At 41.1% G+C, this 489,319-nt stretch overlaps 2 protein-coding genes and 1 non-coding gene across 4 annotated transcripts; all 3 read left to right on the top strand.

Annotated features, from left to right (window-relative positions):
- The first annotated feature begins 25,906 nt into the window (after positions 1-25,906).
- Positions 25,907-396,559, top strand: sash1a (SAM and SH3 domain containing 1a). The gene is made up of 20 exons (XM_042333542.1): positions 25,907-26,413; positions 314,630-314,776; positions 332,053-332,103; positions 332,242-332,291; positions 339,161-339,201; positions 340,016-340,105; positions 345,001-345,113; positions 347,999-348,100; positions 357,292-357,424; positions 358,838-359,208; positions 364,473-364,547; positions 368,291-368,443; positions 369,801-369,936; positions 371,330-371,499; positions 372,042-372,251; positions 373,866-374,016; positions 374,547-374,678; positions 385,728-386,914; positions 391,871-392,002; positions 395,093-396,559. Exons 1-20 carry the CDS (start codon positions 25,922-25,924, stop codon positions 395,162-395,164), a joined length of 4,008 nt encoding a protein of 1,335 aa, XP_042189476.1. The 5' UTR covers positions 25,907-25,921; the 3' UTR covers positions 395,165-396,559.
- An 8,674-nt stretch (positions 396,560-405,233) lies between these two features.
- On the top strand, positions 405,234-478,313 carry usta (uronyl 2-sulfotransferase a). 2 transcript variants are annotated; one of them, XM_007894485.2, is made up of 8 exons: positions 405,234-405,489; positions 423,489-423,532; positions 439,802-439,957; positions 444,859-444,938; positions 449,844-449,997; positions 452,236-452,333; positions 457,322-457,479; positions 477,485-478,313. In XM_007894485.2, the coding sequence occupies exons 1-8, from the start codon at positions 405,324-405,326 to the stop codon at positions 477,793-477,795; spliced, it is 1,167 nt and encodes a 388-aa protein (XP_007892676.2). In that variant the 5' UTR covers positions 405,234-405,323; the 3' UTR covers positions 477,796-478,313. The 2 variants fall into 2 exon arrangements, with proteins under 2 accessions (XP_007892676.2, XP_042189372.1); XM_042333438.1 differs by lacking the exon at positions 477,485-478,313 and adding an exon at positions 464,285-464,349.
- Positions 443,811-443,882, top strand: trnaa-ggc. The gene has a single exon. It is a non-coding gene; the product is annotated as a tRNA-Ala (tRNA).
- Positions 478,314-489,319: the final 11,006 nt, after the last annotated feature.

Genomic DNA, 489,319 nt, shown 5'->3' on the forward strand with positions numbered 1-489,319 from the left:
CTAATGCATCACTCACACCTATCAGTCAGACTCTACTGACTTGCAACTCACCAGCCCATTGCCTTTAATTTCTTTTTGGTCAGCTGGGTGTCTTGACACTTGCAGAAACCCATCACCATGCTTTTGAGTATCCAAACCATACTAGGTTCCATGTTTGCAAGCCACCCATGCATGTAAATTGCCTGAGATAAAGTGTGCACTCTTGGAAGGACCCCGGTGTGTGCTTTGAGGTACTGCTGGAGGTCAACCAGTTAGGACCAACCTATCCATTAGGGCTCTGGCTTGCAGAGTTAATAGGAAAAGCTTCCCTACCCTTTGAGCAATGATTCCACCTGTTGGAGTTGTAGAGCTGAAGCAACAGTTGCTTATCTCTCTGCAAACCAATGGAGGTGGATTCCAAGCCCTTCATAATGTTTACAAACATGGACTGCAGGTAATGCCTCCCAGCAGCTGTGGAGTGATAACTGGACAGACAAGTGCCTTCACCATAGTGGAAGGACCTGTTAACAGTTTGTGTTCTAGAGGCCCAAGACCTTCCTTCTTAATTATGCTTACGGTCACCTCCCCCTGGCCTGTTGTCAGGCTCCACCACTGTGAAGTGCTCCGGGACGCAACCCCACTTGAAGGGAACTATATAAATCCAACTTCTTGTCCTTGTGTGAAGGCCCTTGGTAAACAGATGTGCCCTCTGTGAAACTGACTCTGTGTCCAGGGTGCTCGGCAACAGATCAGTGAAGGGCAGAGCCGTACCTACAAACCCCTTCCCTTCTTTACCACAAATCTATCTCACTGCTTGATTCTTATATGCTTGGTGATTTGGATCTTTTTTTGTTGGGAGGTGGGGGGGACTGAAAAAACTGCTTTAAACAAACACCTTTCTGTGAGACCTTGACTATCCTCCAACTTCTCTAACAAAGGAAGGAGGTTCCCCACCCATTGACAGTTAGTCGAGATTACACTGTAAGCTAAGTGTGTATACTGCCAATGTACAGTGTTACTGTATGATCACAATTGCATTTGATAACTGGGTGCTGTTTATTATTGGAAAATATTTTTTTCTGCGTTTTTAATTTGGTTTCATTCTGTTTTACTGTTAATCTCTATTATTGCTGTTTACTTTCAAATCCCTCCAATGACTCCCCCAATTTATCCCTGCAACCTCCAGCTCCCCTAATTCCCTGGCTGCTCCCTCTGCATAGTAAACACCGGCCTGCTTCATGTCTTCCTCGAAACCTGCCCCACCATCAGCTGGTGGATGCCTTTCAGCCATTCTGCCCCCGCTCGCTGTAATTCCAACCCGGAGTCTCTTCATTTTGCCCCTTCCCTCCCAACCTTCAAAATCTGCTTTAAGACCTACATTTTCGACTGCATATTTGGCCCCTGCTTCCACCACCCCCCACCCCCAACTTGGACTTGGGCTAATCAGCTTTGAGTCACTGTCGTGATAGGAAAGACTCTGTATAAACAGATCCAGTGGGCATTCCTAATCTCTAAATCTGTGGTTCTATCTACATACTGTACTCAAGCTCAAACAGATTCAGTTACCTTTATGCTTGTGTACTCAACCAATCAACGGTGAGTCAGTGGCACGTTTTTTCAACTTGCGGGTCAGAGCTTATTTACTTTTGAATCTACACAGCATGAATTTATCAAAAATGTTCTGGTTCAAATTATTTTGCTGAGTCTCTCCTCCCTCCCCCCATGATAGAAAAACAGAAACCCGCGTTAATGTCATTCTACATTTGTGATCCAGCACTGGGAACTTCAAATGAATAGCTCAATTATCTGAGGTGGACACTGTTCAATAAATGAGTATCTCAAGAAACGTACTTCAGTAACAAGGAAATGGAGGTCTTTGCACTGAGTGCTTCCAGAGCCATGTTTTCTTTGTGATTGATTTGATTTTGGGCGGATGTGGGAGCAATTAATGCTTTAAAGAGGTGGATGGCAATGTTCAGTTGCACATTTTCATCTCTAGGATCTGAGTTCAAATCCAACCCAGGGTTTCTATTAGTTCTCCCAACTCTTCTTGTTGAATTTATCATAGTGATGAGGCATAGGAAGTCTGTGCAGCCAAGCAAGGATGAGGAAGATGTTGGAGATCTTGGAGGTCCTGGTGTACGAGAGGGAATGGAATGCTGGATTGTCTGGCACCTCAGCGGCCGGTGAATTGTCAAGTCAAGTCTGGAAGGAAAAAAAGATGTGGAGATGCCGTTCTTCAGATGAGACCTTAACCTGAAGTCCCATCTGTTCAGGTGGATGTTAAAAGATTCTATGGCATTATTTGAAAAGAGAAGGGAGATTCTCCTGATGTAGAATAGGTTCTTATTCTGTGACACTATATTTTGTGAGGAACGAGAAAGATGATTAAAAGCGATACACTTTAAAGCTGGCCGTGAATGAAGAGAGGGACAGTGCAAGGACTCCGGAGCATGGACATCCAGAGAGCAGAGGCGGAATGGCTAAAAGCCTGCCCTTTGACAGCAGGGTGGAGGACATGAAGCAGGGCCGTGTTAAATACAAAATAAATTTGCATATTTCAACCTGTACTGAATATTTATTTGTGGCTGTTTTTCAATGTCTGAACCATATGATCAAATACTTACATTATATGAGGAAATGTTTTAGGCTGTGTATTGTTTGACAGATATCCCACTGACATGTCCTTTCTTAACCTGAGTACATGGGCTGCATCATTTTGAATTGATAAAATTAGTGCTGGCATGTTTCGGTTGTAGGTAAACAGCGGAGATCAAAAACACAAAAAAATATATAAGAGAGAAGTCTTATCTATTTCCCAAAACAGCTCCAAAGCTAAATTTGAGGTCTATCAACATAATCTGAAGTATTATGCGTTGTTTCTTTGGCATAGAATCAGCTAAAACAACACGAGTGAGAAATGTGTAAATTTTAGATGGAATTGAAAGAAATCATGTATTTGTAAAATAGCGTTCATGAAGTATTGTTCTTCATTTGATTAACGTTTTATCAGGTCGTCGAAATGTCTCAAAGCTCTTCACAGGATTTTCAATGTGGAGTGTTGTGAATATATATATATCTAATACCAAATAATGCCACTAGATGGCACCAAAGAACAACAGAAGCCAGGTGACCATTAAAGGGTACTGTCAAATTCAGTGACTTTAAAACAATGTGCAGCTTCATTCATGTGAAACTTCATGGTATTAATTTGGGGATATTGGCCTTCAACTCTTGGAAAGGCTGCACAAGAGAAGTAGATTTTGGGATGTATTACTAAGTCTGTTATATAAAAAAAACAGGCAACACATCTGAAGTATTATGCGTTGTTTCTTTGGCATAGAATCAGCTAAAACAACACGAGTGAGAAATGTGTAAATTTTAGATGGAATTGAAAGAAATCATGTATTTGTAAAATAGCGTTCATGAAGTATTGTTCTTCATTTGATTAACGTTTTATCAGGTCGTCGAAATGTCTCAAAGCTCTTCACAGGATTTTCAATGTGGAGTGTTGTGAATATATATTTGTAGGTAAACACTGGAGCCAATTTGCAAACAACCAGTGTCCCACAAACAGCTATTAAGTGAATGACCCATTTTAGCTGGGGGATTGTTGACGAGGACACTGGAAGAAACTCCCTTTTCTAGCAACTTTTGTAGTGTGCACCACAAATACATCCCAGAGTCTACCCTGTTGCAAAGAGCCAGTTGCAAATATAGTCTTGATGTCACAGGTACAATTAGACAGTTTCTGTCTGCCCCGAATACATTGATAACTCAGCACCTTTCCATGGGCTGGACATAGGCACAGTATCCCAAATCAAAAAATTCTAAAGCATGAATTGGTTTTGCTTAACTTCCCCCAAATTGTTAGAAATCTTAATTTATATCAGTCATTTTTGTATATCATTTTGACCCCCATGCGCCTAACTCAGTATGTCCTCCCGACGTGAAAGGCGCTATACAACAACAACAACAAGATTCCATTTATAGAGCGCCTTTCACGTCGGGAGGACGTCCCAAGGCGCTGTACAGTTGGGTCAGGACCCGAGCAGGGGGGAAATGGTCAGGGTGAGGGGAGGGAAGGGAGGGAGCGAGGAGGGGGAAGAGAGTCGAGAGGGGAGCTGAAGGCACGGTCAAAGAGAAAGGTCTTGAGACCGGCCTTGAAGGAGGAAAGGGAGGAGGCGGCGAAGGCACTGGGGGATAGAGTTCCAGAGCCTCGGGGCTGAGAGGCTGAAGGCCCGGCCACCGATGGTAGGGCGATTGGGGCGGGGGATGTGGAGCAGACCGGAGCCAGAGGAACGGAGGGTACGGGCAGGTAGGTAGGGGTTACAAATGTAATCTTGTTGTTATGAGACACATAGGAGTTCGTACAAGGTCAGGGGGGCAATCAATAACATTACCAAATATTTTGTTGACCCCCCCAATCATTTGCTATTCACTGAGAATATATTTTGTTTCTTACTGAAGCAGAAACCTCTGCACCTGTGTACATCTTTGGATTGTCTGATGACGCCCATATCGCCACAGCAACACAATCTATCTCACCTGGAATTCTGGAAAAGCCAACAGGAGCGGAAAGCATTTGCACTCTGTCCAATGGTCTCCCGGGACTTCTTACACAGTAGTTGAAGTTACCAGCCTTCCAGAACAGTGCATCTGTCAATAGCGGTATCTGCATTGGTGAGGTCAATTTCACAGTTACAGGTAAAAGAGTTAGAGTTATAGAGGTTGCCTCCAAATAGGAGGCAATCATTTGATGCAGCTCTGATTTAATCTTCCTGGGGACTTTGACAAGTCTTAACACACAGATTTCCTGCCACTTTGAAAAACGATACACCCTTTCACTGGGTACAACCAGCTACCCTGTTCCTCCTCCCTGCTGCGCCTTTGCCTCCTCACACAGGACCATGTCCTTTATCAAGGATGACTGCAGACAGCAAAAAGTTTATCCTCTGAAAAACAACCTCGAGGTAAGTTGATCTTCAGCTTTCACCTGAACAAAGGACTTTTTGAGTTTTTTTCTGGCAGACTCTGAACCCAATGTTAAATACTCCTTTAGATGGTGGTGATGGGAATCCATATTGTGCCACACAGTGATAGTGGTTCTGTCAGGTTGGTAAACTAGCTTAGCATGTCAACGTGTGCACTCACTCCTTGGAGGGATACGCCCAGCTCAACTAATTCTGGAAAATATTAATTACTGGGGGCAGGGATTTCTCCCAGTCAGCTCCTGTTAACCCTGCAAGTCAAAACCTTAATGGTTAGGGTGGTTCGAGCTGGACAAGCAATTGGAAGCTTGCCAGACATTGCTCTCAGTTGCAAACTATAGAATTATAGCTGGTTAAACTCCAGCAGTACCTCAACACACAATCTGGGTCCCAAAAGCCTTGTCTCTTGCTAACCTGTGAAATTAGATAAGCAGAGGGCAACAACAACAAATTACATTTGTATAGCGCCTTTCACGTCAGGATTGGATTCCTCCATGAAGAGAGTGCATTCCATTGTATACATGGGAAAGTTTCCATGTACAGAATATGTTTCCACAACAACAACAATTTGTACAGGAAATGATGGAAAGACAGATGAAAAAGACACAAATAAGCAGGAGTCTGACACTTATTCACAAACATAATAACAATAATAATCCTTGCATTTGGCATAGCGCCTTATTGTGTCGTTTAGACATTTCTAAGCGCTTTCTCAGGATGTACTGTAAAGTGGATTCACTGTATTTCATGGGTGAAATGTGGCAGCCAGTTTGCACCACAGCAATGTCTCACAAATAGCCATGGAGTGAATGAACAATTTTATTGTTGGCCAGGAAAACACAGGAGAAATTATTCTTGCATTTTCTGCCAAAGGCTCACTTCTACAGATCTTTATTCCCACATTAGCCTTACCTTCACTCCCACCCCTCCTTATTGCCTATTCTGGGTGGACCACCAATTGTGGAACGGAGAGCACGAGGGACATGCAGGAGGCCGAAACCACTTGAGCCGAGGCAGCGGTTTGTGGGTTGGGGGGTAAGCAGGTCGGAGACGTAGGGAGGTGCCAGGGCACGAAGGGATTTGAAAACGTGTGTGAGGATCTTGGAATCGATCTGTTCAGCGATAGGGAGTTAGTGCAGCCTAGCTAGAAGTGGTGTGATGGGGGTACGGAGTTTAGTACAGGTGAATATGCTGGTGGTGGAGTTTTGGATCAGCTGTGCATGGTGGAGCTGGGGAAACCAGGAAAGAGGGCACTTGAAAAGTCGAGTCGGGAGGTAACGAACTCACTACAGAAAATGAGATTACATCTAAGAAGACAGTGATGCCAAGCCTGAGTTTTACAAGGTTGTAGAGGAAAGTATTTTTCTCCTGTAATATATTTTAGATGTTCAGAAGAAGCAATTATTTTTCTCATATCCGCCTCCCATGTCGTCTTATGCTGACCTTTGACATCCATTTTGTAAGAGGGCAGGTAGGCTTTCCTTCTGCTCATTGCCTGTTCATCTCCTGTGTGTAACAGTAATAGCTTCTAAACATTAACTCACAAGCAGCATTATTTTATCCTGCAAGTCCTGCAGTCATCAAGATGTGCATATATTGAGGATCTGTTATGCATACATTACAAATTTACATTTGTATAGTGCCTTTCATGTTGGAAGGACATCCCAAAGTGTTCAGCACTACTTGCTGGATGCTCTATCTGGGGAATGGGAGCCAAGGGGTGGGAGGAGAAAGATAATCAAAGGTGTGATAAAAAGGTACTTAGGGAGAGAGCGAGTCAGAGGACTTCAGGATGGAGTTCCATAGAGCAGGGACAGAATGGCTGGAAGCTAACCTGCCAATGGTGGGCCGGTTTGGAAGCAGGACAGACCCGATATCGAAGGGAGTGGCTGAGTCGTTGGGTTTGAGGTGTGGCAGAGGTCAGGTGGGACAAGAACCACGGAGGGATTTAATAGTGAGAATCTTGAACTTCATCACTGTGGGGCATTTTACAGCGTGCACCAATGCGTCTGATGCACATCAGTATCAGGACAGAGCAATTCCATACACTGTGTATCATGCAGTCATCAAGAACTATTTTAGTTGAGCAAAAGATATATTCTGAAAAACATTAAAAATGCTTCAGCTGTATTGACTTTAATCAACTACTATATATTATGATCTGAGTATAGCACCTTTACTATGCAACATAAAACTATTTGTAGAATTTACAAAATATCTTTAATTAGCTGTATTCTTTCCTATCACACACACCAAATAATTGACTTAATTGGTGCTATTAGTCCATCAGAGTACAATATTTACTGCCATTTTAAAATCTACATTAAGATTTGCAAACCAACTTTAATATCAACCTAAGGTATCTTTAACATCTAAATTGCTTTCATGCATTTGATAACATTGTAAAGATTATGAACAGACTGAATTCTTCCCCTTCACTGACCTCTACATAGATTATAGAGGAAAATGCACTGGATTTGGACTTGGACACAGATATCGTGAGATGAATTAATTTAACACATCTGTTATTTCCTGTCTCCCTCCATATTAGGATCCAATTTGACATTTCTTAATAATGATTCCTTGATGAGGAATTCACTCTACATTCCTGTGTACTGGCCCCAAAACTCTTGTACAAATCCAATTCTTAATGAAAGAATACCACAAAGAAATGTTTCAAACTAAACCCTAGTACTTCTACTTCCTCCCGTTTAGTACTGAAAAAAACACCTCATCTTTAGTGTTTATTTCTTCCACAACCAACACATTTCTTCAAATCACTGCTACTGTCCAAAGTGCATCTTTCTATTGTCATCTTGGCCCTTTTCAAATTCATTTCAATTATCCTCGAATGATAGCTGTGTTACCCCCAGTGCCCCCATCCTCATTAACTCTTGGCCTTTGGGTTATTTTTTGACCTTCTCATTCAGCCCTGAAATAAATTTATCCTCATTATAATAAATGGATTATTAAATGCATTCACTTTGGACAAAAAAAATTAAATAAGACTAGCACACTGTTTTTTAGTGTAATAAAGTAATATTCATGTGGCTATAGAAAGTATTTTGTATGAAACTAGAGTAGCAGAATTCAAGGACAGATTAAAATACAGAGCTGATAAAGTAAATTCAGAAAAAGGAATAACTTGTTCATGCTTAAAGTCATTGATTTGTGGAATAATCTGCCACCTGCTGCTGTAAACGCAGACTCAGTGAAAATCTCAAATAGGAATGGGATCAATTCTTAATTTAGCAGTGAGAAGAATGATTTGAGTCTGGGGGAAGGAAACAGATGAAAGTGATCACATGAACTCTTGAAAAAGCAACTGAATCAGAGATTTCAAAATAAACTGGAGAAGGCAGTGAACTGAATGGAGGAATGAGCTGGATGGGCTGAAACCTTTTTTTTGTAATTTCTACATCCTTATGATGTAATACTTTCCCAAAAGCTAAGGTGCATGAACTTTTTTTGTAAATTTTCAATTAAATCATTTACCAGTAAAACTAACTCTTAATAATATTAGAATTGAATTTCTTACTGAACTGCTCATTAGAAATTAACAATGAATATTTACATTGTACCATCAGTCTGGTGCAGAGATAGCACTCTCGGCTCTGAGTCAGAAAGTTGTCGGTTCACATAGTCTGACATGTGGGTGTGTTGCAGAGATGCCGTCCTTCGGACGAGAAATTAAACTAAGGTCCAGTCTGGCCTGTTCAGGTGGACATTAAGGATCGAAAAGAGATAGGAGTTTCTGTTGGTGTCCTGGCCAACAATCCCCAAATAAATTTGGTCGCTCACTCAATTGCCATGCACATCTGGCTGCTGAGTTTCACCCACAAAATACACAGTGAATTAACTTTACAGTATATTCCGTAAAGCTCTTTGAGAATGTCTCAAAACCACTTGATAAGGTGCTGTATCCAATGCAAGGATTATTATTATGAGTAGGCAAGGGTAGTTTTACATTATCACCGCTCCCTCCTTTTTCTTACAGCTTGGGCTATGATGGAAACTTTCACCCTCTTAGAAATTGCTCAGATGTTGCCTGAGCTCTGCAGCATCCTTTTTGTCGATGCTCCATTGTGTCCTGGCTTTAAGGATCCACAGTTGCTGTAGGGATTTAGCCAAGCCCAATCTTTTGTATTCCAGCATGTCATCACATTTTCGGGCCCTAATGAACACGTTGGTCTTAGCTGGACAAACATATTTCCCATGCTTAAGAGTATCCAAACCAGACAGAGTTCCACATATAAATACCATCTACACATGAAAATGTCCTTGTATCTAGAATGCAATGTGTGAACTCTCTCTCCGAAGGGATATACCTTGCTTATCTAATTACAGAGAGTGTTAGGCACAGGTTGGCAAGAGCCAAGGCTTGGGAATCCAAAAGTGTGTGTTTGGGTACCAGTGGAGTTTAACCAGCTGAATAACTTGCACTATCTGGCAAGTTTCTTGCTGCTTATCTGGATCGGACCAACCTGCTTATTAGTGCTTTGGCTTGCAAGGTTAACAGAAGCTAAGTGCCCTTCAAAGGACTGCAAATGAGCTTGACTGGCTGGTCTGTTATCAGCAGTGCTCTGAAGTACTCTGAACCTGCCTGGTTCAGGAACCAGAGTACTGAGGTAGCCACAGAGGATTGACTTGATTCCGACATTCCATTGCCAAGCATGTCACCTTGGAGCCAAATCAGATGGACTAAGAGGACCCTGCTTACCTCCCCGCTAGGATAACAGTAACCGTAATACTTCCAGTTCACAAATTGTAACACAAATATATCAACGCTCTGAGACGCTACCCATGTGAAGCACGCTATATGAATGCAAGTTGTTGTTTGTTGTTGTTATGAAACTGTTTTTCTCCCCAACCAAAATTTAGCCAGCTATGGAAGGGGGGAAAGGTAGATGCTACTAATTTTAGTCAGGCTGTAGATTTTACACAGTTGCTTCATATATTTTGCTTGCCTTATTAAATTAGTCTTAGAGAAGAACTGGGATCTAGACTGGAGACAAATAGGTTGTGGCACTAGACAGCAAACATGACAATTGTAACATCTGCAGAAGCCATCATACTGTCAGAGGAAGAATGGGACGAAAGGGAGAAGAACAAACAAGAGACATTACACTAGGAAAAGCTTCCATTGAGACCTGAGTGCCTTAACTACACCTTTCAATACATTTAGACTCTCAGGGAGGCCTATGGACTAGTTATTAAACCGAGGTGCCATCTGCCTGTTCAGGTAGCCTATTAAAGATCTCATGTTACTATAGGAACATATAATGTCTGCCCCAAAACCCCAATAAAATTGGTTATTTATTTCATGGCCATTTGTGGCACATTGCTATGTACAAACTGGCTGCCACATCTACACTCACTGCATTTTACAGAAACTGTGAAATGCTTTAAGATGTTCTCAATGTTTTAGGTGCTCAAAACCTAAGATTATTCTGTGTGTGATGCTGAAGCCATTTGCTCTCCTCCTTCATTGCCGGATCCTTCTCATGTGTGCTGAGGAGCGCAGCTAGTTGGTCCAGAAGCTCAGCAATTTTCTATTCAAACAACGTGATACTATAACACTTTGTGCATGTTTAGTCCTGCAGAGTCAGGATGGACCACACGGTGCATGTTGCACTTACCCCTCCAGCCTGGCCTCTGATCCCACCATTCCTACATTCCAAAACTATGGTAGAGCTCACAAGTACAGAACCAAGAGTATAAACTTCGCACTGAACTGACTTGGCCTTGTAGCTTTTAATCAAATCCATATAACTAAACCTCACTCTACTCACTTTGCCAACTTCTCACTGCACTGGTCTCTCACCACTCGAGTCTAAATGAGGAATATCCTTATGCAGGAGCATTGGAGTCTCTGTCATCCTTTCCGTGCCTTCAAACCAGAAAAGCTGTGGCATATCACTTTTGTCTGGAGCAGTGACCCAAACGGTTGTGGATCTCCTCCTGTTGCCGTTCTTCTCTTTGAAATCTTCTTCATGCCCTTAACCTTTAGACTCTCAGCAGCTCCTGGGAATTCCAAGCTCCCTAGACTGGCCACTTGTTGAAGTTTTCAGATTTCAAACTGTGATCTTTATTAGTAATTAAGCTACTCAGATGTCAGAAATAGTTTTACAGTGGAAACTTGCTATTCAGGGCAGTCAATAGCCTGGCCTATTTATATTAAGGTCCTGTTATTAGTGAATAGAGGGTTTTGGTCACCGTCAGTTTCAAATGAGAAAAAGACCTAAAACATTGTTCTTGTTAATGAGGTGCCAATAAAGTGAGATTCGACTGTATTCATCTTCTGTTAAATCCCTGTCTATCTTTCACCATTAATCTCTTCTCTGTCATTCTCTCCTGCTTTGCACTATTTGATCTATAATTTCACGTCGGCAATGCTATTCTCTGTATATTCTAACTTTTTTTTACTTTTAAGCTTTTATCTTCAGTTCATTGCATTGTCTCACAGCAGGTCTTGGAATAATTCCATCTCCCTGAACCAAACTCTTAAGTTTTCAGTGTTTTTACACACTAAAACCTGAAGATTGAGCTACTCAAACATCAGGACCAGCTTTATTCCTGTAATATTAACCGTAACCTAGTAAAAATGGGAATTTTCTTTTTACCTCCCCTTTACTCTGACCAGTGGAAATAATGTAAATAAATGTAATATCTAATCTAAAAAATATCAACGGTATTACTATTTATCATCACCCTCAAAAACCTAAAGTGAGGCCCCACAATTTTGCCAGCTCTGACAAAAGTCCTATCTTCTCTAGGTTCCCATATAATTGAAAATCGTCATCGAGAGAGTCTACACCACACCTTTTCCGTTGCTTATATTCTTTCTATAATGGGACGTTACACAATATTCCAAGTGTAGACTAATATCTTGGACATATTTGACATTATCTCTTTGCTTTCCTATTGAATGCCCCCAGTTATGCTCCCTGAATCTACAGAAAAGTATGTGCACACGCAATGCCCATCTGTTGCAATGAGTGAGTGGATGACAGCTCTGTTCAAAGGATTAAATATGATGGGATTATGGAAATCTCTGCTGACTGCATGATCTTATTGCAGAACAGCAATTTGGTTGTCTGCCTCCAAACCTCTGTCTGTCACTCTTGATTTCAGACAAGTCAACATGAGTACAACATTGTGTTACTATATTTACAAACCTCATGGCTGTATTTCAAGTTATCTAGCAGTAAGTAGGAACCCGGTTGTTAGTCGATTGGTGGATTGTTCTCCGGAGGTAATAATCCCTCAAAAAAAATCCACTCAATCCACAACTGTTTGTGGGATATTGTGCGCAATCGGCTTCCGCGATTCGCCCACAAAATACACAGTCAATCCACTTTACAATATATTGTGTGAAGCACTTTGAGACGTCTAAACAATGTGATATCACATTATATCAAATGCAAGGATTAGTATTATTTGCCATTTAGATGTGGTTTGACCCATTTCATCTCATCTGTGCAGTGTACCCACCCTACCCTCTGCTCATCAGAGCATCAAACAGTTTTTTTTTAAATGAGTCCAGCATTTAAAATTTAAATATGTTGAGCGTAGCCTCAACTACCCTGATCCAGTTATTAATTTTCATCTGGGTGAAGAAAAACTTCCTGAAATTACCATTTGCAACCCAAATCCTATAGCATATTGGTTTGAGCACTTGCCTCGTAAGCGAGAGGACCTGGATTCGATTCCCAGGCAGGGTGAAATATTAGGCAAGTTTCCTCACTCCACACGTCTCTGTTTACCTAGCAATATATAGGAATCCAGTTGTTAGTCGATTGGCGGATTGCTTACCGGGGGTAATAATCCCTTAAAAAAACATTTGCTCATTCAAATCATGATTGGTTGCGGGACACTGCTGCGCACAATTGGCTGCCACAAAATACATAGTCACTCCACTTTACAGTCTATTCTGTGAAGTGCTTTGAGACGTCTCAATGACGTGATAAGATGCTACATCAAATGCAAGGATTATTTTTCTTAGTATATTCTGTGAAGCGCTTTCAGACATTTCGAAGATGTGGTAAGGCACTATATCAAATGCAATGATTATTATAAATCTGTGTTCTTGCTCTGTTGTCTCAGTGCATTTGAATGTATTATTCTGATTATACTTCCTCAATCCCATTTAAAATCTTATATTCCTCTATCAAGTCCCCTCTGAGAATTCCCAGCTTGTGTAATCGTTGGTCATGGCTCATTCCTCAACACTAAAAATCATACTCGTTCCTCTTCTTTCCAGGCAGAGGGCGAAACCTTGGGCAAGTTTCCTTACTCCACACAGAGCCTAATAATAATCCCTCCAAAACCAAAAACAATAATAAATTGGTCATTTTCAATCTATGACTGTTTGTGGGACACTGCTGTGCGCAATTGGCTGCCGCGTTCACCCACAAATATACAGTCAATTCACTTTACAGTATATTCTGTGAAGCGCTTTGGGATGTCCTCCCGACGTGAAAAGCGCTATATCAAATGCAAGGATTATTATTATTATTATATAGTGCCTTCAGGGTCTTGGAAGTTTCTTTATGTCATAGTGACCAGAACTGTATGCAGTGCTCCACAGCCTGAGCAGAGCAGTGTATAAGCTTGAGTATGACTTCTAGGATATGAACTCAACTGTGGAGTCCTGTAGCTCAGTGGTTAGAGCACTCGCTTTGCAAGTGAGAGACCTGAGTTCAATTCCAGGCAGAGGGCGAAACCTTGGGCAAGTTTCCTTACTCCACACAGAGCCTAATAATAATCCCTCCAAAAAAAAAACAACAATAATTAAATTGGTCATTTTCAATCTACGACTGTTTGTGGGACATTGCTGTGCGCAATTGGCTGCCGCGTTCGCCCACAAATATACAGTCAATTCACTTTACAGTGTGTTCTGTGAAGCGCTTTGGGACGTCCTCCCGACGTGAAAAGCGCTATATCAAATGCAAGGATTATTATTATTATTAACTGATTTGGCAATGCAGCCCAGCATCCTGTTTGCTTGTTAGTTGCTGCCTCACAATGTTTTGACATGGTGATCTATGAGTCAGCTAACATCCCTAGATCTCTTTCAGCTTTTACCTGCTTAATCTCCTGAGGGAATGTTCTACACAAATAATTCCCCAGTACTCACAACTAATGAAGATAATCTTAAACTTGTACCACGGTGTGGATGTAAATCTAGCTGTTTTGCAACTTACCATCTCATTTAATAGGTATCCCACAACTCTATTTGTTAGTTAAAACAAAATATTTCCCATGGTAAGCAAAAATTGAAAGGTTTACAAGTTTTGGCCCCAATGTTATAAAGATTGCGTCTTCATCTTTTGTTTTGAACACCTCTGATCAACTCTTAGAGATGTGCGGTTTTACCACATTTAGTTTCCTATCATTCTATCTTTAATACATTTTCTCTCCCACTCCTTCTCCCTCAGTTTCCACTTGAGATGCTTTACAATTGATTGGCCCATGTTAGCCCCTGTTTTCTAGCCTGATGTCTGTCTGTTTTTACTTCTTAATATGGAATGTTGTACTCATCAAGATGACGGACATCAGTTCTGAGACAAACAACTCATTTCAAATCTCCAGTGTCAGCAGTCAGAGCACCTTCACATCAATTGCAGTGCAGTCAGCCGGAGAGTAAAGCTTCCTCTGCTCTCCACCACAACAGCTGTAATTTCAGAAGAACGGCCTGTTACTGAGGCACTGTGAATCTTTCCACATCTCACATCTCCCTCTCTGAGACATATTGCCAATTTAGCACCAATCAGAACCAAGGAATCTGCAGTGCTTTGAGACATATTGGCGTGTCAGTACATAAATGAAAGAGTTCTTGCTGTCTTTCTGAATGGACCCTTAGGATAAGCTTGCAATATTTGTTTAAAATATAAATGCTGTTTGCCTCTTTATATCCTGCCTGCTGTTTATAGTGTGGTGTCAACCACCACATTAAGTCTACTTGTGAACATAGGAGCAGTTTTGACTGATGAGGTCCTTGTGAAATCCTTCCTGCAGTACATTGTTTTTATTTCATGGCATGTTTCTTATAGGTTGCAAAACTTTCCAGGTCGCACACGTATTCAGCGCTCCTCGACATTAAAACCAAGACATTAGAGCATTGTGAAGATCTGGTATGCTCTGGCCCAGAAAGTTGTAGTAGCAGAATTAACAGGGAGATTTAAGGGTACAGAGAAATTAGCAGCTGTGGTGAATTAGTGGAACATTTGGGATTAAAAGATCTGACAAGATCTAATAAACTGGTGGAACAGGCTTGATGAGCTGAATGGCGTCCTCCTGTTCCTATCACCAACTTTCGCACTTGCCCACTTTTTTTCTAGTTGGAGTCAACCCCCTCCCGCCACCACCAAACACATTATTGCACTGGGCCATTCACATGCACACCAGGAGTTACAAGATTTCATTCAAACAATGTCTTTTATGCTCAAAACGTCATTTCAAATTCTAATTCTGCATTACATTCACAGAATATTTAACTGTTTTAGTTTGACACCATTGACTTCACTGCCAATGGTGGGGCGGGCAAGGCGGGGGACGTGAAGCAGGTCGGAGCCCGCTGAGTGCTGAAGTGTCCCTGATACTGTTAAAAGCACAGCTAGCCAGATACACATACCAGTTTTTAACTGGAGAGAAGTAGAGTTTCTAAATGATTTGCTAAGAAGGCCATAAACGCCGAAGTGATTGAGGCATTTGAAAGGTAAATAGAGACATACTTGACAAGTAAGAATATCAAGGGATATGGAGAAAAGGCAGGGTAATTGAAATAAAAAGAATTGCTATATATTTAATGGAAGAGCAGACTTGACAGGCTGAATGGCACCAAATGTGATTTTGGCAACTGTAAAAAAGGAAAAATGATCATTGAAATAAAATGCCTACCATAGCACTTGTTGTTGGTGATGGGAGAAAGTGGCCTAAGAGCTTATCTCTGGATTTTGTTGGACATTTTCCTGAACCGAGGGACATGAGTGATGTGGAGTCCTGTAGCTCAGTGGTTAGAGCACTCGCTTTGCAAGCGAGAGACCTGAGTTCAATTCCAGGCAGAGGGCGAAACCTTGGGCAAGTTTCCTTACTCCACACAGAGCCTAATAATAATCCCTCCAAAAAACAAAAACAATAATAAATTGGTCATTTTCAATCTACGACTGTTTGTGGGACATTGCTGTGCGCAATTGGCTGCCGCGTTCGCCCACAAATATACAGTCAATTCACTTTACAGTGTGTTCTGTGAAGCGCTTTGGGACGTCCTCCTGACGTGAAAAGCGCTATATCAAATGCAAGGATTATTATTATTATAAAATGTTCTGATTGAAAAGAATGAAATGGTTGAGGGAAAATGAGGGTGACTTCATTGTGAAGAAAACCTCAAGAGAAAAAAGAAGATAAGCTAATTGGATTTAAGCAAAAACAACAATTTATTGAAGGGAAAATCCTTCTGGAATTGTCTCTGACATGGCTGAGCTCTAAATAGAAAGGTAATATTGTATCTCTTTAGCGTTCCTTGTTTTTATCCCTATGTTTTAATTTATTGTGATATTTAGGTTAATTATTTTTAAAAAGTGGCATTCTTTATTGCTCTTCCCTCTGGAGTGTACTTCTGAGGAATATATATATATTTTAATGAGCAGATTGTTGAAGGTAGATTCGTAGTGTTAGTGATCCAACTGCCTGCAACACCAATTAAGAACCATTGCTCCCTCAGAATCTATTGGACCCTACAGACTTTGGCTATTCAATTAATTTGATTGTTTTCTAATTGCAAGGGCAATGATCTTTATGAGGTAATATCTAAAGGAGAAACGCTAAATATTTGTATTACCTCTTTACCTTTTGCCTCCCACCCTCTTCAGCTGCCACCCACCAGCTTGGGTTCCCAGTCAGCAATTTAAAGCGCTTTGAAGCATCCTCTCGGCGGTGTATCAATGTAAAATGTATTGTATTATGGTAAGTAAACTTTCCCCTGAACATAATTTGTTTGTGTCATCTAGAGTCCCTAAGTGACATCGTCACTGAGTACACTCTCATACTGAAACCAAAAGCAGTTGTGTAATCCCAGCTTCATACAAAAAATAGATCTACATCAAGCTGGTTACAATCTCTAATTCGCTTGAGAATGTAATAGTTCGGAATTTGCTTTGTTTCCATAGTGAATGTATCGAGCAGTGCTGAAAAGGGTGGAAGTGTGTTGTCGTCGGTGTTTTCTTCAGTAAGTGTAAATAGAGTAAGAGAACTGTTCTGTCCAATGTACTGTCAGACACAACAGACCACAGAAAAATGAACTCATATAGTCGTTCTGCAATATCAGAGCTGCTGTCAATTGGCTGAGATTTTAAATTCAGGCCCTGTCTGGACCTGAATTTCAAGTGGACATTAAAGATCCCACGGTGCTTTTCAAAAAGAGCAGGGTGTTTCTCCCAGTGTCTTGGTCAACAATCCCCAAATAAAATTGGTCATTCACTTAATGGCTGTTTGTGGGACACTGCAGTGTGCAAATTGCGTGCTACAAAACATACAGTCACTGCACTTTACAGTATATCATGTGAAGCAGTTTGGGATGTCCTCCTAACATGAAAGGGGCATCACCGACACTAAGGATTATTATATAGGAGATGATATATCCTCAAAGAATATTACAATATATATAATTACATAGACTGTACAGCACTGAAACAGGCATTCAGCTCAACAAGTCTACCTGGTGTTTAAGGTCTCTATCCCTCCTAATCTCCTCTCCCCTACCTCCCTATTTCTTTCTTTCTCATTTATTTTCCTTTACTTTTGTGTTCTATTACTCTGGGCAAAAAGCCAATGTCTCCTTTGCAGTATTCTGGATTGCTACTTTTAGAGTCCTGTGAATCTGAATCCCCAAGTCTCTGCTCCCCTACCTCGCTTAGGTTCCTACCATCTTGGCTACAGACAGCTTCTTTATTCCTCCTACCACAGCGATTTACTTCCCATTTCTCAATATTAAATGAATATAGAAAGAAAATGCTATAACATTAGAATTGGTTGGAAATTTGGGACTCTAATGGAAATTGGTTGTTGTACTGTAGAAACTGTAAATGTACAGTATATCCGGTATCCAGAGAATCCAATATAAAAAGTCAAGGAAACTGTTCAAAAACATTCCATTTCTGGAAAACAGCCATCAAAACAAAATCTGGGCTCTCCAGTCACTGTTTGTCAGTGTGTGTTTGTGGGTAAGTGCGTTTATCCTGAAACAAGCTGGTAAAGCAGTAAGTGGCTTCAGGGTCATGCTAAACATCAAGTACGATGCCACATTGCTCAGGAAAAGCTTCCAGTTTCTATGTTCTGACCAGTACCTGTACTACAAAACAAAAAAAAATGTACTAATAATGATTCAGATTTCTTTGCCAATGTCCTCAGCTGCACTGCATAAAAACAAGAATGGCCATCCGATACATCACGAGTAACTTCAGCCGACTATGATTGGATGATTTGTGATATTGGGATTTGTTCCTAGAAAGCTGTAACTAGAAATGGAATTGCATTATTGGGCAGATTAGAGATCTAGTTTACTAGATTTTCTTTAATAAATTTTGCACTCATAAAAGTGACAGATGATAGAGTTGAAAGTGGAACACTTTATTTCAGGCACTGAGTGTCAGTATCAAACTTTCCCACGTTAGATACAACACCACTACATAAAGAGCAAAGATCCCTCTAATCTACCAGAACCTCAGCATACTCTCTCATGCACTCTCACCTGAGTCAGCAGGTTGTGGGTTCAAACCCTACGTCGGAACTCGAACTTACTTAGTCTAAGGTGACACTCCAGTGCATTGCTATTGGTGTGGACGTTAAACTGAGGTCTTGTTCAAGAGGTCAGCCTGTTCAAGTGAACACTAAAGATCCCATAGCACTATTTGAAAAGAGAAGGGAGTTTCACAATTCCCCCAAATAAAATTGGTCATTCATTTCATGGCTATTTGGGGATATAATATTATTTGGGGGAATTGTGGGACATTGTTGTATGCAAATAGTCACTCCACTTCACAGTAAATCCTGTGAGCCACTGAGACATCCTCCCGACATGCAAAGATTATTATTACCTCTGAGGTTAGCAGTTTAGTGCTAAATTGAGGTATTTTCATGTTGTGAGCTCACACCCACTTGAAAGGCATTTTAAAGAGATTTGGAGGAAGAAGGCACTTCAGCCTATTGTCCTAATTCCCTTCTGAAACCTATCCTTCTGTCCTCCCATTACAAGATCAAATTGTTTCTTAAACAGTCTAGTGTCCTGGCCTCAGCCACATTTTCTGGTAACCCATTACAGTTGTTCACTACTTTCTGGTATCTGTCCTGAATTTCCTTTTTGCAACCCTGAATCTGTGCCCTCTGTTTCTGCTATCTTGGCATGTCTCAAGGTATTGATCTGGCTTTGCTGTTTCAATCGGATTCCCATTTGCCTGTACATTGCAGGAGTCCAGAGACTCAGTTCCTGCTTGTTAAAGTGCTAAACTGTCATTATCGGGGCCACCCCCTGATTGGGTGATTTAGTTTCTCCTCAGCTGCTGAGGATCAGAAGAAGTTTTAGCTCAGTTTGGATAGCAATTGAGCTTATTGGTAAACGATTGTGCAAAAGCCCTGAACATCTAACCCCAGAAACATCACTCCTGTGCAAAATGCTAGTTCAAAGAATCTCATAGAAATTTACAGCACAGACCACTCCGCCCATTGAGTCTGCATCAGCTCTCAGAGCAAGTTATCCACTGCCTAGCCTTATCTACATACCCCTTCAAGCCTCCATCCTTCAAATACCAGTTGAGGAGTCCTGTAGCTCAGGGATGAGAGCACTTGCCTCGCAAGCGAGAGACTGGGTTCAATTCCTGGCAGGGCGAAACCTTGGCCAAGTTTCCTTACAACAACAACAGAGTTACGGACCCGAGTTGGGGGGCGGTGGGGAGGAAGCAGGGAGATCGAAAGCATGTCGAAGAGGAGGGTCTTGAAGGTGGCAAGGGAGGAGGGGAGATGGAGGGAACGTGAAGCAGGCCAGAGCCCGCTGAGCAGAGGGAGCGAACAGGATGGTAGGGGGTTGGGAGGTCGGAGAGGTAGGGGGAGCAAGACCGTGGAGGGCTTTGAAGGTGAGGACCAGGATCTTAATAATAATAATCTTGACCTTATCCTCTGTGTGATAGGAAGCCAGTGGAGTTGGGCAAGGATGGGGGTGATAGAGTCGGGGAGCCGAGGGCGGAAGAGGAGATGGGCTGCAAAGTTCTGGATGATCTGCAGCCTGTGGAGGGAAGAGTTGGGGAGGCCGACAAGCAGTGAGTTTGCATAACTGAGCCTTGATTTAATGAAGGCGTTTATGAGGGTTTCGGCGCCCTGCGGTGTGAGACAGTGTTGGAGTTGGGTGACGTTGCAGAAGTGGGGGAAGGCAGAGCAGGTCATGGCGCAGATGTGGGGTAGAAAGGATAGTTGAGGGTCAAACAAGACCCCAAAGTTCCGGACTAGTTTAGCAAGGTGGAGTGTGCAACCATGGATGGTGATACTGTCAGCGCCTGAGGTGAGGAGGCGCTGATGGGAGCCAATCAGGAGGAGAGCCTCGGTCTTGTTGACGTTCAACTGAAGAAAGTTAGCTCTCATCCAGGACTTGATGTCAGCACAGCAATGTTCCTGGAGTCAAGGGTGGAGGTAGAGAAATAGAGTTGGGTGTCATCCGCTTACATGTGGAAGTTGACCCCATGTCTGCGGATGATGTCACCAAAAGGGAGCATATAGGTATCCTTACTCCACACACCTGATAATAATCCCTCAAGAAAAGAAAACAATAATAAAATTAGTCACTCAATCCATGACTGTTTGTGGGACACTGCTGTGCGCAATTGGCTGCCGCAGTTCGCCTACAAATATACAATCAATTCACTTTACAGTATATTGTGTGAAGCGATTTGCGACATCTAGAAGACGTGAAAAGTCCTATATCAAATGCAAGTATTATTATTATGATTATTACTTTCCTCTTGAAACCCACAACGGGCTGTACCTCTGTCACCTTACTTGACAGCTCTCTGTGTGAAAATGTTTCTCTTGAGCATTCCTTTCGCTCTTTTAACTATAGCTTATAGTTGCCTATTTATGGAAATAACTTCTCTCTATTAACCCTATCAATCCCTTCATAATTTTGTATCTCTGCAGATGCAACTTCCATTTATTTGATGCTATTCACAAAATGTCTGCAGCTTCCAAAAGTCACTAAAATGCGCAAAAAGGCCAGAGAACACAGTTGTTTGTGGTGTTTCCTGGTCTCTTTTTTCTGACCCTTTCAGAAATCACAATTTTTTTAAAAAAATCACAAATCCAATGGAAGCCTCAATCAACCCTTTCCAGCTCAAAGTCAAAGATTGATTGCTCATTAGAAAGTTTCAGCATATCATGCCAGACTGGTTTATATCATTGAAATGATGAATCAATCTAATAAGATTTTATGGGGCCACTCAATGAGTTAACTCATTAGTAGCACAGTGCAACAGGCATTGGCAAAGTAAGTTATTTCATGCTGGGGGTTAATTATTCAGTTTACTTTGTTCTCAAACATTTTGAAGCAATTGCACAGCTAGAACTGTTCAAGTCATCTCCTAGGTAGTAGCCACTGAGCCGAGTAAAGACAGTTTAATCCCGACTGAGCTGAACGAAACAGAGTCTCTTGCAGAACTGTACCAGAATTTTCAAGAATTTAACAGAAAACTATTTACCGATGAATAAGAACACGCTACAGGACTTGTGCTTTGCTTAGTAGGTAGGTAGGCACAGCAAACCAAATGGCCCCCTTTTGTGCTATACACGTTCTCTAATTCCAATGGAGGTTTCTGGTCAGTGATTGTACGGTGGTTTCTGCTGGTACAACAATACACAAATTTCACCTTGTAGTGTGGTTGTGAATTTGTCTGTTTGCTCACATACAGTATGAAATTACGTTAGTGAATGGGTGTAAAGACAAAGAAATGAGACTGCTGACTTTCAGAAAGGAGGTCAACATCATATTCACGAGTAAACCACAATAGGAAAGAGCAAGAAAGATCCAAGCTGGATCCTGGAAAAAACTTATAGTCCATAAGCCATAGAACTCTCAATCTATAATGGAAGAGCTAACTGCTTAAATTATGGTGGTCAGGTACCGTCTGTTTTTTCTTTATTCTTTGGTCTGAATTTGGGGAGCGAAGTACAATATTTTGGAAAATCCTTAAATGCTTGGAATGAATAGGAGTTGTGCTCATAGAAGTAGAACTGGCATTAATATGACAAATTTCAACTCTCTTTATGAACTGCACTTTGTATGTGAGTATATTTTCTGTCATAATAATAATAATAATCCTTGCATTTGATATAGTGCTTTTCACGTCTTCCAGACGTCTCAATGCACTTCACAGAATAATAATAATAATAATCCTTGCATTTGATATAGCGCTTTTCACTTCGGAAGGACGTCCCAAAGCGCTTCACAGAACACACTGTAAAGTGAATCGACTGTATATTTGTGGGCGAACGCGGCAGCCAATTGCGCACAGCAATGTCCCACAAACAGTCGTGGATTGAAGTGACCAATTTATTATTGGNTTTTTTCTTGAGGGATTATTATTATGCGTGTGGAATAAGGAAACTTGCCCAAGGCTTCACCCCTGCCAGGAATTGAATCCAGGTCTCTCGCTTGCAAAGCGAGTGCTCTAACCACTGAGCTACATGATAATTCTAATGCTAATCCTTACATTTTAAATAGCACCTAAAAAGTCATGAACATCTCAAAGCTTCTGTGAAGTATAGTGACTGTAAGCACTCAGCTTTCTTATTTGTATTTCAATTGACTCTTAACTATACTGATAGTTTGGGGTAGGGCTCTTCACCAGTGGAAGTCCCATAATTATTAAAGCCAAGAGGAATTATATCCACTATCCATTGAAACAGCAGTATTTTTAATCCTGAAGAGAAGATTGTCAAGTTGCACTGTGTTCTTTATTCACTCATTAAACATTTTTATATCAGTTTTACAGTGTTTAAATATGCATCTGCTACAGTGCCTCAATTCTAATAGACATATTCTCTATAAACTCTTCAGATCACTTCTGAAGACCTGCATCTCTGACCATGCCTTTGGTCACCTCCCCTCTCTCCAGCTCGGTGTCAAGCTCCACAACTGTTAAGTGCTCCGAGACACTATCCAATATGAAGAATGCTATATATAAAGGTCTGTCTGAGAGGTAAACTTCTTGAAGTTTCCCGGATCCTAAAGGATATGAACAGGGTATCTTATTTCATATGGTCAAGTGGTCCACAAGGAAGTCATGGCCTCGAACACAGAAGGGGGCAGGTGAATAGACAGTTCAGAGAGAAAGCATACTGGAGGGCATGTGAGATAGGGAGAGCTGGGATGTGAAGATGAATCCAGGCAGAAAATTACTGTAATAGTCTCTCCTGCTGCAGATTCCTATGTGTGCTGATTGACTGCACAGCTTAGTCTCGAGTCAGCACGCAATGCAAATGATTAAGAAGGAAACTGTAATGTTAGTTTGTGGCCAAGGTCCTATTTTTTTTACTGATCTGTGCAGTGGTTAAAAAACATTCACTAGATACAGTACAGAAAATATGGTCTAAGTTGTGTCGAGGTCTCATGCTGAATCTTTGGCTCCCAACACGCGTGTATTTATTTCACAGAAAAGAAAATTACAGTCTTGGAGCAGTTTGCCCAGAATGAATCTGAAGCACAGGGAAACAAAACAATCCCAGGCCAAAGCGGTGCGGCTTCCTCTGCTCGAGATTAATTACAGTGTACATCTCGTAAAGCCCTGGGAGTCGGTTGCTGTAGTGTAGACTCCCTCCCCTTCTTTCTCGATCGAAGAACAAACAGTGCGGGGAAACACCTAAAGGGTATTTAAGATAATAATATTAATAATAATCCTTGCATTTCATAAGAGTGCTTTTCACGTCTTCTAGAGACGTCTCAAAGCGCTTCGCAGGATAGTCTGCAGCGCGAACTGACTGTGGGCGGAATGGGAATGGGAGGTCCAAAAAAAAACGAGAGAGGGAAAATAAATTGCAGGCGCAGAGGAAAACGCAGGGAAGGGAAGGCTGATGGTTTGAGTGGCAGAGAGAGGACAGAACTGGTGGGGGGGGGATGGGTGTGGGGTTGGGGGGGGGGTTGATTTTCCAATGCAAAGCCAGAGTGAAACCAACCTGTTGTGAATGCTGTAGCGCCGCCTACCCGCGGCTGGGGCTCACTGCAGTGCCGCCTGTCCTGCTCAGAGCCGGAGACAGGGGAAGGGACAGGGCTGACAGGCACTGCGACACTGACAGCAGTGGTGGGAAGGGAGGAAGGGGGGGGGGGGGGTGTCGAAAAGGCAAAGAAAGAAATAAGAAAGAAAGCTGTGCCACCCCATCCCCCTCACCCCATCCCCTCACCCCACCCCCTCACCCCCTCACCCCATCCCCTCCCCCTCACCCCATCCCCCACCCCCTCACCCCACCCCCTCACCCCACCCCTCACCCCACCCCCTCACCCCATCCCCACCCCCTCACCCCATCCCACCCCCACCCCCTCACCCCCTCACCCCACCCCCTCATCCCACCCCCTCACCCCATCCCCACCCCCTCACCCCATCCCACCCCCTCACCCCATCCCACCCCCTCACCCCATCCCCCACCCCCTCACCCCATCCCCACCCCCTCACCCCATCCCACCCCCACCCCTCACCCCATCCCACCCCCTCACCCCATCCCACCCCCACCCCCTCACCCCATCCCTCACCCCATCCTCACCCCACCCCCTCACCCCATTCCTCACCCCATCCCCCACCCCCTCACCCCATCCCTCACCCCCCCCCCCCCCCACCCCAGGGACTGTGTCACTTTCTGTGACTAAGCTCATACAGGAACTGTAACGAGAGAGAGAGAGAGAGTGTGTGAGAGTGTGTGAGTGAGAGAGAGAGAGAGAGAGAGGTACTTGTCAGTGATAACCAGGACAGGGGGAGTGGGGCACTGACTGACTCACTGACTGGATGGATGGAGTAAGTTGCTCGGCTCAGCAGCAGCAGCAATAGGGAGAGAGGGAGGGAGAGGGGGAGGGATGGAGGGGCTGTGACTGCACTTTAACTTCAGAGCCGAGCGTGTGGGGAGCGACTCGGAGCGGCCACAGTGAGTGAGTGAGTGAGTGAATGCAAAAAGGGACAGGGACTGGCACTGACCTGAGCAGTGGGTGGGGGGCAGCAGTGGGTGGGGGGCAGCAGTGGGTGGGGGGCAGCAGTGGGTGGGGGGCAGCAGCAGTGGGTGGGGGGCAGCAGCAGCAGTGGGTGGGGGGGCAGCAGCAGTGGGTGGGGGGCAGCAGTGGGGGGAGCAGCAGCAGTGGGTGGGGGGCAGCAGCAGCAGTGGGTGGGGGGCAGCAGTGGGTGGGGGGCAGCAGTGGGGGCCAGCAGTGGGGGGCAGCAGCAGCCAGCAGTGGGTGGGGGGGGCAGCAGTGGGTGGGGGCAGCAGTGGGTGGGGTCAGCAGGCAGCAGCAGCAGCAGCGCTCTGAGGCTAACACTTTCTCCCGCTCCCGGCGCTGCGGAGAGACACGCGGGGAAGTTTGCGGAGGAGAGCGGGAGAGCCCCGACACCCCGTTTGGTTCGCACCGGGAGCGCAGTCGGGGGGGTCAGGCGAGTGGCAGCGTCCACGAGTGCCCAGCGAGTGGCAGTGCCCCCCCCCCCCCCACAGCCCCACACCCCCCCCCCCCCCCCCCCGCCCCCCCCCACAACCCACAGCCCCGCACTCGGTCCAGTTGCCGGTGCCAACCAGCAGATGTAAGTGGCAGCGCGGGTGCCGGTGGTGGTGGGGGGGGGGAGCAGTGCCAGTGCCAGTGAGTGCCCGGTGAGCGGAGTGGGGCAGCCAGTGCCAGTGCCAGTGCCAGTGCCAGTGCCCAGGCAGTGCCCGCGCCGGGTGCCATGGGCTGCAACATGGTGCTGGAGTGGCTGCGGGGTCTGCAGCTCGGGCAGTACGGCGAGTCCTTCCTGGACAACGGCTACGACGACCTGGAGGTGTGCAAACAGATCGGGGAGCCGGACCTGGACGCCATCGGGGTGCGGGCTGCGGGGCACCGGCAGCGCCTGCGGGCGGCGGTGGGGCGGCTGCGGGCGGAGGGGGAGGGGGCGGGGGGGCCCGGGACGGTGCTGTACTTCACGCTGGAGCCCCCCGGCCCAGCCCCCGCCCACCGGGTGCTGGAGGAGTACGAGTCCCGGCTCAGGAGCCTGAGGTGGAGGCGACCCCCGGACGCCAGAGCCCCCCCCGAGCCCCGCACCCCGCACCCGCACCCGCACCCGCACCCGCACCCCAGCCCCCGCCTGGTGCTCTACCCCAAACTCAAGCTGAAGATCATGATCAGGGACAAGCTGATCCGGGACGGCATCAACATGAGCAAACCCCCCTACTCCAACAAGGTGAGACCCCCCCCCCCACACACACACACACACACACACACCACACACACACTGACACACACACACTGACACACACACACACACACACACACACAGACACTGACACACACACACACACACTGACACAGTCACCCACACACACACACACAGCCACACACACACACACACTGACACAGTCACACACACACACACACACACATCACACACCCCCCCCACCACACACCACACACACACACACACACTGACACAGTCACACACACACACACACACTGACACAGTCACACACACACACACACACACTGACACAGCCACACACACACACACACAGCCACACACACACACACACCCCCCCCCACACACACACACACACACACACACACACACTGACACAGTCACACACACAGCCACACACACACACAGCCACACACACACACACACAGCCACACACACACAGCCACACACACACAGCCACACAGCCACACACACACACACACACAGCCACACACACAGCCACACACACACAGCCACACACACAGCCACACACACACACACACAGCCACACACACACACAGCCACACACACACACACACAGCCACACAGCCACACACACACCACACACCACACCACACACCACACACAGCCACACACACACAGCCACACAGCCACACACACACACACACACAGCCACACACACAGCCACACACACACAGCCACACAACCACACACACACAGCCACACACCACACACACACAGCCACACACACACACACACACAGCCACACACACACACACACACACACACACACACACACACACACACACACACACACACACACACACACACACACACACACACACACACACACACACACACACACACACACACACACACACACACACACACACACACAGCCACACACACACACACACACACACACACACACACACACAGCCACACACACACACACACACACACACACACACACACACACAGCCACACACACACACACACACACACACACACACACACACACACACACACACACACACACAGCCACACACACACACACACAGCCACACACACACACACACACACACACAGCCACACACACACACAGCCACACACACACACACACACACACACACACACACACACACACACACACACACACACACACACACACACACACAGCACACACACACACACACACACACAGCCACACACACACACACACACACACACACACACAGACACACACAGCCACACACACACACCACACACACACACAGACACACACACACCACACAACCACACACACACACAGCCACACACACACAGCCATGGGCAGAGGGGTCCCCCCCACCCACCACACACACACACACAGGTCCTGACATTGTTATAGATGTCAGGGCAGAGAGGGAGGGAGGGGTTGGGGTGGGGGCTGTGTGCGACTTGTTGGTTTGAAGGATGGAGATTGATGCCCTCAGTTTGAATGAAGTGTATGGGAGGGTTTCCAGTTTAAGTGCAAAGAACAGACCCCTCAAGACTGTGTTTTTGAAGCTGTTTTGTATATTTTAGTTCCCAGTGCTGTGATTTCCATTTGGACTGTGCTGCAAACTCTTGCAATCATAGTTTTACTCCTGGGTTTCAACTGAGTGCATTCTTTTTTTTAACCATCGTTGAAGTCTGGTGGCTTTTCATAACGAAATACAAGTTTCGTAAGTTTAGCTCAAGTTTTTTTTTGGGAAACAAAAAGCTGACACCAATAGCTACAAGTGCTGGGTTTTGCTGGGTTTTGCTCGTTGTTTTACACCGGGACATTTTTTTGCAGAACTAATACAGCATCTTAATCTTGGGATAAGGCGCAAGCAAGTGTTGAACACGATTTCTGACAGGACAGCTTTATCAGTTGTTTTTTTTTAAAATTTTCTTTCTTTTTTTTTCGCGTGCGAAATTAGCCTGTTTAAAAAGAAACAGCTTTTTTAAAAAAAAGCTCACCTTAAAACAAGCCATAGCAGTGCAGTTTGTCTGCGTTAATTGTACCTGCAATTTAGTGGCAATGTGGCAAAGTCTTTAGGAGCAAAGTCTCTGCTTCTGTAACATTTCCTCTCCAATCATTTGTTCATCAACTTGCTTTGGTGTCTGATGGCCGGTCTCAAGACCTTTCTCTTTGACCGTGCCTTCGGCTCCCCTCTCGACTCTCTACCCCCTCCTCGCTTCCTCCCTTCCCTCCCCTCACCCTGACCATTTCCCCCAATGCTCGGGTCCTGACCCAACTGTACAGCGCCTTGGGACGTCCTCCCGACGTGAAAGGCGCTCTATAAATGGAATCTTGTTGTTGTTGTTGTTGTTGATGATGGCTGGAGAGCAGCAAAGTTGTAGACATTTCAGTGGAGGCACAGAGTTCGTGGCTCTCTTCGAATTGGATCTCAGTAAAATACATCAGATTGCTTCGAGCTGTAGCTTTCCAAACCGGGAGCCACATTGCCGGTGAAAATCGTTCCTATTTTTCTTTCCCCCCCCCCCGCCCCCTAAAAAAAAATAAAAAGGGACAAAAAAAAGGGAGACCTATTTCAAAATAAATTCGCAGGTGAAAAGCTGGGATTTAAAACGTGGCAGATCGGCAGTCGTTTTCCCATTGCTGTCATGGGTATCGGAAAATAAGTGGTGGTTGTTGGTGGGGGGGCGGGGAAATAAGATGAGAATTATTGATTTGCCTGAGATGTCAGTGAAAGCGATCTTGACTGTGGTGTTGCTGTGTGTTGAGAGAGGTTTGCAAGTCGTTGGTTTGCTCAGCAGATGTAGGGGCATTGATTCTCCCAGCAAACTGTCTTGAAGCGAGAGAGAGAGAGAGAGTTTTCTTTCTTTTTTTGTGTGTGTGTGTGAGCAGTTGAAAAAAGAAACCACGATCGAACCACGTTGTCAGAGAAATAGCCTTTTTTTTTTTGTTTCGTGGCACCAAAAAATTCTCTCAAGCTTCCTTCCTTACGTTTTCAGCAGATCAGTTACCTGCAGTCAGTCGTGTGTCAGTCATGTCGATCTGCAGTTGCTCTCAGGCTTCACTTGTTCCCTGGGCAACCGTGTGTCTCTGCATCAAATGTGATGGGCTGACAACCAGTTTGACACTGCATTTGAAATTGAAAGTGACCTCCTATTTCCAGCAGTCAGTGCAAGATGATAATTGATGCTAGGAATTGAGCTGCACAATAATAATAATAATAATAATAATAATAATCCTTTCATTTGATAGAGCGCCTTATCACGTCTTCAAGACGTCTCAAGTTTCCTTTTCCTATTTTTATTTGAAAAGATCAAGTCTTTTTTTTAAAAAATAAAACCCTGACTTGTTTAAACTTGTTTAATTGCTCCAATTAAATTTCTTCGACACCGTTTTAGATGAATCCATCACAGTTTCTATGGTCTGTTTCTTTGCTGCTGAATGAAAGCTTACAGTTTTCGAGATCGACTCCTGTTTAATGTGGACTTGCGGTCACAAACATGTTTTTAAATGCACTAATGTGGAAATGTTGCAATGTTGCCCTCGGCTGACATAATGTTTTGTAGGTGATGATAAAACAATAATAATAATCATTGTATTTGCCTTTTGACACAATGGAGTTATTACAATATTAGTTTCTTTGTAGTAAACTAGCTCAGTATGGTATAATGCTGATTTTTGCTTTGCTGTAACTATGTATCCACTTAATGTCAGACGAGTTTGCACCTTTGTTTATTGCCTTGACATTGGTGTCTAAATGTATTTCTAACCGTTCATGTTGAAAAATATGCCAGCTAAAAGACAGTGACAACAACAAATTACATTTGAATAGCACCTTTCGCATCGGGAGGACGTCCCCTGGCTCTGGACTAACAGGGATTTGGACCCGAGCAGGGGGTTGAGATCAGGGAGGGTGGAGGGCAGGGAGTGTACGGGTAAGAGGGTGACCGAATGTGCGTCGAAGAGGAGGATCTTGAGACGTGCCTTGAAGGAGGCGAAGGAAGGGAGCAAGACGAAAGGACAGTGGGATGGCGTTCTAAAGGGTGGGGGCAGAGAAGATGAAGGCTCGACCGATAATGGTGCATCGGGTCGGGCGGGAGATGTGTGGATATGATATGGGGTTAGCAGGTGGAGTGTGCATTCATGGTTGGTGATGCTGCCAGTGCCTGAGGTGTGGATGCGCTGACAGGAGCGAATCAGGAGGGCCAAGTGTCGTAAATATGTTATTCCTTCTTATTATACAAATCATAGAGCAAAGCTCATATTCCTTGGATATAGCTGTCATATTCTAGTTATCTGTTTTTTTTATTGGTCGAGTCTTTTTAGTCTAGTGAAAAATTAGATTTTTGATCATGTCTCATATACCAAAACTCACCAGGCCCCTTCAGTGACATTTGTATAAATAATTTATTTGTATGATGAAGTCACCATATTAGCTTCATTTTTTTTAGAAAAATGACTATAATTAGGAAATAGCACTTGTGTTGCAGTATCAAATTATTTTCATCCTGATTGTATCTAATCAACCAAAGACTCGCTCTTGTTTTTGAATTGCCAGCCAGAATTGTCAATAGGCAATTTTATATTCGAAATTTGCCAATAAACCAGTCACAGTCCGGATGTTGTGTTTACGGAAATGGGATTGAAAGTGCTGCCATCTGATCAAATAAAATGCGGAACAAGCCAGCAAGCTCGGAGGTTTTATTTGGCTAGATAATGTTTATTCAACTAGGACAGGGATACAGATTTGAACATTTTAGACTATCTCTACATCTATATATAATGCATATATTAAAAAATTACGCACTTTATTCAATAAACAGTGTTTTTTGTTTTCATCCATACTTACTACTGCATTTGGAATTGGATTCACCAACGTACTTAACTATACTGAAGTACATCTTAAAACATTTCATTTAACAAATAAAATTCTCACTATAAAGTGTAATACTATAGAGATCAGAGGAATGCTTAGTCAAAGCTTACTTGTTTGTGTAATTCAATTGGAAATAATGTGCAAAACTAAATTAATTCAATCATTGAGTGTTTTTTCAACATGTAACCTTAGATTTTTAAAAAGGCAAGTATGTCATATTATATACATGCTTTGTTAAGGATAATACTTTGCAGTTCTAGATCAAAGTGATTTTGAATGTTATGTTTTTTTATTTTCTTCCTTAGGATGTTAGGGTGTGTGTATGATGTGTGCCATAATGTGTGACATATACATTAAATAGTGACCTCCTCATAGACATCTGTGTCTATGCCACTATCTTGTGATTTGATTATAGTTCAATGACTGCTTAAATTTTGAAGTTAATTGAATTCATCAGATTAATAGTTTATCAACTTTTGTTTTGGACTCTGTTACCACCATAACAAGGTTTTGTGTAGTCAGAAAAAAAAGGGGCAAAGTTAAATAGTTTTAATTCTTAATGTGAGGGTAGAGAATGCAGATGTGCAGTGTGGACTGTGCAAAGCACACTGAAGGAAGAACATGTCTGTAAATATGAAAATGGGGGGTGGTTGGGGAGTGCAAGGAAAGGCAAATCTGAAATCCAGCCACACATCAAGTGGAAGCTGTGGACAGACTGAAATTGATAGTTCTGAATGAGAGTGGAAAGGTGATCCTGTGGCTGGGGTAGAGACAAGACCACCCATACACAGACTCCCCCCACCCACCACCTCACTTCAGCATGGCCAAGGTCAAGCCTACCCCCTCCCATCCCAATGCTGCATGGCCCTGGTCATGTTTGTTTAAACTGCTCTCTGTAACTCCATTCTGGAAAGTCTTCCATTTTCAACACATTTGACCACAAGTATAAATCAAATGGCAAACAATTGTCGAATCCTATTCAAGAAATGCAAGGAAGAGAATCGCACGTTGTTTAAGGAGAAACTATATGTAGCTATGTGTAACTTCAAGCAATGTGGTTAACCTTTCTGCTCTCCCCCACCCAACCCCAACCCCAGTGAGAATGAGAACTCTGTTTTCCAAATGAGCAAGCTAACTGACAGTGAAAGATTTGTGTTTATTACAAATACATAAAATCACATTCACTCAATGGGTGGAACAAATTTGATGGATCTGAACCTGTTGGTAATGCTTCTGAATGCACTGGTGAAGAATGTGGTGGGGGTGGGGGGGCCAGGGTTGTACTCTCTGACATCCTTTTTCAGTGCTTTCCTCATTGGCTCATCAGTACTGATGCTATTAACTTCTCATGGATGGCTGCAGCTGCTTTGATAAACTCATAGAGTGTGACTCTGAATCTAGTTTGTGTCTTGGTCTGTTCTCTCTGTGCCAAGGGAATGACTGTCACTGACAGGCAGACTATTCCTAGGCAGGCAAGGGATGTGCCTTGGATCACCTGTGTCATTAGATAACAGGAGAGTGATCACCCCAGGGATCTTTGGCATGTCAGAAAAATCTTAAAACTATTTAAATCAATTCAACCGGGTGAGGAAGGTTGGAACTGGCTACAATGCTGTCGTGGCTGAAGGTTGGGAGATGCCATGAAGTTACAGGCATCTTTTAACACTATATCCAAGAGGAGGGATTGAAAGAGGAGGTACAAAAGAAGACAGTCCTTTGTGCCCCATTTCAACTCGTTCTTCCTGAACACCTACTTCCTGAACACCTGTCTTCTCATCACTACGTTAAGCTGTTTCTTTAATGAGTCCAATGTAACAGTTTCTGCTGCCATCTTGTTTCCGTCGCTTGGCTTTGTCTTAGTGCATGCTGTGTGCTCCGTGACGCATGATGCCACAGCGCCACTAGGAGTCAGCGCGGCCACCAGGTGTAACTGTAGTGTACATGTAACTGCCATACATGTGTGATGAGATTTTATTTAATATAACTTATCAACGATAGGATAGCCCCGAAATAAATATGCCCGTGACACTCCCCCATGCAAGACCTTTACGCTGAGGTATAAATCATGTCTCTACATCAATTGGTTATTGGGTTATTAATGGATACACAGATACACTGGCATTACATCCTTATTAGTATAGAAGAAGAAGAAGAAGAAGATAGAAGATGATGTCTGTCCTGAAATTGTTCTTCACAGCCCTGAATTGTGCTCTCTGACTCTTGGGAATGGGAGGGGGTGGGAAGGGGAGAGAGAGGAAGCAATTTATTAGAGACAAGAATTAGGCAACTAAGATCCTCAATCAGCAGCGAAAATGTTAGCGTTAGTTTAACCATTATCTGAGATTAGTCATTTGTCACTGACCTGGTCATGTGGATGGCATAATAGTTCTATTGGGCATCCTTTTTGCCTCAAGCCTTAAAATGTGGTCTTCCACAAAGCAATCTTGCTCTATTGACATTTTATCTTTTTAGAATTAAAGTTGATAGATTCTTAGAAATAGTGATGAGGATACAGAATCATAGCCTCCTTCAGTTTATGGTACTCATAGTGTATAACATTGCAGTTGACACTCTATATTGAGAAAGCAATCTTTTTTTTTACCCTGTCTTTAAAAGTTCACAATGTTTAACCGATTTTTTTTCTTTGGCATTCCTAAAAGGTTACTATACCATTTCTTCACGTTATGTTATTAATGGTGCTTCACTGCATGGAACGTGCTAGTCAGTCTGCCCTATTTGTTAGAGGAGAGAGGTGGTTGTTTGGGATGCGGGGTGGGATTGGGGGATCTTATCTGTTTGTTGCAACATCTCAATGATTCCTTGTAATTTCACCTTCCAAAGATAACAGCACAGGTACTTGTTGTAAGTGTATTAACAGCTCATGAAAACCGAGATATTTTTAGGATTCTGATTACTAACAGTTATTGTTGTGTAATATTCATGACACCCAGTAGGGCGAAACCATGGGCAAGGTTCCTTACTCCATATGCCGGTAGGGCGAAACCTCTGACAATAAACCCTAAAGAAAATAAATTATAAAGTAATAATTTGGTCACTCAATCGACGACTGGTTGTGGAACACTGATGTGCGCAATTGGCTGCCGCGTTTCGCCCACAAGTATACAGTCAATTCACTTTACAGTATATTCTGTGGAGCGCTTTGAGATGTCTAGAAGACGTGTAAAAGCACTAAATCAAATGCAAGCATTATTATTTTAACATTTATCGAAATCTAAATTTGACCAACATTGCTGTACGTATTTGGCTGCCGCATTTCACCCACAAAATAGCGGGAGCTGAGCAGAGTACGGGAAGGAGAAGAAATCAGTCTGGGATTCCCTCTTCACAGTTCTGGAGTTGTCAGCACGTTCGCCTCACAAGCGAGAGGACCCGGGTTCCATTCCCAGGAGGGGTAAAACCTTAGGCAAATGTCCTTACTCCACACGCCTCTGATCACCTAGCAGTAAGTAGGAACACGGGTGTTAGTCAATCGGTGGATCACTTTCTGGGGCAATAATCCCTTCCCCATCAAAACAAAATTGGGATCACTCAATCCATGACTGTTTGTGGGAGACTGCTATTTGCAATTGGCTGCTGTGTTTCACCCACAAAATACCCACAGCCAATTCACTTTACAGTATATTCTATGAAGCGCAGGTCAAGAGAGGTCTCAATGACATAATAAGGTGCCATATGAAATGCAAGGATTATTATTATCCTGAGCGACGATGGAATGCACAGAGCTTTCGTTCTTATTACAGTTCTTATTTTAAACAACTCTGTGCATCTCATTAAGTCAGTTATACTAATGTTGACTGACGCATGACCCTCTCTCCCCCAACACACACACACACACACTGATGTGCGCAATTGGTTTTACATTAGATTCCAATCCACTTTACATTATATTTTGTGGAGCACTTTGAGACGTCTCAACGATGTGATGCAAGGATTATTATTTTTTAACATTTTACATATCTGATTCACATGCCCCCAATTGGATCCCTTGATCTTTTAGAGTTTTTGTTCAGCCTGACTGACCTTAGTAGAAAAGCTGTATACATCTATCTTCTGCTTCTAAACGAAGGTTGCTTCTGTCTAGTAAATCAGAATCTCAAATTCTGTGATCTAGTGTTAAATGAATTTATAATAGACTAATGGAATGACTTTTGTTTTTAAAATGTCATGAATTAGACAAAGGAAAATCTCAAAAGTAAATTGCGGATAAAATGATGGTTGGTTCCTGAAGCAGATTATTTATATGTATGGAATTTGAACTCGCTGGTGTGCGAAGAAATGCATTTTTAGCTTCATATGATTCTCTTCTTTTTTAATAAAAAAAACAAACCCATGGCTTATTTGGTACATGGCTCTGCATTGGATCTTGGGAGCTTCAAAGCTGAAGGCACCAGGTATTGAATGTTATTTTCCAGTACTGCAGCTTCTGTTCAGTGCATCTCTGTTCTGAGCAATCTCAACCATCGATTTTACTGATCCGCTCTTGATGAATATTCTGTTGACCTCGCCAACCACAGTGTAGATTGCTTCCCATTTGCAATTCTGATTCTCCCTGTGACCTACAATGGCTGCTGGACCTTCAAAATGTAGGAGTAATTTATATTGTAAGCTTGGCGTGTGGGGGTGGGGGTGAACAGAATTTACGAACCCAACATGATTGATCAAAGTGATTAAGTGATTAGGAAAGTCTGTAATGAAAAGATCCCACATGCCATAGATAATACATGACTTTCGAGCTGGATTGACAACCTGTGCTCAGAGCACACCTACATCTGTACGCTAATGTCGGTTCTGTGACTTGGAAGCTGGCTGTGTGTAGAATAGAAAGATGGTGTTGTTGCTTGTTTAGCTCCTGTTTTGGAGACCATTAATGCACAATGGCTGGTGTGCTGGGATCATGGTTATAGTGTAGCTCAATGACAAGCTCACTGGGATCCAGATTGTAGTGTTTTGCCATGTCCTGAGGTTGCAGAACTGAGGTTTTGAATTGACATGCTTGCACCAGTGGCCTTTGCCGCATTCATTATTGTAGTGATTTTGTACTGGTATTATCTCAGCACAAGAGGCTTACCAAGTGTATTGTAGTGTTGATTCCATAAGGGGATTCATGCTGATTCAGGGGTGCAGTGCCAGTGAAGCTGGACCTTCTGACTGGGTGAAAAAAACTCCATTGAAGATTGATCAACATTATCAAAAGCTCACTGTTAAGTTTCAGCATGTCCTTCTGATTGAAATGGCCGCATGTTGTATTTGCAGGTAATATATCTCCAGTATGCCAGTTACAGGGGGAAGAGAACTTTTTTTCTGTGTATATTAACTTCACTGCTTTATAAGCCTGTTCCTCTGCCAGTGCAGTATCAAATGAAGAAACTGTGTCTGGAAACTGTAAAGGGGTCTTTACTTGTGGTAATAAGTGTTTTCCCTTCAATGCTAAAGTATGGGTTAATCCAGCCTGTGAGGACCACATCAAATGTTTTTTCTGTTAAAGCCTGGATTTAGTTGTAGGGTATTTGAATACAACAGCCATTTACTGGTCAAGTGCCAACATGTGATGAGTAGAAGGGAGCTGTATAGTAATGTTGCTGCTTACAGCAACATGTTTAATTTCTCAGTAACCTTGAGATGTCCTCCTGACGTGAAAGGCGCTATACAAATGTAATCTTGTTGTTGTTGTAACCACTCTGTTATAATTCCTCTTCACTGGTATTTTATGTGAAACTCAGCACTAATGCACCATTGCATAATGAAAAAATAGCTATCATAGAGTAAAATAACTGAATGAAGTAAGTCAACCAGCAGTTTTCTTTAAGATTAGCTATTAAGCTGGCTCAGTTGGTAGCACTCTCGCCTCTGAGTCAAAAGGTTATGAGGGTGGGAGAGAGTTCAAGCTCCACTTTGAGTCTTTCAACTCACAGTTTAGACTGACACTCCAAACCCTATTTGCCTGCGGAAAAACAAAAGTCACAACACTGAACACTATATTCTGTGAAGCGCTTTGAGATGTCCTTCCAATGTGAATGATGCTACACCAAACGTAAGGATTATTATTGTTGTTATAATACAGTGTTGTGAGTGTGTGGTACTTGAGGCGCCATCCTTTGAATGAGATGCTAAACCGAGGTCCTGCCTCACTGTTCAGGTGGACGTTAAAGATCCCACAGACTGTTTGAAAAGAGAAGAGAGTTTCTCTGGGTGAACTGGGCAACAATTCCCCAGATAAAATTGGTCATTAACTTCATGGCTGTTTGTGGGACTTTCCTGTGTGCAAATTTGCTATTGCATTTGCCGAGAAAACTTAAAGTCTCATTCGATAGATGGCACCTCCAAAAATGCCACACACCCACAACACTATTATAATAATAATCCTTACATTTGGTATATCATCATTCACATTGGGATGACATCTGAAAGCCCTTCACAGAATATACTGTGAAGTATATGCCATTGGCCCCTTCCCTCTCCCACCTGACCTCAGCTCGGGTCTGAAATGCTGTACACAGTCCAGCGCCTAGGGACGTCCTCCCGACATGAAAGGTCCTATACAAATGTAATCTTGTTGTTGTTGTATACTGGCCTTTGCAATATTCTCCTGTGAAGCCTTTTGTGTCATCTTACCAATGGGAAAGGCACCATATCAAATGCAAGAATTATTATTTTAAGATACACTTGAAATACAACTCAATACGTTTTATGGGGAGGACTCGCACTTAATCAGTATTCTGCCAGATTTATCTTACTTTTTAGAAGCTAGAAGTGGTAATGTATTCAGTAGCCCACTGGAAGGCAAAATAATATAGGACATCAGTGGAAATTGCATTATGCTCAGCTTTCTTTATGAATATCTGATGCTGGTTAAACCTTTCTGCACATGATCAAAATGAGGAGTAAGCTACAGCTGAGCACGTGCAGCGAAGCACTGGAGAAATTGTAATAGACAGACTGGCTTCACAGTTCTTCCCTCACAGTTTAATTGTTCTTTTACAGAAGTTGTTTGTTTTTTGCAGCACCTTTGGGGGCATGGCTAACTGTGTCTAGCCAACTTGTGTTGCCTATATAATGTCCCCATGTAACTGCTGATGGTCAGTTTTCCTCCTCTGGTTGAACCATTTTCTGCTGTCAGCGATTTTCAAATTCCTTTTCATGTTGACTTCTCACAGCCATCTCAGTGTACAGCTCTTCAACCCATTCACTTTGTATTGTACGGTGAAGCATTGGTCATTCCATCCTAATGATGGAGGAGTTTCTTCACTCCTCTGTGAGCAGCTTTTCTGAGCCTGAGCTCCACTGGGAACGAACACTAAAACTCTCCATTAGAGCTGACAAGTCTTGTTTGCTGTGCATTCTTATCACTTCTGTTTGAAATCTGAAGGTGATTTTTTTTTCTTTTTCGACATTGACAGTTTGGAAGACAATCTGGTGTCAGTCTCAAGGAGATGGGATACATGACGTACTGCAATAGTGCAAGATGAATGGCCTTGCTCAGTGGAAAGATTTGAATTTTAATCCTGCTCACGCTTCACTGCTGTCTCTTTTGTTGTTAGTCTTATTACTTCAGCTGTACCTTTGTGATAACACAGGGAATTTTGATGAAATTGGTTCGACTACCTTCAGTCTGTGGAAAGTTGGATCTTTTCCTCACTGCTGTATTCTTTGAGATGTTCTTTCTGTGACTGGTGCTGCATTAAATTATATGTTGTTGTATTCACATACTCTGAATGTGGCATTTCAGCATCAGAATGAAGATGACGCAACTCGAAACGGTTGTCGTGGCTGAATTTGACATTCAGACCTCTTGTGTTGCATCATTGATTTTTTGGGTGGGTGGGGGGTCGCGAAGAGGTTGGATTTCCACAGCAGAGTCTCTACATCATATTTGGAATGATTCACTCTGGCCTTTAAGTTTGCAGGCACTTTGAATAAGCCCTCTGACCTCATTGCTCTAATCCAGCTAGCGAAGGCTTTGGATTTCTTCCACAGCTCTTTTTTGTGTCTATTGCTTCATCCACGTTTCTGTTTAAAATGTTATAATTTGTCCCACGCTGTTTCCTGGCTTTCTGAAGCCCCCACTATATTAAGTGTTGTATGAGATATTTGATCCACGTCTGCCACTCAACTCTTGCTTACTGGTGACTTACTGGAAATTCTGATCCTGGGGCGATAATGAGCCCCCTCATGTTTTCCAGGTAAATGAGTTACCTCTTTCTTTTGTGAGGTGACCTTGAACAGTGGTGATGTTTTTCCCAATTCCTGACTCTTCTTGGCTGCGCTGCTCAATTTGGATTATTTTGCATGTATGAGCTTCAATCGGACAAATGGCCTTGTTTCATCTCCACTTCTTAGTTTACTGCTGAATAAGGTGTTCTTTTAATGTAATAATAATCCATGCATTTGATATTGTGCTGTATCATATTGTTGAAATGTCTCAAAGTGCTTCATGAGAATTTACTGTAAAGTGTAGTGACTGTGTATGCAAATCCAGCAACCAACTTGCACAGAGTGAATAGTGGCATCTGATCTTCAGAGTTTCACCTAAACAGATGGACAGGACGGACCATGGTTTAACCTCATCCAAAGCCAACACCTCCAACAATGCAGTGCGCCCTCAGCATTGTATTTCAGTGTCATTTAAGACTATGAGCTCAAAGTCCTGACGTTGATCTTGAACCCACAACCTTCTGACACAGAAGCAAGAGCGCTATCAACTGAGCCAACCTGACACATGTAAATCGTGCTCATGAAATACAAGTTGCTGTTTGAAATTATGAACTCAACAAGTGATATTGCTGACACAATATGTTTGTTAGCAACAAACTGGGAGAAATTGTGGAAAATCTCCATTAAGAAAGAAACCTCATCTGAAAGAGGCACAGCTTGGCTTTTTGAGTCAAGGAATTTATTGAAAAACAAGATTCTGGGTGTCGCTCTCCTGAAGCCAAATAATCTGGTAAGTACATTTATTTATCAAATGTACATGTATAATTTGTACATTATAAATGTTGTTTCTTCCTTTATGGTATTTACTTTGTATCACAGAATTACACTGTGAAGCAGTTGGACATTGAATGATATATAAGGACTGGTTTGATGTCCCTTATTTTGAATTTTTGATAAATGTTCAGTAATATCTGCTTCTTTGTGATGCAAGGTGTTTAATCCACAATCGTAGGACAGATTTACATGGCACATGTAAATTTACATGACAAAAGAATCATGGAACATTGAGCACAGAAACTTTCAGAACATCGAGTCTCACCGGTGTTTTCCTCTACATGAGCAATCCAATCTCACCCCACTCCCACCTCACTTACCATAATCGTTAATATTCCTCCTCTTCAAGCATCTATCCAATTAACTTTCAAAAATAATTCATTGACACTGCTTCAATTGTGGTTTAGACGACGCTCCGATCAATTGGTTGATTCATAATTGCATTTTTCATATCCGTGCAGATCAATTATGAGTATCCAGGAGGACGTAGAGACCACCAACCGACCGATCATACTGAGCCAGAAGAGAAAGAGGGAACTGCACAGCATTGATGTATTGGACAGTTTTCAGATATTCAAGGCTGAACCCAGCTAAAGCAGATCAACAGTTCTGGAATCTGCAAATGGACACATTTTGTGGCTTTCATCTGCAATGCAAGGAGGAATACATCAGGCACAATAATCAGACGTTTCTCCCTCAAATCCTCTGAAAGCAGGAAACTAGAACTGACCCAGTATTCAACTGATAATTTCCCATGCACATACCACTTTGACTTCAGCCATCTGCAATGTGACTGACAATAAGTTGTCAATACCAGGCAAAACAGCTGCCAGAACAAGGGAACTCAGGCCAGTCTACCAATTTACCAGCTCAACATCAGATGGCTATCCACACACCATAGAGATGTTCATTGCTGAAGTTTCATTGAGACATAAACATGTCAGCATGCCCACTGGTCTCACCCTGTAGCTAAGCTTTAATAAATGTTGACATATTATTTATTTTGTATTGTAAATTTTTGCTTCTATTGTCCATTTTCATTACTTGCAGTTTTCTTTTGGATTCGGGTCAATGATGAGTTAACAAATAAAAAGAAGAAATGCAGAACATGGGTGAATACTGAGTTGTTCTTGTGTAAAAACATTTTGAATGAAAAGCTATTTGCAGGCATATTGTTTGTATAGTGGCTGTCGGATCACTTGAGCGTGCCACTTTGTTCCAAAGGGACTCAGATACTTTTTGGTTTGTAGCTAACTGGGGTTCTTTGGCAACTTTAATTTTGCTGTCAAAGTTGGGGAATGAGACTACTGAAGAATGGAACTTAGGAAAAACAGGAGACATTGAGCTTGTTCTGAGACTCTACCCCACATGAATGGTGCTATATAAATGAATGTTGTTGCTGCACCATGTTGTTAGGGCAGTCCTGGATTTGTCAGGCTCTCAACGCTCATGAAAATCTAATGTTTGCATTTGTACTTATTTTAAAAATGAAAAAGATGAATTTCAACAGACAGCTGAACTGGATTAAACACAGCCCTTCCTGTGATAGAAGGGTACCGTTCCCTACCGAATGATTCCTCTGTGCGCTCTGCAAGTTGTCATTTCTCACTCGCTGTTGTGATTGGTTTCCCAGTGACCTGGATGAAGAAATGCAATGACATTGGTTCGTGTTTGGTCATTGTGATTGACAGCCAAGTGAAGCTTCTGACTAGCTGGTCTGATTTTGATACAAGGGATAAACTTGTGAATTATTTTAAGGATATGAAGAAAATTTCGCCAGACAGAAATTTGTAGGATGAGGTTTACGGAGAAATGAAGGAAAAAAAATATTTTTATTTGAAGTTAAAATAAACGTCTGAATCCAATTCAGCACATGGAAAGTAATGGAACACTGAAACAGGAATAAGGCAGATCTGTCAGGCTTTTTCTACCATTGTATTAGATTACGGTAGATGTTTTCATCTAATTTCCTCACCGTTTCTCAGTGACCTGACTTCCCAAGTACCTACCTCACTTTTAAGCATCCTAATCTTTTTTGCATTTCTGGTCTGCTGAAGCATTCCACATTTGAATAAAACATTGTAAAGAAAACCGTTAAGATTCTTAGTACTAATTTTAAGTCTAAGGAGTAAGAACTGTGGTGTTGTTAAACAAATCCCATTTATCAATAATTTTGAATTTGTATCAAAATGTTTTGACACTATTCAAAAGAAGGCAGTTTCTGCTCATGTCCTGGCCAACAATCCCCCATATAAAGTTGGTCATTCACTTTATGGCTGTTTGTGAGACATTGCTATGTGCAAATTAGCTGTGTGTAAACTTTCCCTACACAAATACAGTCATACAATTTACAATAAATCCTGTTAATCACTTTGTAGGCAGTCTTGTGACACGGATGGTAATACATCAAATGCAAAGATTGTTAATATAATGAAAGGCCACATCTGGGGTCTAAAATTTTAACTGAGACCACATTATAAAAAAAAACTTCAAGAGTTGGCCAGGACCATCTTTGGAGTCTGAGGAGGCCCCTGAGATTGCAGTTTGTGCAAATCATGATTTTAAGCCAACCACACTACTCCAGCCAAGTTAGTACTATTGTTCCTTGCAGAAATAACTCACACTTCTTCATGTTCCTATAATTATATTTGCTCATTTTCAATAGAATTTTGCCAGTGTTATGTAATTAAAAACACATTTTTATTGTTCCTTTATATAAAAAAACTAACAATAAACCTTGCATTTAGTGTAGCACCTTTCATGTGGGGATGACATTTCAAAGCACTTCACAGGAATTATTGTGAAGGGGAATGGCTGTGTATTTATAGGCAAATTTGGCAGCCAGTTTGCACACAGCAGTGTCCCACAAACAGCTATAAAATAAATAGGTTTTATTTGGGGGATTATTGGTCAGGAGACTGGGAGGAATTTCCTTCTGTCTTTTAAGGAAATTTTAGTGATCAGGCTTTACTGTATATGGTCAAGCTTTGCATATACTTTGCAACCAGTGTAAAACTTAATGCAGAAAATACTTCACTTCATAAACCTTCATGGAGAATTGTTTTATTTTTGGCAGATTCTTCATTTCACAAATATTGCAGTACATTGGCGATTACTATATTCTGAGACATCAATAAATTAAATAATTTACTCAATGTTTATCCTTTGTCCAAATCTAAAGCCTTTTCCATTCAGTGTGCCACTGAAAATTTAAAATGGAGGTTTGAATAAATCCAAATTGTCGTTTCTATGCATTTCTGTCTGTATGCATTTGTGTATGTCTCTCTGGCTATCTCTCCTATTTTCTCTTTTTCTTTTTCCTCCACAGTGTTCATTTCTTATTTCTATGGTTTGTACTTACGCTTATTGTGACGTACTTCATAGTTATTGTTTCTTTACTTATCCTTCCTGAGAACTCTTACTCTGCACTCCCTGTGTGCTAATATTCTCACCCTTCCTGTTATACTAATTCTAGAACTTTACCCCTGGTGGCCATATGACATTTACAGTAATTGCTCATCATCTCAATAACTTTGTAAACTCAAGTTTAATAGAATAAGTCAAGTAGAATAAACGCTAATTAATAGGGACAGAATTCATTTGAATCAACGTGATAATCAGGGACCATTTCTTTTAGGATGGGGACACTAAATTGTACCGTCAAAATCAGGTTTGTTGTCTATCATTACTTTACATTGACACGGAATGGTAACTGTGAGTTGATGTGGCCTCAATATAAATCTAATGTGAGAAATTCAGCTGAGCGCTTCCATCATCACTGTGTGTGTATGTGTGTGCGTTCATGCCTGTATTCCTATACCTAATTGATTCAACTAATAATAATTAATCCTTGCATTATGATATAGTACTTTCCAATTGGGAGGACATCTCAAAGTGTTTTCACAGGATTTAGCCACAGAGACAGCCAAACAAAATTGACTGTCATGGTCACTACATTTTACAGTATACCTTATGAAGCGCTGTATTGAAGTGTCAACCCTGACCATGAATTGAAAGTCCCGATGTGGGGCTTGAACAATTATTTAATAGCTATGGATTTCATTAAGGTGTACTTTTGATTTTAGGGAGCAGAGTAGTTTTTACCATATATCGATATTTTACACAATTAAATATATCTTTTTTAATATATTGAGCAGTCAAGTGATAAGCAAGAGGAGCATAACTGAGGAAATCCAGCTTGATTTTACAACAGAAAAGCAAATGAAATGATAATATGTTGTATAGCAAAGAGGTTGCTCTTTATTGCTCTTTATTGCTAGACAGAGTGACTTGAAGAAAGCTCGCCAATGCATTGTATGTGGCAATTACGTCCTGCCTGGAACGGAGAGCTTCGTACAAGAACAGGATATCCCATTTAGCAATGTGGTGAACATATTGGTGGAGTTTTAAGTAGGTGGAGTTTTAAGTGTCAGCCATGGCTGGAAAGTGAACTTAGGACCTCAGGATGTGAGGCACTACATGTTTGTACTTATTAGAGTGGGTAGTGCTTGTCATTGTCAGTATCAGTAAAATGCAGAGTATCTCACAGCTCCATCTACATTCAATGAGCTTCTAATTAAGATGGTGTTTGTCTTGTTTACGTAACATTTGTGGCATTTTAGCATGCCCATGAAGGACTCCTACACAGCCAGGTTTCCACATGTGTCAGACATCCGGCCGACCAAAAGGAAATCAGTCACGTATATGGAACAAACTATTGGAATTGATTGGCATGGTATAGGTTTCCTATTTGTCTTCCTTGTAAATCAGCTAAGGAAGAACTTTTAAAGTGATTTATCTCTTTGAAACACCTCAAAGAGGTTTATCGTAATTATTGTCAAGTGCAGAAGCTGTTTTTGTAGGCTACATGGTTTAAAATCTATTATGTAGTCTATTAGATGAACTGCAACAGATATTCTATGAAGTTCCATTTCCAGTTAAATAATTCATTGAGGTGCATGGCAAAGGGCAAGTCACCTTCTGCATTCAGGTATCAAAGACATTTGCAGCCTGATCTATTCTGTGTTTGGAAATCCTTTGGTTGGATATTTCACCGGTTGCTAACCCCGGTGATACACTACCAATATTACTACTAATAATAATCATCCTCACATTTGGAAAAGCGCCTTTCACATCAGGAAGGCGCCCAAGGATATCCTGAAGACTGTAGTGACTGTATGTTTTGTGCACGAACGCAGCAGCCAGTTTGCACACAACAATGCCCACAAACAGCCATGAAGTGAATGAACCAGTTTCATTTGGGGCGGAGTAGTGGGGAAAAACAGGCAGACTGGATCTTGGTTTAATGTCTGATGCACTGATGCACAAAATACTCTTCCCTGGTTGCTAGACTTCTTTCTGCTTAGGTTGTGGGATTTGCTGGAAGGATTTGTTAAAATGGGCAGAGAGGGGGCAAGACAGAGGGATTGAGCCAGGAAGTTCCAGAGATTCGGGGCATAGTGGCTGAAAGCACGGCCACCATTGCCAGAACTGAGCGGACGAGGGATGTATATCAAATATATCAAATGATGTGTATATCAAATGCAAGGATTATTATTATTAAAATGTGCTGAGAACCCAAGTTAGCTGAGCAAAGTGGAGTGGCGTGTGAGTAGATCAGAGAGAAAGAGAGGTGCCTGAAGTGATTTGAAAGTGAGAGTGAGGTTATTGAAATTGACCTAAGTTTCTTACTGCCTTAGGTTAGGTGCTACTAAGCTTGTTACTGCTTAGGTTGTGGGATTTTCTGGAAGATTTGCTATGTGGGACTAGAAGCATACACAGACCAGCCCAGATTTGTGGATAAACCGAGTACAACAGAGATGTAGACAGAGCAACTGATTAGCCAAAGAAAAAGTTCATCTGAATTGGGGATTCAGATGTTCTGAGGGAGTTCCAGAAATTAGGCTCATAGTGGCTGAAATCACAGCCGCCAATGGTGGAGCGGAGGGGATGAGGGATATGCAGAAGACCCAAGCCAGCTGGGAGCCAGTAAAGCCTGGCAAGAACTGGGATGATGGGGGAGAAGCACTAAAGACCCTGTTGATACTATGACACTATTCGAAAAGAGATTGGTCAACAATCCTCTAGATAATTTCGTCATTCATCTCCTGGCTGGGACATTACTGTGTACAAGTTGGCTGTCGCACAACCATAGAAATTTAGAACACAGGAGAAGGTCATTTGGACCATCGTTTCTAGTAATTATATATTAGTCAGAAAACTTTACCTCTTTCAGTCAGACTTTATAAGATCTGAATATTATTTCACCACTGCCAAGCATTTATGATTTTCAAACAGAAGCTCTCTGAAGTGGGGTCAGGTTCATGTGTGCGTGCATTACAGAAAGGGAGTGATAGGATATTTAGTGCTCACGTGATTAGGAGTCAGGATACAGATCCTATATACATTTCCACACTTAGTGCTTCCTTGTAAACAAATGGAATGAGCAGATGTTATACATCTTCAGACAAATAGAACCATGTTGGAAATGAGCCTCCCATCTGCACTGTTAAGTAAAGATTGGTGAGTGACACAAGAATTGATGGTTGTATTGGTTTGACACTATTTGAAAGGAGAAGAGAGTTTCTCTCAGTGTCTTGGTTAACAATCCTCCAGATAATTTGGTCATTCATCTCCTGGCTGGGACATTAGCTCAGAGTCCTGTAGCTCAGTGGTTAGAGCGCTCACTTTGCAAGAAAGAGACCTGGGTTCGATTCTTGGCAGGGTGAAACCTTGGACAAGTTTTCTTACTCCACATGCCTGATAATAATCCCTCAAAAAAAAAAAAAATGGTAATTTCAATCCACGACTGTTTGTGGGTCACTGCTGTGCGCAATTGGCTGCCGCATGTCCCCCACAAATATACAGTCAATTCACTTTACAGTCTATCCTATGAAGCACTTTGAGATGTCTAGAAGACGTGAAAAGCACTATATCAAATGCAAGGATTATTATTATTATTAGTGTATTAAGTTGGCTGTCTCGTAACCATAGAAATTTGGAATACAGAAGAAGACCATTTGGCCTATTGTTTCTGTGCTGACTCTTTGAGAACAATACTTTTTGAGTCCCATTTACTTGACTCTTCCCCATACCCTTGCAAATTACTCCTTTTTAGGATTTAACTATCTTGTTTCTTCTTGAAAGCTAATATAGATCCTGCCTCAACCATTGCATCCAGCAGAGCATTTCAAATTCTAACAACAACCTGTGTAAAATAATTCTCCCTAATCTCCCCCTTTGCTTTTTTAAATTGATTCGCAATACTTGGTGACAATTACTGTAAAGCACTTTGAAATGTTTCAAGGTTATAACCACTGTATCAAAAGCAAGGATTATTACTCGTGAGCTGACCAGAGTAAAAATTCCACATTTCTGAATCGGGGTAAGGGGAATGCAGCTCAAATGTTCACGATATCAGTTAGTGAATTAAATTCAGCCCTATGCAGGGAAGAGTTAATTAATTTGGCCAGAAGAATGCCTTTCTGAATGAATGTGGGTGAATTGCTCTCATAAATAGAGGCTGGAGAGATAAAATTAATGTTTACGGTTTATTTTGCCATTGTGCAAAATGAAAATAAATAGAATTAGATTTTATAACTCAAAACCTATAAAATGAATTCAGATAACAATTAAGATAATTTGCAAACCTGGAAGAGACTGACCCAGAAAAGATTGTTTATCGTTCTGTGCAATTCAATATTGTATCAATTCTGTTTGGAAGTTCCACCAAAAGCACCAAAAGAATACGTTTGCTTAAAATTGTGCAGATGGAATATTCAGCATGCCAAAATTCAATTAATAATCTCATTCCGTGGATTACAATGATAACAAATCGCAATTCATTTATCTTATTTTTGCCAGACATTTATAAAAAAGTCTGTCAGAATCTAAACATTAATTATACTTTGTCCCAGAATATTGCCCTTTCATTTTTAATGTTTTCCTTATTAGAAAAATGTGAAAAATGGCCTAATATTTTTGCACATGTGTTCATATATTTTAGTTATTGTTTTGCAATGTTGAAAATGACATGGTGCAACAACAAAATAATTGCTTTCTGGCCACACTCACTGGTTCAAATCCTCTTAAGACTTCCCTGTGCCTGTGGCTCCCGGATCACCTTCTACAGTCCTCTATCTATAATTCCCTCTTCCGCCTACCCACTTGCAGTATGTCTTTAAGATTATTTCCTTTCTCAATCACTCTCTGCTCATTGTCTCCAAGATCTCTCCCCTCTAGACAACAGGAGGCAAACAAGAAATAGTAAATCTGGCAAATTCCAGCACTGCCCCCACCTCAACCGCACATTATGGTGTGTAAAGAAATATTTCCTGGTGTCTTTCCTAAATTTGCTCTTCACAGCCTTAAACCTGTGCTTGTCCTAGTGCATTATGGTATCAGAAAGTATTGTTTAGGTTGCTCAAAGCTCAACAGACTCGGGCTGTGGCTAAGGAAAGACTACTCCATGCCAACACTGACTCACCACAAGAGAAAGGAATAGGATATAGGAGAGAAAATAGGGAGAGGAGATTAGGATGTCTGAAGTCTTGTGTAGAGTTTAAACACTGGTATGGACAGTTGGTTTGATTGGCCTGTTTTGGTGTTGTGCAGTCTTGCAGTTCTGTGTATATAACATTGATAATATGTGGCTGTCAGTCCTTTGAAAGACCATAAACAGAGCACCAGGTTACAAACTTCAACACCAGACTGCTGTGTTTATACCAGAAACACAAGAGCTGCAACTAATGCAACTCAATGTCGTACATCATTCTAAAAAAAATATTGGCTACTGAATATGTACAAAACGCTATCTATTTGTATGCTTTAAGGGCTTGAGCATAAAGTGTAACAGTCTTCTTGAAAGGGCATATCCAGGATAAAGAATCTACTGACAAAGCCAGATGTCTGATTTACGTGGAAACACATCACTGTGCTTAAGAGTATCCAAACCAAACTGAGAATTCCATTCATCCTACCTACCCATGGAAATTTCTGTGTATTGGAATGGAATCCAGATGGATGCATCTCGCTGGTAAAACCCAAGATTTGGGAATTCCAGAGTGTGTGTTGGGGATACTGCTGGAGTTTAGCCAGCCAAAACTATATAGCTTGCCATTGAAAGCACTGTCTGACAGGCTTCCCAGACAAAAAAATAAAGATGAACAAGACGAGCAGCTTGAAGTAATACAGCCAAACTGGATGAACTGAATGGACCCAAAGTTAAAATTATCGAAAAAAATACATTCCCTGTGAGATCCAGGCAGGGCGAAACCTTGGGCAAGTTTCCTTACTCCACACGCCTAATAATAATCCCTTCAAAACCAAAAAACAATAATAAATTGGTCATTTTCAATCTACGACTGTTTGTAGGACATTGCTGTGCGCAATTGGCTGCCGCGTTCGCCCACAAATATACAGTCAATTCACTTTACAGTGTATTCTGTGAAGCGCTTTGGGACGTCCTCCCGACGTGAAAAGCGCTATATCAAATGCAAGGATTATTATTATTATTATTATCAATATTCATTTTGATATATCTTTCAATCAATCTAGATCTATAACCCCTTTAATCCAGTGGCCTTGCCCCCTCCTACCTCCCTGACCTGCTGACTTTCTACCAACCTGCCCGCTCCCTCCGTTCAGCAGGCTCCAGTCTGCTCCATGTCTCCCGCCCAACCCGCCCTACCATCGATGACCAGGCTTTTAGCCTCTCTGCCCCCACACTCTGGAACTCTATCCCATGGTCCCTTCACCTAGCTTCCTCCCTTGCCTCCTTCAAAGACGGTCTCAAGACCCTTCTCTTTGATCGCGCCTTTGGTTGCCTTCCCATCTCTCTGCCTTCCCTCACCCCTACACCACCCCTCCCCCATGCTCGGGTCCCGACACCCGACTGTTCAGCGACTTGGGACGTCCTCCCGACTTGAAAGGCGCTCTATAAATGTCATTTTGTTGTTTGTTGTTGTTGACGTGTTCAACTCCATAATCCAGCAAATGAAGATGCATTTGTTCTCTTTAATGTAATATTATATGAAATTTGCAAATATTTTCTTTGTGACCATGGATCAGCTCAATCTCAAGTAAAGCAAACTTATTCTTAATTATTCTCCCCAAATTTGTGTGGATCTTTGTGACAGAAATGAATGTGAGGCATCGGCCTTTTATTTACGTAGACATCTGGTTTAATAGTTTCATTCAGAACGCCTGGGGAGCAGTTAACTCTGTGGAAAGTGTGAGTGACTTTTTGAGTAATGTTATCTGGGATTTTTTTCTATCATTGAAAAATACATTGTGATACAAATTCAAGAGCCAGCTCTCAAATTTGTGGGCAATCCCCACCAATTCTTACACTAGGGACTGCAGACATTTATGTCATATTAAATGTTCTTACTAGAACATTTTGACTTTGTAAGCCTTGTTTTGTAACTTAGTGGGCTGAATCAGGAAGCATCTCTGTTGTTCTTATAAGCATTTCTGCTGCCGCTGTCATTTTTGTAATTGCAAGTGACACCACAAAAGATTATAGTAATGTGTCCTCTTGACTCGGTTAGTTGTATTCTCACCTCTGGGTCAGGAGGTGATGTCATCCCGATGTGAAAGGCGCTATAGAAATGTAATATTGTTGTTGTTGCTTTTGTTATTTTGTTGTTCATTTCCTATGTTGGGCCTTTGAGCTCAGAGTCGAGACTGAAATATCAGCGTAGCATTGGTGGAGGGTGCCTTCTTCGGATCACACATTAAACAAAAGAGCTATCTTTCTGTTCAGTTGAATCTTAAAGATAACACGGCACTATTTGAAAAGAGAAGGAAGTTTCTTTTGGTATCTTGTCCAACAATCCTTCAGTTAGTCATTTTCTTGTTGGTTGTTTGTGGAATATTACTGTGCACAGATTGGCTGTTGCGTTCACCTACAAATGCCTACTCACTAGACTTTAAAGAGAACACTGTAAAGTGTTTTGATGTAATAAGGCACTTATATTAAATGTAAGGATTGTTATTATTATCACTATTAATAATATTAGTGTATATTATGTGATAATTATAATAAATATAACATCATTTTATGAATTCTTTTTAAAATGCAAGGATCACTTGCATGAGTTTATTCTATGTATCTACATGCACTCAACACTTTTATTTGCATTTTATACTGTTCCTGAAAATAATGAATTCTGAAACTGCTTTTAATATTTGTTGAATTACTACAACAAAATCACCCTGGTGAACAATATGCTCTTAATTTTGTTTTTATTCCTGTTTCACTACCACAATTGCATTATGTTAACATTTTAAACATCTGCTATTTATCTGTTATTTAACCATTGCAGACAATTTTGGTCTGTCTGGGTGGAAAGGTGTTTCTGTGACCCATACTTTTACTTTCTAGAGGGTTTGGATTTCCTTGATGTAAATCTACATTTAGTGGCTTGTCTTGTGCCAAGTAATTCATCCATACAACTGAGTACAGTAAATCAGATACCTTTTACTTCTACCACATAATAAAATTAAATTACTGTAGCTTGGAAAACGCATAGGTTTCTGACAGATTTCCAAACTTGGATTGCTTTGTCTTCAATTAGTCCCAGCAATCTTATGAATCCCCTTCCATTCATATCTTAAAGAATCACTATCCTCCTTTGGATTAGGGGGGGAGGTAAATTGAACTGGCTCCAAGGTGACATGCTTGGCAATGAAATGTCAGAATTGATTCAATCCTCTGTGGTAGCCTGGTTCCTGAGCCAGGAGATACCACAGTATTCCAGGGCACTGCTCATAACAGCGCAGTCAGCCTGGTTCATTAGCAGGACTTGGAGGGGCAGACCAGTCACTGGGGACAGGGATTCTTTCCGCTGAGTTCCTGTTAACTCTACAAGCCAAAGCCCTAACAGGTAGAGTGTTCCTAGCTGGACAAGCAGCAGGACGCTTGTTAAGACAGTGATCTCAGTGGCATTCGATGTTGGTTAAATTAGCAGTTCCCCAAAGCTTGGTTCTTGCCAATCTGCACCTAATATTTTCTGGAATTAGGTAAATAGGGTACATCTCTCCAGGGAGAGAATCTGCATTTGATTCCAGCCACGGGGAAATTTCCAAGCATTCATGGCATATATATATGTGGAACTTTGTCTGGTTTGGATACTCAGGCACGGTGATGAGTTTCCGCATATGTCAGAAACATTAAAAAAAACTGTACATTGTACCTTTGTACCTGCCCGTACCCTCCGTTCCTTTGGCTCCGGTCTGCTCCACATACCCCGCCCTAACCACCCTACCATTGGTGGCTGGGCCTCTCAGCCCCTAGGCTCCTGAACTCCATCCCCCAGGGCCTTTGCCTTGCTTCCTCCCTTTCCTCCTTCAAGGCCGGTCTCAAGACCTTTCTCTTTGACCGAGCCTTCAGCTCGCCTCTCGACTCTCTACCCCCTCCTTGCTCCCTCCCTTCCCTCCCCTCATCTTGACCATTTCCCCACTGCTTGGGTCCTGACCCAACTGTCCAGCGCCTTGGGATGTCCTCCTGACATGAAAGGTACTCTATAAATGAAATCTTGTTGTTGTTGTTGTTTGTGGCTAAGTATTGCTCATTGGAAGCTTTAAACATTACTGCAAATGTGTGTTGTTATACATGTGTTCAGCGTTTAAAAGTAATGCAAAATCGTTAATGGGAATGCATTAAGAGTGATTTTCTACTTGGTTGGTAACAGTATCAAATGCATGGGCTAATGGATATTGGACAGTGAGATGTGAGAGAGCAATTAAACAGGATTTTTTAGTGAAATGACAACCACAAAGTGAACATTGAACAAGTTTGAAGGTCTACCATTCTAGCAGCTTTTTAATTCTTGGTAATAAATTATAAATCTGGCTTGGTATACACTGCAGGTACAAATCCAGGGATGAACTAATTCCTAGTATGTCTACAGCGCTGTGTGTAAGAATGATGTTATACAGTGGGACCTGAAAAGTAAAGTATATAGTCTCATGATCAACAATATCAATAAAAATTTCCAGATTTTTATTTTATGTTAGAACCACAGATATTTATATTCTAAAAGAAGGCCATTGGGCCCATTGTTTTGCGCAGGCTGTTTTAAAGAACAATCCCTTCAGTCCCATTTACTTGCCATTTCCCCGTATTCCTGTTAACTCAGTACAGAAGGATACAGTAATTGTATATCTTATAAGTTGTTTATTACATCATGAAAATACTTAGCTCTTACAATGGGTTAGTAGGTGTGAAGGCCAATGATATTTGGTCTGTGCTTAGTAGGTTTCAGCCAGAAGAGCAACTGAGGTGCTTATATTTGGCTTTGCCTGATTAGGGAGAGGGAACAATTAGCCCAGAATTTGTAATCGTGATTGCAATCTGTTGATCTTTGCTGGAAAGAGATTGTGAACAAAGGCCGGTTGAGGGCAAGACTGGGCCTCCATTCCTCCTCCGTCGTCAACTAGCCTGCAGACACACTCAGTTCACCATCACACATGAAATACAAACACACAGGAGAAGTAGTGGAGCATAAGTCAGCATCTCGAGGACGTGATAAGGCGTTATATCAAATGCAAGATTTATTATTGTTATTATTTATTAAGGAGTGGAGGAGGGAGAGAAAAATAAACTAAAAATAAACCTTTAAATTCTATATTAGGTTTAGATGTCTTATTTGGGTACTTACTCTGGTGTCACAGTGAATTTTTTCCAAGCTCTTCCTGGTAAAGTTGTTTTCATCCTGGTAAAGTTGTTGTGCTTTAGTGGAATTGATTTTTTTTATGTGGGGGAGAAAAGACAGTTGAGGGTCGAACAAGACACCCAGGTTCCTGACTGGCTCGGTGAGTTGTAGTGAGCAGCCATGGAGGTTGAAGCTGCCAGAGCCTGAGGTGCTGAGGCGCTGGTGTGAGCCAATCAGGAGGGCCTCAGTCTTGTTCACATTCAACTGTAACAAAACCATGTTCCACATGTGAATATCACATGCAAATTCCTGCATCTGGAATGGAATTCTCTTCTTGGAGGGACTCATCCTGCCTACCTAATTCCAGAGAGTAACAGGCGCAGGATGGCCAGTGCCAGAACTTCAGAGTCAGTGTTGCAAGTCAGAAATCCCTTCTGGTGTGAGTCAGAGACGTTTTAACTTATTGTTCAAATAAAGTCTGTTCCAAATCGTAGTATTTATGGATGATGCAATTAACTCCAAGCTGTTCAATGAAGTGCTGGAATGTCACTGAGGAGAGACATACATTTCGCAACATGTCCATCCAGTCGCAATGACATGGTAATAACCACACAGATCTACTCCCAGCTTATTAACTAAAGTACCTTGGTCCACATTCTGATCGCAATGCCTGATGAAGCTTTGCAGTTAGCAGCAATACTTCAGAAATAATATGGAAACAGTTTAAAAGTCTATGAAGGATAGTAAGAGCAGATTCTGTTCTACCTTGAGTCTTAGCCATTGATATATAAAAAGGTTTCTTTTTTGCTGGCACATGAACTCAGCTTCACTTCATGTCCTGTTTCCACACTTTCAGGCAGGGATGCTATATAAATGAAAGTTGTTTTTTGGTGTGTGACTTTGTTGTATACAAAAGTCTGTTTCGATGCTGATTTATTTCCTGAGACCTCAAAAACCTAGGAGGGAAAAATGCTCCACTCCTACTCTATAAGTGACGGGTTTGCGCTCTGATTATATTTATAATTATCTCTCTACAAACTTATGCCCTTAATAAGAGTATTGACTGGCAAACTGAAACAAGGCAGGTACATTTACTTGTCTGCCATTGCATTGAAGAACTATTTTGAAGGGATGACGAAGGAATTGATTGCAATACGATAGGGGAATTGTTAGTTGCTGTATCGACAGCCTAATAGTGGAATCTATTCAGAAAGGTAATTAGTGGATTATATAGACTGTATGGTATATACCCGAGATGTAAAAGCGGTAACTCCTGGGGGAAAGAATCATTCGGACCACTAATTCACAAACGGTAAAGGCTTTGTAATGGGGAAGGAGGGAAAGTGACAAGACTAACGATTGGGAGGATTATAGAAAGTAACCAAAGGAGGCTAAGATAAAGGGAGCAAAGAGAAAGTATAGAAAACATCTTTAGATAATGTCTAGGGAAATAGAAAAGCTTTATAAAGTGCATCAGGAAAACAAGAGTAACAAAGGAGGATATGGGCTTACCATTCGGGTATGACACTAGATGAAAAGGAGAGGATAAAATTTATAAAAGAATATTGTTTGTTGCTTCGGCTTCACAATGAATTGTTGCCTTGGCCCCAACTTTTCACTCTGTATATAAATGACCTGGATGAGGGGAAGTCGATCTGAAAGGGGACCATAACGAAGTTTGCAGATGACACTCACTTGGAGTTGTAGTGAATTGTGAGGACGACAGAAGTTTGAGAAGGACATGTGAATCAAGTCCGCAGTATGATGACAGCAGTAACTCAACAGAGCATCTAGGAGTTGTGGTAACTGGAAGCGCTTTGAGATGCCTTGAAGACATGATAAGGTGCTATATCAAATGCAAGGATTATTATTATTACTTTTGAAATGAACAAACACAAGGCAGATGTAAACGGCAATCAAAAGTTATTGAGATGCTGGGATTTATCAGAATTTATATAGTATATAAACGATAAAGGGCAGTCGTCATTATCTGATAGAATAATGGAGACTTGATGGGCTCAATGGTGCTGATTTTAAGAAATAGATTTCCTAATCCCACTAATAGTCCATTGTTTAAACAGTTCTAACTTAATCCTTATTGGAAATCAAAAGGTGTTGTTCTCCTCCTACACGTGCGCTGCTCTCTTTCCTCTGAGACCGTCAGCCAATTTGAGTGCTACGTTGGATCTGATCAAGTCAGTAGGAGATTATTATTACTTCTATCAACTCTACGTGGACTTCCTTTTCCTGTTTTTTTCTTGTCATCACTAATTTTCTCTTACCATTCTCCTGTCTCATGTTTTTGCTCTTGTATTCCTTAGCAGTCCCCATCTCACTGTACATCAACCTCCTCTCTCTTCTCTCTTTTACCAAATACAGTTTCATTATAGTTTCGCACTAGGTGTCACTTCTCTTTCTCGCTCTTCATCCCTCACCCTCTAACCTTCTATCTCCCTCCTTCTCTCTCGATCTGTATCTTACGTTACTGTGTGTTTCTACCTATATCTCAATTTTCCTGTATGTCTCTCTTTAAATTTCCTGTTTTTTTTGTTCATGTAGCTTTCAATTTGTTTCATTGCGATTGCCACTTTCTTGCTTTGTTCTCTTCTCTTTTTGCCTCCAGCATTCCTACTGCTTGTATAGAAGAGGTCTTGGCTACATTGATATCTGTGGCAGCTGTAACCCCGCACAGTTTCAATGATGTCTTTCCTGAAATTGCCCTTTGCAACCATTAGAGAGCTGCAGTGGTGGAGCCAGCACCAACACAGACACGATGGAAAGGAGTAGGGGAATTGGATTATAGTAGAAAGCTCCTGTAGGGTATTGAGCACAGTTGGGACGTTCTCCCGACATGAAAAGTGCTATACAAATGTAATTAGTTGTTGGTGATGTAGTTACAGACACGATGGGCTGAATGGCCTCCTTCTGTGCTGTAAAAATTCGGTGTCTAGAACCAAACATAATAAAATGGCTTCCATATAAGCACCTCAGAAGCAGACAGGAAACACAGTTTCTCTTCCAGATTAGATATTTTCCTGTCTATATCAGACACCCAATATTCCAGTGAAACAATGGAATACTTATAGGTATAAGTATGCCCAAAATAAAACAGTGACGGCTTGGGGAAGAGAGAATAATTTATCCTGGGACCAGTGCTCCTGGTCTGTGGAAACATATTGTTAATTGTTGCATTAAAAAAATTTATGGCCCCAACAGATAAAACTGGATTAAAGACCTTCTCTATAGGTTGCTGCTATTACGTGATGGAATTTGTACGCCCTATCTCTGTGGAACAGATATGGTTCGGAGACAAAGCTGTTGCAGCTGATGGTCCTTTCAATAAATTGGAAGACCTCTGGAGATTAAATTGATGGGAGGATCTGCCCAGCACCTTAACTAGTTTAACGTGGAACTGCTGTAGTTCCAGGTTTGGGGAGTGGAGCAGCACCCAGCTTATCCCTATCAATCTTTTGTTCTAATCCACAGAGAGCCTGTGTTTTGGGAAACGTAATAGGTATGAATTTATAATTTAATCCAATATGTTGGATTGAAAATGTTGATGTTTCTTAATGGATTCAATGTCATATCAAATTTGTTATGAAATATTGCAATTTCTAATCTATTAATATAGACTGACCAACCAGGCCACTTGGACACAACGGTTGGTCCTGAAGCCCATTTGTGAAGATTTCAGCACCGCTATTTGTTGTTGTGTCTAGTTAATCACCCCTCCTTACCATTTCTAGTGATCACCCCATGTTGTTTATGCCTCTAGTCTCTTCAATAAATGGAAGAGTCCCTTGAGGAGAATAATAATATGAACTCTGCCTTTCTCTTAATTCAAATGTCAGCTCTCAAAAGCGGCTCCTGGTCTGAGCAAGCTCTCCATGGTAAAGATGCAGACTTTTAAAGCTGCTAAAGAGTATCATATATATATATATATATATATATACAGCATGTGTAATCCTACTGCTCCAGCTGCGCTCTCTACTCAGGGGATACTGACTTAAGTAATAGTCTTAAGTCTTAAGTAATAAGTAACGTCCGACCTGCACTAGCCTAGTTGGGTGAGCTGTCACCGATTGTGTCCCACTTCTCCCGAACTAGGTCTTGAAGACCATCTAACTTGCCCCCATCCCAACATTAGAGGTGACCTTAAGACGTTTCTTTCCTACCACCCTTGCTTTTTGTCCACCTTTTTTTTGAATACACTTTTCAACCGCACCTCCTCCCACACACACCCCAAGCTCGGGCTCAAAGTCAGCTCTCTGAAGCACTTTGAGACAAATAATAAGAATATTTAAAAAAATGCTTTTGTCACTCAGTCCACGGCTGTTTGTGGGACATGGCTGTGTGCAATTGGCTGCCGCGTTTTGCCCACAAAATACAGTCAATTCACTTAACAATATATTCCGTGAAGCGCTTTGAGAGTCTCAAAAGCATGATAAGGTGCTATATCAAATGCAAGGATTGTTCTTATTATCCTCTCAAGGTGAAAACACTATCAATTAAAATTGATAGCGCTCTGGGACATTAGACTGCTATATAAATGGATGTTGTTAAAATTGTTAAGCAATTATATAAATGCAATACTGCAGCGTTACCGTATTTCTATTTGCAGGCAACTCGCTCTACAAACCCACAGGGTACTGAAAAGTCTTAAGTAATAATTGTGATTTTTTTCTTCAGGACATTGTTAGGTAAAATGGAGTTAAGAATAGTCGGGTACATGACCTCCTAATGCTTGAGTGGAGAGGTGACAGATGACAACGTAATTTCCATTATAACACGCCCACTGCACATTCCCTATAAAGAAACTGTGATTGTTAACTGAGTATTAAACATCCAGACTGGTTAGCAATAGTTCCTCACTCTGCTCTCGTCAAGTGACAGGCTCATTGAACTGACTGCAATGCCATGGTCACTCGAGTGTAAGTTAATGGTTACATAAAGGCTGAAAGCACAGGAATATAGTTTGAATGGACTGTTAAATAGTGGTAAGTTCGACCTGCTTTATGCATGATTCATTGAACTGAATCTCTGGGGATCCAAACATTTTTCTGATAACCAGACCGTTTCCATTATAAATTTGCAAGATAATCCAAAAATCTGTGTACGAATGTTCATTTAACCTGACACCATTCAGTAAATTTCCATTGTTTTCTGCCTGGTACAATCAAAGAGATGTTCCTTTGATCATTTTACAGCCACTTAACAAAGAAAGTGTTGTGTACCTTCTGAATACTATAATCGAGAACTTGTATCAATGTTGATTGATACAAGAAATTGAGACCCCATTTTCAGGTCTCTGCTGAAGACCTTTCTTTTCGACCACGCCTTTGGTCACCTTCCTCCCCTCCCCCCAGCTCGGTCCCGGGATCCGTTACTGTAAAGCACTCTGAGATGCCGTCCGGTGAATTATTTTGGGAGATTGTTGGCCAAATTAAGTTCTCGTCTCGTTTGAATTGTGTCATGGGATCTTTACGTGAAAGGTGTTATATCAAATGTAAGAATTGTTTTATATGTACCAACTGTAAATCAAATGCAGCCGAAACCCTCATGCATCCGTTGGTCACCTCCCGCTTGGATTACTCCAACGCACTCCTTGCCGGTCTCCCGAGCTCCACCATTCAAAAGATCCAGCTCATTCAAAACTCTACCGCCCACATACTGACCCGGACCAAACTCCAAACCCACATCTCACCAGTTCTGACCAGGCTCCACTGGCTCCCCATCACCAAACAGATCGACTTCAAGATCCTCACACTCAAATCCATTCACTCCCTGGGACCTCCTTACCTCTCCGACCTCCTCACTCTCCAATCCACCACTGGCACCTCTGCTCAACTGGCACCAGCCTTCTGCTCGTCCCTTGCACCCTCCACCCCAACATCGGAGGTCGTGCTTTCAGCCACTACGGCCCCAAACTCTGGAACACTCTCCCTCAATCCCTTCGCCTTGCCGCCTCTCTCCCTGCTTTCAAGTCCCGCCTGAAAACTTTCCTCTTCGACCGTGCCTACCTACCCGCCCGTACCCTCCGTTCCTCTGGCTCCGGTCTGCTCCACATCCCCCGCCCCAACCGCCCTACTATCGGTGGCCGGGCCTTCAGCCTCTCAGCCCCGAGGCTCTGGAATTCTATCCCCCAGTGCCTTCGCCTTGCCTCCTCCCTTTCCTCCTTCAAGGCCGGTCTCAAGACCTTTCTCTTTGACCGTGCCTTCAGCTCCCCTCTCGACTCTCTACCCCCTCCTCGCTCCCTCCCTTCCCTCCCCTCACCATTTCCCCCCAATGCTCGGGTCCTGACCCAACTGTACAGCGCCTTGGGACGTCCTCCCGACGTGAAAGGCGCTCAATAAATGGAATCTTGTTGTTGTTGTTGTGCCTATGCCCTACCCCTGGCTCGGAGTCAGGCTCTGCTACTGTTAAGCGCTCTAAGATGCTGCCCTGCGTGAAGGGCACTATATAAGTGCAAGTTGTTGTTGTTGTTGTAAATCAGCATTGGTCGTAAAGCAGTCAAACCAACGGTAGTTGCAAACCAAACAAATTATGTTATGAACTTAAACCATTTATGAGGTCCAATTAAGTTATTTCCTGTGATTAGGTGGAACATTTTACACTACATAAAAAGGCTCAGTAGTTAGAGCACCTGTCTTGCAAGTGAGAGGACCTGGGTTTGATTCCTGGCTAGGGTGAAACATTGGGCAAGTTTCCTTACTCCACACACCTCTGTTTACTTAGTAATAAATAGGAATCCGGTTGTTAGTCGATTGGCATATCGCTTTTCCAGGGGTAATAAACCCTTCGAAAAACATAATGGTATATACAAAGTGACCAAAACGTTGTGATATCTACCCAATTATTGTTTTAAAAAATCATTATTTCTTTAAGACTTGTTAGACATTGTAATGGTATCATGACCTTTTGCTCACCTTGTACAATAGTAATTTAGTCACTAAATCCACACTTGTTTGTGGGAAACTGTTGTGCGCAATTGGCTGCAGAATTTTGCCCACAAAATATACAGTCAATTCACTTTGCAGTATATTCTGTGAAGCGCTTTGAGACTTCTCAAAGACATGATAAGACGCTGTATCAAATACAAGGATTATTCTTATTATTATGGAAATTCGTTTGGATTTGAAGACATGTTGCACTATTTCACTCTCCAAATTCTGTTACATACGCTAGAAAAAATGTAAAGACGGAATTTGCAGATTCATGTATAACATGTTTCCCCCCCAGTATGGGCAACATTGCTGATGGGACAAATCACTGAGCATATGTTACCAGTGGAATGCCAATGTACCAAGTGGAAATTGTGCCTTCTGGAAATGGGGTTTCCCTCTGAAAATGTTCCCCATTTGTACTTTAGGTTTGTTTTCGTCCTTCCGCCCTCCAATGTTCTGCTTTCTCTCTACGTAAATCTTTTGCATTTTGAATTAATTTTTAAAAAAAAGTTAGGTGTGCATTTAGTGAATGTGGAACTGCACTGTCTTTGTTTTGGTATATTTTGTTGATGCTCGAACATTATATCCTGCCGTTTGCCCTACCACCTTTCCTCCCCTCCCACAGAATTCTATATCCTGTTGGACCAGGTTTGGGCCCATCTGACCGTGCTGCCAGGACAGATCTCTCCCTGCATTAGCTTTGAGCTTGGAACCTAATCCCTTGAATCTGCTGATTCATCAACATGCTGATCAAAGTCGAGACTGCACATTTAACTGGTGTCCATTCCTTTCTTGTTGTTGAAGCCAAATAATAGATCATTGCATTTCAGAAGATGACCTTAATAACTGTGTTGGTTTCTCAACCAGAAGGAGAATTCACAACCAGAATGGTCGAGGGCGTCAGTTCCCATAACACAGACATGAGGCATCCTATTGTATTATAGCCATCTTTTGTTGGGCACCTTTTTGAAAATGCAATGATGAGGTTACCTATATGGTGATACCAATATATTTACTTTCCTGTTGGTTGCGCCAATAACAAAATGGTTTAATTTTCAAACTGGAAAACCTGCCACATCTGGAAATCAGCTCGATGCAATCCACTTTAAGGAGTTTGATTACTTTTACACTGAACGTCATTAGCGATCATTTGGAAAATTGAGTCATTTCACACTGTTATGAGAGAGACAGGCACTCAGTCTTCACAGTTTAGAAGCCAAATGTTTATGTGCCAAGATCCGTCCAATTATTTTGCAATTGTCCCAATTTCCAAAGAACATATTCTCCACTTCACTGATGGCAGCTGCCTCCACTGTTGAGGTAACATTAGATGTATCCTGTGTAACTCCAACTCTTACACTGGTAGTAGGTGAAATGCACATTTGGCTGCTAAAGATTTTTTAAAAAATCCTGGCAGAATAATATCACATTGTTCTATAAAGAGTGTGAGTACATTAATGTGAACAACAACAAAAACAATTTACATTTATACAGTGCCTTTCACATTAGGAGGATGTCTCAGCTGACTGGGAGCTCAAACTTGGGAGGAGGTCACCGAAAGCCCGGTTGCAAAGATAGGTCTGAAGGCAGGTTTTGAAGGCGGAAGGGGAAGGAGTAAGGTAGAGAGACTCCAGGATGGAGTTACAGAGAGTAAGGGCAGAATGGTTGAAAGCTTGCTCACCGATGATATTTTGTAGGGTTTGGTCCAGGGCCTGCAGTCATGACCTGCCTAATCTCCTTCCATATCAACCCTTATCTAGCCTTACAATGTTGGAATTCCAAACACAATGATAACACACATTTTATTAATGAAGGAGAACTGGTTGTTAACTTAGTTATCAGCACTAACTTGGAATTAGCATCCGAACAGCTGGTTGGGTGCATACACTCCATAGACGCTGATCTTCACCAATGCGGTTTACTTACATTCCAATGATTCCACTGATCCCTTTAGCTACCTAGCTTCACTCTCTACCCTCTTATACTGCTGCAACCTATGCAACATCACTTCAGGCAATTGACCAATTTAGAGGGGGACACTGGGTTATGTTTCCCTCTCTGTCCTTGCTCGACGCTGAGAAGAGCTCTGCACAGTACAAATACGAGTGAAAGGATCGAGCCCCACTAACAAATAGCAAACACGGAGTGTGTGCTAATTGATTGAGTTCCCGATACTATTATGACCTGCAGGGAATTCAATTAATTAGACTCCTCAAGAAGTAATCCATTTTTTCAAGGTTTATTCCAAATGTTACTGACAGATATATTAAGTGGAACATTGTCTTCTCAAGTACTTTGAGAAGTTTAACTTTCACTTTGAGGAGTGAAAGGTACTAAATAAGTGCAAGTTGTTGTTCATATGGAGTATAATTGCTTTATACAGTGTTCATTGCCTTTACTATGTTGCTGCTTGTTCTGGAATGGAATTGGTACTGTCTCTCTCCTTCAGCGGGGGATTGGAATTTAATTGATGTCCTTAAAACTCAATTTATGTTGGCTGTTAGCTTAAAGTTAATGTAACAGTAGTATAAATGGGAGTGCTCCTCTGCTACTGAGACGCATGTAGCCACGACAGGTTCTGTAAGACATACTTTTGGATTAGTACAACCTTAACTTTGAAACTAGTCTTTTGTAAAATACTTTTAAGAAACAGAGAAAAACTAGTTCAAATGAAGACTGATTTTGACAGTTTGCCAAACTCCAGGCTCTCTACATTGCTACATAAATAAGGGTAAATCTAGAGCCAGGTAGAATTTTTCCCCCACTGTAAACGTGATCTATGCAAATCTGAAAATTCTTCAATACACAATGGGGAATCCCCAACAGGAAAACCGAGACTGAGTTTGAACATTTCACAAACTAAAACATGTTGAAATGTTGCATTTCTTGCAATCATAATGTTTACAATTCACATAAACTTTTATATAAAAAATTCCCTTGCTTATTACTGTCATTACTGTGCAAAGTACACATCGATTCAGTGAAGGAATTCTTTCCAGTTTTTCTGTAAACCACCATTACGCCATCTATCAGGCACTGTAAATGAGAAACATTGCTGGGAGGGAGCCTGGAACATACTACCTCGAGAATACTTACATTTCCAGTGGACCATTCATCTCACTCTGACAAGCTATTTGGTCCATTACAGCAAGAGTTTACTTCAAGTGTGCATAACCTCGAACAAAGGTCAAGAAGTCAACTAATGTTTTTCATAGATGGTCCATATTTGCCTTAAGCCTTTAATGTTCTAGTTTAGCTGCAAAGTGACATTATAGCTTATTATGAAAGGATTTATTGGCATTCACCATTGACTGCAGCTCTTTATATATCTATCTTATATGCTTTATTCATCACACCACTCCACGTCCAAATCTTCCTGCCTTGCTTCTGAAACATTCATAATAAAATGGAAGCAGAATTTTTTTTCTTTTTTTGAAAAACAAATCTTAAGTTTGTACTTGGGGAGCCCGATTCCTCCAGCTGTTAACTGTGAAGCAAAAAGAAATATAAAATGTGAATGGAATATTTAAGCAAATATGTTGAGTGGATGAACATTAAGTTGACAAATACAACAGCCACTGGGGATTCTTTGTATTTTCTGGAGCACTATTTGTCAATTACAAATGGTCATTACCATGATGTAACTAATTTAAAATTCACTTCTTGTATTTGCTAATCTTGTTTGTGTCAGCCTGGCTCAGTTGGTCGCACTTTCCTCTCTTGACTCAGAAGGTTGTGGGTGTGGCAACTGGCACTTGCATTGGTGCAATTAATGGGAACCTAAAATGAGAAATGGACTCAGAAACCTTTCTCACCCTTCACTATAAATTGCTCTATTAGGCATTTGTTACATTAGAAACCACCATATGATGTCTGTTCATTCATTAAGATTGTAAAGTACACAGAGTAAAAACATCTTGGAGCTGATCTTATAGACTGAGTTGGCCTGGACTTGACTACGTGCATAGAATTATATAAAATGATGTACAGTGATATGGAAAAGAAACAGGCAATTCAGCCCAACCAGTCTGTGCTGTTGTTCATACTTCACACATTGACCCACCCCTCCTATTCCATTCTCTTTACCCCTCATATGCCTTCTCGCTCATGTATGCATCACGATTACTCTTAAATAGAATCATCACAGAATCATAGAGGTTTATAGCACAGAAGGTGATTATTCGGCCCATTGAGTTTCCACAGGCTCTCAGGCCAATGTATTCATTCATTCCCACTGCCCTGTCTTATCCCCACACCCCTTCACACTCTGTCTATTTTCCTCCTGAAACCCACAATGGACTCTGCCTCTGCCACCTTATTTGGCAGGGCAGGGCGTTCCACAACTCTCTGAGTGAAAAAAATTCTCCTCGGAACATTGATGAATAAATGCATTGCACAAGACACAGTGTCTGCTGTGTTCAGGAAGTGACCGATCCGTTCATCAAGAAGGCTGGCAGCTTCATCCATTTCTGTGAAAGCGAGATGAAAGACCTGACCTCGCAGCAAAACAATAACATAATTGGAGGCTCTCCCAGAGTGGTGCACTCTACCTGCCTGGAAGTGTCATCCGTCAATGTACTGGCAACCCTCAATCACCTGTAACCTGAACCTGTATGGTGGTCAGTACTGGCCAGAGTCTGACTAGCTCATTGCTTGAATCCTTCATCCTTAGCCAGAATTGTCTGCCTGTTTCATTTTAATATTGGTGACCAAACCTCTATCCACTACACCCTTGCTTTCTGGCAAATGACAGTCTGTCACCTTGAGTCAGAAGGAATTTGCGAGTTGTTTGTCCCCATCCTATTGATGGGGTCAGTGTAAACGTGGTGGCTATGTGGGTGAAGTTGGGAGTCGGGGAGAAATAACTTGCAATTGTATAGTGCCCTTCACGCAGTGCTTAACTTTGGTAGTGCTTGACGCTGAGCCAAGGGATCGGAGGAGGTGACCGCAGTCACAGTCAAAGAGGAAGATCTTCAGGGGTAAGGTGAAGACAGACAAGGAAGGGACAAGGCAGAGGGATTAAGGTAGAGAGTTTCAGAGTAGTGGCTGAAATCACAGCCGCTGATGCTGGAGGGGATGAGGGACGTACAGAAGGCCTGAGCCAACTGAACAGAGGCAGCGGGTGGTGGAGTGGGGAGTAAGCAGGTTGGAGAGTTAGGAAGGTGCCAAGGCATGAACAGATTTGTACATGAGGGTGAGAAATCTCAACAAATATATAAGCAATTCTAAAGTGACAGATTTCTCCAAAAGATTGGCCCTTGAGTGGCACTCTGTCTTCTGCAATGGAAAAGGGGAGAGAGTGATCTCCAGAGAAGATGTGAGACATAACATGTTCACTGTGGCAAGTGAAAGATTGAGAGACAGTGACAAATGGCAGAGTCAGTTATGTTAAGCACTAAATGATCCCTTCCCGTCCTCACACACCACACAGGAGGATTATGTTTAATGTGCTGGAATAGATGATTGCACTCAAGAGGCAAGGTGTGCAGATGTGAAATAGCAGCTGGAAGTACTGGCTCATAGGCCACCATTATCTGCTTGGATAAGCGTTAATTAGAGCGCGGAACAAATGGAAACTAAATAATGCATCAAATCTTTACAGCTTTATTTGAGCATTAGGAAAATTTACTCAGGTTTATCAATTACCTGAGTAGGGAAAAAAATTCACAACCTGTAGGAAAGTCAGCACTTGTTACTGTCATTTTGTTTTCAGTCATTTTCCTTGTTTTATGTTTGAGTTGGTGCTTTCACCCTATACATACACCATGTGAAGGAGATTTTCCTTATTTTCTACCTGATGCCATCAGGCCTGTTGGTCGACTGTCAGGACTACCCAGTGGTGTCCTTCATTATTTGTGTCTACAATAGCAAGCTTCTTGGGATTTAATAATAACAATCCTTGCATTTGATATACACCTTATCACATCTTCGAGACATCTCAAAGTGCTTCACAGAATATACTGTGAATATAAAATTAATTGACTGTATATTTTGTGGGCAAAACGCAGCAGCCAATTGCACACAGCAGTGTCCCACAAGCCATTGTAGATTGAGTGACCAAATGGTTTTTAATTATTACTGGCCCCGGAAAAGCAATCCATCAGTTGACTAACAACCGGGTTCCTACCAACTGCTAGGTAAACAGAGGCGTGTTAAGTAAGGGAAGTTGCCTAAGATGCCCGGTAATTGAACCTGGGTCCTCTCACTTGCAAGGCGAATGCTCCAACCAATATGATACAGGATTTAGGAGGAGGGGATGCTTCATAATAGGTCAGAGTAATTTTCCCCTCTTGCATAGAAAAACAGGAAGAGGCCATTCAGGACATCAAGCCTGTTCCACCAGTTTATTAGATTTTGTCAGATATTTTAATCCCAATGCCCTGCCCTAACATCATATCCCTCTAATACCTCTATTATCTGTTTATCTCCTGAACATTTCTATTGATTTTACTGGTACAGCTTTCTGGGGTACAACACTCCCTAACTCCACAACACTGTGTGAAAGAATGTTTCCTGACCTAAGAACTCAATTTGGATATTTAAGGCTCTTGTAATGGAATTACTCATTGCCCAATCAAGCCACAACTAACTTTCAGTGACTTCCCTTGCTTTATCTTTGAGCTGGTGCTTTCACCCACTATATACACAGGTGCACAACTGGTTCAGAGATCGCTTGACTCCTGCATTACAACCTGATATATGTCTGGGTTAACAATCCTATAGATAAATCGGCCATTCAACTCATGGCTGTTTTGTGGACCTTACTGGGTGCAGTAAAGCTAATAATACAATCCCTACATTTCGTACAGCACCTTGCAAGTCAGGAAGATATCCCAAAGTGCTTCACATGATGTACTGTATAGTGCAGTGACTGTGTTGTGGGCGAATGCAGCAGCCAATTTGCGCACAGCAATATCCCCGAAGCAGCCGTGAAGTGAACGGCCGATTTATCTATAGGATTGTTAGCCCAGACATACATCATGTTGTAATGCAGGAGTCAAGCGATTTATTTGGAGGATCGTTGGCCAGGACATGTGGAGAAACTCCCTTCTCTTTTCGAATATAGCCGTGGGATTTTTAACTTCCACCTGAACAGACGGACTGGGCCTCGTTTTAACATTTCATTCGAAGGACACTTCCAACAGTACAGCATAGCCCAACACTGCATTGGAGTGTCATCTTAGACTATACGAGTTCCAAAGCCTGGCACGGAGTTTGAACCCACAACCTTCACGCTCAGAGGTGACTATCTCTTTGACCATTATCTCTTTCCCTTCTCTCCCTCTGATGCTCAACGCCACCAGGATAAAGTTCTCAGAGAAGTTGTCCTATGTGAAGAATGCTATATAAATGCACATTACAATAGAAATGCAAGATTTCTTCTATCATTTTGGAGTGAAATTGAAGGGAGAGAAAAAAGAAACCTGGTTATTCTTCAGACAATGAGGCAGTCAGTGCCAAAAGTGACTGCTGGTGTTTTGCATTCACTGCCACCTGCTGCCCCTCATTTACATAGTTCAAGAGCCTCATTTGCATTAAATCTGTATAATTGCAATGAACATCTGATTGGATGTGATGGCCTTTCACTGGTTATGTGCTGAAATCCAAGAGAACCCAAATTGGGATGTGGACAGTTTTGTGGAAACGACTCAATAGAATACAAATTTACAATTATATCGAGAGGATGTCTCAAGGAGCTGGATAGTCTTAAGGTTTACCCCCACCCTGGGGGTGCTGGCCGAATGGGTGTTGGGGGAGGGGGGGAAGGGGGATGAGGGGGGAAAGATGGCCAAAAGCGCATTCGAGAAGGGATTCTGAGATGGAGTTCCAGAGAGCGAGGACAGATACGCTGAAAGCCGATCACCGATGGTAGGGAAGGTAGGACAGGGAACATGAAGCTCAGTTGGTGGCACTTTCACCTCATAGTTGGAAGGTTTGTGGGTTCAAGCCCTGAGTTGGGACTTTGAATTGACAGTCTAGGCTGACACTCTAATACAGTGCTGGGAATGCGCTGGATTGTTGGAGGTGTCGTCCTTGGAATGAGACGTTAAACCAAGGTCCCATGTCTGCCAGTTCAGGTGATGTTAAAAGATCTCATGCATCAATTGAAAAGAGAAGGGAATTTCTCACAGTTTCCTCGTCAACAATCCCCCAGATAACACTGGTCATTCACTTCATGGCTGTTGTGGGACATTGCTGTTTGCAAATCGTCACCAGAATTGCCTACAGAATACAGTCAGTATAGTTTAGAGTGAATCTTGTGATGTGCTTTGAGACATCATCTTGACGTGACAAATGCTACTTCAAATGTAAGGATTAGTCTACTGTATTGGGTGGGTTTCTTTGTTTGCTGCTTCACTAGATGAGAATGACTCTTCTGAATGTATTCCTTTTTACTCTGTTGTCTCTTCCTTGTGGAGTTTTTTCTGTATCTCTGCAGACATCTGCTCAGTAACTTGTGAGTTCTGCTTCAGCTGTCAAGCATTTCAGCATTGTTCAGCAACCTGGAGATTCTGAGCTCTTTTAGCTTATTTATTTAACTCTTCAACCCCCTGCGTTGCTGACAAAATAACTTCTTTCAGTGCTTCTTCCTACCTTGACTGCTTATAGATCATCTTATCCACCACTTTGCACCTCTCCATGTTGGCAGAATCAGTCCCCAAAAAATGAAATATACAAATCTGTGTTGCTCTGCTCCTGAAATCACTTCACTTTAAAAAGACAATATCTTAATTGACTCTGGGTATCTTTAGAATATTGCTGTAAGCCATTTACCATAGGAACAGGAGTAGGCCATTCAGCCCGTAGAGCCAGTTCCGCCATTTAATTAGATCATGGCTGATCTATATCTTTACTAGAATTTCAAATCCAATTTCCCGCTCTCTCCCCGTATCTCTTAATACCCGACCTACCAAAAATCTGTCAATCTCTTTCTTGAAGGTGTGGATGGATCCAGCGTATTAAATTTGTTAACTGCTATTAATATTAAACCAGGATATAGGCTTCAAAATCCAGACTGTAATTCCATGTTTGTAAATTGATCTTCCAGGAGAAGAGTTCAGGGAAAAGAATAGAAAACTGACATTAGAACAGTGAGGTTCAAAGGAGTAGCATAGGCTCAATGAGACAAATGTCCTCCTCCTTCGGTGCTATCACAAGATCACAAGATTGGTCTGGATGAAGAAGATCCTTTGACCCTTATCTCATCTCATCTTGTCAAAACAAACACCATATTGCCCTCCTCCCGCTGCCATCACTGTATCAAGCTGCTTTTTAAATGAGTCTAGAGTCCTGGCCTGCACCACCCTTCCTTGGATGTATGCCAGTTGTTAATTACCCTCTGGATAAAGTATACTTCCTGGTGTTTGTCCTGAATTTGCCCTCTGCAACTCTAAACCTATGTAGCTTGTCCTGCTATTTCATTGCATCCAAAAGTATTGTTTTCAATCCCATTTAAATCCTTATATACCTCTAGAGTGTCTCCTCCGAATTGTCTTCACTCTAGTTCATTCCTCTCCCACTGGGGATCATCAGTGTTCTTCACTGCACTGTCTCTGAAGTTTGCACAGGCCCCTGAGGTTATGGAGACCAGAAATGGACACAGCGTTGTACAGAAATCATACCGTTTGAGTATCATTTCTGGGAATTGGAACTCAACTGATTTAGTAACATACAATAACATCCTCTGCAAAAGGTAATGATTTGGGTGTTTAGAGGAAGCGCAGAGTGGAAAGGGAAATTTTTTCACATGTGTATAATGTCAGCAGCCCCCTGGTACAATGGCCCCTTTTCAGGCTCTGTAGCCTTCTTTATTCAAGAACTGAGCTTACCATGATGTTGTTTCAGGTGATCCACTGGCACAGGCCTGACCCCCCCCCCACACACCTCCCCACTGAGGTGCAAATTAAAAATGGCAGTGTTGGCAGGCAGCAGTGTGAGCTTGCTGGAGCTTACATTATAGCAATACATCAGGGATGGCTCGCAATCGTCAATCTGCCCTTACCGTCTTGAACTGCAAGAAAAGAATTTCAAAAAGAATAAATAATAATAGTAATAATTAGCTTGAGATTTGGAATAATAATAATAATCTTGCATTTCTTTATAGCACTTTATCATGTCGGAAGGACGTCTCAAAGCGTTTCACAGGAGTTACTGTGAAATGAAATCACTGTGTATTGTGGGCAAATGCAGCAGTACAATTGCACACAGCAATGTCCCACAAACAGCCGTGAAACTAATTGCTAATTTTAATTTGGGGGGGATTGTTGGCCAAGACATATATCTAAAGATATAGTGCCTTTCACGCCAAGAAGATGTCCCAAAGCACTTCACACAATTTATGGAGAATAAAAAAGACTTCAATAAATACCTACAGTGAAAGTACAATGATGCATTGTCTCATAACTGAAATATTATGTTCATGTTATGTTTAAGTTAAAGTATTAATGTTACATTATGTGAAAATAATTGTGGCGCACAACTCTTTCAAAGAGGTTGATAAATCCTGACTTCAGTGCAGACACTACAAAGACTTTTTTAAAGAATAATGAATAATAAAGGTTGAGTTTTGTTTGGAAGAATATTTGAAAAGAGAACGTTTACAATTTCCAAACTTCCACTTTGATGTTCGTTTAAGGCTTTTTATGGAGCAGATACAAGAGACAGAAGAACTGCGGGATTCTGACCTGCTCAAAGAACAGATAGTCAGTTGTAAAAAGGAGCAGTTTATTTAAAGGGGGAGAAAACATGCACCTGGTGCCTGCTGGGGTTACAGCTTGTGACTCCCAACAGAAATTTAATTGGACCTGACTGCTCTTGCACAAAGTCCAGAGACACAGCCTGTGAACTTCCAGTAACAGGGTGGGGTATCACTAAGCTCGTGCGAGTGGGGGGAAGACTGATGCTCAATTAGAGACAGAAGAGAATTAAGAACACAAACTGTAAAATAGTTTCAATTGTTTATAGATCAATGGGATGAATAGCACAGCAAAGAACAAGCTTTTCACATTCGTGCTGCTTTACGTGGAGAAACCACTCTCATGTTGTTCACAACATTCGCCCACAATAAAAAAAATACAGTCACTCCACTGTGAAGGTCTTTGAGACATCCCGCCAACATGAAAGGTGTTATGCCAAAAGTAAGGATTATTAATATTATTAATGGACTTCTTTTAATACTTTTTCTTTCCCTCCCTTAATCTAGGTTAGCTTCCTCTTATCTCACACAGCATCTCGGGCAATAATGTGGTCATCAGGATCCAAAAGTCTGAGAGGTCATGCTGTAATGTATTCTAATCATTCTTCATAAGCTGTTCCTTCTAAAATTGTGGAATTAGCTTTGTCGGTGAATATTGATTGGGGCTGCGACTTATGGCTAAGTTTAGTTCATGCACAGAGGCTAATTCTAATACCTTGACAGACATAAACTAATTCAGCACAAGTTGAACCCGAGAGCTTCTTGGTTTCCATGGCTTGGTACAACAGTGCACAGTGTATTTATAATGTACTTAGCTGGAATTAGAAATTCTGTTAGGCAAATAAAATATGACACAGGTCTTATTGCCTTACGTTTGCATCAGCAATGTAGCACGGTTCGAGTGTGATTTGTAGTGTCCTAGGTTTAGTGGTCTTGAAATAAGCAGTTATTCATGTCATCCAATAATTGGCTAATCTGGTATTTTTGGTTCACTGGTGCTCATCGTTTTATTGTTGAGTTAACTTATAATGCAATGTGCAGGACAGCATTAACACTAATAGTGTCCGCTTGGTAATTGAGCGATAGGATCACCCACTGCTTCTTCCGCTGCAGGGCAGAGCCGCAAATGATCTTTCTGTTTTAGTACGTAGATGCACTGAACAGGGTCTAGAGGTATAAGGCCTTAAATTCCACCAAATGATAGCCTATACGACCAATTTAAGATTGCACAGAATTGAGGAAATTGTTTAAATTTGGTATTAATTTGGACCCTCATTTTTCTGAGGTTCTCAAAAACAACCAACTTCCAATTAACACTAAACGTAAGAATTTTCGATAATTATGTGCAATCTTAAATTTTAAGACAAATCGGTCTGATAGGCTAAGACTGGTAAGAATTTGGGGTCAACAGTGAAATAACTAGTGTTGGCTATGTATTTCCCTTACTGTAACTACCTCTGTGATCTTTTAACACACTTACGTGACATTTATTGATACAAATGCAGCCTAGTCACCACGATGCTTATTCTCCAGTCTGATCAATAAAAGGATGAACTGAACATCAAAGTGTTCATTACCTTTCAGATTAAATTGAAATTGAAGTGCAGCTTCTTCGGCAGAGGTAGTGAACTCTGTGTATTTCTACATGAATGCAGAAGATAAATAGAAGAGGATAAAAATCAAATGAAATAAGCACTCCTCGTGTGGGGAAAAAGTTGCATGATTTCAGCTTCACCATGCGCTTTAATGACTGAATGCAAAACAGCATGGATTTAAAACAGCTCTGGGCATTTAGTCGATAAGCAGATAACTGTTCCTTTCTTTTGCCCAGTTTTGAAGTTCTCAGTATACGTTCTAAATCTGAGCAACTCATAAATCATTTTGTTGCACCAAAGTCCAGGCAATCGTGACAATGAAATTGAAAGGAGAGAATGCTACTGTCTTTCATTTAAATAAATAGCATTATCCTGGAAATTCAGATAGCTTCACAAAAGTTCTGGTTGAAACAGAAGCCATGGTTGAAACAGAAGCCATCAACATATTTAAGACAAACTGTGATGCACACGTTAAGGAGTAAGGAACAGAGGGAAGTAAGAGAGGGTATTTGTGTTGCGGTGGGGGGGGGAACTCATGTGGAGTATAAACACTAGCATGGACAACTTGGGACAAATGGTCTATTTCCGTGCTGAAAATATGCAAAATAAATTCACTCACTTCATGACTGGTTGTGGGATTTGCTTTCTGCAAATTGACTGCCCCATTTGTCTACAGGACCCACAGCAATTGCCTGTTAGGTGCTTTGAAAAACTACAACATTGTAGATGGTGTATCTAATGCAAGGATAATTATTGTTATTACTATTATTATTAAGTAGATAACATTTCCCCAAATGAACCGACTGGGTAAAACCTGAGCTTCTAAGGCGTGCCGTTGACCTTCTGTTTGTGGCTCACCTTCTATGGATTCTGTGACATTCCGGAATAGGAGATCTCAGTATGATGCTTTATTGAAATTTACATGCAAGCCCATTGCTTTTGTGTCGGTCTGTTTCCAATTTTCTTGTTGATTTTCTGTCGTGCACCTCTACGTGGAGCACCAGCTGCACTTTTTTTAACTATATTTTTGATATTTGCTAAGTGATTGCCTGAATGATGTATTCTCTTTCATGTGCTTCCAATATTGCCATCTTCAAATTAAATATTGGATTTTGTAAATATTGGTAAAAGTAAAGATGATAGCTGCGTGCTGTGCATTAATTTAGCAGGGAAATCATCACAACCTCATTCTCCCAACGCTGGGGCAGCATTCAAGTCAATTGTTGCACCTGTCACAGTGTTAGGCGTATTGCATTCAGTGCACAATTATTTCTATCTGTTTGGGACAGCAAGGAGAAGATATGTAACTGCAGTATACAATAAACAACAAAACAAGGCTGCAAAACAAATTCATGTTGCATCTGTGCCTTATGTTGCTGGGTTTGTTTTTCAATAAAGTCACTATACTTGCCAGTTGTGAAGTTGTGAAGAGCTTTGCGAAGTTTGTTATGATAAGGTGCTCTACAAAAATGCATGTCTTTACTCATTACTCCAAGTGCATTGTCATTGGCTGCTGTTTTCTATAGAACTCTAGAAATTTATGGCACAGAAGAACCAATTTGGCCCATCATGTCTGTGCTGGATCTTTTAAGAACAATCCTTTCAGTCTTACTTATCTGCCCATTCCCCAAACTGTTGTAATTTATTCTTTTGTAGATATCTATCTAGTTGCCTTTTGAAAGCTAATATGGATTCTGCCTCAACCACTGCTCTCAATAGGGCATTCCATATTCTAACCACTCTGTGTGTGAAAAAAATTCTCCTAACCTCCCCATTTTGTTTGTTTGCTAACTCTTAAATTGATGCCCTCTTCTCACTAATTCACTGACAATGGATATAATTTACTGACTCATAATTTTAAAGATCTAGATAAAGCTAACGGAATCTCATTTGCCGCTAAGAATATTCAGCAATGCAATATCAGCACTGATATAATTTCATTTTTGAAAGTTAATTACCCTTATCTCCATTTTTTTGTGCCCGAAGAAAAGAATGGCAGCTCTTTGTTTTCTTTACGAAGTAGAAGTTTTTGTTCCCTGAGCCATGTTGTGATAGCAGTGGAACTGAACCCGGACAGAAGGTTAATTCTATTGTCGCCTGTTCTGATCCTAATGGGATAATACAATGATATCATGTTTGGCCCAGTGAGCAGCACAGTGAGACCCAAGCAAAGAAAATGGCAGCGATCACATTTTATTCTCCAGATTTCCATGTGTGTGAATAATTTCAATTTCAACAATAAACGAGGGCAATTTGCAGCTTTTGTGAGCTGTGTTGCACTTACAGAATTTTAAGGCGGCCTGGAAGGCTTTTAAAAAAAACATTCAAAAGTTTAAATTCTTTCCGTTCCCCCAAATGAAGTGTCCAATCAGACATGATTAGCCTTGGTTCCAATTAGCATTAAGTTGAATTCTATGTGATAGCCTCGCTTAGGTAGCAAGCTGTCCCCAGCCAGACTAACCCAGTGCATTCATTCCCCTCCCTTGCCTGACGTGACAGTGCTGAAAGAGAAAGATAGAGAAACTATGCTTTCAAATCATTTCATAACTGCATGAAAATAGTGGCCACACTCTGGTCATTTGCTTAATTAGCCAGCTGTCTGGCAGAATTGAGTTACCTCTGAACTTTCCCTAATCTCTCATATTTCCTTGCTGTAAAATAAAACAGAACCCCAGTGTGATCATTGAAAGCACAAGTCGACTATATTCATAATGCCTCCGTTGTGTAAAATCCACAGGACAAGGGTATTGAGAACTACTATTATTTCCTTGGACTCATGGTTTCAAGTAACACTCTGCTGGCATTAGTAGTACTGAGTAAAAGTGAGCAACTTCTCAAGAGGTTGAAGTATGTAAGCAAATACACAAGTCCCAAAAACACAAAAAAGTTGGACAATATTCCAGATTTGGGCTTAATTTCTTTTTCACAGAGCCATTTTGCAAGAAACAGCAAAGGGATTTGTGCTGTGCTACTTTCCACCACTGACATGTAACCTGTCACTTCAATAATTTACAGCCACATCACCCACATACTGTTGAAATCCAGCTTGCTACGTGTCTTCCTTTTCCCTTTGAAAATGGAACCATTTGCAAGTAACCATTCTCTCTGCTTTTTCTAAGTTTGTGAAGAGTGAATGATGCATCTTCCTATAAATTGTGCTGCACCAGATGTTAATCCTAACCTCAAATATGCCTTCTGTTTAAACGAACACAGAATCCCTTTCATACTAAGATATCCTCAGCTCCGTCCCAATGCCCGGCGTGCACATCTATAGTATCAGATATAAAACCAAATAACTTGGCAAGTGTTTTGCTTTTATTGGCCATTGACTCCTTTCAGAAACAGCTCATTAAAAGGACCAGCACAGACATGAAAGCCTTCTTCAGTGCTGTAAATTTCTATGTTTTTAGAGAATCTGAGAACAACCATTGCATGGAGCAATCTAACCCATCTGAGCATCTGCACACATTATTTCAAAAGGGAATTGGATAGGTACTTGAAAAGAAAAAAATTGCAGGGATATGGGGAAAGAGCAGGGAGTGGGAGTGATTGGATAGCTCTTCCAAAGAGCCAGCACTGACACGGTGGGCCAAATGACCTCCTTCTGTGCTGTAATATTCTATGATTCTATGATCATGCAAAATTACACCCTCTTGAGCACCCGGACAGCATACTGCAACGTGCCAAATGTATTGAAATGTTTAGTCCTTTATTGTAAGTATCTGTGCACCTGTTAACTTGAATTGATTCATGCAATGTGCAACATGCACCGCTTCTCAATTCAACAAAGCATGTGAAGCCTATACAATTATGATTTGGTAAAACAATAATTAGAAAATGAAAACAATTTTCTGCCCTTTCTCTGGAAGGTGACGTCTCATGCTGAGGTATGGGGCACAGGTGCTGACAGCCCTCTGGAACTTTGCTGATGTTACAGCTCTTTATTTGTAAATATTGGTGGTGAGTGTTTGGAGGCTGTTCAATAATAGTAGGTTTCAGAGCCAGATCTAATAAGGTCTCAGGTTTGATTCCCAGTTATGTTCAATCTCAGCTGGAGTGACTGTAGGAGCGGTAGAATCAGCCACTGCCAGGGTGAGGGAAAGCAAAAAAAAAACACGGTTCCCACTGCTGATCCATATCCAACATCTCTCGCTGGAGGTGGATGTTGGATGAGGTCAAGATCAGTCCTGGCTATGTTGCCACCTTCGTTCAAATGACCTGCCAGTCAAGGCTCATGTATAAATAATGGCCAGAGGGCAAGTGTACTATGGAAGAAAGAAAAAGGAATCGGATTGCCTCAAGGAGGAGAAATAATTGGGGGGAAAGAGCGCTCGATCCTAACATCCAATATCAGCACAGATGCAAATTCCAACATAGTTCACTGAATGAGAGAGCAATAACAGGAACCCTGACTGATTCCATCCAACCCCCCCCACCTCCCCCCCACGTGCATGGACATGGCGCCCCCTTGCAGATCTAAGTTGATTCAGCCCAGACTCGGGATTGAACAAGAGACCTTATGGGTCGGTATGGCTGAATACCATGTTAATATTTCCTGGAAATATTATTTCTTTTCCCAGAGGGTAATTAATTCCTGGATCAGGTAACCAGGACAAGTGGTTGCGCTCGGGACACTGGACAGATTTATAAAATAGAGTGATGCTGTGATTGGTGATGGGAGGTTGGGTGTTCTGACTGGATGAGGTCAAAAGGGCTGAAGAGCCTTCTTCAACCAAACCTTTCTTGTGATTTAGCATTGAGCCAGTGGGGAGGCAGTCTATATTTTTATAAACTTAAGTACTGTTTACTAAAAGTGGCTGTAATTCTTAAGTCACGCTGGTGATGTTTGGACTAAGCCATGTGTTGTGAGGTTGATGAAGTTTTGCCAGTTTGCCGTTTGATCCTGTGTTGTGGTTGCTCTGTCATTCTGTTTATAGCTCGGTGTATTTACAGTGCCTATTCTGCGTAGCGTTTGAACGATGTCTGGAACAGCCTAGCCTGCTTTCAGTAATGATAGTGTCTAAACAGCACCGCCCAAAGCTCACACGCACAGGACTGAGCCTGTGAAACACTGAAACACTCATGTGTCATGCTGGTCTGTTTACTGTGATCACTTTTCCTGTTTCCCTTTTGATGTGTCCTTTCCATCTGCAATACGACAACCGAAGGAGCATCTGTGACTGTACAAAAGTAATACCCCAACACTCAGCATAAATTTAAAGACTGCATTGGGTTTGTTTTAATTTGACACTGTTTTATGAAAGTGTTTGTCCCACATTTCTCCCAAAAATACTGTTTTCCTCATAAATTACAAACATGATCTGGATTTAGAGTTTAGATTGTGGATTTTTTTTAAATCTTCATTCTTTCACAAAGTTGTATATCACATAAACACAAAATCCCTCTCCAGTACTGTTATCTTATGCTCCCACATAAAATAAGTTTTTCAAGGATTTAACAACAACAAAGAATATACATTTTTCAGGACGAAACCTTAAGCAAGTTTCCTTACTCTCACGCCTCTGTTTACCTAGCACTAAGTAGGAACTCAGTTGTTAGTCGATAGGCGGATCGCTTTTCCGGGGGTAATAATCCCTTCAAAAAAAGAATAATTTGGCCATTTAATCCATGACTGTTTGTGGGACACTGCTATGCACAATTGGCTACCAAGTTTCGCCCACAAAATATACAGTCAATTCACTTTACAGTATATCCTGTGAAGCGCTTTTGAGAGGTCTCAATGGCATGATAAGGCACTATATCAAATACAAGGATTATTGGTACAACATCAACAAATTGCATTTATACAACACCTTTCACATTAGGAGGATTTCCCAAGGCTCTGGACGGTTAAGGGCTTGCACCCAATCTGCAGGCTGGTGTCTAGAGGGGTGGAGAGCAAGGGGGGTGGTGGTGGGGAAATAACCAATGGCACGGTCGAAGAGGAAAGTCTTGAGATGGGCCTTGAAGGAGGCAATGGAAGGGGCAGGGCGAGGGGCTCCGGGATGGAGTTCTAGAGGGTGGGTGCAGAAAGGCTAAAGGCCCGACTTGCAATGGTTCACTTTTGTGAGTAGTGTCATGGGATCTTTACCAACCACCTGAACAGGCAGGCAGAACCTCAATTTAACATCTCATCCGAAGGACGGCATCTCTGACAATCAGGCATACCTCTGGCACTGCATTGGAGTGTCAGTTTAGACGAGGTGAGCTTGAAGTTCCGACACTGGTCCTGAATCCACATCCTTCTGACTCAGAGAATGCTTTCAACTGGATTAGTTTGGTTGCAGGATTATTTCAGGATTAGTGATTAGTTCCATTATGTTGTTTCTATTGAAATTCATTTTATACGTCCCATTGGAATGAGATTTAAAAAACGTTGCAGCCCTTGCAATGACCCTGATTCAGACAGGATGTTCTGAAGAGAATGCAGAGAGTCCTCTGGGAAACAGTATGTATCAACAACTTACATTTACAACTTACATCCCATCACAAAGGAGAGGATCTTAAAGCGCTTCATAGAGATGATTGATAGCACTGAGCAGGGAGGAAACAAAAGAGAATTCAAGGGTGGGGACTGTCAAAGACAGAGATCTAAAGGAGATTTTGAAGGTAGCATGAGAGTGAGTTGGGGTTTGCCAGTGCAGGGAAATGCACAGTGAGTAGGGGACTGACACTATAGGGAATCACACAGTGAGTGGGGGATTGACACTATAGGGAATCACACAGTGAGTGGGGGATTGACACTATAGGGAATCACACAGTGAGTGGGGGATTGACACTACAGGGAATCACACAGTGAGTGGGGATTGACACTGTAGGGGAATGCAGCATCGTCATGAAGTGTGGTGAAAGTAGCACATTCAGGAGCCTGTGGGTTGCGTAAGAATTGACTCCTCATTTGTGCGCTGATAATCTGTTACTGAGACTAAGACATACATAGCAGCAGCCTAGGTGATGCCCAGAGCTCCCTCCCTGTGGGAAGCAGTTTAGCTCTGCCCATTGCCTCTTTCCAACAACAACACTATGACTAATAATAGTCCTGCATTTTATATGGTGTCTAATGCTGAGAATATTAAGCACAAAGTTTCTCGGGAAAATAGTATTTATAGATGAATGTGTCATTTAATTTGCACACATCAACGACCCCTAACAGCCACAAAGTAAATAACCAATTTTATCTGGGGGATTATTGAACATGACACAACCTGGTTGAGATGAATGCTCAAAGTGCTGTAAGACATCTTGAAGATGTGATAAGGCACTATATCAAATGCAAGAATTATTTTTATTATTATAATAAGTGATATATCAACCCCATGTCCTGAGACACAATTGCACACCTTAAAATATTCAGTGCCGAAACACATTGGAAAATGTTGCAACCCAGTGTGCCAGCAGAGCACATTAAATCATTTTGTTGGAGAGTGTGTGTTTGTTTGTGTGTATTGAACGGCATAGTGTTTGCATTGGGCAGCCTGTCTCTGATTGTAGAGCCTGAATATCCTTCTGAAAGTCTTTCCTGAAGCAGCTTGGCCTCTTCCTTTGGAAGAGGGAGATGAGGATTACTGCTAAGGGAAAGAGCAGGGCTGCAGCTGACATACTCACATCCTCTCTTTTGTTCTGCCAGGAGCAATATTGTCAGAAAGTGCAACCTTTCCTCTAGAAAAAAACAAGAATCTTGCTCGAGTAAAATGGGAAATTGTAAAAGTGGAGTGATTGCTGAGGATACCAATTAGCACAAAGATTAAGAAGACTACAATAGTTCTTGTGAAGGCATAAAAAAGGGGTTGTAACTCCTGCTCATTTCATCTTAAATTATGAGCTACCTTGTATTTGAACTGGAGAGTAAAGGCTCGGGCAATACACAAGTCAGGGAGGGAACACTAACAATGATTAATCGTATTAATAATAATCCTTACATTCGGTATAGCACCTTTTGAGTCAGGAGGAGGCCTCAAAATGTACTTCACAAGAATTACTATGAAAAGCAGTGGCTGTACATGTGAGTGAATGTGGAAGTCAATTTGCCATGAAGTGAATGGCTAATACAGTTCAAGATCCTGGTCCTCACTTTTAAAGCCTTCCATGGTCTTGCTCCCCATACCTCTGCAACCTCCTAACGCTAACCCTAACACCCTGCCCGCTTCCTCCGTTCAGCGGGCTCCGGCCCGCTTCATGTTCACCGCCTCACCCGCCCCACCATTGGCGGGCAGGCCTTCAACCATTCTGTCCCCACCCTCTGGAACTCCATCCCGCAGTCTCTCCGTCTGGCCCCTCCCTTGCCTCCTTCAAGACACGTCTCAAGACCCTCCTCTATGATCATGCCTTCGGTCGACCTCCTTCCCCCTCTATGATCCACCCTCCCCAAACCCAACCCCCAGCTCGCATCCGAAACACACTGATTGTTTACAGCCTTGGGACGTCCTCCCGATGTGAAAGGCGCTTAAGGTGCTGACCAGGGATTAGGATCCGAGCATGTAGGGGGTGGGGGGAAGGAGGATGGAGGGCAGAGAGGGTAGGTATATACGGGAAGCTGAAGAGGTAAGAACCAGCCACACCCAAAAAAATAGCGGATTCATCCTACTGATTATTCGCAGCATTTAAACGCAAGATGCATAAAGTGGAGTGGGTTACTCAAGACTTAGAATATGGTTTCTCGCCATTTGTTACATCTTTGCTATCAGGGGAAAATCATTCCACTTTACAATAACCCATGGAGCGCTTTGTGACATGCTCCCTGATGTGAGAGGCGCTATATCTAAAGCAAGGATTATTATTGCTACTTTATGGTTAAGAAGATTACAATAAGGGCTCATAGTCTTGCATGCAACAGAGGGTGGTTGAACATAAGGTTTGGCTAGTTTGCCAAAATTTGCAAAAGTAGAACAACTTGCAGTCTCCAGGGTGGAGTGAATGATTTGTGATAACGAAAGGGATTGGGGGTATGTGAGATGGGGGGTGATGATATTTGGAGGCACAAGACGGGAAAGATCCTTTTCCAACTCTTTCATCCTGCACATTCCTATGTTACATCTTGAAGCATTGCGTGATTTATGTTTGATGGCATCTTAATCCAATTGATTTATAAGCAATATCTGTCCTCCCCCTAATCCCTCACCATCTCGTCCACATAAACCAAAAACTTTTATCAAATTGAATGAAAAAGTGCCTCAAAGGCCATTTGTTATAAAGGATCATGTATTTCTCTCAATAGTTACTTGTCAACATTGCAGAAAACAGTGGTGAATAATAAACGGCCAGATTCCAGTGGTCTGAATTTGGCGCTTGACTTGCTGAAAGTAAGTCAAGCAATTAACACACAATCTACAGGCTCCTGTCAGTTAGAAAGTGCCACTTGGCTAAGAGACAGATACAAAATCTGAACAACTGAGGGAAGAACTGAGCTTGCTTTCAGTAAAATTGACATAGAATCATGGAAAATTGGCTCAAAGACTGGGAGTTATTGTTAAACTACAAGCCAAAACCAGACAGATTCCATCATAAAAGGGATGGGAAGATATAATGACAATACGAACCCAAACCAAATGGGTTCCGACAGGAAGCTGGGATTTCCTGCTGTTTTCAATAGATTAATCCGAGTTCTGCGAAGAGGTTAGCAGAGAGAACAGGTTTCAAAGTGGTGCCCTCATTAACCAATGATTTGTCTTGTTTCAATCCATGCTCTTCAGCTTGGCACATTTTCACAAGTATTTGTGGCCATGTCTGTTTAGCTTTATTATTTGCTGTTATAATAGTGAGCAGTGTATCCTTTTCTCAGCCTGTTCTGTAGGACTTTCACTGGCCAGATTTGATCACGCAGAAGCATTCAGAGGAACACTCTTAAGGTGAAGCTGTTTTGCTTCTGGGTTTGATGATGGTTTCGTTTTTATTTTCTAAAATGAAATGAATAATCAGCGTCCTGGATTGTGGATATTTACTTAGAAAAAAATAGAAAGTCAACAGAGTTGCAGAAAAAGGCCTGGAAAAGGAGGAAATGAGGCTGTTAATGCAGTACGGTACTGGGTGGACACATTCCCTGGGGAAGCTTAACTTAACATCAGCGCAGAGCATCGATGTGGCTCCATCTTGAAGGAAGCAGACATGAAGTCGTGTAAACTGCTCTTACCTTGGTCTTCTGGTGGATCTGTTCAACCTCACGATACATTGTCTTGACATTCTGCTTTCCAAATAAACTTTGGTTTGGTCCTAATCTTAACGTTAAAAAAAAATAACATTGTGGTATCCTCTTACATATGTCAGGCTGAGATCAACTTAAAAGTTGGATACAGCAAAACAACTGCGTTTTGATCTCTGGAACAGTAAAAATTTGAGATTTTGTAACAATCAGTAATGTACATACTGTACACAACAACTTACATTTATACAGTGTCCTTTACATAGGGAATTCCCCTCTATTATATAGTGAAGTAAGTTCTCCCAGTGCCCTGCTAAACAAACCCCAAATGAAAATTGGTCATTCACTTCATGACTGTTTGGGGACGTTGTTTTGCACAAATTGCGCACATTTGCCCACAAAAAATACAGTCACTACACTTTATAGTAAATCCTGTGAAGCGCTTTGGGACGTCCTCCCGACGTGAAAAGAGTTGTATCAAATGCAAGGATTATTATTATTATTATTATTGATTATAAGGAAGTCTTGGTGTCACTTTGTTTGGCAGTGTTCACCATGGCACCTCCGCCTTTTCAATGGCTGTGCCAGGAAGCTACATAATGCACTTGCTGGCTGTGGCATTGGATTACTCAGTTATTTTGGCTGAATGAAACCTCAAGTATCAAAGTTAAGCCAATATGCAGCTAATGCCATGTTTTATAAGGCAGAAGTCCAATGTGTGACGTAGCCAACTTCTCAGCAGGGCTAATGTGAAGGATGTAGGGGGAAGGGATGTTCAGCACATGTGCAGAGCCGTCGATTTGTTAATTATCATCAGGTTATTAAACTCAATACCTGCGTTAATTGGCATCAAAGGTGTTTTTAACATATAAAAGTTTAACAATATCCACTCAATGAGATCTACTTTCAGAGCTATTATGTGAATTTAGTGCCAGGTGGGGATTCCCATTTGTGACTGTGTCAGGAACCCTGTTTGAATCAGCCAGTTTAGATTCCATTATCATGGATTTTTGTGGAGTTGCCTGCTTAGTTTTTTCAACTCCAGGGATATCCTCTTCCCTTCAGTCAACGAGGATCAGTGCCTCGGAACGTCCTCCCGACCTGAAAGGCGCTTTGCAAATGTAACTTGTTTTTACACACGTTACATCAAATGCAAGGCTTATTATTCTGAAGGGTGAGTGGACTTACAGACTTTGAAACCAGAACATTGTGATCCCACGTTTGGCACATAAAATACTAAGTTACGAAGACCCTCAAAGGTTGGTCAAGTTACATTTCATTGTATTGAGGTGGTGATACAGTGTGGCGATTTCAAATGGGATTCCTTAAATAAGAAATAACCATAATAATACAGTACTTGCATTTGGTATACCATCTTTCATGTTAGGATGATGTCTCAAAGTGCTTCACAGGATTTACATAGTCTAGTGACTGTATATCAATGTCAGCCAATTTGCAAACAGCAGTGTCCTACAAACAGTGTCCTACAAACAGCCATGAAGTGGATGACTAATCTGGAAGTACATCATGCTAACATGTGGGAAAGCCCTCTGCCACAACCTGCTTATGGACAAAGTTCTTGCAGGGCATGTGGGTTGCACTTCCAGTATCTGAATGTGGATCCCTTAAATAAGGGATCGTGTGTGAAAGTGCTGATCGTTAGTCTAAACGTTTCGAGACGCTACCCGGCGTGCAGGGCACTCTATAAATGCAAGTTATTGTTGCTGTTGTTGTATCTATCATAAAGAATAATAATGGAGTTTAAAGTATGTTTCAAGGCTATAAAACAATCTGGGGTTCAGATGCTGTTCTTGGCCTGAGATTTGCTCTCCTTCTCAATGACCTTACTGGACTCTCTCAGTGTGTTTTGACACTTGCAACACACGAAAGGAGTTGGGCCATTGCCACAGATTTTCCCTTTTGAGGATTGTACACAATATTTAGATGAGTGTCAAAAAAGAAATGTGTTTTAAACACAGCAGTTTGTAAGTAAAGTCTTGAGTTTTTATATTTCAATGCTTTGTAATATAACAGAAGGGTTTTTAGTTTGTTACAAATGCTAAATTAATCCAATCTTCCTCAATCACATGGATGGAGGTCAGCATAGAGCTGCAATTATTCTGAGAATCTGTCCAGCTGGAATCTGGTTGCTAACACCATCAGAGAACACATACAGACATTCAGTCTGTTTGTGCTCAGATGAGTGATGTAATGTAGGGGCCATATCTTTCCAATAGTTGTTTTACCATATATTGAAGGTCAAACAGATGTACTTGCTGATGTAATGTTGCACATTTGTGCTGGAAAAGTCAATGCTTGTAATTGTTTTCTTGCAAACATGTTGTCCACTGTCCAATAATCCCATTTGGCCACAGATATCTTAGAAGCTTGTGGAAGTTTGCCCACTGATTTACTTAGCTGCTGAAGCACACACAGTTTCAATATTTGTGTTGTGCCTCCTTGCAGTATACATAATACAATTTACCCTTGTATAGCATCGTTCATATTAGGAGGACGCTCCAAAGCACTTAAATATAGGTGTTTCTATGTAATGGGTGTTTTCCTTGTAACATATTCATATTGTTTTCCATATTAATCATGATTTGGCATTGCTTTGTGAAATTGCTGTGTACATTTTAGCCAGTTCCTGTTTTCCCTCTGTATTCTGCCCAGAATTATTTCAGATGATTCAATCTCCATTTGCAGATGCAAGGTTCCCACAAACCATTCATTTCAATATACACCAGCTGTCACATGCACATTCATGCACATCATTGGTGACTGAAATGTTCTGTAGTCACGTTGGCTTTTTTCTTCGTTTAAGTCTTACCTTACTCCCTCACAGCACAGATGTATTTTGCTGGTTTGTATCAAGGAGTTTTTTTTTAAAAAAAACTCCCTTTCTCAAACAGCTAATCAAATACTTCTTTTTGATCTGACAATTGCAAAAATGCATCACCATGCTTCAAAACAATCTAAACCAGGTCATATATGTATGCTATCTACGCATAGAAATTTCCCTGAGTCTGGAATCGTGTGTGCACTCTGCTTACTTTATTCCCAGAAAGTAGTGGGCACAAGTTAGCAGGAACCAATGCTTGGGAACTCCAGAGTGTGTGTTGAAATACTGCTGGAGTTTAACCAGCTAAAACCACGCAGTTCACTTTTGGGAGCACTGTCTAGCAAACATCCTGCTGCTTGTTTAATTGCTATGTATGTGTTAGTCTGTTTCTGTCATTCAGTATTCTGCTCAGAAAGATTTCAAATGCTTCAGTATCCATTTGCAGATGGATATTACAAACCCTATCTGTTATGGCTTTGGCTTGCATGGTTGAAATATTTCTTGCTAATTTATTTTGAATGCATTGCTGATTGACGGTTCAAAATCTTATTTTGAAATTATAACTAACATAAGATTATGAAGAATTCTGGAAAAATCTAGTGTGTATGTGGAAGCCATTTGTAAGAAGTGATGAAAATGGCATCTATTAAGACTGGATTTAAGATATTTTTCACAATTATGCACTGTCTCAGATTACGGTCAATATGGTCTGACAGACTAAGAATGGGTAGAATGTGAAGCTCTGGATGTTCACATTTTGCGCAGGGATAAGACTTGCAGCCACGTTAGAAAACATTTCACTTGTTTTATCACTTCACTCCTGTCAAAGATAATCAGTGTGGACTACATTTGGACACATTCCAATAATATATGGCAGCCATTACAACTATCCTGATTGCATTACATGTTTGAGCAGGTTAGTCCTCAATCTAAATCGGGATGTATGCCCAAGTTCCTTTGCAGCCAGTGCTTTGCCCACATACTAACTAACATCACTAACAGCTACTTTTAATTAGCAATTGATAGTCCTTTTGGCATTATACAAGTACTCCTAAGTATTATGAACCTATTAATTAAAATGATCTCACAGCTTTACATCCAGTCTGGATATAGAAATGGATGTGAGTACTGTAAATTTGCTAGAAGTTGTAATATATGGTGGTGCTATTGTGAAAAAGAGAGGAAAAATGATGAAAGGGCTTAGGCAGATTAAGTGAGTGGGAGGCAGACAGAGTTCATTCCAGAAACGTTTGAGGCAGTTAATTTTCAACATAAAATGTAAAACAATACAATTTACATGAGCAGCAGAGTTCTGCATAATCCTAGATATAAAACTGGCTAAGAGGAATATATTCTAAACAAAGGGGTTAAGGGATTGAAATATATAGTGGTTAGAAGCTAGTTCGTAGGTGCACTGAGCAACTAAAAAGACCAATTAAATGCTGGGCTTTTTAAAACAACAAATGGCATTCATATCGCGCCTTTCATGTCGGGAAGATGTCCCAAGGCGCTGTAACATGGGCTGTGTTATATAAAAATGAGGAAGTGCTCCTGCAGATTTATAGAGTACTGGCAAACCTCATTAGAAGTAGTGGGGGTGAAATTTGCAACATTCCTTATGATAATTAACACACAGAATGCTTTATGAAACAATGAAAATTTCCAACCATTGTGATTTGTTTTGGTGCCCAACCTTAAGAAGGATATAACAGCTTTGGAAGGCATCCAGTAATGATTCACTAAATTAGTACCTAGAATGAAGGGTCTTATTTGCTGGGAGCGTGGCCCTAAATTTGCATTATATTCCCTAGTTGTTAAAGAGCAACTTGACTGAGCTTTTTAAAATATAACAATAATGACTGGAATTGATTCAATAGATTGGGGACATGTCTTCTCTCTGGTAAGGGATCCAAAACAAGGGTAACAACCTTAAATTCAGGTTAGAAATGAGACTACAACATAATTATTCACATAGTGGGTTGTGAATTTGGCAATGCACTGCCCCAGGCGGCAGTGGCAGAATTGATGATTAAAATGTAGACAGACAGACAGACAGACAGACAGACAGACAGACAGACAGACAGACAGACAGACAGACAGACAGACAGACAGACAGACAGACAGACAGACAGACAGACAGACAGACAGACAGACAGACAGACAGACAGACAGACAGACAGACAGACAGACACTTGGAAAGTAAGTGTATGAAAAGTATATGGGGAAAAAAAGGCAGGGAAATTGGGTTAAAAGATCTGCTACGATCAAATTAAATGGCGAAACAAGCTGGACAGTCAGACCATAAATTGATTGTTAATTTTTAGCATGCATTGGCTCACAACAGTTGAGGTGAAGTGGTGACAGTACTCAAGTACAAAAGAAGGAATAAATCTAGCTTCTCACTCCAAATCAATGGTGCATTACCTCCAGTACTTCGACCCCAGGCATTAGTGAAGCTTTTCACACCATTTAGAATGTTGTCTTGAAACGAACAGTCACGGTGCAACACTGTAGTATATATTCTCTAATTATATCCATAGGCAGTAAGGTTAGTCATTAAAAATGATAATTGTACCCTTTTAAAACGCTGATACTGGCGTTTGCATGACTTCCTTTAAAGCCAGTAAAGTTTAACCCTTTCTCTGTTGAGAATGTACATTTTAGTGTATCTGTCTCACAATACCAGGCTTGACACTTATTAAGAGCAGCGTACAGTGCACAGGTCACCTGTTTCCATCCCAACTCATGCTTCTGCTTCCGCTCAATATTGAGGAAAGAAACAAGAAAATACAAATGGACTGATTAAAATTAATAAATGGGAAATAGAAAAGCAGGTGATGACTAATGGCAAGGGGACCAAACTGTTTTCTAATATTTGCATGAAGCAGCTAGTGTTAAGAATCTGCCAGTTCTTTCTAAATTCTAATTTAGCTTGAAATATCCTTGGGAATCAGAAAATAGCAGCAGTGTTAAATTAATTCTTCATATCAGCTAAACTGACTCAAGAATAGAGGTGTAGTGTGCACTACACAATGGCAAGTACTTCAAGCCTTGAGCCATGGATGCGACAGATTGGTAATTCAGCTCATTCAATTGGATTTGTCAGGGAAGTCAGGAACATTCTCATCCTGCAATATTTCCTGAAAGAATATGCACAAAGACAAACTTTAAAAAACGTCTGCAATCTCCTTACTTTAGATTTAATTACCTTAACAGAGAGGGGGGAATATGTGGAATGGATGACTGGGGAAGGGAGCAAAGCCAGATTGTGTCAATAAATTCAAGAGGGAATTAGATAATTATCTGACAAAAAATTCTGTTGAGATTTTGAGATATCTAGTGTCGTTTTTTTTCTTTTGGTTTGGAATTGGCCAGATGGACTCAACTACATGCTGTGTTTTGGTGAGCCTAAAACAACAACTTGCATTTATATATCACCCTGCATACGGGGCTAGCATCTTGGAGAGCTTGAAAAGAACTGTAGAGAAATTAGTTGGCGCAGAAAATACAAACGAGGAACAAAAAAATGACTAAAGATAACACTAATTATATTAAATAATTTTTTTTACAAAGTATTCAGAATATTCAGATGCACAACAAAGTGTCTGCCATCAGTGCACTGTGTAGTGTGTTTACATATAAAATTTCCCAGGTCTGTCACTCACAAGCTTGTGCTCACCAGCCTTATTCAATGTATCTTATACCTGTGTGAGAGGGAAAGAGGGCAGAACCCCCGATGGTGTAAACCCAGGGGGGAGGAGGAGGTGGCAATCGACAGTGTAGTCCCCTCACACCTCCACTCACCCCAGAAACACAAAGCACCTGTACTTCGAGATATCCCCTTTTGAAGGTGCATTGCTTTGCTCCAAGTGGTGCTGTGCTGTTGTACTACTTGCTGCAGAGTAGGACTGGTTGCAGGGGCCAATGAGTTTGACAGTTATCCATCATTCACCTGGTTTCTCTTTCTCTTCCACCCTTTTCATTGTCTTCATTACCATTGGTGACAATCATATTTGAATTCCATTTATAATAATGCAATCTTTAAAAAAGACTAATTTGTGCACTAGTATATTAATATGTGTATGCAGTGTGGATCTGTTATATTTGGTAGTAGTTGTGTGCTATCTGTTTTGACATGGGCACTGGGGAGAGAAGATGAATGGACTTGGCCCAGTAACTGAAGGTAAACTCTGTGCATTTGATAGCTTAGAATCAGTGACTGATGCTTCAGCCTCTGGAGCACTTTTGCCTTCTGCCTTCTCAGAGGAGAGCATATTGGCATCTGTCCTTCACACTGTATAGTAATTGCTCTAAGTTGAAGCTTGCTCAGTGACAATGCTGACTCCAGACCCTACTTCCACACGATTGCCCAAGCCCTTCCTATATTTTGGCTGGAGCAGTGTCCAGATGGAGGTCTACTTGGGTAGGAACAGTATGGGTGGTATCCTGAATGTCTGCCAGGCCACAGGGCAGCTCAGACTGAAGGCTATTGAAATAAGATTTCTCAAGATGAGATATAATCCTGTAATGATACCTTGGACCTGCCTGTATGTCTGACTATACAACACCTTTACATGCTGACAATCTCAGCGTGTAATGTTGCTTGAGCATCAGTCTTGCTTGCCTGCATTGAACTTTTTAGCTCTGCAGTGCTGGTACAAGTGATTCCTGTAACATGGTGTCATCGATCTTATGATGCCCTTCATCATCTTCTGATCCCAAAGGGTGATCTTGCTTCTGCCACATCTGCTCATTGTGGTGGGTGGAGATGGTGGTGACTGTGTTTGCAGATGGACTTCAGCTGTTTCCCTTTTTACTCCAGAGATTCCTGGTTCATCTGTATATAGTGCCCTTGAGAGTAAAATATAAAATGTACAGATATGGGCTCAGGGAACATATTTTCCTATTTGTGCAGTCATGTACATGTACGCATGTGCACAATGTCAGCAAGAATTTTTACATCAGATGGTGAACTTTGGATTTTATGTAACATTTTCATTTTAAAAAAATTTTCTTTAAAAAAGTAAGATCATGAATTAAATTTCCATTTCAATAAACGTATCATGATCAGTGATATAATCAATACAACCGTTAACTCCCTAACTGGCTTCATTATGATAATAATTCTTGCATTTGATGTAGCGCTTTTTTGGAAGAAAATGTAGCTGCTAATATGCACACAGCAAGGTCCCACAAACGGTTACTGTTCACAAACAGTAAATGGTCAATTTTTATCTGGCAAATTGTTGGTCAGGACACCGGGAGAAACTCACTTGCTTTTTGAATAGTGCCATAGGATCTTTAACATCCACCTGAGCAGGCAGACTGGACCTCAGTTTAACTTCTAATCTGAAGAACGACACCTCCAATGATGCAATGCTTTCCCAGTGCCCTATTGGAGTGTCAGCCTCGATTGTGAGTTCAAAGTGCTGACCTGGGGTTTGAAACTTCTAACTCAGTGCTACCAACTGAGCCAAGCCAAGAGCTCTTCAAAGCAGTTAGTTGAGCAGGCTAATCCTAGTAGGATTCAAGGGCCTGTGGTTATGTTCCTTCTCTGCTACCGGCATATATTTAGTGCTTAAACATTCTCTCCTCTTCTGTAATTTCTTTGGTATTATTTGAGCAGTTTTGTACATCTTGTTCATCACACTTGAAAGCATTGCATTACCTTCCTGCCTATATCTTCCTAAGTCTGCGGGGGTCATGCACAAAAATATAAACCTTTCCTGTGCTCAGTGAACTCAGCTTTAGCCTCAGTAAAGCTTGGCTTCCTGGTAGTTTTGGGGATGACACTCAATTAACTCCAATCTTTTTCCCTTTTGTTTCAATTCTGTAATTCATATCTTTAATTGGATGCCATGTGATTTCAATCGCCCCCTTTGTGTGTTTATTTCCCCCAGTTGTATGCCCTCCGCCCTTCCCCTCCCCTTTCCCGAAAGCAACAACTCAATTTTTTTAAGGGGCTAATGATTCCCCTGATGGTCCTTGGTCTCCAGTACCTCGCCTAAATGGCCATTATTCATGTGTGAGTCTTGACAGTGGAATTTGGCAGCCAGTTCGACCACTGGGGACATCACAGTCAAACCCGATCTTTACCCAACGTCTACACGCAAGCAGTTTCCAGCGGGCAGTTTGTGGTTAGCAATAATGGGATAGAAATTCCAACTGAGTCCAGGTTTACTCTTATTTGAATCTCAGAACGTTGGCAAATTCTTAAATGCAGCCTTAATTTTTCTGTAAGTTCTTTTAAGACTACAGAAAGCTGGCTTCCAAATCAAAATTCAACAATGTGCCAAAATCTGGACACTCTGAAATGTTACATTAATGTCAAATTTCTCCCCCACTAAATTGGGAACCTTTGTATCATTGAAAATGAGGAGATGGCTCCCTGAGAGAGGCAGCTTTAAAACAGGAGGATGTTGAACAAGTGTGTCTTGCAGCGACAGGATGAAAAATAATCAGATTGTCTGCATAACTGACCTATTAATGAAATTCAGAATTTTAAAAATATTGCATTGGATGTACTACCAAGCACCACTGAGCAATAAAGTATAGTACTTGTGTTAGGCATGATAATAAAAATGATAATAATAATCCTTGGGTTTGAAATAGAGCCTATCACATCAAGATAATAATATTATTAGGATGCTGTCTCAAAGCGCTTTGCAGGATTTACTGTAAATTGTAGTGACTGTATTTTTGTAAACAAACGGAGCAGCCAATTTATGCCAGCAATATCTATCAAACAACCGTGAAGTGAATGACTATTTTTATTTGGGGATCATTGGTCAAGGCACTGGGAGAAACTCCCATCTATTTTCAAATATGGGATCTTTAATATCCACCTAACAGACAGATGACTTGATTCAATGTCTCATCTGAAGGACAGCACATCCGACACTGCAGCACTCCCACAGCATTGTATTAGAGCAACAGCCCCAAGAGTGTGTTCGTTCAAAGTCCTGACTTTGGGCTTGAACCCACAATCTTCTGACTCAGAGGTGAGGGTGCTATCAACTGAGCCAGGCAGACAAATGATACTCTTGAGATGGCAAGCTTGACTTGGCAGAGTCGTGCATTGCATCAAATCATTTCCACCCTATCCAATATGGCTCAGGAGATGTACCGTGGCAAAGGAAGGGGTGGAGGTGAGGGAGTGGGGGGTAAGAGTAGATAAAAATATTTCCCCTCACAAAATATGTCTATGTAGCAACCTCCAATATGTGCCCAGGCTTCTGATGTGTTCAGAACATCATACGAGTCTTAGGATTGCGGATCCTTCATGATCGAGGAAAATTTGTATCTCTCAATCAGCTGATGCAGCCCTGAGTTATTGCAGTGTTTTACTGAAGTGAAGGTATAGATAACACACTAACTGGGGTCTTCATTCTAAAACATTTTCCAGTTATTGAGCAGATGCACAGAGTGGATGTTAAATTTGAATTCTCTCCAATGATTTATTGTTCTAGCCTTGACTGTAGTGGATTATAATGAAGAGCAGCAAAATTATAATAAACATTTCAAGAGGAAAACTGCACTGGGGATTTGGTAACCTTTCAACCTCTGGGATCTTGGTTGAAATCCAACTCAGGCAGATGGCTGGAAAGGCTTATTATTTAGCCAGTTAGAGGAAGATACAGTGTAGATTAGTACTAACCTGTACGAAAAACTAACCTATCTACATATACAGAATAAGGTTTTATTCCCCAGGAAGAAGGCAAATCCAAAATTCATGTACACAAAACTGGAGGAAATCGATATGGCTTCACTCCAGGAAAATATGTGCAGTTTATAGGAAGGTTTGTGTTAATGGAGGGAGAAAAGTTTTGTGTGCAAGTTATTGGACAGGATTAGTATGAAACATCTAGCTTGATCTGAATGCTGAAAGACAAATTAATTTGTAGCTCAGTTGTTGTTATTCTTAGTGAGAAATGATATACCAAATTGGAAAATGCTCTGTCCTTTTAATGCTAATTTATTCTTTTAAACATTTAGCTCCATTTGTTAATACAGCAATTAACTTAATGTAGGATTATGATTTTTTTTGCAAATCCAGTGAGGCTATATTTAGGACTGAAGTGGGAACTGTGATAATGAAGGTACAAGGTGACTGGCTGTTGTATAATTGCTCTGCTCTATTATGCCGGCCTCAGTGCATTGTATTTCGGCTCTATGCACCAGGGATGCCCTATGACTCAAATTACTGTCAAGAGTGCTGTGTGCTTGAGTGAGCGAAATTTACAGGGAACTAGCAGCTGCTTGCTGCGGCTGCCTGCAAATCACTAACAAGACGATCTGTTTGTCCTGTTAAAGGTGCATTACTGACCGTTTTAGGCTCAGGAGGCCAGCACTTTGACATGAGAGGTAAAGAGCAAATGTCCATAATCCGTGATGGCATTGAATTGGGAGTATGCTTCAGTCTTTGCAATATGCTAAAACTGAAGAGATTAGTGCAATCTTGAAATACAAACTTGTGCAACATGTTTAAATGTAGCTCCATTGAAAATGGATTGTTGTGAGACTGGGCTCACCATTAAGTTATCTGAAAGTTTACTCCGAGTAACAGTACAGTGTGTACTCCTTTCAGCACATCAAAAACATGCTACAAAGGTAGCCTCAACAATACAAAACACCACATAATAACCCCAACAATACATAGCAGCATCTATATAGTTCAAACAATACATAGCAGCATCGATATAGCTCTAACAATGCATAGCAGCATCTATATAGGTCAACATTACATTTGTTTTGGTCAGCTGGGTACCTGACGTACATGGAAACCCATTTTCATGCTTAATATTAAAACCTATTGTGACTAACCTCCATATTCAAAACACACAGTCATTACGTTCTGCAGTGTATCCTGTGAAGTGCTTTGAGACCTCTTGACAATGTGATAAGGCGGTCTATCAAATGCAAGGATTATTATTGTTATTAAAACCAGAGAAAACAGACTGAGAATTGCACATGTATGCCAATAAATGTCTCTATGTCTGGAATGGAGAGTACACTTTGTCCTCTGAGGGTAACACCCTGCTTACCAAAAGCATGAGGTGCAAATTGGCTAGTGCCAAGGCTTAGGGACCCCAGAGTGTGCGTTGGATTACCGCTGGAGTTCAACCATTGTTATTAAGAGCACTGTCTGGCAATTTTCCGCTGCCTGTCCAACTAGGACCTCCCTACACAATAGGGTTTGAGCTTACAGGGTTAACAGGAACCATGTGAGAAGAGTCTGCTCCCAATGACTGGTCTGCTCTTTCGTGCCCTGCTTTAAGTGCTCCAAGACACTACCCCACATGAAGGGTATTATATAAATGCAAGTTATTTTTGTTTGTTGTTGATGAGCCAGGCTGGCTGGTCCTACTGCAGACCATCTGGATCAGGAGCTGGACAACCGAGACCACCACAGAGGATTAACTTGATTCCAACATTCTAAAATGAGGAAGTACACGTACTCGCAAACAATATGTAACTGCAGAAAGAAAGCTCGTGACCAAGGATAGATGTGGGATAGGTACAAACCAGTCCTTGAACTTGATCTTACTGAAGCTAATGATTTTTGGAGAGTAATAGCAATAATAATTGTTACAATTGATACAGCGTTTTGAGAAGACATCTCAAAGCACTTCATAGGAATTACTATAAAGTGTAGTGACTGTGTATTCAGTTGGTGAATGAGAAGGCCAATTTCCGAACAGTAATGTCCCACGATCAGATAATACCTATAATCCCATTAAAAATTATTTGGAGAACCCTGCTCAAAGACCCCATGATCCACTGAGGAAGTAAAACAAGAACTATGCATTATTCCAAAATATTCATGCATCCCTAACAGTGGTGGCTCATTCTTGTGACCATTAACATGAAATCCTAGCCCCTTCTGTCATGATGGCCAACAGAACTGAATATCCTGCAGTGCACATGTGTGTTACAAGGTTTAAGGGATATGATTTATGTGTGCTGGGTCCCTAAATCACGCACTTAGTGTACTTTGTGTGCCTACAACTGGATGACTTTCGGTGGTTGATTTTAAGTGTTAATACTTTTATACAAAAATAGAGCAAGAGAGAAAAGAGAAAGTCATAGAGAGAGCAGTCAAAGTTAGCATCAAAAGCAGTTGGGATTCTTGCATGATAGCCAATAACATGCAACTGATTCTGTTTTACCATATTTCTAATCACTATCATCGAGGAATCCAAGCCAGTTTTGAAACTAGCCTCAAAATAGTTTGGGAGATTAGACAGCATTTTGTTTAAAACAGGAGTCACAACAGGTCCGCAATATTCAATCCTGATCTACTGTCTCTCCATAACATTCCTCTTGGACACGCACTAGAGTGCGCTCTCCTTTCCATGCAAATAAAAATGTCCATGTATATGAGCTACTCTCAGTAGTTTGGCTTGGATAACTCGTGTGTCAGAAAGCTGGCTGATCAAAAGGAAAATCAGGCTCCAGCCTTTCAAAAACTGTCATGCACCTTGGAATATTTATTAATCTACATATATTTCTATATCCACCAGTACCGTTTCGAGCCAGGTACTTAACCAGTTTTTTTAAAGAATTAATGAACAGCGTCATATGTTGGGAGGCTGTTCCACATATTCACGTTTTGCTCTATGTGAAAAAAAATCCTTCTAATCTCAGCTCACTTGAGGCTTGTTAATTTTAAACCTTTGCTCCCTGGTTCTGCTCTGACAGTCTAAGTCAAATAGTCTGCTTACATCTTCATCATGAATGCCTTTCAGTATTTTTAACGCTTGAAGCACGTTTCCCCTTCGATCTTCGTTTCTCCTGTGAAAACCAGTTAAGCCTCTCTTCACAATTTAGTGCCTTTAAGCTCCAGAATCATTCTTTTTGCTGCATGACACCCTTCCAAAGAATGAAACCGTTGTCTAATGGCCAACTGGTGACTTTCCTCCTGGAAAGGTGGGGTGGGGGGATGTTGGTAAGTGGGGTGTCCTTGGCGCACGTTGGTTCCCAAGTGATGTGCTTGGTTAAGGAATATTGGAATAGAATCAATCATTTCTCGAGGTCTTCATGGTCTGGTTCCTGAGTCAGTTGGATCTATTGTACATCAGGGCATTGCTTATGTCAGACTAGCCAGCCTGGCTCGTAAATGGCCAATCACTGGGTGAAATATTCTTCCCACTCAGCTTTTATTAATCCTGCAAGCCAAAGTCCTAATGGGTAGAGAGGACCAAGCTGGATAAGCAGCAGGAAGCTTGCAGACATTGTTCCCAATGGCAAGTTATGTTGTTTTAGCTGTTTAAACTCCAGTTGCACACCAATGTACACTGTGCAGTGCCCAATCCTTGGTTCTTGCTAACTTTCACCTCATACTTTCCAGAATTATGTAAGCAGCGTGCATCCCTCCGGAAAGCGTGAACACATTCCACTCCAGACATAAACATTTTCATGCGTAGATAGTACACATATGTGGAATATAATAATAATAATAATAATAATAATCCTTGCATTTGATATAGCGCTTTTCACGTCGGGAGGACGTCCCAAAGCGCTTCACAGAACACACTGTAAAGTGAATTGACTGTATATTTGTGGGCGAACGCGGCAGCCAATTGCGCACAACAATGTCCCACAAACAGTCGTAGATTGAAAATGACCAATTTATTATTGTTTTTGGTTTTGGAGGGATTATTATTAGGCTCTTGTGGAGTAAGGAAACTTGCCCAAGGTTTCGCCCTCTGCCTGGAAATGAACAGAATAAAATAAAAGGAACTCTCAGTTATGCATGCGCTTAAGCGTGTGTCCGCGTGTCAGGCATGCGGCTGATATAAACGAGAGATTTTGCACCTTTATGCTGTCTTATCACATCAAAATGTCTCAAAGTTGTTACAAGTCAGTACTGCCTAGTATTGGTTTTGTAGGCAAACGCAGCACATGTGTGCGCACAGAATGATCCCACAAACAGCCCTAAGGTAAGGTGAATGACCAATTTATTTGGTTGGATAAGCATGTCTTTTCAAATAATGCCATGCGATCTTTAAGATCCAGCTAAAGAACAGGCAAAAGGTTTATCATTCTCATCTGAATATAGCACTCCCCCATTATTGCACTAGAGTGTCAGCCTTGTCAAAAGTAAGCTTTTGAATATTACTAATCTAGAAATACAGTTGAACCATCTCTTTTATGTGTTTATGGTCTGAAAGCACCTGATCTGATTGTGTACTATGTGAGTGGGTACAGACTTTATATAATCTGTACTTCTTTACAACATCCTTGCTCTTGTTTCTACAACATTAATCTCCTTTCCCCCAGCTGGATACCACCCACGCAAGCATCAATTCAGCTTCACTGTAGAGGGTTTGTTGTGGGATTTTCCTGTCTAATAATAATAAAAAAGAAAAGGTTTAGGAACAGAATAAAAGTAATGTTTAGCTTCACAAGTAAATGGCGATTCCAAATAGCACTAATATTTGGCAAAAATACATGTTTTTGTGTTTACAATGGCCTTGTTGGGCTCTGGCATGCCAATGTTTAATACTACGGTTTATGGTGCTCGGGGACATTGTAAATACTTTCAGTGTCAATATTTACATTACTCCAACTTGCGAAGTGTGGAAGCAGCTCAAAACGACTGAGTTAAAGGGGAAGGTATCTTGTTGAATTGCCATGTTGTCCTAGTGTTATAGGGATCCAGATTTGTTCGAGGTTCTGTAAGAAGCATTCCAGGTCATGCAGATAGAGATTCCAACTGAGAACACAGGAAAATTATTTTCAAATCTGATCCATTGGAAATGCAGTGACTTATTAACAACTTCTACTAGGAATCATTAATAAGAAACTCTATTAAATATATTGTATTTCATACCCTGGAGAGTGAAATACATCTTCTAATGCATTTGCCCTTCCTTGAACCTCTGTTTTATCCTTTTAGAGCAACCTAAAAGGAGGTATTTTGATCTGAATCCATGTTCATTGAGACCAGGATGCCTCTCTCTGGTTAAAGTGCTGAAGCTAGTTCCTTACTGTTGTTGAGTGCCAGCATATTACATCTCTTATTATCATTGTAACGGCATGAGGAGGCTGTCCAGGTCAGATACACAGCACAGAGGAGAGCGCAAGAGATAGAGTCCCAGTTTTGGCGAGATAAGCTATGAAGATGTAACTAAATTGACAATTTAGTCCCTCTTTTGTTTGCCTTGTGTATTGCTGCTTCAAACTGTTGGTCATGAATCATGATGAACATTGAGCCAATGAACCCCTAGACCTTGTTCACCTTCTTCTGGGCAAATTCTATCCCATTTATGGAACACATGCGCCTCCTTATTTTTACATTCAATATGCCGTGTTTTGCATTGAGCCGCATTGATCTATATTTTCAAGGATCAGCTCAAGTGCGTACTCTTTATCAGGCTTTCTCTCTGTAATCTCTTGGCTGCCTCCTCATTCCACAGTATCACCTGCAAATATAACTGTCTTGTACTGAATCTGCAAACAAAGATTATTTATATACACTATAAGGAACAGGATGGGTTCTAGCACCCATTCCAGAAGCACCCTAATCAAAACTTCCTGTCATTCATTTCAATCTAGCTTCTCTGTGATTTCCTCAGCTTCCTTCCCTTTAGCCAATTCTTGACCATCCTTTGTTTCCTGCTATTAATTTAATTTAAATCCGATGCCTGTGTTACATAAATTCTTATTTTAGCCAATTCCCTTTGAAATCTTGCTGCAATGGGTGTGGCTGTGACTCCACAACAGAAGGTTGCCCGCATTTAACAACTTGGATTTATATAGTGCCCTCCACACCGGACGGCGCCTCAGAGCGCTTCACAGTAACGGATCCCAGGGCCGAGCCAGGGGGATGCGGAGGAAGGCGACCAAAGGCGCAGTCAAAAAGAAAGGTCTTCAGCAGGGAGCTGAAAATAGGAAGAGAGGGGACGAGACAAAGGGAGTGAAGAAGGGAATTCCAGAGCCTCGGGGCATAGTGGCTGAAGGCACGGCTGCTGAGGGTGGAGCGGAGGACTCGGGGGACAAGGAGGAGGCCAGACCCAGAGGAACCAAGACAACGGGCACTGTTTTGAGGAGAGAGGAGGTCAGAGAGGTAGGAGGGTGCAGAGGAGTGGAGGGATTTGAATACAAGCGTGAGGATCTTGAAGTCGATCCTCTCTGGTATAGGCAGCCAGTGCAGTCTGGCAAGGACTGGGGTGATCGGGGAGCAGAGTTTGGTGTGGGTGAGAATGCGGGCGGCAGAGTTTTGAATGATCTGGACTTTATGAATGGTAGTGGAGGGGAGACCGGTGAGGAAGGCGTTAGAATAGTCCAGCTGAGAGGTGACAAAGGCATGGACTAGGGTTTCAGCGGCTTTCGGGGAGAGGTATTGGCGGAGACGGGCGATGCGTCTGAGGTGGAAGAAGGCAGTGCTGGTGAGGGACCGGATGTGGGGGAGGAAGGATAATTGGGGGTCGAACCTGACGCCTAGGTTGCATACGGGTTCGGAGAGTTTTAGGGGGAGGTCGGGTAGGTGGAGGAGGTGAGAGCCATGAGATTTTAGATGTTGATGAGAGCCAAAGAGTATGGCAGTTTGTGCTCATCCAGTCCCTGAGATCCGACAGGCAGACTGACAGAACATCAGGGGACTGGGGGTCGCAAAGAGAGGGTGGAAAAATAGAGTTGGGTGTCATCTGCATACATGTGGAAATGTCTGCGGATGACATCCCCAAGAGGGAGCATGAGGATCAGAAAGAGGAGGGGGCCAAGGATGGATCCTTGGGGTACCCCACAGGTAACCGGGTGAGAGCGGGAGGAGAAGCCGTTTGTGCAGATGTACTTCTGGCGGTTTGTGAGGTAGGACTCGAACCAGGCGAGTGCGGTCCCACTGAGGTGGATGACGGAGGAAAGTCGGTGGAGGAGGATGGTGTGATCGACTGTGTCGAACGCCGCGGAGAGGTCCAGGAGAACAAGGAGGCAGAGGGAGCCTTGGTCACAGATACAGAGGATGTCGTTTGTGACTTTCACAAGCGCAGTCTCTGTACTGTGGGCGGAAACCGGACTGGAGCAGTTCGAAGAGGGAGTGGGAGGAGAGGTATGCGCAAAGTTGATGGGCAACAACGCGTTCTAGAACTTTTGCGAGGAAGGACAGGTTAGAAATGGGGTGGTAGTGGCTGGGGTTTGAGGGATCTAGGGAGGGTTTTTTGAAGAGGGAGGTGATGATAGTAGTATTGAGGGGGCAGGGACTGATCCGGAGGAGAGGGACTGGTTGATGACATCAGCCAGTAGTGGGCAGAGGAGGGGGAGCTGGGTAACCAGCAAGTTGGTGGGGAGGGGGTCGAGGCAGCAGGTGGTGGGTTTCATGGAGGTGATGGTGGGTGAGAGGGAGGAGGGAGAGATGGGGAGGAAGGAGTGTAGGATGGGGTTGGTGGTAGGAAAAGATGATGGGGAGGGTGAGGGGTACAGAGAGGGCGAGGTGGTGGGTGACAAGGGACAGGTGGATGAGGCTGCCTGGCGGATGTTGTGAATTTTAGATGAAAAGAAGTCCATGACCTCCTCGCACTTGGCATTTGATATGAAGATTGAGGAGGCCTGAGGGGGCGCACAGAGGAGGTAGTGCATGGTGGAAAAAAGGATTTTAGGGTCGTGTTTAGCCTCCAAGATGATGTTGGAGTAAAAGGCCGTTTTTGCGCGTATCAAAGAACAGTGGTAGCTGTGGAGATGCTCGAGCCACAGTTGGCGGTGGACTGTCAGGCCGGTTTTCTGCCATCTGCGCTCGAGCAGCCGGGTTTGGGTTTTTAGGTGGTGGAGATGGTTGTTGTACCAGGGGGATCGGGTGGGTTTGGAGATGGTCCTGGATTTCAAGGGCACGAGGGAGTTGAAGGTGAAGGAGAGGCAATCATGGAGCAGCTGGACGGCTGCTTCAGGATCTCCGCAGGTGGAAGGCCAGAGGGATAGGATGTTTGGTGATGTAAGGGCCTTTGTGAGGGTCTCAGGAGGTAGCCTTTTCCAAGAGGGATATGAGAGGAGAAGGAGATGAGGAAGTGATCCAAGATGGCCTTGTCCACTATGCTGAGGTCAGAAATGTCAAGGCCGTGGGTGATGATGAGGTCAAGGGCATGACCACAGTTGTGGGTGGGTGAATTTATATGAAGGGTGAGATTTAGAGAGGAGAGGAGGGCAGTGAAATCGGCAGAAGTAGTGCAAGGGGAGTTTAGGTGGAGATTGAAATCACCCATTATGAGCAGGCGCTCGGAGCAGAGGGACAGGGGAGAGAGGAGAGTAGAGATGTCTGTGTGGAAGGAGCCAGAGGGCTTAGGGGGGCGGTAGACAAGGAGGATTTTCAATGGGAGAGAGAGATGGAAGAGGGTGAGGTGCTCGAAGGAGGGGAAGCAGCCAGAGGCTTTGAAAATGAAGGCCACCCCGCCACCACGTTGGTTTGGACGGGGGGTGTGGTGGAAGGTGTAGCCTGGAGGGGAGGCTTCAATTCGGGGGATGGGGTCATTGGGGGAGAGCCAGGTTTCAGTGAGCCCAAGAATGTCAAGGTGCTCATCCAGGATGAGGTCATGGATGGTGAGGGCTTTGTTTGAGAGGGAACGGACATTTTGGAGGGAAATGCGGGTGGGTTTGCTGGAGGGAGGGGAGGGAGGAGAGGGAGGAGAGAGTGATGCGGAGAGGATTTTCGGGTGTACAGGAGAGATGGTTGTGGAGAGTGGTATGAGTGGAGAGTTGGGGAGGGTACGTATGAGGGAGGGGGAAGTTGGGTTTTGCCTTAAGGAGGCGGTTTGAGTGAGGCGGAGGGAGTGAGTGATGGGGTTGCTGCTCTGGGACAGCCAGTGCCGGGAGCCACGATGGGCCCGGCGGAGGATGCCCAGGTTGGAGCAGAGGGAAGTGGTGATGGGGTCAAGGAGAGAGAGAAGGCGGGGAGGGCAGTGGGAGAGAAGGACAGAGGAGGAGTAGCGGATAGAGGGGGGTGGGAGGAGAGACATTTAGAGTGGAGGGGGAGGCTCGGGTCGGGGCGGCAGCCAAAACGCACACACAGAGACCGGGAGCGAGCGATCAGCAGGACGGCATCAGTCCGCAGGCTCAGTCTCCCAGGTCATGGCTGGGATGGCAGTGGCAGTGGCCATTGTTGTTGTTGCTGTTTTTTTTAATCGCGCCCCCTCCCCTCACCTCCCCGCCCCCCACACTCTCCTGACTCCGCTCCCAACTGAGTGGCTCCTCACCTGGCTGTGCTTTATACACAGCTGGGCCTCATGACTGCATTGGGAATCTCGCTAGGAAAATACATATGAATGGCCCGTGTAGCAAATGGAAAGAGCAGAGAGTGTTCTTGTAGGGCAATGGTTGAGCCGCATTGTTGGGACATTGAATTGTTTTTATGCATTTTACAATGTTACGGTTATATTTGTTGCTGGATCCCAAAACAAAGAAGGATATGTAATATTCATAATAATCTTAATAATCCTTGCAATTGATATAGTACCTTTCACATGAAGATAATGTCTCAAAGCTCTTATCGTAAAGGCTTTTGCTGTAAAATGTAGTAATAAAGTCACTGGGTTATTTGTAGGTAAACCATGGCAGCTAATTTGCGCACAACAGTGTCCCACAAAAAGCCATGAAGGTAATTAGTTATTTTATTTTGGGGGATTGTTGGCCGGGACATGAGGAGAAACTCCTTTCTCTTTTCGAATAGTGCCATGGAATCTCTATCATCCATGTGAAGAGACAGAAGGGACCTTGATTTGACATCTCATCCAAAAGGCATCGCCTTCAACATTGCAGCACATCCCCAGGACTGCAACGGAATGGCAGCATAGACTGTGAATTCAAAACCCTAAAGTGAGACTTGAACTCACAACCTTTTGACTCAGTCACAAGTGTGCTACCAACTGAACACTTGTTGGTAATTTGCCTGCACTGATTCATTGACTGCTTCACTTTTCTGACAACAAACATTTACTCTCCCCTCCTAAAAATCTTACAAGACAGAAAACTAATCCTTTGTACACAATGCCATTCGACAAGAATGTTTGTGCTAATAACAGCCACCCAACCCCACAGTTTAGTGTTTTATAGTATGGGTTTAAACAGGGTGGTAAAAATTATCAAAGGCATTGAAGCCAATTGTTGGGTGAGGGTAGTGGATCTAAAATCATTTCAGCAAGGCAGCAATGCCTGAATTGCAATGTGGCAGTTTATCAGGATTATATTAACCACACTCAGTCCAGGCCTTTCACTAGTCAGTGTAATGAGAATCAATTTTTGCTCTGTCATGAGAATGAAAGCAGCTTACCCCTCTATACTCGTGCATAGCCAGGTAGCATTGCAGAGAGTTAGCAAACACGTAGTCCAACTGTGCTTTGTGTGTGTATCAATTCACTTTGAATTACATTATTGTAGATAGAGCATTATGTGGAATGCATGCTTCTTCAATAGATGATGTCACAAATTATTTTAGGAATATAAAGTCCCAAATGCCCGTGCTTTTCTTCAAAACTCATCCTTTTTACTCTTGCAATTAGTGTTGTTGCTCTTTTCTCTATCTTCTCTGACAGAACTGTATTTTTGTATTCTGGTGACAAAATCTGATTGCTCTATTCCAAGTGTGGTTTGACGAGTGCACTGTATAGCTTTAGCATAACATCTGAAGATTTGCATTCTTCCTGTTCTTCCTATTCTGCAGCAATATTGCAACATTTCTGATATCTGTTTGAGTTCCTCAGGGTATTGTCCAGTTATTGGAAAGGGAAGGGTTGCGTTTACTATGATGATAATAGTAATAATAATAATAATAATGGACTTCTCAAAGCGCTTGAATAAACAGAATAGACTGTAAAGTGAATTGACTGTATATTGTGGGCAAAATGCGGCAACCAATTGCGCACAGCAGCGTTCCACAAACAGTTATGGATTGAAATGACCAATTTATTATTGCTCTTTTTTCTGGAGGGATTATTATCAGACATGTGGAGTAAGGAAATTTGCCCAAGGTTTCACCCTGCCAGGATTAGGACCCAGGCGTATTACACTCAGACAGTCTTCTGAAGTCTCCCTCCTGTGAACACATTTACACCCTTGTGTTTCATTTCTTGGTGCAATATTTTACATTCATCAGTGTTCAATTTAATTTACCATATGTCCACCAAATTGCAGAACTGATCTTTTTCAAAATCAATCATACAAACATTGTGACTTTATAGATGATTGTTATTTTCAGTAATAATCCTTGCATTTGATAAAGCACCTTTCATGTTGGAACAACATCTCAAAGCGATATAAAATAATCCTATTGAAAAGGTTCCGTGTTCGGAATCAACCAGGTGTCCCCTTCGAGCAGCTATTAAATGGGTTATGTCACCATAATGATGTGGAAACATTTCATTCGATTCTCCTCAAATCTGACAAACCGTTCCCTCTTGATCCAGCCCTCGTAACCTTTCTCAAATCGTCTCACTAATAACCCGCAAGTTATTTTTGCATTTCTACAGTTATCGTGATAAGGAGCTTCCTTTCATTAAGTTACTGCCCATACGCTCATGAGAAAACCATGCAGTGTTTTGTGGAGAAATGAGGGTTGAGCCATAGTTCAGCAGTTTTCTTTAGTCTCCTATCCAGCAGGTTTTATTTTCTTACTAACAGAGAGGAAGCTTCACACTTTACCTCACCATTATTACCAACCGTGTCTAAAATCTCTTGAAAACTCATTCACTTTTTAACTGTTTGGTGAGACTCATGCATTACCAACAGCCAAATAGTGGAGAATCAAACTGTTTTATGTGCGTCTTCTACTGTGTAAATGTATTCTACACGTTTATTGGAGCATGAAGCCCAACGTTAGCTCCAGTTCTGCCCTGAAGTATTAAATTAGGAGAGCTATCATCTTTTATAAAAAGTATTTGAAGTAATGTATAGATTTGGGAGAGTATGTTTGAGAATAATGAAAGTAGCCTGTTTCTGAACGTTAAGTTTTACTGGCATCTGAAAGCACTAAAGAGCTAATTGAAATGATTCTGAAATCCTAGCACAGCAAATGTGGAGGGAGGAGGAGAATTGCTTCCCTGCTGCCTGCCCTCCCCTCTTTCAAAATACATCTCAAAACACCTCTTTGACCACACTTTCAGTCATCTTTTCCTTCCTCACCCCCTCAGCTCTTGTGCCCAGCCAGAATTGTCAAGTGCTTTGGAGCATCCTCCTGATGTGGAAGTCTGAATTGCATTGTATCATTTGCTTTATTTTGAAGCATGGATGTGAGGGATTTTGCTAGTGTTTTAAACTTATAAACTAGATAAATTGTCATTGATGTTGCAGTTTCATGTGCCATCTGTAACTCTGCACATCTTTATCTGCCAACCCAACTTCTCATTATATTGTATAATGTTAAACATCTTGAACTATCACTAACCCCATAACATAGCAGAGGAGGCTTACTGCTTCCTGGGCATTTTATCAAACAGCAAACTATTTCCTGCTTAGTGATGTGCACCAATCTTTAGATTGTAAAATGCTGGAGTCACACGATTGCTCCAAATATTGATAACTACAAAATGATAAAGCTGATGTTATTTGACATCCAGTTACAGCCAGAGAAGCTAAGAAACATAGAATTAAACAACTGCACGTAATCAACTAGAGGTTTTTTGTATGAGAGGGGAATGAACACTTTCAAAGCTAAAATGTTTTCATGGTTACAGTTGTAGTAGCTGCCCCTTATTATAAAGTTTTTCAGGACTTGTTTAGAATCAAATGCATGTGTGAGTTAAGGTGTGTGTGTGTGTGTGGAGGGGTAGGGGGCAAAGTAAAATATGCAGTACATCCAGAGGGTCTATTTCTCAGTAACAATCTGTCCAAAGCCATTTAGTCAACCTGAATGGTGGTTAAAGCAAAATATTTTGTTCCAAAATAAATAAAAATGAACAAATATCAATATACCCCTCAGTCTCGCGGACAGAGAGTAGATATCCGAATGTGACAACAAATTACATTTATATACCGCCTTTCACATCAGCACAATGTCTCAAGGTGCTGGACAGTTGAGGATTTGCACCTGAGCTTGGGGTCGAACAATAATATTTTGAGTTACAATGTTTTCTGCTATTGCCAAATTCTGGGAAGGAAAGTGTTTCAAGACATTTTTGTACTTCAACATCTTACCTCTTTGGGAAAAGGAACGTTTTACCATGCTACTATCTGATGTGTTGCAAATTTACTTTGAGTATAAAAAATTCTTTGTGCACGTTCATTTTCTATTATTTACTAATAATCCAGTTCATATTTTTAGTAAAATAATAATAATAATCCTTGCATTTGATATAGCGCTTTTCACGTCGGGAGGACGTCCCAAAGCACTTCACAGAACACACTGTAAAGTGAATTGACTGTATATTTGTGGGTGAACGCGGCAGCCAATTACGCACAGCAATGTCCCACAAACAATCGTAGATTGAAAATAACCAATTTATTATTGTTTTTTGTTTTGGAGGGATTATTATTAGGCGTGTGGAGTAAAGAAACTTGCCCAAGGTTTCGCCCTGCCTGGAATTGAACTCGGGTCACTCGCTTGCAAAGCGAGTGCTCTAACCACTGAGCTACAGGACTCCACAATGAACGCATTCCTTGTCCGTTCGTTATTCCGCCAGCATTACTTTAGCTTTAAATGCTTAATTTCGTCAGCAAAATGCAAAAACGTTAAATAATGAGACATTTCATGGGAACCAGTACATTCACGTCAACAAATTGCAGATATGTTAATTCAGTTCTTTCAAACTTAGTTTAAAATGTTGTTCATTCAGTGTCTAATGAGCATGTGGTGATACAGTGACTGAGCTTTCATTTTCTTTCCCATTTACTATTGGTTCATTTGGTTTGAATTTAAGATTTTGAGTTGTTTGAGATCAATACAATTTTGATCTCAACTTTAATTGATTTCCAATGCCCCTGTTTATATTGAAGTACAGAAGGTATAATGGTGTGATACAGATTTCTGCAACAGGACATTGTAACTGAACACGTTCTCCCTAGTCAATTTGGGATTGATTTCAGTAGAAGCGCTGAACTGGGGTCATGTCACAATGCCAGGACAGTCATTGAGAAAATCCACAATGATTTTCAGCGTTCGTGAACAATGTATGGACACGAGTTCCTATGACACCTTGGTATTTCTTGATAGGGGAGGGGGAGAAGGGAGCCGTTAAATGATCTGGCAGGACTGATCCTGGTGGAAGTTATTACAGCAGCTGGTGTACATTATTTTCCATCTGAAACCAAGTCCTGGAGTTGGTTTCACAAGGAGTCTTAAAACTTGAATGGATGCCAGTTTGGCGATCGAACCCTCCCTCCCCCTATAGTTTCATTGACTCAAGATGAAAATGGTATGAAATCGACACTACAAGTGCAGTCTGCCTAGGGCATATTTCCATTTGAATAATATCTGTCTATTAAGCGAAGTAATTTTTTTTAATCAATTATCAATAATATCCAGAAAAATCAATTGCTGCACAGAAACTAGTCCTTACTAGTGTTTAAACGCATGTGGAAACCCATCGTCATGCTTAAGCAGAGTTCCATATATGCCACCTACACATGAAAATTACCCAGTGTCTGGAATGCAATGTACACTCTCTCCCTGAAAGGACACGCTCTGCTTACCTAGTTTTGGAAAGTATGAGGCATAGGTTGGCAGGAGCCAGGGTTTGGGGATCCCAGAATTTGCAATGGGATACTGCTGCAGTTTAACCAGCTAACACCGCATAGCTTGCCATTGCAAAGACCACCTGGCAAGCTTCCTGCTGCTTGTCCAGCAAAGAGCATTTAGAGCATGCAGGGTTAACAGGAACCTCGTGGGGAATAATACTTGCCTCTCCCTGTCTGCCCCTCCAAGTTCTACTGATGAGTGAGGCTGGCTGCTCTGTAATCACCAGTGCCCTGAGGATGTATATCATGTATAGCTTAAATGTCATTCTAGGTGGAGAAGCAGGCAAGAATATTTCTTCAGTTAACTCCTTAAAAATATCTGCATAAAACGTAGACCAAAATGAGAAGGTTGAGTTAACACATGAGTGAAATATACCTTGTTATCTGTTGGTAATATGCACTCTGTTGCCTGTGTGAATACATTTCCATTAAACAGTTTTTGAGATGATTTGGGTGAACATGGCTGGTGAGCAGAAGTCTGATTTTTATTGTACTGCTGAGAAAATTGGCGCCCTTCCAACCCATACTAAAGGAGACTCATCATTGTAATAGTATGTACCCTTGCTCCGGAGCCATTGAATCTCTGTTGTGTGATGCAGGCGGTTTGAATGTGTGGCACACTTTCCAACACAAGGAGCCATGAAGCAGGCCGCTTTACACAGACCCCCCAGACAGATTGAAAATGCAGCTGTCTGCTCGCCAGCCAATTTTCTGATCTGTCACCCTCTGATGCTGTTAGCACTGTGTCAAGCTGAAAACAGTGTGAAATTTAATCAATAGTGCTTCAGTTTCTGCTGGCTGAGGGCCGGAGATGAAAGTGAAGACCGGCTACTCAAAAGCGCCGTGTGAAACCCGGGAACATGCTGTCAAGGCATGTGCGTGTCTGTCCTGCACGCTTCATACATACCAATTCAACTGATTTGCATTCCTTTTAGATTTTTTTGCGCAACTCTTGACGTGTTTGAATTACTTTGGATTATTTTTCTACACAATATGCAAATTGATTATATTGCAATAACCGTTTTATAGAGTTCTTATATTTATAAAACAGGCCATGTGTTGTTTTGTAGGAAGAGGTGGTCTGAGGTCTAAAGGCATTTTTGCATTGATACAAATGCTTGTTTGTTAAGGTGTTGTTCCATTAACCCCCACACAAAAAAAACCCACATTGGGCTGCTGTCGGGACATGTTTCATTGTTTCTCTTATCCTGTAAAAGCTTTTTTGGAAATTGCTTGAAAGACTCAGGAGCTTGGTGCCAATAAACAAATACAGCCTTTAATTCATAATTACTGGTTTCTGTTTCACTGTTCAGAAATAAATCATATCCAGGTGGAGATTATTCAGAACTCTGCAGCTCGTGCCCTCTCCCACACCAAGCTCCAGGAACCTATCACCCCCGTTCTTGACCGGCTTCACTGGCTCCCCATTCCTAAGAGAATCGAGTACAAAACCCTCATTCTTACCTTCAAGGCCCTCCATGGTCTTGCTCCATCCTACCCCTCAACCTCATAACTCCATATCAACCTGTCTGCTCCCTCCACTCGGTGGACCCAGTCTACTTCAGGTCCTCCACATTTCCCGCCCACCATTGGCAGTCGGGCATTCAACATCTCTGCCCCCACACTCTGGAACTTTAATCCGCAATCCCTCTGCCTCACCCCCTCTCCTGCCTCCTTCAAGTTCCATCTGAAAACCTTCCTCTTCGACTGTGCCATCGGCACGACGTGAAGGGGGCTATACAAGTATAATTTGTTGTTGTTGCTTAAAGAGCGAGAATTTATCATCTAAAGCACAATATTTCAGATTTAAACTTCAATTCTTGATGGAGAATTTACCTCAATCTTTTCAGTTACATTTAATTTTTAACCTGGGACAGCAAGTCAAAGGAGCTGAGCATTATTTCTATAATATTATATAAAAAATATTCAATGGTACGGTTGTATACAACAATTTGCATTTATATAGTGCCCTTCATATGGGTTACGTCTTGGAGCACTTAAGTATATAGCATAACTACACATTAACTGCTGTGTTTGCCCATATAACATTCACTTCATTTCTGATCAATACTATTCCGTAATGAGCTTTGAGACATTTATTTGCATGAAAGATGCTATATAAATGATTCATTTTGTCATAGAGCCAAAGAGGGAAGAATTGGAGGATAGAGAGAGAATAGGTGCTCTTGCACACTGGTGATATGACAGAAAAAATATACTTCTATAATATGCCTTGGCACCAGATTTCAACACATTATATCAAAGAGGCCAAATAATCACTGACTGATGATGTCACAACTGAGTGATTAATAATTTCCTTATCATGGCATGTTTATTCCACAGTCTATAATCTTTGCAAACAGTATAACAATGTTTTTGATTGTAATTATAAGGTGGACTCATACAAGTGTTGTTCACTGGGCCTGGTCACTCCCTCTTGCCTCTCTGCAAGACCTTGTGTCTACATTATTTTACAGTCTTTCACTTCTCTCATTTCCCCTCTCCTGGTTTCTCGAGGCCCCATTAGAAAGGTTGTCACCTTGCTCCTAAGCGTCTGACAATACTATTCTTTAACTAATCTCGAGCAGACACCTTCACTCATCACCTCCCCATGATATATTAAGACTTATCAGGGTTTTACTGTGGGGGAATGCACAGCTCTGAATGCACAGTGTCCGTCTATACTGTGGCACAGTCCTCTGGAGTTCCCGTGTGCAACCCAAAGGCCTAACCAGCCGGGTGATCCTTGCTGGACATGCAGCAAAAGATGTGTGAGTGTTCACAATTGTATGCTGGTTAGACTTAAGAAGTACCCCCAAAGCACCTTCTGGGGTCCTCAAGCCTTGGCTTTGCAGACGTTCCTAGCTTGCGGCCTTGTAATCGATTCATCTTTAGGGGGTCCTGCTTATCTACATCCCCAACAGAAAATATTTTTAGACACTCTAATCATTTTATCACCCTTGAAAGGATGAAGTGCTGAGTGGACTCACTTGGATTCAAACTCAGAAACTTATGAACTTATGTCCAATGCTCATCTGAATAACCAACCTAGGATTAAATCCACAAGTCCAACTCACCCAAAATACAGTGGAGGTTTCAGCAATGAGATATGATTCAAAACACTGCATAAAAAAACACAAGAAGGACATTAGAATACACAATTACCAATAAGGGAATTTAAGCATTAATGATTTATCTCTGCACAACCACTTAAGTCTAATTTTGACAGTAATTCACTTTTTTTAGATTTTGTGTTGATTTGAAGATTAAAATCTTCAAATAACACATACTATAACATGTTTCGGAAGCGGTTTACGTCAATTAAGTGTTTTATTTGTCACGCAAAGTGTTTTATTTGTGGCTCAAGTGTAAAAACAAATTTAATGCTTTTTTTTAAAAAAAACCCTGACCAATTTCTACCCTTCCCTTATGAAGTCATTTGACTCCGGGTTCCTTTAATAAGGTGCAGGTCTGTGTGGACCGGTTATCTCTGTGTGTCTTGCCCAAGTGGTCATTCATAATGGGGATCAAACTTAGGCTCTTTCAGGCTCAGCTGTTCACTCGGTAACTGGCTGGGCTATCGAGGAACTGTTGTGTTGTTTTTATTATTGAATTCAATTCACTTCAAACTGACATTGTTTATAGATTGCCTTTAAGCGATGTCATTGGAACAGTTTACATGACATTGTTGAATATCAATTTGTGCTGTTTCTGTTTTTTAAAATGAGATATTTTAAGGTTATTTACCACTTTCTGCTATTCACATCTCTTGTTAAAGGGCTTTGAGATGTCCTCCTGATGTGATGTAAATTGTATTATGCTGTATTTTAGAGCATTTGGCATTTGCTTCTTGTTGTTTTGGATATTTATGTGGATCGAAGATACACAGTATTATCCTCGTTCATTGTGCTATGTTGGCTACCAGGGTTTTCCAAGGATAGTTAATCTCAGTTTGTTGCCTGGCTGGAAAATCCTATTTATTCTTGTTTGTTTCCCAAATTTAAATGTTTGGACAGCTTGTGACAGAATAAGGCTGGGAATTTACATAAAGCTAGTCACTATCTGAAAGAGAAAGATGGGGCCTAACCTACAATCACAACAGACCTAGACTGCAATTAGATAGAACAAGAGGTTCAGACAAAAATAACAAAGATATGAGAAAAACAAAACATACCAATAACCCCAGACACAAAGAGAAGAGGGAAGCTAATTACTCATTAATAGATGGGTGGTGGGGCTGGGGGCTGTTGTAAAAGGGGGATGTAATGTAAGCAAAGTTGAGTGTGGCATGAGAAAAAAGTGTGAAATTCCAGTATAGCTTTGTAAGATTAATGAATAATAATAATATTCAGAAAAAATAAAAGAAAAATATGCAATGCTGGAAATCTACAGGAAAAACAGAAAATGCAAGATCTGGAAGAGTGCGCCTCATAGCATTAATGTGAATCATTTTCCCTTTCCCTCCCACGCACACCCTCTCCTCAAATGATGTGTATAGATGTTAAAGTCAGAAACTCCGTGGATGGGTCAGGAGATTTATCCAGTGAACCGTATAGACCGGAAGAGCTATTTACTTGATCCTGGTCTGTGCTGAGTTAGTTGATCTCTCAGCTGGGATGGTGCTAGGGGCACCACAATAGCCTCAAATAGCCATCCAAGGTTTGAGAGAGATTATCAGATAGAGCTCCCCTCTCACAATCTCTATCTGGAGACCTCTGCTGTAAGTTTCACGTTATGGAATGAGGCAAGGAAGGACAGTTTTTTTCAAAGTGCCGTCACAGACACGATGGGCTGAATGGCCTCCTTCTGTGTAACCTGATTCTAATTAAAACAATACACACTTGTAAAGACTGTGATAAGACCAGATTTGATTTGACATCTTCTGCATTGGCTTTTTGCTTTGGGAAATGTAGAAAATCCTATGAAAAGTGCATGAGCTGCCCATCTACCTTGATGTCTGTGCATAGCTGTGCTCCATGGTAGCAGTACAAGTCCAAGCCAAAAATACCTGACCAACTATCTGCCCTCTCTGCCTCTGGCTTAGTCCCTGTGAAGTGAATGCCACCTCCCATTCATTTTAACTGATATGTCCAGATTCACCAAACCTCCAAATTTCATATCCTCTCCTGCACCAGGCTCTACAGTGGAGGCATGATTGGATCCCAGTATTGAATACCATGGGCAGAAAAAAAATCTTCCCATTTTGATGATGTACATAGGAACATTTCATCACTTTGCCAAAGTTTCTACATTTCGTAGCATGTGGATTTTCCCCCTCCCAAGCTCGAGTCCATAACTCTGTCTGTCCAGCACCTTGGGATGTCCTCCCAACATGAAAGGCGCTTTACAAATGTAATTTTGTTGTTGTTGTTCTCCTGGGCATACTTCTCTTCCTCTTTTTATCAAGTGACTCACATTCTTCCACATCCTAGGAAACCTTTGCGATATCAAAATATTGAGACGATGTCTCACTTGTATAGTTGAGTTCAAAGCTCTAATGGTGCCAAGCAAAGTCATAACAACAGCTAATTTATTCTCCCTTTGTATCGGGAGCTAGAAAAGCAGAATAAAATGTCATTACTGTTATCGTGATTCAATTGTGAGTGAATTTGTGACTTTAGTATTTTGCGATCATATTAAGGGGTGCCATTTATTTATTACAAAACATGTCAAATTAGACAATGCATCTGCAAATACTGGTAACTAAATCATCACCTTTTAGTCCTTATGTGTGAAGTAAAAGCCTACTTGCCACAGTGCTTAAAGGGCAAATAAGATCCAGAGGGAGTTCCTTTTGTTTTTGTCAAACGATTGCCCTAGAAATGCTATAAAATAGTGCTTTACCTTTTCTTTAAGAATGCTTGTTATAAATACAGAGTCAAGGAGTTTCCTCCTGCACTATAGCTCTCCAGTTATAACTGCTACACGTCCTGTCTGGAAGCATCTCCATTAAGCTTAGTGGGATGTAACCAGTTCCGCTTTGTATCAGATGTGACCAGTGAAGAGGAGGTAGGTTCCAGGTATTGTATTATAGTGAGCTTTCCTCACTATTGGATTGAATCAAAGTGGCCTTGATGGCTGATTGTGGGTCATTGATGGTCTCTGAGTAAGGGTACATCAGTTTGTTGACCGGACCCGAAAATTAATTTTTTTTATATTTTCATGGGCTTAAAAATTTCCATGGGCTCAAAATTTTCCAGTAAACTCCCACTAGACTCCTGGTGCATTTACCAACACCGCCTCACTGATGAGGCAGGATGCTGTGTGATTGGTAAAGGCATTAGGAGACTTGCGGGAATCTACACAAGGGCCCGTGGAGATTGGTAATGCATTACCAATAAAGTGGTTCCGTCCTTTGGTTGAGACAGTAAACCGACATCCCGTCTGCCTGTTCAGATGGACATTAAAGATCCATTGGCACCATTCCAAAAGAGAAGGGAGCTTCTTCCACTGTCCTGGCCAACAAACCCCCAAAATAAAAGATTGGTCACTCACTGCATGGCTGTTTGTCGGACACTGCTGTCGCAATTGGCTGCCATGTTCGCCCACAAAATATACAGTGAATCCACTTACAGTGTATCCAAAAAAGAGTGGCCTCTGGTTGCATTAGACAGGAGGTTGCTGAATAGAGGTGGTTGCTTTAACAAGTTTAACTATGTATTTAGGGTGAGTATTTTGAACAAAAGCTGCTCTTGCCAGCTTTTATTCCCCGTTTTACCTTTTGATGTGGGAATACACAGAATCCAAATCGCCTGTGGCTCCTTTGCAGCAATTTCTCTATTTCCTCTTGAGAATACTGTGACAGAAGTCCATTTTATTTGCCTGTCGTATTGATTGAAGATTCTGCGGTAATGTGCGTGTTGTCACACTAATAGATTATTAAGAGTGGCCGTTTTTGACCCGTCATTTGTCACTGAATGGATTTTTATTTACAGGAGCTACCAAAACAGCTTTAAATGCTCACCCAGTTTGAGAAAGAAAAATCATGGAGCATTGGATTCCTTTGGGACTGAATTACCAAACTGTTACTGAGAATACTTTGAGGGTAATCCTTCTTTTGTCAGTACATTTCCTGGCTTTTATACTTGTAGTAGGATTTCTCATTATAAACCAAACTGCAGCTTTGGTGCTCAGTGATTCTAGCCACTTCCGATTTGAGCAAATTTACCAGCTGAATAGGTGATTTACCTTTATGCATTATTTTTAAAAAAAGTTTCTCCTGGTATCCTAAGTAATCCTGGCCAAAAATGCATGGAATAAAAATCAATCAGTCACTTCATGGCTATTTGTGGGATATTGCTGCGAGCAAATTGGCTGCCACATTCACCCACAAAACACACGGTCACTGCACTTTACAGTAAATCCTGTGAAGCACTTTGGGACAGCCTCCCAATGTTAAAGGCGTTATACGAAATATCAATTGAAAGTTTCCCTGCTGATTATGACAGGACTTGCTGCACATCATATTTACCTTTTCACTCCTCTGGCTGAGATGTTAAACCAGGAACCCGTCAGCCTATTTTTCAGGTGGACATAAAATATTTGAAAAAAACAAAATGGTGTTTCTCCCTAAATCCTAATCAATATCCTGTGGTCATTAATTGATTATTCACTTCATAGCTGTTTGTAAGGGTTTGTCTACAAAAAATAGTCACTAGACCTGATAATTACCCGTGAAACACTTTGAACATGAGTGTGAGGATTTTGAAGTTGATCCGTTTGGGGATGGGGAGCCAGTGGAGCCTGGTCAGAACTGAGGATATGGGGGTATAGTGTTTCGGCCAAATAAGTTCTGAATGAGCTGGATTTTGGGGGATAGTATAGCTGGGGAGACCAGCGAGGAGTGCACTTGAGTAATCCAGGCAGGAGGTGATAAATACATTCACAAGGATTTTGGTTGCATTTGGGGTAAGGTATGGTTGGAGGCAGGCAATATGACAGAGGTGGAGGAAGGCGGTCCTGGTCAGGGACCAGATGTGGGGGGGAGGAAGGACAGCTGGAGGTTGAACCGGACATCTAGATTGCGCACTGGTTCGATGAGTCTGAGGGAGAGCTCATGGAGGTTGAGGACTTTAGATCCGCAGGAGTGAAGACGTTGATTGGAGCCAAAGAGTATGGCTTTCGTCTTGTCCATATTCAGCTGCAGGAAGTTTGCACTCATTCAGGCCCTGATGTCTGCCAGACAAGCTGATAGAACATTGGCGGACCTGGAGTCGATGCTGGAGGAGGCAAAGTCGATTTGTGTGTCATCCGCATACATATGGAAATTTATCCATGTCTGTGAATGACATCGCCAAGAGGGAGCATATGGATGAGGAAAAGAAGGGGGCCAAGGATGGAATCCTGGGATACCCCACAGGTGACCAGGAGGAGAAAGCATTTGCCAGGATAAAGTGGAGACGGTTGGTTAAGTAGGACTCGAGCCATGCAAGCGCGGACCCACAAAGGTGGATGAGGGAGGAGAGGTGGTGGAGGAGGATGGTGTGGTCGACTGTGTCGAATGTGGCAGAGATCCATGAGGAAGCAGAGGGAGCCCTGGTCACAGATAGAGAGAATGCCATTTGTCACTTTGACAAACGCTGTCTCTGGGCTGTGGTCAGGGTGAAAACCAGACTGCAGGGGCTCGAGGAGGGAGTGGAGGGAGAGGTGGGACCAAAGTTGACCTGCAACAATGCATTCCAGGACTTTCGCAAGGTTGGTAGGTTGGAGATGTGTCAGTAGTGTGAGAGATTAGAGGGATCAAGGGTGAGTTTTTTGAGGAGGGATGTGATGACAGTGGTTTTCAGGGGGAGTGAAACAGAGCCTGAGGAGGGACTGGTTGACAGTGTCAGCCAGCAGGGGCAAGAGAAGGGGGAGTTGAGTGACCAGCAGCTGGTTGGGGAGGGGGTCGATGCAGCAGGCGGTGAACTTAATCCGGGTGATTGTGGTTGAGAGGGAGGAGGGAGAAATAGGAGCAAAGGAATGTAAGGAGTGGGGAGTGGGAGGAGTTGTGGCGGAGGGAGAAGGTGGTGACATGGGGGGGTGCGGGGTGGAGAGGACGATGCAGCCAAGCGGATGTTTTCAATCTTTGAGGCAAAGAAGTTGAGGACCTCTTTGCACTTGGCATTTGATTTGAGGATAGAGGGAGCTAGAAGGAGTGCACGGAGTAGGTGATGGACGGTGGAAAACAGTGTCTTTGAGTTGTTTTTGGCCTCCAGGATGACTTTGGAGTAAAAGTCAGTTTTGGCCTGTGAAAGGGAGAGGCGGGGGTGCTCGAGCCACAGATGGCAGTGAACCGTGAGGCTGGATTTCTGCCATCTGCGCTAGAGTGTCCGGGTTTGGGTTTTAAGTGAGCGGAGATGACTGTTACGAGGATGTGAATGATTAATTTAACTGGAGGTTTGTTGGCAAGAACACTGGGAGAACACTCTCTTTTCGAATGGTGCCTTTACCGTCCACATAAACAGACACCGATGGGACCTTAATTTAACATCTCAACTGAAAGACGAGAGATGCTCAGTATCAGTACAATTAATGAGGCCCTTTTTCAACTGGTTTGACCTATTATATAATTAGGGTAAGGCAATTTTTTTTGAACAAATACTTGCACTTTGCACATAGTAATATTATGTTGCTGTTAGGCAAACCCATTTCTCTCTCCCTGGGAACAGGAAGGAAGGACATCGCCAAGTTGCAGGCTGTAGAAGAGCTGGTTAAACAAAATATTTGCTCTTTCTCATGCCTGATGCAGTGGGTGTGTGTTACAAGTTACGTTCTTAATTGTATCCTTGTTTCTCCCACGAGGCGTGGAAACTAGAACCTCCTTGATATCCATCCAGCTTTTCCAGATGCCTCCTCCCTAAGCACCAGCCTATTTTCAACATCGCCATGGAAATAAAATCAATGATTTTAAAAGCTTAAAAAGCTACGGGTAATACTAGAGAATTATGGCGGAAAATAATGACCTTTGAAGAATGCAATAAATGGGAACTTACACAACTTTAAATCCCTCCTCGGTCTCGCCTCTCCCCACCTAAAATTTGAGATCCCTTTCGATCCTACCAACCTGGCCTCTCCCTTCACTTAGTGAACAATTATCTGCATGTTTCCCGCACAGTCAAATGCATCCGCCCCAACATTGGCAGACAGGCTTTCAGCCTTTCTGCCCCCACTATCTGGAACTCTACCACCCTGAAATCCCTCCAGATCACTCTTCGTCAACTCTTTCAAAACACGACTCAAAACATACTTCTCTGGCTGTGCTTTCTGTCAGCTTTCCCCTCCCTGCCCTACTCCGCTCCCGCAGCTTGGGCACAACCCCCTCATTAACCAGTGCCTTGAGACATCCTCTTGACGTGAAAGATACTACGTAAATGCAATTTGTTGTTGTTGTAGATAAACATGCATACAATTTGTGCTAATATTGTTCCACAAACAATGAGATGAGGAATCAAATTATTATATTGTACGTTAGCATCGATTCAACACAATTTTCATGTCAAATTGATGCTAAGGGCTCTGTATAAATGCGAGATTGATCCAATTTTCAGCCCTGCTTCTGAAACCATATCCAGGAGGTGGTTTTGGAATGAAATCAATGCCCTTTGGCTGTAGTGTAATCTATTATTGCTGTTGACAATTCTAACAAAGTTTTAAACAAAAAAATGTAACTTTAAAAGTTCTTGTGTAGTCCATTATTATTATAAATCATGATCAAAGAGAATCAATGGCTATTAAGTAGAGGTGGAACCTTGTCAGCAGAATGTGCAGGCAATCCTTTTAAGGATTCAATAAGGTGGATGTCAATAAGTTGTGTTACTTGTTGGTAAGTCCAAATAAGGGTCCATAAATATAAGATAGCCAGCAGTAGATCTAAAAGAGAGTTTAGGGGGAACTTCTTGAAATAGAGTGTGGCGAGAATGTGGAACTCCTGCCAGAAGCTGTTGTTGAAGTAAAAAGCATCAATGTATTTAAGAGAAATGTTGATCCATACATGAGAGAGAAGGGAATAGAGGGGTTTAGGTGAGAGGAATAAGAGGGGTGGTGGCTCATGTGGAGTATAATAATCCTTGCATTTTTATATCCTGTGAAGCACTTTGAGATGTCTTGACACATTGTAAGGTGCTATATCAAATGCAAATATTATTATAATGTATAAGCACAAGTTGGGTCGAATGGCTTATTTCTGTCCTGTAACAATCTATGTAATTCTGTGTATTAGCTGAAACTCCGTGAATCACTGTGGACAGAACTTGGAAGTCCCTGAAGGTATTTTGGGCCCTTTAATTATTATAGGAAGCAATACAACATTTTGCTGGGCACACATCGTGTTGCTTGATTATTGGGGATACTAAATTGTAAGTTGTTGTTGTGGTTGTAATCGCAGTGCATGTAAATAATATTTGTGAGTGTACATGACATTGAAGTGAATTCATTTGTATGATGGAAATGTGCTCTGAAAAAACAAGGTTGTGAATTTGCTCTTTCTCCTCTCTTCATTCTTCAGGGTACCCCATCATTTCTTTTATGGTATTTTATTGTGCCACTCAAATTAAATGCTTTATACTGACTTTTTTATTTAATAGAGCAGTATATGCACTGAACAGTCTGTGACACATGGAGTATGAACGTGAGGTTGCAGCCAGAGAGAGCTTAGAGCAGGGCTGCTGCTGGCACTACCTACAGTTACTTGTGGTGGTGAATGTAAACTATCAACAAAAAGCTTGCTTTTCCCTGACTTTTAACAAGGGAACAGTGCGCCTGTCAAAAATGTGGCACTTGATGAATATCAGAGGATGAAACTGTTGTCTAAATTTTCCCTTATCATTGTTGAATCCAGGAAGAATATGCCTAGGCTAGCACAGTAGTGCAGTAGTGGGTCATGCTGCATTGTCAGAGGTGCAGTCTTTCAGATGAAATATCAAACCAAGATTACGTCTGCTTATTCAGGTGGATGGAAAAGATATTTGAAAAGAGAAGAGTATATCCTAATGCCGTGGACAACAATCCTCCAAATTAATTAGTCTTTCTTACCTGTTGGTAGGTCATTGTTGGTGCAAATAGTCACTTCACCTGAGATCAACTGGCTCTAAGCATTTTGAGACATTTCATCAGTGTTATAAGTAGGGTTGGTGGAAATCTCTCATTTTTATCTGATTTTGAACAGATAATAGTGACTACTATTTTAAAACATTTATTTATTTTTTGTTTTTGACAATAGTTTTTGCACTTGGATGATATAAACCCTTTCACATATTGGTTGAATAATTTGATGATTCTGGCTGACTGAGCTCACACATGGAAAATGGCTATTTAGGTGAGATAATACTGGAGGTGGTCAGTACACGTGAAGTGGTATATTAATTAGGAGAGAGGCCTACTTAAAGTAAGGATGTGCAAATTCTTGAATTTTAATGATCAGTTTTATTATGAGTTTGTATTAATAGTATGGTTTAAAATATAAATAANTTTTTTTCTGATACCTGTGATTTGGACAGTCAGTTGATTGTATTAGGAAGTTTTGTTTGGGTAATTCTCATTTATTTTGGGGTAAACTGGAGTGCTAACCTAGCTCAGTCAGTAACACTCTTGCCACTGGGCCAGAAGGTAGTGGGTTTGAACCCCACAGGCTGACACTCCAGTGCTGCATTGGGGATGTGCTGCATTTCAGGGGTGAGGTCTTTCGGATGAGACCGAGGTCCTATCTGCCTGTTCAGATGGACGTTAAAGATCCCATGGTACGACTCAAAAATAGAAGGGAATTTATCCCAGTGTCCTGTTCAACAATCCCCCAGATAAAATTGCTCATTTATTTAATGGCTATTTGTGGGACATTGCAGTGTGTAAATTGGCTGCCACATTCCCCAACTAATTCTACAACAACAACAAGATTACATTTGTATAGCGCCTTTCACGTCGGGAGGACGTCCCAATTCTACATGTAATTCTAATGTAATTCTACATGTTCAGTGTGGTTATTTTAACCTGTTGCATGAAAAGATGACCAGATTACAGTACTGGATTGTATGGAGACAATGTGTTTGTTGTACTACTTTCAAGAGCTTCCACAGAAGTAGAAAAAACACACATTTGGAAGGCTTTTATTCACAGTTGAGGTACAGGAGAGACATGTGGGAGCTGATTCATTGCTTGCAGGTTCACAACTGCTGCTGAATTTGGGGCAAACTGTTTCTTAACGCAGTGCATAAATCTTTATCCGACACACAGTTTGTGTGTCTTACTCTCAGCCCCCCTGAGCTCTCCAAATGTTAAAAACGCTGCCCTTCTGCAATGATCTAAACAGCAAATGAAATGTTCTAAAGATCAAGAAACGGAGAGGATTTTCTCAGGTTAAAGTATAAACAATGCTGTTGAAGTACGTTATCATTACAACAAGATGGGGAAGCCTGCAGGTCAGGTCCTAAGAATCCGAAAATATTCCCAATCCCTTCCTCTTTTGACTTCTTAAATTCATGTCTTCATCATGGCAAAACAGAAACGGACTGTGGCTCGTGGGAACCATCCGTGTAATGATAATTTTAATTATTGAGGAAAACTCAACGGGGAAATTTAACTTGGGTTTAGAAATGACCGCCCGAGCTTAATGCAGGATGAAAGAGAGGCACTGCAACAGGAGAGGGAATTCAGAGTGCAATCTGTCAGCACTGACAGTTTTTACTACGTGCTGCACGCAGCTGTCAGGGTAATGACAGGTCTGGAGCAGCAGGATAATTGGGTACTTGAAGAAGATTCATAAGGCAATATGCTTCAGTGCAATGTGTTTTACCCCAAGGCTGAAATACTCGAAGCTTCAGGAAGAGTTAAAAGCCCCTTTTTCGTTTGAATTGTGTGGAAAATGCCGCACTCACTGGGATAGCAGTGAATGTTTTTTATTGATACAATACAATACAAAATTACATTTGTATAGCGCCTTCCACATCGGGAGGACGTCCCAAGGTGCTGGGATACATCCTTTTAAAAAGTATCCGCTGATCATTTTCACCTCTAGCTGATTCTAGCTGAGACCATGTTTGTTCTGTGGACCTGTTAGATGGGATGTTATTGATCAGTACTGTTTGTTGATGTAGACTGTTTAACTATCAGACTTTCTTGTGGGCTCCCATGCAACTCAGAACACTTCCTCCATCACTGATGGGTTATTCAGTCCTGCCGTCTTTGTTGGCTAAGTATCATATCCAGTGAGATCACAACACCGAGCCTTTGTGAATACACACTATAATTTGCTTTTAAATCTTTGGGAGGGGAAGTCAGGTTGTTAATAGGTTATGGGCTCTAAATTATGTTCTGAACAATAAATTATAATGGCTGATGTAATTTGACATGTTAATGGGAAAACAAGCGTCAATTGTACGCCCTAAATTCCATCCACATCCTCATGCATGAAAATATGGCATAATTCGCCCAGCACGGGACTTCCACCGTTCTATTCCTCCTATGACAGGGATATAATAATAATAATAATCCTTGCATTTGATATCGTGCTTTTCATGTCTGGAGGACGTCCCAAAGCGCTTCACAAAACACACTGAAAAGTGAATTGACTGTATATTTGTGGGTGAACGCGGCAGCCAATTGTGCACAGCAATGTCCCACAAACAGTCGTAGATTGAAAATGACCAATTTATTATTGTTTTTTGTTTTGGAGGGATTATTATTAGGCGTGTGGAGTAAGGAAACTTGCCCAAGGTTTCGCCCTGCCTGGAATTGAACTCAGGTCTCTCACTTGCAAAGCGAGTGCTCTAACCACTGAGCTACAGGACTCCACAGGATATAGGGAAAGACAGGTAAATGGGACTGAAAGGATTGCTCTTTAAAAGACCCAGCACACACATGAGGAGCCAAATGGCCTTCTTCTGTGCTGTAAATATCTATGGTTCTATCCGCGGTTTGACTCCAAAAAGATCTCTGCGGCTCGATATGGTCACTCTGTGACCATATCAACCCCATCCTCGCCTGACTCCATTGGCTTCCCATCACACAGAGGATACAGTTCAAGATCCTGGAACTCACCTTCAAAGCCATCCATGGCCTTGTTCCCTTCTACCCCTATGACCTCCTAACCCCCTACCAACCTGCCCACTCCCTCCGCTCAGCGGGCTCTGGCCTGCTTCACATCCTTTGTCCACACCACCATTGGCGGGCTAGCCTTCAGCCACTCTTCCCCCACCCTCTGGAACTCCATCCCACAGTCCCTCCACCTCACCCCTTCCCTTGCCTCCCTCAAGACCTATCTCAAGACCCTCCTCTTCGACCGGGCCTTTGATTACCCTCCTTTTCCCCCCTACTCTCCACCCTCCTCAATCCCGACCCTCAGCTCAGGTCCGAAACACTGACTATCCAGTGCATGGGGTGTCCTTCCAAAGTGAAAGGCGTTTTACAATTGTAATGGTGTTGTACTTCACTGTGATGCCCCATCCCCTCAGATTTCACTGCTTTCCCCACCTCCCTAAACCTCACCCAGTCCTCACTTTCAAAGCCCTCCATGGTCTTGTTCCCTCCTACCTCTCTGACCTCCTAACCCCCTACGACCCTGTTCGCTCCCTCCGCTCAGTGGGCTCTGGCCTGCTTCACATCCCCCGCCTTGCTCGCCCCACTATCGGCGGGTGGGCCTTCCGCCACTCTCTGGAACTCCATTCCACAGTCCCTCCATCTCACCCCTCCCTCGCCACCTTCAAGACCCACCTCTTCGACCGTGCTTTCGATCTCCCTGCTTCCCCCCCCCCGCCCTCCCACCTCCCCCACCCCGACCCTCAGCTCAGATCCGAAAGTCTGTCTGTCCAGAGCCTTGGGACGTCCTCCTGACGTGAAAGGCGCTATACAAATGTCATTTTCTTGCTTTTGTTGTTAAGCGCTCCGAGACACTACCCCGTATGAAGGGTGCTTTATAAATGCAAGTTATTGCTGTTCTTGTTGATAATGCATTTAAGGAGCACGGGATGTTTTGCTAGGATTTTTCAGAATCTTCAGCTAGTAGCACATTAAATTAAAAGTTAAAAATAAATTTCTTATTAAAATTTTTTTACTTCCTTAATAAAAAACCTCAAAAACATGTCTCTCACTTTCCATGATAAATGCAGCAATTCTTAAAATATGAGCGTGAGTGGAATATCTTGTGATGAAAGGAATCCTTAACCGACAGCAAACACATGACCCATCTGCTGACTCAGCCTTTCCCTGGGGCACATTCAATTCTGAGTTCCCATTTAAACAAGTTAAATTAAAGTTGTTATGTGCTTTTCCACTGCTTCCTTCTCTTCCCCTCACCTCCCTTCCCCCCCCCCAACCCCAGCTTGGGTCTGAAATCCTCCCGACCTGAAAGGCGCTATACAAATGTAATCTTGTTGTTGTTGTAGATTTGCTTTCTTGCTACGGTAGTTCTGAGACATCTGTACTGGTTGTCAGACTATAATATACTCCCAATAGAGTAACAGTTCCCTGTTAAACAGTTTTAAGATCATCAAATCACGGAGATTGAAAGGAAGACAGCAAAAGAGAAAAAAAGTTGACCAAACTGGAGGGGAAAGTGTGACTCAACTTTATTCTCACAAAAATGAGGCATGGCAAGTTAAAGCTGTGACTAAAAGCATTTATTAGTAAAACTACAACTAACATTCCGGAATCATACCTGCACAATATATTAGTGTATTTTGGAATATGCGAGGAATTTCTTCCTCTGATGTAGCTGATCCATTTTGGAACAAGGATTACTGTGTGTTACAATAGGACTTTGTGGGCAATCGCTCAATGTAACCACACTACAGCTCTTGGTTTAACAGCCATGTGTGTAACATTACACCTCTGATATAACAGCAATGTGTGTAAATTACACTTCTAGATATAACATCAATGTGGGTAAATCACACCTCTGATATAACAGTAAAGTGTGTAAATCACATCTCTGATATAACACAATGTGTGTAAATTACATCTCTGATATAACAGCAATGTGTGTAATATTACGCTGCTTGGTGAGTATAGCAGCATTGTATGTACCGGCTACCATTCACAATTAAATTAGTTATTGATCTACAAGATTTCTATATGGGTTAATACCAATTTGTAAAGAAAAAACCTCACTGTTTTTCCATCCATGACTCATAAACCAATAGCCACTTCCCTATGACCCCTTGGCTCATGCCCTGGACATTGAGATGCACTGAGATAGACATTCCATTTAACAGCAGAACATGACATCAGCTAAGCATATGGACTAACTGAATACTTGCAAAGGAGTCTGGAAAGCTATTATTTTCATGTCCATGCTGTGTGCCGAAAGGTTGAGTGTGTCTTTGAATATAACTATGAGGTGATCGAATACAAGGACCGAACAGTGCTTTCAGACTTCTGCCTGAGGCGGGATCTGAATTCCATCTGGTTCAAACAATTGTTATTCTGCTTTTTTACCCTCCACATAATTCTGAAATACAAAGAACAGAATGAAGGTGCTATCACGAGAACTTAAAGGAAGCTCTCTGTTACAATTTGTCAAGAAAATCCACTCAACTGTTTAGATTTTATGGGAGCACAAAACTTTGAGCAAACTTGCCATTAAGTAAATGATGGCAGAATATACTCTCGGTTGATAATGCAAGGCAGGAAGTTACACATCTGGTGAAAGTGAAAGGTTTTTTTTACAATAAAAAGGCATTTTATGGGTTTCATTTCAACAATTGTGTATTAACTGACATTTGAAATGAATTGATTTGTTTCACTTCAAGCACCAATGTGTACATTTTGGTGTTGATAAATTCAATAAGAGGGCCAGGTTAAAAAACAAAATCCCCTCTCATGCCTCAACACCTTTTGAGGTTAGCCTCTACTGATCATTCATATCACAGTTCAGATAAAGAAGGCCCTTTGGCCCAAATGATCTCATCCTTTCAGAATACCCATTCTCCCACCACGTCATCAACTTTGTTTTAAAATGAGTCCAATTTCCTGGCCTCTACCACCCTTCCTGGCAATATGATCCTTCATTAATTACTCTGCAAAAAGAGAAATTTCCTTTCTATTTGTCTCTCCAGAAACTCTAACATTTTATCTCTTGCTCTATGACTTTATCGCTATGTCTATCTATCTGTTTCTGAGCCTAACCTCAAGCTATTCAACAGTACAAACACTTGCCTTTACTTTACCAGCTTAAAATGCAGTTTCATGCTTATGCGCAAGGTTAATAAGGAAGCGAATTAGCTGTGACAGCAAGAGTAAATTGTGTCCCTGGTAACCTCACAAGGATGCACGCAAATTGGCAAGATAGTGAGAGAAGCTTAGCCTCTCTTGCCTCCTGCGAAGGGCCACCATAGTCTACAGAGCCATGTTGGCAAATGTTATGCTTCCAAAGTAGACTTATTTTCCCTTCTTACGGATAATTCTTCTGAAGTAGCCAACGCCAGCCATAATTTTGAACAAGCTATTTTGTACTGCTGTATTTTGTGGGTAGCTTTATGTACCAGTGAAAAGGCCAGTACTCACTTGGAGCTGAGACTGCCCTAACTTCTTTCATATATTGTGGAACTTTTACAGCTAGCAGAGACAAAGGCTTATATCCCTTTGTCTGGCATGATTTGAACTCCAGTAGAAGTAAGTGGTGAACGCACAGTGTGTTAACTGCAGTGCACTGTGTGACAAGATTTGACAAGATTTGTGACAAGATTTGCCTCTTTGATCTAACATCACAGGTCACTTAAACTGGAAATATTACATATTTTCAGCACACAGTGACCTGTCATTTTCTTTTCAACGAATTCTTGACAATCTCTTGCCAATGTAATTAATTCACCATTGACAACAATCTTTTACACTCTGGTTCACGTGCCTGCCACCTGTAAAAGGGTGACTGAAGTACTTTTCAGATACCTCTCATTTAAAAAAGAAAGAATATTTGTCATGAAACAATGATAAAGAACTAAAAGGGAGGATGAGGTTCATTTTCACAGGATTCAAATTTTCCATTGAAGAAAATATTGACCACAAACGGGTGTTTTTATAATCATTCTACACAAAGTCGTTGGTATAACCATGTACTTTGTCAGGGCATCACAGTGTGAAGGAAATAGATTGATGTTGCTTTCAGTATTTATTGTGTTGTATGTATATCTTTTTCCTACTAATGGCAGTTATTCTCTGTGTTTAATGCCCATAAAAAGTTAACTAATTTAGTAACTGGACTTTTTTTTGGAGGCAGCAATCCCCATTTTGTGCTGTAGAAGTGACTCCATTGAGTCCAGCAATAAAATCACATAAAACAATTGATATCTGTTGAGCACTTCAATAATATATGCCTTGTGTGGCCTTGTCACAAACGTCATAGTATTTTAGCAGAAGTCAGTGAAGGGAATATCTTCTGTGCATAAATCAACTCTAGAATCCCAAATATATTCACTGTCTTTAATCCACATAGTTTAAGATCAAGAACATTATATTCCATTTAATTCAGGATTATTTTTTAATGTCTTCATTCAACAAGTTTTAACCAGCAATTTCATTGCAACTATAACAACAATAACAACTTGCATCTATATAGCGTCCTTCACACAGGTTAGCTTCTCGGAGTGCTTAGTATCTATTACTGCTCTTTGAAGCAATCTGTGCCTATGGAACCAAACCAAAAAAAAGTAAATAAATAAAAACTGATTCAGAATAAGGGGAAGAAAATTGGGGGGGAAATTGGAATAAAAAATAATTTTTTGTCCTATTTGAAAGCAAGATTGAGAAAGGATATAATCCAAGTCTTTAACATTATGAGAAACATAAATAATCTTACTGAAATAAGATTATTCATGAAATTAATCGTTATGGTCACAGACTGAACAGAATTAACCACAACAACAACTTGCATTTATATAATGCCCTTCTCGCAGAATAGGGTCTTGGAATGTTACACAGTGTCAGGATTGGATCCTGGGACAGCCGAACAATATTAGCCCCAAACAAGCTGGGAGAGTATATATAATGGGATATGTTCTCCAATATAATAGATTTCCAGTCAGAAGGGGAGTCAGTGCAGTGTTATTTAATTCCTTCCGCTAATAAAGGTGAATAAATATATATTCTTTTCTTGAGGAGGTAACCCACACAGCCAAGTCCCTAAGAAGATCATCCAATTATAATTTGCTGTGAAATGTAGTGACTGCTGTATGTATTTGTAGGCTTCAGAATAGGGGTCTGGAAAAATGGATCTGGAGAAAATTAATGGAACAAATAGAGATCGCTCACTCTACACTACATATTTTATCCAGTATACTACTTACGACTTAAAAAGATTTGTGGACTCACAACTCTGAAAGCAACGGGTTGTAGCATTTACAATGTGAGGCAAGGAAGTGTTCTGTGTAATTTATTGCATTGGCTTCCTCACAGAATCAACAGCCATAGTTTATGGAAAAAAACAATATATAAGAACAGCAAGAACTCTGATTTTAAAGCTTAGCTCTTCTAGTTCCAGATTTCCCTACAAGAGGGAAGATTTGTTCTTGTTTGCCTTGGTAATTCCCTGTTTTTTTTAAAAGATCTCATTCAGATTACCCTTTAAGGGACCCCAAGTCGTGCGTTTTGCACATAGTTTGCAAAAGCCATAATTTTTCCAGGTACAAGTGCCTTCCAGGTGTAAAGTACGTAAGCCATGAATCATGCACTAAAACAATTCCTTGGTTAATCCACACTTATTTTATCAAGTGAACTAAGCTGATATTGCAGGAGATACTACTAATAATAATCCTTGCATTTAATATCACCTTATCACTTCACCGAAACATCTCAAAGATGTCTCATGAGATGTTGCCTTGAAGTGCAGTGACTGTGTATATGTAAGTGAATGCAACAGCCAATTTGCACACAACAATGACACCCAAATGGCCATGAAGTGAATGACAAATTTTATCTGGGGATTGTTGACCAAGACTCTGGGAGAAATTCCCTTCTCGTTTCTAATAGTACCATGAGATTTTTACTTCCACCTGAATTTTAACGTCCACCTCTAACATTGTAACATTCCCTCAGCCTTGCACTGGAGCATCATCTTAGACTGCGATCAGTTCTAATGTCATGAGGCAGGAGTGTCAAAGCAAATCTTGTACTGTTACTGCGTTGCTTGCTTTGCACTGAAGCACATCTGTGATATTTTATTAAACATGAGTTCTGTCTGCAAATGATGCTCAGCATGCTGCTGCTCCTGATGAGAGTGTTAGAATTTCTCTTTTCTTGAAAAACCGGAGGAATTTGAACAAGAGCTGCCGCTCTCCACAATATAGTTGTTGACAGTCATTTGCCGTATAAACCTCTGCAGGAACATCAATAATATATTAGACCCACAATGAACAGTGATATTTTTATGAAGGTATCATGCAGTACATCATTACCCTTTCATCCTTACCCCACTTCTCGTATCCTGAAGAGCATGCCTTTTTTTCTGCTTTACAGCTTCAAGAGCAACGGGTGTTCTCCAAAATAGCCATTCTTCTTGCATCACCTTAGTCCACAGGTATCAGTGGACGATTAAAGTTGAACTGTGAGGACATTAGAGCCAAACATCCAATATCCATGCACAAGCATGTTTCATCAGGAGTCACTAAATAGAGAGTGGACATAAGTCTGCCTACCCCTCCCTCACCTAGAGGCCACTTTGTAGTATGCCAGCTTCTGCATCAGTTGAGACTAGGTAACTCAACACAGACTGCAACGTCTTGGTGCAACCTCCTGTCCTCGTAATAGTGGTGATAAGTCTTATTCTTTGAAAACAACTGAATGATAAGAATGTTCCTTTAAAATATCGCTGACATTATGATATTGTTTTGTTCGCCCACAGAATATTCAATCAATTTACTTAACAGTATATTCTGTGAAGCGCTTTGAGACGTCTCGAAGACGTGATACGGCGCTATATCAAATGCAAAGATTATTATTCTGTTCATTTTCTGTTGCAAAAAGAAAGTTTGCGTTTATTTCTGATAACTCACTCCTGCATGATACAAAGTTATTCAGCTTGACAGTTTAATCTGATTTTTATGTCATATTGAGACAAACTGATAAATAAGTCAGGCTTTGCTGTGTAATCACATTATGCTGTGCAAAAATGCTAAAGCGGTACTGATTGGGTAAAAGATGGGTTGAACAACACCAATAGTGTTGCTGTTCTAGGTTGGTGCTCCTTATTTCCTAAATAATAGGTTGGCATAGTGCTGCCCCCACAGAGAACAGGTTAAAAACAGCTGGCAAACAAGTTCTAAGTCAATGGTGGAAGGGAAGCGATGGAAGAGGCTTGGCTATAGGTCAGTGATGAGCTCTTTAGCCTGGAAATGGTACACAATAAGGGGAACCAGGAAGAAGGCAAGAGAATATTAGATTTTAATTACAAAATAGATTTGAAAACAACAATCTCAGCAACAACTTGCGTTTATGTAGCACCTTCCACATGGGCAGCATCCCAGAGTGCTTAAAACTAACAGACACAAAAAAGTCATCCAATTACACTCATTTTATAATTATTGTGGCCCGTGATAGTGTAGGTTTGATCATTATATGTGACTTGATATTTCAGATTTTGCCTGAAATTGTGTGTTCCGTGTACAATTTGCTCACTGACTGACCCTCCAACTTCCAATGCTATTTCCAACTAAATACGGTAGTTGCTCAGTTATGCTTTGAAGAACAACTGGAGAGGTGAAAAATCTGCAAAGCAAAAGTTACAAATGAAAGATTTGAAAACTATTATACTGCAGTAACCAGCCACACTAACACCACTAGCAGTCAGTGAATGGGGTATAAGAGGACTTGCATTTTTTTTATAGCATCTCATCATATCGAAGCAGATCAAAGCACTTCCTGCAATTAAAAAAGCCTCAAGTGTCATCAAATATTAGCAAATATTTGTGCCACACAGAGTGATGGATATAGGGGAACAGCCTGTTATGTTAATTATTCCCTCCAAAAAGAACAGATAAGCATCTGTTTGCAAACTAGATCAAAGATACAGTGTGAGAATGAAATTAACAAATACTCCACACGACAAAATGATTTTGGTGGTGGTTGGGAAGGATGAAGAGGGGAAGAAAGTTGTTGGCCGAGCAAAGGAAACTAAGGATTGAAATTGATGCTGACGTGTCCATGGACAAAAATATAAAGAACTTTTGACTGATTACCATTAGGTGCAGGAAATATATTTACAGAACTTTTCCCCTCCAATGATAGGTTTTCCATGTTCTGCAAGGAAATGGTGCTGACAAAGCAAATTATCCTTTCTCATTCTGAAATCAGCTGATGGTTAGCAGTTACAGTCACTTGATGTAGTACCTCTTGGCTATCATAAACAGGATGAAGGTTGCTTCTGGGCCTATTTACTTTGTCTAATAAAAGCAATTCCATTACAGTATTAACATTCAAGCGGCGTCAAGTTGTATTAGAAAATAAATACTTTTGTGTTTTCAGGAAATAATAAGCTACCGTTGTGAATGCAATTGTTTTAATTACTCTTTTTATCAATGTATTTTGCACATCATTGAAAGTTTATCAACAGTAATATATTGATAGCGATAGCATGTTCTCAGTTTCATTCAAACTCATCAAGGAAAACAAATGGTTCCATTTAGAAGCCTGGATAAAAATTCAGCCGGAATGCCCTTTTGAATTATTCTGCCACATCTGGTTAGCTTGCAGTGAATTGAAATTGCTTATTAAATGAAAAGTAGTTCATAAATTAACTGAGGGAGCTGTGTGGTGTCTGAGCAAGCCAAGGTGTCCCATTGGAATTAAAAATAGGTTATCTGATTGATGAGAAAGATAACTCAAATTATAGGCAACTGAAGAAGGAAGCATGGTAATTCGTTTCCTACACATTTCTTTCTCTTAACCTGTAAGGGTAAGAATTTTGTGACCTTTGCTATCTGTTGAATGAGATGGATTGGGAAAAAAACAATCCTTTCCAGATTGCTAACAGCGTAGTGTATTGGTTCGAGCACTCGCATTGCAAGCGAGGGGACCCAGGTTCGATTCCCGGGCAGGTCAAAAAGCTTTTGCAAATTTCCTTACTCCACACTCCTCTGTTTACCTAGCAGCAAGCAGGAACCCAGATGATAGTCAATTGGCGGATTGCTTTCCGAGGTTAATAATCCCTCAAAAATAAACTGGTTATTCAATCCATGACTGTTTGTGTGACACCACTCTGCATAATTGTCTGCTGCATCTCGCCCACAAGAATACAGTCTATCCACTTTACAGTATATTTTGTGAAGCACTTTGAGATGTCTTAACGACCTAATGAGACCCTACATAAAATGCTAGGATTCTTATTATTATTATGCAGTTTTCTAGAGCTTTGAATTCTGTTTGTGTGATTCAAAGGCAATTGAGCTCCTCACCCAGACCACAGCCTGCAACCTATCCACAACTTGTCTATCGTGTAAGTGCTCCCTGAGGGAAGTCAAAAATATTGAAAATCTATTCAACATTATTCCATGCATGAAATCTGTGAATTCCATAAACAGTTGTTTTGAGAATTAATGGGGTCCTGCAGATGAATGAACTGGTCTTGATCCATACAATTATGTATAAAAATGTTTGTTTGATAAACGGATCTGCCACTCGTTCTTCCAATAAATTTGAGTAATGTTTACTTTGAATGTGTAACCTCTCCGGTAATAGAAAGTTTATTGAAAAGAACCTGGACTTTTTTTTTATCCCTTCTCAATTCTCCTTCATGTATATCTGGTGAGAGAAAAGGAGATCAAATCTCAGTTCCCTTATGCGCAATAACCCTCTCTATTGTAATACTGTTCTTTATGCGTTGTCATAGATCCTATTACAATATTCTCAAACCCAATAAGTGACCTGACTTGCCATTTCCTCAATCAATCTCAAGTTGCTACATTTCTGTGCAACAGGTGTGAATTCAGAAACTAACTCAGAGAATCCTGCACATCCAACACACTCGCCTCCAAAACAATGATCTTCAAAGCCACCCCTCTTGTGGGTTGCTGTAGTTGGCCATCCTGCATTGGTAGTGCGAGATTTCTATTGCCAGGTACAGTGCTCATTTATTGGTGAGTAGGATGCTTTGGTGCAGCTTCTTGTGATTTAGAAAGCCATTTACGGTCCAGGGTCAGTGCTGGTTTTGGGAGAGATCTCTTGGCTTCATATTTCTAAGATGTCATGAAGACTGACTGTTGTCAAGTGTCCTGACAGGCAGACTGGTTTAGACACAATGCCAGTGGGAAGCTCGCACTGACTGCGTTTCTCCACAAGTTGGGGCTGCTTGCAGACAGATGGCGTTGGCGTCATAGACGAGGCTCTACACAACTCAACATCAGTGACACCAAGCTAGTCTTAACAGACCTAGGTGAGTAATTGCCACCGAGCTGGTCTGAGTAGATATGGGTGAATGAGTGAGGGGGACCCAACTAGTCTGAATGGACACAGCTGAGAAACAGCTGACACAGCTTAGTTGTGGAGCTGGAGGACAGCCCCACTCAATGTGAATATTTTTGGGGCTGAGCCTTTGTGAAGAGCTGAGAAAAATTATCCTTGTTAGCCTTTCTCATAACACGTAAAAGAATACGAAATGTGGCCACTTGTGTCTTCAAAAAATACCTTCAAGGTTGAGAAGTGTCTGAAGCTGAAGTCCAGGTTTTTAAAACAAACCATTCAGCCATTGAGGGGAGGAGAGCAAGAGTGAGTTACTTAGGTGAATTTGACTCGTTTGTCAGGAATTATTTGATTAGTTACATGTATTTTAGTGGGAGGGAGGGGTGAATCCTTATTTTAACATGTACAGATGTACAAGATATTTTTCCTTTACGGATTGCATCTCATATCAAACTGGAAAGTCAATGTTTTATACACCCAACGGTTTTGATGGAGTTGATCATTCTTGCAACAGCTTGCTCAATCTATCGAACAACAATTGCGCAGCACGCATGTGCAGAATTAAATGTGGCTTTCAATGTGGCTTGCGGAATCTGTGCTCTTATTGTAAAATAGAATTACATTGTGGATAAAAGATAGTATAGTTCCAATGCTAATGATAAGTAATTGTTTTGGGAAGATGGGAAGGGAGCTCTTCATCGTTTCATGTCTCTGAGCTCCAGATGCCCTATTTTAGTCTCAGTAGCGTATGTGTTTTGTGCTTGAATTGCACACTGTTCATCCTCCTCTGTGGATAAACAAACCTACTAGATTAAATCATGCCACTTTCAGAATAGCTTCAGCAATCAGAAATACACTATACACTTGTTGACGGATACTACTGTAATAACCTAGCAGGTGTATTCTGTATCTTATTCAAGCTCTTACTTAACAATGATTATTAATGATTGGGTGAGCTACTTGTCTACAAGTCAATAGCAATGCAGTATTTCACAGCAGCAGCTTGTGATAACTGATTACCATTAACGGCAATTTACAACCCATATAGTACTTTGCTCTCAGACCTTTTGTTGACTTCCGGGAATTTTCATAAATTAGCCATTTTTTGCAAATATTGATATGTAGAAGGCATTTGGAAGTCACAGTCAATATTTTCCATACTGTTTGCAAATGTACGAAAACATTACAATCAGAAACTGGCAAGCCTACTTAGAAATATTAAACCCCAAACCTGAAATTTTGTGTGTGACAATACAGATGTTTATACAATGGAAGGGAGTGGTGTGAATGTTGTCCTCTCCAGGTGTGTGTTAGATTTCTTTGTATGTTACAGTGGCCAACCAGTCCATTAGCAACAGAAAAGTGACATTTTCGTTACACCTCCCTCCATTATATCGTCAAAATCCATCTCAGAATCTGGACTTTTGGTTATCTTTCCCCACCCTCCCCAATCCTTGTTCATGTGCCCAGCCAATACTGTTAAGTGCTTTGTGATATCCTCTTCACTAAAAAATACACTTTAAAAATGTAAATTTGAATTGTATTATCATTGGCTGTGAATTTCCTCACTGCAAAGGAAATTTACATTTCTCAAAATCTATTATCAAGGAATGCCAAGAGCTCAGGGGATTTGCTTCTCAAAGTTGTCAAAAGACATATTTCTTTTCATATGTGTAATTTTTTGTGTTTTTAGTGAGAAGAATGTCAAAACATGTATTACGGTACCTATAAAGTCTTCCATTTGAATAAGCAATACAAAGATTGACCCACTTTAAGAATAAACATTTTAGGGGTAGATTTTACTTTCTATGAACACATTTGTGACCTGAAATAAGGCATCACAGCAAACAGCTAATTTATATGCACTTCTCATGTGCCTTGTTTAGCAATTTATGTGGTTTTAGGCAAGCTATGTCTTTTCAGCGAGTTAAACTCCCACAGTACCCACAACACACTTTCTGGGGACTCCAAACCTTGGTGTTTGCCAACCTGCACCAAATACTCTCTGGAATTAGGTAAACAAGATGCCATTCTAGATGGAACTCTATCTGGGTTGAATACTCTTAAACTCGGTGACAGAGTTTCTGTGTGTCAGACACCTGGCTGACCAAAAATAAAATGGTGTGCAGTACATATAAATAGGTTAGATTTCTGAATTGCAATTGCAATGAAAAAGAATGTAACTTGCAATTATGATTTGCTGAGGCTTTAAGTGCTTTGGGACATTCTCCTTGACGTGAAAGATGCTGTATAAATGTAAATTTGTATTGTATTTGTAAATGTGTATTCATCCCATTGGAACACACTGAATATCATCATCATGCTAAGCAGACATTGCCGGCCATTGCTGATCAGCTTTATATAGTGTTTGGAAATGAATAAAAGCTATTTATTTCTAATAAAGGTTTAAAGCTTCAATTCTTTGAGTATTGCTTATTTTGGAATGATACAAATTATATATACATACATTCAATTTGATTCTTAACAGCACGTCACAGTAGCTAGAAGTAATTTTGCCAAGTACTACACTCAACTAAAAGCAAAACAAGAAGCTAGTCTTTTAAGACAGCCTTATCAAATTATTGGTACAATTTTATGACTAAGTTGTCACACTCACAAGTTATTCGCAATACAAAGATATAAAACCATTCTGACAGTAAGAGAGTGCTGAACAGCATCTTAATTCTTGCTATCTTTCTCAATAATAAAGAAATAATCTGTGTATTTGATATAGTGTCTTTCACATTGAGAAGGTGGGTCCAAGTGCTTCACAGGATTTGCGATAAAGTGTGGTGACTGTGTATTTTGTTGGCGAATGCGGCAGTCAATTTGTGTACACCGTTATCCCACAAACAGCCTTGAAGTGATATGATTATGGACAGGATATAAAAGTTGTATTTTGCATTAAAAGCAAACTTTATCATATGTGCTATACTTAACAGTGAAAATCATTTCTCTTTGTTGTTTCACAGCTATCTATTTATACCCAATACAATTATAGGAATTTTTTTTTCTGCACAGTATAGGAATGTTCATGAGGCACTAGGACCTCAAGAGCTGGTTTAATAGTTATTTAGAAATAAATCCATATGTTATAGAATTACGTCTTTGTGGAGCTGGATGGATTTCTGTCAATACTCAAGAATGAATATTGAATGTTAGTCTGACGAGATGCTAAAGAGGAAACCAAAAGATTGCAACAAAAATACTGCACTGATTAAGGTTGTCAACCAATTTAATTACCCATTTTTTTAAGAAAATATTTATAAAGGAATAATTGTGTGATCTTTAAATCTTTTCATCATTGACCTGGAGCTATTTCGAATTGCAACTGTATTAATTTCAAAGGATTGAATCAAATCTATTTACAGAAGTGCAGCAAAACATGTTGAATTGATTAGGGAGATTTTATTTTCTTGGACACAGCTATTCTAAGTGAAATAGTTAGTTCTGCAAATGTTACAATAAGAGAAACCTTGCTTCATTTGTGGGATAACTAAATCAAGACACAAGCACTTTTTCACTGTAGGAATGCATTTCACTGCCTCTGAGTTGTTCGAGAGTGGGTCTTGTTCTACTGGCATATACTGCATTCTGGTCCTGTGTTAAAAGGAACTTGCTGAAAGCTGCTTAATGTTCCTTGGAAAACTGCTTTGCACAAGTTCTGAAGCCATTTGCAATGCCGTGTTTCGTAATTTAAAAGATTTTTGTCATAAGTTGTTGGTTCAAGCCCCACATTGGGACTTTGAACTCACAGTCTAAGCTGATACTCCAATGCATTACTGGGAGAGTTGGAGGTACCGTTCTTCAGATGCAACATTAAACCATGGTCCTGTGGCACTATTCAAGAGAAGGGCATTTATTCCAATGTCCTGGCCAAAATCCCCCTGTTAAAATTGGTTCATTCACTTCATGGCTATTTGTGGGACTGCCATGTTTACCTACAAAATACACAGTCATTAGACGTTACAGTAAATCCTGTAATGCATTTGCAATGGTCTCCTGATGTGAAAGATGCTATATCAAATGCAAGGTTTTTCTAAAACTTATATTTTTGCCCCATTTACAAAGTTCATTTTGTTCTATTTATTTCTATTTTGAGTGTCCCCAACAATGAGTAGGCATTCAGCGTAGGTAGATGCCTAATTATATCAAGTGTGGTATTAAGTGTGGTACTTTTTATGAAGATGAATGTAGAACCCAATTTGTCCCAGCATTGTCCCACAGACAGCCAAGTGAATGACCAATTAATCTGGAGATTTTTTGATGGGACATTAGGAGAAATTCCCTTCTCTTTTCCCGTGGTGTCGTGGGATCTTTAAGTTCCACCTGAAGAAAGGCAGACAGACCTTGGTTTAACGTCTCATCAAAAAGATGGCACCTCAAACAATGTCGCTGTCTCCCCGTCAGCCTAGTTAGTCTATGACCTAAAATGTTGATATGGGGCTTGAGCTCACAGCCCTCAGACCCAGAGAGAGATACCAATTGGTCTAGACTGACAAATATGATACCTGGCGATTTCCTTCCAAGGTTGCCAGAAATTAAAATAAGTTTGTAGCCCAAAGTCAATCAAACACTTGCCCAAAGTATGATGAATTTTAAAAAATAAAAAAAGGAAGTACAGTTGGAGCCTGTCTTTGGCAGTTATATTTTCTGGTTGGAATATTAATAGAACTTGATAATCTTCCAGTCTGAGATCTTTTAGTTTTTATTTAGCGTGATAGATTACATTCATCTGTTTCATTGCCTTGTGCAGTCATTGAAAGGATTTAAATTAAATTGTAAATTTATTACAACCAGCATCTTTTCCCATCGCTTTCCTGTAACTATTCTCTCAATGATGCAAATCAAACTCAATCAGGGCAACACTTTATAATATGACTACAGAATTCGCTAGTGCATTCTGGTATTCCGAGATGCGTAAAGAGGTTAGATTTAGGTCAGTTTATTAAACTAGTAATTATGTGTACAGGCAATACAATATTACTAAATGGAATGTGCTGGAATGTTTCATTCTTGCTTTGGTTTGATGGGATGTTAGAAATTTATGGTAGTACCCCACTAAGGCAATTTGAGCTTTTTGTATACTTTGATTCATAAGGATTTTTTGGTTTAACACATTACGTTTCAATCAAAGTCAACAATGTTTAATCCTTCCGGTCAAGAAATTGGATTTTCTTCAAAGACACTGCTCATGGTTAAGGCTCACGTCCAACAGATATACTCTATATATTTAAGACCTTCTTTGTAGATAGAACATGTACGCCTCCCAATTGGAATCGGCATCTTTGTCACTGAAACGTGATAACTAACATGGGTCACTCACTGCTTCGATTTTGAGCAGAAAATGAAAAAGAGGCAGGAAATTTTCTCAGAAACTGAGTTTCTAAAGTAGATTTAATGCCCAGAATAAAATGCATCTCCAATCAATTGAAACAAGTAAAACCGAGGTGACTCAATTCTGTTGTCCCATTAATTTTATTTTACAAATTTGATTTCCCTACGTTACTTACGCTCTAACACCCCTTCTTCACAACACTGATTATATTTAGTCATGGGAGTGGGATGGTCTCGGTCACTTTCAATTCCATTAATTTTGGGTAGTTTGCAGTGATGATGGGGGTACAGGAGAGGTAGGGCACCGTCAGAGATTAGTTGGGCCAAATGGCCTGGTTCAATGCCATATCATTTTATGTAATTCTGTATGACAGAAGTTTCACTAAATGGTGGAAGTACAACAAAAATTATATCTCTACAGCACCTTTCATGTTAGAAGGACACATCAAAGCACTTGGGCAAGCTGATAGAGTGGAGGAGGTGGATGAAAACATGGTTGAAAAGATGGGTCTTAAGACAATATCTGAAGTGGGGAGTGAGGGGCAAGGCAGAGAGTGAGCTCAGAATGGCTGAAAAGGACCTTTAAAGGTTTTTGTACTCATTTCATATCGTCTCTATCATCACAAAAGCACCCAGTCATTTAGTTGATCATTGAAAGGAAATTAGTACAACTGTTCAAAAACTTTGGAACTAATACAACTAGAGTTGTTCCATTTATTGTTGACGTGTTTTTTTTGGAAGGAGCTTTGTGTTGTAATGTACACATAGATTTCTTTTAATTGGCTTTGTAGGGAATGTTATTTTTGTCCACTGCTTTGGTCTTGGTTGGACGCACATCTGTGGATGAGGTTCCCAAATCCTTGTTCAGCTGCTTGGAGGCTTGCCATCGATAACCCTTCCCCCTCGATTCCTCCATTTCCTCTCCCCTTCCTGAGAGATGCCCAGCAGGGCTGGGGTTAACAAGTCAATGTTGTGGGAATCAAATCTACATTCCCACTTTTGTGCAACAATGCTTTGGTGCAAAAGCTTTGAAGATGAATGACTCTTTTTACCGATTACATTTGACCTTGAATATAATGGAAAGAAGAGAAGCACCTGATTCTTGGGGAAAGAATCTGGAGAGCATCAGTTAGAAATTACAATCAAATCCATCCAATGAGACATCTAGAAACAACAAAGTCCTTCAACTGCACGAGCCAGTTCATTCCATTCCTTAATGCTTCTCACACATTCCCACAGAGAGTGAGGAATTAGGACCACACCAAAAAAAAATACTGGAAGTCACATTACAGCAAGGGAACAGTAAAAAGGAAAAAACTAAATATTTTATGGAATGTCTTCATTTCAACATCTCTATTTTTTGATTGTTAAGAAGTGCTTCGGAACGTGCATTTTAAGGCCAATTAACTCATGATGGTTTTAGTAAAGCAATTAACTAATAAAAGGGTAAGAAAACAAAAAAAATCCCTGATGCAGCTGAGGACGAAAATCTGGAATTCTACCAATCGATGAATTTCATCCCATATCAGTCATAGATATTTATTTAACTGACATTCACTTGGCCAACTGAATTCGTTATTGAGCTCAAACATTGCCCATTGGTCTAATTGGAGCTGAAATCCAGTAATCAATCCTAACCACCGGGGAAATGTTTTTAGTGGGTCTTGATCTCTGATGCTATACATATCAAACAGTTGTAGTGACTAATCAGTCTCTGCCTTTCGTGGTCAGATGTGTCCGCTGTGATGCATATCACAGCAATGGTTTCTGTCTGTGCCTAAACAGACAGCATGTTATGGTCACTGAAAACCAATTCAGAATCATTACATGCTTTATTTATCATTTTAGAATAGTTCAAATCTACTTTCTTTGGTTGTCTTTATAAACAGACAATGATATTGGTGACTTAGATCTACCGGTATTCAAAACTCAGTGAGGTACATATTTCAAATTGCTGGTGTCATTATTTGTCCCTAGTAGTATGGATGTAGCGGTGAATTTTAATTTATTTTTAAGTACATGTTTGGCAGGGAAATATTTCACAAGTTTTATTTTCCTGAATAGAGGTCCTGCCTACTTGAACTAATAATGATGGAACAACATGATTTATTGTTAATTTTACTAATAGATGAAATTCTATTTGAATGTGACTGTCTTCAGGCTGTAACAGGAGACACATCTGAACTCCTGGATTGAAATCATGGAAAGAATAATAAACAATGTGGATCAATTCATTATTACGCTTTCATCCCTACTGTTCTGCACCTAGGATCATTTTCGTCTGTTTAAAGATTCTACTTACAACTTCCTCCACTGCGTGGTTGAATTCCTTCATTTCTTCCAGTCATTGTGCCTGCACAAAATAACATTGTTCTGTCCTATCCTAATCTTTGTAAGAGAGGGAGAAAATCCTTAGTGTGTGGAGCTAATGTAGTGGCAGATGGAACAGTTTTACAGCATCAGTGTGTGTTGCACAGAACTAATGCTATTAATGTGGAAATGTTAAATGGAACAGGAAACATAAAAAATGTGTACATGATCTAGGGATGTCCATTAGCAAAGATAGAAATGGAAAAATGTGTGTAATCATGTAGGCATTTTTACCGTTTCTTTTTTCATTTAACCTCACGTTCCCAGAAAGCTTCTAGTCATCTCTTGTATTGGGATGTCTTTCTAGACCTTTAAATTAAATCAAAACAAGTTAGTGAAATCATAGCGTAAAGATCATTTGTAAATCTACATTAAGATAGTGGTTGGACACCCAACTTTCAAAAAAGAACACAGATATATTTTAAAAAGTTAAAGAGAAAGATAGTCAGTGTGAATCTGTGAAGTGTTATCCATGCTTGGTGCAATGCTCCCTATCTTATCTGTTAAGTGCTTTGAGATATTCATCCTACATGAAAGCACTATAGTTATGCAAGGAAGGAAGCCAGACTGTCTAGCAGGCACCATGTACGATGTAAGGCTGCTTTCTGTTTTGGAGTTTTGCTCTGTTTTGTGTGTGGAAAAAATGGACTCAATGAGCAAGGTTTGACCTTTTTGTTCCATGTATTTTTTTATATATCCAACATGTTCTTCAACTGCTATAGGCCTCTTTTTATTGGGGTTGGGGGAATGGGGGGGAACATAAACTTGCATATTTTTGATTGGTGCGTGCTGTAAGCACTCTTCATGCCTGGGTCCTGCAAATAGAAACTCTACTATTCCGACACCACATTAATTAATAGTCATCTGTAAAAAAGAGACCCTAGGATTTTTTCCTCTGAAAACATTTGACACCTCAAACATTGAACCTATACTAATGCAGCAAATTACTCATTTAAATCAGGACAAATCTGCAGAAACATGACTTCAGTGAGAGAGTAGTAAACAGATAGAACAGGCTTCCTAGGGAGACGGTGGAAGCAGAAAATGTTGATTCTTTCAAGAACAAATTAGATAGATTTCTGTTAGGAAATAATATCTCAGGATACGGTATATAGTTTGGGACATGACATGTCCCAGGTTGGTAGAAGCCAAACTGGATGGGCCCTTGGTCTTCTTTTGCCTAGCAAATTCTTATTCTTAAAGCGAACAACACTGAATGTCACTTATTTTAAGCATCTGCTCATTCTTTTTTGTGCTATTTAATAAAAGTTTAAATATGATACAGCCTAAAATATTTACAAGCATGCCAGCAGAGGTGAAGCTGCACCTATGCATGTGCAGCAAATTATACATTTGACATTAGTTAAGTGCTTACTTTAAATATTGATATTCTATGAGCTTTGCAAAAGCTAACCTCAGCACAAATACTTTCTAAACAGCAAATATGTGGTCCACAAAGCAGTGCAGCACTAATCTTGTTTGTGGCCCTGTGTTGTTCTTTTGCATTTTTACCAAGTGGGCACTTTTCCAGAAGGATTGATGGACATTAGAGGACCTGTCAAATGACGTTAGTTTCACACAATTCTACAACCACAATGACATCGGTAGAGGTCGGAACAGCTCTTCATTCAAAGGAAGGTAAATGCTGCATAGAGAAACACCTCAAATAACATACAAATAAGACACCTTGAATTTAACTCCTGTGAACTCCTGTGGTTAGAGCACTCGCTTCGCAAACGAGAGACCCGGGTTTGATAGCCGACAGGGCGAAATGTTGGGCAAATTTCCGTACTCTACACCTCTGTTTACCCAGCAGTAAGTAGGATCCTGGTTGTTAGTCGATTCGCGGTTTGCTTTTCCGGGGTAATAATTCCTTTAAAAAATTTGATCACTCAATCAACGACTGTTTGTGGGACACTGCTGTGCGCAATTGGCTGCTGTGTTTCTCCCACAAAATATACAGTCAACTTGCTTTACAGTATTTACAGTTTTGACGAAGGGTGGGGGACCCGAAAAGTTGACTCACTTTCCTTTCTCCATAGATGCTGCCTGACCTGCTGAGTGTTCCCAGCGACTTCTATTTTTGTTTCACTTTACAGTATATTCTATGAAGGCCTTTGAGTGTCTCGAAAACGTGAAAAGACGCTATATCAAAATGCAAGGATTATTATTATATCATAAGATATATTAACTCCTTTGTACAAGGATTTAGTTAATAATTCATTATGGTGGGAAATAATATGATATTAGTAACATTTTAAAAGACCACCAGCTAAAATGTAGATCAAAATAATAGATTTGACTTTTACAAGGTGTTCAGAATCCTGTCCCTTAATGAACACGTTCAATTATTAAATCGCTTTGTTCGTGTCATCCCTCAATCAATTATTTGATCTCACTGTAGCAATGGACTCTTCTATGCTGAAGGTGAATTCTAAACCAGCAAGCTTTCGTGAGGACAGAGTTGGATCCATGAGCAATCTCGTAATCTCAACTGGCTTAATTTAAAGTACTTGAGATCCATTCCCATTGATCCTTTATCTTTTTGACTATACATAAATGGACTAGGTACAGTTTGAATGGGAATGGATCCTGTATGATACTACTACTAATAATAATCCTTGCATCTGATTTGGTGCCTTTCATGTGCTTCACAATATATACTGTCAAGTGGAGTGACTCTTTGTGTTTTGTGGGCTAACGCACAAATAATTTGTGCACAGCAACAGCTATTATTATTATGGGAATTATTGTAGGCATTCTATTTATCATAATAATATCCTTACATTCGATATAGCACCTTTTTGGTCAGGAGGACAAGACACTTGACAGGATATACTGTAATGTGTAGTGAGTGTGGTATTTTGTGGATGAACTTACTGTAGGACTGTTATTGATTTATTATACCATTCATCTAACTAAAAATACAAATAGAAGTTTCTGTTTCTGAAGTCTAACGACTTTTTCTTGAGGAAACCATTCCGTGTACAGATGAACTCGATGTTGGTCTGCAAAATAAAATTAAAAGGATGTCAGTTAATCAAGCCTGAAATAATTAAAATAGCTTCATCTGAGACGTACAATAAGCAACTAACACCTAACTAAAGCTATACGTCCTACAAAATTTGTAACAGCTTCTCATCGGAAGGATGCCACCTCCAGCAACTCAACACGCCAACAGCACTAATTTGAGTGTCAACCTAGACTGTGAATTCGAGTCCTGACATGGGGCTTGAACCCATAACCTCCTGACTCTAGCAAGAGTGCTACCAACGGAGTCAGACTGACTCACAACCAATATGACCAATGCCCATCAAAACATACTCCATTCGAGGTCCATGGTTTCAGGCAAGTAGAGGATAGGAGAAAATTGAGGGAAGAAAATTTACATTGTAGATATTTCACATTTCATTCTATGGTAAATTATTTAGTTGGATCATTTTGTGCTTTTGTGTTTCACATATGGTTGATTTTCTTCCTGGCCAATATAGTGTTTAAGCTGCTTGAACAGTCTTGAATCTTTTAATTTTGCCAGTATACTTTTAATGGAATATTGAGATATGCCCTGAAAGATACTTTCTAATTATGTTATTGTTTTGCTGGTAAGAACTGTGAATAATACAGATGGTGAAAATTGACTTGGAATGGGAATGGTCTCATTCTTTTTTAATAAATCTTGGGAAAATGGTATTACTTTCAGTATTCATGTAGACATTGCTGATGGATGGGATTGCTGGCAAGTAATCTGCTGGTAGATTTTCAATTGCTTTACCTGGACCAAATGCTTCAAATAGGAACAGCAAGAAAATGTAGCAAATAAGAGCAGACGCTATCATTAAGTATTTGCTGATACGTACCTCACACTACGATCGTGGAGACTTCAGATGATCTCGGTAATATCTGGAAAATTATACAAATAAAGAAGTAAACTGCATTAGACAGATGTTTCTGCATATGTAGAAGCTGAAATAATTTATTCATGCTACGATGGCTTACAAAAGTAAACAGACACAGTAAATGTAAGCAATGTGAAGACATAATTCTGGCATGATCCAAATTTTTTTTGACTCTGGATAGTGTAATAATAATAATAATAATAATAATCCTTGCATTTGATATAGCGCTTTTCACGTCGGGAGGACGTCCCAAAGTGCTTCACAGAACACACTGTAAAGTGAATTGACTGTATATTTGTGGGTGAACGCGGCAGCCAATTGCGCACAGCAATGTCCCACAAACAGTCGTTGATTGAAAATGACCAATTTATTATTGTTTTTGGTTTTGGAGGGATTATTATTAGGCGTGTGGAGTAAGGAAACTTGCCCAAGGTTTCGCCCTGTCTGGAATTGAACTCAGGTCTCTCGCTTGCAAAGCGAGTGCTCCAACCACTGAGCTACAGGACTCCAAGTCTTGATAAGTCTTGATATCAAATGCAAAAGCAATCGTCTTAAGAGAATGGAAACACTACCTTTGCCAGGAATTCTACCTTTGTTCAATGTTGTAGGATTTCTTTGAAGCTTGCAACGGAAGTTTTAGGTTGAAAGAAGAAATGCTGGATCGTTACCTTGTGCGGTTGCCTTTTTGTTTTTTTAAAAAAAATGTCAGCAGCATTTTCCTTCTTTTACATTTGACAAAAGGATGACACAAGCGAGAAAATCTGTGAGAATTGCATGAAAAAATCCCATCATCCCATTTCATCTTATCCTTCCAGAATAGCCATCCTACCTGCCTCAATCTTTCTGCTAACCCATTCTAATTGATGATTACCCTCTGCTTAAGAAATACTTCACAAGTCTAAAACTTGCCCTTGCACAATCCTGAATACCTGCCCTCTCATCCTCCTGCTTCAGAATATCTGAAAATGCTGGTCTGCAATGCCTCCTTTTGAGCTGGAAGAAAATTCTTACTAACCCTTTATTTCCTCTGGTGATAATGCCCTGTTGTTTTTCATCAATCATGCACTGCAAGAAGTTTTAATTTATTTGGGGACTGACCAGATGGACTGCAATGGTCTTTTCTGGTATATTACATTCCTGTGTCAAGGTTACTTTCATCTGATTTTTCCAACTTGCATGTTAATATCCACAAACAGAAAAGGCCATTTCATCCAGATGTCCATCAGTGTGTCTCTTGCCAACTTTAGTTTCCACCCCCGCATTCCCCAGCCCCCTCCACACACACACATATATACCAGGGCATGTGGCACATCAAAGAGGTTATAATAGGCTACATATTAACCCAATTGTTTGTACAGAATAACATGGACAGAATCTGAATCTAAAGATCCATTTGAAGGAATTTAAGTTCTACATTTGTTCTTTTCCACTCATACCATGCGAAGCGATTCACAGCCAGCAAATCAACAGGGCAATGTTTGTTTCTTAGAATCCCTGGCATTTCAAAAAGATATTGAATAATCCAAGCAAGTGGCATCTTGTTACATGCCATAAAAGCATCCCATGGGCACTATCCTTCTGGCCCCCACATCAGCGTTCCTGTGTTACATGTTTCAGTGTAAAGCTGTGAAGCATCTCTCTATTTAGTGACCAAGTAAGCCCACACAGTTTCAGTGATGATGTTCAAAATACCACAGCCATCTAAACTGTTTTTATGGTCAGGCCCAAAAGTGTCAGGTCACAAAATCTGTTAAAACAAAACAAAAAAAATTCTAAAATGGAAAATATATACTTTTTGCCAGAGATTTTTTTTAAAAAATACAGTGTTTTTTCAAATACCTTGACCTCTTTGTATAACATATTAATGCAAAATACCTTGTTCAGGGCACGTCTCAAAACATACCTCTTTGACCTAGCTTTCGGTCATCTTTCCACTCCTCACCCCAGCTCAGGTGCCCGTCCAGCACTGTGCATGTGCTATGTTTGTCCTCCCAACTTAAAAGGTGCTATATAATTGTAAATTGTATTGTACTTATTTCCCCACCCCCCACTTCACCGTTGGCTATAAGTACATTATGTACCTTCAGTACCTTCATGATTTACAGTATGTCCTGTGAAGCGCTTCGAGACGTTTCAAAGATGTGATGTGGCACAATATCAAATGCAAGGATTATTATTATTACTCTATTTGTAAGTTACTCACTTCATAAGAATGTAAAGCATAGAGTGAGAAAAGACCATTTAGACTATTAAGGTACTGCACTCCTTCCACAGAACATTCAAATCATAGGAAGCACTTTGAATGTGGAAAGGCCAAATCACGAGTTACCTTAAAGAACCCTGAGTATTGCAAAATACTCGAAGTGATTAACCTAACCCCCCAAATCTCCTTGGTGCCTAATCCACAACCAAGTATTCATCTGGCTTTTTTTGTAGGTGTTCACCCACACGACACAGCTGTGGTTGACATCCACTGGGCTGACAAATCTTCTCTTCTGATTGTTATTTTTAAACCTGTCTTCCTGTTCCACGTTCATGGTTTAAACTGCAGGTGGTCCAATGTTTTGGCTGATGAGGGCCAGATGCCCTATTTGAGAAACATCTACATTTTGTTAACTATTTTGGCTTGTTAACTCTGCACCTAACCTTCATATTTTATGGTCAGTTACTGCAGTGTTGTCAATATAATAGTAATAATAATATAATAATAATCCTTCCATTTGATATAGCGCCTTATCACTATGTTGAGACGTCTCAAAGCCCTTCACAGAATATACTGTAAAATAGTTTTGACTGTGTGTTTTGTGGACAAAAAGAGGGTTTGAGCTGATGTGAACTGTACTGGAGTTCTGTTCTCAACACCAACTGAACAATTGGGTTCCAGCAGCAGTGCATTTTCACCTGCTGCAGTATAAATGTGGTTTGTGTGAAGCAAACAATATTCTTTCTTGTGGCGCACTGAAAATCTCAATTGGTCTATCAGATTGCCCAAGAACCCTCAACTTTTATTTCAAGGATTTGATCACAGATTTGATGCCCAGCTCTTGAATTATAACAAAAAACAAAATATTCGATTTTGGTATCCTGGTCCTGTGTGCGTCGCAAACTGTGGCTCAAAGTGATTTTGAACACAAAATTTAAACTAGGTTTCCCACTCTACATCTCTATACTGCTGGAGAGAGTGGCATCACTCTCAGCAGTTTAAACACTACATTAATCTTTGAGTGGGGGAAAACTGAATTTCTGGAGGACTGCCTCATCATCACTCTAGCTCACGTCGGGTTCAAAAAAATATTTAATCCTGAAAATGAATTGGACAGTTGTCATTTCATCTGCTTTAATGTTATTGAGAAATGGCAGCTAGAGCTCCCTGGTTGCTGGTTGATAATTGAACACCTTGTGATTCGCATTGACTCGCCTGGCAATGATAAATGACTGACTGCAGTTGACAAGTTCTTTGTAAGTGATTGACTGTTTTTGTGACAAGATTTTGCAGGTTTTCAAGAATATGGCCTGGAAAATGTAAGTGAAATTAAAAAGTGGGTTTGTGAAGCAAAATAGGGAATCAATGCAATACATTTCCTGCAGATGCATACAAAGAGCTTTGCAGCAGCAAAGATTCAAAGGTCAGCATCCCCTGCGACTGTGTGGCGGTCATGAACTCGGGTTGCAGGAGGTACAGTGAAGGAATACAGCAACCTATTCACAATGTACTGTAATGTCTGCTCAGATGGGCCATATTAATTGTCTTGTTGAACTGTGCATTAGAAGAATCTTGAAGCAAATTGTTTCCTACCTAGAGATATTCTCCCTATAATTTCACCCAGATTTTTTTGTCTTACGTTATTTTAAAAACGCATCAATTATTTACCAGACAAAAATGAATTTGTTTTGTCTGGGAAGCTGAAAAATAGCTATCATAGATAGCAACCATTCTGTGCTGAAGCAATAGGTTGATATTGATCAATCTCCCTTGTTTATACTCGCTTTTGTCACTGTGTGATCAATGTGGACATTGTTTTTAAACATTATTGAATTCAGATAAATGGTTTGAGGGTTGTGAATCTGTATTTGATTAAGTATGAAGCAAAATTCAGAGCAGATAGCAATAAGCAAAGTACAAAAGAAAACTGTGTGATAGTTCGTACCTCATTTGCATGCAAATGCATTAATTATTTACCAAACAAAATTGACTTTTGCCACAAACTGAAAAATAGCCATGGGAGGTTACAACCATTCTGTGATGAATTCATGTAATGATATTGGCATTGATATTGAATTTAGTTAGTGAATGAACGGGTGCAAAAAGGGAAAAGTGTAACAAGTGGCTCACAAATCTGATTCTATTTATCAATGGCAATCTGTAGTTTCTTCTAATTACTTAAAAAGAGCTCAAGGGCCATGCATCCTATAATAATAAATAATAATCCTCGCATTTCATATCACCTTATCGCGTTGTTGAAACGTCTCAAAGCGCTTCACAAAATATACTGAAAAGTGAATTGACTGTACATTTTGTGGGCAAAATGCCCACAAAATCCTATCATGTCAAAGCTATTCAGTGTATTTTTGGAGTGGTTAAAAGTTACAAAATAACAGAAAAAAATATGATTTCATAAAGGCATACTACAGTAACATAATTGCTATTTTTATCAGTCATTGTATAATAGAGCCCATTGTTTGTGCCTCTCCGTCCAGAGGTATGCTCTAGGATTCCTGTAGCTCAGTGGTTAGAGCACTTGCTTTGCAAGCGAGAGACCTGAGTTCAATTCCAGGCAGAGGGCGAAACCTTGGGAAAGTTTCCTTACTCCACACACCTAATAATAATCCCTCCAAAACCAAAAACAATAATAAATTGTTATTTTCAATCTACGATTGTTTGTGGGACATTGCTGTGCGCAATTGGCTGCTGCGTTCGCCCACAAATATACAGTCAATTTCACTTTACAGTGTGTTCTGTGAAGCGCTTTGGGACGTCCTCCTGACGTGAAAAGCGCTATATCAAATGCAAGGGTTATTATTATTATTATTGGAGACCGAACACTAAGGCCTTCTGCAGAATGAGATAAAGAAATGACAGAATGTACTCAACCATCACGCCCAGCAAGGCATTCCATATCTTAATTACTCTGCATTTGAAAAAAAACTCAGACCTTTACCATTTTCTCATTTGCTAGCTGAATGAAATTGATGTTCTCTAGTTGCAGACTCACCAACCAGTGGCAATAATTTTTACCTCATGACTGTATCAAAAAGCCCTCATACTTTTAAAGATTATCATGTCGGGAGACTGTTTCAAAGTGCTTCACAGGATTCACTGTAAAGTGAATCTATTCCCTTTACTTGTAGGGAAATGCGACAGGCAATTTGCACACAGCAATGTTCCACAAACCTCCAGGAAGTGAATTTTACTGAGTTCAAAGACCCGATGTTGGGCTTGAACCCATAAGTTTCTTACTCAGAGGCAAGAGTGCTCCCAACTGAACCAGGCCAATTCCAATAATGGAACCTCGAGAATGATTCAATAATGTAACAAACCAACTTTATTCCAATAATGTAACTTCAAGAGGGTAGTGAGGGAAGAAATTAAAACTAAAGGCCAACAAACAAGACAAAATAGAGAGAAATAGGAAACAGTAAACATATTCAATTACCATTTGGGGGAGGTATTTTACCAAAGTATCAATAATACCTTATGTATATCAATATAAGGTATACTAATAATTTGCTGTTCAACATCCAATACAAGTTGCTTTGGGACTTTGACATTAGTGAGACATCATTTCTAGAGAGGCTCAAGTGGCTGAAGAGCAATAAATTCTCTAGGATAGATGACCTACATCTCAGGGGACCTACAGAGATGGTAAGAAGATACATGAAGTGCTGACAGATATTTTGAGAGAGGCAATTAACACCAAGGAGGTTACAGACTGAAATCAAGCAAATATGGTTCCCAAATTCACGAAGAGTGACCTCAATAATAGGAAAACTATTGGAACAGTACCTATATAAACATAATCGAATAAAAGATAGCCAATATAACCCCAGAAGGGCCTGAACAAGTTTATAGACTTTCTGAGGAGATAGGATGTAAAATCTGTGTAATTAGTGGAAAAAATTGTGATGTTACAAACAACAACAACAAAATTGTATTTGTATAGCGCCTTTCGTATCGGGAGGATGTCCCAAGGTTCTGGACAGACAGAGTTTCGGACCCGAGCTGGGGGTCGAGGTGGGGGAGAGTGAAGAGCAGTGGAGGAAGCAGGGAGTTCGAAAGCACGGTTGAAGAGGAGGATCTTGAGATAGATGTTGAACGATGAAGGGACTGCGGATGGAGTTTTAGAGGGTGAGGGCAGAGTGGCAGAAGGCCCGCCCGCCAATAGTGGGGAAAGCGGGGCAGGGGACGTGAAGCAGGCTGGAGACCGCTGAATGGAGGGAGCGAGCAGGATGCTAGGTGATTAGGAGGTCACAGAGGTAGGGGGCAACAAGATCACAGAGGATTTTGAAGGTAAGGACCAGGATCTTGAACTGTATCCTCTGTGTGATGGGAAGCCAGTGGAGTCGGGCGAAGATGGGGGCGATAGGGTCACAGAGCCTGGTGCGGGAGAGTTCACAGGCTGCAGAGTTCTGGATGATCTGCAGCCTATGGAGGGAGGAGTTGGAGAGGCCAACAAGCAAGGAGTTTAAAAAAAAGAAAGCTTGACTGACCAATAGTAAATGAGGTTCAAAACCGTTAAGTAAACATACTGCGTGGAGGAAGTAATGTAACATATGCATTTTGTGAATGAGAGAGAATGTGTCAAAGAGGATGTTGAAAGAGACCCAAAGCTGTTAGTTGGCTCATTGATCACAATATCTCAGTGTGAAGCTGCAATATACAAAGCAAATAAGATACTGAGCTGCATTGCCAAATTAGTTCAATACAAATCCCTAGAAATCATGCTCAACTGTAATGTACAGATCAGGGCGTACTTGGAGTGCTGTCTGTAGTTCTGGTCGCTGTGACATAAGGGTTCCGAAACAACTTGATACTGAAATGAGAACACGGCAGAATTTGTTATTCTGGGAAAAACAAGATCTAATTGTCTTGAAAATCTTCTTCATCAGAAGCTCTCTTGTGATCTTGTTAGGAGACGGATATTTCTAATAGGAAACACTATTCCTATTCAAACTGGCCATTATTGTCTTACCTTTTCTGTGCTACCAAGGCTTTAATTGCTGGTTGGCTGGACAGCACACAATATCAACCAGGACAAGGAAAACATCTCAACCAATTATTGTTCAGCAATCAATCTTTGTGGATCGAAGCTGCATAACTAAGTGCAGGTGCATGTTGAGTAACCAGTGGATTCCTTAGAGCAATATTTCAGTTCTACATGAGTGACTGAAGCTCCTATCGAGGTATAAATCATTGTTCTTGTGATGAATTGGTGGTTTCTCCAATTTGACCATCACAATCAAGACCATATTGTGAAGCAAAAGAGTCACAACAGAGTTATTTTCTTTGCTTGTCCCTCCAAAGGCGATAGATATTGGCACTGCCAGTGGAGCAACCCTTCAGTATTTATACCCATTTGATCCTCACAGATGAGCATGATTCTGCCCTTGCCTGTTACTTAGACACAATTTACCAGTAGAGGTCACTAGATAGTGACTAGATAGGAATCCTGGGTGACTTTTCTGTCCTGAACTCATGGTCATTGAGGGCAATTGTAACATCCTTCAGTGACATCTGGCTGAGATTTGCCAATACAGCACAGACCAGGGAATGAAATGGGCTAAAATGTGATGGAAATGAGTAACGCAGACCCCAATGGTCTGTGTGACAATGTGCCGCTCAGACCCCCAATGGTCTGTGTGGAACATTGTCACAATTTACTCACTGAACTGTTGTGATGAGGGGGCTAGGGAAATTCATTGTTTTTCATAAATACTATTATCTTTAATAAGTTTATTTAGAAAGTTAAATATTAACAACTCTTAGTAATTGTTGCCTTCAACAGCATACTTTTGTTGACTGCTTCTGAATAAATAAAAGCAGAAATGTATTTGGCATATTTCTTTCTCAGCAAGAGAAAAAACGTGGCAAATTCATTAAGAGTAAATGGAACCTTCTTTGGGGAAAATATCGTAAATACTTTCCTTGTGTTTTCTTCTAAATCAGGCACAGATCTTTCCTTTTTTAAACAAAACTAGTTTGAGACATTGCCACGAATGTGCATGCTGTTCCTGACTGATTAATCAATCATCCTAATGTTTTATTACAATTTTGGCAAAACTCCTTTGAAATCATCAGACGTGAGGGTTAAAAAAACAAGTTATTTAATTGTAACTGGAGACATTGAGTCAATGTATATTGGGTATTTAACATGTCAAAAGTGGATCATCCCTAATGCCGTTCTTAATCACTCTGTCTTTGGCTAACACCTTGGACTTTTGAATCCTGGCATTCAGTTAACAGCATTGGCTCTTTACTAAATCAAAACAAATCCACGTATTCAAAGTGATCGATCTGAAAAAAATGTGTTGTTAAATTGACCCTATTGTAACAACATTCTGAAGGAAACACTAACATTAAAATGTGGGACCCAAATTCCATGAAATAGATGTCATTATGCCAAATGTGACTCAGAAATGACTTGTAAACCACTCTTGCAACATTCTTTCTTACCTGAATCTTGTGTTCAATGAAGTCCGCCATCTATTCATTACCAGGATTGAAAGTTCCATGTATAACAATAATTGAAACCGAATGCTTGATTGCATTCTGTCGGGTATTAATTTTATATTACGTTGTGCTTAGAAATGTGTGCAACATATGCATCAGTGAACATGAAAGAACGAGTCTTCTAATCAGTCAAGTAATTTCAGCAATTTCAAATGAATGTTGTTTTTATATTGCTGGAAGCAAGATCCGGGGATATTTCATTTGACATTATTAAAGAGCCATTCATGCACTCAACTGTTTAATAACATTAAAAGAAGTAATGTGTTCAAACTTCTCGTACTGGCAAAACTGTCTATCCGCAAACTTTAAATGGACCTTTGGGAAGCAGGCCCAGTGGGATTGTAACCGCTACATTAATACTGTATGGATGTCACCACACAACAATTCCTAGTCTGTGCTGATTTAGCTAATCTCAGAAACAGCTTCACTGATACCATCTCGTCCAGGCGTTAGAAAGTATGGAAAAGTAGTTATGCAGTGATTCTGGGAAAATATCTGTAAATTAATATTGCATTGATTTTTATTCATAAAATGGTGAGGGTTTTTTTAAAAAAGCATGAAAACAAATCATGGCATATTCATTTTCTTTCTCTCTGTCCCTTGAATTGCTGCTCAAATTGGACTTTGTATGAAAAGCATTACCTGACTTATTACTTTGCTGTATCTAACAGCATTTATGTATACAATTAAAATTGTTTAATATATAGAAGATTGTTTTGTAGATTCCCCTCTTTCGAATACTGTATTACCCCTGCCCCGACACACACACACACACACCTGAATTATTTTCTCCCAGTGAAAAACAAATTATACTCCATAATTTAGAGGCTGTAAGTTCTGGAATGACCTTTCTCAATCCTCTCAGAGCCTCTCCAGTGCTTCTATATTGTTTTGAAGGTTGAATCCCCATTATTGTAATGTTCCAGATGTGGCTTACAGCAGTGATTTACACATGCTCTAAGTGTGTAGTTCTTTACCTTTGTTATTATCAGCTTTGTCTTGACTGGCAATATTAAGAGAATGAATGATAATCATGCACACATTCTTTCCTATGTTTATTGCATACAAATACTGTATTTATTGTTTGATGGTGCTTTGCTTGTGTTTATTTATTGACAGTATTTCATTCATCTGCTGCTTCTTGGCTCATCCACACATTATCTCTTGATTTTTGAATGTTATTAGTATTTATAGATACTAGCTCTGTTGGCTTGATATCCTAGCAAATGTTATAATATTGGGAAAAAATGCTGTCGTTTATGAATCCAAAGAAAAGAATGAAGGATGCCTTGAGCCACTGCCCTCCCCTTCTCTATAGAGCTTTTTCCATTTATTTCTGCCTCTGCCTCCTATTGCCAAGTCTGGTTTCAAAATAATCAATTAGCTAATTTGTCATTAATTCTATGAGCTTTAACCTTCTTTAAGTCTCATATTAATAGTGGCATTGGTCATATATCTGTGCATTCGAGAGGCACTCAATATATTTTTAACTTTGATTTGCTGATTAAAATGTTTGTGCTGCATATTCCAAGAAGAGTAGGAACACCATTTGAAATGAATGAGCATTAAAAATTGCTTTTTTTGTAACTAGTACAAATGTCTGAACTGGGAGCCTGTGTTTCATTGAATTCCTGCTGGACTCTGCTGTGCTGTCAGCAATGATAGACTCCTATTGTGCTGCAAGTCTGAGAGCAATTTAGTTTACTGTGAATGAATTTTATTAAGATGGAAAGCTGTCATGGGACAAATAACAAAAAGTGTGTTGTTTGTTGTTTGAAGAAAAACGTTTGTGTTAATCCACTGAAGCGTGAAGTCTTAATCTTAAACGCAGCATGAGCAGAAATCCACTCTTGCTTTGTACTGCAGGGCAGTCATTGTCTGGTGCTTCTGCATTACCTTGAACGCAAAGCAATTAGCGAGTTCATTTACAGAATTCACGGAATGTAAGAGTCTGCATGAAATGTATTTTTTCACAAATGCTAGAGAATGCAAATGCCTATTGTTTTGGATAAAAGTCTAATATTCGATAATGGTACCATGTCTGATTGAACAGACCCAACCTTCAGATCGGATAATACGTTGATTAAAGCATGAAGGGCCGGTTGAGTGCAATCAGCTCTGTAATGTTACATTTAATATTGGAAAGGTGGTCATATTTGGGCAGATTTTACGTTCAAATCCAACTGACAACGTAAAGTTGGCAGCTTTGAAAAGCAACTTGTTACGTTGTCAACGTGCCAAGTTCTCTGGCCTGCTCCCTTCTTCCTCACCCCCACTCCCCCTGCCATGCCTACCTCCTTCCTCAACAAGCCGCTGTCTACCTCCTCTCAGCCACCCATAATTATCCCCCTTACCCATGTTGCAGTTTTTCCTCCCCTTCTTACTTAATAAAATAATGGTTCAAAATCTTAAAAAAAAACTTCATTACACATGTCAAGAAATAGATGTGTGCATCCCCAGTGATGTTTTAGAAATTGTTTCTTAATTCTAACCCCATTTTGTTCAGCTGGTTCTCATGTAATAGCCTCAGTAACTAACTTACTGCATGTGCATGTGTGGGAGATGGCTGTGAGAGAGCTGGAATGTGCAGGGAGATAGATAGTTATATTTTCAGATTTGGTATCTAGGAGTGTATTCTAGACACCTACAAGTACCACATACAAATCCTGAGTTCAAGTATCACTTGCTATAAATAGCTACCCAGGTACACCTGAGAGAAGTTGCCATGTGGTCAGTGGCCCCACTCTCTGCTCTCTGGCCCCACTTTTCTTGCCACTTTGGGCACAAGCCCACAACTTGTCAGCACACTTTTGATGTTGAGTGACCTAATGGCTTGATAGCAGTGCAGTAAACACTGTACAAACTTACCCAATTGAAAAACAGAGTAAAACCTTTGCAGAAATCTTCTAACAAGTTAGGTTTATTTTTGCAGATGAGAACAGCACTTTTTTTAAAGTTAAAATGCGCTTTCAACAGCTTCATTCTCTACTTCTCATAAAAAATGCATTTTGTAGAAGGTTTTTACAAAGTTGCATGATTTCCCAGGACACAGTGACAATCTAGTGGAAAGCATAATGCATCATGAAGGGAATAGATTTCACTAAGCCTTCTAGTTTCTCAGTGTGCATGTATCCGAACTTCCTCTGACTCATCCAAATGGACAAACATATATGTGTCTCACACAAAAACTAAGAAAACAATCCTCACATCAGCTCCCTAAAGGCTCAGCTGATAAAGCAGTTGCCCAATGTGAAACCGAGCCATGCAGAGACTGATATGTTCTGCGATGTCCAGGGGATAGTGGAGTGGATACAGGGAGAGATGGGTACAGAGAGAGGGGATGACTATGGCACTTATATACTGGGCCACAGACTCCATTGTCACATCTTCCTTGTTCAACCAAATTAATCCTGCTGTCAGCCTGGCTCAATTGGAAGCACTCTCTTCTCGGAGTCAAAAGGTTTTGGGTTCAAGCTCGACATCAGGACTTTGAAAACACAGACTAGCCTGACACTCCAGCAGTGTTGGAGATGTGTTCCATTGTTGATGAATCCCATCCTTCAGATGAGACATTAAACCAAGGTCCCATCTGCATTTCAGGTGAACGTTAAAGATCCCATTGCACTATTCAAAAAGAGAAGGCAGTTTCTCCCAGTGCCCTGGCTGACAATTCTCCAGTTAAGAATTGATCATTCACTTCATGGTCGTTTTGTGGGACGTTGCTGTGCACAAACTGGCTGATGTATTGGGCTACAAATCCAGTCACTACAGTTTACATCCAAATCCTCAAGTGATTTGAGTCGTTTCGACAATGTGATAGGCGCTATATCAAATGCAAGGATTATTATTATCCATTTGTGCGGCGTCATTTCTAGTTCAAATGGGTGTGTATATGGCAGCCTCCAGTGGGTGATTATCATCTCATTGTGCTTGCTAAGCATGCCAAGAGCCTTGTTGTGAAAACTGCTTCTGATTAGCTACTGCGCTGCCGCTAGTTTTGGAGCATTCCAGAATCTAACACTCGCAAACTGAAATTTCCCTGCATTAATATTTCGGTGCAGAAAATCGTCCCTGTTGCCGACGAGAACCCTTCAAGGCAGCTACATTTGTGTAATGGAATTTATAGCCCTGTATATATGTAAAATGAAAAACACTTTACATTGTCAGATTTTGATTAGCATTTAGTCTTGCACTGACCAATATCACCCGCATTACTAGCAAGATGATTGAAAGCATGTCATGCCTTACTCTGCCTCTGTAGCAGTTAGTTATATGTAGAGACGTGGAGTGCTCAGGCGGTCTGCCCAGCAAAGTAATTTTGTTTTGAAATTGTGACTTTTATTAGATTGTACTGCACGGTAATTATAGTTAATCCCAGTTGGTCTCTCTTTCACAAACATTCGCGCGTGCACATATACAAACATGCTCACTCAGTCTGACCACAACCTTGCTTTGTATGCGAATTTATGCTGGATACACAATAAATATTGAAGTGTGAGCAGTGTGAATTATTTGCTGCATACAGAGTTTAGAGTTAAAACTCTTGCCTTTTGAAATCAGGTGACCCCCCGATTCCTGGGTTGTATTTGAATTCCCTGCATGGCGAAGAGAACAAATTGGTTACTCACTCCATGACTATTTGTGGGACATTCTTGTGTCCAAATTGAATGCCATGTTTGCACACAAAATACAGTTGTTTCACTTTATAGTATATCCTACAAAGCACTTTGAGCTGTCACGATGTGCTAAGGCGTTATATCCAAATGCAAGAATTATTATTATTTTTGAATAAAGAAGTTTTACCAATTGCACTCAACTCAGAGCAGCTTGTACCATGAATGTAAGTGGAGAAGTATTTTCAGGTACTGTTTTTCCTTTATTTCAAGCAATCATACGTTTCTTCAGAGCCAATAAATAATTAAATTGAAAGAGAGGCAGTGAAGTTGGATTTGCTAACAAGTCTCCTCAGCATATAAAAAATCAGTGACAAATCACTAGGGTTTTCTTTTCATCTAAATGCATTCAGACACTGTCTTGGAGCTGCAGCACTCTCACTCACTGGACTTCAGTGAGAATCTCAAACTTAATTATAATTCAGGATCCATTCCTTTCAGGAGTCAAATGTTAGTGCCTCCTTTTGTGTGTAGCAGATAGAGTGAGCTGCGGGAAGAGCGAGGAAGAGCGGTTGAAGTCAAGGACACTGGATGCATTTAATAAACAGCTTGATGCTATGATGGGAAGATGGTGTATGTTCTGGAAGAATGAGATAAAATGGGCTAAAAGTCCTTCTTCATCTGAACAGATGTCGTGAAGAGACTGGATGCTCTCTCATGGGAGGGGAAGGGGAAGGAGGTGATGAGCAATCCAATCCCACAGATCTCCATCTCCCATAAGCTAACCATGAAACATCACTGATAGCAGTTATAGAGAAATAATAATAATCCTTACATTTATCCTTGCGCCTTATCACGTCGTCAAGATGTCTCAAAGCACTTCATAGGATATACTGTAAAGTGGATTGACTGTGTATTTTGTGGGCATATGCAGCAGCCAATTTGCACACAGCAATGTTCCATAAACAGCCATGGAGTGAGTGACCAATTTAACTTGGGGGATTGTTGGCCAGGACCGGGAGAAATTCCCTTCTCTTTTGGAATAGTGCCAATGGGAACTGTAACATCCGCCTGAACTGGCAGACGGAATCTCGGTTTAAAGTCTCATCCAAATCCCTTGTTTATACCATCCCTCCTGCCATGTGATGTGTGCTGGTGGCATGATCTATGCAAGGTTACAATAACCTTTGAAAATAATAACAATAATATTACCAGATAATAATAATAGATGTATTTGCTGCAATAAAAAATGGAGTGCCTGCAACTGGATCTAATAGTTTAAATGGAGCCTAACCAATGCTGTGTACAAATTATCTGCCCACTGCTTTTCCAGGGGTAATAATTCCTTAAAAAAAATTGATCACTCAATCCACGACTGTTTGTGGGACACTGCTGAGCGCAATTGGCTACCGTGTTTTGCCCACAAAATATACAGTCAATTTACTTTACAGTATATTCTGTGAAGCGCTTTGAGATGTTTCGAAGACGTGACAAGGCACTATATCAAATGCAAGTATTATTTTTATTATAACCTATTTTGTCTTATAGAGTGAGTACAAAGAGAATGAGGGGCATTATCCCACGAAATACAATTGGTACCCTTTACAGTATATCATGTGAAGTGCTTTGAGATATCTTCCTGACGTGGAAGGTGCTTTACCAAATGCAAGGATTATTAAGAAGGATTACGAAATAAACTGTGAAAGGGGTACAGGAAGTGTGAAGATGGTGTGGGGTATGAAAGAGTGCCATGGTGACCAAAATGAGGTGAACCTTCCAATGGTTTAATACTCGATTCCGCCCCGTAATTGTAGGTGGTTTTAAAAAAAGCCCAATATCTTTCCAGGACATCGCTGGACGGAAACATAATGTCGAATTTGCTCCATCCCCTCGTCCTGCCCTGCTCCTCCTGTTCCCTTTTAAAAATGTTTATTGGCGACAATACAAAGTCTAATAGAGCATGTGGCCTTCACATTTTGTGTCAGGAAATAAGTATTGACTACCTTACTGAAATTCTATATTCACCTCTGCCTTCTGGTTATACCTGACCTGACTACTTTTCCTGTGGAAAATTGAAAGGCCCATGATTATCACATTACAACTTCCTGCAAACTCTCTCATTTGTCCAAACCGTTCTTTATCTACTTGCTCAGCTTCTTTTCACTCAATGAAAAATCATCCCCTAAAAATCTCTTGATGAAAATCTTAACCAGTTGCTGGTTTGAAGAAGTAGGAAATACCTTAAGCCTCTTTTTTCAAAACCTTTCTGCTGTGTATATTTATTCATATATCAATAAACAAAGATCCGTCAGCTATTTGTCAAACTGGCTAACGCTCTTGCCTCTGAGTCAGTAGATTGTAGGTTTAATTCCATGTTAAGATTTGGAACACATAGAGTCCAAACTGACACCCCACTGCAATACTGGAGATGTGCTGCATTGTCAGAAGTGCCGTCCTTCAGATGAGAAGCCGTCAAACTCAGATCCTGTTTGCCAAAATCAGGTGAACGTTAAAGATCCCATGGCATTATTCAAAAGGAGAAGGGAGTTTTTCCCAGTGTTCTGGCCAACAATTCTACAGATGGAATTGGTCATTCGCTTCATGGGTTGTTGTTGTACACAAGTAGGTTGCTGAGTTTGCCCACAATATACACAGACTCCACTTTACAGTGTATCCTGTGAAGCACTTAGAGATATCCTCACAACGTGAAACACTTTATCAAATATAAGGGTTATGATTATTATTTACTCACTGCTTGTTTGAGAAATTGAGCAAACCAAGATGCAGAGTCTAATATTTCATTGTGATTAACTCATGTTGCAGTGGAGGAAAGGACTCCACCAGATTTTTGACATTAAGTGTCTGAGAAGAAACATGATCAGAAATGAGAATGATGATTAAAGTGATTTTTTTTATTTCAATGAAAGTAAATCAATTAAAACTGATTTTCATCCGAATGTATAACCCAAACTCTCTGATTTTGTTCAATGCCCATGATCTTGCAAGAGCATCTGGAATTGTTTTGATGTAAAGCCGTTCCCACAGCCCCACACACTGCTGGAGCTCACAGTCATGGGGATTTCTGGAACCAGCATTGCAGCGAGATAATAATAGTAATAATCCTTGCATTTGATATAGCACCTAATCATGTCCTTGAGATGTTTCAAAGCCTTCACAGAATATATTATAAAGTGGATTAACTGTGTAATTTGTGGGCAAAATGTGGTAGCCAATTGCACACAACAGTTTTTTATGTAGGTTTTTTAGTTGTTTTTCCAAAATTATTCTAAAATAAACCCCAGGTTTCACCAATGCACCCGGGAGGGGCAGGAGAGAATTGCTTTGAAAACATTTCCCTCATTTCCTTTCTGCTGTTTGATAAACAAAATAGTCACCAAAAGTAACTGAAAAATACTCAGGTTTTTAATCTTGGGAATAAAAATTCAACTGTAATGGCCCTTCATCATACGTGTTGAAGTAAATTGGAGCAGCAAATCAGTCTATTAATAAACGTGTGTCTCATCATCACAAGGACGAGGAGTTTATTAAATCCAAACTGACTGAAAGCAAATGGGTTTCCAAAAGCAAGCTCTGTTCATTAGATCTGAGTCCGAAGCATGAGACATTCAAATGTAAAGTTAAAAGAAATTAACCCAATGAGGACTTTGTTTTATATAATATGAATAAAATATATTATTTTGTAAAATAATAATCATTTGGTCACTCAAACCACGACTGTTTGTGGGACACTGCTGTGTGCAATTGGCTGCCTTGTTTCGCCCACAAAATACAGTCAATTCGCTTTGCCGTATATCTGTGAAATGCTTTGAGACATCTCAATGACATGATAAGACGCTATATGAAATGCAAGAATTATTATTACGTGTATCAAAATAAAATAAACAAAATATTACTCACTTCATGGTTGTTTCTTGTCCCCACCATCGCCCCACCATCAGCCAGCTGGCTTTCAGTCATTTCTCCCCGCTCTCTGGACCTGCACCTCTGACTCTCTGCCTCCCCTCTTTTGAGGGACTTCTTTGACCGATTTAAATCATCTTTCCCCTGCCCACCCCCCTCGGCTCCCACCCCTAGTATTGTGTAGTGCTTTAGATGTTCTCCCAATATGAAAGGCTCTATATCAAATGCAAGGATTATTATTATTGTTATCTATCTCGTGTTTGTCCTCACTTCTTGACATTTTCATCGAACATCAAATCAATGTGTTTTGTTAGAAATTGCTGCACCATGTTGTAATATCCAGGTTTTTAGGAAACTTCATTGCATACAGTGAGTCCGTTCAAAACTAGCGACAACAACAACTTGCATTTATATAGCGCCCTTCATGCAAGATAGCATCTTGGAGCGCTTAGTAGCAAACAAGCAATGTTACTATTAGCCTACTGATCATGCTGACTCTGCAAGAATAGACTTGGAAGCAAGAGAACCCTGGTGCCATGTCCAAGAGAATGGGAGAGTGTGTTCATTTTTAGGAATTGCTGTCAAACTAATGTATGAGAGAATCCTTCACAATATACAGCAACTCCAAATTGAAACATTGCTCAATCTTGAAACCAGATGGTTCAGGATTTATAAATGAGAAATCAGGAGATCTGGTAGAATGCAGCCAACCTCCACTATCCAATGTCACATGCTCTTCCCATTTACATTTTAAAGCCCTTTCTAATTTCACTTGGTTCTCTCTGTTATCAGCCCATCATTTTTTTTAAAAAAAGTTCAAAACAATCTTAAGCCATTTGTTAAGCCTCAGTGATTTGCAAAAATAAATTAGATACAAAACGAATCCTGAGCAACGGTGACTCCATATATTACAGTGGCAAATCCTCTCAACTGTTCAGATCAGGTCTGGAAATTCTCAATCTCAAAATCACATGATGATATTTCTGCCAAAGGTTTTGCAAATGCAAACCTGGATCACTTTGATTTGAAGGTATGAAGCATTCAATGGAAACTATTCCATGTAAAGTTGTTTCAATAGAAAACAATTTACAGCATCAGGAAACAGCAGTCCACTCCGGTATAATGAATTACTAATTAATTCACTTATACTGTTTTTTATCATAGAGCCACAGTTAATGGACTGCGGTTTGTGAATAGCGGTCCAGATAATTTCCTACCAATAAGCCTATTTAAAAGTTAAGAACATGTTGGAGATTTTGTTCCAAGATGCTTGTTGATAATCAGGTTTATTGATCTGCTAACTATTAAAGTTCCAGTCACGGTACTTTTCCTTGAACTCTGCAAAGGCTCCTTTGCTTTACAGTGAATGACCTTGAGATATTAAAATAGTTTTTTCCATTTGCTAACCCTGCCTTTAAACATATTTTCCCAAAAAGTAATAGTAATAATAATACATAGGTAGCCAGCCTTGTCATGTAACTGGTTAGAACAAGAAAATGTAACAATGGGTCATGATTTGTGAAATCTGCTACAATATTTAAAACCAGTATTGTTGAAGGAACATGGCGATTCTGAACCGTGATATGTTGATTTGAGGAGTTAGGATATGGAATGCCCTGCTGGGAGCACAGAATGTGGCAGAATCCATTTGCGTTCAGGATGGAACTAGACAAATACCTTAAAACGAATCAGTTACAGGGGTGTGGGGAAAGGGCAGGTGAGTGGGATTGAAAGGATTGCTCTTGAATGAGTTGGCACAGGCACGATTGGTCAAATGCCCTTCTTCTGTGCCATAAATTTCTATGGTTCTCTATGGTTCAACCCTGTAGTCGTTGAAGGGAGCAGCTGTCCAGAATCTGTGTCGACAAAAGATTTGAAACATGCCTCAATAAGATTAGCAAACTAGAAAGTGATTCTTTGTGCTCACTGAGGACAAGGTACTGGCAGTTGTCTTTTGCAACTATGTCATGGCACTTTGTCTCTAATATTTGAGGGTTGATATACTATGTGAGTTTACAAGTCTGTCACCACTCCATAAAAGACATGTCACTCCTCACTCAAAGGGCACGAGAATGACTGAAGACATAAAAAGGCATCGTCTCATACAAAGATGTCCTGTATCAAACACTAGGATTATGCTTAATAACAATAATCCAGTAAATATTTACATTTTTGGAGCTCCATCCTGGAGTCCCTTTGCCTCTCCCCTTCCTTCGCCTCCTTCCTCTTTGACCAGGCCTTCTGTCATCTTTTCCCCACCCTCCTTGGCCTCCACCCTTCCAAATCCAACCAGCAGCTTATTGCAAACGCTTAACGGTCCAGCACCTTAGGATGTCCTTCCAATGTGAAAAATGCAAGTTATTGTTGTTGTTGAAGTCTGACAATTCCAATGAATTAACTTTTATTAACTGGCCCTGGTCTCAGTGAAAATCAGATGTATCGTCTGCAACAATTCATTGTGAATGGCTTTGGCATGAAAATATCAGTGTCCTTTGAGTGGTCCCAGCATGCAGAGACTACTGTGCATAGAGTGGTCTTGACAAGGAAAGATTACAATTGTTGGGACTAGTCCCAGCATGGAAAGATCACTGTTCTTGAACTAGTCCCAGCACGGAGAGATCACTGTGCTTGGACTGGTCCCTGCAGGGAGATTTCACCATACCTGGAGTGGTCCCAGCATGGAGACATCACTGAGCCTGAAGTGATCCCAGCACGGAGGCAACATAGTGCCCAGAGTGATCGCAGAACTGTTGGTGTCATCAACACCCTGTAGTTAGCAGTGCATTTCAAAGTGTGAATGTGAAGGATGGATTTTATTTCAGCTGTTGATGAATTTAAACACGGCCACATCCAATTGAAATGAGTGGCAACTGGAACTAGGCCCACGCATAGCAGGGTAATATCACATGTCATTCTCTGGAGCTTTAATGAGCCCTGTCCTGTTTGTTCTTGTAGTTCTCCATCTCTCAGCATCTACATACATAGGATTAGGCACAATTTGAACACTGCGAAGAGAAAGAGTATGTCAAAAGGAAGACTTGGTGAATAGCATTACAGAAATTGATTCAAAAACCTCTGCTTTGTTGTACCATACAAAATGGTAAAAAAAAATGTATCATAGTGTCTGATCAATGTATTGAAGCAAAGCTCCTGACTCACCCACAACTACAATAGAGCTGCAGAGGTTGATCAATAGATACATCATAACCTCAGCTGCATTGTGCATATTGTGTTGCCCCTCACGAATAGAGACCCTTCAATTATCACCCTATTTATGCCCTCTGATTATTATTGTCTGAAAGCTATTTTCTCCCCATTGTATGTTGTTAAGAGAATGACTACACAAGAAGCCACGCAAAGCTGACCAGTACTGCTGGTAGTTGACTGAAACTGGTTGTGCTACAGTTCAAGTGTCTCCTGATTTGTGTTTTAAGGATCTGCTAATTCACTTCAGCTAAGCAGCTCTCTGTTGAGTGACCTGCCCTGAAATAGTTGGTCTCTGAGGGGGTAAAAAGCAATAAACTCCATTACAAGGCAAGAACATTCTAAATGATTTTTTTACTTCGCTTGATGGAAGAATATTTTAGGTTGTAAGTATAATATTCTCTTCTTTCATCCATCAACTCCATTACTTTAGTACGGAATGAGGAGATCAAAAATAGTCTCTCGGCCAAGCAGAAATATTGTACAAGGACACAAAAGAGAGTAAGGTTGGAGATTGTGCAAAAAGGCAGCTGCTGTTAACTATAATGAGTATTAGACAAAGATAACGGGAATAGAAAAGCAGATTGCTACAGCAGCAAGCAAATTCCAAAGAAATCATTTAATTACGTCAGCTATAGACTGGGTTAAAAGACCAGAAAGGGCCTTTAAGTGATTAGCTCGGGAAGGGATATTTTAAAAGATCAAAAGGTCACACATATGTTAAATATTCTTTTCACTTAGCTTTTACAAATGAAGATTGTGGTCAAACTCATTCAGAAACAAATTGGGAAAGTATGTGCTTGGGAAGCGTATCAGTGGTTTTACTCCACAGGATGCAATAGTGTCTGTGATGGTTGTGGGGAGGGGGGCAGTTGAAGGCTGTGAAACCAAGGAGACCAGGGGTGAACACTGGAGGTTTTTGAGATGCTGCTTGATGAAATCTGGGAATCAGTTTGATACGTGGGCCGAATGGCCTTCTTCTGTGCTGTAAATTTCTAGGGTTTATTCAAGCTCAGCTTTCATCTGGGCAGAAGACATTTGTCAGATGGTGACAAATAGTTCATCACCACCTAGGATGTGAAGTCCATCCTAGGATAAACTTTACATGAACTATAAAATGGTTGGACTTAATGAGCCAAGTGACCTTTTCTGCCTCTAAGTTTTAATGTTCTTCAACAGTATTTTGCAATAAAACTCACGTAGGTAGTAATTAGTCAGGGCCTAAGATTTAATATGATTTACGCAAAGTCTAAGTTTCAGGCAAACTGTATAAATCATAGAAAATCTGATTTAATCAATAATCTAACATAATTTGATACAGTGGGTAAGTGCACCTCTGACAATGCAGCATTCCCCCCAGCACTGCATTAGAATGGCAGCCCAGATGGTGAGTCTAAAGACCCGGTGTGGGGCTTGAACCCACAAACTCTGATTCAGGAGTGCAATCAACTGACAACTTCTCAGAATCTTTCAGAATGTTAACGACCTATTAGAGTACCTCCTAATTAAGAATTTACTAAATAATTACAACGGAGGATGGACAACAATCAATTACTGATGGAGCATTGCAGTTTTAAATACTGCCAATCCTTCTTTGTAAATGAGTACTTCAATGCTAAATTGCATTAAGTGGATCTAATTTAATAACAACAATCTATTTCTGACTGCCATCAGACAATGTCTCTGTGAAGCCTTCCAAGACCTCCTATGTGAAGGACGCTAACTAAACTAAATGCAAGTTGTTGCTGTTGGATACAGCCATTGAAAGATACACATTGTGTGTTTCAAAAAAAACACATCCATGCAGGTGCACTCATACAATCATAGATTTGTACAGCACAGAAGGAGGCCATTCAGCCCATTGTGTCTGTGCCGGCGCTTTGGAAAGAGCTATCCAAATCAATCCCACTCCCCTACTCTATACCCATAGCCCTGCAAACTTGTTCTCCCCAAATAATTATCTAATTATTATTAGATAATTAGACCCACATTTATACCCACACTGACCCACATTTATACACACAGGCACAAATGCACACACATGTAGAGAATGCAATTTCTCCCAGCATCTTGGCTAACAATCCCCCAAATAAAAAAACATTATTCACTTCATAGTAATTTGTGTGCAAATTGGCTGCCGCACTCGCCCACAAATACACAGGCACTGCCCTTTACAGTATGTAGTTTATCCTGTGAAGTGCTTTGGGACATCCTCTAGACATGTAAGAATTATTCTAAAGAATTATTATAAATTACACACACACACACACAACAAATGAACCAATATGAAAAGGGCAGAGCAGTTTAATATTTTAAAACAAGAGATGTGGAAATTTTTTTAAAAACTTTGGAAATCAAATATTAGTTTAACTTGACTATAGTTAGAATCAAATAATGGTTCAAATATATCACCTTTTTTATTCTATGGCAAAATGACAAAAACCTTCATATTCAGAAAGGAATAATTTCCACATTCCTACATCTGTACTAAATATACATGTTTTCCCATAAAGAGTACAGCACCAATCTCTTTAAAAATTCTGTTCTCGGAATGCATGACTTCAATTACTTCAATATCAAAGGTCACCTCTTTATGTCAGGGTCTCCTGTGAGAAGAAGGATAGCAATTTTGAAGCTGAGTACCATTAAGTATTGATGGAAGTTTATGCCATCAGTGTTGAAGTTAGAGAAGCTAAATTATTTATGAATTTTATAAGTCCAGTAGAATAGGAATTTGGCAATGAATGTCTGGAGGACTGCTGAAATTTAACAGGTATCTAGAAAATTGTGGCACGGACGGGGATAATGACAGTGTTGAATCCTGTTTGGTTACTACCTGGTCCACGTTGAGAGGAGACTCTCAAGAGGGGATCGAAAACAGGAAGGGAAGCTGAACTGGAGGAATAGAGCCAGATGTGAGGAGGGAGATCTGGTTTGAGGAGGGCAGCCAGGTAAGTGTTGCTCACAGTCAGTTATAATAATAATAATCATAATCCTTGCATTTGATATAGCGCTTTTCACATCGGGAGGACGTCCCAAAGCGCTTCACAGAACACACTGTAAAGTGAATTGACTGTATATTTGTGGGCGAACGCGGCAGCCAATTGCGCACAGCAGTGCCCCACAAACAGTCGTAGATTGAAAATGACCAATTTATTATTGTTTTTGGTTTTTGGAGGGATTATTATTAGGCGTGTGGAGTAAGGAAACTTGCCCAAGGTTTCGCCCTGCCTGGAATTGAACTCCAGTTCCAGTAGTATCCCAATCGGGTGGGCTGAGCTGCTCTTTAAGGTCTGTGTGTTGAAGTTCCTTTATCCTCCTGACAATTCTCCTGTGTTATACAGTAAGGGCCTCGATGTCTCCTCATTGTGAAGCAATTTAGCTGTATTAATGTGATTAGTGTCTAAGCTTTCCCAACCCATAGGCAGCTCAAGACTGCACAGAAAAAAAATCTTGCACCAGATCCAGGTTTATCAATCAGGCTGTTTTACAACTCCATTTGATTAACTGGTTGTAGCACCCAAATGGGGCGTGGGGAAATCTCTTATTGTTTTCATGCTGAAGCTTGCTTGACATACTGACAGAAGCCCCTTCATTCATCTGTCAGCCCTGAAGTACCATTTGAGGCATTGAAAAATTCCCCATTGATTTTCACTAAACTGGATAATTTTTTCTCTCTGTGGAGCCTCTAGGCAATAATCAAAAGTGTCCAATTGTGAAGATTTTCAAATATGTAATTTCCAAGTGTCCTTGCAATGTGGATTTCAGGGTTACTCAGACAATGCAAGAGTCCTTGAATTCAAATAAGTGGCTCTCATACTTTATGACTGTGAAGTGGTTTTTGAACCAAGGAACCTACGTGAAACTCAAATGGTTAATGCTGCCTGATTAATGTTCAAAAAACACCTCAGTGCAAAGTGAAATCTCATCGTTTGGAGTAAATAGGCTGTTCAAAACAGCAATCAGGTCTCCTATCAGCTTTATCAAATTGTAACAACTCGGCTATTATTTGAAGTCAGACGTGTTGTTTAGAATGGATCCTGTGACAGAAAAACTTGTCTGTAGAGTATTAGGATCAACACTGGTCATATTCTCTCCACCCCCCCACCTCACACCCATCTATAAACAAAGCATTGGCATGTTTGCAATATTTTAAACAAATTGCAATCTAAAATAAGGACAGAAAATATTGGAAATCCACAGCAGTTCGATCAGTTTGTGTAAGAGGACAGGTTAACATTTCAGCTGTAACACTTTTTCAGAACTGACTGATGTAGGGTCAGAACATTACATTAACCTGGTTTTCTATTTCAAACTCTGATTGATCCGCTGTGGATTTCCAGCCTTTGTGCTTTTTTAAAGGAATTCAGCCACCTTACAACCCTGTGAATGCTGCTAAAATGACACCTTAGTGATGAACAAAAATGATACCTTATTCAACAAATGTATTGAATGCAATCGTTTTTTAACAATATTCTGTAAGTGTTGTTCGAATAGTCTTTGCCTTAGTCATTTCCAAAGCTTTCAGAGAGACATGACCAGCAGTAAAAATTCAGTAGCAACCATCATACTTGAATAGCCTTATTCTCTGCAGTGTTATTGCCATTCATTGGCCATTCAGTTAACTGAGCTGAACATAGAACTATAGAAATATATCCCACAATAGGAGATCATTTGGCCCATTTTTGCCAGTGTTTGCTCCTCCAAAAAGCCAAGCAATTTCCTGTTCTTTACTCATACTCTCTAATACCCTTGTACTGCATGTGCTTGTCCAGTTTTTTTTTAAAATGCTTCTATCGACCATGCTCAAGCAGCTGTTCCTTGTACATCTTCCATAACAACCATTCTCAGGGAGAAGAAGTTTTTTCTGAACCTCTCCTTTCATTCCCCTAGTTGCGATCTTCAAATGTCATCTTGAATTTTAATCCCATACCAGTGGAAAGAGTTTTAAACGATTAATTCTCTCAAATCCCTTTGTTAACTTAAACATCGCTGGTCATATCACTCCTCAACCTTCTCTGCTCTGATGGAAAGAGTCTTAACTTCTCTAGCCTCTCCTCATAACTATATTCTTTCACCTCCAGTATCATCCTTGTGAATCTCTGCTGCACCTTCTCCAAAATTCTGATATCCTAGCTATAATGTAGAATCTGAAACTGCACAGTATTCCAGTTGCAGCCTATCTAATATCTTATAGTCATAGAATCATCATAGAATTATAGAGCACAGAAACAGGCCATTTGGCCCATCGTGTCTGTGCTTTGAAAAGAGCTATCCAATTCATCCCCACTCCCCCGTGCTCTCCCCATAGTCCTGCAAACTTGTCCTTCCCAATCCTCCCCAATCTAAGATCTAATATCTTATAATACGGCTTGCATATGATAATATAAATCACAGTCCACTCTTCTGGGGTTTACTAACATATAATCCTCTCTAATCATTATTGAGAAGTGCTTCCTTTACCTTCATTTCTATTTTCTCAATGTGGTGAAAAACAATTTACATCTATATAGCGCCTCTGTAGTGCCTCACAATACTTTCCAGTGTTGAATGGGTATCCAGCCTGGGGGTGGGAGGGTGTGGAGGGGAAAGATAACAGAAAGCCTGGTCAAAGATATACATCTTGAGATAGGCCTTAAAAGATGGACGGGAATAACCATAAGATCACCATTTCATTCCAAAAGTATTTTTCCCATATTCTGTGATTTCTTGACAAATTATATAAATGATTTCAGGTTATCATTGATCATCATGATGTATGTCCATAAGTCAGAGGACTCCAGAATGGAGTTCCAAAGAGTAGGAAGAGAATGACGCAAAGCCTGGGGCCGATGGAGGGGCACATGGGGGGGTGGTTGGGGGGAACATGACGCGAGGGTAGTTCAGAATGATGAACAATCTCTGTAAGAAATGTAAATAAAATCAATAGCTTTCACCTATAGTCCTGAAAATTAATGTGATCTTACTTTGGTAAGAAGATCTCATCACTCTGAAGTGTTTATTTTGTAGATCGGATGATGAGAAGCTTCAAATTTTGTTTTTTTATCATGAAAATTACCTTGGAGTTATATGGTGTATAGAATAGTGATCAGATCACTATTTCCTTCTAAAAAACAGTATTATCCCCATATCCTGTGATCTCTTGACAAATGATGAATGATTTCAGGTTATCATTCACAATCCATCAGTGATTCAGCTCCCCGTGCTGCAGATGTATGGGCACACTCTTGCCTGCCTGATATTTGAAGGCACTAGTGATTGGAGCTGCACTGATCAATGTCTTTGCCATCTGCGCCAAGACAGCCTGCACAAGATGTTACTGCAAGCGTCACTCATTCTGAGTGCATTATCAGTGTGCGTTCACCATTCAGCCGACACAATGGTCCTCCCTTTGGCATAAAACAAATCGGGTCACTATTCTGAAGGGAAGTCACAGGGGAAATTGGGTGGATACCTGCATTAAAGCCACTAGGAAGAATTAGCCAACATTGAATATAGAAATTGATTGATCTGATTTTAAGAGAGCACAAGTAGAAGTCTAAGGTCATGCAGGTTTCGTCTTGTCTTACAGGAAGCCAAGACTTCTGTGAGGTTTTCTCATTCTAGAGTAGTCATATATTGTTTCACAGATTCTGAAGATAAACAATAGTGTGGTATGCAAAGTTGCATTGCAACACGTGAACGAGTAGGTTTTGTGTTTGTTATTATTTTATTCATCTAACACATGAGCAAGTGGGAGATCTACAGGTTGAGATCTGATTGAGGTGCTCAGAATTATGAGAGATTTTTGATGAGGTAAATAGGAAGAAACCATTTCCAATGATCAATGAGTAACAGTAACTTGAAGGTAGAATGTACTGTAAAGTGAATTGACTATATACTTTGTGGGCGAAATGCCAAAATGGGACAGAACAGGAAAGATCTCCTTCAATCCGGTATGTTTTAAAAATTCCAAGATTCATAAAGAATAGATCTTAGGGAATTATTCTGCTCCTTTCATTCAATGTAGTAAATTCATTGATGTGGGAAAAGTCTGATGATTCCACTCTGTTCTCTCAATTTAATAAAATATAGTGCACTGTGCTTAGGAATACTTACTGTAGCTGGAATGTAATTTTAAAATATAAATGCCATTATTTCATGAATCTAGCATTGAATTACAATTTCATCATTAGGTAACTCAGAGTTTTCTTTCCAGTAAGAACAATGGAAAAGAATAACCTTTACATTGATTATCGCCATGGTAGCCTGATGGACTATTCTCATTTCTAACCAGAATGTTTTTAGAATAGGAAATGTCTATCAGGCTGGTGAGTTCACCTGATCTCAATGACATCTTCTCACCCCGCAAGTTATTCGGTTACATATTCTCAATGCAGCATTTATCCGGGCTAAGCAATGTTCTGCTGCTGGTGAATGTGATACTGGACGCTTTAAAAGAACTTCAATGCAACGTTAAATTATAAATAACATTGCATAATAAAATAAAATTATACATATAGTATCGCAGAAAGTTATTTAAAGCACAAATTTACTAAACTCAGTGAACAGAGGACAATAGCACTTTAGCTCACAGCAATAAATGAGCTACATTGAAAGTTGTTAAATACTAATTATATCACTTCTCAATTTGTACTCTCCCGGTGCAGCCCAGAACTTGAGCACCCGTTTCCTGCAATTGATTCAATGCTTTTTCCACAATACCTCCCAAGTGGTTTCCCTGATCTGTATGGAGTATTATGGAATATTACTTCATTTAACATTACTCCTTAACTTTTCTCTCGGATGGTTTATAGTTGTCTGTATTGAACTGTATCTGCCACCTCCTGGTTCTGTTTTCAAAACAATCCAAAAGTTTCTCAGTTTGATTGTATCTCATTGTTCAGTGCCTGACGTGAAAGGGCTATATAAATGCGATTTGTTGTTGTCCCTCGCTATTTTGGTCAGCCGGGGAGCTTGCTTTGAGAACATCCACTTAATCATTTACCTAGATATAAATAGGTATAATCAGATCCTCCCAAAACCAGCTCATGCAGTGTCTCATTCATTTTGTAATTTGGAAAATGTTTATGTTATCGTTACCATTGATCCTGTTATTCAGCCAAATTGTCACTAAGTTGAACAATTTGCCAAATTCCGAATGTTCTGAGATTGAGTAAATCTAGATCCAGGTGGAATTTCTCCTTGTAACATTACAGCAAATAGAAAATCATAAATTCAATTGGAAACGTACAGTATTACAGAAGTTTTAAAAATCTACTAGGTTGGTGACTTCTTTTTTAGTACAGCTCAATCTTTTAGTTGAAAGACATCTGTGGAATGAGAAATGTACCTTTCTTCTCTCTGACTGTTTAAATCTGAGTACAACTGGCTGACGTTTTCAGCTAAAAACTCTTCCTCAAATTAAGGGTCTTCTACCAAAGGTATCATGATCTTCGGCTCCCCATCATTCTCACAAGAGAGACCAAAATAGGAATTATATATAGTGCAAAAGAAGCCTAAAGAAGAACTATGAGGCAGTAACTTGTAATCTTAAATTCTTTTAAATATCTTTCTTCAGATATTTCTTGCAGAATGTCAGCCGGTGGGACAGGCATCTTGTCTGCATTTAGCTATTGAATTGCTGGTCTGGTCTTTTGATTAAAGATCCCTCAAGGTGGTTGAATTCATTCTATTTTGGTTGTGACCAGCAGGCATAGTAAGTGATCAAAATACTGTAATCCGCTGGAGTCATAGCTTCTGTCTGTGTGAGAATGAGTCGGGGGTGGGGGGACTGGGGGATGTAAAATGCAAGACTCTGACTTTATGAATACATCTACAAAGCAGCCACAATACCACTGGAGGATTCTTTTTTCTCCCCTCTTTTAAATCAACATTTCTGCCATTGTCTCCCTTTGCCTCTTTAGCATTGATGATTATCCATCAAATTGTTAGCCATTGCATAGACCTGCCTCATGTACCTGTGCTTTCACAATAGTATACAAAGGAACAGAATTAGCTCAATCGGTTCATTGTTCTGACATTTCTTAAATCGTAGCAGATTGTCTAATGCCATTTCCCAGTTTTTCTTCATATTCTTTAATAACTTTATTTCCCACATATCTACGTATCTCCCTATTTACCATTCTAATTATTAATTAAATTGGAAGCCATCTTTCTGCAGCGGTTAAATAGAAGCAGCCTCCGATTTAAGATTGAATTTAAGATTTTTTTTCTAATTCCGTACGGTCTTAGATTTTAAGGTCATGGTCTTCAGCTCAAGATAATGAGGACTTTTGGCCTCAGTTGTTTTAGTTTCATCCCTATCTCCACTGACAGCTCCTCCCTGGTCCAGTGATTACTTTCTTCCAGACTGCCGCAAGCTGCTTCCACCAATTGATGTTCCATTCCCTGGAAAGCGCTGATTGCTTCATTACTGTGTGAGTCCGGCCTTGAACCCCACTGACAGGTTCCCTTGATAGTTGCTGTGCTCCCTGGACAATGTTGACTGGTGTTCTCTGTTGTCCTTCTAATAATGCTGTGTTTCTTTCTGATGGACGTTTCAGTCCATTGTGATGCTCACTAATTTTTCCCTAGTTACACCAGGCACAAAGCCAGCAGACCTCTGTTTCAGACAGTGGTCTGCACTGACATATTCTCCATCTAGATGTATGGCGCTACATCAAATGCAAGGATTATTATATATGGAGTTCAGTCTCTAGGCACCTACTGACTTTTTTCCTTGATGAACACTTTAGGCTCAAGGTGCTACCGATTGCTTACCCTGATGGACACTTTAAGCCCAAATGATTTGATCCACATCAATGGTGGCTTTTTCAGTGTTTTCAACTCAACGTTGTTTAATCTTCTGTAGCACTGTTTAATGAAACCAGAACCCAGCCTTTAAGGATCATATCTTATTCTCATGGTGACATGGTCAAGTTCCTTGTACCAATTCTATGCCCAATGATAAACAATATGAGCTCTTCCATTAGAAATTCTGGGCATTTTATTCGCTCAATGAGTGAACTAAGATTAGGTCCTGGAGATTTACTGTTAGATCATTACCTTTCTCAACTAAGAATAGAAACTAGTTAAAACTACAGCTTATTACAAAGAAGCCAATTCATTCTTGGATGATATAGTAGATTTAGGTAAGCCATGCTTTAATAACAATTACTGTGCATAAAGCATTGACAGCTTTTATGAGTTTCTCACAAGCTTCCATTGGTGCAAGTGTTTTGTGGAAGATTTTCAAGAGAGATGCTGGGTAGACCTTTCATGTTATGATCGATTTTAGTCAGTGAAGTGACCGCAGTGGACACAATACCAGAGGTGGGGGTAAGAAAGGAAGAATTGTCTGAGTGGAATACTGCAGTGAATTATTTGTGCAATATAATTGAATTTAAACAGGAGCCCACCTTGTTACTTTTTTGTCCTACGTTGCTGGATATTGAATATTGAACATATTAACAATGGTGCCAAAGCGTGTTGATTTCAAACAGGATTTCATAACAAGACCTCTGCATTGCAAATGATCAATCTTTCCCGTGGTCGGAAGTACGTGGCAAAGGCGTGCAGGAGCAGCAATCTACCTTCGAAGCAGAGTTCCACGTGACATATTTCCAGTCAATGGAACAGGTTTCCACTTGCAGAGTCCTTACGAAGGACTCCAGTTTGAAATTGTCATATCTTAGGGTCTGTTTATGCGCTTGGAGATACTATTGTGTGTGAACGGCGCTGCATAAACTCGGGTTGTTGTTATTAATTGCTAACTGTGAGATTAAGGGTGGCAAGCACAGCAAGTGAAAGTAAGGAAATATTGAAGGCAATATTGGAAATATTATCTGGTTGTTGATAAATATATTATTATTGGTATGGAAACGTGGTTGAACTTCCGCAAATAGTAAATTTATCGCCCAGTAAAGTGCAGCCGGTATTGGGGATTAAAATGAAGAGACAGCAGTGAAACAATATCTTTTAGTTCCTTTAGTGAACATAGTTTATATGGATTTAAAGGTTTCAATCTTTTCTCCTCACTTTTTTGCGAAGGGGTTTTTTCTCGATGTCCTGGGCAATAGTCCCACAGATAAAATTGGTCATTCACTTCACCGCTGTTTGTGGGACATTGCTGCGTATAAATTGGCAGTCATGCTCACCTACAAAATACACAGTCACTCCATTTTACAGTAAATGCTGTAAAATGCTTTGCACGTCAAATGCAAAGATTATTATTAAATCTCTAACACTATATTTTACAATACAAATTTACATTTATGTAGCATCTTTCACAATGGGAGGATGTCTTTTTATTTTATTGCAATAAATGGGTGAATGGTTGATAAGTTACCAAAAATATTCAAAACATTGAAATCCAACTGTGAGAACACCGGACAATTTTATGGAAAAGAAGAAATAATAATAATAATAATCCTTGCGTTTGATATAGCGCCTTATCACGTCTTCAAGACGTCTCAAGGCATTTCACAGAATATACTGTGAAGTGAATTGACTGTATATTTAGTGGGCGAAAAGCAGCAGCTAATTACGCACGGCAGTGTCCCACAAACAGCCATGGAATGAGTGACCAAATTATTATTATTAAAGTAATAAGAGCTATGCATCTTGACAACTTAGACAGAGACTGATTGACTCATTAGACACATATTGTGCACAGTTGTAGTAATTAGCAATATGTGAATTCACAGATGTGGTTAAAGAGAAAAGTTTTCTGAGCTGTTCTTGCTCCGTGCTAAAGCAAACCCACTAATGAGTCCACATGCAGTGCTGAATCTGTCTGGATGCAGATCAAAGATAAGTATACTTATAAGGATATATTCTTATATACTACACAAGGTAGCGACAAGGGGATTTTAAAGAGAATTTAGGAGGAACTATTAAACGCAGAGGGTAATGAGATTGTGCAACTTGCTGCCCGAAGCAGTGGTCACAAGGCTCGATTACGGAAACTCCCTCCTCATCGGACTTTCCAACTCTTCCCTTCGCAAGCTGCAGATCATCCAACACTCTGCAGCTCGTGTACTCTCACGCACCAGGCTCTGTGACCCCATCACTCCAACCCTCGCCCGACTCCACTGGCTCCCCATCGCCCAGAGGCTCGAGTTCAAGATCCTCATCCTCTCTTTCAAGACCATCCATGACCTTGCCCCCTCCTACCTCTCTGACCTGCTGTCTCACTTCCACCCTGACCGCACCCTCTATTCAGCAAGCTCCGGTCTGTTCCATGTCTCTCGCCCAACCCGCCCTACTATCGGTGGCCGGGCTTTCAGCCTCTTTGCCCCCACACTCTGGAACTCCATCCCACGATCTCTTCACCTCGCTTCCTGCTTTGCCTCTTTCATGGCCGATCTAAAGATCCTTCTCTTCGATCGTGCCTTTGGTCGCCTTCCCACCTCTCTGCCTTCCCTCAGCTTCCCTCCGACCCCTGACTGTTCAGCGCTTTGGGACGTCCTCCCGATGTGAAAGGCATTCTATAAATGTAATTTTGTTGTTGAATCATATAGTGTAGATGCCATTCAAGAGGAAGCTTGATCTTCACATGAGGGAGAATAGAAGGGTATGAGAGGGAGTAAGGAATGGGTGAAGACTGGTGTGGAGAATAAACACCAGAACAGACTGGTTGAGCTGAGTGGCCTGTTTCCCTGCTGTACCTTCTTTGTAAAGATCTGAGGGTACATTTCCAGAGACTGGGCATAAAACAAAGAGCAACGTTACAGCAAGACCACATCGCAAACAGCATGCACTCCAGCAAGCCAAGTGCAATAAAGGGGTAGTGTCTCAAGAATAAGACGGATTATGCAAGTAACAAATCCACAATTGTGGCTCAAAGGAGGGCAACCAACCTATCCTGATATAAATAAACTGCACTAGTCCTGTTGTAAACAAAATCTCTTCACAAGCTGTTCTCATTCTAATCTAGTAGGTAATGCTGCATGATATAATGAGTTCAGATATCTGAGGGCAAGCACATAGAAGCTTAATACTAATAACATACAGATAGAGGATAACACTGATCTGTCAAGCCATTGAGATTTGATTCATCCAACACATATGATATATAATCGTGTGCTATTTGTTGGTTAATCTCTCCCAAATAACTGTTAAGGCAACCATGTGGACGACAGCAATAAATATGTAATAGACTCCAGAGCAAATGGATACTTGTTTGATCAGTATGCCTATAACAAATTGAAATATCTTATTTGGGTCGCCTAATAAATATTTAAAAATTCTGAAAGACTTTGACAAAAGTTAATGCAAATTGGTCACACGGATCAAGGCTTCAATATTTTGCGTAACTATCTGTATAGACAGCATCTGACATAACTGTAATATTTAACATATATGAAACTACAGGGCAACAAAGTCAATTAATTAACTGAATTATTAACTTGGTAAAATAAAACTTTAAAAATATATCCAAATAGCAGGGAGCTTCATTTAGGTCTTTCCATACATAAAAATGTTTCAAATTGCTAGCCTGCCTGCTACTTAATAGTAATCCTTGCATTTGATATAGCGCCTTATCATGTCATCGATAAGTCTCAAAGCACTTCACAGGATTTACCGTAAAGTTGATTGGCTATATACTTTGTGCCCGAAATGTTGCAACCAATAGCCATGGATTCAGTGAACAATTTATTTGGGGAACTGTTGGCCAGGATACCAGGAGAAACTCCCTTTTCTTTTTAAATAATGGTATGGTATCTTTAACGTCCACCTGAACAGGCAGATGGGCCTTGGTTTAACATCTCATCGAAAGAATGGCATCTCCAACAGCGAAACACACCCCAGCACTGCATTGGAGTGTCATCTTAGAATATGTGATTCCAAGTCCCGATGTTGGGCTTTTCACATTGGTCTTGTCATTCCAAATTATAAAGGCTGCAAGTCGATCAATACAATAGTATAATTTTGCACCATTGAACATTTGTCCCTAAATGTCACTTAATTAAAAAATCTTCTCTGACTTATCTTTGGAAATGAGAAAATACTTCTCCATAGCTTTGCCCCAGAGATAGTGGGTGAGGGTGGAGTGCATGATAGGATAAACTGTGTATAGAATGTGAAAAAAACTGACTTATGGGCTTTTTGTAAATTATGTATTTTGTTTAAACAGTACAATAGCTAGTTTGCACACTGGAAATAAGAACTACAGTCTTCAAAATGTTTATCAGAAAGGAGTTTACTTGATCAGCAGCTGCAGAATTGAAAGTTGCCTGTTGTATTCCTTTTGATATCGTGGAGTCTTGTAGCTTAGTGGTTAGAGCACTCATCTCGCAAGCAAGAGTTTGATTCCGAGCAGGGCGAAACGTTGGGCAAGTTTCCTTACTCCACACGCCTCTGTTTACCTAGCAGCACGTAGGAACTGGGTCGTTAGATAATTGGCGGATCCTTTCAAAAAAAATAATAATAATTATTTATTATAAATAATAAATACAACTGTGTCTACAACTGCGTGTAGGACACTGCTTTGCGCAATTGGCTGCCACGGTTCACCCACAAAATACAGTCAATTCACTTTACAGAATATACTGTGAAGTGCTTTGAGACATCTCTGCAGCCCGTGTCCTCTCCCTCACCAGCCTATCACCACCATCCTCACCCAACTCCACTGGCTTCCCATCACACAGAGAATACAGTTCAAGATCCTGGTCCTCACCTTCAAAGCCCTCCATGGGCTTGCTCCTCCCTACCTCTGCGACCTCCTAACCCCCTACCATTCTACCGGCTCCATCCACTCAGCGGGCGCCAGCCTGCTTCACATCCACCGCCTCGCCCACCCCATCATTGGTGGGTGGGCCTTCAGCCACTCTGCCCCCACCTTCTGGAATTCCATCCCGCAGTCCCTCCACCTCGCCCCCTCCCTTTCCTTCTTCAAGACCCATCTCAAGACCCTCCTCTTCGACCGTGCCTTCGATCACCCTCCTCTCCCCCCACCCTCTACCCTCCCCAGTCCCGATCCCCAGCTTGGGTTCGAAACACTGAATGTTCAGCTCCTTGGGACATCTCCTCCCGACGTAATTTTGTTGTTGTTGTTTCAAAGACGTGATATGGGCTATATCAAATGCAAGGAGAATTATTTATTATATATAATTTGGCTATCCAGCTTCTTTAACCATCAAAACTTCACTTTGTGTAAGTTTATTCTGTGATATATTTTCTCACAGCGGCTCAATCATCAAGTTAAGGGAGTTGAGCTTAAGGCGTGAACTTAGTTGTTCTGCATTGTATATAGGAAGCAGAATTGTTCTGACAATTCAGAGGTGGATTGAGACATTGAAGTGGCATCAGTTAGCTGTGTAATGTTCTGGTAAAATGACAGCATTTTATTCAGCAGCAAGTATTAAATATGGCCATAATTCCTCTGGGTTTCAGTCATGAATTCTTGAGATGTGTGTAGCAATTCATTAGACCAGTGAAATGCACATGGGATCAGTGTTTGATGCAATTGCCTCAAGCTAAACATAAAAGGGCAAACTACAGCAAACAGTTCAAACAGCTGCATGTGACAAATATCTCGGAATTGTGCAGTCACTTATCTGTTGGGATTTTTTGGTGTTGTGTTAGTTATAGAGCCAGATGAAGTTTGCACTTGTTTGTTTTTTTGGTGCATAATTTTGCTCTGTTTGGATGGCATTTGTGGGATATTGTACAAACGATTTGACCAGGAAGAAACGGGAATAAAGCTAAGAGGATTGGTATTGGTAATTAAGTACTGTAATGAAGTACTGTGCAGAAGTGATCACGAGTTAAGCGCTCTTGAGACGCTACCCTGCGTGAAGGGCGCTATATAAGTGCACGTTGTTGTTGAGTTACGAATAAACTGAATACGGAATGGTACAAGTAATGTAATTGGTCTAAAAGTACTACGATATACCTTTATAATGTGCAAATATGTGAGGCTTAAGGCATGAATTAAGTTGTTCTGCATTGCATATAGGAAGCAGAATTGTTCTGGCAACATTTCAATTGATAAATTAATTCAAGATGAGAAATTATACCTGAACACTTAATGTACAATTCACTTCAAGGTGGGCAGCACACAGGGGAGGAATATTTTGCAATCGCTTCTAATAATGCAACTGAGGATTGTCTTGCCAGGTGTGCTGAGGCTTGGTTGTGATGACACAGCCCCTTTATATATGACTGGAAACGCTACACTTTAAGTGCGTTCCTTTTCAATCATTAACCCATTCTTTCTCAATCTGCCAAGACTTGACTCCTTCTGTGGTTATTACTGCATTAACTTGAGTTTTTCCACAATCCATCTGATGTAAAAATGTGGCAGGGAGGAAAAACTAGATTTCTACGTCAGTATAGAGAGTAGCTAAAGTGGAGTTGTGTTAAGAAGAGATACTTTCCCATCTGTACATAACCTTTGACCCCATCCACCTCCAAACCGTTGCCCTCATACTTTGAAAGTCTGAAAATAACTACTCAACTTCTTAACATTGCCAATGAGCTCAAAACCTGAGTCTGTAAACCCAAGCTGGTCCAATCTGAGGCAATCCAGATATCTTTGAATGAATGCAGGTTTGATCCTAGTTCATGCACTTTGGATGTCTTCGCCCTCTGAAAGCATGGCAGTTCTCATCCACAAAAGATTACCACCTTTCAATAGTTTACAGAGGTGAGCCTGTTCCAGGCACTTAGAACATTCTGAGCAGCAACTGTGCCTGGAAATTATTGCACAAGTTTCATAATGTTTTCTTTTGATTAATTTCTTTTTTTTAGAGTTTTTGTTGCTCCGAGCTAGCTTAGTGGTTTTACATATATATTTGTCTTGGCAGTGCAGCAAGGCAGAACATTCAGCTAATCACTGGGAATGTAGAGAGGAAGTTTGGTGCGAAGGAGACCAAGAATTTACATCAATTTGCCAGCTTTGCCAGCTCACCAAACTGTCCAATATTTGATTAACCAGGGCGATAAGGCTATACAAATTTATTGAAGTAAGATTAAGGTAATCATCGTATTGCAAAAGTCTGTAATTCTGAACTATAAGATAAAGTTAGTCACTCTCTTCATGACCATTTCATGACCGGGTCCAATATACTGATTGTGCAGCGCCTTGCGGTGTCCTCCCGACGTGAAAAGTGCTATACAAATGTAATTTTGTATTGTATTTAAAGTTTCCTTTGCTGTGCGCAATTTGTCTGCCACGTTTGCCTGCAAAATACACAGTCACTGCATTTCATAGTAAAAATTCTGGGAAGCGCTTTGAGATGTTTCTACGATGTGCTGAAGCGCTATAAGCAAGGATTATTTTATTAGCATTTTTTGTTGCCATCAGTGGTATTAACAAAAAAGAATATTGAAAAAATTCAGTGTTTTTTAAAATTCAAAATGAAGTTCGTTCATAAAACGTATAGCTGTTATTGAATCAGAAGGGAACACAATGTGCCTTCCATGTCCTACACATTGTGACATTCATTCTGAATGTGGTGGATCACTGTTGCTTTGACAAAGCTTCTTTGCGAGGGAGAGAGAAAAAGAGAGAGAAAAAGAGAGTGATAGAGTGAGTATTACTGAATCCTCAAAGCGTTTAGAGCCATCACCATCAGGAAAGGTCAGGAGTGACAGTTATGATCAACAAGAATGACGCAGAATACAAAGCCATTTTAAAAAAAACAAAGCAGAGTTTGGTTTGATGAGTGACATTCTTAAACCGTAATGAATGATTATTGAGTGACACTTGGCAGGTCAAAGCCTTGTAAATTCTCAGACTCCTGCAGGGACATACATAGCAATCAAAACCTGCGGCTCCGAAGTGCCTAACCATTTACATGTCATGTTCTGATCTGGGGGTCCCAGGGTTCCTTTGTAGCGTAACTGTTTGTGAGGGTGATTGTGGAATTAAAAGTTAGTTTGCATCTCAAGTGCATTTTCAGTGTGTTTTAGACATTGGAAGGGAAAGACACATTCAAGGAAGTAAAGTAGAGGTGGGAATGAGTGGGGGTGGTGGGGGGGGGGACAGTGTGGGGGGAGCACTTGCCTTTTGAAGGCCTGTTCATATTGCCGGAAGGTTGATTTATGCTTCCAGCCCTTAATCGCATTGGCCAGGGCTGAAGAGAATTTCTAGCAAGTGTAATTAAGTGTCAGCACTAGTGTTTGATAGCAGGTGCTAGCTTTTATTGTTACTGAAGTGAAGGTCATGGGACCAGCTCTTCAATAACCATTTTAAAAATGGTCCTCTTGGGCTGTACGTTGGAATTTTACTCAACTCAGCATTAGGACATAACATTGTAATGTCAATGTCTTTGCAGGATATACTTCACACAGAAGGTATACTTCACTCCCTACCTCTCTGACCTCCTCACTCCCCAATCCACTACACCTCGCTCGACTAGCACCGGCCTCCTGCTTGGCCCTTGCTCCCTCTGCTCCACTAGTGCAGGTTGCACCTTGAAAGCCCTCTGCAGTCTTGCTTCCCTCTACCTCTCCGACCTCCTAACCGCCTACCATCCTCTTCCCCTTCGCTCAGAGGGCTCCGGCCTGCGTCATGTTCCCCGCCTTCCTCGCCCCACTATTGGGGACGAGCCTTCCGCCACTCTGCCCCCACCCTCTGGAACTCCATCTCGCAGTCCCTCCATCTCACCCCCTCTCTTGCCACCTTCAAGATCCACCTCAAGACCCTTCTCTTCGACCGTGCTTTCGATCGCCCTGCTTCCCCCCCTTCCCTCCCCCACCCTGACCCCCAGCTCAGGTCTGTAACTATCTGTCCAGCACCTTGGGATGTCCTCCCGACGTGAAAGGTGCTATACAAATGTAATTTTGTTGTTGTTGTTGTTGCACATTCAGCCACTACGCCCCTGAAAGTTCTCCCACCCACCCCCCACTCTCACCTCCCTCCTCTCTCCCTTTTCCTGGGTCTTAAGAAAATATCCATTCCATGACTTTGCTTGTAAAAGACTAAACACTTAGTTTTTCATAACTTAACATTTTGTTTAAAATGTAAAAGCTCAGACTCCCCCCTCCACCCCCAACTGGTTATCAAAATGAATTTGTAGCGAACCCTTTCTGCGTGCCCTCAAGAAACACTTGTTGGTTGTAAGAGAAGAGTGCAAATTTGGCACTATTTCACTTATCATGTTATCGGGCTTAACTTCTTGATCTGTGTTTTATCTGTTTACTGAGGAGCTACCAATAATGGTTTATGGAAAAGACAGGCAAATTGATGAGTGCCCTGGGAATTTATACATGAATCGTAATTGTAAAATGGGTTGTAATTTGTTGCCTTTCACCATGTGGTATTGGAGCTTCTGCCCTACAGGTAAGAATACAAGCATCTGAAAAACATTTTTTTTTGCAATCTTGCCATTGGGCACCCAGCAACAGTAAAATTCGTCTTCTGATCTGATATGACAAGCACACAATCCTCAGAGACTTTAATGCATTCTCCAAATACGCTGCTTCTCAAGTACTATCACGTTGCAAAGCATCACTTTAGTTTATTCCCCTGCGCCCAAATCTGAAAGAAACAATATTATTTTTACATATATTTGCTGAACCAATGCTACCTCATGTTAATTTAAGTGCACGGCTCTGAAATAACATCAGTAAAGTACTCAAATCTGAAAATGATTATCATTGTAGTCAGCAGATAGGTTTACTGGATGGTAATTTCACTTGTCTAGTTATCAATTTTATAGAAAATGTAAGAAGCTGTAAACTGGATACATAAGGAGCCTCAGACAGTTTATTGTCCTCATTGGTAAAGGAAGTCAATTCTATTTCGGTAATCATTCTGCAAATGTAATAGTCCTATTGAACTCAAAGCACAGAGTGTGAACAACCTTAAATAAAATGCATTTACAACAACAGCTTGCATTTATATAGCGAACATCACGCAGAGTAGCATCCCAGAGCGATTGACAATGGCGGAGCATGTCTCCGAGCCAGTGGGAGGGGGAGGTGACTGTAGGCACGATCGAATAAGAAGGTCTTCAGGCCCAACCTGAAAATGGGGAAGGAAGGGGCAAGGCCGAGGGATAGAGGAAGAGTGTTCCAGAGTTTTGGGACATAGTGGCTGAAAGTGCAGCCACCAATGATAGAATAGAGGGCACTGGGGATGTGTCGAAGGCCAGACAAATTGAGCTTGTGTAAATAAAATCAAAGATTAAACAATACTGATCACAAGGTGGAAATGAAATATTGGGGGTAGCATGCTTCAGTGATGTTCTTGGTTTAATGGTATTTCCCATTATAGCCTCCCTTCATCAAAGTCATCCTTCATCCCTCCTTCAGATGAGACGTTAAGCCAAGGTCCCATCTACCTGTTCAGGCGGTCGCTAATGATCCCATGACCCAATTTCAAAATAAAGTTTCTCCCAGTTTCCTGGCTAACAATCCCAAAAATAATATCCGGCATTCACTTCATGGCTGTTTGTGGGGCATTGCTGTGCACAAATTAGCTGTTGCATTCACCTGCAAAATACACAGACACTGCACTTTACAGTATATCCTTTGAAGCGCTTTGAGACATCTTCTCAACATGAAAGGTGCTCTATCAAATGTAAGGATTCTTTTTAAAGTGTGACAAACATGCCTGGAAATAGGGGACCATTGTCTTCAGACAGTATTTGACTTTCATGTTGATGAAAAATTTCTTCTTTGTATTTATGTCTTAGAAAATTGAAATACAAAATAATCCATAGTTGTGTAATTTTATTGTGTCCCCAAATTTGCAGTGTTTATTTGTTGATAATGTTCCATGACCATGAATATCATTGAGTCGACATTTCGCCAACAGCAGCCCAGGTTGCTGTGTACTGAAGTGAACAATGTCATTTTTTCCAATTCAACACATTTCCTTTGTATAACCGTTCCACCCAGCGGTCAGTCCAAAAATCAGACAGCAATTATCCCAACTTTATCACAAAATGATTACAAGGAAAGAGTTAAAGAATGGAAGGGAAAGGTGGCTGAAAGCACGGGCAGAGAGCTAGGTCTTAAGATGTGTTTTAAAGGCGGTGGGGAAGGGGGAGAGTGAGGACAAGGTGAAGGGATTCCAGGATGGACTTCCTGAGAGCAGGGGCAAGGTGTCAGAAGGCTCGTCCATCAGTGAAATTACATAAAGCAGAGAAAATTGATGAGGGGAAAAACTAGGCAAAACACAAAAAGAAAAAAAGTCTTTTAAACTGCCGGGCTCATTTTACTAAGTACTTTACAATCTTCAACACAGAGGCTTTGGTGTCATCATTTGGTGTCATCTGTGGAGTCCTGTAGCTCAGTGGTTAGAGCACTCGCTTTGCAAGCGAGAGACCTGAGTTCAATTCCAGGCAGGGCAAAACCTTGGGCAAGTTTCCTTACTCCACACAGAGCCTAATAATAATCCCACCAAAACCAATAATAGATTGGTCATTTTCAATCTACGACTGTTTGTGGGACATTGCTCTGCGCAATTGGCTGCCGCGTTCGCCCACAAATATACAGTCAATTCACTTTACAGTGTGTTCTGTGAAGCGCTTTGGGACGTCCTCCCGACGTGAAAAGCGCTATACCAAATGCAAGGATTATTATTATTGTTATGGTCTTATGTGAACATACACCAAGCGCTCCCAAGGTGAAAAGACCTTGTCCTAAGCCCACTGTCTCCACCATACTCTCTTCACACAGGTTTGGGAAATTGCAATAAACCCTGCAGGATCACTATTTCAATGCTCTTTTTTTCTACTCAGCAGAGCCCGGCTTCTGGTTCATGTCGCTTTTTCACGCAACCAGTGTGATTGCGCTTCTCCCGCCTGGTTTATTAAAGTTGAAATTGGAATACAATACAAATTTATATTTATACAGCGTCTTTCATGTCAGGAGGACAACCCAAGGTAACAATACTGGGTTACATCCAGGTTGGAGGGGGTGGGTGGAAAGATGACAAAAAGCGTGGTCTTGAAACAAAATTAAGAGTTTTTACCATTTCATTTTGTGCAAAAGATAACAAAATCAAATTAATAATAATAATATTCCTTGCATTTGATATAGCGCTTTTCACATCTTCTAGACATCTCAAAGCACTTCACAGAATAGACTAAAGTGAATTGACTATTTTTTGCTGCAGCCAATTGCACACAGCAGTATCCCACAAACAGTCGTGGTTTGAAGTGACCAATTTATTGCTTTTTTTCTTGAGGGATTATTATCAGGCGTGTGGAGTAAGGAAAGTTGCCCGAGGTTTCACCCTGCCGGGAATTGAACCCAGGTCTCTCGTATGCAAAGCAAATACTCTAACCACTGAGCTACAGGACTCCAAATTGGCCTAAAAAAAGCACTGGTTACACAGAATACATTATACTTAAATTAATATTCTGCTTGGATCATGACCTCTATATATTACGTTTGCTAATGGTAACCATAGGTGAATGTCAATATTTTGTGGCAGGGCCTTTTCATGAAGTTTTTTATTAGGCACAGAACAAATTAATAATGACTTTAATAGCTGAAATTCATAATGCTCCATTTGTATGTTTGAAAATAATCAAGGCCATTGCTCTGTTGAGCAGATATTACCTCCTGTCCCTTCAGGCAAAACTGACATTCATGAACAAAACATTTTACTTGTCAGGCTGGCTCAGTTGGAAGTACTCTCAAGCCCCACGTCAGGACTTTGGACACAGTCTCGGCTGATTCGTAAGCATAGGTGAATGAGGGAGCATTGCTTTGTCAGACGCGTTTTCCTTTGAATGAGATATTAAATGAATCTTTAACATTCTGCCTTTCCAGAGGAATATTAAAGATTCCATAGCACGATATGAAAAGAGAAAGGAGTTTCTCCTAGAGTCTTGACCCCAGATAAAAGGGTCATTTACTTTGTAACTGTTTGTGGGACATTGCTGTGTGCAAAGTAGCTACTGTGTTCATCTACAAAAATCCTGTGAAGCACTTTGAGGCGTCCTCATAAAATAAAAAACACTGTATCAAATACATGGATTATTATTATTTTGGTTAGGATTCTCATTCCTGTTAGTATATATCCATAGCCAATATTTCCTCATTTTTATTTTTTAAAATCTTGTTCAGGTGTATAAACATACAATAGTTGACTTGATAAGTTTACAGTAAAAAAGAGAAGAATTGTATTCAATTCAATTCCTTTTTTGTCTTCTTTCTTTTCCTCGCCTCTCTTGCTCGCTCTCTTTTTCTTCTTTCTTTCTTTTCCTCCTTCTCGCTCTCTCTTTCCCCTGTTCCTCGATTCCATATATAGTTGTATTACTAGATGTAGACATTGTTATATTAGGGGATTTGTTTTATCCCAAATGAAATATTTTTAATGCATTTCATTTCACAAATAATCAATATACAGCGGAGAGCAAACTGTACGTCAGTCCTCGATGTGTGTCTATTTTATTCTCCCCCCTTTCTTTGGCCATGATATTTCTTATGTCTATACTTGTCATTACAAGAAGAGGCACCCAGTTTTGGGGAAGTTGGTTTTCGTAATCTGTAAACACACAGAATTACTTCTGCTCATCAATATGAATTCCTAATTGCTATGATATTTAATAATAATATTCTTGGTTGAACAGTTTTGTTTCAATTTAGGACTATTTTTGATTGCAAAATCGTCCAGAAATAAAAAAAAACATGTAATTAGCCTATAATTAAGGACATTTTACTTCAACAAAATACCCCTGCCAGAGAAAAGGTTAATGCTAAGCAGGAAAATGGGCTGGTTTTCTCCAGTGATCAAGAATTAAATGTGGCAGCTGTAAAATATTAAGACAAAAGGGAAATAATACATTATTAAGCAAAACATTTGCAGCAAACCGATTCATCACAAGTTAGGAGCTTAGAGAGAGAAAGGCAATTGATCAGAATTCCTATATTATTCTCAGGGGTAAATTTGACAGCCTCTGAGGTAATTCAGGTCTGTGGCATCTTATTGTGTGATGTGTTTATTTTTGGCACGGTTACATTGTGTTTTGCTATCAAATAAGCACTTGGGAGACATTCTTTTGCATAAATGGCACAATATAAATGCACATTATTTTTGCTGTTGTGAATCATGAGCAGACCTTTCAACTCCTCTCAGAACCCAATGTCTCTCCCGGGAGTTTGTGATGTATGGTGCCCAGATTCACCGAGAAGTTGAAATAAAGCTTCCATTTAAGCTGTTGACATTATGGAACACCATTGTAATGGAGTTGTGAATGAATACACGCAAACACAGTTCAAAATAAAGAGGAAAAAGAGATTCACTGCAGCCAACAGATGCAGATGTTTCTCTTGGTTCTCTTTCTGAAAGGTGGCTTGCAGGCAGTACTCTTTCTTCACTCTTCGGTTTATTTTTCATCACCTCCCACCCCCCCAACCCCATCTCAAATGACTTACTCATGGCACATAAATTTAAAAAAAAATTATTTAACTTAATCAGACTCTTTTTTGCCCTGGCTCTGCAAACATCAAAGGAGCATAATAACAGGATTGTGAATTTGGCCCTTAGTACTTGCCTCATCATTTTATTAAATAATAGCAGCTCTTTATCTTTCTAAACCCATTTATTTTCCATTTTCTAATACAGTTCCCCAACGTCCTAAATACCTATATCCTTCTGGTTGAAAACACCTTAATGACTAATAATTATTATTAACAGTAATCCTTACATTTGATATAGAGTCTTTCATGTCGGGAGGATGTCCCAAAGCGCTTCACAGGTGAAGTGACTGTGTTTTGTGGGTAAAAGCAGCAACCAATTTGCACATAGCAATGTCCCACAAACTGCCAACGAGTAAGCGACTAATTTTATTTGATGGCACTTGGAGCAATGTAGTCCATATTCTTCTACCCCTTTGGGTGAAGTGTTTTATGAACATTATTTGAACACCTCAATCAGATCATCCCACAACCTGCTTGGTTTTATAGAGTACAGCCAAGTTTACAGCTAAGCCCCTTCATCCTCAGCATCATCCTAGTTTCTGAAATGTCTCTGGACACACTCCAAGTGTTCTGCATAACTACAATAAGACTTCTTCACTTTTCTATTCGCGACTTCTTGTGATAAATCCCAACATCCAATAGCATTTTGATTGCTTTCTGCAACTGTGAATTAACTTTTAATGACTGTGTACCTGCATTCGTCAATCTTTCTGTTCATCTCATCTTTCCCCCTAGTTTTTCTCCATTTAGTCACTCTTGTGCTTGTTTCCATCTCTCATTGCTATAATAATAATTAATAATCCTTGCATTTGATGTACATTGAGAGGACATCTCAAAGTGCTTCACAAGATTTACAGAAAAGTATACTGAGTATTTTGTAGATAGCCAATTTGTCTACAACAATGTCTGACAGATAGTCATGAAGTGAATGACCAAATTTAATTGGAGGATTGTTGGCCAAGACACTTTTTTTGAGTAGTGCATCTATAAATGTCCCTTTGAACAGACTGGCGGTTTAATGTTTCATCAGAAAGGCAGTAAATCCAACAAATGCAGCGTATTCCCCCCAGCACTGCATTCGAGTGTTAGTCTAAATTATGTGAATTCAAAGTCTTGGCTTGAGGCTTGAAACCACAGCCTTCTGACTCTGAGGCAGATTGACACCACAATCCTCCTTAGGAGAGAGGTAAGTGGGGTCTGCTTAAAGCTTCCTTCCAATCCAATCAAAATTTAACCCCCGAATCCTTACAACTGTGAAAGATTAAAGTGAACACACAACAATCTCTTCATCTATTTCTTTTAGTATCCTCAAGAAGGTTTAATACCCTCGAATGGAAGCCATTTGAGTTGAGGGATTTGTAGACCCATGAATTTATTATAATTGTTTTTACTTTATATTAATCCCTACAAGTTTCTGACGCTCCTCTCTTCCCTTCAACCCCTGGTATTGTAACCTTTTCCACCATGACAGCCAAAGCCAAAATATTTTTGAATTCCAGCGTGTCCTTATTTGCCACCCACCATTAGGAATCAAAAAGAATCACTACGTAGCAATCTGCCTCAGAGCTGTACATTTGGCACAGTGTGGCTGAAAGCAACACTGCACTCCAACAAAATGTCACCCACAATCGCATCCTATGAACATGACATTTGAATTAATTCAGGAGATACCGCAGAACAAATTGTGTCAGTGTGCAGTGTGGGGACAGAATGAAATCCCAATGGTGTTGTGCAATGTTTTTCAGAGATGCAATTGTGAGTGAAAGGCACAAAGTGCTAATTTTCTACTTTACTGCTCTGAGTGTTGTAAATAACTAGTGATCCTTGGTATAAATAGATAACGGCTGGAGCATTAAAGTTGTGCAACAGAGAGAGGTCCCTCAGGACTTCAAGATGTTGCATTAGTTTAACTGATTGTTTTGACAGGCTAGTTTTTGGAGATTTAGATTTGCTACAAAATGCTATATGAATTGTGCGGTCATTTAAATAAGCACTCAAAATCATGCCGTAAATCAAGAAATATTCGATCAAGAGAAACCTGGAAACACACTAGCAATCAAACACAGACCTACCTATACTTGTGCGAATGTTTGGGCGGGGTGGGGTGCTTCTTGACAGAACCAGTCTGCGGGCCGTAGTTTGGCCAGCACTGTGTTCAAGCCACATTTATTACGCAATGTTGGTGCAGAAGCAGGCGCTTGTAAGTTGTATATATTTTATCGCTTACATTTTATATATTGTACTTTTCAGTCCCAGTTGCAGTAGTCTGCCAGCAGTGTCCATAGGAAGTTCTCAGATCATTACTGCTTTGCTATTGGTGCTTCATCAACTTGGCTACATCCACACAGCAGCACCTCTAATTTCCCCAAGGAGTGGGATTCCATCAAGTCCATCCAGGTGCCCCCCCACGCCCCCCACCCCACTGACAGTCTGTGACTGTTGTGATAATAATAATCCTTGCATTTTGACATAGCGCCTTATCACGTCATTGCAACATACAAAAAGAACTTCACAGTATAGTGTATATTGTAAAGTGGATTGACTGTGTTTGTAGGCAAAATGCTTATAAGGTCCCCTCTGAGATTTCTTTTGACAAACTGAAGAGCTTTAGCTTGTCTAATCATTGCTCGTAGCTCATTCCTCTAACATTGGGATCATCCTTATAGCTCTCTTCTGCCTCTAGGGCCCTTTATCACTGCAACCAGAACTATATGTCCCGACGTGAATGGTGCTATATAAATGTAATCTTGTTGTAGTTGTTGCTGTTATATGCTGTATTCTAGTTGTGGCCTGACCAGAACACTATATAGGTTGAGTGTGAAGCCTGTGGATCTGAACTCAACTGATTTAACATGTCCTGAGCACTGCTGTTCTGAAGATACTGTCTCTCTGCAGGAGAAAGGGACATATCACTGGACATCCCCTGATGGTTTTCATGTGGAGTCCTGTAGCTCAGTGGTTAGAGCACTCGCTTTGCAAGTGAGAGACCTGAGTTCAATTCCAGGCAGGGCGAAACCTTGGGCAAGTTTCCTTACTCCACACGGCTAATAATAATCCCTCCAAAAAACAAAACAATAATAAATTGGGCATTTTCAATCCATGACGGTTTGTGGTACATTGCTGTGCGCAATTGGCTGCCGCGTTCGCCCACAAATATACAGTCAATTCACTTTACAGTGTGTTCTGTGAAGCACTTTGGGACGTCCTACCGACCTGAAAAGCGCTATATCAAATGCAAGGATTATTATTATTATTATGTGCTTCTTACCTGGTAGCTCAGAGTAGCAATGTCGAAGGCTGACAATTCACAAAAATATTCAATTCCTGGTAACTGATATCCATGATGTTAAAGAGCCTCAGATCCACCCTCTCCAGGTTTGTTTAAAGTAAAACCACAATCCTGGATTGTAATTAAACTTGAAAACATGCTGATTGAGGTTTCCTGCAGGGAAATGCACTCCCTCCAACTCAAAGGTAATCTTTCCACTGGCAAACTGCTTACCTGTATTGCATACGTCAGTAACTCAACTGAACAGGCAAGTGATTAATTTCACAGCAACTCAGGCATCTCCAAAGGCTTTTAGCAGGGTCAGGGACTATGTGCGGTTTCTAGACAAGTTACTATCTTGCATAACATTGCACAGTACATTCAGCAGTTTCATCAGATCTGACGTCCTCAGGACATATGACTTGTATTCCTTTTTCAGTACAGTGGATGAATTATTAAGCTTTGATCTCTTCCATTGCCTTTAATGAGACAATAAAATCTTTTTTTCGGTTCTTTGAAAATAGTTTCTTCACGTGTCCCACAAGTTCTACCATCAGCTGGCACATTCTGGGTTTTGATGGCTGTCTCCATTTCTAATCGTTCCTCATTTGTTACATTCTTGGACTCATTGGGGTTTATTTCATGCCAATTGATAAAAATAGAAACCTGTTATTACTTTTCTATAATCTGATTTCTCATAGGCAAGTAACAAAATGATCACTATGTAGTCTATTAACAGCCCCTATTACTTGGTGCCTCCAGATCTCTTCCATTGCTAAAGCAACCTCTGAAAAGCTCACTGTGCTCTTTTGTGCCAAACATTTATTTTCCCTCAACAACTCGAACCCTTAACTTAATAAAGACCCAAGTCTTTCCAAGACTTTAATATTGCTCTCATAACTTGGGAGATTCTTCTCGCCCTTGTTTCAGATCCAAAAGAAGGTTTGCTGTCTAACACATGATGCTTCTCTCACCTTTAGCCTCTCTCTCCTATCCAACTTTTCTTTTTTTTAAAATCCACACTACTTTGGACAGTGCTTCTCTACCCATCCTGTATTGTTCTTCCTAAATTCTAAATGTACTATTCTACACACTTCCCGTTCCCTGTATCACCACTGTGTTGAAATTCATTGCACCGCCATCTATTCTTATTCTTTCCCAGGACATCAAAGTGTGGAATTCCTTACCCCCCTCTGTGTTTTCTTCCTCTTAGAATCTACAAGTTTCCTTAAAAAAACACAAGCTTAGCGTTACTTAGTCACCATTTGATTTATCTCTGATCCTCTTATATTTTTTTCAGTGCATAGTTCCACTTTTTCGCCTTGGATTTTGGCCAAGACATCAAAGGACTGCCAGCAAATCTGTAACTGTACCCCAGTATAGATCAGCACTTTGAGATAAAGAGGGAAGAATATGGAGAAATTTCTGGTTAAAGTCGTTTTCAAATCCCTTCATGCTCTCGCATCTCCCTATCTTTACGACTTGCTCACCCCTAATTCCACCACCCGCTGCTTCCGCTCGGCCAGCTCCGACCTCCTGTTCGTCCCTCGTCCCCTCCGCTCCACCATCAGTAGCCGTGCTTTCAGTCACTATGCCCCGAAGCTCTGGAACTCTCACCCCCAATCCCTCCACGTTGCCCCCTCCCTCCCCACTTTCAAAATCCCACCTAAAGTCTTTCCTTTTTGTTCGTGCTTACACTCACTTCCCACCTTCCTCTCCCCCAGCTTCGGGTCAGACTCCACCACTGTTAAGCTCTCCGGGACGCTATCCAGTGTGAAGGGCTCTATATCAATGCAAGTTGTTGTTGTTTGCAATCAGATATTTCCCATGAAACTCTACTTGTGATTCTGCTGAAGTAACTTTGTGATGTTTTATTTTCAATTTATTGCCTCCATTCATAATATCACTTCACATTAGGAATAGTTGTACATAAAATGCCTGTTTAGATGCCACTGATAACCAATATATTACAAAAGGGTAAAACCAAGTAATGGGGACTAAGTGTATAAAAATGAGGAGATAATGTTGAAGTTATATAAGCTATTGATTAGACCATATTTGGAATACTGTGTCCAATTCTGGTTGCCACACTACAAGAAGGATAAAGCAGCGATGGAAAGAGTACAGCATAGACTGGATAGACCTTTGTTCACTAGAGAAGAGATGTGTAAGAGGGAGCCTAATAGAAGTGTCAAAATTATAAAAGTGTTTGATAAGGTTAGCATAAATAGGCTGTTCCCACTTGATGGGGAATCTGTAACCAGAGGACACAATTATNAAAAAATAACTGGGGTAGAGAATTTAGGAGGGACTTCTTCACACACAGGGTAGTGAGAATGTGGAACTGGCTGCCTGAAGGAATGGTTGAAGCAGATAGTTCAGTTGCATTTAAGAGGACACTATAGATATACGTGAAGGAGAGGACGTCCCAAGGGTGCTTTGAAGGAATTATAATGCATACCTTCAAGTGTACTAGGAATATATCCTGTATGTTGCAGAGCATTAGGATTCAATTCATTAAGATCATTCCCCTAAAGCGATTGCCAGGTTGAGACCTGCTTTGCAAGCAATTTAGTGAAGCTAGGAATTTGGATCTGCACTTGAATGTGTTGCCGGCAGCTCACACGATACCCTGGAACATTGTGGGATAACATATGTGAGCTATTACAGATGATTTACAATTTATGCAGAGAGCATATGGTCGGGAAAATCTATGTGAACTATGGGGGATGATTTACAGTTTATGCTGATTGCATGCTGTCACATGGCACCTGATTCTCTCCCACAAGCACTATTCTGTAGAGACAGGAACACAGAGAGGCAACTAGCTTTCAATGAAGATGATAAAAGACTGCATTCTTTTATCTTTAATTCTTGTCCTTCTGGCAAGAGTGCAGGTCATAACAGGAGGAGAATGGAATAAGAGGACAGGGTACTCTGTGCTGACTCCCTGCAGGATTACATTGAAATGCCAGAAGAGGCAACTTTTCTTCATGCATATTAATACATAGGAAAGTGAAATATGCTGGAGCACGAAAGACCATTGCAGTTCATCTAAACAATCCAGAAATTTGCAGAACGCCGTGCTATGCAGTAATAATAGATAATAATCCTTGCATTTGATACAGCGCCTTTCGTGTCGGGAGGACGTCTCAAAGCAATTCACACGATTTCCTGTGAAGTGCAATGAATGTGTATTTTGTAGGGGAACACCTACTCAATTTCTCCTACTTTTCCATCACAACTTTGATTAAAAATCTATCTATCCTAAATATGCCAACAGTGGAGTCCTGTAGCTCAGTGGTTAGAGCACTCGCCTTGCAAGCGAGAGACCTGGGATCGATTCCTGGCAGGGTGAAACCCTGGGTAACTTTCCTTACTCCACACGCCTAATAATAATCCGGCCGTAATAATGCCTTCAAAAAAAATAATAATAATTTGGTAACTCATCCATGACTGTTTGTGGGACACTGCTGTGCTCAATTGGCTGTCATGTTTCACCCACAAAATATAAAGTCAATTCACTTTACTGTATATTCTGTGAAGTGCTTTGAGATGTCTAGAAGACGTGAAAAGCGCTATATCAAATGCAAGAATTATTATTATTATAACAGAGTCTGCCTCCATTAGAATTATAGAACTTTACAGCACAGGTGGCCAGATGGCCCATCATGCCTATGTTGGCTCTAAAAGATCTATCCACTTCCTGCCCTTTGATGCATACTATTCTCCTTTAAAATATTTTTCTTTTTCAAACAGTTGTATAATTCCCTATTAAAATAATTGTGGAGTCTAGCAGAGCAATCTGTGTCCTGACAACCCTCTGTATGTCTGTATGTGTATGCATGGCTATGAACTTAAATTTAGGTCCTCCTGACGTGAAAGGCACTATGCAAATGTAATTTGGTTGTTGTTGTTGTTATGCTAAGGTGGAGCATAAACAGCAGCACAAATTAGTTGAGCTGATCGACCTGCTTCAGTGCTATGGATTCTATTTTCTTGTTACCGATGGTTTCATTGAGCAGAACAGAATCAAGAGTTGGTAACTAGGCACAACATTTGTTATTGCTGTAATTCTCACCAAGAGTTCCACACCTTCACCGCTACCTGACTAAACTACTTCAATGAAAACTGTTTGTTCACCCTCTTTCTTCCGAATTTGAGTCCATGACATTGATGTAAAGTTTGTGACCAACACAATAATTAATAATAATCCTTGCATTTGATATAGCGCCTTATTTTGTCTTTGAGACGTCTCAAAGCATTTGACAGAATATACTGTAAAGTGAATTAACTTCATATTTTGTGGGTGAAACGCGGCAGCCAATTGCGCACAGCATTGTCCCACAAAAAGTCGTGGATTGAGTGACTAAATTATTATTATTTTATTTACTGGGATTGCCGCTTGGCATTGTGGACGGTACTATGATCTCTGTGTACCTGCAGATCATTTCATACATATTATTAGGATTCAGCCTCCAGTAACAATATTAAGAAATTCAAAAAATCTCCTTTTCAATATAAACAATCCTGTTTTTCATAGCCTCTCATAGTCCAAATGCCTAATTCTAAGGATCAGTTTAGTTGATATCTGCTGTATTTTCTCCACATATTTGTGGTCGCTGTTATGTACTAAATTTAGCACATGTTTAGAATTCCATTAGGAGGAGCGCATAAACATTTATTAAAGTTTATTAAAGTTTTGATCATTCTTGGTATCAAGTGCAATGGCTAAAAATATTATCGACATGCCTCTGTGACGGATTCATTACAAAAAAGATGATATCAATTGCTTCTTGAAGGATTACTTTAAAGCAATGGTTCTGAAATTTTTAAATGTATCAAATTGCTGTATTTCACACCTGTGACAAAATATGAAATCTAACTATATGCGGCAATGGAACTTCCCACTGAGGACTACACTGTTGTGACCTTGTATCTTACTTTTAGCTGGGAATGGAATCAGCTTGAAAATGCACTTTGTTCCTGAAATCTTATTATTGTTGTTTAAAGTGCAGTATTTATATTAGTATTTGGTGGTACAGAAAACAGTGCTATTGTTCTAAGCGTACTTCAAACTACCAACAACAAGATTACATTTGTATAGCGCCTTTCACGTCAGGAGGACGTCCCAAGCCGCTGGACAGAGTACAGCATTTCAGACCTGAGCTGGGGTTGGGGGGGTAAGGGAGGGGAGGGGGATGGCCGATGGCATGGTCAAAGAGGAGGGTCTTGAGGCAGGACTTGAAGGAGGCTAAGGAGGGGGCGAGCGGAGTGACTGGGGGATGGAATTCCAGAGGTTGGGAGTTTCACATTGGAAACCACATATACCTGTTGTCCCTGCAGACAGACATTTTACATTGCAGACCGTACTATGATCTCTGCAGATCTTTTCATACAGCACAATACTACTAGATTCTATCTTCGGCGGTAATCTATGTGGTGACTAATTGCGGTATTCTTCATTGTGGAAGAAGAGTAGCTGCCAAAAGAATACAGTAGTCACCCCTACTGTGCATTAGCACAGCATAGGCTGGAAGACAGGGATACCTGGAAGCGAGTGAGGTTTTTATTTGTGGAGATGGGCGAAAAGGGCATCAGCAGCAGACAGCAGGCAGATTTCAGCTGAGTGCCGATAGGGGGTGCTACAGTGGGCTTCGATGGCCCTGGGCTACAGAGGGGAAACATCAGTAAGGGTTTTACTCCTTATCTCTGCTGGAAAATGTGTGTTTGTGTGACTGTTGGTGCAGAAGAGGAGCGGTCTCGGATGTGATGCCCCCTCCTTCTTCAAATAGCCTGCTTGCCACACTCCCCATCTAGCCCCCAAAGCTGAAGAACAGTCGCTTGTGTGAGGAACCAGATGGTGATTAATGCCTATGGAACAGCATACCAGCATGAGTCAGAAACATCAGGAGAAGAGAGAGCAGGAGAAACACAAAACAAACAATGTGAAGCAGAAAATCGCTGGTGAATGAATGGGCAAAAGGAGCGCTTCCTGAGGTTGCATTCTTGGTTTATACAATAGTGCTCTATGAGGAGAGGAAGTATTTCCATTTATGTACAAAGTCATTGGTCTGTTTCTTTTGACTGGAATCCATAGTTATTAAATTCTTGGATATAGCAACAGTTGTCCGGAAGGCTTGTCATTCCTATTTTCTATTATTGCGTATCATGCTGTATACAGGTTATTGTAGTCTGATTCTTGTATATGGAATAAGCAAAGGAAAAAGGAAAAAATGTGTATTTTCTTTATTGCATTTCCCTCCTCGAGTAAATGCATTACATAAGGAGAGAAATGCAATAAAGTAATCTGTACAGTTGTCCTCGTAACTTCTCTGAGTGAAGAACAATTTCTGTCCTGAACTTTTCCTTTACAACTCAAAAGTATTCATCTGGGTTTACTTTCTCAACCCCATTTAAAATTTCATAGATAAAATATCTCTACGAGGTTCCCATTGAGTGAACTTCTCTCAAGATTGAGGAACACTAGATTGTCTAATTGTTGCTCACATCGCTCATTCCTCTAACAGTGGGAATCATCCTTTTGCAACAAGACAATAGAATAAGCGAACATAGGTTTTGAGTTCTAAAGGTAAGTTTCAGGACAGAAGTTTTTCTTTACTCATAGGGTAATCAACAATTGGAAAAGGTTGCCAGGGAAATACCATAGCTCTGGATACTGGACTCTTTAAAAAGCAGCTTAATGCTATGGTTGGAGGACAATAAGATGGGTGTTCTGGAAAGATGAGATCAGACTGGCCGAAGGGCCGTCTTCATCCAAACTGACGTTGTGATCTTGTGAACAGGTATTTGGTCTTGGTTGTTGGTTTTATTCCTTGCTGTTCCATTGAATTTCCTCTATAAACACACACAAAGCTGGAAGTGATGACCTGTACACCAGCTATTTTCTTTAATGATTAAAAGCTGAAATAGCCGACGTTGGACCATTTGGGCCCCTCCAAAGTCATTTCCTGTTCTGCTCATGCACAGAAAAACAGGAAGTGACGTCGACAGCAACCAAATGAATCAGAAGTTGGCCATTTTAGTACAAAAAGCCGATTGGTGCACAGGAAGTGAACAGGCCATCTGTGTGCACGGTTAAGGAAGGGGGGGAGCAGGGTCCACAGTACAACTGTCTCATAAACAAATTGACATTCTAGTTAAGTGTGATATAACTGAGCTGCACTATATTTGGGCTATTCTCAATAGATCATTCTGCCACAGGAAACTGAATGATTGGTAAATATTGGAGCCTGTTAGAGGGAAAATTAGCTGTTACAACTTGAACTCAGAGTCCAGGCTGACACTCCAGGGCAGTGCTGAGGTCTGCTGCATTGTTGGGGAGCCATCCTTTAAGATGAGACATAAAAACGAGCTCTTCTCTTATCGTTTTACAGGGAATCCCACGTTAAAGATCCCACGACACTATTCAAAAAGAGAAGGACATTTTGCCTGCTCTCCTGGCCAACAGTCCCCCTGATAAATTGATCATTTACACCATGGTTATCATTACACTTAATAATTATTACTGTAAAGCGCTTCAAGGCATTTTGATGCGATAAGGCTCAGTTAAACAAAAGCAAGTTTTTTTTTGTAAACTCAGCAAGAGCATTGCACGCACCAGCAACATTCAAATTTACATCACGCAACTTCTCATTTCTATTTCACTTAAAATTAATTGAAAATAATTTAATGGGCGAAGAGGAGAACAAATGAAGCATTGATTATACTTTCTCTTCTTGTCTTTGACACAGTAACTGCCTGTGCTGCAAGATAAAGTCTTGGTGCTGCAGGTGAGAGATCCTTTGTGCTCCCTGCTTGAGCTGCTGCTTAAATGGCTAATTTGTACCTGACGTTTCTCTAATTACATGGTTTGTGGATCTAATGTTGTGTGTGAAATGCAGCAAGAGAGAGCAGCCCAACTTTCAGTCCGGTTTATGTATTTACAGAACGAAACAGCTCCCAGCTTCACATACATAAATTGATCCAACCAAGCACAAGAGGTTAAGTTATGCTGATTGTATCATGTGTGCAATGCTCTCAACTAAATGGAAATGTTATAAAAGAACAATATAGTGTATTCAATATTTTACCCCAAATTACTTTGTTTTCCTCCCCTCCTCTGGCACTAGGGTGTTGTTTCAGCGAACGCTGGATGTCCACATGTTGTTCTTTATGTGAGTGGAAGCAGTGTGTGTTGGCATTGCAGCTCTTATATGTGCTTATGGAGGGAGGGCAGTTTGGGATTGTTATGAAACATTTGAAACCTGAAACATTTTTGCTTAGTTGTTGGGAATCTTTCCCTGTGTTTGTAATTATTTAAGTCACACTCTAATTCAATTTAGCAGAAAAATGCAATTTTCACCTAAACAGGTGAAACCGGAGAAGGCCATTCAGCCCCTCGGGCCTGTTCTGCCTTTCTATAAGATCATGGCTGATCTGTACTTCAAGTAAAATTACCTGTCCTTGCCCCATATCCCTTAATACCCTGACCTAACAAATATCTATCCATCTCAGTCTTGAAAATGTGAATGGATCCAGCATCCACAGTCTTTTGGGGAGAGAGTTCCAGATTTCCACTTGTTTAGGGTGAAAACCTCTGTTTACTTAGCAGTTAGTAGGAACCTGGTTGCTAGTTGATTGACGGATCACTTTTCTGGGGGCAATAATTGATTATTTTTTAATCAACGACTGTTTATGGGAAACTGCTGTGTGCAATTGGTTGCCATGTTTTGCCTACAAAATATACAGTCAATTCACTGTAGTATATTCTGTGAAGCATCTTGTGAAGCATTTTGAGACACCTTGAAGATGTGAAAGGCGCTATATCAAATGCAAGGTTTATTATTATTATTAAGGCTACTTTTGCTTGTTGCTTGGGTTGGGTATTTGATCTCTAAGATGCCTGATGGCAAAACCAATGCTTATCATAATAATAATCCGTGCATTTGATATAGCGCCTTATCACATCCTCTAGACGTCTCAAAGCGCTTCACAGATTATACTGTAAAGTGAATTAACTGTATATTTGTGGGCGAAACGCGGCAGACAATTGTGCACAACAGTGTCCCACAAACAGTCATGGATTGAAGTGACCAATTTATTATTCTTTTTCTTTCTTGAGGGATTATTATCAGGAGTGTGGAGTAAGGAAACTTGCCCAAGGTTTCACCCTGCCAGGAATTGAACCCAGGTCTCTCGCTTGCAAAGCGAGTGCTCTAACCACTGAGCTACAGGACTCCACAATGTTATGTTATTGTGAGTCTATTTTATTTGTGCTGGTTTCTTTTAAGTTTTTTGCAGCGAACGGTTGTGTCAGCACCTTAAACTAGATCATTGTTTCTGTAGTTTTGACTTGTTTTTCCATTTATTTCCTACCTTATATACTTGGTTCCATATCATTCATAAATGTAACCTATTAAAAGGGACATGTGCCACTATTGCAACCCACCCAATGCATTTCAGTGGCATTAACTCTGTCTTTACTTCCGTTGTATTGTGAACCCCTCTCCCCCCACCACGATACTCTTGATAAAACTCGTTTTGGGGCCTTATACTACATATGGACATCTTTGTGTTTTTGTGGGGTCAGGAGAGGGACGGGATCTCTGATAATGATCAGAAGTAGGATCCTGTCCAGATTTTTTTTAACTCTCCCTTCCCGTCCAAAGATGCTGTGAGCATTGCAACATATATACTGCATCCTGACTGAGATCAGCCAACTCTGTGCAAATCAGGAATCTAATCTTGGACAGTTCTGTTTTCATACTAAGTCGCATCCCCCAATGTGTTTCACCTACCTTAGTTGATCAGATAGAGCTTGAATAAATGCTTTTAATGTTAAAGACCTCGAAGCCCTGAGTCATTTCCTGGCAACTCTTCCAGGACTGATGTAAACACAGGTTTTTGCCCACTTCTCATGTGCATGTTTTTTTTGCCTTAGAGAGCTGGCCATGAACTGTTTTGTACCCTTATGCTTATGAATCAGCTAGTTTGAAGCCCACAGACTGCAAGCAGACAATCGGTGCATTTCCATACCATGGAGCTGTTAGGAAAGTGTAATATTTTGATTTCAATTAAACTCAACATCAAAAATACTCCACATATTGAATGCGTTAATGAATGTTGGCGAGCACAAGCAAATGCAACATAATAAGGATCAGTCTAACTTTGTGTGCTTCACAAAAATCTGATTAAATAAGCCAACTGAATCTGAAGTTTATTAAAAAAATATAATTGATACACACAGTTCTTCGGAAGTTGATCAGTAAGACTAATACTTTGGTTCTAGTTAATAAAGAAACTTTCCATTTACTCTTTGAAGTTGAGAAGCTAAGCCAGTCAGAGCTTCTCACTCGCTGTGCTTTGAAACACTGACTGTCTGAAAGAACATTGTTGATATAATTTATATTCCAATAATTTAAAAACGGGCACAAATTTCGCAACTTGTAGCGTTGGGATATGATACTCACCAGTTCTACACTCAAATCTGCTTATGCCTGATGTGCCCCACTCCCATCCCCATAAGATGAAAACACTGTTTGTTGAATAACAAGAATCCACTGAACTCATTGGGGGAAAAAAACAATCAGCCAGCCCTATGTTGTTCTGTTCGGTAATCTGCTTTCCCTAGAATCCAATATAACATGTAATCTCACTGAGTTTCCCCAAAAATCTAATTTGTAACAAAGGTAAAACAAGACGTGACTGGAATTTCTGTTTCCTAAGCAGCTTTCCCTAACTATACTGGTTGTCGTACTAGTTCATCAACTTCTACATGGCCAGCACGTAATCGCTTAATAATGCATCCATTAAATGTCTCTTGAATTTCATACATGATGCAAGATGTGGTTAGATAGAGCTATTTCAGGGTAGTTCAGTCTGTCATTCATTAATAAAACATTATGCTTTAAACATGTTTGTGAAATAGATGCCAGCTTACATCAATGACAGAAAAGTATTCCTACAACAATTTAGATAATTAATTTGTCAATAATAATAAAATTATAGTAGCATTTAATATCACATTAAAACATCTCACGGTACAATAATAATAATCCATACATTTGATATAGAACCTTATCACATTAAGAGGTCTCAAAGTGCTTCACAGGACATACTGTAAAGTGATGTGTATTGTGTATTTTGTGGGTGAATGTGGCAGCCAATTTGAGTACAGCAATTTACTACAAACAGTCATGAAGAGAGTGACCATTTTTATCTGGGGGATTGCTGGCCAGAACACAATGTGTTACAGTATAGTGACTGCTGCTACAAGTAATCTGTGCCACCAAAGTCCCACAAACAGCAGAATAAACAACCTCACTCACTGACTCACGATTTTTGCATGAATTAGGACAAGGATATATTATTGATTATTATATTGAAATATTGATCAGAACACTAGGAAAACTCCCTGCTTGTCTTTGAATTTGTGTTATAGTACCCTTAAAGTCATGTACAACAGCATAATGTTAGTTTAATGTCACAGGTGAAGAAGTACCCCAATATTGCAGCGCTTACTCAAACAGCCTAGACGGTGAGGTGAATTCCTGGCTGTGTGGTTCATTGAACCAATAACAATCTGAATCAAATGCAATAGTACTACCAATTGAGCCAAACTGACATACATGACTTACTTTGTTCACAATTTTGCTACTTAGTGCAGAAACGATTATCATAGAATATGGGCTGTTGAGAAGTTTTCTAGGGTCAGTTTAAGATTTCAGAGAAGAGATCCCTAAGATCACAATGTATCACGTTCATATCACATATCTTCAGTGCAAAGCACCTCGAGTTTGAGAAGCAGCCCAGATGTAATAAGAGTGGATGCTGACAGCCTGCGAGCACTGCTGGTTTCATCTACAGTAACATCAGATCCATTAAGCCTGGAAATGAGAACCTGACCCAACTCAAAAATAGCCTTCAATCCACCAACTGAATGATAAGAGTGGCTTAGAACCACTTTAAAGAAACACTCAAGGCTGCTTGTTCATAAAAAGTACTTAAGTTTAATAATAAAAAATAAAGCAGCTACATCTCCCAAATAGATTTCTGACTTGGTTGCGAATTAAATGTTATTTGTGGTTGAACTGCATGCAGGTCAAGTACATTGAACCCGAAGCAATGGAGCCATTAGCAGATCTCTCTTACTTGAATCTGTAGAAGTCAGTTCTTTAGATCATTTGTTTTTTTTGTGGGGGGGTGGTAGAGGGGTCAAAGCAGGCAACTGACCTCAACATTGAGGAACATAATCCTTAATCTTTTCAATCACCCTTGACCTTTTCCTCCAATGCTGTCTCTGGTCTACAGGGATTCACTGTGAATATCTATGTTAATATATGAAGGAATAAGAAAGGAAATATTTTAATACAGTACATTTAATTAGTGGTTGCTCTGTTGATATTCCCTTTTCTTTTCCAAAACACAAAAGCGAAACGGAGAAACCAACAATGTGGGCATCTGTGATTTGTGCACAATCTCTTATCCCCGCACAAAATGCAGATACCGTGTTACGAAACGTCTAGGTGATATTGACTGCTGCTTCATAAATTATTCAGCAAGTTTATACTTTAGTAAATTTGCATCCGTAAGAGGTGAATTGTAATATTCCAAATAGCAACACACAAATGTAACTTTAGATAAAAATATCCTCTTATGCACAAGGCATCTATAAGGCATTTTAAAGTATTGCAATCAAAGCAACTGGCATCTCCATGGTTCTTTGTAGTCAATTTGCTGTCTATTCATTAAGAGACAAATCGTGCCTAACATTAAACAAGTTATGTTTTCGGGAAACCAAAGCAGATATTAGCATAGCTATGGCAAATATGTTTCATTCGGACGTTTACAATAAGAAAGGAATCATAAAAATAGCAAGTACCTGTTTCAAGGGAGTCAATGGAATACTAAATTTCTTTGTGAACTATGTGGACTTTATGTTAGCTAGGTTAGGTATACCATCCGTTTAAATATTGAAATATTTTATATTATATTTGAATTGTGTAAAAGACAGTGTTTTTCTTAAAATGGCGGATTCACAGGCCAAGAGACCATAAAATGGCACTGTCATATTTTGTCAGAGGACTCCAACTGTCCATCAGTGGTGGCCAGGCTACTCACACATTTACATTTACTCACATTTGCTCATTTACCTCAGTAACCACGCTGTCAGTTCAAAGGTGGCCTGAAGTTGAGGCTGTTATTTGACAATTATAAATAGCCTTTTAGAGAAATGTGTGTCCTACTCATGCAGAAGCTGATATTTCTTAACCCTTCCCTACTTTATGAAGCTTTATTTCAACTAGCAAGAGAACTTTCTCACTTGTAGTTGAGGCAATCGATTTGATCAATTTTTGGTCAACTATATAGTTGAAAGATGCACTGTTTGATGGGAATACCACCACTTCCAAGTTACCCTCCCTTCATCTCCCTCCTACATCTCTCACCGTCCTGATGTGGATATATATATATTGTGGGAGCGCCATTGCCACAAAGACTATGACAGTCTAAAGAGAGAGCCCACCACCACCTTTTAAGGGCAATCAGGGATAGGCAGTGAATGCTGGCCCTGCCTGCATCGCCTAAGAACATTTTTAAAAAATGCTGAGATTTGCAAACTGTTAAGTCTGTGGATGCGCCTCACTGAGGAGTCAGTGGCTCAGATTTTATGGGCTGTCTGCAAGCTTTGACTGCAGGATCTGAAAGCAGAATATTTGTAATTTCATGGTACAGTACTGTATGTTGCTTTTTACAACTCTCCAATCTTGACTTGAAAACAAAAAATATTTTGCACACATGCAAGCATCAATCATTCGTCGTCCTATTAACTGCTGAACCTGAAATGAACACAATTCTCCTTAAATTATTCATCAAATCATTTCTCTCAATGCTTTTCTCAAATATACATGCACTTTATTGATCGTACTTTCCGTGGCTTGTTTCCTAAGATTTTGAATTACTCCTTTGGGGATTAAGCTATAGTTGTTGGTATGGATGGCATAGCGGATGTTTTTCTAGAATAAATGCTTTGGTGAATTGAATGCATCTGCATAATATGCTAAATGTTTTGTTCAGAGATTTGCAGATCCCAGATGTGTGCCTTCTGCTGTGGGGGGATATGTTTATTTATCGATGTAAGACAGCTGCTTTACATTGTTTCAAACCGTTAGTTCTTTTATCACAGGGCAGAAAGCAATTTGGCTTTTGTTAATAACAGATCAAAGCAATTTAATTGTACATATTTTGCAAAATTGTTTTCAGAATGAAATCCTTTGGCAGGGTTCTGGTTTACTTTGTTCATTGCTGTTTATGACTTCTCATATCTTTTGGATTGAAACCTTTTTTTGCATAACCTTGTTTGCTTATAAAGTCTATTGGTATTCAGTTGCTGAGGATGGATATGGATTAAAATTGATTATAATAATAATCCCTGTGTTTGATATAGCACCTTTTCACGTCATCAAAATGTCTCACTGGATTTACTGTAATGCGTACTGTAATGGCGCACAAACAGCCATGAAGTGAATGATCAGTTTTATCTGGGGAATTGTTGGCCACAAGATGTTTTGAATAGGGACGTGGGATCCTTAACGTCCACCTAAACGGGCAGACAGGACCCCGGGTTAACATCTCAACTATTGTGACTGAATGATTCCAAAAATAAATTGGTTGGTATGCTTAATAGGCTGAATTGAAACACCCAGTTGATCAAAAGCATATTCAGAAGTGTTTCGCCCACAAATATACAGTCAATTCACTTACAGTCTATTCTGTGAAGCGCTTTGAGATGTCTAGAAGACGTGAAAAGCACTATATCAAATGCAAGGATTATTATTATTATAACTAAACTAAGAGCTCATTATTACAATAGAAATGTTTCTGGGTGAATGCAATGTTGCTCATGTCCTGAGGTGCAGTGTAGAGATAAAAACAAAATCCCTGGTTCAGTCTTTGTTCTGCAACAAGTTGCTTGACTTTGGTCTGGGTAATGAGGGGAGGGGATATAAGTGGTCTCAGTCTCCTGGTCTAGGCAGAGAATTACCTATAAAATTTAATTTGTATTCCTGCTCCCAATTGCTCTCCAGTAACCAGTGTTGAAAAGTGTGTCAATATTGAACAAGGACAAGGTCAGACTTTGCTCTGATGCTGCCCCCTTCCTCCAGTGGTCAAATAGGCAGCCAACTCTCACTGCCTGGACACACACATGAAGAATGGCCACATAGATGGCATACTGGGGGGGAAAAAAACATTTGGCTACCATTAACAGTGAACATGTTCCAGCCATACATTACAGGTCTCTGGGTCCTGTTTTTTTTATATGAAATAACTTAATGGTAGCTTGGTGTTTCAGCTCTTTCCATTATCTTAACCTAATGAGAAGCCCAATGTGATTAAATCTTTCTACAGGCCACCCCAGTAAGAACTGTAAGGCACCTCCTCTGTCAATCTATGGATTGGTAATGAAACTTAAGTGCAGCAATTTGTGTAAACCTTTTACAGAGATGCCAATTGAATTTTTTTATCACAATCTTTGAATTTTTTTTAGAAATGCCTTAAAGTGATTGGCAAGAACAGAATGAAGTCCCCTCATCCTCTGGTTCCTCCCATCCACCACCAATAGTTCAGTTGATAAAACCATTGTCCAAAGTGAAACTGAGCTCCACAGACCCAGAAGTTCCTAGGTCAGTTAGAAATCTGCACTGATTTAATAACAATAATAATAATATAATATTATATGCATTTCATATAGTGCCTATAACACCGAACTGTGTCAAAGTGCTTCACAATTAATTGCCTTCAAACGTCAGGACTTTGTTACCACATTTGGAGACAAATGCAGCAGTGAACTTTCGTACAGCAGATGCTGTTCAACAAACAGCCATGAAGTGAACGGTCAATTAATCTGGAAATTCCATTTTGTTTTTGATCAGTATAACAGGATCTTTAAAATCCATCTCCACCTGAATAGGCAGAGTATGCCTATTCTAGCTGTTTGTTACAGAGAAAGTCAAGCTGCCATCCTTAGCCAGAGAAGAAGTTGCAGCACTACAGTTGGCTTCAGGACCTCCAGGGGGAAAAAAATCAGCCTGGGGTTTCCACGCTCATTCAACTTCCCGTGATACTTGCTGGAACGTTGGTGTGTTTGGAAAGCTTAGTTTTTGCCTGGCTCAGTTGGTAACACTCTCCTCTGACTCAAAAGGTTGTGGATTCAAATCCCACGTTGGGACTTGGACTCATATTTTCTAGGCTGACACTCAGATGCAGTTCTGGGGGGGGTGGGGGGCTGCATTGTCAGAGGTGTCCTCCTTTGGAGGACGTGTTAACCCGAGATCCTACCTGCTTGTTCAGATGGGCGTTAAAGATCCCATGACACTATTCAAAAAGAATAGAGAGTTTCTGCTAGTGTCCTCCGGACGTGAAAGGCGCTATACAAATGTAATCTTGTTGTTGTTGTTGTCCTGGTCTGGTCAGTCAGGAGCAGAGGCAGGCGAGCGAGGGGCGGAGCTGAGACCTACCAGTGGGGATAAAAGCCACAGCAAGGAGAACAGTCAGCCAGTCAGGAGCAGGAGAGAGATAAAAAAACACTAACCACTAACTAACAGTAAACTAACAGGGCTAACACTAACTACTAACTAGCAGTAAACTAACACTAACTAGTAATTAACACTAAAAATAAAATAAATTTAAAAAAAAGATTAATTAAGAATTTAACTTTTTAAAAAAAAATAATAATTAATTAAATAAATAAAACTTTAATTCACAGTGGGGGTGGGAGAGGTGACAATGGCGTGGCAGGTGTTGTGTGAGGACTGTAACATGTGGGAGTTACTGGAGGGTAGTCTGAGCCCGGGCGACCACATCTAAGGCAGCTCCAGCTCAGAGTGTCTGAGCTGGAATCCGAGGTGCAGACATTGCGCAGCATCAGGGGCAGCGAGTGCTTCCTGGATAGTTTCATCCTGGAGTCAGTCACTCCCCTGAGGCTCAGGGAATGTATGCATAATAGTATCAGTCAAGGACAGCATAGGGTGTCTGACAGGCAGGAGGTTAAGGGAACACCAGAGAGAGTGGTAGTGAAGCCTCAGGTTTTAACCTTGGCCAACAGTTACGAGATCCTTGCAACCTGTGTGAACAAGGAAGCCTGTGAGGAGGAAGGAAAACATGATTCCAATATTAGGAGAAACAAACATAAAGTTGTAGTAATTGGGGATGAGACTATCAGGCGGACAGATACACTTATCTGCAGCCGCAACCAGGAGACCCGAAGGCTTTGTTGCTTTCCTGGGGCCGGGGTGAAGGACGTCTCGGCGGGGCTGGAGGAGAATCTGAAACATGAGGGCGAGGATCCATTGTTGGTAATTCACATAGGTATCAATGGGTTAGTTGTGATGATTTGAGGAGGGAATTCAAGGAGTTGGGAACTAAATTAAAACAAAGAACATCAAAGATAGTGATATCAGGATTGCTGCCTTTGACATGTGCAAATTGGTGCAGGAAAAAGCAAATTAGAGAGTTAAATGCATGGCTGAGGGAGTGGTGCGGAACACAGGGGTTTCATTTTGTGGGCCACTGGCAACAGTATTGGGGGAAAAGGGGTCTATTTTAAAAAGATTGGCTCCACTCAAATCGGGCTAGGACAAACGTCCTAGCAAACCGAATACATAGGGAAGTAAATAAAGCTTTAAACTAGTAAAGGGGGGCGGCGGGGGGGGGGGGGGGATACAATTAGAAATAATTGCAAGCCAGCAATATTAAGAAAACTAAAGGTGGCAGAACAGAATAGCAAGAGAGATAAACAGAATAGGTCAAAGAGGGGTAAGAAGCTCAGTAAACATTGGGCATCAGAGAGTAGGGGAAATGGTAAGAAATTAAAATCGCTATATCTGAATGCATGAAGCATTTGGAATAAGAAAGATGAATTAAAGGCACAGATAGATACAAACAGGCATGATTTAGTAGCCATTTCTGAGACATGGTTACAGGGAGATCTAGGATGGGAGTTAAATATTCCGGGGTTTTCAGCTTGTAGGAAGGATAGACAATGTGGAAAACAAGGTGGGGGGTAGCCTTGTTAATAAAGGATGGAATAAAAACAGTAGAAAGGAAGGATCTCAAATCAGATAACCAGTATGTAGAGATGGTATGGGTAGAATTACGAAATAACAAGGGGCAGAAAACATTAGTGGGAGTAGTTTATAGACCCCAAACAGTGATCACAGCATAGCGCAGGGTATTAATCAGGAAATTAGAGGAGCATGTAGCAAAGGTAGTTCAGTAATAGTGGGTGATTTCAGTCTTCACATAGATTGGGAAAACCAAATTGGCAAAAGTAGGGTAGAGGAAGAGTTTATAGAATGTATGAGAGATAGCTTTCTGGAGCAGTATGCTGAGGAACCAACTAGGGAACCGGCCATCCTAGACCTTGTTTTGTGTCACGTAACAGGGCTAGTCGGCAATATAGATATTAAGGCTCCTCTAGGGCAGAGTGATCATAACATGATAGAATTTAGTATTAAGTTAGAAAGCGATGAGGTCAAATCCGAAGCAAGAGTCTTAAATTTAAATAAAGCTAACTTTGCAGGTATTAGGGAAGAATTGGCTAAATAGACTGGGGAATTAGATTAATGGATATGACAATAGACCAACAGTGGCAAACTTTTAAAGATGCAGTGCAAAATTCTCAGCGGTCATATATTTCCTTGAGGAATAAGAGTATCACAGGGAAAGCAGTTCATCCATAGCTAAGTAGAGCAGTTAGGGAAGGTATAAAAAACTAAAAGAAAAGGCCTATAAAACTGCCAAAAAGAGTAGCAAATCTGAGGACTGGAGTGTTTTAGGGACCAACAAAGGAAAACCAAAAAGCTCATTAAGAGTGAGAAAATGGATTATGAGGGCAAGCTAGGAACATTAAGACAGATTGAAAGAGTTTTTATAAATACATTAAGAGGAAAAGGCTAGCAAAAGTAAATGTGGGTCCATTACAGGCCGAGACAGGAGGAATTATAATAAGGGATAAGGATATGGCAGAGTCCCAAAATAAATACTTTGCTTCTGTCTTCACGTTAGAAGACACAAGAAGTTTACCAGAAATAGAGATGAACCAAGAGGCTAATGATAGGGAGCAACTTAGGGAAATTTACATTAGCAAAGAATTTGTGCTAGGGAAATTGTTGGCATTAAAAAGTGACAAGTCCCCTGGACCTGATGGTTTGCATCCTAGGGTTTTAAAAGAGGTAGCTCATGAGATAGTGGAGGCCTTGTGTTTGATCTTCCAAAATTCTTTGGATTCTGGAACGGTTCCCATTGATTGGAAGATCGCAAATGTCACACCACTATTTAAGAAGAGTGGGAGAGAAAGATAGGGAACTATAGACCAGTTAGACTGACATCGGTGGTAGGGAAAATTCTAGAATCCTTAATTAAGGATGTCGTAGTGGGATACTTAGAGAATCACAATATGATTAGACAGAGTCAACATGGCTTTACAAAAGGAAAGTCGTGCTTAACAAATCTTTTAGATTTTTTTGAGGACATATCAAGTAGATTAAATAGGGGGGAATCAGTGGATGTAGCGTATTTAGATTTCCAAAAAGCATTCGATAAGGTGCCGCATAAAAGGTTGATTCACAAGATTAGGGCCCATGGAATTAAGGGGAATATATTAGCATGGATTGAAGAATGGCTAACGGGAAGAAAACAAAGAGTAGGGATAAACGTGTCCTTCTCAGGTTGGCCGGATGTGACTAGTGGAGTGCCACAAGGATCAGTGCTTGGGCCTCAACTATTTACAATCTACATCAACGATCTAGATGAGGACATCAAACTTAATATATCCAAATTCGCAGATGACACAAAACTCGGAGGGAGAGTAAACACCGAGGATGACATTAAAAAAATGCAACGAGATATAGATAGGCTAGGTGAGTGGACAAATAAGTGACAGATGAAGTATAATGTAGGGAAGTGTGAGGTCATCCACATAGATGACAGTAGAGCAGATTAGTTTTTAGAAGGGGAGAGACTAGATAGTGTTAGCGTTCAGAGGGACTTGTGTGTCCTTGTACACCAGACACAAAAAGGTAGTTTGCAGGTACAGCAAGCAATTAGGAAGGCTAATGGTATGTTGGCATTTGTTACAAAAGGATTAGAATATAAGAGTAGGGAAGTCTTGCTGCAAATGTATAGGGCCCTGGTGAGACCGCACCTAGAGTATTGTGTGCAGTTTTGGTCTCCTTATTCAAGAAAGGATGTACTCGCCTTGGAGGGGGTACAACTAGATTCACGAGGTTGGTACCAGGGATGAGGGGGATGAGTTATGAGGATAGGTTAAGCAATTTAGGCCTATATTCTCTAGAATGTAGAAGAATGAGAGGTTATCTTATAGAAATCTATAAGATTATTAAGGGGCACGACAGAAAGGATAGTGGGAGTCTTTTTCCCCTGGTTGGTGAAACTATAACAAGGAGTCACAGTCTTAAAATTAGGGGTAACCCCTTTCGCACTGAGTTGAGGAAAAACTTCTTCACTCAGAGGGTAGTGAATTTATGGAATTCTCTACCCCAAAGGGTTGTAGATGCTCAGTCCTTGAACATATTCAAGACTGAGATTGACAGATTTCTTGTGGATAAAGGGATTAAGGGATATGGGATAAGGCGGGCAGGTGGAGTTAGAATAGATCAGCCATGATCTTATTGAATGGTGGGGCAGGCTCGAGGGGCCGAACGGCCGACTCCTCCTTATTTTTATGTTCTATGTAACAGTACCCCCCAAAAATTGGTAATTCACTCTATGGCTGTTTGTGGGAGGGACATTGCTGTGTTTAAATGGTTGCCGCGTTCATCCATAAAACACACAGTCAATACACTTCACAGTATATTCTGTGAAGCAGGACCTCATCCTGACGATATACAAATACAAGTGATTATTAGTGGCCCTCTCTGAGTGGGTTACCTTATGAAGATGATCATTTAGGCCTGGTGAAAATTGGAAAGCCGAAACAACAAAATAAAAGACAAAAGATGAATGTTTAATCACACTTAAAACTGTCGCTGTCATGATAAAATATCAATTATCTTCAGGAACGAGTAGAATTTCTTGAGCAAAATGAAACACACAGTAAAATGACTTGGTTGTGATGACATGAGAGGAAAGCAAGCATGTTCAGGCTCCTGAAGATTCAGGTGAAACTGCTGAGTGACTGCAAACATCTGGCTCTGAATAGAATCAGACTCACAGTCTATTCTGCAGATCAGATGCAGCTCATACTTAACCATCTGCCAGCTCAGTGATAATTAATCTACCACAACTCATGCACTGGGACATTACGGAATAGGGTTCATCTTTCCAGAAGATGAGCGTTTTTTCCCAATTTTGATATCATATGGGAAATTTCCTTCAAAGCCAACACTGCTCATCGTAAATAAATAGATTTGAACTTTAGAAGAGCAATGTTTAGCTGTGGAATTTGTTTCTAAGATGGAAGGCTGATGATTTGTGTTGTGCCAGTCAGTAAATACATTTCAGTGAACTGCCTCTTACTGTTTAAAATAGCAGCAAACCCGTTGCAATCCTATTTTTACAGCAAGCCATGTCTGCAATAATAAGTGCATAAAGTGCTTTGGTTGATCTTTGTGATGCTTTGTCCAGAAAGTCGATGTGAATACTCTGTGAAAGCCCACATTTCGGAATTGAGCTCAACGGATCATATGTGGCACCACAGATCTTAAACAACCATTATGCAGCAGCCTATTCTCCTATCGATTGATGCTCATATCAAGCGTTGCGGCATGTTGATGCTGCACTGTGGCATTTCAAACTAACTAAAGCATTCGCTTCTGTCTTGCACTTTAATTACCTCAGTTTCCTATTCCAACATCAAACCACCAGACACGAGAGCAAATCAAGGCTCCAAGAGTCTGGGCAATTATTATAGGAACTAAGGCATTTGACTGAGTGTCCTTGCTTAATTTCCATACTATTCTCATGTCTAACATCAGCACTTAAGAAGTGAGAAAGCAGGGTACATAAAAAGTCACTTCAACTCCCTCCCTCCAGCAATCCACGCAACAGCAGTCCTTCTGGTGAGAAGTTAAACCGTGTTCCCATCAGCCTGTTCAGGTGGACATCAAAGATTCCATGGCTCATTCAAAAAGTAAAGGGAGTTTCTGGCCAACAATTCCCAGATAAAATCAACCATTCAATTCATGTGTTTGAGGGACATTGCGTGCACAAATTATCTGCTGTGCTTGCCTACAAATACACAGTCACTATACTTCATAGTAGAACCTTGTGAAGTGCTTTGAGAGATCTCGATGACATGATAAGCCATTTTATCAAATCCAAAAATGACAGCAAAGCCCTGCAAACCTCATAGCAAGAAACTTAAACAAAATCAAGCAAAAGATGCAGAGCAAGAAAAACACACATTCCACATTATTGAGCGATGATTCGCCAAGTCTCCTGGCAAACGCTGCCACCATCCCAGGGCCACATTATTCCACATGAGTATTTGTTTAGTTATGATCAGAACCATCCCCATGACCTCAATCTCATTCTGAGCAAAACATTTCATCCATTCATTTTGAAAGGGTTAATTGATGTCGAATTAAATGTCATAATAGAAATCTATTCAACATCGCTACTCTGGAGGGCTGAACCGTTTTTTAATCATTAAATCTCTCGAGGCCTATTAAAGGTGAACACATGCCCTCTGAATGTTTGATCAAATTTGAATTGAAGTAACTTGCTTACAGGATGCCAATGGTGTGAGACATTGACTGGTTTCACAGAGAATATTGAAGACGGTGCAGGATACTGTGGGGGTATTTCAACTAATTGTGACCCATGGGAAGTTTGCATTCCATCAGATATTCCCATGCCAGCTAGTGGATCACAGTTGGGTAAGATGCAGTCTCAGATGGTGAATGCAATGCCTGAGGTTTTCCTGTACATATGTTGTGGAAATCATGTTCATTCAAATTCCAGTATCTGAATAAGGTACAAGGGAAAGCAGTGCTGAAGATTTTGATATCACTCTCAGCACTGTTCAGGAAGAAGTCAGTCACAACCCATGTAATGAGCTTCAATTGAATAGAGATGTTGGACTGTCCACTGCTGACGTACATGGTGGCTCTATTGTAGGGTTGAGTCAAGTTGACAAACATCTTCCCTCAGGCCTTCTGGTCAGAGTTTCTACATTCACTGCATGTGTACNAAAAACTAACCAGCTTCACATGCTAAAAAAAATTGTCTGACTTCCAGGTCATCAGATTGCCTCTGACGCTACATTAGTGTACTGGAAATGATCCGATAACGCAGGAGTCAACCTTTTTTTAGCGCACAAGAAACCAGGTGACAACTGGAAGTGAGTTAGCCAACTTTATGAATGCGTGGAATGTGTGGAGTCCTGTAGCTCAGTGGTTAGAGCATTTGCCCTGCAAGCAAGACACCTGGGTTCAATTCCAGGCAGGGCAAAACCTTGGACAAGTTTCCTTACTCCACATGCCTAATAATCCCTCCAAAACAAAACAAAAACAATAATAAATTTGTCATTTTAAATCCACAACTGTTTGTGGGACACTGCTGTGGCAATTGGCTGCTGCCTTTCGCCCACAAATATACAGTCAATTCACTTTACAGTATATTCTGTGAAGTGCTTTGAGACTTCAAGAAGACGTGAAAAGCACTATATCAAATGCAAGGATTATTATTATTATTTTGTTATTTTTTGGGGGGGTAGGTAAACATTGGCGTCCACACCTCAATTGCATTGTAAGCAAATCTTTGTTAGAATTGGTTTCCAAAGTAGTCCACAGTATTTTGTGAATGCTATAATGTTTAAAAAATGCAATCTTGTAGGCTTTTTATTTTATTGATAACATTTCCAGTCATTGCAGGGTTAAGTCAAATTTGAGTCTGGAGCTGAAATTAGAATTTGTAGGCAATTGTAAATGAAGTATTCAGAGAGATAGTCTCTGGAGTAATTTGCTGAGACTTCAAAATGCTGCACAAAAATGGTAATCTGCTGCTCTCCTGCCAGGTTTGTTTTTAACTCCATATCGCTGTGCTTTGATCTTTGCTAACGTAAACAGTTTAGGTGGATACAGACCAAACCAGACCCCTCCAGCATCTCAAAATCTGTCAACTCCACAGATGAAGTTAAACAAACAGTTGGGGAAGCTAAGTAGCACAGAGAAAGAAATTGTCTTCATCACATCTAGTTTTACCTTTTCTCACCTTACCTTTCTTTGCCATTGAACAGCAGACTGTTGACTGTACTTTCCCAAAGTAGACAAACTGGTGCCCATTCCATCATAGACCATTCTAAAATATATATTTATTTGATTTTGGCCTCGTCCTTCCTAAACGTATTATTATTTTATTATTATTATACAACAACTCATATTTATAGAATGCCCTTCATGCAGGAACAATACACAGTGGTGGAGTTGGATGCCAAGCAAGGGAGAAGCGGAAGGAGGCAGTGACCATAACCGCTGTCACAGGGGTAGGGCTTAAAGTGCGATTTAAAGATAAAGAGGAAATGAAAACAATCTAAACTTGTACTTGATTTCACATCTTTCACATCAGGAGAACATCTTAAAACTCAATACTGTTCATTTTATAGATGTGCACAGCCACCAATTTGCACACAGAAATGTCCCAGCCATGAAGCGAATGACCAATTTTATTTGGGCGATTGTTGGCCAGGATACCAGGAGAAACTCTCTTCACTTTTTGAGTCATGCTATGGGATCTTTAATATCCAGCTGAACAGTATAGGGGACCTCGGTTTAATGTCTGAAGGAAGGCACCTCTGACAATACAGAATACTTCTAGCTCTGTACCCTTGAGTCCATTGTCTTAATATTATGATCGCGCAGAATTTGGGGAAATTCTTAAACTCAGTGTAATATGGAAGCCAGTTTTCTGTGGTTATTTAAAGAACAGTGGAAGCATGCTTCTAAATTAAGGATTGGGAACCCTGGCTGATTTTTCCCTTTCCTGGCAAAGAGGTGCTGAGGCCAAGTGACACCTAACCTGCTGTGGCTAAGATCAGAAAGCTCAGCACATACCGAGATTCAAACCCAAGACTTTTAAGGTTATGTATTTACCAGCTGAGCCATCAGGAGACTTGGGTGTATTTTATGTCACAACAAGGGGCAGAATTGATTGAAAAATGAGGGACACCAATTTTTTGCAACCGCTGGACCTCCTTAGGAACATAAGAACATACAAGTCCAGAAAAGACCATTGAGGTCGATCTGGTCTCTCCCAGATTGAAAATCATACCTTTACGCTTACCCTAATTCATTCTTGAATTTCCTGAGAACGTCTGCCCTCTCCCTGAGTAGTCTGTTATATATATTTGGGAGAAATTCCACCTGGATTTACTCTGTGTAGCATTTTGGAACATCCTGAACTTGCCTTCATTTTGAAGCTGTTTGGTGTTCTTCAAGTTATTTTAAGAATGTCAGAAAAACATCTTCAGCGTTGAGAATGAATTCAACAATGTGCCAAATTCTGGTCTCTCTATAATGCTACAGTAATAAGAGTAAATCTAAACTCAGGTGGAATTCCTCCCCAATTCACTATTCTCTGTAAAAAGTGGTTAAATCTAAACTGTCTATTTGGATTCCCTTATCTGAGCTCAGATCCATGCCCTGCATGTTACTATTACATTTATTATTAGGGCTCAGTTTATCTATATCCTTTTAGGATCTTGGATATATCAATAAGATCTCCCTCGAGCCTGTTCTTCTCCATTATTACGATTCACAGTTTTCAAAGCCCTTCTTCACAACTCAGTGCCTAATTACAGCTATCAATTTAGTTGCCCTTCACTGTACCCTCTCCGATACTAGAATAAGACATGTTGCAACATTCATTATAATGCTTAGTATTTGCTCCACATATATAAAATGATACGATGATAGATAATGAAATTGGACAGCTGTGTTTGTTCTGAGTATGTGTTTTTTGCTCTGTTTTCTTCTTGTGTCTCATACCTGACCCACCAGTTCCACTTTGTCTCCTCTAATGGTTTCCCCTCCTGCCCCTGACACGGTCACCTGTGGAGTATCACAACGTTCTATTCTTAGCCCCCTCCTTGTCCTCTCTACATGATCCCCTATTATAATAATAATAATAATCCTTGCATTTGATATAGCGCTTTTCACGTCGGGAGGACGTCCCAAAGCGCTTCACAGAACACACTGTAAAGTGAATTGACTGTATATTTGTGGGCGAACGCGGCATCCAATTGCGCACAGCAATGTCCCACAAACAGTCGTAGATTGAAAATGACCAATTTATTATTGTTTTTTGTTTTGGAGGGATTATTATTAGGCGTGTGGAGTAAGGAAACTTGCCCAAGGTTTCGCCCTGCCTGGAATTGAACTCAGGTCTCTCGCTTGCAAAACGAGTGCTCTAACCACTGAGCTACAGGACTCCACAGTCCTGTAGAGATGATGATTGGCAACATCATCCACAGATACAGGGTTATCTTCCACATGTATATGGATAACACCCAAATCTACTTTTACTCTTGACTACAAATGTTCTGTTTGCTTGCCTGTCAGACATCAAGGCTTAGATGAGCCAAAATTTCCTGTAACTCAGTATAGATAAAACTGAAGCCATCCTCCTCAGCTCCCACCAACATCTCGGCGCCTCCAGCTCTGACATCCTTAACCTCCCTGGCTTACCTTTCAAATTGAGTCCTGTAGCTCAGTGGTTAGAGCACTCGTTTTGCAAACGAGAGACCTGGGTTCAATTCCCGACAGGGCAAAACCTTGGGTAAATTTGCTTGCTCCATTTGCCTGATACAAATTGTTCAAGAAAAAAACAGAATAATAATTTGGTCACTCAATCCATGACTTCATTGTGGGACACTGCTGTGCGCAATTCGCTGCTGCGTTTCACAAATTTACAGTCAATTCACTTTACAGTATATTCTGTGAATGGCTTTGGTATGTCTAGAAGATGTTAAAAGTGCTATATCAAATGCAAGGATTATGTTTTATTTTTATAAAGTCTCCGAACCAAACCGATTCAATTCCCTGCTTTCCTTTCTCCCTCACATCCAGTCTCACATCTAGACACTTACCAAAGATTGCTTTCCTTCACCTCTGATACATCGCCCACCTCCGTTCCTATCTCACACTCAGTGCCATTGAAGCACTCATGAACATGTTTGTCACCTCCATCTTAGACTTTTCCAATGGACTCCTTGCTGGTTTCCCTAACTTCACCATTCACAAATTGCAACTCATCCAAAACTCCATCGCCCACATCCTCACCCGTACCAATCTCACAAAGCCATCCCCCCATTCTTTGCAACTCTTTACTGGCTCGTTGTATCCCAAAGGATCAATTTCAAGATCCTCACACACCCCTACAAATCCATCCACTAACCTGGCATTTCTTTATCTCTCTAATCTTTTTAACCTGCTCTCCATTTGGAGCCTCTGCCCAGCTAACTCGGGTTTGCTGTGCTTCCCTGCTCTCACCACACCACTGTTGGTAGCCAAGACTTCAGTGTCTACAAACCCAGCCTCAGTTTCTACACACCCAACCTCTGGAACTCACCACCACCACTTCCCTTCCCCACTCTCTTTTTGACCCACCTGAAGCCCTACCTCTTCAAATGTTACCTATGAAGTGATCAGTTGTTACTATCTACTGTGATATGTCTTACATGACTTAAGCTGATCACTATAAGAAAAGCAACTACGCCTGCATAAAATAAGGGTAGATCAGGTCAGAGGAAGAAAATAAAGAAATCAGGAACAAGTTAAACATATAAAACGTCTATGTAGATGTAGAATCTGATATTAATAACAAAGAAATGCTTTACTGACAGCATCTGTAACAGAGAAAACTAACATTTCAAGTGTAAGGATGTAAACACCTCGGCGGATTTGTGCAGAGATTTATGGGATAATTTGCTTCGCTAAAGAACAATTGAAGGAACAAGTTGAAGGTCCTCAGTTCTCCTATGTTGCACCTTGTTTGCTTGGGTACTAGGCTTTTGTGCTCCCATTTTCTGAGGGATTGTGTGATATAGTTGTAAGGAAACATTCTTGTGTTCATCAAAACACATTGAAAGTAGTTTTTCAAGTTTGCCAACAGATGTATTAATAATTAAAATAACCTCTTATTGCCAGGAATTTCAAAATTTATCAATTGTATTTTCGGTTATTTTGTGAGTTATGTTTCTAAACGCAACTTCAGATGACAAACATCAGTTGCTTAAAACAATTGTTTCTCCCATCAAGCAGATGGCACCAACAACATCATTAGGAAATTGCTGAGCTCCCAAGGGCATAAACATTACAAATGTGCATGGAATTGTGCTGTCTTAAGAGGTTTTTGCTACTCGTACAGCTACTGTCTTCTGTGCAACTGTAATTTAAGCACAATGAACATGTTGTCTTTTACAACACTTCTGCCACAAGCCCTCAGATCGCATCTGGAGACCTTCCTCGTTGACCATGCTTATGATCACTTTCTCCCTGGCTCAGCATCAAGCTCTGCTAATGTTAAGCACTCTGAGACAATACCCGCCTATAGAGTGCTGTATAAATGAAAGCTGTTGTTGTTGAAATTGATCAGATTCTGTACAGGCGCAACAAGTGATTAGATCAATTTATAACTTTTAATTTTGACCATCTGGGTAAACCTTCACTATAACGCAAGAAACGTATGTCTTATCAATACCACTCTGTAGCACATAAATTGCATTCGCTAGTGGTATTTTCTCAGCGACTGGAGAAGGTAAATGTTCATGGATCAAACTGAATTTTATCTCCAGTTCCCAAAGGTGTTTGAGTTCGAAACAAAGTCAATGACAGTTCCCTCTTATTACAGTACTCAGCTGAAATTCTCAAATCAAGTTGATTTGCTATTTTATGATCTTTCTTGATGTATTAGCTGGTGTCCTGGCCAGCAATCCTACAGAATAAAGTTGGTCATTCGCTTCATGGCTGTGGGAAGTTGTTGCACCCACATTGGCTGCTGTGTTTGAATACGCAATCACTCCACTTTCAGGGTAAATCCTGTGAAGCCCCTTGAAATGTTTTGACAGCATGATAGGGTGCTGTGTCAAATGGAAAGATCATTATTTAGTGGTTTAACAAGCTCATATCAATAATAAAATAATAATCCTTGCATTTGACGGGGTTGGGGGGAGTACCTTGAAATTCTTCACAAGATATTACTATAAAGTGTAGTGACTGTGTATTTTGAAGGCCACAGATTTGAAGAGCAGATTTATTAGGATAACATGGCCAATATTCATGTTATTCAAAGACTCAAGGTTTTGAAATCTTTACAAGAAAGTTATCTTTAAGTCATCCAGCAGCATTTGAACTTTGATTTACTTGAATGTATAATCTACATTGTGGAAAACTATCATGAACTACATTCTATACCCTATCTAAATAGCCATGCATTTTGTTTCTTGCTACTCAGCTCATCAGATATCACATTTATAATTTATAACACACCAGTGCTCCCAGATGCTACCTCCACGTGAAGGGCACTACAGTATATAAATGCAAGTTGTTGTTGCAAGGACTAATATAGAGCTTTACTTGGTTACATGCAGAGGATATATTCTCCCATCTGCCCCCCTCCCCCACCTATTGGTCTTTTCTGCCTTTGGAAGGTGAATGATATTATTTCTATGGGCAAAACAGTTGGTCTGGTCGCGTGACTGAGAACTGTAACGACAATATAACATCCTTCATGCAAGATGAGAAGTATTCAAGGAGGAGATAGTTTGGGGACAGAACAAATATATTCCCACAAAGGGGAAAGGTAGGGCATCCAAAGCTCCTTGGATGAATAAGGAAATTGGGATTAAAATAAAACATAAAAAGGAGGCTTATGATAAATGTCAGGTCCAAAATATAAAAGATAATCAATTAGAATATAGAAAGTACAGAGGAGAACTGAAAAAGGAAATAAGAGGGGCAAAGAGATTGTATGAGAAAAGATTAGCGGGTAACATAAAAGGGAACCCTAAGGTATTTTATAAGCATATAAAGAATAAAAGGTTAATCAATGGTATGGTGGGTCCAATTAGGGAGAGAGTAAACTAGAACTTAGGGAATATAAAAGAGCAACTTCTTTATGAATCTTCAATTTGTTCATTTGGTTGCATTCACACAACGCTGTCACTTAAATCACATTTGTTCGCCCTGGACATCATCATAATGAAAATGATGCATTTGGCAAATGCTTTTTCAGGGAGACAATACAACTTTATTACTGGCAGGCATCCCACTCACTGAGTGGAAAACTCACTGCTATTCATACAGAATAAATAACAGCTTCACACAATCTGTCTTGACTTTCAACGTCTGCTTTTGGAAAAAGCAGAGTTGTTTTGAAGATGATTACAGATATTACCTTTTCTTCACTGTGTTTGCATTGATCCATGAATTCCTTCTTTCAAAAGCTTCCCTATGCAAGTGAAGTTTACAGCAGACCTTCAATGAGTACTGACCCCAGCCCATTAAAGAGGCTCATGTGAAGCAGAGCTGGTGACGATATATCACAGCAATAAATTGTTTGCTCAGTTTAATTAATGTGAACACCCTGTACTGTTGAACAAGCGAGATTTGGGGCTTTTTTTCCATATTGATATCCTTTAGAAATGCTTCCAAGGTGCGAATGATATAAGTGGGGATAGGTTGTGTTATTGTGCACAATATGACTTCTGACCCTCCCACCCAGTTTCTCCTGAAATCACATTACAATGAAAATAAACCATCCATAATAAAAAAGTAATACACCAAAATAAAAAGCAGGTTGAGGACTTTATTCTTGTGAAAATGCATGGTGCATGTAAGATAATTCACCCACACAAAAAAACACATACAGTACTCCATTTTACAGTACATCCTGTGAAGCACTTTGGCACAGCCCCCTGACATGAAAGGCCCTATACAAAATGCAAGGAGTATTATTATTAATATTATTATGTTTGATTATAAATGTCTGAAAAATTTGATGAAATTATTTGTAAGTCCTCTAATAGATTATCCTTTTACCTCCTAGGTAAGTGGCGTTTGGTTCCATTTCTTGCTTGATCTGTAAAGATGTGTTTTCATCTGGGTGAGTAACTGAATGCGCACCTTTTGAGTGGATCAATATTTAATCACATTTCACCAACAGAAATATCAGTCTTGAATTAGTCCTGCAAGTCTGTTTTGGGGTTATTTAAAAGATGTGTATTTGAATTACAGTTCATTAAATAGGTCTTTTATTTAATTGTTCTTGCTTTTTCAGTTGTTTTTTAACTTACTAGTACAAATTGAGAGTTTTAACTGTAGTAAAATGTGCTTTTTACTTTTAATGAGAGTAATAGGGACTCATTGTTTAGATATAATACAGATCATCGGCATTTTAAGAATAATGGATAAGGATAATTGGAGGGGAATTAACGAACTGGAACAGGTTACTCGGAAGGTTGGTTTTGGCCATGACACTAGACTTGTTTAAAAAGCAGCATGATGTTATGATAAGGGGATGTTAGAATGGGTGTTTTGGAAAGATGGGATCAAATGGATCAAAGGGCCGTCTTCATCTGAACTGATCTTGTGATCTTTTAAAGAGTTAAATGTGGATTGCTTTGAGATAATGCTCTTTGTCATCCAGGTGGTTGATCCTGTTTTTACTTAATGACGCTGAGGAAGTGGCCCTGAATTGTCGTACGAATAATCTCAGGTCAATGCCATCTGTTTATTAATTAAACTTATTGTTTAGTTTGCCAAAGGAAGCTAAATTTGGACTCAATATAGCAATAGGTGGCCTTTAAATTAACACTATGGGTGCTGGTAGTAGAAATTATGAAATAATATCACACAGAGATTAAGAAGGTGAATCACTCATGAAATCTTGTTCCTCTTCAGCTTGACTAATTTTAATCCTTTCCGAGGAGAATAATATTCAGCACCAGCTGGTTTAGCTGCTGCAGTGGTGTAAACTGCACCATGAACTTCACCATTGTGATTTAGAATGTCACATTAGGTCATATTTCCTGTGCTTTTTATGAATAAACTCTCAGGAGTTACCCTGTAATTTATGTACAAGTGTGGAAAAAATGTTCGCTTACAGAATACACAATCACCATATGTTACAGTAAAATCCTGCAAACACTTTGAGACATCCATCTGACATGAAAGGCACTATATCAAATGTAAGAATTGTTATTTATTAGTATGAAAAGTGCAATACAAGAAAAGGACTCATAGCCATAACAGCACATTTTAGTCTAACCTAGTTTAACTGCAGTATCTGCTTGAACGTCTCTCACGTGTTCATGTAATGTCGCTTTGCCAATCCATGCCAGATTTTGGCCACTATCTTGACAACTCCAAAGATCAAAGATTAACGATGGAAATGATAAGTAGATAGAACTTCTGCAGCCACAAAATCACACACAAATCATTTGTCATTAAATTAGTTTACATTTATTGGTACCTAGCTTTCTCCTACTTTATTACAGGAATATCTATCGATACCCTCAGGACTCTATTCTTTCGCAAACGACTGTTTATCTGATTGAATTTTTCCCTCTCTCACTCCTGAATTCGCCCCATGCCACCCATCTTTCCCATTTACGATTACAGGCTGAACACCTGCTCCTGCCTCTCTGGCAGGGCTGCTGTTCGGCCTCCTGCCAGGAGGTGCGTGATGAAGACTGTCTGGGGACTTTTCCCTATGAACAACTGCCTGTGCTTCGCTCAGTACCTCCTCGTTCATCTCAAAGCTGCATTGTGTGACATATTATGGCTATAAGCTCATGTCCTACTGTTCTGTGTGTGCAGTGTGTTGGAGATCCAACTCAACTGCACTTCTCTGCCACACTCCTTCCAAAAGTACCGATGCTAAAATATTTATATTGATAGGAACATTATATCCTATCAATATAGGTAGACACTTACCCGATTAAAACAGATGATTCCTGATCTAATATCTGGGCTGGTTTTGAGGGAGCGTAGTAGTATTCAATAATACCGTCACCATCCTCTGAGTGATCTAAATGGGTATATTTGCAAAATTGAAACTAATAGCTATTCGGGCCAAAAAAAGCCAAAATATAACGATTGCAAATTTCAATAACTGTATGCACCAGGTAGACTTCTCTTCCGACATACTTTGAAATCATTGAATCAGGCCAAAGGAGGTCATTCAGTCTATCAAGTCTGCACCAGCTCCCAGAGCAAGCTGTCCATTTAATTGCACTTATCATGTCAAGACATCTCAAAGAACATCACAGGATTGTAAAGCACCAGCACTGCACAAGAGGGTCAGCCTACACTGTGAGTTCAAAATCCAGTTTGGAACTTGAACTCACAAGTACAGAGAGCTACCAAATGATCCAGGCTAACACTTATTAATTTTCCTATATCTGTTCCAAATCAAACCAAGTGAAACCAATCAAACCATGTGATCCATTGTGAACAGTTGCTATCTTCAAGGGAACCGTAGGCTATTCAGGACCTCAAGCCTGTTCCACCACTCTGTAAGATCATGGCTGATCTGTACCTCAACACCAATTACACGACATCACCACCCCCCAACTGGTATAGGACTCCCTCGCTTGTGTTTGAGGATCTGCGATAACTGGAAGCTCAGTACACCTGGCTTCCAGCACTCTCCAACTGGCTTCCAGCCCTAAAAATGGCCAACCTTACATGCCGCGCATGAGTGACAGAAGTAACGTCAGTGGCACTTCATGCAACACGCTCAGTGTGAAGGAAGCGATGGCAGCACTGCTTCCTGCACATAGCGTATATGCACACAGTACGCAGGAAGTGACATCAGTCATGATCTAGCTACCATGAAGTTGGCAATTTTTTCCCACATCGCTTACTACACAGTCTCTGAATTATTGGGCCCGGGAAACCATTTTACATCAAGGTTCCTCAGTATTTATACTCCACTTCAATCATCCTCTGTGTTGCTGACCACAAGAAAAGAAAACAACTACTACAAATGGGAATGAAACTGCTCCCCCCACAAAAAAAACACAGGCAAGATATAGCACATTGTGATTCCGTTACATTTCTACAGCTAGCTTTCATTGTACATGAGCAATTTCTGGATCAATAATCATGTATGGTTCACAGGTAACTGGAATCATTTTAATTAACGCACACTTAATATTGTAAGCGATGCTTTCTCTACTACTTAGCTTTAAGCTTCTATCTGTAAAGTGCAGCCGAGATTAAAAAAAATCATATCACTTGAAATCACATCATTCTTGGACAATTGTGTTACAAGTTCCATAGGCAGAAAGTCAGAATTGGCTTTGCAGGGAACACTCACATCATTACAGTTTTATGTTTTAAATGATCCTCCTTCACACTGTTATTTATCATGAGTGCTAAAGCATGTCAACCAGCCACAGGGCAACCATGCACAGCTATCGCTAGGTAAAAAAAAATTCTTACCCAATTGTAAAGTGACAAAATGTATTCAGAAAACATTGGAGAATAAAGTTGTACTTAATTTTTCATTATTTGTGGTCAGAAAAATTGTGGGGGAGCCGGATACTCAATAATTTATCAGCTTGAAAAACATTATGCTGCAGTAGGAAAGAGTGTTATTTATAATCCCTACCAGTTTGCTTTATATCTTTCTTTGGCAAAGCTCAGTCACGTTTGTATCCAACCTTCACATGGCCAGTTCTCTCAAAACATAATCAGACATTTCCTGGACATAGACTAGATTTTTTCCTGCAGGTTTCCTGCACTCGCTCATAATAGAGAGTACATCAACCTGTAAAAGTGTGTTATCAACACTGTGAAGATATAGGAAATACAGCAAGCAAAATAACAACAACAAAATTACATTTGTAAAACGCCTTGACGTCAGGAGAACGCCCCAAGGCGTTGAGGTTCCTTTACAGTAACCAGGAATATACCACTCTGACATGATCTACTTCCGGACCTGAGTTCCAGCAGATCAACGGGAATTCAAATAGGATCTTACTAAGGAATCCTGTGTGCAGATTTTTTGTGCTTCTGAAATTAGGTATCAGAAGTTGTGGAGCAGCGACAATAGAATACTGTGTTTTTATTGTGTTTATGCAATGCAAAAAAGGAACACCACATCCCCAGAGGTGATTTATTCCATTCTTCTGGAAGAAACAAATTATTATTAATTATAATCCTTACATTTGGTATAGCACCTTTCATATTGGGTGGAAGTCGCAAAGTGCTTACCAGGTTTTATAGCAAAGCATATTTGTAGGCAAGTATGGCAGCTAACTTATGTACAATAATGTACTCACAAACAAATGGCTGATTTTATTTGGGGGATTTTATTTGTTGACTCTTTTCAAACAGAGAAGGGAGTTTCTCCAGTGCTGGAGCATTGGGAGAAACTCCCTTCTCTTGTTGAAAAGTGCCATGGCATCTTTAACGTCCACCTGAATAGGACTCAGCTTCTCTCTTATCTGTAGGATGGAATTGATACTGCCTCCCAAGTTTTGACTGACCACAGGTAGCCTCTCAGCCCAGCACTATAGAGCAGCAATGATCTTTTCATATTGAGTTCTGACGAAAGATCATCGACCTGAAACGTTAACTCACATTCCTCTTTCCATAGATGCTGCCTGACCTGCTGAGTGTTCCCAGTGACTTTTATTTCAGATTTACAGCATCTGCAGTATTTTACCTCTTGATCTTTTCATATTGTTGGCACATGCTGACCTCATCCACACATAATAATATTAATAATAATAATCCTTGCATTTGATATAGTATCTTATGTTGACTAGGTGTATCAAATTGCTTCACAATACTGTAAAGCAGATTGACTGTGTATTTTGTGGGTGAACCATGGCAGCCAGTTTGCACACAGCAATGTCCAACAGGCAACCATGGAGAATGACCTTTCATTTGAGGGATGGTTGGCCAGTCCCACCGGGAGAATTTCCCTTCTCATTTCAAATAGCGCACATCAGGGAAGACTTGCGACATTTATGACTTTGGAAGCACCTTCAAGTGTGTGCATGTGTGCAACTGTTTCTGTGTTGCCAATGGTCCTGTAAATTCTGACCTCGGTGTAAAAGGGAGGAGAGCCTAGCTAGCAGAAAATTCAGAGTACTGCAGAGAAAGATCTATCGGAGGCGACTGTGAAATATATCCGAAGCACATTAAACCTGCCAGACAAGCAACCACGAGGTTCATAATCAGAGAACAAATAAAATGTTGGATTGAATTCTGTGTGAAACTGACAATATGAATAGGCCAATAATTTCGAGAGAGGCTTGAGAATTATGGAGGAAATAGGTATGTTCACCACAATGTTCAATGAAAGTCTTCTTTGGTAATTCACCTAACATTGCCAGGCACTAATTTAGCTGCTGTATTTGTCACAGTGTCTCGTACATACTCTGTGCTATTAGGGCATTTTAAATTCCACAGCCAAATCGGACATAATTCTGCAAATGGAACGCCATGTGGGAATGTTCTGTGTCAGAAAAAATATGCTGAATGTGACAGACACAAGAAAACAGTGGCCCCTCCAACCTAGCAATAGAACCGCTGTATGCATTGGCAGTGTATAAGGGGTCATAAATAATCACACCATGGATTTATGAATCCAGTGGGAGGAGGCGGACACCCTCCAGCAGTGAAAAGGGCCTTTTCCTGAATGTCAATGACAGTCTTTATTCTTTCAATTAAACACGTGCATTTGAAATGCATAGCACGGACTAATTGGGCTGAATGACTTGTTTCGCTGCTGTTCTATTCTATGGAAATATGTAGGGTAACAAATCAGGTTTTACCCCATTTGATTTCAGTGGTTTTACTATTCTTACATATAAAGAAAAAAGAAAATGATTACACACAACAGAAAAAAATACTAAATACTACTTATTTGGGAGTTGAAATGGTTTACATCTAATTTTTTAATCTTCCAAGTTTTGTTATTTGCAGGAGTAAGAAACTCTCCACAAATCTATACAATGTCTTTTTAAACATTTTGTATCAGAATATAAGATTTTTTTAATGAGAAACTCAAATACAAAGGTTCAATAACAGCAACAACTTGCATTTATATAGTTTCCTTCACACAGATAGTGTCATGGAGCGCTTAACAAGGCATGGCTTGAACATCAAGCTGAAAAGGGGGTGAGGGGGAAGTGACCGAAGGTATGATAAAGAGGAAAGTCATCAGGTGTGATGTATTCATATTGGACTTAATTGCAGTTCACAATAATTTTACCCTTCAAATTGAAGCTTGCATCCAGCCATGAACTGCTGAATATCAATGCTCACTGTTGGGTGAAACTGATAGCTAAGAGAGATCTGACTATATTTTCATAATTGAATATAAGATGCAGTGCTGATTGAATCCATCAGTGAAGGATTCCAAACTGGCTCCTGTTAAAATATCCTTTCAGTGACTTGCACAGTAGTGCAGTCATATGTTGCCATCACACTGAATGAACCAAAGTTTGCTTGGATTCTTCATTAGCTGGTCTATTTGTGGTCAGTTAATAAGTGGAGGAATTCATTATCATTAATGGCTTGTATTGTAACAACGGCGAACCTTTGTCAGACGACTGAATGATCTTGTCCTGTGTGCTGAATGCATGAATGTGGCTGCCGGTTCTGTCATTTGTCAATTATTGAATTTTGTGTTGCTTCCAAATATTAATTGATAAATCATCAACGGCATCTCCTGAAACAAGTCGCAGGTTACTCCGGCTCTTATAAGATCATTAATGCACGGCACGTACGCTTCTCTCCTCCCTGTCCTTTTCTTTTGCAATAGGTTGTTTGCATTTTGCAGCCTCCGATAAAAATGAGCAATGTCAGTCAGTACAGCAATCTGTGTAATCGCTACAAAATGAGACCAAGGCTATATTAGAAGAAGAATTCAAAAATTCAAAAGCTGTTTGACCAGGCAGCTGCAGTCACACTGATGGATTCAGACTGGAAGTCAGTTCTGCTTGTTCTCAGTTCTCTCTGATTGTTTTTTTGAAACCTAGTTGTAGTGTTCATGTCCTTATTTAATTGCATTCATATATTTGCATCCCTTTTTGTAGGGTTCTTATTCCCCCAATTCCATCTGACATTCCCCAGCTTTCCTCACAAGCCTCTGCCCCTCCATCACTGCTAGGAGATGTGCTAAACAGAGTCAGACAGAAGAAACAGTAGCCATTGATTTTCTTTAGCTTCTCTGTAGGGAAACAGCTAGCACCAATCCCTTCCCTGAGGACCAAGGAAAACTCACTGTCATGTAGCTACATCCTTCCGCTCCCAAATAAAACACTAACAAGGATTTGATTTTATAATCTACAATAGCAGTGCTGCAATGTTAGAGGTGCTACTGTCCTTCAGATGAGCTCTGAACCCATGTTAAAAACAGCCTGGTCAGGTGCTTCAGGTAGATATTAAATATCCTTCACATTATTTCTAAGAAGAAGCGCAAGGGGTTCTTCCTGTGATCCTGACCATGATTCACTAAAATAGATTAATTTGGGCCATTCTTTTCCTTGCTATTTGTGAGTTGCTGCAGGCTCAGACTAGCTGTCACATTTGCCTGCATAACAGTCACTATACTTCAAAGTAGCTCCTTGTGTAAAGTGCTTCGAGACATTCCGCTGTGATAAAGGCACTATATCAAATCCGAGTATCAATATTACAAGCATTATTAATCTGGTCTGTCACAAACCAGTGAGGGCCACGAGGAATTGTATCTCCTTCATTCATTGAATGCTGCAATTCTGTGAAACATTGTTTAAAACAGAAAATAAAACAGCAGTGGAGGCAAATATGTAGGTTAATAGCATCTGGGTCGCAGTCTGTTTCAAATCGAAATGCAGGGTTGTACAGATGAAGATTGCCGTAGTTACTGGTGTGAACAACTCATTAAACAGCTGTCATTGGTGATGCTTTGAGCTCAGAAAATGAACTGAATTGCGTGCTATTCAATGGTTAAACAAGTGTTTGATGGAAATCGTTCAATGTGTATGCAGCCATCTGCACATGTGCCACATAAACAAACTAAATGGTTGTGAGCCTGATTAAGATTTGAAATGAACTTTGCACCACTGGTTTGTTACTAGACACTACACTAGACTTCCCTGTAGCAATCACCACACTTAACAGGCCTCTAATAGTCACTATACTCGACTGGCCCGTATTAATCACTACACTCGACTGTTTTTTTCTATAGGGTGACCATACATCCTCAAATTCTAAGGACAGTTGTGACCCTGGCCAAATTTCAGCCACAAACTGAGCAAGAACAATAACGTTCTAAAACAGATCCACTCATGAGTAAAACACAGCCATTTACCCAATAAGCTTCTCCAGTACAGCTAGCATCAGATATTGTGGTGAGTTTTTTTTTGTGTGCCCCAGGACTTGGTTTACAAAATATAGTCACCCTACCATGCTAATCTCTGCGCTTGTCTGTACTCGTCATTGCACCAACAGGGATTATTGTAAAGAGCTTTGAAAAATTCTGATGCGATGTGGCGCTTTAAACATGTGAGTTCTTCCCTCCAGAAAGGCCAAGAGCTCAGCTATCCTGCAGTCAGTCCTGATTCTGGCCTTGTGAAGCTCTGTTGATCTGCGGGAGAATTAAAATAATAAATAATAATCCTTGCATTTGATACAGCGCCTCATCACATCTTTGAGACATCTCAAAGTGCTTCACGGAATATTTTGTAAAGTAGATTCACTGTATTTTTCGGTCAGCTTCTTTCCCCCCCTGCCCCCCCACTCTGCCATTTCCCAACCCCCAGCTCGGATCCGAAACACTGATTGTCCAACGCCTTGGGACATCCTCCCGACGTGAAAGGCGCTATACAAATGTCATTTTGTTGTTGTTTTGTTGAAATGCAGTAGTCAATTGCACACAGCCTATAGTCCCACAAGCAATTGTGGATTGTTCAATTCAGTCACAATTCAGCTGAATAACATAGAGATTTTCCAAATTGGAAAGTGAGTGAGACACTGCATGAGTTGGTTTTGGAAGAATCTGGTCTTGGGAGAATTCCTCTCCTCCACACAGTTATTTATATCTAGGTAAATGATTAAGTGGGTATACAAAAAGCATGTTGATTTATTTTTATGTATATCAGATATCTGGCTGACCAAAAGAGGATATGTTGCTTTCTTGGTCTTATCCAATCCCCAAAGAACAAAGGGCTATTTGTACGAAAAATACCCCCAGTAATGTCAGGGGCAGAGGAACAAAACAGTATCATAACCTCCAAACTCTGCTTCAGAATCTCAGTTAGTAATGTCAAAGAGAACTTAATTTGAAGAGACATAAAATGGCATCCACTGGCCTCCTTTCAACCAGGGGATCATCTTTAAGATGGATCCTTTTCTTCAATTCCTCCAGCGCCTTATCGCACCCTACCTCCGTGATATCCTAAGATCCTACTCCCCCAACTCTGACTGGCTTCATATTTCCTGTCACTCTGCCCCACCTTTGGCAGGTGAGTCTCCAGTTGCTTTCTCCCTGACCTTTGGAACTCTCTTGCAAAATTTGTATGCCTTGCTCCCCTTCCTTCCTCTTCTTTCAATCCGATCTAGAAACCTATTTCTTTGAATGTGCATTTGGCCATTTTACCCCCTAAACCACGCGCCCCCACCCCCACCTCCCCCATCACCATCTCCTTCCTAATTCAGGTTCCCCCTCAATCTTGGTAAAGCTTTTTGATACACTCTCCCCACTTGAAAGGCATTATATAAAAGTGAATTGTTGTCATTTTCTTACCTCAAATAGTGATTGAGGCAGAATCCATAATAGTTTTTAAAAGGGAATTAGACAAATATTTTCCAAATTAGAAAAGCACTGTATCAAATGTAAGGCTTAATTTTTATTAGCCTAATTCTACGCAATCCCATGTTCCCCCATATCCTTCCATTTCAAGAATCTATGCAACTCCCTCTTAAAGTAGTTTATGCCTCATCAATGGGTTAGGCAGAGAATTCCATGTGCTCACTGCCCTCTGTGTGAGAATAATTTCTAATCTCCCACCCTTTTAATATTTTCTATGGTTATCTTAAATATGTTACTGACTCACTGATCAGTGGAAATAATCCATCAAAATTTCCTGTAAGAATCTGTTGCTATCCGTCGTGACTTCATCATCCTGGAGAACCCCATCAGGTCACCTCTTCCACTCCCCAGACCTGAGGAACATAGGAAGAGGAGTAAGCCATTCAGCCCCTCGAACCTCTTACAACATTCTGTTAGATCACAGCTGATCTGTACCTCAACTTCATTTACTGTTTCCTCCATATCCTTTGATATAAAAAAATATAAATAAATAAATAATAATTTGGTTACTCAATCCATGACTGTTTGTGGGACACTGCTGTGCATAGTATATTATGTGAAGCGCTGTGAGATATAATAATAATCCTTGCATTTGATATAGTGCTTTTCACGTCTTCTAGACATCCCAAAGCACTTCACAGAATATATTGTAGAGTGAATTGACTATATTTGTGGGCGAACGCGGCAGCCAATTGCGCACAGCAGTGTCCCACAAAACAGTCATGGATTGAAAATGAATTTTTTTTTTTTGGAGGGATTATTATTAGGCGTGTGGAGTAAGCAAACTTGCCCAAGGTTTTGCCCTGCCTGGAATTTAACTCAGGTCTCTCACTTGCAAAGCAAGTGCTCTAACCGCTGAGCTACAGGACTCCACGTGTGGAAGAGGTGATCTGATGGGGTTCTCCAGGATGATGAAGTCACGACGGATATCTAGAAGACATGAAAAACGCGACATCAAATACAAAAATTATTATAAATATTATAAATATTTGTAAAAGAAAAATATAAAAGTATAATAATAATAAATCTTGCATTTGATATAGTGCCTTATCATGTTGTTGAGACATCTCAAAGGGCTTCACAGAATATACTGTAAAGTGGAATGACTGGATTTTTTCGATGAAACGCAGCAACCGAGTATACAAGTAAAGGGCAAGTGAGTAGGAATAAATGGAAAGCTCTTTCAGTGAGCCAGCACAGAAACGATGGGTAGGAGGACTTTCCTCTTCTTCATAAAATTCTATGATTTTGACACTGCCCTTGTGTATGAAATGTTTTTGAAATTGATAAAAGATTTGTTATTTTGAATTGCTTCAAGAAAATGTGCGGGTCATGGCTTGAATGTGGGGGAGAAAAGACAGTTGAGGGTCGAACAAGACACCCAGGTTCCTGACTGGGTTGGTGAGTTGAAGTGTGCAACCATGGAGGTTGATGCTGCCAGAGCCTGAGGTGCTGAGGCGCTGGTGTGAGCCAATCTGGAGGGCCTCAGTCTTGTTCACATTCAACTGTAGGAAGTTTGCCCTCATCCAGGACTTGATGTCCGACAGACAGTCTGTCAGGACAGCAGTGGTCCTGGAGTTGAGGGTGAAGGCAGAAAGATAGAGTTGGGTGTCAACCGCATACATGTGGAAGTTGACCCTATGTCTGCGGATGATGTCACCAAGTGGGAGCATATAGATATTAAAGAGGAGAGGGCCAAGGACAGAGCCCTGGGGGACGCCAGAAGTGACAGTGCTGGGGCTGGAGGAGAAACCGTTAGAGGTAGAAAAATGGAGACGGTGAGAGAAATAGGAATCGAACCAGGCAAAGGCAGGTCTGCGAAGATTAAGTAAAGAGGAGAGGCGGTGTATGAGGATGGAGTGGTCGACAGCGTCGAAGGCGGCAGAGAGGTCGAGTAGGACAAGGAGGCAGAGGGAGCCCTGATCACAGATGTTCAGAATGTCAATAGTGACTTTGACCAGGGCTGTTTCCGTGTTGTGGGTAGCGCAGAAGCCGGATGGGAGCGGTTCAGAGAGGGAATGGTGAGAGAGAAAGGAACGGAGCTGGGACGTGACAACTTGTTCCAGGACCTTGGAGAGGAATGGGAGGTTAGAGATGGGGCAGTAGCTAGAGAGGAGGGATGGATCCAGGGAAGGTATTTTCAAGATGGGGGTGATGACAGCTGTTTTTAGTGGGGTGGGAACTGAACCGGTGGACAAGGAGAGATTGATGACAACGGACAAGAGAGGGGCCAGAAGGTGGAGCTGGGAGACGAGGAGAGAGGTGGGGATGCGATCGAGGGAGCAGGTGGTGGGTTTGAGTTTGCGGACAGTCATGGTGAGGGAGGAAGAAGAGATAGAGTCGAAGGAGTATGGGTGGGGGTTGGGTCATGAGAGAGCAGTGATGTGGGGGTGGCTGTGGACGGGGCTGAGGTGGCTGAACATATCCCCTCGATTTTGGATTCAAGGAAGTCCAGCATCTTCTCACAGTTATCATTGATAAGACAGTGCTTAATCTAATTAAACAAAATCCTGTCGTTCCAATTTCTTTTGAATTTTTGGTAATTTACTTAACTAAGATAGCCACCATCACCCAGCCAAGTTGCATTGAAATTGATCAGATTCTATGCACGCGAAACAAGTTCTAAGCTCAATTTACAACCTTTGACCTTCTATAGATTTTGACCCTGAGGGTAAACTTTCACTATTATGAAGAAAAGAATGGTTTATCAATACCACTCCGTAACAAATATAGCACTATATTGCATTCGCTAGGAGTATTTTCTCAGCGACTGGGGAGGCAAATGTTCATCGATCAAAATGAATTTTTTGCCCAGATCACAAAGGCGATTGAGTTAAAAACAAACTCAAAGATAAATTCCCTCTTGTTACAGAACTCGGCTAAAACTCTCAAACCGAACTGAATTACTATTTTACAGTCTTTCTTGAATTGTGTGCTGGTGTCCTAGCCAACAACCCTGCAGATAAAATTGGTCATTTACTTTATGGCTGTTTGTTGCTACACCCACATTGGTTGCTCTGTTTGTCTATAAATATACAGTCACTCCACTTTCACAGTAAATCCCGTGAAGCTCTTTGAGACGTTTTGACAGCATTGGTAAGACAGAATATCAAATGCAAAATCATTATTAAGTAGTTTAACTAACTCAAATCAATAATAAACTTAGCATTTTTACAATGGGTGGGGGGGTTCAAAATGTTTCACAGGATTTTAATGTAAAGTATGTTGACTGTGTATTTTCAAGGCAGTAGGTTTGAGGAGGAGATTTATGAGGATAATAGTGATCTGTCATTGGCCAACATTCATGTTATTAATAAATGCAAGGCTTTGAAATATTTACAAGAAAGTCATCTTTAAGTAACCCAGCAGCATTTGAACTTTGCTTTTAATTGAATGTATAATCTACATTGTGGAAAACTACCATGTTTAGCACATTATCGACAGAGTAGTTCAATGGGGAGTCTCCTCGGCTCCTGTCACTGCAGCAGAAGGAAAAACATAACAAGTTCATGGCCATATCGCCTGAATGAACAAGTCGGAAATACCCTCAAGCAGAAAAGGTAAAAGATGGAAGGAAACAGTGTGGACTGGGAGTCATAGAAACATCTCTATGACTCCCAGTCCACACCAAAAAAAACAACTAAAATAAACAATAGAAATAATAGGAGGAAAATGAAAGGACATATTCCAGATATCTACAGTCTTCACATCAAATATATTTTAAAATGTATTTTTCTGCTACATGTCAAGTAAGTGGATGGTAAAAGACCAGATAGATTCTATTGGGTATGATCATAGGATATATCAAATTAATTCTCGTTTAGGCCACATGCTAAATATTTCTAGGGTGCTTACAATAGAGTAGTCCATTCAGCCCAACTACTCTCTTGTCACTGTCTATACTCTGCATGAGAACCCCAAAGTGAAAACAGCCTTTATGTAAAAACAAACCTGGGGAATAGTGCTCCAAGGCAGTATACTGCATGACCGGCACTATATGAATGCAATAGCTTAATGAAAAGCACCAGGAAACAGGAAAGGGTTTAGAAACGGCAATGTCAGCCTCCATGACAAGCTTTTATAGAGAAAGTAAATAGTGGTACTCCCTGTGATTTCATTTATTTGGACTTTCAGAAAACTTTTGACTGAAGTTTCACACAAAAATGCTTTCAGCTGTACGAAAAGCCACAAAACAAAAGAATCACAGCATTTATCAGAGGCATAATGTTAGACAGAGGAAAATGGTGAATGGTTTCCCACAAGTGTCATTGCATCAGACCATTATTGTTTCCAATCTATAAAAGTGATCTTAAAGACCTGTAATCCACCATGAGATAGTGAAGTTTGCTGACAACAAAGACAAGTAACATAGTAAAAACAGAGGATGCAGGAAAATATTTTATAAAAGGCTTTAGATTGCTTATGCAATTGAAAAGACCAATGTCACATTTAATTTTTGTAACATGGATTAATGTAAACACATTATCACCTGGGTGTAAAATCACTTAGGGCTTTTAGCTCACAGTGTGGGCTGACAACAATGCAGTGCTGAGGATGTGCTACAATGTCGGAGGTGCTATCCTTCAGAAGAGACAACAAACCAAAGATCCCACAGCACTATTCAAAAACGGAAGGAATATCTTTTGGGTGTCCTGGCCAATAATCTCCCAAATAAATACAATTCATGGCTGTTCATGTGAGACGTTGCTGTGTGCAAACTGGCTGCCGGTTTCGCCTACAAACACAGTCACTACACTTTGTAGTGAATCATGTGAAGTGCTTTGAGACGTCCTCCAGACCTGAAAGGCACTATACTAAATGCAAGGTTTATTATTATTTTTATCTTTATTTGTTTTGTAGAGATGACTAACTTACTTGGCATTAAAGCAGATTAAAAACAATTAATAATTGTGGTTGAGACAATGGGCATTAAAAAAAACTTTAAGAACCGTATAACCTTGTGAGCTTGCACAATAACAGCAAAAAATCAAAACTAGTATTGTACAGTTGTAAAAAAAGTGTACCACAGTACTGACATATTTCATTTATTGCTACATTTACTACATTTGTTGTACTGATGTCTTCATGTCTATTCGTCTCTTGCTCATTGACTATTTGTTCTCAGCAGATAAACGTTTGTTCAATGCTCGTTCAATGGCTATACATAACTGTGCTTCTTCATGGTACCTTCCGAAACAGTCAGCTTGTGGTTAATGTCAAATCCCATGTTGTAAAACAGTATGCATTGGGCAGACAGTACTGGAGGTATTGGAGATGATTTACCATTCTACCACTGTCATTCTGCAAGATGAACAAAATCTATCCTATTCAATATCAAAAGGGTAGAACTGTTGCTAAACTTTACTGTCAGCTGCTGTTTTCCATGTGTTTTAGCTCTGGGAGTTGTGCGGCTGTGCATCCTTGCCTGCCTGCCTGCAGCCTGACCCCATTTTGTCGCCAGGGTGAACAGCAAGGTCACCATTGCATCTGCCACTGTGCTGAAGCTGGAGCGCTTGGCTGGATTAAGGGTGTGCTGCCCTAATGATCTTCCACAATTAATGTTAAAAATAGAATTTTAATGAATGTTCGAAGCAAGAATTACTGAAAAAAACGATGATGAGTAGCTGGGAGCAATTTCAAGGCGCTAATTCCAATGAGGGGATCTGATAAATCCGTATCCCGAGATGAAACTGAAATGATGGAAATCGCTCTCAATTAACATTTGTTCTATATTTGCCTGATGTGGGGTGTGTTCTGTGTTTTATTGGAGGCTTTTGTTGCTAACAGCGAGTGGTGTAGTTAATGTCAAATCCCATTATGCACCTGATGTTGATACGATCTCCAGACTACAGGATCAATGTTAATTTATTGAGTGATGATATTATACTAACTATCAAGAAAAGTCAGTGTCGATCATAGTAGCATAGCTCACTGTGATGCATCATGTGTGGGGAAATGTGGGAGTTCGGAGAAAAGACGGGTCGGAACTCTTTACACAGAGGGTAATGGATTTGGAGAATAAATTGTGAAGAAAGGTCATTTAAGTGAACAATATAAACTGGTTCAAGGGACAACCAGATGCATTTCTGGTGAGAAGGTATTGAAAAGTCTATCAAAAAGGGAAAGGCTTGTTTGACCTTGTGGCCTTAATAAGAACCTGCCAACCAAATCCAGCATTTAGTTTGGTGACTCGCAGCAAATAAGGATTGTAACATGGGGCAGAGAAAAAAAATGTGAAATCCACAGTGAATCAACTGTACATCAATAAAAGGAGAGAGCCAGAATAATGGAAAATTGCAGATGGTGAAAGTATGCGAGCATCTGGTGATCCAACACAATAGTAAAACTGCGCTGTTCATAAGAGTATGAAAAGGATAGTGACTCAAAAATAGTAGACTTTGAAAAAGTGAATTACACAATCATAATAATGATACATAATCCTGGCGTTTGATATAGGGTTTGACCTTGTCCATGAAACCTCTCAAAATGCTTCATCTGGATTTTTAAGATAAAGTGCAGTGCCTGTGTATCTATAGGCAACACTGGCAGCCAAGTTACAATGTGCCACAAACAGCCACAGTCCACTAAACTTGTCACAAAAGGTCATAACCAGGTATTGAGTGGCGGATTAATTTATTACAGTACTTCATTCTTTTAGACAATCTGCAGTTAGTTGGTAAATTGATGGCGTCGGACAATGTAGTTATATCCAGATGACTAAATAGATATCAGTGTCAATCAGGCTCAGTTGTTAACATTTTTATCTCTAAGTCAGAGGGTTAGGTGGTTTAAGCAACTCTTCGGGACTTTGTCTAGGCTGACACTCCGGTGCAGTGCTGGAGGTGTGCTGCATTGTTGGAGTTGCCGTTCTTCGAATGAGACTTTAAACCGAGGTCTTGTTTGCCTATTTAGGTCACGTTAAAGATCCCATTACACTACTCGAAAAGAGAAGGGAGTTCCTTCAGGTGTTCTGGCCACTATTTCCCAAAATAAAAAACGTCATACACTTCATGGCTGTTTGTGGGACACTGTTGTGCATAAATTAGCTGCTGCATTTGCCTGAAAATACAACACAGTAACTCCACTTTACAGGAAAATCTTGTGAAGCACTTTGCTCAACAACATAAGGGGCTATGCCAAATGCAAGGATGATTACTATTATCATTATCAGTTGCTAACAGACATGGCAACCATGTTGAAAGCCTGGAAACTGAAACGATCTAGAAATATTGTTTTAATAGTAAGAGCAAAATAACCAAAATGTTAGTGGCGGAATACCTCATTGTCAACCTGCTCATGTGCACAAGGAACCACCTGTCACTGCTTCAGGAAAATCAAACATTTTGCACCAGTCATTGCTACAGAAACCAAGTGTACGGAGCGAGCGAGCATGTGGCAGGGAAAGAGATAAAGCAATGACAGCACGCTCTTCGGAGTCAGAGGCTGAATTCTTCAAAGGAACAAACCAATAGGGGTAGGCCATTCAGCTTGTCAGCCTGTCCTCATGTTTTATTAGATCAGGGGAAAAAGAAAGAGATGCTATGAAAATAGACAAGATTGTTGAATATGTCAAGTCAACTACAAGCGCAGCAGACATGATATATGGGAACGACATGTTGAACTCTACAAATCAGTAAATGGGTTGAACAATAGATCATTACATGACCGATTGCAAAGCCAAGTCAGTTTAATTTGGTAACAAAAGGGGCTGTCTGATTCAAGGGCTCATTGCCTGTTGAATTCTAAGTAACTGAATCAAAGCCAGACTTTTTAAACAAATCCGATCAAACATCACCCAAAACTATTGACATTTACAGTTCTGGATGCTAGGCAAGGATATTAACAATTAGCACAGGGTCAGAAGAGTGTTGAACACAGTACTTTCAATATACTTTTAACACAATATTTGTTTGAAAGACTTGCTTTTGGCATTACCTACATCCCAGTGGTGCACTTAAGACTAAACTGTTTGAGGATTTGGAAGGTGGAGAGGTAAATTTGCCAAGGTACTCATGAACACCACAATGCAAAGGGATCTGCACAGCTAAAAAGACCACATTAGGCTTCAATGGAATAATTAATGTTGGGCAGGTACTGACCAAGCAAATGTCGAAAAACTGACTTGAAAAACGTAGATGGAAAAAGCAACGGAATAAGAAGCCCTGTAAAGATTACTGTGCAATACTCAGGCTTGGCTTATTTCTACACAACATAGTGCACCTCAAAGTTCAGTTGAAGCAAAAAGCAGAGTGGCATTGGGAAGAAAGCCAAGAACAAAAAAGCTTTTAACAGATTGAATCGGTGGGTGATACATGTAGATTGTTATGAAAGGTCAAACTAACCACTAATACTTATGGTTTAAGGGAAGGTTTACCTTAAAATGACCATCCAGTTGTATATTCTGCTAAGGCTCCTAAAAAGTACAGGCATATTGGAAATTGGGTCAGAAATGTTGGAAATCATCTATTGAAGTTAAACTGTGTTGTGGATTGACGAACAATATATAGTGTCAGAAGCAAAAATGGAACCTGGAGTGAAATAGACTACAAGACTGAATACGGGTTAAAAAGCAAAATGCCGAGAGAAGCAGAACCGAATGACGTACCAAGGTACGTGCAGATATCAAGACCACTGAAATTTACGGCACAATTTACCAACAGTTTGAAAGAGACTTTAAAATTTTCGGATTAGCAGCAAACATAATGAAACTGTAGTAGTCTTTTTGAATGTGGCAGGCGAGGCAGCAAGGGAATATTTTGCAACCCTCGAAAGAGAGGTGGACATGCCAGTGAAGGAGATGATGACTATTATGATGGAAAGATGTTGTGGGAAAAATCATGAAATAATTGATTGATTTAAGTTTGGAACAAGAAAGCAGGAACCCGCAGAATCATTCAATCAATACTGTGCTGTACTGAGATCAATAAGTAAAAATTGCAATTACGGAACTTTAAGAGAGGAAATGATACGGGACCTGATTATAGTTGGCATAAAAGATAGTAGATTACGAGGAAAGCTTTTGAAAAAAGATCTGACATTAGAATCGGCAATGAAAATGATAAGGATTGAAGAGGTGACAAAAATAAATATAAGAGATGTGGAGAGAGAAACAGAAATGGAAATAGATGAAGTAGCCAATAGACAAAGTTGGAATGATATAGATGAAGAGTATGGAGTGTAGAGAATATACAGGCCAAGAGGGAGGCCAAACAGAATGGACAAGTGTGGCAAATGCGGATTTGAACATCTTATGAGGAGATGTCCCACAGAAGGAAAAGAATGCTAGCAATGCAAAATATATGGGCATTATGCAAGACTATGCAAGAATATACAAGAAGAAACTGTCGAGAGAGATAGATGTAAAGCACAGGAGAAAAGTCAAACATAAAAAAGAAAGTACAGGAGGCCAAATAACTTGAGGAGAAGCAGAATTGGACAAATTAAATCAAAGGAATATGACAGGAGAGACAGCTCAGGTATAGAATCCAGAGAAAGTGAACAAGAGGTGTACAACAACAACAATAAGATTACGTTTGTATAGCGCCTTTCACGTCAGGAGGACGTCCCGAGGAGCTGAACATTGAAGCAATGGAACTCATGAAGAGCGAACACACATAAAAAAGGGAAAAATGAGTGGATGGTATATTTATGGTGCAAAATAAAGTAAGGAAAGTGATTTGGTGCAAATTAGATGCAGGAGAACCGTTCAGTGTAATGGCATGGGAAGTATATATAAAATTGGGAGAACCAAATAAGGAAAAAATGGAGAAAGGGAAAATTAATGTTATGGCATATAACAAAGCAAAAATGTAAACAGTGGGGAGAGTAGAGATAGAAGTGATATACTAAGGGAGACAATATAGAATAAAATTCTACATTGTAAAAATAAAAATATTTTATTTGGACTGGAAAATATAAGAAACATGGGAATTTTAAAAAGAATTAAGGATGTGAAAGTAGAGGAACGTGAACCAAGGGAAACGGAAGAAATAGTAGGAAAATATAAACAGGTGTTCAGAAACAGAGGATTAATGAAAGGAGATTACACAATAAGATTAGGAGACAATACCGCCAGTAATTCAGCCATTAAGGAGAGTACCAGATGCAATGAAAAAAAGCCTGAAAGAGAAATTAGACCCAATGGAAAGGGACCAAATAATAAAAAGGTGGTCAAAGCTACTGAATGGGTGAGTGTAGTGGTAATCATAGATATGTTTAGATCCACAGCAGTTAATCAATAAAAATTGAACTTTTGAAGATGTGCATGCTTTATTGCATGGAACTAGTTACTCCTCGATATTAGATTGCTCCTCAGGGTATTGGCAAGTCAAATTGTCAAAGGATAGTATGAATTTGACAACGTTTATGACACCGTATGGGAGATATTGCTTCCAAAGAATACCCTTTGGCATCAAGTCAGCACAGGAGTGGTTTCAGAAACAATTGTCACAAATATTGGAATAAATACCAGGGGTAATCAATTATATTGACGACATTTTGATATATGGTGAAACACGGAAAGAACATGATAAAAGGTTGGAGATAGTATTTTAAAAATGAAAATATAAAGCTAAACAAAGAAAAATGCAGGATAGGAAGAATGGAAGTAAAATACTTAGGACATACAATTACCCAAAAAGGGTTAAAAATTGATCAGAAAAAGGTAATAGCAATAACAAAATTGTCCACACCGATAGATTTAAAAAAGGAGTGAAAAGGCTCATGGGAATGGTGAATTGGATGGCAATTTATCCAAAAGTAACTGAAATAATGGGGCCAATAAGGGAGCTTATAAAAGAAAAAAATGATTTCATGTGGGAAGAAAAACAGGAAAAACATTTCAGCAAATAAAAAAAAGCTCCAGTATTGAAATTTTATGATGTACATGTGCCAGTTAAAATATCCATAGACGCAAATAAAACAGGTTTAGGAGCAACACTAACTAAAGAAGAAAAGACTATAGCATATGTATTGAGAGCTCTATCAGAGACAGAAAAAAAATACACACAGATAGAGAAGCAGTTGTATTTGGGTCCAAGAGATTTAAATAATATGTATTTGGAAAGAAGGTAATAATTGAAAATGATCACAGTACATTAAAGGCAATTTTTCCAAAGGGACTAAATGAAACACCGCCCAGATTACAGACAATGAGAATACGGCTACAGGGATACAATTTAGAGTTCAGATATAAGCTGGAAAATACCTTATACGTGGCAGATACACTAAGTAGGGCCACATGTCAAAATGGGAACAAGAAGGATAAACAATTAGAAAGGGAAAAAAAGAGTTCCAAGTGTGGGAAATCACAAAAGCAACAAGACTTGAAAAGATAAAGTCAGTCAGGAAATTTAAATGATGTTGAACAAAGGTTGACCAGAAAATAGAAAAGATGCACCAGAGAAGGTAATACCATATTGGGAGTATAGAAATTCTTTTTTTAAGGGATTATTACCCCTGTAAAAGTGATCCACCAATCAACTAACAACGTTACTTATTGCTAAGTAAACAGGCATGTGGGGTAAGGAAACTCGCCTAACATTTCTTAAGGAAACTTGCCCTGCCCGGGAACCGAACCCAGGTCCTCTTGCTTGCGAGGCGAATTCTCTAACCACTGAGCTACAGAACTCTACAAGGACATCAATTTCATCCATCTAAGCGCCGAATGTTTGTAGATCCACTGACTCCAATTCTGCTACTTTTAACTATGGAATCAGATCTCCCGTACTTGGAGGCATCCGAATATTTGATTTTTAAGTTGAGGCTTGGGAGATTTGTATCTGGCAATTTTTCATTACACGTTACCTCGTGAGGCTAGTCTCTAGAGACAACTCCTAGAACCAAGAAATTTATGGCACAGAAGGCCATTTGGCCAGCCGAGCGCAGAGCCAACACAAACACGATGGGCCAAATGCTTCTTCTGTGCAATGAATTGCTTTCGTGCTTTGGCTCATTGTGTCTGTTCTGGCTCTTTTATAAAGCAATTACACCATAGGGAATTATGTAATTATGCGCCCATGTAATTTTGCCCAGAATACGTTTCATTAAGCATAGGCGTGTAACAACAACAACAATAAATTACATCTATGTAACACCTTTCATGTCGGAAGGAGTGCGTAATATTGAATGAGGCAATGCAAAGAGCGACGGGAAGAGAGCCAGAATGGGGGTTACGACTTATAAATGCAAAAATGTGCTCTGTAAACATAAATAAATGTGCAATATCAATTCAAAATCATGAAAATTGCCCTCTGTATCTTTCTAAAAAGGCTACAATAGTGTTATCCTACATTTAAATTATTAAAAAAATTGCATATTTTTAATTTTTTCTGTGCAGAATTCTCTGAGGTGTAAGCAATCTTTTCATTACCACTCATTAATGTAAAATGACTATTTTTATTCTGGTGCCAAATTTCCAAGGACCCTCCTCAATAGATAATCATCTCATCTTCCGAGCCAGGACTGTCAAGTGGGACATCCTCCCCACATGAAAGATGCTATATAAATGTAAAGTTGTTGTTGTGTCTATTACCTGGTCAATCAACCCTGAACTCTTAACAATTAGGCTAGCTAAAAGATTTATCTATTATCTTAGTTAATGTTGAAATGATTGTTTTATATGCTAACTAATGTGAGTAAAGCATTCTTTAATAGGAGGGGATGTAGCTAAAGGAATAATACTTGAAAACACTACTTATACTAAGCGTGCAACCTTTACTTAGGCAAATGTGGTAGCAAGTCACATGTCAGTTATGAGTCAGTCGCAAGTGACATGTTCATTCCATTGAGACATCTTTGAATAAACAAATACTTTGTGCACTCCCCTCATTGTTGCAATCTCCATGTGCGCCACTCTCTGTGTCCAGCATGACATCTCACACCTAAAAGAGGCTTCCCTTCAGCTCACTAGGCCCCCAGCACTGGACACCTGGTTTCATTGCTCAATGAGAAAGGAGATTGGTAGCCTTAGGTGCTTAGTTAGGATCCCTCCACCACTGAGTGTATATTGAGTGTAGTTCTCAGTGGATGAAATTAGTGGGACCATCCTGGATTCAAGGTGGATTATCACCTTCTAGATATCATTGTAACCTCTGCTTTATGTATTATGTAATAATGCTGTGCTCTAAATACAGTTACTGTACTCGACACTAATTCTCTGTGAGGTGCTTTTAAATATTACATTATTTGCAGTTGTACTACATTCACTATAACTTTTGCTAAACCTGCCACATTTACTACAATCACTGCTACATTTGTATATGAAGCTCAATTCTAGGTGGTCTTTGCTGTTACTCCATATTTAGTGCCAATGAAATTAGCATAATATCAAGTACATTTTACCTAATCCATTAAGAACTTTGTACTTCTCTCAAGATACATGCCGATATTATTTTTCTTAACACCGTCTGTTCAGGTGGATGTTAAAAAATCTGAGCCCCAAAGAGAAGGACATTCTTCTTTGTGTCCAGGCAAACAATTCATTAGATTACAGTAGAGAGACAACCATCTGCATGAATTGGGACTGGCCCCATTGGGAACAAGTATACAGTGCGGATAACTGGACATCTCATAAAACTCAAATTGGCTACAGTTCTAACTAAACAATTGTTCATCGGAAGTCGCTGCTACCACACTGTGCCAGTCTTTCTCTCTCTGCCAGTCTCTTTCTCTGCCAATCTCGTGCTTTCTCTCTGACTCTGCCAGCCTTTCTCTCTCTCTCTTCGTTTCTCTCTTCTGAGTCTCTCCCTTTCACTCTCTGTCTCTCTCTGTGTTATGTTATCTTGGTGTAACTTTATCCTTACGTCTATCTCTCTCTGATTGTAAGCCTGCAATGTAGAAAAATGTAAATAGAGAAACAATTATCATTTTTCTACCGGACAAAAAAAAACGTGAGGTTACATGGCCTGTGATTTCTCTATGCTGACAGCTCATAGACATGCTGCACAGGTTAATCATGTCCCTAGTATAAACATGATGCACATACAAGCAACTTCACCCATGTGCATAATTAGATTCTTTTTTGCTAGCATCTTGCAGTCCTGCATCTACTTCCAAATTGGAGCTTGATACAGATAACTGGACATGTGGATAATTGGTGGATGGACAACCGGTATTCTGCTGTATATGGTCAATCATCTCATGGCTGCTTGAGGAACTGTGCTAAGGTGGCTGCAAAAATATTGCTTGCAAAAACTGTCACTCCACTCAACAGTAATTACTGAAAAGCAGTTTGAGATGTTTAGACATGATAAGACGTTATAAAATACGTGTTTTTTATTTCACAGAGCTACTGATTAGAATAACTGCTCAGAAAAACTACTTCAGAATATTCTATAATTGAAATTTGTTTTGTATTCTAACTATTAAGTCTTGATTATCAGTAATTTTATGCTCTTTAAGCCACATGAAAAAGGCTTTAATTGGCTCTTATTTAAAAAAATGGCATGACTCTGATGATTAATTGCCAGGGCCCAGGAATATGTAGTATTCGGTATTGTTGATTTTCTATTGTTAGACAGAAATCAGTGATAAAATAAATGAAACATTCAATGGCGTACCTGGTTCTCTTATACTAGAGTTGATTTCAATGGTAAACAGCAACAACAAAATCATTTCTATAGCGCCTTTCATGTCGGGAGGACATCTCAAGGTGCTGGACAGACAAAGATACGAATCCGTGCTGGGGTGGAGGGCAGGGGGTGAAGCAGGGAGATCAAAAGTATGGTTGAAGAAGAGGGTCTTGAGATGGGTCTTGAGGGAAGCAAGGGTGGAGGTGAGGCGGAGGGATTGCAGGATGGAGTTCCAGAGGGTGGGGGCAGAGTGGCAGAAGGCCCACTCGCCAATATTGGGGCAGCAAGGCGGGGAACATAAAGCAGGCCGGAGCCCACTGAGCGGAAGGACGGGCAGGATGTTGGTGTGTTGGAGGGTCTCAGAGTTAGGGGAGCAAGACCGTGGAGGGCTTTGAAGGTGAGGACCAGGATCTTGAACTGTATCTTCTGTGTGATGGGAAACCAGTGGAGTTGGGCAAGGATGGGGGTGATAGGGTTGCGGAGCCTATTTTGAGAGAGGACACGGGTTGCCAAGTTTTGGATGATCTGTGGAGGGAGGAGTTGGGGAGGTCGACAAGCAATGAGTTTGCATAGTCGAGCCTCGATATAATGAAAGCATGTATGAGGGTTTCGGCGGCCTGCGGTGTGAGACAGTGGTTCCCAGATTAATACAAAAAATAGGTCATGGCTAGTGTAATATATAATAATTCAAGATCCTCCATGTCACAGCTCGTGTGATATAGAATAATTCGAACCATGCCTTCATTCATCTTTCTACCCACCACCACCACTTTCTTAGGCTCCCACCCTCACCTTGGATATCAAACAAGACCTTAGGACGTCCAGAATGTAAGGCACTATATGTGTAAATGTTTTTGATGTTATTGTAACATTTGCAGTTGTGCCTTATCGAAACATCTCAAAGTGCTTCACAGGATTTGATGTAGTGTGTAGTGATTGCGTAGTTGTGGGAGAACACAAACATTTGCACACAGTAATCTCCCACAGTTGTCCATGGAGTGAGTGACCAACTTTATTTACGGGAATTTTGACCAAGAAATTGGGAAAAAATGCCTTTTCTTTTCAAATAGTGACATGGGATCTGTAACCTTCACCTGAAAAGGCAGACGGACCTTGGTTTTACCACTCATCTGAAGGTGGCATCTCTGACAATGCAGCACTTCCTTCGTACTGCAGTGGAGTATCAGTCTAGACCAGTGGTGGCCAAGCTTTTTGGTTACCTACTTTTGTTACTTCTATAATTATTTTGTTCATCAAGCTTTTTGGTTGGCCAACAAAATAAGCAAAGATATAATGAAATAGTATAGATTTATGGCATGAATCCAGAAATGTTCAATCAAGATCTTGCTTCAATTTGATGTTTCAGTTCTGAAATATCTTACCTGAAACTTTAATTCAGTAATGGTGAGTCACCTGCCATGGTTTCCAGGATTTCATACAGTACCAAGGATTTGCTTGGATGTGCATTTTGTCTTCACTCCAGGATGGGGTTATGAAATAACTGTCCTGTTAAAAGGATAACACAGCCAGAGGCTGTATCAGAAAAATATTAATTTAGTTGCATGGAGATGAGGTAGGATTTACAATGTTGTTCAGCATTGCTTTTTCAATGAGAGCTTGGCACATAGCCAACTTGACACTTCATCAATCATGCTGTAGTTAAAAATAGTAGACATTAATTGAGCATCAGACACATTAGAGAAGATTTAATAATTACAGACCATGCTGCTGAGTAATTCAGAAAAGGTTGTGAATTTCATAGCCTCAAGGGTCTTGTGAGTGCACAGTCGGAGCCCATTTTATGTTCAGACCAGGAGCTGGAACCTTCATCTGAGGATTTGGAGTCACCGCTTCATTTGTTTTAAGCAAAGTTATCAAAACTGGTCCTTGTCATGTAAAGGTATAGGGCCAGCCAGGCCCTCCTTGTAAATCATTTGAATTGTTTTTGCTTTTGATCACATTTCTACTGTGTTTTATGTTTCACATTTGATTTTAAAGTGGATTGAAAGCAAACATTATTACAATTGCTCATAATAGTATAGTATTTTATCTTATAACAGTTTACAGGATTCACTGTAAATTGTAGGGACTGTACACTGTTATAGTATGCATAATGAAAGAAACCCACCAAAAATGGGTTTGTTAATTGTGAATGGACTAAATTTACGATATTTATCATTGCAGACAGGAGCCAAAATGACTTTTTTCATCCACTACCATTTATAACTACAAACAAACCTTTTTTTCAGCAACCACTCAGGGGACTGGACCAAAGTGGCCTTTATATAAGGGTGGCCTCTATGAACCGGTTCATTGGTGTGTGTAGAATTGATAAGTGTATAGATAAATATAGTGCACATACAAATCCATAAAAAACAAATTAGTTTTAATAAAATAATAAATCAATTACAAAACACAAATCATTACCGTTTCCGCGGACCAGAAATTTCCACAGACTCGTGTATAGACTCCGAACACACGCCAACACTGAAAAGGGTATTAGTTTACCGACAGGGCTAAAAAAGAGTGGCTAATGGTTATGTTAGATAGATGGTTATTGAATAGAGGTGGTGTATTATGGCAAATCGAAGTTTTCCAGGGTGGTTGTTGACAGCAGGTGGTTGCTGAATATAGGTGGTTGCTTCAACAGGTTTACTCTATAAATTTTGTGCCAAGGTGATGTGTGAGATTTTAAACAACTATTGCATCTCAGCACACAATTAAACATAGCCTGCTTTGATTGCTACAACAACAACTTTCAATTATATAGCGCCCTTCACGTCGTCCAGCGTCTCGGAGCGCTTAATAGTACGGAGCCCAATACCGAGCTGAAGACCTTCCTCAGTCAAAGAGAAAATGGGTAGCGAGGGGGTAAGACAAAGGGATTGAGGGAGAGAGTTCCACAGCTTTGGGGCTGAAAGCATGGCTGCCGATGGTGGAAGGTCCAGGGACAAGGAGGAGGCCGGAACCAGTTGAGCGGAGGCAGTGGGTAGTAATGCAATTGCTCAAATTGGAAAGAATTTTTTGATCCAAACTTTATTCAGTACAAAATCCTGATCCAAATAAATCATCCCCACAAACTATTTTTAGCAATTTGCATGCTAAATATAATCAGTCTGCTGACAATGTTCAGTAGCGTATTTTTAAAAGTTAACATCAAATGGTTTTGTTAAATATTTTATTTTAGAGCGCATTCCTAAAATGACTAAATGCCCCCTGGCACAAAGATCTGCAACATGCCTATTTTTAGCTGCGGTTCATAAGCCTTGATCCAAGCATAAAACATTGTGGAGAGTGATTGTGCATTAATCTCAGCTCCTCCGTGAAAAGTGACGTGCTGCGGTTGTCATGGTTTCCTGATCTTTGAAACAAGCAAATAATTAGCCACCAGTGAATGTTGTTAACAGGCCATAAGATGGTGTGGTTGCTGAGAACTCACAAACTGAATGAAAACATTTTTTACACACTTTTTACTTTTGGTTAATATTAGTTGTAGATTTGGAACAATAATTGGTCATTCATTGTGACCCCCTTGAGTTACAGAAGTCACACTGTGTGATTAGTACCTTCAGCCCATGGTCTTTTTGGTCCCCGCAATGTGAACCACCCCTCTCCCTTGCGTGATGGCCATCAAAACAGTGTGAACATACAAACAACAGTGCAAGGAAATTGGATATCCGTGAGACATTCGAATGAAACCTGTGACTTAAACTGTGCTTATCTGTGCTTATCAGGTTCTAAATTGATCTGAAAGTGAAATTGCCTTGTTTCAATCGACCCAAATCAAACAGTTACCATGGAGCACTAGGAACAATTTTAACACAGAAGCACATGTATGTTCATAATTGCAGTGAATGCAAGGCCTGTGCAGCTTCAAGGGCAGGGCATATTTTCAGGGAAGATGTGTAAAGCATCTCATTCCACTCTGAAGCCAGACAATGATGAAGCCATGTGTTCTTTCAATACATCATGTAAACAGAGATGTACGTGATGAATATTCAATGCCCTTCCCTGTTATTTGGACAGGGTTTAAAGATGCAAAACGAGTGCAAGATTCACACTGGACTCAGATTTCAGATGTTCTTGAACAATGGAAAGAGGAGTGTTTGATTACTATCTGTGCTGTTTGCAGTATTGACACATGGTGGCCAAGTGATGCATAGATAGACCCACACTCAGGAATTAACTATTGTTCATTTGGTAATTGGCAGTGAGGTACTCAACATTTTCATCCACCATTATCACTAAATTACCAGAACATCAAGGCATCACTGATGAACCCTGGTGAAAATGTACAAACTGATGACAGGCAAATAAACCTTCGATGAATGATTGTTTGCAAAGTGCGGCAAACATTTATAATGAGTTTGTTTTCCATATTAAATGTTACATTATTTAAACATGCCTCTGTTGACATCTAACACCAGGTTCACTTTGATCAAATCAGTCACTTGAGTTGTTTTCAGGATGAATGAAAGACATTACCAGAGAAATGCATTACTGAAGTGATTACACACAATATGTTGAAAGACCATCATGTGTGATTCACATCTGGAGTGGTCCAATGATCGATGGTGATATCCATTGATTTGCTGTGGTAGATCGATCCAGACATACGTGCAGATGCTAAGAGTGACATAGCAGAAGGTTGCAGCTGGTATCAGGTTTTGTGGTTTGAAAGCAGGTGAACTATACATAGCTTGCTTGAATCTCATCAAGCACTCTACCAGGGTCTCTTATCTCCCATCAGGCAATTCAGTATTCTTTCCTTGCAGACTTCACCAATGTCATCCTTGTCCACGTTCTCCCCTTCAGTTGTCCTTTTTGCAGATCTAACATGATGAGTAATGATAATTACTCTGTGCCACATGAGTGCTTTGTGTGTGGATGTTGTACATACTTGTGATACACATGCACTTATCGATGTGTATGAGGTGCATTGTGATGTGTTAGCGCTGGAATCGTTCAGCGGTTTGGAAGTTGCTGAGCTTAAACTAGGAAATTTTAGGATCAGGAAAAGGTGACTTGGTCGAAAAAAAGCCAATTCTATTTGGCTTGCTATCAGCTCAATTTTCATTCGTCTCACTTTATCTCATCTCAAACCACTTTTTGTAAAAAAGTACATCTCTCAATTATTGTTAAAACAATTTAGGCTATTTCCTGCAATAGACTTCCCAATAATTGGACCCACATGTTTATCTTCCGTTGTATAAGATAGTTGTGACTGGCTGTATATCCTGATGGAGGTTACACTGGTTCATAAACTGAAATGGGGGGATGTTTGTGCAGAGAAAAACCATGAAAATACAAACTACAAACTGTCTTCATTTCCGCAGAATCATATGCAACTGTACATTTATAAACAATATGTAATAGTTTTCACAAAGTGGTAATTTTCTCTCTGACGCACTCAGAACACTAAAAATAAAAAAAAATTATGGATTGGAGAAAAGGCAGACAGTGGCAAACTTGTCTGAAACAACAGCAATTTGCCATCCTCAGCTCTTTACTACATAAACTCAGACTATCCAGAACTCTGCAGTCTACTGTCTCCTGCACAAGGTTCTGAGTGCCTATCACCAAGCTTGCTCAGTTCCATTGGCTTCCTGTCCCTCAGCTGATCAAATACAAGATCCTTGTCCTCACCTTTAAATCCATCCACGGTCTTGCCTCACCCTACCTCTATGACCTCCTTCAAGCCAACTGCTCCTTTCGCTGAGTGAGCACCAGCCTGCTTCATGCCCCTAACCCTACTGACCACACCATCAGCGGGCAAGCTGTCAGCCATTTTGTCCCACTTTCTGGAACACCAACCTGGAGACCCTCTGACTCACTCCTTCCCCTCTTTCAAGGCACGTCTCAAAACATAGCTCTTTGACTGCGCTTTCAGTCATCTTTCCTCTTCCCCACCCCTGTCTCAGGTGCCCATTCAGCAATGAATGAGCTTTGTAAAGTCCCCCTGACGTGAAAAGGGGATATTTAAATGTAAATTGTATTGTATGTATGCTATGCAGGGTTGGAAGGGCAAGAGCTGCAGGGCTTTTTCCTTTCCCGCTGGCAATGCATTGAGGTTCTGTAGTCCAGCTGCTGTTCCTTTGGATGTTTGTTCCTTTGGATTCAATATTCCACACATTATATCCTCCCAGATTCCTTTAAATTTGGATATTTCCTTTAAACTCCTCTGTATTCCTTATTCTTCCATGATGGGAGGATGAGTCAGACTTGCAACTTTATATCCAAATTGGTAAAACATGTGGGATATGTAACAATTATTCTGAAAGATTGTATCTTGCCTGGATTAAATTGGGAAAAGTATACAATGGGGGGGAATAAAACTATATTTGGCAGTAAAAAAAATCCTGTGGAGTGCTTCGAGACTCCCTCCTAATGTGAAAGGCTTTACATCAAATACAACAACAACAAGATTACATTTGTATAGCGCCTTTCACGTCGGGAGGACATCCCAAGGCGCTGAATACAAGGGTTGTTGTTTTTGTTCTCTGGATTTGCTTCCTCCATTATTTTGCAATGTTTGCTGACTTGGAAGGACAATCAGGCAGGCTGTCCCCAGGTACCTGTAGTTGACCAGCAGCTGTGTAGCAGATGCTAGGATTGAACTCCCTTCTGATGTCTCCTCCTTTCCTGTGAGGAGGCGCTTTGAGCTCTGATGTTTGGCACCTCCTGACAATCTGGGAACATGCATGTGAGATATTGATGGCATCGACCTGTGTCTCTGCTGCAAAATCATACTACCATCAAACTTATTCTGCTTGCATGCACACAAATAAATGTTGTGCAAACTTATAAATGCCTAAACTGACGTAAAAGTTTGACCTTATAAAAATAATAATACTTGCATTCGATACAGCGCCTTATCATGTAATTGAGACCTTCAAAGCACCTCACGGGATTTTTGTAAGAAATATAGTACTATGGGTATTTTGTAGCCAAGCGTGCAGATAGTTTACACACAGCAATGTTCCACAAACAATCACAAAATGAATGACTAATTTTATTTGGGGGATTGGTGGCCAAGGCATCAGGGGAAACTCCCTTTGATTAGTGCCATTGGATCTTTAATGTCCACCTGAACAGGCAACGTCTCATTCGAAACATGACACCACTGACAATCCAGTGCTCGCCCAACACTGCAAGGGAGTGTCGGCTTAGATACTCTGATTATCTTATACAGTTCTGAAAAAAGTGCATAAAACTGCACTTTCAATTTAACTGCATGGAAAGCCCTTAGGGTCTCCCCCATCTACACCCCTCCCCACCTAGTTGTTCTCAGTGGTTAATGTTGGTGGTGAAATATCTTCTCTTATTTCTCTCTCTGAATTTAGTCCCATTTATTTTCCTTAACTTGCTTCCATCACCCTACCATGCGGGTTCTTACGTGAGTGGAATGGGGAATAGAAGGTGGGGAGCATCTTGCTTTACTGTTGGCAAAGATCCCTTATCGAGTACTCTGCTACTTCATCGTAAGATGAAGTAAATGGTTATTCTGATGTAAAAATTGAGTTCTATAACCTTTCTAACTCCCCGTTTTTGTCACCTTTTACATTATTGCTCTGGATGAAGGCAAGGGGGATTTCTAATTAATCCCATTTGCCAAGTTGTATGTACTTTTTTTCAGAACTATTGAGTTTTATATGATATTTCAGTAGCTGTTAATAAATTGCTGAGTCCTTCAGGCAAGAGTAAAAGTTCTCCTAACTTCAAAGCCCATATCAGAAACCATATAAATTGGAATTCACCTTTTTTTATCCTTGTTCTTATTATCCCAGATTAAATTAATTTTCTTTTGAGAGGAACTAAATGATTGAAAGGTTTTACTAAAATCTGAATGCATTTTTGATATGTTATTAAACATTTAATTGCATGGAAAGTCCTCAGGCTCTTCCCCCCACCCCCTCCAGCTGTTCTCAGTGGTTAATGTGCTGGTGAAATATTTTCCCTTATTTTTCTCTTTGAATTTAGTCCGATTTATTTTTCTTAACCAGCTTCTGTGACCCCATCATTCGGGTCCTTACATGAGTGGAGTGGGGGGAAGCATCCTGCTTTATTTTTGGCATAAAACCCTATTGAGTAATAGTAGGAATGCAAGACTTGCTTCAACTTGGCTTCAACTCCTTGTGCCTGTGCCATAATGACTCCCTAGGAAAGCTAAATACTCCTAATCATATCCTCCTGATATTTCCCATACACTTCAAGCGTTTATTCTTCAAATCTCTACCTTGCTTGCTTTATCTACATCTGAACCTGTTTGTAAGCACTCAAGCGCTCCAAATCGCTATCCCATGTGAAGAGAGCAATAAATACATTATTGTAGGGCTCATACTTGGGAGTAGTTGATGTATTCCTGTTCAAAGTATTATTGACGGGTGGTTGGATTATTGGAACTAGTTCCACTTGCCATCTTATCATTTCTCCAATACAATACAACTTTTGCTTCTATTATGCCTTCCACATCAGGAAGTATCGGATCTTTGATATGCCAGGATGGGTGTGCACTATGGACAATATTTACAGTGGATATTGATTGGAAGCCCCAGAAACTAGTGTGTATAATTTACAATACTCTAGTACCAGAGTAACCTAATACGTCAAAAGCAAAAGTCACCAGATATTCAGTAGCGTTATCTACCTCCTTTCTGCAGTATCAGAATTCACAAAAGTAAATATCTAATGATATTTCACACATGCAGGAAAGTCTCAATGTCATCTGAGTACTTGTGCAAGTAAAGGGAGTGTTATATTATCAGAGGTGCCTTACTTCAGATGAGATGTTAAACTGTCTGCCTGTTCAGGCAGATGTTGAAGATCTTGTGGGGTTGCTTGAATGGCATCTCCAGGCAATGTCAAAGCATTGGATTCTCAGAGGGCAGCAACACCTTCAGTTTGGTGCCGGTCTCGAGTCCCTGGAGCTGCAAAGTAGGAGTTGCAAAATTCTCTTAGAATATAAACATTAGCAAAGTAAGTTACTGTAAATATGAGAGATTACAATCAGAAGCATTATAGGAAGCTTCCCTATGAAACAATTAGTGAGGCCACTGCCTGGAGAGAAACTAATTTATAAAGGCCGGGAGATCCAAGTTCCTCGCTTTTGAATTGTTACCAACAATCACGATCTAGTTTCACTCATGAGAAATGGTCCCCACAGGCAACCTAAACCAGTGGAACTAAACCACAGCATGAATTAGCACCTGCAGCAGACAAGAGCAACATATTTGGAAAGGAAAACATAACAACAATAATATACAGTATGTGGCTATTTAATAAAAAAGAACTCCCTAATTAAATGTCGTAATGCAACCAAAAATACTATAGAATGTGCATCACTGCATTTAGTGGGAGAAATGAACAGTTGAGGAAGTATTTCTCGTGTCTTCCCATTTGAGATATGATAACTGCAGAAGAGGCAGATTCACGTGCTTTCTGAGATCATAATGGGAGGGATTCTCACACTGGTATCAGTTATAGCAGAATCCGCACTTGATTCCTGGTGCACAATGGGGTCATCGGTTTGCATAAACTTCTCATTTGCATTTTAATAGAATTTTCCTACAGAACTTAGTAAACAGCAAACAACACAAAAACGATAGAAAAGAGAGTCTGGATTTATTTAAAACTGTACAATAGAAAATTCCATATTTGATCTGTTTAATATGCAAGTGATTTTTTTATAATCAGGTTTTGGGTTCAGTGCCTGGAACTGGAACCAAATATCTTGTTGATTTAATGGGAATATTTGGGGTTGAATGTTGCTATCGATAAGGAAATAATGCCTATTCCATTCAGCAGTTGCATTAACAAAGAACAGCTCTGTAATGTACCATGCTGTTGTGAAATCCATCCCGCTATGTAAGGGGACTGTATTCCTCATCACGTGGAGTCCTGTAGCTCAGTGGTTAGAGCACTCGCCTCACAAGCGAGAGACCTGGGTTCGATTCCCGGCAGGCGAAACCTTGGGCAAGTTTCCTTACGCCTCACGCCTGATAATAATGCCTCAAGAAAAAAAACAATAATAATTTGATCATTTCAACCCATGACTGTTTCTGGGACACTGCTGTGCCCAATTATCTGCCGCGTTTCTCCCACAAAAATGCAGTCAATTCACTTTACAGCCTATTCTGTGAAGTGCTTTGAGACGTCTAGAAGACATGAAAAAATGCTCTATCAAATTCAAGGATTATTATTACTATCTGCTTTCACAGTTGTTTGAACGTCCTCCGTGTTGTCCTGTAATTGGGAAAATCATATAGGTGCGCTTGATGTTCAACACTCAACCCACCTGTAACCAGAAAAATTAGCCGGCAGCAAAGAATGCCAGATGTGAGCAGTTAGTTGGCTTTGCTGATACCACTGCCTCTTACCATAGAACCATAGAACACTGCCAGTAACCTCTGAGCAGGTAAACGTGATAGCAATCAGTTTAGCTTTACCTTTTGATTTAAGAGTAACAGTAATTATGCAGCCAACACACATAGTGGAGTCCTGCAGCTTAGTGATTAGAGCACTCGATCCGCAAGCAATAGGACCAGGGTTTGATCCCCAGCAAGGCAGAATGTTGGGCTAGTTTCCTTACTCCACACGCCTCTGTTTACCTAGCAGTAAGTAGGAACCCAGTTGTTTGTCGATTGGTGAATCGCTTTCCGGGGGTAATAATTCCTTCAAAATAAATGTTAAAATAATTTGGTCACTCAATCCACGACTGTTTGTGGGACACTGCTGTACGTAATTGGCTGCTGCATTTCGCCCACAAAATATACAGTCAATTCACTTTATAGTATATTCTGTGAAGTGCTTTGAGATGTCTCTAACATGTGATAGGGCGCTATATCAAATGCAAGGATTATTATTATAATTTAATGTAGTCTAAAGGTCCTCCCACCAAGCTGAAGACAGGCAGATGTCCGCCAGATAGTTGAGGAGGAAACTCTGAGGTTAGGGGCGACAGCTGCTGGAAGGCGTCTGAGTTCGTGAACACTCTGGGGTCCCCAAGCCTTAGCTCTAGCCAACCTGCGCCTAATGCTTTCCAGAATTAGGTAAACAGGATTCATCCCTCCAGGGAGAGTGTGCACATTCTATTCCAATAATCTATCTGGAATTTCCACGTAGAATTGGGATGCATGGAATTCTCAGCTTGGTTTGGATACTCGTCAGCATGTGATGAGTTTTCACATGTGTCAGACACCTGCCTGACCCCCATAAAATATTGTAATATAGGGTTCTACTTAATTTTTTAATAATAATAATCCTTGCATTTGATATAGCGCCTTATCACGTCTTCGAGATGTTTCAAAGTGCCTCTCAGAAAACACTGTGTGTTTTGTGGGTGAACCGCGGCAGCCAGTTGTGCACAGCGAGTCCCACAAACAGTCGTGGATTGAGTGACCACATTATTATTATTTTGGATGGATTATTACTCCCAGAAAGCAATCCGCCAATCAACTAACAACCGGGTTCCTACTTACTGCTTGGTAAACAGAGGCGTGTGTGTGTGTGGAGTAGTAATAATAATAATAATAATAATCCTTGCATTTGGATAATAATCCTTGCATCATGTCTTCTAGACGTCTCAAAGCACTTCACAGAATATACTGTAAAGTGAATTGGCTGTGTATTTGTGGGCGAAACACAGCAGCCAATTGTGCACAGCAGTTTCCCATAAACAGTCGTGGATTGAGTGACCAAGTTATTATTGTTATTATTATTATTAAGAAATATTATTATTAAGGAAACTTACCTAAGGTTTCGCCCTGTCCTGCCCGGGAATCGAACCCAGGTCCTCTCACTTGAGAGGCAAACGTTCTAACCACTGAGTTACAGGACTCCACAATACACTGGATACACTGTGGAGTGCAGTGACTGTGTGTTTTGGGGTGAGAGGGAGGGGATGAGGGGGGACAGACTCACTGTACGTAATAGGAAAAATAATAACAATAGGAAAATATTCTAGGCTCTTATGCACACATCAGATGTGAACCAAACAATTCTGTGTGTAGTAATGATCCAGATCTCTATAGCACTTAAGCAATTGAATTTAAACTAGAAAATTACTTAATTTTGGCAAAGGTGAGTAGCCAACCTGATAAAGCCTTATGGAGTTGCAAACTGAATCTGCTGCTTCATAATTATTCTAGGGCCTTGGACGTATATGGTGCCTTTCACAGAAGGTAAAATTTCACGGTTCCTCCTGACATGAAAGGCACTATATAATGTTATTTATTGCTGTTGTTGGTTTACAGAGATAATGTGGATCACCAATCTGGGTGGGAAGAAGGGACAGTTTGGGGTTATTGCACAGTCTAAAGAAAGAGGGTTAAAAGAGGCACAAATGTGAGAGACAGAGGGAGAGAATGGAATAGAGGAATTATAGAAAGATGCCAGGCAGGGGGAATTAGGATGGGCAGAGCCTTATGTGGAATGTAAACACCAGCCAGACTGGTTGGTCCGAATGACCTGTTTTAGTGCTGTGCATTCTATGTAAGATAAAATATGTCAAATAGCCTCCTGCTGTAAGGAAAATGTGTAGGTTTTTAAGGGGTTTTGAATGAAGGCAGGAAGAGAAGGAGCAAGCAAAAGGAATTTTGGAAGAGTTACAGAGAGCAGAGGCATAGTGGCTGAATGCTCAGCCATGGATAGTAGGGAAAAGGAGACAAGGTACAAGGACGAGGCCTGAGTTGGAGGAGTGAAGTGATTGGGCTGGAGAATGTGGTTCAAGGTGATCGCAGAGGGAAGGTAGACAAGAGCATGAAGTAATTCAAAGGTAAAGACTAGGATATTGAAACCTGTTTTGCTACTTTGGCAGCTCTGTGGCAACATGAGCAGAGAAAAGAAGAAAGCAAAACCTGAAAGCTAGAAATGAGAAATAATAGCAGAAAACGCTGGACATCAGCAGATCAACAGCAAATCGATATCTCAGAAAGAAAGATAGGTTAATGTTTTCTGTATGACCATTTATCAGTTTGTCACACAAAGCTCCAATTTCATTGTCCTCTGTGTGCACTGGCCTCTGTCAGTCTAAGTGATGACTAATGTTTTCATTCATGGAATTGATGTCTAATTTGAGTGATATTAAGTGTAGATGAATTGCTGCAAGAAAATGTTAGTTTTGTTGATCCTTGGAGACGTTTACTCAACAGATGTTGAAGGTTGTATTCTGTATGGCTGTTTTACAACAGACAACAGCTTTACCAAATATTGTTATGACAGATCTCCAAATATTATTTTTAGTTTATGATATCTCATCCATGCAAAGGCAATATTTTTCAGCCAGCTTTTCTCCACTCAATTTTCTATTCTTGTCTCCTCTCCTCTACTGGTTTGAGCTTCCATGAGCACCTGCCCTTCTGAGTTACCTTTACCCCCCCAGACACCTCTCCTCCACTGGCACAATACTTTCAAAACCACTGTCATCACCCGTCTCCACAAGAAACCCTTGCTGGAGCACTCCATGCTCTCAAGCCATTTCCAACCTGCCCTTTCACGCCAAGAACTTTGTCTCTCCAGTTTTGAGCACTTGATTATAGGAAGAATCCTAAGGCCATAAAGAGGGTACAGAAGAGATTCAGCAGGACAACACTAGATCGGTTTTTTTCTTACAAGGAAAAACTGGAGATATTGGGGTTGTTTTCAATAGAACAGAGAAGGTTGAGAGTGGATCTGATGAATTTTAAGGTAGATTTTAAGATAATGATGGGTTTTAATAACACCACTGAGTTGGTAACTGGAAGGCATAGACCTAAAGTAATAAAAGGACAAAGCTATAGGTCATTTTTTTTCACAAGCAAAGGTTTTATAGGATGTGGAATGCCTACCTAGCATAGTGGTTGAGGCAGAATCCATATAATCAACAATAATAATAATATTTGCATTTAGTATAGCTCTTTATGTTGGGAGGACATTCCAAAGCACTTCAAGGATACATTGTGAAGTGCAGTGACTGTGTGTTTTGTGAGCAAATGTTGTTAAGAGGGAATTAGATAAATATCTGACAAGGATGATGATGGTTGATGATGGTCAATCAATTTGCCTTTAATACAGCAACATAAAATATTGCAAGTGCTTGCATGACAAGGAGTGTATTAGAAAAATCACAGCATTTACCTTCTGTATGAATTGTGCAGCCTCTCCTTTTTAAGAACAATGTCTCATTTTTGTGCAATTTTTCAGTTGGCTTGCGCAAAGTTTAATAAACTGAACGTTTCGTTCAATTTCCTGTGCGCAAATTGGCTGCCACGTTTGCCTACAGATACAAAGTCACTACACTACACAGTGAAATCTTGGAAGTACTTTGAGACATTTCAACAATGTGTTAAGGGGCTGATTTAAATGCAAGGATTATACAGGATTATTTTTAATTTCAACGTGAGCAACATTTTTAAAGCACAAAAAAACTTTAGGCGGTTGCTTGTAAAAGGAAAAACAAACTAAATTGATCTCTGGTTTTGAAACACCAGCTAATTTGTGTCATTAAAAAAAACCTTAAGGATGGATAACATTCTGCACATCAGATTTTGCCACTGCTACATAACCCCATACTGCCAAGGTCGGTAAATTTACTGACTATGGAGAATTAATTCCTGTTCAGAAGCTTGATTTTAGCTGACTGTCACAATTTTTCCTTTTCAATTTCTTTATATTTTTTATTTTGGTTGGGGGTGGGGTAGGGAGTTAGGCGGAGGAGGTGGTAAGGGGAGAGAGATTCACACAAGATTCAGCTGAAATTGCCTTCAGCCCCAAGAAATACCTCTTCATTTTGCTGGCACTGCAGCGCGCTTCATTGCTGAACTCAGCAAATGGAGCCTATTATACCAGCCGCCTCTCCCACCTTGACCTTGCCCCATTTTCTCCGTCACACTCTTGTCCAGCTGTGCCCAGCCCACACCACATCTGTTCGTATTTAGATGTAGAGGGAGAGAATACCTTTCGAAAATGGGGAAAGGATAAAAAAAAGCAGTTCCCAGAATATGCCGACTTGATGTTGAATTCAGCTCTATGGATGTCCAGTGAATGCTGTTTGCACCTCTATCGCATTGTTTAATAGAGCTTGTTGGTTAATAACTGCATGCACAAACAACTAATTGCAAAAGGTTTATGTTTGTGTAGATTTGCTTCAGTCTGCTACTTGTCAGCAGGGCAGCCACACCTTCAGGCATTGTGTCCTTCACAGCTGCTGAGCAAGAATCGCTCTTTCTTCTGGAATCACTTCCACAATGATTCATTATGTTTGTCTCTCACAAGATAATTGTATCCAGCACCAGAAAGCAGTGCTTGACCATGTGTATCAGTCTTGCGTAGGCACTTCACATATAGATTAATAGGAAGTACGTGGTGCATTTCCAGACTATTTGGGTTGGTAAATTTTGATCATTTTCTGAATTTGGTACAAATGAAAAAGAGCTGGTATCTAACCCTGCACTGTCTTATTTTGTTGTGTTTCTGTTGGAGTATATCAGTAACAATCATTAGATTGCTAAATATCTCGTCTTTGTGATATGTGTTGAGTACAGGAATTTGAAAACAGACACTTTTATATCAATTATTTTAAAGGTGGTGATACTTGGTGAGCGGCAGTTTCACATTACACAGGTCCAGAGCTGCCACCTTGGCTATTCCTCCCACATTCCTCCATTTCAAAACGTATCTTTTTGAACCCTGCTTTCTTTCCCCTCACATCAGCTCCCGTTCTCAGCTCCGGTGCCCAGACAGAATTTGTCAAGGGCTTTGGCACACCCTCCTGATGCGAAAGGTATTGTACGTAGATAGTGAATGCCACAGAGAGTACCACGGATGTACCCAACTACTTCTTCGGCCCAAACCCATCTTCGCCTGTCACTGATCCCCAGCGCAATCATTTCCTGGCACCAATCGCTGAATAATGATCAGAAATCCTGGCTCCCCCCACCCCGCTCACAGGCACTGAACCCATTGTAGCCACACTGGTGCAATCAGCTGACTCAGCAAGGAAGAGGGATTATCCTACTCGGCTCCTGTTAACCCTGCAAGACAAAGCCCTAACAGGCAGGTTGTTCCTTGACGGACAAGAAGCAGGAAGCTTGTCAGACTGTGCTGCTTGAAACTAAATCAGCAGCGTAAATCATCCAGCATCAACTGTGTTTGTCCCTTGTTTTATTTTTGAACTCTGCATGAGTGATGGCAATTCTAAAACAGCATTTCTCTTTTCATTTTTGTTTATAAAATTCTCACAATAACACAGACGCCACAAAAAGCCTCAACTCAGGTGTATCAAAAATATTCCCTATCACTTTTTGTCTTTAAAAAAAAGCTAGATTAATTGTATGATGCAGACTTCAACTGGGCTCTGATCTTTATCAATTTGATGTTATTGTTTTAAAAGTAATAATGTTGGATTGGAATTAGGGTACATTAACTTTACCGTGAAATTTAAAATCTTAAAGTAGATGTCAGTCTGGTTCAATTGGTAGCAGTCTTGCCTCTGTGTCATTGAAGGTTGTCGGTTCAAGCCCCAGGTTGGGACTTTGAGCTTGTAGTCTAGGATGACACGTCAGTGTAATGATAGAAGAGGGGATTTTCTCTTGATGTCCTGGTCAACAATCTCCCAAGATAAACTTCATTTGATGGGTGTTTGTGGTGCTTTCACTAACAAATACACAATAACTTCACTTTGAAAAATTTCCCTGTGGAGCTCTTTGAGATGTTTTGACATTATAAGCATTCTAAGAAATGCAAGGATGATTATAATTAAAAATAAGAACTCTAGTCCATAATGAATTACGTCAATTCTCTTGAACAGGGACCTTGAGTCATGCTATAATTGTAGCATTGCTGTTTACTGTAGCTTTGAAGAAATTGCCTATGCTAGTGCTTTACTTCTGCACTTTACCCTTGGCTAGCCTGAGTTACCTTTTATTGTAAATGTCTTCCAATTAGGTGGTGTCAGCTTGGCTCAGTTGATAGCATTCTTGGCTCAGGGTCAGAAGGTTGTAGGTTTTAGCCCCATGTCAGGACTTGAGCTCCTCGTCTAGGGTGACACTTCAGTCAGTACTCAGAGAGTCTGCATTGTGGAGGTATTATCCTTCACATAACATGTTAAATCAAGATCCTGGGCTCCTGTTCACAGGTTAAACTTGTTAGAATAGTGTTCAAAAAGAGAAGGGAGTTTCTCCCAGTTCCCTGGCAAACAATCCTTCGGATTAATCTGGTTCTTCACCTCATGGGTGCTGTGGACATTTTGGGCAAAAATGACTACTGTGTTTGCTAACAAAAAACAGTAACTACACTTGACAATGATTGCTGCAAAGCCCTGGGAGACATTTCAACATCTAAGGTGCCATGAAAATGCGAATTATTGCTTCTTTCATTTAAAAACGGGTCAAACAAACTGTCAAAAATGAATAAAGTAAAAGTCAATAAATGTTGAGACTTCCTGCAAACGCTGGACATTAACCATACGCCAGTCACGTGTCCATCTGGGCAGCATGGTGCTGGCAAGCCCAGCATTGGAACCTTCCCCTTCAGCCTGTGGCTGCAAGATCCCCATTTCACACACTCCAGTAATGGGATTTGGACCCTGGTTGTTGTTATAAGAGATAAAGGCTCACAAATTGAGGCTGCATTAATGGAATTCCAACTGTTGAACATTCATCTCCAGTCCCATGTCCTTTCAGATAGTCAAATTATGTACAGGCCCCGAGTTATAATAATATGATCATTTTATAATAATTTCACCCAGCCAGATTATTGTTGCTGTGGCCTCGATGCTGCTCTTCTCTTTATAGTGTGCACCTTTTAAGATTGAGTTGTAGTTCTGTTGGAGAATTTTGTCAGAGAGGATATTTCCAGTCTGTTGTTACTGATACTGTTTCCACCTCTGTTGCAGATGTGTGAAATGCTGTACATACTGTTCGATGTTCAATATTGTTGAGCTCACTGTTTGTTCCAAATTGAGAATCATATTTCTTATAGCGACACAGAAGAAAAAACAGAAGTGATTGTCAGGATTGCTCTTACAGTGAGAAATCAGGGATAATGGAGAGCAAAATACTGCAGATGCTGGAAATCTAAAACAAAAACAGAGAGAGCTGGGAAAACTTAGCATGTCAGGCAGCATCTATGGAGAAAGGAAACTGAGTCAATGTTTCGAGTCCACAACCCTTTGTCAGAACAGTTCTGATGAAGGGTCATGGACCCGAAACGTTGACTCACTTTCCTTTCTCCATAGATGCTGCCTGACCTGCTGCGCTTTCCCAGCTCTCTCTATTTTTGTTTATAATGAAGAGCAAATTGAATGCGAAGAAACCTTTTTCCTGTTTTGTTCAGAAGTGCACGCAAGACAGAAAGTCAGGGTCACAGGAAAATGAAGCCTTGTTGTTCCAAACATATAAATCTACTTGTTCTTGAAATACTAATCTAAGCATACAAGGATTTTATGGGATTTATTTCACAGGAACATGCTTACACCCTCCAGAGAATATTTGCTGTTAACGTAGCCATCCTCCTCAGCACTCACCAGTGCCTCCTTGCTTATAGCTCCTACTTCCTCAATCGTCCTAACCACTCTGTCAAACTCACTGAACCAGTGCAGGACCTTGGTGTTCAGCTCAAGACAGCTCTCTTTCCTCCCTCACACCAAATCCCTGACTAAGACCACTTTTCTACTTCTTTGTGTTCTTCGTTGTTGAAAGGTCTCAAAGCACTTCACAGAATATATTGTAAAGTGGATTGACTGTGTATTTTGTGGGCTAAACCCACAAATAAACTGACCAAAGACTAAGGAAGAAGGGGAGGAAAAAAGTTTGATAACTGTTTAGGAATCCTTTAATTCCACTTTCCACCAATCCTTGAGCAATGATATGCAAATTTCCACAGGAGAACAAACTTTTGCTGCCATCTAGTGTCAAGTGCCCAATGAACAAGAGGCAAGGCAGCTCTGGAGCTGCTGCACAGTGTGCCACACAGAGCCGTTTCCAATCATTCTGCATGATTAACTAAATGGAACAGCTCATTAATGTGTCTGGATATTAGTCAGAGAGGTCAGGCCAAGTCAATGAAACTGCTTTCATTTCGGGCTGCAATCCCAGAAACTGAAGTCATCCTCGTCCATTTGCATATAAATTGCTATCATAAACACATTCTGATTGTTCTTTAAAAAGAACTCTTTCCCCCCCCCTCCCCATTATGAATTCAGAAGAAAATATACACTTTAATGTAATCAACATATCAGAGCGAGTGTGGCGAACAATACATTGATCAGAGCTGGCGTGTAACCTGAGCTGTTCATGTCTAAAAATGGTAGATGTGGAGTTCAGCGTGTTTTCAAGCGTTCCTCTGTTCATAGGCAGGCATTTTGCACAGGAAGGTTCCTTACAGGACAATTGGAAAGAGACACAAACTGAGTAAACTCCCTGGAGACATTGAGCTGTGGACTGTCTATAAGACGTCACATTGCTACAGGATAACTTTATCTCCACATAATGTCTGACGTTCTCAGCACCACTTGCCCAGCGCAAGACACAAAAAGCAATCCGTGGCAAAGAAATCGATCGAAGGGTATGAGGCAGAGCTGTCTAACTTATGTTGATCAGTAAAACTAGTGATCTATTCTCTGTGACCTTATACTATAGTGGTACACGTTGTGGCAAACGGTTGCTATTTTTAGCGACCCCCTCCCCCATAGAATAAAGCATGAACATGTTTTTTTTAATTTTGGGATTTAACAGAAGGACTGCAATGGTCTAATTGGGTGCTACGTTCCTCTAAGGAGACATGACAGCCATGCACATAGAGATATGTGATGTTGAGTTTTGTTTAGCAAGTGTCTTGATTAATTTCTCCTTTCATCAAAACAATGTTTCATAATTCATCTTTCCAAGCAGTTAATTGTATAATACACGTGCCAGCTACTCAGATTATATTAATGTTAGAGCAACAAAAAGAGCTTTTTTACTAGCAATGCCAGCACTTGACTAGAACTTAACTGGAATTAATCTTCATTTTAATATTGCCTCCATACGTACGAGTATGGCAACTAGTCGTTCTTGTACATAGCCCTGAGGCCACATGTGGCCGACCAGTGACCTGCAGGAAATTATGTTAGAAAGACTCAGAGAAAGACAACAGTAGAGGCTAGGTCAAAATGCTTCAGGAGGTGGCTGGGAAGGGTAGGAGGAATCAGCTTGAAGGCACAATCAAAGAGATAGGTCTTCAGATGGGTTTTCAAAGCAGAAAGAGGGGGGAAAGGCCATGGGATTTTGGAAGAGAGTTTTACAGAGGCAGGAGCAAAGTGGCTGAAATCTCATCTGCTGATGGTGGAGTGGAGAGGATGGAGGGTGGGGTACAGCAGTCCAGAGTTGACAGAATGGAGGGAGTGGATGGAGGACGAGGGTTGCAGGAGATCACAGAGTTAGAGTGACACAAAGCCCTACAGAGTTATTTTAAAGTTAGGAAGAGGATCCTAGTTGATCTTGGAGATAGGGATCCAATGGAGCTGGGCGTGGATGAGGGAGGTAGTTTTGTAGAGCCTAGTGCGGGAGGAGATACAGACTACAAAGTTCTGGAGTTTGTGGAGGGTGTAGCTGGGGAGGCCGGGAAGACGGACATTGGATAATTGGAATATAAAGATGACCAGGGCGGTGCGGTAGCTGAGGTAATGCAGAGGTGAACAAGGTTATGAAAATGGAGGAATGTGGACATGGTCGGAGCCTGGATGAAAGGCTAAAGGAGAGATGAGGATTGAACAAACAAACTGTCAGGGTTCCACTCAGGCTCCATTACATGAAGAAATAATTGGGGAGGTTGATACTGTCAGAAGCCAAGGTGAGGAGTTGCTGACAGGAGTTGAGCAGGATAGCATCAGTTTTGTCCATGTTAAAGCTCAGCCAGAACTTGATGTCTGACAGGCAGTCTGTCAGTACAGTATTGGTCCCAGAGTCAAGAGTGGAGACCGAAAGGTAGAGTTGGATATCATCTGCATACATATGCATGTGAACTCCATGCCTGCAAATGATATCACCAAGAGAGAACATGTAAATGGTGAAAAGAAGAGGACTGAGGCTAGAGCCCAGGGAATTGCCCCATGTGACTAGAGTAGGAGGAGAAGCCAATAGGTGAGATATAGCGAAAGCACTGGGACAGTTAGGAGCGAAGCCAAGAGATTGCCCCCCCCCCCACCCACCCCAGTCATCTCCACTCAACGGCAAGCTTTCAGCCACTTTGCCTTGCCCTCTGGAACTCTCTGTCAGGGTGGACTCAGAACTTTTTGGGCGGGATGGAAGCCAGTTTAGAGGGACCCAAACAGGGAGTGGAGTCAGGTACATAATATCAGATACAAAATAAACAGTCAAAACTACTTTCCAGTATAATCCTGTGAAGTGCTTTGAGACGTCTTGACCATGCGATAAGGCGTTATATCCAATGCAAGGATTATTATTTTTATCATCATCATATCAGGTATATGATACAGATATATAATTTCAGATTGTAGAGAGTACTGTCAGCTATATATCAGAGCACAGAGAGTATAATCAGGGATATAGTAGACACAGAGACCACAGTCAGGTATATATGAGAGCACAGTTAGGTATCTAGTTTCAGTAGCAGTTGGAGCTGTCAAGTTTCTTCGGACAACCCCTTACTCACAGATACAAGAACATTTGCTTCTGAACCCCCTCTCCAGATAATGCGTGCCAGCAGCTGTCGCCTCAGACCTCAGAGATTCTGTTTTGACAGACATCTGGTTTTATCACAGCGGAGAGACCTTTGGAAAAAAAATGATGACGTGTTAATCCATCTTGAAGCTCCAGAGTCCCACATCCAATCTTGAGCGCACGGCTTGCTGGAGACCAGATGGTTCTCATGCAAAAAGCTTTGGCAAAAAGACACAAATCTGTCAGGAAGGTGAGTCTGGCGAGTCCAGAGTGACAGTTCGAGGCATCCTGGAGCCCTCCCTCCTCCCTCTCGCCCTCCCTCCCTCTCCCCCTCCCTCCCTCCCTCTCGCCCTCCCTCCCTCTCGCCCTCCCTCCCTCTCATCTTCCCTCGCGCTCCCTCCATCCCTCTCACCCTCCCTCCCTCTCACCCTCCCTCCCTCTCACCCTCCCTCCCTCTCACCCTCCCTCCCTCTCACCCTCCCTCTTTGCAGACGTTTTCACTTTCTACCCACAAATCCACCTCACAGCCTATTCTGGCACGGATCAGACTGTCACTTCAGATTCTCTAGTTCAGTGATTTCACTCAAAAATACAATTGACCAGGCTTAGAGTGGATTTTGTATTCTCTGTTTGTATTGGGTGTGAACCATAATCAGACGGGATCTTCAGAGCAAACATTTGTGTAGCACTGCAGCAATGTTCTTTCTGGGAATACAGCTTTAATTTGCTTCGCTTCCCTCAACCTTATTCACAGTAAGACTGCACATAAAGCAAGTTTGGATGGTGAGTAAAGTGTGGGCTGGAATTGTTTTACAGTAGTTGTTTTATAATAGTTTCCTCCTCTCTCTCTCTCTCTCTCTCTCTCCCCACCCCCACCCCTCTCTCTTTGTCATTTTGGGGGGTAAATATCCAATGTGAAGTAAAATGAAAAGACAACATTTGACTCAGATGTCATTTTCAACAGGGAAATTTTGATGCTTTAATGACTGTCATGTTCCTCAATGAAGAAACCATTCTGAATGTTCTATAATAAAATGTTTTTCCTTATAAGAGAAATCAGGGACCACAGTAAACCAGGAGCTAAACAAGGTGATTACTGGATCATCTCTTCCCCATCCATCCCTCACCCCCAAGTCTCCAGTAGTTCTTTTTATCATCAAAATATTCGCCCCTATTTTTTCTCCTTTCCTTCAGCCTCTCCTGGATATTCTTTAAGCATAGTCAGACACCCGGCTGATCAAAACCAACATTTTTGGCAAAATCACGAAAATGGCCAACCTAACTGGATAAGATCCTGAATGAGACACTCAAGGGGGAAAAAACTCTGCGCCTGAGAAGGCATTTTAGATAAGCACAAACAAGGCTGACTTCCAGGGTGTTAGGTTGCTGCCGATATCATTTCATTTGCGAAGTGACATCAGTGATGCTTTCTATTCATAATGCATTAACATTAACAGCACTTTCTGTGAATAATGTGCGGAAAGTGATGATCTGCAACCTGGAAGTAAAAAATTTTTTTAAGTGCAGAAAGTTGGCTAGTTGGAGGCTGGGTGTACTGTGCTTCTGGTTTGTGGGTCCATAGATGCCAGGTACCTTCAAGATCTCACCTAAGCGACCAGTCTTCCTGTCTGAGGCTTAAGAGTAAGCTTTTGTCTGGTTATTATAATAATACTAATCCGTACTTTTGACATAGCGCCTTATCACATCTTCGAGACGTCTCAAAGCACTTTACAGAATATACTGTAAAACGAATTCACTGTATATTTTCTGGGCGAAACGCGGCAGCCAATTGTGCACAACAGTGTCCCACAAACAGTCGTAGATTGATTGACCAATTAATATTTTTTAAAGGATTTTAAAAAAAACACACACCTGCATGTGAACACAAGTTCTTTCCGAGGGTCTCAGGATAACGATCAGGAATGTGAATCCTGGCTGTTTTTTCCCTCCCAAATCCAGGGACACAGAGGCCATTTGTAACGCTGCAACTGCAATGCTGGCTAAGATCAGCCAACTCAGCACAGACACTTAAGCCGCTGTCGTTACCCACTACCACTTACCCACTAGGATCTGGCCTCCAGTTTTAACCTTATCTTTAAATTTTGCTTTCATCTTTTGCATAAGTTCCCCCCATAACCTTGGTTTTCCCTCATCTTTGACTTTAGAAACTCCATCCTTCTCTTCAGGAATTGTATTTAAAGATAGCTTATTTCTGGAATTGTTTAAATTTTGCAGGCATTTCCTTTCCATAGCTTTTTTTTTCCTCTTTTGGCATCTGCTTTCTATAATTTTTAGCTTTCTGCCTCGAAACACATCTTGCAACCATTGTGCATGGCTGACAGAACACACCTATTTCCCACATTGCATGCAGTGCATTCAATAGACAGGTCAGGGGAGAAAGTGCTAAGGCCACAGTCATAACACCCCACCCGACCCTTTCCTCCTCAATGGTTTCTAGTACAACAAACATTAAACTGACCATTACTGGATCTTTACCAAGGGTGGTAGTGCCACGCCTTTGCCGTTGATCACCTTTATGTGTATTCTATTAATGTTACAGTTCTCAAGTACGATGAGTTCTAATCCTACCAGCCCTTACCATACGCTGCATATTAAGCTATAATACTGCCTCCTTGTCCTGCATGTCTATGATTAACAGCACATACGTGTACTATGTGGCAACATGCCAAGTGTTATCCATCTTAGTGGGCCTTAAGCACTCATAGTCTGAGGCCAATAGGTCGAGCACATGTTTCAGACAGATCTGTTAAAATGACTGTTTGGATTCTCTGTCAGACTCGATCTATTTTTAAATTCTAAATTCATCGTAATTTTTTTCTTTGTGGGGGTAAATATGGATGATAAGATAGTTGAAGTTCTCAGGTTTTACCACTAAGATTGAAGAGTGGCAGAGACCCAAGACAAGTCAGGAAGTTATTAGCTGCTGCCAAGTTTTGGCGAGGGATTGTAGGAGAAAGGCAAGAGTGAAGGAAGTGAGGTGTGTGGAGGTATTAATGAAAGAAGGGCAGAGTAGGAGACAGTGAAATGAGCTAGAATACAATATATTTTGATTTCAACACACTTATGCTGCAGGAAAGAGGATAATTTACAAAGATTTGCAAAGAATGTATTACTATTGTAATATACAAAGAGTATCACACTTATAACCAGGATTTATTCACACATATTTCACAAATATGAAAGCTTAATGGCAAAAGTGCCAATATTTCATGAGGAAAGTTTGGGACTGCATCTGTAATGCCCAGGAAAAGAAGAGTTTGTAGCTCTTTTTCGGGTTTGGAAATATACTTCTAAGGAATCAGGAGCAGCGTGGCAAAACATGATCTAAATTCTGTCCACCTGCCTGATTAATAATTCCCAAATTGACTTGTCCTGACAAGACACTCTTGGCCACACAAATACATTCACACCACTTTACAGTAAATCCTGTGAAGCACTTCAAGACATCCTCCTGATGTGAAAGGCACAATAAGTATTATTATTACTACTAATATTATGTTTATATATTTATTGAGATTTTTCAATGTTTTATGTATATATGTATACATATAAATATATACTATATAACATTTTATATGTGTGTATACATATAAATACATATTGTGATTATTATCCACTTGCTTTAGAATATTCTTGACCCAGAATTCATCCATCTCTTCTTGATCTTGTTTTATGCTTCTATGTTATACTAAATATAGAAATGAGCAATTAACAGTTACATAAAAAAAGGAGTTAATTGATCAACAGTGGCTGCTGTGACTTGCTAATGTTGTCCTCTATTTCCTGTCCTCTATTTCCAAACTCCAATGAAGGAGTCCTGTAGCATATTGGTGAGACCACTCACCTCGCAAGTGAGTGTCGATTCCCGGGCGAGGCAAGACCTTAGGCAAGTTTCCTTACTCCACACGCCTTTGTTTACCTAGCAGTAAGTAGGAACCCGGTTGTCAACCCTGGATCGCTTTTCCAGGGATAATACTCCCTTCAAAAAATAATAATAATAAAAATGTGGTCACTCAACCCATGACTGTTTGTGGAACACTGCTGTGCACAATTGGCTGCTGCGTTTCGACCACAAAATATACAGCCAAGTCACTTTACAATGTATTCTGTGAAGCGTTTTGAGAATTCTCTAAGATGTGATAAGGTGCTATATCAAATGAAGGGATTATTATTATATTCTGTGAAACACTTTGAGACATCTCAATGACGTGATGAGGTGCTACATCAAATGCAAGGATTATTATTATAAATTCAAGTGTAAAATGTTCTTGTTCCTCCCTTATTCCACCTCAACATCTACCTTGATTCTTAAGAATCTATAGTGTACATACAAGTTATGCGATTTTCTTTGTGCAAGACCGTTTACAGGTTGTATGCATAGGGGTGTATATTCTTTAGTAGGTGTGGAAGCTTATTGTGCTCCAGGGTTGGGAGGCGCTGAAATTTTGGGTGTTGCCTTAGCAAGATTCAAGGTGACAATTTTCAGCCATAGATTGCTAATAATGAGAACTTGTTTGCCATTGTAAGCCATGTGGGAGTGGAAGTGACGTGCCTGACAGAGGAGGAAAGGGTGTTTTAGAAAGGAAGGGCCAGATCCTGAAAAAGTGCAGTTGTTGATACAGTCATTAGTTGCTGGAAACACAGATATGGAAAATATGGAGAGGCTTGGATTAGTTTGAGAGCTGGGATTAATCTGTTTTCCAGAGTACCTGAAGGTGTTCAGCAATTTGCTTCTATTGTTGGCGGGCAGCCTCCATTCTGTTATCGGATTTTGGTTTCATGTGGACTGTGGGGTGTGCTCCTCTCCCAGAGGAAAAACTGTGAACAAGTTCTCATGGTGCATCTGGTGCGAAATCCTGCCAGTTTAAGAAACCACCTTATTGAAGGGATATGTGTCTTTACTGATGTCAGTGGTAAGTCTACATAGAGATTTTATGATTGCTGAGTGGTGCTAGCTGCAAACCCACCCGCCCCTCCCTCCCCTTCACCAGCTTATTTTCCATAATTGACTGTCCGAGACATGTGCTTTGTTTGTAAAATAAATGTTCACATTTTAAGAAGTGCTTTGTAAACTGATGGCTGTTTCCAGCCTCAATAACTGCTCGGGGTGAAGCTGCCCTGCAGGTTTTTTAAGTTTTGGTTTCAGAGAGGAGATTACAGAGAACCGGGAAAGCCAATGCTTCAATATTATAGGTGGATATTTTTCACGGAAGCTTTTGGACTTTCAAAACAATAATCTGTGCAATTGGTATAGCATCTTTCACATCAAGAGGATTTCTCAAAGCACTTCATGGGATTTACTGTGAAGTGTAGTGACTTGTAGGTGAATGTGGCAGCCAATTTGTGCAAAACTTTAAATAAGAGACCTCTGTTTAACCTCTCATCTGAAGAATGGCACATCCAACAATGCAGCATTTCACCCCCACCCCCCATCCCCCCAGCACTGTATTGAGTGTCAGCCTAGACCTGCGTGAGTTCAAAGACCTGACGTGGGGCTTCAATTCACAGCCTTCTGTTGAAAAAAGACGTACTGGTGTTAAAAATGTAGCATTTGCAAACTGGAAGTCACTGCCGTAATTGTTACTTCTGGTTTGAGCCTGAGATTGAGTCATTGAATACCAAATTTGCTTTTAAAAAAATCGCAAACAGATCACTGTCCCAAAGACTGGCAAAAGGCTGTTTATCAGCTGCTATTTCTCGTGCAGTTGCAGCCCTCTTACCTCTGAATCAGACGATTGTGAGTTCAAGCCTCACAATAAGTGTGAACTCGCTTGTCACTCCAATGTAGTGCTGGGGGCGACGCTGGATTGCTGGAGGTTCCGTCCTTTGGATGAGACATTAAATGAGGTCCCGTTTGTATGTTCAGGTGGACATTAAAGATCTCAGGGCAATATTCGAAAAGAGAGGGGAGTTTCTCTCACTGTCCTGGCTAACAATCCCCTAGATAAAATTGATCATTCACTTCATGGCTGTTTGTAGAATATTGCTGAGTGCAAATTGGCTTTCGTATTCGGCCTACAAAATACTCCACAGTAAATCCCGTGAAGTACTTTGAAATGTCCTCCTGATGGGGAACGCTATATCAATTGCAAGGATTATTATTAGTATTACTTTGCTCTCTGACTTTTGTCAAAATGAGAAACACGACCACAATTGCAAACCAACGTCGCGATTCTGGCTAACATTTTGTTTTGGGGCCATTGTGTGACCGAAGAACAACCCACGTTAAAACAGCCATAAAGCAGCTTCTGGTACCCTTCAGGGCCTTTTTTTTTGCTACAGTTTACAGAAACTTTGGAAAGCGCTTTAGGATTTTCTCAATGTTTTAGGCACAATATGAAATGCACAGATTAATATTTTTCTCATTATTTTTATTGAATTTTGTAACGAATCGCGCAACTTCAGTCAAATTCAGTCGAAAATGAGCCATATGAAACCCACTACCTGCTCGCTGTATCCCATCCCTAACCCCCTCCTTAACTCCCAGCTCCACCTCCTTACCTCCCAGCTCCACCTCCTTGCCCCCCTACTCACTGACATTGTTACCCTTTCCCTGTCCTCTGCTACTGTTCCCACCCCTTTAAAAACTGCTGTCGCTCATTGCTCAATAATAAATTGGTTATTTTCAATCTACGACTGTTTGGGGGACATTGCTGTGCACCATTGGCTGCCGCATTCGCCCACAAATATACAGTCAATTCACTTTACAGTGTGTTCTGTGAAACGCTTTGGGACGTCCTCCCGATGTGAAAAGCGCTATATCAAATGCAAGGATTATTTTATCATTCCTATCCTTAAAATACCCTCCCTACTCTCTAAGTAATGTCCCATCTCCAATCTAACCTTCCTCTCCAAGGTCCTGGAACAAGTTGTTGCTTCTCAGCTTCACTCCTTCCTCTCCCACCACTCCCTTCTCGAACCCCTCCAATCGGGCTTCCGTGCCGCCCACAGCACAGAAACCGCCCTGGTCAAAGTGATAAATGACAGTCTGTCCATCTGCGACCAGAGCTCCCTCTGCCTCCTCGTCCTCCTTGACCTCTCTGCTGCTTTTATCACTATCGACCACTCTATCCTTATCCACCGCTTCTCCTCTCACCTCAACCTCCACGGTGTCTGTCCTTGATTGGTTCAGATTGTACCTCTCACACCGCCTGCACTTCATCTCCTCAAATGGCTTCTCCTCCAGCCCCCAAACCATCTTGTGCAGCGTTCCCCAGGGCTCTGTCCTGGTCCCCTCCTCTTCAATATCTATATGCTCCCCTTGGTGACATCATCCACAGACGTGGGGTCAACCTCCACATGTATGCGGATGACACCCAACTCTACCTCTCTGCCTCCACCCTTGACTCCAGGACCACTGCTGTGCCAGCAGAATGTCTTTCAGACATCAAGTTCTGGATGAGAGCTAACTTTCTTCACTTGAACGTCAGCAAGACCGAGGCTCTCCTGATTGGCTCCCGTCAGCGCCGCCTGACCTCAGGCGCTGACAGCATCACCATCCATGGTTGCACACTCCACCTTGCTAAACCAGTCCAGAACCTTGGGGTCTTGTTTGACCCTCAACTATCCTTTCTACCCCACATCTGCGCCACGACCTGCTCTGCCTTCCCCCACCTCTGCAACGTTGCCAGGCTCCGACATTATCTCACACCGCAGGCCACCAAAACCCTCATATATGCCTTCTTTACTTCGAGGTTCGACTACACAAACTCATTGCTTGTCGGCCTCTCCAACTCCTCCCTCCACAGGCTGCAGATCATCCAGATCTCTGTAGCCCGTATCCTCTCCCACACTAGGCTCCGTGACCCTATCACCCCCATCCTTGTCCAACTCCACTGGCTTCCTATCACACAGAGGATACAGTTCAAGATCATGGTCCTCAGCTTCAAAGCCCTCCATCGTCTTGCTCCGTCCTACCTCTCCGACCATCCTGTTCGCTCCCTCTGCTCAGCAGGCTCTGGCCTGCTTCACATCCCCCACCTTGCTCGCCCCACTAGCGGTGGGTGGGCCTTCTGCCACTCTGCACCCACCCTCTGGAACTCCATCCCGCAGTCCCTCCGTCTCGCCATCTCCCTCACCACCTTCACAACCCACCTCAAGACCCTCCTCTTCGATTGTGCTTTCGATCACCCTGCTTCCCCCCCACTGCCCTCCATCCTCCCCGACCCCCAGCTCGGGTCCAAAACTCTGTCTGTCCAGCGCCTTGGGACGTCCTCCCGACGTGAAAGGCGCTGTACAAGTGTAATTTTTGTTGCTGTTGTTGTTGTAGCTACTTCCAGCATAGCGAAGTCTAATGCTGACACTTTAGATTTTAATTTAACTTTTGCGTCACCTTTCTCCCATTTCCCTTCCCACCACTTCACTGCCGTAGGCAATAATTCTTGCTAGATATGAAGATTTCAAATCAGTTCCAGCAAAAGCAGGGCAGTGAGAATTGAAAGCTGCCTACAGACATCAAAGAATGAAGGAACAAAAAAGGGGAAAGGTCTCAGCTGAAACTCGCTTTAAACAAAATGCAGATTCGGTCCTGAGGGCAGACAGCAACTTAACTGCTCAGCAAGGACATTGAGTTAGGAATTGGCATGATTGAACAAGGAAGGTGTTTGTATAATCAGGTTGTCGGTGTGAACTCTTTAAAAATATAATGTCTGGACTTACAAAGAGAGCGGATTTCCTGGCTCTGATGACTGGAGTGCCAGGAAAGGAAAAAAGGAGCAATTCACCAAGATGTGAAGAGTTCTGTGAACAACAACAACAGCAAAAATTACATTTGTGTAGTGTCTTTCACGTCGGGAGGAAGTCCCAAGGCGCTGGACAGGCAGAGTTTTTTTCCGAGCTGGGGGTCGGGGAGGGTGGAGGGCAGGGGGCGAAGCAGGGAGATCGATAGAACGGTCGAAGAGGAGGGTCTTCAAATGGGTCTTGAAGGAGGCAAGGGAGTAGGCGAGGCGGAGGGACTGCGGGATGGAGTTCCAGAGGGTGGGATCAAAGTGGCAGAAGGCCCACTCACCAATAGTGGGGCAGGAGAGGCAGGGGATGTGAAGCACGCCGGAGCCATCTGAGCAGAGGGAGTGAGCAGGATGGTAGGGGGTTAGGAGGTCGCAGAGGTAGAGTGGAGCAAGACCATGGAGGACTTTGAATGTGAGGACCAGGATCTTGAACTGTATCCTCTGTGTGATGGGATGAGTTTGCATAGACAAGCCTTGGTGTAATGAAAGCACCAAGCAATGAGTTTGCATAGACAAGCCTTGGTGCAATGAAAGCACGTATGAGGGTTTCGGTGATTTCAGTGAAATCTTCTGTTGAAACTGAATTTATATGTTTTCTTATACTGTCTTCCATTTTTCAGTGCTATTAACAACAACAACTTGCTTTTATACAGCGCCCTTCACCCCGGATGGCGTTTTGGAGCACTTACTAAGCTAAACGACTTTCTACAAAATCAAAAAAGTAGTCTTTTCAGTACAGACATGTTTACTGGCTTGTCTATGCAATAATAATCCCTCCAAAACCAAAAACAATAATAAATTGGTCATTTTCAATCTACGACTGTTTGTGGGACATTGCTGTGCGCAATTGGCTGCCGCGTTCGCCCACAAATATACAGTCAATTCACCTTACAGTGTGTTCTGTGAAGCGCTTTGGGACATCCTCCCGACGTGAAAAGCGCTATATCAAATACAAGGATTATTATTATATTATTATTACTGGAGGTTTTGAACTACAAACTATGTCCAGGATTACAACAACAACAACAACAACAACAAGATTCCATTTATAAAGCGCCTTTCACATCAGGAGGACGTCCCAAGGCGCTGCACAGTTGGGTCATGACCCGAGCAGGGGGGAAATGGTCAGGGTGAGGGGAGGGAAGGGACGGAGCGAGGAGGGGAAGAGAGTCGAGAGGGGAGCTGAAGGCTCGGTCAAAGAGAAAGGTTTTGAGACCGGCCTTGAAGGAGGAAAGGGAGGAGGCGGCGAAGGCACTGGGGGATAGAGTTCCAGAGCCTGGGGGCTGAGAGGCTGAAGGCCCGACCACCGATGGTAGGGCGATTGGGGCGGGGGACATGGAGCAGACCGGAGCCGGAGGAACGGAGGGTACGGGCAGGTAGGTAGGGGGATAGTAGGTTGGAGTGGTAGGAGGGAGCAAGGCCGTGAATGGCCTTGTAGGTGAGGATGAGGATCTTGAAATCAATCCTCTGGGGGATGGGGAGCCAGTGGAGGCGAGCGAGGGTGGGAGTGATGTGATCGCGAAGCCTGGTGCGGGACAGTACACGAGCTGCAGAGTTCTGAATGACCTGCAGTGTGGAGGGAGGTGGCGGGAAGGCCGGCGAGGAGAGAGTTCCCATAGTCCAGCCTTGAGGTGACAAAGGCGTGAACCAGGGTTTCAGCAGCGTGAGGGGTGAGGTAATGCCGTAGTCTGGCGATGTTCCGGATTAATTACTATCCAGGCATTATCCCACTCAGACTGTGTATAAAACAGACTCAGCAGCTAATACTGGCACAGAAGGTGTGAAATAAGTGACTGGAGTGCATCCAGAGACCCTGATTTGTGGCTAGGGTACATTTCCATGGATCCCAGCAACTTTACACAACTTTGGTCAAGTGATCATTCTTTGTGGATGAGATCAGACCATGAATGTTTACAGACGAGTCAATTATAGAGACATGGCAGATAAACCTAATGTCCACTCATGCACATTCCAGCAGGAATCATTGGAAATCAATCAGGAACAGGAAGCCCTTACTGATTTTTCAGCTCTATTGTACAAAGGTGCTTAGGCCAATTGTAGCGACCTAGCTGTTGCATCAGATGCAATCAGCTCATTTATTTTTATTTTTTGGTGTTAACAAGATAGGCAATTTCATCTCCCACCCCTGCCATAGGCAAATCAAACTTAGTATTCTTTTTTTATTTGTTTGTTGGTGAATGACTTCTGATTATGACGAATTGTTGAGGAATGTGTGTGAATGGAGAGTTCTGGTTAGTGAAGGATAGTAGCAAGTGTTCCACTTCAGTTACAGAATTAGAAATAGTTGGGTGTTTCTTAGTGTCAGTGTGGTTGGTAATGTTCAAGGTATTAAGTGATTTTTTTTATGCTTGAGTAAACTAGAAAGTATATTTTTCTCTGGTATCACTGACCTTGTTGTATTGGTCAGTGATACTACCAGTGATACCGAAATGAGTATGTATGCCCAGCACTCCAGTTTTGTCTGAGGGGTGTGAAGACCATGGAATTTGATCTATTTGATTGGCATGCCAGTATTTGTTCTCATTGGTTTTGTTACAAGCAATGATTCTTTTCAATCCCACAGATTATGACTCAGTATAGTATAGTAGTAGAATTTTGGATGTTTTTATGAGTTACGAGTCTGATATTCCCACTAATTGGTTCCAGCCCCGTTCTGAATATGAAACCAGTGCAAATCTAAGGTAATCAACAACAAATCGCATTTATATAGTCTTCTCGTGCAGGGGCATGTCTCAGAGCACTTAACAGTGACGGAGCCTGACGCTGAGCCAGGGTTAGGTGACCATAAGCACAGTTGAAGAGGAAAGTCTTCGGACATGATCTGAAATGGGGAAGGAGGAGCCAAGGCGGAGGGATTGAGGAAGCAAATTCCTAAGTTTCAGGGGGTAGTGGCTGAAAGCACGGCTGCCGATGGTGCAATGGAGGTGACGAAAGACAAACAAACAGGAGGCCGGAGCCAGCTGAGCAGAGGCGGCAGATGGTGGAGTGGGAAGGAAGAGAGTCGGGTGATAGGGAGGTGCCAGGCTGATTAAAAACATCACCCCACAGTTTAGGCTTACTTACCAGCCCACTGCTGCTCCAGCTAATTCAACAGAGAACAAGGATCAAACCTGAGACCTACTGGTTTGGGTGATTGTTTTATACTGTGTTGTGCTTTTACTTCTGAGTCACCGGGTGAGCCCAGACTGTAATGCATTTAATGCCTCAACATAGCACACAGACATAAGTGACAATAAATAATCAATGTTTTTTAAACAAAAAAGTTTGGTTTGATTTTAGAAGCATTCAGACAATCCATTCAAAAAACACATCATCTCCATAAACGTTTACTCCTCCAGGCCCCGCACCATCTCGTGCGGTGTTCCTCAGGGATCTGTCCTTGGTCCCCCTTCTCTTCAATATCTATATGCTCCCTCTTGGTGACATCATCCGCAGACATGGGTCAACTTCCACATGTATGCGAATGACACCCAACTCTACCTCTCTACCTCCACCCTTGACTCCAGGACCACTGCTGTCCTGACGGAATGTCTGTCAGACATCAAGTCCTGGTTGAGAGCTAACTTCCTTCAGTTGAATGTCAGCAAGACCGAAGCTCTCCTAATTGGCTCCCGTCAGTGCCTCCTCACCTCAGGCGCTGACAGCATCACCATCCATGGTTGCATCTTGCTCAGCCTTTCCGGAACCTTGGCATCTTGTTTGTCCCTCAACTATCCTTTCTACCCCACATCCATGCCCCGACCTACTCTGCCTTCACCCAAGTCCGCAATATCGCCCGGCTCCAACACTGTCTCACACGGCAGGCTGCTGAAACCGTCATACATGCCTTCATTACTTCAAGGCTCGACTATGCAAACTCCCTGCTTGTCGGCCTCCCCAACTCCTCCCTCTATAGGCTGCAGATCATCCAGAACTCTGCAGCCCGTGTCCTCTCCCACACCAGGCTTCATGATGCTATCACCCCCATCCTTGCCCAACACCACTGGTTTCCCATCACACAGAGGATACAGTTCAAGATCCTGATCCTCACCTTCAAAGCACTCCATGGCCTTGCTCCCCCCTACCTCTGTGACCTCCTAGTCCCCTATCATCCTGCCTGCTCACTCCACTCAGCGGGCTCCGGTCTGCTTCACGTCCCCCGCCTCACCCACCCCACCATTGGCGGGTGGGCCTTCTGCCACTCTGCCCCCACCTTCTAGAACTCCATCCGCAGTCCCTCCACCTCACCCCCTCCCTTGCCTCCATCAAGACCCATCTCAAGACCCTCCTCTTCGACTGTGCTTTCGATCACCCTGCTTTCCCCCCAGCCCTCCACCCTCCCCAGTCCCGATCCCCAGCTCGGGTCAAAAACACTGATTGTCCAGCACCTTGGGACGCTATACAAATGTAATTTTGCTGTTGTTTTATCCAATTCAAACCCAGACTGTTGGGAATTGTACTGAGGTAGATGGAAAATCCTGGAGATTCATTTCCACTGTTCATTAAAATTGCAGAGTGCATCAAAGTTTGTATCAGTCTGTTGTCTTTGTGCAGTTATGCTAGAGTTTTTGTTTGTTGCTACTTGATCTCTGACATATTTGTCTTTTGAATCTTTGACAAGCCCTTGCTGTTCGTTTGTGATAGGGTGTAGAAACAGGACTGGACCTTCAGTCTGTCAAGCCTACTTTGTCATAAAGTCTATTGCAGCTCTTTAATTCCAGTTTTTTTAATGTCTTGATCTCCCAAATATTGCAATTTGATTTCTGACTAAGTACAAACCCTCTTGAGATTTTCAGGATATTTTTATGCATTGCAATTGAGGTTTTTTTTTGCAGTGTGCAATTTGGCTGTTGTGGTCGTCCACTAAACACACAGTAACTCCACTTTACAGTATATCCTGTGAAGCGCTTTGAGGTGTGCTCCTGACGTGAATGCTCTATACCAAATGTAAGGATCAGTATTATTATTTTTCTCTTCCCCCTCCCGACAAAGCAACGTAAACTATGATCCATTAATGATCTGCATCCATATTTTCTTCAGTCGATTATTTTCCAGACAAAATTTAGTTAGTTAGTTAGTTAGTTAGTGAGTGAGTGAGTGAGTGAGTGAGTGAGTGAGTGAGTGAGTGAGTGAGTGAGTGAGTGAGTTAGTTAGTTAGTTAGTTAGTTAGTTAGTTAGTTAGTTAGTTAGTTAGTTAGTTAGTTAGCGTAACTCAACATTTTACATAGTTCAGCTTGAACCTATCTAATCCGAGTGAAATCGCATGAACACATAGCACTCTTGGGTGGGATACTCTTAACTTTAAAGGTGACATTGTAACTTTGTACATTGATCAGCATTTCACACCACATTTACTGGATTCATAAATTCAAAAAGTCCATTCATTCAGCTGGGGGTGGGTGAGGGGGCTGAATTATGAAACTATGGAAAAATCCTGAAGTTGAATTTTATTAAGTCTTAATGAACATGTGGAGTCCTGTAGCTCCGTGGTCAGAGCACTCGCCTCACAAGCGAGAGACCTTGGTTTGATTCCTGACAGGGTGAAACCTTGGGCAAGTTTCTTTACTCCACATGCCTGATAGTAATCTCTCAAGAAAAAAAAATTGGTCACTTCAATCCACGACTGTTTGTGGGACACTGCTGTGTGCAATTGGCTGCCATGTTTTGCCCGTAAATATACAGTCAATTCACTTTACAGTATATTCTGTGAAGTGTTTTAAGACATCTAGAGGACGTGAAAAGCATTATATCAAATGCAAGGACTATTATTATTATAACAATTGTTCCCCAACAACAAATATATATTTGTAACATCTTTCTAGAGCCAGCATGAAAAATACATTTTAAACCAATATCTATAAATATATAGTATATCCTGTGTGTGCATATATACATACATATAAAAATCATATGTACCGTATATGACGATAAACCCTGCTAAAACAAGTCAAAACAGTATCCATTGTAGTTTTTAAGAAGGAATTAGACAAATATTTGAGGCATAAAAATATAAGAGAATGGGCAAAGCACGAATTGATGGTCTCTTTAAGAATGCTAGCGCAGACTCAATGGACTAAATAGCATCCGTGTATTACAATTCAATTAATCTATATCTCCGTTTCTCTCTTGAACATCTCAATTAGTTCTTATATTTGCCTTCTGGGGCAGCTCATTTCGGATTCCTGCTTCCTAATTGACTGGGCGTTCTTGAGTATTTCTTTCTATATTTAAAGCTATTCTTACCCCCTCCCATGTGATCCCACTTTTACTTTAGGAAAAATATTTCTTTAATGTTGACAGCGTAACATTACACCATAGAAAACAGAAGTATTCATTGAGCACAGATTACAATTATCCGGAGCTTATAGTTAATTAGCTGAACAATTTCTGTTTAACTCCAGACTCAATGTCTTAAATGCACTCTTCTCCAGTGTTCATAGGTTGACCTCCATAAGCTGCATAAACTCATGTACAATTCCTTAGCCCATTATCATCTTCTGGCCTAAGCTCCACATGCCCATCACTTCGATCTCACCAGGCGTTCAATAGGTTTCCTGTTCCCCGTCAGGGCAACTTCATGATTCTCGTTCTTACCCCTACCCTTGCCCAACTCTTCCTTTACAATCTCCTGTAGCCCCACCTTCCCACCCATTCTGCTAACTCAGGCCTACTGCAGTCCCTCCTCCCCTCCGCCTCACCATTGGTAGATGAGCTTTAGCCATTACGCCCCACACTCCTTGGAACTCCCAACCAATATCTGCCCCCCAGATCCTCACTCCCTATTGTTAAAGCTCTTCTAAAAATCTACCTCTTCTACCGTGCCTTCACTCAACTTCCTCTGCCCCACTTCCCACCTTGTTCAGGTTCCTATTCAGAACGAATCTACGCAAACACTATTTCAGTGAGCAAATAGTGAACCTGTGAAACAGGCTCCCTATGGAGTTGGTTGAAGCAGTAAGTGTTGATTCTTTCAAACACAGATTAGATAGTTTTCTTTTAGGAAATAGCATTATGGAATATAGTACATAGGTAGTTAGGGACATATGTGCATGCGGCCACCAGGAAGGTGGAAGGCGAACTAGATGGACTTTTGGTCTTTTTTCGTCTAGCATTTGTTATGTTCTTGTGTTCTAATGTAAACCACTTTGATACACTATCCTACATGAAAGGCACTTTGTACATGAAAGTTGTTAAAGCAGCAAGGTAGAAATTGGCATCTTGCAGTAAGTTGGGACTAAATTCTCAGACAATACTAGATTTCCTAGCAGAACAGCTGACTAAGTGGTCATTTTAAGTATTTGCTATATCCTCTAAAATACAAAGACGTCTTTGAGAACACATTGCCAAAGGTCAAGTTTTTCTTTTTTTTACTTTTTAAGTTTTTACTTTTTCCAAGTCATAGCCCTTCAGTTCTATTGTGTCTAGTTTAATGGGAATCATCAGCATTACAGCAGGGCGAAACCTTGGGTAAGTTTCCTTACTCCATATGTCTGATAATAATCCCTCAAGAAAAAATAAAATAATAATTTGGTCACTCAATCCATGACTGTTTGTGGGACACTGCTGTGCGCAATTAGCTGCCGGTTTTCACCCACAAATATACACTCTATTCACTTTACAGTATATTCTCTGAAGCACTTTGAGACATCTGGAAGACGTGAAAAGCGCTAAAGCAAATGCAAGGATTATTATTATTATAAGTTCAATTGTAGCTGGACTGTTTCTTTATAATCATAGTCTGCCAGTTCCTATCTCATAGCAAGGCACTTTCAGGCGCCTGTCTCTTTAAGAGTTTGTCCACTTACATTAAAGTCAAAAACATTATGGTTGATACAAAACAATTCAACGCAAATCATTACACGCATTGCATTTGAATTCTTCTGTATAACTAAAAGGGTTAAAGGCCAGAGTAAAACTCCAATGGTAAAACACTTTGCCTCGCAATGATGTATCATATGAGAGGAGTTATTCTGTGGGATGGCAATAATCCACTTTTGGTGGTAAATTTGTACAAATAGTGGGCAAGTGATGAAGCCGATAAGCACATCATTCACATTCCTGCATGATAATTTACTCAAAGTGGTAATTAAGTAATCCAGTTGTAAATTGAATTATTAGATTCTATTCACCACTTTATCAGGAATGAATCATTTGACCACTGTTAAAAAGCTTAGATCCAGCAGTGGGGAAAGGAAATGGTTTTGGAGATTGGATTAAAAATTTTAATCTTCAAACATCTCCAAAAAAAAACAGGAATATCTCTTTGGGTCAAAAGTCCTGTCGTTTGAGATTATCAAAACCTGTATTTGAATAGAGGGAGAAAAAGGCCAAGTGTCTCAAGCCAACACAGTAAAATGGAGTTTGGCTTAAGACTTAAAAGTTTGTCAAGACAAAATGTGGAGCGAGGGGGGAAAGTGGTGGTATCCTTTCCTCTCCAAAGCGCCAAAAGGTACACATGGAAGTATACTTCACAATCTAAATACTGGATATAGGGAATCTTCAGGCAAGATCTCTGCCTCCCACGCAAATTAGCTTCATAGTTCAGTTAAACCAAACCAGCTGATGACAGCCCAGCCCAGCCTGGCTCATCGGCTGGATTTGGAAGGCAGATCAGTCACTGGGGGCAAGGAGACATCCCACTCAGCTCCATTATTGTGGGTTCAGCCTCGATAGCCGGGACACTGATAAACTATTTACAATATTCTGCAGCAGAATTGTTAGCGCTCTGAGACGCCGCTAACCGCGTGAAGGATGCTATATTGTTGTTGGTGGTGATGTGACAGGTAATATGTGAGTGTGAGGTAGTGGGAGACGGGTAACATGCAAGTGTGAGTTGAAATGATGTGTGGAAGAGAGCGGGTGAAGTGATAGACAAATGAGCAAACAGGAAAATGTTACATAAAACAGAACACCAAGATTTAAAGTTTTAGAAATGCAAGGATTGTTATCCAGTTGTTATGTGCACAAAAGAGAAATGGATCAAATCTGTTGTCTCTAATTATGCGGCTCGGGATTGCCCACGGTCTGTTGCATGTGTCTGTAATCGAAGGAGGATCTAGAGCAAACATTAATATTGTGTTAAACTTTAATGAAACAGAGAGTACTTTGATTGTTCTGCCCAGAATTGGTCTTTGAATGGTTTGAAATTACATATCGGGCAACGAACAGATCCAATGGACACACTGCTTTATGAGCCAGCTTTGTCCACTCCTAATAATAGTGGCCCCCTCCCTTCCCTTGTTGGACTTTGACATAAAACAATATTGATTCACATGAAACCTTGCTCGCTGTATGTCCCTTTACCAAAAGTACTGCTTGCTCTGCCTTATTTAGATTCTGGAGGTGGGGGGGTGGGGGGACGTTAAAACATTTAGAAAGTTGAGTCACATTGCCCGTTTTTATTTGTTTGCAACCATTTTTATGCAATGTTAGAAAGCACTTATAATAATCCCTCCAAAAAAACAAAACAATAATAAATTGGTCATTTTCAATCTACGACTGTTTGTGGGACATTGCTGTGCGCAATTGGCTGCCGCGTTCGCCCACAAATATACAGTCTATTCACTTTACAGTGTGTCCTGTGAAGCGCTTTGGGACGTCCTCCCGACGTGAAAAGCGCTATATCAAATGCAAGGATTATTATTATTATTAAAGTATTCACAAATGGTATTTCCCCCCCCCCCCCACCCCCACCCCATTCCCTATCTCACAAGATTTCACACCCATCAATGTCTGGTGCTGTCTGGCAGCGTTTTGTTCTTAATTAAATGTGGCGCATCACGACTTGCTAATAGATGCAATGCTTTGTCAACAGCCCTGTTTGTCCTGCAGTTGGAGTCTGATATCAGAGCAGCTTTTGTTAGTGGGGAGGAGGGAGCAATCATGTGAAGCAAAGGAGAGTCCATTCCGGGAGAGGGGTGAAGTGAGCAAGAAGCCGATTAACTTTCTTAAAATCTCTCTTGCCGTAGACTTAAAGAAGGGGCGGGTTTGTTGGGGGATTGCAACACCACAGTGCCGTCTCTGATAGGAGCCGCTGCGCTTTGCTGGGGCTGGGGCTGGGGAATGGGAAATGGGGAGTGATTCTGACCAAACTTTTCGCTTGAAAAGCCATGCATGCGTTGGTGCGCTCCAGACATCCTGATGAAGTTGCTTTAAAACTCCTTCAGAAAGTTTAGCCGGAGGAATGGCAGACAACTGCGGGCTGGCTGTGCTGAGTGGAGACCCAAGTGCAGCACAGGAGCATGACACCGCTATAGCCGCACAGGTCCGCTCGCTCTCTGGACCAGAGAGGTTGTTTTGTGTCCCTGGGGGGGTCTGCGTGTGTGTTTTCTCTCTGCTGCATTGATTTATTGCTGGGCTAAGTGAGTGAGTGAGTGAGTGAGTGAGTGAGTGAGCAAGGCATGGTGAAGACCCCTGAGAGGGACAAGAGGAGTGTGAGCAACTGTGAGAGCGACTGTCCCAGGGAGAGAGAGAGAGGAGCTGCAAACAGCGTGGGACCCAGCCATGGAGCCGGGCACAGGAGCAGCCGTGGAGCAGAGCCAGGGGGATGGATGCGAGGAGAGCCAGGCAGATGGCCCTTCAGATGCTTTCTCCATATTCTGGAAGGATGTGATGGGGATGCTGGTGAGTTGGGGGAGGGAGGGAGGGAGGGAGGGAGAGAGGTGGTGGTGGGAAAGAGGGAGAGATTCAGGAAGATTCAATTGTGTGAAAATGTCCCTGTGGGAGATCCTTAGAGGAAGCCTGAGAACAATAGCCTGCTCACTGGACCAGATCTGAAACTTCCCAAACCCACAGCTTATTTTCAAGAAAAGCAACTTGCGACACAACTGGTCGTTAAGTTCAGGCAAAAGAAGCTTGCGGTCCTTTGGGTTGTTATCAGATGTTCTTCATGTGATTGTCCGTATATAAGTGTAACTTGTCCATTGGGTGACAAAAGAACTGCTGTTAAAATTCCAGCTGCTGCGTATCGTTTGTGTAGTTTATGCTATTTCGCCATCTCATTGAGAGCCACTATGTAGGGGAATGGGGTGTATTCAGAGCAAGCTTTATCATAACACAGCCCAGCTATGTTAGACTTTAGCCTTTTGAAACTTTCTTCTGCTGTGTTGACAGACAGCCTCTGTGGTGTTGGCTGATTCTTTCATGTGCGTGCACTGACCCAGCCTTCCATTCAGGCTGATGTGCCACTGCCCTTGTATCTGAAACTGACATGGTCACATTTGTCCTGTTCGAGGTACAGATGTTTCGCCTCGAGTCACATAAACAGAAAGGGGCTGACCCTGAACACTCCCGGCTGTTTCTGTCCATTAGGATAGATTTTACAAAAATGTCGCGTGCGAATTGCTCTTGTTCTTCAAAGGGTTTTATTTTAAAAGTTTCTCTTGGCACAGAGGTAATAACAATCCTTACATTTGATATAGCCCAACACGATCAACAAGAGCAACATGTTTTTAAAGTTTCTTTTGGGAACCAATGCCTCTTGAGATCATCGAATAAACTGAAAATAAGTAAGTGCCACTAAAACCAAGATGTCTTGAGCAATGTCACCATGTATCTGTTGCGCTTGGAGCTGAATTTCACGTGTTAAATCAGTGATGGTTTGGTCTGTCTGCTTGTTAATAGTTGCTTGTATCTGCAGTCAAACGCTGCCCAGAATCGGGCTGTTTCTAAGTGACGATCTTTCGCACCTGTCTCCCTCAGTAAGCAGCCAAACTGTTGCTCTATTTGGTATTCTGTTTGCGTTAAATAAAGTGGCCCTAGAGAGTAGGTAACTCTTGTGATGCACAGCAGAGTCATTAAACAAGTTAATGTGAAACTTGCAGCTTTTCTTTTGGAAACTAATGCAACTGAATGCAAAACAATCAAATGCAAGGATTAGCATAACTTTAGAGAAGCTATCAATGTTAAGTACTTACCCGTAGATCATCCTCACTTGTTCCTAAAGATTTTAAGAAAGGTGACCTTAAAAATATTTGTGTTTCTTAATGTTTTTCAGCAATGTAGTTTTATAGGACATGATATCATGTCTGAATATGTGAGTAGGGGTGAGGGAAAGAGAAACAACAGACATGATTTGTGTGTGTGGTGGGGGTGGGGGGGTTAGACATATGACATGCAACCAAAGAAAAGTACAACACACAAGGAAGTCATTCAAATTGTTATGGTGATGGGGTTTTGCTCTTCCAAAAAACATCTATTCCTAATCCCAATACTTAGCTCTTTCCCCGCATCCTTTAATAACCTTCCGCTCTGTATGTGCTTGTTTGATTCTCCTTTAAATGCCCCCAAACGACTCTCGTCCTTCAGACGCCCCTATCGTACCCTCCTCACAATCCTGAATCCATGTCCTTATCTTTGAAACTCCTCCCAGTAGAATGTGAGTTTCTCAATCGTCTCCGACCCTTTCATTATCCTAAACATCTCAATCATCTCACTCCTCATAAGGGTGTGTGTTTTTTGGGTCAGCCAGGTTGACTGACACGTGCAGAAACCCATCACCATCCAAAGAGTATTCAAACCAGACAGAGTTCCAAGCACGCCACCTAATTTACACGAGTAGATAGGATGCATGGAACTCTCTGGTTTGGATACGCTTGAGCATAGTAATGGGTTTACACATGTGTCAGACACCAGCTGACCAAAACCAAATTGGTCCTCAATCTTCAAACTTCTCTGCTCCAGCAGGAAGAGTCCTACGCTATGTAAGAGTGGGGTGTGGGGAAAGGAGGAAACACACACCAGGTGATGTGTCTGTCTTGAGAGCTAGGGAGAGAGACAAGCTCCTGTACAGTCTCTGAACCGATGATTCCCCTGATGTCAATGAGAAGGAGCAGTCAGTGAGCATCTCTGGAGACGGCAATACCACCTTGGTTACCCTGCAGTACAGCACCTGGAGTCAGTGCCAGGAAAATCCAGTATAGTCAATGCAGCATACTTGCATTTTCAGTGCTTAGCCAGTCGAGTATTTAGGACCGAAGACCCAATCATCTGTTAGCCTAAACAATTCCACGTGTCGTCCTGAAATTCCCTCATGCACTGTGGAACTAAAGGCACCAGCCAAGTACGTGGGAGAGAAGGGACCACTCAGCTTAGAGCAAAGTCTCACTTAGTAAATATTCTGAACCTCTTAAATAAGATCAGCACTCTCTCCTAATGTGAGCCTCCACCTGTGTGGAGCTTGTGTAGACCATTTCTCTTTGGGACTGTACTGCAACACAGTTGGGGAGAAATTCCACCTGGGCCTGGATTTACTCTAATAATGTAACATTTCAGCGTGTCCAGAATTGATCATTTTTAAATACAGTAAATAATTTTGAAGCCAGCTTTCTGTAAGTTCTGTTAAGAAACTAACACACACTTTAAAATGCTATATTAATAGAGTAAAATCAGACCTAAGTGGAATGTTACTTTGTGTGTGTCCTGGTCAGGCTGCACATCTCGCATGCACTTAAGCTAAGCTTTTGCTTAAAGGGGAGCTGGGCTTGAAAAGCAAGGCAATTCTCGTCACCATGACATCAGTCTCAACCCAACATGCTATCTTGCACCAAGGTTTATCGTGTTCTATATGATTTGCAAACAATTGGGTAAAAGTTTTCCAAACATTGTTTTCTCCAGTATCAATGTTTTACTGAGCGTCAATGCATAAATATTAAAACCTTTTTGAAAGAATGAGGTTGTTGTGCAGGACCTGATGTCCATTGCCCCGTTTACATTGCGGGATTGCTTGAGAAGTAGTTCATGTCCACATGATTCTGAGACTTCAACCTGCTTGAGTTGGTATCAGTCTCACCTCTGAATCAGAAGGTTGTGGGTTCAAGCCCCACCTCTTGACTTTGAACTCTGGAACTTGAGCTCTGGAACTCTATCCCCCAGTGCCTTCGCCTTGCTTCCTCCCTTTCCTCCTTCAAGGCCGGTCTCAAAACCTTTCTCTTTGACCGTGCCTTCAGCTCCCCTCTCGACTCTCTTCCTCCTCCTCGCTCCCTCCCTTCCCTCCCCTCACCCTGACCATTTCCCCCCTCCTCTCTCCCTCCCTTCCCTCCCCTCACCCTGACCATTTCCCCCTGCTCGGGTCATGACCCAACTGTGCAGCGCCTTGGGACGTCCTCCTGACGTGAAAGGCGCTCTATAAATGGAATCTTGTTGTTGTTGTTGTTGTTTGAACTCATGGTCTAGGCTGGCGGGAGCCATCCTTCAGATAATGCGTTAAAACCAAGGTCCCATCTGCTGTGTGTATGTGGATGTTAAAGATCCCATGATCTATTCAAATAGAGAAGTTAAGTTTTCCCTGGTATCCTGGCCAACCTCATGGTTGTTTATAGGGCTTTCTGGGTACAAAATGTCTTTCATGCTTGCTTACAAAAAGCACCCACTATCCAGACAGTAATTAATGTGATGTTTCGATATTATAAGTGTACTATTAAAATTCTATGTAAAACAATTGTACCAAGGCTTCTGACATTCCGCCCTGCTTATATTATAGGGCAGAATTCAAAGCACTGCTGGCAACGTGAAAATAACTTTTTCCTATTTCTACTGCATGTTACATAGGGTGATACTGCATGGAAACAGGCCATTCAGCTCCTCTGTGCCAGTGTTTATACCAATGTGTTCTGCTGTTTCTCAGGTATCAAGGCTGAGCCTCCATAATTCACTATCACAGTGACTTTGCAAGACAACTATCTTATAAAGGCCCTGCAGAAACACAATGCCTCTGTGACCGAGAACTCCTTAACATTACAATCGGGTCATGGTGTATCAACTAGGTGCCCTCTGTCATTGGCTGTACACACAGCCTTTTGGAGTGATGCACTCCATTTGTATGTTTGAAAACAGCCCCTACACAATGTCCATGAATGAAAGTTGAACCATTCCCTGGCAAATAATTGGGTTGATGTCATTTGATACTTTTTCCATTTGTTTTAATAATTACGGGAAATACAGTCACCAGGATATCTCCTGAAATCCCCCTCCCTCCCCAATGAATCAGTTGGCAAAGCTACCAATTAGTGTGAAAAGTCCAAGGTTTGAACTCTTCCAGAGAACCAGAGCACTACAATTGGCCTCAATGGTGGGTGGGTACGTGTGTGGAGTTGATGAGTAATGTGGGTTTTGTTAGTTTCTCATGCATCGATCTTTGCTGTAAAGGCGTGTGGATATCAGGTCAGGGCAAGATTAGGCTCAGCTTTAATGCTCTTCCCAATTCCCCTCATTTGATTAGCCTGCCAAGACACGCTGTCTGGATTCATGTGGTAAAATTGGCCTTTGGTAGACTGTGGCAGCAACCCATTATCAGATGACTGTAAACTTTTATTGCAATGCATTGAAATCTTGCCCTGCTCCAGGTGGGATGCCACATTGTTTTCACAATGAAGCTGCCAACACTGTTTGATAGAACCATGTTCAAAACTCTAGCACATAAATGCTGCATTCGAGTGTTGTATGAAAGAAAGAGTCAAGGAAGAATGGAAAATATCCAACATTTCGTTGGTTAAAATCCACTTTTATCCAAAGGCTGAGCATATCCCGGGAGGAGCCCTTGATCGTAGAACATGTGTTGAAGTTTAGGACATTGTACATATCTTTTTTGATGAAACGTTTTCTCATCTGGCATCCATTTCCCCTCCTCCACCCCAGTCATGCAAAAACTACAAAGTGGATTGGTATTGTTTAAATTGTCCTGTTTGTGCTAATTGTGTTGAGCTAATGGATCCTTAATTTAGATTAAACAAAACTCCCATTAGCAAGTCACAATGGGATTTGTAAACCAGATTGCACTGATCTCCTAATGTTACAAGTACCGAACACACTGAGTAAGTGGATCATCGAGGTTGTCTATTTGTTGTCAAATCTCTTGCATACCACATTTTCTCAGATTTCCTGAATGCAGAAATAGTGCTTTTTGGAACAGTTTCAATCCTGAATCCGGTCTTTGTGAGCACTGCAAAGTACAGCTGCTTGGAATTGTCATCTTTGGAGTAAGAATGCTGTATGGTGCCATTTAAAAAAAAATAGATTTAGATGCCAAGCTAACTTAGAACAAAAAAGATATTTAATGTGACAGCACCAAGTCAGGACCAATGTACCAAATAGATTAATATTGCTCTGGCAATGCACTCTACACCTTCTAGAAATGCACTTAGATTGATTTTTTTTGTGTGTGGCACTGCACTACACGTAACATCTTTGGATCTCTGTGCGAATATCATAGCAAGACAAATAATAAAACTAGAAAAACCAATAGGTCAGGCTACCTTCTCTGCTCGAGAAGTTCAGCATCTGATGAGTGCCACTGGCAGCAGGTTTCCATGGGACAGTCTGGGTTTTATTTAAGGTTTGTGTCCCTTTGAAAACTATTCTGAACTGATCCAACCGCTTATCTTAATGGATACAGCACTTCAAGGTGACTTTTCATGTGTGAGGCAAGACAATGCATGTTGCCAAGTGATTCAGCCTTGGAGAAGGGGAAGGAATAGCATCAGCATGCAACAATTCCTGTCCTTTCCCAACATCCGCACTCGTACACTTCCCAGCCGAGATCTCTGGATAGTGATCAGGAAACCCTGGCTGATTCATTTTTTTTTACTCTTCCTCCCTAGCTAAGATGAATTGTAGTGACCCTTTTGCTACACAAGCTGAGATCAGTGAACTCAGCAAAGAGCAGCGGTAAGCATGGACTGAGAGTTTCGGTCTCTGTTTAAATTGCTTTGAAAAAATTTCAGTTCTGTGGTCGTGGGCTCTCATGCTCAGAACTGGGTGCATCTGTTTTTCTGCTAAAAATTTGGCTAAGTAGTGTCATTACTGACTCTTAGGTCCTGTGTCCCTTTGAATATAATTATCATTTAAGTAATTCCACTGTCTGGAGCTGAGCTTTCCACAGGAAGTATGAAGCCACGCAGTAGTGAGTGATTATATATAAATATATATATTGTACTCCTCACAATGGGTTATATGATGGTTCCTTTACCAATTTGAGAAATGAACGTGAGAATAAGATCCATGTGCTGTTTCTGACTATTTTGATTCTGATTCAACAGATGTATCAAAGAATGTGATACCAGCTACCTTATCTCAGGTTAAAGCTGGCATAAGACTTGAGGCCACATTGAATTTGTTAGGAAAGTGGTTTGGGACGTGGACAAGGATATATGGTGTAGCTTTGTCCCTGCTTTAGCAGGATGTTCAGTCTGTTGGTCTGAGAAGGAGCTACAGCAGTGTGGATTGAGTTGACAGTTTGCACGTTCAAACCTCAGTTGGCGAGAGTTCCCCTGAAGGCAGATTGCATTTTAAGTCACAACATCATGCCTCCATGGTAACCACCTCCCTCCTAATAATGTGACTTATGCCACTCCTGAGCATTGCTTGGATTTGAATAATGTATTCAGGACTGATTTCCAACACTTCTCAATCCTAAAGGTTGCATTCGAACTCCCAAAGCAGTATTTCGGCCCCAGCACCAGTTTCGACTTCCATCACTGGCACATGTCCATTGTAAATCAAAATATATTTAAAAATAAGTAGTTCAGAAAGAAATCACTTTTAAGGCTGCATTCTCACATTATGTTGAAGCTGCACTGTTCTCTGGTTAGGGCACACCCGGAGTATTGCATACGTCTGCAGTTCGATGTCAGTGTTAGAGGGCAGATAAGTTGAGCCTCTTAATCTTTGTAGAGAGGTGTTTCAGGGAGTCATTGTTGAGGCATAGACGATTCTAAATGGGATGGAGAATGTAAACAGATAACATTTACAGATGCGATAAGACGTCAGAACACTCAAAACCTATGTCTGATTATGTTTTCCCTTCCCCATCCCCTCGGCTCCCACTCCAGCTCAGGTGTCCAGTCTGTATTGTCGAGCACTTTGAGACATCCTCACAATGTGAAAAGTGCTATATAAATCTAAACTGTACCCCTAGTGATTCCTCTTAGTTATATCAACTAAGATGCAAAAACTGAAGGGTGATATAGAAATTGTCAAAATGGAAATAAGATGAAAAGAAAATCTTTTTCCCATCATAAGTGGCTGAAGATATCCTGCTCCCATCCCCGTAAATGCATTGAAGCAGTCAGTCCTCCTTCACCAGAAGCATAGAAACTTACCGCACAAAAGAAGGTCATTCGGCCCATCGTGTCTGTACTAGCTCCCTCAAGAGCAATCCTTTCAGTCCCATTTACCTGCCCTTTCCCCGTAGCTGACTCTTTAAAGTATTATAAGCATTTTCCCCAGAAATTTGGGGAATGGTTATTGGAGTCCAAAAATAAATATATTGCACTGAAGATACCTGATGGCTTGTTGTACACAGTTCAATATTTTTTTGGTACCAACCTGGTTCAGTTGGTAGTACTCTTGCGTCTGAGTTGAATAGTGGATTCAAATCTCATGTCAGGACTTTGAGTTCATAGTATTTGCTGCCCCTCCAGTGCTGGGGAGGTGCAGGTACTTTGGGTGAGTTAAACCGAAGTTCCATTTTTCTATTCATTTAGACACTCCAGTTAGACTTGGAGTCCTGTAGCTCAGTGGTTAGAGCACTCGCTTTGTAAGTGAGAGACCTGAGTTCAATTCCAGGCAGGGGAAACCTTGGGCAAGTTTCCTTACTCCACACGCCTAATAATAATCCCTCCAAAACCCAAAAAAAAAATAAATTGGTCATTTTCAATCTACAACTGATTAGTGGGACACTGCTGTGTGCAATTGGCTGCCGCGTTCGCCCACAAATATACAGTCAATTCACTTTACAGTATATTCTGTGAAGCGCTTTGGGACGTCTGGAAGACGTGAAAAGGACTATATCAAATGCAAGGATTATTATTATTAAAAAGCCCATGGGACTATGTGTAAAGAGAAATGAGTTCCTCACGGTGTCCTGGTCAATACTCCAGTTAAAATGCAAAAGCCATTGTGTGACGTTACTGTGTGCAAATTGGCTGCCTCATTTGTCAATATTCAAAGTCAATATTCAACAGTAATTACTGTGAGATGCTTTGAGACAAAAAAACAGTCACTGCACAGGATATCCTGTGAAGCACTTTGGGACATCTTCCCGCCATAAAAGGTGCTATATGTAAGGATAATTTTTATAGTCACTATATAAAATTCAGGAATTATTACAACACAATAATTTCTCTCAGTTGCTGGTGTAGATTCATGCAGATAAGCAATGGTAAAGCCACTGCACAGGGAAAGCACAGTCTTTGTGGCTTGCAATGGTCATGCTTTGTTGTTGGGTCTGTGTTCACTTTTAGTGGCGCCATGGTTTATCACAGCATTGCCGCCCAGTGTTGCAACTTGAGATCAGTGTCTGATATGTTAAATCAGCCAAATCATTAGATTCACGTTGCCAAATGAGAGGCGGGTTATACTGCGTTACATTACGTATGATGTATAGTGGATGTTAAATGTGGATGTTAAATGCTGGAGTAAAATTTTCGGATGGTCCCCTTACCCCACTTCTTCTGGTGGTGGTAACTCATGCTGAGACATGGTTCTTTGGCTTCTGGCCACCCTCCTGTACTCCAGTAAGCCTAAATGAGTCTACAGAGTATTTGACTATGGGAGCGTTACAGCCAAACCCCATCCTATTCTTCACCCAACATCGATGGGCATTATGAGATATCAAGACCCCACAACTGTGTCTTTTCCCCTTTTCAAGTTCAGGGGACTAAGGTTAATGATAGCTAAATCAACGCAAAGCAACAGAGTTATCAGTCAGTACAATTCACTCTATCCAGTGGCTGTTTCTCACTGAGCCAAGTGGAGGGGTGTGGGGGCAGGAGAGACACCATGGAACACTCAAAAAAAAGTGCACTATTTCAGTTTTTATACCAACCACCAAGTTGTTTAGTACAAGTTAGCAATCAAACAGATCTGGGTGGATTTTGCAGGGTTTACACTTTGTCTGTTTCATGGCTTAGGTCCCGTTGAGCAATCCTACTCCCAGACGCCCACTATAACAGTAGAACAGTGAAGTTTGTTTTGCTGTAATTCAGTTGTTCCCTGACCATGCAAGATTTAATCTAGATTTTCAACTTTATGTAATGCCTAATTTGTTACTCATGAACCGTAGCAGTCAGCAAACACATGCTCTTTTGGCTTGGTAACACATTTTATGTACCTTAGGTACATATCGGGTAACCTTGCTTTAAAAAGAAACCGGCATTTTCAGCACAGAAAATCTTTGTAATATAATAATCCTTGCATTTGATATAGCGCCTAATCATGTCTTCGAGAGTCTCAAAGCGCATCACAGAATTGTATATTTTGTGGGCGAAAGTTCATTAAGTTTGTGCCACTGATACCTGCATTACTGTATTCATTATTTTATATTACTCCCATAGTCCATCTCTTTCCTCAAATTCCCTGATTGTTTTTGTTTACAACCCAGGCATTTATCTTGTTGCTTTTGAAGGTTGCCTTTTATTGATCTTGGTGGAAATGTACAATGAAAGTCGAAACTTAGTGAACTCGGTGACTTAGTTCAGAATTTTCAAATAATAATACATTTGATATCGCACCTTTCACATCGGGAGGACACCCAGAGCCCTGCATAGGATTTTGAGGTAAAGTGAAGTGACCGTGTATTTTGTGGGTGAATGGAGTAATTAATTTGAATACAGTATTGTCACACAAATAGCTATGAAATGAATGACCAATTTTATCTGGGAGAGTGTTGGCCAGGACCCAGGAGAGATTAACTGGGGATGAGAAATGGACAATCAATTAGTTCTGTATCATTGTTCTCGTACCTTATGATTATTATAAATATGGAAACACTTTAAAAGGTCAGAGGCTCTGCCTGCAGGAGTGCAGACCTAAACCCCGGTGTTTACATCCTTTGGTTTACAAGGTTCTTCTTTTGAATGGCTGAGGATTTCCTCAGGAAATATTGTTGTAAAGGGTGGAGGAAAAGGAGCTGAAAAATATATCTGCTGTAAAAGGTGATTTTCACTTTGTGCTATTTTAATGGAACTGTTTTGTCAGGAAACGGTTGTTGTTCTGCAGAAAGTGGGCACATGAGGTGTGCTTTTCACTGTGCTCAAACCTAAAGGTCGTATCCGCAAGCAGGCAGGAGGAGTGGATTTTATCAGCACACGTTTTCATTGAAAAAAACATGTGTTGAGGTGTTTGCTCTGGCACGTTACAGACAGGAGGGGCTCCTTCACTGGAACAACGTGAAACATTCATCAAGTGTTTCATATTATTCCATAAAGGAAATTGAATTAAGTTTTTTTAAAACAAGCTTTTGCTTTTATCTGCATTTTTATATTTAAAAAAATCCCTGTTCCCTTTAAATACAGTTGCATCACTTGGTAGTATGAAGTCTTGACAATGTGATAAGGAGCTATTATCAAATACAAGGATGATTTATTATTAAGCATTCTATCCTTCTCTCCTGAAGTCATTGACTTATGCAGTTCCACAGATACCTGATACATTTGGGTAACCTTTTATATGTGCTCAGCAGATGTCAGCATTTGAGCCCAATACTATCCTCGTCTGACTTCCAAGCATGCCCATTGAACAGTAAGGGCTACCAAATGGTGATCAGGAGTGGAAAACATTTTTTAACCTTTGCCTCTAGCCTAGTGTTGGGATCAGTTGTTAAGCCCCTACTGCTGATTCAGCTGACAACAGCTGATGGGTCTCACCATGAAAATATGGGTTTGTTTAGTTCATTGTAGTGCTCCATAGCAGCTTTACCAATTGAGCCATCACACTTTTCAAATCGAATGACCAGGGGAAAGATTGTATTCCACCATGTGTTTATTCTGACCAAAGATCTGCCTGGGAAATGGGATTATGATGATGATGATGATGATGATGATAATAATAATAGTAATCCTTGTATTTGATATAGCACCTTATCACATCTTCAAAACGTCTCAAAGCGCTTCACAGAATATACTGTAAAGTGAATTGACTGTATATTTTGTGATCCGCAATTCCGGAGTGTCCATTCCCATTTCTATAAATGGTAATTTCCATGTGTTGGTGGGATGCATGGAACTCTGTTTGGTTTGGATACTCTTTAGCGTGGTGATGGCTTTCTGCAGGTCTCAAGACGCCCGGCTGACCAAAAACAAGTAAGGATTTAACTTGGAGGACAGAATCCGGGGAACATAGGAACAGGAGTAGGCCATTCAGTCCCTCGAGCCTATTCCGCCATTCTATACGATCATGGCTGATCTGTACCTCAACTCCAATTACCCGTCCTTGCCCCATATCCGTTGATATCCTTACCTAACAAATATCTATCCACCTCAGTCTTTGGCAAACAAAACATGTAACTAGTTGAGGAGGCTGTTTGCATTTTGTGAGCAATTATGTGTGTTCTATCTTAAACTGGCCTTTGCTATTTATCCCGGGTCCAAATAAATTCAGTGTTGCTCCATTGCAACTTGCGGCAATGTATTGAAAGGACAAGCATTGAATCAATGATGCATGTGGTGGAATTTGCAATGTCTCTATCAGGCAGCATAAATGCCCCCATCTGTTGTGAACAGAGTCTTTTTGTAATTCATTTCAACATTTCAGAAGGGAAAATTCTGATTGTTGTCGGCCCAAAGCTGTACTAATACAGACTCCTCCCCCCCACCCCCACAGTACTGTGTGTATTTGCTGGCAGGTACCACATTGCCAGCAAATAGACACAGTACGGGTGGGGGGGGGGGGTGTGGGAGTCTGCATTCCTCCCCCCAACCCCCTACCCACCTAAAATAGATTTCTGCTCTCATCTCTTAAGAATGAAGATGTTGACCTTGCACAAATTGTCTTGAGATTCCCCCCCTCCCCATTCCTCCTCGATGCTGCAACACTTCACATTGCAAACATTGTCAAACAAAGAGCCAGGCACCCACCATTTCCTCTTCATCACAGGTTAGCAATGATCCCACTGAGCTTCAAGGGCACTGAGCATACTCCCCCTCCCATTACTGTAGGTCAGGCTGCTGCCACGTTGGGTTAGCTGATCTCAGTGGGAGGATGACAGTCAGTTGACTACACTCCCCCCCCCCCCCCCCAACCCATCATCCAGTGAAGAATGATAAGAATTAGCCAGGGTTTCACCTTCTCATTACTATCCGGTGACTCTCACACCAGAATGTGTGGATGTTGGGAAAGGGACAGTATCTGTCAAACTTGGCTGTGATGCTCCCCCACATCTGGAAAGTATTCTGACCCCACTTGTTCACACCACAACAGCAATACTCTTCATGCGGGGCAACGTCTCAGAGCGTTTAACGGTGCGGAGCCTATGCTGAGCCGAGAGGCGTGGAATGAGGTGACCCTAACACGATCGAAGAAGTTCTTCAGTCATGAAGAATAATAATCCCTAATATCCACACGCCTAATAATAATCCCTCCAAAACCAAAACCAATAATAAATTGGTAATTTTCAATCCACGACTGTTTGTGGGACATTGCTGTGCGCAATTGGCTGCCGCGTTCGCCCACAAATATACAGTCAATTCACTTTACAGTATATTCTGTGAAGCGCTTTGGGACGTCCTCCCGACGTGAAAAGCGCTATATCAAATGCAAGGATTATTATTATTATTATTATTATGATCTAAAAGAGGGGAAGGAGGGGGCAAGGCGGAGGGAACGGGGGAGAGAGGTCCAAACCTTTGGGGGGAGGGTGGTGGGAGTGACTGGAAGTTTGACCGCTGATGGTGGAGTGGAGAGGACCACTTGATGAGGTTACAGAGAGAGCCACCACCTGCTGAATCGCACCTCAGTCAGAGTCGGTGCCTTTAGGGTAAAGGACAGAAAATTAATGCTGAGAATCCAGATTTTAAACTCTTTGTACTGGGGCAAAAATGACCCAGCTATGGGCGCGATGGTAAAGATGAGCGGTGCAGTTTGCCTTGTGCTAGTGTCTGTCGCTCCATGATGTCCCAGATGGGTCAGGACCTGGTGCATGGCACGGCTGACAGGAACAATAAAGCAAATCTGTCATTTCAACACTGATGGAAGGAGAAAGGTTGGAAGAAAATCTGATTTTGATGTCAAATGCTGCGATCAGAAGTCAGCGGATATTTGAAGGAAAGGTCCTGCTGACTGGCCGTTAACCTGACTTCCAGGGAAATTCCACTCCCCCAGACCCACCCTCTGTTTGCCAAGAGTTTGTCTGCAGAACCACGCTCGAGGATCACCGGAGTAGTTTGTAGAAGCAACCAGGAGGAGGATCAACACTTGGTAATTCAATAGCGCACAAGTGCAGCTCCTAATGTAGTCTAATGAAAGGAAGCTTATCATGATTCCTCTCTTTTAATGAGAACCCCCCCCCCCCCCCCCCCCCCGTGTCTTATTTCCAGTAACCTTCTCTCCCGAGGCTTCTTTCCCCCCTCCCCCTCCTTTCTGCAGCCAGTGCTCACTGTGCAGAACAGCTGAGGTTTTGAGTGCAGGAATGAAACATTTTATTTGAACATTTTATCGCCTCGGGTTTCTGAGTGACTGAGTCCATCATCTGTTGCGCTCGTTCTTTTTGTTTCAAGTTAGTGGTGGCCAGTGGGTACTTTTAACTTGCTTATTAATTTGGGTTCATTGGGTTTATTATTATGTCCAGCATCTTGGGACGTCCTCCCGACATGAAAGGCGCTATAGAAATGTAATCTTGTTGTTGTTATTGCCTTCATCCAACAGCACTTCCCCGATTGACTCTCGAAGGGTAAGATGCTCTTCCCTGTTTGAGCACAGAGGGCAAGAGAATTTTGGGCTCACATGTGCTTTCATTTGGTTCACAGATACTTTGCAACAAGAACTCTTGCACTGCCAATAACCTCACCCCTGAGTGTGTGTGTGTGTGTGTGTGCACGTGTGTGCAACATTCCTGTGTCCTTACACCGCCTGATAAGCTCCCTGTGTATATGTGTGTCTACAGTACCTATACAGTCCGAACCTTTCCCTCTCCCATGTGTGACTGCACCCCTTCCACTATCCAATAACTTCCGCATGTATGACTACTCCTATCACAGCCCAACAATCTCCCCGCATCTGTGTGCCTACACTCTTTACACTTCTATGTGTGTGTGTGTGTGCACACCTGAACTACCCAATAATCTTTCTTTCACCCCCGTGTGTGATTACACTCAATCCACCTCTTCTTACCACCTCACTTTTCAATTTTGTTTGTTGCCTGGTTTGCCTACAAATATCCAGTCGTTCTACTTGACAGCAATTACCTGGGAAGCATTTTGACATCCTAGATAATGGATCAAATGCCCGAGCTATTAAAATGAATGAGCATGTATGTGACATGCATGTGTGTGACATGCCACGCATAAACACCATTGAGAATCAGATAGCTCAAGCTGTGAGAGACCAGCCAGGGCGACTCATCAGGCTTACTTCTATCTCTGCGGGGAATCATCTGGCTTTGGGCTGCCATCAACGGGAATATAACGGGAGCATTTTAATAGCTCGGGCATTTGATCCATTATCTAGGATGTCAAAATGCTTCCCAGATAATTGCTATCAAGTAGAGTGACTGGATATTTGTAGGCAAACCAGGCAACAAACAAAATTGAAAAGTGAGGTGGTAAGAAGAGAGGTGGATTGATCAACAGGGCCACAATTGGGAAGCAGCCACTGTATAAGGAAAGTGTGTGATGTAGGGCCTGTTGAAACTGTGTCCATGAGGACTCTGTGCCTATCTTGAGTCACAGGTACACATTCAGCTAGAAAATAAAATCACGATTTGTGACTGCAATAAGTACCGAAGAAAGAATGGTGTCTTTTAACCAGGGATAATGATTTTGAATTCTGTTACTGGAAAAGATGCAGGAATATGCGCCTGATTTTTTTTTTTGAGATGCTGTCACAGAGGTGATGTGCAGTTGTTTTTATCCATGACTCCATCCAGTTTGCTCCATCCATTTGACCAGTTCTTATTATATACAAGTTTGTGTCTTCTTGATAAAAGTAAACATCAAATGGATCATGGGCAAGTGTAACATATGCTTGACATTAAAATGTCATCCGATTTTCTTTGCTGTTCTTCTTGGCAGGTGGATTCTAAACTTGCGAAAACTAACAAAGAAGATTGAGTAACCGGGCAAAGTGAGCCTGTCTACTTTCCTTGTACAGTACCTGGCTTGAGCCATAAGAACAATTTGGAACTGTTCTTGCAGGCCTTGTTTTCGGAATAAAATAGCATCTGACAGGAGATGAAATGGATATGGGAGGTGAGGGCAAAACCGCCATGTGGGAAAATATTATTTTGTTTTTGCATTTCCTGAAAACTTTTGCATCTAACGGCAGAAGTACTTTGGTTGCAAAAGAGATGCCGACCTGATGCATGTTATGAAAAACTAATTATAGTTTGGTTGATAATAACCTGAAATGGGGTGGTTCATAGCTGCTGGCAGTCACAACAAGCCTGCAGCAGCTAGCAATAATTCACTTGCGTTTGGAAACAGTGGAGGTCTCCTGTTCAGGAGCTGGGCATTTGTCACCGTTCCAATTCTTGAATGGCTTCGCAGCTGCACAAATAAATCTAGCTGTCACAAATCTACTCTTGTCTCTCGGCCCTCTACAGAGCTGCTCTCTGTTTTCATGTTTAAATTCAACAAAACAATTTATGTGGAATGTGCAAACGAATGCCCCTCGAAAATGGCTATCAGTTACAATTTTACAAAGCATTTTAAAAAATAAATTCCTTTCGACAAAATTCTTTTCCTACTTTGCTGCTACGCCAAAAGGGTGTACTTTCTCCCTCACCCTCCCCTCCCAGTCTGTTGGGACTGTGCTCGACACCAAAATATCAAAACAAAGTTCCTCAATACACAGCTCCCATTTATAAACTTGCATCCAAGCTGTGATGGAATTAAAGATATTGAAAACGTTCAATGATATATTTAGTTTTGTGTCTTTCAACTGGTCTCCGAATTTCTTTGAAAACATCTGAAACCTTGCCAGTTAAATACAGTCCTGAACCTGTTGTGTTTGAATATCCAGCTTTCTGGAATAACATAATTTCCACGGCTCAGTGTGGAACTGAGCCATCCAGACACGGTTTACATTTCTGGTCTGTGCAGTTAGCTGATCTCAGTCGGAGTAGCAATTGGAGAGCTATAATGTGTCTAAGCAGGGAGTTAATTAACCAGAACACCCGCTCCTGATCACTACGCAACCTACAGCAGGGAAGTGTCTGATTGGAAATGTCACGCGAGGACTGGATATAACTAGACTGTGATGCATATTTCTACTGCCCTCATAAAGGGCAGGACGACTTAAAAAGCTTCACTTGGATGGGGGACTGCAAGGTGACCAGCGCCTGTGGAACAAGACCCCAGTAGAGTTGATCTTGTTCAGCAGAAAAATTTACAAAATAAAACATTTATTGTAAGTCACGAAATAGCACAAGACACAATTTCTCTGTGAAAATCCCCTTTAATAATGCATGTAACATGACTGTTTCTGAGCTGTAGTACCTATGAATAATAAATCTAATACCACTGATTACGCTTCTCAGTTGGTAGCATTCTTGCCTGTGAGGAGGAAGGTTGTGGGTGTTGGTTCATAGTCTAGGGGGATACACCAGTGCGTTGCTGGGAGAATGCAACACTGCCAGGAGGTGCTGTCTTTCGGATGAGATGTTAAACCAAGGTACATAGCATGCTTGCAGGACGTGACATCAGTGCTGGCCTGCGACTGTGTTCATCAGTGCACCCCATTATAACATAGGCTCTGAGTTCATGGACCCAAGCCAGCGAGTAATAACAGGCTTGACCTGGATTATTATCAAGTCCTTACAAGTAGGTGTAAACAAAGTTCTGGCTGTTCAAATTTGTAATGAGTGGGAGGGATGAACAGTAAATAATAGAAAAACTATTAAGGAATGAATTTAAAGAGTAGTTACGTACAGTTGTTTACAAAAACATTTTTCACTTTGTTTTATTATTCTCTTCCCCCATATTGCAAGTTTCCGACATTATGCATGATTTTGTGGCAAAGAGACAGACAGAAGACTTGATTACAGGTCTCTTTCTTGCCAGTGCTGCACTTTGGCCACCGAGTAGAAAATGCATGAGAATTAGAAAGAGGGTGGAAAGAGCTCATTCCAAATACCAGCTTATTATTATCCTGAGAACCACCCATTTCTCTGCTTCAGCTTCAGAACATGACTCACTTTATTCTTATGTAAGTCAGGAGACAGAATTTATGACATCGCTGTTGGCTGGCAAACAAAAGAAACTCCTGACTGGCACCAGAATGGCTAAAAATCACATTTTGATGAATGTTTCATTCAGATAATTTCTGAGGTACCACACCTCCCAAGTCATCCCTGTGATTTATAATGTAAGTAAACTCTGCGTATTATCTGGCCAGCCCAGCCTGGACACCAGCCCATGGGTTACTGCAGTGAAATAAGTGGTTGATGAACTTGAAACAGAGGCGACGGCATTGAAAGCGCTGGCTGCAGGCTCCACTCCTTCCACTCCTTCTGTGCTTTACTGATGGATCGCATTTCCTTACCACTGATCTGATCATCCCCTTGAAGGATTGTGTGAATTGGCTTGCACTGTGTTTGTTGGAAAGTGTCTCAGAGGAGAAGGGACTGCTGGGGGTGAGGGTGGGGCTATATCTGCTGCTTTCTGCTGAGTGGACTCGCCAACGGGCGGGAGAACAGAATTGGCTGAAACATGTGGCTGTGACCAATCTGTCTGTTTCAATCCTCAGCTGCCCTTTCCCTGTACAAGTGATGCCCTCGGTCCCCATCTAAACAACTGCCCTTCGTAGCCAAGATGGTCGGTGTTGGTGGATTGTGTGATTTGATCGTGGGGCAGAGAGAACTCCTATCACCCTTCAGCTGTGTCCACACAGGAGTATATCCAGCAGAGCTCACAAGATAAATCATTGTGAAGCAATGATTCTAGCATTATCTCTTTCCTTAGCCCCCACCCCACCCACCACCACGCTGACTAAATGCATTTTCCTCTCTCCTCCCCGCTTCCCAGTTTGTATTTTCTTCCCCCACCACATATCGCAGAATGTTCTTATCTCTCGTCCCCCCTCAGTAGTGCTACTTTTTGTCTGAGATCAGATGGCTTAGGTGAGATCAGGGATTGAATTTGTGATCTGCAATACACCCTTTGTCAGTCTGTCACTGGGGGAGGTGTACACTCATGCCAAGTTAACCGCAGTTTGCTGAATCATGTCTGCTGGTTACGGGAAATCTTGTCACTTCAGTAACCAAATATACTTAGACACAGCAATCTCTGGGTCACGTTAGTAAGAATTTTGCCCTTGCTGTAGTGTTTGAATGTAATCCCTGATATATATTGTATATAGAGGTTTGGATGAAGAAGGCCCTTTGGTTCATTTGATCTCCTTCCAGAATACCCACTCTACTGTTTCCCCCCACCAACCCCAACACAGCACCAAACTGTTTTTTAAATAAGTCCAGTGCCCTGGCCTCAAGCACCCTTCCTGTTAATTACCCTCTGAATAAAGGAAAACTTCCTGTTGTCTGCCGTGGAATTACCTATTGCAACTCTAAACCTAAGTCCTCTTGTTCTACTGCCTAAGTTCTCTAGACGTTCTCCCAACACGAAAGGTTCTCTTTAAATGTAAATTATATGGTGCATCCAAATGTATTGTGCATTTACGTTCTCTTGCATATGATAAGATTCCCTCTGAAGTGTCTCCTTTCAAGACTGAAGAGCACAAGCTTGTCTAATCATTGCTCGTAGCTCATTCGTCTAACATTTCACATTTTTGTTGTCTCGGTTTCAACAGTAGGGGTCCTGGTGTATATTAATCCTTTCCAACCGTATGACCAGTGATTTTACAATGATGCAGCAAATTTTTTACTGTTGTAAGGTACAGTTCAAACAACCATCAAGTGTTCTGTGCTCCACCATTAGGGAAGGGGATATCATCCAGCGTTCATGCTCGCTAACTAATGTGACCTGTCCAGAAAAGTACACACACAGATGTTAAGTAAGGTTAGGATCAAGCTGTGATTTTGTTTCCTGTTCTCCTCCCTCCCCCCCCAAGTGCCTTGGTTGATATTCCTGCCTCATCAAATTTCCCCTCTTCAAAGTAAGTAATTGTGAAAGTTTCAAGGCTGCAGTGTGATCAGTGTACATTTGTAAGACATCATGTGAGAGCATAATTGGCTGTGAGACTTTGCCAACAGCCTGTCATGTATAACGATTTGTACACGTGAGTTCATGTATGGATGTGGTTGTGGGTACCAGAGAGCACAAGTCTTCCCGTGAAATCAGACGTCAGAGAAGAGGGACTGGGGATGAAAATACAATAGGGCCATTCAGAAACGCTGACTGACAACATAATAACAGAGGCTGAAACACCTCACTCAGTGTTTTACACCTCGGTTTCATTCTGAGTTTGCTAGCAGAGGTGACCTCCCACTATCTCACCTTAGACCAGTGATAACCAATCTTTTTGGTTGGCCAACCAAACTTTTCTTGATGGAACATTTCTTAAATATTTGAAGCGCTCTGGGACGCTACCCTGTGTGAGCGGCCCTGTATAAATGCAAATTGTTGTTCTTCTTGTTGATTTAGTTGGGAGTTGAAAGTCTGATTCGTGCCAAATTATCAGTTTGTAATGCATTGTTTTTGTATGGATCATCAGGTCAACTCCTCTCTTCTCCACACCTCCCCTATACATACTATCTCCTCTCCTTTATCCCCTTCCTTTACACCTAAGACATACTTCTTTGACCACTATTTTTGGTCATCTTTCCCCTTCACACCCCAGCTGTCGTGTCTAGCCAGCAGTGTCAAGTGATGTCCTGCAAAAATGTAAATTCTGTGGTTACCAGAGGCCACAGTTTGGGAGAATCAAAGGCTCTTAACATGTAACTCAGCTTTGCAGTATTCAAAAACGTCAACTTTTAAACTTAAAATGAGTTAAAACTACAGCGGTGAGAGGTAAATATTGGTTCCACTTATTCAGTTCAGGTGTGAGCTCATGGAATGAATGTATTAAATCGGCACATGTTGAGTAGTGGAACTGTTTTTTTTGGTGTCTGGAACTGTGCAAACATTCAAAGTTCAAATACTAGCTTGTTATCCTAATAAGTTGTCATTGAGATTAATTTCAGTTTTGATGAGGAAGGTTGTGCGGTCAGACCCATTTTTTCACTAATAGGTCACTTAGAACAGTACATGCAAACCTGTTTCATAACTTGGGCCAATCGATTTCAAGCTTGTTGAAATAAAGAGATTTATTTCTTTATGTTTTAACCAATCTGCACACAAAAAAATTACATTACTTTGAATACCAACTGATGCACATCAGCCATTGCTTTTACCTCTTTTTCTAAAGAGGGATTGAAAGCTTTCTGATTGCAGAGTGACGACTTGTGCCTTTGGGGTCCAGAGGCTTGGGGGAGAGAAAGCCAATGATTTGTATTTTTTTTTAGAAATCATTGTACTGTGATGAATTCTCAATAGTGGATTGGAGCGGTCAGGAGAATTTCTTTTTAGACAGCAAATTCTGAGGACGTGGGATGCCCTACCAACTAAATGGTGGTTGAAGCAGGATTCACAATAGATTTTGAAAGAGAATTCAGAGAAATATTTGGAAAGGAAATTATCAAAACAAAAGATAGCGTAAAGCTCTCTGCTTCTTCTTGATAGAGTGCAGATCCATGGGGGCTGGTTGCCTTGTGTAACCGCCCATGGGGGGCTGGTGACATGTGGTTTGAATCCACACCCACTTGACCCAGAGGCACACGTGCTACCAACTAAGACAGGCTGACACCTGTGTCCAGTGCCCACAAGTGCTTCGGGAAGCTACCCCGCATGAAGGGGGCTATATAAATGCAAGTTGTTGTTGAAAGAGAAAGATTGGTTAATATCTGGGTGTGACCCTTCCTCACAAGAATAATAATAGACGCCATCCGGCATGGGGGGGCGCTATATAAATCCAAGTTGTCGTTGTTGTTTTAATAATAATCCTTGCATTTGATATAGCGTCTCAAAGCACTTACATACTGCAAAGTGAATTGACTGTGTATTTTATGGGTGAAAAGCGGCAGCCAGTTATAGTCATGTAGTCAAATAGTCATGAATTGAAGCGACCAATTTTTTTTTGAAGGAATTATTACCCCCGGAAAAGCAATCCACCAATCGACTAACAACTGGGTTCCTACTTACTGCTAGGTAAACAGAGGCGTGTGGAGTAAGGAAACTCACCCAACATTTCGTCCTGCCGGGAATCAAACCCAGGTCTCTGCTTGTGAGGCAAGTGCTCTAACTGCTGAGCTACACGACTCCACAGCTGGAGATGGTGGCTAGAAAATCCACTTTACAGTATATCCTGTGAAGTACTTCTTGAGATCTCTCAATAATGTAAAAAGCATTCTATCAAATGGAAGAATGATTATTATTATAAATTCAGCTGTAGTTCATAAATTGGAATTCCATTACATCTTCTCAGTGTGTGTTTTCTTACTCTGGTCCTATTTGCCCACCTCATTCTTACAAAAGGGTTTCTCCAGCCTATTTTCTGTATTTATTCAAGATTTCTAGCACCTGTATTTTCCCTTTATTAATCTGATGGTGGGGGGAGGGGGCTGAGGGGGCAGGCTTAGGGGTTTGGGGCAAAGAACAAAGAGGCAAGCAGCAAGAAGTGAGTTATTTATAACCAGTTCTTTAGGTTTGCCATGTGATGCATCCTTCTCAGAATTTATTGTATGGCTATTGTTTCAGAGACACTTGATGGATATCAGGAACACTTAAATGGCAAGTTATAAATGTAAATAGTTTCAGGAATCTGGATCCTTTGTTTTCCTGAACTACTTGGATCACTTCACAGCAAATTGAAACTTGTTGAGAAAGATGCTCTCGGCTAGAGCATTGACAAGTGGAGTCATGCAAGAACTTGCTGACATCAGTCAGATGACTTCTTAATAAAACGCCGTGAATCCACTGCATTCGTAGCAGTGCTTTCTTCCAGAGCAGGTGTGTGCATCGCGGCAGTGCAAGTTCTCTCAGCTCGTCTTTTTAACCCGCAATGAGAGAGCTACAAGCGACCAAAGTGTTTATTGTCTTTTACCTGTATGACTACATTGCAGGAGCCCAGCTCTCCTTTCAACATGATGTCCACGGTCAATTTCTTGGTTTATTTAAGAACAATGTTCCCAGTTCAGGAACAACCTGAACGGAAACTGCTCTGGTCAAGGTCACAAATGACATACTGACCATGTGTGACCAGGGTTCCCTCTGCCTCCTCGTCCTCCTCGAACTCTCCGCCGCCTTTGATACTGTGGACCACTCAATCCTCCTCCACCTTCCACCTCAACCTTCAAGGTTTTGTCCTTGACTGGTTCAGGTCCTACGTTTCACGCCGCCTCCACTTCATCGCGGCAAACGGCTTCTCCTCCAGCCCCAACACCGTCTCGTGCAGCATTCTTCAGGGCTCTGTCCTCGGTCCGCTCCTCTTCACCCTCTACATGCTCCCCCAAGGTGACATCATCTGCAGACATGCGGTAAATTTCCACATGTATGCGGATGACACCCAACTCTATCTCTCTGCCTCCACCCTCAACTCCAGGACTACTGACATCCTGACTGACTGACTGACTGACTGCCTGTCCGACATCAAGTCCTGGACAAGGGACAACTTTCTCCAACTGAACGTCAGCAAGACTGAGGCCCTCCTGATTGGCTCGCACCAGCGCCTCCTTACCTCGGGTGCTGGCAGCATCAGCTTCCACGGTTGCACACTCAACCTCACTAAGCCAGTCAGAAAGCTGGGTCTTTTGTTTGACCCTGAACTGTCCTTTCTCCCCCACACCCGCACTGTGACCGGCACTGCCTACCACCTCCTCCGCAACATTGCCAGACTCCGCTACTGCCTCACCCCTCAGGCTGCCGAAACCCTCACCCACACATTTGTCACATCAAGGCTCGATTATGGAAACTCCCTCCTCAACGGCCTTCCCAACTCTTCCCTTCACAAGCTGCAGATCATCCAAAACTCTGTAGCTCGTGTACTCTCACGCACCAGGCTCCGTGACCCCATCACTCCCACCCTCGCCCGACTCCACTGGCTCCCCATCCCTCAGAGGATCGAATTCAAGATCCTCATCCTCACTTTCAAGGCCATCCATGGCCTTGCCCCCTCCTATCTCTGACCTGCTGACTCCCTATCAACCTGCCCACTCCCTCCGTTCATCGGGCTCTGGCCTGCTCCATGTCTCCTGCCGACCTGCCCTAACATCAGTGGCTGGGCTTTCAGCCTCTCTGCCCCCACACTCTGGAACTCCATTCCACAATCCCTTCGCCTCGCTTCCTCCCTTGCCTCCTTCAAAGCCAGTCTCAAGACCCTCCTCTTCGATCGTGCCTTCAGTCGCCCTCCTACCTCTCTGCCTTCCCTCACCCCGACCCCACCCCTCCCCCATGCTCGGGTCCTGACCCCTGGCTGTCCAGCACCTCGGTGAAAGACGCTCTATAAATATAATTTTGTTGTTGTTGTTCAGCATTTATCTTGTACACCCGCTTTTGGTCAGAAAACGCTGAGTGGAAGGAAGAGTTGCTCTGTGCTCATTGCACTGTGAAGAATTGCTTAATGAGACAGACTGATAAGTGGCTCACTTATCAGCTTCCCCATTAGCAGAAAATATCAGTGCTGATTTAACGTTTTGTGAAGAAAAGTTTGACTGGTGTTAACTTGGAGTGTGGGGGGAGGCAAGAGTTCTGAATGGCTAGGAGAGCCATGGCTCATTTTAATTGTGATTATGTATCATGTGCAAGTGGCACAGTGATGTCCTTTTGGTGCGGTTTACATGGTCAGATATTTTTATACTGGGCTCAACAGACACTTATTCATGAGGATGGCACCCCCCTTTAAATATGTGTGGAATCTACTGGGGCATTGATTGGAATGTGTCTGGAATTGATGAATGGCTGAGTGTGCATCTTGGGATTTCTGTCCTGACTGCTGCACAGTGTGTGCTTCTGTTACTCACAGTGACATCTGCTTTCTTCCAAAGGACGGATCACTGGGTAATATTGACGACCTGGCTCAGCAGTACGCAGACTACTACAACACCTGCTTCAGTGATGTGTGTGACCGAATGGAAGAGCTACGCAAGCGCAGGGTCTCTCAGGACTTCGAGCTGGTAAACGATCTTGAATCAGTAAGTAACCTTCTCACCCTCTCGAACACCTTCAAAGTGCTCTTCGGGAATGGAATATTTGGGGATGTGTAATATTGCTCTGAGAGAAAATCAGAATAGCATTTGATGATGAAATTAATTTATTAAGCAAGGTATCAAATTTGATCTGAAATGTTAAGGAAATTAACCAATGTTTATGCATTGCTCAGTTGTTGGTCCCTGAAGTTCATATTGACGATCCTATAGTGTTTTTTATTCCCCTGTAGTTCTCAGTAGAGCTAGGGATATTTATCTTTGAGATGAATCTCTCAGTCCGTCAAACTCTGCACGACAGCCATATTGTATGTGTTGATTTTGGTAATCTAGCACCCTAGCTTAGACCTTGGGCTTAGGATCCTCTGCAGTCTCTCCAGGGCCTCTCTGCTACTCCCTAGCTGTGCTCCAACTGTAGGCTCACATGATCAGTAAGAAAAAATGTGGATATGAACGAAACTCAGTAGGATCTAACTTGTCACAAAGAGATTCCTTTAGTATCAAACATGAATTCAAATCACATTTCCCCAGTCCCACACCATCACACACACTCACTAACTTCATTGTACACACCTGAACTGAAGTCAGGTCTTGAGTTTGTTTTCCTTAACTAAGGTTACAGATCACAGCTCTCTGGATGATGGCATACAGTATAGGAAAACCACTGTCCTGTCAGCCAGCAGTCACAATCCATGAGCTAGAAGGTGAAGTCCATCTAAGGCACATCTGGATCATTCTTATTCAATACTTAAAGAATATTTAAATGTAGATTGCAGGCTGCATACCAGTTATGGATGGGAGAGATCATGTCAGAGGAGAAAGTTGAAAGAGATCTAGGGGTGTTAGCCAATTCATGTCAAAACAGTGCAAGGAAGCAAAAAACAGCGCCAACAGAATGCCGGGCTAATTTACATAATCAGTCGAGTTCAGATCACTAGAAGTCAGACTGAAACTATGCAGTGCTCTGGTCAGGGCACATGTAGAGTACTGCATACAGTCTGGTCACCGCAACAGAAGGCTATAACGTAACTGCTCAAGTCCTATTCGCAGTGCAAAGGGGAGAAATGAGGATGATCCCCAGTTTTAGAGGAATGAGCAATGACGAATTCTTAGACAAGATCAGGGCTCTTCAGTTTTGAAAAGAGATATCTCAGAGAAGATTTAAGAGAGGTATATAAGATTTTAAATGGGATCAATAGAGTAAACTCAGAACAATACATTTGAATGCACCAAGACAGCAGAACAATAGGTCATTGGTTTAGGGTTGCAAATGGCAATTTCAGGATAGATACCCAGAAGTATTTCTTTACCCATAGGGTAATTAACCACTGGAATTGGTTATCAGGAAGAGTGGTTAAGGCCAGGACAGCTTTATGCTGTGATGAAAGGACAGTAGGGTGAGTATTCTGGAAGGATGAGATCCGATGGGCCAAAGGGTCATCTTCAACCATACCTCTCTTATAAATTTTTTGATTAGCCGGGTGTCTGAAATAAGGGAAAACCCATCATTGTGCTTAAGAGTATCCAAACCAGACTGAGTTTCATGCATGAACTTTCAGTCTGAGTCTCAGGATTTCTGAAGTCATTCTTGTTGAATGTCCAAAAACCTCAGAGAATCAGAGCAATCCCACAGGAGTTGCATATCCCAGCTCATATTTGTTCGGAGATTAAGCTTGTTTTTGGCATCTGAAAAAGTGGAGGAATTCCTCACTTCAAATCAGAACGGGGCTGTAGCCAAAAGAAGTTGAAATGACTTGATCCCACTCTTTTCTGTTCACGGACTTTGCGAGTTTATCTGCAACCACAGGTCTGAGCCTGTGGCTTAGGATCGAGTCCCGTAATTTTATCTTGAACTCTTTACCACAATCTGAAATGTCGCAACTGATTTTTAGTGTATCTGCTGAAATTTTTAATACATTTTAAATTTAAAATTTTTAATACATTTTATAAACATAATAGTGCGGCTGTGTGGGAGTGTGCATGCGTATGTGTGTGCAAGAGAGAGACTGAATTTGGAGTGTCTCCAACTAAATAGGAACATAATGTTGGACCAAAAACCCAAGGTGCTCCAGTCATATTGTCTTGTATTTGTGGGAGGGAACTTTCTTTGCTTTTGTGTACAAATGACTCATACTTCATACCCTGTCATCAGAGAATAGAGGTTGCAGAGCAGGTTTGTCGTTGCCTGCTCCCCATGAGGGCTTTCCAGAAGGTGGAGGAGGGTGGGTCTCTTTGGTGAAATACCCTTTGGTATCAGCTGAAACTTTGCTTCCTTGGAATCCACCTGCTCCATACAACTCGGAAACCATCTTTGTCATTGTACAGAGCGGCCAATATAAGAAATTTACACAAAATCTCTCTATGGTTAATCAGTCTTCCACTTAACACCTTGTTGCAAATTCATCTTCAGGAGCAACTGCCGACCTATGATTTCTAAAGATGTTTGCAACATGCCTGTGGGGATGGTAGGGAGGGAGGGATAGTCTTTAACTTAACCTGCTGTACGTTCTCACCGAAGTCTTGTATGCTCTTCTTTGCTGCAGCGACTTTCATGTTCTTTACTTACAATGAATTTTTAAGCCTGAATTGTAAATCTGGCCACAGGTACCAGACAAACATGTAAACCTCCTAGAGGGTAATGAGAGACAGGGGGTTCTTGTATCGAAGCTAATCCACAGTCACTACACTTCGCAATGAATGAGTGCTTTGAGAAGTCTCAGCGAAGGATTATTGTATGACTTGCCCAAGTCCCTAGTTATCTCTTGAGGGCTGCGAAAAAGCCTTTGGAGATCAAACCCCTGGGAAATGGGGACTAAATTCTGAAGCGATCTGGAAGTCTCACATGAGGCTTGCTAACTTTAGGCTGAATTTCCCTTGTCCAGCATTCATCTGCTTCTATTTACATTGTCGTGCTCTCAGGATTTTGAAGGCTTTCATCACATCCTCTGGAAGTCTCCAGTGACTCGATTTCTCAATCTTCTTAGTAACTTACAACCCTGATTTCTTTAAACATTTTTGTTGTTCTTTTCTGAATTCTTTCCAATGCATCAAGATCCTTCTGAAGCTTGAGTACCCAAAACAATGTTCTAAATGTGGCTGTAGCTGTAAACTGTACAAGGTTATAATTATGTGTTAGACTTGTTACCCAATAACCTCCAGATTGTATCTCAGTACATGATTAACCACTTCATAGTGACTCGCAACTTTCAATGAATGTTCAGCAATTGTATGCCAAAACCTCCTGCTCCGTGATTTGCCCATGGATTCCCATTCATCATTTTTCGTTACTTTCCCTGTTCATATCTTCATTACTTTTACCATTATTGAACTGGAATGATAAATGTGTTCACCTATAAAATACACAGTCACTACGCCTTTACAGTAAATCCTGTGGAGAACTGTGAAATGTCCTTCCAACATGAAAGGCATAGCAAATTCAAGGATCATTATTATTATTAGCCTCACTCCTTGTTCAGCTATTTGTAAAATGACCTAGTGTGTTGATTTCTAACAAGTTTACTTAATAAGTAATTCAAATAGTAACTCATTTCATTAACCAGACATGGATCACATCATCTCTGCTGTTATGATATACTTCTGGTTTCCTTACTAAGGATTCCTGTTAGAAATTGCCACATAATGTATTGGACTCCATTCTTTCTAATAAGTTAAAACTGCTAGAGTTTTACTATGAATTTTATTAGCTTTCAGTAAAATGAGCATCTTTCCAATTGACCTGGTCACACAAACTCATCTATAGTCCTAATTCATGTTTTGCTCCTGTTTTAGAGTTGGAAATGAGCCATATGTCAGCCCTATAATTATGGACCTCTTAAAGCTATTCAGTGACTCCAGTTTGAATCCTCCTTATCTGTAATATAATAATTGTAGCTACGGTACTATTTGTTCATATGCAGACTGAGTGATTATTTTCCCTTCTGAAGTTTATGTTAAACTGTGAAGCAAGGTGAAGTGGATTCATTTTGGAACAACTCTGTGATCTTATCTGGCAGCGATTTTGTGGCAAGCAGGATATTTGTGTTGAGTTTCACTGCTGTTCTGTTTGAGTGGTCGCTGGCTCCCTCATTGACATAAAACCTGTTGAGCATATAATCATCAAAACAACACATCTGAAAGTGCATTCTGTTGTGCTGTGAAGTGCTGTTTTCTTTAGAGTGCTGGAATTCAGCATTCCTGGGGACAGTCATCATTAAGTAGTGTTTACCAATGTTGCTTACAAATGCATGATGCAATGATGGGAATTGGGTCAAAAATATCATCGATTTGCTTGAGGATGACGGAACTATGCTGAGAATGGTCTGCTCGTCATCTGCGTTCTCTTCCTCCTCAAGGAACAACACAGACAGTGTCTCCGACACTATTTTTATGAAGACGAGAATCATTTCAGTCTCAGAAGCATGTCCTGATTTGAGGCTTTAAATGGCGCATTGTTTGCTCTTTGCAAGGTCTGTTTGTGTCTCATTTTCCAGTGCAATAGGCCTGAAGTAGCTGCAGTTTATCTCTGCCAAATGAGATGGGGGTTGCCTCCCATATTTTTGTGCACCTATTCATGCTCTACATCTTTCCCAGAACAAGTAATTAGTGACCGCTGGCTCTCAAAGGGCCCATATCATCTGGGTTTTGTCAGTAAATCAGTCAATTGGATGAAATGCTCAGTGACATGCCGACCTGCTTTGTTCCAGTAGCTTAAATGCCCCAAATGACTGTGCTACAGTTTTATGAGAGAATGGTATGAGGGAGTGGTTCCACAAACAATAACTCTATTGAACTGCAGGTATAAAATATCAGCCTTTTTATATTTAGTATTACCACGGCTTTGGCGATCACATTTGCCGTGAGGAGAATCCCTCTGATTTCCTCAGGGCAGGGCACTGCATCACAAATTTATGAAATACAATATTTTAGTTTAGTGTCACTAAAATGGAGTGAAGTTGTAGGAAATCAATGGAAAGAGCACAGTGCACTTCTCAAGCTTGGCATTGAGGTCTATCTGCCTATCAGTGTTTGGCACGCAAGGGTTGAGGATAAATTTATACCTATAACTTATATTGATGAGCCAAGTTAGTCAGCCATCAGCCGTGTTCCAGATAACTTGGAAACCTGCCTTTAGTTTTGTCAGATGTGTCTTATTGCAGCCAATTTCAGCCCCAGGGACGCCACTTTCACTCTCCCATCCCCCACCCCCATACTTTTATCATTCCATGAACCTCAAAAATTTGATTAAACCCGCTGATATGGCTGATACATGAATGAGAATAATTATAATCCTTGAATTCAATAAAGGCTTTTAACATTGAAATACCTTGACACATTTCATGAGGAATGCCTGTCAAATGTTTGACTGTATTTGTAGGAACACACAGTCATTTTGTACACTGCGAAGTCCCACACTGAGTGACCTATTCTATCCCTCAACAACAACATCAAGCATTTGTATATTTAATCTATATCTCCACTCCAGTTTGATCTCCTGTAGAACAAAAAAATACTGATCTGATCATCCAGGCGATCTTGCATTATTAGCAATGGTAACAAACATCAACGATATTCAATGGAAAAAGAAAAATGATACAGGCATCTATACTGAAGAGTGTACCTGTAGAAAAAAACATTAGATTTATATTTATTCATATTATTTATTTTTAGTAAATGGGACTGACAAACTAACAAACACCTGAAGAAAAATGTTTGTTTCTCCCACAAAACACACTGTCAATTCTGTGAAGCGCTGTGAGATGTCTCGAAGATGTGATAAAGTGCTATATCAAATGCAAGGTTTATTATTAATATAGAAGTTATAGTTAGGAAGCAGGAAAAATGTGCATTTTATGCATTATAAAAGTCACTAAAATACGAGTAAAACGCAACGCGAGCACGTGATGTAGCGCACGGCGCCGGCCCAACATTGTAGAATGTATGACATCGCTGGTAAATGTCTGGAGGACAAATTCAGACGGAGTGTGGATAAGAAGTTCAGAAAGTGGGATTAGGGTAATTGAAATTCCACTGGAGTCTGCAGGCTCCCAGAGGGAATAAGCGTGTTGTGCGTTTCAATCAGATGAACTGCAGGCGATTGTTTTGATTTGTACCCGAACAAAAAAAAGGGAGCACTTTGTGGAAGAATTTGGGTTTCCTGTCTGTAATGTGCTCCTTGCTGGCATGTGGTTGCTCAGGCAGTGCTGGTTCAGCTCAACACATTGAGGAAGAGCGAGCAGCTGCGACCATGAAACCAAATCAGTACATTCAGCATTGTCCATATAAGGGCCGGAAGCAGTTCTGTGATAATCCTTTGTGAAGGCTATTACACCCGGGCTAAATGTTTCAGCCCTGGAATTAATAAAAAAGCAAGAGGAAAATAAAAATATCCAACCAGGCATGCAACAAACTGCACAAAACACTGGAGAGCAAGAAAGCCCTTCAAAGGCCCTTTTCTTTTAGCAAACTGTGTGTTTTACAGAAAATCTATGACTCTGGCAGAGCTTTCTTTAACTAGGTAAAACAAATATTGTAACAGTGCAATATTTTCCAAACGAAATGCGCAACATGTTTTAAAACAGCTTATTTTTACACTATTGATTTGTAACTGGATTTGTAACAAGGTATTCTTCATAGTTTGTTCAGAATTAATTTACAATGTATTCCCAGATATCCAAATTGCTATTAAAACACTTTAGTCCTACATATGTTATGTAATAATAATAATAATACCGGAGGTTCTACACTTTTAGTCATTTCAGTGGAATAAACAATACTTATTGAGATTCCCAGAAATGACAGGGTAAAGGCACTTCTCGATGCCCTGCTGGACCAATCCATGCTGAATTAGCTGGCCTCAACCAATGAACATTTGGCTTCAACATTGGGTTAGGGATGCATAAGTCGACAAAAACAACTTGCATTTATATTGCGTCTATAGTCGGGGTAGCGTCTTAGAGCGCTTGTAAGATGATGATGATGATGTTGTTGTTGTCAGGCAGGGTTCCTGCTCTTGGTTGCCTGCCAGTTTTCCCTTCACTTCAGAGTACTCTCATAAAGTGAAGACAAAATCAGGCTGGACTGTGATAACTATCGATTCCCCCTGGGCGAGTAGTCTGCTGACACAGACTGTCACACATGAATAATGGCTACTTGGGCAGGATACCAGAGGGTACTCGCGGTTCGTGGAACCGCCACACCTCAATGGAGTCTTAATGGCTTCAGAAGAGCAGAGATAATAGAGGAGAAAAATTGGCGTTAAAACATATAAAATTCTGCCTTATTGTTTCTTCAGCAGTAAATGAGCTAAAGCAAATATTGATTGTGCGCAATTGGCTACCGCATTTCACCCACAAAATACACAAGTCAATTCACTTTACAGTATATTCTGTGAAGCACTTTCAGATGTCTCAATGACGTAATAAAGCACTATATCAAATGCAAGGATTATTATTACACAACCTCCATCATTTGTGTACTATTGTGGACATTTCATTGAACCATTTAGGTATTCCCAGCACTAAATATAAACCACCTGTTTAAGCATTCTGTGACGTTAACACTTTGGCTGATTTACATGTCTCCTTGTTTATTTTACATAAATTATAACAGCATTGAGACAGTTAAGCGGAAGCCCTCATATTTTCCAGCTTTGGCACCTTCCAGCTTTCTGAAGTGTTTGTTTCGACAAACACTAGTCGATTATCTGGAGCACACTTTCCACAAATCCCTCATATGTGTGGATAAATAGGCCGCAAGGCATTCAGTGGCATTGCTAAATTGTTTTGCTTTGTTGGGTAGTGGAACGTGCTGAGCTCTGCAATAGGCATGATACTATAAAAGGGACATAGGGTTGGGCTAAAATAACCATTTTTGTAGCTTAAACTAACCTGAGGACTTTGCTGGGCTCCCTCGGCACTTTCAAGAAGTTGTTCCCAAAAGGAAGTTAAGTGGAACCTGTGTACCTTCCAAGGCTCAGATAAGCTTCTGTACAGTTGTGGAAGGATGAATGCCACAGTGGCCTATCCTTTCTACTCTTGCACAAGGGGAAGAAGGCAGGGAGCGAGGGAGGTGTCTACATTTTCCTGTGGTGATTCAGCTCCAGCATCATTGTTCAGAGAAAGGCTTACAGCAACGCTCCAGCTTTCCTTTTCAAATTTCTTTATTTAAAAAGCTTTAAAAGTTGTGTTTTCTTGAAAAATTCTGAACATATCTTTTATTGCTGTACATTATTTGCATTACTCGAGTTTAATACTAACAATAACATCCAAGAATGGACCCTAGCATCCCTTAACTTTTTTATGCAGATGTTTACAAAGCAATATCTGTGTACCGGCTCCAGAAAGGAATTATGGAGTCGTGTGTAGAAAATAGAAACCACATGTTGTCAAATGGTATCCACTACAACATTGAATAATCTCCCGTCATTGACACTTGCTGCCTTGCTAGACTTATTATGTATAATCAAAACTCAAAATACTGCAGATGCTGGAAATCTGAAACAAAAACAGAAGTGCCTGGGAACACTTCAACTCTCCCTCCCACTCGCACTCTGACCTCTCCATCAATGGTCTCCTACGCTGTTCCAATGAGCCACAGCGCAAGCTCGAGTAACAGCACCTCATTTATCTGCTAGGAACCTTACAGCCCTCTGGCCTCAATATTGATTTTGACCTGCTGAATATATATAATGATCATTATGATGGTTATTATATATATTTGATTTAGGGCTTATCACATAGTGAAGACATCCCAAAGCATTTCAGAGGATTTTTGTGTAAAGTGTAGTCACTGGCTGAAAGTGTAGGCTGAATATGGCATCCAGTTTGTGTACAGCAATGTCCCACAAACATCCATGAAGTGAGTGAACAATTTTATGTGGGGGATTGTTGCCCAGGACCCCAGGAGAAATTCCCTTCTCTTTTTACAACAGAACTAAAGCAACTACAACTTACAATAGCAACATTTTCATTTACATAGCGCCCTTCACGTGGGGTAGCGTCCAGCAGCAGGTGATGCATCGTGCATGTCACCGATTTCTGAGACCTGCACAGTCAGGTCGAGAAAGGTATTGAGGGACGCAAGGAGAGAATGATTATTAGGTAACTTCATGCTACTTTGATTACTCTTCAGGCCCACGTACTTGCGTGTATGAAACATGGTGGTGACTGGTCGTCTTGTACAACTTGGAAGCCAGCTATCAGCCACCCAGGCCATAGTCACACTTTGCCCATTGTGTGTTACTGTAGCAGAATTGTTTCCTGATTCCTATCTAAAATGCCATCTAGTTCCCATGAAGTAGCCAAACAACAAATAAAATGCCCTAAATGTTTCATTTCTAGCGAGAGAAGTAATGAGTATTTGTGTGTAAAATATACAAACAAATCGTGAACGTTTGCGTAAGTCTGGTTTGTGACGTCCTCTCGATGTGAAAGGCACTTTACAAATGTAATTTTGTTGTGGTTGTTTGTGCTATTGCGCAGTGAGTAATATAGGGACAGTTAGGAAGTTGCAGTTTGAGAGACTTGGATCTGCACCACTAGGTACTCATTTATTGCCAAACAATACCTGCAGGGATGGCAGTCAAGCATTACCTTGTGCAGTGACTGCCTGCTGAACCGTGTCCCTGGAACTTCTTGTCATCTATTTAATGTATGTTTCAGCATGGTGCACCCTATGATGTTTGGATTGCTCCAAATAGCTGCTCTCTCTTCCTCACGCTCTCTTGAGGATACTGCCAGTTCAGTCTCACTCTATGGTATACTTTTGTATTCACTGGAAACCAGGCTGAGATTGTTCAAATGAATGCTACACATCTCTGCAGAATGAGGAGATCTGGGCTGCAGTTGAACCCAGGATCCAGAGGTCAGTCAGCTATGACTACCGGGTACTTTTGGGGATTTGATACAATAGTCTAGGCTGCCACTTCAGTGCACCCTCTGGGAGAACACTGCATTGTCAGAAATGCCAAGCTTCAGATGAGACCTTAAACCGAGGTCCCACCTGCCAGTTCTTGAGGGGATATTAAAGATCTCATTGTGCTACTAGGCAAGCAAAAGTACTTTCTTCCAGTGTCCTGCCCCCAAATCTTCCACATTAATTTGTCGGTTGTTATATGTGGAATATGGGTGCCCTGTTTGCCTACAAAAACAGTCACTACACCTGAAAGTAATTTCTATAAAGTGCATTTGGACATCATAAGGTGCAATACAAAAAACTAATTTCTTTTTATCTTTCTACCTAACTCAAAACCTGAAAATTCCACCCAATCCTAATGTATGATATCCAGATGAATCAAATCACCAGCTCATTGGTTTATGTTTAAACCCTACTGCAAAAGTTTTATTGATGTTCAGCATCTTACTTACAGGCACATTTTATGCTTGCCCAGGCTTGAGTGACCCTTAGTGGTCCCTGAAAATGGGAAAAATTCTCTCTCTACACATATGTCTTTAATAATGTCACACATTTGGGGATTTTCCACAGGCTGATGTGAAATTCCCTAAATGCAAGTCTTCACCAATGTGGAAATGTCAAAGTAGTCAAAAGTGCTGAGAGAAAGGAATGTTAGTTCCACTTTTTAGAGACATTTCATCTTGATTATCAGAAAAAAAAGGCCCTGGGGGGAACTAATGCTGTTGATTGGTTCAGTATTTCATTCAAATGCAGCAGTGCCGGTTTATCACTGCAGGACTTTTTCGTTGATTAGATTTATAAATGTGCAAAATGTTAATTGATGATGAATTTATCAGTTATAGGAATGGGAGCAAATGGAAACAGGTGGCCATTCAGCCGGTTTCATTAGTTTTCAATCTTGGCTTATCATTAAATTCCCTCCCTGTTTTTTCACCATAGCTGCTTATATCTGTACCTTCCTGGACCCATCCCTGCTCTCAAACTACCGCCCCATCTCCAGCCTCCCTTTCCTTTCCAAGGTCCTGGAATGAGTTGTTGCTTCCCAGTTTCGCTGTTTCCCCTCATGCCACTCCCTTCACGAATCCCTCCTATTGGGTTTCTGTACCGTCCACAGCACAGAAACAGACCCGATCAAAGTGACAAATGATATTCTGTCCATCTGCGACCAGGGCTTCCTCTGCCTCCTCGTCCTCCTTGACCTCTCTGCTGCCTTTGACACCGTCGACCACTCTATCCTCACCTCAACTTCATGGTTCTGTCCTTGACTGGTTCAGATCGTATCTCTCACACCATCTCTACTTCATCTCCACAAACGGTTTCCCCTCTAGCCCCCACATTGTCTCGTGCGGTGTTCCTCAGGCCTCTCTCCTTAGGCCCCTCCTCTTCAATACCTATATGCTCCCTCTTGGTGACATTATCGTCAGACATGGGGTCAACTTCCACATGTATGCGAATGACACCCAACTCTACCTCTCTGTCTCCACACTTCACTCCAGGACCACTGCTGTCCTGACAGAATGTCTGTCAGACATCAAGCCCTGGATGAGAGCCTTCCTGACTCTCCCGTCAGCACCTCCACACCTCAGCATCAACTTCCAAGAATGCATACTCCGCCTCACTGAGCCAGTCCAGAACCTTGGAGTCTTGTTTGACCCTCAACTATACTTTCTAATCCACATCCCAGCCATGACACGCTCTGCCTTCCTCCACCTGCGCAACATTGCCTGGCTCCACCACTGTCTCACACATCAGGCTGACGAAACCCTCATACACGCATTCATAGCACCCAGGCTTGACTATGCAAACTCCCCGCTTGTCAGCCTCCCCAACTCTTCCCCCCCATAAGGTACAGATCATCCAGAACTCCGCAGCCTGTGCTCTCCTGAACCAGGCTCTGTGATTCTATCACCCCCAACCTCACCCGACTCCTCTGGCTTCCCATCACACAGAGGATACAGTTCAAGATCCTGGTCCTCACCTCCAAAGCTCTCCATGGCCTCGCTCCCCCCTACCTCAGTGACCTCCTAACCCCCTACCACCTGCCCACTCTCTCCGCTCAGCGGGCTCCAGCCTGCTTCATGTCCCCCACCTTGCCTGCCCCACCATTGCCGGACGAGCCTTCAGCCACTATGCCCCCACCCTCTGGAACTCCATCCCACAGTCCCTCTGTGTCAGCCCCTCCCTTGCCTCCTTCAAGACCCATCTCAAGACCCTCCTCTTTGACCGTGCCTTTGATTACCCTCCTTCCCTCTACCCTCTACTCTCCCCGATCCCAAACCCCAGTTCGGGTCCAACACACTGACTGGCCAGCACCTTGGGATGTCTTCCAATGTGGAAGATGCTATGCAAATGTAATTTTGTTGCTGTACCACACAAGTATCTGTCTGTCTACCTTCTAAACATTTCTATTCATTCCGTGTGAACAGCTTTCTGGGGAAAAGCATTCCACAACTCCGAGTGTGAAGAAACAGTTCCTGACCTCAGTTCTAACCGTCTTGGCTTATGATTGGAAAAATGCAATGACTTGTTTCAGGAACCTTTAGAAAAGGTCAGAAATAAACATCCAACAAACAGTGCAACAAAAGCACAATTTACTCAGCTGTTCCATTGAAGTGAATAGTCTCTTTAGATTGCCTTGTTATAACATGCCTTCTGGCCATCTCACAAATAATATGTTATAGCACGAGCAAACTCTCAACAAATACTTAAAATAGTGTCACTCCTCCTAGCTAGTTGCTGGGTTGCTTTAAAAAGGCACTGTCTTGCTTGGAAGTATTTGCAAAACGCTTTCTGTCTGTCTGGCAAAGCACCAAGATGGCACGATATGGTTTACATCAAAACATGCTCTTGAGTTTCAGAAGCCTCATCCTATTGTTTGCTGTCTGATATGAGCAGAATACTGTGATGCATGACTGCTCACCTCTCTCGGTTCTTTCAGCAACAAGCACAGACCCGCAAATTTGTACAGCCTCACAATTTGGTTGGTGTGTTTGCCTACAAAATATACAGTCACAGAATTTCACAGTTAAACCTGTGAAGAGTGTTCTGAGCTGTCCTCCTGACATGAAAGGCGTTTTACCAAATGCAAAAAATATGTATTATTAATAATTCAAAGGCTACAAAGAATTCTTATGTGAACATAAGTCAATTTTAAGGTGAAATGCATCCAGTTGCATTGCTCCTAAATGACTACTTCACAAGACATGATTTCATTTTTGTTTTTGAAATGTTATTTTCACAAAGCTGAATGTTGGTTATTTAAATTCTGGTTGATCGTTTCTTAGACAGGGCAGGGGAAGAGGAGAGGTGAAAAATTAACCAGATCAGATGTTAAAACTAAAAACAAAACTTCTAATGTTATCACTTTAATTTAGCTGTATTTTTGCAATTAAACTATTTTCTAAGGTTATTTTCAGAAAGTTATGTTGTTCACATTAACCCGTGTTACCTTTATTGCTGTAGATTTATGGGTGATCAGTAGCTTTAAAGATAGTCACATATTAAAATTGACACTTATTTCATGCCGAGATGAATTAAATCCACATGGTGAATGAATCTGCTTGAAAAGAGAAGATTGAGAGGCGACATGATTGCTGTCTTTAAGATTCTAAAGAGGAAAGACAATATAGACCATGACAGGCTGTTTCAACTTGTCCAGAATAGTAAAACCAGAGGACACGGCCTGCGATTGAAGGGGGGTGAATTCAGAACAAATCTACACAAACACTATTTTAGTGAGAGAATGGTGAACCTGTGGAACAGGCTCCCTGGTGTGACGGTTGAAGCAGGAAGTGTCGATTCTTTCAAACACAAACTAGATAGTTTTCTTTTAGGAAATAACATTATAGGATATAGTACATAGGTAGTTTGGGACATATGTGAATGCGACCACCAGGAAGGTGGAAGGCGAACTAGATGGACCTTGGTCTTTTTTCATCTAGCATTTCTCACGTTCTTATGTTCTTATCTGCATATTACTTGTGACCAAATCAAATAGATGAGATCACACACATCTAAGCGCTTTGCAGAATTACCCACAAATTGATCCTGGGTTGAAAAGATATTGCGATAAATGCAACCTTCATATTGTTATTGTTAACATCCTTACGTCAATGCACCCTTTATCAGAATAAAATTCCAGTCTGCTGTATAATGGTGCATGATCACTCGTCAGTGTTTCAGCATTCACGGTGCGTGTGCACAGAAAGTGCTCCATCAGCACTTTAAAAAAGCCATGCTGTGCAGGAAGTGATGTCAACAATAACCAAATCAGGGTACTAATTAAATGTTAATTAATTGAACCCAATAAGTTTGCTTTTCATTTGATTTAAAAACGGCAATTTCGGCACAAAGTATATCCTTCCCCAGAGGGTAATTCACAATTGGAACAGGTTACCAGGAAGGATGGTTGGAGGCAGGATGCTGGATTAATTTACAAAAAACTGTTTTATGCTGTGACGGTTTAGGAAGGGTATTTTGGAGGGATGCAATCAAATGAGGCAAAGGCCTTTTTTTTAATATTCCAAACAATCTTGTGATCATGAGTGATCTTGTGAATGTAAAATGGGGAAGTTGTCTGAACCACATCCTTTTCAAGCCTGTCTTAAGTTTAACGTAAAATCTGTGCTCTGGCAGAAATGTTCCCTTCGCATTATTTTATCTTAATTCGTGCTCAACAATAACTTACATTTATTTTATAATAATGCCCTTGATGCAGAGCAGCATCTCGGAATGCTCACTTCAGAAGCTCCATAGAAAGACCTCAACTTTAAAATGTAATGGTGATAAAGCATGAGATGGAGAGCGTGCAAAGTTCTACAAGTGCTCATTTCTGCTGGTCAAGTCATACAGTAAGAGTGCCAAAGATAGGAAAGCTAGATAACAAAACCTGGGCATGATGCAGTCGGAAATCCAGTCAAGCCCTTTTCTCAAACCTCTCTGGCACAAAAGCAATTGTGGGACAAAAATGGGCTAATGTGCCAAACAGCCCAGCAGCTCTCCAATTACAATACCACCACTGAACCCAAAGCAGCAGCTTCCAACTGCAGCTATCAGTGGCAAAATCATCCTAGCCTCCAGATCTGGGCAGGGCTGCTGATCTGAGACTCGTCTGAACATGGACTAATTGACCATGGACAACTGTTAGCTGAGCTGTAGATGCTCAATGATCATTTCATAGGTGTTGTTACAACAACAACTTGGATTTATATAGCGCCCTCCACGCCGGATGGCCTTTCAGAGCACTTTACCGTAATGGATCCCGGGACCGAGCCAGGGGGGTGACCAAAGGCGCGGTCGAAAAGAAAGGTCTTCAGCAGAGACCTGAAAATGGAAGGGAGGGAGCGAGACGAAGGGAGTGAGGAAGGCAGTTCCAGAGCCTCGGGGCATAGTGGCTGAAGGTACGGCCGCCGAGGGTGGAGCGGAGGACTTGGGGGATGAGGAGGAGGCCAGACCCGGAGGAACGAAGGCAACGGGTACTGTTTTGTTAATAACATCCAGAAATATCTGTGTTGGAGATTGATTCCTTTATTTCAAATAAAATACATCATGACCATTTAAATAACAACACACAGAACGTATGAGTGATAGGTTGTAACATAATACTTGGTAAAGTGCATCTGGCAGCAGATTCTATCCATGGTGGTTCTGCCAGTTAGTCAAAGATTGATGTGTGAATTGGTTCCCTTAAGAGGGCTCAGGATGAATGCTCACTGCCTTGGAATCACTTGCAATCTGAGGCATAAGAAGTGATTACAAGTCGTTGGCCTCGTACATTTGTCATGATGAGGAGATAGTCCTGGCACAATGGACTGAATCTGCACCATTGTAGATGTGATGCATATGCAGCGCTGCTGATAAAATATAATTTTACAGCCAAACAAAAAATAAGAGGCATGTGGGACTGGCAGACTGCTACATTATCAGAATCCCAATTAGTAACCATGCGGTCTTCTCCTTTAAACTTTTAGCAAATAAGACCTATTTTCATAATAGAGCAGTGATTGGGATCCAGGGAATACTTCAAACCTTTCAGCGGGGATTGTTCTCTCTACTGATGGGATCTGCAGTTCCTTCAGGAATTTGCTTTCCATCCAGCACTTACCAGGAGGAAAGAGGTACAATGCAATACAAAATTACATTTGTGTAGCTCCTGTTATGTCCAATGTCCGAAGGCGCTGGACTGTCAGGGATTTAGACCTGAACGGGTGGGGCCGGGCCGGGGGAGACTTGGAATCAGGGAGGGTGCAGGGTAGGAGGGTGGCAGAAGGCACCCTCTGAATCTGAAGCCAAAGGTGCCTGAGCGTGTTTGTGTGCGTGTGTGTGTATACCCACATATTGTTGCTTTTGCAGTAATCTCTAGTCTCTACTTCCGGGGAGGAGAGAAGAAGATATTGGAAATGATCCAGTGGTAGGAGAGGATGTCTATTTCATCCTCCCCACTGATAATCTTCTCCAATTACAACCATTCCAGGGCCCTAGAGGTTTATGACTTGGGTTGGCTATTTGGGGAGTGTGGGCCTCTTTTGTCACCGAATATTCGGTGGGGAACTTCCAGGGTACTGGATTTGAACATGCTCAAAACACCTACTGTCCACATGGAGAGAGAATAAAGTGATGGGGAACAAATCAAACTAAACACACAAAGAAGATTAAAGCCAGACAACCTTGAGTGAAGACCAGGGTTCTAACAAGCCTTTGTTTAGAACATGAAAATTGCAGCTTCTCACCTGATATCACCTCAATGATATCAAGGAAGCTGCACACACTCATGGCCCACAGCCAGAAACAACAACTACTACTACTTGCATTCACGCAGGGTGGTGTCTCGAAACAAACTGGCAGCTAATGATGCTGGAAGCGGCCATTGCTCTACTGCCTCTTGAAATGACAAGCGGTGCATCCAGAGATTGAGTTACTCTCTCATTTAAGTTAATAAGCCCCAATTGTTCAATTTATGTAGGTTGAGACTTTCCATGTTGGGAGTCCAGGACACTTATGCCACAGCCCCCAGGAGTGTTCCGGTCTGGAAGGTGTGCTCTTAAGTTCCAGTTGTTTTTTGTGAAATTAGAATATCCAATAGATAAACCATGGAGACAGATTCAGACCCTGCTCAGGTACATCCCTTTAGGTTTGTGACAATAAAATCCTGACTGTTTCTGAGTGGTGAGAGATTCAGTCTGTGTAATAAAGCTCTCGGTCCAGGTTTGCTTCCAGTACGAGTTTCTGACAAGCACAGCCGCTCGCTCCAGTTTGTTTGTTGCTCTGTACTTTCCTCTGGCACTGATATTTTTGGAATGAAAACTGCCACGTTTTACACTCTCTCACAAAGACCTCATCTGTTTTCATTTTAGGAAAAGCCTGACACCAGTCCAACGTCCTTACAGCTGCGATCCCAGATTGAAGTGAGTAAACGCAGCCTTTATTGTGTTTTATTTCACTTGGTGACTCTCCAAGATCACGTGAATTTACTAAACTCACTGTCTGATTTCAAAAGCNTTTTTTTTAACACACCAGTTAATAACTCTGAACTTGTTTCACAGGAATCACTTGGCCTGGGGAGTGCACTGTCAACGCCAGAGTCTGAGAGAAAGTAAGTTGGATTTACAGTCCAGTCTAGTTAGTCACCTGCTCGTAAATAAATGTTCTTCATGTGCTGCTGCGAGGCAAAGATCTTACTTTTTATAGTGGAGTTTTGTCAGTGCCTGGCTTGTGTTCCCCTCTCTCACTTTCGCCTGCTCTTTGCCATTTTGTCTCTGACAGTCACATAGCCAAGATTGTGTCAGAGACACCCATATGTTAACAATGTGAGTAACCAGTCAAAGTGCTTCAATGCCACAAGCCTGGCTCAGTTGGTAGCACCTCTCGTCTCCGAGTCAGAAGGTTGTGAGTTCAAGCCAAGTGTCGGGACTTTGAACTCATATTCTAAATTGACACTCCAATACAGTATTGGGGGTATATGTATCATTGAAGATGCAAGAATATACTGAGTTTGCACCTGCCTGTTCATGCAGATGTTAAAGATCTCACAGCAATACTCAAAAAGAGAAGGGAATTTCTCCCAGTGTCCTGGCCAACAATTCCCCAAATAAAATTGGTCATTCACTCCATGGCTGTTTGTGGGACCTTGCTGTATGGTAATTGGTTGCTACACTTGCCTACAAAACGGACAGTCACTAACTTTACAGTATAAACACAGAAGTTGCTGGGAGCACACAGCAGATCAGGTAGCATCCATGGAGAGAGGAAAATGAGTTAATGTTTCAGGTCTATGACCTTTAGGCAGAACTTTCATCAGTACTTTACCTTTAACTTTACAGTATATCCTGTTAGGCACTTTGAGACCTCATCCCAATGTGAACGGCACTATATAAAATGTAAGGATTATTATTAAATTGTTATTACTATTAAATGCACCTTATGCTGGTAAAACGTGTGCTTTCTTCGTGCTACAAACCACTCATTCTTACCAATGGAATGGTCAGGCACATTTGAACCGCTCACCAACTTGAAGGAGAAAAACCTCCTGTCGTAAGAAAACCTAGCCAACAGCAGCCCCCACTTCTCACCTCTCCCGCTGCTCTGTCCCTGTGGCTGGAGTTACTGGGACTGGCTCCTCTTTACATTGTTTCAAAAGGAGATGGAAACAGTGGCTTTGCAAAACTAAATTGGTTCATGCACCAACACGTATTGGGAATGCACTGAATTCTAATTCTGTTTTTTCAGAATGATTCAAAGAGTCAAGAGTGAACAGGGGTACCTTTGAAGGCTTTTTGATGGGCAGGAGTGTGAGACTGCCAGCAAACTTGTTAATTCCCCACAGCCTCGATCACCGTTAGAGCTCCACGATTGGTTGTGTTTTTTAAACAAACTGAAACATATAACGGGTGAAAGAGTGGGATTAGGCTGAACGTTCAGCTGGGAAAAGGTTTTAAACGTACGTCAAAAACATTGACTTCTGTTGAGACACTAAACCAAGCTCTTGTTTGACTGTTCAAGTGGATACTAAAGATCCCATGGCACTATTTAAAAAGAGAAGGGAGCTTTTCCTCATGACTTGGCCAATAGTCCCCCAAATAAATTTGGTCACTCACTTCATGGCTGTTTATAAGACACTGCGGTGGGAAATATTGGTTGCTGCGTTTGCCTATAAATACACAATCACTACAATTTACACTATGGAGTCCTGTAGCTCAGTGGTTAGCACAATCGCTTTGCAAGCGAGAGACCTAGGTTTGACTCTGGGGCATTGGAAACATTGGATAACTTCTCTGAGGGTAATAATTCCTTCAAAAAATAATAATAAATTGATCACCTAATCCACAATTGTTTCTTCATTAGTAAATTAGCAAAAACAAATATTGACTGTTTGTGGGACACTGCTGTCCGCAATTGGCTGCTGTGTTTCGCCCACAAAATATGATTATTATTATTTTTCAGCAACAGATTCATTCCTAAGTTAGGAACATAATTAATCAAGAACAGGAGGAGGACATTGACTCTGTTCCACTAGTTTGTTAGATCACAAGATTGGTTTGGATGAAGAAGGCCCATCCGATCTCATCCTTTCAGAACACCCACCCTATGTTTCCCCCAAAATATAGTGTCAATTCACTTTACAGTATATTCTGCGAATCACTTTGAGACATCTTGAAGACATGATAAGGCCCTATATCAAATGCAAGGATTAATATTATTATTAAAATCCTGTGAAGTGCTTTGAGACAACAACAACTTGCATTTATATCGTGGCCTTAGCGTCTCGGAGCACTTACATGACGTGATAAGTTGCTGTAGCAAATGCAAGGATGATTATAATTATGGTGGTAGATCAGAATGAATATAAAATATTTCATAAACAAGAACAGAGAATGTAAAAATGCCAGCTCTGGTATCACATGGTGGGAGGACATATAATAACAACTTACAATCATATAGCTTCCTTCACGCAGGATAGGGTCGGAGAATGCTGCAAAATTCATCTTGTCATGACTTGCTTCCCCATGGGCCCCTCTCTGAAGGGACTAAACAGAGTTGCAATACTTCACCTAAGGTAGAATAAGACAAACCATTATCCATCCAAATTCCTAGTAACTTAGACTCAGAATGAGCCTGCCTCTGAGAGGTTACCTGATCCTGTATTCGGAAATACAGACACACTCCCCCACCCCCAAACTCCCCCCCGCCCACACACACACACACACACAGATGCACACATAGGAAAAATCAGAAATGCATTCTGTATGAGTGATACCACGAATCATTGGACACATTAAGAGCACTTTTATAAATTCATGCATATTTATAAACTTTTGATACTTGCACTTTTCTCTATAAAAGTCATAGTGAATTATTTGAAAAAAATCTTGTTAAACACAGGATGGGCACTAGATGGCAACACTAACAGACTGGTTTCCACAGAAACTGCTTTTTAAAGTCCACGGATTACACACACCAAGTTGTATTGCAGTTCGACTGGTCATCAAGCCATATGGGTGTCAAACATACGGGCCGGTGGCGGCCCATGGGGTGACATTTGGTGGTCCACCCCACTAGCCACAAGCACAACACCGAGAAACTAGTCAGGACATCTCGGCTTCAGCCCACCTGTGCGACTGAACTGTACAGGATCGGAATGATCTAGTGATCCACTTTTTTACGTCTCAATTGAGCTTGTGCTTTGCAACTAACCGGGCAACTGAGTTCCTATCTGCTGCTTCAGTTGGGTATTATCGATCCCATGGCACTATTTAAAAAGAAAAGTTACCTGGTCAACAATTCTCCAGGTAAATAATAGTTATTCGCTTCATTGCCTGTTTGTGGGACATTGCTGCATGCAAATTGGCTGCCACCTTCACTTTCAGACAGACAGTCTCTACACTTTGCAGACAAACTCTATGAAGTGCTTTGAGATGTGTTGACAAGGTGATAAGACACTATATTAAATGCAAGAATTGCTATTTGAAAATATCACTCATTGATATTACTGGTCCATTAAGGGCATGACACATTGTAGGCAGGAAGGGTCACGTGTAGCCAGCTCCACACTCCAGCTCAGGGTTCCCTCTTGCTCTGTAGAATGTATTTGTGCTGTGTGCAGTGAATTTATGCAGTCACAAAAGCTCACAGGTTGGGGAAATTAGCGCTAAATGTATGATGACTGCTGTGGAAAATGGGAATGTTTCACACTGCTATAATAAGGAGGACATACATCATTGTACTTTATAGAGTGATTAAGAGAAAGCATGAATCAGTAATTTTATAGCTTCTTATATTAAAACACTTTAAAATGCTTTTATAGTAATTGCTGACAAATGAAATTACTTTTTGAATGCCAGCTAAGGAGACATTTTTGGCAAAGCAAGTTCCACTAGCAGCCGTGAAATTAATAACCCAATTTTTTATCTGGGAAATTCTGGACCAGGATTCCAGGCGAAATTCCCTTCTCTTTTTGAATAGTTTTGTGGGATCTCCACATGCCTCTGTTTACCTAGCAGTCGATTGGCGGATAGCTTTTCTGGAGGTAATAAACCCTTCCAAAAAAAAATTATAATAATCGGTCACTCAATCCATGACTGCTTGTGGGACACTGCTGTTGCAATTGGCTGCTGCGTTTCGCCCACAAACATATACAGTCAATTCACTTTACAGTGTATTCTATGAAGCGCTTTGAGACGTCTCAAAGACGTGATAAGGCCCTATATTAAATGCAAGGATTATTATTATTATTATTACCTTAAATGCCTACCTGAATAGGCAGACGGAACCTCATATAAAGATGGGAACCTCGAACAACCTAGCACTGAAGTGTCAGCCCAGACTATGATCTCGGTCACAATGTGGGGCTTGAAACCACAACCTTCTGACCCAGCGGTTAAGAGTATTACCAATTGAGCCAGGCTGTGCATTAGTGGAATTGTACTGAGGGAGTTTACTGTGCTGTCAAAGGTGCAGTGTGGGAAAATCAGCAAAAGGTATAACATTTAAAAAGCCTAATGTTGGCCCAAATAAAGAAACTCAGTTCTTTTAACATAACAGTTTATTCCGTTGCTGTGCCCAAATTGGCTGCTGCACAAAAGCACCATTACTCCACTTTGCACTGTATCCTGTGAAGCACTTTGGGATGTTCTCCTGACATATGAACCATTCAGACTTTTATCAGAATCTCAGCCAGGACAGACATAATGTTGATAATTTGCTGGGCTTTCTCAACAACAACTTTCATTTATGTAGCACTCTTCATGCAGGGTAGCGTCTTGGAGCGCTGAGCAATGCAGTCATTATTCCTTCCACATGTAGTCACTTTTATTTCTAGAAAGCAGAAAAAACATTGCTGTTTTCAATCTTCAAAACATAAACTAAGTGGAGGTCTGTGAGAGGGGCTCAGCCAAAGTAAAACCTCATCTGCAAGGTTGAATAATGATGACAGACACAAAAGAACTATCGACAGATCAGCAGCAAAGCTTAGTTTATTTTAGCTGCAATAACTAATATATAGCTCCGTTCCTTTGTAATAAGAGTTTGTCATAACACATTAATATGATCCAATATGAAATTCCACCTATTAAACTCGGGAATCAGCACCACGTCTCAACACCTCACTTAACCCACTGCTAACGGTCTGATGCTAGACGGAACACAACATGGAAACAAGCCAGGGTTAAACTATTACAGCCTGTCATACTTCATTTGTTTTAACCGACATCTGAGTTTCAGATTAATGACAGGTGCAAGTGGTTTAAGGATGGTGTTATCCATAGGTAACTCTTTCAGTAACCATCTGGGTGTCTGAACCGGGTTAATAGCGAGTTCCAGCATACAAATGTTTGATGGTTAAGTTTACGAATCCTGAATTTTGGTAACAGACCTGGAAAAAGACCATTTTCTTTTTTTGTGTGTCGGCCTGTTTTTTTTGCACCTTGCTTTCCAATATATTCGCAAGTCAAATTTGTTAAGCAACAAATCCAGTTTACGATCATAATGATAATAATTCTTGCATTTTATGTAGAGCCTTACCACATGTTGAAATGTCTCAAAACTCTTCACAGAATGTATCATAAAGTTTAGTGTGCATTTGTAGACAAACCTAATTTGGATTCTCCTAAATTAGCCTTTGCTGATTTCCACTGTCGTTCGATGGTAGCAGCGAGGATGAGGGGTGAGGGGAGGGATGGGGCGATGGAGTGGGGTGGGAGGGAGTAGGATAAGAGAGCAGGTCAGGCTTTCAATCAGACAAATTCAGAATTCAATTTCCAGACAATCTGTTGTGTCATTTCAGAAGGGAATTTCAATTCCTGCAGGTGATGCGTGAAATTGAAGTCCAGGCAACTGTTCATTTCAAGTAAAGCACAAGTGAGCCTGTCTGTGGCTGTGGAATCGCAGGAGTCAAGGAATGTGCTCTGCATGATAAATTACTCATTCTAGAGCACCTCGATCATTTTATTTTCACGCACAAAAAAGGGAGAATTAGCTAAGAGTGCACATTGACATTAAAGTGTTGCTGTGGTATTTTCTCAGAATGGCCATCATTTCATAAAAAGAGGCAAGTGAATAATCCCAAAAATAATTTTGTAGGATCTCTTTATACTGGAGCGAGGTAGTCTATAATTTCCTGGTACTGTGCAGATTAATTGTTAAAAGGCGTATTTTTTGGACTATAATTGTAAGACTAGTATTTGTGCTGGACACAGACTTTTCTCCTATTATAATAATAATATAGCACCTTTCACACCTTTGAGATGTTGCAAAGCACTTCACAGAATATACTGTAGAGTGAATTGACTGTATATTTTGTGGGCGAAACACGGCAGCCAATTGCGCGCAGCAGTGTCCCACAAACAGTCGTGGATTGAGTGACCAATATAGTGCCATTAATCATGTCATTGAGAGGTCCCAAAGTTTTCACAAGGTTTTATGTGAAGTGTAGTGACTGTATTTGCAGGTGAATGTGGCAGCCAGTTTGCATATAGCAATGTCTCACAAACAACCGTGAAACGAATGAAAATTTATATTTGAGGGAGCGTTGGCCAGGAGGCTGGGAGAAACTCACTCTCTTATCAAATAGTGCCATGGGATCTTTAGCGTCCACCTGAACAGGCAGATAGAACCTCGATTTATCATCTCGGCATCTCCGGCAAAGCAGCTCAATCCCTCCCCAACCCCCCCCCCCCTCCCCCCCTCCTCCTCCAGCACTGTATTGGAGTGTCAGCCTAGACTATGAACTCAAAGTCCTAACGTGGGGTTTGACCGTCTGACTCAGAGAAAAGAGTGCTACCAACTGAGCCAAGCTGACACATGAAACCATGATGCATACACAATTCCGCTGCTTGAAAATGATTTGGTAATGTGTGGATCTCTTGAATCTGAGGCTATTGTTATTTCCTCACATTCCACTGTTTCCTTTCCTCATCTCACTGACTTTATGCAGCATTCTTATTTCATTCCCTTTTTTTCTTTCAACAGAGATTCCATTTGCAAGTCAAGCTCAGAAGAGGGGTCAATAGGTATGTTTCACTGTATCTACATTTATGAAATTAGAAATAATTCTTCTCGTATTTTAGACTTTAGCCTTTTTTTTAAGATAAGGACACAACGTGGGTTCCGTCATCTCTTGAGAGATGATCTGAGGAAGGAAAGATTTTTTGAGGCAGTGTAGACATTTAACTACTCACTTGTCCTGAAGAGTCCGAATGTGCAATAGCGGAACAGAATCTATGTAATTAAAGTCGAATTGGATCTTAACATTAGCACCAAGAGTACACGGGCCTGAAGTTGAACCTTGTGTTGATTTGTAAGACTATCAGACCCTGTTGAATTGTGGAAAATTCTCAAATTCAGTCTTAATTGGAAAGCTAGTTTTTCCACAATTCATAAAAAGGGGCCCACTGTCAAACTGTGATTGAATTTAAGAATATTTCACAACTCTGCGCAATCTTAAATTTGGATACAGGCTGAGACTAGGTGGAATTTTGGGCCTCCCATTCTGGTTGATTCTCTCTACCTATTTACCAGCACAGTTGAACTACTAAAATACCAACTAATAAAAAAATGATTTTATTGCACAAAGTTATGCAACTAAGCATTATAAATCCCTCCACCTTGCACCTTCCTCCTCTTTCAAAAGCTTTCTAAAAAACTCTCTGACTGTGCCTTTAGTCACCTCCCTTCTAACCTTGTCATCCTGCTCAGGCTTCCTCACCATCCTCTCTAACGAACTTTGAGATCTTTAACCATGTGAAAGGGAAAGTTGTGTTGTGTGAAGATGAGGGTTGAGATACATTTTGTTGCCTGATTTAATTTAATATATTTAATTTCCAGGAAACAGCGACTTGAAAAAGAAAAACAAGTCCTTTTGGCAGAGTTTCCGTAAACCACAGAAGGGAAATGTATCGCGACAGACTTCTAAAGGTGTGTGGCAAGTCTTTAATTTCTACTTGTTCAGGTACCAATTATGCAATAAACCAAACAGCCACTTAAGATACAGTGGGGATTATTTGCCTGTCACGCTTGATAACCAGAATGAGCCAAGTTGGGTGAAGTGCAATGGCAACAAAAGCAGGGAGTAAAGCTTGAACCAACACATAAACAAAACGGTTCTATTGCCATAAGCTAATCATTTCACACTCTGCCAATGCTCCAGGCTGATGGTTTAACCATAATAATCTGTACAAAACCAGACTGAGAGAGCGTGCTCAGCTGTAGTATTAAGATTATGGTTTTAGCACTACCCTGCATGAGGTGCACTATATAAATGCAAGTTGTTGTTGTTGGTTTAAAAAATTTGCATTCGTTTAATGAAATTTGTTGAGACAATAACACAGAAGTGCACAGTCTGGTTTTGAATAACCCAGAGAGAGAAAATCATGAAGAATTTAATTTGAAGTGTGTTTGCAGCAGGCAGTTCATGTTTAATATATGGATAATTAGAGACAAATTAGTAAAACTTGAATCTTTGAACATCCATTTGACCTTCATACATAAATGAATAGGTCATTATTCAACTACAAAAACCCAATGAGACACAATCTCTTTAGAAGTCTGGCATTGTGTTCTTTCCCAATCTGTTCTTGGAGGGAATTAAGCTCTGCCCTTTCCCCCACCCCCAATCTTTTCAGTAGTTCCTTCTGCTGTCAGCATATCAGAGAGCGTTAATTTTTTTACCATTTCATCCTTCTCTTTCATTGGCAATTTGTAGCATTTGCAGCTTTAATCCCTTCTATAAACATTCAATTTCTATTTCCTGTGTTTAACATTGCAGTGTCAGATGTTGGCTACTAATCTTACAATGTATTTTATTGTTTAGATAATTTGTTGCTCAATCAAGGCCTATGTTGCTTCAATTGATTTCTTACAACAATTAACTCCTCTTCAGTTAATGCTGGTGTCTGGTTTTAATATCTGAACATTTTGTCATGGATCCCTCCCAATGACTTGACAGTCAGGTTGCTAATGTTTACTAATGTTGCATTATTTCCAAAAATACCAGATGTTGCCAAGTTAAATAGTCAGGTTCCTACTGAACACATTCACTGGAAGGAACTGCTGTGGACCTGAATGGTTTCACTCAGTGCTGAATGGAAAGAGATCTCAGTTTCCTCTTTATATCTGAGCCAAGTGTCGAACTGAGTCGTACAGATTTGGAAGGTGAAAGGTTCGATCCCTGATCTGTGCTAAGTTGGCTGATCAGAGCGGGAACAGTAGTAGGGATGCTACAATTGGCTTTGATGCCCCTTGGCTAGAGAATTTGTGGAGTCCTGGAGCTCAGTGGTTAGAGCACTCGCTTTGCAAGTGAGAGACCTGGATTCAATTCCAGGCAGGGCAAAACCTTGGGCAAGTTTCCTTACTCCACACGCCTAATAATAATCCCTCCAAAAAACAAAAGCAATAATAAATTGGTCATTTTCAATCCACGACTGTTTGTGGGACATTGCAATTGACTGCCGTGTTCGCCCATAAATATACAGTCAATTCACTTTACAGTATATTCTGTGAAGCGCTTTGGGACGTCCTCCCGACGTGAAAAGCGCTATATCAAATGCAAGGATTATTATTATTACTATTATAGAATGGAGAAAAGTCAGGACTTCCACTGATTGCAATCGAGTGATTCATTTGCAAATGGTTCGAGTGTGAATATGCACGCGTACATTCATGCACAAGTGTGTGTGCGTACTCAAGTGTGTGTGTTTGACTTATGTTCATACACACCTGTGTCTGTAATGGAATGTGCACTCTCTCCCTGGAGAAATACACCCAGCTAACCTAATCCTGGAAACAATTAGGCGGACAGTTGGAGAGACCAAAGATTTGTTTGGGGGAAGAGTGTGCGTTGGGTACTGCAGAAGTTTCACCAGTTAAAACCACATCGCTTGTCAGTGTGAGCACTGTGCGACAAATTATTTATCCAACTAGGACCACCCTACTCACCAGAGCTGTGGTTGTGGATTAATAGGAGCTAAGTGGGAAGAATCCCTGCTTCTTGGGGTCTATTACTCCCGGACGGTTGACATGCCAGATTGACTGGTCTGTCATCAGAGTAGCCAGGAGTACTGCGGAGCTGCCTGGCTCAGGACCAGGACTTGCAACACAACCACAAAGGGTTGACTCGATTCGGACATTCTTTTGCTAAACAAGTCACCTTGGAACCCAGGATAATATAGTTGTTTTCTTTAAAGCATTAACATCATGAGCCAACTGTAGATAACCTTCAAGCTTGAGAATGTCTCTTCCCCCAAGTAGTCGCATTTCATTGCATCAGCCATAACAGTGACGTCTGCATTCAGTCCAATTTTCCAAGCTGAGCGTCTGAGAGGCAAGAAAGGGGGATTCATTCCTGCCGAGGAAGTTTCATGGTTTTGTTGTTTTTTCTGCGTGGAAAATTCTTGTCAGTTAGATCCTTTGGCAGGGATCACAGCAAAATCTGCAAAACTCGTAGCTCAGTGATCATCAAGTGACGTGAGGTGTGAGTCATGTGAGGTGGCTTTCACTAAGAATGGTGATATGGAGAAATATTCCACAAAACCCTATCCTGGATTCTGGAGTTGTGGAAATAATAATTCAACAAATCGTCTTATTCCCAAAAGAAAGTAGCAGTCTATCCCTGACCACTCATAGGTTACTTTATTCTGATGCGACAAAAAGACCTGGAGACAATGGGCAAGCCTTTGCTTTTTGGGCCTTTCCTTTCTGTCAGCTCTATACCATAGTATTGTGGTTTCCCAGTCAAGGTATATTGGGAGAAAGGGGAAAATTGCAGGAAAAAAGGTGACGGACTTGCTTTCAAATTCAGACTGATCCAACCTTTTCAAAGCAAAATGGGATATATTACAAATACTCTTCTCAGAATTAGGGCCAGTCTCTGCTTAATCACTGGCATTTGCTCAGGAACAAAAATGCGAAAATACAACATGTTCTACTCTTACTTTGATGCGAAGTCGTTTGTGCCAGACCATACCGGACCACACAACTGTAACTCAAAATACCAGTTGATAATTAAGATTCTAAAGGGACTAGATAACCTAGCCCATGATAAGCTGTTTTATCTTGTAATGAACAGTGGAACCAGAGGACATGGTCTGCGATGGAAGAGGGGTAAATTCAGAACAAATCAAAAGAAAAGAGATCTGCGGAAGCACTATTTCAATGAGCAAGTAGAAAATGTGTGGAACAGGCTCCATTGGGAGATAATGGAAGCAGAAAATGTGGATTTTTTCCAGAACAAATTGGATAGATTTCTGTTAGAAAATAATATCTCAGGACACAGTCTATAGTTTGGGACCCGACTGCCAGGATAGATCTGGCCTTCTTCCGCCTAGCAAATTCTTATGTTCTTATGTAATTAATTCGTAGTTATAGCTTAAATTAGTTAATAAACGTTTCTAGAATGAGAGCTCTGCTTGAAGTTCCCAACCCCCCAAAAAATAATTCCAACTTCGCCTGGAGGGAGGAATAAGGGTTTTACCCCAGAAGAGACAGAATTGTGATCTGAAATGATCCTGTATATTGTCTGAGCATCAGAGAGAGCTGGATGTGCTGATCAGCATTTTCTGGTTCCTTTCTGCTCATGTTTTTCTTATTAAAATCGGCTTCTGTGGCCCCAAAATCTATTTGTTTTCTTACCTAAAGAAAAAGCTTTCCCAACATCTGTTTTGTCCGTAATGGAAGGCTGATCATGATTTCCGAAAGGCACTCTCAAATCAGTGATCACTCATGGTTTCCACAGACTTGGATTGCTCCCTGCCAGACTTCCTAAGGAGAAGCAGATTCATTGCAGAATGGAGAAAAATACTTTAGGAAGGTGGGACCGCAGCATTGTAACGGAGTGAACATTTTAAACTGTGTCGACTTGTGCCGTGGGACACCAGATTACAGGCATTAGTCCAAGAGTGAAAAGCACAAAAGCTGAACACTGCAGGAGATTGATACCTTCTCTGACAAGGTATAATAATCATTGTGGAAATAGAAACAAAGTGCAGCAGAGCTTTATTCACTTGCCTTCAAAACAAAGGAAAAGAGAATGAGGGTTTGTCCCACATTGCCATCAATACTGTCCTGGATCCAAATGATAGGCAATGTTGTGGCGGCAGGTTTCTTCTTCATGCTGTCATTTGCAATGGGAAGTGTAATAGGCTCAGAACTTGTGTTGACTCCAACTTTGAATCTCAATCTACTTAACAACATAACACATCACAGCTGCACTCTGAAGGCCTGAAACTCAAGATGTTCATAGGTTTAAGACAATTGTCTTAAAGTTTATGGTTGTGCAGACTTTTGGAAAACGATGTTAAAGTTTCCACAGTGCCGAAAAAGTCTGGATTTCAGAATGGAGATTGTTTTCCGAATTCTGCACAATATTACATTTTAAGATTAAGATAATGAGAAATTTTAGCTCCTGAAATCCATTACATTACTTTGTTAACCCTTCACTGAGAGAAATGTGCAATCTGCCATTTTATTAACTATCATCTTGTGCGGGAGGCTGCCTGAACGATTATAGTTTTGATAGTTGTGGGTTTACGTGAGGGGGATATTTGCATACTGAGGAGAATGAATGCAATAGGCCTTTTCTCATTGCTTAGTTTAAGTGTCTTCAGTTCCCAGGATTATTTTTTCCATTCTGCATTTATGAACCGTGTCAGTCTTGTTAGCTATGGATTCTTTTCAGCTGTTTGACAGCAGTGCTTTCTGTCACTGGATTGACTTATAAAAGTGTGGATGAGAGATGTACGTTAAGTTTATCTCTTTCTGTGTTTGTTTTTTGATGGTTTATTTTAACTCTGTTTTTTTCTTTTCAATCTACAAAGGGGAAGATATTGGCTTTGTAGCCAGTGAAATTACAATGAGTGACGAGGACCGCATTCAGCTAATGATGATGGTGAAAGACAAGACAATAACCATAGAAGAGGCACTTGCTAAGGTGAGTTTGTAAGACATATGAACACAACCCAGGATTTGTTAGCAAATGTTTGGTTGACTGTAATGAACTCAAATGAGAATTCCTGGTCAGAGTTGTTATTGAACAGCACCAGTTGACTTGCTCGTGGCGGTGGGCTGATTTCAGATACATTGAAGCAAAGAAATGTTCCTGCTCATTTTGTTTTTTGAATGGTTTGTATTAATTGCTACTGTTGCTATTTTTATTGCTGAAAAAAATATCTAAATGTAGCAGGGGCTGTACCCTTCCCCTCAGAAAAAAAATCAGTTCATATTATTTTCTAATTCTAAAGTTGGCAACAGTAGGGCTTTCCCACGAGCGAGGCTTTTCCACCATAGGAACATAGGAACAGGAGTAGGCCATTCAGCCCCTTGAGCCTGTTCTGCCATTCTTCTAAATCATGGCTGATCTGTACCTCAACTTCATTCAGCAGCCTTTGTTTGCTCCGTACCCCTTGATACCCTCAGTGAAGCTTTGCACGAATGAGACTTTTCTACTAGTGAGGCTTTCACACTCACTGTGTGAGAAAAAGAAAATGTGATGCACTTCAATTCCTTTGAGAAAAACAGGGATCTGGTATCTGATTGGTCTCTGATGACTGACTCCTGACAGATAGTACTAATAGGTGGTGAGGGAGGGAATGTTGGATGAAGAGGACATTATTCATCTCAACCATGATTGTCTTCCCGTTCCCCCCTTCCCCACAGATGAACAATCTGCCCATTTCACGTGACACACACCCCTGGCTTGAGCTTATCTTTAAGAATGAATTAACCAGCTCCCCACATTCCCAGCATTGTGCAACTGGGCCCAACCTCAGTGTGGAGCCGCACACCCAGTGCTGTATGGAAATCCCTGATAGAGTCGGGAAAGGAATGCAGTCTTTATTATGTGAGACACCTTGTGGCTAACAAGTGAACCTCTGTACTTGCGAGTGGAAAAGTACTGTGTTTGACTATGTGAATATTGCATTCCAGTCGATTGCGATCTTAAGCCACGTGAACACACAACCCAGGATTTGTTAAAAAATGTTTGCTTGACCGTGATGTGTTCAGATGAAAATTCCAGGTCAGAGTTGTCATTGAGCAGCACCAGCTGTATTGCTCCTGGCTATTGGTCAAGCCTCTCATGGCCCATTCAGCTTCCAGCACTACCTTTAGGTGCAGCTTGGCCTTCGGGCTCTGCGCTGTAACCCTGGGTTTGTACTGAGGGTCTACTAGCGTTAGGTCTCTTGTAACTTGGGCCAACTTGTGCCGAAATGTGATAACTATTGTGAGGCACCATAGTACTAGATGCCTCCTCCGCAACCCTTCTCCCAGTGTCTGAACAGTCTGTGGTGATGGGTTTTTTGTTCACAATACAATCTCACAACTATAGTGGGAAAAAAAGCCCATGAGTGAAAAACAAATTCTCCCACTCGGGAAGCAGGCATTTCTAGCTGGTATGATGATGGTGTTTGTGGTGGTGGGCCTTCTCTTTGAACCACCATAGACTTTCTGGGGATGGTGCCCGCACAATGGAATGTGGTGCAGGATTTTAACCCAACAAAGATGAAGCTTTAGCATTGCTCCCCCACCCCCCATGCTCCAACCCAGTTGCTGCTGTCTAAATATCAGTAGTGAAGATGTGAAAACCAGCTGGAAAATCTGAAATAAAAACAGGAAATGCTAGAAATGCATAGCAGGTCAATGAGGATCTCAAGGAGGATCTCAAGGAGATTTAGATAGCAAGGAGCATTCAGGCTATTTGGTGGATATCGCCCACATGTTTAAATATAAATATTGTATCTGCAAAAAACGTCTTTACAGCAGACTCAAGAGTATCTCATTTCCTCTGACTTTGTGTTTTTATTTATATTGGAATTTTCCACAAACATAATGTACAGCTGAGTGAATTATTTGCCCATAAATATCTTCTTTGCACTATGAGTTAAAAACAAAGGTGTTTATCTTTCCCTTCTTGCAATTCAACATGACATTTTTGTCATATAGCTGGCCTCACATAAGCATGTAAGTACACAGTATGGGTAAGAATCGATTTAAGTGATTTCCATGTAATGAACAACCACTTGATGCAGATGCCTCTAAACATAGTTAGTTACAATGTGTTTAAGAAAAAAACGATGCATACATTGATGAAGAAGGGAATAGAGAGGAATTGGTGAGGGGAATAGAAGTGGTTCATGTGGAGCATAAGCCTTGGCCTGGTCTAGTCAGGCCAAATGGCCTGTTTTCATGCTATATTACTCTGTTAAACTATGTAACCCCATAGGGCCAGTGTTCCCTGGGGCCAGTGTTCTGTAAGACAACATACAGTTATTAGTATTTATGTAGATTCCTACTAAAGAAAGAATTTTACGTTATTTCAGCAGCAGATTTATTCCAAAGATAGGAACATACTTAAACAAGAACAGGAGGAGGATGTTGACTCTGTTCCACTAGTTTGTTAGATCACAAGATTGGTTTAGATGAAGAAGGCCCATCCGATCTCATCCTTTCAGAACACTCACCCTAAGTTTCGCCCACAAAATATACAGTCAATTGATTTTACAGTATATTCTGTGAAGTGCTTTGAGACGTCTCGAAGACGTAATAAGGCGCTGTATCAAATGCACAGATTATTGTTATTATATTACTGTTGTTACATTGCAGCATCAAGCTACTTTTTTAAATATCCAGTGCCCTGGCCTCAACCACCCTTCCTGGCAACCTATTCCAGTCATTAATTACCCTCTGGGTAAAGAAATGATCACCTTGGTAGATTTATGAACCTCACTGCTCTGCCCCTTCACCAACCAATTAATACCTCTACCATACAGGTATCTGACCATCTCTTTTTTAAACATCCAAATTTGACCTATTTTGCAGCTGAAAGAATACGAGTGTCACAACAAGCATTCCAGCAGCGTGGACTCAGGAGACTGGGCAGGTGGAACCAACCTGCCTTTAGATGAGTCCTCTAATTGTAACGTAAGTGGAGCATCTTTCCTGCTATTGAACTCCATGTCCAAGGAGTTAAATTGTCCCAAAGGGTTTAAGCTTATAAATAATATAAGGTAGGCTCTGCATCTCAGAACATAAGTTAGGGGGAAAAAAAACTTTTTGACCAATCAAAGGTCATCCCTCCAATACATTAACTCTCCCCACAGGACATGTAACTGTGTTAACTTCAGAGCATTTGACTCTGTTGGTTGTGAAAACGGCTATTCAAATGCAAGTTGTTGGTAAATTGGCTCAAACATTTATCGTTCTGTTAACAAAAAGAGTTTTCCCTCATATCTGTTCCAAATGTATTTGTCACTGAAGTAAGTTTAAAGCAGATACAAGAAACAAATGTAAGGCCAAGAGGAGTGGGATTATTTAGCTACAAGTGAGAATCGATGTCCATTTGCAAAATGTGTAAATGAGCTAAGCCAGTGAGTGCCATAGTGAGGTGTAATTTGCATATTGGGTTAACCATGTACAAACATATGCAGATTCCCTTAATTATATATCAAATAGATCAAATTGGTTATTCACTTCATAGCTGTTTGCAGGATGCTGCTGTGCCCAAATTGGCTGCCGTGTTCACCTGCAAACAGTCACTCCACTCCTGTGAGCGCTTTGAAACATTCTGACAAAGTGATAAGCATTGTATCAAATGCAAGAATTATTATTATTTAACAAACTGATGTGAAGGTTTACAGAGCAATTTGGGATCCTTTTCACTGAATATGATTTACATAATTTAGGGGCACCATAATTTCCTTGGTGCACAATATGTTTGTGTATGGTTAATTTTGTCTACAGTTTGTTACTCCAACCAGCAAATTTAGACACCAGTGAAAAGATGGTGGGTATCATCTGAAATGGTGGAATACATGCTGCATACCTCGAACCATTCACCTGAGCCAAGAGCACAACTAAGTAGTCGTAAAAGGTAGTTACAGCATATTTGCTAGTCTTTCCCGCTGTTGCAAAAGGTCCATTAATGTCACCTCCATTCCCAGCCATCAGACCGGGTTGGGTGCCTCACTGAATGTAATATTGCACTGAGCTAGGACGAGTGGGGGGGACCCGTCACAGGCAGAGTCATTGAATTACATTTCAATAATTGGTTGTCTGGTTTCCACTCCAAGCTCTGGGCAAGACAACCAGAAAAGGAATTTGGGAAGGCACTTAAAGCAGAGCAGCTAATAGGAGCAGCAACTTCAAATTCAGCTAGAACAGAACCAAGGGACATGAACTGCAGAAAGATCTTTTTTGAGTTTGGGAATTTGCTTCTGCTAGTGGCATTCGCTGAACAGAAATATCAGAGGAGTATACAAGGAAAACTTAGAAAATGATTATAAAAAAATACACACCAGTTCCGGAGTGGATGAATGTTGAAAGGAATTTATCTGATTATTGGGTTATGCGTGAATGGTCTATTATTTACTGTGCAGTTGTCAATATTTGCAATACTTGTGAAAAACGAATCAACTTTTCGATTAATGCATAAATTCTTTAAGAAATCCCATTGAAAAAATACCACAAGTTAGACCCATGGGAACTCTGCTTCGAAAGTAGATGGATCCACATAGATCAAGGTGATGTATTTTCAGTTCCTGGAAGGAGGGCCCATTTGCATGGCTCATATTTAATATTAATATTTAATATTGGGCTGAGTTCACTGATGTCAGTCACTTAGAGATGGCAATAGTTTGGAGGCATTGAAAATAATTTTTGTCCCTGACCAAGGTGTGGAGACAGATCAGCCTGTGTTCTGCTTGTGATTACTATCCAGTGATTTCTTCTCATCACACTCCCTCCTGTATACCTCTTCCCCACTCTCCATTGCAAAGTGTGCTAGCGCACAGGTATGTGTGGATGTCAGGTATGGACAGGAGCGGCTCAGTTATGACGGCTTTCATTGTTAAATGCTCATTAGGGTTAGCCTTCCCCAGTGTGTTTGTTAGCCTTCCCCAGTGTCTGTGTTAGCCTTCCCCAACATGAATCAACATGAATTAGGAGAGGAGAAAATTGAAGGGGAGGAATTAACTTTGACGAGTGAAAACATTTTTCTTCATCTCCAATTTTAACCATCCAAGGAATTTTGGCAACATCTAGGAGTAAGGATCAGCTCAGTCAGTATCTGACTGAACTCGACCCTGAATCCTGCCAGAATTCTTGTTCAAAATATTCCAAGATACGGGTTTTAAATAGTTTTATGTCTGTGTTTCCCTGGTTACAGCTTTGCGATGTAATGATACAAAATCTATCTGCCACCATTGGCCAGCATTCACACTATAGTTTCCATTTTCTTTTCCTTACTGCAATGTCAGTCAGGTCATTGAGCCACTTGTCATTCCAGCTAATGGCATGTCTAGCAGTGACAGCTACCAAAGCAATTTTTATACTGTTAAAAATTGAAAGCATTTCTCTCTCTTGCTCTCTGGTTTCCTTTCTCTAACTGTTTATATATTCCCAACCCACCCCCAGCACCACCATTATTCTGGACATGTCTGCAGCCTACGTTGTGTTCTTCAGTGCCTTGGGACATCCTCCTGACATGAAATGTGTTATATTAATGTAATTTTGTTGTTGTTGACTGTCTTACTTGACTATGGACTAGTAATTATTTCAGAGTGCTTCATCTTTTTGGCACCCTTCGTTTACCAGCAAGTGAGCCCTGATCCGATAGGGATCCAATACATCTCTTCGGTCCCTCCTCCTGTGTCAAGATCCAGTGCCATTTAGGAAAGACATTGAACGGAGGAGTGGGGGATATCTTCTATCCTATGGCTGCTATGCATCCTGGAAAAGTAGCTCTTCTGTAAGTTAAACATCTGGCATAAAGATACAGCAGTTTTGGCACCAAATGTGCAGAGTTTGCTTATCCTCCAGGCCTTGAATGTATCTACCTCAACCAATCGAGAAACAAAAATAAGCTGTGCTCTAGTCAAAATTTACGTGTGCAAACCAAGAAGACACATTTTGCATTTATTCATTGAAAGGGACAGACATAATATTGCGCAAAATATGCTTCATGTCAGATTATTATGGAACCATGTTGTCAGTAATTTACCTAGAGAATGTAGCAGCAGTTGATTTGGGGAAAAAAACATTCCAGCAGGTTTTGTCGTGCATTGGAGTATGGGTCATCACTGTGCATGATTTGGGCTGCCACATTCATCTACAAATACGCAGTCATTCAGTTTGCAGTTTATCCTGTGCAGCTCTTTGGAACGTCCTCCCAGTGTGAAGGCGCTATACCAAATGTAAGGATTATTATTATTATTTCCCATGGATCATTTGTTTGTTGGAACAATGTTTTCTCTGGAAAAAATGTTTTACAGTTTTAAAAATTAGAGAACCTGGAACACTAAAAGACCATTAGACCCATCAAGTCGACTCCTCCACAACTCATCCGCAGCCACTCTCATTTTCTCACAGATCCTATAACTTGAAGGTCCCTGTACACTCCTGCATACTATTTAAGGTCTATAAATTTAATGAATAATAATGTCATCTCTCTTGTTCCCCATATATTGTTCTATCTATAAACAGGTCCTATCATTTGAATAGTGGCATAAATCGGTTACAATAAAACAAAAATAATTATCAATAAATCCACTCAACTGTTTCCATCCTATAAAAATAAACCTCCGAAAATGTGGCACGAAAAAAAATGCTGTGTGTCTCTGGTTGGATGCAACAGTGTAGTTTAAATGGATTACATTTCATGTGTTGTAATACTCTACTGGGGGTACTTATGGTGCTTTGAGAAGGAAGGAATGAGATTGAGAATTGTTTGAATTTTGCAGTTCCCTCAAAGGGAGGGCAAAGAAAAAAATTCTTCCATATAATCCAAGATAACAAAGAATTGTTAGCATTGAATGTAGATGAAGATGTACAATATAACCATTTATGTCTACCATTTTTATCTTCAAGTTACAATATTCTGCCCCTCTTGTATTGGGTGAGACAAGTGCAATAACATAAAGCAGGATGCATCGTAAATGTTTCCTGTGTGATTTTTTTTAAGGAAAAGGGTGCAGTGATTTCACTTGATGAGATTCTAGGTAGAAGGTCAATGCCTACATAGCAGGACCACCAAGCTTGAAAGGAGTAGGAGGGAAGCTAAGATAAAGCAAAAATTAGAAGTTAGCAATGCTAAGCTTCAGTAGGTATGTATAAGCACTGGAATGGTACGTCTGTTGATTCTTTGCCAAAACTGTATAACCAAAATATATTCACATCTGGTTATTTCACGTAGTGNAAAAAAACTGATGTTGTATGAGATATTGTGAACAACTACTTATGCTGGAAATCTGAAGCAAAAACAGAAGTCGCTGGGAACACTCAGCAGGTCAGGCAGCATCTATGGAGAAAGGAAAGTAAGTCAATGTTTCGGGTCCACGACTTGAATTTTCTGACGAAGGGTTGTGGACCCGAAACGTTGACTCACTTTCCTTTCTCCATAGATGCTGCCTGACCTGTTGAGTGTTCCCAACGAGTTCTGTTTTTGTTACTTATTGAGAGGACCTAGGTTCGATTTCCAGTGGCGCAAAACGTTGGGCAAGTTTCCTTACTCCACACACCTCTGTTTACCGAGCAGTAAGTAGGAACCCAGTTGTTAGTCGATTGGCAAATCGCTTTTCTGGGGGTAATAATTCCTTCAAAATAAATTAAAATAATTTGGTCACTCAATCCACAACACTGTTTGTGGGAAACTGCTGTGCGCAATTGACTCCCGTGTTTTGCCCACAAAATTTACAATCAATTCCCTTTACAGTATATTCTGTGAAGTATTTTGAGGCATCTCAAAGACGTGATAAGGCGCTATATCAAATGCAAGGATTATTATTATTTATATATCTTATGCTCAGTGGAGCTAGGGAGACCAGTGAGGAGTGCATTAGAATCCCACAGGAGTTGATATATAAGAGATATATGAATAATAATAACTTAGGCATTCATCTGCAAATGCACAGTCACTAGACATTACAGTATTACCCTGTGAAGTACTATGAGACGTCCTCCTGATGCAAAAGACACTATACGAAATGCAAGGATGATTATTACTAATTTGACAGGTGATTTAGAGTGGGATTGATGGCGACTTGGGAACAAGTTGTCAAGCTCTCTGCGCCAGGGATAGTGGACTGTGTGGGGAAATCCAGTGCCTCAATGGAAAAAAACATTTAAAAGAAAATTGAGTTTTAGACTCCTAAATAAATAAACCAAAGTGGGTTACATTAAAATCCATGCAGAGTAGGTGATGCAGTCCTCATATGATTACTCCTTATGTTGCTTTATTATCCAGTTTGGATTCTAAATTTACACAAATATCTCCAGATGAGAAATGCTAGAAAAATGATGCTCTTTGTGGATCTATTATAGCCTTTTGAAGAGTGAAAGTCTGGTTTGACTTTGCTCTTTTATGAATAATTAATCCCAACAAATAGTTTATTACTAACTTCTCTGTACAATAAACATTTCTTGTTATAATTATTATGATTTTCTATAGGTCAGCTTAAACTGTATGCAAAGTCATGACCTTATGCTAATGCTCACTTGGTTTCTGCTGCTGTAAACTGCGGAGACAGTTGTTTGTGATAAATGTGTTGCCATGGACACTGGATCATTATAGCTTTGGCATTTACTCAATATTGGGGCATATGGTAGCCATATGATTGCTTTTATTTGTAGTGATGGTGAAGATTTAGTTGTAGATTAGTGTTAATGGATTGAAAGTATATTTTGCCGAATATAAGAAGGTGAATGAATGGCAAAATGTATTAACAAACACGGCTTCAAAACACAGGAGGAATGTTTCTCAGGCATTACGACCACTTAGTTAGAAAACATTGGTAAAACAACCCAATTAATGGACATTGGAACAGACATGATTTTCCTTTGAACAGCTGTGATTCAGAGACCAATGACTCAAAGGCAGTCCTGCAGCAATAAGTGATCTCATGATGTAACAAGAAAGGATTGAGGGCAACATTGCAAAGAATGGGGATGTCATGGGGGTTTAGATGCATTGACCTCAATGATTTATAACTATCATCTCTGGTTTGTCAAGAAATGACAGAACTGGCGACGTACACCAATATCAGGGAAAGAAACCCTTAGCAGATGCTTTTGTGGTGAAATACTGGAATTTGTACAGTAAAAGTTTGGACTTGTCAGGGCTCCTTCAGTGAGAGGCTGCTGGCTCTGCTACCAATGTTAGCTTAACATTGTGCTGTCCATCCCGTGAGCTCCAGCAAGTATTGAAGGGGAGGCTGTAGTCTGATTACTTGAACTTGACTACACATCAGTGTAAATTGATCGTGGGCAAATAGTACTTTCACAGTTTTCTGGCTAAACAAATGCAATGGGAACATGCACTAAATTAATTCATAGCTGAGACCAGCCCCAACAGACCATACCCTCTCCAGCAGTGGTTCAGTAATTCCCAGCAGAATCCACAGTAAAATTGGGACTTCCAACACAAAGCAAAAATGTTCACAAAACGATTAGCAGCAATCCAACATTCACATTCTCTATTGAATATAATATTCCCTTAGCCCAGTGATCTGTTCTTTCTGTTTCCCTGCATCTGCATAATGTACTACATAGTTTACTGTTCTGTGTACTTCTCACGGAAATCATATGGTCAAATTCTCAACAAGGCAATTTTATAAATGGGTGTGAATTAATCGCAGGGAAATAGTTCTCTTACTAGTTTTTCTGGCATTCCCCCAATTCTCTCCTTCATTTTGCCCCCAAACAAGGAACTGTATTGTAAAATTCAGTACAAGGCATACCATTAGGAAGGATTGTTTATGCTCTGTGCACTTGTGTAATCTTTTGCTATTCAGTCACATGGAGATCCATCCTGCCGAGCATTCCTGTGCACCATTTTACAATTCAGAGGTTTCTGCCCTCGCTGCACTTCAATGATTAAAATTAGTCTTTTCACTTCACATACTTGTGGAGCTTCAGAAATATTTGCAACATTACAAATTTGTTTACTGCATCTGTTTTTAGATGGATTCGCCACATATTTTCAGCTCTGGAATTTGCAAGTCTCCACCCTATCGACAGTAAAGCGTTCTGACATCCTTAGCACATCTATGGCTGCATTGCTTGAGAGGTCTATCCTGTCCTGTCCTCCTAGTGCTGCTTACACAATTTATTGTTGTCGCAAAAGCAATTGTGCCAAATTGGCTTAAATCTTCTCTGGAACAATTTGGCTAAGCTAGGTAGACGGCAATTTGCATAAATGGGAGAAATTGTTACATAATTGAAAATTTGCAGATGTATGCCATGATAGTGATTACATTTACAATGGAACTCGCAAGCTGAAAGCACATACATTTCTAGGAAAGGAATCGTTCTATGGAGTGCCAGAAATGTACATATTCCTCTATCAAAAGATTAGTCATCCAAGATTTGAGAGTCCTGAGAGTGAATACTTAAATATTAAAATTGATGTCTCTGGAGCATATATCCTTGTAGTTATTGATGCTAAAAAACATAAAAGGGTTTTAACATTACGATAAATATCCAGTTTCCACAATTCAGCTAATTCTGAATAAGAAAGTAACTATCTAGGTGGCCCTGATGTGGCCATGAGGAAGTTGTTGTAATTCTTGCTCAAGGTTGTTCTGCGGTGGTACTAGAAATAAAAAGTGTTCAACAATGGAATATGATATGCAGCAAAAGTTACATTTTTATTTTGGACAAATGCCTTGTGTCTGCATTTACTCCAGCAGTAACTGTAACGTAGAATACAGCAATAATAGTGATTCATGCTGTTTTTCTGACATGCTACAATTTGTGGTTCCACCCACACTATTTTCTTGGACAGGGTGGACATGAATTTGGGAATCGCCATTCATTGCAAAACTATTGCAGGATGATATCATGATATTTGGACTTTGTCAAATGAAAAATATTTAATTGCTTTTCTTTTCTTAGGGTGAAAGAGGTGTGTGTAAATCCAATGTCAAACTTCCATTAGAAATTTAAATTCTCCAGAAAATAAATGATTCATGAGGAATTCAGTCAACAACAAAGCTATTCTCCCACGCACATGAATGATTCCAACTGCGTGACACTGTTAAGTCTTCACCCGTGTTCATGTCTTCATATTTAGTATGTGAGGTGGTTGGAATTGCATGGTTTTATTGATATATATATTTTGAACTTAAGCAATACCATACAGATTTATAATATTCAACTCATCTAAATTCACTTTAATGTTTGACCCTCCCTCCCATCATTGGGATGTTAGAAATGTGTCATCGCTTCATGCGTTAAGATTCCAATTTAGTGTATACCTGCTGGGCTGTTGTATGTGTTTTCGGCATTTCATGGACATTAAAGAGTTATCAGCTACAAGAGTGTTGTGGTGCATTTAGTTTGTACCTCCAGCGGCAAGAAAAGCAGCTCAGTAGAGCAGCACTAACAGTTGCTGCTACAATCCCTGTTGCTAGTTGTGGCAGCTGTGACCTCCCTGCCATGCACACAAGTGGGCAGCGGTGCCTCTGCGTGAAGAGGATTATCAACAGCTGGCACTTGACCTTTGTTATAGAGCCCGGCTTACTGTACAGTTGGTGCTAAGGTCTGCAGCGTGTGCCTGGTTAAAGGCCATGTTTGGGCTATGAGGAATGCTGTCCATTGTCAGGTCCTCCATCTGGGTATCTCTTACCATTGCTGCCTCAAGCTAAAAGTGCCATTAAAGTACCAGAGGACTTTGTTTCACACATCAATAAACAACTTCTCAAAAGGAACAAGACTATTCTGGGTCACCAGCTGGAGAGTTATTGTGCAGCAAAAGGGTATGGGCTTTAATGTCCCTTAAAGGAACAAGATCTCAAAGAGCTGCATGGATTGAGAGGACTTTAGTCAAAGTCTGATCTTTTAATGCCCATACTATACGAGATCTAAGGATCTTCAGGGCCAACAACAACTTGCATTTATATAGTGGCTTTCATGTAAGAAAATGTCTCAAAATGTAGTGATGCAGAGAAATAAATCTCTGTGACCAAGCCAGGATTAAAGGTGGACAGAGCCGCTGATTCTGTTTAAGCTTGCAATGCAGCTTTGTTGTGAGGACTATTGAGAACATGGTTAGCATTGAGATAGGTTTCTACAAAAGCAAAACATATCTTGACAACTCTCCCCGTCTGTTCCCACTTTAGTCGCGGGAACAGTCTGACGATGAAATCGAAGAGGTGGCGAAGTTTGGGAGGCTGCACAAGTTGGTTTCCTCAAAGCGCAGAGTGAAAAAGAAGTTAATTAAAGTAGAGGAAGTCAAGATTTTATCTGCTGAAGGTGAGCAGGGGGTAACATTGTTTCACTACACAAATGGGGGAACCATTGAGCCCAGTGTGCCTGTCATGTGCTAGATTCCCAATTTGCCTTTTTTCCTGCCCCTTCTCTTGAAGACTTTGAATCTCATTGGCGTAGTTTCATGGGTACCTGGGACCATCTCGTAGCCACCCATCATGTCTGAGCTGAGATAGCAAATGCTGTCAGACTATTCAATCAGCAAAGGCGTCAGAGCTTAGCTTGTCTCCTCTACAGCAAAGGGTGTTGATACCAGTTGGAGCACCCAGAGTGCTGCCCTAGTTGATCAGTTAACATAGCACAGATTAGTCATTGAACTTGATATCTTATGATCCAAACCGCCCAACCACTAAATCGACAGTAGCATTGCCCACTATGTCATGGGAAGGGGAGAAAGCAGGAGTTTATTTTAATAGAGGATCAAGATCCTGTAGATAAATTATTTTTCCAAGTTGTTTCCTTCAACAGAGCAAATACAATCAGTTTGTTGGTTCTTTTCTATAATGACTGACAGCAAATTAGTCTCATCAACTGATGTTGCATTATAGGAGCATCAAGATTGCTTGTCTTATCTATGATCTCATTAGCACTCATATGCCCTTCCATATTTCAAAGGCCTGTTAAAGTAACCATCATCAATTGTGTTCTACTACTCCCAAGTTAACTACTTTCAGTAGCACCATTGCACAGTACACAACTGAATGGACTGGGGCAATAGTACACAGCTTCTTTATCTTTGCGGTTCTAAATGCCAAGCCAATTGCCAGAGAGTGAACCATGGGACTGTCTCCCAACCCGAGTCAGCACCTTCAATGATAAAACAGCGAAATAGTTCCACAACTTCTAGTTTTCCTTCACTATCACTGACTCAAACAGAAATTTAAGAAGGTATCTTGAGCAAATCTAGATTCATTATGCTAATGCCAACTTTACTGATCCTGTGATATCATTGAGGATAACTAATCAGCCCAGCTATTAATGCTCCTCATTAATTACAAGCCTCTTTCAGACATTGGCTGAATGTGATCACAGACTTGTTTGCAATTCAACCAGTTTTCAGATGGAATGGCACAGAGGTGCACTTGTTTAAGAACTAATTCAGAGTTTAATAATTCGTTCAAATATTTACTCCAAATTGAGTTAGTGTAAGAGAGCAGAAGTCAGCAGTGACAGGATGAAAGCGCCACTGTCCATGTTGCGTTTGATTACTGCGGGTGGAATATTTTGGTGCAGCTCATTTTTAGAAATCTGTATACTTTTTCCTTGTACCGATAACATTCCTGCACTAACACTTCATTCACCATCTCTGCAGTTGGTTCAGAAGCAGTAGATTCTCTTTTTAAGATAAATCTTCTTTCTCTTCCCCTTTCTCCCTCCCTCCCTCCCTTCCTGATTTAGAAGATGCATGTGAAGGAATACACAAACTGATGAGCTCTCCCTGTGACAAAAGATCTGTGAATTATTTAGGATCAGGAACCCTCAGAAAGCAGCTGTATTTGGACGAGACGTTACAGAGACAGTGCCAGGGTGACCCCTCACCCTTTGAGACCATCACCCCATCGCCGTCTTCCAGCAGCCTTGACGCATGGACCGAGAGGAAGCTGGTGAAGACCTTTCACATGACAGGGAATCATACCCTTGTACGACCGCCAAAGAAAGCGGGGAAAGGGTCCTCTTGCTCTGAGCGCAGTGAGGAAAAACCACTAAAGGTGTCTCGCTCTATGACTGATAGTGAAATGAAAAAGGCCCTCCATTCACAGAACCACGCGGTAAGTAGTGCAAACCTTTCATTTTATGACAGCGGTAAACAAAAGCGCAACTTTTTACTGTCACTGGAGGAGCTGCAGCAAAGACAAATGCAGCTGAAAAAGACGGACCCTAATTATTCTTATTCCCAAAACGCTTTATACCAGCATGTTAGTGGGAAAGGATCTTCGTGCACTCGTCAGCTGCAGAGAGATAAAACTCAGAGGGCTGATTATAGCTTCCCAAATAGAAGGTTGAAGGGTCAAAGAGGTGTCAGTGAATTTAACATCACCTATGTTGTCGAAAAGAGTCTGTACGGCCATTTAAATTGGTCCCAACTAGTGCGTCCCGTCACTGACCGATCCCTCAACAAAGCCGACAAGCAGGACCTGCGGCAGTGCCTACTGGAAGAGGAGGAAGAGGAGGAGGAGGAGGAGGCGGAGGTGAAGTGGGCTGCAACTGTAGACCGCTGCACCAAAAGGGTGCTCGTGAGAATCCAGCAGAAGTCTGTGAGTTAATAACATCAACAGCTTGGCCCTCCATTTCTTGTGAGATTTCGGCCTCAGTGCGCCCGTTCCCGGGCTCTCCATTCAAGCCTTTAATTCATGTCCGGCATTGAGAAGGGCATTTGCGTATTTAAGCACTGGTCAGATCATTAAAGGGCGATGCTGGTCTGAAAATTCACCAATTGCTTTCTTGACGAATACTCCAGTATTCTGAATCCAGCCTATAATCTACAAGAAATTCAAGGCCTTCAGTATATTCAGTGAAAGTGGTTGTGCGTCTCATACAACAAAACGCCATTTGTCTGCATATCAGTTTATTTTCCTGCACAATTTATACAAGAGCATGTACTCATTCATCTTTGCAAAAGTGTTTTCAATCTGTGTTGCAATTCCATGACCATCCACAGTGAGGGTTTTGTTTTTGAAGGACAAGTGTTTTAGATCATATCTGTACATTATTTTCACCAATAATAATCCTTGCATTTGATATAGAATCTCTAACTGAGAAACGTGTCATAGTCGCTTCACAAAGTTTCCTGCGAAATATAGTGAGTGTGTATTTATAGACTAACATAGCTGCAAATTAGAGGAAAGGGATGCATGTAGATCTATGTCTCAGCTTCTGCTTAATGTCTGAGCACGAGAGGAGTAGTTGCCAAAGAAAGAGAGTCTTTGCTGTGCTTTGCCTGCTATGAGATTGAATTCAATGAGAACCAACATGCCTTTCACTGCACATGCTCTCTGCCCTTCATTGCACAGGAACAGAAATGAATGACAGATATTGAAAATAATTAAGCAGCCAAATGGGATCATCCCATTTTATTTTTGTCAATATTCTGCATTTTCTGTAAGACCTCTCTCCTGGAGGCTTTGATTCTTTGCCGTGTCAGTGTCCCAGTAATTATCCAATACCTTCCACAAGTGGCTATGAATTTGCCTCATGGGGCGGGATAGGAGGAGAAAGGACTTGTGTAATAAAATTACACTGGAAACAGTTTCCTCAATGACTTAACAAGTAAAGGCAATGTTCATTGCCTTTGAATGGCACTGAACATTGCCTTTACTTGTTAAGTCATTGAGGAAATTGTTTCCAGTGTAATTTTATACCAACGGACTAAAATTGTCGATTTGCACCATTTCACGTAGCGTTACATGAGAACTTTCCAAGTACAGTGTGGATCACGCAACAGAGTGGTAAGAGGGCTGAACAATCTGCAGGTGTATATCTCTTCCATTTACAGCCTGTCTCTGTTTGCCAGGTAGCACAGGGAGTGCCAGCAGCATACTTTTCTTCCAGCTCACCCTGAAGCCTGAATTGGTTGTCTGTCTGGGATGAAGCACCAGTAAGAGAAATGAATGTACATTTTTTCAAACCAAATCAATTCACATCTTTTTTTTCAAAAGGCTGCAGGGTGTCAAATCATTGACCTGCAAGGGGGAAAATATCCTTTTACCTAAACAGCCTTTTTAAAAAAATAAAATGTTGTATACAAGTATTAAAAGTGCTGTTTGTAAATTTTGTCATGAAAAGGTTCTGTGGTATAAGCCAAAGCTGGAACATGAACTTCAGATGTGTTTGCTCGCAGTCTTAAAACAAACACTGGACCAAATAACTTCTATTCTCACGTGTGCAGGGCTCTGGCTCTATCAGTTTTAAGCAGTGAAGAGGGAAGGAGATTATAAAGTAAATAAATAATCCTTGCATTTGATATACCACCTTATTATGTCATTGAGATGTCTTAAAGCACTTCACGGGATTTTATTGTGCAGTGTAGTGACTGCATTTATAGAATAACTCAGCAGCCAGTTTACAAACAACCATGATGTGAGCAACTGCTTACATCATGGTCCAACATAATTAACGTGATTAAGGAATTTAAAATGAAATTAAATATTACAGTGATTGATAGGGACTCTAAATAATTAACCTTTGCATCAAAACATCTCAAAGAGCTTCATAAGTAATTGCTGTAAAGTTAGTGTTTGTACATTTGCAGGTAATTAGAGCAGCACATTTGCAATGTCCAATAAACAGCTTTGAGTAGAATAATCATATTTTTTCTGGAGCATTATTGTCCAGGGTATTGGGAGAAACTATTTTCTCTTTTCAAATAGTGTCAAGGGATCTTTAACGTCCATCTGAACAAATAGACAGACCCTTGTTTTAACATCACATCTGAACCATTGTACCACCAATAATACAGCACTCCCCCAGCACTGCACTGGAATGTCAGCATGTCAGTATATGAGCCCCCAACTGTACGCAAAAGATGGAAGAACATTCCTGTCCAAGCAGTGACATCAGTAACATTTTGTTAACTAGAGAATCTTTCCTTGTGTGCAACCTAGTGGTCAGTTGAACAGTGCCATTGCCAAAACTAAAGAAGAGGTTACCTGTCGCTATTTTGGTTAGAACTTGTAGAACAAGAAACTACAAAGGGTTTCAATAAGAAATGAGACAAGTTCCTGAATATTAAAATCATTTATTGTTATTAAGCAATCAGATAGATGTGCCAAAATAATCTTTCGTGAATTTCGGTAGGTGGGTTCAAGGTAACAACTGTCTACTCCTGCCTAAAACTGTTCCTATGTAGGTTAGAAAGTGAAACGGTTTACCTCGAGTGAAACAGTTAAAAAGGAAACTGCTGCATTGAACACCAATTTCCTGAAGATGTCCTCTGCCCTCTGCTTTGAAAACCAGTCACTGCTGAGTTTTGCAGCAATGCAGAGCAGCTCAATATGTGAGTACACTTGCAGTTCCCAGGAATATAATATTTCATCAGTGTAGCTGGGCACTAAAAGTGGGACAATGTCCTGATTGCCCCTATTCTCCCATAAACTATTGGATGTCTGTTTATGTCTGGTGATTTAGAAGCTGAAATTTTACTCAGAGGTCTTAACTTCTTGTGTTAAAATTTCACACAAAATTGTGGAAAATTCTTAAATTCAGTCTTAATTTGAAAACTTTTTCTTTTTAAGAACTGTGAAAAACTGCTTCCAAATTAAGACTTTATTTAAAAATTGGTTGGATGTGTTGTTGAAAATTTACTTCCTTTATAAAATCTCGCAAATTAAACTCCCAACATAAGATGAATGACTAGCAGTGCTATACTATTTTTGGTACAGTGTTCTTTTGCAATATCTATTTATTTACAGTACTCTTACTCCTTTTCAAATCTAAACTATTAAAGCTTTGTGAAGTACTGTAACAATGCATTTTCAATAAATGTGGTTAAAAGTTGCCTATTATAAAATGGGATGGAGAGGGGGTGAAATGTGAGATAAATAGAGGCTACCATTGGGGTCTCAAGACCTAACTACCTCTTTGACCACACTTTTGGTCATCTTTCTCCTCCCAACACCCCTTGGCTTCCACCCCTAGCTCAGTTGCCAAACTCATATTGTTAATTCCTTTGGGACATTCTCCCAATGTGAAAGGTGTTTTGTAAATGTTCAATTTGTATTGTCTATATGTGACACCCGATTCCAACAATGAGACTGAAGTTGTAACTGTTATATCCAGTCAAGTTCACAGTCATATCAAGATACTGTGTGGCAACCCTAGCATGCAATAGAGAAGCCGTTTTAGTTACATTTTCATTCAGTTTGTTTAAGAATGCAGATACTGAGATCCTAACTTTATATTCATTCTTAACATAGAGAAGGTTGAGGAGTCTGTACTATTTGTGTGTTGGAATTGTTGGCAGTGAGTTTCAAAGTGATGCACAGGATTATTTTTGCTTATTATTTTTGAATTTTCATCGGTATTTTCATGTGGTGAAGTTTATTCAAGAATTTCATTGTGGGGAAAGTTTTGTCTTGCTACATGATTTAATCACAAGAGCTTGTCAGTTGCTGTCCACCATCCCATCCACAGCAGCAAACAGTAAAGATCAGTAAATAATCGTTGAAACAAACTTGCATTTTTATATTTGTCTTCTCACATCAAAACGTCTCCAAATGCTTCACAGGTACTTACTGGTTAAGTAGAGTCACTGTATATTTGTAACCACACCAACAACCATTTGTGCATAGCAAGGTTTCATAAATTACCCTGAAGTGAATTACCAATTTATCTGCCGGATTATAGACGAGGACAATGGAGGAATTCCCTCCTCTGTTTGAATAGTGCCTTGGAATTTTTAACATCCACCTGAAGAACAGGGAGGTGGGAAATTGGTTTAATATCTCATCCAAAGGACAGAACCTCTGACAATTCAGGGCACCCGTGAACTGGGCTGAGTGTTGGACTGGATCATGAGTTTAGGTCTCAACATGGGATTGAAACTCACAACTGTCTGACCAAGAGGCAAGAGGATTATCAACTATGCCAAGCTGACACGTGTTACACTAGAAGATGTTACAAAGAGCAGCATCCTCTGGATGTTGATGCGTTCCTGGGTTAAGGTGGCATTGATAATTGATTCAAAGTCATCTCAACAGCTGAATCACTTGATGTGTTAATCCCTTCAAACACAGACCTGCCTGTGTCAATACTATATCCAGTGTACTATATTGGAAAATAACAGTAAATCTTCTTCAGTGAATCTATTGAATGATAAAGAAGTATACAGGCAGCAGTGGCCCTTTGGCCCTTGCCAAAAACCAAATGAAGGATTACAACCATTTTTGCATCTATATTTTCAATGAAACATTCATCACACTGGTGTTATTTTTGTTTCTCAGTTCGCATTTGTAAACGTTCAATGTGATTTAGAATTGTGAATTAAAAAAATACAATTAAAATTAAAATTTGAATTGCTTTTATATACTCTGCTCAGAGAACATGTAGCTTTGGAGGGTTTGAACTGCCCGGTCGGATTCCTCACAACGGAAGTGCTGGTCCAGATAAAACCGTAAGTATTTCAAACTATTGCTCCAGAATACCATGCATTACCCGCCAGAAATAGAATGTATCAATAAGTAAGGCAGGGTCAGTGTCAAGATAATGGAGTCCAATATGCTCTGAGCATTAGTACTAGGAGTATATTCCACTAAGTGTTTACAACACGGAGACTTTATACTTTTAAAGACTGAGAGAAAAAAAGATTGCTGTCTTTAAGGCTTACTTTAAATTACTGTATATCGAGTTGTCATTTGATCCCACATAAAATGAAGTGGCCATTTTAGCCTATTGGGGTAAAATTTGCAGTCAGGATGATATTTATTACATCAAGTGTGCTGGAGCAGGCCCCCCCTGTGCCATTCATTCTGGTGAAGTATGGGAAGTGTGATCAGCATCAGCAGACAGATTGCAGTCTGCCACTACTGATGAATGGGATGTTATCTTTTTGGTAAACAAAAGCTCAAGAGGCCAGTATCCCAATAACCAGCAATCGAAGGTTGCAACAGCAAGTTGGTATTGCATTGACTTAGAACTGGCTTTTCAGACTTTACCATCGTATTTTCCTCTGGCACATTCAATGTGATAAATGACATGCAAGTCAAAAATATGATCCTATTGTATTTATGACTTTTTTTTACCCTATTGTGTCTATATTTACATGATAAATATAGCAATACTAGAACCAGGCAGTATTTTTTTATTCTAGGGCCTGACACCAATCAAGAACATATCTTTGATTTGCTATATATAATCCATCTCTCTCTTACGTGAAAAATGACATGACCAACTCAAATCCAGTCAGAAACCAGCCTTATTTCTCCTGCATCACGCTTGTAGTCTAAATGTTATTCTTAAATGTTTCATCTCTAACCTTTTGCATGTCTCTATTTGCATATCATCTATTTTATTGTCAAATGTTTATCTACAGCTCACTGTACATAAGCATTTTTCAATGTTAAAAACACTTTTTGGGGGTTAAATTGCTGTCTCTATACAATTTGTGATCAAACTGCATGCTCTTGAGCTTCAACCCACTCATTGAATTGTCTTGTCGGTACAGCTTCACGAAGACTGGATATATAGAGTAACTGATGAGAAATTGATCCCAAATCACTATCATTTTCAACTTTGTCGATCGATGCCTGTACCTTTCTATGGTTCCAGTGGTTCATGCTTGGGTACCTTACTACAACAACAACATAGCGCCCTCCATGTCAGGTGGATTCCCAGAGCGCTTTAATTAACTACACCAAAATGTAACTACTACTATATGCAATGAATATGTTTAGACCCTTTAAATCGTGTCAGTCACCCATATGTTGCTTGCTATGTTACTCACTTCATCAGTGATTCTTTTTTAGAAGTTGACTGCACTGCCCCATAATGTACCAATGACTAAGGCAGTGTTAAAATAATGGAGTCCAATGTACACTGATCACTAAAAATAATGGTATTTTTCACTAACTCTTTACAACAGGGACACTCTAAACTTTTAATACCCAAAGAGATTTTTTTTGTTTTTAGGGCTTAGCATAACATATTGTACATAGTGTTCCGGGACGCTACCCAGTGTGAAGCTATATAAATTAAGTTGTTGTTACTTTGAACTAACATTAAATGAATTGATGGCTTTAGCATACTGGGGTCAAATTTGCAGTCAGTGTGATATTTACTGCAGCAACTATGCTGGAGGGAGTCAGTCATGCCAATGCCCTCCCATGCCATTGTGTGGGCAACTTCGAACTTTTGGACTTTCTGTATCATGTGATTTCAGGGGAGAAGAAATTCTCTTGGGCTTGTATTAAAGAAATTACATTATAAATATAATAAATTGTAAGGATTATTTTAATAAGAGCACACTGCAGAAGTCTAGCCAGCAATCGGGAAATTTCATCTGTCAGGTTCCCTCCGTTCAGCGGGCTCCGGTCTGCTCCATGTCTCCCGCCCGACCCCCCCTACCATCGGTGGCCAGGCTTTCAGCCTCTCTGCCCCCACACTCTGGAACTCCATACCACAGTCCCTTCACCTCGCTTCCTCCCTTGCCTCCTTCAAGGCCGGTCTCAAGACCCTCCTCTTCGATTGTGCCTTCAGTCGCCCTCCCACCTCTCTGCCTTCCCTCACCCCTACACCACCCCTCTCCCATGCTCGGGTCCTGACCCCTGACTGCCCAGTGCCTTGGGACGTCCTCCCGAAGTGAAAGGCACTCTACAAATGTAACTTTATTGCTGTTGTTGTAGATCAGTGTTGGCCAACTATTGTTTGGCAGGCCACTTTGTGACAGCTCCATGGACCAATTTCAGCCTGCAGGCCATGGGTTGGCCACTGTTGCTTTAGGTAAATGGGGGGAGAGAGACAGGTTGACGTTGACGTCACCTTGCATCAGTAAAGTTCTGTGTTGGAGTACATATATATCTGAATTGCAGAGATTACTCTGTGCTTTTCTAAGTTTGTTGTATTTCTGAATTGTCAGTGCATATTTAATACAAAGTCATAAATGGAGCAGTGTCCTTCATGTATCCACAGAGGAGTTTTTTTCACTCAGCTCTACTACATCCATCCCTGAGGTTACATTTATTCTAACAGAGAATGGTAGTAAGGTGCAAAAGGCAATGAACTATTTCTCAAGGCGAAACAACAATAGCCTCTACAGATGTGCCACATGTGAACTACAAGGTGACCAAAAAGTTGTGATACCATTAATTTTAATAATAATTACTTTATTTCTTCAAAGACAGTGTTCAGTGCATAAGACTTATTGGACATTGTAATGATATTGCAACGTTTTGGTCTCCCTGTAGAATCACATGGTGCTGCTGTGCAGCGAGAAGGCCTGCTACTTGTTCGCAGATCCTTCTTCGTGACCTTGCTGAGGTGCATTGAACAAAACAGAGCCTTCAGCAACAGATCATGGATTTATCAATTGTATAAGACAGATGTTGACCCATTGACACTCCAACTTAAACACAGAGGCTTCTGAACAACCATTGCTTTTGGTTGTTTTATCAAACTATCAGTAATATCCATTTTGGCATAGAGTCCGGTAACACCTAGATCTTTTAATGACCAGTGGGATGATGGGCCAGATATCGATGTTCATCTAAACAGCATAATAATCATGAGCAGTTGGCATGGTTTTAACAGAAATAGGAAATGCCTCACTAATCTCACTAATTTTAGGGCAAAGGAAACTAATTTAGGGTGCCGTCTTTTTCAAATAATAGGTCCTTTCCTGTTTGTAACATAATCTCTATTTACAGACTGTAACTTTGTGCACACAATCCATCCAGTTTCTTGTACATTTGTAACCATTTGTCCATTTTTCTCTTTCTAACCACAGTTTCTTTCTCCAGCTCGTCCTCTTACATTCTCGCCACAAAAACATTGGTTACGTTATGTCTTGCTGTTTTTGTCAATCCATGTCGCTTTGCACGTATTAATCTTAAATGCTCATTGTATTGTAAATGTTATGCACAATATATGTTCAAAAACTCCAGGGGTCACCTCTGTTATGAGTTTTGAACTATTCACTGCTTTCTATATAAAAAAACAATTTTCTGCCTAATTTGCTCCTTCATTGGTGACTTTTTGAGACCAATGTCTTTTCTGAGAGACCCTATGAAATGCCTTCTGAAAAACAAAATGTGGCATTTCCACCACGTTCTCTTGGTTTACTGTTGTTACTGATAGGTTGGATGTGATAGGTTTCATGAACTTGCACAAATGAAGTAAAACCATTCCATTCTATTCTTCCAGTGTCTTTGTAAAGAAGGAGATGGTGGTCACAGAGCAGAGGCAGTTAAATCTCCCACTGGTTCACGAAAATCACTGAGCAAAAAGGTCAAGTCAGTAAAGGAAACTATGAGGCGGAGAATGACAAAGAAATACAACAGCACTACACCTGAGCAGGTAAATGGAAAGAACTTGTATTATTATAGCACCTTAGCAGATTGCAACATCCAAAAGTGTTTGTGACTGTTGTTGTAGGCAAACAGGTCATCCATTTGTCTGACATATGTGGAAACCCATCACCATGCGTAAAAGTATCCAAACCAAGCTGAGATTTCCATGTATCCCACCTACACATGGAAATCCCAGAGATAAGATTGTTAGAATGGAATATGCACACTCTCCATGGAGGGTCACATCGTGCTTACCTAATCCCAGAAAGTATTAGGCGCAGGTTGGCAAGGGGAACCAGCTAAAACCCCATAGCTTGCCATGGATATTGCTGTCTGGCAAGTTTTCCCACTGGTTGTGCAGCTCGGACCACCCTACCGTTTAGGGCTTTGGGTCAACAGGAGCTGAGTGGGATGACTCCCTGCCACCAGTGACTGGTCTGCCCTTCCAAGTCCTACCGATGAGCCAGGCTGGTAGTGCTGATCATCAACAGAGCCCTGGAATACCTCACTACCGAGACCGCCACAGAGGGCTGGCTCAATTCCGACATTCCATTGCCAGGCAGGTCACATTGGAGCCCGTTCTGCTCCTGAGGAGAGCCTACTTATCTCCCCCCCCACTAAGGAAGATAGTCACTAGTTGGACTACCATATAATTTACATTTATATACCGTCTTTCACATTGGGACATCAAAAAGCGCTTAAAGCTGAATGACTGAATTCCCAGCCATGGCTGTGCCTCTGCAGAGAAACAGAAAAGTGCCAAGTGCAAGCCAGATACTCTTCCATAGATGTAGAAAGAAGTCATAGAAGGATTTGTTACTGGACTTGTTATCACGCTCTCTTGTGAACCACCTCATTACCTTAGCACTTTCCATGTATCAGGTAGGTCAAATGGGTCAATTGAGATGCTAGTGTGTGAATGAATTATTTCCCATTACTTGTCATATTACATTTGTTACTAGATAAACTTAAATTGGCTCATTCTCAAAGAATGGCCATTTAGATACAGATCCAGAGGCCATTTGTACCTGTAGAACTGTGCTCCAGTAAGAGTTTAAGTGGAAGGAAAGGAGAATACTGAAGGAGAAAAATGTGAAAATGTAACGCTGGCTCAAAATGATTTTGATTTGTATGCAGTCAGTTAATAATTCCTGATATAAAATATCTTGACAAGAATAATGCAATGTAGTCAGATCATTACTACTATAATTTAGATACAGTATATAGTGCAGTAATGTACCAAAGGGATTAACTCTGTATGAGGCAGCAGATTCACAGTGTATTTGTGCAAGTTGACCTCATTGTACATAATATGAAATGGATTTCTTCCCAGCTAATGTCATTGGATTCACCTTTCTTTCCAGGATTCTCCTTCTGATGGAGTGCTGGGCTCTCCTCAAGTTTCAAATGATGCCTCCATTCAGCTAGACAAGCCCAAGCTGACTGGCGGCAGTTCAGTAGAAAGTCTGCGAAGTTCCTTGAGTGGCCAGAGTTCAATGAGTAAGTGCCTCATTTCATTTCAATCACACAAAACATATTTAAATCTCCAATATAGACTGTTGAAAATATATCAGCGATATCCTTCTCAAACACAGGTGGGGGAGAGTGAAAACTGTTGTACAGTATTAAATGGCATTCCAGTTGAACGAAAATTAAACTGTAAAATTTATAGGAGACAAAATTGTGGTAAACATATTCCATTCAGAAGATAATAGGTGTAAACAATTCATCCAGCAGCACTTTTGACTCTGAGTCAATAGGATTTAGGTTTAAGCCACATTCCAGGACTTTGTTCTCATAATCTAGACTGATTCTTCAGTGCAGTTCTGGGGGTGCACTGCATTGTTGGAGGTATCATTCTTGGGTGCCTGTTCAGGTAGCGTTAACAATCCTATCACACTATTTAAAAAGAAAAGAGAGTTTCTCCCGTTGTCCTGGCCAACAATCCTCTAGATTCATTGGTCATTCACTTCACCACAGCTTGTGGAACCTTGCTGTGTGGAAATTGACTATTGCAATTGCCTGCAATTAAACAGCTAATACACATAACAACAATTTCCTGAAAAATGCTTTGAGATTTCGCCCACAAATATACAGTCAGTTCACTTTACAGTATATTCTGTGAAGCACTTTGAGACGTCTAGAACATGACAAGGCCCAATATCAAATGCAAAGATTATTATTATTATAATCAAAGTGGACGAGTCTAATTTGCTCTCCAGAGGTGTGTGAACACAGAAGAGATCTGGTACCTTTAGTGTATTTAGACTTACAAAAGTCGAGGCACTATATGAGACTGATTTACAAACTGATATCACTGGGTATCAAGGGCAAAATAGGGATATAAAACTGACTGAAGGAAGAAAGGGAAGCTAGGTCACAATGGGGGGATTAAATGAGGTGTTTCTGGCGTCGACTCGGATCCCTCCTGTTCCTTGTATCCATTAACTGTCTGGATTAGTAGATTCTGAAGGGATGAATTCAAATGGACCAAAGGGCGTTATCCAAACTGATCGGATATCTTGTGAACCTGCATCATATTGCAGCAAACAGTAATTAACCATGAAATCCATTTCAGAGCTTTCAGTTGCTGTAATGACCAATCGTTCTCTACTCCACGTTTCACAAATGATTAAAAATGGAGATATAATTCCAGAGGGACAGCCAGGATAGTGCCTCAAATTCTTACAGCATTTATTTAAATAAACACAAACTGTTCCTGCAGCACTTTTTGGCGTAACAAGCAAACTGTAATCTTCCAAAGAAATGGCCATTTGGCATGAATTATATGTACAGACTTCGGTTATTTTTTCTTGCCATTTTTCTTGTTGATCATGGGCTTGGAACACTTCAGGCCATCCTCATGACTGTTTCTACCCTTTGTCTCTCCCAGGTGGTCAGACAGTCAGTACCACAGATTCATCAGCCAGTAACCGAGAAAGCGTCAAATCTGAAGATGGAGAGGATGAAGAATCTCCCTATCGGGGGCCGCTTTGTGGCCGGGCTCGGGTTCACACTGATTTCATTCCCAGCCCCTATGATTCAGATTCACTCAAACTCAAGGTAAGTCTGAAATTACACTTGCTCTACACTTGCATTACTCCATTAATTATTAAGCAACATAATAATAATAGTCATCATTGCATTTGATATAGCTCTTTATCACATTGGCAAAGTGTCTCAAAGCACTTCACAGGATTAGTGGAAAATGCTGAGGCTGTGTATATTTTATGGGGCGAACACGCAGCAATGCCCACTAACAGCCATGGAGTGAGTGACTAGTTTTATTTGGGCGATTGTTGGCCTGGACACCAGGAGAAACCCACTTCTCTTTTGAATAGTGCCATGGAATCTTTAACATCACCTGAACAGGTAGGCGGGATGTTGGTTTACCATCTTCACTGAAGGACGGCATCATCCCCCAGCAAAGTATTGAAGTCTCAGCCTTGACTATGAGTTTGGAGTCCCATAATGGGGATCTTCTTTGCCTATTACTGGAAACTTTTGTTTTGAATTTTTTTTTAAATAAACACAAATGATTAACACATGTTCCCTTTGCACATCTCTTTCCACTTTCACATGTTTCGATGTAACCCATTGTACAGAAAGGAGATATCATAGAAATAATCAGTAAACCTCCCATGGGCACGTGGATGGGTCTCCTCAATAACAAAGTTGGGACATTCAAATTTATCTATGTGGACATTTTGAATGAAGAAGAGGTGAAACCAAAGAGGCCCACAAGGAGAAGGCGAAAGGAGAAGCCTCCGAAAGCCCAAACTGTGCAGGAGCTCCTGGAACGTATTAGCCTACAGGTTAGTCTCTCGGCTCAATCTTTTCATGTATTTGACAGTTTCATTTATGAACTATAACTTTTATTTACCCTTAAAGCCAGACTCTCCAAAATCCAATTCCACAGCAATGTGTAACGATTCTCTTATGGATAGAGCATTATCGAAAGATGCTGTAGAAAAAAAAATTAAAACAGGAGAATTAGGGAGCTACCAGATGCACTGGAATAGTCAGCAGCTGAAATTTTCTGGCAACTGATTTGTGTTTCTGAGAAGTTACAATACAATCCTTTAAGCATTTCTCCATCACTTGAATGAATGATGGCAGAGAATCGGTACAAACTGGAAACATGGCTCACCGCCTGCCTTGGCACAGCTGGGAATTTAGCACATAAAATGTAATAATAATAATAATCCTTACATTTGATGCAGCACCCTTCATGCCCGGAGGATGTCTCACAGTGCCTCACAGGATATACTCTTAAAGTGCAGTTACTCTATGTTTTGTGGGTGAAGAAATAGGTTGGCATAAGTTTCTTCATGCCATTTACCCAACTTCTGCCAACAGGTCAGACAGTGAACAACCTCTGTTTACTCATGATGATAAGAGATTGCCATCATTTGTTTTTTGTCACAAAGCCTTTGAAGAAATCCATAATGTTTAACTAGGAATAATTCTTGTTTGGGAAATCAACCAAAGTTGGACTGAAATCTAGATGGAATGAAACACAGGCCAATGGCATGACGCAGACACAAATTATAAATTTCCACAGGATGAATTTAATTTGTCACCATATTTGGGGGAACTTGACATGATCCAAATAATGAAAATCTCCGGCTATAATGGCCTGATGGTTATTTCTGTTTCAACTCAACAACATGTTGTATTTGTAAAGAAAGAACTTATTGTTGTATAGCAGCAATTATGCTGACGCTTCTCAAAGTGCTTCACAGTAGTTATTGTCATTATCCTTTACATATAGTAGCTTTGTTTGTAGGGAAATATTTACGTTAGGCTTTTTGGTAGACAATATTACAGTGGAGCTTCATTTAAGGTGGTCATTGGGATTCGTAAAATCTCAGCCTTCATTACAATGAGGCTACTGTTTCCAGGCTCACTGCACATGTGCACAGCTGGTCAGCACACTCCTTCCATGTCAGCCATCTTCAGAAGTCATCAGGTCTCTGCCAACATCACTTCCTATGTGCACACGCAGTGATTGGGCTCCACACCTATTGGCATTGGAAATGAACCAGTGTTGTAACAAAGCATGTTGTAAAGGCGCTGTACTGTAGTGCTATTATTCAAGCTATGTAGCAAATCTTGTCAGTTGTCTGTTCTAAGTAAGCATGATACATCGTGCTATCATTAAAAACACAGTGTTCGCAGCAACTGTGTTGTGAGGCAATTTTTACAAATGTGCTTTCAAGAAATGTCATTTTTAACATGACACGGCATTAACATGACATTTAAATACCTTTCAAACCTGATAACAATATATTCAAACTTGATAACTAAAATTAAGATTAAAATTGATTTGTTTTTTCTTCGATTTATTAAAACTAAGACTTTTCTAATTCAATGCCAGTTGCTCTTTGTTTAAAGTACTGATATCCAACCTGTTTGTTCCATCACAGGAGCACACACCAACTTTCCTGTTGAATGGATATGAAGACTTAGACACTTTCAAGCTCCTGGAGGAGGAGGATTTGGATGAACTAAATATTCTGGAACCACGGCACAGGGCCATACTGCTGACTGCAGTGGAGCTTCTGCAGGACTATGACAGTAAGAGTAATCTTGTTTGCTAAAGCTTGCAAGAATAACTCAGATCATCCAATATAAAAATAATTGGTGTTTCGCTGGGTGTTCATCATATCACTTTATCTCTTATTTCAGTTACATTCTTAGAATAGTTTAGCAAAGAATTTGCACATGACGATTAAAGCAATTCAGGTTTGGATTCTATTTGCAAGCAATGAAGAGTGATTGACAGCGGCAGTCAGTGTTGTGTTCATTGTGATGTGCTGAGGGTGGGAAAGTATTGATTAAGTGCTCCAAGAAGCTGCCCGCATGAAGGGCACTGTATAAATGCTGTTAAGGAGTGTTGGGTCCTCAAATACAGATAAAGCCTTTCTAATGTTTGAGGTATTTAAAATAATGAAAGGATGAAGCTTTTGTGGTGGTCTGTTAAGACTTTCTCATTATGCTCTGTTTTACACATTATTGTCATTTATTGTGACATCCTGATAAGCTTCCTGAGGAAAGATTGCACAAACTGCACAAGTCAAGTGACTTTCCTTGTCTTCTTTCCACAGGTAACAGTGATGTGGAGCGAGCTGTTCAGGGCAGCTCTCAAGAGATCCTCTTCGAACAGTGCTGTCGAGATCTGCATGGACACTCTCCACGGGATTCAGGCTGCTATGAGAGCAGTGAAAATCTGGAAAATGGTATGGACAGCCCCGAAACTTGCTGAAAGGAAGACTTTTCCACAAACAAATCGCAGACTTGCTTTGTCTATCCTTGATGTGCTGCAAACTAGGAAATCGCTCCTCTCATTTATTTTCTTGTTCTTTTCCCCCATCTCCATATAGATTTAGGGACAAACAAACTGCGTCTTCAGATTCCCCCAGCACAAGTATTTTATCAGCTGAGGACCCACAAGTAATCCTTAGCATTTAGAAATACTCGCCCACCCTGATTCTAGTGAGCAATTTAGACAAAGGGTTCCCACACATGTGGACAAATGTATGGTAATTTGGTTATTTGGTTAGCAGGATTAACTGGTTGCATTTGTAGAATAGTATTTATGTTTCAGAATAGTATGTGTATCTATGTTGCTATCACATTGCCTCTTGGGTTGAAAAACATATATTTGTTTGTTAGGATCTCATAGCAAATTGCTTCTAATTTTGAAACATTAACTAGGGATTTATGGAAGTGATGTTGAAGATAATTCTAACGCACGTTGACTGCAACTGTTTTAAATTGATTATTTTTAAAACTGACCCTTTTTGATTGCTAAAACTACACATTGCCAACAGTCTTTAGTATTGTCCTTTTCTCTAACTACATTTTCTCATCAGTTCCAATTATTTTGTGTTTGCTACAACATCCTTACAGTTAGAATGTGGCCTCTCACAAGATTGGACTTCCAGATTTAACTAATGGTCCATGGCTTTTGAGAGNTTTTTTTTGCTGAGTAAGAAACAAGAAGAACAACAAAATTACATGTGTATAGCGCCTTTCAAGTTGGGAGGACATCCCAAGGCGCTGGACAGTCAGTGTTTCAGACTCGAGCTGGTGGTTGGGATTGGGGAGCGTGGAAGGCAGTGGGGGGAAGCAGGGTGATTGAAGGCACGGTCAAAGTGAAGGATCTTGAGATGGGTCTTGAAGGAGGCAAGGGAGGGGGCGAGGAGGAGGGACTGCAGGATGGAGTTCCAGAGGCTGGGGGCAGAGTGGTGGGGCGAGCGAAGCGGGGGACGTGAAGCAGGCCAGAGCCTGCGGAGCGAAGGGATTGACCAGGTTGGTAGGGGGTTAGGAGGTCGCAGAGGTAGGGGGGAGCAAGACCATGGAGGGCTTTGAAGGTGAGGACCAGGATCTTGAACTGTACCCTTTCTGTGATGGGAAGCCAGTGGAGTCGGGCGAGGATGGGGGTGATAGGGTCAAGGAGCCTGGTGTGGGAGGACACGGGATGCAGAGTTCTGGAGGGAGGAGTTGGGGAGGCCGACAAGCAAGAAGTTTACATAGTCAAGCCTGGATGTTATGAAAGCGTGTATGAGGGTTTTGGCGGCCTGTGGTGTGTGACAGTGGCGGAGCCGGGTGATGTTGCGGAGGTGGGTGAAGGCAGAGCGGGTTATGGCACAGATGTGGGGTAGAAAGGATAGTTGAGGGACAAACAAGATGCCAAGGTTCTGGACTGACTTAGTAAGGTGGAGTGTGAAACCTTGGATGGTGATGCTGTCAGCGCCTGAGACAGTATGTCATCAACCAGCAATTGAATTCCACAATCTGCAAGCAGGAATGCTAATCCTGTGTCCTATTTTAATGAGCGTTAGCATTGAGAATGGCATCAGGGAAGTTGAGGGAACATCGAAGGTACAATTAGTCTTGATAAATGTCAAATGTCGCATTTAATTGACTCCATTTTTAAAGCTTTCATTTTCCTGCTCAGTGTGTATGGCAATGTTTGTTAACTGATTTGGGATGTTATACACAACAGGTCTTTGGTTGATGTAAACGTACATCACTCTTGAATTGAACCTGCGTATTTCTCTGGCATTTGATCTATTTTTCAGTAACCACTAAGTCTTTTTTATGCTCAGAGCTGGTGGATGTGAACAACAAAAGCAGTTCAGAACTGAAATTCCATCTAATCTTACGCTTTAAATCCATTCTTTTTTAAGACTAAAGATTGTGCAGAATTGTGGTAAATCCTCAGATTCATTTGGAAACTGACTTCTTTTTAAGAACTGCAGAAAATTAGATTTGAAATTAAGACTGAATTTAATTTTTCTTTACAATTCTGCGCAATTTAAAATTTTAAGACATATATGGTCTTACAGACTGAAGTAGGTAGAATTGCTGACCTCAGCAATTTACAGTCTAATAAAATATTGAGCAGGTATGAGTTCGTGAAAAATAATTACATCAAAATTATAATAGTGCACATTTGTTTATTGCAATAAATGAATGTCTGTTTAAAAGTAGGCTATTGAAAATGTAAGTATTTTCAGATTGATTAACTCAAATTTTAAACCATTTTAAATTTCAAGCTTGTTCACATCATAACAATAATTCTTGCATTTGATATAGAGCATTTCACGTCAAAAGGATGTATCTTAGCACTTCACAACATTTACTGTAAAGTGTAGTGACTATGTAAGTGAACGCACAAGCCAATTTATATACAGCAGTGAATAACCAATTCTATCTGGGGGATTGTTGACCAGGAAACTGGAAAAAACTCTCTTCTGTATTTGAACAGTGCCATGGGATCTGTAACCTACAAAATTAAAGTCACTACGCATTACAACAACAACTTGCATTTATATAGTGCCCTCCACACCTGGGGGTGTCTCAGAGCACTTAATAATGGTGGAGTCCGAGGCCGAGCCAGGGGGAGGGGAAAGGTGACCGTAGGCGCAATCGAAGATGAAGGTATTCAGGCGCGACCTGACGATGGGGAAGGAGGGGGCGAGCGAAGGGATTGAGGGAGGGATTTCAAAAGTTTCGGCTGAAGGCACAGCCCACGATGGTCGAGCGGAGGATTCGGGGGACACGGAGGAGGCCGGATCCAGTAGAGTGTAGACAGCAGGTATTATTGTGGGGAGAGAGGAAGTTAGAGAGATTGGGGGAGCCAAGGAATGGGGGATTGAAACATTATAGTGAGGATCTTGAAGTCGATCCACTTTGTGACAGGGAGCCAGTGGAGTTTGGCAAGGACTGGGGTAATCGGGGTACGCAATTTGGTGTGGGTGAGAATACTCATGGCAGAGTTTTGAATGAGCTGGATTTTGTGAATAGTGGAAGAGGGGAGACAGGCAAGGAGGGCATTAGAATATTCCAGCCGAGAGGTGACAAGGGCATGGACAAGGATTTTGGCAGCTTTAGGGGTGAAATATTGTCGGAGATGGGTGAATTACGGAGAATCCAATAAAGCACTTTGAAACATCCTTTTGACATGAAAAACACTAAGTCAAATGTAAGAAATTTAATTATGATTGATCCATACCTACTTTTTAGCTTGGCAAAATTAGTTCTAGTTAATCCCACTGGAATACTGTCTTTTTATAGCGATTTATTTAGCTATTGTTTCTACGTAGTGTTACTGTAATTACTTAGATCAGATTACATTTTAAAATCAGAATTGACCTTAAAGGAATCCAGGAAATGGTGTGTGTATGAATATTCTTTAGCATAAAATATTCACTAAACAAAAGGCTGTTTTAAAAAGAAATGTGCACGTGTGTGTGACTGGCCTGATCTGAGCTGGTGTTATTTTTTTGCTCTTTCAGATACTGGTTTTGATGAAAATGACATTAAGATTAGACTGGATAACTAGCTCCAACTATCTCTATCTCAAAAGTAACACCGCTATTTAAGAAGGGTGGGAGAGAAAAAATGGGGAACTCTTGACTAATTAGTCTGACATCGGTGGTAGGGAAAATTCTAGAGTCTATAATTAGGGACGTCGTCGTGGGGCACTTAGAAAGTCATAATATGATTAGGCAGAGTCAACACGGTTTTATGAAAGGGAAATGGTGTTTAACAAATCTTTTTTGAAGATGAAACTAGCAGGTTAGATGGGGGGAACCAGTGGATATAGTGTATTTGGATTTTCAGAAGGCATTCGACAAGGTGCCACATAAAACGTTGTTACATAAGATTAGGGCTCATGGAATTAAGGGTAATATATTAGCATGGATCGAAGAGTGGTTAACAGGCAGAGAGTAGGGATGAACAGGTTCTTCTCAGATTGGCAGGGTGTGACTAGAGGAGTGCTGCAAGGATCAGTGCTTGGGCCTCAACTGTATACAGTCTACATCAATGACTTAGATGAGGAAATAGAGTTTAATATATCTAATTTGCGGACGATACAAAGCTAGGTGGGAAAGTAAGCTGTGAGGAGGACACAAGGAGGATGCAAAGGGATATAGACAGGTTAAGTGAGTGGGCAAGAATGTGGCAGATGGAGTATAATGTGGGGAAGTGTGAAGTTATTCACCTAGGTAGAAAAAATAGAAAAGCAGATTATTTTCTAGAGGGAGAGAGACCATATAGTGTTAGTATTCAGAGGGATTTAGGTGTCCTTGTACACTAATCACAGAAAGTTAATATGCAGGTACAGCAAGCAATTAAAAGGCTAATAGCATATTGGTGTTTATTGCAAAGGGGTTAGAGTAGAAGAGTAGGGAAGCCTTGCTGCAATTGTATAGAGTCTTGGTGAGACCGCACCTAGAATATTGTGTGTAGTTTTGGTCTCCTTATCTAAGAAAGGATATATTCGCCATAGCGGGGATGCAACGTAGTTCACTAGGTTGCTTCCTGGGGTGAGGGGTTGACCTACGAGGAGAGGTTGAGTAAACTAGGCCTATATTCTCTGAAGAACATAGAAGAATTAGAGGTGATCTTATAGAAACCTATCAGATTCTTAAGGGTCTTGACAGGGTAGATAGTGTGAGACTGTTTCCCCTGGTTGGAGAATCTAAAACTAGGGGTCGTCTCAGGATTAAAGGTCAGCCTTTTAGAACTGAGTTGAGAAAACATTTCTCCACTCAGAGGGTAGTGAACTTATGGAATTCTCTACCCCAGAAGGCTGTGGTGCTCAGTCATTGAACATATTCAAGACTGAGATCAATAGATTTTTAAAAACTAAAGGGACTAAGGGATATCGGATTGGGCACTAAATAGAATTAGGTTAGAAGATCAGCCATGATCTTATTAAATGGAAGGGCAGGCTCGAGGGGCCGAGTGGCCTACTCCTGCTCCTATTTCTTATGTTCTTATGTCCAACCTCCATTAGTATGGCTCCAAGGAAAAGGGAATGCTTTCTGCATATCTAATGTTAAATGATGCTTGAGGGCAGCAAAGTTAATTTCACTATAACATTATGTACCGGAATCTCCCACAGTGATAGAATGTTACTCTCTTGTGCCAGTCTGAGTCCATCTCAGTAGCTAAGATGCTTGAGCCAGGTGGTTAAGAGAGATTCTCTAAGTTAATACCAAGTCAAATCTCAGTGTCCGGCTTCTCTAAAGGCATAAAAAGAGCAACTCCACTCAGAAGGCCAGCCATGCTTTGAAATTATTTAGTTGGGCTCCTGATGTCGTGACGGACTTGATGATCCTGTATCTGAGCCAGGCACTCTCATAGTGCTCCAAGGCACTTTACTGATTGACCAGCGCATCTGTATTCTAGATGGGGTTTGAAGGATAGGCCTGTCCATGGTTGATGGGATTTCTCTGCCTAACATTCAATAACATTTTAAATCAATGCCCTAATTGTTTGGGTGATTCAAGCTGAACAAACACCAGGACTCTTTGCAGTGCTTTGGACTGGTTAGCTTATATTTTAGCTGGGTCAATTCCATTAACGTCCCAATATGTATTTTGAGACCTCTGAATGCTGCACGCCTGCTTTTGTGCGTTCATGGTAGCTGTAATCAAGTTTGATTTCAAAAAAAGACATCAAGATCTGCATGATATCGCTGCCATCTCTCACCACTACCCTGACCAGTACTTTTATTGGGGGATAGGGGGAGTCCACAGTGGAATTTAAATGCTTCTTGTATATCAACATTAGAAAGCATAATAAGTGACTCTTTGAGGAAAGAACAGTATTTTGTTTTCCATTATAATATTGTATAGTGGAATCCATCATAGCTGTCTTTCTGTCCAGGTCTGAGTGTGTCTCAGGAGAGATAACCCTTTTCATGACATTCTCCCCATTAGACACATAGAGAATTTGTAGTGTCCCCATTGCTACCCTGGCTGAGATCAATGCACACAAGATGAAATCTGGGGATTTTCCAAGCTGTTGGTTCAGTATTACACCCCCTCAGTGGCTTCATCCACTACGTCATTGGCAGAATCCTTAAATGTTCTTTCCAAAATATTTATCTATATCCCCTGGAATCTGATACTCAGACCTCAATACCTAATACTCCACTAACAAAGATGAAATTAAAAGTAGAGTGTAAGCCAGCACATACTTTCCATCTATCTCTTAAATGCTAATACCATGTGTCTGTTGGAGTCCTAAATATCAAAGGGATGCTTTATGAAACTAAAATAACATATGTCCATCATCACAGCAAATGCTTTTGTAAATATCTATTAAAGCTATTGTGATGGATGGTACAGACCACTGCAGCACTATCACCAAAACAGTTTCAAGAGATCTATATGAATGGGTTATATCTCCAGTGAGGGTTAATGTATCTACTTTTTTCAAAATGTGTGTACCTTGCTACTTTTCAAAGTAATGCTAACATTAATATTAATGCTAATATTGTGTAATATACACCTTAAGTATATATGTATTTTCCAATAGCCGTGCTCTCACGATTAAGAACAGATTCTATAGTGTGTTTCACTTACTTTTTAAAGATCAGCTGTAGTTTATTTTTCAGAGCAATTTTAAAAATCTCAAAAACTATTGATTCCGAGTCAGGCCTATAGATACAATTCCGTTCAGACTAGAATTATTGAATCATAAAAATTAAAACACAGAAGGGAGGCTTTTCACCCATCAAGCTAATGCTTGTGCTAGCTTCCCAACGAGCGCTATTAAGTCTAATCCCAATTTCCTTCTCTGCATAAGGGAACAAATCAGCAGCAATCGTGCACTAGATGTAGTTAAGTAGACATGCTGGACTTAGTGTATTTATCTGTGGCAGTTAGCTTACCTCTTCTAGTGCTGTCTCCTGCATTTTCTCTCTTAATTCCAAATCAATGCAGACCTCTTCCACCACTCCCACTCCTATTGAATGAGCCCATGATAAATAATCACATAGTATATTTATATGTATAGGGAGTATATATTAGTATAAACTGTGAAGCGCATTTTGATGTCTCAATGATGTGATAAGGTGATATATTGAATGTAAGGATTCTTATTATTCAATGTTCGCATTCACAAAATATTAAATCAGCTCGGGTGGGGAATATGCAACTGGGTCATTGATTGACCAGAATTCACCATGACACTGCTTTGTATATTTTGGGATCTAAAGGCTTGTTTAGTTAAATCTTTACATTTTTCATTTACATCATGTCACTTCTTTGTCTTTGTTTTCCATCTTTGTTTTAAAGCGAGCATCCTTTAAAACAATTTTAGGATAGCTCGCAGATTGTTTTGAGTTTTTTTTTGCATTGTTAAATTCCCTCTTGTGGGTGGATCAGTAACCAGAGGAACACAGATTTAAGCTAATTGGCTAAAGAACCAGAGGGGAGATGAGGAGAATTTGTTTTATCCAGAGAGTTGTTACGGTCTGGAATACACACCTGAAAGGGTGGTGGAAGCAGATTCTAGAGTGACTTTCAAAAGGGAATTGGATACATACTTAAAAAGGAAAAATTTGTAGGGCTATGGGGTAAGAGCAGGGGAGTGGGCCTATAAATAATCCTTGCATTTGATATAGTGCTTTTCACGACTTCTAGACATCTCAAAAGCGCTTCACAGAATATACTGTAAAGTGAATTGATTGTATATTTGTAGGCGAAACACAATAGCCAATTGCGCACAACAATGTCCCACAAACTATCGTGGATTGAAGTGACCACATTATTATTGTGTTTTCTTGAGGGAATATTATTAGGCGTGTGGAGTAAGGAAACTTGCCCAAGGTTTCGCCCTGCCAGGAATTAAACCCAGATCTCTCGCTTGCGAGGCGAATGCTGTAACCACTGAGCTATGCATTTCTTCTTAAGAAATCTTTTACAAAATACCGCAAATTAGCTTCCTTTGTCATCATGATGTCACCTCCTTGCAGCATACATATATCATCACTCTGTGTTGGTAAACAAGTTTTTTTTAAAAAAAAGAGGTTGCTAAATATCCCATTTCAAGAAGACATTACCTCACTAAGAAACCCAAATAATAAATATTATGGAAAGTGGGAATACCAGCTTCCAAATTAAGGCTGATTTTAGGAATCTTGCATATTCTGCACTGTTTTAAATTTTAAGGCAGCCTAAAACTAGGTGGAAACTATGCACCTCTGGTTTTCCTGCAGAGATGTTGGAGCTTAATTAAGCGGAATTGCAGTGCTTATAAACAATTATTTTTAAAAATGATGACAATTCTGATGATTGAGTTTTTTTTAATTTTCCCCGTTATTTTCTGGTGTGTTGGTACTGAGTCTGCTTCATTTTATATTCTTTCCTGCTCCGTTGTACACCAGGAAATTGCTGAACCGATGCCAGATGTGCACGTGGCAGCTTCTTTATTCTTTGCATGTACTTTTGTGCTCTCACTTTCTTGCTGAAAGGTTTTGTCTGTACCATGCCATAAGGGCGTGCGTGTGTATGTGTGCGTGTGTGTTCGCGCGTTAAAACAACTATAGCAATTTAACTACTTTTTCTTCATTCTCACTTTTAACAACCCTCTTCAAATAAATATTCCTTGTCTTAAAATGCATAGTTGGTTTTAATCTTGTTAATATTATTCCTTCCTAACATGTTAGATTAGGGTTGTCTTCTGCACAAATGTCAGCTGGTGGCAGGTTTGGCTATGTTGAATACCTTCCACTCCCCCTTCCGACCCCAGCTTTGCCTCAACTACAGGCACTTCCTCTTCTACCTGAGCAAAGAGCAGCACAATCAAAAAGAGACTTATGGCTCAGGCAGACTGGGGCTTTGTGGTCTGAAATTCCACCATATGATCATTTTGGCTTAAGATTTAAGATCATGCGGAAATTGTGGAAAATTCTTAAATTTGGTCTAAATTTAGAAATCCTAATTTCTTAATTTCTTTCCACAAAATGTGGAAAATGAGCTTCCAGATCAATATTGATTGAAGGATTTTTAGGACTGTTTTAAATTTTAAGATGGGCTGAGACTAGGTGGAATTTGGGCCTCTGATTTTCTCTAGAACCAAGGGGATTTTTTTTAACACACACAGTGAATTTTTAAAACAAATAAACAATATTCAAGGTTCATTAAACTATAGTGCAGCCAAAATTACATATTGGATTTCTTCAGAAAGGATATTGGACAGAAAATTCAAAGGGACATTTTCCACATGAGTCTAGATTTAACTTTTTTAAACATTTTACAACGTCCCGAATTTGACAAATTTTTAAACACAGCCTTAATTTTGCAGCCGCTTTTTTTCTAATTTACTGCAAAGAACTACAGAAAACTGTCTTGAAAGTTAAGGCCTAAATTAACCATTTGCCAAATTCTAGATTCTCTGAAGTGCCACATCAATAAGAGTAAATCTAGATCCAGGTGGAAATTCTTTTCCCATAAATGATACAGAACACAAACATGGTACACACTAAGGAAATAAGAAATTAAGGGCTTTGAGGTTACAGATACCTACTGAACTGTCCTCATCGAGGTGTTAGATATTTTATTACTGAATAAAAAGAGAGTTTGGGCTATGACTACATGAAAGAGAAGGGAATGGAGGAGCATAGGGGGAGGCAAGGGAGTGGGGGGGCTTAAGATGGTTGGAGACTCCGGTATAGTATAAACACAGGCACAAACTAGGTGGGCCAAAGGCATGTTCTGGTGCTGTAGATTCCATGTAATTTTCTGATAAACAAATGCCTCCAATGGCAAGGCTCACACAGATCATGTGCATGGATCCTTTCGATATTTGGCATTTCCTCAGGTTAAAATTATGACATTTAAATATGAACATAACAAAGAGTCTTATTTCTGGAATCCTGATTATTTAATTTATTTGCCTTTTTGTGCTGCTTGGAGAACCAGCTACTCTGACAGTATATAGATAGGCCAGTGTCTTGTTCAGCACTGTAGCCATTGAATTGCTGTTGTTGGCATTCAGTAAAACAAACAGCTTGATACTGTGATTGGGAGGATTAGGGTGAGTATTCTGGAGGAATGAGATTAGATAGCTGAAGGGTGTTCTTCATCCAAACCAATCTTGTGAGTGCTTCATGGACCCCAAATCAGCCTAGTCTTAACTTGTACAATTTTATCTTAAAATTTAAGATTGCATAGAATTGCATAGAATTCTAAATGTAGAAGCCAGTTCTTTTCAAGATCTGTGGAAAACTAGAATCCAGTACCAGGCAATTTAAAAATTTTATGCACTTTTAAGATTTAAGACAGGTTGGTATTACCAGGCCAGAAGTATGATGAGCAGCCTTTAAACCTATTTATTTATTACAAAATGGGAGAAGAGGCTTTCTCATTATCATATGCTGCATCTTACATCTGACTTCACTGACATAATGCCAACATACGTCATTAGTTTAGGAGACCTGACAGCACAATATATTAGTGATTAATATATTGATTCCAGGGGCTTATAGAGGGGGGAGATGGGGGCACAGTTGGCAGTAAGTTCACAATCTCAGGTTGGGGCAGGTGGGGTGTTGGTGAATGCAACCAACACACGTTTCTCTGGATCGAGGAGGAAAAAACTGAGGGGAAGTAAACCAGAGTAGTGCTGGCAGCAAATTTAAGAGCAGGATTTGCTTAATTGCTGGCATCTAAATCTGAGAACAGTCCGTGGAAAAAATAATTTATATAATGATATATGTACAACTTGGATTTCTTAATGAGGAATATTGTTGAGAAATAAGCCAATTTAGACCCAATTATATTGTACAGCATGAGAAATCATCAATTGCAGTGTCTTTAGAGTGCAGTTCTGGCAAAGGTCAAGTTGGAGTTCATTGTTTCCTTGTCATTCTTTAGGTGGTTTTCCAGGACAAAGCTGCTTCCAAATCGGAGGGAGGAGATATAAAGATGGTATGTTGGTATTATCACTGATTTCAACTCGTATTTCTCTGGTTTCAGGCAAAGGTAGAAAATCCTGGCCCCAAGGCTCAACTAAGTCATCCTCAAATCCCGGACCGCAATTTAAACGCTCATCGTCAAACTTTCCAGGACTCCAGCGAACTAAATCTGCAGAAAACCTGCAGTTTGGAAGAGGTAAAGAGAAAAGGATTGTTAAACCCTCATTTCCACACAACTCCAGAAACTCTGAGCATTTACACAGAACAGGAAAGTTTGGTCATTTCATATATGCAATGACCCCGAAAGCAACAAGTCATGAGAAGCAACAGATCAGAGCGACTGTGAGTTGTGAGAACTTGGTGATTCTCCATCCTGTTGAGAAGCCTTGGCGAAGGTTTCATTCTTTAGATAAGATTCAGAGTGAAACTGGCTCTAAATCAAAGGCTCCTTCAGTCACTGAGACATCTGTTGCTCTGCCTCCCCAAACTACAGGCAGTACAGGATCAGAAATCGAGAAAAACTCTAGCACCAGCCTTTACGCTCGGAGTACAAAGAAGTCCTGTGAACCCGATGCAACTCCTCATGTGACTCCAGAAATTCACGGAGAAGAAAACAATTGTGAACTATCAGATTGCATGTCCAAAATAGCCCTTCAAACTCCAGAAGACGAGAGCCGCCAAACTCCACACAAAGAGTGTGCCTTTCAGCTTGAAGCCACAGTAATTCCACTTCAAAGTAATGAACAAAGCAGTCATTTTACAGAGGGATTCAAAACCAGGCCAGCTGTGTGCGATTTAAAAGGAAGCGAGCAGTTTGTGACTGATAGCAGGACACATTCCAGAAAGCCTTCGCAGCCGCCTCCAGTACCTGCCAAGAAATGTAGAGAGCATATGGTAAATGGAGTTTATCGTCCACCCTTAATTTTGAACAACATCTTGACTGGTTCAGATGGATCTCCTCTACCAGTTAAAAACTCAAACGCTTCCAGCACCAGTGAGTGTGGGCTGGTTATTAGTGTGCGTGCTCCTTCTACCATTGCAGAGGGGCTCAATGCTCCCTTGGCCACACAGGCACCCTGGTGTCATGCAATGCCAGAGACTGCCTGCATACAGCAGCTTGGCGTTAAATTGGGCCCTGTATCAGCAAGAAAAGCTTCCTGGATACGAGAGCCAGATCAAGAGACATTAATAGAAAAGAAGTTAGAATCCGAAGGGATCGACCTCACAGACAAACCCTTTTCTGATAAGGTATGATTACACCATTTATTCCTATTGGGTAATTAATGTCCTTTTACAGCTTGCACAATGCCAACAGCAATCCAATCTTCCATCACAGAGACGGTAAGAAACATTATTGGCAGGTTCGCGATTATCTCCATCGAGACGAGCTCAGTTGGTTGTGGACGAACCTCCAGGGATCATTGGGAGAGTGCTGCACTGTGTTAAGGAAGTGTTAAACTGAGATCCCATCTACTTGTTCAAATGGACTTTAAAGGTCCCATGAAATTATTCAGAAAGAGACGAGAGTTTCTCCCAGTGTCATGGCCAACAGTCATCCATATCAATTGGTTGAATCAATTCCATTCACTGTGGCTGTTTGTAGAACTTTGCTAATGCAAATGCTTACTTATTAACCGCAGAACCAGTCACTGGACTTGATAGTAATAATCTGTGAAGCAATTTGATGTGATAGGACCTATAAAAGTGTTCTTTCTGTTAGAGCAGAGATGTAGATATTTCAAAGCATCTTCACTGGATCGTATTTCCCCCTCTCAGCTTCCCGTTAATGGTACTGTGCTTTTTCTTAAGAAAGTTTGTAAACGAAGAGCAATATAATAATCCTTGCATTTGATATAGCGCCTTATCATGTTGTTGAGAAGTCTCAAAGCACTTCACAGAATATACTGTAAAGTGAATTGACTGTATATTTTTAGGACCAAACACGGCAGGCAATTGAGTACAGCAGTGTCCCACAAACAGTCATGGATTGAGTGATATAGCTATGGCTGCCACTGCAGTCCTCAACCCTACATTTAACACTAAAGACTATGTACAAAGGTTTTCAGTTGTTTTTCCAATTTAACTGCAGGAATTAGCACACAACCATAAGGCACTGAAATAAGCTATTTCTATCATTTCCTGAATGAGCTTAATATGATTTGGAAGCTGGATGTTTGGATATAAAAGTGTGCTTTTCAGACTGGCTGTGATAATTTGTATCTGGTGGCTGTTTAAACAAAACACTGACTGTGGGCTTACAATTTCCCCCTTGTTCTGGGTGCCAGTAGCTCAGAGCTGAGAATGAGCTGATCTCTTAATAACCTCAGTTCCACCACAGAGTCTCTTTCAGGAGTCTATTTTTCGGGGATTCTGGATTCCCGCTGATTGAACCACCTGTTTGTGGCACGTTGAGTTTGATCAGTAACCGAGCACGGTGGGTGGAGTGGGCAATAATGGATCCTGTCATCTTGACTCGATTAAAATCTCTTTCCTTCCCGCTTCCCCCCCCAAATACCAGGAATGAAGCCACTTGATCTGTACTGGATAAGCAGCGCCTGTCTCCAGTGATACAAAGATGTTTTAATACATGTACTGCTGTACTGTGCTGCACATTTACATTTACCCTCCAAGTACCTTATTCACTTAATTAATGAACGTGAAAGTGTTCTGGGTTTGAACTCCCAATGGGTCCATTCAAACCTTTTAAGTTTGATTAAACAAATAGTAGCATTTCTAAAAATACCCTCCTTGAGAATGGGGTGGGTGTGTGCATGTGTGCATATGGCGGGAGGGGGTTGGCCATTGCGGTGGCAAGTGAATATCTCTGGGGTGAACTAGTTCAGAGGAAGAGAAAGACATGGCAAAGCAAGGAAGGTCTGCGGTAATCCAACATAAATATGGAAATGTAGACGTGTACTCAGCCCTGGATGGATGAAAGCCCTGGGTGGATGGATGGGTGCGGTCCTCATAGTTGAATGTATTTTTTTTCAAAGAAATAAAAATGTTTTCGAAGTTCTCAGATCGTAAGAGAAACACTGTAAATGGAAGGGAAATGACTGCACTCGGAGTCCAGGGGAGGGGGTTCGCTTGATCCAATCCAGGCAGTGGGGACCATGTTATTTGGCCACCGGTATCTTTGCTCTTGGCACCAGCGCTGTTTACAGTGGCAGGAAAGAGAAGCCTACAAATTGCATTGATCCCTCGGATTTTTGGAAACTCAACAAAAGCATTTAAAATACTTAGTAAAAATACTTCCATTTGATAATACAGCCTTATCACATCGAAACATTTCAAAGTGCATCACCGAGTTTTTCTGTAAAGTGTAGTGACTGTGTATTGTAGGTGAACACATCAGCCAATTTTCACAGAGCAACGTGGCAGAAGCAGCTATGAAGTGAATGACCTATTTATTTGGAGGATTGTTGGCCACCAAGAGAAACTCATTTTGAATTGTGACATTGGATCTTTAACCTCCACCCGAACCAGCAGATAGGACTCATTCGAGGGAAGGCACCTTCGACAATACAGTGCCTCACCAACAATGTGTTCATCCAGACCGGTGATGGCCAACCCTTATGGTCAGCCAACAAAATACATGCTATTGATTGAATCAAGAAAAAGTTTAAAAGACACTACCGATCGAACACGGACTTACCTAAACATCTTAAAGATCCCATGTCACGGTTCAAAAGAGTTTCTCCCGGCTCTCTGGCCAACAATTCTTCAAACAAAATTGCTCATTCACTTTATGACTGTGTGCAGTAATGGACCACAAATAGGCTGCCACCTTTGCCCACAAAATATGCAGTCACACCACTTTACGGCATATCCTGTAAAGCAGTTTGAGAAGTCTCGATGACATGAAAAGGCGCAGTATCAAATTAAAGCATTCTTATTAATTATAATCAGCTCCATGTGTGATTGAAGATGTAAGTTGCAAAAGTGCTAACATAGAGGAAAACGAACAAACATTGCAGTCTGTAAAAACAGACACCCCACCCAGAGAGAAGAAATACTTTGTGGGAAGAAAGTTGACAATGAGAACACAGGAATGTAGAGGACCAGAAAAGACTGTTGCAAAGCTCACTTCTATTGAATTCCAAGACAAACTGATGGCCAGAATCAGATGGAATGAAAAGCTTTTCCTATCTCCATGTATGTTAACGATTTTAAAATATTTTACCTGCTTTTGTGCTTAGTTTATTCCCTCTCTCCTACCAGAAATACCCTAGGGGCAAGATAAGATCCCACACAATCCCTCAGAAAATTCTCTTTTTCCCTGATTCTCTTTTCTCTGCTGCTCCCCCCCCACCCCATTGCAGTTCTAAATAACATGCCCATACATTCACAGCTCTTCCATAGGAGGAACCCTCCTTATAGCACCAGGTAGGACACTGGAAAATTAACAGCAAGAAATGTAAAACGAAAATGGGGAAGGCATGGACTAAAAGGGTTTCATTTTCATTCCCACTGATGCCATGGGCATGATGATCCAGTATTTTGATGTAATTGTGTGGTGTAATGTAAACAAAAATAAGAGGCCAACAAACACTTCACCAGTGAAGCCTATCTCCTTTAGAGCACAAAATAGGGTAATAGTTCAGACTCAAACTCAGAAGACACTTTGCCAAATAAGATAGATGTCAAAACTGGAAGAAGTTGTAACTTCAGCGTGAAAAACATTTAGAGGAACTTTAGCGTTAGCCAATGCTGGAGTGTTACATAAGCATTCTGATTTGTATCATTGGTAAGTGCATTACGCATTGAGTTCTTCCCTGGTGGAAAATTCCAAACATTTGCAGTGGAAAAGTCCTAGGTATAATTCTCATAAATATTTGTGTAGTAAATCTAAGCCTTTAACACAGTTCCTGTAATAATATATCATTTATCACCGTTTCACGCCTGCATTTTCTGCAATCCATGAAATGATAGATCTAACCATAAAAAAGGAATCAGATTAACAACAGGACGTGAACCCGTTCAAATCTGGCAACAAGACAGACTATTTCCTCTTGCAATAATAAAGCAAAAATAGTACCAAAGCACTTATGAAAGCTTAACCCATGTTTTTGTAGTTATTTTGGTAAAAACAATTTATAATAACTTGAAAGCCACTTTGTGGCACGAGGTCATTGATGTGTTGAATTGTTGCAGTGAGGGATATGGGGCAGTTCCTTCGGGCAACCTGAGTTCACCTGCTCTAGTGCATGCTTGTCCGAGGTGGTGAGCTAAGGATTATTCTCTAGTCCCATGAGAGCAGTAAAAAGCAGACAAAGATCAAAAGATGTTTTTATTTGATGGTAACACCCTTCACACGGGGTAACACCAGACCACTTTATAAAAGGGTATGGGAGAAGGAATTGGGGGCATGTCGTATAAACACTGGTATGAACTAGTTGGGTCGGATGGCCTATTTCCATGCTGTAAAGTTCTATGTAAATACTACACCAACAGTTCTGTGGCAAAACGGCTTTTATAGTACTATCATAGATAGGGTGATACTGGGTCAAAGATGCTGCTTTTTTAAAGTAAAAGTAATGATCAGTAACGTGGGAGCCTATTCTACCCCTCCTTCAAGGTACACCTCAAAATGTACTTCTTGGACTGTTCTTTCGGTCACCTTTTTCTTCCCCACCCGTCTTGGCTCTCAGCCCCAATTTGGGTGCATACCCTGGACTGTCCTCCTGACGTGAAAGGCATTATACAAACATAGAGTTGTTGTTGTTTTATATGTCATGTGTAAACCACTGAAAAGAGAATGACAAGTTGCCTTCATTGTAATATGTAATACCAATGAAAACGATTATTAACATAATTATTAACATAAATATTAACATAATTAAGAAATCCTTCTATGGGTTGTTCATTGCATCATTAGGACACCTGTAATTCTCTCTACACATGGTTTGCACAGTTCACATAACAGATCTGAATAATTACCATCTTTATAAGCCTGTCGTGCATTGCTCCTGAGCATTTGCCTGATTCAGTCCAACAATCCCTCAGGTGAAATTGGTCATTGCCTTCATAGCAGCTTGTGCTGGGTGCATATTGGTTGTGCATTCACCTGCAGAATATACATGCACTACACTTTACAGTAAATCTTGTGAAGTGCTTCAAGTCGTCCTCTCGACATGAGAGGCATTGGATCAACTGCAATGATTATCTTTTTTTTCATTATTATTCTCTGGTTTGATATTTCAGCACGGTCGTTGTGGGATTCCGATTGCACTGATCGAGAGATACGCAGAAGAGCTGGGGCATCCTGTCAACCATATGGCTGCAAATATGGACCAAATACGAATAAAACAGCTCCTAAAGCAACATCGCATGGGAGTGAGTATCTTACCCCGAAACAATGCTTTGCTTGAGCCCTTGTGAAATATAGCTCTAATTGGTCTTGAACTTGTTAAGATCCACACTAGTCTTAGTAACTTCTGTGAGAGCATGAATCCTTTGTGATATTTTCTTTGGATCAGTTGGGAGTGTCTGGCGCACATGAAAACTCATCACTATGCTTAAGAACATCCAAACCAAACTACTGAGAGTTCCATTTATGTATGGAAATTTTCATTTGTCTGGAATGGGTGTATGCACTCGTTCTTGGGGGTATGAACCCACCCTGCTCGCCTTTCAAAGCTTTCCAAGAACTTGCCTGGCAGTAAATTTGCCTCAATAATGGCATTATCATGAATGGGTTGATGGAATTATAAATTTGTCCTCAAATAATCTATTTTCACATTTGCCTACAAATACACACACAGAAACATGTAAGGTATAGTGGGAGTTATAGATTGGCTAAATTTCCACAATGCAACTTTTACTGACTTGGAAAGATTAAGCAAAAGTACAGTTAAAGAGGAAAGTTGCGAGATGGATCTTAAAGGAGACAAGGGAAGGGTTGAGTCTGAGAGACTCCGGGAAGGAGTTCCAGTGTGCGGGGGCAGAAAGTCTGAAAGCCCAACCACCATCGTTGGGGTGGGCCAGGCAGAGAGTTGACTTATAGAAGCTGTAAATTTGAAACTTGGCTTACATTTTATCTCCAGAGCAGGAAACTATCAGGCAATTAAATAGGCGGTTTACAACCAACAGGAATCTTATCAAAGCTGCCTTGATGCCCAAAGGAGATCATATATCAAATGCAAGGATTATTATTATTATTCAGTGAGTGGCTCAACTGTATAGGAAGGTCCAGGGTTCAATCCTTAAAAAGAATGGCAGGAAGCTAGTAACCAATTTAACACTGAATTTAAGAATTTTCCAAAACTTTACCCAATCTTAAATGTTAAAACTGGCTAAGACTATAAGGGATTTGGGGACTCTGGTGAGAACAGAACAGAATTGGGATCCGCTGTGTACCCCTCACAGTGAAACTATCTGCAGAATTCAGTCAAGCCTTAGACGTGAATAGTAGCCAGTTGACCAATGAAGGTGATGACTGTGGACTGTGGACCCCCACAACCAATAGAAGGGAAAGGATTCCAGGACCTCTAAGGGAGGTGGAAGTGTGGAGATACTCACAGAGATCAAAATCAAAACTAATATCCAGATATTGCACTGTTACACTGTAAAAACAGTGCAATGCAGTAATATTAGGATTACACTTTCTTGTGCGCACATACTTTTGCCCCTGTATTTTTCCTATACACACAGCAAGTAAAACAAAACAGTGATATCTGACAGGATTTCATAACAGGAGAGCAAGTGGGGAGCAGAGTTCCTGTGAATCAGCATGGCGTACTTCTGTTTTCCATATTAAGGAATCCTGTTAGAAGTCGCAGCATGTTAGATCCAATGAAAGCGATGCTAGTACTTTTCTGTGTTTTCAATTCTTTGGACACAGGGAAAAAAAATATTCCACATAATAGAAAAACCCTTTTTCTCACAGTTTGCTTTCTTCCTGTATGGTAAACCTCAAATTATTCTAACAACTTGGGGATACAAAAAAGGTCTATAATTTTTAATGCTTGCAACTTTGAAATATCAATATATATTCTCACCGTAAAGCACATCTCACAGTAAGTAAGCAAAGCAGGAGCCCTTTACAATAACAGTACACAAAAAGCTCCATTGATTATTTTTGTGTCTAAATATAAAACACTATGTTCAATCTGTATATTTAAAATCAAAACATAAATAAAATTACGCTGGAGTTGGGTTACTAGAAGTCTGTGCATTTCTCGGATGAATTTGTCTGAGCCAACAACATGCACCAGAAAATTTCCAGTAACTTAACTCTAACATCAGTTCATTTCAAGAATATTAAAAAAAATAAACACTTCTCCCTCACCTCTGCTCCCCTCTCTTTTGTGACTTTCTTCCACGCCCATGGAGCTCTGCTGGCTTCTTTTTTCTTGTTTGGATTCATGGGTTTAGTTCCTGGTAGTTCTGCAGCCTCCTGCTTCCTCTGCTGACTGAGCTGGTATTGATTTTCAGCGACACTCTAGCTGTGCCCCCTCAACTACTAAAGGCAAGAACTAGTCCACCATAATCTCCAACCAAGAGACCGCTTGTGGCAGCTTCTCACCCAGTCACACAGGAAAATCTCACCCAAAGGGTGGGCGGTAGGGGAGAGAGGGTTGTGGGTTGGGGGCGAATACAAGTGCACCTGTAGTCGGTAAAATGAGGTGTATGAGCCAATAACCAGGAATTCTTTCCTTGCTGTTTCCTTGTTTTCTTTTTATTTCTAATCCTTTGTTTTCTGTTTGTCTTTTCTTTTCCTTGTTTGTTGTTTCTGATTCTTTACTTAGAATGCTGTTTATAGTACCAGGCATATTGAGCCCATTAACATTTTGCATTAAACAAAATTGAAAACAGTTCAGAAGCAGAGGTTTGAGCTGTTTTATCTGTGGATTAATGTAGAAGCATGGCTTTCATTAACAGTGTTTCCTTTTACAGTGCAATTGCCTGCTGTTTTATTTTTTGGATTTACAAACTCCATGCTAGGTAACTGGAGCCAGTGCCACTATATGTTAATCTCTTTGTAAATGTGCGTAACAAGCAATGCACAGACACCAGATAATAGCTGTTAGATTCTGTGAGAAAAGCACAGAATTGGTACCTTCACGAACATCAAACAAATACTGCAAACAGTTGTACAGAAATTTAGCATTAAGGGCACAGAAAAGGTTTTCCAGGGAGTTAGAATTAGTAATTTACTTTATACTCCTCTTGTGCTACTTAATGGTTGGTCCACAAACTAACACTGATTAACAATAAACTTTAATGGTCCATTACACAGGTCTGTTCACCACAATTCTATTCCCTCACTACAGGGAATGTTCCATATGAAGGTGGCATACAAATGTGAAACTCTCAGTCTGGTTTGGATCTGTATCTAAATTTAGTTCATATGTTCCCAGTGCAGATCTATGAGGCAGTGCCCCCAATAGAAACAGCTAACTTACTGATTTGTTTTGTGCTTAGATTCCGAGTTCCCTGAATGAGATGAGCAGAAAATCTTTAGTTCCTGGAAACGTGAAATCACTCTCCAAGTAGCTGATCTTCATCGGACTCCTCGTGCACATCACTTGCCTTCACAGCAGCTGGTTACAGCACACTGGAACAATTACAAACCAATCTTGGAACACGATTAAAATACAGTACAGTATGACTACTAATGTAGTGCTGAGGAGTTGGCTAATTAAAAGATAAGTGTGAAAGATACCAGAGTACAATAATACTGGAGGGCTAATAGGCACAAGAGGAATTATTTTGTTATTCTATAGTGGTGAGCTACATGCAGTGACTATTTTTTCTTTTTTCCCTGGGAGCTGCAGAAAGAGCAATAATATAACATGTAGACACTGGGTGAATGCAGAGAGGAATATCTGAAAACATTAGCTCTGATTGGAGTGCATTAAATTGCCATTCAGAAAGTCAGCCCATTATATTATCTGGCTTATTTATCTTACAATTGGCAAGAAATAAAAGCACTCAAAAAGAAACATGAACAGAAAGTTGGGTATTATATCACTACTCATTATTTTGGTTATTAAATGCCTCAGTTTGCTATTGCTTTGCTTGCCTTAGCAATAGAATTTCAACTTCACCAAAGTAACCTGAAAATGCAAATCCATTACAAGGTAAACTTAAATATAGTCTGTTAGTATTTTATAATGGTACAAAGTCGTCAGTTTTTTTTTATATATTAGCCTTGGACCTGTCTATATTTTTTACTGTAGCAAAATGTTGACTATTTTATGCTGCCTTAACAGTAAAACCATTATTTCATAAAGGTGGAAATTAGATTTGGAAGAATCCAGAAATACCGCTATAATAATTTCCAGTGTATTTTGCTCGTGGCAGTGGTAAATTTTAGCTCAAAGACTATTTTAAATATTCACTAATGAAACAAAGCACCTGCTTTTGTCTACCTTTCATGCATTTACAAATGACAGCAGTATATTGTCAATAGGTTTCCAGTCCTCAGTTCTACAAATTAAGCATCACACTTACATTGTAATCTTCGTGTTTGCATAAGCAACGTTCTTACAATAAAATAGTTTTATCCGTAATCTGGTTCCATCCAAACCTATTATTTCTGTACTGTACAAACTGATTATTCTAGTAACAGCTTGGGATATTTTCTGGACAGAATCCAAGTCACATTTCTATAAATTGATATTGAGTTCAAAATACTAAAGGGCAACACAAAATTATAGAATAACTAACAATGTTGCACTTTGTGTATATGAAAATATTTAAATAACTTATTTGCTTCATTTCCTTAAAAAATGTAAGTAACTGTAATATACGCAGCAAAACATTCTTTTAAAATGTAGTCAAAAAATGCTGTAATTTGTGTCATGTGAGGTATATATGTGTTCAAAATTTTAAACCATTTCATTTAGCAAATTGTCTATAAAAAGTGTTTCTTCAATAAAGTAACAATTTGACATTTCTGGGTCCATTATTCTACAGATGAAAAACTACATTTCGGATGTACAAGTTTTGTTACTTTCTTTTGTCCTAAGGTAAAACCCCAACAACTCTTTTGCCCTCTTGTCTTTATTCGGATTCTTTGATCATACAAAAAGGAGTTGAGGTTCAGATCAGCCATGATCTAGGATGACTGAACGGGCTTGAGGGACTGAATGGCCTGCTCCTGTTCCTATGTTCCTTTGACTTATGCTGCAGAGCTGTTATTTTGATGATGTGATTGTACTTTTAATCAAAGGCACTGCCTCGTGTTAGAGTACACTCCACAATTATCAGTCATCTTCTAGGAACCTCCTCAAGTGTCAGTGTCAAGTCTCAAGTTACAAGTGTCGAGAATAGTGGATCTCGGATAGTCATTTAAACAGTGCGAGGAGGGTCACAGCCAAGGCTGACTCTTTCTACATTCAACATTCCACATTAGGGAGATTTTCTAGCAGGGTCAGAACTGGGATCCCTTGTTCATTTTTTCCCCTTCCAGCTGTAGTATCCCATAATAAAATCCAACTGATCTTTGTAGAAATTATGGTATAGATAAAGCCATTCAGTCTATTGATGGTGAGAGCTCCTACACTGAGGCAAATTATCCTGCTTGTTACCCATTGAACCTTAACTGGCTCTATCTCACCCAATAGAGCTGCCCACATAAATAATAATCCTTGCATTTGATATAGTGCCTTATGTTAAAATATCTCAAAAGAACTTCACAGTCTTTCTGTGAAGTATAGTGATTGTGTATTTGTAGGTGAGAATGGAGGCAATTTGGACCTAGGAATGGCTTACAGCGATGAAATGAATGACCATTGTTTTCCCTCTAATGTATTGTTGGCCAGGACATAGGAAGAAACACCCTTCTCTTTTTGAATAGTGAGAGCCAATCTTTAAGATTCACCAGAACAGAACAGAATAACAGAACAGGGAGTCTAACACCTGATCTGAAGTCTCCAACAATGCACGGTCAAATCCTGTCCCGAGGTCAACAAACTCCAGACATTGGAGTTATTGATATAACGGGCAGTTTGAAACAACTTCTGATCATAGTAATAGGAAAATCAGGTGATGGATCACAAAATGCAATAAGTCAGACTCAATGACTTTACCATTTGTTTACTCCCGCTAGAACAAGTGAAGGGAGGAACATCCAGAAACTATTGGCACATTTTACTGCTTTTAGTTTTCATTATTTTTTATGGGCTATTTGGAAAATCTTGCCTTTTATAATTTGTATGAATATTCACTTGTCTGACAATAACAACTTACAGGAGAGTAGCATCTCGGAGCTGAGCCAGGGAGAAAGGATAGGTTACCATAGGCACAGTCAATGAGGAAAATCTTTAAACGCGATTTGAAAATGGGAAAAGAGAGAGCAAGCCATAGGGATTCAGCTAGGGAATTCCAGAGGTTCAGGCTTCAGACACTATGCCAGAGGAGTGGAGTGACACACAAAAGGCCTAAGCAGCCGAGCAAAAGGGGTAGGTACAGGAGTGGAGTGTGACTGGGTTGGAGAGATAGGGACATGCTTAGGCCGTGAGTGCGAGGATCTTGAAAGAGGGAGGGAGTTCTTTTTTTCTTCAGCCGGATGTCCAAAATATGCGGAAACCCATCACCATGCTTAAAGAGTATCCAAACCAAACTTAAGAATTCCTTACGTCCCACCTACACATGGAAATTTCAGAGATAGATTATTGGAGTGGAATGCACACTCTCTCCCGGGTGGGACCCATCCTGCTTACGTAATTCCAGAAAGCGTTAGGCATTCCTCATACTGGAGGGAGTTCCAGATGTTGGGGGGCACTGTTGCTTACAGGCTAAAGGTAGGTGGAATTTCAGAGCTTATGGGTTTGTAACACCAGTGCACAAATTCCAATATAGACCTCGCGCATCGGGAAGTATTTTGTTTATAAATATCAGGCAAATTGTTTGGTGAAGAGATTCCATACAAGGTTCAATAACAATAAACAATGTTTATCTGCAGAGTAAAGGCAGAGTGCAGTTGAACTTGTTTTTATAAAGTCAGACAATATGTATCCTTATCGTAACAAGATATCAAGAGGAATTATATACAATACTGATGAACTTCCTCTACCAGTGAAAATGCAACATATGTAACCATGTTCTTTTCTATTCAAGGATGTAGAAGGTCATCCACCCCACCAAAGCTCATTCGACTACTACCCCCATCTCAACCAATACAGCACCATCTTTTTCAATGTACCCAATGTTTCTACCTCTAGTAATCCACCAGGCATATTGTCCCTCCCTTGTCCTCTTGTATCGCCCGCCCCCCACCTCCTCTATGGTCACTACCCCCTTCCCCTCTGTTTAACATCCATCTCCACCACAGTAAAATACGCTGCGTGGAGGGTGCTACATAAATCCAAGTTGTTGTTGTTGTTGTAAGTAAGAACTGAACTGGTTCAAAGGTGACGTGGAAATTCCAGATATTTGTTGGATTGGAATGGGCGCTCTTTCCCTGGAGGGATCCATCCTGTTTATCTAATTCCAGAATGTATTAATGTATCAATGGCAAGTTATTGTTGTACCACATATTTATCAATCTTTGAGTAAAACAAAATTATTCCTAATTTTGGTTTTATGAACTGTTCTTCCCTATTAATAAGGTATGTTTTCTTATCCCTCTTGGCTGGTTTGATCTAAAATAAGATTTTGTATTCATACTTTCTAAATGATTCTCTACTCTTGTTGAATGTCAAATGACCAACTAGTGACTATCCTCTTTGGAGGTAGGTAAGTAAGTTCGATTTCAAGATCCTCACCCTTGTGTTCAAGTCCCTGCATTATTCTGCCCCCCCCCCCCACCTCTCTGACCTCGTCTCTGCTCAAAACAGTACCCATTGCCTTCGTTCCTCCGAGTCTAGCCTCCTTGACCCCCGAGTCCTCCGCTCCACCCTCGGCGGCCGTGCCTTCAGCCACGATGCCCTGAGGCTCTGGAACTGCCTTCCTCACTCCTTCATCTCGTTCCCTCCCTTCCGATTTTCAGGTCCCTGCTGAAGACCTTTCTTTTCGACCAGGCCTTTGGTCACCTTCCTCCCCCTCCCCCTGGCTCGGTCCCGGGATCCGTTCCTGTGAAGCGCTCTGAGACACCGTCCGGCGTGGAGGGTGCTATATAAATCCAAGTTGTTGTTGTTGTTGTAAGTAAGAACTGAACTGGTTCAAAGGTGACATGGCTAGCATCGGAGTGTTGGAATTCAGCTTGCACTCTGTCGGTCTCAGTGATCTGCTTCCTGAATCAGGCGAGTCCGCAGTATTCCAGGGCACTGCTGTTGACAGCACAGCCAGCTGTCTCATCGGCAGAACCTGCAAGGCAGACTGTGGGCACGGAGGCATCCTATTCAGCTCCTGCCCTAACGGGTAGGGTGGTCCTAACTGGACAGGCAGCGGGAAAGCTGGGCGGACAGCAATATCAATGGCAAGCTATGTGGTTTTAGCTGGTTAGGCTCCAGCAGTACCCCAACGCACATTCTGGGGTCCCCAAGTCGTGGCTCTTGACAATCTGTGCCTAATACATTCTGGAATTAGATAAACAGGATGGATCCCTCCAGGGAAAGAGCGCGCATTCCAATCCAACAAATATCTGGAATTTCCACATCGAGGTGGAATGCATGGAATTCTCAGTTTGGTTGGAATACTCTTAAGCTTGTGATGGGTTTCCCCATGTGTCAGACACCCGACTGACCTAAAAATTATTAATATAGAATAACTATGTTGCCGCTCTCAACTATCAGCTTTCTGGACTGCAGATATTAAATTTCTGGTCTTTTTCTCTCATAGTTCAACCTCTTCGGGCCTTTCCAAAGCTTGCACATTGTTCTGTGGTATGGTCACATTATATCAGTGCATCATTCTGAATACATTCGTAAGATATTGATATACTGTATGTGCATCTTCATGTGGAAGAAGAAATTATCTGGCAACAAGTCAAAGCACTAAGTACATAAATATAGCTTCCCTTCATTCCACCATTAGTGTTCGAGTCCTCAGTGAAAATGACCATGTCCTCTGGAACTCTTACAAGGCATAACTATCTTTCCTCTCCCCTTCATAAGCTTTGTGAACAACAACCCTTCATCCATTGCTTCACTGGGACTTTTAAATCTCTTTATTTACCTGTTCGGTGTCCAGCATGGCATTTGATAAGTGATTTCAGATATTTGTGCACTTTGGGATATCCTCCCGACGTGCAAGGTGCTACATAAATCTAAATTGTAATGTATTAGGAAAATAGGAAAACAGAACCAGGATGAGGAGGCAATTTGGCCTTTCAAGTCTGTTCCACCAGATCTTGGAAGATGTTTTAAATGCCAAAGCCCTGGCTTTGTTCCATACTCCTTAATACCTTTATTTCACCCACAAAATTTACAGTCAATTAACGTTGTAATATATTCTCTGAAGCACTTTGAGATGTCTCAATGACATGATAAGACGCTGTATCAAATGCAAGGATTATCATTATTTTACCTATCTGTCAATCTTTTAAACTTCCTAAATATTCTGTTACATAAAAGCATGAAATACAGTATGTGCAAGTTATTCTTGAAAATAGAGGCAGTAGAACAGGACATAAAAGAACCACAAATACCTGAATATTCTCCAGTTATAAGTGAAGAGGTAACATGCTGAAGACATGTGTTCATAACTTGCAAAAGAACTTAAACTAAAAGATTGGCTAAAACAAAGGCAGAAAAGGAGACTCATGTACAGTAAAAGTAACATGCATGTCAGCATAGCAGTCTTAATTAACCTAAGATAATAATAATAATAATCCTTGCATTTGATACAGCGCATTTAATTTTCATATCTTCTAGATGTCTCAAAGCACTTCACAGACTATGCTGTAAAGTGAATTGACTGTATATTGCTGTAAAGTGAATTGACTGTATATTTGTGGGCGAAACGCGGCAGCCAATTGCGCACAGCAGTAACCCACAAACATCGTGGATTGAAAATGACCAATTTATTATTGCTTTGATTTGGAGGGATTATTATTAGGCGTGTGGAGTAAGGAAACTTGCCCAAGCTTTCGCCCTGCCTGGAATTGAACCCAGGTGTCTCGCTTGCAAGGCAAGTGCTCTAACCACTGAGCTACATATGATACCAAATAGGCATTTCAATCATTTCAACTCTTACTGACCTACCCAACATAAAAATTCTACTGATGGAAAATCAAAATTAATTTGTAACACTCATTTTAACTTCTAGGTGATTCTGAGAAGCAGTGAAAGGCTGGAAACTTTTAATACAATTATTTCAAAAATAGTTCAGTTTAGCAGTACAGTCACAAAGACCAAATTGTTCAATTTTATTTATCAATTGTTTTCTTGAAAGGACTAGTATGCCTGAATTTGAATTTAACCAATTTTTTTTATTTGACTTGGCTAAATTTATCTCAATTTCAAATCTAAATTGGTGACCAAGAAGGAATTCAGTACTTAAATTCAAAATATGCCTGCTTTAATAATACTACAATTAGTAATTCTGTTCACTCCTGTAACAATATTCATCAGCAAACCATTTAAGCAAGTCATTTATGTTGACAAAGGAAACGTGGAGCTTGACCAACCATGTCATGGGCTCAGTGATCCGATGCCCAGGCAAAACACTTCCACAGGACTCAAAGGCTCTGATGATGATAGACCTGCCTACCTACCTGATAAATAGCACTTAGGTATGTCACTGGGGGAGGGATGCAACTGGACAAGGAGGAATTGTTCCCACTTGGCTCCTGATAACCCTGCAAGCAATCATCTAAACGGGTAGGGTGGTCTTAGCTGGTCAAGCAGTGAGAAGCTTAACAGCACCATTGTACTTGATTTTACCTGTTAAATTCTAACACTAATAATATAATAATAATCCTTGCATTTGATAATACCCTGTCACATCACCGAGACGTCTCAAAGCGCTTCACAGAATATGTTGTGAAGTGAATCCACTGTACACTTAGTGGGTGAAACACAGCAGCCAATTGCACACAAATTATTATTATATTTTTGGTGGGATCATTACCCTCGAAAAGCGATCCACTAATCAACTAACAACTGGGTTCCTACTTACTGCTAGGTAAACAGAATACCAAATGGGGGAGCAAATGAAAATTAATATTTTATTCACCCTAAACTTCATGTGACATTTCATTCACTGATGTTCATTTGTTAACAAAAGTGAGGCTTCAATGACACCGGGAATTACATTTTAGCTTTGCTTTGAAGGATTTACAACGGTTGGTCTGACAATTCTTCTGATCAGTTACACTTCATAAAGCCTTATCTACCACAAACAGACTGTGCAATGACAGCTTCATGGAGTGACACTGATGTCGTCTGGTTGATTCAGACTTGAATAATTTTAGCGCTTTGTTCGGGACGTTGGGGTATTTGCATTGTAGCTCTTTAATCGTACGATCGGCCAATCGACTAATGAACGGGTTCCTACTTACTGCTAGGTAAACAGAAGCGTGTGGAGTAAGGAACCTTGTACAACATTTTGCCCTTCTGGGAATAGAAACCAGGTCTCTCACTTGCAAGGCTCCAACCACTGAGCTACAGGACTCCATAATGTTTGTGCAAAGCATCGATGAGCATTTCAATATCACTGAAATATACTCAACACAAAGTTTCTCATTCTCTAAAAGAGGAACATTCAACAACTAATCTGGAATAGGCTTGCATGTCAAGATATTTTTACTTGTTTTTTTTGGTTTGCTGGGTGTCTGACACCACCCCCATGTTTGAATGTATTCAAAGCAGGCAGATTTACATACACATATAGCAACTGCACATAGAGATTTCCCTGTGTCATAGAGTACCAAAAGTGATTGAATAAACATTTGTTTGCCCAAAAATACAGTCACAATATATTCTGGGAAGAGCTTTGAGGCATCTCAATAACGCTCAACATTTCGCACCGCTGGGAATCGAACCCAGATTTCTTGCTTGCGTGGCAAGTGCTCTAATCACTGTGCTCGAGGAATTTCTGTTTTCACAACTTTATTGTAACATATACACTTGCAGATCTTCTGCAAATATTTGAAATATTATGGAACTTGCTTGTTGTTCACTGCTTCTAGCTGTTTTTGTAAATGTTGTGGTGTATACCAGTGAGACAATTCCAATCCTCCTCTGTTCCATGCCACAGCCCTTTGGGTCTGTGCCCAAGTGACCATTCCTTATGCATGAGCCTTGGCAGTAAGCAATGCCAAGCTATACAACCATGTAGAGGGGACGTGGTAGAGTATCAAAATTAAATCTAATTTTAGCCTTTCTGTCAGTAACTGGACAAAAATATATTTAGGCAACGAATCCTCCAAATAAAATTGATCACTCACTTCATGGCTGTTTGTAGGACTGCTGTGTGAAAACTGTCTGTTGCGTTTCGCCCACAAACTTTTACTTCAGTATAATGCTAAAGGAAGACTGGATTGAATTAAGATCCTGTGAATAATTAGGTGAATTTTAAAAGATCCCACGACACTATTCAGAGTGAGAAAAGAGTTTCTAGCCAGCAATCCCCCAGATAAAATTGGTATTGGTCATTCACTTCATATTTGTTTGTGGGACAATGCTGTGTCCGAATGTGGTCTACAGTGTGGTGGTCCACAACAACAGTCACCACACTGCACAGAGTCTTTGATATTGTACTGTATTGATAATCCTTACAGTTGGTAGCGCACCTTTCACGTCGATGAGAAAGTCCCGAAGCGCTTCCACAACAACAAAACTACATTTGTATAGCGCCTTTCGCATCGGGAGGACGTCCCAAGGCGCTGGCCGGACAGTGGAGGGTGTTGGGTGCGAGCCGGACACTGGGGTCAGGAGGGTTGTGAAGTGGAGTGACCGTGCGGTTTTTGTGTGGGTGAAGGCTTTGAGAGACCCTCTCAGCAATTCTGGGTGCACTGGCACATGGTTGCACAGAAAGCACTTCTCGAACTACTTGTGGGGGGGGAAGGAGGAGAAGATGACATGACCACATGTCCCCCCCACCCCCACCACCACCCACCCACCACCCACCCCTTGACCAAGTGAGCAAAACCAAAGTCCATCCATCCCCAACAACCAGCAGCCAGCAGCAGCTCCTCACCGCCCCTTCTCAGGTCAACCGGCGAGGCTGGAGGGGAGCGAGAGGGGGGGGTGTTCGGTGATGGGAGAGAAAACCGAGACCAGGACATGGCTTCCTCCAGAGGACGCTGCAGTTGGTGCGGAGTTGCAGAGGGGCTGCGGCTTCCTCTTCCTGAGAGAGCCCCCGACTGTCCAATAGAGAGCTCTCGCACCGTGTGTGTGTGTGTGAGTGAGTGAGTGAGTGAGTGGGTGTGTGTGTGTATGTGTGTGTGTGTGTGTGTGTGGAGTAACCCGACACCAGAGCCTCAACCTCCAGCACAGGGAGAACGGGGATGGGATGTGGTGTGTGTAGAGGGGTGGAGTGGGGAGAAGAAGGAGGAGGAGAAGGAGAAGGAGGAGGAGGGGGTGTTGTTGGTGTTGGTGGTGTTGGTGGTGGTGGTGGTGTTGGTGCGCTCCGGGTCGCTGTTGCGCGGTGAGAGCTTCGGTGCCAAGTGAGGAGAGAAAGTTTTGCGGGGGTGTGGGGAGGGGTGTGGGGGGGGGTGTGGGGGTGTGGGTGGGGGTGGGGGGGGTTGCGGTCTTTCCGGGGGTCTGGCCCCGCGCGGGGGGGGCAGCCCGAGGGGCGGCCGCCGTGTGAGAAGCGGCTGAAGATGCCGCTGATGATGGTCAGGAAGGTCTGCGCGCACTTCGTGAAGTTCTCCATCCGAGACTACGGCTTCTGCTCGGCGACTCTGCTGCTCTTCACCGTGGCCTCCCTCGTCTACCAACTGAACGGCGGCCCGCCCGGGGTGCTGCAGGAGCTCCGCAAGTACCTGGGTATGTGCCCCCCCCCCACACACACTCACTCACACCATACACACACACACTCACACACACACACTGCCCCCCCCCACACACACACACACTCACACACACTGCCCCCCCCCCACACACACTCACACACACACACTGCCCCCCCCCCACACACACTCACACACACTGCCCCCCCACACACACTCACACTCACACCACACACACTCACACACACACACACACACTGCCCCCCCAACACACACACCATACACACACACTCACACACACACACTGCCCCCCCCACACACACACCATACACACACACTCACACTCACTCACACACACACTGCCCCCCCCACACACACTCACTCACACTCACACCGAACACACACTCACACTCACACACACTGCCCCCCCCCGAACACACACTCACACTCACACCGAACACACACTCACTCACACACACTGCCCCCCCCCACACACACACACCACACACCACACACCATACACTCACACTCACACACACACACTGCCCCCCACACACACACACTCACACACACTGCCCCCCACACACACACACCATACACTCACACACACACTCACACACACTGCCCCCCCCACACACACACACACACCATACACACACACCACACACCATACACTGCCCCCCCCACACACACACTCACACACTCATACACACCACACACCATACACTCACACTCACACACACTCACACACACACACTGCCCCCCCAACACACACACACTCACACTCACACACTGCCCCCCCCCCCCCCCACACACACACACACACCATACACTCACACACACTCACACACACACTGCCCCCCCCCACACACACACTCACACACACACACACACACACACACTGCCCCCCCCACACACACTCACACACACCATACACTCACACTCACACCACACACACACACTCACACACAGCCCCCCCCACACACACACTCACACTCACACTCACACACTGCCCCCCCCACACACACACACACACTCACACACACACACACACTGCCCCCCCACACACACACCATACACACACACTGCCCCCACACACACACACACACACACACTGCCCCCCCCACACACACTCACACTCACACACACTGCCCCCCCCACACACACACTCACACTCACACACACACACTGCCCCCCCCACACACACACTCACACTCACACACACTGCCCCCCCCCCACACACACTCACACTCACACACTGCCCCCCCACACACACACACCATACACTCACACACTCACACACACACACTGCCCCCCCCCACACACACACTCACACTCACACTCACACACACTGCCCCCCCCCACACACACTCACACTCACACACTGCCCCCCCCCACACACACACCATACACTCACACACACACACTACCCCCCCCACACACACACACACCATACACCATACACTCACTCACACACTCACACACACACACCATACACCATACACTCACACTCACACACACCATACACTCACACTCACACACACACACTGCCCCCCCACACACTCACTCACACACACTGCCCCCCCCCACACACACCATACACTCACACACACACACACACTCACACACACACTCACACACACTGCCCCCCCCCACACACACTCACACTCACACACTGCCCCCCCCCACACACACACCATACACACACACTGCCCCCCCCCCACACACACTCACACTCACACACTGCCCCCCCCCACACACACACACCATACACTCACACACACACACACACACTGCCCCCCCAACACACACACACCACACACCATACACTCACTCACACACTCACACACACACACACACCATACACCATACACTCACACTCACACACACCATACACTCACACTCACACACACACACTGCCCCCCCCCACACACTCACTCACACACACTGCCCCCCCCCCACACACACCATACACTCACACACACACACACACTCACACTCACACACACACTCACACACACTGCCCCAGGCTCAGCCTCACACACACACACACACACACACACACACCATACACTCACACACACACACACACACACACACTCACACTAACCCCCCCCACACACACACACCATACACCATACACTCACACTCACACACACACTCACACACACACACCATACACCATACACTCACACTCACTCACACTGCCCCCCACACACACCCCATACACTCACTCACACTCACACACTCACTCACACACACTGCCCCCCCCAACACTCACTCACACTGCCCCCCCCCACACACACACCCCATACACTCACACACACACTGCCCCCCATACACACACACTCACACACACTGCCCCCCCATACACACACACACTCACACACACACTGCCCCCCATACACACACACACTCACACACACTGCCCCCCATACACACCCCATACACTCACACACACACTCACACTGACCCCCCCATACACACACACTCACACACACTGCCCCCCCCATACACACACACACTCACACACACACTGCCCCCCCATACACACACACACTCACACACACTGCCCCCCCATACACACCCCATACACTCACACACACACTCACACTGACCCCCCCATACACACACACTCACACACACTGCCCCCCCCCATACACTCACATGCACTCACACTCACACACTGCCCCCCCCATACACTCACACACACACACTCACACACACACACACTGCCCCCCCATACACTCACACTCACACACACACTCACACACACACTGCCCCCCCCCGCCCATACACTCAACACTCACACACACACTCACACACACACCTGCCCCCCCACCCCATACACTCACACTCACACACTCACACACACACACTGCCCCCCCCATACACTCACACTCACACACACACTGCCCCCCCTACACACACACTCACACACACTGCCCCCCCATACACTCACACTCACACACTCACACACACTGCCTCCCCCATACACTCACACACACACTGCCTCCCCCATACACTCACACACACATATATACACACTGATCAACATATACACACACACACACTCACTCATACACTGCCCCCCCTACACACACACTGCCCCCACCCCCTACACACACACGCTCACATATATACACACACACACACTGCCTCTACACACACATACACACTCACATATATGCACACTGACCAACATACACTGCCCCCCCTACACACACACTCACATATATACACACTGACCAACATACACACACACACTCACACATTCATTGCCCCCCCTACACACACACACACTCACACATACACTGCCCCCACCCCCTACACATACCCTCATATATATACATACACTGACCCACACACACTCACTCACACATACACTGCCCCCACCCCTACACACACACTCACATATATATACACTGACCCCCCACACACACTCACACATGCACTGCCTCCCACACACTCACATATATACACTGACTGACCCACATACACACACACTCGCAAATATGCTACGGCCCCCAAACACACACACTCACATATATATACACAGACCCATATACACACACACATAAACTCCCCTCACATACACGCACATACACTGATCCCCATTCACACACACACATACACTGCCCTCTCCCAACACAGACCCCCACACAAACACATACACTTCCCCCTAAATACACATACACTCCCCCCCCCCCACCCCACACACATACATACTCACACATCCACTGATCCCCAACACATACATACACACTGACCCCCCCCCCCACACGTACATACACACTGAACCCCCCGCCACCACACACACAGACCCCCACACAAACATATACACTTCCCCCCCACACACACACAAATACACTCACACATAAACTGCAGCCCCCCACACACATACACTCACACACACACTGACCCCCCCCAACACACACGTACACACACTGACCCCCACCAACACACACATACACACACTGACCCCCCCCAACACACACATACACACACTGCCCCCCTCAACACACACATACACACACTGACCACCCCCCAACACACACATATACACACTGACCACCCTCCAACACACATAAATACACTGCCCCCCCCACAGACACTGACACCCCTCTTATACACACATACACTGACTTCCTCCCGCACACTCTCTCCGGAAGCAGCCTCCGCAGACGGGGGAAGGATTCCCGATCATGTCCAGCTAATCATTCCCCCCCCCCCCCCAAATACTTCGGGTTGTGACTATTCCTGTCCAAAAAAAAATCCTAGGAATGTAACCATTTCCTTCCCCCAAACACTCCCCCTCCCACCACACACACACACACACGCGCACACACACCTCGGGAGGGATTCTGGAAAATCCCTAGCAATGAGACTGTGCAACTGTGCCCGAAATAAATAGCTTAATATGAATGATCCAGAAAGTGCCCGTTCCTGCAACCGTTCCCCAGCACCAAAGGCAACATCTCGCCCTGGTTTGGGGAGGGAGTGGGGGGGGGGGTGGGGGGGGAGTGTGAGTGAGTGAGTGCTGCTCACAGCTCCTGGTAAAAGACTTCACCACGACTCCAGCTGCTGCCCCCCGACTGGGACTTCATGTCTCAGTATCTTCCTTCCTTTATAACTCTCCCCCCTCCCACCCCTGACCATCCCCATCACCACCACCACCTAAACCCCCTCAAGATTTCTTCGCTATTATAAGAATTGATATTGTGTGTTTTCTTTTAAAACACTGAAAGTTTTGCAGGTGGGTGTGGGGTTGAGGGAGTTTATTCCAGGTGCAGACAGTTGTTTTTCTTTAGGAAAGTTACCCATAAGGTGCCCTGTGTCTCTCAGCCTAGGCCCATCTGAAGATGTTGCAGATACACATCTAGTGTCTTTTCTAGATGAATCTTCTGAAATAAGACCCTGGAAGCTAAACTTGCTTTGTTTCTCTTTCCACACACACCCCACTCTTGTCATTTTTAATGATTTCCAGTGTTGAGGAAGCAAAAATGCCAAGTCTGACTTTTGGTATATCAACTTCTCTTTGTGTAAGATTTGTTTAAATATGAGGAGGGCGTTTGCTTCTCTCCCCCGCCCCCCCTCCTACAGATTCCCAGTGAAGTTCCCTGTCACAAATACTGTATGTGCAAGCCGATACAAGTTTTTATATTTAGCAATCTTTTCACGCTTAGTAATTCAGAGTTGTGACTATGATTTTAAAAAAGCGTGACGTTAAGCATGTCCAATTCTAAGCAATTCTACTGCAGTCTTTATTTTCTCTTATAGTAGTGAGTGGGTGATGTTTTTTCAAGCCTTTACTTCCACGGAAAAATATATCCAGCAGCACAATTGGACACTTTATTCTTGTTTGTCGAGAGCATTTTGAGACGAGTAACACTGAGGTGCTACTAGGCTCAAAATGCTCTCGACAAACAATTGTGTTGAGAGCATGTCCCAGTGACTGTGGGAACAATTTGAGGAAGTCTGTTAAGAATCTTGAGTGTGGACTTTAGTGTGATTTGTTTTCTCTTTGCACTCATAGCTTATTGGTACCAGTGGGCTGAATTAACAATTGTACGAGTCCATTTATTTGGTCTCTTTGCTCAAGTCCTAAACACAATGGCCGGCTGCATCCATGTTTGGTGTTCTGTCTCTCAGGGGATCAGAGGCCTAGACATTGTGGTGGTTTCCAAATTGCTGTCTTGACATATTTGCGTATCTGGCTACTCATGGGTTGAGCAGCTCAGCTCACCTGTACAGTGATGGAAGTGGTTTTGTAGTCGAAATTGTGGTACAGTATGTACCTTTCCCAGTTATTTGAAGATGTGGCAGCTCAAAATCTCATCACAATAGGATCTAAACTGAGAAATTCGCAAACCTGCCTGTGACTTTCCAGTCTTACTGATACCCAGATGTGTGTGTGTAAAACACGCTCAGGAACATCACTCCAACTCCCATGAAATTGGATTATGGTCAAAGAAAGTACCCAGCATCCGAGTGGCATTCCCGGATGTCAATTTCTGGCACTTTTGTCTGCCCACAGGATTCACTCGTTACAAATGACTTTGCGACTCTTACAAATGAACCTCCAATATAAACTTTAGAGTGACTGTATTTCATAGGCGAAGGTGGCAGCCAAAATGTGCACGAATGGCCATGAAGTGAATAGCCAATTTTATTTAGTTGATTGTTGACCAATACACAAAGAAAAACTACTTTCACTTTTCAAATATTTCTATGGGATCTTTAACATTCGCCCAAACAGGCAGATGGAACCTTAGTTTAGCATCTCATCTGAAGGACTTCAACTTCAAAAATTCAGCACACCCTCAGCACTGCACTGGAGTGTCAAGCAGGACTTTTGAGTTCAAAGGTCCGACATAGAGTTTGAACCCACAACCTGTGAAGCACTTTGAGACGTTTCAATGATATGATAAAGTACTCTATCGAATTTAAGGATTATAGAATAGTATTGCTTTGCTGTGTATGATATTAACAGTTCGAGCAGCCCCTTGTGTTTACAGTCAGTTTTCGCTTCTGCAACCTCCTCTCTTCCCCACCTTCTCAATTATAGTACATGTTTCACAGTTATCACTTTGTTTACTCCCATGTTTCCAGATGGAGGATTCCAAAGTATAGATTTGTTTTGTCTCTTGTCAGAGACTACAGCCATAATTGTAGATTTCTCTCAAATTCTGTGTTCTGCTAATTCATCCCAGGAGCTAGAATTCAAACTGTTGAATTCCTTTGACTGTATTAACTCATGCCTCTTCTAATGCACAATAACAATAACTTGCATTTATATTGTCCTTCACAGAGGCTAACTAATCCAATGGTTGGAGCATTCGCCTCATAAGCGAGAGACCTGGGTTTGATTCCCAGCAGAGTGAAACGCTGGGCAAGTTTCCTTACTCCACGCACCTCTGTTTACCTAGCAGTAAATAGGAACCCGGTTGTTAGTCAAGTGGCGGATCGCTTTTCCAGGGATAATAATTCCTTCAAAAATAAATAAATAAATTGTTCACTTCAATTCACAAATGTTTGTGGGACACTGCTGTGTGCAATTGGCTTCCCACAAAATATACAGTCAATTCACTTTACAGTATATTCTGTGAAGCTCTTTAGACATCTCGAAAATGTGATAAGGTGCAATATCAAATTCAAGGATTAGTATTATTTTAATGTCTTGGAGCAGTGCCTTCTATTGTGCAGTCTGTGACCTGATAAACAGAGCCTGTTGTGGATTCTTCAAGCCTTCTAAAATCAAGCAGGATATTTTTCCATTCTGCTCTGCAGGTATGGAAAGCATTAGATAACTGAATATCCACAGTTAGATTTAAGTACAGCAGGACTCTCCCCTATTCCATGCTGGTAATCTTGAATCTGGAACACACTATCAATTTTAAATTTCTTAAATTTCTACGTAACATATTTCAGTCCGTAAATAACTCAACTCATGAACATTATCTGACCTTTCTTTCAAAAATAAACATGCTGAATTCCCCTTCATGCTGGAGAGCCACTTCAATTTGAAGTGGATCTACTATATCCCTTGCCTCCAGTGCTGTGAAATTCACTTATGACAATTTATTATCCCACGAAAAGGATGTCAATGACTTCTATTTTTAAATAAGTCAAACTCTGGACCAACTGAAAAGAAGTATATAATTCAAATCTAGCTACGGCCTGCTTTTTAAAACATCTGTCCTTCCCCCAAATCCTCCAACTCCACAAAGTATCTTCTTTCCAAAAATGAAACAAAGCTGGGATTAATTGTGCAGTTCACATCCGATTTAAATTTTACGGTAAATTGTTGAATTGTCAGAAAGACATTATATTAGAAACACAATTACAAATGGCCCTGAGGTTATAGTGAATGAGCAATGGTCTCAAGCTTTGGATCTGTAACAAATTCCAGAAAGGGAACCACAAATGTAACAAATATAATTCAAGAAGAGCATAATTTAGACTCTCCTTGGCACATTTGGCAAGTCAGCAGAAGAAAAAGTCTGTGGAGTCAATTGGGGTCTCAAGAAAGAGTGAACTCCGATGTCACGAACCTGGTGAAATGAGAGCAAGGGGAAGGGTACATATCACTATGGGAATGGGATGCATACACCTTTCAGTGCAGAAATGGCCATTCAGGTTACACTTGTGCATTTTTTACTATCATTATTCTGTGTAGAAAAAGTGAGAACTTCAGAGTTCTTTCAGCCTGCATATTAGGGAGAGAGAAAGAAAACAATTGTTTAGGATGGGAAGTAGTTATAGAAGATAGGAAGTGGATGAGGAAGTAATAGCATCTGTGGGAAGCTTACTTTGGTCACGCTTGGCTTGCCCATGCCCAGAGAACACAAATCACGGATAGGGGTCACATAGGATTCATTCCACTCGGCTCCTAATTACCCCGCAAGGAGTGGTGGCAAACCTTTTAGGTCAAGCCAACAAAATACATTTTCTTGATTGAATATTTCTTGATTTATGCCATAAACCAAGAAGTATTCAATCAAGAAGAAACTGGAAGTAAAACATTGATTTAAAACAGACTCACCCAGATGAGTGCGAATGTTCGGGGGGCGGGATGGGCACTTCCGGCCCGTGGGCCATGGATTGGCCACCCCTGATCTAATGGGTAGGTTGAGTCTATCTGGACAAGCAGCAGAAAGTTTACCAATGACTTCCTTGTACTGAAAGTGGTTTCACCTTTGGGACCCAAATCCTTTGGCTTTTGCTGACCTGTACCTGTGTTCTCAGGAGAGAGAATGGGCAATCGAGGGAGGGAAGCGACAGGAGTCGTGTCTTGTGATTTGAACCTCAGTTTACAAACACTTGATATTCCTAAAATTATCAGTTTCAGTAAATTAGAATATAAACTCAATTTCCTTTAACAACAACAACTTGGATTTATATAGTGCCCTTCACCCTTTATACAGCACTTTAACTGTATGAGAACATGGCATTAGTGTACCACAGAGACATTGCCACTCTTTTATCCAGCACCTGCCCCTGATGCCCCTCATCTCTGCTGGCATTTCACTCAGTTTATGCCTTTGGTCAAAACATTAAAAAAACGAGATGTTAAACACAGTACACAAGTCATTGTGTATTGTGTTTAACATCTCGTTTTTTAATGTTCATTTAATTTGTGGCCACCTTCAGAGGCAATTATGATCAGGGCAAAATCAGAGGTTGTTGTGTTTCCACAGCTATGTTTGTTTTACAGTTGTGCTGTATCAGGGAGTTTGTGTGTGTGATTGTTGTAATGCATGGCATATGATGGCCCACCCCACTGCTGGGTGCCCTTTCTTTGCTGGACACTACACACTGCAAAATAAGTTCAGTGCAATCGTAAAGAGTACCTCCCAATTGTCAGCACCACCACTTTTTGCACTGCCTTCGGAGGCATAAGGTCAATGTGAAAGGCATGGGATACATACCACATACCCCATTTATGGTACATTTGATGTAATAGCATGAACTGTGTGCTCACCGACTCTAGCAAGAGATGAACATCAACAACAACAACAAATTACATTTGTAGTGTCTTTCACACAAAGAATGCAGTGCTGAAGTGGTACTTATGCCTCCTTGTTAAGATTACAACTGTGTTGCACAGCAGCCCGACTGGCAGTATTTAACATAAACTAAGCCCTCTAGATGCCATTGTTTAATTGCTGCCAACTTGACCATTTCTGTAAAATGATTGCATTTACTCTCAACTTCGAGGCAATATCTGCTAAATGTAGGAACAACGTATTTGCAGTAAACCAGACATAAAAGCAAAACCATATGTATGTTGCACTCCTTAAGCACATTCTTATGAATGAGTTTCTGTACATTTGTATAGTTCACATGGAAAGCATAGAGCAATGAGCTATAGAAATGTTAGGATGTAATTTACAGTATTTTTGTTAAGACTCCAGCAGTATCCCCTCTGGGATCCCCAAGCCTTGGCTCTTGCCAACCTGCGCTTAATACACTCTGGAATTAGTTAAGCAGAACACATCCCTCCAGATAGAGAGAGTGCATTCTATTCCAATAAACATCTCAGCAATTTCCACATTATAGGTACGATGTATGGTAGTTTAGTTTGGATGCTGTAAAGCATTGTGATGGGTTTCCACATGTATCAGACACCTGGCTGACAAAAAAAACGATTTCCTGAGAAGGAATCAAAGTTGTGCGAGTACCAACAACAACAACAACAACAAAATTACATTTATAGAGCGCCTATCACGTCGGGAGGACATCCCAAAGCGCTGAACAGTCAGATGTCGGGGCCTGAGCATAGGGGAGGGGTGGTGTCGGGGTGAGGGAAGGCAGAGATGTGGGAGGGAGACCAAAGACATGGTCGAAGAGAAGGGTCTTGAGACCGGCCTTGAAGGAGGCAAGGGAGGAAGTGAGGTGAAGGGACCGTGGGATGGAGTTCCAGAGTGTGGGGGCAGAGAGGCTGAAAGCCCGGTCACCGATGGTAGGGCGGGTCGGGCGAGAGACATGGAGCAGGCCAGAGCCTGATGATCGGAGGGAGCGGATGGATGGTCTTAAAGGTAAGGACATGGATCTTGAACTCGATCCTCTGAAGGATGGGGAGCCAGTGGAGTTGGGCGAGGGGGGGAGTGATGGGATCACGGAGCCTGGTTCGTGAGAATACACGAGCTGCAGAGTTTTGGATGGTCTGCAGCTTGTGAAGGGAAGAGTTGGGAAGGCCGATGAGGAGGGAGTTCCCGTAATCAAGCCTTGATGTGACGAATGCGTGGGTGAGGGTTTCGGCAGCCTGAGGGGTGAGGCAGTGGCGGAGTCTGGCAATGTTGTGGAGGTGGTGGTAGGCAGTGCCGGTCATGATGTGTGGGAGAAAGGACAGTTCAGGGTCAAACAAGACACCCAGGTTCCTGACTGGTTTAGTGAGGTTGAGTGTGCAGCCGTGGAGGCTGATGCTGCCAGCGCCTGAGGTGCTTTTGATACTAGAATTAATCACGTCAAACTTACGAGAATCTCACTTCCAACACAATCTAGCTCTGCAGTGAAGTTCCTGTGAGGTTAATGGGAATTTCCGTTGATGTGTTGGTGTAACATAGTCTGTAAATTAAATCCCAAAATATCTTCTCTAATTCTAAACTATAGGAACAAGCATTTTCTTTGAAGAATCTTGAAATAGAAGCATAGTCAGGTTTCAGCACTGAGAGAGGGCTATTGTGTCTATAATAATAACTATGCTTCTGTTTTTCAGTCGTTCTTTATTATTAATACAGTACCATTTTCCAGCTCCTCTATATCCCTTAATGTTTTACTGCTCAAATGCTTATCCATTAATCTAGGGAGTGATTGCATGTTTACCATTCTGAACTAAAAGCTTCCTGGTGTAGCTGGTTTCAGCCAAGATTAGGAGGAAAGAATGAACTCCACAACTGTGCACAAGTGAACCTCAGTTTAGTAGAAGGAAATTATGTAAGCGCAGTCCTGTCCATAGATTTTGTCATAGTGGGCCATTTATTTCCTTTGCATACAACAACAAAAAATCCAAGGCATTCATTTTTTTTTGGTCACTGGATGTCTGATAAGAGTATCCAAACGTGCAATCAAATTATTGGAATTTCCCTGTGTCTGGAATAAAATGTTCCCTCTCTCTCTCCCTGATTATAAATATACCTAATTCTGGAGTATATTAGCTACAGATTGGTGAGAGCACATTACCTTGGAGCTAGCACAGCCTTAAGGAGACTCTGCTTACTTCCCCTGGAGAATAATCACGAGCCTGTCAATTGATATCTTGAAGGCACTGGTTTGAGCTCTCAATAGGGTAGGTATCAGAAACTTGTTGTGAGCTTCCTGTCAAACAGTACAGCTTAGCATGAAATATATTAGAATATTACACAATATCATAAGACTGGTCTGGATGACGAAGATCCTTTGGCCCATCCGATCCCATCCCTCCAGGACTTCCAGCCGACTGCCCCCCCTCCCCCCACCAGCACCAATCACTGCACAAGCAGGTTTTTAAACAAGTCCAGTGCACTGGCCTCTACCATCTTTCCTGGTAACTTGTTTTCTAGTCGTTGATTACCTTCTGTGTGAAGACAAACGTCTTTATCTGTCCTGAAATTGCTCTTTACAACTGTAGACATATGTCCTCTTGTTCTACTGTCATGCTGAATCCTAAATTATTGAGGTGGGTTTACTTTTTCAATCCCATTTAACATTTTGTACACCTCTATGAGTTGTCTTCTCTCAAGACTGAAGAGCCCAGCTAGTCTATTTATTGCTCGTAGCTCATTCCTGTAACACTGGGGTCATTCTCATTGCTTTCCCCTGCACTGCCTCTAGGGTCTGGACAGCCTTGTCCACAGCTCAGACATACACCCCTACTCATTAAGTGGTGATTATTCACTCTGAAAACTGTCACTCATTTGATTGACTAGCGTTATAGAATTTGCAGCGAAGCTGAAACAAAACAACTGACGTTTATACAGTGCCTTTCACTTGAAAGAGATGTCTCGAAGCATTTTACAGAATGAGATTGATTAGAAATAAAGTGGATGTTATCTAGGCAAACATGGAACTACTATGAGCCTCAGTGTCCTAAAAATACTGATGTAGCGAATTAAGTTTGAATTTGGGGTGAATTTGGATGGAAAGGAAATATAGCCAAAGTAACAGGAAGCAGAAACTCAACATTTCTTCAAAATAGGGGGGGTCAAATTCAAAACACCGCCGCCTGGATACTGACCTGCACAAAACTTCGTACTCCCACCACACTAGTCCTTACCAGGCTCCACTGGCTCCTAGTTGTCAAATGGATCGATTTCAAGATCCTCTCTCTCGTTTTCAAAACCGTTCATGCCCTTGCACCTCCCTACCTATCCAATTTGCTTATGCCCCACTCCACTAACTGCTGCCTCTGCTTGTCCCTCGTGCCCTCCGTTCCACCATCGGTGGACGCATGTTTAGTCACTACGCCCCGAAACTCTGGAATACGTTTCCTCTATCCTTCCATCTTGGCGTTGTGCTCTGCCACTGTCAAGTGTTCTGGGCCGCTACCCTCTGTGAGGGACGCTATATATGTGCTTGTTGTTGTTGCATTTAATATGGTCTTATCACATCAAAAATATCTTTAATTGCTTCAGACTTTTTCTGTAAAGTGTAGTGATTTCTTTTTGTATGCAAACACAGCAGTCAAGTTGCTTATAGCAAGGTCCTATAATCAGCCATAGTGTGAATGCTCAAATGTTTTTTTTTATTTGGGGGATTTTCAGTCAAGACACCAAAATAACTTCCTTTTCTTTTTGAACAGTGTCACGGGATCTTTAACATCCTCCTGAACAGGCTGAAATGGGCCTCAGTTTCAAGGATGAATTATGAAAAATGTACTTGATGCAAACCATGTCCCCAAAACTATTCTCAATGCGGAAATCATAATGTTGGGTGGCTCATTTGTCCTGCAATCTGTGGTTTTTGATTGCTGTTTAGCGAATCATGGCTTTACTCTGACTTGTAAACCCACAATCCCACTTCTAAGGCAGTCAAATGTTATAGCTGCTGCAAAAAATCCCAACCCAATTCCTGGAAGTTAGCAGAGAGAGCTGTATTATTGAGTGGGTGTCTACCTCCCACACATCTGGATAATTCACAGTTGATACTTAAAAAATCTCTTGATTTAGATTCCACTCTCCCCACACACATCAAAGACTCTTTTTGTCTTTCTTTGTCCCAGTTTATCCAGTGAGTTTCTTGCATGTCAAGATAAAAAATATCTTGACATGCAAGCCTAGGTCAGTTGTTGAATGTTACTCTTTTAGGGAATGAGAGGCTTTGGGTTGAGTGTATCTTCAGTGATGTTGAAATGCTCATCGATGCTTTGCACAAACATTATGGAGTCCTGTAGCTCAGTGGTTAGAGCACTTGCCTCGCAAGTGAGAGACCTGGGTTCTGTTCCTGGAAGGGCGAAATGTTGGGCGAATTTCCTTACTCCACATGCCTGTTTACCTAGCAGTAAGTAGTTAGTTGATTGTTGGATTGCTTTTCCGGAGATAATAATCCCTCAAAAAAAACAATAATTATTTGGTCACTCAATCCACGACTGTTTGTGGGACACCATGTGCACAATTGGCTGCCGCGTTTTGCTCACAAATATACAGTCAATTCACTTTACAGTATACTCTGTGAAGCACTTTGAGACATCCAGAAGACGTGAAAAGCGCTATATCAAATGCAAGGATTATTACTATATTAGCATCGTAGCTGGCAAACAAAATATACAGTCACTACACTTTGCAGAATATTCTGTGAAGAGTTTTGAGACGTCAGCCCAACATGAAAAGCGCTATATCAAATGCAAGCATTATTATTATTGTTGATCACTAGGCAGCTGTAACTCTCCTCAGTGTCAATGTGGAGGGGAAGCATATGTCGGGAGGACATCTCAAAGCACTTCACATCAAAGCTGTAAAGTGGAGTGACTGTGTTTTAATGGAGAGCAGTTGCCAAGTCTGTCATTCACTTTTTCATGGTATTTCTGTTAAGACTGACCATTCAGTTTGGACCATTTCTTAGAGCACGGGTCATTAGAGCATCAAACATTCCTTAATAAATACCTTGTACTGAACAGTTTGCATCATCGTGTGAGTCAGAAAACCAACTTCACAACTTTGTTCTTCTTCCATTTTGTTTGCGACCCCTGGAGTTGTAAACATCTGCTGCTGACTCTCTGCAAATTCCTTTAGAGCTCTTTCGGTTCTATTCCCAGCCTTCAGCTTTGAAGTAGCCACATTCACTTTTGTGCAGGGTTTCATACTGTTGTGCAAAGTTTGCTTTCTTTAGCCCAGCAACCGTAGACCTGCGGATCAAACGCAACTGGAAAAGTACCACTGTGCTCAAAAAACTGTTAAAAGCACAATGTTCTTCTTCTGTGTTTTGTCTGTAGCAAGGTCATTGCCATTGCACCTTGTGCCAGCTCCTTTAGGAAATGAATAGCTCAGATGTGTCAGCTCTCTGAGTCTCGCCTTCATGGTGTTGCATTGCAGAAGAGGTTGATGGATTGACCCAGTGAAGTGCCCTTGAACCAGTTCATTTATATATTGAAGGTTCGGCTGCTCAGATCAATACTTTCTCCAGAATTGCTTTCTAATGGACATAAATGCGAACTTGTCCTCGGTGATAATTCAGTCAGAGGACACTGACCCCCTTGCTGCTCTGTTGGCCTTTACCCATCCAAAGAGGGGCATCCCAAAGGATCAATTTGACTTTTCCCTCTGAGCCCACAGGAAACGCAGTGGATCAAATAAAAGGATCAGAGGGAAGAACCGATCTGGGACGTGTCAATTTTACTAGTGGCTGACTGCCCGCCCTAGAGAAGGTACCTGGACAGTCATGCAGATAAATGCAACTGAGGGGAATTCTAGGACCTGGGGATCCCAATTATGAAGAGAAACGATCAGAACAGAATTTTAATTGGAGAAGATTTCAGAGGAAATTTCATCTGAAATCTTAAAATGCTCGAAGGAATAGATAGAATAGAATCTTAGACCTGAGTGCAAAACTGAAGGGCATGAGTACAAAACAAACCAATTAACCAGCTTCACACTAGGTTTAAGATTAAGAATCTTCTTTCCTCCCCACTAACACCCGCCCCCCACCTCACCACTCCACACTAATGTGAAATACGATTACCATTAATGTTAATCTATGAAGGATGTTAATTGATGGAGTATTAACTTGTGGTTAGAAATTAGATTAAATTAGAATGGGGAAGTGTAATTGAAGATTGTTTCTGTATGAATGTTTCTTGAATTTTACAACCATGGGAGTGTAAAGCCAATTGCTCTAATGGTTAACTGGGGTCATAGAATTTAATTTAATTTAACATTTTTTTTAAAAAATGAACAGTATGACAGTAGTAAATGTATGGAACAGGCTCCCTAGGGAGACGGTGAAAGCAGAAAGTATCAAATCTTTCAAGAACAAATTAGATGGATTTCTGTTAGGAAATAATATCTTGGGATACACTATATAGTTTGGGACATGACATGTCAAGCTACTGCCAGGATGGTGGGAGGCGAACTAGTTGGACCTAGGTCTTCTTTCGCCTAGAAAATTCTTATGTTTTTATGCTCTTAACGGGGAGCTACTCTGACAAGCTTTTCTTTGTACGCTTTAAGTCAGTTAATAATGACCCTTATGTTTGATGTGACTATTTCTTATTTGGAGTACTTTTCAAAGTGCGCAATTGGTTGCCGCGTTTCACCCACAAATATACAGTCAATTTACTTTACAGTATATTCTGTGAAGCGCTTTGAGACGTCTAGAAGACGTGAAAAGCGCTATATCAAATGCAAGGATTATTATTTTATTATAAGTGCTTTTCAGAATATACTGTAAAATTCTGTATATTTTATGGGCAAAAATGGCAGCCGGCTTGTGCACAGCAAAGAGAGTTCAAAATCAAATGAATTGTACTTGGGTACTTGTAGGCTTGAATGCCCTTTCTTTTGACTTACTTTCTTCTGTCCATACTTCCAGGTTATCTTTACATTGCTGATAGAATTGACAAATTATTAATACTAAAAATCTACTTAGCAAATAATACGTATTGACCCAAAATGTTAAGAAGCCGCCTGTTGTTGTAATGAGAAGACAAGTTGTGCATGTGAATCTCTGTTATATCATCCTTGCATTTGATATTGTGTCTAATCATGCCATTGAGTTGAGTGATGTATGATAATAAGTGTACATTTTATATTATTATAATAATAATATTAAATGCAAGGATTATTTATTATAGTGTCATTCATTTCAGGACGTCTCAAAGCACTTCGTACAGTTTACTGTAAAGTGACTGTAGTCTGTAAGTAAACGTGGGCAGCCAACGTGTGCAGAGTGATGTTGCACAAATGGCCAGTTTTATCGTAAAAGGCAAATACATAAAATATGAAGTGTTGGTGAAATTGTTTTCACAAAAAGCTTCTCACACAGTTTTTACTTCGAATCTCCTGTGCTGTGGAATATTTCTTACTTCTGTGTCTTATTTCACAAATACGTTTTGAAAACATTCATTCCTTTGCGATTATTTTTGTTACACTTTCTCTTACAAACGCTTCAGTATAGTCTGCTGGCAGGCTGCAGCAGGACACACTGGGTGTGACGTTCACAAATAGTCATAGGGGATTTATCGTCCAGAGCTCCTGACTCTGGTTATTGCAGCATTTTTTCTGAACTGGTTTGATATGTGGAGTGCTTCAATAAATCAAGCTGTTGCACTTGAGATTATCAGGCTATAGTTACAGAAACCGAATTGATAGAGTGTCATTAAAAATCAGCGACAATTTACAAATTGTGAAATGAATATCATTTGGCATTCAGTTCAGACGGCATTGTTATGCAGTCTGCTCTTAAAACATCATTGACAGGGTTTACACTGTCCCAGCTCTCTGTGCCCAGCGACGCACGCTATGGACTGGGACACATTATACTAACTACTATACTTATTACCTCATTAACTTTCATTGAACAATATTTTGAATGGTTGTACTCTTAATCGTTTTATGATGTCCTAGATCTTTATGTTTTGAAAGCCCCTTTTTCTCATCAGTAATACGGATACCCTTACAAAAAGTAACAAACTTCAGTTGGGACTCCCTCCACCCTCTCCGACTAGTACCTGGGGAGTGGATACTCTTGTGTTTTGTGGAGTCCTGTAGTTTAGTAGTTAGAGCCAAGGCTTAGGAGTTCTAGAGTGTGTGTAGGGGTACTACTGGAGTTTTACTCAGCTCACAAATGAAGAATGACCAATTGTGGGGAGGGGGTGTGGGGTTCTGGTGTCCCTGAAACCATATCCCAGAAACAGTCTGGGCTTTAAGAAAGGATATGGGAGTAAATGTAACTGTGGTATGCATTTGAGGTGATGCTCAATTATAAGACCTTTTTGTTTTTTTTTAGATTGTATAAATACTTCTGTCACTTATCAGCTTTTCGGTTTCTTGTTCAGAGGTTCTTTACTGATTTGAAACAAGTTAATTGCTGTGATTTTAATTGTGTTTTTTTTTCTTGCAGGAAATTCTTCTTTCCTGGATGGTTACAGACCTCTCCCTCCAAAGGTAAAGCAATGATTTCGGTTTGACGCTGATTATTTCAACTCCTATCGCTGACTTTCAAGAGTAAAATGAAGATTGCAAAAATTTCAAGGATTTTTTTAAGCAAAATATTACGTTGAATTTGAAGCTGATTTCTGCTAATGCAGCAACAGCAACAACAACTACTCACACTTATATAGCGCCATCCATGCTGGGTAGAGTCTCAGAGCGCTTGATGCAGGGAGCAGACCTGATTTCCTCTGTTGCAAAATTTTCTTTTCTTGCTCCAATGTGAGCTACATCCTCAGTTAGACTTGGATCCAGTGTTTGAATGGCTTCATTCTGAAGGAAAACTTGTACATGGTGATGACGTTGCCACAGATAAAGCAGGCAGTATGTTTATACGACTGGCTGGCTGCCATGGCCCTTGAGGACACACACACATTCAGGCACAGAAGTACTTGAGGCTGAATGTACAGGGTGCCATTTGCAATGCTGTTATTTGGCTTCATCAAAAGGCAGAGTGTTAGCAAAGTGTCAGTCAACCTGTCAACCTGTAGTAGTAATAATAATAATCCTTGCATTTGATATAGCGCCTTGTCATGTCTTCGAGATGCCTCAAAGCGCTTCACAGAATATATTGACTGTGTGTTTTGTGGGCAAAATGTGGCAGCCAATTGCATACAGCAGTGTCCCACAAACAGCCATGGATTGAGTGACCATTTTTTTTAAGGGAATACTACCCAGAGAAAGCCATCCGCCAATGACTAACAACCGGCATACTGCTCCCCTCCCCAACCACAGGGACAGAGTAATTGTTAGTTGATGTCATTTATCTTGGGTGATTTTCCCATGTCCTCATACCTAGAACTCATACAATTGCACCTTTTGGATTAGATCTGCCCGTTGGTATATCTATGTGGTCTAACTTTGTGTCATGATAATCTTTGCGCTCAGTATAATATACATGCACCCACACACCACATGCACCACTCTTGTTGAAATCTGGAGTTAATGGAGTAAATATGCACTATTTAGAGGGAAAAATAAAAACTCTAAATGTGATGGGTGGAATGCAGGGTTCTAAAGTTTAACAAACCAGAATGCAACTCTCCTAATAATAAATAAGTATTCGCAGAAATACAAGATCAACAGGATTTCATTAGGAAAGAATAGGCTGAACCAGATGTTAATGTGGGTTGAGGATGAGCTATTGCACGGCAGTGGTCTTTTGATGGAACAGTAATGGGGACCATATTTTTGCAGGGGAAAAACTGTCTATAATTATTTTTTCTAATTGTCTCGGCTCTGCTTCCCGCTCGGGCCTCCTGTTGGTGGGGTGCAGGTTTCAGGCGCTGGATTCCCTGTGGGACCCATCCAAGATTCTATCGTTTGCATGTGAGCGAGCCTTGTCAGTGGGTATCGACAGGTCCAAGCCCTCCCCACGAGGCTGTTAAATATATATATATTATACATAACCAGTGCAAGGTCAAGAACCAGTAATCCCAGCTGGTTTTAACCTTCCTGACCCCAGCAAACTAAACCTCCCCAATGCAGTTCGGGCTGAGACTCTAAAGCTCAGCATGGACCAGGATTTGAAGCTGTCAGTCTGTAAACTGCGATTTTATCCGCTATAGCTTTGGGACTGCTGCAGGCACCATATATTTAGTTACATGCTGAAATTCCATTAAGGGGCAGCGGCAGCACTCCTAGGTAGTTTTCTTGAAAAAAAGTCTGTTGCATAAAACATCTTTTTCTCATGTGAGTATAAGTTTCTTAGCATACAGTACGTTAACAGTCCATGTTGTCTATCATGCATGCATTAACCTGATCTTTAACATAGATGCCACTTTATCTAATTGCATTGGTTAAACCAAACTATTTTATTGTAACAGGGTGAGACATTTTCATACTCCAGCATAAAGCTTTGGAAGGAACAAGATACATATTAGACTTGAATAGTAATAGTGGGTGAGCATTATGGAAAACCAGTGTGATAATCTGAAAAATACTATTGTAGGAAACCGTGCCAGCAGTGAGGTAATCACAAAGCAAGTCAATTCAGGCAACTTTAAATATTAAACTTTAAACACATTACACATGAGTCAAACCATGCGACATTCAAATGACCTTTCTAGTGTATCACACAACTGTACATGAATGCTCATATTGAATCTTTTAAAGTTCTTACAGTAGCCTTCAAAGTTTGGTTTTCCAAGACTAATATTTCTCATTCGGCACCACAAATTATGAAGTACAGTCAAATCACATCATCATTAAATTACATTTACAGTTGTTAAACCTCTTCATAATGAGCTGCCAGGAGATTGACATATTATATTGGCAGTTCTATGTTATCTTCTTAAAGAAATTCAACACTGAGCTTCCTTTGAACCATATGCATATATGATTCTAATGTTCCAAGATGCTGTCCGAAGTAAAGGGCGCAGTATAAATCCAAGTTGTTATTGTTGTTGCACAAGACAGCCCTATGCGAATGTCAGGACTGCAATCAGCTGCTATACAAGCACCAGATAGTTCTTATATTTTGAAAACCTTGATCATATAATCCCTTTTTATTCATCAATTTTCCCTGTTATTGAGCTGCCATTGCTTAGCTCCATTGTATTTTCATGTCCACTTAGTATCCTCTCAGAGAAATCCAGTATACATATTGAACCTGGCATACTTCCAATAAAGCCAGACTGGCTCCATCTTATTCCATATTTTTCTAGATCCTTCATTATTTCTTCATTCAGCATGCCCTCAAATATATCCACTGTCGATATTATGCTCCCTGTACTTAAGTCCCAGGGTTATCCTGTTCCCTTTATACAATCCTCTAGGGCCACCCCTGTTTCTAAGGATTTCCTTGAAAGTTGCCACTCGGATACTGCTCACCCTCCTGAGGCTTTGTATAGAAAATTGTTTGGTTGGTTTTATTACTGTGCAGTTGCACCTGAGGATGCACGTTATGCAGACAGTTTTCATCCCAGCAATGCCTTAGCATTAAAGTTCCAGTCCATCTGTCCAGGTACACAGTTAACGTCTCAGCTCAGATTTTCATCTGCTTGGTTGATAGCTTGGTCATAGGCCAAAATTTCTGCCAAATATTAGCTTGTAAGATTTATTTTATTTTTAAATTTAAGACAACCATTAGTTCACCCATAAATAGTCATTATACTTTACAGTGATTTATAGTGATTCCTGTGAAGCTCTTTAAGGTAGCTTGACAATGTGATAAGTTGCTCCAGCACATGCAAGGATCATTATTATATTAGAAATTCTTCAAATTCAGACTTACTTCATCTAATTTACTTAATTTACTTAACTAATCTAAAATTGAGGGGAATCATTCAGCCTCCTCTGCCCTCCCGACCTCCACTCCCTCCCCATCTTTCCCCCACACTCTGACCTCTACGCATCCTTCTTCCACATTTATGAACCTGTCTCCCCCTCCTCTCTCGTTACAAGCATATCATAGAATCATAAAATTATACAGCACAGAAGGAGGCCATCGTGTCTGTGTTGGCTCTTTGAAAAGAGCTACCCAATTCGATCCCACTCCTCTGCTCTCTCCCCATAGTCCTGCAAACTTGTCCTCCCCAAATAATTATCTATTGTTTCATATGCAGCATGAAACACACCACCTGCTCCCTTGACCCCATCCCCACCCCTCTCTGTACCTCCCAGCTCCACCACCTCACACTTCTATTCACTGACACCATTAATCTCTCCCTTTCATCTGGCACTGTTCCCTCCCGTTAAAAACAGCTACAATCACCCGCATTCTGAAAAAACCTTCCCTGGACCCATCCCTGCCTTCCAACTACCGGCCCACCTCCAATCTCCCTTTTCTTGCAAAGGTCCTTGAAAGAGTCGTTGCTCCCCAGCTTCACGCATTCCTCTCCTACCACTGCCTTCGCGAACCCCTCCAATTGCGTTTCTTTGCTGCTCACAGCACGGAAACTGCTCTGGTCAAGTTCACAAATGATATTTTGTCCATTTGTGACTAGGGGTTCCTCTGCCTCCTTGTCCTCCTTGACCTCTCTGCTGCCTTCGACACCGTGGACCATTCCATCCTCCTCCACCACCTCTCCTCTCACCTCAACCTTCAAGGTTCTGTCCTTGAATGGTTCAGGTCTTATCTCTCACAACTTCTCCAATTTGTCTCCGCCAGCGGTTTCTCTTCCAGCTCACTCACAATCTTGTGTGGTGTTCCTCAGGGCTCTGTCCTTGGTCCCCTCCTCTTCAACCTCTACATGTTGCCCCTTGGTGACATCATCCACAGACCTGGTGTAAATTTCCATATGTACGCAGATGACACCCAACTCTATCTCTCTGCCTCCACCCTCGATTCCAGGACAACTGACATCCTGACAGACTGTCTGTCAGACATCAAGTCCCAAATGAGAGCCAAATGGAGTCCTGTAGCTCAGTGGTTAGAGTACTCGCTTTGCAAGCGAGAGACCTGAGTTCAATTCCAGGCAGGGCGAAACCTTGGGCAAGTTTCCTTACTCCACACGCCTAATAATAATCCCTCCAAAACCAAAAAAAAACCAATAATAAATTGGTCATTTTCAATCTACGACTGTTTGTGGGACATTGCTGTGTGCAATTGGCTGCCGCGTTTGCCCACAAATATACAGTCAATTCACTTTACAGTGTGTTCTTTGAAGCGCTTTGGGACATCCTCGCGACGTGAAAAGCGCTATATCAAATGCAAGGATTATTATTATTATTAACTTTCTACAGTTGAATGTCAGCAAGACTGAGGCCCTCCTGATTGGCTCGCGCCAGCGCCTCAGCACCTCAGGCTCTGGCAGCATCAGCATCCACAGTTGCACACTCCACGTCACCAAGCCAGTTAGGAACCTATGCGTCTTGGTCAACCCTCAACTGTTCTTTCTCCTCGATATCTGTGCCATGACCCGTTCTGCCTTCCCCCACCTCCGCACCATTGCCTGACTCCGCCACTGCCTCACCCCTCAGGCCGCCGAAACCCTCATACACGTATTTGTCACCTCAAGGCTTGACTACGGAAACTCCCTTCCCCAACTCTTCCGTTTACAAGCTGCAGATCGTCCAGAACTCTGCAACTCGTGTTGTCTCCTGCACCAGGCTCCGTGATCCCATCACCCCCACCCTCGCCCGGCTCCACTGACTCCCCATCCCTCAGAGAATGGAGTTCAAAATCCTCGTCCTCACTTTCAAGGCCATCCACGGCCTTGCCCCTTCCTACATCTCTGACCTACTGACCCCATAGCAACCTGTTCGCTCCCTCCGCTCAACAGGCTCCGGCTTGCTCCAGGTCACCCGCCCGACCTGCCCAGGCCGGGCTTTCAGCCTCTCTGCCCCCACTCTTTGGAACTCCATCCCACAATCCATTTGCCTTGCACCCTCTTTCGCCTCCTTCAAGGCACGACTCAAGACCCTCGTTTTTGACCGTGCCTTCAACTGCCCTCCTACCCCACCTGCCCCACATGCTCGGGTCCTGATCCCTGACTGTTCAGCATCTTGGGGCGTCGACCCGACGAGAAAGACGCTTTACAAATGTAATTTTGTTGTTGTTGTTAATTTGGATGCTGGTTTTCCGCACTTCTTGAACCGAACCAGTTTCCGATTTAACACCGAATTTAAGAACTTTCTACTATTCTGCCCAGTCTTATAAATTGAGACAAAACTGGTTGGTTGGATTGAATCAGGCTAGATGGAATGTCAGGCTGAATACGTCTGCAGTGTTGGTGTAAAACCCATAATTAAGAAATTCTAGTTGTGCTACGTTTTTTTCCAAAAGGGAAAGTCCGCTTGGCTTTACAAGTCTGTACATTTCCATCTCATATTTTGACTGGTGATCTAACTGATCAACCCTTTCATGGAGGCATTTCAGGTAAGCATTATTCACATTTTAAGCTGTCATTTCATGTAAAGAACTAGTCTTGGGTCATGATGTGACTTGTTCAGAGCTGGAAAAGAGGAGGCAGTGTTGTATTCCAGCTTGCTGTTTTATGACCAGAAGTGTTGTTTGGTGAGCGAAAACATTGCCATTAAATGAGCCACATATTTTAATCAAAGGTAATGATTAATTCAGTAAATTACTGGGCAACAGAACAATGCAAAGTTCACAACGCAGATGAAGACATTTGGACCCCACTTTAATACTATGTATCCTTTTCATATGGCGTTATGCCATTCAATGGCTATTTGTGGCAAGATGTTTCACATGTTGTATTCCTGTGTGTAGGAATTCACAAAAACAAAAAAGTTCTGGTCTTGTCAAAATATTTAAAAAGTAAAAAATGTCTTGCATAGCCCCAATTGAATTACTCACCAAGTAGCTATTTGATTCCCTCTTGAATTTACTGATACAATCTGCCTCCGTCTGCTTTCTAGGTAGTTCTTCACATTCACCACTCTCTCTGTAAAATCGAGCAAACTGTGACTGCATGCTGAAGTTGGTCAGCACTAAGCATCAGCGGTCAAACATATCACAATTATGAAAACAGGTGATTTGCTTGATCCAAACATAGTTCGCTTTCAAAAGCCAGTAGTGCAGTCTCAAAGTTGTTGTATAGGAACATAAGGAATGCGCACTTAAGAATGTACTCATAGGAATGTACAGAACCAGAAAAGGCAATTGTGGTTCATCTGGGCAATCCCAAAGCTGGGAGCAAATAGTGAATTCCAGTGGAACTATTTCACACAAGGGTAATGTATATACGCATTACGTTGCCAGCAAAAGCCATTGAAACAAATAACAGAAATTGGTTCAAATAAAAAAACTAGTTGGAATTTTGGAGGAATGAAACTTAGACGGTGGTGATGAGAGATGGAGGATGTAGAGCTCAAAAGAGGAGCAAGTTTGCTGGACTGAATGGGTCTTTGTTCCTCAAATTTTCTTAAGTTTGACCTAGCCCAGACTGAGAGGTAAACCTTCCATCTTCTTGTCTCTGATGATTGATTGCTTTCACGTCTAGGTGCTGTTATCTTTCCCCACTTACACTGCAGAGCTGGAAGTGGCTGTGTGAGCTTCCGGTGCTGTGAATCTGCCCTGTTTACACTTGAAGTGGATCCACAGCACTGGTGATAGCCTGGTGTGAAAGACACATTTTCTGGGATTAAGACAACTTCTGGGAAGTGTCTGTACAGGTCACTGCAGAAGATATGTCAGTTAGAGGAGGTGTTTACATTGCCTCCTGTGAAGACATCAGTACTGACATCAAATAATAATTAATAATAATTTGGTCGCTCAATCCACGACTGTTTGTGGGACACTGCTGTGTGCAACTGGCTGCTGCGCTTCACAAAAATATACAGTCAATCCACTTTGCAGCATATTCTGTGAAGTGCTTTGAGAAGTCTTGAAGATGTGATGAGGGGCTATATCAAATGCAAGCATTATTATTATTGTTTTTTATTACGACTGCCTAATTATCAATAATTAGATAAAACTTGAAAGATAGATCGGGGCAGATTAATGTCACCTAATGTTGACTTTCCAGCCCTTGGTAACTATCAGGAACAGAATCCAACATGGATTAACCATACTTCCCCCAAGTCTTGATCACATTCAGCATTACTGATGTATTTCACCTTTCACTCAACTTGAAATAACTGCCTCAGCTGAACCTACAGGCTTGAGCTCTGAAGAAATCTCCAATCGTTTACGTTTTCTTAGCGGCTCAGTGATGAAGTAGTCCTAGTGTGGAACTGAGTCATACAGAGAAGGAAGGTCACAAGTTCAGTTTCCTGCTTGTGCTGAGTTAGCTGATCTCAGTCAGGATAATATAATTACTGTTCGGGTCAGTCAGAGAAGAAGATTTGTTTTAAATCAGCTTGAATTTCTGCTCTGAATTTCTGTCTGTTGATGTTGTTGCAAATCATATATCTTGACTTTGGGTGACGGTAGTATGGTCAGGGCCATTTGTTGGGTAACTGTTGCTGATAGTTACTCAGGGCTGGAAAGTGCAAATGTCAACATTGGGTGAATTACCTATCATGGGATAGGCAGGGCCAAGGAAGTACACCAGCCATGGGTTAAAAATCCCATCGATCGACGGGCAATTATAATGGGAGACCTTATTAGTGGTTGACACCGCCAAAGGCATTAAGTATTTCCCTGTAAATGAAGTCAGGAAGCACACAAATGAGATCATTTCTGATTGTCTTTGCGTCTTTTTGTATCCTGATTGAATCATGGAATCATTTTTATTTGTCTGTTTACAACAGCAGTTGCACTATCAGCTTCCAGATGTTTCGTACATAAATAGACAAAAATGCTATCAGATTGCCGCTGCTGAAGTGCACACTTCAATGCATGTGATTAATATATTTTACCAACAGCAATGCTATCAGCTATATGTCCGAGTTGGCAAGTACTAACAGAACATTTCTTGGCATGCAAAAAGAAATGTAGGACACTCTTACAGTGAGTTATTTATAGTGAAGTAAGTCAGCTGGAATTTGTCGCAGAATCCAATAAGAAGTTGAAAAACTTTTTCTTTTTTTTAAAGTTGCAAATTGAAGCTCCTTCAGCCTTTCACCACTGAGGTATTTTTACTCTGGCTTCATGAGTAGACTCGAGAGACATAAATCAAAAGACTTGGAATTGATTTTGGTTAATCAATGGTTCACTGAATGTGCAACTATCCGTTAATGGAGCCCTCACCGAGATACAGTAAGGAATTGTTTGCTGGATAAACTCCACCAACTTCCACATTAATTGCATGAGTTTGAAAGTTGGCAATGCCAAAGGAAAAAGGAACAAGGGGTCAATTTCAGTAATGGACAAATAAAAGCACCAGTTTTTCTTCCTAAATAACTGTTTGGCATAAAACTCTTACTGCCCCAAGGGCCAAGGTTTCAAAATAATGTACACTATAGGGAGAAGGAGTTTCTCAGGAAGATTGAGAGGAAAGAGAAAGAGTTATTAGATCTGTAAAACCATTCTTGTGATTGAACATAAAACATTTTTACAGAATATGGATGTGTTAATCTGAGTCAAATGTTGGGAGCATTTCAAAGTCATTAATAACATTTGCATTTGATAGAATGCCTTATCGGGTCATCAAGAGGTCTTAAAGTGCTTCACAGGAAAGTGTATTTTGTGGGCAAACAGGTCAGCCAATTTTGCATGCATTAATGTCCAGCAAACGACCATGGAGTGAATGACTTATTTGGGAGATTTGTCAGCCAGGACACCGAGAGAAACTCCCTTCTCTTTGTGAAAAGTACTGAGCAGGTGGACAGGACTTTGATGTTGCGTCTCACCCCCGACAATGCGGAACCCCCACCCTCCATGACTACATTGTAGTGTTAGCTTAGACCATGTGATTCCAAGTCCTGATGTGGGGCTTGAACCCACAACATTCTGACTCAGAGGCCAGAGTGCTACCACTGAGCCAGGTTGACACCAACTAATCAAATCTCTCATCATTGTTTAATTGGGACCATCTCAAAGTCATTGCAGCCTGAATCCTTCAATTCGGCTTTAAGGACTTTTTTGTTTTGCAGTAGCTTTGAATTAACAATGTCTTTCTCTTCCAGCCAGAATAGCACAAATTCTATTAAAGGAATATATTTCCTGACAGTTTCAAACGTAAATTCAAAGTAGGCTTCTGGCAGATTTCCCTTTTCTAATATTCCTGTGCTTTTAATATACCTTTACTTGTTTCAGTAGTTTTTGTAGCATTTGAAATTTTCAACCTTGAGTGATGTCTCTTGGCGGTATTTTCCCCCTATGGCTTACTTATGTTTTTGGTGGAGTCCTGTAGCTCAGTGGTTAGAGCACTTGCTTTGCAAGCGAGACACCTGGATTCAATTCCAGGCAGGGCGAAACCTTGGGCAAGTTTCCTTACTCCACACGCCTAATAATAATCCCTCCAAAACAAAACAATAATAAATTGGTTATTTTCAATCCACGACTGTTTGTGGAACACTGCTGTGCGCAATTAGCTGCCGCGTTCACCCACAAATATACAGTCAATTCACTTTACAGTCTATTTTATGAAGCGCTTTGAGACGTCGAGAAGACGTGAAAAGCGCTATATCAAATCAAGGATTATTATTATTATTTAGTTGCCTCATCAGTTTGACTGCACAGCTATGGTTTCCATATCTTTCCTTTCAGCCACTTCATTCTGATTGCTCTAATTATTTCCTAGAGATGTAAAGATCTCAACATTAATAGCAAAGCAATGGTGGCCTACAAAATGTTGGAATATGATTCATCGCCAGCATGAGAAGACCTTGCGGTCTGATGGAGTGAGGCAAGTTTCTATGTTCAGGCCTGAGAGAGAAATGAGCACAAATTTGCGCTCTACTAAAACACATTATGTGATAACCAACAATCCCTGAGATGAAAGTGATCATTTCATGGCTGTTTTGTGGGACATTGCTGTGTGCAAATTGTTTGCCATGCTTTCCAACAAAAATATGCTATCACTACACTTGAATCCACTTTGAGTCATCCTCTGGACGTGAAAGGCTCTTTATCAATGTAAGCATTATTATTATTAATTGTTAGAAAGTGTCAATAATCATGAAATTAATTAAGGTAGAGATGGATTGGTTCCATGCTGTTAGAATATCTTCCATCCTGTATTGATTTTTCTCTGATTATATTAGGATGATATCCATGGAAATTCTTTTGTTTGGAATGCTTTAATTTCTGCACATCTTACCCTTCATAGTTTAACCCATTTTCAACCCATTGCTAACAATGAGAATCCTAAAGCTCCTCCTCATCAAGTCTTCCACACCATCCTTGTTTGATGTTTGCGTCTATTTCAGTTCTGCATATTTCTGTTTTCTTTACTGAACTCTTGGTCTTTACATTGCTTCTTCATTGTACCTCTGTCTCTGGTCAGAACCATTGTTGAATATTTCAAGAGTTCCAGCAGAGAACTCCCATGTGGTTGAAGCTTTCCTGTGCTATCGTTTCTCATTCAGGGAACTCCCACACTCAGGCTCCTCTCCAGTCTAATCCCCTGGTTGTGGCTTGACCAAATATTGTGGAGCAGAAACGCTTCGCAACTAACTACACGCCTCCAGATTTCCTCTTGCCTCCAGCCTAACTGGAGTCTCTTATGAATTCTAGGACTCCAACTGCATGCAGCAATTTTCCACCTCTGGACAGTTCTGGCTGATCTAAACTGGAACCACTGCCAATTCTGCTGGGTTGCAGGGAAGAAAGGCCATGTTTCCTGGATAAAATATTCACCATTCCAAGGAGCAGGCAAAACACTTCAGTTACAATTACTGCATAGAGGGAAAATAATTTGAACGTTTAAAAATTATGTGCAGTATCAGTTCGGAGCTCCCTTCAGAAGTGGGATGACCAACTTTTGGCCCGGGTGACTACTCTATGCATACGTAACGCAGCCCACTTGCCGTAAATTGCTTTAGAGGACTGGCTTACAATAACAAATTGCACTACACTCCTTTCAAATGGGATGAATATCTCGAAGTGTAACACAATAATGATGGGGATAAGGAGCATGGTGGGAGTTTGAGAATGATCAACAAAGGCACAATCAAAGAGATGGTATTTTTAGGAGAATTTTGAAGGAAGAGGGAGAAGGTAAATGGATTTTGGGAGAGTTCCAGAGAGTGAGGGAGTGGGGGGGGGGGCTTTGTGGCTAAGTCTCGCCACAGGATGAGGTGAGCGAGGAACAAGCAGGAAACTGAAGTTGGAAGAGAAGATGGTATGTGCAGATGAATAGGGCTGGAGTATATTGCAAAGGTAAGAAGGACTAAAATCATGAAGGAATACAGAGAACAGGACAAGTACTGTATATTTAAATCTATCTGCTGGGATGTTTAGGACCAGTGGTGCCTAATGAGGATGAAGGTAGTGCTTGTGTATAGAGTCTAGTGCAGGTGTGGTTTAATGTGTACTGTACAAAATGCCCACTTCTGGTATTTCCAACAAGATGATAGCTTTAATCAACAATAACAACTTGCATTTATATAGCGCCCCTCACATAGGGTAACGTCCCAGAGAACTTAATCAGATAGTGTATTGTGTTGTAGGGTAATGCTGTGAAATGAGTGCTGAGTTAAGACTATACTGTAGGAATGTCCTGCTGAATGTGATCAAATTGTTGTTTGTCCTAGGTAATGTTTAGAGCTTGCCACATGGCTCAGTGGCTCATGCATTGTTTATGAAACTGTTCACTAGGAAAGTAACATGTTCAGTCCTTGGGCTCTGGTGAAGTAATGGATTTCAGAGGGGTTGTCAGCTAGGGCAAAGATTGAGGCAAAGGCAAAATATTGAAGGAGAGACAGGGTGTTGCCCCCCCCAATCCCTCCCCCACCCCCCTCTCACCCCATAAAAGCAGCAATTAAAATACAAATGAAACTTCACATAAATAAAATACATTTAGAACAGATTAGAGGAAAAATGCTGACTGAAGAACGGAGAAAAATTAAGGCCATAAGTGCACTTCGTTTCATGCAAACTTTCTAGCTGAATGCGGCTGAATGTGTGAAATGTCCTCACTCTTTCAGAAAAAGCACATTGACTGCACTGATTCATTATGTTGTGGCAGACCTGAGGAAAATGACACCCAGAGCAGTAGCTTGGGAAGCATTGACTCAGTTTTTATTGCATCAGTAAGAGAAATCTATGATTTGGGGCAAAAGCATTTATTTCCTCAAACCTAGCAGTAAACCTCTCTCGTCCCTGCCCAGGAGAAAAATCGCACCACTTGTTCACTTTCAACATCAGGTGAGCTGGAAACCGTCAAGCACGTGTTTGTGAACATAAATACTGCCTTGTGACCTCCGTAAAATATTGGGCTTATTTAGCAGACACTAGTTTAATTTTTTTCAAATAAAATTATCATAGTGGGAACTTTCTATTTGCCCGTCAGTCCCTGCTAGCATAGAGCTGTTCATTTAGCCTCTGACATCAATGCAACAGTGTAGGTCTTGACATAGCAGGTATGCATACACCAGGCTTAGGGAACAAGAGATGCAGTGTTTAGGAAGCGGGCTGGATTGAGGGTTAGTTTGGGGTTAGTTCTGGAGCTGTGCCTCTGTAGGTTATCTACATCCAGTTTAAACCACAGGAGTGCAGCACAGTGATCATCTGTAGTATTAGAACTGCCTTAAGAGCCAAGGTGCTGTATTGCCTGGATGAGCCTCACAAATATCAGTATGATGGTTAGAGCAAGTAATGTCTCAGGCTGCATTATGAGTGATGTTCAAGCGGTGGAACTGACGTTTGAATGTTGCTTTCCGAGCAACTGCAGACTTTATATTTATATATCCTCATGACAGCTCTTGATGATATCTTTTCCACCCCCAACAACAACAACAAGATTACATTTGTATAGCGCCTTTCACGTCGGGAGGACGTCCCAAGGCACTGGACAGAGTACAGCATTTCAGCCCCAAACTGGGGTTGGGGGGGGAAGGGAGGGGAGGGGAAGGGGGGTAGCCGATGGTATGGTCGAAGAGGAGGGTTTTGAGGCGGGACTTGAAGGAGGCTAAGGAGGAGGCGAGGCGGAGTGATTGAGGGATGGAATTCCAGAGGTTGGGGGCAGAGTGGCTGAAGGCTCTCCCACCAATGATGGGGCAGGTGGGTTGGGGGACGTGGAGCAGGCCAGAGCCGGCTGAGCGGAGGGAATGGGCGGGTTGCTAGGGGGTTAAGAGGTCGTAGAGATAGGGTGGGGCAAGGCCATGGAGGGCTTTGTATGTGAGGACCAGGGTCTTGAACTGGATCCTCTGAAGGATAGGGAGCCAGTGGAGTCGGGCGAGAATGGAGGAGATGGGGTCACGGAGTTTGGTGCGGGAGAGGACACGGGCTGCAGAGTTCTGGATTATCTGCAGCCTGTGGAGGGAGAAGTTGGGAAGGCTGACAAGCAGGGCGTTTGCATAGTCGAGCCTGGAGGTGATGAAGGCATGAGCAAGAGTTTCAGCGGCCTGAGGGGTGAGATAGTGGCGGAGTCGGGCGATTTTACGGAGGTGAGAGGAGGCAGAGCGGGTCATGGCTTGGATGTGGGGGAGAAAAGACAGTTGGGAGTCGAACAAGACACCCAGGTTCCTGACTGACTTGGTGAGTTGTAGTGAGCAACCATGTTGCCAGAGCCTGAGGTGCTGAGGCGCTGGTGTGAGCCAATCAGGAGGGCCTCAGTCTTGTTCACATTCAACTGTAGGAAATCTGCCCTCATCCAGAACTTGATGTCCGACAGGCAGTCTGTCTAACCCCCCCGCGCCCCCTTAGATACCTAAATCGTGTGAGTGGTGGCCAGCAAGTGTCTGAAAATCGGCAACTGTTTTCATGATTTATGTTGCATTATATGGGGGGGTAGTAGAAAACAAACTTTTATGAGGAGTTCTGAGCATAAGCAGAGCAAAAGCCACTGGCTACTTAACTTCCAGATAGTTGATGATAGAAAATCATCACCTTTGGCTTCCAAAGACATTCAGTCATGTGCAAATCAAATAGGCTGCTGCTATTTCATACCTCACCAGCACAAAAAGGCCTATTAATAAAGCTGAAAGTGGCATTTGTACTGTTGATCTATGGGATGTTTCTTCTGTTTCTTCTCTTTCCCCCAGCTCCAATTTTCTCCTTACCTCTCCTGAAGGTGTGAAATCACGCTGGGGTATAATTGGGTTGGTTTCAGGAGACCTCTGGCAGTTTGTCAAAGCTAGAATAAAATGTGAATTAAAAACATTTTAGTTGATGAAAGTCTATTCCACACTTTGAGTTTTATTGTCCAAAGAATAACATTCAGAGCAACGTTAATGAATCTTGAGATTGACACTTGCTTCCATGAGGGTTTAACTGTCCAATTTGCCTACGAATATACAGACACTACACTGAATGGTAAATTCTGTGAGCACTTTGAGATATTTCAATGACATGATAAGGTGCTGTATTGAATACAGGGTGCTAATTAATAATAATTATTATTATTAATACTGAATGAAAGGCTACGAAATAAAAGCATGTTCATTTCTGATTATAATTTGTGGGTAAATTGTATTATGCTGTGTGACTCATATAGGTCAGGAAGATCTGTGGTGTGCGCTGAAAGCAGATATATGCAGTGAGTGTGGGTGGAGAGTTCCTACAATTGGCTCCAGTGCCACTTGGCTTTGGAAGCGAGGTATTGCCCAAGGAGTCCTGTAGCTCAGTGGTTAGAGCACTCGCTTTGTAAGTGAGAGACCTGAGTTCAATTCCAGGCAGAGGGCGAAACCTTGGGCAAGTTTCCTTACTCCACACGCCTAATAATAATCCCTCCAAAAACCAAAAACAATAATAAATTGGTCATTTTCAATCTACGACTGTTTGTGGGACATTGCTGTGCGCAATTGGCTGCCGCGTTCGCCCACAAATATACAGTCAATTCACTTTACAGTGTGTTCTGTGAAGTGCTTTGGGACGTCCTCCCGACGTGAAAAGCGCTATATCAAATGCAAGGATTATTATTATTATTAAGGTCCCTGTTTGCTGTCCTGTGATCCTTGCTGGCAAGTTTATTTGCGCAGGAGTGGATCAGAATTGGTCGTCATGCTATTGAAAGAGTTGTAGCTTGCTAGGATTTATTTTGTTCACACATGTTTAGCCAGTTGGACAAGTTGCTGCAAAGCTGCCAGTGGCCTTGACAATGACAAAGAGAAAGGAATTTCAAACAATATTGTTTGACAGCTGAGAACTCTGTACAGTAGGTCTTACAAAGACCCAACTGTGCTAGTGTTTATACTGTACACAAGTCTCCTCCACCCAATCCGTACTCTCTCCCACACCCTTCTATTCTGCATTACAACAGACCCCCATGTAAAGGCCTATCTTCCTTTTGAATGCATATATAATATCGGATTACAACCACTGCTTCAGACAACCCGTTCCACATTCTCACTATTCTCTACATGAAGTAATGCCGCTATATTCTCTTTTAGATCCCCTAATTGTTATCTTATTCTTGTGTCCCCTGATTACGGACTCCCCAAACAATGGAAATAGTCTATTTATGCTAACCTTATCGAACTCTTATATAATTTTAATAACCTCTATTAGATCCCCTCTTAAACATTTCTTTCTGAGCAAAAAAAGACCCAACCTATCTCGTCTATCCTGATAGCAGTCACGTGCCAGCCCTGGTATCATCTTAGTGAACCTACGTTGCACTCTTTCCATCGCTGCTGTAGCCTTCTTACAGTATAGCAAGCAGAATTGGGCACAGTATTCCAAATGTGGTCTAATTGAGGGTTTATATAAATTCAACATATTCTGTGTATTCTATTCTTTAATGACATTTATTTTTGAATCTTCTTTAGGTCCTGCCATTCCCCAGCCAAGTAGTCTACAACAGGGTCGGAAAGTGTGGGAGTCGAACAGTGGTTCAGCTGCTGAAAATCCTTACAGAGAGAAACCATTTCAACCTAGTAAATTCAGACATTCATAATAAGACCAGGCTGAATAAAAATGAGCAGGTAAGCCAAATCTCTTACGCGCACACACACACACACACACATAGGTATAAAGTCATTTGTACTGGCATTATAATCTGTTTAGATCTTTAGCAGTTGTTTGTACAACTGTATGAATTAATAACAGCGACTTTGGCTATACAGCAACAGCTAAATGAGCTACATTGCACTCAATGGAGTGGCTTTTGCAAAGCTAAAATATATATTTGTCTCACTGATTTGCTTCTGCTTTTCCCATTGTTGCCTGTCCCAGCCTCTAAAGAAAATAATAATAGTAATCCTTGCATTTTGTAAAATGCCTTTCATGTCAGGAAGACATCTCAAAGCGTTTCACAGGATACAATGTAAGGTGGAGTGACTGTGTACCTTGTGGGCGAACACACCAGCTAGTTGTGCACTGCAATGTTCCATAAACAGCTTTGAAGTGAATTACCAATTGTATTCGGGGGATTGTTGGCCAGGACATTGGGAGAAACTCCATTCTCTTCTCATAATATTTTAGGCCAAAAAAAAATCTTGGACCTGAAAGTATTCAAGAGAGTTGTCACAGGAACAGAACATTCTCTTCTCGCTGAATGATTGAGGTTTGGAGGGTTCCTTGCCTTTTTTGTTGGTGACGCCATTTTACATTATACCATTCTTCATTGCCTATTACATGTATCGCACACAGCAATGTCCTGCAAACAGCCATGAAGTGAATGACCAATTTTATTCTAGGGGATTGTTGGACAGGACACCAGGAGAAACTCCCATTTCTTTTCGAACAGTGTCAATCGGATATTTAATGACCTTGGCTTAATGTTTCATCGAAAAAATGGCATATCCAACAAAGCAGTGCACTGTGTTGGAGTGTCAGCCGAGACTATATGAGTTCCAAGTACCAAAGTGGGTCCACTGACCTGGAGGCAAGAATGCTGCCATATTTTAACTACAATCAAGAATAACAAATGCAGCCAAACCTGAGAACTCATGTGAGCAGTTATCAGAACAAATTTGCAGCCCACTAAAACCTCTAGATATTTGAGGAAAGTAATTTCTTATGCTTTTGACTGCCTTTCCCCTCCCCTCCTCAGCTGTCCACTTTTGTGCTTCCAGTCAGTTGTGTGAAGCCCTTTGAGTTATCATCTCTATGTGAAAGTTGCAATATAATGTAAATTGATACCTGGCAGTGCAGAAGAGGGTGATGCATTGGTTCTACAATGTGTTTCATCACTGAGAGGCAAAATGCCTTTGTGTCTTCCCGCACCAAATTCTCAGTCTCACCTGTGCTGCCTAAGAAGCACCAATCTAAAGTCAGCTATTTTTTCTTCAAAGATGGGGATTGAAAAATACTGTCCCGCCCCTTGGGACGTCCTTCCGATGTGAAAGGCGCTATACAAATGTAATTTGTTGTTGTTGTTAAACATCTCTATTAAACACCTAGTAAAGAAGTTAGTCTGTACTGGTTCCACAGTCTGGCCACGTTCTGTTGTATACATTGCCCTGTGCACACTGCAGCCTGTGTATCCCTTTTGTTACTGACTTGAAATGGAGGACTGCACAAAGGTGAAAGAAAGGTTACTTACAGTTACTTAAAAAATGAACACTAGAATTTAGAAATGAAAGCAGAAAATGCTAAAACTATGGAATAAGCAAAAACATGGTTATGATTGAGCCAATGCACTGGTAGAAGAACAGAAGCTATGTGCACTGTGTGTTTGTGATGTGAAAGAAAGCTGCTGGATCTGGATCATATCAGAGAAAGTACAGGTAGCATAAGATGATGGGTAGAGGAAACTGTAGATCAGGAGAGGGAATAAAATGGGAGAAAGAACTGAGGATTAGAAAACTTTTGAACTGATGGAAAGAGGATAAATCATCAACTGCTGTAAAGTACAGTCAGAACAATTTGACAACTAGACAATCATGAACATAAGTTTGCTGGACAGCTGCAAGATGCTAACTTATGCAGAAATTAATACTGCTGGACCGTGTGAAAGGATTTGGACACATGGAAGGCAATGACAAACAAATGGCCAAAATTTTTGAAAAAATTCACCGTCACTTAAAATACAAACATAAGAGTAGTAGATGAAAAGGGAATAGAGCAATAGAGTGAACACCGTAAACATTAAACTGAAAAGTGAACCTCGAAAAACATGAGACTTGAGGGCAAGACTTCACAGAATATTATAATAATAATCCTTGCATTTGATGTAGTACCTTATTGTGTCTTTGAGACGCCTCAAAGCGCTTCACAGAACATACTGTAAAGTGCTGTGACTGTGTATATTTTGCGCGTGAAACACGGTAGCTAATTGCGCACAGCAGGAGCCAAATCGAGGTCTTGTTTGTAGAATGTTGATCTAATCTATAAGTGTTGGTCTATGTCAAGAAAAGCTGAATAATTGTGAATTTAAGATGTGATCAATATACTATTGAGTAAGCATGCTAAGTGATGCAAGAAGAGTCTTGCTACAATATGTCTCTTAAAAAATAATGAGCCTGTTTATTGGATGGAGTCCTGGTTTGGGGCTAAATCCAGTGTCCAACAAACAGAATTGCTCAGTTTAAATAAAAAACTAATATGAAACTGCATCTGGAGTTTTTAGTGTCTTCAATGGAAGTTACGTCTGGTTGGAATATTTTTACAGAGGATGTTAAACGTTCGTAAAAATGGTGCAACTGCTTTGCAGCTAATTAATCTTATGCAATGTTCCCTTCTCCAAATCCCTTAATACTCTATTCCATCATTTCCATGTTTATTTAACTCTATTTCAAACTCTTCAATTGGTTTTGCATTTACAACTTTCTGGGGATGGTACATTCCCCATTCTCACAATCTTTTGTGTGAAGAAATATTTTCTGGATTCATTTAAACTGGTTCTATAAATTGCTTAAAAATTCTATAGCATCTAACTGGCGGTTTTCCTTTGAAATGAATCCCGATTGAATTCCTGTCGATCCTCAGGAATTAGGCTACAGATGTCAGGTTTTAAGTACCCTGAGATGCTTTATTGCATGAAGGGCACTATATAAATACAGATTATGTTGTAGATCATGTCGGAGCAGAATATCTACAGGCCAAAATGAGTTTCGTTAGCAGAAGTAGACTCTCTTTCATAGCTGAGATTCCTTGCTAAGAAATGACTGTAAAAGATTCCCCAGTGATATAGTACCAGAGGGTAACTCTCACATGTGAAACTGCATGAGGTGGCTTTCCATTAGGACCAGAAAGGCATATGCCAGTGGGTAGAAAATTAGAAAAAAAATTTACACTGAAAAAAGCTGGAGAGAGCATCCCTGGTGGTCAACTTCCACCTTACTTGCTTCTCTAGCCATCATGGAAAAAAAATGCCCTCTTTAGTGGGACTCTGTTTGCTGTGAATTTGTATGCTTTATTTGGATGTTTCAGAATACAATTTGTTGTGTGATGTATGGAATGGGAATACTGCTTTTTTAATTTTGCATTTCTTGCTATCTGCGCGGCTGTTTCCTTCACACTCTAAAACAACTACAACAAATTACATTGGGTCAAATTATTTTCAAGTCGGGAGGACATCCCATATTATTATTATCCCAAGGCATTGGACAGTTAGGGATTTGGACTCAAATTGGGGGATTGGGATCTGGAGGGAGGGAGGGCAGGGAGGGATGGGGTAGGAGGGTGCTCATCCCCTACCCCCGGTCCAACTTCCCAACCCACTTGCTCTGCTCTGATAACCCAGGCCTTCTCCTTGTTCCTGCTCCACCATCAGGGCAAATTTTGAACTGCATTTCCCCCATTCTCTGGAATTCTCTAAATCACACTGCCTCACACCCTCACCTCTCTGCTTTCTAAACCTGTTTGAAAACCTATCTATGTCAAGATATTTGGAGTCCTGTAGCTCAGTGGTCAGAGCACTTGCCTGGCATGCAAGAAACCTGGGTTCGATTCCCTGCAGGGCCAAGAAAAAAACCAATAATAAATTAGTCGCATCAATCCACGACTGTTTGTGGTACACTGCAGAGCGCAATTGGCTGCCGTGTTTCACCAACAAATGTACAGTCAATTCACTTTACAGTCTATTCTGTGAATCGCTTTGAGACATCTAGAAGATGTGAAAAGCATTATATCAAAATGCAAGGATTATTATTTTTATTATTAATTTCCTATATCAAAAGCTAGCTGCAAGTTGTTTTCACTGAGCAACCAGATTTAATTACACAGAGTGTGGTGAATATGAAGAATAGACAAATCGGGAAAGTAGTAGAGACAGATTATGTTAGCACATTCAAGAAGGAGTCAAATAATTATTTTGTGAGGAAAATAATTGAGTGGTATTAGAGGAGAGTAATGTAGTTTTTTTTATTTTGGAACTCTCTAACTCCCACATCTCAGTAATTCCCATTCAGTGTTTAATAAATCCCTTCATTTAGATTTAGCTGGTTAGACTCCAGCAGTACCCCAACACACACTCTGGGTCCCCAAGCCTTGATTCTTGTCAACCTGAACCAAATACTCCGGAATTAGGTAAGCGGGCTGCGTCCCTCCAGAGATAAGAGTGTGGATTCCAATAAATATCTCTGGAATTTCCATGTGTAGGTGGGATGCATGGAACTCTTGCAATGATTTGGTTTGTATACTCTTAAGCATGTTAGTGGGATTTCACATGTCAGATATTTGGCTGACCAAAAAAATCTTCATTTAGACAAGTTAGACCCCATTGTGTCTAAGTATACAATAATAAACACACTACAAATTAGGCTAACATATCAGGGGCTTCACATATGTTAAAGACAATAATAGTATTTAATATATATAATTCCATAATTAAACTTTCTTGGTTTTAAATGCAAGTAGATTGATGGGTAAAAGAAGCTAAGTGTCTTCTGTTTTAAAACCTTCTCATTTCATAACTTTTCTGTCTTTCCTATTTATACAGGCAGAATTAGTAAGGTATATCAACATTGTGCAGCAACCTTACTTGTATACACGGCATGTCCATTTTCTCAACTTCACAAGGTAATGCTATTTTTTTTGGTGAGTTCTCCATGACTATTATTTCACTGTAATAGTAATAAGTCCATTGTAAACTCAATTGCACACGCAAAGACCATGAAACCTCTATGTACAGGTACTAAAATGTGTAATTCCTGCACTTTGTTGTGTTTAAAAAGTAGAAAATATGAATTGATCAAAAGTAGTAAATGAACAGGAGAATGTTAGACAGACTTAAAATGTAAACTTGTGTGGTTTTAATTTTTGTAGCATTTCAAGTCACTTTGGACACTAGATGTAACAAGCAGGAATTTCAACACCTCTGCCTTAAGTAATAAATTTATAGCGTCATACACATGGTGAAGAACAGTTTCTTCTGGTCAGCCTGGTGTCTGACACATGCGGAAATTCATCACCATGCTTAAGAGTATCCAAACCAAACTTCGAGTTCCATGCATCCCATCTATACATGGAAATTCTAGAGCTGTTATTTATTAGAATAAAAACCGCACTCCCTCCCCAGAGGGGAGGATCCTGATAAGCATCCTGCTTATCTAGTTCCAGAGAGTATTAGGTGCAGGTGGGCAAGGCTGGGGGACCCCAGAGTGTATTGGGGTACTGCTGGACTCTTGCCAGCTAGAACCACAAGCTTGCCATTGAAAGCACGATCTGGCAAGCTTTCTCACTGATTGTCCAGCTAGGACCACCCTACCCATTAGAGCTTAGGCTTGCAGGGTTGACTGGACCTGAATGGGATGACTCCCTGGCCCCAGTGACTGATCTGCCCTTCCAAATCCTGCCGATGAGCCAGGCTGGCTGTGCTGTCATCAGCAGTGCCCTGGAGTCCTGCGGACGCAGTTGGCTCAGGAACTGAACTACTGAAACCACCACAAAGGATTGGCTCAATTCTGACATTCTGCTGAGCTATGAGCGAAATCCCTAGGCATATCGTATCAGAAAAAGAAGGAAGCTTAAGGTTGGAGAAAAGTAACGTACAGAAGTATATCAGTGTTGCAAACATAAAAGTTTATTAAACCAAACCCTCCCCCTTTACTCAATAATAATGATATCCCAAAAACCTCTTGGAGAACCGGGTGTTGCAGTGGTGACATTCCAAACATGGACTTTCAGCTGTTCAAGTTCATTTTTCTCCTTTATATATCAGGCAAGACCCTGGATTAAAAAGAATAGACTTCTCAAGAGCTTTGACTTCAAATTTACAAGGATTTTGCAATTTTTAAAAATGTAGTCATCATTTAGATACCCTTTGGTGACAATTTGAGTGATAGGGGGCATTTTGAAGAACAGAGCACTGTGGGGGTGGAGTAGAAAGAAAGCTGAGAAAAGACTAATATCAGAAAGATTAATAAGTTTCAGAGAGGATTCAACTGCATTAGCAGTATGTGAGGGAGGGAGGGGGTTGGGCAGAAGAAGGGAAGTTCACAATAAATCAGGTCAGCTTTTAGGAAAGCTGATGTTGACCGTCAAAACCAGGGACTTTAAGATGTTCAAGTTCATATTTCTCCTTTATGTATGAGACAAGACCCAGGATTAAGAAGATCAGATTTCTCATGGCCTTTGGCCTTAAGACCCTTGACTTCAGATTAACATTGGTAGGATTTTGCATATTGCATTGCAGGATCTGTATTTCTTTAAATCAATGACTTTGTTACAAAAACATTGAAGGCCTTCCTTGTGTTTTTATCAGTTTAAGATTGAACTACTGTATTAGGATTTGTGTTCTTTACAGTTTTGCATGGAATAAATCAGCTGACTGAGACTTCTCTCCAGTCTGCTCGATGTTAACAATCCGCAAACCAAGTAACCACACCACAGAACCAGAGATAGAATGTTGAATAGTAGCTGGCAACTACTCAAAATCATCCTTGAAGGAGAGTGAAAGAAATACTGGTACTGTATTCCCCGAGCTCTCAACAATAATGCATCGCTATATGTTATCCTACTTTTAAATATCTTCCTATTCTGTGTGAGGTAATGAGATTGGGTGCACTCCTCTTACTCCCTCCTTCCCAGAATCAGGTTAGTAAACCCTAACTCAGCCTTTGATCCTTTGGAGCTGATGCATGATACAGAGGGATATCTCCAAAAGAAGTTCTATCTTGGGAAGTAGACCTCCAGTATGTCCATTCCATCAGCTGAATTGTGTTGCAAACTAAGGTGATGACCAGTAACTGTAGACCTTTGCGACTTTCACTGTGATTTTGATGCCGGGCTGCCCAGTTCCAGAGGAGAGCAATGAGGATAATCCTCAGTGGTAGAAGGATGAGCTATGAGGATTGGCTAGCTAAGCTAGGGCTCTTTAGCTTTGAAAATAGATGTTTCAGACTGGTCCTTAAAGAGGTGCATATAATACGCTAGACGGTTTTGAGAATGTAAACCCAGAACAATAATTTTGCATTCAGAAGGTATGAAGTATTTATTTACAGTGATGGCAGTTAGCAGATAAAATGGGTCACCAGGAAAGCGATTAACACATTTACTAAACAGCTTGACGTTGTGAGTAAGTCCTTCTTCATCCAAACGTCTCGAGATCTTTCCCCTTTTGCCCATTTATAATTAAGATTTCAATTAGATCGCAGAGCAACAACAACAAATTACATTTAAGTTAAATCGCAGAGCTAAATGTGGATATGTTTCTAAACAATTTCCCTTCTATTCCTTCAAAATGGTGCATATAATAAAGATTTAATAAAGTTTAACCTTGGTTTCCCAGACCAGTACACAGTATACGGAAGGAGAGTTCCCTCTGATGGAATAACTGATGCAGACACATTTCACTGAATACTGATCCCTGATTTATATTGATGTAAAACTATTTCCATTTCAAACTTTTCTGGTACCTCTCGTCAAAGGACAAACTGGTAACGAAATTCTGAATGTCACGTGGCAGCCTTGTAACTTAAGTACATTGTCGAATGTCATTGACCTCCGATGCTTGCATGACCATGATGGATAGTCTGGAGCACAGAATGGAAATGTTTTAAGTGCAGCAAACTATTGAGTGCCCAACCGTGCAGCAGATTTTGAAAACAACCTTCAGTGTAGCACGATGCAAAGGACGAGTGTTCTACATGATGTGGAGCAAATTTTCATTTCAGTTTGCTTTGTCTTAGATGCGTTGCAATCTGTAACTCTAAGGAAATACTGAACTGCTAATTCTCTTCGCTGCTGCACTTCCTAGAGAGAGAGAGAGAGCACCTCAATATTATTTGGTTTCGGGAGGAAATCAGCCAGTTATAGAGGAGTAAACCTGTTAAAATCTATGTTTGCATCTATTGTGTGGTAACGTAATTGTGACAACCCTCGCACGCATACCTTCTTTATCCTTCTTAAAACTAGCTCAAATGGATAAAAGATTGCATTATTTAACGTAAAATGAAATACTGTTTAGCTTTCTTCCTTTCGGAGCCCTAATTTATTTGTGGTTTTCCCTTTGGCTCTGCAAGGGTAAAACAATTAATGTATTTATATTTGATTGAGTCTTTGTCCTGACATTGGGACTTCAGTTGCAATAATTGGGCAATTGGAAGCGAATAAATTGCGTGAGGTATGTACTCTATACGTGTGCAAGAGTGTTTTCAGTATTAGTGCAAGTGATCTAATTATTTTAGAAAATGACTTCATTGCATTAGAAAAGCAAACAAGCTTTTCTGTAAGATTGGCAAGATCCCTGAAGGCCCCACCTCCAGGCCAGCAATGGCCAGCAATTGGAATGAGACCAATATCCTTTCCACCCACGTGAGAGAATTTCTGCTTTGTTTCCTTTGTTTTCCGTTGTTCAGTAACCGGGTTTGTTCAGTAAGGAATTCTGATAAGAGATGTCATGTCATCTGTTCTTCAGATGAATGTTAAAGATCCCAAGATGCTGCAAAAAAGACACTGTTTTTCTCAGTGTCCTGGCCAAAACTTTTCTAAATTAATAGATCATTTACCTTTTGACTGATTATGGAACCTTGCTGCGTAGAAATTGCTGCTGATTTGCCGACAAGAATAGTAACTAAAAAAACTTGGTAATTTTTTGGGACCTGCTTTGAGACATTTGAGATAAAGCACCATGATAAAAATACACGTTCTCACTTTTATGTGTGATCCTACAGATAGTTGTCATACAATTTATTGTTGTAGGAGCATTGCTGTAGGAGCATTAGAGTGGAGCCTGATCCTATCTTTCCCCAATGCTCATAGATGCCTTTTCACAATTCCTTTGATGCCTTTGCTAACATTAGCTGAGCTGAGTAACCCCAATAATGACTGCAGAAAGATCACCTGAGTCTGTTTGGAACTAGGTAGCGGTTTAACAACTGAGTCAATAGAAAGCATGTCAATAATGCATCCTAACTGAATATTAAACATTGGGGTATGGCTGATTAATACAAGGAAAAATACATCGGGGAGGAAATGGTCAAATACCTTCAGGAGAGGAGGGAAAACAATGAACTTCCCTGAAGCTTGGTCCAATTCACTGCATGTTTTTCATCAGATGGAATCAGAATCCAAGCAAATATGACTGAAATAGGTAGATGGGTGACAAAGTAATCATATGCCTTCAGAAAAAGTAATTTTATGGAAAATCAAAAGTGGAGTTAGAGTCACATTTGTCCTTCTTTGTGGTACTGCGTAGCCTCTGGACATGGAGAAGTTGATAAGAGGTGTTTATCTACCACAAAACTGAATAATTGACAGAACATGTGAGCGTGTGAGAAAGTAAACCACTGAAATATTTTTTTAGAAACAAAGGGGCGTTCTCTTCGTGCACAGCTAAATTTCCAAAGCTCCTTGAAGTGAAGTCACATTGTTGTAACTTTAGACTCAGATAAAAGCATTCTGGCATAAATTATTCATAGTTAACCTTGAGAACGTTTCAGAGTACAACTTTTACATGGACTACAAGTTGTTTGTTTGTTGCAGGTTTGGATTGCAACAGCCGGTTTATATCAATTTGATTAGGGATCCAATTAGCCGCTTTGTATCCAACTATTTTTTTCGACGCTTTGGAGACTGGAGGTCTGAACAGAATCACCAGATCCGAACGCCAGGAATGAAAGACGAAGAGCGATACTTGGTAAGTGTTTATTTAATCCTCCTCCAATGCCCAGAAATAAACAAATCAAAATGATAGTTGAAATACTTTTCATTGGATCTGAACTCCTAACTCTTAAGAAGCTTTCAGTTTCTTAAGCCTGATGATTAGTACTTCTACCCATATCCAGAAAAAAAACACAAGTGAATGGACTGTATATCTCCTGGACATATGGGTAACAATCCTATTCCTCTGCAGCGCACATTCCATTGCTGAGTAGACATTGTGCTGGCATTCATTCCTAGTATTTCCTTTCAGTGCTGACAGGCTCCTTCCTCTATCAATGTTAGGTGGTACAATGGGATGCAGTAATGCAACTCTTAATTGTCGGGCACCTTAAGGCAATCGATGTCAGTGCTGAGCAATAGATCACTTCTAAATTCGAGGCAGCCATTCTCAGCACCAAAACTATTTATAGCACGAATAATTTTAAGAGGGTCATTTGTGTTCATTTCTTATTGGAATCAGAGCCAGCAATTTCCCAGCAAAATACTGTTTTCCCATGTATTAGGTTGCACATGAGGATGCTAAGAATGCGCTGACCCCAGTTCGTAACTTTGCATCCACGAGCCCAATTTCACACATATGAGCAGACAAAAAATGTTTTTGGTGCAAACTATTTATTTGGTGTTAAAGATAAAGAAAAGGAGACACTTGGAGTGAGACACATATTCACACACAGGATGATTTTGAGAGAAGATGAGACAATGCAATTTTCTTTGGTCAGCCTGGCATCTGACACGTGCAGAAGGCCATCATCATGCTTAAGAGTATCTAAACCAAGCATTTGCAGCTTGCTTTGGATACTCTTAAGAATGGTGAATGGCTTCCCCAATTGTCAGAACCAAGCTGACCAAAAAAAATGAGACAATGCACGCAAACCGAGACTGAGAGAGCTTCTTAGAGAAAGACAAAAAAGGCAGATTGAGAGACGAAAATACAAAGAGAAAAGAACTGACACAATGTGCTATAGTGAAGGAGTCATTTTTTTATTGGTGCTGTAGCCGATTTTTATTTTGTGTGATGTCCAATTATCTGCACTGTTTGCTTATCTGCAAATGGGGTCAGTCCCAATTAGTCTAGTTAATTGTTTCTCTACTGTAGAAAGATATGGCTAGGCTATTTCCATTGCCTACATTAGCTAAATAGATTTTCTATTAGGCTTCTGACCTTGAATTTCTAATGAACTCAGCAAATATTGTGGCACATAACAGAGAAAGCAACACGCTCTAAAATGATGGACATCCATGTCTTTGAAATGTAATCATGCAGATTGACATCGGACTGAGTTTTTAGCTTGCAGCTCTGCCAAATTGGGGTCTTAATTCCTTCTCAGAGATATGCTCCAATGTTCATATTCACTCCAGTGTACAGACCTCATTTGCTTCAGCTAATCCCCAATTGTGTAGTCTTTATTGCAGCTAATGCATTGAGAGGATTTGAGGGAAAATCCTGGCCTGACTGGACCTTACTATATCTTCCATTTTTTCCATGATTCATCCAAGTGCCTCTTTTTCCCTCTACTATAAATTCAGCCAGAATTTTTTTGTCAGCCCTAGCTAGGTGGACAGGCTTTAAGTCAATGGGAAAGTCATTTTCCCCTCTCCGAGAGAGATCCGATTGATGGGATTGCAGAGCCTACTGCCAGGGCGCTCTGTGTTTATTTCTCTTATATACACCAGAATATTTTTATATACTATTTTGTCCCCAGTGTCCATGCTTTCTAACCTCTATCATCTATTTGATGGTTTTCAGATTCTTTAGCTACAACTTTGTTCTCTAGTTTGAAAGCACATCTAGTTTGTCTGGTTCATTGCAGCACTCAGCAGCAAATACCTCAGTGAGGTCACGTAAGAAAATATTCATTTGTATCAAGTAGTGCTTCAATTTTCAAAGGTTAATCTCGTTGACTAATAAAAAACAGATTATTAAGGCCGCCAATCTTTACTGTAATCCTTTTGTTTAGTGGAAGTCCTGTTATTGGAAATGGTTCCAGATTGCAAATGCACAGATCTTCATTTCTGTTCTGTATATTTTCAGTTAAATATTTTGAGCTACATTCAGTGAAATGTATGGAATATTCATAATGTATAGAACAGTAAATTATTATTAATTCCAAAGTATTACATTATTCATAATGCTGTTCATAAAACTTGATTTTTTAAAAATTGCTTTAGTAACAATGACTGACTGCTTAACTTTTTATCTCCAATGCTGTAGGACATCAGTGATTGCATTCTTGAAAACCACGCAGAATGCAGCAACCCTAGACTATTCTACATTATCCCATATTTCTGTGGGCAACATCCCAAGTGCAGGTAAGATTTTAATTTATACAAAGATGTTTTTACCTTTATTTTATTGCCACGTCTTTCTTCAGCTCGTATTTTTTTTGGTGGACAGTTTTACACACTCCTCCGTGTCTTCAACTCACACAACCCTTGGCCTTTTTTGGGATGGGGGAACACAATACAGGTGCAGTGCGATACACATGGAGACTGTAATTGAAATGTACAGTAAATCATTGTCATAATTCATCACTTAGCAATTGATGAAAATGCACATTGGAGCAAGTAAGCTTCAGGGCAGAGGTTTCATTCTCGATTTGCTTTCTGTGACAGAGTTCTTCTGTTCATTTTGTTAAACAGAAATCCTGAGATTTTATTGCTGATATGATGCTCCTTTGGGGCTTTGATTCCCTGTGAATTTCCGGAGGGTCATCTTGCAGATTAGTGTTTAATACTTTGTACTCTCAAAATTTCCAATCTCAGCCTTTGCAATTAGTTCTTGTAGCCAGAAAAATCAAGGAAGGGCTAAAGGATTGAAGATTAAATTACCGAATACTCATCTTACAAAGAATGTACAGCACGGAAACAGGCCATGCAGTCCAATTAGTCCATTATCAGTCCATACTGGTGACCTCATGTAAAAGGTTTGATTTGTATTAGTAAGGCTTTGGAGTTCTGTATATCTTCTGTCTGCCTTTTCAGTATGTGAAGTAGTTTGAGATGTCATCCTGACATGAATCGCGCTGTAAGGACTTTTATTTTGGTGGGGAAAGGACAAGTAGTTTAAAAGGGACCTAAGGATAGGAGAAAATAAATTTTAAAGATTTGATTGATTAAAATATTCAAACAAAGACCTTTCTGCTGATCACTGTGGAATATACAGTATTTGCAAAATTATATGAGAAATTTGGGCACAGTTTTACAAACCTTGTTTTCCAAAATAGAAAGATTTGCAGCCTTCAGAAACAAACTGTTGAACAACATTAAAAGCTCTGTTTATTACAGAGGACAAAGAAACACATCGATACATTAGGATATAAATGGTCTTAACACAGGTTGTTATCACTGTGTTGCACTCACAGTGAGATAAGTGTTTATGAGTCGAGGCAGACCACACAAACAGCAGTGATTCTGTGAGATAGCCAAGGGCATTAGAAATTTTGAAGGCTTTTCTTTCCCAAACTGTTCCTTACACTCAAAGGTGTTTTATATTGCAAAGGAAATATATCCAACTCCTCTCACACGTCTTACTCAACCAATGGAGCAAATAATTTCTCCCTAACCTTCTAGTTTCCTGCTGCTAAGTACTGATTATCTTTATTGTCCTATTAATATATGGAAACATGTTGAGAAAATAGTCGGACCATGTTATACCACAATTCTGTTTATAACCGGAGCTGAATCATTGATGTCCCCCCAACTCGTACAACAGGTCAGTATCATCATCCCGCTCTTCCCCCCCCCCCCCCCCCCCCCCACACCCACCCACCACCATTCCATTTCAGCAGAGGGAAATGGATCCTTTGCTTTTAAAGTTTTTTAAAAATAAATAATAAATTGGTCACACTGAATCCACGACTATTTGTGGGACGCTGCTGTGCACAATTGGCTGCCGCGTTTCACCCACAAAATATCTGTGAAGTGGTTTGAGACATCTTAAAGACGTGATAAGGCACTACATCAAATGCAAGGATTATTATTATTATTATTATTCTTTGCTGATCCATGTGCCATGATGCCTCTTCTGATCTAGAGAACTGAAGATAATCACCTCAAGGGGTGATCTTATGATATGGTAAGGGGAAGCTACAAATGTTCCAGCTATAAAAGTGTATTGAGGAGATTGGCTTAGAACATATCTTCCTGCTTGTGATTTCACCCATCCATTTTAAGCAGAGGGCACCTTTGTCTGAACGATGACTGCAACATTTAAAATTTTGTAAAACTTTCTTTTCAAGCTCACAAGGAACTACCCTTCTGAGTAAAAGCCAGCAGATGCCAGCGTTGAGCTGCATGTTTCAAGTTGCCTATTTTGCACCAGCAAATCTTAATGATTTTGTAGAATAATAGAACTATACAGCACAGAAGGAGGCCATTTGGCCCATCGTGTCTGTACCAGCTCTTTGAAAAAAGCTACCTCATTCAATCCCACTTCCCCCATCTCTCCCCATAGCCCTGCAAACTTGTTCTCCCCAAATAATTATCTAGCAGAATTTCTAGCTTCACTGATCGATGGGCAGGAATTCTGTTCATAGTTATGCAATCTCATTTGAGATCTCATGCAATCTTAATGACCGACACCGCCATAGCACTGGGCGTAATACTGAATGGATTTTTTACCCTGTTTGCAAACCGCTCTACCTACAGCCAGCCCAAAGGGAATGCTTCACATTGTCTGGAATACGTATCCGCTGCTCCCTGTGTAATTATGGGGCTCACTGAAATGAAGTATGGTTTGTCCTGCAATTGAACTTTGATCTTTATTAATTGTGGACACCAAGAGGGAGGAGTGTAGGTCGAGTCGTTTTGTGTAGATCCTTTGTTCCTTTGATTCAAATCTTAGCATCCTGTTATCTGTGACGCACAATTGCTAAAGAAATATGAAATCCGTGTATGTTGGTTAGACTTTTCGCTCTGCCCAATGCAACCTAGGGTTACCTTCAGGGGGTAGCAGTGGTCATTCTTCAAAGGCAGGCGAAATTCTAACTAACCTTCCCTAGTGATTGCATAGTGGGAGTTCTCCATGGTAGTTTTTCAAGCAAAGTTCAAGATGTACCGTTAAATATAAAGCTTGCCAATACTCAAAATTCCTGCTGTTTTAAAGGAATGTTCCTAATTTTATCGTTCCTTTTTTTCACCAAAAATATTTGGTCTTATTTTCCACTGTTTCTTTTACTTTGAACCAATCAGTTTTTTTTCAGACTAAAAATGTATTCAGTAATTTTATCCAGGGTAGTCCCTCTTGGTAGTTCATAGCAAGGGTGTGGATCTAGGTGCCTCAGCTAACGTAGCACAATAGAGTGCTGAAATAATATAATAGTTATTTGATAAACGCCTTATATTGAGACGACTCAAAGCAATCCACAGGATTTTACTACAAAGTTATTGCTCTATATTTGTAGGCAAATGCAGCAGCCAATTTGCACGCTGCGATGTCCCACAAACAGCCATGAAGTGAATGAAGTGATTTTATCTGAGGGATTGTTGGTTAGGACACGAGGAGAAACTCTCTTCTCTTTTTGAGGTGTGCAGTTGGTTTCTTTTTCTACTTGTTCAGGCAAGCAAACGAGAGAAACAGATGCAGGCGGGCAGACAGACAGACAAATAAATAGACCGACAGATAGACACAGGCAGACAGATAGACAGTCAGACATACACAGGCAGACAGACAGATAGACGGACACAAGCAGACAGACAGCAGATGCAGACAAACATGCAGAAAGACAGATGCAGGCAGACAGACAGATGAGGCCCAGCTGGGGGAGCTGGGGCTATGGGAGCCGCTGCCTTGAGGGGGTGGTGCCCCCTGCTGGTGTCTGGGGAGTGGTGGCCTTGCTGGTGGGGGTGAGGCTGGTGAAGCTGGGGGTGTGGAGGGGAGGGGGTTGAACTGTAAACTAAAACATTTTTTAAAGTAATGTAGCTTTACTGCAGATTTTGAATATGAAATTGGATCCAGATTCTCAGATAGTCCACTATTTCCTCTGACCCCCAGAATCGAGATGTTTTGAGTTTTGTTTCAATTCTGGAAATTGCTTATTTTGAGACCATTGTGACCTGCTGACCATGTCCATGTGGAACTAAAGCAGATTTTCTAAGTGCTCCAGAACTACTGCTCCAATTTACACAGCATCGATTGAGGTGGGGAGGGAGGGAGTCAAGGAAAAGATGACACAGTATATTACAGCCCAGTGCACTGCATTATGCAATAAAGGACAAAGAATTGTGCCCAAAATCTTCACCTAGAGAATTCCTGACGTCAGCTGTGCCACTGCAAGAGATGAAGCATAGATCCCGTATGATTACCTATGCAGAGAGGGCCAGTTATCCTGAGCCTTTCCCCTGTACTGTGTATCCCGCTGGCTGACTGAAGCAGCATTGACAGAGGCCCTGGGAACCTGTCTCCAGCCTCTTATTTTAGGCATATGAAGAGGATGGCTCAGGGACATTGTTTTGGAGTAAAGAGACACAGTGGGAAAACAAAACTAAATAATAATAATAATCCTTGCATTTGATAAAGCACCTTACAACAAGATTACATTTGCATAGTGCCTTATCACGTCTTCGAGACGTCTCAAAGTGCTTCATAGAATATACTGTAAAGTGAATTGACTAAATTTTGTGAACGAAACACGGCAGCCAATTGCACGCAGCAGTGTCCCACAAACAGCCATGGAGTGAAGTAACCAATTTATTATTGTTTTTTTAAGGAATTACCATCCCCGGAAAAGCAATCCGCCAATTGACTTAACAACCGGGTTCTTACTTACTGCCAGATAAACAGAGGCGTGTGGAGTAAGGAAACTTGCCCAACATTTCGCCCTGCCGGGAATCGAATCCAGGTCTCTCGCTTGCGAGCTACAGAATTCTGAATGAGCTAAATGAGTTACTGAGTTCCTTCGGCAAACGTAAAAGTAAATTTAGTACAGCAGAGAGAGTCGGAAAGACTAGGAAAAAGCAAAGTAATTTTTCTCCCTGTTTTTCTTATCTCATCTGATCAAAATATTTTAACACTTTTTAAAATTGTTTCCATACCTTTTACTGAAGGACTCCAGAGTGTGTCTCGAAAATGCAGGAAAATATCAGTCTGCAAGAAAAGCCTGGTGCTCTAGGGCCACTGGACTGCAGACAGCTTGTCAACATTTTATTTTCTTGTGAAATTATAAGGAATAAAATGTCAGATGTACGTTGATTACAACGTCTTTGCATTCACAATAATGTAATAACCAGTGTTTGTAACATGTTAGTGTTTTTGGTTTGGTGACTCTTTCTGACTTGAAAGATCTTTTTTATTTTAACAGAGACCCAGGGGAATGGGCTCTACAAAGAGCCAAAGACAACATGAATGAGAATTACCTGCTTGTGGGAATTCTTGAAGAGTTGGAAGATGTACTGCTTTTACTGGAACGACTTTTACCTCATTACTTCAAAGATGCTAGTTCCATCTATCATAGTCCAGGTAATTCTGCCACTGCTTCAAAGAGTTTATTGTTGAGATTTAAGATTACTTTAAGATTTCTGCATGACAATGTAAAACCTGCTAAATCAATGGACTGTTGGAAGCTTATAAGTTTATAAACATGGTTCCTGATCAGTTCTGTGAATCCCACATACTTGTAGGTAATGTAATTAATAGTTACCTAAACAGTGTGAAGTACATCGAGATGTCCTCCAGACATGAAAGACTCTTTATAAATGTAAATTGTATTGTGTTCCAGTGTCAGTCTGGTCCAGTTGGTAGCACTCTTGCCTCTGAATCAGAAAGTTGTGGCTTCAAGACCTCATTGGGACTTGGAACTCATGTAGTTTAAGCTGACACTGAATATAGTGCCGGGGGGGAGATATTCCATTGTTGGAGATGCCGTCATTCAGGTGAGACATTGAATCGAGGTCCTGTAGTCTGTACCGGTGAACATTAAAGTTCCTGTGACACAATGCGAAAAAAGAAAGGAGTTTCTCCTGGTATCCTGGCCAACAATCCCCCAAATACAGTAAAATTGATCATTTGCTCTATGGCTATTTGTGGGACATTGATGGACACAGATGGCATTTTGCCCACAAAACAAGCAGTATACCCTGTGAAGTGCTTTGGGATATCCTGTTGTGAGAGGCACTATGCAAGGATTATTTTAAATAAATGTTTCACCTAATCACTGAGATTGTGAACAATTGCTGTTTTGGTGCATCTAAAGCCTTGGACTTAATCAATCACTGAAGACTACTTCCTGTTGGGAGGAGCCCTTGATTTGGACTGAGAAAATCTCTTGAATTCAGGCTCCACTGAGTGATTGATAAATTTGTAAATAATGTGATGAGGGAAACCCTAACATAAATTGATACAAATGAGCTGGATTAGATGACCAGCTTGTTTCAAGAGGTAGGCAGAAAAATGTACGATTTTATAGTCACTTTAAATGTTGGCAAACACAACAAATAATATGAGATTACTGACCGATTTATCTGGAGGATTGTTAGTTGGGGAATTGGGGAAAAACTCCCTTCTCCTTTCAAATAGAAGAACTTTGGTACATCCTCATGACGTGAAAGGTGCTGTATAAACGTAAATGGTATTGTAAATCTTGTCACAGGATCTTTAATGTCCACCTGATCAGGCAGATGAGCTCTTGGTTTAGTATCTCATTTGAAAGACTGCACTCTGACATTGCAGCATTTCCCCCATCATTGCACTGAGGCAGCCTAGACTGAGCTGAAATCCCAAAGTGGGGCTTGAACTGACCAGACACAGTAGGTAGTGAGTGTAGAAGTTTAAATCAGATTCAGGAATTCACAGGACAAAATTGATAACAGAAAATCCACCAACAAAACCAAATCTAATCACAAAAACAGTACAATATGTACAAATTGTCATTGAGCAAGGAAAAGCCAAAGGCAATTTCCAAGCACAGAGGACTTTGTGTCCTTTTTAAAGGTAGATTTCTTTTCTCTGACCTGTATTTTTAATTTATATGAAGGAGGTTGATGGCAGATAAAAACCTATACATGAAAACATGGCACGTTCTTCAAAACTGCTCAGGAATTGAGCTCTCCAGAAATCTCACACTCGTGATGACTTTGCTTCTGAATAATGTTGTTGCTTTTAATACAGTGGAATTCATAATACATGGGATGAGGGTGCTTGTGCAGCCCACAGCACCTTAAATCTTTACTTTTGGCTGCCTTCTGCTACACAGGTTCTTTCTTGGGTGTCTTCATGGCCTGCCTGACTGAGTTGATCGTAATCCTTGCATTTCATATAGCTCCTTTTCACATCATCAAGACATCCCAAAGTTCTTCCTAGGGTGGGCAAACTTGGCAGCCAATATGTGCACAGCGATGTCCACAAGCAACCAAGGAGTGAGTGATCAATTTTATTTGGGGGATTTGTTGGCCTGGACATTGGGAGAATCTCACTTCTCTTTCAAGTAGTGCCATGGGATCTTTAACATCCACTGATCTCTCTTCTCTACAGTCTAGTGAGAGAAAGCAAGGAATTGCTGTTAAGAGGCAATCTTATTCAAACATCCATAAAACAAGTCCTCTATTAAGGCTATAGCATCTGTATCTCCTATTATTCTGTCTTCACTAGGCTTGTTGGTTACTCCAAACAAGGGTTATTCATCTAGGTGGTCCGCAAGCCAAGTCTACACCTCTGTGAATTCTTATTATTTCTGCGACCAATGGATAGATTGATGATAGATAATCATGCATGCATGATTCTTTAGCAGACCAATATTTCTCAAAACGACAATTGGAAGGGTTATACAGAGTTTTGTATATATTAACTGGTAACTAAAGTCTAGGGGGAGAATTTTTCACTTAACAAATCTCCTTGTGATAGAAGAAAATAATAACTCTCAGATTTTAGGAAAAACATCAGTTTTCTTGCCTGTGGTGAGATCTTCGAATTGGGGTTCACTCCCTGGTAAGTTCCTCTGTGTATCAGAGCAGTTTCACTGTAAGTAAATACACCTACTTTGAGCTCACAATTGCTGCACACAAATTAAGTTCTGGGAAGCTCGTGCTCAAACTATTTTTTTCGTCAGCATCGCACTGCCACATTAGAGCTCAATAAACCAACATGTGGAAAATCACCATGCAGATACATTGTGTTCCACTATAGTGAATTTCGGGGTCTGGTCACCTTCTGTTTCAAATGGAAGGGGAAAAAAGACTATGACAAAGCATCATGAACAGTGAAAAACAGCTACATGTAGAATGTTGCCTATCTTGCCTTTTGCTTAGGTTGTTGCCCTCAGAAAGGTTTCAGTGACATGTCATTACCATCTCTGCCCTTCTCGTTGCCGGCATTTCCCTTTCTCCAATCGTGCCCTCTATTTTGGAGGTAGGCATTGTAATAATAATAATCCTTACATTTGATATAGCACCTTTCACATCAGGAAGATGTCCCAAAGTGCTTCACAGAATATACTGTAAAAAGGATTGACTCTGTGTTCTGTGAATGAATACGGCTGACAATTTGCGCACAGCAACTTCCGACAAACAGCCATGAAATAAATGACCAATTTAATTTGGGGGATTGTTGGCCAATTCATCAGGAGAAATGGTTTTTCTTTTTGAGTAGTGCCATGGGATCTTTAACATCCACCTGAACAGGCAGACAGGAATCAGTTTAACATTTCATCCATAGAATGGAACCTCTAACAATACAGCACACTCCCAGCACTGCATTGGAGTGTCAGCTTACACTTATATGAGTTTCAAGTCCTGACATAGGGCTTGAATCCACCATCTTCTGACTCAGAAAAGAGAGAGTGCTCCCAACTAAGCCAGGCTGACACTTATATCCTCTTTTTCTGCTGCTACCAATTTATTATAACAGGACAGGTGGGCTGAATACTATATGAAAGCAAGGTTTATTTGCTAATATATTCCTACTTTATGCCAGTGTATGGCAAATCTATGCATGGCTTTGTGTTTGCCAAACATGAAGACACTGCCCCCTTTTGAGCAACTAGGATTTTTTTTAGAAGAAAAGTTAAATTGAATCAATTGTACAAAAATGCCTCCTGGAACGTTTGTGGGGTGGATGTGACAGTTTTTTTTTGTGTTAGTCTTCTCTCAGTTGAATGCCTCCTCCATTTTGCTCATGGTCTTGTTTTGTGGTCTGATGTTATCTAAAATATAGTAAACTTCCTGCGTATGATTAACCCAGAAAAGTTTGAAAAAATGCTTTGTTACACCGGTGGATGGAGTTTTTAACAAAAAAAACTTTGTTTGATATTTCATATCAGGCCTATAATGTTGAAATATCTCAAAGTGTTTTACAGGTAATTAGTATCAAGTGCAGGTTTGTTGGCAAAAGCAATTAGAGCCATGTATAAATTTCACCATGACGTCTCATGCAAGAAATGTTTTTAGAAGTTTTTAGAAGTTGAATAAAGCATTTTCACACCAATTGCAGCATCATACTGGATTGCTTGGCAAGAAAAACAAAAAGTTTGCCAAACCCTTTTGGATGAAGCCCCCCTCATTATCTGGACTTTCCAGAATTGTATTGCAGTGAATTTACTGTTCAATGCTGTACTTTCCCAGTTATTCGTTGGAAATCATCCAAGAAGTAAGTAGACTGCTGGAGGATAGATATGTGTCCAGCACCCAGTAAACGTCTGCGAAATGAACCATTATTAAGGACTAATTCCCTATTCATACTTAATGTAGAACAGCTGAATTCCACACCTTCATTTGCCATATGTGTGGAATCGTCTGACTTCTTTTAAACTCAATTCAGCGATTCAGTGCATCAATGTATATCTGCAAACATGAATTTTGCAAGACTAGTTCCCCTGCTCTATTTCCTTCACCACATGCTGCCTTCCTCTCTCGCCTTCTGATAGCACAGAGATGCATTTGATTAATGGAGAGAAATTAAGACTTGCTTCCTGTAAATTTTACAGCAATACAGCCTCAATATAGCATGGGATGAAAATTGCAATGTGACTGCATTCTGCAGAATTCTGTCCTGTCAAACTAAAAATATAAATTATCTTTTTTTTCTCCTCCTCCTCCCACTACCTCCATTTTCTCCCCTCCAATTCCTTCCTTCCACCCCAATTCCTTCACAGTGGTTACTCTGACGTTTTTTGATGTTAAGCCTCTTAGTCCTTTGCATGGCTTTGGGCCCAACTGTTGTGACAGAGTTGGAAGTCACACCTGTGGCCAGACGACATCCTTAGTTACCAATGGGGCAGATTGTTTCACAATGTGATAATCAGCAATTCACAAGTTACAGATTTCACTGCCAACATTTTTTTTCCTATATATATATATATATACAAATATACGTATGAGTGTGTGTGTGTATATATATATATATTTCTATATACAGAGTAGGGAGGAGATCCGGTCCAGTGAGCTGGAATTTCCAGCTAAGTTCAATTACAATGCCATTACTGACATTTCGCAGCTTATTTCGGGGGCAGCCTCTTTTAGGGCTGAAAAATCCCCATAAGTGCCGATACTAGCATTGTAATTGTTTGCATCCCTCGAGCAGAAGAAAGTGAATAAGCTGTCTTCTGCTCGCAGGATTCAAACTGAGTCTTCGTCAATATCCCTGGCCACTGAGGGCCAGCGAGGATGGTGAGGTGGGGTTTGATGCTGGGAGAGTGAGCCAGAGGGATTGTACTTGCAGGCTGCAGACATTTTTTAATTGTTTCATTTCAGGCCAGAAACACTTGCCATTGCTTTCATTCATCACTGAAGGTATTTGGGAGCAAGGGAATATACTGAGTCAGAGGTGACAATTGAGGTTCATATGGCTGGTCTCAAAGCTGGCCATACCATTAAATTGCTGCTCTTGCTAAAATTTTATCCGGCTACCTCCCAAATTGTTGACAGTCTGCCAGGTGAAAGGATTCCTCTAGGCTTGCAAGGCATAAACGCACTACTTCTAAATTGTATTTTCTTTAGAGGAGCATTATTTATACCATGTAAAGTGCATTTCCCCACTCCTGAAATTAGGTCTCACTTTTAAGTTTGAACCTCATATCCATTTTTGAACATGTTGCTAACGTTTTGCTCTCCTCTTATTCTCGGAGTAACTGATGAGCTTAGAATTATTGCCTTTACTCCCATAAATGCTTTTGAATCGATTCAATCATAATAACCTCCAATGCTTTCTTGTATTTTATATATCATGCTAACGGTTTGTAATACCCAGGGTTATGTTCCGGATTTGGAACTTCATCTGTTATTTCCCCATCATTTTATGATTCAAGAACAGTTTCACCCATAAAATTCCCTGCCATCTTTTTCTTCGTTAAGTTCTCTTGAATCAATTATGGAATTCCTTAAAAATATTTACTAGAAGTTCACCCATTTCCTTCAAGATTGTAGACACCTGGCCCAGGTGCCATGGGTATATTTAAATCCTTGAATTTCTCCCTAATGTGTGCTTTGGGATCTCTAAATGTGTTGTAGATTTGTTGATTCCTCAATGTGTTCTGTGTTTCCTGAGCTAAATTAACTTGACCCAGTTTTTGTGCAATCTTGGTTTGTGAATACTGCCTACAGTTAGATGAAGATTCCAGTCAGCATATGACTCAGATCATGTCAGACATTTGTGCCACTTCCTGATTCGCCATAAGATTTCACCTAACATATCCCTGAACAGGTCCATCTGGTCTATAAATATTCCACCTGCTTTGCCCACAGCTAAAACATTTGTTTAAATCATTCTTATTTTGTGTGTTTTTCATTTGGCATCATATCTTTTGATGTATGTTTATTTGGAAAGGTATCCGTTTTACAGACTGTTCCTTTGACTGAAAAATTCTCATTTCAGCCACAAATCTGGTGAGGCATTTGATAAATATTTATATGTTATACTTGGAAAGACTGAGATAACATCCACCATATCCAGCGACTGTTTTGCCAAAGGATTCTATTAAAGCAATTCTGCATTATCCACTGCCCACAATCCTGGTATTACTTAGAATTAATGCCTTCACTCCCATAAATGCTTTTCAATTGACCAATCATAATAACCTCCAATGTTTCTTGTATTTTACATATCATGCAAACTGGTTTGTAATTTCCAGGATTATGTTCATGATTTTTCTTTGAGAAAAATTGGAATGTCATCTGTTATTTTCCCATCATTTTATGATCCAAGAACAGTTTCATCCAGAAAATGCCCTGCCATCTTTTCCTTCGTTAAGTACTCTTCAATACGTTTGATCTAGTCCTCTAGTATTATACTGTATTCTGGCTTCCAATAACTATCTTGATCTCTCTTTTCTCTATAGACTTCTCCTAATCACTCACCAATCCAGTCAATGAAAATTAAATAGTAGAAGTAGTCGGAGACACCATGACTTTTTTCTCACCTCCCCCTTTCTCATCTTTCCCATTCCCTGCAAGATGATCAGGCTCGCATTAGTTCCCCTAACTATTCAGTTGAAATTAACTATCTCCACCAAGACCAGGGATCAACACACTCTGCTAGGCTGAATGGCTCAGTATTGGACCCAATCGTGAATTTGCCCATTGAGCTATTAAGGGAGTCGGATGTACAATATTTTGTCAGGCTTATTTCTAATTAAAGAACAATCTTACAAAGTTACCATTCTTGGAAAGTGAATCCATTTGTTAATCATATTGCCTTGGTGTTCTATTTGGAGGAAAAAGACATTGGTGTGTATTTGCCTAAGTTTTGTTCCTGCGCTGCTAAGACTGACAAACAAGTGATTTTTTGGGGTCAGCCTGACACATACGGAAACCCATCACCATGCTTAAAAGTATCCAAACCAAACTGAAAATTCGATGCATCCCACCTACACATGGAAATTCCAGAGATAAATTGTTGGAATGGAATGTGCACTCTCTCCCTGGACGGACACATCTGCAGAGTGTGCATTGAGGTGCTGCTGGAATCTAACCAGTTAAAACTGCATAGCTAGCCATTGATAGCACTGTTGGCAAGCTTTCCTGCTGCTTGTCCAGCTAGGACCTACCCTACCCATTAGAGCTTTGGCTTGCAGGGTTAACAGGAGATGAGTGGGATGATCCCCTGCACGCAGTGACTGGTCTCTCCCCTTCCAAGGTCCTGTTGATGAGCCAGTCTGGCTGTACTATCAACAGCAGTGACCTAGAGTACTGAGGAACTGGACTACTGAGACCACCACAGAGATTGGCTCGATTCTGACATTCCATTGCCAAATATGTCACCTTGGAGTCAGTTCAGAGCCAGGAGACCATACTGACCGCCTCCCCCCCACCCAGGAGGATAGTGAATTCAGGGTGCTTCCCACTGTGTGAAATTAAACCAAATGATAAGTTAATGCCCAGCCACCATTTCAGGATTCAATTTGCAGAGTCGAGGGAACAGTGGTGTGTGCTGGAGAGAAACTGAAATGTGAGGGAATTTTTTAAATCAAAAATAAAGGGAAGTATAAAGATGAAAACTCCTGCATCCTCTGAGGTGATGCATATTTATCCGGCAGCTGGCTGCTTCTTGTGCAGCTTGAATTACATTACTCTTTTCTCTCATAGCCTCCACTTCATATTGGATATTAGAAAAATTACATAGGGAAAAGCAGTTGAATACAAAATATTTGATTTTAACAGCAGCTCCCGTTACTTTTTTCCTTTCTAATTTTTGACTTACAAATTCTAGATTTTAATTGCAAACTTTTCCCTCTGGATTTAAATTCTTTAATTTTTGACTTCTCTCAATGGGTCCACATTACAACAACAACAACAACAACAAGATTCCATTTATTGAGCGCCTTTCACGTCGGGAGGACGTGAAAGTTGCACTCCATGCTGGTGAAACTAAACTCTCTCATTCAGTAATTTCGGTGGCCACGTTTTTAGCCACTACAACCCGAAACTCTGGAACACTCTTCCTCTATCCCTCCGCCTTGCCCCTTCCTTCCCCATCTTCAGATCGTGCCTGAAAACCTTTCTTCAACCGCACCTGCAGCTTGGCGTCGTGCTCCACCACTGTTAAGCGTTCTGCGATGCTACCCTGCATGAGGGGCGCTATATAAATGCAAGTTGTTGTTCTGAGTTGCAAATTACAGTGGGACTCTGAATGGTAATCTCATTCCAACATGCATCTCACTCTTATGTATTGTTGGCCGGCCATCAAATAACACAAAAAGCTCCTTGCACTCTTTTTTCCCTAATAAAAGAAAATTATTCAAAGATATATTTCAAGTGGCAATTAAGATAGTTAATGATTTTTATACTAGCTGTAAAATATTTCATTTATAGTTTTCCTGTAGTTTTATTTTTATTTATTAGCAAATTCAAAAGAGAGTTCACGTAAACCAGCCTCTGCACGATCCTCTTAAATCCTGCCACCTTGGCCAATTGCCACTTGAATCTTATTTCAAGTTTTAGCTGCAGTACAGAATCAGCACAGCACATATGTGAGACTGAACTGCAAGGAACTATTAAGCCAAACCCATATATCTTGGATTTCTGTCAAGTATTTAACGTGGCGGTTTATGACTGAACCAAGCGATTGTTCCAAGATTTCAATATCAGGGCTGCCCTTAGCTGCATAAAAATTCCAGAGAGCAAAATGGTAAGGGAAAGGAGGTGACCCAGATTCCGTTCTGTTGCTGTGGTTAGGAGCTCACATTCATCAGTCATTGTGAGGAAACACTATGAATAATCCCAGGTGTGACCTTCCATGTGGCAGGAAGTAAATTGCCTTCCTGATACTCAGAATTTTTAACTTGCTTGTGCAGTAGCAGGTATTTAAGATGTTGTAACTCTGTGACCCTCTGAAATTAAATACTTGCATTTCATGTCGCACCTTATTACAAAGAAAGTCCTACCAACTGAGCCAGCATTCAATTTCAGTCAGGGATGTTTCCAAGTGTAAATGGCATACATATGTGGAACTCTTGTCTAATTTGGATAATCTTAAGTTTCCACATGTCAGATGTTATATTGTCTGCTTTTCGTGTATATCTCTTGTAATGACCCTCCAGTGCTGCTTTGTCAAAAATACCATCCTCCAGATAAAACATTGAACTGGGATCCTTTTTGCCAGTCAGTTAAAAATCCTATGATGTTTAAAAAGAGAAGGAAGATTCCCTGTGTCCTAGTCAACAGGCCTTCATATAAATTTCTCATTCACTTTATGGTTATTTGTGGGACCATGCTTTGCTCAAGATGACTGCCACATTTGCCCACAAACACCGTTATTCTATATCATTACCATGATTTTGAAACATTTCAACTGAATAAGGCGAAACATGTTGGTTGTGAAAAAAAATCCCGATTGTGACACTGGTGATTGCCATAGTTGTACACTGACAAGGAAGGAAGTCAATTATGAAGTGACTGTTTAGTTTGCGGAAGGAGTATGCTTAATACAGCAGCAGCACTGGCTGATGTATGTCGGTCAGAACAGCAGTGGGCACACAAGAAGGGACCACAAACGGCTATGAACGATCTATCTGGAGAACTCTCTTCCCGGACACTGAGAAAAACTCCCTTTTCTTTCTGAATAGCTTCACGGAATCTTTGAACATCTGAAGAATTTGCAGACCACCTCTCACTAATGTCCATCTGACAGATGGTTTCTCCAACAGTGTCGGCCCTTAAACCACAACCTTCTGACTCAGTGTTGTGAACTGAACTAAGCTCACACCAAAGAGTACAGCGCCTGCCACCCGGCTAAACAATTAATAAGCCAAGATACCAAAATTAGGAACTTGTCAGATTCTTTAAGGCCATTGCCCTAACATTTACGGAATTTGAAAAATTCTTCAATTCAGATTTAACTTGGAAAACTAATTGGGAGAAAATAGTTTCGAAATCAAACTGTATTTAAAATTCTTCCAAATTCTGTACTGTGATAAATAAACTGACATAACATGTAGGAGCAGGAGTAGGCCATTCGGCCCTTCGAGCCTGCCCCCGCCATTTAATCATGGCTGATCTTCTAATCTAACTCCAGCTAATAACCTGACCCTGCCTTATCCCCATATCCCTTAATCCCTTTTGCAATAAGAAATATATCTTTCTCAGTCTTGAATATGTTCAAGGACTGAGCGTCAACAGCTCTTTGGGGTAGTGAGTTTCATACATGCGCCACCCTTTGAGTGAAGAAGTTCTTCCTCAACTCAGTGCGAAAGGGCTGCCTCTGATTTTAAGGTTGTGACCCATGGTTTTAGTTTCTCCAAACAAGGGAAACAATCTCCCACTATCTACTCTATCATGCCCTTTGATGATCTTATAGGTTTCTATAAGATCCCCTCTAATTCTTCTGTATTCTAGAGAATATAAGCCCAAATTGGTCAGCCTATCCTCGAACTCATCCCCTTCATCCCTGGTACTAACCTAATAAATCTACGCTGCACCCCCTCCAAGGCAAGTACATCCTTCCTTAAATAAGGAGAAAACTGCACACAGTATTCCAGGTGTGGTCTCACCAGGGCCCTATACAGTTGCAGCAAGACTTCCCTACTCTTATACTCTAATCCTTTCATAATGAATGCTAACATACCGTTCGCCTTCCTAATTGCTGCTGCACCTGCAGACTAACTTTCTGTGATTGGTGTACAAGGACACCCAAGTCCCTCTGGACACTAACACATTCCAATCTCTCCCCTTCTAAAAAATAACCCGCTCTACTGTTTTTGCTACCTAGGTGGATGACTTCGCACTTCCCTACATTATACTTCATCTGCCACCTACCTGCCCAATCACCTAACCTATCTATGTCGCACTGCATTTTTTTAATGTCATCCTCTGTGTTGACACTTCCTCCTAGTTTTGTGTCATCCGCGAATTTAGATATATTAACTTTGATGTCCTCATCTAGATCGTTGATGTAGATGGTAAATAGCTGAGGCCCAAGGACTGATCCTTGTGGCACTCCACTAGTCACATCCCGCCAATCTGAAAAGGACACATTTATCCCTACTCTTTGTTTCCTACCCGTTAACCATTCCTCAATCCACGTTAATACGCTTCCCCAATTCCGTGGGCCCCTATCTTTTGGACTAACCTTTTATGTGGCACCTTATCGAATGCCTTCTGGAAGTCCAAATAGACCACATCCACTGATTCACCCTTATCTAGTTTACTCGAAATATCCTCAAAAAATTCTATGAGATTTGTCAAACGTGACTTCCCTTTTGTAAAGCCATGTTGACTTGGCCTAATTATATTATACTCCCCTAAATACCGCACTACCACATCCTTAATCAACGATTCTAAAATGTTTTCTATCACTGATGTGAGACTAACTGGCCTATAGTTCCCCATCTTTTCCTTTCCACCTTTTTAAGTAGTGGTGTGACATTTGCGATCTTCCAATCCATGGGGACTGTTCCAGAATCCAAGGAATTTTGGAAGATCAGACACAAGGCCTTCACTGTCTCATACGTTACCTCTTTTAAAACCCTGGGATGCAAGCCATCCGGATCAGGGGATTTGTCACTTTTTAGTGCTAACAGTTTCCCTAGCACCAATTCTTTACTAATGAAAATTTCCCTAAGTTGCTCCCTGTCCTTATCCCCTTGGTGCATCCCTATTGTTGGCAGACTTCTTGTGTCTTCTCGGGTGAAGACAGATGCAAAGTACCCATTTAGGGACTCTGCCATGTCCTTATCCCCCATTACAACTTCTCCCGTCTCTGACTGAAGTGGACCTACATTTACCCTCACTAGCCTATTCCTCTTAATATATTTGTAAAAACCTTTACAATCAGACTTAATGTTCCTAGCTAGCTTACCCTCATACTTCTTTTTCTCGCTCTTAATGAATTTTTTAGTTTTTTTTTGCTGGTTTCTAAAACTCTCCCAATCTTCAGATTTGCTGCTTTTCTTGGCAGTTTTATAAGTTTTTTCTTTTAATTTGATGCTTTCCCTAACTGCTCTAGTTAGCCACGGATGAATTGCTTTCCCTGTGGTACTCTTATTCCGCAAGGGAATATGCAATCGCTAAGAATTATGCACTACATCCTTAAATATTTGCCACTGTTGGTCTACATTTTTACCTCTTAATCTTATTCTCCAGTCTATTTTACCTAAATCTTTCCTCATACCTACAAAATTAGCCTTATTTAAATTCAGAATACTTGCCTTGGATATAACTATATCCCTCTCTAACTTAATGCAGAATTCAATTCATATTGTGATCACTCTGCCCTAGAGGAGTCTTAATACCTACACTGTCAACTAGCCCTATTTCATTACACAAAACAAGGTCTAGGATGGCCTGTCCCCTAGTTGGTTCCTCGGCATGCTGCTCTAGAAAGTTGTCTCTCATACGCTCAATGAACTCTTCTTCTAACCTACTTTTGCCGATTTGGTTTTCCCAATCTATGTGGAGATTGAAATCGCCCACTATTATCGTTTTACCTTTCCTACATGCTCCACTGATTTCTTGATTAAACCACTCCCATTAATATTTTCTGCCCCTTATTATATTTTATTTCCACCCATGTTGTCTCTACCTCCTGGTCATCGGATTTCAGATCCTTCCTCTACACTGCTTTTATTTCATTCCTAATTAACAGGGCTACCCCCCCACCCACCTCGTTTCCTACAGTGCCTATCTTTCCTGTAAACTGAGAACCCTGAAATATTTAACTCCCACCCTAGATCTCCTTGTAACCATGTTTCAGCGATGGCTACTAGATCATACCCAAATGTGTCTTATCTGTGCTTTTAATTCATCAGTTTATTCGGAATGCTTCGCGCTTTCAGATATAACATTTTTAATCTGCTTTGCTAAGCTTCTTACCCCTAGTTAACATATTCCTATTATCTGGCATGCTATTCTGCACTGTCATCTTTACTTTTTCTAATGCTAACTTATGGTTTCTCTTATCTATATATTCATAGATTCATAGAATGTTACGGCACAGAAGGAGGCCATTCGGCCCATCGAGTCTGTGCCGGCTCTTTGACAGAGCAAGTCACTTTCACTAACCCCAATCACCAGCTTTCTCCCCATAACCCTGCAAACCTATCTTCCCCAGATACCTATCCAGTTCTCTCTTAAAAGCTTTTATCGAATCGGACTTCACTACCCTTTCAGGCAGATCATTCCCAATTCAAACAACTCGCTGAGTGAAAAAATTTCTTCTAACCTCCCCTCTGCTTCTTTTGGTAGATATCTTAAGACATCTTAAGACATCTTAAGACGGGTCACAGACACACCTACCAGCGGAAACAGCTTTTCCTTATCTTGCCTGTCGAAACCTTTCATGATCTTGAAGACCTCTATCAGGTCCCCGCGTAACCTTCTCTGCTCTAATGGGAAAAGTCCTAACTTCTCCAGCCTGTCCTCAGAGCTAAGCTTCCCCATTCCTGGTATCATTCTCGTGAATCTCCTCTGCACCCTTTCCAGTGCCTTAATGTCCTTCCTGAAGTAAGGTGCCCAGAACTGGACGCAGTACTCCAGCTGAGGCCTAACCAGTGTTTTGTATATTCTCCCGCCTTTACTAGCTTAAATTCCTATTTACCTCCCTATTAATTCGTTTAGCTAGGACATTTGTTCCAGCCCGATTTAAATGCAGCCAATTTCTCTGAAAGAGCTCTCTTTTCCCCCAATACTCGTGCCAACGGCCCATAAAAAGAAACCCCTGAATTCCGGACCACTCTTTTAGCCATGTACTCAAGTACTTAATTTGTATGTTCCTGTATTATTTGTCGTATGGTATGGGCAGTAGACCCGATATCACCACCTTCGATGATCTTGACTTCAATTTGGACCCCAGCTCTTTGAATTCCCTTCTCAAAAAAGCCTTCAGGTCTTCTGGTTGGGGTTGCAGATGATTGTGTCTGTCTAATAGTCTCATCCCCAATGACAACAACCATCATAACGAGTGATTATCCTTCGGTGATCAAACTTAAAAAGTAGAGACTTCCTGATCCCTTTTCTTTTCAACTGGATCTGATATGGAGATTCTCCTTCTGCCTCCAGCATTTTAGTCAACACTGGTTCTCTGCTAGACTTAGCAGCAGCCCAAAGGCCTGTTCAATGCGCTTTTCATTATGGTAACAGAGCTGATAAATATTGTGTCAAGTCTGTTAGAAAACCATTGCATTATTCACCACTTTACATCTACATGCAAGTATTTGCAAACGCAAATTGCCAATAGGGTTCTCCAATTAATTGCACAGAAATTCTCAGGATCTATATCTAATACAGTAATAATCAACTTTAATTTTTTCTATACTATGTCTTAAGGCAGCTCATGCTTATAATAATAATAATAATAATCCTTGCATTTGATATAGCGCTTTTCACGTTGGGAGGACGTCCCAAAGCGCTTCACAGAACACACTGTAAAGTGAATTGACTGTATATTTGTGGGCGAACGCGGCAGCCAATTGCGCACAGCAATGTCCCACAAACAGTCATGGATTGAAAATGACCGATTTATTATTGTTTTGTTTTTTTGGAGGGATTATTATTAGGCGTGTGGAGTAAGGAAACTTGCCCAAGGTATCGCTCTGCCTGGAATTGAACTCAGGTCTCTCACTTACAAAGTGAGTACTCTAACCACTGAGCTACAGGACTCGAGCAAACTCCAAAAATGATTCATTTGAAGTCTAGAAGTACTTCACTATAATGCGACACCTTTTTATTCCACCCTCCCACCGCGATTTTTTTCTTTTTCTTCTCCATCCTTGAAATACTTCACCCTCAATGCATCCAAACCACTCGTCCACACTTTCCACACCTCCCGCCTTGATTATTCCAATGCCCTCCTAACCGGTCTCCCCAGTTCCACTATCCACAAAATCCAACTGATTTAAAACTCGACTATATACTCACCCAATCCAAACTCAACACCCCTATCACACTAGTCTTTGCCAGACTCCATTCACATCATAGAATGGATTGACTTCAAGAACCTCCCACTTGTCTACAAATTCTTTAATGCCCTGGCACCTCCCTACCTATCCGACCTGCTTACTTCCCATTCTACCACCCACTACCTCTGCTTGGCTGGCTTCAACCTCCTGTTTTTGCCTCGTCCCCTTCCCTCCACCAATGGTGGTCGTGCTTTCAGCCTCTACTCCCTGAAATTTTGGAAGGGCACTATATAAATGCAAGTTGTTGTGGAAATACTTTACTTTCTCTTTTAATTTCTAAGTGAGTGCAGGTTTTTAAGTGCAATTAACATAACATGTAGGAGAAGGAGCAGGCCATTCGGTCCTTTGAGCCTGCCCCACCATTCAATTATGGCTGATCTTCTAAACTAACTCCAGCTAATAACATAACCCTGCCTTATCCCCATATCCCTAAATCCCTTTTACAATTGTCTTTATCAGCAAATATGCAATTCAGCTACAGTACATGTGGAGGGAAGGGGAGGAGGGAAGAAAGTAGTGTCTGCTTGGAGATGAGCTGTCTCCAAAGTGATATGCTTAGTATCAGAATTGATCTCTCTGTCGTATTTTTGCTGGTCCAGTTCTTGAGTCGGGCTGATTTGCAGTACTCCAGGGCACTGCTCCAGACAAACTAGCCAGCTTGGCTCCTTGGCGGGACTTGTGGGCAGACCAGTCACTGTGAACAGTGATTCTTCCAACTTTGCTCCTGCAAACCCTTCAAGCCAAAGCCCTATCAGTAAAACCCTAACTGGACAAGCAGCAGGAAGCTTCCCAGAAATGCCGTTAATGGCAAGCTATGCCATTTTAGCTGGTTAGTCTCCAGCAGTATCCCAAAACACACCCTGGGGACCCTAAGCCTCAGCTCTTGCCATTACTTACTTATTACTCTCTGAAATCAGGTAAGCAGGGGGTGTTCCTTTCCAGATAATGGCTTAGATGATCATAAGCTTGGTGATGGATTTGGCATATGTTAGACACCTGGCTGATCAAAAAAAAGATACCCTTTCATAACGTATTCTGAGAATGTCCAATCACCCAGATAGCTACAATGAACCTGGTTGCAATGTTCTGGTTCAATTCCATAAACCCAAACATTTCTTGATAACAGGGCATGAAGCCAAAATGTCTATTGTATCACTTCCTGCACACATGAGCTCCAGCTTCCCTGCTAAAAAAAAATTCCAAAGTCCAGGTTGACAGTTTACCACTGACATCACTTCCTAAACATGGGAAGCTGGACTGTCCTCATACTCCAACCAACTGTGGGACCACAGGGCACCTGCCTTATAAGAGGACCAGAACTGGGTTCAATTGTATTAACGCCCATCAGAAATTCAACTGAGAATCTATGGGACTCTCCCCTCGGGGGCGATTTATGTTTTTTTAAATATTTTCGATCCATTTCAAAGCGTTAGGTGCCCTTAGGTTCCTTTGATCGTGAAGATCAAAAGGATTCTTTTCTTAACAGCATGTTCCAAGTTTTCTTAATCAAATTTTTGTAGCTTGTGAACTGACAGCTGCCCGACAGATGCACAAATTGGTTCCTTCATTAAAAAGGGAGTATTATGTTTTATTTAGATTTTCTGTTCAAAGATTCATTTAACACGTTGCTTGAAAGCAAAATCTTTGAAACGTTCAATGTGAACTATGCAGAGGGCAATATAGTTCAAGATCTGATTGGGGTAGAATATATTATCATCTCATAACAGGTGATCTTTGTTGTCCATCAAACACCAGGCTGCTTCATATCCCCTGCCGATCCTCCCTACAATCGATGGCCCTGATTCTGCCCCTGCTCTTTGGAACTCAATCCAACCCCTCCCTTCCCACCTTCAAAATTTCCTTTAAAACCTATCTTTTCAACCATGCTTTTGGCAACCTTTTCCAACCCCCACCTCCGCCCCTTCCCCCACACCTTACTCAAGTGTGAAATATGACAACCAGTGGCAGCAGGCAATTCAATAATGGGGGGGAGGGGGGGTCACAGCTGAGCCCATTTTTCCTTCTATTCCCACACATCAAGGCCAATTGCACCACAGCATACATTAGATACCTAATCATAGACATAGAATCATGCCTTGGAGGGACCGTATAACATATTTGTAGAATACAACTGCTTTTCAAGAGGTTTGATAGCAACCCCACCACAACCACCAAAAAATACTACCAGTGGGAAATAGATCTTCATTGAACTGCCCAGTGCATTCATCAATCCCTGAGGGACTTGCTTGAGTGCAATTTCCACACGCCAAGGTTTTACTGCCCCCGACCCAGCTTCTTAAACCATTTCAGTGAAAGGAGAGGAACTCAAACCAAAATTGGACTTTTTCGAGCTTTGCCCCTCTCCCTCCCACGGCCTCTCCTACTCATATCTATTCATACTGCATTTTTGGGTAGAAACTCCCCACCAACTGTGCTTCATGATCCAGCATTAATGTGACGACAAGAATAATCCTTCAAAGAGAACTATTTTCCTACAACATTGCCACTAATTATTGTACAGCTAGGTTCTATATTTCCAGGATCCAATGCAGGGAGAAAAGTTTACTGATTCATAGAGGCGCATTCAGCTAATGCTGTATAGACTTTGGCAGTTTTACAACACGTGTCACCTCGTAAAAATAGTGGCTTTAGGCCAAATGTTTAAGAAGGTATTTAGTAGTCAAGCCATGGTTATAGGAAAATGCAAGCAAAGTTAGGAATGCCTGAAAAACGGCATTGTTTGGAGCACTTATAGCTTTCATCAGATGAGCTACAAATGACTAACGCACAAACTTACTGAAAGAACTCACAATCATGGTCAGTTTGAACCACTCTCGCCTCTGAGTCAGAAGGTTGTGGGTTCAAGTTCCATGTTGAGACTTTGAATTCACATAGACTACAATGACACTTCAGTACAGTGCTGGAAGAACGCTACACTGTTGGAGGTGACATCTTTCAGACGAGATATTAAACCGGGCTTCTGTCTGCTTGTTCAAGTAAGGTTAAAGATCCCTTGGCACTATCTGAAAAGAGAAGGGAGTTTCTCCCAGTCTCCTGGCCAACAATCTCCCAAATAAAACTGGTCATTCACTTCATGACTGTGTGTGGGATGATGCTGTGTGTAAATTGGTTTCCGGGCACGTCTACAAAATATGGAGTCACTGCACAATAAATCCTGTGAAGAGCTTTGAAATCTTCCTGGTGTTATATCAAATATAAGGATTAGTAGTTGTAATAATATTGCTCTGCACCATTGCTTCTGCATTAACTGGAACAAGTCTAGCCTATCACTTCCAGTAGCGCATCCAACCAGATACTTTTACAGCTCTTTTCTGAAAAAGTTAATCACTGCAGCCTCAATCGCTTTAGCTGGAAATCTGATCAACCAACGGAAATATAGGTTCTTTATACAGAGAATTTGGATGTCTCTGTGGGAGACCATAGTTGAAGCAAATGTGACGAGAAGAAAGAAAAATGAAAAAAGATTGAATGGAAAGATTGAGCTGAGCAGTTTTTGCCATTCTTGCCTTTAGGTAGAAATCACTTGCTCATATTATAATACTTTGTTCTTTTCTTATTACCTTCTTGGTAACTACAATGGGGTTGTGCTGTCAAATTGGACACTAGTAAAAGAAACCACATCCTGTCAAGGCTGATAATCATGCTCAACCCTCAGTCCCTTGGGCTGAATTTCACTCACCTTGACTAGGTCATCTTTACCTGGGAGCAAAAACTGTCTTAACTGCTCAAATGCGCATCATAGTGTTCAGTGATAGAGTAGAGTTGACAGCACTTATAGAGATGCCTGTAGGCTTCACTGCTGTGGATTCAACACTAATATGGGGCTGGAAATTGCCAAATTGAGAATCACAATCCTCGTCCAAAGCTGCATCACTGTTTGGGTGAAGAGTTTGCCTGATATTCAACACACCAGTATTCACAGAGAACATTGCCACAGTCTCCATTATAAATAGTGGCACTTTGAGTGATCTGTTAGGCTGCTAGCAGCTAAAGGGTGCTCTGTTTTGTTGGGTAGCCTCTCAATCAAAGCCAAATATCGGGAGATTTAAGTGAACCTGACTAAATGATAATGATGTACAGTGGGTAGTACAGGAGGGTCTACTAATAATCACCTATTGAACTGAAATACCTTCATACAAAAGGCAAAATCTATAGCTCTATAAAGAAAATTGTTGCCCTTTTGCCTTTTCTTAGCTATTGAATTAGTTTCATCTTGTATTCGCTTACAAAATACAATCTACAACTACACTGTTGAATAAATCCTGTGAAGTATTTCGAGATGTTTTGATGTTGTGATGAGGTGCTGTATCAAATTGTTATCATGATTAATATCCTACCCACTATTCGAAAAGAGTTGTTTCTCTCAGTGTCCTGGCCAACAATCTCCCAGATAAAATTAGACATTCACTTCGTGGCTGTTCGTGGGCATTAGCTGTGCGCAAATTGGCTGCTGTGTTCACCTACAAAATACAGTCACTACACTTCACAATAAATCCTGTGAAGTGCTTTGAGACATGAAAGGTGCTATATCAAGTGCAACGATTGTAATTGTGTCTTATGGAAATCATATATTACTCCCTGAGGTATCTATTTCTAATCCTATCTGATAATTCTTCTTGTTTGCAGAGTATAAGAAGCTTGGAAATGGGACAATCACTGTGAAGAAACAAATACCTTCCCCAAAGGCACTTCAAGTGTTGTACCAGCAATTACAGTATGAATACGACTTTTATCGCTATGTCAGGGATCAGTTCCATTTACTGAAGCGAAAGTTTGGTCTGAAGGTTGAAGAAAAAACTCAGAAAAGAGAGTATGTGATTTCAGAGCTGAATCAAATCCCAAAGCCCAACATTGATGACAATGGTGGAGATGGTGAGGGTGGCGATGGCAATGGTGATGATGGTGATAACAAATGGCTAAAAAATATTTATAGATGAATCGAGCAGCTGCTTTGGGGCTTCAGTGTGTCCTTCCAGTGAATGTTCATGAGGAACTGCATTCGGTCATGTGATGCTGCACTGCTGGTCTCTGCTGGAGGCGAGATTTACCACAATAAGACAGCAGTCAGCCTATGGCAGGCAGATGTTTATAACATACACTTTTCATGCTATTGCATGATTTTGAACTTTTATTTCTAGAGTTTCTTTACCAACTGCTGTAACAGCAGATAAGAGACACTTTCAACTACTATGCATATTAAAAAAAAGAATGATTTATTTAGTTACTTGTTAAAAAAAACAGTTTAATGTAAAGAAGGTATTATTCCAATATATTCATCTGAAGACTGTACTAAACCTGTTAGTTGCCAGCTCATTTTCATAAACCGGTTTGGATTATCAGACGAATGACCCAGTCGAGGAAAGCGGATTCCCAGCATTTAGGAAAATGCATTTTGTAGACTCTGCAAAACTGTCCTCGTGTTGTAAATTATCAGAAAATAAACCATCTGAAAGCATTATAGGGGGACTAAATGAAAGTCAGTGTCAATGATTCAGTATTGTTAACTTTATCTCCATGCTTTCCCACTGATTATTTCCTCTGTTCTGGATTTGTGTAGTGAAAACACATTGCATTGGCCTGGTTAGTTCTGCTGGAATGCCGTTGTCACCTGGTAAGAATTATGAGCACATGATATAACCATGGCCCAAGTTTTTAGAGATCACTTCCGTCCTTCACATTGTCCTGTGTCAAGTGGCTGTACAGTTAGAACCAGCACAGAGTACTTTAACAGAAGTAAAAGTTACAGAAATCGTAACGTAAAAATAAAATAGGCTTCTGGTCGCCTCGGAAAGCACAAAACTGAACTTCCCTTTCAGGCTGAGCTAAATGTGGCATTTGCCAAAAATAGTTGGGTGATGGAGCTGCCATAAACATGTAACCACCAACAAAATTGCTGGACCAACGGAGATAATTTAACTGCTTGCGAAGTTGTTTACAATGAAATTGATGCATAAACAATGGTAGTGTCAGCTGAGAGGTAGTTGATGATTGGTATAGATATTACATGCCACCTCTACTGTCCCTTACACAAGTTGAACAATACAGGGCTGCAGTGTGCTGCAGAGTTTAAGCATAATGGTGATGGTACAGTACTGCAGAAAGATATGTCAGTTACAGGTTAACTTGAGCAACAGAAATAACTGAGAGAAAGAAACAGATTCTGGAAATCTGAAATGAATATTGATACTGCTGGAAGTGCGCAGCATCAGAAAGAGATCAGGTTAATGTTTCTCAACTCTTTGCTTTTGGTGAAACAACCCGAAATGTTAACTTATCTTCTTTCAGTTGCCGATTGACCTGCTGAGCAATTCCAGCACCTTTTGTTGTACCTTTTAAATATTTTTTTAAGGAATTTTCTAAATTAAATATGAGTTCCATTTCTTCATTTCATAAAGTAGTATCTCACATTATCAGAGGAGTTGTTCCCACCTTAAAACTATTCTCATACCCTATAAAATGCCTCACCTGCATTCAGCTTAAAAATTCAGGGGTTTTTTCCTGACATCTTTTAGTACATCAAATGTATAAGAAATGGAAAAAGATCCAACAAACTTTTCCCTTTATTAACAAATCTAGAATATACTTAATGCCTTTTTGAAATCTCCTTCAATCTCTCCACAGAAACTCGTTGAGGCAAAGTTCTTTGGTCGCTGTAATTGTACAGTCCTTAGCTATGTCAAGATACCATAGGGAAATGCTGTAAATGTACAGTTTTTGGATATGTGAAGATACAATTGGAATAGCTGCTCTGAACTCTCACTACCAGTTCAATAAATTCATCAATAAACAGTGAATAAGACATATTTTTGAATGCTGAGGTTGGTAAATTCACCAATAAGCAGTAAATCAACTCCATAATTCTGTTAAGTTTATTTATACTGTTACCTTAAGGGTAAAAAAATTCTACCTGATTTCCTTTCTTACTAATTAATTTGGGACTCCTGGTATTTGATCATGGTGAGCAGTTTGAGTTGCATTGATTTTGTCAGTTCCCTTTCAGAATGTCAAAAACTTCAGTTAGAAAAGAGCCCAATTTTATTACCCTTTCCTCATGACTTTAACTCCTGATACCCTGAATATTTTTGTTATTCATCTCTAAACTCTCTCAAGAGCAATAATATTCCTTTCCCAAGATTGCTGACCATAACTGCACTCAATGCTCCAAGTAGAATATTCTGAGTATGTTAAAGAACAAAACAAAGACAACAACAAATTACATTTGTCAGGCGCCTTTCACATTAGGAATATGTCCCAAGGCGCTGGCACCTTTGAATTGTACTCATTTGTTCTGTAATGCAATCCCAGTACATTATTTTCTTTTTTACCAACATCTAAATCATTAGTGAGCTAATGATTTCATGGAATTATCCACAATAACCTCAGGTCTCTTTCCTTATCAGCAGGCTGTATGACTATCGGTTCCTTGCCCGCAAAATAATTGTTTCACGCTTAAGCACATTGAACCTCAGTTGCCACCTATTTGCCTATTTACATTCTTTTGAACCTGATTAAATTGTTCCTCATTGTTTTCTCTGCCTCCTATTTTTGTATGATATGCAGATTTGGGAGATTATGCTTGCAGTGCGTAGTATTACATGGACTTTGCTCCATTACATGACATTTTTTTCTTTTTCTGATTGTATCACATTGTGTTTTCAGCCTTTTGGCATTAAACTTTTATTTATTTTAAAAATGTTTGTGGATTTCTGAGGCCCTTGGTTCCTAGAGGTCCAGGTTATAGATTCTTCTCTAAACAAAAGAAGGTGTTTTCTATCACAGACATGCACTTGTCTTTGAGTTTGCTTCCTCAGCTCCAAGGATTCTTGGCACCAACAGGTCTGTCTGGCTGGCTCAATTAACTGAGATTCCTTCAAGCATCCAGAACACAGTAAATGAAACCCCAACAACCAGATTACATCAGGAGGATTGGTTTGGGAGGTGGGGTCATACCGTACATTTAAATCCCTTCTGCCATTTACACACTACCTCCATAAAAATCTTTCACACGATACACCAATTCTATGTTCCTCCCAGTTGGCATGTTAAGGTTGGTGCTTGCCTGACATTCCCTATGATTCTGATTTGGTTGTTACAGATTGCCAGAAAAGCAGCTGTGATCCGTGACATGAGATGACAGGCCCCTATAGGGCTGAAAATAATCACTGAAATGTGGCGTAAGAATATTCACATGTGATATGCCCGTTAGCCCAACAAGAGTGTCCGTTTTCTATTAACCCTCAAATCCCTTCTCTCTCCAGAAATAAATCTAGTTGACTCCCAATTAGGTTTAATTAATCTCTAATGTGTTTCACTAATGTGTACTTGAAATGAGAACAAGAAAATGTACAGATCTTTAGGGTTCATGGAAAGAGCAAGAGACACAATTACGACTGGAGCTATCATGTTTCAGCAGATTAGCCATGGTAAAATAACAATGGAAATCAAAGGAAAATATTAAGGACATGATTTTTACTATGATTTCCATGACCTTTGGCATTTTATAAAGTGACAGAAAAAGTGACGGGGTTCTATGAAAATGATTGCGAACTATTGCAATAATTAAGGCAGCGTTAACACTGAATAATGTTATTTTTCATATTGATTTCCTGAACTTAGAGCTCGGACTCTGTTGTTAGATCCCGCTTTGCTCCCTGGCTCAGTTAAATATTCTTCCCGCTCCCCCCAACAATTATTCCTCCAGTTCTAATCCATCCTCATTTGAAGGTGTTTGACTCCTTTTTTTTTCTATTGAGATAAGATTCCCCAGCGTCTGACAGTACCTCACCTAAGTGAGCAATATTGTTACACTGGAGTCCTGTAGCTCAGTGGTTAGAGCACTCGGCTTGCAAGCGAGGACCTGGGTTCGATTGCCAGGCGAGGCGAAAAGTTAGGCAAGTTTCCTTACTCCGCACTCCTCTGTTTACCTAGCAGTAAGTAGGAACTCTGTTGTTTGTCGATTGGCGGATCGCTTTTCTGGGGGTAATAATCCCTTCAAAAGATAAATAAATAAAAAATAATAATTTCTTCACTCAATCCACGACTGATTGTGGGACACTGCTGTGCACAATTGGCTGCCGTGTTTTGCCCACAAAATATGCAGTCAATTCACTTTACAGTATATTCTGTGAAGCGCTTTGAGAAGTTTAGAAGACGTGATAAGGCGCTGTATCGAATGCAAGGATTATTATTGTTACTTCAGGATGTTGATGTCACTGGAGCTCTAGTGCTGGTCCAGCTGGGATCAGCTAACTTTGCACAGACTGGTGGTAGAACCTGGGATCTTCAGGTCTCTATGGCTCATCTACTCACCAAGATCTGAGAACATGTAATTTCCACAATAACAAATTGAGGCTGAAGGACTCTATTTGATCAATAGATCAGTGAATCTACCAAAACTTTGGAAGGAAAATAAAAGTCATTTTCAGATCAGTTTTAAAAAGAGCTTACACTTACAAGTGAGTCAGAGAGCCACGAAGGAGCTGTCGGGTAAATTGAGGAGTAAAGTGCAATCTTGACAGGTAATGAGTGGTGTGATTGCTTCAGGCAAGTCTGGGAGCTGTCTGGGTTGTTGTAGCTGTTTGCTACAAAGCCCATTAAAATCACAGGGTCTGTGATTCACATGACTCAGAAACAGTCTGAACCATAAGTATGAGAAACAGATTCTATCCAGTGGAATATTATGAGCATTAAGAGGTCCCAATCCAGATGGAGCATTTATGACGGATGTGCAATTAATTGTGCCTGTTCATGTAAAATAATGTACTATTGATAGCTGAAAGTCAGGTTAGCAGACTTTTATATGCACAATTTATTCTTTAGTCATTCACTTTGTCTATTTAGCAAATTAAACAACAACAAAATTGCATTTATATAGCACCTCTCATGTCGGGAAAATGTTTGATTAGTTAGATTTGAATTAACATTGTTTTTCAAGAGATTTTGTTAATACTAATAACACTTACCTTTATTAAATAATAATAATCCTTATATTTGCTATTGAGCCTTTCACGTCGGGAGGACATCCCAAAGCGCTTCACAGTGAAGCGCAGTGACTGTTTTGTGGGAGAACAAAGATGGCAATTTGTGCATAGCAACGTCTCAGAAACAGCCATAAAGTGAATGACAAATTTTATTTGTTTATACAGTACTTAAATGGAGTGTGATCTGCATAGAGATATACTGGCTTCAGGACAAACAAGCTGCTAAATATATTTATACTTTTTCCACAAAATGTATTGAATAGTAACTGGGCTTACTATTCCAAAGGATTGTCCTGTATGGACTGTATGGATCTGGGAATATATTTTTCTTCTGTTGTTCACTGTAGAATTTCTGAAACTTTAAATTCAAACAGTGAAGAATATTAGTTGTAGTTTGTTGAAATGTGTTGTGAATTTACAAACAAAGACTCTTGTGTACATTCTATGTAACTAGTATATCTTAGTGGATGTTACATTGAATCGTCCAAATTAAACATGCTATTTATTCTAAACTGATGCTTATAAGTGGAATCAACAACAACAACAGTTTACATTTATCTAGGGCCTTTCACTTCAGGAGGACGTCTCAAAGTGATGTGATTTGAAGAATGGGGGTGGTGCGGTAGCCAAAACTGTAGTCAAAAACAAGACTTGGACTTTGAATGTGGTGAAGGAGAGTGAAAGATGGAGGGACTCCAGCATATAAAACAGGCCAGTGTTTGCTGCTATGTATTAGGATTTCAAACAATATTTGGATTATTTGAAATCAGTATAACAACATACTTGCATTTGATATAGAGCCTCATCACATCGAAATATCTCAACCCACTTCACAAAGTTTTCTGTAAGATGTAGTGACTGTGTATTTGTAAATGAACGCAGTAGCCAATTTGCACATGCCACAAACAGCCATGGATGGCTATTTTTTTATCTGTGGGTTGATGGCCAGGACACCAGGAGAAACTCTCTTCTCTTTTAGAATAGTGCCATGGGATGTTTAACATTTTAATATCCCATCCTTTCTGTGGAGATTTTTATAAAGCCTTACAGAGCCAACAACAAGAACTTGCACCGAGTGCTTAACAGTAGTGGAGCCTGACTCCAAGCCGCTGGGAGGGGGGAGGTGGCCGTAGGCACAGTCAAAGAGGAAAGTTTTCAGGCAGAACTTAAAAGAGGGGAGAGAGGGGGCAAGGTGGAGAGATTGAGGGAGTGTTCCAGAGTTTGGGGAATTAGTAGCTGAAAGCATAGTGACTGAAAGCAGGACCTCTGATGTTAGGGTGGAGGGTGCAAGGGACAAGCAGAAGGCCGGTGCCAGTAGAGCGGAGAAGGTCGGAGAGGTAGGGAGGTGCCAGGGAGTGAATGGATTTGAACACGAGTGTAAAGATCTTGAAGTCAATCTGTTCGGTAATGGGGAGCCAGTGGAGTCTGGCTAGAACTAGTGAGATTTTGGTACAGAATGTGGTCCGGGTCAGTATGTGAGCAGCGGAGAATGAAAGAACAGTCCTCAACTCAAAAGAATGAAACATTACTACTCGCTTAATAGTTTGTGTCCAGAAGTCTTGGGCTCCCCACCATTGTTGTGAGGCAGTGTCTGAAAACCTCCAGTAGAATATGTTGGGTAAGAATAGGCATCCTTGCATTTGATACAGCATCTGTCATAAACTCAGTCCCCTGAGTGTGAATGAGTTCTACCTGACTGTCTTGCTCAGCTCGCACACCTGCGCAGACAATATTAACACTCCACGATTGAATCCTTCTCACAGAGAAGCCACAGTTCTGATCTAATAACGAGGCTGTTGTAATTATGAAGCCTGAATCAGTCAGTGGTGTTCCACTGAATTTTAATTAACGGCATCCACAGATATTCACAGAGATGGTAGATTTTACAGTGTGTCTTTGATAGCACCTATAACATTGAAACATCTCAAATTACTTCACATGTAATGGCTCACAAATGTAGCGATTGTGTATTTGTAGGCAAATGTAGCAGCAAATTTGTACACAACTAGATTCCACAAACAACCATGAAATAAATGGTCCATTTATTTGCAGGAATCTCAGCCAGCTCACCAGGAGAAAATTGATTCCATCTTTTGATTAGTGCCGTTATATTTTTAACATCCATCAGAAAAGGCAGGCAAGGCCTTGTTTTAACACCTAATCTGAAGAACAACACCTCTTAAGATACAGCGCTTTCCCCCCTGTACGTCGTAATTTCAACCTGTGATCTCAAAAGTCCCGACTTGGGCTTGATCCCATTGCCTTCTCATCCAGAGTTGAGAGCCAAGCTGTACGTGTCAACCTTTGGAGTTACAGCTCACAGTGTAGATTGGCATTTCACAGTACAGTGCTGGGAAGCAATGTACTGCCAGGATCATAACTGTAACCTCCAGGTCTGCGGAACGTGACTGTGGCCTCTTTCAAAGGGTAGTAAGTTTATCTGTATATGTAGAATACAGTGTCCCCATTGTGATTTTTTATGATTTGTGCCAAGTTTGTATAGATTTTTCCAAATGCAAGACTGCAACAATATTATATGCAAACAAGCAAATGAGTTCACTTGCTTCTCTTTCGGAAATGGTACAGGCCGACTGCAATGATTTCATAAACTTGAAAATTGGTAGGAGCACAACTCAACCAAATAATAGGGGTCTGCCGGTGTATGACGTGCTGAAAACCATTACCATGCTTATGAGTATTCATACCAGATTGAAAATTGCACATATGTATGCCACTGTGGCATAGGACTTTCCCGTGTCCGGAATGGAATGCGGAGGGATGCACCGTGCTTACCTAATTCGGCACAAGTTGACAAGAGCCAAGGTTTGGGGACCCAAGAGTGTGTGTTGGGAGTACTCTTGGATTGAACCAGCTAAAACTGTATAGCTTGTCAGTGAGAACACTATTTGGAAACCACTGTACCCATTATCAAGACAAGAAGACCATTACATTAGGTCTGTGGAAGGGAACGCTCCAGTGTTGAATGTGAGGATGGATGGCTGAATAATCTGAATACCTTTGGTGATCAGGGATTACCTTTGCAGAACTCTCCCCAGGAAGGATGGAGTGGTTGGGGTGAAATCCACCCCAAGAGTAGCCAAATGTCCCTTTCTTATATTAGTAAAGACCAATTAACGTATTTGGCTACTTAACAATAAATTGCCTAACTTGCTTATGCACAGGAGCTCAGGACTACTTTTCTGCTTCACTCATTCCCCTAAAGAACTGTAATACTTGATTCATTTGAGGCCATCCTAAATTTGCATTTGCGTAATTTGTGTGTGAAAAACATGAAATTCAGGAAATAAAGCAGACTGCAACTGGTAGTTACTGTATAATTTGGCTACATTATTACACTGATATAAATAAGTAGAAGAAATTTAAATCAACTCCAGGACAAGTTATTGAACTATTGTTACTTTTCTGTTCTTAATTTTGTTGTTGTTGTCCATAGTTTATAATTATGGTTCCTCTGACGGAACATTTAAAACGAATGAAAACTGTTTCACATAAAACCACAGGAAGATCAAACCACTTTCTCAATTAAATCAGCACAGTCTAATATAAAATTGACATAATCACATTTTAAATTTCATTCTCGTGTGTTATAAACAGAATACTCAATGTAAGCTGTTGAACATGGAACCAATCACATTCGAGAGCCAAGTGAAAACAAAAGGCTGCAGCACGCTTGTGAATTATTCAGTTTTCCTCTCTCAGGCATGGGATAATTGCCAGACGCCACCTTAACAACCCCCTTGTGGCGTGTGTATTGCTCGTTTGCAAAAGTCAGCCAGTTTTTTATTTTAAAAAAATCATGTTAGTTCTGCTGGCTGCTATGACAAGGCATCTCTGTAGAGTGGTTGTTGGATGACACACACATATATTGATTGGGGCCAGAAAAGGATCAGAATATCCAATTTGCTGTGGAATAGCTCAGAAGACCCAATGTCTCTAAGACATGCAGAATTATAGAATTGTTGCAAATTTCTTATATCAGGTCTTAATTTGAAAGTTGGGATTCCGCAGTTCTTAAAAAGCTTAGGCTTCTGAATCAGAATCCTACTTACTGCTAGGTAAACAGAGGCATGTGGAGTAAGGAAACTTGTCCAATGTTTTGCCCTGCCAGGAATCGAGCCCAAATCCTCTCACTTGCGAGGCGAGTGCTCTTAACCACTGAGCTACAGGACTCCCCTTCTCACAATTCAAAACATCCCCAGCACCGCATTGGAATGTCAGCATAGACTATATAGGTTTCAAGTCGCAATGTGGAACTTGAACCTAAAGTCTTCTGACTCAGAAGCAAGATTGATGCCCACTGAGTCAGACTGACAAATGTATGGTTTTACATAGAGGGTATGAACAGCTTGAGGAAAGGTTACCACAAAGGTTGGTTGAGACCAGGACATTTAACTCATTTAAGAAACAATGGTAAAGTTGGTAGGGTTAGTAGTAATAATAACAATAATCTTTACATTTTATATAGCACCTTATTACGTCATCAAGAGCTTCACATGATATACTATAAAGTGCAGTGACGGTGTATTTTGTGGGTGAATGCAGCAGTCAGTTTGTGCATAGCAATGTCCCACAAACAATCATGGAGTGAGTGACCAATTTTATTTGGGGGATTTGTTGGCCAGGACACCGGGAGAAACTCTCTTCTCTTTTGAACAGTGCCATGAGACCTTTAAAGTTCACTTGAACAAGCAGATGGGACCATCCGAAGGACGGCACCTCCGACAATGCAACACACAACAGCACTGCATTGGAGTGTCATCTTAGGCAATTTGATTCCAAGTCCCGATGTGGGGCTTGAAACCACAACCTTCTGACACAGAGGTGAGAGTGTTACCACTGCGCTAGACTGACATACCTATTCTGCAGTATTCTGGAAGGATCACATTAATGGGTTGAAGTATCTTCCTCGTCCATATCTTTCTTTTGATCTTGTGACCCACTACATCATATCTACAGCTGACAACCAGAACAATCAAGTCATATATTGCATGGTTTATTTCGCTAGTTACAAAGGCACTTTGCTCCCAGCAGTAGAAAAAGTTTACATTTTCTATTGGATTTTATCATACTGAAATGTCTAGAAGTGCTTCAGTTATTTACCATAAAGGACAGTGACTGTTTACAGGCAAACACAGTAATGTCTTGCAACACCTATCAGGCAAATGATCAATTAATCCAGAGGACTATTAGCCATGACGGCAGGAGAAATTATTTTCTGCTTTCGAATAGTATCAAATCTCTAACATACATCTGTGAGGAAACAGAAGGGACCTCCATTTAGTTTCAGCACCCCTGACAATGTTGTTCACCAGTACTGCACTGGACTTCCAGTCTTAGAGGATGAATTTAAATCTCACCGTAACTTGAACCTGCAACTCAACATAGATAAATGCAAGGTACTGCATATAGGAAGTAAGAACAGGAAACACATGGAAGCAATAGAAATTGCCAAGGGGGAAGATGAAAGAGATCTAAGGGTGTTCATTGACTCATTGATCACCATGTCAAAACAGCTTGAACCAACAATAAACAAGACCAAACTATATTGCCAACACAGTTGGGTCTGATCCGCAAAAGTCATATTCGAGTTGTGTCGTGCTCTGATCAGGTCATACGGATTGCATATATTATATGTATGTAATGTATATTGTACGTATGTTTGTATTGTATATTATATGTATATTGTATGTATGTATGTATTGCATACAATTCAAGTTATCGTAACATAAGGCTCTAGAGACAACAACAAGGATGATTCCCAGTGTTAGAGGAATGAAGTATGATGATCAGACAAGCTAGGGCGCTTCAGTCTTAAAAGGAGATATCTCAGAAGGGATCTTTCAAGGTATATTCAATTTTAAATGGGATTAAGAATGTAAACCCAGAACAATACTTTTGGATGCACTGAGACAGCAGAACAAGAGGATACAGGTTTAGGGTTGCAAAAGGCAATTTCAAGCTGGATACCAGGAAAGAATTCTTTACCCAGAGAATAATTAACGACTAGAACAGGAAGAGTGGGTGAGGCAAGGACCTTGAATCCATTTGAAAAACAGTTTGATTTTGTGCTGAGAAGGCAGTAGGTGCTTATTTTGGAAGGATGAGATCAAATAGAATAAAATGAAATAGGCCTTCTTCATCCAAACCAATCTTGTGATCTTGTCAACTTTCTGACCCAAAGGCGAGAGTGCCACCTACTGAGTTAAACTGACAGTCATGCAATGAGGACTATGGCACTGAAATGCTATTAAAGAGCTGATCATGCAACTAAAATATACAAAGCCCGTTGCGAATGTGCATTACTGAAAACATTTTGAAACATTTCAATAGTGCTGGAACCAAACAAGTTCATTGAAAATTCTCGGCTGTCTCAATAAGCTGCCCAGAGCATTCAAGGGATCACAGGGCAGAGATGCCTATGCAATTTGAACGCTCCACATTCATTCTAATTGGCTGCAAG

The sequence above is a fragment of the Callorhinchus milii genome, unplaced genomic scaffold, assembly GCF_018977255.1.
Source record: "Callorhinchus milii isolate IMCB2004 unplaced genomic scaffold, IMCB_Cmil_1.0 Scaffold3, whole genome shotgun sequence".
Lineage (NCBI taxonomy): Eukaryota > Metazoa > Chordata > Chondrichthyes > Chimaeriformes > Callorhinchidae > Callorhinchus > Callorhinchus milii.

What these genes read in the sequence shown, in the direction of transcription:
- sash1a (XM_042333542.1), top strand. Translation starts at nt 25,922, where the DNA reads ATGGGCTGCAACATGGTGCTGGAGTGGCTGCGGGGTCTGCAGCTCGGG. An exon ending in GAGTGGCCAGAGTTCAATGA is followed by an intron (nt 369,937 to 371,329) that starts GTAAGTGCCTCA and finishes TGTCTCTCCCAG; the next exon opens with GTGGTCAGACAGTCAGTACC. An exon ending in TAAAGCAACATCGCATGGGA is followed by an intron (nt 392,003 to 395,092) that starts GTGAGTATCTTA and finishes TTTTGTGCTTAG; the next exon opens with ATTCCGAGTTCCCTGAATGA.
- usta (XM_007894485.2), top strand. Translation starts at nt 405,324, where the DNA reads ATGCCGCTGATGATGGTCAGGAAGGTCTGCGCGCACTTCGTGAAGTTC. An exon ending in ACAGACCTCTCCCTCCAAAG is followed by an intron (nt 423,533 to 439,801) that starts GTAAAGCAATGA and finishes AATCTTCTTTAG; the next exon opens with GTCCTGCCATTCCCCAGCCA. An exon ending in AAGACGAAGAGCGATACTTG is followed by an intron (nt 449,998 to 452,235) that starts GTAAGTGTTTAT and finishes CCAATGCTGTAG; the next exon opens with GACATCAGTGATTGCATTCT.